Source organism: Pseudorca crassidens, chromosome 17, assembly GCF_039906515.1.
Source record: "Pseudorca crassidens isolate mPseCra1 chromosome 17, mPseCra1.hap1, whole genome shotgun sequence".
NCBI classification, from domain to species: Eukaryota; Metazoa; Chordata; class Mammalia; order Artiodactyla; family Delphinidae; genus Pseudorca; species Pseudorca crassidens.
The window spans coordinates 14,988,672-15,550,025 of record NC_090312.1 but is presented as its reverse complement, the minus strand read 5'-3'; the positions used below and the strand labels follow the sequence as shown (position 1 = coordinate 15,550,025).

Below are 561,354 nucleotides of genomic sequence, written 5' to 3'. Positions count from 1 at the left end.
TATAACAGTAACACCATCCGTCCACATCAAGATATTTGCCTGCTTTGTCATCCCCAACTAGTCATTGGTGGTGTGGTAAATCTATTACCCAGCACTGCACTCATAACAAGTTGTTTCCCGAGTCTTCCAATAGCATAATTTTAGAGATTTTAAAACTGATTCTAGAATAATCCCATTGCTGAAATTCTTCTAGCACTAAGACTCCTAGGTAAACAGAATTCTACTGTAGCCAATTAACATTCTACCTATACATCTGTCTCTTATAAGTTTGGCTAGTGGGAGTCTATCACCACGAGTCAGTTAACTCTAGATTCACTGGCAAGGCCAAGATCCTGGACCTGTAAAGCTGCATTCTGATTTGTTTGGACGGCAGAGTGCATAAAGTAGCATAAGAATTAGGCAGGCATGGGGGCAAGATACTGAGCACCAGGAACTTAGCATCAACAGTCTTTGCTCCACCCACTTCACACATTTAAGTGACCTAGGTGGCCCAGGACTCCCTCTCCCCTGCAACCCCACAAGCATGCCTGCAATTTCAGGAGGTTTTGCCAGGGCAGACGCAAGCTTCCTTCTACTATGTCTTGAGCTTTTCTTTGAAATCAACAGCAAAAACAGGAGCACAGGAGACCTGTCTTTAATGGCGCAACATGCCAGGATGGAATGGGTGTGGGTTTTGGAGTCATAGAGATTCAAGGTCAGATCCTCATGGCTTTGTATTTCAGCTGTGTCCATGAACAAATTACTTGACCTGCCCATACCATCACTGGCAAAATACAAACTATAACGCCCACTTTTAAATCTTAAGCATTAGAGATAATGTGCTTCTTGAGCCTAACCTGTAACAGGTACTCAGAAGTGGGGAGCGCTCTTAACAAGACATTGCTGGTATTCCCCCTTTAGATCTTCAATAAGAGAGGCTTTGTTTGGGGTAACAGGGGTGAATTTCAGCCAGGACACATTTAATCAATCGTTGCAAAACAGTTCTGCCTGTTTACTTTTAATAATGGGTTTGTTTGCTTTTAATAATAAGAACCAGAGGCAACCCTCCTATTTTCTGAAGCTTGTGAGCTGGACCTCGGTAGCAATCTTTGCAGGCACAAGTGGCCAGTGGCCATGGGCAACAAGTGAAAACAGGTTGTGTGCAGGGAAACATTTCATTTGCAGAGTAAGATCCTATCCAGCAAATTCAAAAGTGGTGGCAGGGGGCTTCCCTGGTGGCGCAGTGGTTGAGAGTCCGCCTGCCGATGCAGGGGACACAGGTTCGTGCCCCGGTCCGGGAAGATCCCACATGCCGCGTAGCGGCTGGGCCCGTGAGCCATGGCCGCTGAGCCTGCGCGTCCGGAGCCTGTGCTCCGCAACGGGAGAGGCCACAACAGTGAGAGGCCCGCGTACCGCAAAAAAAAAAAAAAAAAAAAAACTGGTGGCAAGCATCACCCAACTAATGAGCACAACACCCCCTGGTTCCCTGTCCTCAAGGCAGGAATGATGCTCTGTAGTAATCTCCCCACTGACGCCCATCAGGAGGCAGGGCCAGAAGAAAGGACTCTGCGACCCCGGGGGAGTCACAGATCCTCTCTAGGCGTCACTGTCCCCATTTGTAAAAGGAGAGTTGGTCCCTTCCAGGTGAGGTTAAAGGTGTCTTCCATGTGAATCCAGGACTGAATTTAGGCTCTCTCTGGATTCTGTGTCAGCTTTAGATATAGGTGTCAATGTCTGTCTCTGCGGGTATGTGTCTGTTTCTGTTTGGCAAACAGCTGGAAAAAGAGATTAGAGAAGGAATGTGTGCTGTTTGCTCCAGGCAGTGACTCAGTGAAAGAAGAAAGCGACTTCTCAGAAGATGCTAAATGCTTCCCCTCCCCCCACCTGGATGCACACATAAATGCAAACAGCTGGATTCCCCCATCAGTGGAAAAAACAGGGTAAGAGCTACCCATCATCTCATCCCCTTGCCCGCAGGCAACTGGGACACTTCCTTCCCCCACCTCCTCCTCCCCGCCCATTGTTTTTATTTATTTTACCCTAAAGCTATTTTAACCTAAATTTATAGAAGTAGGAGAGGCCTGCCCAACTCATACCTCGTGTAGAGGCCTCCTATCTGTCTTTTCCAGAACAAATTCAAACCCAACCTTCAAATGAAAATAGATTTCCACACGGTTGTTCCCATAATCTAAATGTTTCTGACAGGGAGCTTAATACTGCAGATGGCAACCCCTTCCCTTGTTGATCATAACTACTTGAAATATTTCCTTTACCCTGAGTTGAAATCTTTTCCCCTTCTTGAAATGAATTTCTTAAGGACTTAAAAACAGGCACTACCTTTCCTTAAACATTATCTCCCAGAGGAGCAATGTAAATAGCCATACAATTCACATGCTTTCTCACCACTGTGTCTCAATAACGTATTATTATAGAAATTGCATTCGATATGTTATACAGAATATACCATATTATACGCATATATTTATATATTCTATTCTATAATTTGTGTTTATACTTTAGCATATACTACAATATATAAAAATAATGATTTGAAAATTGGATTATAAAGAGTCAACTTTAGAAAAAGCAGTTCTATCAGGGGCCTCATTCATGAAAATGGAAAGATCCTTTACCAAGTAATTCCCCCCGGGGGCCTTTAAAGAGCAATCTCTCCCCCTCCCCACCCCGCATTTTGATTCAGTCTGTAGCAATCCCATTTAGCTGCATTACTGGACCACCTCCTTGTGTAAAAGGAAGGTCAATTGTGTTGGTAACCGTTTGGCTCTCTCTTTTTTTCCAGCTTGCTACTAATTCGTTTGGCCATTAATAGGGCTTTCCCCAGAGGCCATTTGATCTGTTTGGAGGATGAGCAGGGAGTTAGGGCCCCTCCTCCAGCTGCGATGGTTTCCAGAAGCAGACAATCCAAGGGGACTTGTAGGTATGACAGAAATGATTAACTGAATAACTCACTTGAAAATTGTGTGCCGCTTTAAAGACCTAATAGCTGATCAAGTAAGACTCCACGTTGTAACCTGGCTGAGAACAATGCCAGGGGAAAAAAATAAATTTTTTTTTAAAGAATCCCATTAATGGATTCATTAAAATGCTGGAAGCATGATTTCAGGCAATAACATTTCTATCATCCTGATACTATTCACTTACATTTGCATAACTCTACACAGTTTATGAAGCATTTTCACAAACAGTGTTGCCAGGAGGGTGGCTGTGAAAGAACTAAGCTGGACTCGGGCTCCAGAAATGGAAGCAGATTTGGAGCTATTGAGTTCCCAGAGGCACAGGGCTAGGAAACGGTAGAAGTGGCACCAGAGTCCAGGGCTTCTAATTCAAAGTCTCTTCTCACGGCACACGGAACCATCTCCCCAGGGCACCACAGCTAAAGCCACCTTGTTGAGCTCTTACCCAGGAGAGAAGGGCACACTGACTGAGAACTCTGCTCTAAGCCTGGGAAACACCGGGTACACAAAGGTACAGACAATATTGCTACCCACAAAAAGGCACCTAAGTCTCAGGATACGTGCCAGCAATATTTTCCGATATTTTAGAGCAATGGATTCCTTTTGTGGGCTGTGAATTTACTGCAAGGGGTCCATACATCCCTATGAACCACCAAGCTTTATGTATTGAGAGACAATATATAAACAGACAATGGTCAGATCATAGAAAAAAAATCAGAACTTTGACCCGCAACCTGCCCAGTAACCTAACCCTTTATCTACAATATATGACTCAGGTAGTCAGCCTGCTCTAAGTCAAGCTTTTGCAGGAAGCCAGATAGCAATCTCCACTGACAATCCAGGAAGCTAAACAATAATTCTGTAAAAATCAGCCCCAAACGTCCAGGGCTTAATAACAGCCTACCTATTTTTTGTCCCTGCTTCCAACCACATATGTATCCCCTAACAAGTAGGATACCCGGCTTCTAGTTAGCTGGGAGATTCCCCAAGCCAACAGCCTCCAATCAGGGCCCAACTGAAGCCCTCCATTCCTTCCGCTAGAAACCTCTCCCACTCCTCTGCCTGCCTTTGAGTCTCTGCCAAAATGCAAGAGACAGCGGCTGACTCCCTTGCTATTGTAAGCTCAATATAAATAGCCTTTGCTTTTTCTCATTTGGTTGGTCTTGGTTTATTCCCAAGGTATAAATCAAAGATATAATATGGCTCACTCGTACACATACCGCTCCCTTCAAATATCTGCAGCTGCTGTTGCGCGTTGCAAAGCACAAGTGCATTTAGAATGCACGATGATGCAGTCTCTGAAATGCTGTCACGTTAAAAAGATGAAGTCTATCTAGTCTATTAGTACTAGCTTGAAAAAATACTAAGTGTCAAAGCAAGTTGCAGAACTGTATGTATGTTATGATCCCAATTTGCAGACATAACAAAAAACTGAATGATTAACAAATGCCCACAGCAAATTGGACGTAAGATGAAAGAGCAGCAGCAGCAACGAAGGCTGTTACTTTTTGAATATCCAGCCCTCACGATAACCCCAAAATGTGGGTTCTGTCACTAACCTCACTTAACAGGGCAAGGAACCGAGGTTAGGAGAAGCCAAGTAGTTTGCTCATGTTCATGAAACTCGTCAGTGGTGGAGCTGGGGTGTAAGCCCTGGTCCACTGGACTCGAGTTTGCCATTGATTTTTAATTCCGGTTGCCATTTGCCTCTGTAAACCCTTGTTCTGCTTGGCCATGCCACAGGTGATACTAATGTCTGTTACAGTGGGGCACCGGCTTTTATATTTTAGTCTGAGGATCAGAGTCCTATTGTAGTTGTGTTTGCAGTAAGTGTCCATCAGGACAAAAGACGCTAGATCAGAACACAGGATCCTGGGTCCTAGTCTAGATTCTGCCACCAACTGCACATCCAGCTCTGAGATTAGTTTCTCTTGGTAAGTGTTTCCAATACATGCAGCCCTACCAGTCTCCTTCCTAGTTCCCAGGGCATTTGTCATTCCTTGCTCAAAGCAGGCCTGCTCAGCCCCTCTGGCCAGCAGTAATAATAACAACAGCCACAGCTAAAACATACTGAATGGCAGGCACTTTTTCTGAGTACTTCATGGGTATTATCTTATTTAAGCCTTTCCCTGACCCCACGAGGTGAATGCTAGTAGCATCTCCTTTTTGCAGATAGGGAAACTGAGGTATGGCAGTGTTAGGTAACCTTGTTCAAGATCATGCAGCTGGTGTGACGGAACCAGGACTCTTCACAGGCAACTTGAATATTTGTTTATTTATTTAGGCTGCACCAGGCGGCAGGCGGACTTCTTAGTTGTGGCATGCACGTGGGATCCAGCTCCCCGACCAGGGATCACACCCAGGCCCCCTGCACTGAGAGCGTGGAATCCCACCCACCGGACCACCAGGGAAGTCCCTTCACGGTCAATATGAACCTCACCACTACAAGTCCACCCTCTGCAACGTCAGTTGCATGTGGTAAGAGGCCAGGGCCACCTGTGCCCCACTGAATTCCCAGCACCTACCTCAGTGCTTAGTACATAAACCGGTCTTTACAGAATGAATGGAGAATGAATGAATGGCTTCTATCTAATCTGTACAGGGCCTAACACAGCATCCCATATACACAGGAAGTTAATACTATTCAGTGTCCCTGATCGAGTTGATCCCATTTTCTCCCGAGTTATCATTAACAACCAAAGAGAAAGGCTTTACTACACACAAATAGTTGTTTGTTTACCCTGCCCCCACCAGACTTTCGTTTGTATTTACCTGATATCTAATCATATCTTTTGTTATATTTGGATGTCCTATAGGATGAAAAGGCACATTTGTTTCAACAGGTGCTAGAAAAATGAGATTATTTGCTTCTTGCCCACCCAGATCTTTATCCATAATTCACTCCTCTTTCCCTTTGGGTGTGTTGTTTTTATTTCCCAATAAGTGACTCTGTCATGAACGCTTCCAAAGAGCCCTCACCTGGGGGTCCCCTTCTCTTACCCTCTCTCTGGAGCTCACTCACTTCTCCTTGACACCATTTACAGGAAGCGGTGCTAAGTTTATAGCCTCATGGACAGCCGCTCCAAGAACCCAATTCGCACACACTGAATACCGCGGGATCCTGTTCGCTGCTGGCAGCTTTTTTTGGGTTGTTCATTTCCCGGCATGGCAGTAATAACTTTTTCAGACATCTCCGGGGATGTGGACTATTTTGCATTTGTAAGCCACCTTTATGGAAAGGGCCTCCAGGTTTGAAGTGTCCTGTGACCACTTATTCAGTTGGAGACGTGTCAAGGCCACATTCATCAGAAAGTGAGAGCGTGGCCCAGGGTGACATTGCGAGTGTCCTTGGGGCACTGGATGTTCATGCGGGACTTCGGTGGGGCTGAAATAATGTTGGAAAAAAACCTGGGTTTTTATTGACGCAAGGGTCATTCTGCTATTGCTTTAAAGTAGGGTAGTGTGTAAAAAGGAAGTACAATTGTGTGGGGAGAGGCTCAGAAAAGAGGAAAGGAAGAAAGTGTTCAGTCTGAAGACTGGAAGATTTTGCCCTTCCAAAGCCAGGGCAGGGGATCCACCCAAATCCAATTATCATCCTGTCGCCTCTGTCTGATTTGAAGACAGAGAGATGTCTCTGAACTATAATTTTGATCCCTTCTTTAAGCTAGGCACTCTTTCATTATTTAATTTTCACGAGATCACTGTAAGAACGTTACTATTGACTTACTTCGTAGTTGGGGAAACTGACGCTCAGGGAAAGGGCATGACTTGGCCAATGTCGCACTGCTAAGTGACTGAATCACTATTCAAGTTCAAGGTTGCCTGACGGCAAAGTCAGGCTTTTCCCTCTACGCCACTCTAGTACTGACTTGTAAGGCAAACAAATCATGACATAAGGTCCTGTTACATTTCCTCTATTAGACGTTGCTCTTTTTGCTATTTTGGGGATTCTCCCACCGTGTCCCCTTGGTGTTTAGTAGTAAAACCCCATTCCAACAACAAGGAACAGCGCTTTCCCTTGTAGGAAACTGAATTCTCTGCAACAGATAATCTTGGTGGGGAAGGATGCCCCAGAAGATAAAGCAGTTGATGGCAGGTACTACAAAAGGAAAGTCCCTTGTGGGGAGGAAGAAAGGCAGCAGGAGGAACTGGCCAGACACTTGAGTCATCTGGGGGCTTAACCTCGGAAAAGCCTGAGGAGGCCCTGGTGTTTGTTTGTTTCCATGACTCCCCAGCCATCCTCGGCAGAATTAATTTCGTCAACGGTGCTCCCTCATGCTTTGGGCATTCCTTCTACTCGTCTAATATTTGTTGAGTGTTTCCACAGGTTAGCACACAGATACGATTAGGTTCTGCTGCATATAGTAATAGAAGCACATGTGGTGGCTCACACAAGACAGAAGTTTCTCTCTCTCTTATGTCCAAGACTACATGTTGGCCATGCAGGACGAGTATGGCAGCTCCGTGGTGTCATCAGGGACTCAGGCTCCTATCTTTCTGCTCTTCCCTCCTATCTTGTGGCTTCTTGCTCAAAGCCACCTCATGGTCCAGGACGGCTGCTGGAGCCCTTTGTAGGATGGAAGAAGGAGGAAAAGCACAGGGGCAGAAAGAGACCCTTCCCAAATGAATCAGTCCTTTGAAACAGCCTTCCAAGCAGTCCCAAATAATGCTTCCACCTACATCTCATTGGCTAGAATCTTATCACATGGCCACATGTGGCTGCAGGGGTAGCTGGGAAGTATAGTTGTGTTTTGGAGACGGTTGACCAGCAATATACATGGCTAAAAGTGAGGACTTACTAATGGAAGAGTGGCTATTATAACAGACCGGGGGTCGGCAAACTATGGCCCACAGCCAAACCTGGCCCACCGCCTCGTTTTGGAAGTAAAGTTTCATTGGAACACAGTCAGGTTCAACCTGTTACGTATTTTCTATGGCTATTTTTGTGCTACAACAACAGAGTTAAGGAGTTGTGACAAGATACGGCCTGCAAAGCCTAAAATATTTACTGACACTTTACAGAAGTTTGCTGACACCTGGAATAGACAAATAGCAAGCAGTAATAGCAGACAAATAGCCTACAGCCAGGCACTGGGCTCTGCACAAGAGTACCTGGATATGGGTTCTGTCCTCAAGCAGCTTACAGTCTAGTGAGTGAGAAGCCAAGTGAATTACTAATTACAGTATGATGTGGTGAGTGGAACTGTAGAATTCTGTTCAGGGTGCCATGGGACCACAGAGAAAGAGCATCTAAAAAGGACCATGGAGATGGAGGTCAGGCAAGTTTTCCAGATGAGCTAGAAGGATGAGCAGCTTGAAAAGAGAGAGAGAAAGGACTTCCAAGCACAGAGGAAAGCATGAGCAAAGATTGGAGGAGTGAAGTGCCCATCAATATGCATTCATCACACCGCGTGTCATGGTTGCCCATGAGTCTGTTTCCTTAGCTGTGTGTTGCATCTTTGCTGTGTGTTGCATAGGTGTGTGTAGTGCCTTGCAGGGGCCTCCAAACGCTCTTCAGTTAGCTGATTACAGTAGCATCACCTGTGATCCTGTTATACCAATTCCTGGGGGCCCTGGCCCACTGAACCAGAATTTAGAGTGGGTGAGGGGGGGTGGAGGGATACTGTTCCAATTCCAGGATTGGAAATCACTAGGTAAAAGCAAGTTCTTTGGATTAAAATCCGAGCCCCACCCCTTCTGACCTTGCATAAGCCTGGACAAGTTGTTCAGCTTTTCAGAGCTTTATTCTTCTTCATCCATAAGGATGGGGACAGCATCATGAGTTTGTAAGGGGTTTCCTACCTTGGTGCTATTGACGTTTTGGGCCGGAGCATTCTTTGCTACGAGGGACTGTCTTCTGCACCAGAGGGTGTTTGGTGGCATTCACGACCCCAGCACACTGGATGCCGGTAGCATCCCTCGAGTTGTGACAAACAAAACTGTCTCCAGACATTGCCAAACGTCCCCTGAGGAGGCAAAATCATCCCTGGTTGAGACCTGATGAGCTAGTGTAAAGATTAAATGAGATAATGTACATAACATGTGTAAGTAGTTAGGAAGTGTGATAACTATTACTGTTATTGTCATCAGTGCTCAGAAAATATTAGTTGAAGAAAAGATTTGTCTTGGGTTAAAAAAAGAAAGAAAGAAAGAAAAGAAAAGAATAGTTGGAAGAACTAATGCACGTCAAGGAACAAGAACAAAAATCTCATAGAAACTATGTCTGGTTTTAGGCTGGCAAACTCAGGAGAAGTCTTAGCCATGACTAACAAGCTTTTCTGTTAAACCCACCTGTCCTGAATCTACATTATTTTAGGAATGTTGACTGAGAGGCATTTTCAAGTGAGCTGTCAGGGACATCTGTTGTTTTGTTGCCTATTTCTCCAGCTGCTTGAATTAAGTTTTGGGGGAAATACTCACCCCCACTTTCAGCCATGTGCTTTGCATGGAGCTGACCCTCTAGGTTGGTTCTGGCCATGAATCATGGGGAAGACCATTCTCCTGGCCACAGGGTTTGGTCCAGGAGTTGGAAGAGGGCTCAAGCCAAGGCCCAATCAGAGGCGCCCAGGGGTTCGCCTGGACAGCTCCAAAGATGGGGTTTCCCTTCCCCACTGGACTTGACCGAGAGAGGTCCTAAAAGCCAGATTGCAACTGGGAAGGGAGTTTGTGACTGAGGACAAGGCTGTCACGTGGAGGAGGGCAGAGTTGAGCAGGGAGATGGGGAGAAACTGAGCTCTGTGATTTCATCTGAGCTGCTGTATTCAGGTATGCCTGAGACCCAATTTCTTCACTAACTGTTCATATTCTGAGCTAATAAATTCTATCTTTGCCTGTTAGTTTGGGCTAGTTTTTCTGTCCTTGAAACCAGAGGACTCTTCCCTTTCCAGTTGATACTTGACCTTGGTTATATTAAGAGTAAAACACCTCATGAGTATATTTGTACATTTTGAAAAATAACCTTTGGGGACTTCCCTGGTGGCGCAGTGGTTAAGAATCCACCTGCCAATGCAGGGGGCAGGGGTTTGAGCCCTGGTCCGGGAAGATCCCACAGGCCGCAGAGCAACTAAGCCCGTGCACCACAACTACTGAGCCTGCGCTCTAGAGCCCACTAGCCACAACTACTGAGCCCATGTGCCACAACTACTGAGCCCACATGCCTAGAGCCCATGCTCTGCAACGAAGAGTAGCCCCCGCTCGCCACAACTAGAGAAAGCCCACGCGCAGCAACGAAGACCCAACGCAGCCAAAAATAAATAAACAAAAGTTAAGGAAAAAAAAGAAAAATAACCTTTGGATCAGCTGAAATTCTTTGGGTGACAAATAAAAGAAAACCCAACTCTAAATGGCTAAAGCAATCAAGGCAATTCATTGGCTTGGTCTTCAAAATGCCCAGAAGTATGTTGGCTTTAGCTCCATGTCTCCGCACGTCTCTCGGCTTAACGGTCCTCCTTGTGCTGCCTTGCTTTAGGCTAGCTTCCCCAGGAGCAAAACTGTGGTAGAGTTTCCAGGCCTCGTGGATAAACACCACCAGAAAAGAGACAGGAAGAAGAGTCTTCTCAGCTCGAAACCAGCAAACAGAAGTCCTGGCTTTACTGCAGTTAGATCAATACAGATCACGTGCTCAGCCTTACACGGAGGCGACGGGGAGGAGATCTCCAGGGTTTGCAGCCGGGGCCTGAAGCTGGACCTGGGGATTGCATCGGCGCCATCCGGAGCTCAGAGCTGCTACCCAGTGGGGAAGGGGCATGGGTGCTGGGAGGCACGCCCACTGCTCACTTTAAAACAAGAAAATAATATTACATGTCAACTAAAATGTCATCTTTTAGTGACACCTTTCAGCTTCATCCTTGGATATCAGCATTCCTTCTTCTGGGCTCTTTCAGGATTTGCCTGTTGATATATTAGCAGTTATATCACTGCTGTCAGCGTTGCTTATCTAATATCTATTTTCCTCATTAGACAATATGGGCAGAGACCAAATCCAACATCTTTTCTTCAGGCCAACCCTGTACTCAGTGGAGGGTCTCTCTCTGTCTCATAGAGTTTGGCTTTATTTTATTTGCCAGATCCAGGAAGAATATGCCTGGCATACTCTTCATGGCACCAAGGGGCTCTCTTCTGAATCAGAGTGGCTCAATAACGGAAGCCTGTTGTTTGTGAGAAAGAATTCTTTGATTAGCAATACAACTAGCCTATCTGCAATAATCTGCCCATGAACTTCAGTCCAGATGTTGAAAGACTAGTCCTGAAATAAGGGAGAAGTGTATTAACTCAGTCCAATAATTGCTTTCATTTAACAGGTGTTTTGTTGTTTCTATTTTTTCTTAATCTGATTAAATTTGTTCCTCCACAAAGCAAGGACAGAGAGTTCAAGCCCAGCTGGCCAAAAGAGTCTAGAAGCTCTGAATTGTAGTTCTATGACTAAAGTTAGAATCTCTCCTCCATACTTCCTGACTGTATGACCTTGGACAAGTTACTCAACCTGACTAAACCTCAGTTTCCTCAGCTGTAAAATGGAGATAACAGCATTACCCACCTTATAGAGTTATTTGGAAATATAAATGAAATAGTATCTATAAAAGTGCTTAGTGCAGGCCTAACTCATGAGAAGTGCTCAGTAATGGCAGCTGTTAATATGACGGCTTTTTCTTTTTTAATCATTGGGTGTGTGAGTTTGAGCAAATCGAACAAATCTGCCAAGGCAACAGTTTCTTCATGTGTGAAAGCAGGACAAGCGTCCCTCGTTACAAGGCTGTTGTGAAGAGCACAGGGTAGGTGTTAACTAAACGTTCTCTCCAATTCACTTCCACCCATGCCCATCCCAACATGGAAGAGGAGAGAGGGCACCCTTCATTCCCCCACCCCTCCCATTGGTAGAAGAGGCATTTGAGAACCTAAAGGTTTGTTTTACAAATAATTACGAATCTAGGGCAAAGAAACCCTGCCTGGCTTAGAGCGACATTATGGTTGAGATCTGATAGTCACAGATCAAGCAATCCAGCCTCTGTGGTTCCTGTTTCAACCATTGTTGACCACACTGGGCTTTCAGACAAACCTGCGACAGTAAGACTGAAACTTCAGTTGGAACAGGAGAGGGAAATGTATATGGGCAGCTGCAAAATGTTCTGACTTATGTCCGTGAAACACAATGCTAGTCCGTGCAGGGAGACCCTGTTGCATTTTTCTAAGTTAATGAGTTTTTTCTCCCCTTTGGATGCTTCCAGTTACCTTGGTGGGATTGTGTTTCCCAGGACGCAAGCCACTGTTTAAGATGGCAGCTGACACGTTTGGAAACTACTAGCCTGAAAAAAGATTCCCAGTCTGAAATACGCCTTGGTTTCCAGACAGTGGTTTATGCACTAGTGGGAGTGTTTGGAGGATGGGGGGATTTCTACTCTATCCCATTATTCTCTTCCATGTTCCAGGCCCCTAGCACAGTACCTGACACCGAGTCCAGGCTTAGTAGATGTCTGGCAAGTGAGTTAGAGGAGGAAGTCAGTAATTAAACGGGTCAATGCACAAACAGTGAATTCTGACCAAGGGTGTTTATAGCCTATTGATGACTAAGAATTTCTAGGCTGGCCAGAGGCTTGTTTTGACAGTTACTGACTTGTATTTACAGCAAGACCAAGAGGGAACCTGTTAGGGCCAGTTGATCCTAATTTTCAGTTAGGATAATGGGTGTTGTCAGCCCAGGCAGAATGACCTATGAGCTTTGGATGTAATTGGTCTGGAGCCAGCCAGTTCCGCTCGGGAACAGGACCATGAAGCCACTGCTGCCAAGTGCCTGTAAGGTCATTGCATTCAGGTTTGGGATCATGACATTATTTCCTGGCCTCCCAGTCATCTCCTGCTCGGCAGAACTTCTGTCTGCTTATAGCACGGTGAAACACAGGCCCCGAGGAGGTTGCACTTGGAAGGGACCAGTGTTTAGTCACTGGGCCTGCTGACCATGAGCATCAGAATCACCTGGGGTACTGATTCATTTTACATGTGACAAAATTGAAGCCCAGAGAGGTAGAGTGACTCCCTCAAGGTCACACAGCTGGTTTGCAGCAGCAGATGATCACACTGTGGTATCATTAGAGCTGTATTCTGTTTGTTTGTTTGTTTGTTTGTTTATTTTTTGGCTGTGTTGGGTCTTTGTTGCTGTGTGCAGGCTTTCTCTAGTTGTGGTGAGCAGGGGCTACTCTTCATTGCGGTGCGTGGGTTTCTCACTGCAGTGGCTTCTCTTGTTGCGGAGCACGGGCTCTAGGCGCGCAGGCTCAGTAGTTGTGGTACACAGGCTCAGTAGCTGTGGCTTGTGGGCTCTAGAGCACAGGCTCAGTAGTTGTGGTGCACGGGCTTAGTAGCTCTGTGGCATGTGGGATCTTCCCAGACCAGGGCTCGAACCCCTGCCCCCTGCATTGGCAGGTGGATTGGCAGGTGGATTCTTAACCACTGCGCCACCAGGGAAGTCCCCAAAGGTTATTTTTCAAAATGTACAAATATACTCGTGAGGTCTCCCTCTCTCCTATTTTTCAAAATGTACAAATATACTCGTGAGGTCTCCCTCTCTCCCTCTCTCTCTCTCTCTCTCTCTCTCTCTCTCTCTCTCTTCAATGGCCTTGAGCAGTTTCCAACCGGTGCAACTGTGCATGTCAGCCCTGCTCTCCAGGAAGAGGAACTTGTCTTGTACTTTGGTTTGAATTCCGCAACATCTAGCAGTAGGACTGGAACCTCTGATTCTAGGCATGGCCTCAGGTGGCCTCATGCAGGAGAGGGTAAACATTAAGCTAGTAAGCTGTCCATATTCCATCTCTTGGAGAATCAGCCAGTATAATTTTTTTTAAATTATATATCATGCTTTTAATACAAACTTAAAAAAATCTGGAACAATATAAACTGTACAGATTTGCTCAATCTTTTTGTTTTGTTTTTAAACGAAATCTCTAAACACACCAATGTTGCATTCCAAAATATTGCACAACATTCTGAATACAAAACACTTGATTGTATTCCTCCTTCACTAAAGAAAGCAAATTCATTACCCTGCTCCCGCGAGCTCCTCTCCGTGTTGCCTCAGTGCCCCCCTTCCCATCCCCAGGGCTCAAACTACAGAACCTACAGCTCACTGCATTAAGAAAAAGACATCATTCTGGACTAAAAGTTTACTTTCTTCACAAGACAATCCACGTTTTGATTTGTTCCTGGGAAAGAGGGGTAGACAGAGAGAGGATGGGGAAAGGGGAGAAATAGATTTTATTCTCTTTTTTTATTTTAAAGTTTGTTTTTCCTGAAAAAATATCTTTCCCTCCTCTTCAGAAAAAATCTTGAAAAGAAAAAAATTACTTTTATGTTAGATATATACATATATTATATATACCTCTGACATTTTACAAATGTAGCAAATTATTCAATACAAACGGACACCAAAAAATGTAAAAAATTAAAAATTTTTCTACGAAACCAGGTAAATTAGTGCAGATTTTTGTTTTCTTTTCTTAAAAAAATAAAATAAAATTGAAGCAAAAATGCCTAGATTTGAGACAGACAGACTCAAGTGGGCCCAAGAGCCCAGCACAGGAGTCACGCTCCGGATCACACATTTTTCTTCATGTTTCAAAAGACACTAAGGGGCTGGTCTCCCCCTCCCTGTATGTGGTGAGGAACAAGCCGCCTGGTGTGGTGCGTGCCTGTGTGCATGAGTGGGGGAAGAGCGGCTGGAAAGGGGCATAAGGCAGCATCCAACCTTTCCCAGAGAGCAGCCTGGGCCTGTCACCTGTGCAGGAGCTGAGGGCTCGGCAGAGGGTGGCCCAGACGGAGCCAGCCCCTGAGAAGTCTAGCGGGGACAGACAGTGCTGGGCCGAGGTGCCAGGGCATTGCCCCACGCGGGGAGGTAGAGCTGATGCCCACTGCAGGGAGAGGAGGCTGGCAGTGTCCGTCTGGGCCGGACCCGCTGCCACAGCAGTTGCCCACTTGGGGTCACTGGGGAGGAGAGGGTGGGGTGCCAAAGGCTTTGGTACTTTCCGGTGGTGGGGGCCCTGACGCTAGTGCCCACTTGCCAAAGCGTCATGGCGTGGAAGCTAGCCCACTAGGGTTGGGTCAAGGAAACCTCTCTCCAGCAGAGGTGGGGAGGGCTCTCCAAGAACCCAGACACGCCCCCTGCCGTGGCCAAGCGCCTGTTCAGCCCAGCCTGCTCAAGATCATTCCTCGCAGCATCGGGCCCCGTGGGCCTGGGTCGGGCAGTGAGGGGATGGCAAGAGGTACCAAGAAGTTCTCACGCAGGCAGGGGAAGAAATGCATTAAAGCAACATCTACAGCCAAAAGACCAAAGTCTCAATTCAAGGCACTGCCCACTCCAGGCACTGACCCAAAACTCCCACCTGCCAGGGCGCTCAGGGGAGCATTTCCCATCCTGGGCTAAGGTCACACAATAGGAGGGTCCGAGTCCAGGGACTTCTCTTAGGTATCAGAGGCTGGGTATTCCCTCAGCCCCTCACTGCTAACCTTTTTTTTTTTGGTCAAAACCAAACAAAAGTGCAGATCCCTCCGCAGTCTGCAAACCCGTTCCTTGTGCAATGCTAACCTCTGGGAGCGTCAGGTTCAGCCAGTCTCGCGCCACCACGTGAAGCGCCCACAGAAGGACTGACAACCCACCCCCAGTGCATTCCCCACTCTCACACATAAATAAACATTTGCTGCAACCTGGAATCACATCCAGAGGGGAAGTTTCACGTGGCTCGGAATCCTTTAAAACAGGAGAGCAAATCACACACGCACGCATGCGCACGCACACCTGCACTCACCCCACCTCCCTACCCATGAACTCAGGCCCAGGAAAGAAGGGGCTACATGAGAGAGCCACATGTGCCAATGGCTGGGTCTCCAGGGCCTCGGTGATGGTCTGGGCCAGGTGGGAATGGTGGCATGGGGCCACAGGACAGAGATGAAAGGGACACCAGACAGAGTGCTAACCTCCCTGGAGTCACAGACTTCAGCTCTAGGGGGAGGGTGGCAAGTGGCCAGCTGGCAGCTCCCTAGGGCCCAGGCCTGAGAGGAAGCAGGGGCTGGAGTCAGACCCATCTGGGTGGCAGGGCCCGAGGAGGCCTGCTGAGGTTGGATGGCTCTGAGTGAGAGGATAGCTGTGTGACAAAGGCAGTGACACGGGGCAGTCTCTCCCTGTTCTGAGGAGGGCCAGGCCCCAGCTGCGGTGAGCGGTGACACACCAACCCTAAACCAGGCGTGTGAAGGAGGGAGGGATGGAGGGAGGGAGCAGGGAGCAGCAATTCACATCTGGACCATTCTTAGTCGGCCAGTATAAATCAGTTCACCAAAAATAAAGCACCTTGGGGTGACCCCTGAAAACCACTTTGAAGTCTAGGCGGGATTTGTAGTGCCCCCGCCCTAGATGTGAGCATTGGGAAGTAGAGTTGGAAACAGCCTGATGCCCCCAACCCTTTAAGAATTCAAAGTCCATCCTCTGTGTTTGGCAGAAGCTAAGTAAGAATTTCCATATGAGGAGCAAACCTCCCCCCACCCTCCATTCCTGCCTCCACCCCCCCACCCCGCCCCAGAAGGTATAAACACCTGAAGAGGTTTCCTGGGCAGCCTCGCCTGGCCCATAATCATGGTAGTGACACTCTGGCCTCGTAATAAGCATGCAATTCTTAGCCTTTTTATTACACTGCTCCATGTTATCACAGAGAGGTGGCCCATCTCCTCTCAGGCTGTCCCTGGAGAGAACCCTTCCATGGCCCAGGGATGGAACCTTCTCAGCTTCAGCTATACATAGCAGCAGTTGCCAACTTTTATCAAGCTCTTCTCAGGGGCCAGGCCATGGGTTCAAAGTTTACTGGGTCATCTTATTTCATGCCCACAATCGCCCTGTGAAGTAGGCATTATTATGCCCATTTTACAGATGAGGTAACTGAGAGTCAGAGGAGTTAAGTAACCCGCTCAAGGTCACACAGCTAGTAAGTGGTGAAGCCAGGACTGGAACTCGCACCCCAGGGTGTCTGACCCCAAGCCTGTGTTGCTGACCATAATGCTACCCTGTCCTCAGTCTTGTTTGATCACGCACCATATTAGGTGCTGGGCACAGAGATTTAGGGACAATCCTGTCCTTTCTGTGTGCGTGTTTGCTTGGCTGCATCTACTGAGTGCTTACTGTATGCCCAACACCACGCTAAGCAGCTCTCGTGGATTTACATGCGTTTCATTCATTCATTCATTCATTTATCTTGGCTGCACCGTGTCAGGATCTTTGTTGCAGCACACGGGATCTTTAGTTGTGGCATGTGGACTTTTAGTTGCAGCATGCATGTGGGATTAAGTTCCCCGACCAGGGGTCGAACCCCGGCTCCCTGCATTGGGAGCGTGGAGTCTTACCCACTGGATCACCGGGGAAGTCCCTACATGCATTTCCTTTTAATCCTCAAAGCAAACCTATGAGTAAGTACCACTGCCCCCACTTTCCTTGTGAGATCAAGTTATTAATTCAAGGAAAAGGTAGGATTCCAACTCCAGGCCTGCTTGACTCTAAAGCATGTTCTCACCCAAAAGGCGAGTGTGTGAAAGTGCGGTCCAGGGGCTACCCTCATCTAAATCTGGGGGCGCATCAGAAATGCAGATCCCTAGGCCACGTGCTAGGCCTATGGAACCAGGACCTCTGACAATGGGGCCAGGAAATCTGCATTCCAAGTACTCCAGGGTTTTTTGTTTGTTTGTTGTTTGTTTTGGCTGCAGCTCACGGCTTGTGGGATCTTAGTTCCCCAGCAGGGCCCTCGGCAGTGAAAGCATGGAGTCCTAACCACTGGACCACCAGGGAATTTCTCTATTTTGGTGCTGTTAACATGGCAGGTTCAGTTTTGAAAATTCATGAAGTTGTATGTTTCTGATTTCTCACTTTTCTCTATCTCTTAATAAAAAGTTTACTTTAAAAAATCCCCTCCCGTCTAGGATCTGGTCTCTTTCCTACGAGCACTTTGCTGCTCTGCTTGTCCGTCACACACATCGTCACGTTGTTACATCTCCAACGTTGATTCCCACAGGGCCCCTCAGAGCACTGGGCCTGAAAAATCAGGCTATGAGCGTCCCAGAATCACCTTTCCTGCCCAAGGCCAGCACACTAAGGTTACTGGCAGTTCTCATTTTCTTTTCTCCAGATAATTCCTCCAAAATAGATCACCCAAGTGCCTTACTCTGAAAACTTCCATCAGGTTCCTTCAACCCTGAAACCCAAATCGGTACAAACCGGTCCCCTGGGGCCTCCTGCTGCCTAATCACCCACATTTCCGCCCCCAGGTCACGGGGGTGGTCCTGGGGATGTCTCTTTGGGGGCTTATCCGTCTGTGAGTCACTCTGAGACTAACCCTCTCATCTGTTCTTTTCCCCTGAACACCTGGTGAGGGTTTTCTCCTCTTCCAGGCTCCCTTGTCTTCTGGAACCTCAAAAGAACCCCACGTCAGAAATGATCTTACTCTTCAACCTCCATTGATTGATTCATTTATTCTTGCATTCACTCACTTATTTATAGACCTTTATTAAGCACCTGTACGTACCAGAAACTCTGCTAGGGACGAGAGTTTGGAAAATAAATAGGACATGGGCCCCTTTTCTCGTGGAGTATCAAGTGATTCCAAATCACTTTTGGCAGATTCTTCTGGACCTACTTCTTTTGTTTTTGTTTTTGGTTTTTTTTGCGGTACGCGGGCCTCTCACTGTTGTGGCCTCTCCCATTGCGGAGCACAGGCTCCGGACGCGCAGGCTCAGCAGCCATGGCTCACGGGCCCAGCCGCTCCGAGGCATGTGGGATCTTCCCGGACCGGGGCATGAACCCGCGTCCCCTGCATGGCAGGCGGACTCTCAACCACTGCGCCACCAGGGAAGCCCCTGGACCTACTTCTTTTAATAATAATTTTGTTGTTGATGAGGACACTGATGCTAAGTGGGGGTGGGGGGATGGTGTTTTTTGAGCCCTTTCTCCACGGCAGACCCTCTAACAATCATTTTAGATGTGTTACTCAATTCCCTCCACAACCCCATGAGGTTGGTACTATTATTATCTCCATTTTACGGATGAGGATATATATAGGTCCAGAGAAGTTGAGTAATTTTCCCAAGGTCACACAGTTTGTAAAGGCTAAATCTTAGAGCTGATCTGAAGTCTGACCCCAGAGACAAGCCTCTCTGATAATCAATCTGAGTTCTCAAAACCATGAAATGAGAAGTATCAGAAGCGTAAGGAAAGGAATTCCCTGGCGGTCCAGTGGTTAGAACTCTGCACTTCCACTGCAGGGGGCATGGGTTTGATCCCTAGTCAGGGAACTAAGGTCCCGCATGCCCCAAGGCATGGCCCAAAAAAAGAAAAAAACAAAGTGCAAGGAAAACGGACTAAAAGAAGACAAAGGAGAAATGAGAAACAAGAACCTGGTGAGAACATAATTTCATTCTGGTTGGCTCTGGACTAAGGGATTCAGAAAGGTACATTGGCTGTAGCAGCATGGTCCTAGCTGTGTTGGAGCTGTCCGGTCCAAAAGATAGCATTTTCCCAAAATCACAGAACTGTAAAATCTCAGGGCTGGGAGGGATGTTGACGTGGTGTAATCAAACCCCATTAGAGGCTGAATCCTTTTACAGCTTTGTCTCCAGGTGCACATCCAGTCTGTCTGGAATACCTCCAGGCATGGGGAGATCACTACCTTCTGAGATAGCTTATTCTGTTCATTGTAAACCCATGTAATGGATGGCTTGGTTTTGCCTGCCTGGCATCCCTCCCTCCTTCTTTGGTAACAGCATCCCAAGTTTCCTTTGGGTAGCTGCCCACCCCCATTTCAAGGGGTTCTACTAGAGGCTGTCAGTCAGCAAGAGAATGGGTATATGATCCCAAATTAGGCCAATCGGACTGTCTCTTACTGGAATCTGAGTCTGGAACCAAGGGACATACGGATAGAAAACTGATAGAACTGAGTCACAGCAAAGAGAAATGACCCATGAGGGCTCCAGGCAGCTCCCGGACTCCTGAACTTCCTCAGCCTTCCCTTCAATTCTGTGAACTGTATCCTTCCATCAAATCCTTTTTTTCCTTGTTCCGCTGAGAAGCCAGAGTTGGATTTTGATGCTTGCACCGAAATACCTTAGCTGGTAAATCCACTTGTTTTTTCTTCCTGTTGCGTTGCATTATTAAATTTGTTTCTTCATCATAAATGTAATTCATGAACATGGTTTAAAAACATTTTCAAGTGGCACACAGGGGTAATTTCAAATGGTGCCTCCCCCTGGTCCCTCCTCCCTGGAGGTAACCACTGTGAATAGTTTCTTATGCTCCCTCCAGAAACTTCTGTTTCATTTAGTAACAGCTCTGACTGTTAGACAGTTCTTCCTTAGACTGAGTTGAAATCTGTCAGCCCGTGACTCCCATTCATTTGCGCAAGCTCAGGGTTTGGGGAACCACCAAACAGGTTTCACTGACAGCCTTTTGGGTAACTGATGATTCTCGGACCACATGCCCCAAACCTCCCTTGGAACCAGACACTCTCAGTTCCTTTAGCCATTGGCCATGGGGCACCATCAGGAGGACCCTTACCACCCTTGCCCCTTGCCTTCTCAATACATGCTACTATGCTGTATCCTTCCAGAACTGGGACGCCCAGAACTGCACAGGCTCCTCTGCAGTGACCTGATTCAGGAGAGCAAACTCTCGCTGCTGCCCTCGCCTTGCTTGCTTTCCTGTAATATGCAGCCTGAGATTCCCCAAGTAACTTCCACCAGCAGCTTTATTATCCCATCGACCTTACTGTCCCCTAACACACACACACACACACACACACTCGCTTAATCACATCTCCTTGATTATGAATGTCTGCTATTTGTTTTTTTGAACCCAAGTACTGGAACCAATACATATCCACATTCAGTTCTCTCTAGTGTGTAGATGCATGTTAAAACTGTAGGCCCTCACTCTATCACTTATTCCTGATAAGGTCCCGGTCCCCAAGAGTCTATCCTGAAAGCACAGTCTCACTCTGTGTAAGCTGAACCTCTGCGCAATGAGATATAGCACCAACATCAATGTGGGTAGCAAAAGCCTTAGGTTTCTGCATACCTCGTGGCGCACCAAGTCTACTTGTAGGATGTTCTTTGAAACACTGTTGAAATAATAAACCCAGTAATTCGTCTGTTATTCCCAAATAAACTAATTTTGCTAGTGGAAAAAAAAAAACACAAAAACCCCCAAACTTCAAACCCATAAAGAGGGACTTGGTTAAATAAGCCAAAGGATGGTCATATGATGAAATATCATGTGGTTATTAAAGATCATGCTAGAGAGGAATAATTAATAATGTAAAAAGCCACTGATGCTGTACTGTTAAGTTTAAAAAAAAAAAAAGGGACTTCCCTGGTGGCACAGTGGTTAAGAATCCGCTTGCCAATGCAGGGGACACGGGTTTGAGACCTGCTCCAGGAAGATCCCACCTGCCGCAGAGCAACTAAGCCCTTGTGCCACAGCTACGGAGCCTGCGCTCTAGAGCCTGCGAGCCACAACTACTGAGCCCGTGAGCCACAACTACTGAAGCCCGCGCCCCAGAGCCCGTGCTCTGCAACAAGAGAAGCCACTGCAGTAAGAAGGCCGCGCACCGCAATGAAGAGTAGCCCCCGCTCACCGCAACTAGAGAAAGCCTGCGTGCAGCAACAAAAACCCAATGCAGCCAAAAAAAAAAAAAAAAAAAAAAAGATTATAAAACTCTTGGGGTGTGGGATAGGGAGGGTGGGAGGGAGACACAAGAGGGAGGAGATATGGGGATATATGTATAGCTGATTCACTTTGTTATAAAGTAGAAACTAACACGCCATTGTAAAGCAATTATACTCCAATAAAGATGTTAAAAAAACACCAACTCTTGGGGTAATACAATCCCACTCTCCTAGGAATTTAAATGCATAGAACAAAGATTGGAAGGATGGACACAAAGCTGTTAACGGAGGTTATCTCTGGGTAAAGGGATTCTGACTGATTTTTGTTTTCTCCTTTTTGTCTTATGTGTACTTTCAGGTATGTTTCTATCATCAACACTACTTCTATAAAAAATATTTTATAAAGAAGAAATATGGAATTGATACCTCATAGAACGATCCAGACAGAGCACTACGCTGAGATAAAAAAATTAAGTTTGCAACTCATCGTGCTAACTGGAAGTTCTCATGCTCTTTGGTTCATATGTCCACACCTGAGTCAAATCCATCTGGGTTTCAGTGAAACCACAAAACACTCCATGTCCTGGACCTCCTGGCTCCTTCTGAAATACTAGAGGCAGCAGGTGCTCAGTGATGTACACCAAGGGTCATCTACCTCAGGGGTCTCAAGCTCAAACGCCTTCAGGGTCAGTCAAGTTCCATAAATGAGGGAAGCAGGCAGAGAACCGTGATGAACTTAGTTAAACAGCACACGCGACTCAGTTCTGGCCAGTGATCTCCAGGCGGGAAGGCAGGCCCTGTCCTGCCAGATCTTCCAACTTTTCAAGAAGAGCCAGAAATCCTAACACAACATTATAAATCAACTATACTCCAATAAAAATTAAAGAGAAGTCAGAAATCTAAATTTTTTTCAATGTGAAGTTTTCTAATGTTTAAACGTTAAGAACCAATTCAAATTTTTAAAGTACGGTGTAGGCCAAATACCGTGTCATAGGTCGTCTCAGATTCCTGGGTGGCCAGTTTGGGACCTCTGGTCCATGGCTGATGGGAAGCCTGGAAAAGAGGCATTAGGAGGATGACACGCAGAACTGAGTCGTCCTGTAAGTGGAGAGCAGGCAGCAGGCTCAGGACTGAGAGCTAGAGAGCTATCCTGGGTGAGGCGAAGCCAGCCGGGAGGAGAGGCGGCTTGCAAGCAATCCTTGAGTTACGCAGAATTGTTCAGAGTTACTGCAAATTGTGTTCCTAGTTCCCAGGAATAGAAGGTGACCACCACGAGGAAGGACTGTAGATTTCCCCCTTTTGATGCCTCTGACAACACAGCTTATTTGTTGAAGGTATATATTCAAGTTTGTAATCCTTAAATAAATTTTAAACACTATAAAACGAATTTTATGGAAAATGGGCTCTCATAACAGCAATTATTTTCTTTGTATGTCTTGTCTATAATTTTTATCTAAGTAGTAGTCTTATTGATTATGTGACCGTCAATATACCTTTGATGCTGTTGTAAAAAGGCTGGAGTCGTCAGTAGGCATCGGTTCTATACTCAGCTCTTTCAAGCTGTGTGACCTTGAGAAGGTAGTTAACCTTCGTGGGCCTCTCTTAGTATATGTCTCCCATTTGTAAGATGAGAGCGTCTTGAAGATTCTATCAGCAATGAGCAGAGAAAGAGCTCTTTAAATGCAAGCCTTCATTACTCTCAGGACTGCAGGAAAGTCTGTGCTGTCAGTCAGGGGAGTCATTCTGGTTGCCATCATCTAAGGGTCCATGCAATAGTTAACACTCTGGACTGGAAAATGGCTTTAATGCGCTCTGAGAATGGAGAACACAAGGTAAAGGTGCTTTCCCTCCTCAAAAAAAAAAATCCCATTTCCTTAGATGACATTTGGAGACATGGCTTGTCAAACCTTCCTCAGAAACACCCCTCAAATACTGCTTCTTTGCCTCCTTCACCTTGACCTCAGTCTAAACCTTCTTGCTGATCTCCCATCCTTTAGTTTCTCCTCTCTCAGAGGTGTCTTCCCAAAATGAGCATCCTATTCTCCTGGTGAAAAACCAGTGAACTGCCCAGTTCCCACAGGATCAAGTCAAACACCTTGGCCTGATATTCATACAAGGTGGCCCCATCTCCTGTCTTCTTCCCCCACAGACCCTGTGCTCCGCCAAAGGGAACTCTGTTGCTGTGCAAGGAAACCAACCCCTCTCATGACCGTGCATTTCCAAATGTTGCTCCCTCTGCACGGGTTGTTTATTCTCATCTTGGCAACCCGTCATCATCTTTCTAAGTCCTGGGGATTTGATGGTATATTTAAGAGAGAAGTCATTCCTGTCCACACACAGCCTGCACTGTACCTGACAAATGGCAGTAAGAAGGTTCTCAATGAATGTTATTTTGATGGATGAGTGAATGAATAAATGAATGGATAGATGGATGAGTCCTTCAATGCGTGAATGAACCAATGAGTGAATGAATCAATAAACAGATGGTTGGAAGGATGAATGAAAGAGTGAATGAAGAAGTGAATAGATGAATAAGTGAATATACAAATGTAGGCAATTAATTCAGAGAGTTTTAACAAAGCCAGATTCAGTGGTCAGAAAACAGAAATGGAAGACGAAAGACTAGTTAAAGCCAAGCGCTGGTAGCCGCCACTTTCTTTTGTTTCTCTGCAGCTACTAAAGAGGGTTAATGTTGCTGTCTGTTCTCCATGGCCCCAGCCTCAATTTTTCTTCTATCCTAGGTGCCCTTGCCCTTGGCAGTCTGAGAAGAAGCCGACCCTTTGCCTGGACACGTTCTGCTCTTTCCTCCACCGTGTTCTCAGGACGGACATGAGAATGCTTGCCTGCTATGGCTCTTGTAGGAGGGAGCAAGAAAGGAGATGCTGGGAAGATGAGTTCTGGGGTCTCACATTGACAAAAAGAAGAAAGGCCATAGATTTTCTTTCCTGTTAATATGCTGAAAGTCTTGCAGTCATCCCAAGGGAGCCAAGGAACCTTGGGATGTCATCCTGCTGGGTCCCTAGAAGGGTTTCTTCACTGATAGCCTAGTCTTCACTGCAGGAGGCTCCAAGCCGGTGTGCATTTCCACACTTCCCTGCATTTCAGCTTAAACTTGACCCCATTCCCTATTGGGCAGTCACAGTACTAATCGCTGCCATTTATTGAGTACTGAGCATTTCCCACATATTATCTCATTTAGTCTTTACAACAACCTATGCAGTAGGGACTCCCACCCTCATTATACAGGTGCAGAAACTGTAGTTCAAAGAGGTTAAGGAAGGAGGCTGAGATCAGACAGTGACCTGTATGTATTGAAGCCGGGATGCAAATATAGTTTTGTTTGACACCAAAGTCCACATTCTTAAGCAGTATATCGTACAGCTATTAAGGTTTCTTCAAGGGTGTATCCAAGGATCCCAGCACAAAACAGATGACGCGTTCTAAATGAGTTACTGGGCTACTTGTATGTATTGTCTTTTCTCTTTAAACAATTTTTAGACAAGGTCACATTTTCTTCTTTCTTTGTATCAGTTAATTTTGGATAGTATATTCGACACTGTGACATATGTTTTAGAAACTCTGGACTTTGTTTGTTTTTTTTAAGCCTGGCTGTCTAGGAGTCACCCTTGTGTCTGCATAACCTAGTCATCATCAACTGTGCTCAGACACCTCAAGCCTGTGAGCCTTCCACCCTCTGTTGCTCTCCACAGGTGTGTGGGAGTGTACTGGGTCACAGCTAGTTCTCAAGTTTCCTTGGCTTTCACTTTCTGCCAGGTTGCCTCTGGTCTCCTTCAGGCGGGAGTTCCTCATTCAGTCAGGGATGTCTGGAGAGCTTATCTCAGCTCTTCTACAGCTCTTTCACTTCCAGGCTCTCCCAGTAAACCTCTAGCTGCTCCACTGCTTGCCTTGAACTGGGACAACAAAGCTGTGGGTTTTCCCTGTCCATTCCCACCCAGTCCCACCACTTTCAGTTGGGAAAGCACTGCCTCCTCATTCAAATCCCTTGTCTTATGGCATCAGAGTTGCTGGTTTCCGTGCCCAGCTCCAGGGTGATGAAGCTGTATCTCCCCTCTACTGAGCTGGAGGTGTGCTGGATGAGAGTAGCCAGAGGCAAGAAGGCCATAGCCTTTGCCATTCTCACCTGTAGCTCTAGTAGTTCTTCAAGAAAAAATACTTCTCAATATTTTTTGCCTTTAGTCAACTTCCAGTGCCCCCAAATGGTTGTTTTTGATAATTTTGTCCAGTTTATCATTGCTCATTTGTGTAGAAGGGATTGTGGTCCTTACTCAACCGTTATCGGAAGTCCTTTCCCGCTTTATCCTTAGTAACATGTTTGGACCTAATGTCTCCTTACGTTGCCCCAGGTTTCTTTAGTTTAATCTTCTCCAGTCCGTTTCCTTTCAACCTTTCAGAGTTCTTATATACCTCTCATAGTAACGTAAAGTTGAATTTTGTTTTTCTTTTTATCCAGTCTGAAAATCTTTGCTTTTTAATTGGAATATTTAACCTGTTTTCTTTTCATATGGTTACTGATGCGTTCCGGTTTAAATTGACCATGCTATTATTTGTTTTCTACTTGTCTATGTTTTCAGTGTTTTCCTCTCCTTTCTTTTTTCTTATTACTTCATTTTCCCACTATGTCAGCTTGTTAGTTATATATCCTTTTACCATTCTTTTCGTGGTGACCCTAGATATTTCAATGTGCATTCTTAACTTACTACTGTTAATATAAAGGACACTTCCACGTAGTGCACTTGTACCACCTCCCAGAAAATGCAAGGACCTTAAAGCACTTGATTTTCATTTCCCCTCTTGCCTTTGGGTTCATATTATTCCATTAAAAATATATATATATTAAAAAGTGTATATATAAAATATATATTTAAAAATATATAAAATATACATATTAAAAATATATATATAAAACCCAGAGAGAGCATATACCAAAAAGTTAACATTATTACCTCTGGGGGGGGCATAGGGTTAGGGGGTGGTGATACATTTTTTATATGTATATTTTGCTTTTTCAACAATAAGCCTGTGTTTTAGTCAAAAAAAAATTTCTTAAGAAAAAGAAAATTTGTCACGCAGACACATTAAGCCAGAGCACTTCCTCCCTGCTCAGCGGCTGGGCACAGACGCCTGTGTCTCCACGGGCTAGCAGGGTGAATCAGAAGCGGGCTGGGCTCTGCGGGAGGGGAAGGCCCTCAGGCCTGTGAGGGTTGCGCAGTTTGGGCAGGATGAGGAACTGGGGCGGCCCAGTCGAGGCTTGCTCACCAGTCGGCCTGTTCCCAGGGCTGATCACCACGGGTCGGTCGACCCAGGATGACGAGCAGCCTCTGGTTGTGGACGTGACAGGACGTTGTGCAACGACTGGGCACATCCAGAGCCCTCTTCTCTCAGAGCCACTGGATACTGCCAGCAGGGCTGGGCCCATATGAAACAGGGAATTAGGCACAAATCCACAGCAGCCTCTTTTTCTCCACGTTGCCTTCTCAGCCCTGGTTTTGGTCCAAGTCATGAGCAGGCCAAGCTCAGGGCTCCAGACCTCCCCTTCCTGCCTCTGACTTCCTGAGTCCATCCCCTCAAAACCCAGCTGTCCTGGGGTCTCAGTTAGATATGCAAAGCTCCACTCTGTGCTAAATGACAAGGAGTTGAATAAGTGAAAACACTGCTTTGTGTTTCTCTAATGCTTTTGAAGTACTTCCAACCTGATTATATTTTTTGAGTCCTGCCACAAGAGAATACAGAAAACACCATATGTGAAAGCTCTGAGTTTTGTATCATCACACGCATAAAAGGACCTACATCTGTACCAATTCTCTATTTCCTTCCTGGCATCATAGAGGAAGGATCTCTTCCATGAGAGGCAACTTCTTTCACATGAGCTATGGATTCCCTCCTTGCTTACCTTCTCAAGAACATTTATATTCATTGGTCTACATTTTCTACCTCTCCTTCTGCTGGGTCCTTTTTCTCAATGTTCAATTATACTATAATATCTCCAATGTTTACAAACAAGCCTCAACAATCTAATCAAAGGCAGAAATTGTCAGATTGGACTAAATAAAATAGATTCAGCCATGTGCTATGTATAGGATACAAACTTTAGTTCAACAAATAGGTTGAAAGTAAAAGAATGGAAAAAGATATATCAAGCCAACAACAACCATAAAAGAGCTGGAGGGCTTTCCTGGTGGCGCAGTGGTTGAGAGTCCGTCTGCCGATGCAGGGGACACGGGTTCGTGCCCTGGTCCGGGAAGATCCCACATGCCATGGAGCGGCTGGGCCCGTGAGCCATGGCCACTGAGCCTGAGCGTCTGGAGCCTGTGCTCTGCAACGGGAGAGGCCACAACAGTGAGAGGCCCGCATACTGCAAAAAACAAAAAACAGAAAAGAAAAAACAAAAAAACAAAAAAAGAGCTGGAGAGGCTGTACTAATATCAGACAAAATAGACTTTAAAAAATGTCACTGGGGGGCTTCCCTGGTGGCGCAGTGGTTGGGAATCTGCCTGCTAATGCAGGGGACACGGGTTCAAGCCCTGGTCTGGGAGGATCCCACATGCCGCGGAGCAACTAGGCCCGTGAGCCACAACTACTGAGCCTGTGCATCTGGAGCCTATGCTCCGCAACAGGAGAGGCTGCGATAGTGAGAGGCCCGCACACCGCGATGAAGAGTGGCCCGCGGTGGCCACAACTAGAGAAAGTCCTCGCACAGAAACGAAGACCCAACAAAGCAAAAATAAATAAATAAACTCCTAGCCCAACATCTTCTAAAAAAAAAAAAACAGTCACTGGAAATAAAGAAGGACCTTTCATAATGATAAGAGGGTTGGTACTCAATAAATATTTATTGAATAAATGAATAGAGTTGACAGAATGGAACCTCCTTTCACAGGTGAGAAAAATGGAGGCCCAGAGAAGCCTGGCAGTTGTTAAGGCTCCCGTGGATAATTATTTGATGACCCAGGTCTTGGACTTAGATCTTTTTCCTCTCTACTAACCTGCCTCTTTAGCAACGGTGACAATGACAATCATTACTCTGTACTGGCATTATGTGCTTTTCATACGTTAAATGCATTTAATTTCCGTAGTCCCCATAAATGTAAGGGGATGGTACTATTATCTCCATTTGATATACGAGGAAGTTAAACCAAAGAGTGTTGAGTAACTTGCCCAATGTCACCCAGCTAGAAAGAGGCGGAACCTAGATTTGAACACACGCAGTCTGATTCTAGAATCTACTGATTAAACTACCATGCAATATTGCCTCAATAAAATAATCTTGTTAATAGGTTAGTTCAAAAATATGTAATTATCTCTCAGAGAATGATATCTAACTCAACACAAGATCATAAGGGTCAGGGGAGCCATTCCAGAGAAAGCAACATTTATGCAAAGTCCTGAAGATTGGTAGGAATTAGCCAGCCAAAGAGAGAATTGTAGGCGTAAAGGCTTAGCCAAGAGACATAGCAAGACACATTTAAGGAATCAAAAGGAGAACAGGGCATGAAAGCATTGAGATCAAGTGGAGAGGCACATGGCAGGATGAGGAGGCACCATGTATGAAGGCCTTAAAGCATGTATAACCATTAGAATGATTTTAGCTGTGGCAGGTTACAAAAGCTAGACTCAAACTGACTTAAATAATAAAGTTTCTGATTTAACATTATGAGAGGTTCAAAGGTGGGTGGCTTCAGAGTTTGCTGATTCAGTGGAGCCAGAATCTTTAGCTCATTGCTCTGTCATTCTCAGCCTGTTTCTCCTCATGGTCACAAGGGGGCTGCCAGCAGTGACTGAAGCCACAGGCTCCCTTGCTGATGAAGAACGATTGATAATTACCAGAGATTGCCATGCACTGGAGGATAGACAGTTCAAGTCCCCTCTGAAATTAGGAGTGAAGTGTTTACATGAACAAGTAGAGGTGTAGTTGGGAAGGGGAGAATGAATATTATGTAGGCAACCAATACTATCTACTACATCATGTTAGAGTTTGGAATTTTTTCCTAATATCAGTGGAAAGCCACTGGAGGATTTTAAGTAAACACTTGCTTAGTGATGAAGTGGTGGAAGTAAAGATAGTTTCCTGATATTCTCACTTGTAGGGACAAACCTACTGTTTCTCTCTACTTTTCTTCCCTCCCTCCCTCCCTCCCTTCCTCCCTCCCACCCTCCCTCTCTTCCTTCTTTCCTTCCTTCCTCCCTCCCTTCTTTCCTTCTTCCTTTTCTCTAAGTGGTTGGTTAAGCTGTGTGAACTCTCCCCTTTCTTCAAAAATTCAGAGCCAGATTTCCCTATTGACTTTTTACTCAGTACCTGGGAACTGACAAAGTTGAGAAATATTCCATTTCTTTCAAATTTGGAAGCACTATAAATCTGAAAATTTCATGACTATTGTTTTACAGTTTTAGTATGAAAAAGAGTAATTTGAAACTTTAAAAAACGTATTGCCTTTGCACTTTAAGTATGCTTTGTTAAATGCCTGGCACATAGTATATGCTCAATAAATGAATGAGGACAATGAAATTGTGCCATGGTCTTGCCATCCTAGCTGCAGGATATAAACTTTCTGTAAAACTTAAGGTGATGGCATTAAAGCACTCTCATCAAGTCCGGAAAATTCATATTAATTAAAACATTTTACTCCTTGTTTGATAAAATATTTCTCTTTTAAAAAACACAAAACAAGCAAAGTTTAAACAAATACTACAATTAACATTCTTAGGGACTTAAAAAATATGAACTAGGGAGATGTATTTCGATCTCTCCTCAGCAAATTTAATTCTCACAATTCTTTGTCTTTGCCTTCTTTTATACCTATAAAATGATAATTGGTTTTGCTATGTGCCCTGTGCTGTCTGTGTATGATCTCATTTTCTCTTCCCTAGGAACTCCTCCATGAAGTAAATTCTAGTAAGATCTCCCCTCACAGACACAGGAACTAAGGCTTTTACATGAAGTAAATGGCTTTCCCAGCATCTTAGAGCCAAGAGTGGAAGATCCGGTCTTGGAACCCAAGCTCACACTCAATCATCTCTCTTTACTTTCTTGGTTTGTTTATTATAGAAGCTGTGTACATGTCTTTCGCTTACCTATTAAATTTCAGTCAAAAGTAAATTCTCAATGATTTGCCTTTAACCTTATCCAAATTCAACAGCATTGACTATCTACTGAGTGCAAGGCATTGTGCCAGATGTTATGGTGAAGAGGGCATACAAAAGTGCAAGAACTGGGGTCTTTCCTGCAAGGACTTTGGACTCTAGAAAGAAGTTGGGGATGGTATGAAAGTGATCTACATCACTCTAATGCAAGGCAAAATGAACCAAGGTAGAAACTAACACTGGTTGAACATTCTACTTTGTGCCAGGAACTACGGATACTTTATTTACATGGTCTCATATAATTTTCTGATTTTACGGAGAAGGAATCAGGGACTCGGGTTCCTTGATAACTTGCCCAAGGAACACGTGTAGAAACTGGGAGATCCCAACAAACCAGGGTCTGAACAAACCTTGTCCCTAATTCCTGCCTCAAGAACAAATGGAATTTGCAAGGAATGAAAAGTCACTTGAATTTTAGGGCATGAGCAAAAGCACGACTGAAGTAGAGGTGGACTTTGGAATCGTTCTTAAGGGAAGGGAAGATTGACGAGGGGATCAAGCAAAGAGGGCACTGCAGTTGCGGGAATAACAATGTGAGCAGAGGAAAGAGTAGGACTTGGGCTCTGTGTTTGAAGAATGGCACACAGCCCATTGATTGGAGGACGTGATGTGCAGGTGAGGGAAAATGCTTAGGAAGGTGGGTTGGGTTCCATTAGAAGGACTTTCTCTTGACAGGTGTTGGGGAGATGAAGGAGTGAGTAGGTGAGTGATGTAACCAGAGCTGCGTTTCTGGAAGATTAACTTTACGAGCTTCAGGCTGACTCACAGCTGATGTTACTCCTGCTGTTCTGCCCCCCAAGCTGCTTTTTCTCAGCTTCTCCTTCTCCCAAGCAGAGAAAGGAAGAAACCTCCAAGAATGAAAACAAATGGTATTCAGTGTGGATCCCCACTGCTCCCTCCTTGAAGAGTTTCTGCCTTTCATCTTCCCCTGAAAGTCAACAATGAAACATCCTTCCTCAGGGAAAATGGCTAATGAATGTACCAAAAAATTTTCAGATCCACTAGTACTAGAGAAATACTAATTAAAATTAAGCGAGTCAGCACCAAATTAATAATGATTTTAAAAACTGATAATACTGTTTTGTGAGGATGTGGTGAGGCAGATGCTAACATGCTGTGCTTGGAGGGGTGTAAATTGATGGACACTGTCCGAGAATTCCACTTGTAGGAATTCGTGCAAAGGAAATCACTGAAGATTAAGACAACGATTTGTACCCAGAGAGGTTCACCACAAAATTATTGAACGTAGCTAAGAATCCGACACAATTCTGCTGTCTGATCTGAGAGGAAAGTTTAAGTAAAATAAGGTGCAGCCATTATTAATATTAAACAATATAATATTAAACAATATATTAATATTAAACAATATAATATTAATATTATTAATATTAAACAATATTAATATTAAACAATATAATGATGACTATAATAAAGTCTAACTGAAAAATAATTTCGATTATATATGTTACACTTAAAAACTTAAATTTCTCTCTCTTTTCAAATTGTCCATTGCTGGTAAACCTAATATCCCCTGTTTTCCTCCATCCATCTCTCTGTTCTTCCTCTGTCTCTCTCCAGAATAACCACTGTTTTGAGTGTGAAGTGTGTCCATTCAGAGCTTTACAAAAACACTTTCCACACGTGCATAGAAAATACACATTAGTATTTTGGATGGTGATTTTCCTAGTATTGGGCTAAATGTATTATGCTGCAACTTGCTTCCCTTCTTGATAATGTGTTTTTAATTACCTGGGAAAATACTTGTGGCCTTCCAAGTGGAAACACAAGGGATGGTATTATACAAACAGCATAACCTCAAGCACCTACACCTGATCTCATGCTTAGAGAAGAGACTAAAAGAGAATGTGCCAAAGATATTGGTAGTTTAGTGTCTTGGGGGGAGTGGGATTTAGAGAAATTGCTCTTTTCTTTATATTTGTCTGTTTTCTTCTCCCAATTTTAGCACAGATTAATTTTATAGTCAGAATAAAGTTATGAAAAATATGTATAATGGATCAAAAATGTCCCTTTACCTGGGAAACACCAGGCTTTTCCTCTCCCCCACCCCCAAAGAAGAATTTTTTCTACTTTATTCTCAAGAAGAGAAGGAAACATAAGACATGACACCATAAAACTCCTAGAAGAGATCATAGGCAAAACAGTCTCTAAATTGTACCAACATTTTCTTAGGTCAGTCTCCCAACGCAGTAGAAATAAAAACAAAAATAAACAAATGGGCCTAATCAAACTTACAAGCTTTTGCACAGCAAAGGAAACCATAAACAAACGAGAAGACAACCTAAAGAATGGGAGAAAATATTTGCAAATGATGCGACCTACAAGGACTTAATTTCCAAAATATACAAACAGCTCATACAACTCAGCAACAAAAAAACAAACAACCCAATCGAAAAATGGGAAGACCTATATAGACATTTTTCCAAAGAAAAAGTGCAGATGGCCAATAGGCACATGAAAAGATGCTCAACATCACTAATTATTAGAGAAACGCAAATCACAACTACAATGAGGTATCACCTCACACCAGTTAAAATGGGCATCATCAAAAAGTCTACAAATAACAAATGCTGGAGAGGGCGTGGAGAAAAGGGAACCCTCCTACACTGTTGATGGAATGTAAGTTGGTACAGCAACTGTGGAAAGCAGTATGGATGTTCCTCAGAAAACTAAAAATAGAACTACTATATGATCCAGCAATTCCACTCCTGGTCATATATCCAGACAAAACTATAATTCGAAAAGATACATGCACCCCTATGTTCATAGCAGCACTATTCACAATAGCCAAGACATGGAAATAACCTAAATGTCCATCAACAGATGAATGGAAAAAGAAGAAGTGGTACATGTGTACAATGGAATACTTCTCAGCCATAAAAAAGAAAAAAATAATGCCATTTGCAGCCACATGGATGCAACTAGAGATTATCATACTAAGTGAAGTAAGTCAGAAAGACAAATACCATATGATATCACTTATATGGGGAATCTAAAATATGTCACAAATGAACCTATCTATGAAACGGAAACAGAATCACGGACATAGAGAACACACTGGTGGCTGCCAAGAGGGAGGGGTTTGGGGGAGGGATGGAGTGGGAGGTTGGGGTCAGCAGATGTAAGCTTTTAGATATAGAATGCATAAACAACAAGGTCCTACTGTATAGCACAGAGAACTATATTCAATATCCTATGATAAACCATAATGGAAAAAATTATAAAAAAAAGAATGTGTATGTATGTGTAACTGAATCACTTTGCTGTACAGCAGAAATTAACACAACATTGTAAATCAACTGTACTTCAATAAAAAAACTTTTTTTTTAATTTGAAGAAGAGGAGGGATCCTCCTTCCCCCATTTCTCTCCATGTGTCTCACAGATGGTAACAGAGATTTGTAAGCTTTTCACCTAGAACAGCTTTAGCATCTTTGCTGCAAGAATTTCAAATAATCATGTTCTTCCACACCGAACAGAACATCCCGAGCTAGAAATCACCGCACTGGATGGCACTGTGTGAGTAGTGCTTACGTTTAACCAACCTCCTAAGTAGTTTCAAAAGACATAGTTGCCTGGTCCCATGTCAAGGCAGACAGGGCTCAGATTATGAGGAAGCACATCCGCGTGACGTGCCTGCCCGTCTCCGAGCCTCTTCTGACATCCTCCACCAGTGATCTCATCAGGACCGTACACCCGAGTTGAGTTTGTCTTCCTCGTGTCCAGGACAATGGGCAGCCCACAGCAGGCACTCAGGGATGAAAAGAGAAAGACGATGAGGAAAGCCGGGAGAAGAGGAAGGGGGAAAAGCCTAGAAGTCACTACCATCCCCAGGAGGCCCCTAGGAAGGGGTGCATCTGAAGTTTAATAGGCCATCTGTAAGATGGGCAAAAAACAAGGCCTTGAGAACAGAACCTAGGCCTTCAAAAGGAGTAGAGATTCATTCATGCATTCATTCATTCCTCAGTGAAGAGCTACAGAGTGCCTACTATGTGTGTCTAGCTGTGCCAGGGCTGAGGTAGAGCTGTGAGCCGGGGGCAGGTTGCCTTGTGCTGTTATGGGGCAGTTGAGGGAAGGGGCCAAGGTCGGGGAGACAGAGGATAAGCAAGTAAACAGATAAACAACAGAGCGGATAGAAATGCTGTGGAGAAAACAAAGCAGGGTGATGTGACAGTGCCCGGGGCAGGAGCCAGTGGGGGCAAGTCTGGACCAGGTGGTCAGCCTCTCAGCTTTGCCTCAGAACAAATCCCTGAATCCCAATATCCCATTCTGCCTCCGTCCCCCTTGGTCAGCCTCAGCTGTACCATCTCCACTTCTCTCATTCATTCATTCATTCATTCACTCATTCTAGAGTTTATTAAACTCTGTTGTCAGACACCGTGCTTGGCGCTGAGGCTACAAGAATGAAACGACACAGCCTCTGGCCTCCTGAGCTCACAGTGTGGCAAGGTGATGGCAAAGCCATGTGACCTGCGCCATAAGGAGCCCAGGCAGCTCGATGGGGGTGGGGGTCTGGGGTGGAAGGAAGCCTGCAGTGGAGGTTTTCATGGAAGAAATGTGGGCCTTGAGGCGAAGAGTTTACAACATAAGGAAAAAAAATGAGAGTGTCCAGGATTTGCATTTCTTGTCGAAGGAACCAGAAAGAGGAGCAGTGGCACAGAGAAGGGGCAGCTTCTCTTCATGACTCCCCCCAGGCGGAGGGTGACTGTGCCTAGGAGCTGCTGTGGCCCTTGATTCTTCCACCATCCCAGCCAAGGATGGCACCAAAGTGCAGCAGTCACTTAGGGCCCGGGCTGGGCCTCAGGCCAAGGAGTTGCTACAGGTCAAGGAGGGCTCCTCTGGGAGGGGGTCCCAGCCAGTTGCTCTTGGCAAAAGGTAGGAGTTGGTCATGTTGGTGGCATATCAAAAGTTAATTAAAGTACTTAAAAAGACATGCGCATTCACAGCCCCCTGCCTTCTTCCGTGTGTGTGTGTGTGTGTGTGTGTGTGTGTGTGTGTGTGTGTGTGTGTGTGTGTGTGTGGTGGATGCATCAGCCTGCTGGGCTGGTTTCTGTACAAACATGGGGGTTGCGGCTGGGGAGCGTGGCCCCTTCTTTTCCTATCAGCTGCTGGTTTGGATGGATTCTTGCTCTGCTCCCTGCCTGGAGCACCACTCCCAGCCTCCCGGTTGGACCTTGAGCTCTTCCGCGGCAGACAGACTCTGCTGTGTGCCTCCCTGTGCTTTGGAGATGGAGGAAGGACAGTACCACCCAGTGACCTCCTGGGCCAGACTCTGTTTTGGAACTACTTCCTCTGGCATTTGACAAAGTCAGTGGATGAAAAGTCTTCTCATGGGGCCAAGGAATTTTGGGTCCCAAGGGGATTTGTTACAACTATCTTTGGTTGTTTTTCTTCTCTTTAAAAATAACATATAGATAAGTTTCCTTATTGTAAAGAAGTATATGCTTGTTTGTGTTTAAAAATAGAAGATACAGATAACTGAAAAGAAGAAAAATGAAACACAGGCATACAGTGCACTCAGATCTTGGTTTCTAAATGCCATCATTCACTAAAAGCATGCAGTCCCCTTGGAGAAGTGGCTAATTCCAAAGCTGGGGCACGGAAGATACAAGATAAGCCTAGAACATCTTCCTGCACCAGAAAGAAAGACAGGAGGGGCTTCCCTGGTGGCGCAGTAGTTAAGAATCTGCCTGCCAATGCAGGGGACACGGGTTCCTGCTCTGGTGCGGGAAGATCCCACATGCCGCGGAGCAACTAAGCCCGTGCACCACAACTACTGAGCCTGCGCTCTAGAGCCCACAAGCCACAACTACTGAGCTCGCGTGCTGCAACTGCTGAAGCCCGTGCACCTAGAGCCCATGCTCCACAGCAAGAGAAGCCACCGCAACGAGGAGCCCGCGCATCACAACGAAGAGTAGCCCCCGCTTGCCGCAACTAAAGAAAGCCTGCGCACAGCAACGAAGGCCCAACACAGCCAAAAAATAAAGAAATAAAATAAATAAGGGAATAGAAAAAAAAAAGACAGGAAATGCTCAAAATTTTTAAAAATGATTGTAGAGCATGTCAAAGGGCACAAGAACCAGCTTAAATGGGCTCTTACTGGCCAAACCTATGACAATTTTGAGCATCAAAATAAATACAGACAGTAATGGATTGTAACCTGTTGAATAAAATAAGACCCTATAGTCCATTTTGATAATAAATAAATAAGTTCTTTCTTACAATTAATAAATGTAAAAGGAATGATTAGATTTTTAAAAATCACCATTTTGCAACTATATATTAATAGTAAAAATTGATTCAAGTAAGATTCATTAACGGATTCTATGTGGGAGGTGGGGAAGAAGTCCAATAAGGAATAGGAAATTTACAGTCTCAAAGTATCTTCTCACAAATTAGTTATCAGTTACAAAAGGAGCGATAGAAAACCATACTGTGGAAAAGGCACACTTGATAACTAAGGGGTGAAAGCTACTATCACCACAAAGGGACAAATAGACATCAAGTGTTTCTAGATGTGATACCTTGAGAAGGACACAACATCACTTATGTCATATTCCAGCCCCCAAATGCAGAGCCTGAATCAAATTATGAGGAAACATCAAATAACCTAAAAGTCTAGGTTTCTTAAATACTGTCAATGTAGTGAAAGATAAAGAAAGATGATGAACTGTTCCAGATAAAGGAGACAAAAAAAATGGGACAGTGGAATACAGTGCACTGGATTCTGGACAAGGAGAAAAGAAGTTCCTATAATAGACATAATGGGGACAACTGATTAAGCTGGACTGTGGACAGTAGCTTAGATAAAAGTGTGGTATCAATATTATATTTCTGGAATTTGCTAGTGGTTCTGTGGCCATGTATTGTAAAAGAATACCCTTTCTCTTAAGAAATGCATATTTAAACATTAAGGGGTAAAGGGACATGACATATATAACTTACTCTCAAATGTTTCATAAAAAATAATTATGTGAGCACAAATAGAGACAGTGAGAGAAGAGAGAGAGAAATAACACGATGAATCAAAGTTTTAAAAACTGGTGGCTCTAAGTGAAAGGTATGCAAGAGTTCTTTGTACTATTCTTGCAACTTTTCTGTAAGTTAGAAATTATTTCTAAGTAATACATTTTAAAAATAAAGATAACACTGGAATTATCCATTTTGGAGTAATTAAAACTCAGCTGCAAAGAAAGAACACCTGTCATCTTATTAACCTCAGGGGATTCTTGCTTACACCACGGTGGCTATCAATACAGAATTGTTGTTCAAAATAAAATGCACCTAAGCCATCAAAAAAAAAAAGAAAGAAAATCAGATTTAAGCCAAGACTTGTTAGTAAAAGCAAAGTATTACAAATGGCTTTCCTCTATACATACACACATCATTTATAATTAATTATAAATATTAACAGTATTTATCATTATTTTGTATTATTCAATTATATAAAAGTGCCTTCTAGCTGCCAAATGTATAATAAGTTGCTTCCAGTTTTCCCAGTTATTTCATGATACGAATAATTCGTATTTCATCAAATCTAAGGACACATTGCTTGCAAAATACATCACCATTATTTTATGTACCCTTCAAAAAAGAAAAATACATCCCAATCTCTGAGATGTTGGAAAACGTGCATTTAGGATTCGTGAAATAAGCCCTTTTTCTTAAATGCCAAGGAGAGCTGTGGTCTGATGGCTCAGATTCAGGTCAGAAAATGAGGCCGCCTGGAGCCCTGTGTGATGGGCAAGTTGCTTAACCTTCCAGGAGGATTCGCAAGTCCTTTGGGATTTTTCAAAACCCAAGAGTCATTATTAAATGAAGATAATAATACCTTTCCTGACCAACTTGTTTTTCACTTTTACTAATGTTTACTAACCACTGATGTTCTGTGTCATTCACAGCATCTGCACGTAAGAGGTTTGCATTTTAATGGGGAGACAAGCAAATAATTGTTCTGCCTGGGGAAATCAGGTCTGGCTAAGGGAGAGGGAGGAGGGTGGTGGGAGAGGGAAAGAGGAAGCTGAGGAGAGGAGTGGGGGAGGGGGACAGGGAGAGAGAGAAACTTGATCTTGAGGGATTTACTCACTGAGCAAATATGTATTCATCTTCTACTATGATAGGTGCTGGGGTTGAGTTGGTATTTATGAGACATGTATCGGAAAGGGGCACCCCAGACAGAAAGAGCAGCGGGAATGGTGAGGCAAAGGGATGGGAGCTTAAGCATCTGGTGTATTTCAGAAACAGGAAGTGATCCATAGAATGTGGGGAGCTGTGGAAGATGAAACAGAAGATAGGATATTATTAGCCCCGTTTGGTTGGTGAGGAAACTAAGTTTCAGAGAGGGTATGCAATGTTCTAGGGTCCCACAGCCAAAGAGTGCTGCATTGTGTTGATTTATCTGTTTGACTGTCTGGATCTCCACTCTTTCCCCAGTGATGAGTTCCTTAAGAGAAGGCGTCATCGTTTATTCCAAGTTCCTTGCATGGTGAGGTCCCATCATGGATATTTAATATCTGTTTGTTGAATGAATGAACAAGTGAATGAATGAGTGAACTACACAGAATGGGTGAATCCAGCCTCCTGGAACTGTTTACATCATTTCTGTCCGGAACGAGGTGTTTCCTAGAGACCTTGCTGCCCAGCAGCCGGCCCCGCCTTGCCAGATTGTGCAGGGAGGTGGCTTCACTAGTCTAGCTGCTCTCGATCAGGACCCCTGCCTCTGGGAAGACAACCTGAGTTGGAAGGACGTGCAGTGCCTCCTAGGATCTCAGGGTAAGCACAGGCAGCCCTGCTTCCGGAAGTGCACCCTCCTGCCAAGACTTCCCGAGCAGTGTCTCTGGGGAGCTGGTCTAACCATGCAGGCAAATCCTGTTTCCAAGGCAATCTGCTTAATGAGAAGCATGAGTAAGGGCGTTATGAACTGTAAAAGCCTCTGCAAATGGGAGGGGTTACCATTTGGTGTTGCTTCTGATCTGGTGGAAAGAGAGTTCTAATAGGGACCTTAGTCATCATGTCATCTGTCCCCTGTCTTCCATTTCACAGATGAGGACAGCAAAGCCCAGAGAGGGGAAGTGATTTGGCCCAAGTCACCCAGGGGGCGAGGACATGCAGAGAGGTGGCACATGGGTAAAAGGCTCAGGTGCCAGATATCCAAGCGGTGTCAAATCACCAATTACTAGCTGGGGTAGGGAGGTGGGGGGCTTGGGCAAGTGAACTAACTCGTCTAAGCACCAGACTCTTCCTCTGTAAAGTGGGGGTGAGGGTCATTATTTTAAGGGCTGTTGTAAGGATTGAGTCAGGTAACAAATGTCTGGAAAGAGCTTTCCGTGTACAGGAACGTAGAAGGCGATGAATGAATGTTAGCTCTTATTCTATTATCATCTGTATCATCCTCATCCTCATTACTATTACTACATATTGGCAGAGCTGGGCTAGGATACAAGACCTTCCAACTCCGATTTTATCTCCTACAGTCACTGGACTCCTCGAGTTCAGCGAGATATCAGACCCCCTCGAACTTACCGTGGTTTCATTCATTCATCACATATTGAATGCGCACCTTTTATGTGTTGGTCAAAATGCTAGCTGTGGAGGGTACATGTGTGTGGAGAGGATGGGCAAATGACAAGCAGGAGGTATAAAGATGAAACACACATAGTCTCTGCTGTTAAAATGATGTGGCCTGGGAGGGGGGTTCAGAGGTGGGAAGGAAAGAAGGAAGAAGAGCTTTCTGTATGTGTAAGAGGCAAACAACCTTAGAAGGTGGAACTAATTCTTGAAGCTATTTCTGGAGATCGAGGAACCATTTGGAAACCTGGGTGGATCCAAGCCAGTCCAGGATCTCCCGGAATCACCACAAAACCCCCAAACAAGGACAAAACCTTCACACACACACACGTGCGCTTGCACACATGCACCCAGTGCTGATGGTAGGAAGCCTTGGCCGGCCTGCTCCATCCTCCAACCCAGGGACTGGCAGACCCAGACGTCACGTGTGAAGAATTCAGGGAACCCAAGACCACCCTGTTGCTGGGACTCAGCTCCACACTTTCACCAGCTCTCCTTTCCTAAACAGAAATGTGCTTCATTGTACACAGCAGCAGGTGTCCGTGGAAGAATCAGATCAAGACATCTCGTCTCTGCCCTTGTAAGAAGGGAGATAACGTTTGTGCAAGGGCTGGAGATAAGGCTTTAAATGAGGGCTCTGGGGCAGGTGTCCAGCAGTTCAGCATCAAAATCAGGCAGCATCAAAATCAGGGAGGCCTCCAAAAGTGAACATGCAGCGGGGTTTTCTAAAAGCAGCAACGAAAAATGATTCAAAATCAAGAGAGATGGAGGGGAAGGAGTTGAACGGGACTGTGACCCAAGGACTTTCATGGACTCATCTAGTTTAGTCTTTACGGCAATCACATTTTACAGATGCAGACATCCAAACTCAGAAAGGGTAAGAAACCTGCCCCAGATAATTGAGGATGGAACCAAAACTTAAACTAATACCCAGAAATGAACACACATGAGAGAAGAGCAAGGGCTGTGTGGGCTGATTCTTATGACCCAACAAACCAGAATAATAAGAAAAAAACCCCAAATCCACTGGAATCTTATTTGTTCCTCAAAGTCCACCTTCTACCCCCTTGATCACTCCAACCACAACGTCTTCCCCCTATTCTGAACCCATAACCAAGTTTTTTTTTTAAAAAAGGCTATTTTTACTATGCTTATAGCCCCTACATCCTGACATGCCTTGCTAGCAAGGGTTCTCAGATGGGTAAGGGCCTGCCCCATAAGTGGATGGTGTTCATAAGGAAATTGGGAGGGCGGTGTACCATGTGAAAAAAGCATGGACCCTGGATTCAGAAAAACCTGGATTCAAATCCCAGCTCTACCACCAGCTAGCTGTATGATGTGCTCTGACTTAACTCCTCTTAGTTTCTTCATCTCAAAATGGAGATATTAATATCTTCCTTACAGGTTTGTTCAGAATAGAGATTAAAAATACGTAAAGCTCCCAGCATGATGCCTCTTGTGTGGAACTTCCTTTCCCCTTGCTTCATGTTTCCGTGTGGAGGGACATCAATGCATGTAGCACTCCTGGCTCCTTTCAGGCCCCTCCTCAAGACTCCTAGGATACAAGACCTTCCAACTCCGATTTTATCTCCTACAGTCACTGGACTCCTTGAGTTCAGCGAGATATCAGACCCCCCTCGAACTTACCGTGGTTTCATTCATTCATCACATATTGAATGAGCACCTTTTATGTGTTGGTCAAAATGCTAGCTGTGGAGTGTACATGTGTGTGGAGGAAAAGGCGGGAATTACCTGGCTGGCACATTTGGGAGTAGTCGTCTCTCCACTTTCCCTCTGGGACCCAGCAGCCGCCGAAGAGCACACTCTACCTTGCTCATCCACCTTATATGGTGGAGGGAGACTCACTACAGGGGGAGGCCAGGGCTTTTCCATCACTGCCTGGGGCCAGCTGTTATTAATATATTGGCCTGATACTCACTGGCAATAAAAGGAAGCCCATTTTTGCCATAAACCTAAGCCGGGCTCGCCAATACTGGTCTGTCATTTTGGTATCCAGCTGTCAGAGCCCTCTATTGTTTCGAATGGTTCAGAACCGGTGGGGAACAGATGAGGTGGGTGGTGGATGTCATTCAGAAGCCTGCTCTAATCTCAACAGCTTCTGCATCCGGTGCTCAATAAATGGGAGCTCCTGATCTACGCCAGAAACACATCCTACAACTCCTAATGCTGAGTCTGCCCTTTCTGTGTTCCTCTTAAGCATATCCTCCTCACGCCCAGGCTCATGTTCCTTCCCACTCACCCCAAGACTTTTCCTAGTGAAATGGCCTGAGCTCAGCCCTCAGGGGCCCCCTCCTTGCTGGGTGACTTCCTTAAGCCCTGCCCCAGATGAGTAAACTTCCCTTCCCAAGAGGCGAGATGCATGTCTCCTTTGCCAGAGGCTTTTTACGGTACATCCTGAGCTCCTTGGTTTTTTTTTTAAAGATTTTTTTTTTTGATGTGGACAATTTTTAAAGGCTTTATTGAATTTGTTACAATACTGCTTCTGTTTTATGTTTTGGTTTTTTGGCCCCAAGGCATGTGGGATCTTAGCTCCCCGACCAGGGATCGAACCCGCACCCCCTACATTGGAAGGCGAAGTCTTAACCACTGGACCACGAGGGAAGTCCCACAGCTCCTTGTTCTTAGATGTAGGATCTCTGAGGCATATACGAAGTGCTCTGCCTGCTTTCCCACTAATGTAAGAAGGTGGAGAGAAGGCTGATTTCCAGAAATCAAGGGGCCTTCACTGCCGAATCTCCAGTGTTTGCCCACAGTGTAAAAAAGTGAGATCCAGGCAAAGCGGCCATCCTAATGGTCAATTAACCAGCAGCAGAAGTAGGGAACAGCGGGATTTAAACATACACCTGTGTAACAGCTGCACTCCCCTCTCCCCACTCCCTAAGATCTTGCACATAAAAAAAGACAGGGAGGAAATCCATTCCAACATTAATGTAGGTTGAAGGGTCATTAGAGAATTTTACTTTTTTCTTAAGGCTTTTCCATTCTTTATACATTTTCTACAATGATGTTGTAATTGTAAAATTAAAAGAAAAAGTAAAACTCACCTTAAAAATATATAGTTAGGGGGCTTCCCTGGTGGCACAGTGGTTAAGAATCAGCCTGCCAATTCAGGGGACACGGGTTTGAGCCCTGGTCCGGGAAGATCCCACATGCTGCGGAGCAACTAAGCCCGTACACCACAACTACTGAGCCTGTGCTCTAGAGCCCGCGCGCCACAACTACTGAAGCCCGTGCATCTAGAGCCCGTGCTCCACAGCAAGAGAAGCCACCGCAATGAGAAGCCCGCGCACCGCAACGAAGAGTAGCCCCCGCTCGCCACAACTAGAGAAAGCTTGCACGCAGCAACGAAAACCCAATGCAGCCAAAAATAAATAAATAAAATAAATACATTTTAAAAAAATTTTAAAATATATATATATACAGTTGACCCTTAAAAAACAGGGGTTTGAACAGTATGGGTCCACTTATATGTGGATCTTTTCCAGTAGTAAATACTGCAATGCAAGGTTAGTTGAATCCAGAGGTGAGGAACTGTATATATGGCGGAAACGTGTGTGCGTGTAAATACTTGGATTTTCGACTGCGTGGAGGGTGGGTGCCCCTAACCCCCACGTTGTTCAAGGGTCAACTGTACATGATTTTACAAAATAATTCCTAGATCCTTTAGAAATACCTATTGGGTACGTACCATGTACAAGGCACTGGACCATCTGCTATGAAGGGTGCACAGGGTATAAAACAGGGTCTTTGTCCCAAAAGTGAGGAGGCAACATTAGCAACTACCTGCTGCACTTGTAAGTTGCAGGGGTAGAGCTAGAGAGATCTGTAAGCACACAGAGGCAACTGAAAGATAGTCTCTGTTCCGTTCAATTAACTTTTACTGAGGAGCTATGTGCCAGACCCCCTCCTAGATGCTAGTGATACCAAGTCAAAACAGAAACTATCTTCGCCCTCCTGTTGCTCAGTCTAAGGAAGTGGGGTGGTAATTTTTATATAATGCACAAAGTGAAGAGATAAATGTAGGCAGGGAAACAGGGGTGCATGGAAGGTGGTGAGTTCTGAGAAGGCTTCCTGGAGGAGGTGATACCTGAACAGAATTTAGTGGGATGAACAGAGTTTGCCAGATGAGAGGAGTGGGGAGGGATGGAGGAAGGTGTTTCATGCAAAGGCCAGGAGGTGCAAAGACCATGGGGGGAGCAGAGAACTAACTATATTTGATATTCCTAAGCCTTAAGAATGTTGTGGTCATCAACAGGGGGGCAGGCACCAAGTCATGAAGGACTTAGTGTGCACCACCAAGTGCTTGGACTTGGTTTTGAAGGCAAAGGGGATTTTAAGGAGTATGACATGATCACATTTGCATTTTAGCTTTGCTGGGGGTGGAATTGAGGGTGGGGGGACAGCAAGACTGGAGACAGGGAGGCCAGTTAAGAGGAGTCTATCTCATTAGCTTAAATTAGAGATGATGGAGAAGCCCTCAGTAGAGCAATGAAAGTATGGAGAGAAAGAAGCAGACTGGAGAATTACTTAGAAGATAAAATATGCAAGATTTGGTGATAGGCTAGAGCAGGGGGTCTCCAAAATTTGTTGTAAATGGCACGGACTTCCTCCCCATAGTGGAGGTCAAAAAAAAAAAAAAAGTCAAATACTTGCTTTATCAGTCTCCTTTGAAGCTAGGCCTAAATCAGTGGTCCTGACCAAAGGCCCTGAGTGAAAAAACTGCTTGGAAATGTTCCCCCTCTTCTGCTGTTTGCTGCCATGTCCACAATGTGATGCCCGGAACTGTGGCAACCATCTTTCAAACATGAGGTGGAGGCGGTAGGGAAACCTAAGGATCGAGTCAGTATTCTGCAGATGGCTGAACTGAAGGATGGAAATTACATGCCTGGGCCCGTGGACTACTGAATTAACCAATTCTAAAAGCTTTCCTCTGGATTTCTAAATACACGTGATAATGCGCTCCTCTGGTTAAATCCCTTTCAGTTAGGTATCCTTTTCTTGATGCCAACAGAAGAAGTGACTGCACAAGCAGGTTGTCTGAGTGGGTGGTAGGCTTCAGGTGTACACACATGAAGTGTGAGTTACCCACCAGACACCCAAAGCACAGTTGGGTGTATTAGTCTGATAGGTACTATTATGGTAAGAGCTGAAAAGTAGTCATGGGATCTGATAATTATGCACTTATTAGTAGCTTTGAACAGGACAGCCTGGGGGGAAGAACGGAGGCAGAGAAGCCAGATTGAGGTGGGTTCAGGAGTGAACCAGGAACAGGAAAGCACAGATGGTGGATATGGACTAATATGCAAGACAGTTGGTGATTCAGAAGGAGAAAGATGGGTGATAGCTACAGGGGTTCACACAGGATCAAGATTTTTTCCCCTCTTTTTTTTTTTTTATATAGATGAAATTCACATGACATAAAACTAACCGTTTTAAAGTGTACAGTTCAGTGGTATTTAGTACCTTCACAGTGTAGTACCACCACCACCTCTCTCTAGTTTCAGAACATCTGGATTTTTCCCACCTTTTGGCAATTGTGAATAGTGCTGCTATAACATTTGTGTACAAATGTTTAACTGTTTTCAATTCTTTCAGGTATATGCCTAGAAGCGGAATCACTGGGTCATAGGGTAATTCTAGTTTTAACTTTTTGAGGAACCACGATCAAGTTTGTCTGTTTGTTCTGAAGAATAATGGAAGAGACTTGAGCATGTTAAGGGGCTGAGGGGGGACATCTCCTGGAGAGGAGGAAACAGAGGACACAGAGAGGGGAGCTCATTTATGGAGCAGGACCTTGGTGCAAGTGGGAGGGGATCAAGCATTAAGCGGGATGGGAGTGCAGACGGAGAGGCTGGACTCAGGGAGGAGCTGGGACATTCATCCTCTGAGACAGGAAGGGACGTGAAGATGAATGTGGAGATCGATGCCTTTAGACGTGGGTGGCAGGAAGTTAAGATGCTTTACACCTGGTGGTCTCAATTTTCTTCACCAAAGTGAGCGGGTGGAGGGTGAAATAGCAGGGGCTTTGGAGGCAGGCAGACATGGACTTGAACTTTCACCTGCTGCTCACACCCTGCCAGCTGCCACTTAGTAGCCCTGAGCCTCAGGTTTCTCATCTGCAAAACAGACCACGTCCCCTCCTGCTGGGGATTCCGTAAGCAGCTGTGTATAAAGTGCCTGGCAGGCTGGAGGCTCTGTGCTGGGCCGCCCTCCCTGTTGTTACCACGGGTGTGAAAAGAACAGAGAAGATTTGGAACAGGCATATATGGGGGAGGAGAGGAGAAGAACGTGACAGTGGATAAGTAAAACCCTCATTGAGCGCCATTGAAAAGACTTACCTGGGAGCCATCCTCAGGCTGACGAGCTCGTTGTGAAGACAGAATATAAAACATGGAACTTCAGGGCTTCCCTGGTGGCGCAGTGGTTGAGAGTCCGCCTGCCGATGCAGGGGACACGGGTTCGTGCCCCGGTCCGGGAAGATTCCACATGCCGCAGAGCGGCTGGGCCTGTGAGCCAGGCCGCTGAGCCTGCGCGTCCGGAGCCTGTGCTCCGCAACGGGAGAGGCCACAGCAGTGAGAGGCCTGCGTACCCCAAATAAATAAAAAAAAATCATGAAACTTCAATCACAGTGAATGCAGCTCTGGGTGCCGGGATAGTCAGAGGTGTTGCCCTTGTTGGCAAGGAGAGGAAAGGAAGGCTGACAAATAGAGAAGGTAGGAGGTCTTGACTGTCAGGCAGGGGGGTTAGCAGCGCTTTTGTAAAGTGTTGGGGAGGAACGAAGGTTCTTACCACACTGGCACAACTTCCCATCAAGCAAGAACAGCAATGGAAGTGAAGGCACTTGAGGAAGCTCAGGTTGGGAGTCCCGTGTCTTTCTGCCTGTGTCCTTTTTCGCATCCCTGCATCCCGGGTGGTGATTCTCTGGTGTCTGCCACAAGCAGGGGAAATCTTCCTGGAAGAACACATTCAGGGAATTTTTCAGGGGTCGACAAAGGTCACATGGTGAACCAGAAAAGAGACCGTGACAGCCTGGTCGTCAGCAGGTCTGGGCCTCGGTTTCCTCATCTGTACAATGCAGGGATTCGTCTGGCTCACAGTGATTCTGACAGCTAAGATCCTGAAAAGACGCGGCCGGCACTTAACGCCACTGCCTGTGGAGCGCCCTCTCCCCTGCTGCAGAGCCCTGCCTCTGCTCTGCAGCCCCCTGCCTGCTACCAGGCTCCTCTCTCAGCCCTGATCCTCTCCACCTGAATCTTGCTTCCCCCAGCTGTCCTAATTAAATATGCAAGCTACACTTACCCTCTCTCCTACTCCCCCAAAGCCCTCACTGGAGAAAACTTAGCCACGACTATTGGTCTAATAAAAGCTTTATTGCCTCTTCTAAGTTACATGTTTAAGGTTTACTGGAGGCCTCCGACAGATATGGTTTAAGGCCAAAGGGTGAGTCTCCTGGCGGGAATTGTGGAGGAGAGGTAGGTAGGGCAAACTGACCTAAAATGTGCCCCACGTCTGTTTCTGTATCACTGCCTTGATTCCAGCATAAAGGACGACACAGGGACAGACGAGAGGCTCTTCGTTTTTATAGAGCTTAGAAGGCTCCCCAAGGCATTGTTATCTAATTTGGTCCTCCCAGCAGATCTGAGAGGGAGGTCTGGCAGATGTGAGCAGTTAGGTGTAGCAGATCAGCGTGCTGGCCGGCCCTGAGGATATTCAGTTGGGCCGGAATCCTGGCCTCGCCCCTCACTAACTGTCAATCTCTCTGTGCCTCAGTTAACGCATCTGTAAAATAAGGGTGATGATGATAATAATAAGACGCACTCCATGGGGTTATTGTATTAAATGAAGCAGTATCTGTGAAGCACATTCTGGGAACTCGAAGAGTGATTAATATTATCACTATTATTCTTCTTGCCCCAGCGTCCCAGCGGTCCCACTGGCTGGGTACCTGGTAAGAAGGGTGTAGACACCCTCTGGGTATTTGCTCAGCCCACCCCCTCCCAGCATTGCTTCCCTTACCCATGGGGGAGAGGTGCAGGCCCAGCAGCCCTGCTGGACGCTTAGATGAAATCAGGGGCAGCTACGTGACCCAGGCTGGGCCAGTAAGACCTTGCCTTGGGAACTTGGTATTTTCTGGAACGGGCATTCTCTCGTCAGCTTGGGCAGGTTCTTGAATCTAGGACTTAGGAACTGCGAGGCAGAAATGGATGCACAAAAGCAGAGAGAGGAAAATAAAGCGCAGGGAGAAGCATAAAGAGGGTATCACGTGGCAAGAGAGAGCGAGAGGCCGGGAGAGAGACACAGAGAAAGAAAATGGTACCTTGGCCCTGCCCTTTCCGGTGCCTAAGGGCATCCGAGAGTGGTGGGGAGGCGGGGGAGCTCTAGGGCAAGGAGTCTTTGGATTAAACCCCACCCTGCCTTTCTCTTCCTTAAGCATATAATCTTGGACAAATAACTTAACCCCCCTGTGCCTAGCTTCCTTGTCTGCCCCGCGGGTGCTATACAACAAAACCCTACCTTTTAGTTACTATGTCTTTCCCCTATTGTTCTACGATACCCTTGGGTGGGTGTGGCCTGGAATTATATGAGCTCTCATTGGAATCCCAATTCTAGCTTTCAGTAGCTTTAAGATTTGAGACAGTTCTTTGACTCCTTTAAACCTCACTTTCTCATCTGTAAAATGAAAATGTACCAGTCTCATAGGACTGTTGTGTTGCTGATAAATGCTTAACCAGCTGTGCCGATGGGGGGAACTCCTGATTTATTATAGCATTTGCTAATTTCCACGGTACAAATACTCCCACCACAGCTGATTTTAAGATAGCAATGTAACATCTTTGAATGTGGAGTTGGAAAGAGATGTGCTCTGTTATACCCTGTCCAGGTACAACAGACATAATTTGAACCTAGAGAACAGTTAAGGGTAGTAAAATAAGTAGGAACTGATGAGTCTTCGGTTTTCAGCACATTTGTTGTTAATGTAAACTTATTTAATTGTGGGTTAACATAACTTAATTTTTAAATAATTGTTGTGTTTAGTAGCTGGATTGCAAAATTCTTGAAAATTTAACAATCAGCCCTGGCGAGCGAGTCCAAGCTGCCTTCCTTCCCATGCTTTTGATGAGCTACAGCTCAGAACCGACTTAGGAGAGAACCCAGCACATAGGAACTGCTCAATGAATGGTAGCTTATGTGATTCTTGTCATTTTTTTTTTTTACACAATTTAAGATCGTAGTGGAAAAATCAGGAAAAAACACATTCCAAAAGCACCTTTTAAAGGAGCAACATACACTTGAGATTTATGCAGTGTGATTTACTCATAAAATCACTGTTCTTGGCGTAAATACAGAACTGACACCAAGAAAAGAACTGAAAAATGTTGGGTTAAAAAGTTGATGAAAATTCGGGACTTCCCTGGTGGTCCAGTGGTTGACTCTGCCCTTGCAATGCAGGGGGCACAGGTTCCATTTGTGGTAGGGGAATTAAGATCCCACCTGCTGCGCAGCACAGCCAAAAAAAAAAAAGAAGTTGATGAAAATTTGGATTTAATGTGGTGTTGCCTGTGAAGGCTGGAAGTTGGAGGCAGTTCCTCATTAGGGGCTGGAGAAGTAAGAGGAGAGATGCACGGGAGCAATGCTGCATGCAGTTAGAAGCAACAACCTCGAGTGTTTACGAGAATGCAGGCCGTATAAACAGTGTTATGCTAAATGCATAAGAAACAGGTAATATTCTACTCATTAAATACATAGGAACACACACGTGTGCATACAAAGGAACATTCCATAATTTACAATGACACATACATTTGTGCATCTGACAGGATCCAGGCAAGAAAAAGATAGGCATACACATTGCAGAATTGCAGAATTAATACAAGGACTATTTACAAAGACAGGAGCAGTGTTAGGAAAAGCAACCGTCAGTGGTAAAGTGTCCAGGAGCTAGGAGCAGCCCTGGGACCTCCACATGCCCTACACCTGAAGAGCTGAATGAGGTGAGAGAGCTCCCTGGAGAGGACCAGCCTCCAGGAGCTGGAGGATGCAGCCAACACTTTCTCCCACCAGAGGACCTTACTCACTGGCAGGTAAAGGGGTCAAATACCCCAGCTTCTCCTTCCTGCCACCTTCTGGCTCTCCTAACAGTACTTTTCATTGGCCAAACCCAGTAAAAACCCAGGGGGCAAACAAGCTGTTGATGTTCACCCTACAGATGAGCCGCCAGGCACTCAGAGCTGGACCAAGAGAAATGGAGAGTGGCCCTGGAGGTGCAAATAGAAGCTGCCCGGCACAGTCTTCCAGGATGGATGTGAATGGGCGGAAGGGAGAAGAAGTGGAGACTTGGTGTGTAAAGGAACATACTAAAACCCAGGAGTTCTTGGTCCAGGTGTGGAGGATAATCATGTCTTTAATGGAGGAGCGTAATTAACTCAACTCTCAGCACCTGAGGTCTAAAAGAAAACGCAAATCTGATATCTGGGGAAAGGTAGCAACTATTCTAAAGAAGCCTTTGGAGATCACCCTTTTCTCTGGTGCTGTTTGCGTGGTAATCCAGGCCTCCCCATGTGAACTCAGGGCTGGAGAGAGAACTGACTCCTTGTGTGAAAGAATGTGGTGGCCACAGGAAGGGGCCCCGGGAGAGGACGGTGCGATGCAAATCAAAAGCAGAAATGTGTGGTGGGGAGGTAGAATGGGTCTCAGGAGTATTTTTAAAATCTGTGTTTATCAAGAAAAAGGAAGCAAAGACACGGAGGCAATTAGGAAGTGATGGTATTTCTCTTGTAAAAATGAAAATATAGATACGTGCAAAGGAAAAAATCTGGCAGGCAATAAGTCCAAGTGTGAATGGTGGATGTTTTGGGGTGTGGATTATGAATAGCTTTTATCTGCTTTCCTATATTCTCTGATTTTTGTAAAGTAAACCTGAATTATTATGTAATGAGCAAGGAGTTAAGTAGAAAAGGTAATGCTATCTTTGCATAACCTTAATAGTTCAGAATTAGAATTGATGATATTTGAAAATTGTGCCACATTTCTTCCCTCTGCTCACTTTCTCCTCCTTCCTGTGCCTCCAGGTTCTGTAATGACTTTCATGCTCAGGGGAATGGGCTGATTCAATCATTTCCATTGTAAGGTCAGGGAGATGACCTGGGCTTGGTCAACAAGAGGGTTATCAAAATGATTACTTTATAACCACCTCTTGGGAACATTTTCTGCCTTCTACCAAGAGGCTGAGTAGGGATCAAAAAGTAATCCTGCTTAGAATTTCGTACTTATATTAGTTTCCTAGGGTTGCCCTAACACGTTACCACAAGCCGAGAGACTTAAAACAACAAAAATGTATCGTCTCACAGTTCAGGAGGCAAGAAGTCAGAAGTCAAGGCACTGGTGGGGTGGGTTCTTTCTGGGGGCTCTGAACGAGAATCTGTTCCATGCTTTTCTCACAGCATCTAATGGTTGCCGGCAATCCTTGGCGTTCCCTGTTTTGTAGTCGTTGGATTTAGGGCCCACCCTTATCCAGTATGACCTCGTTTAACTTGGTTACACCTGTAAAGACCCTATTTCCAAATAAAGACCATATTACACGTAGCCAGGATTAGGACTTCAACATTTTGGCAGGACACAATTCAACCCAACCCACGGTAGTGCCAACTGCCAAAAACTTATAAATGGCCTTAACAGAGAAAATTCATACTTGGGAATTTTCCTGATAAAATAATCATGAATATTTTAAAACTCCTTAATGAAGTATAATATAATACAGGGAAGTGCAGAAATCATATGTTCAGCTCCATGAATTGTCACAAAGTGACACACCCATCTAATCAGCACCTAGGCCAGGAAGCAGCACGTGACCCTCTGCAGAAGTCCCCCTCTCGTCCCCTCCTTTGTTCCTTACCTCCAACACCACAGATACAGTTTGCCTATTTTTTAAAAAAATATTTATATATATATATTTTAATTTATTTAATTAATTAATTTATTTTTGGCTGCATTGGGTCTTTGTTGCTGCACATGGGCTTTCTCTGGTTGTGGTGAGCAGGGGCTACTCTTCGTTGCAGTGCACGGGCTTCTCTTGTTGTGAAGCACAGGCTCTAGGTGCGCGGACTTCAGTAGTCGTGGCACATGGGCTCAGTAGTTGTGGCTCGCGGGCTCTACAGCACAGGCTCAGTAGTTGTGGCGCACGGGCTTAGTTGCTCCGCGGCATGTGGGATCTTCCCGGACCAGGGCTCAAACCCATGTCCCCTGCACTGGCAGGTGGATTCTTAACCACTGCGCCACCAGGGAAGCCCCAGTTTGCCTATTTTTGAAGTTAATATTGGCTTGGCCAAAACGTTTGTTCAGGTTTTTCTGCAACATATGGAAAACCCAAACAAACCTTCTGGCAACCCAATACATGTGAAATAATGTAGAGTCTACCTTTTTGTGTCTGGTGTCTTTCACTCAACATTACATTTGTGAGATTCATCCATGTCGTGGGTAGCCATAGCTTGTTCAGTTCTGATGGCTGTAAAGATTCCATTATGTGGCTGTTCCACAGTTTACTGCTGGTGGATATCCGGGTTGTTTCTGTTTTGTTTTTTGCTACTATACACAGTGCTGTTGTTAATATTCTCGTACATGTCTTTCGTTAGATATACGTACATACCTCTGCTGACTATCCACCCAGGAGTAGAAGTACTGAATCACAGGGAAAGTGTATGCTCAGCTGTAGTAGGTTCTGCCCAAGCCTTTCAAATTAGTTGTATCGATTTACACTTTCATCAGCAGTGTATGAGTGTTCTGGTTGCTCTCTACGATCGCCAACACGTGGTATTCTCGCTTTATTTTTAACCATTCTAGTGTATGTGGATATATTTTAGAATAAAATATTTAGTGCAACATTGTTCATCAGAGCAAACAAAACAAAACAAAAACGGGAAATGGTTGACATGAAAAGATGCTTTTCATATATTAAGTTAAAATGAAGTTATAGGGACTTCCCCGGTGGTCCAGTGGCTAAGACTTCACGTTCCCAATGCAGGGGGTCCGGATTTGATCCCTGTCAGGCAACTAGATACCACATGCATGCCGCAACTAAGAGTTCACATGCTGCAACTAAAGATCCCGCATGCTGCGATGAAGATCCCACATGCAGGGCTTCCCTGGTGGTGCAGTGGTTAAGACTGCCTGCCATTGCAGGGGACACAGATTCGAGCCCTAGTCCAGGAAGATCCCACATGCTGCAGAGCAGCTAAGCCTGTGTGCCATAACTACTGAGCCTGCGATCTAGAGACCATGAGCCACAACTACTGAAGCCTGCGCACCTAGAGCCCATGCTCCGCAACAAGGGAAGCCACCGCAGTGAGAAGCCGGCGCACCGCAACAAAGAGTAGACCCCACTCGCTGCAACTAGAGAAAGACCACGCACAGTAACAAAGACCCAGTGCAGCCAAAAATAAATAAATAAAAATAAATAACTTTATTTAAAAAAAAAAGATCCTGCACGCAGCAATATCCCGCATGCCGCAACTAAGACCTGGCGCAGCCAAAATTAGTAAATAAATAAAAATAAATAAAATAAAATGAAGTTATAAAACTCTATTAACCCCATTTTAATTTTTTTTAAAAAGAGAAAGACAGAAAGAAATCTGTGCATCTCTCTTTTCCTCACCTCCCTCCTATCTCTATAACCCCTAGGGTGTTCTGATCCCTCTGCCCCAAATGCTTCTCCCTCGACTCTTTTTACAGATGCTCATTCTCATGCTGAAGGCCTCATTTTAATCACCCCTCCTCAGAAAGGCCCTCCCCATCACTCATTACAAAATATGCCCTCTGAGCTCCATTTAGAACCCAGTTTTTTTTCCTTCCCGGTGATTAACAAGTTTCTAAATTTGTATAATGTTGTGTTGTTTGTCTTCCCTATAAATGCAGGGACCATGGATGCCAGACCATAGATGTGGAGCTCTACTCACAGCATTCAGACATGCATAGAGCTCACATTCTACTGGGGATAAGACAGACAAACAACATGATTGCAGATGGTAATAAATCCTTCAAAGGATACAGTAGAAATTAATACAACATTGTAAAGCAACTATACTCCAATAAAAATTTAAAAAAAAAAAGGACCTACTGTATAGCACAGGGAACTCTACTCAGTGCTCTGTGGTGACCTAAATGGGAATGAAATCTAAAAAAGAGGGGATATATGTATACATATAACTGATTCACTTTGCTGTACAGTAGAAACTAATACAACATTGTAAAGCAACTATACTCCAATAATTATTTTTTTTTAAATCCTTCAAAGGAAGTAAAATAAATGGCAACTGGAGGAAGGCAATGCTGAAGAAGGGGAGTTGAAACTCGAAAGAACGATAAGAATTCACTCCTGAAAAGATGTGACGGAAATTATTTCAAGCAGAGGGAGGAGTAAGTGCCAAGGCCCTGGGGCAGTTTGACTAGAGGGTAGTGACAGAGTCAGGGTGAGGGTTGTAGATGATGAGATCAGAGAGGAAGGGGTGAATGAGATCATGAAAAGCCTGGTAGGCTATGCTAAGGAGTTTGGATTTCATTGTAAAGCGAATGGTAAGGCGGGGGAGCATTTTAAGCAGAAAATGATATGAGTTAATTTACAGCTTTTAAGATATCCATCTGGCTGCTCCATGAGTTGTTAAGGGGAATAACAGAGGCAGAAGCTGGGAGGCTATTTCATTGGTCTCAGAGAGATCCCAATGGTTGGAACCAGGGTGATAGCGGTAGAGATGGAGAAGGGTGTTTGGATTCCAGACATAATTTGGAGGCTGCACCACCCGGACTTGTTGATAGACTGGGTGTGGTTTATGAGGACATAGAGGAATCAAGCATGACTATTTATGATCTGAGTTACTGGGTGAATGATGGGGCCACTAACTGATGGGCAAGCACAGAGGAACAAGTTCAGGGAAGAAAATCAGTTTTGTTTTAAGCCTGCTAACTTTATGATGAACTTTCAGATGACTATTACGCATCCAAGTGGGGATATCAACAAGCTAAATGGATACATGAGTCTAGACTCCGGGGTGGGGAGGGGGGAGAGATTGGGACTAGAGATGAGAACTTGGGAATTGTCAGCACATGGATAGTATTTGCAGCCATGGGACCAGAAAAGAGCCTAGGGAGACAGTTGGATGGGCAGGAGAAGGGAGCCCCAGACTGAGCCCAAACTGATCAAAGGAAAAGCAAAATCTCAGTAAAGGAGACTGAGGAGTTTGGCTTTCTGCAAAGGAAAAACTCAGAGTGTTTGGTTCTATGAAAGCCCAAGAAGAAAGTGTTACAGAAATAGAATAGCCAACTCTGTTAATTGTTTTGAGAATTGGAGTTCAATGAGAATGAAGAACTGACCCTTGAATTTGGCAACCTGAGGTTGTTGGTACCTTAATAAGAGCAAAGTTTTCTGGTTTTCTCGGTTGGGGTGGGAGTAGGAACAGTGTCTCAAGGGAATGGAAGCCTGTTAAGAATGTGTTGAAGAGAGACTTGTGGTGAGGAGGAAGTGACTAACCTCTTACATGTGTGTATATTATAATGTAAATCACACTGTGGTGGTCATGGCTGTCTCTGCTCCTACCCAGACAGCTCGCTATGCCTTATTCACCTCTGTATTTCCAGTGCTTAGTACAACACACCTGACATAGTAGATACTCACTAAATTGTTGAAATAGTGCTTGTAAATAAAATCCTGTGCCCAAGTCCTAGACCAGCCAGGTGCTCCGTATATAGCCTGGATACTTCACTTGAACTCTTATTGTTTCATCTATTAAATGGGAAAACTGCAAAATGGGGAGAACAATATTAATCCCACAGGGTTATTGCACAGATGGAATGTGAAAATTTAGAGCTTTGGAAGCTGTGGCTCATCAAACAAATGTGAGTTGGGGTTATTATGAGCGCATGACAGAGAATCCACCAGACTCCAGCTCTCTGACGCACCTGGCACATTGTCCCCTGAAATTTTACTTGCAAAATCAATTCAAATTGGTTTCAATACAGATACTTTCTCATGAACTGAAAGTCAGCCAAAAGACACAGAACAAAGAGTTGCAGTAATTGTTAGCATCTCACACAACAGGGCCGTGTTTACCAGAGATGCTGGTTTTAGGATCAACCTTCTCGGAGGAGGTCTTTCGTGCAATTGAATGGGGAGTTCTACCAGGCAGAATTTCAATAGCATTTCCCAGGGAAACAAAATTGAAGGGTTTTGCCAACACCCATTAGAACCAGGAATTGGCAAATGGATTTGAAGGGCTGAAGTCTGTTCATCTGATTTCCCCTCCCAGGCCCAGCTATGGGGAGGGTTCCCAGGCATTGGTGGTTGTGACAGAGGCATCTGTCTCCTCCATTTCACCCTCTGAGTGGTCTTTACCCTCACGTTCACCATCAGCATTGTCAGAGCAACATCAGTTTTTTGATCCAGGTGTTTCCTCCGGGCTTGATGCTTTGCAGACATAATCTTGTTTGCTCTTCACCACTGTCCCATGACAGAGGATCAGTGATGATTCCCATTTTACAAAAAGAGGAAATAGAGGCTCAGAAAAGTTGTCTTGCTCATGTTCCCACAGCCAGGAAGTAGCAGAGTAGGGATTTAAATTCAAGTCTTCCTTACAAATTCAATTTCACTACCAGCGATTGGTCTGTTCAAATTGTCTGTTTCTTCTTGAGTCAGTCTTGGCAGGTTGTATGTTTCTAGAAATTTGTCCATTTCTTCTAGGTTGTCCAGTTTGTTGGCATATAACTGTTGGTAGTATTCTCTTATGATTTTTTGTATCCCTATGGTATAGGTTGTCTTTTCTCCTTTCATTTTTTTCTTTTTTTTTTATAAATTTATTTATTTTGGGCTGCATTGAGTCTTCGTTGCTGTGCGCGGGCTTTCTCTAGTTGCGGTGAGCAGGGGCTACTCTTTGTTGCAGTATGCGGGCTTCTCATTGTGGTGGCTTCTCTTGTTGCGGAGCATGGGCTCTAGGCACGGGCTTCAATAGTTGTGGCATGCGGGCTCAGTAGTTGTGGCTTAGTTGCTCTGTGGCATGTGGGATCTTCCTGGACCAGGGCTCAAACCCATGTCCCCTGCATTGGCAGGTGGATTCTTAACGACTGTGCCGCCAGGGAAACCCTCCTCTTTCATTTCTTTTTTTTTTTAATTTGGGTCCTCTCTCTTTCCTTCTTGGTGAGCCTGCCTAAAGGTTTATCAATTTTGTTTATCTTTTCAAAAAACTACTCTTGGTTTCATCAATCTTTTCTATTGTTTTTTATCTCTATTTTATTTATTTCCTCTGTGATCTTTATTATTTCCTTCCTTCTGCTGACTTTGGGCTTTGCTTGTTCTTCTTTTTAAAATTCCTTTAGATGGTAGGTTAGGTTGTTTACTTGAGATTTTTCTTCTTTCTTGAGGAAGGCCTGCATTGATATAAACTACTTTTGCTGCATCCCATAGATTTTGGAGTATTATGTTTCCATTTTCATTTGCTTGAGGTATTTTCTGATTTCCTCTTTGATTTCTTTACTGACCCCTTAGTTTTTTAGTAGCATGTTGTTTAGTCTCCACATGTTTGTTCTTTTCCCATTTTTCTTTTTGATTTCTAGTTTCATACTGTTGATTGGAAAAAATGCTTAATATAATTTATATCCTCTTAAATTTTTCTTTTTTAACATCTTTATTGGAGTATAATTGTTTTACAATGGTGTGTTAATTTCTGCCATATAACAAAGTCAGTCAGCTATCTGTATACATATATCTCCATATCCCCTCCCTCTTGCATCTCCCTCCCACCTACCCTATCCCACCCCTCTAGGTGGTCACAAAGCACCGAGCTGATCTCCCTGTGCTATGCGCTGCTTCCCACTAGCTATCTATTTTACATTTGGTAGTGTATATACGTCCATGCCACTCTCACTTCATCCCAGCTTACCTTTCCCGCTCCCTATGTCCTCAAGTCCATTCCCTACATCTGCGTCTTTATTCCTGTCCTGCCCCTAGGTTCTTCAGAACCATTTTTTTTTTTTTTTTTTTAGATTTCATATATATATGTTAGCATACGGTATGTGGTTTTCTCTTTCTGACTGACTTCACTCTGTATGACAGACTCTAGGTCCATCCACCTCACTACAAATAATTGTTTTATTTCTTTTTATGGCTGAGTAATATTCCACTGTATATATGTGCCACATCTTCTTTATCCATTCATCTGTCATGGATACTTAGGTTGCTTCCATGTCCTGGTAATTGTAAATAGTGCTGCAATGAATATTGTGGTACATGTCTCTTTTTGAATTAGTTTTCTCAGGGTATATGCCCAGTAGTGGGATTGGTGTGTCATATGATAGTTCTATTTTTAGTTTTTTAAGGAACCTCTATACTGTTTTCCATAGTGGCTGTATCAATTTACGTTCCCACCAACAGTTCAAGAGGGTTCCCTTTTCTCCACACCCTCTCTGGCATTTATTCTTTGTAGATTTTGATGATGGCCATTCTGACCAGTGTGAGGTGATACCTCATTGTAGTTTTGATTTGCATTTCTCTAATGATTAGTGATGTTGAGCATCCTTTCATGTGTTTGATTGCAATCTGTATATCTTCACTGGAGACACGTCAATTTAGGTCTTCTGCCCATTTTTGGATTCGGTTGTTTGTTTTTTTGATATTGAGTTGCAGGAGCTGCTTGTATATTTTGCAGATTAATCCTTTGTCAGTTGCTTCATTTGCAAACATTTTCTGCCATTCTGAGGGTTGTCTTTTCCTCTTGTTTATGGTTTCCTTTGCTGTGGAAAAGCTTTTAAGTTTCATTAGGTCGCATTTATTTATTTTTGTTTTTATTTCCATTTCTGTAGGAGGTGGGTCAAAAAGCGTCTTGCTGTGATTTATGTCATAGAGTGTGCGGCCTACGTTTTCCTCTAGGAGTTTTATAGTGTTTGGCCTTACATTTAGGTCTTTAATCCATTTTGAGTTTATTTTTGTATATGGTGTTAAGAAGTGTTCTTATTTCATTCTTTTACATGAAGCTGTCCAGTTTTCCCAGCACCACTTATTGAAAAGGCTGTCTTTTCTCCATTGTATATTCTTGCCTCCTTTATTAAAGATAAGGTGACCATATGTGCGTGGGTTTATCTCTGGGCTTTCTATCCTGTTCCATTGATCTATATTTCTATTTTTGTCCCAGTACCATACTGTCTTGATTACTGTAGCTTTGTAATATATCTGAAGTCAGGGAGCCTGATTCCTCCAGATCCATTTTTCTTTCTCAAGATTGCTTTGGCTATTCGAGGTCTTTTGTGTTTCCATACAAATTGTGAAAGTTTTTGTTCTAGTTCTGTGAAAAATGCCATTGGTAGTTTGATAGGGATTACACTGAATCTGTAGATTGCTTTGGGTAGTAGAGTCATTTTCACAATGTTGATTCTTCCAATCCAAGAACATGGTATATCTCTCCATCAGTTTGTATCATCTTGAATTTCTTTCATCAGTGTCTTATAGTTTTGTGCATACAGGTATTTTGTCTCCTTTGGTAGGTTTATTCCTATGTATTTTATTCTTTTTGTTGCAATGGTAAATGGGAGTGTTCCAGATTTTTCATCATTAGTGTATAGGAATGCAAGAGATTTCTGTGCATTAATTTTGTATCCTGCAGCTTTACCAAATTCATTGATTAGCTCTAGTAGTTTTCTGGTAGCATCTTTAGGATTCTCTATGTATAGTATCATGTCATCTTCAAACAGTGACAGCTTTATTTCTTCTTGTTCAATTTGTATTCCTTTTATTTCTTTTTCTTCTCTGATTGCTGTGGCTAAAAAGTATTTCTGCAGTGTCAGTTATTACTTCTTCTTTTTCACTTCTAATTCTATTGATTTGAGTCTTCTCCCTTTTTTTCTTGATGAGTCTGGGTAATGGCTTATCAATTTTGTTTATCTTCTCAAAGAACAAGCTTTTAGTTTTATTGATCTTTGCTAACATTTCCTTCATTTCTTTTTCATTTATTTCTGATCTGATATTTATCATTTCTTTCCTTCTGCTAACTTTGGGGTTTGTTTGTTCTTCTTTCTCTAAGTGCTTTAGGTGTAAGGTTAGGTTGTTCATTTGAGATTTTTCTTGTTGCTTGAGGTAGGATTGTATTGCTATAAGCTTCTCTCTTAGAACTGCTTTTGCTGAATCCCATAGCTTTTGGGTCGTCGTGTTTTCATTGTCATTTGTTTCTAAGTAACTTTTGATTTCCTCTTTGATTTCTTCAGTGATCTCTTGGCTGTTTAGTAGTGTATTGTTTAGCCTCCATGTGTTTGTATTTTTTACAGTTTTTTCCTATAATTGATATCTAGTCTTATAGCATTGCGGCCAGAAAAGATACTTGATATGATTTCAATTTTCTTCAGTTTATCAAGGCTTGATTTGTGACCCAAGATATGATCTATCCTGGAGAATGTTCCATGAGCACTTGAGAAGAAAGTGTATTTTGTTGCTTTTGGATGGAATGTCCTATAAATATCCATTAAGTCCATCTTGTTTAGTGTGTCATTTAAAGCTTGTGTTTCCTTATTTATTTTCATTTTGGTTGATATGTCCATTGGTGAAAGTGGGGTGTTAAAGTCCCCTATTATTATTGTGTTACTGTCGATTTCCCCTTTTATGACTGTTAGCATTTTCCTTATGTATTGAGTTGCTCCTATGTTGGGTGCATAAATATTTACAATTGTTATATCTTCTTCTTGGATTGATACCTTGATCATTATATAGGGTCCTTCTTTGTCTCTTGTAATTGTTTTTATTTTAAAATCTATTTTGTCTGATATAACAGTTGCTACTACAGCTTTCTTTTGATTTCCATTTGCATGGATTATCTTTTTCCATCCCCTCACTTTCAGTCTGTATGTGTCCCTAGGTCTGAAGTGGGTCTCTTATAGACAGCATATATATGGGTCTTGTTTTTGTATCCATTCAGCCAGTCTATGTCTTTTGGTTGGAGCATTCAATACATTTACATTTAAGGTAATTATCGATATGTATGATCCTATTACCATTTTCTTAATTGTTTTGGGTCTGTTTTTGTAGGTCTTTTCCTTCTCTTGTGTTTCCTGCATACAGAAGTTCCTTTAGCATTTGTTGTAAAGCTGGTTTGCTGGTGCTGAATTCTCTTAGCTTTTGCTTGTCTGTAAAGGTTTTAATTTCTCCATCGAATCTGAATGAGATCCTTGCTGGCTAGAGTAACCTTGGTTGTAGGTTTTTCCCTTTTATCACTGTAAATATGTCCTCCCACTCCCTTCTGGCTTGCAGAGTTTCTGTTGAAAGATCAGCTGTTAACCTTATGGGGTTTCCCTTGTATTTTATTTGTTGCTTTTCCGTTGCTGCTTTTAATATTTTTTCTTTGTACTTAATTTTTGATAGTTTGATTAATATGTGTCTTGGCATGTTTCTCCTTGGATTTATCCTGTATGGGACTCTCTGCACTTCCTGGACTTGATTGACTATTTCCTTTCCCATATTAGGGAAGTTTTCAACTGTAATCCCTTCAAATATTTTCTCAGTCTCTTTCTTTTTCTCTTCTTCTTCTGGGCCCCCTATAATTCAAATGTTGGTGAGTTTACTGTTGTCCCAGAGGTCTTTGAGACTGTCCTCAGTTCTTTTCATTCTTTTTTCTTTATTCTGCTCCGCAGTAGTTATTTCCACTATTTTATCTTCCAGGTCACTTATCCGTTCTTCTGCCTCTGTTATTCTGCTATTGATTCCTTCTAGAGAATTTTTAATTTCACTTATTGTGTTGTTCATCACTGTTTGTTTGCTCTTTAGTTCATCTTGGCCCTTGTTAAACGTTTCTTGTATTTTCTCCATTCTACTTCCAAGGTTTTGGATATCTTTACTGTCATTACTCTGACTCCTTTTCAGGTAGACTGCCTATTTTCTCTTCATTTGTTTGGTCTGGTGGGTTTTCACCTTGCTGCTTCATCTGCTGTGTATTTCTATGTCTTCTCATTTTGCTTAACTTACTGTGTTTGGGGTCTCCTTTTCACAGGCTGCAGGTTCATAGTTCCCATTGTTTTTGGTGTCTGCCCCCAGTGGGTAAGATTGGTTTAGTGGGTTGTGTAGGCTTCCTGGTGGAGGGGACTGGTGACTGTGTTCTGGTGGATGAGGCTGGATCTTGCCTTTCTGGTGGGCAGGACCATGTCCAGTGGTGTGTTTTGGGGTGTCTGTGAACTTATTATGATTTTAGGCAGCCTCTCTGCTAATGGGTGGGGTTGTGTTCCTGTCTTGCTAGTTGTTCGGCATGGGCTGTCCAGCATTGGAGCTTGCTGATCATTGAGTGGAGTTGGGTCTTAGCATTGAGATGGAGATCTCTGGGAGATGTCTCGCAGATTGATGCTATGAGTGGCCAGGAGGTCTCTGGTGGACCAATGTCCTGAACTGGCTCTCCCACCTCAGAGGCTCAGGCCTGACACCCGGCTGGAGCACCAATACCCTCTCAGCCACACAGCTCAGAAGAAAAGGGAGAAAAGAAAAAAACAAAAGAAAGAAAGAAAAAATAAGTAAAATAAATAAGGTTATTAAAATTTCAAAATTATTAAAAAAATAAGAAGAGAGGAAGCTAACCAATAAAGAAATCTACCAATGATAACAAGTGCTAAAAACTATACTAAAACAAAATGGACAGACAGAACCCTAGGAGAAATGGTAAAAGCAAACCTATACAGACAAAATCACACAAAGAAGCATACACATACACACTCACAAAAACAGAAAAAAAATGTATACATAAAGAAAAAGGAAGCAAGCAACCAAATCAATAAACAAATCTACCAATGATAATAAGCTCTAAATACTAAAGTAAGATAAACATATAACTAGGGAGACTTCCCTGGTGGCACAGTCATTAAGAATCCACCTGCCAATGCAGGGGACATGGGTTCGAGCCCTGGTCTGGAGGATCCCACATGCTGCGGAGCAACTAAGCCTGTGCACCACAACTACTGAGCCTCCGCTCTGGAGCCCATGAGCCACAACTACTGAGCCTAAGAGCCACAACTACTGAACCCCACGCACCTAGAGCCTGTGCTATGCAACAGGAAAAGCCACCACAATGAGAAGCCTGTGCACCACAACCAAGAGTAGCCCCCACTCACCACAACTAGAGAAAGCCCACGCACAGCAACAAAGACCCAATGCAGCCAAATAAATAAATAAAATATTTTTTAAAACACAAATATATAACTAGAAACAAATTAGAGGCAGAAAGCAAACCCCAAGTCCAGAGTTGCTCCCAAAGTCCACCACCTCAGTTTTGGGATGATTCGTTGTCTATTTAGATATTCTACAGATGCAGGGTACATCAAGTTGATTGTGGAGATTTAATCTGCTGCTTCTGAGGCTCATGGAGAAATTTCCCTTTCTCTTCTTTGTTTGCACAGCTCCTGGGGTTCAGCTTTGGGTCTGGCCCAGCCTCTGCATGTAGGTCGCCCTCTGGTGTCTGTTCTTCACCCAAACAGGAGGGGGTTAAAGGAGCAGCTGATTAGGGGGCTGTGGCTCACTCAGTCCGGGGGGAGGGAGGGGTATGGAATGTGGGGCGAGCCTGTGGCAGCAGAGGCCAACATGGCATTGCAACAGCCTAAGGTGTGCCATGTGTTCTCCCAAGGAAGTTGTCCCTGGATCATGGGACCCTGGCAGTGGCAGGCTGCACAGGCTCCCCGGAGGGGAGGTGTGGATAGTGACCTGGGCTTGCACACAGGATTCTTGTTGGCTGCAGCAGCAGTGTTAGCGTTTCATGCCTGACTCTGGAATCCACGCTGATAGCCGCAGCTCACTCCCATCTCTGGAGCTCATTTAGGCGGTGCTCTGAATCCCCTCTCCTCACGCACCCTGAAACAATGGTCTCTTGACTCTTACACAGTTCCAGCCTTCTTCCTGAACTCCCTCCCAGTTAGCTGTGGCGCACTAGCCCCCTTCAGGCTGTGTTCGCGCAGCCAACCCCAGTCCTCTCCCTGGGATCTGACCTCTGAAGACTGAGCCTCAGCTCCCAGCCCCCACCCACCCCAGCGGGTGAGCAGACAAGGCTCTCAGGCTGGTGAGTGCTGGTCAGCACTGATCCTCTGTGTGGGAATCTCTCCGCTTTGCCCTCTGCACCCCTGTTGCTGCGCTCTCCTCCGTGGCTCTGAAACTTCCCCCCTGCCCACCCCCATCTCTGCCAGTGAAGGGGCTTCCTAGTGTGTGGAAACTTTTCCTCCTTCACAGCTCCCTCCCAGAGTTGCAGGTTCTGCCCCTATTCTTTTGTCTCTGTTTTTCCTTTTTTCTTTTGCCCCACCCAGGTATGTGGGGAGTTTCTCTGCCTTTTGGGAAATCTGAGGTCTTCTGCCAGCGTTCAGTAGGTGTTCTGTAGGAGTTGTTCCACATGTAGATGTATTTTTGTTGTATTTGTGGGGAGGAAGGTGATATCCACATCTTACTTCTCCGCCATCTTGAAGGTCCTCCCCCTATCCTCTTAAATTTGTCAAGGCTTGTTTTGTGGCCTAGCATGTGATCTATCCTGGAAAATGTTCCATGTGCACTTGAAAAGAGTGTGTATTCTGTTGTTTTTTGATGGAATGTCCTGTAGATATCTATTAAGTCCAACTGGTCTACTGTATCATTTAAGACCACGGTTGCCCGACTTCCCTCGTGGTGCAGCGGTTAAGAATCCATCTGCCAATGCAGGGAACATGGGTTTGAGCCCTGGTCTGGGAAGATCCCACATTCCGCGGAGCAACTAATCCTGCGCGCCACAACTACTGAGCCCACGTGCCACAACTTCTGAAGCCCACGTGCCTAGAGCCCTTGCTTCACAACAAGAGAAGCCACCACAATGAGAAGCCCACACACCACAACGAAGAGTAGCCCCCCCCTCGCCGCAACTAGAGAAAGCCCGCGTGCAGCAGCGAAGACCCAACGCAACCAAAAATGAATAAATTAATTTAAAAAAAAAAGACCACTCTTTCCTTATTGATTTATGTCTGGATGATCTGTCCATTGATGTAAGTGGGGTGTTAAAGTCTCCTACTATTATTGTATTATTGTCAATTACTCCCTTTACATCTGTTAATATTAACTACTATGATATCCTCTTCTTTATTGATTCCTTTATCATTATACAATGACTTTCTTTGCCTTATGTTATAAACTTTGTTTTAAAGTTTATTTTCTCTGATATGTATATTGCTACCCCCCATTTTCTTGTCGTTTCCATTTGCTTGAAATATCTTCTTCTATCCCCTCACTTTCAGTCTGTGTGTGTCTTTAGCTCTGAAGTGAGTCTCTTGTAAGCAGCATATAGATGGGTCTTGTTGTTTTATCCAATCAGCCAGCCTATGTCTTTTGATCAGAGCATTTAGTCCATTGACGTTTAAAGTAGTTATCAATAGGTGTGTACTGATTGCCATTTTATTATACTTGTTTTCTGGTTGTTTTTGTAGTTCTCCATTCATTCCTCTTTTTGTTTCTTCCTTTGTGGTTTGATAATCTTCTTTAGTGGTATGCCTGTGTTCCTTTCTTTCTAGGTTTTGTGTATCTATTGTAGGTTTTTGATTTGTGGTTCCCATGGGGTTCATATATGTTGACCTATAACTATAGCTACTTGTTTTAAACTGGTAGTCATTTAAGTTCACATTCTAAAAGATCTACATTTTTTATTCCCCTCCCAACATTTTATGTTTTTGATGCCATATTTTACATCTTCATGTTTATCTCTTCACTGTTTATTGTAGTTATAGTTGCTTTTATAATTTTTTCATCTTTTAATCTTTGTACTAGCTTATTTAAGTGGTTGATCCTCAATCCTTACTATGCATCTGCCTTTTTTTAGTGGGATTTTTCCTTTCCTATAGATTCTTGCTTCTTGTTATAGCCTTTTCTCTTCCACTTAGAGAAGACCCTTTACTATTTCTTTTAGGGTAGGTTTAGTATTGATGAACTCTTTTAGATATTGCCTGTCTGAGAAGTTCTTTATCTCTCCTTCAATTCTAAATGATAATTTGCTGCATAGAGTATCCTAGGATGCAGGTTTTTCCATTTTAGCACTTTGAATATATCATGACACTCCCTGCTGGCTGCAAAGTTTCTGCAGAAAAATCAGTTGATAGCCTTAATGGGGGATTCCTTGTATATGACTCTCTTTCTCTTGCTGCCTTTAGAATTCCATCTTTTTATCCATAAGATGACAGGGTTGATCTTTATGGCCATGTCCACTTCTAATTTCTCTCATTTCCTAGAGGAGGAAGCAAGCAGGGTTGGGGGCCACAAAGGGCACAGTGGTCTGGCAGACAATGTACCAGCAAATTCCCGTAATGACAGGTCTCCCATTCTAGATAAGTCTGCGATAAAAAAACAGCTCCTCCAACAGCATGCCAGTATTTTCCATGACTACATCTGATGGGCAATGGGTGGGATGTATTGTTCTTGGTCCAGATGAGACCATAGCTGATGGCCTCCCAGAAACAACCAGGAAAATCTTTAAAAGGAATAGTTAGAATCTGAAAGAGATTGAGACTTGGCCTGAGGTAGAAGGGTAAGAATGAGCAGCACAAGTGGTCTTGGTTAAGGAAGGTATATGGGTACATTTGGAAGATTCCAAATAGGTTAAATGCTGGACCCCAACAAGAGGCTTTAGATGTGCAATGTGATAGTGTGACATTAGAAGGTGGGCTTGCCAAGAAAGTGGTAGGCATTATACTAGGACCTTATATTATCTTATTTAATCTTCAAAACAAGAAATTACAAGGTAAGTCTCATTCTCCTTATGTACGTATGTATGTACACACTGAACATGAAGTCAAACAAAAGACTCTGAGGGGCTTCATATTTGTGACTTCCAACATTCACACTTATGTGCATGAATGCAAAAAAGACTGGAAAGGGATATACTAAAATTATACAATTATTAGCATAATTTTAACCATTTAAATTTTATTTTCCTTACATCTTTTCATTTTCTAAATTCTCTCCATGTATTTCTTTTTATGATCAGAAAACTCGTATGATTTTTATCTATCTGGTCATCCTTTTATTTCCCCATTTAGAAGTTGTGAAAACTGAGGTTCAGGGAATGACTTGCTGGGGGTTGTACTGTTAGTAAATAACAGAGCCAGGAATTCAAACTCAGGTCGGACCAATTCGCAGCCCTGGGCAGAGTCAAGCCTGGGTGTAAAGCTTTGGTTGGGGCTCAGGGTTTTGTTTGTTTGGGGCATTGCGCTCCCTCCTGCCCGCCCCCCATACACACGTGTCTGCAGGCCTCCCTGCCTCTGGTCTCCAACAGTGGGGCTGTCTCATCTTCCTTCCCTCCTCTGTGTGAGGACAGTCAGCTATCTGTCCTGGAGCCAAGGACAGGATATCAAGGGCTCGGACTCATTTTACTTCCTGAACAGGGAAGTGGCCTAGCTCTGTGTAAACCATCAATTCGAGGGGGACGTATTTAGCTGCCCTCCCTAGTTGGCAGCGGGGAGGCGGGCAGGGTCCTGTCAGCCAGAGGATGCAGGCCCAGCTCCAAAAGGGTTTTTGTCTGAGGCTGGGCCCCAGGCCAGAGTGACATTCTTTGGTGGAGGCTGCCAGGCCACTACTGAGAGGGGCACCTGTGGGCCAGCGAGGGAAGGAGTGAGAAGCCCACCTTTCTTCCAGAGAGGAGAGAGCCTGCGGGTAGAAATCAGCTGTTCGGGGTCCCCCGGGGTGCTGAGGCCATGCCAGCAGGTGCTTCAGGCTTGAGAAGAGAAGCCGAGATCCAGACTTCCACTGCCTAGAGACACGGACTATTCATTTCTCAGCCTTTGTTACGTATGAATAAAATCCCAACAGGAGGAAAGAAATCCATTCCTTCCTTGACAGGTTTCTTATAAAAAAACCTGAGTTTGGGCTTCCCTGGTGGCACAGTGGTTGAGAGTCCGCCTGCCGATGCAGGGGACATGGGTTCGTGCCCCGGTCCGGGAGGATCCCACATGCTGCGGAGCGGCTGGGTGCATGAGCCATGGCCGTTGGGCCTGCGCGTCCGGAGCCTGTGCTCTGCAACGGGAGAGGCCACAGCAGTAAGAGGCCCGCGTACCACAAAAAAACAAAACAAAACAAAAAATATGAGTTCACAGACCTGTCTAGTGGGAAAAGATATCCTATTTTGGAATTCTCCTCTTCCAACTCCCCACTTAGTACACAGTCACCGTTTGTGGTGGAGGCAGTGCCCTGATTCCCTTCGCAGGGCGGGTGCAGCCACATCTCTCTGTTGTTGTGAGTGTTGGCTGCTAATGCTCACAGCTGCCCCCTTCTCTGCAGAATCGCCCTCAGCCGTCAGAAACCATCTTCCCCTGGAGGTTACCCTCCTCCAGTCCCCCACCCTCCCAGCCACTTGTAGTCAATGACTGACACAGGGTCTCAAAGAGGCGCCAAGTTTGTGGATCAGTTCATGCCCCAGAGCCCCCTGTGGGATCAGGCTGAGGCTAGGCTGACTGAGTCCACATCCTTACTCAGCTCTTTCTCTGGCCTCTCCTGCTTCTCTCACTCCCATTCTTCTGAAGGTCCTTCCTTTACAAGTCTCATGCAAAAGAATCCCCATGTTAGGTTCTACGTCTAGAAAACCTGAGCTCAGAAACCCTTCTTTCATTCATTTATTTCTGTAAACAACGTATTGAGCCGTGTTATAGATGTGTTTGTATGTGTAGGGAATGCGGTTGTGAACCAAATAAACGTGGCTTTGCCCTCAATGAGCTTATATGGTCTAGTGGTAGGCGACACATACTAAACAATCACGCACACAAAATACAATTAAGATGATAATTAGCACTGTGTGTCAGAAGTATAGAGTTACGAGTAAACATGACTGAAAAGTTCTAGTAATTTACCTATTGTCTCTCAGCTCCACAACTGTCCTACATTTTGCTCTAAGCTGCTGGGGCTGGCACTCTGCTAACTACATTTCCCAGGTGCCCTTGCCCACTGTCTTTTTGCTAGGTTCTGCTAATAAGAGGCACTAGAAGGAAACTGGAAGGCAGAAGGGATGGAGAAGGAACTCACTTCCTGTGTTCTCTTCTTCTTGCCAATCTTTGCACCTGGCGGGTGCCCCCCTCTCAGAGGACTGAGCACGAGCTCTGCAGAGCCCCGACTCCACTGTAGCAGTAGACGGCTCCCATCCCCAGAACCAGCCTGCAGTGCCTCTTCAGATGTTCCAGCAGTAGCTCCATGCATCTAGGTTCTGGGAAATTCACCTCTTCCCTTTGTTCCCTAGTCCTAAGGTTGGCAACTGCTTCCTGCCACTTTTTTCCCCTGGGTTGCCTCAACATCTCTGTTCGCTCTTTCAGTCCTGTAACACCTGTATAACCACCTCCCTGCATTAAATTCCCTCTGGTTGAGGGAACCAGCCTCCTCAGTTTCCTTGGCTTCCTGTGAAACAGGAGGGAAGAGGGCAGGGCATAACCTTCTAAAGAGCGACATAGCTTGAGGACACGACATAAACTGATTAGAACCAAACAGGTCCAAGATGTCAGACTTCCACTGGACCTTGAGCCTCAGTATACCCTCATTGTAACACATCAGTATGCTAAATGACACACCCACAGGTGCCATGACAGTTCCAAGGCCGACCATAAAGGTCAAAAAGTGGGCGGTGGCCCAATTCCTGGAAATCCCCACCCCTTTCCCCAAATAGCTGGAATACTCATTAGCCTATGCAATTATCCACCCCTATAAAAACGGACAACCCCATACCCTAGGGCCGCTCTTGCCTTCTGACATGGCCCACACTCTGTCTGTGGAGTGTGTTTCTCTCTAAATAAATCCACTTCTTACCCATCACTTTGTCTTTCACCGAATTCTTTCTGTGACGAGACATCAAGAACCTGAGCTTCATTAAGTCCTGAGACCAGGTGTGTGGTCTCAGTTAAAAGACCGTGGGTTCAAGTCCCAATCTGAGTGGCACGGTTTTACTGGCTCAAGCTTGTCTTCTGCCCTCATCATGAGCTTCAGAGTGAACTTCATGTAATCTGATTCTTCAGTTTGACCCCAGCATCCTTCTTTGGGCAGTGCCTTTGGGTCTGGCTCAGGCCCCTTCTCTGGCTCTGGCCCTACACTGACAGTACCTGAAAAGTGGGGAGATATTTCAAAACCGTAAGGTCTTATTGGTGCCCTGCAATCAAAGCACATCTTGGTTTTGTTGTGTGGCCCAGACCCATCTGGGTGGGCCTGCACAGGTCACATTTCCCTCATGGTCTTGTGGGTAAAAGGAACATACCTTAGGTCAGTTTTTCTCAGAAGCAGACCCTGAGCCGGAGATTTGCGCGTAACTAATTCATCAAAGAAGACCTCCCAGGAGAAACGAGAAAAGGAGTGGAGGAAGCAGGACAGGAAAGAGGAAGAAGGTAGGAAAGGGTGTGATTTCAGCTAACGTCCCAGCCTCACCCATATCCCCTGGGGGAACTCGAGCATAAATTACACCTCATAATTTGTCCCAGCTCCAGCCAAAGGAACTGTACCCTTGTGCCCCAATGATGCCCGCCCATTACCCGAGGGCAGTGCTGTGAGGAAAGTCACAGGTGTGATCAGTTCGCCTACAGCGGTGAGGGATAGGCACAGACAGTCCGCTGGTCCAAGGGACATGGGGGTTCTGGGTGGGGCACCAACAGTGTCCATCACGGAGTCAACTCTATTAATCTCTCATTCCAAGAGTGATCACCAAGAAGGCTTCAAAAAGTAGGAGAGGGGAGACTTAAGTTCACTAACGTTTCTTTGGTCAAATCCAAATTGTTGACCTCCTGTATTCCTTCTGAATTCCAGACTCTGACCGGCCCAGATGGTTTCCTCTTTCATTTCAATATCGGCCTAAACAAAACCCAGCTAGATTGATCCACAGCAAAAACAAACCAACACAAAAGCACAGCATGCTTCCCTAAGCCAAATAGAAATGATTTTTTGCATAATCTGTTCTTTTTTTTTCTGGATATCAACACATCTGCTTGCCTCCAAACCTTGGTAATCAAGTGCTCATTATATGACGGTCCCATCAGTGAGTCTTTGTTGAGTATTTTGAAAGGTACTCCACACTTCCTCCTCAAAAAGATACCCTCTCTCTACTTACTATCAACAGCTGATGCAGGATGCTAAAGAAGGCACAGTTTAGGCATGGACAACTTTCAGGTTAAAAATTTTTTAATGCCATATAAATAGCCCATCAAATTTAACTCTTCAGTGTGGGAGTACAATCTATAATTTACTCATCAAACATAAAATAACCCCCAAAGTGCCAAATTTTAGAACAGTGGTTTTATAGCCGGGGCAATTCTGCCCCCCCGGGGGATACTTGGCAACACCTGGAGACAGCTTCGGTTGTCATAAAGGTGGGGGAGGGGTGTGCTGCTGGCATTGAACCGACAGAGACGGGTGATGCGGCTGAACAATGCACAGAACGGCCACCACGACTGAGAACTACCCAAATGTCACTAGTGCTGAGGCTGAGAAACCCTGATCTGGGCTGTTTCATTTCATGTGAATTTTACATTGATTCTCTCTATCTAGGCTTATTTTCAGTCATCTGAACTTCCCAAATCCCAGTGTTTGAATAGTTTTGAGCACCAGTTAAGGGTAAAACGCCGTCCCAGGTGCTCCCGTATTGACTTTTGTGGTATTACTGAATTAGGAAAATAATGATTCACTTAGGGATGTTGAATGCCCACCATCCGAGTTTTCTGAGTTCCAGCATCAGGGCCCTGTACTCAGTAGGAGGTCCCATGCTTGGGGCTTAATGCTCTGCAGTAGTGGTCTTGAAATTCTTAATACTTTTGTCTTTGAATTTGTGTTTTGATAGCAACGTCTGATGGGACAATGATGTATGTCCCAGGCTTGCAGCCTCAGCTCACACAGGATCCTGCTACCTTGCACCTGCCTGGTTGCCCGCTCTTCCGCTCCCACCCAGTGACCACTGCTGCCCTTTGCCCCTGGCAGGGTATGGAGGGGCCTATGGTTGGTTTTGCTTGTCTTTGAGTTCCTACTGGTTACTGCCAACCCTGGGGTGCCTGGGGCCACCCACACCCAGCAGGCACAACTATCAAGAGGCCACACCCTTGACTCTTAGGCAAAAATGGACCCCACTGGTTTCTCAGAATGGAGCCCGAGAACCATCTGTGTCAGAATAATCTGGGGGGTTGTTAAAAATGCAGATTTCTAGACCTGGATCTGAATGCTGTACAGAGTCTCTCTGAGCCTGGGGCTTGATAATCTGTGTTTTAACAAGTACCCCAGGGCACCTCTCTGCCTTCTAGCAGATTTCTTCCGTGCCTCCTGCCGACTGCTCTGCTCTGGCTCTGAGCCCAAGGCTGCTCAATTCCAAACTAACGCTGGGCTCTGTCCCTGACCCTTCTGTGGCCTCTTCTGTCCTCCATGTTTGGTGGGTGTTCAGTCTGGCCTGTGTCAGAAGCCTGGCTTTCCTTCTGGGACTCTCCACTCAGCTGGCACCTTTGCGGCTCTGTGCTGCCTCGGGGGGCACCTGGCTCTGGGGAGATGCAGATCCCGGCCCACCGCAGGCCTTGGCTGGCTGCTCGGAACCCTGGCTCTTGCCTAAGCCTTTGGATCCTGCTAACTCCTCTGGAACTTCATTTCCAAGTCCCCTCTGGCCTGGTCAACGTCCTGGCCACAGAGACACTCCATCTCACAGCCCCCATCTCTGTGACACCCTCAGAGTGCACCTTGGTCCTGAGTGTGGATGCCCAGGGGCACAAGAGCTGTGGCAGAGAACACCATACTGGCTGGGGAGGTCTCTCAGCATCCCCCGTCCCCAGTTGGTAGCACCCACCAACACCTCAGGGTGTTATTATAATGATACTAAGTCATTACGGTAATAACCAACATGGTATTTTATAGGTTACTTATATTGTATTTCATTTGAGCCTCATAGAATACTAATGGCTAATAGTTAGTTACTTTGTGCCAGGCACTGCTTTATGACTTTTATGTATGTTAATTCCATACCAACACAGGAAGGTTAATTAACTTGCCCACAGTCACACAGCTTATGAGGGGCTTAACCAGGATTGGCACCCAGGCAACCTAGTTTCAAAGTCTGTGTTTAATGACAAAGCTATAACTGACTCCTATCAACCCAGGAAGGTAGATTTTAATATTCCTACCTTACATATAAGGGATCTGAAAATGAAAGAGGTGAAGTGACTCGTCTTGGTAAGTCACTCCTGCATTTTTAAGGTGGTGGCTTGGGGTGTTTGGGCACATCGTCTGAATTTTAGTGGCCGTGTTCTTGAGGCCAATGGGGAAATGCCTGAGAAGTTGAAGAGCATCATGAGAGTGGGTCTGGAAGTCCTGGTGGTAACTTCCATGGTCCAGGAAATCCCATTTCTTGTTCATTTGGCTGACATTTTAATGCTTTTCTGAGCATCTATTGAGAACCAATTAAGTTCACACTAATGCACATGTTTTTGAAGCTAGGCGTTGTACTAGGCATGGAGGGTACTGAGATGAATAAATCCTAGTCCCTGCCTCCACGATGCTCATGGTTTAGTGGGGAAGAGAGAGAGAAAAAAATCAGGTAATTATTAACAATGATTTACATGTTGAGTGGAAACGATATGAAGATACTATGAGATAATAGCTGAGGAGGTGTGAGGGACCAAGAGAGAAGGGTGGAGTTGGGTGAACACACTAAGGGGAGATTTTCTAGTGAAGTGGTGCTAAGGCTAACAGGGTGAGTTTGCCAGTCAAAAAGTGGGTGGAGGGACATCTGCTTCTATGCATTAGATTTAGCTTATGATGTATCAAGTCTCCTGCCAAGAATAACTGGAAAGGCTAGATTACAAATCAAACAAGCAGTCAAATTAAAACAGCTGTTTGAAATGATTGGCGAGCAACCAAGGTAACCAGGACTTGAAAGAACAAGATCATAGAGAAATGAGTGATATTCTACACCACTTTTCCCCTTAAGGCATTTGTAGTTCATCAGGAAAGTCAATTAGAAGACTTTAAGAGCTAGAAGTCTAAAAATCTAAGCAAAATTTTTGTCCATCTCAAGGTACTGAGGGAATCTGAGTTCTTCCCAAAAGGAAAGGTCCTGGTAAATAGGCCAGATTTTTAATGAGACCACTGAACGTCCATGTCCTAAGAGTAAGGGCAATTGGAAATAGATCAAGCCTTACAAAAACAAACTCACACTCAAACCATCTCAATTTCTGATCTGATTAAGGTGATTGTTCTGTGCTAACTGCATCCAAGAGGAAGAGTAGTAAAGCCTCTCTGGAGAAATGTAACATCCAGATTCTCTACAAGTTTTCAAGAGAATGCCCAGCCTTTAATAAAGAAGTTACTAGATGTTCCGATAAAAGAGAATCAAAAGATCAAAACCCAAAGGAAAAAAAATCAGACAATAGAAATAGACCCACAGATGATCCAGACTTTGAGATTAACAAGCATAGTCTTTAAAATAACTGTGAAATTATTTCAAGAGAATGATGACAAGGTAAAAAATTGGATATATAGAAAAAAGCAAATAGAAAATATAGAATTAAAAAGTCCAATAACTGAAATTAAGAAATTAATAGATGTGTTTAACAGCAGATTTGGCATGACAGAAGAATAGATTAGTAAACTTGAAGAGATAATAGGAAATACCCAGATGTAAGCACAAAGAAAAACTACATGAACTACAGAAAAGAAAGAGAGAAACATATAAGATGTGGTAAAAAATCTAAAATGTAAGCAATTAAAGTACCATAAGAAGAAGGGAGAGAAAAGGGCAAAGAAATACTTGAAGATACATAGGCTGAATGATTTTCTGGAGAATTAAACTACCTTAAGTCCATTATCCCATTTGATCTTCATGGCAATTTTGTGAAGGCTAACAAAAGATATTCTTATATACATTCTACATTTATTATTATATCTCAGAGAGGCTAAGGATCTTCATTCATTTGTTTAAAATGAAGTCATTCATTTACTCAGCAAACATTTATTGACTGGCATCAGTTGCAAACTTGTTAAGCAAAGCAATAAAGAGCATTGGAAATAATAAATATGGGAGTAAGTATCAATGAATTTTTCTTATTTTTAATTAAAAAATAATTAACTGTTTAAGCAAAAAATTGTAGATCTTATATGTGGGAGCTTAAATATGACAATAACAGCACAGAAGACAGAAGGGAGAGAATGAAAGTGTATTCTTATCAGCTCCTTACATTACACATGAAGTTTTATAATACTATTTAAAGATAGAATGTAAGTCAAAGATACATAATATAAAACCTAGACCGACCACACAAAGTACATTCAATAATCCAAAAGAAGGCAAGAAAGGAGGAAAAAAAGGAACAAAGAACAGATGGGATAAAGGGAGTATAAATAAATGGTTGACTTAAACCCAACTATATCAATAATTACCTTAAGTGTAAATGGTCTAAACACTCTAATTCAAAGGCAGATATTGTCAGACATAAGTTTTAAAAATCCAGTAAAATAGGTGAAATTTTAAAAACCTGACAATCCCAAGTATAGGCAAAAATATGGAGCAGCTAGAACTCTCATATATTGTTAGTGGGAGTGTAAAGTGGTACAACCACTTTGGAAAACTGGTTGGCAATACTCATTAAAGCTAAATATATGTATGGCATGCAATCCAGCAATTCTACTCAGCAGAAATGCATACACATGTTCACCAAAAAAAAAAAAAAAAAAGTAAAAGAATGTTCATAGCAGGACTTTTGTAATAGCTAAAACCTGGAAACTACTCATATTTTTTTCAATATTAGACTGAATAAATGGTGGTATATTTATGTGATCGAATACTATAAGAAAAAAGAACAAATGGCTGCCATATGCAACAACATGGGTGAATCTCACAAAATAATATTAAATGAAAGAAGCCCAGATAAAAAAGCATATACTGTATGATCCTGTTTAAATGAAGTTCAAAATTGGGCAAAACAAATCCATTTGGAATGACGTCAGAATACTGGCTACCTTTTAGGGGATGGTATCTGGGAGAGGCCAGGAAGGAGGCTTCTGGACTGCTGATGATATTCTAATCCTTTTTATGCATAGTCGTTACTTGAATATGTCAGTTCTAAAAACGCATCAAGCTGTAAATTTAGAGCTTGTCCGCTTTGCTATATTCATAGCATATGTCAATAAAATGTTACCTATTAAAAAATGGGGATGAATGACATTCCAGGCAGGGGAGATAGCATAAGCAAAGGCACAGAGGAATAAATAATATGGTGTGTGGAAAATTACAGGTGGCTGGATGTTGCTGGAGCATAAAATGTGAGGTAGGTTATAGCAGGGCTTGGGGAAGATGTCACAGTGGCAGCTCATGGAAGGCTTTGTGTACCCTGCTAAAGAGTGTGGACGGTCTTCTGAGGTCAGTTAGATGCTGAAAGATTCTAAGCAAGAAGTGACATATAAGATTTGGAATTAAAAAGAAATCCTAATGTCAACTGGCAAAGAGGGACAAAAAGAGGTGCAGGGAGACTAGTAAAGATGCTCTTGAAAAATCCAGATGAGGGATGATGAAGGATTGAATCAGGGCAGTGGTTGCAGGGATACAAAGAGAACAGACTTCAGCACTACTTAGAAGACAATATTAGTAAGCCTTTATTGAATGTAGGAGGTGAAAAAAAGTAGACCTGAGGATGATTCCTAAATTTGTAACACAAATGACTGCATGGCTGGTGGTTCCACCAGACAAGGCAGGGAGCATTCAGGAGTTCAGGGCTGGGGCAGAAGACTAGTTTAGTTTTAGACAGTGCGGACAGGTTTACCAGATAAGGTGGCACTCAAACTGAAGGGGATTCTTGGGGAGTTATTTTGGGGTCCCGTTACCTGGAATTGATGACCAATTTAAGTGCCAGGTCTCTGATGTTCTCTACAATTACTGCTTGGTTTTCTTGCCTTTTCTGGCTGTACTGCACATTCAAGACACAAAGCCACGGTTGTCAGCAGCAGATCCAGCAGCGCGGCCGCCATGGGGTCTGAAAGACTTCATCTCGCTTTCCTCTGCGGCTCCAGACAAAGGCCGTCTTATGCACCATCTATTTCAGTCATTTTTATGAGTGCTGTGGAATATTTTCAAGCTATCCCTTTTAAGCATTATCTCTTGGCAGTTAAGAAAATAGATCCATTGCAAGCACTGGGGTTTCTGAAAAGGGGTTTAAAAATAGCTCAGGGCACTACACAGCTGCAGCTATCGGGAAATTGAGCCCTTTGCTTGCACTTTTGCTGGTTTCCATTTCAACACTGCAGCTGGAAACCGGTAGCTCTTCCTCTGCTGGGAACAGATGCAAAAAGAGGAAGGAATGGGCCAGGACCCTCTCTTGACTTGGGGTCACACTTGGCATCTGGGAATGCTAAGAGGCGCTGGGGTAATGGAGAGTGGGCGTACCAAACTCCTGGGTTTGAAAAAGCCTATTCAATATTATGATATATCTTTATATTTGGAAATAAAAAAAAAAGAAGCCTATTGGTTTTGTCATGTAAATTATAGGAAGCAGATGGGATAAAATCCTCTTGGCCAATAGGGATAGGCAGAAAATACATTGACTGATAACAATGCTTTCTGGGCAGTCTCTCTGGAGGTGGTGTTATCGTCATTCCCACCTTGCAGGTGTGAAAACTGAGGAAGGGAATGGTTGAGGGACCTGCTCCTGGTCACAGAGCCAGGGACTCAGGGAGGTGGGGTTGCAGCACAGACTCCAAAGGCCCCGCTCTTAGTTATTGCTCTAGATTGTCTTTTAACTGGGGGTGCGTAAGATTTTAAAGTGTCTCAAAAGGGAGCATGGATGTTTAAAAGAAGAAAAAGCTGGGACTTCCCTGGAGTCCAGTGGTTAAGACTCCGTGCTACCACTGCAGGGGTGGTGGGTTCGATCCCTGGTGGGGGTACTAAGATCCCACATGGCCCATGATACAGCCAAAAAAAAAAAAAAAAAAAAAAGCCAAGAATTAACATGAACAAATCTCTATTCTAAGCATCAGCTCTACCATGATGCCACTCAATAAATGTTTGCTGAGTAAATGAATGACTGCATTTTAAATAGATGAACGAAGACCCTGAGCCTCTTTGAGACTCCAATTCTTCATCTGTAAAATGGATGCAATAATATCTTTTGGCAGCCTTCACAAAATTTCTGTGAAAAGGTCAAATGCGATAATGGGCTAACCCTGGAAAATCGTTCAGCAGTTAACTCAACCAATGGTTACTGAGCACTTACTGTGTAGCAGGCACTGTTCTAGGTGCTGGGGATACATCAGTGCACCAAGTAAGCAAAGTCCCTGCTCATGTTCTATCAGGGAGAGATGGAAAGTAAACAGGAAATCTAGTAAGCAGGTAAAAATTCTGAAGTATGCTCCAATGGTATATACATGTAGGTGATAAGAGCTATGGAACAAAGGAAAAGTAGAGAGGGGTAGGGGTGATTGGGGTGAGGACAAGTTGCAATTTAAAATCAGGTGTTCAGAGTAGACCTTGCTGGAAGGTGACATTGTGTTGACATTTTAAGGTGAAGGTGTTAGCTCTGCAGACTCCCGGGTGAAGAATGTGACGGGTGGTAAAGTGGAGTTATGTCTAAGGTGTCCCAGGCCAGCGGGGCTGGTGCCCAAGAGCAAGGAAGCCAGGGGAAGGCAGTGGGAGAGGAGATTAGGGACTTGATGAGGGGGTGGGAGGGGGACGCTTTAGGGCCTTGTATGGATGTGGACTTTCACTCTGAAAGAAGTGGGCGCCCCTGGAGGGTTTGACTCGGACGAGTGACATAGACGGGCTTGTTGTAAAGGCATTACTCTGGCTGCTGAATTGAGAAGGGATGTAGGTGGCAATGGTAGAAGTGGGGATATGAGACTAGCTAGCAGGCTCTTCCAGTAATCCAGAAGTGAGGTCGCAAGTGTTGCCTTCTGTACACATTCTGAAGAAAGAGCCAATGGGATGAGATGAGCTAGGTGGACACGCCAGAGTGTGTGAATAATCCAAGCGGAGAAAGGGGGTCAGGAAGGAGGCAGTGGTCACGCGTGGCAAATACTACGGACAGGTCAGTCTGGCCAGGGCAGTGACTGCCCGTGAGACCTGGCAACGTGGAGGTTGCCGGTGACCTTGACAAGGGCTGTCTCAGTGGAGTGGTGGGCATGAAAGCTGACTGGAGTGGCTTGAAGGAAGAATGGGAGGAGAGAAAAGTTAAAAAAGGTTTTTTAACTTTTAACTGTGACAAAATACACAAAACATAAAATTTACTTTTTTTTTTTGGCCGCGCCTTGCAGCTTGCGGGATCTGAGTTCCCCAACCAGGGACGGAACCCACGCCCTTGGCAGTGAAAGCGCGGAGTCCCAAACACTGGACCGCCAGGGAAGTCCCCCAAAATTTACCATCTTAACCACGTTTAAGTGTACAACTCAGGAGTGTTAAGTACATTCACATTGTTGTGCACTCTACACCCGTTAAACAACAACTTCCCATTCTCCCCTTCCCCCAGCCCCTGGCAACCACCATTCCACTTTCTCTACGAATTCACCACTTCAGATACCTCATACAGTATTTGCTTCATTCACTTAGCATAATCTCCTCAAGGTTCAGCCATGTTGTAGCATGAATCAAAATTTCTTTCCCTTTTAAGGGTGAATAATATTCCGTTGGATGTATACACCACGTTCTATTTATCCATTCATTCATCAATGGACATTTGGGTTGCTTCCACTTTTTGGTTACTGTGAATAATGCTGCTATGAACATGAGTGTGCAAATATCTCTTTGAGACCCTCCTTTCAATTGTTTTGGGTATATACCCAGAAGTGGAAATGCTGAAAAGGCATTTCAGCAGAGAAATGAGGCAGAGAAAAGTTTTGCTGCAAAGGGAAGCATAAAAAAGGGGTGGGGGTGTGTAGCTGACAGCAAAAGTAGGGTCACGAGAAGGTTTTTTTTTTTGTTTTTTAATATGGGAGAAATAGCAGCATGTTTTCACTTGACGGGGCTGATCCAGTAGAGAGAGAAAAATTGAAAATGAATTGCTGGAGCAGTGTTCTTGGGTAGATGAAGGGAACTGGATCGTGTGCACAAATGCAAAGGTTAGCTCCTTTGGGGCCAAAGGTGGGAAGGCAGAGTCTGTGGAACCAGGTGCAGGAGAGGCAATAGACTGGTGGCTGGAATTTGTGGTCGTTTCTGGTTATGCCAATGTTCTCAGTGGACTAGAAAGCAAGACTCTCAACTGAAAGTAATACATAATAATAGCTACCAACTTTGAGAGCTGAACACTATGCTCGGAGCATTGCTTCATTATCTGTAAGCTTCACAGTTAGTTAGCAAGGTAGCTATCTTTTTTTTAATCCTCATTTCACAGATGGAGAGAATGGAGATTCAGAGAAGTTAAGAAACTCGACAAAGTCACACAGCTAATCAGCAGAGGCACTTGTCTTCTCTCCAGGTTTGCTTGACGCTGAGGCCCATACTTTTTCTGCTACACAGCCTAAGATGTTCTCATTCTGTAACACCTGTCCTGTCATGAAACTACAATATTGATCTTCAGGGACCCAGGGCTCCAGGTCCCCTCCTCAAAGCATTGACTTGATATTTCAACTAAATATCTGTGTGGGATTGATTTGTTGGAGGTGGGAAGGTAATGAAAAGGGAACAAAAGAAAAGGGAACAATTCTAATAATTTTACGGCACATCTTTTCATTCTCAATCTTGCTATTTAGAACCTGGTTGGAAACACCAGGTCGCTAAGCATCAGTGACCAATTGCTCTCGCATAATTACACTTTGAATCAACTCATCCTTATTACACTAGGAGGTAAATGTTATTATTGTCTCCATCTTACAGACGAGAAACCTGAAACCTTAAATGTCCAAGAAAACGCCTTTGGAAAGTCATAGAGCTGCAATTTGAATCCAAGTCCCCAGCTTCAGAGTTTGTGTCCTTAACCTCTGTATTGTTTTGGTGGTGGGACTCCCTCCCCAGGGCCCCTGGGCCAGCATCTGCCTCTCGGCCCACAGTTTGGACAGTGGGCTGTGGTCCTTCACTCCTTCAGTCTCACTGTTCTGGTGACTCAGCCAGGCTGGGGCCTTCTCTTGAGGTGGAAGGGCCTGCCGTAAGAGGACTGACCCAGGCTGAGGGGACATCTCCCAGCACAGCCAGTTTGGCATGAGGACAAGAGCTGTGATCTGGATTTAGTAAAATCCTGGCTGAAATCTCATGTTGTAAAATAGGGACCATACTTTGTTTTCACAGGGTTGCTGTGATGATTCCAGATGCACATTTATAGCTGTTGAAGGTTCTCGAAGAAGGTGCAGAAGAGAAACCTTCGGACAGCATTAAGGTGACTCATTACAACTTGAAGCGATGTCTTCTCTAGACAAATGATCTTGTATTTTTCACTTCCAGATATCTCTTCTGCAGAAACATTGGCTCATGGCCCAGAGGTTTATATACGAGGAAGTTCATTGCAGTTGTGACTGCAATAGAACAAGATGGGAAATAACCTGAATGCCCCAGGATAGGCAAATGGCTAAACACACATTGTGGTACCTCCATACAATGGAATACTATGGAGCCACTGACAAAATGCCAAGCAAGGTTCTAGAAAGACCAACACGAAAAGAGTTCCAAGATGCAAGGTTAAGTGAACAGAAGAAGTCTCAAAACGGTCTAATTTGATCTTATATTTATGAATGGGCTGATATATAAATTGGATTTTAAAATATATACCTACATTTACAATATATAATAATAAGTGCACGTTTTAAAACCCAATCCCATATTGAAAATGTCTTCCTAACTGCATTGAACAAGGCCTGGATGGGTGTGACACCTATTTGCTAACACTGGGTGCCCCTGGGGCAGGGAATGGGATTGGGGAGAGAACAACGAGGGGCAACAGAGAACATTTATAGACTCTGTAAATATATTTCGGCCTTAAAAATGTTTTATAGGGAATTCCCTGGTCGTCCAGTGGTTAGAATTCCTCGCTTTCACTGCCAAGGGTGTGGGTTCGATCCCTGGTTAGGGAACTAAGATACTGCAAGCCACGTGGCGTGGCCAAAAAAAAACAAAAATAAGTTTTATGATGATGAAATATTTGTTTACTACTCATATACCCAAATAAGACTATCAAATAGTGTGAAAAAAATAAGTAATGACTCCTAATGGTGAAATTTCAGGCACCAGTAAATAGATTGGTCCATATTCACTGGGACCCAGGATCCCTGTGTTCTGTTGGTTCTATTGCTGCCTCTGACACTAGCCATGTGATTTTGGACAAATCACCTTCTCTCCCTGGTCCCTAGTTTCCTCTTGTAATGAGGCGGCTGAGCTACAGTACCAGTTGATAAGCATTTTTATTACTAACTTCTAAGCATCGGGCCTCTCTTTGCAAATGCATTTTTGTATGTAGAAGACCAAAATATGAAACAACCCAAGAAAGTGTGTCAACAACCCAACCATTTGTGCCCCAGACCCATTATCAGGGCTGACATTTTCTGACTCTAGTTGAAGGCAAGGAACCAAATCTACCAGCCAGAGCTGTACTGCCTCTCAAGTGAGTGGAAAATAACTGGGAGATCTGAAGTGACCGAGAGCTCACGTGTTAACAAGTTGCACTAGCAAAATGTTTCCCTGAGCGTTAAGCCCACAGCCTGGCAGCTGTCTGATAGCTCAGGGAAACACTTGGGCTCCAAGGAGACCATTGCTGTTTCTAGAGAGTTCTGTAAGGACCCCAGGTCTTTGGAAGAACCATACATGGGTGTTTTTCAGGGGAATCAAGTCCCAGGTTTTTGTGCCCAGATCCTCCAGCCCCAGCTTCAGCCCCTGACCCAGAGCTATGGCTCTGGGATGGCAGCAGGAAGACAAGGCCACTGGAGAAAAGGTGGCGGCAAGAGGAGAGGTCAGGTGCAACACACACCGCGTTGTGAAACATGAGGAAGGCTGATCGGTGTCCTTCCCCGGCTCTGAAAGGCGCCATCTCGACTTCTGTGGACTTGACTGCAGCCTCCTCTGGCTGGAACTGGCGTGATAAGGATCGTTTTGTCTCCTTTAGGAGCAGGGTTGGATACCCCACAGTTCTCTGCATCATTAGAGCCCAGGGACTGTACTGTCCATGTCCTGAGTTAAAACGAGCAGCTCATCACTCAGAATGAAGCCTGGGCCTTGTGCTCAAGGGATTCTATTCACATTTGGCCCAGACTGACCCAAAACTCAGAGGAGGTGGGGGTAGAGGGACTGGAGTCCCAGAGGAGGGAAAAACAGATGTGCAGGGCCATTCAGTAGTATTCCTTCCTGGCCCAAGTCTTCTCCATGGGCAGAAGCCAGAGTTTCACACCTCCCTGACTTTTGCTGCCCATTTGTGGGATGGAGAGCTAGGGACCTGGGTGAATGACCAGTTAGAGTCCAAGTCCCCACTCCCACCAGGGCACACCAGCCTGGGGGTGAGGAGACCCGGGTTCATGTCCCAGCTGGGTCACTTTCTCATTGCAAGGCTAGTCACATGCCTTCCCTGGTTCTCTGTTTCATTTTCTTATGGGGTATTGGATTAGCTACTTTTCAAGGTCTCTGCCAGGCCTACCAGTGACTCTAGATCTAGACTGTAAGAGCCTTGACAGGGTTCTGCTTCCTTAGTAAGACAAAGGGAGTGAGGCACAGTGCTGAAGCGTGTGGATCCTGGGATCAGACTTCCCGAGTTTAAATCCTGACTCTCCTTTCCACACTGTGACTCTGGCAGCAAGGTTTTCAATCTCTCTGAGCCTCAGTTTCCACACTGGCAAAGTGAAGGTAAGAATTGTGGTTACTCCATATCGTGAGGAATGCAAGCGAGAATCCCCATGGAGCTCAGGACCCAACTCAGTAAATGTTCAATAATCCTTGGCTTATTATTTTGAATTTCTCTAGTCTATTATGGTGCCAAGATCACAGCAGGTATTAGCTAAAATTGTTGCTAGATAAAAACATCACATCTTACCTACCGGAGATTCAATTATACCACAGGCCAAATCACGTACCCCGTAAAGTTCATTCATTCGTAACCGATCAATCAATATTCTTTGAATGTCTTAGGTGTGGCATCCCAGACTGAGGATGCAAAGACATCAAGATCTTCCTCTAGAATTTACTCTGATACAATCCTACCATAGAACACACTTTACTGAGTAAGAAATATTGGTTGAGCATTTACGGAATTCAGAGAACTGTCCTGGTGTCATTGGGGACTCAATACGATGGCCCATTTCCCGCCCACAAGTTTAGAATTTTAAAGGGAAGGAAAAGCACATACTTGTGAAGCAACTTAAAGTAAATTTCAAGTGCTCCTCCTGTGATCCCCAGCGGTGACCAATTTGCATATTTGTGATAAGCGCTGAGCATTTGTGTGCCAGGGACAGGATCTACAGCATTCCATGCAGGAACCCACTCGGCCTCATGAGGCAGTCACTAGTGTTAAACCCATTCCACAGATAAAGGAACTAGTCTCACCGAGACTAAATAACTTCTCAAGGGTCACAGCGCTGGCAAGAGGCAGAGGTCTGTCCTCTCTCATCATACCCTGCTGTATCCATTTGCTGGGGCTGCCTTTACAAAGTACTACAGATGGGTCACTTAAACAACAGATATTTGTTGTCTCACGGTTCTGGAGGCCGGAAGTCCAAGATCAAGGTGTCAGTGGGGCTGGTTTCTCTGGCAGGCTGAGAGGAAGAATCTGTTCCGTGCTGGAGAGGAAAGTCCCAGTGGTGCCAGCCACTCTCCCCATTGGGATGGACCAGCTGGCATGACAGGAGGGCAGGTAGAGAAGGCGACAGGTTACCTTCTCTGTATCAAAGTGTAACTGCAACAAGAATGAGAAAACAATGGTTACTGATTGATGAATTATTGTACTCCAGGCACTGAGTAAGGTAGTTTGCATGCATTATCTATTTATTCTGCACAGCAACCCTAACAGATAGATATTACCTTTTCATTTCCTAGATGAAAAAACCTAGATTCATAGAGATTAGGTTCTTGTTCAAAAAAACTGACCCCAAGGCTTAACCAACATGGTGTCTGGCATTTAACAATTAATGAAACATTAGTAAATATTATTTTACTACATGGCCTCCTTTCCCATGGAGCTTGTGGGTTAGAATAACACCCTTTTCCCCTTCCCTCTATTCTGGTTGATTTGGATCCCTGCCTGGGCCTGATTAGTTCATACCCTGGGGCTGTGGATGAAGCTGGTGAGTTACAAAGACAGTAGCCACAGGCTATGTGCCTTCGGAACAAAGCTGGGCAGGGCCACGGAAGAGGAAACCTGCCCACAAGGGCCCACCCTGTGCAGTTTTCCCTGAGCTGTGGGACCTTTACACACTCCGCTCGCTGTGCAGGACTGAAGTGAGCCCAAGGTTTTATGCTGGAGGTCGCTCTTGACGTTGCTGAAGAAAACACCATTGTTTTAATTGTTCCAGAAAGTGGGCTGGGACAGACTTTCGCAGGGGCTGAGTCCTTGGTCAGAGACAGAGCAGAGGCTGGGGAGCCGTAGAAGCAGGGCCGGGGCTGGAGGGACCCAAGCCGGGGCCCTCTGGCTGCCTCTTGGGCTCTCCAAATGTTTTTCTGATTATAAAAGTAATGTTATCAATTATTGTTTTCTAAAACCTACAAAAGTCTATAAAATAAAAAGCGACAGTTCTCCTCACAATCCTAGCCATAGGTTTCCACAATTATTCTGTTCAGAAATCAAAATTATATACACATATAGTCAAAAGGATCGTATCATTCTTCATCTGCTTTTGCCACTTAATGATATGGGCACATCATGTTCTGTCTATACAGAATGCAGTTCTATTTAATGGCCGTACAGAGTTTGATTGTTTCACTGTGTGGAAAAAGCACAATTTATTTAACTGGAATTTACAGACTTTTATATTGTTTCCTATTTGTGACTCTCACAATATTGAAATAAAAATTCTTGTATATAAGTCTTTGTCTTCTTGACCAGTTATTCCTTTAGGATTAAGTCTTAGAAGTGGAGTTGCTGTATATTGGGAAAAATGAAAACTCTAATTTTAAAAGATACATGGACCCCAATGTTCATAGCAGCACTATTTATAATAGCCAAGACATGGAAGCAACCTAAATGTCCATCGACAGATAAACAGATAAAGAAGATCTGGTGCAAATGCCATTTGCAGCAACATGGATGAACCTAGAGATTATCAAACTAAGTGAAGTAAGCCAGAGAAAGACAAATATCAAATGATATCACTTACATGTGGAATCTAAAAAAATGACACAAATGAATTTATTTAAAAAACAGAAACAGACTCACAGACATAGAAAACAAACTTATGGTTACCAAAGGGGAAAGGAAGGGGGAGGGATAAATTAGGAGTTTGGGATTAACAGATACACTACTGTATAAAAATAGATAAACAACAAAGACCTACTGTATAGCACAGGGAACTATATTCAGTATCTTGTAATAACCTATAATGAAAAAGAATCTGAAAAAGAATACATATATATCTGAATCACTTTGCTGTATACCTGAAACTGACACAATATTGTAAATCAACTATACTTCAACTTTAAAAACGTGGAGTTGCTGGGTCAAAGGATAAACGTATTTAAAATAAAAAATTCGATGTGTATATGTGTATTTCCAGGTTGACCTCTGTAAGTGTTAGATGTTAAGTGTTAGATGTGGTAACATACCCACCAACACTATTTGAGATGACCTGCTTCCCCTCCTCTGCCTACTAAGCACTGTACATTGTAAGTGTTAGATGTGGTAACATACCCACCAACACTATTTGAGACGACCTGCTTCCCCTCCTCTGCCTACTAAGCACTGTACATTGTACATTTATGTCGTATTTGAAATTACATTTAAAAAAATCATGAATGAGGTTGACCATATTTTCTTTCTTTTTTTTGGCTATCTGTATTTTTCTGTAGTTGCTGGTGATATTGTTTGTCTCCTGGGGTGTACTCACAGGATCTTGAGGAAATTATAACCTTTGCTTGTATTACCAAGACAGAGATCTTCACATTGTTGGCTTTCAACTGTCTGGGGAAAAGGGACCAGTGACCGTAAGACTCAGAAGTCAGTTGTAATCATTCCTTCATTAATTCAGGGCAATTCATTTATTTATTCACTTGGAATTTATTCACTCTTTCATTCACTTGGAAATTATTTCTGTAGTAATCCATTGCTCTGGTTTACTCATTAATCATTTTTTCAAGTAGTTATTGAGCATCTGCTGCCTATGAAATAGCAGATCCCCTGGGGAACTCAGGGAAATCTGCTGTGGTGACTGTTCTTCCTGCCTAACGTGGACATCAGTCCTGTAAATGGTGCCCCAGGAATTCTGAGCCAGCAGGGTGGAAAGAATGGTGGGAGAGTCTATGATCTGGGAAGTCCTCCCAGAGGCGGCATTAAAGGATCAGCAGGTTGGGTATGGAAAGATGCAGAAAGGGTCCCAGTAGGGAAGCAGAGCGAGGGAAGGGAGAACTTCACAGGAGGAGAAAATGGTACAAAGACAAAGGCGGTAGCGTGAGGCTGGCATGAGGGTGGCTGGAGCAAAGGTGCTTCTAAAAGGTGATCAGAGGGAGATATGGGATTGGGATAGTGGTATGTGTCTGCTGTGCTAATGCATGTGGACTTTGCTCTGTAACCACCAGGGAGCTAGGGTAGGGCAGAACTGTGCTTTAGGAAGATGATTCTGGCAGCAGCGTGGAGGACATGTTGGAGGGGAAGAGACAGAGGCAGTGATGGCTGTTGACAAAATAGCAAAGGTGAGAGATGGAGAGCCTGCGTTGTTGAGGAAAGGACTGGGCTGGGAGTCGGAAGAGGTGGGCTCCTCTTCTCACTCTGCCACTAGCTTGTCTATAAAGGGAGCTGCTTTCAGAAGGGTCGGAAGACCATCTCTCAAACAGCATGAACCCAGCTTTGCATCATTCCACAAATCCCCAGCTCTTTGTCGAATATCCGCTGGTCTCAAGGTTCTCCTCCAGGTGTGGGGCAAATAATGAGAAGGCATGATCACCGGTAGTGAGGAAGGCAGCAGGGATTACGGCAACACCGCACACGAAGTCTTGCTGGAGAAGCAATGAGCTATTGAGATATTCTCTTTTCCTCTCTTTCATTCTTTTTGACAGCTGCCAAGCAGTTCCACCCTATGAGTGCTCCATAATTTATTTACCTATTTCCTGATGAACTTCCTGAACATTTGCAAATTTTTGTTGTAAACACTGTTGCCATGGAACTCTTGGTGCACTGGATCTTGAGCACAGGTAAGAGCACTTCTGCAGGGCAGGTTCTTGGTGGTGGAAGAGTGTACTTCAGATTGTGAGAGCTTTTACTGAATTGCCCTCCCCAAGGGTCCTCTTTATTATTCGAACGACTAAAGTGAGTTGCAGAGAAGTTGTGTCACTTGTCCCCGGACCATATCAATGCTAAGATTTTGCCAGAATTTGAGTCTAGGCGGGTCAGCCTTCAAACCTCTGTTCTCTCCATTACTCTATGCTATAAATTCCTGAAGATCTTTCCATTGTGACCCTCTGATGTTTATTTTTTGCTCCCTCACCCCAGAGCAACCAGCAAGAAAAAACCTTACAATGAAAGGTACCTGTTTGGGAGACAGAAAAGAAGTGGGTCGGGGGTGGGAGGGCTGGAGTTCCACTCTAGTGTTGGCACAGGGAGGGGGACATGGCAACTCCCCAAGACAAGAGCTGGGGCGCTAGCTTAAATACGATGAAGAAAGGCTGAGTTTCTGAGGTGTGAGCACAGCAGCTCAGCCTAAGAGGGATCCCTAGAGGCTTCCTGGGAGAACAACTGGAAAGTGCCCAGACGGCCTGAACCTTCATCTGGAAAATCTTTGATAAGGGGCTCTCAGCTCCACATCCTTCCTATTAGCTGAATTACCTGGGGTCCTTCTGACATCTCTGCCCAAAGGGGTGGTGGTGAGGAAATGGAGCGCTGGTGTCAATAGCATTTTTCTTGAGTCCCATGGGACTCCGTTATACTTCCTGGCTTCTCCCCCTTTCTGCTCGCCCCCTCCTCCCGCCCAGGCTTCCACACACCGCCGTCATGGAGACTTAAAGTGACAATGCACGAAGTTGGGGGTTTCCCACAGTGAAATTCAGCCTCCATATGCTGTGCAGTGTCGGATGGGGGGTTGAAGTCAGACAGCCAGGGCTCAAATCCTGGACCTTCGTCTTTGGAACGTAAGGCAAGAGACTCAACCTCTCATCATCCACAAAACAAAGATACCAATAAACCTGGTCACAGGACTGCTGTGCAGGTTGGGTGAAATCGTCATTGTGTTGCATTTTCCAGACTCCCCAGTTTGCTGAGGTGATGGCTTCTGACATTTGGCACGGAGGGGAGTGAGGATAAAAATAATGACAGCACTGGAGGGATGCTGACCACATGCTAGGCAGAGTTCTAAGTCTTCACATGGCTTGTATTAGCTATCTATTGCTCTGTAACAAACTCCCCCCAAACTTAAGTAATAGATGTTAAACATTATTTTACTTTACTCACACGGTTTTTGTGGATCAGGTGTCTAGGAGCAGCTTAGCTGGGCGGTTCTGGCTCAGGGTCTCTTGTGAGGTTGAAGCCAGGATGTCAGCTGGGGCCGGAGGATCATCTGAGGGCTTGACTGGGGCCAGGGGATCTGTTTCTAAGATGGCTCCCTCACATCTCTGACTTGTTTGTGCTGGTTGTCGAAAGGAGGCCTCTGTTCCTTGCCATGTAGACCTCTCCAGAGTTCTGCTTACATGTCCTTATGCCATGACAGCTGGCTTCCCCTAGAGCGAGTGCTTCAAGAGCGCTGGAAGCTGCAATGTCTTTTATGACCTAGTGTTGGATGTCACACTCTGTCATTTCTGCAGGATCCTGTTGGTTACACAAGTCAGCCCCATCCAGTGTTGGAGGAGACTAGATAAGGACATGGATACCAGGAGGCGAGGATCACTGAGGTCATCTTGGAGGCTGGCCATGCATGCATTAACTCACTTAACCACTGAAACATGCTCAGGGAGGCTTAGTTAATTAGAAGAGACAGGTGAAGAAGGAGGTGCTACGTGGAGGAGACCCAGATTTCAGAGGTCGTAGAGGCAGTGCTCCACACCAGCACTGGCAGCATGGTGCCTTCCTGTCTAATGGCAGCAATGTCGCCAGTGGAGAAGCCCAGTCAGGGGTGGTTCATGAATTGTTCCTGGCTCTGTCGCTTCCAAGCCAGACTCTTTGGCCCTGCTGGAGATTCTGTGAGCGACCAAATATAATATGCTTGACTGCTGAACTAGTTGGAGAGCGTTCTACTACCTGCAATGACTGTTACAAACAGTTCAAAGGGCAGGGGACGTATCTTTCTTGTAGGCTGACTATAATGAGTACGAGGGAGACATCACGGTAATGTGATGACGCCAGTGCCACACCATCTTAGGCTTTACTGGCATAAACATAGCACCTAGAATAAAGGAGATGAGAGTGTATTTCTATTCTGTACTGATCAGAAGACGGTAGGAATATTACGTCTAGAGGCTAGTTTTTTAAAGAGGGAGAGTGACAAAATTAAACATGCCCAGAGGAGAGAGGCCAAGATGGTAGGGGAACATAAAGCATATTCCCTGACGGGTAGGGGATGTTTTCCCTGGAGAGGAGAAGACACTGAGGGGGCCATGGAAGCTGTTTCCACATACGTGAAGAATTCTCTTGTAGTGTCGTAGTACAAATGGTTGGACAGACTCAGGTTCAAATCCTGGTCACTTCCTCTATGTGACCCTGGGCAAGGGCCCTAGCTTCTCTGAGTCATTTATGATAACACTTGGCACATAGGAAATGCTTAATAAGCACAGGCCCCCTGTCTCTTTACCCTCAGCACCAATGAGGGTATAAGAGGCAGATCTGCATTTGGTCTGAATACGTAATACAGGCAGTGAGTGCCTTGTCCTTGGAGGAATCCAAGCACAGGCTGGATGACCCCCTGGACTGTCTATCCTCATCAAGCCCTTCTGGAAGGCTGTGTTCCAAGCGAAGCATGTTATATGCATTTTCTCACTTATTCCTTTTCGTAATCTTATGCATTAGGCATTATTACGGCCATTTTACTGATGGGGAAACTGAGGTTTGTTGAGATTAAATAGCTTGCCAAGTGGCAATGTCAGAACTTAAACCCAGCTTTCTCTGACTCCACAGCCTGTGCGTGGTACCACTGTAAGTCTGCTGAAGGTGGAAGAGGGAAGGCAGGGAGGTAAGAGTGGGGGAGGGCAAACATAGGAGGTACTGGCACAGACGCCCTCAAAGACTCTAATTCAGAGCTTCAAGACACTTTGGTTTCCTCCTGGCTGTGAAACAAAGTTTGTGGCTCAGGCCAGACTCCCAACTCCTTGCAGAATGTCTGGCACACAGCTTCAACTTCTTGCTTCTGCATGCCTGGGAAGAAAGAGGCAGTGCAGGGGCCGAATGCTCCCTGAATGCCACGGCAGGCCCTCACAGCGGGGCCCCAGCGGCCAGCATTGTGCAAGCAGGAGAAGCGGGTCCTGGAATCCTTTCTTTTCCGGAGAATTTATGTGCAGGACAAAAGGAGCCATTATCCCCAGGGCTGCCGCGGCTGCTGCCCAGGCCTGTGGCCCAGGTGTCACGTGCTGTCCCCATCTCTCAGCCTGCTTTCTCCCTTTGTCTGCGGGAACACAGAGGCTTGGTCTCTGCTCTCTTCCCTGACACTGCCCCAGCCCCCTTCAGGCTTTGGACCCTGGCCACTGCTTTTCTGAAATGAACTTGAATCCTCGGTAGACTTGGAGACACTACAGTCAGCTCTGAGGGTGAAGGACCGGGTTTGGCTTTGCGATGCTGCTGCCTCTGGCTCCCCACTCTAGCACGTGCCCAAACCTGGACCCCAGCCCCGTCAGGCGTGCCCTGGCACTCTGCATAGTTTTCACCAGGCTCCTTCCTCTGTGCTCCTGTAGCACCTGGAGAGTTGACTCACTTCAGCTGTTAATGCCATGGGTGATGCAGTGTGCTGGTTGCAAAAGGGGTCTCTTGGGTCAACTCCCAGCCCTGCCGCTTACCAGCTGTGTTACCCTCCCTGGGCCTCAGCTTACTTGCCTATGAAATGGGGATGACTGGGCTGCTGTAAGGATGATGTGACTTTACTGTGGTCAGTAAAGCCCCTGGCACTGGTGAGCACTTAGTAGACATGGCTGTTACCATCATGCAACAAAACATGGATCCAATGCCCTCTGTGTATCGGTATCTAGGCTTGGCTGGGGAGACACAAAGGACAAGAGAGATGCAGCCGTGCCGCTCAGGGAAACATGCAAAACAGGAACCTGGGAGACTTCGCAGCCCCTGGAATACAGGTGGTGGGAGAATGAAATAATGCCATTTGCTGCAACATGGATGGACCTAGAGATTATCATACTAAATGTAGTTAAGTCAGACAGAGAAAGACAAATATCATATATCACTCATATGTGAAATCTAAAAAAATGACGCAGATGAACTCATTTACAAAACAGAAATAGACTCACAGACATAGAAAACAAACTTACGGTTACCAAACAGGAAAGCAGCGGGGAGGGATAAATTAGGGATTCAGGATTAACAGATACACATAACTATATATAAAATAAACAACAAGGTCCTATTGTATAGCACAAGGAACTATATTCAGTATATTGTAACAACCTAAAATGGAAAAGAATCTGAAAAAAAGAATATATATATACACATATAACTGAATCACTTTGCTGTATACCTAAAACACCGAAAATCCACTATACTTCTATAATATAATTCACAGACTAAAAACAAACAAACCAAGAACAGAAACTTTCTATTAAGGCCACACCCATCTCTACCCCATGTCTCAGCTTCCTTTCTAGAAAATTTCCTCCAAAGACTAGCCTATCCCCAAACTCTACCGCCTCTCCTCCCATGTTCTCTCCTTGGTCCTCTCCCATCTCCTTTCATCCCCACTAAACTAACATGCTCAAGGTCCCCATGATCTCCGTTTTGCCCAAACCACTGGAAAATTTTCATTCCCATTTTACTAAAGCTTGGCTTGTGATTTGACCACCTGATCACTTCCTCATTGTGCTAGTTTTCTATGACTACTGTAGCAAATCCCACAAATTTAGTGGCTGAGAACAAAACAGCTCTGTAGGTTAGAAGTTGCTGGGTGGGTCTCACTAGGCTAAAATGCAGGCAGGGCTGTGTACCTGTCTGAAAGCTTTAAGGCAGAATCCACTTCCTTGCCTTTTCCAGACTCTAGAGGCTTCTAGAGGCTGCTCACATTCCTTGGTTTGTGGCCCCCTTCCTCCATCTGCAAAACCAGCAACACTGAATTTCACGAACCATTCTTCTGTAGCCACAGCTCCCTCTGACCTCAGTCAGGAAGGGTCCTCTGCTTTTAAGACCCACCTGGATAATACAGCATAATTTCCCCATTAAGGGACTAAACTTCATCACCTCTGTGATGTCTCTTTGCCAGGTTAGGTACCATATTCACAGGGTCCAGGGATTAGGATGTGGATATCTGTCCAGGGCCATTATCCTACCTACTACACTGATTCTTAGAAATTATCTTCACTTAGCTTCTAGAACTTTACTCTTCCCTTGTTTCTCCCCTACGGAAGTGGTTTCAGCCTCCTTTACTGGATCTTCCTTCTCATCTCAACTTTTTTTTTTTTTTTTTGCAGTACGCGGGCCTCACACTGTTGTGGCCTCTCCCATTGCGGAGCACAGGCTCCGGACGTGCAGGCTCAGCGGCCATGGCTCATGGGCCCAGCCGCTCCGTGGCATGTGGGATCTTCCCGGACCAGGGCACGAACCCTCGTCCCCTGCAAAGGCAGGCGGACTCCCAACCACTGCACCACCAGGGAAGCCCTCATCTCAACTTTTAAATGTCCAAGGAGCCCAGGGCTCAGTCCTCAGACCTCTGTACTCACTTTCCAGTAATCTCAGTCAGGCTACTTGCCCTCCATATGTCCTTGGCCTCTTGTCTCCAATCCCAATCTCCCTCCTGAGTTCCAGATTCGAAGACCATCAAGACACCTGCTTGACATCTCCTTTCCTGGCTCACAGATGCCTCAAACCTAATATATCCCAAACTGAACTCCGAATTCTACTTAAGTATCTTCTCCCTCCTTAGCTTCCTCACCTTAAGAAAAGGCATCACCATTTAGCTCAGGTCAAAAGCCAGGAGCCATTCTTGAGAAAGTACACTTTCTTGCACTCCACTTCCTAGGTAACAGCAAGTCCTGTTGACTATTCCTTCAAAATAAGGCTGGAGGCCACCCATCCATCATCAGTGTCACCATCAGCACACCGGTCCAAGCCACCTCTTCTCACCTGGATTACTGCAACAACCTTCTAAGAACCCTGCTTCCACCTGTGCCCCCCTCCCTGCTACCCTCACCACCTATTCCCCACACAGCATCCAGGGTGAAACTCGTAAAATGGAATCAGCATCCCTTTTCCTTGCTTGAATCCTCCAGTGGCAACAGCTTACCATCCCTTCAAATAAAATGCAACATCTCTGGCATCACCTCCTAGTTTGTATGACATCTGACCCCTGACATCAGTCCAATCTCTTCTCACACCCATGATCCCCTCATTTTCTGCATCCCAGCCTCTTCACACACCATCATGTGTGTTATTGATGCACAGTCTTCACGTGGCTGTTCCTTTGTTTGGAAGGCTCTTCTCCCAGATACCCATGTAGCTGTTCCCTCATTGCATTCAGGCCTCTCTGCTCAAACATCATCTCCTGTGAGAGGCCTTTCCTGCCTTAATTTCTTTGTATCATATGTTTACTCTCTCTCTTCCCCACTAGAATATAACCTCCATGAAGACAGGCACTCCATTCTCTTGTTCAATTCTGTACGTGCAGCACCTAAAGCAGAACCAGACATAATAGTCGGCACCCAATATACGTTTGTTACCTGAGTGAATGAATGAATGAATGAAAAGGGAGACTTCCCTTGGGGAGGAGTAAGTCAGCCTGGGTGGGGAAGGCTCCTTGTAAAGAACATGCAGGAGTCAGAGACGGAGGCAAGGCTTCTGAGGGAGGTCGTGTTCACAGCAACAGAGGCGGGCCAGAGGCTTTTCTTGGGGGAAGGCGAGAGGAGGCAGGCGAGCTGATGCAGTCGGTGGCGGGGGGACCCCCAGGGGAAGCAGAAAGTCGGTGCCCAGGCTGGCATCCAGCTCAGACACTGGGACTCCTTTCCCTTCCACCTCATCGCCCTGGCCTTGGCAAACCCAGCAGATGGGCTCCCGGCAGGGACCTGCGTATCAGCTGGCACAGGCTCTGCTCGTGCAGGACAACTGTCCAAGCTTCTGCTCTCCAGCCAACACAGGCGTCCAGAATCACGGAATCCTGGATAGTAAAGCTCAGAGGAACCCCACCAGCTAGAGGGCAGCCCTGCAGCCGGGCTGTAGGTGAGCGTACAATAATTATGCAGCCTAGAGCGGTAACAAGAACAGTGAAATCAGAGTGGCCAGCCGGCCTCTCACTGCGTGCCAGGAGCATCACTTAGCTTACCCCACCTCATCCTACAACAGCAACTCTGCGAGGAAGGAACAATTTATCCTCATTTTAAAAACGGTAACTGCAGGCCAGAGAGGTGGAGGGGCTTATCCAAAGTCACACGGTCCAGAAGTGCTGGAACTGGGACTCGGTGCCCCTGCTCCTCCTGTTCTTCCTTCGTGCCCAGCACGCGAATCCCTAAAGGGGTAATCAGGCACGGGGCCCCACCTGCACCCTCTTCTCAGGCTGCTTATCAGAGAAACCGTTTTTTTCTCATGCAGTGTGTTCCACTTCGTGTCTTGTCCTTTGTGTGTTGTTGATTCCGGGCCATTTTGGAATCATATTTTGGTTGCTATTTTGGTAATGAATACACGTCATTAATTCTTTTGACAAACGTCCCTGGTGACCCGGCTCTGTGCCAGGTGGGCAGCGATGAATAATAACTCCAATGATTACTGAGAAGCGTTTCCTCTGTGCCCGGCTCTGTTCTATGCGCTCTGCATGTGCATACCCTCTCAGTTCTCACAACGACCCTCTGGGGTAGAAAATGTCCTTGTCCCCATTTTTCAGATGAGGAGACTGAGACGCACCAGGTTAGTGAGTGACAGGGCTGAAACAGAAACCAAACCCACCCGACTCCATCAAGCGATAAGGTCTGAGAAGGAGAGGAACGGACACAGGGCTGTAGGGGTGAAGAGGAGGAGTAACACGTGAGTTCGCACGTGAGTGGAAAATGAAGGATGGGAGGGATTCCACCAGGTAGAAGAGACAAGGGCATTAAAGAGAGGTACGAAAGTCCAGACAAACGCACGCAGGCCTGAAAGTACCGAGTGGCTCCATATACACGATGGTTTGTAGGCTTGGAGGTAAGAAAAAAGTCTTGCTTACCTTTTTGTTTATCCACTTGGCAATAAATATTTGTTGAATCTTTAAAAATTAAAGGTTTCCTCTAGCTTGCCTCCTAGCTTTTGCGAAAGAAAGACGGAAAAAAGAAACGCTTGTTTGCGGGGCACCAGCTCCGAGCCACGCCCTTCCACGTGTGCACGTCAATCAAACCTCAGGACACGTCTGCGTGGTGAGCAGCGTCACCGCTTTTCAGTCGCGAGACTGAGCGCAACCCGGAAGTGCAGCGTTACGCATCCCACTCCCTTCTGAACCCGTTTCCTCCCCACTTTACCACAGTAAGGCCTCTGGAGGTGCTTCCACCTCTTGAGGTGACAGCTGTGAAGCCAGCGGAGGGGTGTCCTGTGACATCCCTGCCTCTTCCTTCTGAGCACTTCCTCTTGCCCCCTTCCCATGACCTACCAAGACCCTGATCTCCTGGTGAAACCGCACAACTCCTCTCAGGACTTAATGAGGCTCGGGTTCTTTAAGTCTCCGCACAGAAGGAATTCAGCAAGACGCAAAGTGATAGGTAAGAAGTAGATTTATTAATATACGACACTTGTGAAGGAAATAATAACTGGACAGGCTAGAGTGCTCTGCCCTGAGAACTAAGTGGGCTACGTTTTTATAATCAAAGGAAAAGTGCGGAGGGGGAGAAGACCACCTTCTTCCTCTTCCTCTGTAGAGATGTTGCAGGAAAACGGGGTGCGAGAGGCCGGTCACGTCCCAGGTCTCGGGTGAGTTTCTGGGATGGGCCGCCAAGTGAGGAGAGCATTCAGGGGCGAGCCGTGGTACAGTGGAAGCAGGTTGACTGAGAGAGATACACATCCCATAGGCAGAATGTGGTTCGTCTCAGAAGACAAGAGCGGCCCTGAAATATGACGTGGTCTGTTTTTATGGGCTGGGTAATTTCATAGGCTAATGAGTGGGAGGATTATTCGAACTATGTTGGAGAAGGGGTGAAGATGTCTGGGAACTGGGCCACCACCCACTTTTTGGCCTTTTATGGTCAGCCTCCGAACTGTCATGGCGCCTGTGGGTGTGTCATTTCGCATATGCTAGTGCATTACGGTGAGTGTATAATGAGGCTCAAGGTCTACTGGAAATCGAATCTTCTGCCATCTTGGGCCTAATCGGTTCTAACCAGTTTTTGTCATATCCAGTTTTTCTCAACGGCTATGTCATTCTTTAAGGGTTGTGACCTACCCACTTCCTTCCTGTCTCACTGGGACCTAATAGTCTCCTTGCTTTTAGAGCCATGTGAGTGATAGGACTTTCAAGGGAATAAGCATTTTTTTTTAAGAAGATGTTGGGGGTAGGAGTTTATTAATTAATTTATTTATTTTGGCTGTGTTGGGTCTTCGTTTCTGTGCAAGGGCTTTCTCTAGTTGTGGCAAGCAGGGGCAACTCTTCATCACGCTGCGCGGGCCTCTCACTATGGCGGCCTCTCTTGTTGCGGAGCACAAGCTCCAGACGTGCAGGCTCAGTAGTTGTGGCTCATGGGCCTAGCTGCTCCGCAGCATGTGGGATCTTCCCAGACCAGGGCTCGAACCCGTGTCCCCTGCATTAGCAGGCAGATTCTCAACCACTGCGCCACCAGGGAAGCCCATGTTTTTTTTTTTAAACTAAAAATTGACTTTATTATTTTTTTCTATTACAAAATGCTCAATTTCATTGTTGAAAAAATTAGAAGATTCCGAAAAGCCTCTTTACCACTATGTGACTGAGGGCAAGCCTCATTGGCAATGAGCCTCAGTTTCTAGAAAGTGTCAAAGTGGATCAAAAATATGTATCTGGAGTGCACAGAGTTTGTATCCACAGATCTTATTGCAGCATTGTCTATGCTCTTGAGAAATTAGCAACTAATTGCATGTCCATCAATAAGGGATTGGTTAAATAAACTTGGTATATCCAAACAAGGTCCGTTAAAAATTATGATGTCACTCTATCAAATATATTTGTTGAGTTAGAAACGTCTTGGCTTACCATGGAGTGAATAAAAGCAGCATTATAGTGGATGTAATAGATATTTTCTCCTTGCTTCTCCTATCTACTCTCCGCCAGTCTCCACCCTGCTTTGTGCCCTGGAGTATTGGCCTGTCTGGACTGCTGTCAGTGGGCTTCCATGCCTTCTAACTCTGGCTGGGTTGGCCAGTGGGAGCCACCGACAGTTGGAGGCTGGTGGGGAGTGAGGTCAGAGTATTTATTCCTCTTGCTCCATCTCTGTTGGTTTTCCAGAGTTGACTGTCTCTCCTGACAGGTACAGTTCCTAACTGGCGACCCTCTCCATACAGCTCTCGTTTGCAGTAACCACTCCCTTCCCTTGGCCTTCAGACCTAGGGGTGACAGTGGCTCTCCCCTGTTGTTGTCCCTGATGTACTGCACTATTCCTTGCTGGTGTTCCTAACCTGTGTCCCTTTATTAAATTCTCTTCAATTACTCACATGAATGTTCCATCTATTTCTACCAAGAGCCTAACTAACACAATAATAAAATCCCATGTAGGTAAAATTATATCCACCTATAATCCAATAAGGGAGATTTGAAAGGAAGACTTCCATGAAAACATTGTTGTCTTAGTGTGGTGAGATCTGGGTGGGACTTTTTTCTTCTTTATGCTTTTCTGAAATTTTTAAACTTTTCAACAATAGGCAGGCATTATCTTTGATTCCAATAAAACAAATGAGCTAATAAAACAGTTGTCATAAAGGTCAGATAAGAGCAGAACCTGAAAAGCGCTTTGTGTGTTGGGAGCTGCTGCTCAGTCTCAAAGTCCCTGTGAGTGTGATGATGTACAAAGATATCTAAGAGATTTGCATTGAGACCCAATTTCCTCCAGATAGAGATAGATTTCCCTCTAGAGAGGGGCTAGAAAATAAATGGACCAGGCCAGCGTCCCTGGATTTTTTATTTTGGAGCATCTCAGCAAACAGTCAAGTTCAGAGCAGCTGTCCTCTGCCTCCTCCTGCCCTCAGGTCAGTGACCCACCAGACTTTCCCTGGCCCCCACTGCGTGCAAGGGCAGAAAGAGCCAGATGAAGCCCAGGGCAATAAACCGCAGCAAAACTGCCCCTCTGGTCTCCTGGGTCGGCATGTCTCTGCCCAAATGAAAGAGAGGACTTCCAAAGGAATGCCTCCTTTTTTCATAGAACTTGGTAATGAATTAATCATTGTTCATCTGGGCTGTGTGATCCTTGGTCCTAGTAATGGTGCTAAGACATAAATCACAGCTCTTTGCAGGTGGGGTTGAGGAGGGGCCCCAGGATAGCTGTGAAGAGCTGTTCTTCCAACACAGGAAAAAAATATCCTTGTTTTCAAGCGGCTGGGAGGGCATTCTGGGCTATTTATAATCTGCTGCCGAGCTAAGGCATTTTTGCAGCTGGGCCTGGGAGATAATCAGCACAGTTTTCTTCTCAAGCCAGGTCTGCAAAACAGACCCGTCTCCTTCGGTAGCCCACCCACCCCATCTGCCCTGGGCCCCCCCAGCCCGGCCTCCCTTTCTCAGCTTCAGTTTCCAAGAAAGCAAGGAGTGCATTTAAAAGCAGAAAGGCCAAAATACCTCAGCTCAGAGATGAAGGCAAGGATTGTGACCCACTGGCAGATGGATTTGCCTAGAACAGGCCTGTGGAATGTCCATGGAACTTGGCACAAAGGGCCTTTCAGAGCTTTGGGGAAGGGGCACATGCCACGGGCTCTGCTTCTTTCTCCCAGAATTTGCTCCAGATAGAAAAACAGGGTCCCAGGGAGAGCAAATTCCAAAGCACTCCCATTGTATGTCTTGGCAGGAGAGCGAGTGTAGAGGCAAAACTTCTGGAACGCGGCTCAAAAGACCTGACTCCTAGTCCTTCTCTCCCGTGACTGCCTGGTGACCCGAGGCAAAGCCCTTTATGTCTCTGGACCTTGGTTTCCTCATCTATAAAATAAGGGACTGGGCTTAGTGTTTTTTCACACTTTTTTTTTTTTTTTTTTGCGGTACGCGGGCCTCTCACTGCTGTGGCCTCTCCCGTTGCGGAGCACAGGCTCCGGACACGCAGGCTCAGCGGCCATGGCTCACGGGCCCAGCCGCTCCGCGGCATGTGGGATCTTCCCAGACCGGGGCACGAACCCGTGTCCCCTGCATCGGCAGGTGGACTCTCAACCACTGCGCCACCAGGGAAACCCTCACACTTTTAATTAAAGCTCATTCATAAAACAGTATTGCATAGGAGTGGAGTATATAAAACAGATACAAGCAGGGTAACTGGTTGAAGTGGAGGGGGTACAGGGGTTGAGACTGAAAGCCCACTGGCTTGGCCTCCTTCTCAGTCTGACGTGATGGATGAAGAATGTCCAGGAGTTTAGGGTTCCACAAGAGTTTGACCATTGCTGGCTTGGTAGTGTCTAATATTCTAAGCTTTGAAATTCATTCATTCATTCGTTCATTCATCCTCCACAAATATCTATGGAGCTCCTACCACATATCAGGCTGGACTTGGTGTTGGGGATAAAAAGATGAGTAAGAAAGCCATTGCTCTTCCTCATGAAGCTTGCAATCTAGTTAGGGAGTTTAAATATTGGTTAAATAAATAATTTATTCAATACTGATATCGATTAAATATATATATTTAAGTTATATATATAAATATATGTAATATACAGAATATATATCTGGGTTGAGTGGTGTCCTCTCCCTAAAGCTGATGTCCTTCCCAGAACCTCAGAATGTGCTCCTATTTGGAAATAAAGTCTTTGCAGATGGAATTGGTTAAGAGGAGATCATACTGAAGTAGGCTGAGCCGCAAATGCAGTATGGTTGGTGTCCTTAGAAGAAGAGGAGAGGAGACACGGACAGAGACGCGTGAGGGAATGCCCTGTGGTGACCGAGGCAGAGATGCAGCTGCGAGCCAAGGGATGCCAAGGATAGTTGGCGACTAAGAAACTAGGAGGAGGCAAGAAGGACTCTTCCCTAGAGGCTGGGAGGAAGTGTGGCCTGCTGACACCTCGATTTTGGACATCTGGCCTCCAGAACTATAAGAGAATAAAATTCTGTTGTTTTAAGCCACCCAGTTTGTGGGCTTTGTTATAACAGCCCTGAAGAAACTAATAAAGATACAGCTGATTCTCACTCTTCGCAGTAGTTACATTTTATAAAGTCACCTCAAGTGCCAAATTGTCAATATTGAACCACTGCTCTTAGGGGAGATATAGGGTTAGGTTCCTGTGAGCCTCTAGTCACAACATTTTCATCAACCAATCAATACATAACCTTATTCTACGTGTGCTTCTGTTCAAAGACGTCTTATTCAATAAGTACTGTTGAGTCATTGAACTCATTCCAACAGCAACACAACTCTTACCTGAATGAATCTTATCTAACATGCATCTTTTCTCCATAAGGCACATCATGGCCTTCTGTGCTTAGGACACTAGACAGCACTTTGGCATTGTGCTTGGAGGCCATTTTCAACCGGGAAACCACCAACTGAAAGCCCCCAAATGCGAAAAACATGGCACAAAACTGACTGCAGAAAGGACAAGTGCTTAGAGCCTGAAACAAGAAGCAGAGTGCCACCTTGTTGGACCTCAGCTGGGAAAGTGTGCGTTGGGGAACTCAAACTTTTTACTGCTCTGCACGTACCCACAAATGACCTCAAAAGGGGGTCAATACTGGGGGTATTGATCTGGGGGTTACAAATATATTTTAGGGAGAAGGCAAATTTACAAATACAGAATCTGCAATAGTGAGGATGGACTGTGGACACACACACACACACACACACACACACACACATTCAAATTATAAGAAACTCTGGGAAGGAAAAGAATAGAGTATTTGAGAGACGAGGGAACACTTAGCTGGCATAGTCAGATAAGTGGTGGCATTTTAAGCCGAGGCCTGAAGGTAGAGGGGAGGCAGAAGAGGAGGGAAAGATCGACCGGCAGAGGAGGGGCAGCTGGGAGGAAGTCTGGGGCATGAAAGAGCTTGGTGCATTTGAGTGAAGTGGGATGCATGAGCAAGACGGTGAATGGTATGGGGCGAGGGTTCTTCTTAAAGTGCAGTGGGACACTCTTGGAGTGTTTTGAGCAGAAAAATGAAATGTACAAGGCAGAGCTGACGTTCTCTCTAGCTGCTCCATGGATTCACCGGAACAAGATCTCGTTCCCCCCGCTGGCTAATCTGAGAAGTAAATTTGTGACGCTCTCAGATCCTTCTCTGGATTTATGCAGGCATATATAAATGCCAAACAACGTGTCACGGCATGGTCAGACCTCAGTTTGTTCTGCACATAATGGTATTTAATGTTTAAATCAGATCTACTAGGCATGTGATGCCTCAAACCAAGAGAGTAAGACTTCCATGTGACCATTTCAGCTTGTACTGCAGGAAAGGGGAGGGAGATATTTTTAGCAGGGAGACCTCTCAGTGCCCCTAAACCACGCTGGAGGCACTGCCCTGCCCCGGCATTTGGTGGGCCTGACCTATCAGCTTTCATACTGAGGGCGTGGGCAGGCCAGGGTAACCCATGCTGCCAGGAATGCCTGACCAGAAACTGCTCTCGGGTGTGTCCTGGAGCTGCCTCCCCTTCCCTTGACCCCAGGACTGCTGGCTTCCTGGCCTTGTGAAATCTTCTAGAAGCAGGAAGGAGCCTGAGTTCTGTGCAAGGCTGCTTGAGTTTGACTTCACGGCTTTGCCGCGTGCTCTTGAACAACTTCCAGGCATCACTTCATTATGTCCGTCTAACATGAGTTACCATCCCCCTCAACCCCCACCAAACCCACCAGAAGAAACAGGATGGCGTTTCTATGGAGACACTTGGAACTCGTTGGCAAGTGGTGCTCTGTAAGTGGAAAGCCCTGTGGCTGCCATTTTCTCTCCTTCCTTGTGGAGAAAGTCCCTTGTTAATCATGGAGACAATCTGAGTAAGCTTGTTCCTTGGCATTTGATGACTGAGAAAGCCCCTCTTGCTATGTCATCATATTTTCTTCCTCTTCTCTGCAGCTTACCAACACTCCCTTCTGTAGGACATGCTGAGGAATGATTATGAGTCAAAAGAAAGAATGACCAAAAAGTAATTTTTCTGGTCTGGTATTTAGAGAGAAAGTTCAACTCAAAAGTGAGCTATTCCAACCCTTGAAAGGTGAAGAGGCTCTTAGCTGAAAACACTTGGTCTTTTAATATGAAAACTGCCTGCCTGCCCCAGAGAAACTGCCTTTGTTCCTCAATTTACCTCAACCTTCAGCCTTTTCAGTCCGCAGGGGTTTGTAGAATCCATCCTGGCCAGGAACTGAGCTGTTGTCCCTGTCCTGACATCTTCTTGTGAGACCTTGGGCCAGTCACTCAACCGCTTGGGGGCCTCCCTGTCTGCAAAGGGTGAATACAGGCAGCCTGCTGGGCAGCCATCTCCACTTCCTTGGAGCAGGTATTTTATTGCATTCTTTTGTGCTTAAGGAATCCAAAATTAGATCCCCCAAATATGCCTGAGAAACCTTTACTCCATGGGAGCTCAAACCAAGTAATGAAAACCATCAAAAACAACTAGGCAGGCTGTGTCCTTAAGTCACCTCTTCCTGGGAGGTCCAGGAGCATCCTTTCTACTTTCCCTGAATTCTTCCCTGCCCTCCCCACAGGGCCATGCCCCCTGGCCTGCAGAGCGAGTGTTGGCACAGGGATGGACAAGCAGACCCTTGTGTGGAACTGTACTGGGGAGAGGACACCACTTTATAAAGCAGGACCAAACCGCTGGCTTCTGACCTCAGAAGCAGGTCTCCTGGCTAAAATTCTCCAAAGGGTTGCTTCAAGCCTCCCAAACTCAGTTGAGGTCAGCAGAAATTTACAAAGGTACCTCTGGGTGTGGGTGCTGGGCTGGGTGCTGGGACGTGAATGTAGGAGGACAGAGTTCCTGCCCAAGGGTCCCAGTCAGGGGAGGCAGAGAGAGGCCTCTGAGGAATTGCTCCCGTGGAAGGTGACAAGAGATGTGATGGGATAAACACAAAGTGCTAAGAGAAGGCAGACAAAAGGCTCAGCTAAGAAGTGTGCACAGACCCAGAGCCAGACACGATTCCTGACCCAGCTGTCTATCCCACATGCAGCCTCAGTAAGAGACGTCATTTCCCAACGTTTTTTCTGCAGCAGTTTATGAAGCTTTTTCACACATAAGAGCTCACTTGTTCCTCACAAGCACTTGGGGAAACAGATGAAACAGCAGCAGCGACTTTCTCCGCTTGATACGTGGGGGGGCTGAAGTCTCACCAGGGATGGTTCCCATGGCAGATGCACAGTGGTTACTGATAGTCATGTAATGAGCATCACTTCCATCGATCTGCCCCCGGGCCAGGCCTGTGCTGAGCCCTTGACAAACACGATCTCTTTTAATTCTCACAATTCTGCAAAACAGGTCTTTTTTCTTTAAAAAAAAAAAATTGCAATAAAATACATCTACCATAAAATTCACCATTTTAACCGTCTTTAAGTGGCATTAAGTACATTCACATTGTTGTGCTGTCATCACCACATCCATCCACAGAACTCTTTATCTTGCAAAACCGAAATTCTATATCCATTCAACAACTGTCAACCTTCCCTCCTCCCGGTTTTTATCTTTTTGTGACTGGCTTATTTTACTTAGCATAATGGCCTCAAGGTCCATTTGTGTTGCAGCATGTGTCTGAATTACTTTCCTTTCCAAGGCTGAATAGTATTCCTCTGTATATACATACACTGCATTTTGTTTATCCATTCATCAATTGATGGACACTTAGGTTGCTTCCACTTTTTGGCTATTGTGAATAATGCTGCTATGAACGTGGGTGTACAAATATCTCTTCAAGAAAACAGATATTATGCATCCCCCTTTTCCAGAAGGGGAAACTGAGGCTCCGAGATGTTAAGTAATATTAAGTAATTGCTCCTGGTTCATCAATAATAAGTGGGAGAACCAGAGACAGGGTTCCTAACCATTGAACCATAATGCCTCTAAAAAACATGGATTTTAACGTTAAAAATATCTGAGTTCACATCCCAGCTCTGCCATGAACTGATGGTGACATTGGGCAAGTCACTTAGCCTCTCTGAGCTAAATTGTAAGGATACTGTTGTAAGGATGACGTGAAGTGATTTGCTAATTATAGTGCTGTCACATAGTTGGCGCTGAATAAATATTGGCTTTTGTTATCACTGTAACAACATGTAGCAAGTATGCAGGAGAGCTAACCCAAGAACCCGCACCCTCTGATCCCTTGGCTAGAACCTGCCAGGTGGGCTGCACTCCTGGCCAGATGCCAGCTCTTGCCAGCCTGGCTGTGAGCTGTGCTTAGACTACCTTTGTTACCTCGCACCTGGGACAGGCCAGGTCTGCAGCCTGGACCTGCCACCCGCACTCTGTACCAGCCCAGGGCCGAGGACGTCACGGCACTTGTGTGACAGCAAGGTACAAAAAAGAAAGCAGTGTCTGGGAGTCAGGAGAAGGGGGTCCTAACGCAGCGTGGCCACTAAGCAGACCCCTTCCCCTCCCCTCTGGGCCTCTGTTTCCTCACTCATAGATCAAGGTTTTACAGGTGATGATTGCCATGGTCAGCATGTTCTGGAAATGTCTAAGCTGTGGCCTCAGTGTGGTGTTGTGAAGGCTTTGGGTTGAGCGGTCAGACTGTCTGGGCTCAAACCCTGGGACTTCTGCCTTCTCGCTGTGTAACCTTGAACCCGGGTCTTGTTACCTCTCCAGACTTGGTTTTCTCTTGACTAAAAACAGAGCATAAGAACAGAGCTTGCGTCATGGGCTGCTGTGAGGATTAGGTGAGAGTATGTGCCTGGCATAACTAAGGGCCCACTAAATGCTGGCTGTTAGTTTCCTCTTATGGTTATGGGAACAAATGCCTATTGGCTTCTTGACTTCTAGATGAGAGGCCAAGGGTAGTGAGAAGGGGTGTGGTGGAGCCAAAGGTCCCTCACCTGTGAACCTCGGGTTTCCCCTTGGCAGCAGGAACAACCATAATCTATGTCAAAAGGTTGTGATGGGGATTAAATGAGATCAGAACTGTAATTCTCCCAGCACAGTGCCTGGCACATAGTGAGGGCTTAGTCAATGGATATTGGTGGTAGAATTATTCCTATTTTAAAGTTTTAGAAACGTGTTTCTTCTCATAGATTGTTGGGAAGCGTGTAAATTCATGTAACACCTTTGAAGGACGATTTAGCAACAGCTTTCAAAACTAGAAGTCCATTTGCCGCTCGACCGAGCAACACCACTTCCAATTGCACGAAATAGTCAGGAAATGATATATGTCCAAAGTTATCCATTGTAGACTGATTGCAAATGTTCACCAGTTTAGAGCTGACTAAAATAAGTTATGGGTTGGAAAACTATACAGCTATGAAAATGATAGAGGAAACTCTTCATGTTCTAATATGAAAAGCTTTCTAAGGTATATTAGTTGAGAAAATTAAGGAGCAGAACACTATGTACCACTATACAAGGCTTGTCACTTGCATAGAAAGGAGGGGAGGTATATCATCATATAAGCACATAAATGCTTGTATATGCATTAAAAAAATCTGTGGAAAGCTACACAGCAGGCACTGAGTTCCCGAGAGATAGTTAAGAAGAGGGAGAATTTTCACTGTATCTTCTTATAATTATTTTTGTAACCTTGAGAATGTATTAACTATTCAAAAAAATTAAGTAGAGTGAAATTTTATTAAGGAAAGAAGAAAGGGGAAGGCAGGGAGGAAGGTAGGGTGGGAGGGAAGGAGGGGGATGAGGGTGAGAGAGGGAAGGAGGGAGAGGAATCTGTTCCCAGCATCCTGGGTGGAGTAGAGTCATCAGATAGGACAGGAGAAGAGCAGGCCTACCCAGCCAAGGAGGGGCCGGACGTGCTGAGCATCACAGTTCACCACATCTGGCTGAGCTTGAATGTTGATTATGATAAGGAAGGGGACGCTGACTTACCAAATAGAACCTGGCACTGGGAGAAGTCTGGCAGCCCTACAGGCAGGCTGTCTTTCAACAGGGGTATGACAGAAAGGGCTGCGGCTCGCCCTTCTTTTTAGCAGCTGCTCCCACACTCATGGCCCCCTTCTGGGGTCCCTGCCACTCCCAGAGAGGACAACACAGGCTTAGCCTGTTGACACTCCTTCTCTCCTGAGAGAAGAACACAGACAGAAAAGGAGGAGCCTATTGCCATGTTTTCTCCTTTCATTGTCTGATTTCTTAAACTCGTTTACATGGCAAATGTAAGAGCCAAGGGTACAATATTTCCTGGAAACAAAGTCTTAAACACAGGAAAGGCAGACATGGTGAGATTCATTCCCCAGGCCAGCACCCCTCTGTCCTCTTGGACGAATAATTTAGAGATCTGACTGTTGTCCAGGAGTTATAATAATTTCTTGTCATTGGTGGTATGAATTTGGAGATGAATACAAAGTTGTATATATAGATGCATATTTCTGATTGTTTTCTCAACATTTGACTTTGTACACATCTTTTTGCCTAGGTTTTGGTACACATTACTCTTATAATAATATATACACATGATATGAGTTTGTATAAAATTCATAAATACTGTATATTCATGGAAAATAATTACAAACATAGTAGTAATTTTGTTTGTTTTCACATCCTTTATCTCATTTGATTTTCAAACACCCCTGTAAATTAGGTATTTATTCATCACGTACTGAGCACCCATCATGTCCAAGGTGCTGTGCTAGGTCCTGGTGTTTCAGAGATAAAATGACACGGCCATGGTATCTAAAAGGTCTAGTCTAGTCACAGAGACCAACCAACACACAAACAGGTATGCAATTAATGAAATATATACAAGATGATGTGGGAGCACTGAGAAGGGGCACCCAACCTAACCAAGTGGTGGGCAAAAGATCAGAAAAGATTTCCAGGTGAGATGTGGTCTGAACTGAGACTAAAAAGATGAATAGGATATAATCAGGCAAAATCAGGGAGCCGGTTGACCTTGGACAGTAAAAACAAGTCTTCGTGCTCTGGGAGGAGGGCATAGGGAAAAAGCAAGGGAGTGTAGGGGAAAAGATGGATAAAAAAAAAGGTTTTGAGGGAGAATATGGGGATGGGGAAGAGAGAGAGAGAGAGACCCATTTTATAGATGAGAAAACTGAGGTCCAGCAAAGATGGATACTGACCACCCTTCAGTTCCCAGGTCAAGCTGCCCTTACCCCACCCTTTCCCATTTGAGTTGAAAGTAAACCACTTAGATGGTAACTAGACTTAATGTAGTGATCATTTTGAAATGTGCAGAAATATCAAAACACTATGTTGTGTAACAGGAACTAATGTACTGTTGTAGGTCAGTTGTACTTCAAAAACAAACAAACAAACTCAGAAAAAGAGATCAGATTTGTGGTTAACAGAGGCAGAGGGTGGATTGGGGATTGGATGAAGGAGGTCAAAACGTACCAACTTTCAGTTTTAAGATACGTTAAGTATGAGGGATGTCATGTACAACATGATAAATACAATTAACAACGCTGTGTGTTATTTGTGAAAGTTATAAGAGTTCTCATCACAAGGAAAAAATATTTTTTTATTTCTTCAATTTTGTATGTATACGAAATGATGGATGTCCACTAAGCTTATTGTGATAATCATTTCTTGATGTATATAAGTCTAATTATTCTGCTGTACACCTTATATCTCAATAAGACTAGAAGAAAAAATTAAATTAAAAATTAAAATTTTTTTTTAAAAAAGGAAAGAAAGTAGATCAGTTAGGCAGTCAAACATGGTGGTTGCAAACAGTGCCTGGTGACTTAAAGTCTTGACTCCTTATTCCACTCGGACCAATATCTGGGAACCATTGGGTCAGCCGTCTTAAAGGGACCACTAGGTTCCTAGCATTTTTCTTCTGTGAACTGTAGCCAAATGATGGGGAAAATTTGACTCGATCTTAGGTGACTATGCCTAATTTCATGTTACATATTCCTCGGGAAACTTGTCAGCCCAGGACCTATCCCTTCATGCAGGGCCTTTATTTACTCGTTTGGCTCCCTTCCCTGGGGAGTGCTCTGGCTGGTTCCCTCGCCCCAGACACACCAGGGTTGATCCCTCACACATCTGGCTCAGCACCACCCACAAGTCTGAACAAGGCCCTGCAAACCACCTCTGACTTCACGGCCCAGTGTCCCACGCCCTGGGAGATGGGCTGCGTCTGGGCTCACTCAAGTCTGGGAACTGCAAGATCTGGGTGGACGGAGCTGGCCCAGTTCAAACCCTGCTCAGAGTTGGGCACAAGCCTCAGACATTGGGCTGTGGCTGGTAGGTGGCCCCCGGAATTTCCAGAGGAGAAGCCCTGTGGAGCGTGCAGGCAGCCGGAGAGGGGCGGGAAAGGAAAGCTCGTCTCAGCTCCCTGGGGGAGTGAGAGCAGCTCTTAGAAAGTGAGGGTGCTGAGCAAAAACATGGTGCCCAGGCTGGTGCTTAAGAAGCTAAGGGGTGTCCTGGGCGAGGGTCTGCAAAGTAGACCTTGAGAAGAGGGTTCAAGTGCAGGAGACTCATTAAGGAAGTGCTCCCAGGAAAAACCAGAATGGGAATGAAAGACATGGGACAGGGAAGAGGAATAAGCTAAACAAGGAGAGGCTGACCTTGAACCCAAAGAACCTTCATCCTTTGGAAGGATGGACTGATTTCCCGCAAAGTCCCAGCCTCCTCCTGATCCCAGGAAGAGAGCTCTGGAGAATAAGTTATACTTTCAGAGTTGGTCCCACAGGAGAGGCAGGGCCCTCACACTCCCACACTTAGGCATTGGCTAAGGGCTGCCTCAGGACATAAACTCCCAAGCACTTCCTGTGGGCAGAGTAGCCTCGTAGCCCAAGGGCAGGCCTGGGATGAGAGCCTCCAGTACAGACAATCAACAGCAAAATAGGATAGAAGCTGGGGAACGGTTCTCAGAAACTGTAAAAGGGAGTCAAAGGGATCTGGGGCAGGCAGCATAGGACTAAATTATATTCATGTCCCAGCTCTGTGTCTACCTTTGTGACCAAGGGCAAATCATTTGACAGTTTCTCAACTGTAAAGTGGGGACACTCATATCCCTTTCACAGGGATGTTGTGCAGGGTAGACAAGATAATGTGAACAGTGTTTAGCACAGGGCCCAGTGCGTGTTAAGAATTATGGTGTCTGGATGCAGCAGATGCTCTTCTGGGAGGATTTTACTGGGGAATTTCTGGCGCCAGTCAACCTGAGATCCAATGCCTCTGTTTCTGCTCTTGGTGTTCCCCTCCCCCTGCTGGGAACTTCCTCCTTTCCCTTCTAGGAAACCCGCTGGCTCCACGGCCTCTCCAAAACCTGGTCAGGTAAAGTCTCAGGACCTCCCACCTGATCCCATCCACCGCCCAGTTGCTATCTCACCTTGGCCTTGCTCCCCGGAAGTATCAGAGCAGGGTGCTTAAGAGCCCAGGTTCTGGAGCCAGACCGCCTGGGTTCCAATCCTTACCCTAACACAGAGTGTGCAACCTGGCAAAGCACTTAGAATCTCTGTGCCTCGGTTTCCTCATCTGCCTAATGGGATAACAATCACCGTCCCTCTTAGCTGTTGTGAGGCATTAGTGAACTAATGCATGCAAAGTGCTTAGAGCATAGTGCTCAGTGCCTGTTGGCTAGTGTGGCCATGGGCATAAAAAAGTCCTCGTGAGTCAAATCCCGCCCTTTTTTACAGCCCCCTGATTCTTGGGTTTATAATTTCCTGATCAGCCCCTGCTATTTTCACCCTCTGGCTCTGGGTTGAGCACCCACCCTCGTTGCTGGAGCTCCAAGGCCACTTCCTGTTGGCAGCCCCAGATGGTCAGCACAAGGACAGTTACGAGCGTGTGCACAGCACTTTCCCATTTTCCACGCAGCACGTGGCTGATTTGACCCGTGCCTCCTTTTTAAATGAGGAAACCGAGGCCAAGAACGATTAAACAACTTGCTGAGTTTGCCCAGCTCCTAAGCAGTGGAGCCCAGATTACCACCTACCAGGAAGAACCAAGAAAAAGAAAGATTTAGGGGGCCACACAGGCTACCTTCAACATGTAAGGAGCTGTCACGAGGAAGGGGGAGCAGACTTATGGTGTGGCCCCAGGAAGTGGGACTAGGCCCAGTGGGCCCTGGTGGGATAGGGCCTCCCCGCACAGGCAATGAGCTGAGGTGTTGTCTGGGAGAACTTAAAACAACGATAAAACTCATGAAAAGTTGATATGCTTTTATTAGCATCGCACAGTAGAAATTCTAAGCAACTTTAGTGATAAAATATTCTCTTGCCCCAGGACAGACAGCTCCCACTGCCCCTCTACTGGCTTGATTCACTACTGCCAATGAGGAGAAATTATAGGGAGTTAAGTTTCAACTTTGGTAAAGAAAGATCTTTCCGACAGGCAATAATGGAATGTATTATCTTGGGTTTGATGAATTATCCATCAATGGCAGTATACAAATAGAGATTAATAACGGCTTTTCTGGGATACTGTTCAGTAAACTACTGAATTCATTTGCAGCGGGGCCTGTGGGGGGAGGGGGGTTACCTTAAATGACCTTGAAGACACCATCCAGTTCCACGAGTATCTGTAAGGAATGACAGGGGAGTGATTGAAGCAACTCTGTTAAAGTTAGAAAAGGGTCTTTGAGTGAAAGAAGGATATTTGAGGTCTCCCCCACTAGGATGTGAGTAACAATAAGATAGAAATATTCCAGGGCCATCTGAGGACTGATGCCCTCATGAGCATTGGAAATGAAACCACTAATGGTCAGAATCTGGAAGGTCACAGAGAAGAGGACCCAAGTACTAGCAACGAGACCCCCAAAGGGAGCATAAATAATTCCGTCACACAAATCTAGGGCAGATTATTTAACCCCTCTGCATAGTTACCATCTTATTGGATTATAAATATTAAATAAATTAATATGTATAAAGCCCTTAGCGCAGTGCTACATAGACATTAGCTGTTATTATCTTCTCTTAAAAGGCCTACCCTAATGAGCTGTAAGCTTCTTTCTGCTCTGCGCATTGCTGCGGGCTCTCTCTTCTAGGAGGTCACAGCGAAGTTATTTATCCCATCCAGATCCCGTTCCTGCTCCTTAATAGCTGTTAATTGACTTCTCGGGGGCTAAAAGCTTTTATATTTTTCCAGAATAATACCTCAGTGTCATTAGAATATGTTTAATATTACATATTATTTATTTGTTCATTTGTTTCTTCATTCATTCAAATACTTACTGGACACCTACTTGGTCCCTAGAAATTGATGTCCAAGGGATAGAATGGTCAGTAAAAATAGGTTGGATCCTTGTCTTCACCGAGCTGACAGTCTAATCGGGATGGGGTGGGGGGAGCGGGTGTGGGACAGAGGTCAGTTATAATATGGGATGGATGCAGGTGCAGTCACAGCTGCGGTGGTACTATCAAGAAAAGCATACAGTGCTGTAAGCCTGTGAAGTTAGGCAACACCCTGGTCTGGGGTGGAGCTTCCCTGAGCAAGTAACGCTCGAGCCAGGTCTCAAATGCATGTGTGTTAACTAGGAAGTTAGGAGAGTTCCAAGCAATGTCCTAACATCCATTAACTATCATTTACAAAGCACTAATTTTTGTGTCAGGCACTCTGATAATAACTTTATGTTGTTATTTCATCTAGATATCACCTCAACCCTTTGAAATAGAAATTGTTTGGTCCATTTTACAGATTTGGAAAGTAGGACTCAGAGTGGTCCATTAACCGATGAAAGGTCACATATCTTATAAGCAGGATTTAAATTCAGCTTTAACTGCAGTGCCTGCACTCTTAACCCTGTGGGCAGAACTGTCTTTGTATCTAAAGTCTAAACTATGCCTGGCATGTAGTAGATGTCGATAAATGCTGTTATATAAACGCTAAACTGAATAAAATTGTATTGAGGGGGAAGAAAGGCTCCCATGTTTAGGGGAGAAGCATGGCTAGATTGTATATCGGCAGTGGGTAGAGAGGGAAGGGTTTCAGGAAGAAGGAATTTCAGTGGCAAAGCCAGCAGGGGGCGCCTGGCTTGAGTGAGGATGCTGCTTGAAAGAATTCTCTTCTTTGATAGGTAGTGAGCTCTTTGGTCATTAGAAGGTATTGAAGTTCAGACAGGATGAACACTTTGCCTACCTCTGAAAATGCAGTAGGTCTAAATTATCTTTCTTACATATTTCCATTCTGGAGCTTATCTAATATAAAGTATTCTTGCAAACAAGCACCCCAAATTCACCAGTTCCCAAAGCCTCTTACCTAAGTGGAAACCTAAGTTGAATGAAGGTAGAAGGGTGAGCTGGCAGCCACTGAAGGAAGCCAGACAGCGTGAGAGACATTAGGAAAGACAGCCACCACCTGAATATCAAATGACTTTCAAACCATGGCCTTAGACAGAAGAGGTGGTTGTGAGCCTCTGGGACACTGTCTAGGTTCAGCATTCAATAGGTGGTAGATTTTTTCTTATTGGGCGCTCAAGTTTTTAAAATTGTTTTTTGACAGATCATTGCTTTTATTTCATAAACGAGGGCTTTTGGTCAAACTGGTATCTGAGGGGTTGAGGAAGGAAAGATTATTTTCCTCTCCTGCCAAGAGATTGTCCTTTGGCTCTTGCAAGAGTGGATCTTGGCAAGCCCTGTGATTTCATTCCATCTTCCTCATGCAGGTTAAGTGAACATTGCCAGAGGCCGAGGTCCCAGGCCTTCTGTGGACTGCAGAGTCTGGAGATGTGTGGTTGCTGGGAAGGGATGCCTGAACTTCCATTCCCCTTTCCTAGAGTTCAAAAGGTAAATGTGAGTATTCAAGTCACATTTGCAAATCCCAGGTCTTCAAAGCACAGAACCATAAACCTTGTACATTGTGGGCAGTATCTGATCCTATCCTCACAATACTGCATGAGGGGTACCTACAGGTGAGTAAACTGTGGGTTAACTGTGCCTGAGGTTATACAGCTGGAAAGTGGTAGACGTTGTAGTTCCCTTCTCAGAAGGAAGCTAAATGTAGCAATTAAGAGGACAGTTCTTCATGTTGTTAAGAACTGGTTCCATCAAATTCTGGTTCCATCACTTTTTGATTGTGTGGCTCTGGGCAAGCTTTTAATCTCTGTAAGCCTCTCCCTTTGGAAAAAGTCTTCATCTTAGTTCTTGGGATACTGTGATTCTCAGGGTCTCCCTTCTGGATACTGTTCTTTCTCTTCTTTTTTTGTTGGCTTCTCTTCTTGCCTCATACATTAGATGTTGTCAAACAGTCCATTTTCCTTCCTTTTTTCTTCCCTTTTTCTCTATATTCCCTTCTCCTTGGCAGTCTCAGTCACTGTGGCATGGGAAAGAGCAAAGAGGGACTTCACACTGGCCTTTTAATCTTCCACTTGGATGACACACCACTTGTGCTCACATTTCATTGGACAGAGCAAATCACTGATCCATATCTAACTTCAAGATGGATGTACTCTTGAATGAGAGGAACCCCAGGTGAGGAGAGCATTGGGTATCTCTTTTGGAGCCATCTTATACACACATCAGAGTCCTCAACTCTGCCTCTGTCTAGAAGATATACAAATATGTATTTTTTTGTCCATTAGAAATCTTACAACTAATCATGCTTCCTTCTTTGCTTTGGCTGCTAGGAAGTTCAAAGCCAAATTTGCTGTCCACCTCTAGCAATTTTACAGGAACTATGGCATAAAGGTTATATGTTAACCTTATGGCTTAAATTTAATTTTATTTCATGTCCTTGTGTTTTCCTTTGTCTGCTATAGTATTTTTTTTAATTTTGTTGTGCAAATTTGTGTATGCCACTCAGATCATTATTTGAATGAACCAGGGTAAAAACAAATGCATGCATATACACCTACCACACATCCGTACAATAGTTCAGCGCTCATCCCTCAGAAGAAATACTGTTACTTCATTTCTCAGGAGTAATTTATCACTGGGTGTCTCCACTGGATGTCCTACAGTTACCTCAAATGCAGTATGCTGTAAACGAAACTTACCATCTTTCCCCTAAATGGTCTCTTTTACTTAAATTCCTCTTTCCATGAATAGCTTAACCATGTGTGGACGATTGAAAAAAAAATCTAACAGTCTTTCACCCCACCCTGTACCCTCATCCTATTGGTTTATCTTTCACAGCTTCTTGACATCCAGTCAAATGAGTCATTCTGTGCTCTCCAACTATGCCATGTGTTTTTCCATTACCATGTCTTTGCTCATGCTATTTCCTCTGTTAGAAATGCCCTCCACCAACTCCCTACCTGTAGGAATGCTTCCCATGCTTTAAACCTCATCTCAGCTGTCTTTCTTTTATAATGTCCGGCCCCATCAGCCAACGAAATGAGAGTATCCTTTCCTTCCAATCTCACTGATTGCATTTGACTTAATTGACCTTACACTGTGCATTTCTCATATACTTAGTTTAGCTTCCTAACATTTAGGAGCTCCTTGGGGGCAAAGACCATGCCTTACTTTGCTTTGTTATTTGCAGCACCCAACTCTTTCTGGCAAGGTTTGAATTGCCTTGAGCCTGAAGTTCATCACAGGTGAACTTGACTTCATATCAAATGGGAGCAAGTGTATGCCTGGCTCCTCCCTCTCCTTCATCCATCACATCTACAAGCTCTTCAAGCATCTCCTCCCAACGTATCCTAAATCTATTCTCTCTTCATAATTTCTACTCCTTTGGCCCAGACTCCATCATCTCTCACATGGGCAATTACAAAAGCCCCCTAATACCTCTTCCTGTCTTCAAGGCTGGTAACTCTAAAATACATATCCCTCCCTCGGCTTAAAACTTTTCAGTAGCTTCCAAACAGCAGTGAGATAAAGTCCAAGCTTCTTTCATGGCATAAAGCATTCTACGTAAGCTAGCCTTGCCCATTTCTGCTGTCTTGATGCCTCTCAGAATCTGTACTTTTTCTGGTCATACATTCCGTCCCAACCCTACTTAGGCAAATAGGACCAGCCATGTGTTGGGCATTTATTGTTTTTGTCTGCTCACTCCTTCTTTCCTTCTTTGGGTAACATATCCTACCCTTCTAAGAACATAGATGGCATGTGACCTATGCTGACTAGTTAGAGGATTTCACTCTCTTCCCCAGCGCCCAGATTTTCAAATTGGAGTTGAATGAGAGGTTTAGAGATCAGAATTGCCATTTTACACCCTGTGAAAATAAACCAACTCCGAGAGACAAGTAGAAACAAGATACTGGGAGCAAGTCCTCCACACAGCGCTGAACACCCTGGCTCTGGTTTCCAGGCTGATGCCAAGCCTGTTTGCTCAATTCTCCTCTCTATTCCATGAGCCATCCCATGAGCCTTCATTACATGTAACCATGTGGTTACTCTTTCTCTTCTCCACTAGACTGTAAGCTCCACGAGTGCAGGAACTATATTTATTTTGTTCTTAACTGTCTCTCCAACACCTAAAGTAATTGAAGGGCAGGTCTGTGGAGGAGAGTAGAGGGGTACGAACTACCAGATGGGCTCCCAGAGGCCCATCCAAGGTTGACTTTGCATGGACAGATACGTGATTCAGTAGTGAAAGAAGGAACTGCCTCATCCTCCTCTGTACTCTGCATAAACAGGTGATCAGCTCAAGGTAAGACTTTCTTTCTGGTAGTGGACTGGAACTTTGCACTTCCATCCATAATGGGCAGACATCATCTTGAAAGTATAATTTTTTTTTTTTTTGCGGTACACGGGCCTCTCACTGTTGTGGCCTCTCCCGTTGCGGATCCCAGGCTCCGGACACGCAGGCTCAGCGGCCATGGCTCACAGGCGCAGCCACTCCGCGGCATGTGGGCTCTTCCCGGACCGGGGCACGAACCCGTGTCCCCTGCATTGGCAGGCGGACTCTCAACCACTGCGCCACCAGGGAAGCCCGAAAGTATAATTTTTGAGGGGAGGTAATCTCATATTATTTATGAGACCTGAGTTTAGTTCCTCAGAATCCTTCTCCAGCTAGGCACCAAGTTCTCAAGGGCAGGTATATATCCAAGAGAATTGAAAACATATGCCCATGTAAAAACTTGCACATGAATGTTCATAGCACCTTTATTCACAACAGCCCCAAAGTGGAGACAGCCCAATGGCCATGAACTGATGAGCGGATGAACAAAATGTGGTATGTCTATACCATGTAATATTATTCAGCATAAAAGGAATGAAGTACTAATGCACGCTACAACATGGATGAACCTTGAAAACGTGGTGCTAGGTGAAAGAAGCCAGTCACAAAGGACCATATGTTATATGATCCTACTTTTATAAAATGTCCAGAATAGACAAATCCATAGAGACAGAAAGTAGATTAGTGGTTGCTAGGGGCTAAGAGGAGCAGAAATGAGGAGTGATTATTAATGAGTATGGGTTTTCTCTTTGGGGTGATGAAAATGCTCTGGAATTAGATAGTGGTGATGGTTACACAACCTTGCAAGAATACTAAACCTACATAATCATATGCTTTAAAGACTGACTTTTATTATATGTGAGTCATGCCTCAATTTTGTAAAGATCTTAAGGGTAAAAGTCTGATATTTTATGTTTTTTGTATTCTATACAGACTCTCATATCATTTCCTATTCTGACTGGAGCTTGATGCTAGAGTTTTGACTTTTGGTCAAGACTCTCTAATGCAGCCTTGCCAAACTGAATATGTGTTAGGCCTAGAGAAGTGTGGAGGAGGAAACTGGAATGAGGCACTGTTTAGTTGTCCATAAATAAGATAAATAAGACACCGTCATTGGAGGGAGTGAAAAGGGGACCCAGAGCTCTCATCATCTTCTCCCCAGCAACACTCACAGCCTCAGCCCCACGATTTTAGAATCATCAGGACTCACCCATCATGTGCTTAGCCCTGCCTGCTAGAGGCCCTACACAAGGTCAGCACGCAGACTCTGTACAGTCCTTGATTTTGCCCCATCTCCCATCTTCCTGCTTCCCAGTGTATCTTCTGAAATCCATTGATCATAATCGGCAAAATCTTTTTCTCACCGAACCTCTTCTCTCTGTTTTCATTATGCTCTTGCTCTAACCATGACCTGGTGATTCCCTGAGGACCAGCAACTCTGCAGGTCATGTGAAGAGATAATACCGTTCACCACCCTCCTGGTTGCAGTCTTCACCAGACCCAAGTGACTTCCCATAATTTCCTGAGGATTCTAGTTCTTAACCCACTGTCATTCTCTCCATCACTACTCCTAACCTAACTTGTGGTGATTTCAGTGTCCATGTAGATAAATAATGCTTCCAATGCCCTTGGCCTCTCAGTTTCCTGATTTCCTCTCCTCCAAGGACCTTATGTCTTAGCTACCCACTGCCATGGTCATACCCTAGACCTTGTCATCATCAGTATTTGCAACCTGACTACAATCTTAATTTTATCCATCCCTCTTTCCTGATCACCACCTCTGACTTTTCCAGCTCACTGTGTCTGGTATCCAATGTCAACAACTTTTCAGCATTTTCAGCATTGTCAGGGTAGGGATTGGTCAAATAAACCATGGTCTGCTGAAAAGTACAGCACTTGCAAAGACTGACTCCAGGGCCAGACAACCTGGGATCTTACTTACTCCTGCCCACTACTAGCTCTGTGACCTTGGGATAACTATTTAACCTTGATAAGCTTCAGATTCCTATGAAACAGTGAAGACAACAATGGCCGCAGACTCATAAGATTGTTTGAGGATTATTATGAGGTACTGTAAAGTGACTAGCATAGTGCCGGCCCTATATGGAATTCTCAGTAGAAGAGAGTGATTATGTGGCAAACATCACACGTTTTGGTCAGTCTAGCAATTGTTCTTTTTCATTCAGGAATAGCACCCCAACTTTACTTGAGAATCAGCTCTTTTCCTGGTGTTGGAAGGGGCTAATCCCTAACCCTACTCCACGGGAAGTCACGGGAAGCCAGTCCTGGCCAGTGGGAGCATTCCAACCCCTGACCATAGTGAATAGTGACTGATTCAGGGATGGGCACATAACTAAGCTGGGTCCACGAGAGTCTCTTCAGGGGCTTTTTGTTGGAACAGTTGGGACAGAGAGGTCCTCCACTGGATGTGGGGCTGGTAGGACCTAAGCAAAGCCCACCTGAGAGCAGCCAACACAGAGGCATGTGGAAGAGAGGAACTGAGGGTGGCTGAGATCTGAGTCCTTGTGTCCAGCCATGTTTAAAATCTGCCTCTGGACTTGCAGTTACACAGGGCAATAAATCCCTTCCATGGTGCTTAAGCCAGTGTGAACTGGGCTTCTATCTCACCCAGAGTTATGACTATTAGATTTTATAGTGAAATACTAGTCTGCCATCAAAAATGATGATATAAAGCCATACTGGGACACAGAGAGATGCTTATTAAATATTTTTAATTGAAAAAAAACCAACTTAGAGCATAATAAGATATCAATAAGAATGAGATTCCATTTTATAAAAAATATGTAACTATTGAAAGAAGTCTGGAAGGCTCTATGACAATAGGTTAGCAAAAGATATCTATGTTAACGGTTATATGTGCTACATAGCTTAACTCTGGATTTCTGTGGGTGGCGGGACTGTAGATAATTTGTATTTTCTCTTCTTTTTTGCCCGTATTATCTAATGTTTTAACAATGTGCATAGATTATTGGTTCAATATTTTAAAAGGAAGTTTCCCAAGTGAGAAAAAAACAACAGCCCTTCCTTGCCACACCTGTAATCAGAGCATTAAATTCCGTCTTTCCTAGGGGCATCTCTCAGGATCGTTGAGGGTGTCTGGGACTAGGTGAACTTGTTCTGTGGTTTCGTGGCTCCTAGGTGTGCCAGGCCTTATAACCTTGAACTGATGAGAATCACAGAACCACCATTTACAAGTTTAAATAGGTCTTGGGGCAGTTGAGAAATCAGAATTAATCAACTGTGCCCTCTTGGGAAAGGGGCAAACAGAGTGATATGTGTACAGAACTTTCCAAAGGGATTAATCGTGGCTTTGGGAATTGTGTGTGGTAGTGGGTGGGACTATGGGAATATTTACATGTGGTATTATTATCCAGCAGGCACGCTGCAGCCTCTTCACTGCTAAATGTTGTATGTCATCAGTTTCCTAGCAGAGAAAGATAGTTTTGCTCACACTTGGAGGGTGGAGATGCTCAGAACCTAGAAATCTTAAGTGACTCATTGAGGGGTGCACAGCAAGAACTGAGTTGTGATTTAGGGTTCTTGACTCCGTGCCCTATCTGGGTGCCAGGCATTTTCTTTCCGGGCTGCTTCAGACACGCACAGGCTGCCTCAAGCAGGACGGGCCTCCCTCCCCTTCTGTGAGCATATATTTTTTTTTTGGTCGCACCACATGGCACGCAGGATCTTAGTTCCCAGACCAGGGATGGAAACCGTGCCCCCTGCAGTGGAAGCGAGGAGTCTTAACTGCTGGACCTCCAGTGAATTCCCCTGTGAGCGTATTTTAAAAAGTCAGGTCAAAATAATTTTCTCCGGGTTTTTCCTTTTAGAAACACTCAAGTTCTCTCCTAGAGTCTATTCCTATCTATGCCCTAACTCAGAAAGCTAGATTCTCATGTGCCTGCAAATGTCTCTGGCTCCAAATTGGGATTACTGCCTAGAAAAGTTGCTACATTGTGTACATGGGGGAGGGTTCGCATTCTTGGGGTGTGGTGAGCCCTCCCCCAGTGGTTTGGCTCATCTCCATCCTATGCGCCCCCCCCCCATTCCCACCTCAGACCACTGCTACCACTCATCTCCTCCTCCGTGCACTCAGTGCTCTAGCTCTCTGGATCCTGCACTGTCCCCACTTGCCATGCACAGCTCCTAACACCGAGTGGTGGTTCTACGGCTGGGATACCATGCCGGGTTCTTCTCTACCTGTTCATCCTATATTTTAGCTTCTCACTTACAGAGTGCTCGCTTGGTGTCAGGTTGCTGTTCTAAGACTTGACAAATGTTGACTCCTCACAGGAACTGATACTGATACCATGCTGATACCATGATTATTAGCCCATTTTACAGATGAAGAAACGGAGGCACAGAAACTTGCTCAAGATCCTAGAGCTAGCTGGTGCTGGAGGCAGGATTTGAATCCAGGCAGCGGGCTCCAGAGTCCGCCCTCTTAACCCCGCTGCTTTGCTTGTCTCCTATAGATGCTTTTAGCCTCCTGCCCTGTGAAGTCACCCTGATATGTGTTTTGGGAATTGCCCACCTCCTGCTTTGTGCTTCCAGAGCACTTTGTTGGTCCCTCAAGGATTCATTTGTCATTGGCAGTGTTTTTATTAGCCTTGGTCCCCTACCAGCAGGGAGCTTTGCAAGGACTGGAACTTGGTGTGTCCATCTGTATATCCATGGCATTCTCACTTCCAGATCCTTTCCAAGTCTTTTTAAACACTGGAGATGTGAAATACATGTGGGCTAAAATGAACTGAAATTTAGCGAATTAGAAGGTCCCATAACAACTAAACCCTTGAAGACAGTCTTGGTGAGATGCTTCCGTAAAAAGTTTAACTTAAGCACAAAAAAATGCATAATTCTCATCCATCCGAGAGCTAGGTATTTTCTTTTGAGGATTATTCAGCGTCGTACTTTTCCTTCCATTTCTTCCAACCTTTTAGACATTTCATGACATGAGAGAAGCACCCATAAGTAGATAGTGATGAAAATACATTGAGTCATAGCATCTCCATTCTTGCCAGTTCTGTGACTTTGGGAAAGTCACTTGAGCTTCCTGAATCTTGGTTAGGTCATAATTATACTTAGTGACCTGACACTGCATGTAAGGCAGCTGGCCTAGGGCTTGGTTGACAGTAAAAGCTGTGTAAACGTGACTGTTGTCATCATTATCTCCATGGCCTGTCTGTCAACACCAGGAAAAAGAAAAGGAAACAGAAATCTCTGATATGTTTCTTAACACTCTGGAAAAAGGGTGAAGGAGTATAAAGTGAAGATGACTGGTCAAAATGAGAGCACCATAATAATGAATTTTCTTTTCCCTTGCAGTCTTCAGTTCCTTCCTAAATAAATAGAAATGGGAGAAAAATATCTGCAGCAGTGCAATGTCCTGAAAGAAACAATTGCCTAAATTCAACTAAAACCATACATACTCATTCAATGCACAGTTACAAAGTATACGTGCCAGGTACTGAGCTAGGTGTGGAGTTACAGAGCCACCTAAGACATAGTCCCTGTCGTCAAGGAGCTCCCGGTCTGGTGTGGAGACAGACATGTAAGTGAATAACTCAAAATCAGAGCCAATTCCAAGGATTTGCTTTTATGTTAGAGAATTTATGGGAATGTAGAAGAAGGGCTATCTTGAAGGAAAGCTTTGTGTGGGAAATTGAGGTTTAAGTTGGGCCTTAAGGAGAGTATGTCAGTCAGAGTTGTTGGTTGCAAGCAACAGAAAGCTTCTCTAGCTAGCTCAAACAAAAAAGAGGAAAGTGTGGGAAGGAGACCAGGGACTCACAGAATTGTCAGCAGGCTGAAATGACCAGATTTGGAAAACAAGCAGAATCAAGGGAGCTGTGGAAGATGAAGACTATGACCCCCAGCAGAGATCACACAGAAGGAATGGGCTAATTTGGCTTTGATGCTGCTGAGAAGATCCTTTATCACTCTCTCAAGGTCAGAGTCCCAGGACAGCGTGTATGACAGGCTGAGCAAAGTCACATGATCAGCCACTGGCCAAGCCAGGGTAGGGGTAGAGAAGGCTCTTTAGTGGGAGTTGCCCGTTCTTTTCCATCAAGACCATCCACGTGGAGAATTACCCCGGGGCGATCAGTACTCTAATAGTAAGTGATGCTGGGAACCAGACAGCAAAAAAAGACAACCGGCCTTTATGGGAGGTAGGATTCCAACAGTAGTAAGTGGCCGGGCAGCAGAGGCAGGCCCGGAACAGAACTGAATCTGCAAAGGTAAGGGAGGAATAAAGTTCATGGGAGGCACTTCAGGGCCGTCAGGCTGTGGTGCAACGCGGTAAGAGTTACATTGAAAGACAAAGGCAGATAGGTTGTGCCCAGATCACAGAAGGTCTTATAAATGCCACGAGTAAAAGTCGAGACCTTATGCTGTAGCCAAGCGCAGGGGCAGAAGTCTTTTGAGAAAACAAGCAGACATGCCTGGGAGAGAAGATTAGATCGAGGCTGTGTTTCTCATCTGGTTTCTCTGCGCGCTTGCACGGTGCTGAGTGCACTGTAACAACAGCAGCGAAAACTACAGGAGAACTTTGAGGGAAGAAAACGAAGCAGCGCAGCCTGTGGAAGCCCCCATCCATCAGACTCTAAGTGCGTGAATTTTTAGGAGTTGGCCCTATATTCTGGCTTGGGGGGGCGGGGGAGGGGCATGTAACCCAGGTTTAGCCAATCAGAATATCTCCCCCACCCCCCGCCATTCTAATAGTAAGAATGGCTTAGGCCTAGACACATGACCCAAGGCCACAAGGTCAGCGGCAGTAATTCGGGGCGCATTGGGCAAGAGGGCACCTCTTTCTGCAGAGTTGCTAAGTGGGTATAAGTTACAGTGGAGCTGCTGCTGGCTGCCAGGCCCGCCTCATTGGGAGACTCTGCCAGATAGTGACGCCAATGCAGAGGAGCGTGGAGCTGGGATGGAGAGCGAGAGCGCTGGGGTTCTGGATCCAGCCGTTATCTGACCTAGATTTCCCAGAGATCAGTCTCCAGTTTCTGGAACGAACATGTTCTTTCTAGCTCCTCCTCCTTTCGTTCTCTCCTTTCTCAGTGAGGCCACTTTGCGTTGCTTTTGTTACTTGCAGCTAAAAAAAAGTCTGAACTCATAAAATTCTCTCTCACAAAAAAGGGGTGGAGTCAGGTGAGTGGAGGAGGGAGGCCTGAGGACTCGGTGGGCGCAGGAGAGGTCTTTACCGAGAGACGTCTGAGGCACCATAGCCAAAGGCAGCATCTGGTTCCTTTGGCCCCTCAGTCCAGCACATTTAGATAGTTTTAAAAATGGACTATGTCACCTTCAAAAGGGGGTGCTTGAAGTATCTGATGGCTGTTTTGCATAGCATGGTGATGGGACTGTGCAGGTTCTCTCTCTCTGCCGTAGTTTTTTAATGAACATGGAAAACTCAATGTTAACGTAGAGGATAAGTTAATAATAGTGGAAATTCAGGCCACGCTGGGGGAGATATTTAGAGAAATGAGGTCACGTCCCCAGTGCTCCTGTATAACACTTGGGAGACCACCCTCTCAATGTTCATTCAGGTCAGAAGTTACAAAATGGCGGCCTGTGGACCATAGCTGGCCTGCAGAGGGATTGCTTGGCTTGCAAAATATCACGTGTGTGCGCGCACACACACACACAAGTTCACCAATGTTTAAAAGTCAAGAGATTTTACGTTTCTGGATTCCCTTGAAAAAACATGGGAAGGTCTGTCCGCCGTGGACGCGTTTTGCTGCCGGCAACTCTAGGCTGGGCAGAGGAGCAGCTCCCCCTTTAGATGGTGTGAGCGCCCCAGTCTGTCCCAGCCTCCCCCAGCTGCTGCGTTCACCTGCCCGTCTCACCTGTAAGCACGTGATTCACTGGAAGTATCGCAAATTCTCCCGGACGCTTAGCTTTGGCTGAACATCTGCTTGTGAGTTAATTTCACTACTGTTGGTAAAATAATTCCCTGGAGCTAGGAAGAGACAAATTCAAAATCCTGGGGGGCGGCGGCTTCATCCTGTAACACACACAGTAGTAAACATCTTTGGGCTGGAAGCAGAAGTGAAGGACGTGAGGAGAACAACTAGGAAAATGATGCCCTTGTTTTCCTTTGGTTGTGTAACTCTAAACCCAAAGAACGGAGTCCTCTGGGGTCAGAGTGCCTGACTTTGAAACCCAGCTTTGCCAGTCATTGCCTGTATGCTCTTGGTCATGTTCATCAACTTTGCTATGCCTCAGTTTCCTCCTCTGTACAAAGCCCTATATTCTCTTTATAAAATGTAATACATTCTCTTCTCATAGGATTTATGAGTTATTATCTTTTGAGTCATTCATGAGTTTATTTATGAGTTATTTGAGAGTGAGGATTAAATGAGTTAACACACTTTAGAACAGTGCCTGGCACACAGTAAACACTCAATAAATGTTAAAGTATATGTATATATTATTTAATGTTTATATATTTATATGTAGATTACATATTAATTTTAAGGCTGTATTAATAGAAATATCATTTATCATGCAAAAGTTATATGTTCTACATATATTTATACAAAGTACATTTCTGTGAAGTAAATCCTTTTTTTAAAAATAATTTATTTATTTATTTATTTATTTATTATTTGGTTGTGCCGGGTCTTAGTTGTGGCAGGCAGACACCTTGGTTGTGGCATGCATGTGGGATCTAGTTCCCCGACCAGGGAACAAACCTGGCCCCGCTGCATTGGGAGCATGGAGTCTTAACCACTGCGCCACCAGGGAATACCCAGTAAATCCTTTTAAAAATCAGCTTCCATTACAAAAAAATAAAGTATATGTTTTAAGGAGAAATAATTTGGTAGAAAAGTTTTGCTTAGGAAACAATATGACAATGACAAATCTCATGAGTCCCTGGGCATTGCTAGTATCTGCATCAATTATTTTTCCTTCATTAATTACAATCCCTATAAATACATACTTCTGCTGAGAGTGTAAATTGCTACGAGTTTTTTAAAAAATGCAATAAAACATTTTCTTTAAACATAATAAAACACTGTCAGCCAATAGCTCCTGAACACCAGAGCTCACCATGTGGATAGTTATTGAATGGGATAATATTAAAGCCCATCACGGGTGTTACCTCTCTGTCAAGCCAGAGTTTGAGTAGTTGAGCCAGATTCATAGAAATAGCATTTTTCACACAGAATTGGTATGTTCCAGTAAGCAAGAACGTAAAGTAACTTCTGTAATGGAATCCTTTTCTTTTCCCATTAGTAGTATCTAATAAAAATAAAGTATGTGTTCCTAGGGTGTAAATAATTCAGATAGAAGAGTTTGGCTTGGAAAGGAATTAGACAATGTAATGCTTAGTGCCCAGGTGTCCTGGCGTTTACCTGTGTGGAGGCAGGAGAGCCTCTTGTAGCTCACAGGCTCAGAAATCAAAGTCTGGGGTTCACAGACTCCACCACTGATTGGTTGTGTGATTCTCGACAAATGGCTTAGCCTTGCTAAGCCTCAGTTTTCTCATCTGCAAAGTGACAGTGACTGTCTTACCCACTTCCAAGAGTAATTGCAAAGACTAAGTGAGATGATTCGGGAAAGAGCCTTGTTCAGGGCCTAGCCCTCAGCAATTTGTTGTTTTCCATATAGAGCCTGTGTTGCTGTAATTTTCCTTTGAAGCACTTTTATGATTCCAGGATCATATCAGTCATGCATTCCTTTCCCTCTTTTCGGGGGTAACAGAAAGGTTTCTCATGCCTGGCAACATGCTGGCAATGACATAACTCCCTGCACTCTCCCCACCCCTGCTTTTTCTTTCTTTTTTTTTTTTTTGCGGTATGCGGGCCTCTCTCTGTTGTGGCCTCTCCTCTTGCGGAGCACAGGCTCCAGACGCGCAGGCTCAGCGGCCATGGCTCACGGTCCTAGCCGCTCCGCGGCATGTGGGATCTTCCCGGACTGGGGCACGAACCCGTGTCCCCTGCATCGGCAGGTGGACTGTCAACCACTGCGCCACCAGGGAAGCCCCCTGCTTTTTCTTTGTTCTTTAAGTGCCAATAATGGTAATTGTATTACCATGTGATGGCATTAGAGGCTTCTCATTCATATGTGATGTTTGAGGTTTTGAAAAGCTGAAGTTTCAGATATTTTTTGAATATATCTTTTCTAACAAAAAATTAGATGTGTGAGGCTATTGTGTTGGAGGTTGGGTGCCATGGGAAGCAGAGTCTGAGATGGAGATTTGCGTGTGGGATGCTTTGGGGATCAATGCCTGTGGAAGAGTGAACGGAGCAAAGGGAAAAGTTGGTCTGTGATCCAGTCGAAACAGAGACCTCAGCCCAGCCAGGGAGACTCCGCAGCTGAGGATGGCACTGAGGAGTTGTCCTCAACTGGGGCAAAGGACCCAGCAATTAGAGCCCTGTGTTAAGCAGTCATGGCATGCAGGCCGCTCGGGGAAGGAGCTGTGACCTCGGGTGAGGAGCCCTCTCCACCTAAGGACCATTGTGGCAGTCGGGGGGTGGAGTGGGGAGCCCAGCTGAGCTGTCTGTTATTAACACTTTCAGCCACCAGAGAAATGATGCTTCAGTCCCTAAGGAGAGGGTCTGGATGGTGTAACTCAGAGTCCCCTAAACTCTACCCTGTGCCACTTAGACTCTTTTATTTAATATAAAGGAAAAGTGAATGGGGTGAACTTCAGCCCCTACTACTGTCGCCTGGCCCGAGGTAGCACTTAATACACACAGTCCACTACCCATCCCGGATCACCCTCGCCCTCAGCTAACATCTCTGCTGATCTAGTTGGCTTACTGCTGGAGTGACAGACCCTCATGCAAGTGGCCTGAGCCCCTGGACACCCTGCCCTTCTCTGTGACTGTTGCATTTGTCCACGTGCCTTCTACATTGGGATGTCTTCACTGACGGGATAGGCCGCTGGATCTTCACAGAACGTATTTCCTGCCTTCTTGACCACTTGCGGCTTACCAACATCTCCCATGTATTTGCCACTTCTTACTCATCTGGTCTGATTAACATGATGTCATCAGTACCGTGAACCAGTGTGACACACTTTGAAACGTCTAGACAGTCCAGGTCACCTTGGCATGTATTAGCTCCGTCCTGATGCTCATTTGGCATATAGTTTCATTCCTCCCTATGCGGCCAGATTGTAAATGGATACTGCTGTCCATTTCAAGTGAACGCAGACTGCTTTTCATTCTCCCTTGTAGTAGGGATCAAAAAGAACGCATTCACTAGATCAATGGCAGCATACTGTGTGCCTGAGAGCATGTAGTCTAATCTAATTAAGACCCTATTTCTGACATGGCAGTTGCAGTTGAGGCCACTGTTTTGCAGAAGGCCACTGGCATCCTCCGGGATGCATCTGGCTTTGGAGGCGTCACGGTAGGGATCGCTGCCTCTCAGCCTTTGGGTCTTTAAAGGAGGCACTAATCTCTGCTGTCCTCCCAAGGATACAATGATATTTGGGATTATTCTGGATTAACCATGTTGGCTGTGGGGAGGGCCAATTTCAAAAGCTCCCACTGGATCTTTCCCATTATAATAGCTCTTACCCCACAAACCAAGGAACCAATGTGGATGCTCAGTGAACTGCCAAGTATAGCTATTAAAATTACATATTTGGGGACTGACCACTAGGTTTGTCTGTGGACATACTGGACCCACAGTGAGCCAGACTCAATTTATTACCTGGTCCCCTTAAGCCCCTAATATCCTGAGGGGCCAGCTGACACTTCAGTTCTCAGATACCAATAACTTAGACCTGTGTCCAACAGTCCTTGAGATATTTGGATATCTGCCTTTCCCCAAGGTAGGATTACTTGAGTAAATGGCCATAGGTCTCCATAGCTCTATATGGGTCACCCCTAGTTTGGTCAACCATCCTGATTTTCCCAGGGCTGTCCCTGTTTAAACACTGAACAACCTCCTGCATCCCTGGAAATCCCTTCGTCCCCGTGCAAAACAAAATAGTTCATCACCCTAGACTCCCCCAATTCCCCAGGATGCACTACCACCTTGCCACTCATTATAACAACTGCATCCACTTTCCTTTGTTGGTTAAACATTACCTGGCCTCTATTATTTTAGAATTGCTCACCCCCAGGAAGCCCAGTTCTGTTACTGCATCTCCTGTGGTCAGCTTGGGTCGTCAGATGAGGGTCACCACCGAGCTTCTCAGAAATGCCAGTGACCCTTACACCAGAACATTTCCTATCACTTTGGCAGAGTTTCCTCTCCTCAGGAGGTTTTCAGACCTTAAGAGTAGATCCCTTCTAACATGCCCACTTCCTGAAGTTGTGATTCCTTCTTCCACACCTGCCATGGTGATTTGGTATTTCTCTGTCACTTGGTGTTGACTATTGCTCTTTCCAAGCTTCCAAGGGCTCTTCTAGCGGTATGCTAGCACCATCGTTCATAGTCCTTGCCAGGATATCAAATCCTGTATCATGATAGAGTGCTCTCACATTGATAAACTCCACCTTACCCAACCTGATATTCTGACCCCCTGGATCCAGGACCCTCAGGATCCAGTCCCCACTCTCTTGCTTCTGCCTGTACATGTCGGCTGCATCATGCAGTCAGTTCATTGAGTGGATAATTCTATTTCTCCCCTAGTAGACTCAGGACTCCCCCGTCTGGTTTATGTTGTGACTTAACCCTAACAGCTACTGGTCTAGTGCTAGGAGGAAGGTGGAGGTAGATCCCAAGGAGGGTGAGTTACAAGACGGGGAGGCCTCTGAGTCATCTCCTAGGTTGGGGGGATAGCCTTTAACAGGGAGGAGTGGGCAACTTCCGCAGGCCAGAGGGCTCCGGGGTATCCCATATTTTCTAATGCATCGACATCAGTGTCCCTGTCTCATCTCAGGGTCCCATTCTTTCTTATCAGAGCCTGACTTGGGCATAGCAGACCTGCCTTATTTGGGAGTTTAACCTTCTTGGGAGCTTGACTCCTCTTATGATTAAGCCCTGGTCCTCATCTTCAGCTCCATCTTCTCTCCTGGCTGTGAGAGATGAGAGTTTCTTATTTGCTGGCAAGAGGCCCTCTGGCTTTCACACTTAGCCTTTAATTGCTAATAAACCACCATTAGTGTTTTATCATTTTTTTTTCTTTTCTAAAGCATCCATTTTCTCCATCAATAGCTATCCAATTCTATTTTATTATACTTATATTAAATATAATTGTCCACATATTTCTCAGCCTGATGTATTGTCCCCATGTGGTGAACCATCCCAGTTCACAGCTAGGACTGTGTTAATAATTGCACTGGTGCACATGTGCTGGAGGTTAAGGCTCCACCCACCCCCATAATGGAGTTCTCAGAGCCTGTTTCCTAAGACCATTCCTCAGACTCTTCTGGCACAGGTTGCAACATGTTCGGTTCCATGGGAAGCAGGCTCTGAAATGGAAACTAATGGAAATGGAAACTAATTGTAACCACACTGCTGGGTGGAAGGAAGCTGTTAAAAGCCCCAACGTGGTCACATAAAACTGAGATGAAATAAATGAAATATCAGTTTTGCACGTTTGACTTTGGAACCATGTAAATATATGATTAAAAAATTAAAATTTGAAATTTCATTTCATAGAAAACTAAATTTAAAAAGCAGTTTATAAATGTCAAAAGTGAAATGAGGGCTTCCCTGGTGGCGCAGTGGTTGAGAGTCTGCCTGCCGATGCAGGGGACACGGGTTCATGCCCCGGTCTGGGAAGATCCCACATGCCGCACAGCGGCTAGGCCCGTGAGCCATGGCCGCTGAGTCTGTGCGTCCGGAGCCTGTGCTCCGCAACGGGAGAGGCCACAACAGTGAGAGGCTCGTGTACCGCAAAAAAAAAAAAAAAAAAAGTGAAATGAAATAAATGAACCTAATTGTGCATCTAGCTGGTGTTGTAATCACTCAGAAAGGAACTAGTTCTTTAAAGCTCACTGATTTGACTATTCATCACGAGTGAGATATACTCTAAGGACAGAAATAACTTCAAAAAAATGTTTTAGCTGCTTCCAGTGACCGTATTATTGGTGGTAGCGTTTGAATTGATATTCTGAGCCTCCTGAGACAAACAGGAGCTCACACTCGGCCACACCTTCTCCCACCCACCCCAGTCCTGTCGTATATCCACTGGCTGCTTTATTTGGATAACAGGATCATCTTCGTCATTTCACCAGATCATCTGACAAGTCTTACCCCCAGAAAATTCAGAATAAGTCTATGTGCAACCCGTAAACACAGCCCCTAATATTCATGGCATACGCTTACAGTGGCCATGATTTCAAAATTATATTGTTTTAGTTATGGTTTTTTCCCTTGGCTGTGTGATGACAGGGTAAATAATGATTGAAATATGAGTGTTCTCATATGTTTTCCCACCCTCTGCTCATTAAGGAAGATTCTGACTTGGACTACTTAGGTCCTTGTCCGCCTCCACCCACCAAGGAGGACCTGGTCTCGCTAGACCAGTTCTTGGGCTTTTGTGATGGGTAATCATAAGACGATGGAGAAGACAGGAAGACAGTAAGATGCACGCGGGAAGCAGAGCTAGGAGTAGTTCATGGGGGATTATTGAGAACACGTGCAGCTGTGGTGTGTGAAGACAGTGGCCATTAGGGGAGAAAAGTGTTCATCGTGTTTGATAAATACAGGTTATTTTGACATTGATTTTTTGCATGAACTATGTTTCTTTAACCATAACTCTACTTCTGAACTGGACCACATGGATCATGAATATATAAATGATACACTTGCAATGAACAGAGACTTGCCCAAGTTTCTCAGAAAAGTTGCAGAGAGGATTTTAAGGACACAGAAGGGCTGTGATTGGGATTTTGGGGGCATGTCTGAAACAGAAGCAGTTCCAGGGATGATCTTCTCGTGGGCTCCATTGTCTCATTCATATGGCTCCTCTGCTTCCTTCATTGCTCTGCTTTCCTCATGCCTTTGGATAGCCTCTCGTTACACCTGGCATCTGCTCCCACACTGCTTCTGTTCGCCCATGGCACATGTGACGGTCCCGCTCTACTACTGAATTAATGACTCACGAGGGGGAATCTGATGAGCCCAGCTCATCTTTTTGAGTTGACCCATTCCATATGTGATAACTTACACTATGGTTTGGCTGCCTTGGGACTGGTACATACTTCTAATCTAATCAGGTTCATTCAGAAGTGACAGGCTCAGTTGGAGGAAAATTTGGCCTCGGTGGCTGTCCCATGAGCAAGCCTGTTGGTGGCACAGATTCTCCTTGAAGTGGTGTTAGATGTTGGCAAAGTGAGACGTGATGGTCAGGTCCCGGTATAACGGAAAGTGCAAGCCTGGATTCTGGTCCAGGCTCTGTCTAGTGTTGTCACTTGGAATGTCATTAACTTCTCTGTACCTCAGCTTTCTCATCATGAAACCTCCCCTCTCAACATTCACAGAGTTGTTAGGAGGACTAAGTAAAGTCATATGTGAAAAGGATTGGAAATTTTTTTGGTGCTTCACAAATGTAATAATACATGTTTCTTTAATACCAAGATACACATTTTTTTCATTTTATTACTTTTAAATCAGAATATCTTTCAATTTATGCCTTATAATTGATTGGAACATTTAATGCTGTAGTTGTGTTGTTTCCCCAAATGTTATAAAGTCAATGGTACGTCTTAGAATCAATGGCATGTCTTACAGTAAATACAGTCTCTGTTAGTTTTCTATCACTGTGGACCACAATTTAGCAGTTTAAAACATGCCCATTTGTCCTCTCACAGTCCCTGTGGGCTCGCCTGGGTTTCTCAACTCAGCTTCTCACAAAACTGAAATCCAAGTGTTGGCAGCAAGGGCTGCTGTTTCCCCTGAGGGCGGGGGTCCTTTCCTAAGCTCACCAGTTGCTGGCAGAACTCAGTTCCTTGCAGCTGTACGGCTGAGTCCCTCAGCGTCTTGAGGCCGCCTACAGTCCCCTGCCATCCGACCCTCTTCAAACATGGTAATTTGCTTCTTCAAGGACCATGGAGAGGATGCCTGCTGCTTCGAACCTCTCTGAGCTCTTCTGCCTCTAAACCCTAACTTAAAGGGTTTACCTGATTGGGTCAGGCCCACCAGGATAATCTCCCTTTCGATTTTGCTCGAAGTCAGGTAGTCAGGGACATCTGCAAAGTCCCTTCACGGTTGCCACGCAGCAGCATGACCTAATCACGGGAGTGAAATGCCTCATGCTCTCAAGTCCCGGCCACCCTCAAGGGGAGGGGGTTATCCCTAGTGCGGACACCTGGGGGCAGGAATCCTGGGGGCCATCTTAGAATTCTACCACAGCAGCTAAAAGTCTAGGAAATACGGCAGAGCGATGAGGAGACTTTCCTTTTGTGTCTTCCTCCTCCACCTGAGCACTGAGTATACAAAATGACTCTCAGATGCCCCTAGTGGAAAACTTATTTCTCACTCTTTTTGTAGCCTTTCCTACATTTCCCTCAGGGAGCCAGGTGTCCAAGGTGGCGAATAGACTTCAGCTGCTGGGATAGGCAGCTGGTGCCGAATGCTGCCCTTTGAGGAGGATTGCCCAGCTGTATTGGGGGTTCCTCAGAGAATTAAGCCCCGATGCCCCAAGGCACTAATTGTAATGGATTCACTTCTTTCTTATGCATCTGCAGTGGGACGAGTTGTGTAACATACTTAGGAGACTCTGATGAGAATCCTCATCAGAATCAGAGAAGAGTTGGTTCCGATGAGTAGCTCTGGTTGAGATCAGGTGGCCTGACCCGTTGCTGTTGTTTGCCATGGGTGCTGGCGAGGGGAGTAATAGCGTGGGTGCCATGAATTTGCCGTCCCTGCTTCCCTGCCTTCAGGATTTCGTGCATCACTATCGCAGACCAGCTCCTCTCCTTCAGTATCTCCCAGGTGGGCGATTGCACTGAACTCCACTGCAGTGCACGCAGAACATGTAAGAGAGAGGGTCCTTCTAATGTCTGATGGCCTAAGAAGTTTCCCACCTTGCACTCACTTCCTAACTTTACTTTTTCCTCCTCTCCCTTCCTCCTAGTGTTAGTAGAAGGAGTCAAAGATCGTATCCTTAGAGCTAAAACTGAAGACACTGGTGATCTTTGGGCAAATCGTGACTATACATCAAAGCCTTGCTTTGCCTTTAGAGGGTCCTTAATACATTATTGTTAGTAATGAAAATGCCTTGACAACTTCAATCAGGTCAATTCAACAGAAATCATCCCTCTTCTTTCTTTAACTAAAACCAGCAGTAACAGTCAAGCTTATTCACAACACCCTCTCTTGTAAATACCTGGAGTATTTGTTTTGTCTGCATGTTCCACTAGAGTGTGAGTTTCTTAAGGGAAAGGGACTATATCTTGTTTTCTGTTTCATTCCTACTGCCTGGCAAATGGCCTATGTATAGTAACCTCTAAGTAAGTTCTCGATGGGATGAACAAATGAACGAGTGAATTTACTAAACTCCTTCCAGGTATTCAGGACCAAATAGCTTTGTGTTTAATAATGTCCAAAGGTGCCACCTCTCTCCTCCCTTCATCATCATAAGACAGTTTAGGTTGATGGCAAGGAGAAAAAAAAAAAACAACCGTGGGAAGAAGGTAAGTGAATTATACCAGGATCTGAGAGGAAACAGATAATGCTAGTGATTGTTCTTGTCAGCTTATAATAGGCAGGATATAAATACATGTTATAGAAGAGGAAATTCAAAAGAGACACAGGGAAACAGATTTGAGATTTTGAAAAATAGCATATTCAGGACCTGCTTACTCAGAGGCAGTTAGACTGTGACCCAGGGCAAATCATGCTTCACTTTGCTGTTATTGTTTGAATGAGTTGAAATTTCACAAGCCTGGGAGCCCCACCCGTTCCTGCCTATTTCATTGGAGCATAAACTATTTTTCAAGGGGTGAGGCTTGGGTTAAGGATGAGTGCTGTCCCCTCATCATAAGCCCAAATTCACAGAGACAAGTGCTGTCTTCTCGGTGACTCCACCCCCCCATCTAATCTTTTTTGCTAAACTTTAATTTTCAAGGCATTCATGGGACATAAAACCCTCATTTCCAGGTTTTCATTAGACATACCACTGACACATTTATTTTGTTTTGGGGTTTTTTTTTTAAGTAGTTGCTTTCATTTAAAAAATAAAGTAGTTAACACGCAGACAGCTATTCTGAGTTCAGGAAAATGACGTCCCTTGCCCATGGCATCTTGGAAGCAGAACTCAAAGTTCTTTAGCTACCATGTGGGCTAGGTGGCTGCTACCCTAGATGACAAGATGGGGTCTGCAAATTGTGCCTCCAAACACTCCAGGGATTCAGAGGCCAAAGCTTTGCAAAGGAAACTGTGGGCCTGATGGTGGTGTCTGGTTAAACTCCAGACCAGACAGATGGGGTCTACAATGGAAACCCAAGTGCTTGGCCAATGGGGAGCTAGCAAGCTTGGCAAAGCACAGGAAGAAGACACAGAGAGGATTCTCAGCCCACTCCCTCGAGCCTTCCACCTCAACATGTCCCAGTTGCTGACCTGCAGCCTTCTAGCTCTGGAAAATGCAACTGCCTCCTGTTCCTAAGAAGTCCAGGAAAGAACCCAGCCCGTTTGGTCTTTCTTAACTCGCTTGCAGGGTGCACATCATGGCTAATTCACAAAGCAGAGTCCTTGCCTACATGCGTTACCCTCTTGGATAGGAGAAAGGTCTGTGCATATTAGATGGCAGATATCTAAAAGCTTAAGTCAGTACTTAGGCTCCTAGTCTCTGATGCATCCCACAGTGACTGGAGAAGGGCTCAGGAAAACTTGCTCAACTGGCTTCTGGGGCTAAAGAAAAGTTTTTCTAGAATGGAGGCCACATTGACACTCAGCTGCCTTTGGGACCAGGCAGCCAGTAAACGAGAGAGTAATGGGGGAGGTTATGACAGATGCAGACCGTGCCCTGCCTACAGGCTTCACATTCAGTGGTTTGTTTGTTTGTTTAAATCATTGGCCGGAGAAATCGAACACAGCTGCAGCCCATCTTTGGTTACTAGGCCAAGGGTCTGCAACACTCTGCCCAAGTGCTCTTCTGGACAGATTGGATGTGTTGTGTTCCCCTGCATTGCCTTGAGTTATGGGGGGATTAGACAAGCCCTCGATCCACCCCCACCCCAGGCCCCACTACCTACTCAGTGACTTTGGACAATTATCTTCTCCTCTCTGAGCCTCAGTATTTTCATTTGTAAAATGGAGACGATGCCCACCTCATAAACTCAGTGTGTGAGGGTGAGGTGAGATTCTGTACTGAGAGCATTTCCTGCTGCATCCTGCCCACACTTAGAAATGGCAGTGAGCCCACAAGCCACGCTTACACATCGAGCCCCCAATACAAAGCAATCCTGGTGTCCAGCCAGGTCACGTCTGAAGTCATCCTTGGAGCCTCAGTTTGCACACCTGTCTGGCTCCTCATCTCCTGACCCATTCCTCTTCCTGCTGGGCTCACACTCGCTCCTGGGCCCCAGCTGTACATCCAGCTTCTTGGCTGGACTTGGGGCTCCCTCCTGGAAGAGGGTTTGTATTCGTCCTCCAGAGGCACCTCAGCCATCCCTTCAAGAGGTATTTGGACTGGAATCAGCTGTGCTGCCTCCCATCTAGGTTCTGAGGTGCCCAGGCTACATCACCATGGGTGGGGGACACCCATGGTGAGATGGAGGATTGTGAGATGGAGGACAGACTGAAGGTTCAGCACAGAGGGGCTCTGCTCACATGACCCTTCTTGGGGTCCCAGCAGTGGTCAAATGCTCTGTGGCTCAGGAGCTGTCTCCTTGTTCTTCTGTTTTTCCCTGACCAAAACCCTACCCATGCCATCGGTCTCAGCAAAATCCCTTTCTCTGAGAAGCTGCTATGAATGAATATTTGTGTCCCCTGCCCCCAAATTCATATCTTGAAGCCCTAACCCACAAGGTGGTGTTATTTGGGGGTGGGACCTTTGGGAGGTAATTAGGTTTAGGTGAAGTCACAAGGGTGGGGCCCATGTGATGGGATTAGTGCCCTTATAAGAAGAGGAAGAGACAAGAGCCCTCTTTCCCTCTGTCATGTGAGGACACAGTGAGAAGGCAGCTGCCTGAAAGCTAGGAAGAGGGCCCTCATCAGACAACAAATCTGCCAGCACTTTGATTGTGGATTTCCCAGACTCCAGAACTATGAGAAAGAAATGTTTGTTGGTTAGGCCAGCCAGTCTATGGTATTTTGTTATAGTAGACTGAACTAAGACAAAAGCTCTCCTTGGGTGACAATTATTAGCCCCCCTTCAACTACATTCTCTCAGGAAATAGTCTATGTGTGTCTTTTTCATTGCATTTATTATAATTTGTATTTATACAAATTGTATACTTGAGTGAGGATTTGTTCAATGTTTTCTTCCCCTATATTTTTTAGGCTATAATATATTAGGATATAGAGATATATTACATGTGAGAAACTCCAGACGACATAACAGAAGTTTATTTTTCTCTCAGGTAAAACTTGAAGTTGGTGTAGTGTCTCTGCTCCACAGAGTCACCTATTTTGCCATCCCTAGGTGTCACCTCATTTATATGGCCCAAAATAGCTCATAGCCATATCCTCATTCCTGCCAGTGGAGGGGACAGAAGGGGAAGGGGCAGTGACACCCTTTCCTTTCAGGGCTGGAGCACAGTGCCTGACGTATATTGAGCAGCCAATAAATCACCTGTGCCCCTTATACTGCTTACCCGTCCTAGAACCCAGCGCAAGGAGTATCAGTCACTATTTGTTAGTGGATAGCTACATAAATAGGGAAGTATCGATGCTCTGAAAAAGCCACACAACATTTTCTAAAGAAGAACTGGTGTCTGCTGGATCTTCTTCTGGCTTCTGGTTCCTACTGCTGCCTTCTCCACGGGCTCCTCTTTCCCAGGAAACAGCCTCTTCTTCTTGGATTGGACAGGCTGACATCTGTGAGATGACTGGTGGCTGATTTTCAGAGCCCAGCATCCACACCCAGTTCAAATGTCACCTCTTCTGTGAAGGCTTCCCTGACCCTCTTCCTCCCACTCGCTTCCTGCCCAGGAAGGCCTGGAAGAATGAATCACTTCCTCTGTACTCTTGCTGCTTCCTGCCCATTTCTGTTTGAGCTTTTATCCCACTGGAAACAGAGAGACCTTGGGCTGCTTCCATTTGGTATCACTGAGGCACAAGCCTATGAGGCTTGTCCTTCTACCCTCAACTATTCAGAGCCTTTGGCCATTAAAAAGAAGGTTGTCTCTACAAGATTATCAGAATGCGATTGAGCAAAGTCTTGAGGGCACACATGGGCACCACTTCTGCTGATTAACAAAGGACAGTATGCTGGTTGCTAGTAAGAAGTTCAGAGGCCAAGGAGAAGGACAAAGAGTATTGATCCCCAGCACTGGCCATCTGTGATGCTCTGAGGAACAGAAAGGGCACAGGCTACAGACACTGCTCAAGCTTCCAGGGACTCCCTGGTTCCGATGTTGGGTGCCGTTTGCTGGATGGAGACCAGCTGGGTCTAGAACGCTGGCTCCTTTATATGGTGCCTCTTGGTTGAGAGCTTTCATCTTGGGCCCCACGGGCTCCACTGACATCTCCCCTTCAGGGTGCCCCCAAAGACTTGTTTCTAGGCTCGGATGAGGAGGGGGAAGCTTTACCCTGTTTCTCTTTGGATTTCTAAACCTCCAGTTTCCTCAAGGACAGGCTTTTGACAAAACACTCAGAAACTTTCTCTCTAGTTCTTCAGTATCATCCCTGTGCTGAGGCACAGATGCAGCCCCATCCGTTTTATAAAGAAAAAGTGGTCACAAGGCAGCAAGAAGCTTGAGTGGATGCTTGGGGGGAAATTCAGGTTAAGATGTCAGAGATCTTCTACCTCGTCACACTGTTTCGCTATTGTTTATACTCATCTTCCCCGCTCGACCGAAAGATGCAGGATGCAGGCTAGAACTCTGCATTGTTGTTTTTGCATTCAGGGCCTGCGTTAGGCCACATTTTTGCTAAATATTAAATGAATGGCCATAAATCTACATGACAATTCTTTGTTGGAAATTGGTCATCACTTATATTTATAAGCACTTTCCAGATTTGTCTCCATTACTTTGTTTAATCCTCAAACCAATCTCAGTAAGGGAAGGTGGGCACTATTACTTCTCACTTGATGGAGAACAGAGAATTAAGAGACTTGCCTAGGGTCCCCTTGTCGGCTGAAAGCGGGGCTGACACTGAGCCCAAGGTCTGCTTGCTTCAAGGCCCATGTTCTTTCCAGTAGGAGAGTGAGCAGGAAAGGGAGACAGAAAGGGTGTGGACCGTTATCGGAACCCTGGGTCCCCTGTTAACATGCTCAGCTGTCCTTTGAAACAAAGTCCCTTATTTCAGGGTCAGATTGAAGCCTATGGTCAGAGAATAATCTAGAAAAGGATGCTCATGCTGAATAACGCATCACTTGGTCACAGTGGCTAATTGGAGCCTTCACCAATTTAACATAAAGTAGTTCTTCTCCAACTGTTTGGTCCCCTTTACGTTCTTAAAAATTACTAAAGACCTAAGAGAGCTTTTGTTTATATGGGTTGTGCCTATCTATATTTGCAATAATAAAAATTGAAGCTGAGGAATTTTTAAAATATTTATTAATTTTAAAATTTAGTGTAAAGATCATTTTACAGTTTTACATCTTTAATGTAAAAGATGCTTTTGTCATTGTTGTTAGTTGTTTTTTTGATTTTTATCTCCAGCAAACATCATCTTCCTGTCCCCGATGGGAAGTGAGTCCCAAGTGAAGGGGCCCAGAATCCACTTTGGGAGTTGGAGGCAGAGACTTGGGAGGTCCTCAAGCTCAGACTCCCCCACTGGGTGTGAGATATATTTGAAGGGCCCATAACCGTCCCCCAGGGTAGGTTAGATTTCATCTTCTTGGCTGCAGGACCCTGGGACCCCTGTCCTGAGACAGAAGTTTGGAGGCACCCCTGACCCCCTGGGAGCCAGTAGCGATTAGGGAAGGCTGATCCTCACCCCTAGGAAATGTTAGAGATTTGCTGGGGTCAGCGGGGTCAAACTGGGACCCCAGTTTGGGGAGGGAGTTGTAAAGAGATTGAGGAAACTGAGAGACCCACCAGACAAGAGCTGCAAGTGAGGGGAAGCCAGCGCTGGCTGGGGCTCAGCTGTCCGTTGCACTGTCTGGCTTAATGGAAGACAGCTGGATTCTCCAACGTGCTTCTGCGTTTAGTCTCTTCCAACATGTTTTTTTCTTTTTAGTTGAAATGCATGTAAGATGTCCAACCTCTCACAGCTAGGTAGTGGGAAGGGAGGAGTATTTTAACAGCCTCTTCAGATAACTGTGGATATTCCTCTTTGATACCCGCAAAACTTGACAAGTGAAAGTCTCCTAAAGATTAGTTGCAATGTGGAGTCTGAAATTATACCAATGAATTGTTCATATTCTGTCATATTAAAACCCATTGATTGATCTTACACTTTGAATGGATCTTTGACCCGTGCTGATTTTTGCCATCATGCATTGGTCAGTGGGAAGCTCCTAGTATACTGAGTTATACAGCTCCTCTACGTGTAAGCACATTTCTTTACACAATATCAAACAAATCACATTTATTAATATTACCGCTGATAACGTCAAAAAAGTATTTCAGTATTGGAAAGCTGTCAGGCTCATAGCAGCAAGTGAATTTTTTTCCCCCAAATTCGAATTTTCACTCAAAAGCTCAAGTTTTATCATTAGCAACAAATATTGTCAGTTGCTTTCCTTTGTGTGATGGTCTTACTTTGTTTGTTAAGAAAATGTCTGCTAGATACCTAAGTCTGAATAACTATAGTTTGTCAGTCATTCTCTCAAGTACAAAACTGTATTCCATGGGAGAAAAAAGAGAGAACAAGTTAGCTTGCAACTCATATATTTGAAGAAGATTTTCCTTAAGACAAACCATCTTATTTTGGTATGCAGCAGAAATGCTCTTTGTGTATTTCCCATTTAATTACACATTAGTGTGAGACTGGCTGTTTTCTCCCCTGTGAGTGCATGGGGGTGAAGAATACAATGACAACCAGTATAGGTTGGTGCCACTGCCTTGGTTCGTGCTAAGATACCAGCAGTTTCACTGCCCCCCACCCCCTGCCTTTGCTTTTGCACCATCAGTTAAAATGTCAACACAGCAAAAAGCAAGTAACATCTTAGTTTTATCAGGGAAATAGCTTTGACCTTGAAGACCCTCTGAAAAAGGTCTTGGGGATGCTGGGGGTCCATGAACCATCATTTGATGGTTGAGAACCACTGACCTCAAGCAATAACTAGCAGTAGAAATTCAGAGTCAGCTGGTAGAGGAGAATAATCATTCCTCTTGATATCAGGAAATTTGTGTTTAGTCCCAGCCCTTCTCTGGGTCTCAGTTGTATCTTCTGTAAAAGGGGGTAATAATATCTTCCTTACAGAGTTGTTGTGAGAAGTAAGTCATGATGATGTAGTGAAAGTACATTGTTGTGAATAAAAAGAACTGGATTCTTTCGGAGTCTATGAGTATCCTTAGGGAAGGGGGAAGCCCAGGCCTTGTGTCATGTTGACAAGATGGCCTCTGCTGTGCTCACATCAGTCAAACTAGAAGGGAAAGGAACTTCTACCCGATAGTGTACTCTCCAGGGAATAGAAAGTAACTTGAAGCCTCTTCCCTCTCTCACTCCTTTGCCCCCCACGCTTGAATCTCAAGTGGGCCCTCAGTTCTACCCAGCAACCCTACATTTATTTCATCAGTTTACTCTTCCACTGTCTAAGACAACCACAGGAGAAAAACTGTGGGCTCTAGGGCTAAGCAAAGAGTTCTTAGACTTGACACCAAAAAGCACAATCCATAAAAGGAAAAATTGATCAGTTGAACGTCATCAAAATTAAAAGAGTTTGCTCTGTGAAAGATCCTGTTAGAATGAAAAGACAATCTGTACTCCGGGAGAAAATATTTGCAAGTCACTTATCTGACAAAAGACTTGTATCTAGAATATATAAAGAACTTCAAAAAATGAACAATAGGGCTTCCCTGGTGGCGCAGTGGTAAAGAATCCGTCTGCCAATGCAGGGGACACGGGTTCGAGCCCTAGTCCGGGAAGATCCCACATGCCGCAGAGCACCTTAGCCCACGCACCGCAATTACTGAGCCTGCACTCTACAGCCCACGAGCCACAAGTACTGAAGCCCACGCACCTAGAGCCCGAGCTGCGCAACGAAGAGTATCCCCCGCTTGACACAACTAGAGAAAGCTTCACGCAGCAACAAAGACCCAATGCAGCCAAAAATAAATAAATTTATTTTCTAAAAAAAGAACAATAAAACAGTGTTAGAAAATAAAACAGAAAATGAGCAGAAGACCCTAAACAAACGTTTCACTGAAGAGGATATATAGATGGCTAACAGGAACATGAAAAGATGTTCATCATCATTACCAGCAGGAAAACACAAAACACACTGAGATATCTTGGTTGTGATGTTGTGCTATAGTTAGGCAAGATGTTACAACTGACGGAAAATGGGAAGAGGGTTCACAGGATCTCTCTGTATTATTTCTTACAACTGCATGTGAATGTGTAAGTACCTTGAAATAAAAAGTATAATTTAAATGAATAGATTGTTGATGTCACAGCCCTGCTCCAGACCTCAAAGAGTTTCCTGTCACAGTTGGAATAAATCCAAACTACTGATCATGTCTAACAAGTCCAATAGCGTCTGGCCCCTGCCTTGAATTTCATCTGCTACCATTCTCTTCCTTAACTCACTCTTTTCTTGGAACACAGGCTTTCTTGTGATCCTTTGAGTTTCCAAGCTTATTTCTACCTCAGGGCCTTTGCATGTGAAGTTTCCTCTGCTGGGAACCCACTTTCCCCAGATCTTTGCATGATTTTCCCTCATCACTCCGATCTTGATCGGATACCCAATAGCGTGCCTTAGAAAATCATTTCTCAACTACTCTATCCAAAATAACACCCATATCCTCTCTCTCATGTTACTCTGACAGTTTATTATATATGTATTTGCTAATTTGTATACTGCCTGTCTCCCTAACTAGACTGTAGGCTCCATGTGGGTAGAGTCCTTGCCTATTATATTTCCCACTGCAACCCTACAGGCATGGCACATGGGAGGTGCTCAATAAATCTGTCAAATGAATGAATAAATGTAAAAATGGCGAGTTGACATAGGTAAATGTTTGCTTTGCCACACATTATTCTGTACTAAGCTCTCCTTACATTCCTTGCAAAGCAAACCTGCTGAGGCCTGGGACACTAATTTTTCCATAAATAGAAAGATCTCGGTTTGAGTCTCACCTCTGACACTAGGGTGGCCATGTGAATTTGAGCAAATCACCTCAGCCTTTTGAGTCTGCTTTCCTCGTCTGGAGTAAGGATTGCCCTAAGGGGCCTGGGGTAATAGATGACAGTAGCTCTTTCCTAGACCTTCTCCTCCTCCTGACTCCCATCTCAGCACATGGGACCACCATCCGCCCATGTGCCCAAACCAGGAAGCTGGAGGACTCAGTCTCTGTGCCTTCCTTCTCCACTGCCCCACACCCAAGCAGGTGCCAAGTCTTAACTAGTCTTCTCATAAATCTCCCCCACAGTTCCTCCACCTCTGTCTGTCTCTTCTCGAGTCAGCATCTCTTGCCTAAACCATTGTAATATCCTCCCTAATTGGTCTTCCCTGTATCATCCATACCACTGACGAAATAATTTTTCTACTATGCAAATCTGATTATATCAGTACCTTACCTAAAACACTTAAGTCATTCTCCATCGCTTTCCAGATGGAGAGCAGATTCCTTACCTTGGCACAGATCTGGCCCCTGCTCATCTCTTTTTTTAAAATAAATTTATTTATTTTATTTATTTATTTTTGGTTGCATTGGGTCTTTGCTGCTGCACACAGGCTTTCTCTAGTTGCGGCGAGCCAGGGCTACTCTTTGTTGCAGTGCGTGGGCTTCTCATTGCGGTGGCTTCTCTTGTTGCGGAGCACGGGCTCTAGGCGTGCAGGCTTCAGTAGTTGTGGCACACGGGCTCAGTAGTTGTGGCTCGTGGGCTCTAGAGCGCAGGCTCAGTAGTTGTGGTGCATGGGCTTAGTTGCTCTGTGGCATGTGGGATCTTCCCGGACCAGGGCTCGAACCCATGTCCCCTGCATTGGCAGGCGAATTCTTAACCACTGTGCCACCAGGGAAGACCTGGCCCCTGCTCATCTCTTAATTCTGTTGCTCATCGCTCCCTAATACTTCCTGTAAGCTCCAGCCACATGCTGAAATGAGCCATTCTCAGCCCCCTCTCCCTGACTTTGCACACGTTGTTCCATCTCTCTGCTGCCTGGCACCTCTGAGACTGTCAGGGCTCAGCTTAGCATCACCTGGTGGCAGCCCTGACTTGCCAGTCTGTTCAACATCCCTCTCTATACTTCCATGATAACCCATGGGCACAGGGCTTAACAGCACTATCACAGCACAGGGATTAACACACTAGGCACTTAATAAATGTTTATCAAATTAATCATTTGTGTTAGACATTAATAAGAATGTTAAACGCAAAAATCACCCATTTTCAGAGCTCCTCCAGTTCGGTGGGTGACCTTGGCCAGAGAATGAAGTCTGGCTTCAGAGAGACATGGGATTGAATCCCAACTCTGCCATCTAGTAGCCAAATGACCTTGAGCCTTAACCTCAATGAGGAAAGTAATGGGGCTTCTACAAAGTGTTGTCATGAGCATCGAATGAAATCATGCAAGAAAAGCACAGAGAATGTGGAGCTTGGCACATAGTAAGCATCCAGTGAGTATTAGTATATCTCCCTCTAGTGGTCTTGGCACAAGAAAAGAAGGCCAAAAAAAAAAAAAAAGAAGAAAGAGGATCAAGAGGCGCCAGGGGAGTGAGGATGGATGAGGAAGGGTGGACAGGGTGAGCTTGGTCTGAAGAGCTGTAGCTCTTTCAGTGAAGAGCAGGAAGGGAAGTGGGCAGGAAACAGCTTGAGGGAGTGGATGTCACCTTTTATAAACAATTAGAGCAGCTGACGTTGAGGGGACTGGGTGGATATTCCCAGCCTGCCAGTGGATCTGAGTGCACGGTGGCATTTTCCAGAGTTAGAAGAAGTAGAGGCTGAGGCTCACCTCCAACTTGAGGTAATCCTATCTAAAGGCCATTTCCCTGCCTTCCTTCCACCAAGACATTACAAGCACCTAGCTGATGTTCAGCACTGCCGCGCTGAAGGGTGAGCGCCAGGGTGAGTGCTGAAAGGGAAATCCACAATGGTCAGCTTGGGGTACTGCAAAGAGCACTGGCTTTGGAGTGCTAGTGGCCTGGGTTACACTCTGGGTGAGCCAAATACTAGCCGTTTGACGTTGACTTCATCATCTAACTTTTCTGACCTTCAATTTTCTCATCTGTAAAATGGGGATAAACTACCTACTTCGAAAGGTTTGGGGGTATTGAGATAAAGATGGAAAATGTTTAGTACAAAATAGTCTAAATTGCAGTTCCCTCCCTCTCAACCAACTTGCTCAGTCTTCTTTTATTCTTAGCACTCTGATCTAATATTTTATAGGATTTACTTGTTTATTTTCTCTTCTGTCTGCAATAGAACATAAACCCCAGGAATGCAGGGACTTTGTCCAGTGTCTTGTGTGCCACTGTAATTCTAGCACCCCAGCAGTGTCTGGTGGTGCTGAATAAATGAACAAATAAATTCTATTCATTTAATCTCTTCCACTAGAATGTAAACTCCATGGCAACAGGATTATATCAGTTATTTATTGCTGTAAAACAAATCACCCCAAAACTTAGTGATATAAAACTTTAAAACAATGAGAATCGTGATATCTGTGGATCAGGAATTTGGGAGGGGCTCAGTAGGGTGGTTCAGCTCGGGGTCTCTCCTGAGGTTGAACCTCAGGTGCCAGTGGGCTTATAGTCACCCGAAGGCTTCACAGAGCCTGGAGGATCCATCTCCAAGGAGAGGCTCACTCACGCGGCTGACAGTATCTGCCAGGTTGGTTCCTTTCCCCATGGACGTGTGTCAGGGCTGCACTGACTGCCTTCCTGACATGGCAGCTGGCTTCCCCTAGAGCAAACAATCCAAGAGACCATGAAGGAAGCTGAAAATGCCTTTATGACAGAATCTTATGCTACAGGGCATTAGAGCCACATGTCATCCCGCATGCTCTATCGGTCACACAATCCAATCTCAGTTCAGTTGGGAGGAAACCATACGAGGGCGTGAATCCCAGGAGGTGAGGACCATTGGGAGCCATCTTGGAGACTGGCCACCACAAGGGTAGTTTGTCAATGTGACGCCAGTGCCTGATACACGCTCGGCATTCAAAAAGCATGTGTTGAATCTGTGAAGGGACACTTATGTTGCCATGCTAGGCATTGCAAGGATCTCAGGCCCTGCCTTGAAGGAGCTGGGCTTCTAGTGGAAGAGATAGATACATAAAGAGATATTTATAGCTCTGTATCCCACAGTGGAAGACGATCTAAAAATTCCAGGGAGGTGTCTTCAGTCCACTGCAGGGCAAGATGAGGGAAGAGTTCCTGAAATGGGTGATGTGGGTGGGGTTCTGAAGGCTGAATTGAAGTATCCAGGGGAGGAATAAAAGGAAGGAAGTTCCAAAGAAGGGGGAGAACATATGCAAAGGTCCAAAGAAAGAAGGGGAGACAGAGGAAGGGTGAAAAGGAGAGAGGGAGAGATGTATCATCAGAGTTGTGTTTATTCCCCTTTTATATCCATCAGACTTTCATTAGTGCCCTTGCCTATAGTAGTAATAGCATTATAGAGAGAGTAATAATAAGAATATAATAATAGGTACTATAATAATAATAAACAATAATGAGGGAAGAGTTGAAAGCATATGACGGAATGACGTCTTGTTTCACTATGTCACAATTGTGTCTAGTCAACACGTGTGGAGCACCTATCAGGAGCCAGGCTCTATGCTAAGTGCATGGAATGCAGAGATTAATAACGTGGACGGCTTTGGTTTGTAAGCAGCTAAGAATATGAAAGGATAGGGCAAAGGCACATGCCTTTGTAGTAAGTACAATAGTTTGTAAGTATTGTGATGCGTTTCAGAATACTGTAATATATATTCCCTGAGAGGCACATGGCAAGGACTCAGAGGGCCAAAAGAGGGCGCTATTGCAGACATTTGGAGGAAGAACCAGCTGAGAAAATCTCAGACCAACCTGATCCCTTGTCAACAATGGTACAGTTTCTTTTCTAGACGGATTCAGTCTTTTGCAACACCTTTCCTGCATGCCTTCATCACCCCTCACCCCCAAGGGGCTCAGGGGAGAGCCCCTGACATAGGGTCGGTGGGGTAGTGGCAGAGGAGTTACGTGGGCTCTGGACGCCCCTCCGGTTTGCTGATCTTCTTAAGCAGTGTCAGATGTTGCCCAAGGGGAGGAGAAGTGTGAGGAGGAAAATAGGAACAGCAGCCGCCGGGCTTTCCGAGACCCAGCTCCCAACATCTTGAGCTAAAATGATGACTTCATATTCATTCTCTCTGGGGCTTCCTCCGCATCCTTTGTCCTAAGGAAATGGAAGTCCTTCTCACATGTTCTCCCCTGGCGCCCATTGCCAAGTACAGCAGGTGCAGGAGCAAGCAGTTGCTTCCTTTTAAAGTGAAGTGCATTGAAGCCAGGAGGCAATAGCAGACTTGTTCAAGCAGTGAGCTGGGGAGGGAGGCAGGGCTTCTGTGCACCAAAGCCAGGGTGAGGAAAGGCCCGGGAGATGGCCTGGGAACAGAGTCCCAAAGGAGGAGCCCGAGGAGGGCCTGGAGGAGCAGACGCCTGCCCCACAAGGAGGGGACCGGCCGAGGCTGTGGGGCGTTAGAGGAGAGCCTGGCAGAGCCTGGGCCGCAGTCCCACCTGGTACATCCCACCTCATCATGGACGGGCTCTAGTCTCACAAGACTCCTTGAGGAGTCGAGGAATTTAGAAACCGAAGGACAGAGACCAGTTCCTCCCACCTCTCCTGAGCTCCCTGTGATCTCAGGGCAACCACTCCGCAGGCTCTGAGGGTCCCCAGCACCGCACCCCATAGCGCAGCCCAAGGATATCAGCTGGCCCCCCGTGAACTCTTCTTTACACTAAGGGACAACAGCTTCACCCCGGTCACTGTCGCCCACACCACTGAGACAGTGAGAAACCTCCCTCTCCAGGTGGCATGAATCAGTCAAGCCACAGCCCCCACAGTAATAATCTCCGTGGAACACGAGCACACTCTGTCCCTGCCCTCACCCATGGTGACGAGTGAGGTCATGATGCGAGGGACCGGCTACAGCAAAGCCCAAGGGAGGAAGAGGTCAGTTCTCCAAGGGGTGGGGGCAGGACGCACTCTGGAAAGGCTTCATGGAGGGGGCGTCCTTTAAGTTGAACCTTGGGAAATGTGTCTGCCGAACAGACTGGATGGGGAAGGGTCTTAGGGGAGGAAACAGCTTGAACAACGAGCAGCAAGACACACCGGGCACCTTTGAGTAGCTTTAGCAGGCTCCATGGGGGTGGGGTCAGAATGGAGCACGAGGAGTGATGAATCTGGAGAGAGGCAGAGCCTGAGTCACGAAGGATCCTGTGACCAAGTTGAAAGTGTGCACTTTGCCCTGAAGGTCAAGATTTGGGGAGTCATTGAAGGGTTCTAAACCAGAGAGTAACATCGGAGCAGGCTTTCCCTTTTAAAGGCTGTATGACCCCAGACAAGATGCTTAACCTCTCTGTGCCTCAGCTTCCATATCTGTGAAACGGGAATAATGAGAGTATCTTTTTCATAGGGTTTTAGCTTTTAAAAGAGATTGTATGTGTAAAGAGATTATACATGTATAGAGCTCAGCACGGTGATTAATATACAGTCAACGCTCCAGGAGTCATAAACGCTTATCACTGATACATTTTTGAAAGATCACTCTAGTTTCCAGGTGGAGAAGGAAGTAGAAAAGAGCAAGAATGGACCAGGGGGACCACATAGGAGGCTCTTGCTACAGCCCAGGTGTGAAGTGATGATGGTCTGAGCTAACACGGAGGCACTGGGGAAAGACCACAATGAGCTGGAATGGGAGATGTTGAGAACCTTCTGGAACGAGTGGCTCTTGGGAAGTGGGGGTGGTGAAGGAGAGTTGTGGATGTGGATTTGCCTGCTAGTCACTGAGGTAGAAAATACAGCTTGGGAGACCAGGAAGGGGAGCGGGATAGTGGTGGTTGGTGTGTTGAGTTTGAGGATGTTGACTCGCTGGGAGACCTCGGCTGGAGGAAGGTCACCCAGGGAACAGAACTGAGAGTAGGCAGCACAGAGCTGGCATCTGAAGCGACCAGAGAAGACAAGATGGCTCAGGGACTGTGTGCAGCCTTGGAGAGAAGCTTGCCAAAATCTTTGAGGAGGTGGGCTGACGCCTCCTCTCACCCACAAGAGTGGGAACTAAAGAGATGCTTGAAGTCCTTGGCTGTATCGGCCATTAAGAATGCTGGGTTTTCTGTAAATTAAAGTTTATTTTCCAGGCCCTAGAAGTGGTTGAAAATAAAAGTGAATCACGAACTTTTCTTTTTTTACACTGATAATTCTTTTCTATTTTTTTAAAATTTATTTATTTTATTTATTTATTTTTGGCTGTGTTGGGTCTTCGTTGCTGCGTGTGGACTTTAGTTGTGGCGAGCGGGGGCTACTCTTTGTTGTGGTGCGCAGGCTTCTCATTGCAGTGGCTTCTCTTGTTGCGGAGCATGGGCTCTAGGCACGCGGGTTTCAGTAGTTGTGGCTCGCAGGCTCTAGAGCACAGACTCAGTAGTTGCAGCACATGGGCTTAGTTGCTCCGTGGCATGTGGGATCTTCCCGGACCAGGGCTTGAACCTCTGTCCCCTGTATTGGCAGGCAGATTCTTAACCACTGTGCCACCAGGGAAGCTCACGAACTTTTAATGTGGTCTATTTTCCACATACAGATCTTCATATCTTGGGGAACAGGACCCCTCTAATATTTGAAATTTGAAATGGGGCATTACCACATCCCATGGTTTTAATCCCATGCCCTCTGTGGTCAAGGTCATGAGAGAAGTGCTTCCCTACTCTGCTGAGCCAGAGCCCACCTATCTTTCTAAACCCGACACACCTGCCATTATTCCTCTCCCATCCAAGGCAGCCAACGTGGAAATCGTTCTGAATTATGTTCCACAGCAAAAGCAGTGAGATGTGATTTTTGGTAAAACAAATCTCTCAACTCTGCCTGCACATTAAAGTTACCTGTGGAGTTAAAAAACAAAAACAAAACGAAAAACCCCGTCTGGGCCCTTTCCTAGAGCTATCAGCATCCCTGGGTAGACTTGCTGTGAGGTCAGGATGGAGAGCTACCAGGGACCCGTTTTCCTTGACTGACTAGCCTGGTCACTGATTACTGGGGAGATAACAGCACCACAGACCTGGGTGAAGAAGGGCAGCCCCGCCGCACACCCCAGTCCCCAGGCTCACGGAGAAGCCGCTTCTCCATGTGGCAGGCCCTCGGTGATAGGGGCTGGCTCTAGCTCCGTTTGTCAGGCCGGACGGAGCTGGCTCGTGTCAGCTCTCTGCATCTTTTCCAGGCCACCGATGTCTGCGATTGCATGGAAAGGGCTGTGAGCTCAAGTCTCAGCTCCTCCTTGTCCCAGATCACAGCCTGCTGTGACGGAAGCCTCCCAGGAGGATGCTTTCTGGCTGGAGTTTCCCTCCAGTGATCTTCGTCGGGTGAGCCTCCGGCACTTCCCTCTGCCTTGCTGGCAGTTGTCATGTCCCACCCTTGTCACTATTGACATTTTGGGCCGGATCATTCTTCGCTGTGTGGGGCTGTCCTGTGCCTTGAAGGCTGTTTAGCAGCATCCCTGGCCTCCACCCACTAGATGCCAGTGGTACCACCCCCTCCAGTTGCGGCAACCAAAAATACCTCCCACCATTGCCAGATGTCCCCTGCACAGCCCAAATCTCCTTTGCTTGTCACCCACTGCTCTAGGGGAAGACTCTCTGAGGGCGGGTTCACGTCTAGTTCGGCTCCTTATTTCTTCCAGTGCTTCGCACAGTGCCTGGCACTCCGTTGATGTTTGCGTGGTGACTGTGAGATGAACTTTCTTTCTGATGGTTCATGTTTGTAGATGCGGGGAACGGAGAGCTTTGTGAGAGTTTCCCTCTATTGTCTCTCCTCCTCCCATGCAAGTATGTAGCAGGCCCTGTTCTTTGTCTCTGGAAAGACTTGTGCCCAAACTTGTTACCAAAAATCCATGAAGGTGAACAGGCTTTGAGAACAAAATGATTTTCCTCTGGATTAAGCAGAGATTTCCAGAGACTTGGGCAAGAGGTAAGAGAAAAGTCAGTGTGTCCCAAGGCTGTGGCTGGAAATGATGTACCAGGAGACATGATCTTGGGCAGAGGCCCATGGCTTGGCCAAGACCTTGGGTCCCAAGTGTGGTACAGAAGCGGCAGAGACCACCTGGCCTGAGATAATAGGCATCTGAGTGGGGGTAGGGGTACTGGTGACCAACAGGACCCTCTGGAAACCTGGGCACTATGTAAGATCTCAGATCCCTGGCACAAACTCTGGAGGACTCAGGGAAGAGAAACTCCAAGAATGACTGAGGCAGTATGAAGCTGGAGATGAAATCAAGTTGATTTATTGAAAACAAAGAGATGCCAGTATTTCTGGCACACAGGACTTCCGGGCTTAAGATTTTTACCATGGTTAAGTATGAAGTGTCAGATTAGTAATAGCTAATATTTATTGAATGCTTCTTATGTACCAGACACTGTTCTTTCAGGTTTTAGTGAATTGTCTCTTTTAATTTTCATAATATTCCTATTAGGAGATTCCACTGTAATCATCAATTTAGGGATGAGGAATTGGTGACATAGTCTAGCTGGATGACTTGCTTCAAGTTCTGGTTCTAAGTGGTGGAGGCCGAAAATGTAATAACAGTAGCAAACACAAGTGACACTTATTGTGTCAGGAACCATATAATGGGCTTTACATGTAATGATTTATTTAATCTTTACAACAGCCTAATGAGGTAGGTATTATCACCATCCCCATTTTATAGAGAAACAAATGGAGAAGTAGAGATTAAATAATTTGCCCAAGTCTTCCAGCTCATAGTCAGCAGACTTGGAATTTGAACTTGGAAAGCCTGGCTGCAAAGTTTGTGGGTCCAACCACTAAGAAGTGCTCCTGAGACTCCAGGAAGGACCCATGCTCTTAACCATACTCTGCTGGGTGGGCACCTGGATATTCGTAAATGATCAAGTGGTATAACAGGATTTTAGTAGGAACCAAAGGGTGGTTAGAACCAAAATGGCTTGTTCATGTTCCTAAGAGAAGAATTAGGCAAAGCTATGAGCTGTTGGCTGAGCTCTGGAATTTCCAACTAATACTGAGCTGGAGACCAAGGCACCCACCCATCAAGTCATTAGTTTTCTCTATCTCTACAGTGGGGACCTCAGTGCTGATCTGAGGCTTGGTCCCCGAGGCTAGCAACTCCTTGGAATATGCTCACCAGAGACATTAACCATCTGAAGCCTGTTAAGAGGAGAACCCATGTCACAGAGGAACAATGGAAGCAATTGAGAATGTTCAACTTGGAGAAATCTGAGGGGCACACAGGTGTTTTCAACAAGACCAAGGATCTGGGGTCAAACCAAGCAGGAGTCTGGCTATCTCCTGATGCTTGATGGTTTGTTCTCAGCCACCTGGAGTGTTTTGGGTCCTGCTTGATCAGTTCAGGTTCCATAGCAGGCTCCCCAAATACAACGAGCAGACTTTGTTTAGACCTTGATTTTGAACTAACAGTAAAGACAGTCATTGGGATTTTTTTGTTTGTTTTTGATAACCAGAGAAGTATAAATTTGGAAATGATAGTGGGTAATATTAACAAATTCATGTTATTTTTTAATAGGTGTGATACTGACATTGCAGTTATGCAGGAAAATGCTCTGTCCCACTCCTACCACCTACTTTTTTTTTTAAAGATCTATTTAAGAGTGAAATGACTTATTATGTAGAGTTTACTTTAAAATACTTCCAAAAAAATAGGTTGGGCTAGATAAAACAAGCATGGCAAAAGGTTGATGGTTGTTGAAACTGGGTGATGACTACGTAGTGCGTTATGGTCTCTATTTTTGTTTATGTTTGGAAATTTTTATGATAAAAAGGAAATTTATTCATGTGTCATTTTTACCCATAGATATTTTGAGTTAAGGAATACAGAGGTCAGGGGGCTAAATTTGACTCTGAGATTTCTTGATGATTCATTTAATAGAATCCAGTAGCCAACACACATGTAACGGCAGAGGTCTGGGTCTAGGTCACTCCTACACTCATTTCTACACTTGCTTAAGCCTCACTTGAGGTGTTTTATGAACACATCCCAAGCAGGTCAGGGAATATTCTCTAAAGGAACTTTGTCCCAAGCAAACTGCCTCGCCCCAGTTATTTCCTTATCAAGGACATCCTCATTCATGGTGACATGAAGGCTTCTTGGCAGGTACATTTATCCCCAGAGATGACCCCTTCATTAGAAGTCAAATTTAGATTGGCCCTCAATCACATGGGAGAAGTCAGCCATAGGGTTGGAGACCTTGAAAACTTGGCATTGAGTCATGTCCTGCGTCAGTCTTTCTTCTCCATTGACTGCAGAGACTCTTAGTGCCTGGGACAGACCTTTACATATAATAGTCACTCAGATACTTCAATTACTACGGATAGAAGTTTTTGATTTTAGGTATACACAGCAGTGTTCATAGTATGGTAACTTTTGTATAAGAAAGGGGGTAATAAATATAAGTAAATATGCATATAAGCATGTATAAACACATATTTGCTTATATTTCCAAAAAGAAACAATGAAAGGATAACCCCCAAACTAATGAAAATGGTTATCACAGAGGAAAGAGAGGGAACAGGGTAGAGAGATGAAATTGAAACTTCTTTGGCAGTACCAGTTTCAATGTTATGTTTTATATGATTAAAAAACAAAATTGAACTTAAAAAAAAAAAAACCCAACTACCTGGCTACCTGTTTTGACTATGGAACGATGTAAATGTTTTACATAAGTTTAAAAACTATTAAACAAGTAAAAAGCAATGTCTAAAAGCTGAAAACCACTGAAATAAACAAACCTAACTATATATCAAGTTGGTGTCATAGTCACACAGAGAAAAGAGAGTAACTTCAGAAGACTGTAAACTCTGTTTTGGCTGTATATCCCTTGAGCAGTAGTCTTTAGCTTGGGGCCCTTTTGCTCCTCCCCGTCCAGTGGATATTTGGCAATGTCTGGGGACATTTTTGGTTGTCACAACTGAAGGACTGCTACTGGCCTCTACGTGGGTAGAGGGTAGGGGTTACGATGCACAGGGATATTCTTAAATAAAGATAAAGAATATATCGTAAAGGCAAAAAGAACTAAAAGTTGTCTTTTCAAGATCACCATATCAATGTTCTACTAACAATATAGGTGTTGAAATGTTTATAGGTACATTGTAAGATAAAACACGTAAGTGATTATGTCATTGTCATTAGGTTTCAAGATTTTGAGCATAAAAGAAAGAGATACAAGTACAAAATCAGAGGCATTAAGTTAAAATGCTATAATCTAGATGCTACCAGAAAACTACTAGAGCTAATCAATGAATTTGGTAAAGCTGCAGGATACAAAATTAATGCACAGAAATCTCTGGCATTCCTATACACTAATGATGAAAAATCTGAAAGTGAAATCAAGAAAACACTCCCATTTACCATTGCAACAAAAAGAATAAAATCTAGGAATAAACCTACCTAAGGAGACAAAATACCTGTATGCAGAAAATTATAAGACACTGATGAAAGAAATTGAAGATGATACGAATAGATGGAGAGATATACCATGTTCTTGGATTGGAAGAATCAACATTGTGAAAATGACTCTACTACCCAAAGCAATCTACAAATTCAATGCAATCCCTATCAAACTACCACTCTCATTTTTCACAGAACTAGAACAAAAAATTTCACAATTTGTATGGAAACACAAAAGACCCCGAATAGCCAAAGCAATCTTGAGAACGAAAAACGGAGCTGGAGGAATCAGGCTCCCTGACTTCAGACTATACTACAAAGCTTCTGTAATCAAGACAGTATGGTACTGGCACAAAACAGAAATATAGATCAACGGAAAAGGATAGAAAGCCCAGAGATAAACCCACGCACATATGGTCACCTTATCTTTGATAAAGGAGGCAGGAATGTACAGTGGAGAAAGGACAGCCTCTTCAATAAGTGGTGCTGGGAAAACTGGAGAGGTACATGTAAAGGTATGAGATTAGATCACTCCCTAACACCATACACAAAAATAAGCTCAAAATGGATTAAAGGCCTAAGGTTAAGGCCAGAAACTATCAAACTCTTAGAGGAAAACATAGGCAGAACACTCTATGACATAAATCACAGCAAGATCCTTTTTGACCCACTTCCTAGAGAAATGAAAATAAAAACAAAAATAAACAAATGGGACCTAATGAAACTTCAAAGCTTTTGCACAGCAAAGGAAACCATAAACAAGACCAAAAGGCAACCCTCAGAATGGGAGAAAATATTTGCAAATGAAGCAACTGACAAAGAATTAATCTCCAAAATTTATAAGAAGCTCATGCAGCTCAATAACAAAAAACAAACAACCCAATCCAAAAATGGGCAGAAGACCTAAATAGACACTTCTCCAAAGAAGATATACAGACTGCCAACAGACACATGAAAGAATGCTCAACATCATTAATCATTAGAGAAATGCAAGTCAAAACTACAATGAGATATCATCTCACACCAGTCAGAATGGCCATCATCAAAAAATCTAGAAACAATAAATGCTGGAGAGGGTGTGGAGAAAAGGGGACACTCTTGCACTGCTGGTGGGAATGTGAATTGGTACAGCCACTATGGAGAACAGTATGGAGTTTCCTTAAAAAACTAAAAATAGAACTACCATATGACCCAGCAATCCCACTACTGGGCATATACCCTGAGAAAACCATAATTCAAAAAGAGTCATGTACCAAAATGTTCATTGCAGCTCTATTTACAATAGCCTGGAGATGGAAACAATCTAAGTGTCCATCATCGGATGAATGGATAAAGAAGATGTGGCACATATATACAATGGAATACTCAGCCATAAAAAGAAACGAAATTGAGCTATTTGTAATGAGGTGGATAGACCTAGAGTCTGTCATACAGAGTGAAGTAAGTCATAAAGAGAAAGACAAATACCGTATGCTAACACATATATATGGAATTTAAGAAAAAAAAATGTCATGAAGAACCTAGGGGTAAGACAGGAATAAAGACACAGACCTACTAGAGAATGGACTTGAGAATATGGGGAGGGGGAAGGGTAAGCTGTGACAAAGCGAGAGAGAGGCATGGACATATCTACACTACCAAATGTAAGGTAGATAGCTAGTGGGAAGGAGCCGCATAGCACAGGGAGATCAGCTCGGTGCTTTGTGATCACCTAGAGGGGTGGGATAGGGAGGGTGGGAGGGAGGGAGACGCAAGAGGGAAGAGATATAGGAACATATGTATATGTATAACTGATTCACTTTGTTATAAAGCAGAAACTAACGCACCATTGTAAAGCAATTATAGTCCAGTAAAGATGTAAAAAAAAATAAAATAAAAAGATGAGGTTTTATAAAATATATATTTTCTTTAGAAAACATTTAATGTATAGAAAATACATCATTTTCCCTCCAAATCAAATAAATATCTATCATTGAGAAAAAAATGCTATAATCTTAAATGTTCCTATGCCTGGTGTCTCAGTGGTCCTTGGCCTTTCTGTCTCCACTGGGCAGCTCATCCTCCAGGGCCCCTCCAAAGTGGGTTTTGGGTTCACAGCAGAGTGGTCTCAGGGTGTAGACAAACTTCTTACAAAGTGGCTGGCATCCAAGAGGCAGACAGCAAAGCCCCCAGGCCAGTTACGACTATGCCTGAGCATGACGCAGCTTCTCTTCCACTGGGTTCTATTAGTCAAAGCAGCCCCAAGGCTTCCTGGTTTCAAGGAGGTGGTGAAACACGCTCCACCTCTTGATCGAGGGCCGGCAAGGTCGTGGCACAGAAGAGTGTGCAGGATGGGAGGTACTGTGTGGTCAACTTAAAAAAAACATGATCAATGATGACGAGGCAGGGCCCAGCCTCCCCACTGGTGGCTACAAACAGGGCTTCTGAATCCAGGCACCTCAAGGAATGGCAAATTCCCAACCCACTTGACTTGGAAATTGGTAAATTTCCAATCTACCTGACATTAGCTTATCAACCCATTCAGATTCATCAAGAATCTTCCTCAGGCTTCCCTGGTGGCACAGTGGTTAAGAATCCGCCTGCCAATGCAGGGGACACGGGTTCGAGCCCTGGTCCAGGAAGATCCCACAGGTCGTGGAGCAACTAAGCCTGTGTTCCACCATTACTGAGCCTGTGCTCTAGAGCCCACGAGCCACAACTACTGAAGCCCATGCACCTAGAGCCCCTGCTCCACAACAAGAGAAGCCACCGCAGTGAGAAGCCCACGCACCACAACGAAGAGTAGCCCCCGCTCGCCGCAACTAGAGAAGGCCCGTGCGGCAACAAAGACCGAGAATTCTGAGTTACTCTTGATTTCCAGACACAACTCCATTTCCTCTGAGGGCTGTGTCGCGGACCTGAGAGAGGAAATCCACAGCAACCTGTGCACTGGAGGATGCTGAGCTTGGAAATCCCAAACCAGGAAATCCCCAAACAAGGTTTTCTTCCTGATCTGAATCCTCACGGTGAATGCTGCCTGCAGGCTGCTGATGAGGGGGAAGGGGCAGGGACAGAAAACCATCGCTCACAATGTCTCAGCGACTGTACTGCCCCTGCTCCACTCTGCTTTCTGGCCCACATCTGCCTCTCAGTCATCCCGCTGGTGGGAGTGGGGAGAGAAGACAAAACGCTGGAAAACAAGCAAGATGGGTACTCGGGGAACTCAGGAAAGGTGGGTGCAGGAAGGATGGTGGGATGGAGGGACACAACTTTAAAGGAACAATGTTGTCCAAGTGCTTTATCATCCCGGCAGCCACTCAAACCCGTGGAGACCAGCAGCTTTGTCGGTGTAGTGCTCATGCTGGGAAAGTTCTAGGGATGAATATATGGGTGAAGGGAAGAGCCAGCTGGAGAAAGTGGGATCATTTGGGGGAGCGGAGGGACTGTCGACAGGTGTGGGGTGCAGGCCCAACACTCCCCAGTGGGGCTGGTGTGGAAGATGGCGGGCCTCTGCCCTTCACCCATATATTCACCTCCCTCCAGGGGTAAAAGCTTTAGCTTTAGCCGTGCTTACTTCCTGCCAAGCCCAGCACCTCTCTTTCAGCCCCACACTCAGAGGCTCACCCCTGGCCCCGATCAGAGTAAGCACAGGAGCATGAGGGACTCTTTTGGAGAGGGAGGCAAAGAGAAGGCAGCTGAAGAGGAGAGAGGAGCTTCAGTCTGAGCTTCGTGCAGCTCGGGGGCAGGACCGGGGGCAGGACCGTGGGCAGGAACATAGCACACACAACTGGACCAGCATCAGTTTTGGAGAGTGAATGGTGCTCTTTTGTCTCCATGTGGTTTCCACCCTGGCCTTCTCTGGCTCTCCCTAGTAACAGTGAACTCTTGGTAAGGGGAAGTTGTAGAGTTATAGCCTGAGTTTTAACAAATATTATTAAGTGAAACTAAAAGTAGTAGTTCCACCCACCCAGGTCCTGAAGAGCACTGTTGCCTTAGCTTGTGGCCAGATGTCCCGGGTATCTTTCATTTTTTGCTTGCCAGCTATACCTTCCCCTTTGCACCTGATAGCACCTCCCTCAGTTTCTTTTGGGAAGCTGACTCTTTTGCCTTTTATGTGGTCCTAGCCAGGTCCCCTAATCATGATGCTTTACGCTATGGTACATAAATGACTCAGGCTAACCAAAGAGCTCCATCTCCTGGGCATAATGGCTGCTTCCATGTGGGCATGTGAGATAATCTGGGTCAATCAGGAACTACCCTAAGATTTCATGCATGGATGCTGGAAGAGATCATGTGCAACCTCCTCCAAAAGCTGTCAGGACTCTATAAGCTTAGGAAAGTTGGTGAAACTTGCCTGAATGAGAATAAACCCAGAGGACTGCACAGCTGAGAGATGGGACAGTGAGAGAGGGAGAGGAATCTGACGACACATGTGAGTCCCTAGTGGGGACTCTAAGGAGCTTTAGCAGAAAACTAAGGCTTTGTCGCAAGCCTTTCTCAAGCACCGCTATCCAGAGTTCTCTGCCAGAGTTAAGGATGCTGCCTTTCCACTTAAGCTTCTTTGTTCTGCTGGATTCAGGACAGTTGCACTTAGATTGAGACACGGGGGCTAGGCAGAGCATGGGGGTCAGTAAACAAAGTGTTCAGGCTAAGCCTATTCTAAATCAGATCGTGGCTATAGTTATCTGCACATGAAGTGAATTGGAAGGAAATAGACTAAAGCCTACCTGGGGTTTCTTGGGGAATTTTATTGCCTGGGAAACTACCATTCTGCCCTTACAAAGCCCTTGACCGAGAAGCAGGTCTAGGCTCCAACCCCACACCTGCAGGAAGGAACTGTGTCCCCAAGAGGGACATGACCTTGAATGCTGTTTCACATGAACCAGGCAGATGCTTCCAAAGGGAAAAGTCAAAGGCCACGGAGCGTGTCAGCCAAGGGAGGTTCCCATGAAGAGCAGAACCAGGGTTGCCAGATGGACCCACCAAGCGACTCACTCACTGGCAGAGATGACAGTCTTTCCAGTCCCTGCCTGGTATGATTTGATCATTGCTATGGCCCAGCGACTCGTGTGTTTTCTTTTCATCCCCCTTCTGAGTGGGACTTATTATTGCAGTTTTCCTCTTCCTCTGCAGCCATTGTCTATTGGGTGTTGGAAGAGTTGCAGGGAGATCACTTGTCTCTTCAAGTTGTTGTGACACCAGGAGCTACACCTGGCCCTGACTGCTTGTCACTCGGGAGCTCCTGGTCTTTGAGCTGAATCAAAACACTTGGGATTTGGGGCTTGTCTCCCTTAGACAAGGGGTAGATGTGTCTCTGTGTGAGGAGTGCCTGCAAACACTTGGTGGCCAAAAGCGTGGGTGGTGGCAGAACCCTTAGGCACCACCCAGTGCTAGTTCTTCCCTTCTTTTAGACTAATAAGAAGACTCTTGATTCTTGGGTGCCTGGCCAGCATACTTCCAGCCTCCCTTGCTGCTACGTGTGGTCAAGTTCCCAAACGAAAATGAGCGGAAATGATAAAAACAACTTCTGGGTCATGCCCTTAAAAGGAAGAGGCATATCTCCCTTCCCCTTCCCTTACCCCACCCTGCTGCTGGAATTCAGATGTACCTGGGAGCCATTTTGGACCATGCAGAGTAAGGGTGATCCTAGGAACAGCCGATTCTGTGTCCAAATTTCAGAACCTATAGAAACTCGGCTGACCAGAACAGAATCTTTTCATTTTTGAGGCTTTTATAAATTCAGCAACTCTGTCTGGGAAAGTATAGAAATCATATCCTATAAAAATTACTGTAATACTGGAAAGGTATAAAAGTGTTAGCCTTGGGAAGCTATAAAACTAAAAGTAAAGATTACAATGAAGAAAATAAACAAATTTAAATTCCTCGTATTAGCACTTTTACTACTGGTTTTAATAATGCAAGTGTATGCAGCTTTTCAGATGGGCTACCTATGGGCTACCAGTAAGATACCTTTCTTGTTCTCACTCTTGCTTTCCATCTCTCTGTAACATTCCTCATAGAATTAGCCAAATATACTGAATGTTATCGGAAGTCTGGGGCCATAAAGAGCTGGATATGTAGCTAAACACATCTGTAGTGCAGCTCTTACCCCCAGAACTCCCAAAAGAAATGTGTCCCTCCAGTACTATCTCCAGGGTAGGAGACTGACAGAGTTAAGGAGCTCATTTCCAAGGCACCACAGCCTCTGCTGTGGGAGTATATCATCATTTCAGGAAGAATGTATACCAACAATCCAGGCACTCAGTTGAAAATATGCTTGTAGACCTCCTCTTAGTTTGCGGTACGCGGGCCTCTCACTGTTGTGGCCTCTCCCGTTGCGGAGCACAGGCTCTGGACGTGCAGGCTCAGCGGCCATGGCTCACGGGCCCAGTCGCTCCGCGGCATGTGGGATCCTCCCGGACTGGGGCACGAACCCATGTCCCCTGCATCGGCAGGCGGACTCTCAACCACTGTGCCACCAGGGAAGCCCTCTTCTCTTAGTTTTTGAGCCATATATCAGCAGCAAGTCCGCTCCTTGTACAAGAGGAGGTGGAAACAGTAGTTTCCCTCACATCTATGAGTAGTATCTCCCCTCTGGCTTTCCAGTGTCTCAGAAAACATTTCCCTGGAGTATAATCATTTCTGTAATCAAAGTGACATGCTGTGCGTGTGCTGTCTCCTTCATAAGGTGTTTAGAGCACGTAAAAGAATCTGATTTATTAGATTCATAGTTTTAATTATTTGTTTATATAACAGCTTGATTACAAATTTGAAATCAATGTTTAAAAGTCAGGGGAAATTTAATGTTAATTTTTAATGCTTTAGTTGATTATGTGTAAATAGTGAATAAATATTTAGAAGTGTGAATGCTAAATATTAAAAGAAATGTTGTTTTAGAGGTTAATGAGTTAGTACATGCATTAAATAAAAGACAGCTGAACTTTTCTGTCTATTAATAGCCACGCAGACATTATTGCTATGCCTAGCCAAGAATAGGTGTTATAAAAGCTAGTTTATTAACTTTTGAATTTCAGTCTCCTTATCTGTACAGGCAAGGGGTTGGACTCCATCATTGCTAAGGTTTCATCCATCTCTAAGATACTGGATTATTAAAATTCAGGAACTCTTTTGCTCATATTTATACCAGATTTTTACCATCCCAGAACAGTCAACCACACAGATACATGGAAGTCAGATCCTCCACAACAACTTACACCTCCAGCATGCCTTTCATTCTTTTATAATATCACAGCTACCTCTGTGTAAATAGACTGTCAGCATTTCGTCAAGGCACATGGCTCATTGATAGGTTTGCCAGGCACACTCACAATCAAAACTCAGCCAGTCTCGTGACCAGCTTCAGCACGTCTTGGCTGCTGTCAGTAAACTTCTTAGTCTGTGCGCTAGCTTCCCACAGCAATGGAAGAGAACAGAACTGCCCACTTCTTCTGACATGTTCCGTCAAATTTTTACAAAGGTTGAACATTTGAATAGTGCTTCACTGTTTACAGAGCAACTTCCCTTTCTCACAACTACCCTTGTTTTATAGATGAACTAAAACTCAGAGAGGTCAAATGACTCCTCAAAATCTCACAGCTAGTAAGTAGCAGGGCAGGACTCGGACCCAGGTAAGTCTGACTTTAAGCCCAATGGCTTTTCCATAAAAATAGCCCCAACTGATAGCAACATCTGTGGACCACATAAGGTGGTCATGAAAGCTGTTTTCCCATTTGCTAAAATAGAAACACTGAGTAACACTCATTCCAGTATCTCCTCTCCACTATATTAGTTCTTGGCCAAGGTTGTCTTTAAAGGCTGGACAGAAGGAAAAAAAACACCTGTGGTTTCAATTAAAGTGTATCAATCAATAAAGAGAACTAAGAGGAACTCCAAAATGTTGGTGCCTTTCTGCCTGCTGTCTGTGCCTGGTGCTTAGCTCTGTTATAGCACCATGGAGGAGTGTATTTTTTCCTTCCAACTGTTAATTGCCAACTGCTAACTGCTAACTGACCAAGGTTGCCTTGCTGATATCACGCCTGGTCATGTGACCTGCTTTGGCCAATGAAATGTGAGCAGAAGTGGTATGTACCAGGTACCAGCAGAAGCTTTGAAGAGCTACTCTCTTATTTCCACTCTCTCTCTTTTCCCTCTGTCATGAGATCAGCATCTTCTAGACACAGGCTTCTCCTACTAGCATGGTCCCATAATGAAGATGTGGAGCAGAGTTTTAGGCAACCTATAAAGATCAAGTAATGTGATAAACCCTTATGTTTGTCAGCCACTGAGATTTGGGGGACCATTTGTTATTGCACCATAATTTATCCTAAGCCAACAGATTCAAGCAGTTATGCCATTGTATTGGAAATTTTGGTCAACTCCACGGGACACTAGGCTCCTCAAGCAGGTACTACTCTTTACCATCTTTCAGTCCCAGAGCCTAGCAGAGTACCTGGCATACGATAGGTAACAAATGAATCTTTGATGACTGGATGAATGGATGGAAGGAGGGATGGATGACCAGTAGGATCTAGAATGATACTGTGAGTTCAAAATGGAGCATAGATTCCTCAGGATAGAACCATGCACTAACAAAACTCACATGGATGCCACTGTGGGCTCTGATTTCATCAACGCCACTGCTATCCAAATAATCGTGTAGGACATAGCTGATTACCTCATATCATAATATTCTAGCTCCTGCCATCCAAATCTGTACTTCCTAAAACGTCATCTCTAGATTTTGCTGTTTGTGACTCCATGAGCCAGCAACTTCTGTAGACTAACCAGGAAAACACAATAGGAAACATGGCACAATAGCTGTCTGCTCTGTCCCTGATGTCTTCAATGTGGCTGACCCTCCCACCCACCATGCCCATGTGAGTGGGAGAAAGGCAGGTTCAGGCAACAGCTCTTAGCCCAAGTATTCACCAAGAAGACACTGTGATGTTTCTTCCTTCTTTCACTGCCTGCTGTTTTCTACATGGCTCCATGTTAACAGTAGAGCATAGTAGTTCAGAGAACAGTCTTGATAGAGTAAGAAAGACCTTGATCAAACCTTAATTACACTATTCACATAGCATTGATGCCATTTGGAACTCTGGAACTATCAATAGAATGGCCTTTCAGGATTGTCCCAAGTTCAGCCAAGATGAACAGGCCAGTGTAGAGAGATCCATTTCTTAAACCCTTTTTTCCATCTCCAAACCCCGTCACATTTACAGCCATTCAGCCTGTTTGCTGTGACCCTGAGCTCAGGAATGTGGCTGGACCATAGTCTGGGAGCTGGAATATGCAAGTTGAAAGAATTTTTTAGACTTCTCTTCTTGCTTCTCCTCCAGTTCTGACAATAGATCAATGCATTTCTCCAGAATCTGCCATGAAAAACCTTACCTGAAGCTGTCAGGACATGTCAGATGTCACCTGCTATATCATAAAAGTCCTTCAGAGTTATCAGGAACTTTTCTTCCCTGGCACCTGCCTCCTAAATCACGACCCAAACAACTCTGTCTGCTGTTCCCAGGGGAAGGAGAAGCAGCCATTCATCCCATCCTTTTCCTTCCTGCCCCCAAATGATCAACTTCCAGCCCCTTTTTCTCCTCTGGAGCTTTGTTCCAGGTCACAGCCACCAACTGTGGGTTCAACCACTCCCTTCCTCTGAGGAATCCTGTTGACAGAATACATACAAGATGATGCACCCTAACAGCACAATGACTAGGTGTTCTTTGTGGTTTGACACCTTAACCTAAAGTTTGCATTAAGTTTCTCAGACTTTGCCTCTTTTCTAGGACAGTTCCACCAGGCTGATAATGTACTAGGAAGCTCTTCCTGTAGAGCCCCTAATAGGCTGCCCCTACTGGAGCCTGTCTCCCTCTGGCTCTGTCCTGACCTCTCTCACAGGCTACATCCACAGTGGACGGACATTCTAGCAGCTGGGGAGGGGCTCAGTGCCTCACCAGCAAACACCACCCTCCCTAGGAGCCGTGAGGAGTCATGCCACAGGTTGGGAAGTGGCAGGAGGGATGGGCTGGTGAAAAGTAGGAGAGCACAAAAGGTATGGCTGGTGGCCTAACACAAGTCTGTTCGTATAAAGCTTATTCAACTTAAATTTCCAGTAACTTCATTAGAAATTCTGATGACGACAGTGGTTTTCTAAGGAAACAGAAACACAAGTGCAAAAGGCAATTCTCAGGAAAGGAATTCCATGACTTTTTTCTACACGAACATTTTCACATGATTTCATGCTTAGAAACATGGGGAAGTCCCAACATGGATGCTGTGTCCAGCATTCTGGGGACAGGAGGAAGAAAACCTAATGTATTTACTGTATGCCAGACCCTGTTCTCAGCACTTCCCCATGTTAATTCCTTTAAACCTCCTAACACCCTATGAGATAGGTTCTATTACGATCATCCCCACATGACTGATGAGGAAACTGAGGGATACAGGTGTTAAATAGCTTGCCCAGGTGGCAAGTTTGCCAGGTGGTTACAGAGTGGCAAAGCTGGGTGTCACATGTTATCACTATTTTTCTGTATGCAAAGTAATGTCCATTGAGTACCTAGGTATTCAATCCTCTAATTCTCTAATGAAACTCTCAAAAATCCTAGGTAAGTATTATCAACTTCTGTTTTACAGATAAGAAAACTGAGACTCAAAAAAAAAAAAAAATTTAGTGACTACCGATGTCACAGAGCTAGCAAGCCAGGATTTGTTTGTTTGTTTTGGGTTTCTACTTTTTATTTATTTATTTTTTGTTTTTTATTTTTAAAAATTTTTGGCTGCGTTGGGTCTTTGTTGCTGCGTGCAGGCTTTCTCTAGTTGTGGTGAGCGGGGGGCTACTCTTCATTGTGGTGTGCCGGCTTCTCATCGTGGTTGCTTCTCTTGTCGCAGAGCATGGGCTCTAGGCATGTAGGCTCAGTAGTTGCAGTGCATGGGCACTAGAGCACATGGGCTTCAGTAGTTGTGGCGTGCAGGCTCAGTAGTTGTGGTGCACAGGCTTAGTTGGTCCGCAGCATGTGGGATCTTCCCGGACCATTGTTCGAACCTGTGTCCCCTGCATTGGCAGGTGGATTCTTAACCACTGCACTACCAGGGAAGTATGTGGTTTCTACTTTTTAAAAAAAATTTTGTTGAAGTATAGTTGATTTATAATGTTGTGTTAATTTCTGCTGTATAGCAAAGTGACTCAGTTATACATATATATGTTCTTTTTCATATTCTTTTCCATTATGGTGTAGCACAGGATATTGAATATAATGCCCTGTGCTATACAGTAGGACCTTGTTGTTTATCCATCCTATATATACTAGTTTGCATCTACTAATCCCAAACTCCCAGTCTTTCCCTCCCCCATCCCCCCACCCCACCCCTTGACAACCACAAGTCTGTTCTCTATGTCTGTGAGTTTGTTTTGTAGGTATGTTCATTTGTGTCGTATTTCAGCTTCCACATATAAATAATATCATACGGTATTTGTGTTTCTCTTTCTGACTTATTTTGGCAAGCCAGGATTTGAATGTTGAGATGGAATTCCACCTTTTAAGGTGGCTGAACAGCAGAAAGATACTACTTTCCCAAGGAGATGAGAAGCAGTGGCTGTTTTCTGTACACTTGTTCTAGGACAGGCTTGTGGCCAGAAGTGGGAATGAGCCTGGACAGTGAGGGTGGGCACTGCCCAGTGTCCCAGCAGATGACTGCCCTCCGATTCCAGAGCCTTGGCCAGCAGCCCGTCTCTCTTCACGCCATGACCTATTTTTGCTCACCCACTTAGCTCTCTGGCCTATTTCTTTCCTGAAGAATTATTTCATAACCTTTGCTGAGTAACTACCACATGCTGAGCATAGCATTCGTGAACTTGGAGATGGAAAAAAAAATGTATCTTCAAATGATGCAGAGCAATATTCTCAATCCAGGTAGAAAAATCAGAAGGAAAATTAAGAAGATTCTTGGACCTTCCCTTTCCCTTGCATTCAGGTTGGCTCCTTTTTACTTGGTATGCCTCAGATGGTGACAGTCAGAGGGCATCCTTACTTGGTATGCCTCAGATGGTGACAGATCATCAGCGATTGGGGGCCTGGATTGCTAGACCCGCTTTTCAGCTGGTTCCTCTGCATCCAGAAATTTCCACAACCTATTAGGTTAAAATCTTTCTCGACCCTGCTTTTCAGCGTTGCATCTTAAGTACGTCAAGCTGGTTTCCCATTGCCAATAAAACCCACTGTCCCTGCCGGGTCCTGCTGCCAAAATCAAAGAGTGAGTCAAAGAGTGTTGGTAAGTGATATAGAGGTGTTAATTTGGCAATGTGATTGGATACTGTTGGAAGAGCTGAGCTATAAGATGCTGGGACAGAGGGGCTGCCTATACAACTAAATGGGTGTCATTAGACGTAAAAGCTCCCTTTTTCTCTCCTTTCTGTTTCTCAAGTGCAAACCTGCTGGTTCTGGTGTTTCTTCCTTTTCTGTTTGTTTGTTTTGCTGTAGGCCTCCTACCCTACTCCTCAAGGTGTCTTATCTCTGGCTCCACCTTATTGCCTTATTCTCCAAAGAGAAATCCATGAATCTTAGGATTTTATAGAACGTAAGGTTAGAAAAACAGCAAACATAGGGAAGTTGAAAATCTCACAAATTTCTTATGGACAGGGCCTCTTGTCGTTAGCTCTTGGCTCCCTCACAAATGTTGATTGGAAGCCCAGTTGGACCAGGACTCAGCTCTGAAGGTGGGGCTCACTCACAGTCACTGTCCTGGCCTGACTACCACCCTGGGATTTCAACATCCAAATCAGAATGTCTTACTCCCCCTGCTGGAAACTCCCCAGGCTTCCCGGTGCTTAGAGCAAGCTCTGCACTCCTTTACCTGGGCCTCCAGGCCCTTCAGGATTTGGATTATGTTCCTCCAGCCTCATCTTTACCACTCTCCTCTTCATCCTGTACTCCACCCGATCTGGTCCTCTTGCTGTGCTTTGAACACCTCCAAGTCTCTGCACCACAGGAGCTTTGCACAGGCTAGTCCTTGTCCCTAGACCACCCCCATCTGTAAGGATGATTCCTTCTCATCTGTGGGTCTCAGCTGAGACAGCTAAATGCAATATGTGATTCTGAACTGGATTCTTTTGTTGGCATCACTGACATAACTTGAGTAGAGTTCTGAGAATTAGATAGTAGTCATTATCAATGTTAATGTCCTGATTTTAACACCTATATTTTGGTTATGTAGAAAAATTACTGAAAAATCATACTGACAAAGAGAGGTGATTGCGGTAGCTTGTCTCCAGCATGGCTGGCCACCACTAATTCTTTCTCCCCTATACACGCAAGCCAGAGTTGCAGCCTGCTCCCTTAAATGTGTCCTGACTTATGACTGTTTTGAACAACAGAATACTACTGAAGTCAGGCTGTGTGACTTCTGAGGCTAGGTCCCAAGGAGTCTTGCAGCTTCTGCCTGTGTCTCTCAGAATGCTTGCTCTGAGGGAAGCCAACTGCTATGTAAGAAGTGTGAGTACCCTGAAACCACCATGCTGTGAGGAAGCCCAAGCTAGTCACATGGAAGGATCAGGTAGAAAAAGATGCCCTCTGACTGTCACCATCTAAGGCATACCAAGTAAGAACTGCCCCACTGAGCCCATCAGGCCCAGGACTCTGAAAGATAATAATAACTTGTTTTAACCACTATGTTTTGGGTTTGTTACACATTTGTATATAACAAGAACAGTGGTTATATTTGAATGGTAATGGAACTATGATATATATAAGCTTCTTGTTTCTCTCCCTCTCTCTCTTTTCTTTCTTTCTTTTTTTTTGCATTAAGCATTTATTAAATTTATAATTAAAGAAAACACTTATTTTCCCCTAGCACTTTGGGTTAAGAGTAGCATTACCTAGTGTACCTCCCAAGATATGGCTGTATCCACTAGGCAGAATGAATTACTCACCCTGATATCCATAGTATCTAACACAATGGATGGATACAGCAGATGCTTCGTATTTGTTGAATAATTGATGTATGGGCAGCACATTGAATAAATTCCTTCAGGATAAAAGGCTGTTTATTTATTCATCCATTTAGTTACTTAGAAAGATTTATGTTAGTCTGGCATCATGCTTTTTCTTTTTTTTACAATTAGTTCAATGCTCTCTTTAAAAGATCTCTTTAAAGGAGCTTAAAGACACCAAAAAGTGAGGCCATGTGTTTAAGGTATGATTTATCGTCTCTTCCCCCCTATACATTTATATCTCCATGTGATTGTCTCCTCTGCTTCCTTCTATAACTTCTACTCTATGTGGACATTTTGCCACCATACCTCTCCCTTTGTACATGTCTAAGAAAAGGTAGCACAAAAAAATAAAATTATAAACCAATCTCTTTTAGGAATAAAACTTAGATGAAATACCAACAGCTCAATTAAATCAATATATAAACAGACTAATACTTATGATCAAGTAGGATTAATTTCAAGAATACAAGGGTAACATAACATTAGAAAATTGGTTAATATTAATGAGTATGTTTCATAGATCAAAGGAGAAAAATGTGATCATCCTAATTTAAAAAAAAATTCTTAGTAAACTGTATCTTGAGGAATACTTCCTTAACATCGTAAAAATTAATATTGAACACTTACTGGGATATAGTACAGTGCATTAAGTTTTAGGGACTAAAACATTAAATAAGACAAGTTTCTGCTTTCAAGAACCTGAAGCATGTACTATTGATCACAAAACATTACCAGTCTCCTTTTTCTGCAAGTGGACCTTTGATCTCATAACTGGGAATTAATCCAATAGATATATTTCAAATTAAGATATTTTCATAATGTTTACTGCAGTATAATTTTTAGTAACAAAATCTCTTAACCTTAATGTCCAATAATAGGGGGATAGTTATGGAAATTTCTTCGTATTAGCTCAATGGAATATTATGCATTCATTAATAAGTTTCATTCAGTACCCACAATGTGCCAACAACCTACCACATAGACTAAATTAGTTCAAAGACAATGTAGTAATGTTGAACACTGTATATTGCAGTAAAACTAGTTGTAAAAAGTATAAGAGAGTTTCTCAGCATTTTGGATCAGATAATTCTTTGTTGGCGGGTGTGGGTTTGTCCTGTGCATTGCAGGTTGTTTAGCAACATCCCTGGCCTCTACCAGTGGGGCAGTAGCACACCCTCCTGCTTAGCTTTGACAACCAAAAATGTCTCCACACAGTGCCAAATGTCTCCCGGGGAGCAAATTTGCCTTTGATCAAGTATAATATATATTCAACATATAACACAATTTTCCATATATAGTTTTGTCTACAAGTATATAAAAACCTATATGTAAATGAAAAAAAAAGTGGAAGGAACAATGAGGGAATAATACTTGCTATGATTATTGATGGAATTCTGGTTGTAATTTCTTTTCTCAGACTTTCTAATTATTTTAGCAGTAGATACAGCCCCTTTTTTTTTTTTTTTTTTTTTTTTTTTATGGCTGTGTTGGGTCTTCGTTTCTATGCGAGGGCTTTCTCTAGTTGCGGCGAGCGGGGGCCACTCTTCATTGTGGTGCGCGGGCCTCTCACTATCGTGGCCTCTCGTTGCGGAGCACAGGCTCCAGACGCGCAGGCTCAGTAATTGTGGCTCACGGGCCTGGTTGCTCCGCGGCATGTGGGATCTTCCCAGACCAGGGCTCGAATCCATGTCCCCTGCATTGGCAGGCAGATTCTCAACCACTGAGCCACCAGGGAAGCCCAATACAGCCCATTTATAAGATGTGCCTTTTGAACAGATTTAGGAGGAGCTTTCAGTCCAGGAACAGCAGTACTCGGTGGCAGTGCCAATTCACCTTGGTGGGTGGATGTGTGGTCTTAATTTCCCTTATGTATCCTCTGAGTTCTAGCACTCCACAAAGTGCCTTTGGCTAGCTGTACATCTCCCTACATGTGTGTATCAGGACCACCAATTTCTGCTTATAGCAGTTCCCAGATGACTTGGTCTATAATTTCTGGTGCACCTTTGATACCAGCTGTGATGGTTAGTTTTGTGTCAACTCAGTTAGGCTACAGGGTGTCTAGATATTTGGCCAAACATTTTTCTGGGTGTTTCTATGAGGGTAATTTTGGATAAGATTAACTTTTAAATCAATAGACTGAGTGAATCAGATTTCCCTCTATAATGTGTGTGGACCTCATCCAATCAGTTGAAGGCCTGAATTGAACAAAAAGGCTGACCCTCACCTGAGTAAGAGAGAATTCTCCTACCTGACAGCCTTGAACTAGGACATTGGTGTTTTTCCCATCTTAGACCCAAACTGAAACTTGGACGCAAACTCGGGTCTTCCTAGGTTCCAGGTCTTTGGACTGAGACTGGAACTAAAGCATTGGCTCTTCTGGGTCTCCACCTTGCTGAATCCGTCTGCAGATCTTGGGACTTGTCAGCCATCAGGACCAGCAGGCGATAGTTACAGAGATAGATAGATAGATAGATAGATATAGATTTGTTATAATATAAGGAATTTATTTGTTTTATTTATTTATTTGTTTTATTTATTTATTTGCATACTATTTACATACTACCTCCTGTTTCTCTGGAGAACCCTGACTAATACACCAGCAAAGTTTCACCGCCAGGTCCAAACTGGGCCTTTCCAGAGAAGTCCAAACAAGATGTCACCAGCCTTGTAAATTCATCAGAATCAAACTCGAGCCCCCACTAGTCTGGTTTCCATGTCTAATTCTCAAAAGACTTTGACCTTGGGGGATTTCCCTGGTGGCGCAGTGGTTAAGAATCCGCCTGCCAATGCAGGGGACATGGGTTCGAGCCCTGGTCCAGGAAAATCCCACATGCCACAGAGCGACTAAGCCTATGGCCACAGCTACTGAGCCTGCGCTCTACAGCCCACAAGCCACAACTACTGAGCCCGTGTGCTGCAACTACTGAGGCCTGCACGCTTAGAGCCCATGCTCCACAACAAGAGAAGCCACCGCAATGAGAAGCCCGCCCACTGCAATGAAGAGTAGCCCCTTCTCGCCACAACTAGAGAAAGCCCGGACGCAGCAACAAAGACGCAACGCAGCCAAAAATTAATTAATTCATTTTAAAAAAAGGCTCTGACCTTGGGCTGGCCCACCATGTTGCTTATCACTACTCAGATCTGACCTTTCTCAATGGGTGAACCCACACTAAGCCTTTGTGCTCAAGGGCAAAGGTAACCTTTCCCTTTGCTTCTTCTTTTACTCTAAAGACATGATTTTGGCAAACTGTCTACATATACCCTAGAAACAACCTCAACTTGCTTTTGTATTGATTTCACTTCTCCACTTTCAGTGTTGGAAAATGATGGAAATCGGCAATCAGCAAGAGACAGCAATGCCCTGCTATGTGACTGAGAGAGGACAATTCTCTCCTAGCCCACTGAGCTTTTTTTTTTTTTTTTTTAGAAATGCAGCAAAAATGTATTTTGACAGATGCCTTTGGCTCCCTTTGCAAACACAGCTATATAGAGTAGGCTCAAAAAGGTGACAGGGGGCTTCCCTGGTGGCGCAGCGGTTGAGAGTCCGCCTGCCGATGCAGGGGACACGGGTTCGTGTCCCGGTCCGGGAGGATCCCACATGCCGCAGAGCGGCTGGGCCCGTGAGCCATGGCCGCTGAGCCTGCGCGTCCGGAGCCTGTGCTCCGCAACGGGAGAGGCCACAACAGTGAGAGGCCCGCATACCGCAAAAAAAAAGTGACAGGATGTTGCTTTAACTGCACTGGTGATGGAGAATGAGTTAGATAGGACACAGCATACACTGACACAACAATCACCCATCACAACTGTGGCCTTAGGATGCCCATGAGCTTTTGGAGGCAGGCAAACTTGCTTCAAGTTTCCATATATCTAAGTGTTCCCAGACTATGTGTCTTTGTGACACAGTAGGGAGTTGTTACCAACCCGTCTCCTTTGCCCACCTCACAGCAAGCCAAACGCTGAGATGCTGAAGTTCATAGCTGAGAAAGAGTTTATTCACAAGGCAGCCAAGAGACGAGACAGGAGAACAAGTCTCATATCCACCTCCCCGGCGAGGAACTTGAGATATTTATGGAATAAAGAAGCAGGCTGGTCTTAGGCACGGGGAAGGGGGATTGGAGGTAGGGAAAAGGTGAGGTAATTGGTGTCCTAAGCAGACATACCTGGGTTACATACTTCTTCATGGGACACATGTTCAAAATTAGAGGCACTTAGCATGATCTGAGGGTGAAGTTTTCAGCCCTCTGACTTCAAAAGGTCATTCATTGGACAGCTGCACAGGCCCAGTTTTGTGATCAGTGGGTCCAAGCAGTGTTGGCTGGCTGGAACTGGGCAGCAGCTGATTACAGGTTCCTGGAAAACAACTTAAGCCTCCTCCTGCCCCATTACTATAGTGACCCATACGTCAGAGGCATTGTCTATAAGGGTGGTTAAGAAGTCTGGTGACCTCTTTGACATAAATCACAGCAAGATCTTTTTTGACCCACCTCCTAGAGTAATGGAAATAAAATCAAAAATAAACAAATGAGACCTAATGAAACTTAAAATCTTTTCCACAGCAAAGGAAACCATAAACAAGACAAAAAGACAACCCTCAGAATGGGAGAAAATATTTGCAAAGGAAGCAACTGAGAAAGGATTAATCTCCTCTTTCAGCTCATGCAGCTCAATATCAAAAAAAAAAAAAAATAATAACAACCCAATACAAAAGTGGGCAGAAGACCTAAATAGACATTTCTCCAAAGAAGATATACAGATTGCCAATAAACACATGAAAAAATGCTCAACATTACTAATCATTAGAGAAATGCAAATCAAAACCACAGTGAGGTTATCACCTCACACCAGTCAGAACGGCCATCATCAAAAAATCTACAAACAATAAATGCTAGAGAGGGTGTGGAGAAAAGGGAACCCTCCTGCACTGTTGGTGGGAATGTAAGTTGATACAGCCACTATGGAGAACAATATGGAGGTTCCTTAAAAAACTAAAAATAGAATTACCATATGACCCAGCAATCCCACTACTGGGCATATACCCTGAGAAAACCATAATTCAAAAAGAACATGTACCACAACTTTCATTGCAGCACTATTTACAATTGCCAGGACATGGAAGCAACCTAAATGTCCATTGACAGATGAATGGATAAAGAAGATGTGGCACATATATACAATGGAATATTACTCAGCCATGAAAAGGAACTAAACTGAGTTATTTGTAGTGAGGTGGATGGACCTAGAGTCTGTCATACAGAGTGATGTAACTCAGAGAAAAACAAATACCGTATGCTAACACATATATATGGAATCTACAAAAAGGGTACTGATGAACCTAGTGGCAGAGCAGGAATAAAGACACAGACGTAGAGAATGGACTTGAGGACCCGGGGAGGGGGAAGGGCAAGCTGGGTCGAAGTGAGAGAGTGGCATGGACATATAGACACTACCACATGTAAAATGGATGGCTAGTGGGAAGCTGCTGCATAGCACAGGGAGGTCAGCTCAATGCTTTGTGACGACCTAGAGGGGTGGGATAGGGAGAATGGGAGGGAGGCTCAAGAGGGAGGGGATGTGGGGATATATGTATACTTATAGCTGATTCACTTTGTTGTACAACAGAAACTAACACAACATTGTAAAGCAATTATACTCCAATAAAGATATTTTTTTAAAAAAGGAAGGATAAACTCAAAAAAAAAGTCTGATGATATATTACTTAGGCTTCATGAAGCTCGGAGGGTATGCATTTAAAGAAAAGGAAAAACAAGTAAAGCAGGCTTAATTAGTAAAGGCAGGTTACAAGCAGAGTAGTTTTTAACAAGCTCTTCCATTATCTGCTGTTCTGTAAGACACACCTGAGGACTTCTGTTAAGGCACCAGCTTCTGTTAACCCTATGGGATATGGTTCCAAAGTCTGTACTTATGCTAAAATTATGGGATCATAGGACTGAAGATATTGTTCTTAGCTGAACCCAAAGAATTCTGACCAGGGTCATGCTGTTGAAACAGGCTGGGTAACAATGGAACATAAACATAGCCAACCCATGCTTAATTTTCTTCTCTGTCAAATCTGGGCAACCTATTTTGTAGGGTGTTTGTGAGAATCAAATGAAATAATAATAACAGGGATAATAGAAAATACTTACATAGTACTTATTACATGCCAGGCACTGTTTTAAGCACTTTTACATGTATGAACTTATAGCAGTAGTAAAAAATTAAAAATTATAAAAGCATTCTACAAAAGTAATGTGGTTAGTATTAGAAGCATAATTACTAATCAGTGTTATCTTGCACTTTTGCATAAGTAACTATATCCAGAAGCAAGTTCTTGCCATAACAAATATTGCAGTGACCACTGAGATACTAATGGTGACCAGGAAACAAAATGATCTAGCCAGCCAGATGTGGCAGCCTATCCTCACTCTAGGAAGCCTCATGGCCTTAACCACATGCTAGAATCTGCCTTTCCCAGCAGAAGGGCACAGACACTGATAATACCCAAGCTGCTTGCTGCCCAGCTGTCAGACCATACGTTGTCCAGGTTGTCCTTTTTGACTGTTTTCACCAGCTCTTACTCTCTGTCCTGTAGAAGCCATGTCATCTTTCCTTTCTTTATTCTTCATTGCATCTCCCAAGTACTGGTCATCTTTCTTGAGCTTTGGGGTCCAAACTGATCAGACACAGTGGCACAAAACAAAGAGAGAACTGGTTTCTTATTGACCCAACCAGGTCTGTTTTTTGAACTGTGTTACTCAGAACTGAAAAGGCAGTAACTTTCAAAAAAAGATGAAGATTTATGTCTCTTGCTGAAGAAAAAAATGAGCAGGGCAGTGTGCAGTGTACCTGTCGCCTCTGCCTCTTCCCACTGATTAAGGTCAACATTCATCCAAGTATTCCTGAGACAGTCCTGGTTTCCAGTTATTGTCTCAGAATAATTATTCATAGAGCTTCTCTCACTTTCTGAAGTGTACTGGTTTGGGCAATAAATCATATGTTTACTTTATTGACGAACCACCGTGGAGTGCTGCATCCTGATGTAGCGCGAGACATGCTAAGAGTAGGGGCTGGAAGACCAGGGCTCTAGACCCACCTACACCACTGGGCCATGGGCTTGGGCAACTCACTTACCCTCTCAGAACCTCAGTTTTCCTGTCTGCAAAATGGACATGGTTCCTGCTCTGTTCTCTTCGCAAACTTGCAATGAGGAATAGGTGGCATTTTGGTATGAAAGTACTTGATCAGCTTTGCACTACCACACAGATGAAAGTTCTTTTTATGATGACAATATAGATCAGATTATTTCATCCTATTATCTAATACCTCACTAGGAGTTTTCTCCTTCATGCAAATGAAGAGAATCTATTTTAGAATAGGGACTGTCATAGGTAACAACTGACTTGTTCTGCACATGAACTTGACATTATGCAGGTGTCACATTGTAAAATGCCACACCCTTTATGGATTTCCCCTCCCCCCTTTCCTCTCCCACCCTAATAAAGAGTCGCCATGTAATTCATCCCAAAGGACATGGTTGATCTTTCTGGATACTAATAAACAAAGAACTTGATGGTCCCAATCCTTTGTGAAAATTCACATTCTTGGTCATTTGTCCTGATGTTTCCTAAGACATTTATTCTTTTGTGGCAAAGAAAAATCTCAACACTGATTGCCAAAGGTTGGTGATCTGAATACACAGGATTTCCTGATAGAATTGTTTTCTGGTGCAGAATCCTATCTTCACCTTTTCACCCGTATGCGCTTCCCACAGAGATGGTGGACAAGGAGGTATGACTTCCTTCAGGGACATGACAGGCTTGTCTGGGCAGCTCCACTAGGACTTAGGACCCATGAGGTTCCACTACTGAGAAGGAGTCACCATTCATGGAATACATCCCCAGCTTTGCTTACCACAAGCAGGCAGGCACCCAGGGCATCAGCTTTATTTTATCTGTACTTTCTGAACAATTAGTGGCCCAGTGCCATTAGAGATGTCATTTGTCACACTATAAACTTTGCAAAAGGAAGCAAACATGGAGAGCAGAAAAATGAACAGTAAGTCAGAGATGCCCCTTCCTTAGATCTTTCAGGATGCGATTTAATGAAGTCAGTTCTCAGGATTTCATCTACAAGTAGAGAAATCCAGTGAATGAATTCAAAAGCTTTAAAGATATCCTCTCAAGTTGAAGTGTTTCTTCTCCTTCTTTAGATGTGAAAGAGAGATGAAGAGGAAAGAAAACGCATTCATTCATTCAATAAATATTTATTGAGCTTCCAGGTACGTTTTTGATGCTGGGAATACAGTAGTAATTAAATAGGCAAAGAACTGCCTCGTGCAGTTAACATTCTAGTCAAAGAGAAAGGGGAAAAGCAAAGAAACAAGTACAAAACAGAATGTCAGGTAACAGTAAGTGACTGGGGTGCAATTGTTAGACAGGGGTGCCAGGGAAGGACAGAGTGGGTAATAACTCCGTGCTTCCAGTGTTACCTTTGCCTTCAGCCAAAGGGCTTCATCTTCTTTCTGCAACGCCCTTAGGAAGAGCTCTCTGACTGAGTTCCAAACCAGGCCCTTGATATGCTAAAGGACTTTAAATAATCCTCTCTCAAAACAAGAGCTTGGTAAAGAACGCAATTATTGTCTTGCAGCAAAATCTTATTTTTGAATGTCAAAAGCTAAATATTACCCCAGTCTGTCTCTTTGTAGTCCCTCAACAATAAGTCGTGATATCCCCCCCAAGCAGATGAATGGCTCAGGTGAACTGAAAAAAAAGGTAAAATGCATAAGCACGTGAATAATTTGCATAAGCACCCTCATAATTTCTAAGCTCCTACTGAACCGCAGACACTATGCCAGCTCCTGACAGAACAATGTAAATAAGATACGGTGCTTTGCCTCAAAGACAAGTCTCATGGAGTCATCTGTAAGATGAAGAGCTGGGACCAGATCGGTGTTTCTGAACAGGATGCTTTTGCATTTGGGACAGGACAAATTTTTGGTGTGTAGAATCTACCATCCTGTACTGTGTAGGGCATTTAGCATTCCTATCCCTTGCATTCTTAGTTTGCTAGGGCTGCCATAACAAAATACCACAGACTGGATGGCTTAAACATCAGAAATTTATTTCTCACCATTCTGGAGTCTGCAAGTCCAAGACCAAGGTGTCAACAGGTTTGATTTCTCCTGAGGCCCCCTCCTTGGCTTGCAGATGGCATCTTCTTGCTATGTCCTCCCATGGCCTTTTCTTTGTACACTTGCATCCCTGGTATTTTTCCCTTCCCCCACCTTTATGACCTCATTTAAATTACCTCCGTAAAGCCCTGTTTCCAAATACAGTCACATCAGGGGGGTTAGGGTTTCAAAGCATGAAATTTGAGGGGACACAATTCAGTTCATAGCAATTGACCAACTAACTACTGGTAGCACCAACCAAAGATAGTCAAATATATTCTCACATATTCTCAAATGTCTTCTAGACTCCTAAGAGTGCCTGCCAATTTTGGCTTTCATTTTCTGATGACTGGGAGATGGTTCTCTGGGAAAAGTGCTTTCTTAACCAACTCCAGTAGAAATGCAATGCAGTACTTATATCATTAGGTAAAGCTGATAATATCAACTCTCTTTCAGAGTTTGCCAGCCCTAAATTCATATACTATTAAACACAGGCAGATAGACTTAAAGTGTTAATTATATAGTGCCTCCCTAGACTGAATACATTTTTTTTGACAAATGAATATCACAAAAGTCAATAGCATCTGTTTTGAGATCTAAAGCAAAAAGTATTTAATGAGGAGTGTAGAGGGAGGAAGAGTCTCAGGGGAATAAAACGTGAGTTCTAGATAGAAGGAGAAGACAAAGCATGACCCTCCGGCCAGCTGAAGTTAAGACATTAAACACGGTTACCAGGAAGTCTTTTGCATGTGATTTCCATATTAATACCAGCCCCATGTATCGAGTAGTTACAGTGCCAAGCATGGTAATATGAACGTTCCATATATGCTGTTATTTGATTTAATATTGTTAAAAGCCAATTAAAATATAAGGATATTTCTGCAGCTCTTCACTCTTCCTCAATGTCCCCCTTCCCCCTCCATACACACACCTCTTGATCCAATTTGGAGACAGAGATACCGTGAATGAGAATGATGGTGCACTGGCCTAGGAGAGTGGCAGTGGGAGACCTGAGAAGTGGACATATTTGAGACTTATTTAGGAGGTGGGATCAGCAGAATTTAGTGACTTTGGGTTGTTTACGGGCTAAGGGAAAATGAATAGTCCAAGATGGTGCCCGGGACAACTTTTTGCCAGGGGCTGGCATACACTGCAGAATAAAATACTGGAGAAGGAATGGGTTCAGGAATTCAAAAGAGATCTATAGGGCTGCCATTGGGCAGGAAAGATTTTGTTGAGGGCCTTCACTCCCTGTACTTCCTAGGGGCTTTGTAATTATCTTAAGCTCCTTGTGTCAGTTTCCTCAAAATGCGAAAAGCTGTAATACTCATTCCTACGTCATACAGGATGGTTGTGAGGATGAGGTGAGAGAACATACGTGACAGTGTCTGGGGCATGGAAGGCATTGATCAAATATTCTTCTTCTTCACCTTCTTTCTTCCTGCCAACTCTGGGTCTGTGATCCTACAGATACCCTCGAGTACATCAGCATCTGTAGGGATGGGCTGAGAGACAAAGGGTAAAATGCAGAGACTGGATGAGGTAACATCTGGTATATTGGAAGATCAATCTGAAATTAGAGTTCAGGTGAAGAGTGGTATCCAAAAAGAGCAAGTGGAAAAATGTCCCAAAGAAATTATGCTGCTTTCACAGTTCTGACTGGTAACCACTCTGCTTTCCAGAATTTGGTGTATTTAGAAATGAATGAAGTACCCTTAGCCACAGACCAGGTTTCATAATGTGTACTCACACCTCAGATTTCCAAACGGTGTCCTCCTCTTCTAGGTTCCTGCATAATTTGAGACCAGTTTTCCAGCTCTCTACGTTGTACAGCTCTGTGGCTCTAAGAACTAGCGTGCGCCTCCATAGCCAGGAATGAGGCCTGCTTCTTCTTGATCTTCTGTCTTCTGGAGGAAAATTGGTTTGCAGTAGGGTAGGGGCCAAGATGAGAACACTGCAGACAACTAACCTTAGAGAAAATCTGGCCAAAGAGGAGAGGTCAGACCCTTAATATTCTGGAGACTCTCTCTCTCTCTCTGTGTCTCTCTCTCTGCCTCTCCCTCTGTCTCTGTCTGTCTGTCTCTCTCTCCAGTATTTAATTCCAAATGGTTCATATTAGAAAGTATCCATGCTCATAATCCACTCAGGTTTATTTTTGTTAAATCTAATTGTTACAAATAGCACCTTATGTTTGCACAAATATTCTTTGAGATTACACAGGGATGGGTTAATCTGCAGCATAATTTATATTCTGTGGCAGGCTCACCAAACAGCTGCCTCTGGAGCCACCTGCTGACACAGTTTAGGATCCCGAGCATTTAATGTGACTAAGGAAAGAGTCATCCAGGCTAATATGAGAAAGGCACAATCTACACCCTGCTCTCTTGATCCCCTTGACTTACTGTAACACCAGAAGCAAATCCATACAGACATTTCTTTCCCCTCGCAAACCACACACCCAACCCTCCCACCCACCTTCAAAAAAGATGTTGCAATTTCCTTGGTATCTATTTCAATAAGGCAGTCCTCTGTAGTGGGAGTCTATGGTTCTTGGGCTTCTGATATCTTTGGCACTGGGTGCCAGCTCCTACTCCTTCCCTAAGCTGAGTCTCTCCTCCTTTAAACTCCACCTCAGAGGTGCTGAGTCACAGGTACTTGGAGCAGTGATTGTTTCAGTAGAAAACCTCTGCACATATTCCCAGGCCAAATAATGCCAGGAGAAGTGGGAAGGGGAATGACAAAGAAAAGGAGCCAAAGATCTGCTGAAAGCACCAGAAAGCCCACCACTAAAAGTAATGAGGATAATCCTCAGGATGGAGAAGATGGTACCCAAGTTACTTTGGCTTAGAGTAGTTCAATTTCTTAGTAAAGAGTCACAAATCTTCTATGTGAGGCAAAGAATTTAATGATTAGGACATCACACTGCTACTCACCACATGGCTGTGTACCGTCTGCCAATCAGTGATTCCATCATTTAAAGCACCTTCTCTTTTAAAATGCAAATATCCCTGCAAAGGTTAAAACCTGACAGTGGACAATTTAGTGTGAGCTGTTCTGATCATACAATCAGATCAGCACTGTATTACTCAACAAAATACCATATACTCAGTGGTTATGGTTCTGGAGGTTGAAAGTCTGAGATCAGGGTGCCAGCGTGGTCCAGTTCTGGTGAGAGCTTTCTTCTTGGCCTTCTGACTGTGTCCTCACATGGTGTGGAGAGAGAGGCAGTGGGGTGGGGGGAGAGAGAGATATCAATCTTTGGTGTCTTATAAGGGCATTAATCCCATGAAGGTCCCATTCTCATGACCTCATCTCAACCTAGTTACTTCCTGAAGGCCCCATGGCCAAATACCGTCACATTGGGGGTTATGGCTTCAACATACGAATGAAGTGGGGGGCACAATTCACTCCATAGCAAGTACCAAGTTTATCTCTCAGGCACAGGAAAAGAGGAGAGAGGATTTTTTTCCCCTGGTGGTGGTGGCGGTGGTGATGGTGATAGTGGTGGAGAATCAGCAGTGGTGGGACACTTTTCACCATCTTAGGCAAGCAGGAGGATGCAGGGAAAGAGGGTGGGATTTGTAGGCAGGAAGGTTCCTGTTGTATAACAAAGAATTTGGCTGGTCTTTGTCCCCAGGTCCTGGGAGGGAGCCTCTAAATACTTGGAATTTCCCAAGTGATAGGCGTGTCCCCTTGGACCACACCTGAGTTTATGCTAATGAGGAAACTCCTGGTAGGACCCTAGAGAGCTTATGCAAATGAGATGGTTCAGGGTGGGGTTTGGCACACTGAGGAAGACCAACTATGTGATTAGAGGGTTAGGGCTTTTAACCACATGATATCAGTACAACCTCAGAGAGGGGAAGGGGGCTGAAGATTGAGTTTAACCACATGAGCACTAATTTAATCCGTCATGCCTACATAATGAGAAGCCAATAAAACATCTGGACACTGAAGCTCAGAGAAGCTTCCTTGGTTAACAATACTCTGTGTATTTTTGCACACTGATGTGTCAGGAGGGTGATGTGTCCTGACTCCACGGGGAAAGAACACAGAAGCTCCATGTCTGGGGCCTTCCCAGAACCTCACCTTATGCATCTCTGCTTTTGGCAGGTTCTGTTTGTGTCCTTTTGCTATAATAAAACTGTAATAGCAAGTATAGCTCTTTCCTGAGTTCTGTAAGTCATTCTAGTGAATTATTGAAGCTGAGGGGATAGTGGGAACCCTAAACTTAGTCAGAAGTGCTGGTGACCCCCTAATTTGGGACTCGTGTCTGAAATAAAGGCAGTTTTGTGGATGACTAAGCCCTTTACGTGTGAAGTTTGGCCTGACTTGTAATTATATTCTGTGTATTACAAGTGTCAGTGTTGCAACTCACCAAGCAAAAAATGGCCAATTACACTTGTAATTTTGCTGAAGGTCTCAATGGGGCAGTTGTTTCACTGGAAATGAGCCTGGGTTCAACTTAAAGGTGCCATTGATCACACCTGGCCATAAACATCAAACTCCCCTAAGAGAGCCTCCTTCCCCAGTCTGCCTCTCAGGTTAGTCATTTTCCCTTTCCCTTTCCTCTCCAACTCTGTACCACACCCAATGGGAGAGAAAAAATTTGATGAGAAGAAAAAAGGGAAGATACGGGCAAAGCCCTAACCCCTCTCCCCTACCCCACGCCTCCACTACTTTCACCCTCCACTGCTAGGTTACCATGTGTTGGCGACTGTGGTGTTAGTGGATTCCGTATCAAACAACAAGAGATCACAAATGTTCACAAGGATGTGAAAAAAAGGGGACCTTTTTACTTTGTTGATGAGAATGAAAACTCGTGGAAAACAGTATGGAGGTTCCTCAAGAAATTAAAAATAGAACTACCATTTGATCCAGCAGCTCCACTTCTGGGTATATATCCAAAGTCAATGAAATCACTATCTTGAAGACATATCAGTACTTCCATGTTCATGGCAGACAGTTTTAACTGTTATTCTCATTGGTTCTGGTGCCTGGGAACAGCCACGGTTGAAGAAAGGCAGAAGCTCACTTGACTAGTCCCCTATATCAGCCAGCCAGGGGTCAGAGCAATCTATTCAAACTCCTGTTCAAGTTGACCCTCTCAGAAAATCAACAGCAGGTAACACTAAATATTTGTTGAATAAATGAGTGAAAGAACAGAGGAAATAAGAGAAATGAGAGGAGAAATAAAAGAACTGGATAAGTTTTTCAAGCTTCAAAATAGGATATGCCCTCAATGCCTTCCAGATCTTGTATCCTAAGGAGTTAATTTAACCATTCAATATTCCCTGCCTCCTACTGTGCTGTGTGCTTGGATTATAAGAATGAGACAGGATTCCTGTGCTCAGAGAGCTCACCTGTTCACCTGGGTAAAGACATCTACACAGCCTGCTGCATCATAAGACAATATGGTAAGCAAATTCATTCATTTATTCATTCTTGAATCCATTTCAAGATGTTTACTGGATGCCATCCTCAAGAAGCTTGTAGCTATAGAAGAAAAGCCATTCTTTTCTGCTCCCCACATTCCTGCAGCCCCATAATATAAGAACTTCCTTTTTTTTTTGGAAATAGCAGAAAGTATCTTCTGCTCTTTATACCCCTGCCTCAATCCTTACCCCTTACTCATCTATGGGGTCAGGAAAAGCAACTTATTTCAGAGGTGAGATAGGGCAGAAAAGACTGAACATGTGTGTGTTGTTCAACCCACCATGGGCTAAGATTTTCCTGTTCATTTTTCACTTGCTCTCTGCTTCTTGTGCATATGATCAGTAACATTTCTGGGCAGGGTTTTTCTGCCTTGCAGCTGGGAGAGTAAGCCCATCTAATGCACGGGAAGACATAGAAAACCTTGGACCCAAGGCCAAAGTCTTGGGTCCAAGAAAGTACATGATAAAGAGGTCTTGGGAATCCCCAAATTTTACTGGCAGGAAACAGGCTATGAAAACTACTCAGCCACAAACATGGGCTACTGTTCAAGGGAACCAGAATATGACACCCCAAAATATGCCTCTTTGACATAAAAGTTGTTTTAAGCTGAAGGCAGTTAAGAAAGAGCAAAGGTAAAAAAAAAAAGCTCTCTCTACCCTCCTCCTTTTCTGCTGAAAGGCAGGATATAAATTCTCCTTCACTGGAGATGACTCTAGACTCTTATCAGTACCAGAGGAATCTACAAACAAACCTTACTCCATTAGGTTCCTCCCATATATTTACTTTTTCACAGTTCGCTGCCCTTCGAAGCCTAAACTGCTTTCCTTTGTCTTATCATTTCTCTACTGATTTATTGTGCTTTGTTGAAGATGCTATGTAAGCCAGAGATCTACGCCATCTCTTTGAGTTACTCTTTCCTTGAGTCTCTCCCGTGTATATATGAAATGTACATATTAATAAACTTCTATTTATTTTTATTTTGTTAATCTGTTTGCTTTTTTGTTTTGTTTCATTTTTGTTTTTGTTACAGACGGCCCAGCTGAGAACTTAGAAGGGGAGAAGAAAAATGTGTTTTTCCCCTCTCCTACACTGGCAACAAGATAATATCTAAATTTTAGGACCTTTCTGTTCAGTCTTATTTCTGGCCACCATGCTCTTCCTACTGAATGCCAAACTGTTTGTGGTTCTCAGAACACAGCTTGTTCTTTCACACCCCTGTGCCTTACTCTCCCCCACAATGTCACTGCTCCTGGCATCCCTACCCTCATCACTCTCCCCAACTCCCATCTGTCTGTGCAGAAAACGTCCACTCCTCATTTCAGCTCAAGTTTCATCTCCCAAGTTCAGCCTCCTCTGACTCTATGCCTTTCAGTCCCAGCTGACATATTACTTTCAGAAATCTTGAGGCTTTTGTTATGTCAACATATATTTCGCTCACACTATTAGACAAAAGCAACACCCACAAATCATGAAATAACCTGCTTCCACCTTGGCCTCTTTGATGGTTGCTGTGGGCAAGGCCCTACAGACTCTTTGAGAGAAGCTCTTCAATACAAACCCTTAAGATCCTTAAAAGGTCTTTTGCAATTTGCTGACCCTTATTTAGACTATATTTTTTTCCCTAGGAGCACCTGATATTTGAACATTTCCCAGAAGCTATTTCTTAATTTTAACCTGTTCTCCATCTGGAGAGGCTGAGATGAGAAAAGAAATTTTTTTCAAATGCAGCAGGTTCTAACTCCTATATATTCAAGGGCTGGTACTTTTAACTTATCTCTCTTCTCTCACATTTTATCACAGGCAGCAAGAAGAGGCCATGTGGCACTTTTAATATTTTATCTTGAAATCTCTTTAGCTAGAACAAGGGTCAGCAAAATACTACTGATGGGTAGGCTGTCCATTTCTTTGTAACTAAAGTATTATTGGAACACACTGGTGCCTATTTGCCAATTTTGTAGACTCGTGCCTTCGTGAGGAGTTGAGTAGCTCCTCAGACATGAAATAATTACTATCTGGCCCTTTACAAAATGAGTTTGCTGACTCCTGACCAAGATTGTTTAGCCCACTAGGTATATTTCTTATTTTCGATGTTGGCACAGATGACAGTGTTGCCAAATTTCTTCCACTACATAACAAGGACCTCTTTCCTCCATCTTCCACTTCTCCTCATTTCCCTTTAAACCCTCACTGACAATCTCCTCAAGATCCTTAGTCTTCCACTAACACTGCTCAAGGACCTTCCCTTTTCTGCTTGCCACCTGTTTCCATAGGCAATATCACATGTTTTGGGTTTTTGTTAAAAGTAGTACCACTCTTCAATGTACTAAATGTATTCTGATTGTCCGTAGCTGCATAACAATTCATTCCAAAACCTAGGAGCTTTGAGTAAAAATAATCATTTTATGACTTCCTCTCATAGTTCTGGAGGAAGACTGGACTCTGCTGGTTGTTCTCACTTGGGGTCTCATGTGGTTGCAGTATGATGTTGGTTGGAGCTGAAGTCATTTAAAGTCTTTCTCACTCAAGCCAGAATAGCTTCACGTGGCTTCTCCAAGTGACCTGGGCTTCCTTGCAGCATGGTGGCTGGGTTCTAAGAGCAGGCATCGCAAGAGAATAAGAATAAGTCACATTTCGTCACTTCCCTCAGACTCCACAGTTTGAGACAGTTGTACAGGATTACTCAGTTCAAGGAGAGGAGACACAGAAGCCATCACTGGATATAAGGAGTGTCAACATCACCTTGCAAAAATAACATGTAGTTTGGGATACACTGTGGTGACCATCTTGGGAAAATACAGTGCTACACACCCTGCTACTCATCTACAAGAAATGTCATATTTCTCTACTTTTCCAAATCGTGGTTTGCCTTGGTGCACCCCACTGACAAGGGTTGGTGGAAAGTTCAAATTCACTCCTGTTCTTGTCTTCCTTTGGAGTTAAACTAGAGCTCTGAGTCTTTGTACAAACCAGAAATTTTGAGTAAAGTCTTTTTCTGTCCAGTGGTTGGTGTTGACAGATTGCCATGGCCAGAGTATTCAATTAGAAGGCAAGCAGCACTGTTCATTCAGCACCTAACTCGGACTGTGGTGCTGGCCACAGCCACCTTACATGTATCACTCAGCCATCCTCCCATTGGGAATTCTGTCTCCAAGCTAGCCAAAGGTCTCTGCCACTCAGTGGAACTTCTATAAACTTTGTCCATGTGTCCCCAACCTTAAATCCATCTCTGTAGCTTCCTTACTAGTAGCTTTCATCCTTAGTTAGTTTCCATTGCAGAGAACAGAATCTCCTTGATTTGACATAAGGAGAAGATTTGCTATAACCATTAAATGGCTTTTGGAATCCTTGGGAGGGCTGAAGAAACAGATTGGGGGCTGAGTTTTCAGGAATGCCTCTCAAAACTGCTGCTTCGGGACTTCCTTGGCGGTCCAGTAGTTAAGACTCCCCCTTCCAATGCAGGGGGTGCAGGTTCGATCCCCGGTCGGGGAGCTAAGATCCCACATGCCTTGCTGCCAAAAAAACAAAACATAAAACAGAAGCAATATTGTAACAAATTCAAAAAAGATTTGAAAAATGGTCCATATCAAACAAAAACAAAAACCCTGCTGCTTCAGCTACTGCCATTACTTCAGATAAGTCTGGTAAATGTAATTTTAGCTTTCTGACTATATTAGTTTGCTTGGGCTGCCATAAAAAAAAAAACCATAGGGGCTTCCCTGGTGGCGCAGTGGTTGAGAGTCCGCCTGCCGATGCAGGGCACATGGGTTCGTGCCCCGGTCCGGGAAGATCCCACATGCCGCGGAGCGGCTGGGCCCGTGAGCCATGGCTGCTGAGTCGGCCAGTCCGGAGCCTGTGCTCCGCAACGGGAGAGGCCACAACAGTGAGAGGCCCGCGTACCGCAAAAAAAAAAAAAAAAAAAAGGAAAACTGAAGGACTGTTTTGGTGTGGAGGTGGGAGAGTCAAGTGTTTTGTTGATAGTGTAAGGCAGGGGTCCCCAACCCCTGGGCGGCAGATGGGTACCGGTCAGTGGCCTTTTAGGAACTGGGCGGCACAGCAGGAGGTGAGAGGCAGGCGGACGAGCAAGCTTCCTCGGCTGCTCCCCATCGCTGCCATTATCGCCTGAACCATCCCTCCCCCCAACCCCGTGGACAAATTGTCTTCCACGAAACCAGTCCCTGGTGCCCAAAGGGTTGGGGACCACTGGTGTAAGGATCCCATGAAGGTGGGAAGTAAAGTGTCTGGTAGTAGAGGGCTCATTTTCAGTGCCAAGCACCAAGGCTCTGTTGTGATAGGAAGGAAGGAAGAGATGGTTGCCGTGCGTACTTAGTAGACTTGCATGTTTGATGTGCGGGAGATGACGGCTTCTGTTTTCTCTGTAATGAAAGAGGAGAGTTTAACTGCTTCTCTAAGTGTTATTCATAATGTTGCCTCCTAAACTAATTGTTTTATATGTGGATGGATGCCTTAGCTCTCTCACTGTTTCACAGGTAGCTAAATATACCTCCTAGTTCACAGCAGTGGGAACACACAGAAGGCGCTTAAAATACTCGCTTCATTTTAATTCTAATGATGGCAAAGAAAAGTATAAGCTCCAGTTGGGCCCCTATGATAAGGCGCCTGATAAGCGTGAGGGATGAGAATCAGAGTTGGCAAAAGACAAAGGCCACAAGGAAGAGAAATCCACCAGGACGCTCCTTCTTGTCCGGTAACCTAAGGGTTAAGACCAACGAGAACGAGCCATCACTGTTTCCTAGAGAGGCCCCAGCAAGCCCGCTGGGGGAGATGGGGGTACTTCCTGTTTCTGTCTTCCGGGTTTGAGAGGTTAGGAACGTGGGTTGGTGGGGTCAGAAGCAGAGGGGTCGCTTAATTCCGGGACGGCTGGGCTTGCTGGGGGTGCGGGGCGCCTTGTGTGTAACCCCCAGCACAGTGAGTTCCTTCTCGGGTGGAAGGGAGCCGAGGGCTGCGGGCCAGAGGAGATGCGAAGATGCGCCGCCCAGAAGAGGAATGTCAGTCCCGGAGAGGGATGCGGTTGCTGTGAGGGGCGAAGGCCCAGCCAGCATCTCTTGCTGCACGGGCAACTGCGCCAGCCTCGCCTGCGGGGTCCCTTGAAGGACCGTGTCGACTGGAGATGATCTGCTCCCCTGGAGCTCACCCCGTAGTGCACCCCCGCCTGTGCTCCCTGCCAGCGCTTCTTAAAGCTAAGCTTCAGGCAGTGCATTTTCTTTGGAAGTCTTTTTAATCCAAAGCACTGCCCCATCGTAATCACCTCTTTGCTCTAGGAGAGTGAAAACAGCCTTTCTCTGTGGAGTGACATTTTTTAAAAATTATTTTAATTTTTTTGGCTGTGTTGAGTTTTCATTGCTGAGCACGGGCTTTCTCTAGTTGCGGCCAGTGGGGGCTACTCTTAATTGCAGCGTGCGGGCTTCTCATTGCGTTGGCTTCTCTTGTTGCAGAGCACGGGCTCTGGGCGTGTGGGCTTCAAGAGTTGCAGCACGTGGGCTCAGTAGTTGTGGATCGCAGGTTCAGTAGTTGTGGCTCGCAGGCTCAGTTGCTCCGCGGCATGTGGGATCTTCACGGACCAGGTCCTGAACCCATGTTCCCTGCATTGGCAGGTGGATTCTTAACCACTGAGCCACCAGGGAAGTCCCTGGAATGACATATTTAGGACAGCCTCTTAATACCATTTATGGCCTTGAGTTTGCTACCCTTTCGCTGAGAAGAACCTGAGGGCTCTTCTGTTACCAAAATTAATAATTTCTTAGCAGGGAAAATGGTAGCATGTGTATCTGTTACCCAGACTCTTGCTTCTTTTGTAAAGACTTTGATAGAAATACGTAACTCAGATGGCAAGACATATTACTCCATTTGAACAACTTTCCTTTTTTTTTTTTTGCATTCAGGTATATGTTTTTTTCCCCCACTTAAACACTGGGCATATTTGTAATTTAGACAAGTTTCTTTTAGACTGAGGGTGCTTAGAGAATGCCAGCTTCCTTTGGCATAAGGTCTAGGGATGTGAGTTGGCTTTCTAAAAACACAGTCAATATAGGAATTCCCTGGTGGTCCAGTGGTTAGGGCTTGGCGATTTCACTGCTGGGGCCAGGTGTGGAGAGTGGTGGTGGAAGTCAATATATTCCAAAATAAAGGTCCTGATCATTTGCAGGTTGGGGTTATGCCCAGCTCTGCTTTCTGCTCTAGTTGTTTACTGTATCAGATAAGAATGTTGAAGTCAGTGTCCAAACAGGTTTGGGACTGAATCCTGCTCTACTACTTTCTGGTTGTGTGTCCTTGGGAAAGTTTCGTAATGTCTATTTTGTTCACTTACAGCATGCTGGTATCTGTTTATACACTTCAGAGGGCTGTTGTAAGAATTAAATGAGACACGTGTAAGGTATTTAGTTCACTGCATGCCACATAATAGGCAGTAATAGGGTGAAAATGATAAGTACACCATCTTTTGTTTTCCATATGTGTGCCTTCTTTTAAGCTCCCATTTTTCCTGAATTGTGCTATTCTTTATATCCTGAAATGCCAAGTCCATGTATAACTGCCTTCCAGTGAAAGGTCACATTTCCAGTCCCATAAAGGAGCTCAGGGATTGTAGTTGGGTCCAGAAGATAAAGTTTAGGCTGAAAAGGTTATTGTGATTATGATAGAGAGGAAGAGCCAAGGAAGAGTTTCCTCGTTGGCCTCCCTTTTATGTTTAGAGATTATTGGCTATAGTTATTCTAGCCCTACCTTGTCTTAATTTCTTGTTACTAGTTAAGTAAATCCTAACTTTCTTTTGAAATTGACTTCAAAGGTTTCATCCTTCTGTCAAGGACCCACTTATTCTTTGTAAACTAAACAGGGTGCTTTCTCTTTAGCTGCTTCTTATACCTGCATATTGATTCCTTAATGTCTTATTGTTGGTGCCTTTTCCAAAAAACTACTTCATTTTTTCAATTAAAAGTGTTTCTAAATTCCAAGTGGACAGTGAGTATTAGTATTCATTCTGTTTTTGAAGCTTGATCCTCAGACTTTAATGTGAAGGTTTAATTTTTAAATTATTTCCCTAGGAAAGGTAAATCAGGTAAACTCGTAATTCTAAATACTTGCATCTGAGATAAGATTTTCTAAAAGAATTTCTAAGGCCCATGTTTCTTCTTTTTAGTATGGTCCACAGAACATTCTATGCTTACAGTTGTTATGTTGCAGTAGTTGGAGAGGAAGGAAGAAGGAGAAATGTTAACAAATGCCTTCAAGCATAACCTGTTTCCTTCCACAGGATTTCTGATCCCTAACCTGACTGTGAGTGACCATTGTGATGGAACAAGAGCAAAAACTGTTGGTCTCAGATTCTAATGGCTTCACAGAGAGGGAGAGTTTGAAAAGCACTTTTACAGGTGAGGGATCAAGAAGATCTGAATCCTTTGGAAATTCGTTATCCAATGCACTGTAGAATGTGTAGAAAGATCAGGGCATTAGAATGAGACAGACTTTAATTTGATTCCCTACTCTGTCACTTCCAAGCTATGAAAACTCCTACAGCCTCAGTTTTCTCATCCTTAAGAAAAGTGAATAATAATATCTGTCTCACATATTTTTTAGGATTAATGATACACTATATGTAAAGTTACTGTTCTTGCTAAGTAGTGGGTATCATTGTTATTTCTATGTTTGCTTAGGTTTAAAAAGAAATTTTTTTAATTAATTTATTTTTGGCTGCGTTGGGTCTTCGTTGTTGCGCACGGGCTTCCTCTAGTTGCGGCTAGTGGGGGCTACTTTTCATTGCATTGCATGGGCTTCTCATTGTGGTGGCTTCTCTTGTTGCAGAGCACGGGCCCTAGTCGTGCAGGCTTAAGTAGTTGTGGTGCACGGGCTTAGTTGCTCCATGGCATGTGGAATCTTCCCAGACCAGGGCTCGAACCTGTGTCCCCTGCATTGGCAGGCGGATTCTTAACCACTACACCACCAGGGAAGCCCCTGTTAACATGCTCAGATTTTAACTAAGGTTTTATCTAGTTTTCACCTCAGAGAGTGTTCTATTCATCTTCTCCCTTACTTTTTTCTATTAAGTCTTTATTTTTAGCTTGATATCCCTTGTGGCAATCGGTGAGAACTATTCAGATACCTCATTAGTGTTGTTGTAAGTACAAAACGTTCGTCTACTTGGTGAACACATAGAGTAAAAGAATTAAAACTAGCTATAAAAACTTTTTTTCATATAAAATAGTTTACGAGGTTTGAGTTTGTTATTCCCTCTCTTTCACCATGATTCAGAATTTCTTTCCCGTGGCAGAGACTAGCGAATGTGTTTAGACTATTTGTTTATTCTTGCAGGAGATGAAAGTAAGAATAATTTGGAAACTGTTCAACACAGTAACTCTAAGGCAGATAAAGAGAGAGCCTCAAAATGGTCTAAAAGTGATGGCCCACAAAATTGTAAGCATGAGGACACAAAAAAAATGCCATTGACATGGTCCCAGGGACGTGAAACTGAGTGTGATGATTCCTGTGAGAATGATGGCAACTTGGAGAATCAGGGAAATTCTACAGGAAAAGAGGAAAAACCCAATCACTGGGAATGGGACCCAGGACAACATACCAGGGCTGCCATCCAGCAGACTTCATCCTTTGGGGACAAACCTTACAAATGTTCTGAATGTTGGAAAAGCTTCAATAATAGTTCTCATCTTCGAACTCACCAGAGGACCCACTCAGGAGAAAAACCTTATAAATGTTCTGAGTGTGGGAAATGCTTCAGTAACAGCTCTCACCTGATTCAGCATCTGAGAACACACACAGGCGAGAAGCCCTATCAGTGTGGTGAATGTGGGAAAAGCTTCAGCAACACCTCCCATCTTATTATCCATGAAAGAACTCACACGGGAGAGAAACCCTATAAATGTCCTGAGTGTGGGAAGAGTTTCAGTAGCAGCTCTCACCTTATTCAGCATCACAGATCACATACAGGTGAAAAACCATATGAATGTCCGGTTTGTGGGAAATGCTTCAGCCACAGTTATGTCCTAGTAGAACATCAGAGGACCCACACTGGAGAAAAACCTTATAAGTGCCCCGACTGTGGGAAGAGTTTTAGTCAGAGTTCTAGTCTGATTCGCCACCAGCGGACACACACAGGTGAGAAGCCCTACAAATGTCCTGAGTGTGGAAAAAGCTTTGGTTGCAATTCTACTCTAATAAAGCATCAGAGAATACATACAGGAGAAAAACCCTATCAGTGTACAGAATGTGGGAAGAATTTCAGTCGAAGTTCAAACCTTATTACACACCGGAAGATGCACACAGGTGAGAAATCCTATGAAACGTCTGAATATGAAGAAAGTTTGAGTCAGAACTGCAGTGTGATAGACGAATGCCGAATCCAGCCAGGAGAGAAACCATATAAATGTTGTGAATGTGGAAAGAGTTTTGGCCTTAGCTCCCACCTCATAAGACATCAGAGAACACATACAGGAGAAAAACCTTACAGATGTTCTGAGTGTTGGAAAACTTTTAGTCAGAGTTCCACCCTGGTGATTCACCAAAGGACGCACACAGGAGAGAAACCTTATAAATGTCCTGACTGTGGTGAGTGCTTCAGTCAAAGCTTTAACCTTATCAGGCATCGGAGGACCCATGTAGGAGAAAAACCTTACAAATGTACTGACTGTGAGAAATGCTTCAGCAGAAGTGCCTACCTCATTCAGCATCAGAAAATTCATATAGAAAAGTCTTCTGCATCTCCTGAAGTTGAAGATTTTCCTCATGAATGGACTTGGAAAAACTGTTCTGGGGAAATGGCTCTTATCTCTTCATTTTCAGTCCCAAATTCATCTCCCTCCTGAGTCCCAAAGTCTGTTTTGTTTCCTTTCTTTTCTTATCGGAGCATTACAATTAAGGTGTTCTCTGATCACAGGGTTATAAAATTTCTTTGGTTTGTTTGCCAAAACATTTGGGAAAAGTCAACCTCCCACCTTAGAGGTTGGGAAGACCCAGATCATCGGGTTATCGGATCTGCCCAGTGAGAGATACTGCCAATGATGGAGAGAAAGAAGAATATTTTTTATTTAAGGTAAGATAGGAATAGCTTCAAAGAAAAACATGGAGAGAAATCTTGGGAGTCTGAAGATGAGATTGTCATTGAATTTCCTTATTTCCTGTTGCCTGATTGGGTAGCAACAAATCATTTCTGTCCTTGGGGATTTACCCAGAGAAAGGTTCATTTTGAACAAATAATGTGATTTCCTGGCTATTTTGTTGGGTCTTAAGGAAGAAAAGACTAATTTTTTTTTTCTAATGTGTTTTTATTTGCTGAAAATTAACTTTTACAGTATCTGGAACTGCACTGCCTGGTACAATAGCCACTAGCCACGTATGGATATTTAAGTTTAAATTAAAATGAAATGAAATTTAAAATTGACTTCCGTAGTCACAGAAACCACTTGCTGAGTGCTCAGTAGCCACACATGACTGGTGGCTGCTGTATTAAATATCACAAATAGTTCTTTCAAGATCATTCTTGACAGATCTAGTTCCTATAAGACTGTAAGAAACATGCTCTGGGGTTTCCGCTCTCCAAGAGGAATTTCAATATAGAATAGAAATGGTATAGAGTTGTTTTTATTTTTTTAACTTTGGCCACGCTGTGTGGCTTGTGGGATCTTAATTCCCTGACCAGGGATTGAACCTGCGTCCTCGGCAGTGAAAGTGTGGAATCCTAACCACTGGACTTCCAGGGAATTCCCTGGGATAGAGTTTTGAAGGTACTCAGGCCAAAAATTGGCTATTCTGATGATTGTATGTTTTATATTCAGCCATCTCAGTCATCTAGTGACGTGATCCCATTGTCTGGGCCAAAGCCAGATTAGGACGTAGGATTCTTGAATTCTATTTTAAGGTTTCCTGTCAAATGGTCCTTTCCCCTCAGTTTTACTATTCTATAAGTCCTCATCAGATCAGAAACTGGGTTCTTTTTCTAATAATTAACTCACTGAGTCTGAGCCAGTGTCCAGGGACAGTTTGCCATTGGAGCCCCAAATTCCTTAGTTCCAGCCTTGACAATTTTCTTTTGCCCTTTGGCTTATGTGGTGTGTGGATCTGGTAACTGAGACATAATCCTCCCTGCTCGTCTGTCCAATGGGAATGGTGCTTTGTAAAGTATTAAGATATTCCCTATGCCCCCACCTCCAGTTCTTCCTGCAGTGCAAAAGGTAGATGTACAGGAAGGTCAGGACTTGCCTAGGATTTCATCTTTTTTTTTGGAGTCAAAAATATATTTTATGAAGAATAGGTAGAGATGAATATTAGGAATGTGGAGCCAGAGGGGCCAATTACAGCTGCTGCAAAGGGCTATAGATACTGGTGGGTAGCTGAATTGCGTGGGGATTATTTCTTTCGTGATTGTGGTGCTCCTGATACTGGTGAGGCAATTGTGTCTTTCTATATTGTGATAGGATTTAAAAATGAAGCAAAAGCTAACAATTAAAAGTATTCAAGAAGTCTTTGGGGGTGATTTTCTGCTTTCCGAAAGGGGGAGAATATTATTGGGCATCATTGGCTTTAATGTGACCCTTACCTAAGCATACTTTTACCTATGTGTGTTACGTAGTATTACCCAAATTGTCTTAAACTCTAATATCTGAGGATAAGTGTTCATAGTATTTTTTACCACAGCCAACTGAGTTTGATTAATGTTTGATAAGAGTTTGATTAACGATCAGTTGCAAGGCAGTAGCTGATGAGGTGGTGCGCAATCATCGATCCCAGTATGTATGGCAAGTAACCACTCTGAACCCGTTTCCTCATCTGTAAAGCAGAGATAATGCCTAGCTTGTGGGGTTTCGGTAAGGGTTAAATAAATGTTTGTAAAGCAGCTAGCCCAGTGCTTAAAATATAATGGGTCTAAATGTAATTGTTTATTATTAATGGAAACAAATTGAAAAATATCCTCCACACATTTCAGAAGCAGCAATACAGCCCCAAGCTTTCCTACTTGGGGATTCTTTGTGACAAACCTCAGGAACTCTGAGGAATAAGGTAGTATAAAAACACAAGACTGTATTGTGTTTTAAGTTTGCAGACTGTTGAAAACACTTTTATTTGATTCAGCTAATTGAATTTTCTTGTTGTTCATGAAACAAAGGATTTTAAGTTTAAGTCAGGAAAGAACAAAACAGCAAGTTCAATTTCAGTTAATTTGCATCTGAAAGAGATTAACAGTTGGTACAATTTATGTCTTATCACCATCCCTACACTATGTTTTATGACTGCCCACAATTATATAAAACCCACTCCACAAACCTCAAATACCTGTAGGAGCATAGACATTCACATTTTAGATGGGTTAAGATGGGCTTTATTAGTAAAACAATTTGTCAAGAATCATTGTCTCTTTGGATTAAAAATTAGGAAAGCAGAAGAGAGATTTGTCACTTACCATGGAGACTTTAACATAGTCAAATTTAATCCTATTTGATGCCTTTGCCTCACTTTCATTAATCAGCAAATACGTTCTTTGTTTAGCTCCCAAAGAAGTAAATATTCTGTATTCTCTATTTTTCTTGCCAGCACAAAGGATTCAACACCTGATTAAATAAAGCATTCTTTTTTACAAGTGATGTGTTTCATAGTTTCTTTTTAATTAAAAAGAAGACTCTTTCCTATATTCATTTTTTCGTACTCAGAGTGAGGGTTTGTATATTTTTTCCCTATAGTGGAGTGGGGAAATTCATGTTAATGCATATATTCACAAATATAGCAGGGAACTCACTCCCCAGCTGCTTTATAGCCTACAAGGAGGTATGCAAACGTATGTCTCTATTAAGTACCTGAGATAAAAGTTTGCTTCCATCATTCTAAGCCATTGAAGTTTGATCTACCAAATGGTCTTCTCCTTGGTGCTGTAGAAGTTTCCTTATTGATGGTGAGAGGTAGTAGAGTATGGTATGTGACAATTGCTCCTTATACATTAGTCCCACATATTCACCTTTGCCCATATCTCAGTTTCTGGTAATCATTGTAGTGATAAAACTCATTGCTTTTTATTCTGTATTTGAGTTTGTGTAATTCCTTTCAAGCAGCATAATCATTCATTCAACGAAAATTTACCTGATGCTAATATGTGTCTAGCAGAGGTCAAATGACAGTAGGAGGGACAGATGTAAGGATAGGTTAATAGTAGGAAAATGTGCAGCTTTTCAGATGACTCCTTTCTCCTTGCCAACTCCTAAATTATATTTATTATGCTGAACCCTCCATCTTCAGGTTTAATAATTTGATAATCTGAGGAACTAGAGGTAACTGTAGATTAAAGTGGGTTAGGTCTTCTCTGAAAATGCAAGCTTGGTGAAGTTTGACACAATACTTTGCACATAGTGGTGCTCAATAGTTACTGAGTGGGTGTCATGTGCTTATATGTTTTATGGTAATGTCCAAGAGTATGTCCTTCCAGGATGGGTGTTTCTACTAGACTGTCAACTCCTTGAGTCAGAGAATGGACTTCATTTTTTGTAATCCCAGAGCCTGACAAAAAGCCTGGCATGTGAAGTGTTTGTTGGTTTTGGTTGAAGGGTATTCACCAATGGATGAAGTCTACTGGATTAGGCTGTATAGTCTCAGTGTCCCCCTGGGCCCTATAACACCATTGCTTGCCCAGTTCACAGAGGCTGGGGCTGACTTGGAAATGAAAGTGACTGTCCTAGGAAGCTGGGCCTATCCTCACACTAACACTAGAGGACCCTAAAATGTCCCAATTGTTCAGAATCCTATGGAAGTAAGACCCTGGGCATTTGATTCAGACTGTCTAGGAGGGGTTTAAAACTTGTTTCAAATTCATGTTTCAGTCACTTACTAGCTTTGTACTGTGTACTCACCTTGTAAGATTTGGTAAGCAGTGAATGAGGTGAGATACCTGACATAGAATAGGTGCTAAGGAAATGTTTTTCTTCCCTGTTCACCCTCATTTGCTCATAATTTTGCCAAGTGTAGGCTCTAGGCGTGGAAATGTTCAATCGTTTTTCGGATTGATTGTTTCTATGTTTCTAAATTAAAGATATTAAGAACATTTAGTTCATGGCTTTGTTGTGAGGGTCAGTGAGATAATATATATAATATGCTTAGCATTGCTGATACCTAGTAATCACTCAATATTAGCTATTGTTACCATCATAAAGTGGCTCGAGACCACAATGGGTCTTTGGATTATCTTTGAAGTTAACCTCAGAGACAATCAAGTCAAGGCTAAGGATGGTCCAAATGCTTGCTTGTAAAGATAAAAGATGGAAACAGAATCTTGGTAATCATGACATAGTGGACACATAGTCACTTACAAGCAGAGGTAGCTTATGGGTGCTAAGATAGCTAGCTTGCTGATCTAGCGTTGCTTAATTGGTAAAATCAGTAGATATTCTAGGATCTGACACAGTGAGGGATGAAGTGGAAGCTTTGGTTGAAAAGGGATCATGATTAATTTTGACCCATGCTGAGTCATATGGATAAATGGTCAGATTAAAGAAAATATTGACTAGACTGACAAACACAGGTGAGAAAAATTTCCCCTTAAAAATAGCTTACTTTCTGATCATTAAATTGTACTTCTTTGTATATTTTACCATTAGCAAGTATTAATGTAGGAAATACATAAAAGTATGAAGACCAAAATACAAATGACCCATAATCATTTTCTCCAGAGATCATTCACCATGGAAGTTCTGGAATCTCCCAGTAACCTCTTTTCTGAGCATGTACCTGAATAAATATTTTTACAAAATGGATAATATGGACTATGTATATAGTATTGTCTTGATTTTTTCCTAATCATATAATTTTCCAACTAATTGTTTTAAATTAGTTATGAGGTTTTTAATGGCTTGATAATATTACACTGAAAGATGTACCATAACAATTTAAGTGTTCTGACGTATGTTTATATCGTTTCCTGTAATTTGCTATTAAAAATAACACTTTTTTGAATAGGTTTTTTTTGGCTGTTTTTGTTTTGGTATTGTGGTTGTGATTGTTTGGTTTTGCTTTTTTGCTTTTTGTTGATGTACAAATCTTACTGTCCATCTCCTTTCTTAGAGTGAATTCCTAGAAGTAAGATTATTGAGTCAAAGGGCATAAAAGTTTTTAAAGGTATATTACTTCATTGCTTTTCAGAAATATGTATCAATTAAAATTGCCCCAATGAAATAATTTTGTTAAACATCTTATGGAGGTAATGGGGGAGATAAACATGTAATTCAAGACAAATACATCCAATTGATGAAAACCTTTTTTTAAGGCAGCTTCTTTGGATATGGATAATCTTTTTCCTTTTTTTTTTTTTTTTTTTTCCTCATCCCTCTTACCCTGTCTTGGGTTAGGATCAGCTGAGACTCACTTTGGGTTGAAACACTTTAAGAACTGCTTGGTGATATGAAACTGGAAATCAATTACAAGAAGAAAACTGGAAAAGTAAAAACACCTCACAAACACATGGAGACTAGAAACATGCTACTAAACAATCAGTGGGTCAACAAAGAAATCAAAGAGACAGATGAAAATGGAAACACAACTTTCTGAAATCTATGGGACACAGCAAAGGCAGTTCTAAGGGAGAAGTTCATAAAGATACAGGTCTACCTCAAGAAACAAGAAAAATATCAATCTAAATTAACATTAAAGGAACTAGAAGAAGAGTAAGCAAAGCCTAAAGTTAGTAGAAGGAAGGAAATAATAAAGATCAGAGTGGAAATAGATGAAATAGAGACTAATAAAACAATAGAAAAGATCAGTGAAACTAAGAGTCGGTTCTTTGAAAAGAAACAAACTTGACATGTCTTTAGCGAGGCTCATCAAGAAAAAGAGAGAGCCTAAATAAATAAAATCAGAAATGAATGAGGAGAAATTACAACCAATACCACAGAAATACAAAGGATCATAACAGAATTCCTTGAACAATTATATGCCAACAAATTAGACAACAAAGAAGAAATGGATAAATCTCTGGAAATATATAATCTTCCAAGACTGACTCATGAGGAAATAGAAAATCTTAATAGACCAATTATTAGTAATGAAATTGAATCAGTAATATAAAAACTTCCAACAAGCAAAAGTCCAGGTCCAGATGGCTTCAAAGGTGAATTCTACCAAACATTTAAAGAAGAGCTATTACCTATCCTTCTCAAATTATTACAGAAAATTGAAGAGGAAGGAATATTTCCAAACTCATAGTACAAGGCCAGCATTACCCTGATACCAAAACCAAAGACATAACAAAAAAAGAAAATTACAGAGTAATATCCCTGATGAACATAGATGCAAAAATCCTCAACAAAGGGACTTCCCTGGTGGTGCAGTGGTTAAGAATCCACCTTCCAATGCAAGGGTTTGATCACTGGTCAGGGAACTAGATCCCACATGCATGCCACAACTAAGAGTTTGCAAGCCACAACTAAGGAGCCCACCGGTCTCAATTAAGGAGCACATGTGCCACAATGAATGAGCCAGTGAGCCTCAACTAAGGATACCACCTGCTGCAACTAAGAAATAATTTTTAAAAATCCTCTACAAAATATTAGCAAACCAAATTCAACAATACTTTAAAAAGATCATACACCACGATCAAGTGGGATTCATTACAGTGATGCAAAAGTGGTTTAACATCCACAAGTCAGTCAACATGATACATCACATTAAGAAAACAAAGGATAAAAATCATGTGATCACCTCAATAGATGCAGAAAAAGCATTTGAAAAAATTTAACATCCATTTATGATAAAAACAAAGTGGATATGGAGGGAACATACCTCAACATAATAAAGGCCATATGTGACAGACCCACAGCTAACATCATACTCAACAGTGAAAAGCTGAAAGCTTTAAGAGCAGGAATGAGACAAGAATGCCCATGCTCATCACTTTTTATTAAACATAATGTTACAAGTCCTAGCCACAGCAATTAGTCAAAAAAAAAAAAAAAAAAGGCATCCAGATTGGAAAGGAAAAAGTAAAACTGTCACTATTTGCAGAAGACATAATACTATATACAGAAAACCCCAAAGACCCCACCAAAAAAAACTATTAGAACTAGTAAATGAATTCTGTAAAGTTGCAGGATACAGTATTAATATACTGAAATCTATTGCATTTCTATGCACTAATAACAGACTATCAGAAAGAGAAATTAAGAAAATCCCATTTATAATTGCATCAAAAAGAATAAAATACCTAGGAATAAATTTAACCAAGGAGGTGAAAGACCTCTGCTCTCAAAATTATAATGAGGAAAGAAAGGTAACACAAATAAATGGAAAGATATACCATGCTCATGTATTGGAAGAATCAATATCAATAAAATGTCCATACTACCCAAAGCAATCTACAAATTCAATGCAATCCCTATCAAAATACCAATGGCATTTTTCACAGTAGTAGAACAAATAATCCTAAAATTTCTGTGGAACAACAAAAGACCCCAAATAGCCAAGCAATCTTGAGAAAGAAGAGCAAAGTTGGAGGTATCATGCTCCCAGACCTGAAACTATACCACAAATTTATAGTAATCAAAACAGGATGGTATTGGCACTAGAACAGGCACATAGATCAATGAAGCAGAATAGAGAGCCCAGAAATTAACCCACACTCATATGGTCAATTAATCTATGACAAAGGAAGCAAGAATATACAATGGGGAAAAGACAGTCTCTTTGATAAATAGTGTTAGGAAAACAAGACAGCTACATGCAAAAGAATGAAATTGGACCTCTTTGTTACACCATACACAAAAAAAAAAAAGAAGAAAAAAGAAAACAAATGGATTAAAGACTTAAAGGTACAAACTGAACCCATGAAACTCCATGAAGAAAACATAGTAATCTCTTTGACCTTGGTCTTAGCAATATATTTTTTTAAAATATGCCTCCTTAGGCAAGGGCAACAAAGTAAAAATTTAAAAATGGGACTACAGCAAACTAAAAAGCTTTAGCACAGAAAAGGAAACCACCAACAAAACAAAAAGGCAAACTCCTGAATGGGAGAAGATATTTGCAAATGATATATTTGATAAGGGGTTGATATCCAAAGTATACAAAGAACTCATACATCTCAACATCAAAAAAACAACAGCCCAATTTAAAAAAATGGGCACAGGACCTGAATAGACATTTTTTCTGAAGAAGACATACAGATAGCCAGCAGGCACATGAAAAGATGTTCAGTATCACTAATCATTAGGGTAATGCAAATCAAAACCACAATGAGATATCTCCTCACACCTGTTAGAATGGCTATTATCAAAAAGACAAGAAACAAGTGTTGGTGAGGATGTGGAGAAAAAGGAACACTTGTGCACTGTTGGTGGGAGTGTAAATTGGTGCAGCCACTGTGGAAAATAGTGTGGAAGTTCCTCAATAAACTAAAAATAGAACTACCATGTAACCAGCAATTCAACTTCTGGGTATTTATCCCAAGAAAATGAAAAGATTTTCATCAGGGGCTTTGATTTGCCTGAACAGAAGAACTGCTTGAACCTTTATTGAAGCCATTTTGGTTTGCATAAGCAACCAAAGAGTTTGCCCAGAAGCTGGGCAAATCTGTGCAGAAGATCAAGAGTTTCACCAAGTCCTTGGATTTGCTGCAAATGACAAGATTTCATTCTTTTTTTATGGCTGAGTAATATTCCATTGCATATATACCACATCTTTATCCATTCACCTATCAATGGACCCTTAGGTTGTTTCCATATCTTGGCTATTGTAAATAGTGCTGCAGTGAACATAGGGGTACATATATCTTTTCAAATTAGTATTTTCATTTTTCTGGATGGATCTGGAGGGTATTATGCTAAGTGAAATACAGGCATACTTCATTTTGTTGTGCTTCACAGATAATTGCATTTTTTACTAATTGAATACTTGTGGCAACCTTTCATCAAGCAAATCTATCATCACCATTATTTCAACAGCATTTTCTCCCTTCATGTCACTGTGTCACATTTTGGTAATTCTCACAATATTTCAAACGTTTTCACTATTAATATATTTGCTTTGGTCATCTGTGATCTTTGATGTTACTGTTGCAAAAAGACTACAGAGATGATTAAATGACGGAATGAAAAGATCAAATGTGCTTTTTGTTTGTTTTAAAGGTTAACTGAATATTTACCTTAAAGGAGAAAAAAAAAATGCATTCTAGTCAAACATTCCTAGATTCCTAAGCCAGATTTCCTGGGCTTGGATTCAGGCTCTGGTATGTATTAGCTACGTTACCAGTTCTCTGTACCTCAGTTTCCTTGTTTGTAAAATGGGGCTAAAAATAGTACCTGCCTGATAGTGTGGTTGTGAGGACAAAATTAGCTAATGTACGAAAAGAAGTTTTAGAATGCTGCGCATACTATAAAAGTGTCAGCTCTTGTCATGATTACGAAAGTATTATTACTTTCTGCCAGTAAGTGGGTGATTTTGTGTCATATTTTGTTGCCTTCACTTCAGGCTTGAGTGACAGATTTTTGTTTTGGAATAAGTGCAGCCAGGCCAACATTCAAACATACTTAAGTGATGGTTATATAGCATTTAATTCAGTTCAGAAAGTATAGGCATTCAGAACGTGCCTTATGCTAGGTATCACAAATGCTCTTCTTGCCCCCAGTTTGGAAGTGTATCTTTGACCGTACACAATGAAGAACGTGACTTTCAAAGGATTAAAAAGTTATCTACTTAGGGAATTCCTTGGTGGTCCAGTGGTTAGGACTATGCACTTCCACTGCAGTGGGCATGGGTTGGATCCCTGGTCAGGGAACTAAGATCCTGCGTGTCGTGGACAAAAAAAAAAAAAGTTACCTACTTAGTATGAAAAAAATCCTCTTATGATAATCTCTAGTACAGGGTAATCAAGTAACAATCATCCTGGTCATAGTTGTATTCTCTTCTACAAGATTCAGCTGGCCAAGCTGTCTGTCATTTTAGCAGTATAGGAACTCACAGATACCAACAAGCAGTTTATTGAAGAATTATCTTCAGGAAAACGATTTCCCACACGTTAAATTGATTTTCTTTTCTTGAGTTGTTTTTAATTTGATGTGTATTTCAAGCAGCTGAATTTGTTACCAGTGAGGAATGTCAAGGAAAAAATCAAAGTTTTGGTTTTATAATGGGGAAAAGTTAAAGAAGTTATTGATTAAGAGTATTGGGGGGCTTCCCTGGTGGTGCAGTGGTTGAGAGTCCGCCTGCCTTTGCAGGGGACAAGGGTTCGTGCCCCGGTCCGGGAAGATCCCACATGCCGCGGAACGGCTGGGCCCGTGAGCTATGGCCGCTGGGCCTGCGCATCCGGAGCCTGTGCTCCGCAACGGGAGAGGCCACAACAGTGAGAGGCCCGCGTATCGCAAAAAAAAGTATTGGGGAAACACAAGATTTGGAAACCAGGAGTTTAACTTTTGGTTTCATCACTTATAAACTGATTTGGCCAAGCCACTTAACCTCTTTGTTTCATATTTGTTATTTTTTCAATCACAGTGGTTTTGAGTGTTAGATGATGCCTGTGAAAGCGTTTTGACACATAATTATTTCATTAGCAGATAAAACATAATATTTGGGGTAAAAAATGATAAGTACTACACTTACATAAACTCAGTAAACTGCAAGGAACTTTAGATTTCATGAAGACCTTGCCCTCTCCCTTCAGAGGCTGACTGATTTGACTTGTGCAAGGTCACAAAGCTGGTTAGTGGCAGCCAGAATATAGGTCTCCTGATACTAGTCACCTGGCCTTCCTACTACACCACTGTCATTCATCATTCATTCATTCATTTTTATGGACGATAAATTAAACGCAAAATATTGTGCCAGGTGCTGTGGGTGATTCTGATTTATCAGACAGATCCTCCTTCTCTCAAGGAACATAGGAGCTAGTGGGGTAATAACCGTAAGTGTATAGTCAGAGATTGGGATGATAAGGTATGAATAAACTATTATGTGACCTGGTGAGGATCAATGGAGACTTGGTAGAAGAGGTGACAATTCAGTCGTGCTCCAAATGGCAGAAAGGATTTGTACATGTCTTAGGGTTTAAAATAGGCAGTCCGGGGTTACAATAAGGTGAGCAAAGGCCTCAGTAAATTCTAGGAAGTTTCATTTTTTCATAACAAGGGCCATCTCTCACCCTGCGAATCTTGTAGATTGTATTGTTCCCAACAGAATGCTTGCCCTGGAAACAATTCATGTAACTTGCCCGGTGGCCTTGCTTGATTCACTCCAGGACGAGTGAAGGGCTGCTTCCCGTTTCCATGGTTCCCTGCCCACCCACTTTCTCAGGGCACTTACGACACATCTCTCTTTATTTTACTTCTTTGCCCCGCACCCTCCTCCCTGTTTCTGATGTTAAGAGAACAAGGGCTACGCGCACAGTGTATCTTCAGCCTGAGTACAGTGACAAGTGCACAGCTGCCCGACAATTTGGGGTGAAGGAAGGGAACACCTGGCATATCCTCTCCTTTCTTCCTCCAGCAAACGCCTGCCTACTCCTTCTAGATTCAGCTGTGAACGTCACGTTCTCCATGCACCTGTCGCTGTTTCTACCGCCTCCCAGCACACAGTAGGCACAGGACAGAAAGCCTGTGTCTGATTCCTCTCTGTGACACCTGGGCCTGGCAGGTAGTAAGCGTTCCACAAATGCTCGCCGGATGAATGGAGACCTTCCGACATTAGGCGGCGGATCTACGGCGGGGTTTCCTTGGAACCAGCTCCACCTCTTTCCGGGTAGAATCCCAGCGGCTGGGACCGCGGCACTCAGGGCATCACCCCCTCCAGCCATACTGCCTCCCGAGCCAGCCAATATCTTCCCATCCGCCCAACGGGCGGCGGGCCCCCATCCCCACGCCCCCACCCCACTCCACGCAACCTCGTCCCAGCTCCTCTCTGGGCGGCACCTCGCGGGCCGCGCCGCCTACGATTGGCCAAACACGGCATAGCGCCATCTCGGCCTACGGCGCGGTGCGCGCCGTCATTGGTTGGCGGAGGCGGAGGGCGGTGACGGTGGGCGGGGCCCCGTCCTCTGGTCCCTGGCCCAGGCCTAGCCCATCCTCCGCGGAGGCGCACTGGGCCTGGCCATCAACTAGGGCTCCAGGCGGTTACTCTGGTTACTGCCGGAGCGCCGCGCTGGAAGGCTGCCGCCGCCCGCGAGGGATGCTGGTGAGGAGTCCGTCGGGAGCCCCCGCCGCCGCCGCCGCCGCCTCCACCTCCGCCTCCGCCTCCGCCTCCGCCGCCGCTGCCCTCTAAGGGTAGCGCTGTGGAAACTGCCGTGCAGCGGCTGGAAGGTTCGGGGGCTGGTGCCTCGGGAGCCGCGGTGAGGTGGAGGTCTCGAGGTAGGGGCTGCGCTTCCCTGCCCTAGAGCCGCAGTCTCCAGTCCGAGGCCATCTTTGGTGGGCGAAGGCGGTCCCGGCGAGAGAGGACGCTCACTCCTCACCGCCGCAGCCCTTGGCGCTTTCCTACCCGGCTGGGCCATCGCTGTCGGACGAGGCGAAGCCGCATTTTTCCCAACGCGAGATATTTCTTTGATGTTTCTCCCCCTGTTCCTCTTCTGAAAGGGCACCTGCTGCTGGTGAGAGAGAAGAGCAATTTTACTGCGCGACGAGCCAGCAACAAAATTTAGAACATCATCCGGAATAGCCCCCAGGACCCTCCTCGCCTTCCAGAAAAAAAAAGGGCGTGGGGAAATACATGGATTGCTTGAAAGGGGAGAGCCTGGTCGGGAGCTGTTGGAGCAGGAGATTTTTAAATACTGTTTTTTAAATCCTGGAGAACGTTCTCCTCTTCTGATACTTTTATACTAACTTTATGTGATTTTGTAAATTAGTCCGATTTGAATTGTAATCCTGTGACGGTGTTTACTGGACTTTGGCCGGTCCCCCGTGCTACTTTTGGCAACACCTTTTGGGGAGAACATCTAAACACCAAAACCGTACCAGAAAAGATCGGATCTGAACATTGACCCGGTGTCACCGAAGAAGCCTTTAAACCATGTGGACTTTTCTTGGCATTGCCACTTTCACCTATTTTTATAAGAAATGCGGAGACTTCGTCTCTCTGGCCAACAAGGAGCTCTTGCTGTGCGTGCTGGTGTTCCTGTCGCTGGGGCTGGTGCTGTCCTATCGCTGTCGCTACCGGAACGGGGCCCTCCTCGGGCGCCAGCAGAGCGGCTCCCAGTTCGCGGTCTTCTCGGATATTCTGTCAGCCTTGCCTTTCATTGGCTTCTTCTGGGCCAAATCCCCCCCTGGATCAGAAAATAAAGAGCAGCTCGGGTCTAGGAGGGTAGGTTGAATTCCAAGTGGGCAAATGAATGAGTGTGTTATATTAAAATTAGGACTGGGGTTACTCAAATGTAAATATTCTAATTTAAAGGGCGAAAGGCTGCAGGTTAGATACTGTGGTAGGAATTCTCATATAGCTGGTTTTTTGTTTGTTTGTTTGTTTTAAAAGCTCTTGACTGTTCCTTGGCTAAAAACCTTTGTTTCATTTAGTGTTGGTGGTGCCAGTGCTAAATAAAATTGGTTTGATTATGGATGTTGATTTGATGATGAAAGTTGAAATGTGTGAATCACTAGGACAAAATCACCATCTGTGTTGGAAAAAAATATTTTTTAAATTTAAATCCTTTGGTAAGGATTATGTTTGAACCTGGGAAGAAAGAAACCTGCTGCAGGTTAAGTCTGCGGCTTATAAGAAGGGACAGCTGCCTGGGGAAAGTCACAGAACAGTGGCAAGAGCTGGCAGAGTAAAATGCTGTGTTTTAAAGTTTTAGGCAAAACACCCTTCCCTCCCCAAGTCTGTGGAGCCTTGAGTAAATCAAGGTCCTAAATCAAGAGACTAATGTGTGCAGTTCAACCATGTTCCTAAATCAAAGGTGAGTCTTCAAATACACGTGAAGTTATGATGATCCCTGCAAAGACAGCAGAGGAGGACAATGGTGGGAGATGAGGGGGGAAAGGTTGTTGAGGTCAGAACATTTCGGATTTGTTGCCCTTGGGTGTTTATACTTTTTCCCAAGAGCACTGGAGGATTCTAAGTATGGGAGTAATGATATTTGATTTTTACTTTTTAAGAAGCACATTCCAGTTTCTGTGTGGAGAATGGATTGTAGGAGTACAAGAGTGGAAGCAGGGATGTGGGGTGAGAGACTCCAGCAGTAGGCCAAGTAAGGGACGACAGTGACTTGACGTTAGGGTGCGTGGCCTACAGAATAATTCACTCTTTTTGGGCTCTGGATCCACATCACTTTCCTGTATCTGCAGTACAGATCAGCACAGTTTGCAGAAGAGGGGGGGCTTGGTTTAGAAGTTTTGCTTCACCACTGCTGACTGTGAGACCTTTGGCAAATTGCTTAGTTTCTGTAAGGATCCGTTGCCTCTTTTAGGTGGGAACAGCACTAACCTTGCTGGTAGTTATAGCGAATTGAATGAGTTAATGTTTGCAAAATGCCTGGTTCATAACTGTGATAAATAGTAGCTATTAACATTAGTCTAAAGGTGGTCTCCGTTAGGAACCTTTGGAGTGGTGCTGAATTCAGTGATAGGGTGGGTGTGGGTTGGAGGAATGGGAGGGGAGGGAGAGGGAATCTTAAATCCTCAAATTGACGTCTTTGGTGTCTTTGTCTGAGATAATGTCCCTCGAGGTCGCTGAGCACTAGTCCAGGTGGCTGGAATGTCGTTATACCACAGAGAAATTTGGGGGTAGGAAATCGGATTACCAGCAGTCACTATTGGTTCCACTCTGTGAACACCTCAGGCTTTCTGCTTAATTCCTAAATACCTGGGAATTGGTAGACTGTAATGAGTACTAAGTTCCCATTAGTGGGAGCTACTAATCTACTGACCAGGCTCTGAAAGACGTAACTTTCTCCAGAGTTCTCCTTCCAGGATTGTGTGTGTGTGTGTGTTTAACAGGGAAAATTTAGGAAGAATAACTAATAACAAATGGCTAAGATGACAAAAGGGGCTTTTCTTGCTCTCTGAACAGTAATTTAAATATAGACAGTTGCTCTGGCCATTAAGAAATACTGAGAGTAAGAGTAGACTCTATTGTGAAAAGATAATTTCTCTAAGAGAAATTATAAAAAAGTAGAATGGACAGGAAGGCCCCAGTCCATTATACAGGCTGAATGAATATTAGAATCACAGAGAATTAAAATTCTAAAGGATTTTAGGTTTTATCTCCTTCCTTTTTTATTAAAACCCTGTCAAAATGGCATTAAAACCCCATCAAAATTGCATTTAGTCTTAATCGATAAGGTCAGAGAACTCAAGGAAGATGGTTCCTTGCAACTCTGAATCTGAAATGTATTCATATTTGTGAATCCACATACCAAGAAAAAATACTTATTACAGTATTGAACTGGTACTTCCCTGGCGGTCCAGTGGTTAAGATTCTGTGCTTCCAATGCAGGGGACGAGGGTTCAGTCCCTGGTGCAGGAACTAAGATCACACATGTGCAGCACACACGGCTAAAAACAAAACAAAAAATATTGAATTATTCTTTAAAAAAAAAAGTAACAGGCACTGTTATGCTCAGTGGGCATACATCTCTCAAAACAGGCTTTTTCATCTTCTTATAATCAAAGTAAAGGTTTTTACTGTCAGCCCAACGAGTGATAGGTTTAATGTTTGTCCTTATTCCTAAACTGCAGGGCCACTTGTTTGACTAGGCTCTCTTAAGAGTATCAGGATAGGGGGAAAGGAAGGTAATTTAAATATATTCTTTTTTTTTTTTTAAATATATTCTTATATGTAAGGACTAAAATTGTGAACAGGTCGAATCCCAAGGGACAGAATGAGTTATTCTCTTGGAATTTTACGATAAATATTCTCAATAGATCAATAGCCAGGATTTGACAGTCTTTTTGTTATATAAAAGTGATTTTAGATTAAGGTAGATTTTTCAGATGAAAATCCAGAGGGAGAAAATAAAGATGAATTGTTGAAATATCTACAGGGTGCTGAATAATTTGCAACATGAAGTCATATCAGAAATTGTGTATGGGATTCCCTGGTGGCGCAGTGGTTAAGAATCCGCCTGCCAATGGGACACGGGTTTGAGCCCTGGCCCGGGAAGATCCCACATGCCGCGGAGCAACTAAGCCCGTGCGCCACAACTACTAAGCCTGTGCTCTAGAGCCTGCAAGCCACAGCTACTGAGCCCGTGTGCCACAACTACTGAAGCCCGCACACCTAGAGCCCGTGCTCCACAACAAGAGAAGCCACTGCGATGAGAAGCCCGCGCACCGCAACGAAGAGTAGCCCCACTCACCACAGCTAGAGAAAGCCCGCGCGCAGCAATGAAGACCAAATGCAGCCAAAAATAAAATAAAATAAATAAATCAATTAAAAAAAAAGTTGTACATGATTTGCATCTGGTAGATGCTCAGTATATATTTGAAGCATTGAGTAATTAATGGTAGAATTTTCCCTGTAAGTCTTTGAAGCCCCTTGTAAACATTTTTTATGTTTGGCCTATTATGGATTTATAAATATGTGACAGCATTTTCTAAATATGTCTGAATGATGGAATACACATTTAATTTTATTGGGATATTATTATACGTTTTTGTTTAACCAATATTTTGATATCATTTTTTATATATGATCTGGATTTAAAAACATAACAGTTCATTTGGTTTGATAATGTTTAGGGTATAGTTTTTACCTAAGATGCAAATGTCCAGTGTGTCTATATAGTAGTAGTATGATTTAAAGATAACAAATGTGGCTACATAATTCACTTTTTTTTTTTAAAACAGTGCAAAAAAGGAACCAGTATTTCAGAAACAACCTTAATAGGAGCAGCTGCCTCTACGTTGATATCTTCTCAAAATGATCCAGAAATTATCATCGTGGGGTCTGGTGTACTCGGCTCTGCTTTGGCGGCAGTGCTTTCCAGAGATGGAAGAAAGGTGACGGTAATTGAGAGAGATTTAAAAGAGCCTGACAGGATACTTGGAGAATTTCTGCAGCCAGGCGGTTATCATGTCCTTAAAGACCTGGGTCTTGAAGGTAGGTTCATAGTGATTTTTAGGAGTTATGTGGCATAAGCAAGCACTCCTTGCTATGACTGGTAAAAAGGTATTCCATTTTATTTTCATGTATAAAAGTTACTCTATTCATTTACCAACAAATTTGCATGAAAATGAGAGCAAAGGAGAAAATAAGCATGAGGAGATATGAAGTAGCCTTAGTGAGATAAATGAAGTGGCTAAAACATTGTAATGGTCAAAATTGAAGACTGGAAAACCAGAATGAGGACATGAAATTTAGTGAAAGGTGAAGGGAACTATCATTTGTAGAGTGCATATGATGTACCTGTTACGGAACCTTTTTTTTAAAGCATCATTCATCCATTAACCCAGTGCTTTTTAAACACTACTCATTTAGGAAATACTTATATTTGCTGTATGCTTTGCATGAGGTGCTGTACTGGGTGCCAAGGCTATACCGGTGAACAAAACAGATCAGCTATCTACTCTTGGGAATCAAAGTATAAATCTAGGCCCAGGCTGTGAACTGAGAAGAGCTGGCTTGGTATGTAGGGTAGGCAGTACGTTGTAGTAATTACCAGCATTGGTTCTGGCACTAGATTGCCTGGGTTTGACTACCACCTCAGATACATAAAAAGCTGTGTGATCTTGGCTAAGTTACTTAACCTCCCGTGTATTCGTTTCCTCACCTGTAAAACTGGCACACTTAAAACAGTCCTTGTCTCATCGTTTAAGAGGATTAATTGAATTCATAAAGACAAAGCATTCAGAACAGTTCCTGGTATGTAGTAAGCACTGTGTGAATGTTTGCTATTTTATTCAATGAACTGAAAAGGAGACCGATGTCGCCAGAAAGTATTGGGTAATGGGGAAGGGAGAGTGGCTTGAGATTAAGGTTGGAGAGGTAGGCAGCTGCCAGGTCATGCAGGGCTTTGAAGGCAGTGGAGCAGGAATATGACAGCATCCTGTTTACGCTTCTATAAGGGCTTCAGACCTTTGACAGCTACTCACAGTGACAGACACACCTTACATCCTGACTCAGTACCTACAAACATACCTAAATCAGACTGAAATTTTACTTTTTAAATACTTGTCATGATTTTACCCAAGTGTACAATTCACAGCTCGAAAGTCACTTCACAATTTACCGCTGAGTCACATCCTGCAGTTTGTAGAAAGCTGTTTTAAAAGAATGTGTGGATATGGTGTGGTGAATAGCCTCCAAGACTGTGGTGGTGCGGTAGCAAGAGTCAACTCAAGGAGTCTGGTGGGAGCTCATTGCTAAGTCCAAATGACAGATGATGGTGATTTGGACTAGTATGGTAGAGAGGATGTAAAGAGAAGTGGACAGATTCATGACCAAATTAAGAGGCAGGAATGGCATGATTTACTAAAGGATTGATGTGAGGTATGAGAGAGGGGGTATTAAAAAATGATTCCTAGGTTTTGATTTGAGCAACTGGTAGATGGCGGTGCTGTTTGCTGATAAGAAGACCTAGAGAGGAACAGGCACTGGGAGGAAGTTGGGAGACCTGTTGAGATATCCAAGTGGAGATGTCAAGTTGAATATATGAATCTCGAGTGCAGAGGAGTGAGTGATTTGAGCTGGCTGGAGTAGACACTTCAGAGATGTCCGCATATTGGTAATACATAAAAGCCACAGCAGTGATGGAGACCAGCTAAGGAGAGTGTGCAGGGAGAAAAGAGAGGACAGAATAAACCAAGTCCTGGGAAACTGATGTTCAGAGATTGGGTAAAAGAAGAGGAGCTTGCCAGGGAGACTGAGCGGGAGCCGGCAGAGTGGCAGAAAAGAGCCAGGAGAGTTTGGTGTCCTTAATCCAAGAGAGGAAAATGTTTCTAGCTGGAGGGGACGGGTACGTATCAGGAAAGAAAAGGAGCCATGTCATGGTTTGCTAATGAAGGGTCAGGTAAGATTAGTGTAGAGAAAGGGCCATTGGATTTGGCCATTTGGAGGTTGCTTGTGACATTGACGGTATTTTGGTGGAGTTGTGTAGACGAAACCTAGACTGAAGTGAGTGGGAGATTAAAAATTTGAGACTAGAGAACTACTCTCGAGGAGTTTTTCTCTAACAGAATACAGAAACGGCAGAGGTGAGATGCAGATGTGAGGATAAAGGAGGGTTTTTTTAAAAAATTAATTTATATTTGGCTGCATTGGGTCTTTGTTGTGGTACACGGGCTTCCCATTGTGGTGGCTTCTCTTGTTGCAGAGCACGGGCTCTAGGCGGTGGGCTTCAGTAGTTGTGGTGTGTGGCCTCAGTAGTTGTGGTGCACGGGCTTAGCTGCTCCGTGGCATGTGGGATCTTCCCGTACCAGGGCTCAAACCCGCGTCCCCTGCACTGGCAGGCGGATTCTTAGCCACTGCGCCACCAGGGAAGTCCCCAAAGGAGGGGTATTTTGATACTAGGTAGAGCATGTTTGTGTGGTGACAGAGAAGGTAAAGTTGAGAGAGGGGCGACTAAAGGGGTTACATTCATTGCTTCATTTAACAAATATTTATTAAGCATTGGCCGTATTGTAAGTACTGTTCTGGGTGCTGAGGCTACAGTAGTGAACAAAACAAAGATTCGAGCCCTCATAGAGCACACATTCTAGTTGCTAGTGTAGAGCGTGGTGATAAAAGATGAATAAATACATTTAGAGTATATATTATGGTTATAAGGGCTTTAGAGAAGAATCAGAAAAGGGACATAGGGAGTTGAGGGTGGCGTGTAATTTTAAATAATGAAGTGGGAGAAGGGAAAGCCTCGCTGAGAAGATGACATTTGAGTAAAGGACTGAAGGTGGTGAAGGAGTTAGGGCTACCTGGAGGAAAGGACTCTCTCTCCAGGCAGAGAGAGAATCAAGGGGAAAAGCCTGGTGGGAGGAGTGAGCCTGGCCTCTTTGAAGAGCAAGGAAGGAGAATCGTGTTGACTTGAGTGGTGTGAGTTATAGAGAAAAGGTCAGATGGGCAATGGGGGCTGGATTCCACTGTGGTCCACTATATGGATTTGGCTTTTACTCCAAGGGAAGCCACTGGAGAATTTTAAGAAGAGGAGTTATTAGATTTCACATTTTAGAAGTATGATTAGAAATATTATTTTAAAATATTCTTGTTATTGTGTAGAAAAAAGAGTAGATCATAAAGTGGCAAGTCAGAAGCAGGGAGACCTGTTAGAGATTATTGCGGAATCAGTGAGAGTTGTTGGCTTGGACTAGGGTCGTAGCCGTAGAGGTGGGGGAAGTGGTCACATTCTGGGAATATATTTATCTTCGGAAGGAAGAGTCAGTAGGACCGGCTGATGGATCAGATGTGAGGGATGAGAGAAAGAGAGGAGTCATGGTATTTAAATGAGACTAGATGACATTGCCAAGAAGAGGTGCAGGACGACCCCTGGGGTACTGTAACGTATAGAGGTCAGTGAGGTGAGCCGGAGCCAAGAAAGACGACCGAGAAGGAGCAGGTGAGGAGGAAAAGCAAAAGACTGCAGGGCTCTGGACCCAAGTGGAGAGAGTGCATTGTGAGGAAGGGAGGTCCACCTCTGTCCTTTTAAGTTTCCTAACCACCACCCTTCATGAGACGGTCACTTGAGGCAGGTGTGACAGTATCCTGAGACAGGATTTTGTTACCTTTATCGTTGAACATCAGGCAACTGGAAATGCCCTCAGACTAATGACTGGACTTAGAATCATTTAGAAATCCAGCCTCAGGGGATATGTCCAAGGTTGTGGCAGCAAACCTCAATGGGTTCTTATGGGTAGTTCATGTAAGGGTGAGGAGAGCCATGCAAGAGGGAGGGGAGCCACTGAGGTATTTTAGCCAGTCCACGCATCATGCGTACCTTTACTATCATAGCAAGAGTCCTTTTTAACATTCATTATGCTATCAGTTCCCCCTCAGGTGTGATGAGCTATGGATAATAGAAGCCCTTGAAATAGTTACTTTTCGGAGTGTGGACTTTTAATATAATACTGACTGACCCATCCTGGTGTGTGGGTTTTTAATAAGTGAATTGATTGCCCTTTGGCTTAAGCTTAATATCTAGAACTCTTCAAATGAATACATTATAATTTAAATGCTGTATCTTTATAATAAGTCTCATTATCCAGTGGGGAACCTCCTCCTCACCTCACTTTCTTTAGGATTATCTTGACTTTTCTTGGCCTTTTTGCTTTTCTGTATATAAAATTTAGAATCAGGTTTCAATTCCCATGAAAACAAACCCTGTCAAGATTAAGACTGAAATAGCATTAAATGTCTAGCTCAGGTTTAGAAAAATTGTCTTGGACTTCCTATCCATGAATGTGGTATACTCTCCATTCAGTTAGGTCTTGAGTGTATTTAAATAAAATGTCATAAATTTTGTTTGTCTTTTGTTATATTTACTCCTTGACTCTGATTTATATTTGGACTTCCATAAGTGATACCTATTTTATTATGCACTGTATACTCATTTTGAGGTTCAGACTTCACACCAGGTCATGGTACAAAGTTATGATTGGATTTCTTATGGATGACTCCACCCATGGCCTATGGTAGATGGCTTACTTCCATGCCATGTCTCAGGGCGTTGAATTGATTTTTTCTGGTCTCTGTCGTATTGACAAGAAATTTACGTATGGTGCCAAGTTCCAACGTCCATTGCCTGTGGGGGCCCCTACCTCCTATCCAGGAGTGGCCCTTATAACTCCAGCCTTTTAGGCTTGTGGTTCTGATGCCCTTATGCTATTGCCTTTAAAACTTGCTCACTGGTTTGACTTTGAAGTTGCTTTTCATTTATTGCATATGCAGTTTTTTTGTTGGTTTTGTTTTTTAGCTTGCCTTTTCATAGAAAGCAATTCTGCATTTTTCAATGTGGAAGAGTTTTCCATGCCAGTTTATCTGATATGTTGATAGTAGTAGTCTAATATTGGAGCTATATGGTTAATAGTTAGTGACAGCTCTAAGTCCCATCACTGTCTTCAAAGTTATTAACTATCTAGTATTCGTGAAGCCTGAATTTCATTAAGGTTTAGGGTGCCATCTTCCTGCCTGCTTAAGGAAGTAAAAGTGCCAAAGTCTGTCATGTTTGATTTCATCAATAAAGTAGAAAGAGAGAGAAAGATTTTTCAAGAAATCTTAAATTAGACCTTGTTTATATACTTGACTTAGGATAATTTACCCAAGGAAAAATTTTACTGTGCTACTATATACTTTTCACATCGTCTATATACTTTTCACATTGTCTGTTGTGTTCTAAATTGGACAGTTTTAGCATTTAAAGTTCTTCCATAATATAATTATGGCTTAAGAAAAACAAGCTATCTCAGTAGCTGACAAAACAAAAGTAGAAATACTAGATGGGCTTTAAACATTTAGGTCAGTAAAGACTGGCAAAGAGATCCAAAGTGAATACACTGCTAACTGGAAGCTTTTAGGATGTATGTTTTTTTTGTCATACAAAAAATGTAGGATGTATGTCATTTTTCTCTGAATGACTTTAACTGGAATAATTTAGAAACCATACCAAAAAATTAACTTACTTTGGTCCTAGGTCAGATGTGTGACAAGTATTCATCCAGCTTGTCCCTGACTGGACTTTAAGTGTGACTAAAAAGCATATCAGAAACTGATGTATTTTGATCTTAGCATAGATGTGTGATAAAAATTGTTTTATAAAAACAATTTTTAAAGTTTTAAATTTTAAAAGTTTTCCTTTCATCAGAAATGAAGTTATTTTAATGTACTTAATCCTAATATATTTTAATGTATTTAAATATATATTATGTGACTATTTTAATATACATGCTAAAGTCCACTTTTTCACAGAAACGTATTTCCAATACTGTTAACCATTCTTTAGCATAATTTTAAGCCTGTACATAGTATTTTCTCAGTTCATACTTAATAACATACTTTACCTAACTTAGATTCATATTTAGGTTGTTTACAGTTATTCTTATTAGAGGTAACACTGTGGTGAACCTGTTTTTGTATATACCTTTAATAATTATTAAAAATATGAATTATATCTTTAGGATGAATATCTTAGATGGATTACAAGACTAAAATTATTATATCAAAGGATGCTAACTTCTTCATGGTTCTTGATAATTATTGCTGTACTTATTTTCTAAAATGTTATTACTTTATAATATGACCAGTAATGTATAAATTTATCCATTTTATCTTTATCTCACTAGCAATTTTGAGAGATTTGGTGTCTTATTGTTTCAGTTTTATTTCATTGATTTTTTTAAATCAAGTTTTGAACATTTTTCCTGATATGTTCAATGTTTCTGTACTGCTTAGTGTGAATCATCTATACACTTTTACCCATTATTGTTAGGGTCTTAATATTTTTCCTATGAATTTTAATGAATGAATTTTATATGTAAATATTTACCTTTTGTGATATTATGAATTTGCTAAGACTTGTCTTCCAGAAGCATTAAGATTTCTGAAATAGTTATAGTAATGTCCAGTTCTCCAGTTGGTATCATAGCTTTATGAACAAAGAAACTCATTTTCAATGGTCCATGTCCTCTTGGTGCCTAGTGTAACTCTGGGTATATTACAAAATTGATTTTTTTGACCTGAATTGTTTTGCAGATACAGTGGAAGGTATTGATGCCCAGGTTGTAAATGGCTACATAATTCATGATCAGGAGAGCAAATCAGAGGTTCAGATTCCTTTCCCTCTGTCAGAAAACAGTCATGTGCAGAGTGGAAGAGCTTTCCATCATGGAAGGTTCATCATGAGTCTCCGGAAAGCAGCTATGGCCGAGCCCAAGTAAGACTACAGCTTCAAATACATGATGTTAAAGAAACACATTTAAACTTGGCCTTCCTACAAATACTATTTTATACATTTTCATAAGTGTTTGGGTATGGGTTAGAACATAGCTATTATACTAAAATAAACCATAAGTTAGAAGAATGTTAGCTCTTCAATGCCTTTGTTAAGAGTATCATATAGATAACCTTCCTTTGAATGACATAGAACTACTGAGAATTTTCCTTTGACTAAATATGTGATCTTTTATGTGTTTGGAATTTAGAGGATATAGTTGTTGTAATTAAGGTTTAAGTTCATATGTGCCCATTTGGGAGTTGGGGTTTGTGGTTATGGTACTTTTTATTAAAAGTCAGGTTAGAGAACTTCAAGAGAAGATCCCTGTTCCATTCATATTAAGGACCTAGACTGACAGAACTGGCTGCTTCTCTCTCTCTTTTTATTGAGCTATAGTTGATGTACAATATTATGTAAGTTACAGGTGTATAGTATAATGATTCACAATTTTTAAAGGGCTTCTCTTAATTATTAACTTATATTTGTCTCTAGTCCTATGCATTATAATGGAGATTTAAGTTTTAAACATGAGAACCCTCATGTCATTGGCAAAGGCTTAAGTGTTGACAAAGCAAGTGAAATGAGTGGATTATTCTTAGAACTGAAAGAATTTGATATCTATGGAAGTAGAATATGTTCATTGTAGAAAAATGGAAAAATACTCAGAAATATAAAGAAGATTGTAAAAATTATCCATGATCCTTCTAACTAGAAGTAACTACTCTGAATAATTTGGTAGATAAGTTCCAATTCCGTGTATGAATTTGTGTGGGTATGTAAAATTTTTCTGCATGTATTTTATTTTTTAATGAATGAGATAAAACCTCATGTTACTTTTTAAAATGCTTTTAAAAAAATCATTACATTAGTAATATGTATTCCATTTTAAGAAATTAGAAAATTAAGGGCTTCCCTGGTGGCACAGTGGTTAAGAATCCGCCTGCCAATGCAGGGGACACGGATTCAAGCCCTGGTCTGGGAAGGTCCCACATGCCGCAGAGCAACTAAGCCCGTGCACCACAGCTAGTGAGCCTGCGTGCCACAACTACTGAAGCCCGCACGCCTAGAGCCCGTGCTCAGCAACAAGAGAAGCCACCGCAGTGAGAAGCCCACACACCTCAACGAAGAGTAGCCCCCGCTCGCTGCAACTACAGTAAGCCCGCGCACAGCAACGAAGACCCAACACAGCCAAAATTAAAATAAATTTTAAAAAAGAAAGAAATTAGAAAATTGAAACCACACCAATTCTAAAATCCGTTAATGATCCTTTTACTTTTCGTCATTCCAGACCTTTTTCTATGTACATGTGTGTCCAGTTTACATGGGTAAACTCAAGATAAGGAAAAGGGAATTTTTCATTCCTTATTTAAATTGTTCAGTTATGCTACCAGAGAATTTATTTCTGTTTATTTATCTTTTAGCACAAAGTTTATTGAGGGCACTGTGCTGCAGTTACTAGAAGATGATGATGCTGTGATGGGAGTTCAGTACAGGGATAAAGAGACTGGAGACATCAAGGTGAGATATATCAAATATTAGCTCTTCCTAAGAGATTTTTATTTTCTTTTTCTCCTACTCCTTTAAAAAAGTAGGCTCACCAATTTATTATTCATCAAAGGGACCAAGATCTAAGCCCTCTGCACCAAATTGAACACATTGTTCTTTAGAGCACTTCAGAATGCTGTTCAAATAACTTCAGAAACAAACACCACGATTTTAACTGTATTAAAAACTTAAATGAGAAATGTACCCTAGGAGAGAAGCAGAGGGGAACTGGAAGATGCAAAAAGGAAGGACTCAGCATAAAAGAAATAATTAGAATAAAATATTGTTTAAGTAAGAAAGGCAAAAAGTAAGAGAATGTCTGGGGAAATAGCAGAATAAAATAGTTTGCTCCTGTTGGTTTAGTAAAGAAGAGAAAGTCCAAGGCTTATCTGTTGATTCTTCCCGGCTGCTCCATAGGGTAACCACGTCCTAGGAATTATACTCTAATGGGGGCAATTACAAGATAATATAAATACATACATCTACATGTACAAAAATTCTTCTAAGCCCTAGCCACTAACTGAAAGCACTATGTGAAGTTAGAAAATTCTAGAATAAAAGAATGTGGTTAGTCCTTGGAATTTGTAATGAGATTCAATCCTCTATGGGCTGTGCTTGCTTTGTAGCAGTTTCCCCCAGTGTCCATCAAAGTAGCTTAATCTCAGATGGTTTGGATGGTAGGGCTTTGGAGGAAGGTGATCCTCAGGGACTCAAGGGGAAGGGTCTCTAAAGATTGGTCGTGCATTACCTTCAGCCCGTGTAACAGCTCCTTCAATAGCATTATCTTCAAATACTCTGTAATGCCCCATAATGTATTTAAATTTGTTCATGTACCTTTTAAAAGAATGTCCTTTTCACTGTGTACTTCTAACCATTTAGCTGAGTATTCTTTGTTTTTGTTGTAGGAACTCCATGCTCCATTGACCGTTGTTGCAGATGGACTTTTTTCCAAGTTCAGGAAAAACCTGGTCGCCAATAAAGTTTCCGTTTCTTCACATTTTGTTGGCTTCCTTATGAAGGTACCATAGGAATGCAATTGTAGGAAATAAAAGCAACTTGAAACTTGAAAATTATTAAAATATTTTATTTGTTTTTCTAGAATGCACCACAGTTTAAAGCAAATCATGCTGAACTTATTTTAGCTAATCCGAGTCCAGTTCTCATCTACCAGATTTCACCTAATGAAACTCGAGTACTTGTTGATGTCCGAGGAGAAATGCCAAGGAATTTAAGAGAATACATGACTGAAAACATTTACCCACAATTACCTGGTAAGAAATAGTATTTCACTGCCATTGTAATCTACTGTCTGCAAGCAAGTCTCACAAAAGGCCCTTCATTTCCAGTTCTCACTGAAGCTTTGTCTAAATTAGGCCAAAGATAAGGATGGCAGGTGAAAAATTCATCCAGTCAGCTACACTGGAGCTGAATGAACTATTTAAACTAGCACATAAAAAAATCTCCAAGTAAAAAAAATAGTTTCAATGTATTTTTTCTTAGTAATAATTAGTTTTCTGAATAATCATTAATAGTGGCATATATGGTATTTTTTAAGGTAGTCTGGATAGCAGTCTAGGTATGTGAATTCTTGAAATAGCTCTTACACTTAATTACTTCTTGTGCTTGGTTTTTGTAGAAATGATAGCTACCATATATTGAATGTCTACCATGTAAGAGGTGTTTTACAAACATAATTGAATGTCTACACAACTACCCTATGAGGTAGGCATTATCATGATCCCCATTTTACAGATGAGGAAACTAAGATTCAGAGAGGTTACTTAGCTTCTCCAAATACAAACCTTTAGTAAGTGGCAGAGCCAAGGTGGAAAGCAGGTCTGTCTAGCTCATACATCTCTGACCTCAGAACATGAGGGCTATAAGGGATCTTTCAGACATCTTTGTAAAACACTCATTAAAATTATTATTTTTTGAGAATAGGAAGATGTAAGAAAGAAATATAAACAAATTATTAAGAATATTGATAAAATTGAAGGGAAACCCTGCTTGCCAGTTATGATATGATTATAGTAATAGCACATTATCCTTGGTATGAGTACGTTTTATTTAAATATTATGTTTTTTAAGTTATTTTTTAAATTAAGCAAAGTTTTTTTTTGCAAAGTTATTTTTTAAACTAAGTGAAAGCACTCTATTTAATAATTAATGGAATATTAACAGAAATTAAGGTATACATGGACCAATTTAGATTTTTAACAATGACATTTTCAGCACTTCAATACATTTTCACTCAGTTAAGGCATTTTTTAAGCTTTCAGATGGAAAGAATGAGTTATGCATATTTAGGAAAAGGATAGTTAATAATGTGATAGTTTTAGCATTTTTTTCTTTTATATAGATATTTTCCCCCCAGTCCGAAACTTAGTTGCAGCAGACTGCCCTGTGTAATTTTATGCTCAAATTAGTTAAGTTATGGAAATTCTACTCATTGTAGGAAGGAATAGTTTCAGCATAGGCATTCTGCTCCTATATTCCCAGATTACGAATTGTATGAAAAGAAAGTTTATTTTCTATGCAGGTAGAAGCACAAAACTTTAAAACTGGGAAGTATCTCAGAGATAAGCTAATCCAACTGTTTCATTTCTAGATGAAGAAACTAAAGCTCAGAAAGGTAGTGCTCTATACACCTTACCCTTTTTCTACTGTACATACCCTCCTGCTGTTTGTGAATTGGTGGTATATTTCATCTGATCTTATAGAATATGGTGGTGACAGTAAATTAGGCGTTAAATATATGATACCTAGCATTTAACATTTGGAAGAGAGGTGGGTGGTTTTTCTCCCTGTCTCATCTCATCTGGATTTGCTTCACTTTTCCTGAAGTTTTCTGGTTCACCCAGCTCTATGTTTATCTACTTACATTAATTTTCTCTTAGATTCCTTAGTAATTCCTTAGCTTGAATAACTAGGTGCTTAATGAACAATTTTAGTAATAATTAGTTCTTGATTTTTTGCAAGGAATATATGTAACAACCATAACAGATGTGTAGCAGGTATTTGTTTATTCTTGATAAGAAAATGTGGTAACTTGAAATTGGAATGTTATAAACCATTTATTTGGTGGGGTGGGCTTTACTGCAGATCACCTCAAAGAACCATTCCTAGAAGCCACTCAGAATTCTCGTTTGAGGTCGATGCCAGCAAGCTTCCTCCCTTCTTCACCAGTAAACAAACGAGGTATTATTTTATTGGACTGATTTTATAAAAAATATTCCAAATACTCAGATTCATTACTCCAAATGACATGTATGTGGTACAATTTGTAACATGTGGTACGGAAACTTGATTACTGTGGATTAATGCATTAGTAATACCAAAATTAGTTTTATATCTATTATTTAATATTCAGTACATATAGGTCACTGTTCTAGTTATTGGAGATACAACAGTTAATTAAATACAGTCCTTAATCTAGAGAAGGCAGTTTTCTAGTGAGAGATATAGATATAATTTCAGAACACTGATCATAAATGCTCAGTGCTCATAAATTATGCTTCTGCTCATAAATTACCTTCTGTCTCTATAGGTTTGCCTCTTCTGGATATTTCCTATAAATGGAATCATATAATATGATCCTTTGTAACTGGCTTCTTTGAGGTTCATCCATGTAACATGTATCAGTCCTTCATTTGCTTTTATGGCCAAGTAATATTCCATGTATGGATATGTCAGTACCACATTTTGACTATCCATTCATCAATTGGTAGACATTTGGGTTGTTTCTACTTTTGGTTCATACCTGTGTATGGGTTGTTGTGTGGACATTTATTTTTATTTTTCTTGGGTATATACCTAGGAGTTGAATTGCTGGGTCTTAGGGTAACTCTGTTGAATGCTTTGAGCAACTGCCGAACTGTTTTCCGAAGTGTCTGACCCATCTTACGTTTCCATGAACAATGTATGAGGGTTCCGATTTCTCCAGATCCTTGACATTGGTTATTATCTGCCTTTTTGCTCATAGTATCCTAGTAGATGTGAAGTGATATCTCACTGTGATTTTGATTTGTATTTCTCTGATGGATAATGATGTTGAACATATTTTCATGTGCTTATTGGCCATTTGTGTATCTTCTTTGGAGAAGTGTCTGTTCAGACTTTGCACATTTTTTAACTGGGTAAATTTTAAAAAATTTATTAAGTTCTAAGAATTCTTTATTCTAGATATAAATCCCTTATTAGATATGATTTGCAAAGTTTTTCTCTCATTCCATGGATTGTCATTTTGGTTTCCTTGATGGTGTTCTTTGAAGTTTTTAATTTTCATTAAGTCCAGTTTATCTGGTTTTTTCTTTTGTCACTTTTGATGTCATATGTAAAGTCTTTGCTCAACCCAAAGTCATGAAGATTTACTCCTGTATTTTCTTCTACGAGTTTTATAGCTTTAGCTTTTACATGTAGGTGTTTTGATTCATTTGAGTTACATTTTATGTATGGTGTGAGGAAGGGGTTCAGCTTCTTTTGTATGTGGTTATCCAGTTGCACCAGCCCCATATGATGAAAAGACTATTCCCTATTGAAGTGCCTTGGCAGTCTTGTCAAAATTTGACTGTAAATGTTAAGAGTTTATTTCTTTCAACAGTATTTTGTAGTTTTCAGAGAGTAAGTTTCACATTTTTATTAAATTTATTCCTAAGTATTTTACTCCTTTTCATGCTATTATAAGTGGACTTATTTTCATTTTAAGATTCTTCATTGCTAGTGTATAGAAAAACATTGACTTTTGCATATTTAACTTGTATCTTGAAGCCTTGCTGAATTCATGTATTAGTTCTAATAGTTCATTGAAAAGTTTTAAACAAGGTAGTGGCATGACTAGAGTTTTGTTTCAAAGATACTACTCTGATATGTTGTGGAAGGTGGTTTGGAGGAAAGTTCAGACTGAAGCCTATAGTAAGGCTATTTAATTATTCCATGTAAATGATGATGAAGGGCCTGAACTAGGGTGTGGCAATAAAAATGGAAGGTAGAGAATGGATTTGGGTAGCATCTAAGATGAAGAATGCATGAAACTCAGTGATTAATGGTAGTAAGAAACAGTGAGGTCTCTTGATGGATCCCAGGTTTCAGGCTTAGATAATTTTGCCACCTATGTGCTGACATCGGAAATACAGGAAAAAGTGTGTAAGTTTAGGGAAGTGTGGAGAGATGATGAGTTCACTTTTGGACATAGTGTGAAGGGCTGGGAGGTCATTTGAATGGCCAGGTGGAGCCCCACTGAAAACAGGAGTGTGGAGCCCTGAGGAGAGGTGTGAACGGGAGCTGTCGATATACTGTGGCTCCTGAACATAAACAGCTATCATTTGCTATGGAGAAACATGCATCATAAACTACCAGTCATGTGAACAAACTATACTGCAAAGCAGAATGAAAGCCAGTGCCAAACTGATATAAACAGCATGCTGTGAGAACATATCCTAGTTGGTGGGACTGGGAATGTTCCATGGAGAAAGAGGAATAAAAGCTGGTTATAGTTCGTGGTTTTTAGTGAAGGTATTAGACTAATACATAAAAAACTTGGATTAATATTTAGAATATACCTTTTCATAAATTAATATATATTATGTGTATTCTATAATTAGTTATAAATGTAGTATATTGTGACATTACAGAAAAAAGTTATCCATAATTCTGCCACCTTGCCACTATTATTATGGTTGGCTATTTCTCTCAGAGACAAAATTAAATAAATACTTTGTTTAACTGTCCCTCTAAGTCATAGGTCATTAGCCAGGCTGACAACTGATGGGAACCTTAGTCAGGAGCTTGGTCAGGAGGTGTATCTCGAGTCAAAGTGCAGAGCTTTCTGCTTCCGTAGCTTTGTTTTTAAGGGGGCCTAATTTTCAGCTAAGATTCAATCAAGGCTTATTCTCCTAAATTAACTTCTGATGGTTTTGGAATATCTGCCTATTCCCTTGGAACCATACAGACATCTCTCTATAACATGCTGGCAGCAAATATTACTGTGAAACGTCAACGACCTCTTGATTTTTTTCCCTTGTGGAAGGCTTGCTGTTTATGCATGGATGCCTGTACATTCTTTGTTTTTTCGTGGAAGAGGCCTTATAAATATTTTGACATTGTTTGACTTAATCTTAGGGTCACATGTGAGCTTTTTTTTTTTTTTTTTAAAGAAGATGTTGGGGGTAGGAGTTTATTAATTATTTATTTATTTTTGGCGGTGTTGGGTCTTCGTTTCTGTGCGAGGGCTTTCTCTAGTTGCGGCGAGCGGGGGCCACTCTTCATCGCGGTGCGCGGGCCTCTCACTATCGTGGCCTCTCTTGTTGCGGAGCACGGGCTCCAGACGCGCAGGCTCAGTAGTTGTGGCTCACGGGCCTAGTTGCTCCACGGCATGTGGGATCGTCCCAGACCAGGGCTCGAACCCATGTCCCCTGCATTAGCAGGCAGATTCTCAACCACTGTGCCACCAGGGAAGCCCATACATGTGAGCTTCTTGAGGGCAGGGACCATGTTCTTGTTCTCACTGTATCCCCAGGGTCTGGCACATATTAGTTACCCAATAAATATTAATTGAATCAACTCTTGAATTTTTGCCTGAATAAATTTTAGTCATGATTTAGTCCCTTGTATTTTCACATTCTCATTTACTAGCTCACATTCAAAATGTTTATAAATTACCAGAGTAGTTTTTTTGTCTTAAAGGATGCTCCAGGATGATGTTATAATCTACTTTCTCTCTTTTTATAGGTGTTCTTCTTTTGGGAGATGCTTATAACATGAGGCATCCTCTTACTGGAGGAGGAATGACTGTTGTTTTTAATGATATAAAACTATGGAGAAAATTGCTAAAGGGTATCCCTGACCTTTATGATGATGCAGCTGTTTTCCAGGTAAGATATTATTCTTTGACAAAAATGTCACAAAACCGATTTTTTGGGGGGGCCTAAGAGGAATGGGGCTTTGAAGGGGAGGTCTGTACCTAGGAGCCTGGTCCTTAGTAGTGATTCTTAAGCAGTCTTGTTCAGGATTAAGAACTTGACTTGTAACCTGTGAATCTTTTAGAATCTCTCTGTATTTGGATATTATATAACATTGGATTACATGGGCCACTTAGCTTCAGAGATGTAACTCATTGCTCTGGAGATTTTTTTTTTGGTGGGTGTGTAAATGTTGAACAAGGCATAATTACTGTACAACAGTCCTCAGGATAACTATCAGTTTAGGGGATTATAAACATCAGTTTGTGCTCTCTCTCTCCCTCTCCCCCCTTACCCTTCCTTCCTTCTTCCCTCCCTCCCTCTCTCCCTTTCTTCCTTCCCTTTACCATATAATAAGTGATCTTTTTCCTTTTCAGGCCAAAAAATCATTCTATTGGACAAGAAAAACGTCTCATTCCTTTGTTGTGAATATCCTTGCTCAGGCTCTTTATGAATTATTTTCTGCCACAGATGGTAAGTGCAGATATTTTTAAAAGAATATTGCTGAAGTGCAGGGTTTTAGCACAGGAAGGGAACTTAATTACAAAAAAGTTAGTGATTAGGCCAGAACTAGAAATGTTTCCTGAGTTTGCTAACTTCCAAGTTGGTAGTCCTTTTTGACTCAGCCCTTGAGCAAGACTTTTTCTAATCATCATGTATCCACCACTTTGTGTGGAAGGCTGTTGCTTCCGGAGACAGCCTTAATAGCAATACCTCACTAATGTGTCATTATTCACCCCTCTGGTCCAAATCAGATGCATAAGATTGCGATGCAAATCTTATGCAAATGCATGAGACTGTGATGGAAGATCTTTCTGGCCATGAATTAAAAGGCAATATAGTTGTTAATCTTTTTCTTCCTGAACACTAGTTTTAATTTCTTTTCAAAGTTGTATTTTGTAAAATGAATATGAGCTTCATATCAAGCCTAGATTTTGTTAAAGTGCACAAGCAGAAATATTCCCACACTTTTGTTTTTGTTTCCATATGAGGTGATGGTCAATCTATACGTTAAGGAAAACATGACTAAGCGGAAACAGTGGTAGAAATGGAGGAAAAGGCATCTGTGCCACCTCCCAACCATGGCCGTGTACAAATTAGTGAGTGGTAGGTTAGTAAAACTAGACCTTTAGGTTTTCAAGAATAAATATAACTTGAATCTCATTACCTCAGGTGTTTACAACAAAGCTATTTCTATGACCTGGCTGAGGCCCTAGTGGTCTATGCTTTGGTGATCTGATTACAAAGGATGATACAGTACAAATAAATACTTCCTGCAGAGTCTCTAGCCATCGTTCTTGCTAAAAGAAAAGACAACTTACTGTGCTATGCCAAGCAAATCTCTTTTGCTAGTTGAGCATGGAAGTTACAGTGGCTGGTTGGGCGAGAAAAGAACTAAATTTGGAGTGTTTCTAAGCTCTTGAGTTTCGTACATGATGAGTTTGAATCTGCTGACAAAACAACATTAAAAAAGTTATGAAATAGTGGAGGAGGAATGAGCTTTATTGGAGTAAAACGTTACCTGTTGTACCCTTTTTCATCTTTTGTGAAGAACAATCTAGACATACTTGAGAAGAACATTGGTTCTGTACTATTAAAAAGGTTATTGATTGATTATATTATGTTGTGAGGGTTTAATGAATTATTTTGAAAAGTATAAAAAATGTACACATATAAGGCATTATTACTCTTCACAGCTGTTCTTTTTACTTGATAATTTACTGCTCAGAGATATGGATCAGGCATCTTAGAGACTGGGAATCTGGTTTCTAGAACTGTGTTTTTATAAGAAAAGTGTTTACAACAAAGTAGTTTGCATCATTTAATGAATTTACAACACAGTCAAGGAAATAGCTTTTAAATAACTAACTTCTAAGACCTGCATGTTTAGTAATTATTTACTAGCAGAAAAAGTTTATTCACACTTAAATTACTATGTGTAATGTGACTTACGAAATTTAAAGGAAATCTTGGGTTGCTGAAATGCCAGCACTAGATTTTTTAGAAATTATCTGTAAGGTGTAATAAATGTTACACATTCATTTTTTTCTGACATTTCATTAATACCCAACATAAATGTGTGGATAATTTGATCGGGAGTAATTTTTAACTTTTATTTTAGATTCCCTACATCAACTAAGAAAAGCGTGTTTTCTTTACTTCAAACTTGGTGGAGAATGTGTTGCTGGTCCAGTTGGGCTGCTTTCTGTGTAAGTTGTTTCGATGACACAGAGGAAACGGGTGTTCCAGGTTTTCTTAGGACAGTTGGGTTTATGAGTGACTGCAAGCGCCATTTTATCATCCAGTAGCATCCCAAACAAAACGTAGCCCAGAGAAATGAAAACAGGCAATAGTTAGTGCTGCATTTTTGTTCTAGGAAACAGGGTTGATTCTATGGGAACCATGATCAACAGAAGTTTATACTTAGAATTTAATTCTGTTGGGACTCATGAAACTCAGTAACAGTTCTGATGGTGCAGACATACGTAGAATTATTCTTGGAAAGTCTGCAAAATGAAATTCTTTAAGACTTTTCCCCTTCGTCTGCTATCTGAATGTCAACACTGTTATCTTTTGAAACATCTAGACTCAACAAGCCAGGCAATCCAGCTATTTCAGACCGAGATCTCAAGACTAGTGAGAGAAACAGCTCAAAACAGACAATTTAATAAACGAAGAGGAGGTACTGGCTTCTCTGACAGGGGTGAAGTCTAAGTAGTTTCTTGTAAGAAAAAAAATTTTTTAATTTGTCCCTTAGTTGGCAGATGCAAGCTTATAAAGTCCCCTAAAATGTGGAGTGTGTGTTTACCTTTACAGATGATACATAATTGGAACCTCTTTATGAGTCAACTTTCATTTCCAGGTCTTACTTATATATATATACTTTTTATCTTTCCTATTTATTACAGATTGACTCCTAATCCTCTGGTTTTAATCGGACACTTCTTTGCCGTTGCGGCCTATGCCACATATTTTTGCTTTAAATCAGAACCTTGGATTACAAAACCCCGAGCCATTTTCAGTAGCGGTGCTGTATTGTACAGAGCGTGTTCTGTAATATTTCCTCTAATTTACTCAGAAATGAAGTACTTGGTTCATTAAGCTTAAAGGGGAACCATCTGTGAATGAATACTGGGAACTTGCCAAGTCTGAAGAGACTTGGAAGAGATGTACATAGCACAGTACTATACCTCTTTTAAAGTGGGAACTCTTGGACCAAGATTGGGATTAATTTGTTTTTGAAGTTATTTGTATATAAACATGTAAATATATACTTTAGTTTGCAATTTCAAATGAAGGGTACAATAAGATATGTAAAAGAAATGATTGTTACTGTAAATTAGTGCTAACACTGAGGAACTGCAGTTTGTCTTTTGAATTCAGTATTTGGGATGAGTTATTGTGGGGCATGCAAATAAAATGAAGAACGAACTCTCATGTCTTTTTGCCTCGTGCTGTGGACTTCTTTACGTAACTTCATGAAAAAGAAACTAAAGTGGGATGGAAAATGCGGAGGGAAACCTATTCTGTTAAATAACTAACTCCTGACGCTGGGGAAGTTGCCTTAATATCTCTGGACCTTATTTTCCTCATCTATCCACCTGTCTTTCCTCACTTATGCAATTGGATAAGGTTATTTTCTGAGTTCTTAGAAAATATCACATTTATATGGAAAGGTAATCGAGGGCTTTATATAAATTCCACTGTGTAACATTAATAAGCCAGGCTAGGCTTATTTCAAGAAACAGTGAATGAACAAATAAGCACTTGCAATATCTGGCATAATGCCTTAAAATCAGTCAGACTTTACTGAGTTTACAGTACATTTGAAGAGATTATGGACATTCAGAAGGGTATCATGAGACTTAAGTAAATCCCCAAATATCACTAAAGTAAATTGCTTCCATTAAAAGAGCAGTAAAATACAACCAGGAATTTTAAGTAACTACTTCAGATTCTAACGATTAGAGCTAAAATTTTATTTATAAAATAAAGCTTTTATAATTAACATTTCTCTTGTTCAACTTTTAAGTTGAAATTTTTTCACTTGAGGAAATTTTTCACTAGCCAGATCACTTCGCCTTGTTTTAGCACAGTGTATGTGGACTCATTTGCTTGGTTTTGTGAAATTCCCCTCTGATAAATCATACACTTCAATTGTCTGGTTAAAAATACACTTTCTTAGATCTCACCATTTTATTAGCAGCTGGCTTTCTATGCGGGGAACATTTTCACAGAGAACTAAAGCTCTCATTTCATGCAGTTACTGCAGTGCATCTGATTACAAATGAGAAACAGCAAGATAGTTCTGAGAAGTGGACGTACGATGGCCACAGACTTACCGGCTGAGTTCACGTGTCAGCTTCGGTGGGTGAGACTCCCAAACTCCTTACATGCCAGGCAACTTTCAGTTCACTTTTAAAATTCCTCCCTGGGTTTCCACCAAGCTGGGCTGATAAGCCTTCTGCTTCCCTCTGCTGACTAGATGCTTTTTAAAATCCTTTCTACAATGATGGTGAAATGAAGCATATAAAGTCATTTTTTTTCTCTTCCAGTATCTTAGGATTTGAGACCTTCTGACAAAAGAAATAACTTATCATAAAATCAGAAAACTGAAGGGAACCAGAGAAATCATTAGTCCTGATTTTATAGATGATGCCAGTAGGCTACCCTGGGACAAAGTTTAACTAGTGGCAGAATCAGGACTCAAGCTTTGCCTCCTGACTACAAATTAATGCTGCTTTTCTTACTATTTGCTAACTGACTGTCAAGCACATTTCAGATACTGGGTGTTTTTTGTTTGTTTCTTTTGCTTGTACCTCTCCTCTCCAGAGGACATAGCTATACAGTCAGAGTTAAAACACCTTTCTTGCTCTTATCCAAATCGCCACAGGAGGATGGCAGCTCCTCTTTCAGGGTAATTTTCATTCAGAAGTGATTTAGGATTTTGGAGGAGTTAAAAGCTAATGGCTAAGCTGTTATAAAAAAAAAAAAAAAGGGAGTGGGGACTTGGGGTGGGGCTCAGGGCTTGCTGAGGAAGGAGCAGCTGAAGTTGGGGAGTCCTACAGAAGGGCTGCAGGGAACCCCCAAGGTATCTGGATTGGAAGAGGACACTGAGCCTCAGACATGAACAAACTTCCATGGTACGTGGTCCACGGATTGCATGGTCTCTGCATCTGCTACTAGTCTCTCTGGTCACCATGTGCCTGCCAGCCTGTCGTGGATGTGACCATGGACACAACACTGGACCTACCAGGCTCCTCTCTTACCTTCCAGACGAGGTTTTTTGCAGGGTGAATATGTGGTTTTTGAATCATAGGCAGAAGGATGACTTTGGGTACTGGCAGTACTATTTTACTGAAAATCTGGAGTTGCACAAATAGTTCTCTAGAACATAAAACTAAATGGATTTATACACAACAATTACACTCAGCATTTATAAGAGGCAGTACAAAATGTGTTCTGCTTCTACATGATATAAATTGTATATAATACCATGATTTAAACAATATTAATTAATTAGTTCCGTGAAATACATCTTACTCAGAACGTCTGACGTTTCCCACAATAAAGGGAAAAAATGCAGTTCTTTGAGCAGTCGGGTTTCTTTTCATTTCCAAGTTCATTTTAGTGACGGTGGGAAGATTTAAGGATAATCCTTCCACTGAAGACGCAGAAGTCAAAAAACGTCACAGGACTGTTCTGAACTCATCAAAAATGAAATTAGGCACGTGTGCTTCAGCAACCTAAAAAAAATAGGAGTTAACTTTCATAGTGTTATAAGAAGCAATTCAAATTTTTCCATATGAAAATTAATGACATGAAGACATCCTATGGAGCAAGGTGAATCACAGGGAAATACTGGGCCACTAATTGAAACCGCCACCTTCTGCTTCTGGTGTCTAATTTCTTGGCACTGCTGACATCTGAAGGGATGCTATACAGCTCCCTGTCCCCCCACCCCCGCCCCAGACGTGAGCTCCTTGGCTCTTAAAGGCACTTGGATCTGCAAGGATGCACATGCCTCTGGGAAGTACTAAGAAGTAGTCTCAGGTCACCTCATAATTAACTGATGGCCAATCTCAGTCACTTGCCAGAACGGGACATCTGGCAAGTGACTGAGGCCAGAGGAGGAAGACCCTCAAAGGCAGGCATTCCTTAACTGTGCTGGGGAAGCCCTCAGAGGGGTGGAACGGGGTAAATGGGGTGGAATGTAGAACTAGGTGATCTCCAAGCACTGGAAATTGGTAGTCTTTAAGAGCAGTATTTAATTTTTTTCTGACTATAAAGTTATCACCTGCTAATTAGAGAAAATTTAGCAAATGTAGAGAAGTATAAAAAAGGAATAATCTCTAATCTCAATTCCTTACGAGAAAACTAAAACTGCTAATTATTTTGTATCAAATTCTTCCAGTTTACACACACTCACACACACACTCAAAACTAGAATCACATAATTTTCTGTCCTGCTAAATTTTATGTTCTGAATATCCTTACATGTACATCTTGGTGAACTTTTGCATATATACCCAGCAGGTAAATTTCTAGCAGTGGAATTGCTGGGATCAGTAAGATATCACAAAAGTTTTTTAAATAGATAAAGTCAAATTGCCCTCTCCAGAGAGAAGCAAATTTACATTCCCATTGATAGTACTGAGAAGTCCCATTTCTTTGAAACTTTCCCAAGCACTGGGCGCCCAACATTTTACTTTTTACCCATTTTACTGTTACTTTGATTCATGTCCCTTTAACGTAAGGTTGAACATCTTCACAAATGTTTACTGGCCACTTGTATTTCTTTTCCTGAAAACTGCCTGTTTCCTGAAAACTCCTTTTTTTTTTTTTCGGTTGGATTGATTATCTTTTTCTTATTGATCTAGAAGAGCACACTATAAGTTAGAAAAAAAAAGTTCTTTTGTTAATAGTTTTCCCAATTTTTTAAAAAAAATTTTGAGACATCTGACAGAATTGTTTCATTACATTCAGCACTTATAAGAGATGAAATCTCTAAATCCTTTGTGGCTTCCTCCTTTGGTGTTATATATAGGATGTTCCGCTTTAGCCTAAGTTCTATGATTTTTTTTTTTTTTCGGTACACGGGCCTCTCACCGTTGTGGCCGCTCCCGTTGTGGAGCACAGGCTCCAGACGCGCAGGCCCAGCGGCCATGGCTCACGGGCCCAGCCGCTCCGCGGCATGTGGGATCTTCCCGGACCAGGGCATGAACCTGTGTCCCCTGCATCGGCAGGCGGACTCAACCACTGCGCAACCAGGGAAGCCCAGTTCTATGAAATTTAAAAAAATTCTAACCCCCCTCCAAGTTATAAACATTATCTGGGATTTTGATTATAACTGCAATAAGATTATAAACTAGAAAGAACTAATACTTGAGTTTCCTCATTCAGAAATGTGGACTTCAAAATTTTATAGTTTTTTCCTAAATATTCTTTCATATCTCTTACAGAGTTTATTATTCTTGGCTATGTTATTTCCTTGCTAATTCTGTCAATAGGATCTTTTTCACATTATAGTTTTGAATTGGTTATTAGTGTATTCACTTTGTATGTTATGTAATCAGCTTACTTTCTGAATTCTTATTGTTTTAATAGTTTTCCACAAGTTTCTATCGGGTATTCAAGGAAGACAAATTCATTCTCAATAAAACAAATCTGTCTTCTTTTCATGATGCATTTTAAATCTTTCATTTCCTATTCTATTGTCTGGAACCTGTACAACAAAAGCAGCAGTGAGCATCAGCATCACCATGTAACTCTTATCGTCCTGACCTTGATGAGAATGCCAGTAGCACTTAGAATTAAGTCTGACCTTGCTAGTTAATTTTAAAAGCGTCATCTTTGGTTTTTGTTATAAAAAAGTAACTTTGATTCCTAACCTACTAATTTTTCAAAATCAGAATGGCTTTTCAGCATCTATTGAAGGTTTTTTTATATTTCAGGGTCAAGCTCTCCACTCTCAACTAAAACTTACCAAAGTGGAATTACTACTGAGAAAATAAAAGAGTATCTTAGGAGGTGGAAAGTAATCTGTCATTTTTGGAAACGGTGGTTGTATAGCACTTCAACCATGGTGTGAACTTAGCCAAACTTGCTGTGGGAAGCAGGTTACTGTAGAGATGAAAAATGAAGCACACAATCATTCTCTACCCCGACCCCTTAAGGAATTCTCCCCTGGAGCTCATCTTAGCTCCTCCTCAACAGGCTGAGCTGCAGACCGGAGGAGGGTGTGGTAGAGGGCAAGAAGAGGGAGGAAGCTGTGTTCAACCCTGTCTTCTCGCAAAGCACTGAACATGTGGAGGAGGAGGGAACATCTTAGAGCCGAGCCGGGGGTAGAGCAGGGCGAGGGGCTCAGAGGTGTCCACTGGGAATGAGCCTCTGGACTTCACTCCTCATGGGTCCAAGGCCATGCTTCATACCATCTTTCTACAAAAAGGGCATTAATATTGTTCTTTATCTACTGCTTACCCTCCTGGGTAGCTTTGTGTACCGAACATAATCCTCCAGAAACAGAAGGGCACCCACAACATCTGCAGGCATTTCTGGTATCTTCTGGCTGCAACAGAGAACAGTCTGGATCGGTTAACTGCTTTGTACACAGTGGACCCTCAGTCAAAATACTGAAAGACTAAAAAAACGACAGATGACTAAATGAAGCCAAAGTAGAGGCACATCTACAGCACCTCCTCCTGAGTCACAGCAAGCCAGATCTTGCTGGCCTATCTTCAGAACACAGCCCGGAGGATGGAATCAAACTTCTCTGAACGGCCTACACGGGGCTGCACCACATGGTGCCTGCTGACCCTTTAGGGTAGCGGAGAAGGAGACTCAGGACCCAGCATCTCATGCAAATAACTTGTTTCTATCCCAGAAAAGCCACATTTGGGGTGGGGGAGGGGAGAACTAAAGGTTTACAAGCTTTATATCACGTAGGAACTTCCGTGCAATTCGTTCCATTACACACCAGGAACTCGGGCTATGCTGCCCACGAGGTGCTCCCTGACACTCCACTGGAGGGTGGAGCCATCCCTGGGCAGTGGCCCAGTGGGAGGACACGGGCTCACTGAGGTCTGAGCACAGTGTCCAGGATGCAGAGGGGCAGGCCTGTACTTTCTCCCCACGGAGCTTGCTGATGGTGGTTATGACGCATTCACAGTGCGTGCTCCCAGGGCTCCTCGGCAGAGTGACTAAGGATGGGCACACCTTTAATTGCCCCAAACAAGGAGATGTGCCCCGACCTGCTTTACAGAGCCAGGTGAGCAGTCAGTTCCTGTCTCTACTAGGGGGATGATAAGAGGAATTTGCCATGCGAGGTTCCCAGCCCATTCTGTAACATCAATTCCATTTTTTCCTGGTTGGCCTTCTGTACCTTGTACACTGCTCCACTGTGGAGCGGATAAACTGGCCGATCAATGCCAGGAACTGTTCTGTGTACCGGGAATGAAACTGCTTCAGCAGGGTGAGCAGTCCCAGCACGAGTGGCGGCCAATCCACAGGGTCGGCAGGTTTTCGGCAGACCATGCCTGCAAGGACCGACAAATTACAAATTACCACCAAGCGAACTGCTTGCCTTAGGCAACATTCATTTAGTATGAATGTTCGTGAATGTCAAAATGTCTGGGGCCCATATCACCACTGGCAGATGATTACGTGAGGGAATGATAATCCAGGACTACATTTTGAATTAGGCCCAGGATTTGGTGGAGGCTTCTAGTGGTCTGAAGGATTCAACATCCTAAACTGGGTACTAATTTTTATAATTACCATCACTGTTTCTTCTGGATTATATAATTAATGGATGCAACTGTAGAAAATTTAAAGATATAGATAAACGTAAATGAGGAAATAAAAATTGCCTAGAATCGGCTTCTGTTAATGGCAGCATGGCATACTAAATACCTTGAAGTACTCTCTTAAATGAAAACATTCAAAATGCTGGATAAGATTTTAAAAGTATCTTTAAACACAAGGTTAAATGTTACACAAGAAAAGAACGTGCAGAAATCAGGACAGTCGAAGAAGGAAATATGTCAAGTGAGTGAGTGAGTGCCAAAGCTGGCCTTTTCACTAAGGATTTCTGCCCAAATCTGGAGACCTTGACCTTCTGCCTGAATGGCTGTATGGGGAACAGGAGACAGACCACAATGTTGAAAACAAAACAAAACAAAAGGACGTGGGTTCGAGCCCTGGTCCGGGAAGATCCCACATGCTGTGGAGCAGCTAAGCCCATGAGCCACAACTACTAAGCCTGTGCTCTAGCGCCCGTGAGCCACAACTAGTGAGCCCGCATGCCACAACTACTGAAGTCCGCACGCCTAGAGCCCATGCTCTGCAACAAGAGAAGCTACTGCAATGAGAAGCCCGTGCACCGCAACCAAGAGTAGCCCCTTCTCGCCACAACTAGAGAAAGCCCGTGCGCAGCAACAAAGACCCAACACAGCCAAAAATAAAAATTAATTAATTAATTTTTTAAAAAAGGCAACCAGCCCAATTTAAAAATAGGCAAAAGACTTGAACAGACACTTAACAAAGAAAAATATAAAGAAACAAACAAAAAAGATATAAAGAACAGCCAAAAAGCACTTGAAAAAGTGCTCAACATCATTAATCATCAGGGAAAGGCAAGTTAAAACTATAATGAGATACCATACACACTCATTAGAATGGTTCAAATTAAAAAGACTGAGATGGCCAAATGCTGATGGGCTGTAAAATGGTACAACCACTTTGCGAAAAGGATTGGCAGTTGATTAAAAGTTAAAACTGGTCAGACAGACCCGCAGATCCCATATTTGGGTTTTTGTGAAGACTGGAAAAACTTACTTAAGATGCCAAAACAAGTTACCTAACCCAGGCCTTGGCAATTCCAAATTACTCAATGCCCACTGCAAAAGACTCTAGCCATACTCAGAACATGGAGAAGTAATCCTTTCCAGGTGGAGAACAAAAGTGATGTTTACAACAAAAACTTCCTCTGAATGAGCACCACAGAGATTCTTCCTTAAAAGACCAAGGCAGGCGTGCGTTTCTCAGATCAGTCTTGAGAACAATGCTTACAAGGTTAAATAAATGTTTTTAGGGTCCACAAACATGCCGATGTTCCTTCCTCAGTCCTGCTTTTCTTTAATTTGATCCCCGACTTAACACATCAGCCTAATTCATGAAAAGTACTGTAGCCAGGGGACTTCTCTGGTGGTAGAGTGGGCACAATGCAGGGGGCACAGGTTTGATCCCTGGCCAGGGAACTAGATCCGCAACTAAGAAGTCAGCATGCCGCAACTAAGAAGTCAGCATGCCACAACTGAAGAGTCTGCATGCCGCAACTAAAAAGTTCCCACATGCCGCAATGAAGATCCCACGTGCTGCAACTAAGACCCAGACGGCCAAAATAAATAAATAAATATTAAAAAAAAAAAAGAACTGTAGTCAGGTATACATACATTTCTAAGACACTTAACAGTTTTGTTCTGTTTTGTTTAAAGATCTGGGAATTCTGATCTTCCACTATCACTATTTCACTGGAATAGTGACATATTTCCCATAAGGAGTTGTATAATCAAGGAGCCTGACCATAACCATACATGCAATGAAAGAAATATTACCTAAGAACGAGACCACTTAACAAACCGTCTTAATGAAAACAAGGTATCTTCATGCACTGACAATTCACCATTATAAAGAAGCATATATTCTTATTTTGTAATAACACAGGGACAAGAGAGGGAGGTCATGAATCTCTGAATCTTGAGATGAACTTTTAAGTCCATCTTGGGATGGTTCTTTACATTGATTTTGACCAACATACAGAAAAGGATCCAGCATCAGATAAGCATTTGCTCTGTGAGAGGTAATGTCATAGGTATTTTTGAAATCTGCTTGGCCTGAGAGGTTTAGTAACTTGGCCAAAGTCACACAGGTGATAAGTCATGAAGCCAGAATCCAAACACACACGTGTTCCCTCCCTCTTATGGCAAGGACTTACTGGGCGCCACCATGCCCTGCATTCTGTGGCTGTAACAGGTATTGTTATTGGGGCTGTGTCTGGAATCAAGGAATCTTTTTGAATGAGGGAATAAAAACCTTACAGAGAATCCACATCTTTATCCTAAAAAAAAACCTTTTGGAATAGGAAGGGAAATACTTGAAGGAAGAAATATATTTTGGAATTGCTGGTTAAAAAAAGTATATGGTTACATTCATGGAAAAGCTCTTACAATACTTTCAGAGTAAATTAAACTCTACAGCAGACTCTAAAAATCTCTACTTAGATATAAAGTTTGGAGACAGAGGAAATACCCGGGAATCTTATAAAAATGTTCAAGATAAAGTCAATGACAAAAAAACATTGGGTTATATCCTTGGACAGGACAAATATACTGATAGCCTTTGGTATCTATTGTTCGTATCAAGTATTTTCAAAAATAAAGTACTGGATATCCCTGGATTAGTCTCCTGTATGTAACCATATTTTTACTCTTCATACCAAAGTTCCAGATACACAGTAGGCCCATGACACTTGCTGAAAGAACATTAACCAAAAAGAAGTTTCTTTCCCACCATAATCAGCTCCTTAAAGAAGAGAGAGAAGCAAAGGTCCCACACATTTTACAAGTTGGATAATCAGCCACTGTAAATTAAAGGTGGATTATACTTGGTTGATATTAAATCCACCGTCTGCATCATATTTCAGAGGCCCAAAGACATGGATTTTATAAACACGCAATTAACTATGAAAGACCTCATGTGTGACATAGCATTCTATACCAAGAGCTGTTTGGTTAGATGTTAATCTACCGTTATTGTTCCTTACTGCAAAGAATAAATGTCATACAGTACCTAGGTTTTTGCTGTACTGAAGTTTTGGCAACTGGGCGATCAAAAATAGAAAGTTGACAACCGGGAAGTAGGGTAAGCGCTTTGTTGTTATGTATATCTGGAAAGAGAAGGGAAGAGATGGGCTCTTCACATCACACAATACCACAGAATACACTTTCAAAGGGAAGCTGCCATTTATTTGTTTGCTCTTCTGACTGCTGAAAACTAGGATGGTTCCATTAACTTGCTGCCTTCAGAGTTTTATTTACCACTGACCATTCCCCCACCAAACAGATACCCACTTGACAATTAGCCCTGTTGGGATGGGAACAATTTTGCTTAGATTAGCAGTTACCTCCCCCCTGAATCCTGTTAATGTCAGCAACAAAAGGAGGGGAGAAAAAGGCGATGAGCAAGAAAGTCAAGGCAAAGCTGGAAGGAGGGCAGAGGGAGGGAAAGAGAAAGAGGGAGAAAGAAAGAAGGAAAGACCCGCAGAGCAGTGCGTGGCGGCGTGTAAGCAGGAAGCAAGCAGACGTCTCTTTGTCCAGTGGCTTTCCCGCAGGCAATGCCACAGAGCAGTCTCTGGATGTAGCATCACCCCAGTTCACGGGGCAGAGAAGTACAGTCAGAACACACCCAGCCGTCTCCCTCCTCCCTGTTGGACCGGTTCCCTGGGAGGTGGGGTGGCATCCCGGCCAGGAGCGCCCGCTCTGGTCAGACTGCCAGGCGGACTGCCAGGCTCCATTGCTGGCTAGTGTGGAGCCCTGGGAAGTTATCAACCTCTGAGCCTCAGGATCCTCCCCCAACAAGGGCACATTTAAGGGACTGCTTTGAGATCAAGTGACAGCACCCATCGTGGGGTTAACACAGTGCTTGGCACATAATTACAAAATGTTAGGTGCTACTTAGGTTCATAATTTTTTACCCCAAACCCAGGGGATTGTATAGATTTCAGAATTTCATATTACAATAAAGATTTTAGAAAGGTAATATAGAGTCTAGGGTAACAACCTGTAATGAAAGTTATCAGTATTTCGGCATCAAAACATGAAAATTCACAGGAGTATAAACAGCCGCAAGTCAGTTTGGGACAGGTTTTGGCACCAAGTGAGATCTGGTACCAACTTGTGGAAAAAACTTTCAGTTCTCAGAGGTTTATGGAGATCAGAATTGCAGAAAAGGACTTGTGGCCCCAGACTGTGATTGTGATTACTGTCAGCCACAGAGGGAAGTATCTTTGGGCAAGAAGGATCAATGCCACCATTTAGCTGCAGTTCAAATACCAACCCGCAGAGAAACCTAAAACACATCTCCTATAGATATAGCGCTTTTCACTTTTCAACGAGTTCTGACAAACACTGTATCACTTGATTCCCACAGCCCTGAGTGAGGCAGGGACGGTGTGATCATCCTCATATTACACGTGGGAAACGGGAGCCCAGAAAGGGCAGGAACTCAAGAGAAGGGAGGCTCCAGGATGGGAACCAGGTCCTCCCAGTACCTGAGCACAGCAATCTGGGCCAGATGGCCTTAGGTACCACACTATCCCCCACCACACCATCATATATTTTAATCGTTAACCTTGTTCAGTGGGTTGTGGATGCCAGCTGCCTCCAAGTAGGCTGTGATTTCATATAAGAGTGTGTTATCTTCTTTGGGGTAAGGAAGTGAAGGGTCCTGGTAGTGGGCTTCGATATCTGCTAGGAGAGCCCTAGATGAAGGTGAAGGAAAACAAAAACAAAAACAAAAACAACAGTGATAAACATTAGAGATAAAATGAATCTAGACAACAGTTAATACAAGCTATGATCTTCCAGGGATCCAGTGTCCTCACCTGTAAAACAAGGGCTTGATCCTTCTAATTCTCAATTTCCATACCTGTCATTGGTTACAAATGGAAAATTTGACCTAGAATTACATTATCTTTTGGAGTTCACCCAAATCAAATGCTTTCACCATTCAAAGTTTTATGAATTGACTGAACTGTTTTCACTACCTACTTTGTCAAAAGCACTGACTTTGTGACCAAGAAGCACAGATTATTTATCTTTAAGCAGGAGGCTCGAAAAGAGAGCAAGCTGAAGGAGAGGTAAAGGGTGTGGCTGTGCACCGGGATGCGTTCTCACAGCCACACCCGGGCAGCAGTGCGCTTCCACCGCCCTCAGAAGAATTAGTGACTCAGTCCTATGGAAAGCCAGGAGTGGATTTTGGTAATAATTGCCTTCTCAGTCTGTGCAAGTACCTAGCATGGTGTCTGGTGTGTATTAAGTGATCAATATATGTTGGCTGAATAAATGAATCTATCAAAAAAAAGAAAAAAAAAAGAGAGACAGACCAAGACAGATTTGATTACCTATGGGAAAAAAGCCTGTAAATTCAGAGAGCCTTCTCACTCAAGAAGAACTTAAAAGAGCAGGTATTGAACAAGAAACTGGAATGCTAATCGATGATGAACAATCCAGGCCCACAGCTGGCTGTTTCAAATGCCAGCACTTACTTATTGAGATTCTCCAAAGCAGCTGCCAGATGTTTGGAGTCAAACCGACAAGAATAATTTAATTCATTGGCAATCTGTTGTCTCAGAATCTGCATCTGCCCAACCTGTGAACAAGCAAGAGAGAGAACAGGTAAACTACACAAGGATTTCAAACAGATAGCGAGGAGACAAACAAAAAGATGACGAGCTTTTATTGGAAGGATCACAACATTCTAAAAAAAAATTCAAGGATTTCCTGGACTGCCTTTATGGCTAAGGCCAGCATCATCCCTAACGGAGCAGAGGACCCTTCAAGAAATGTCTGGAGAGATTCCTGTACACCAACTTCAAAATAGCCCTGATGTCTAACAGTTTACAAAGTGATCCATTAATGCTCAATTGTCCATGGATTAAAGGTGTGTGTTTTGAAGCTCTATTTTTGATCTTTTGGAATAAATTCTCCATGTTCAGTACCCACTAATGAGAAGCCCTACTTCCTTTATTTGTCCTAAACTGAAATTTCTCAAGTCCTAAGGATGTCATTTCACTCTAATATTCGGTCAATATAAGCCTGTCTACATCACTCAGGATTACAGATCAAGAAATAATCTAGGTAATAAAATAATCTACATACAATCTTCCAAGAAGGCCCTTCTAACACTGATAACCCCGAATCCGGAGGTTCTTAACCTTTTGTTGGCACCTTGGACCTCTTAAGGAATCTAGCGAAGACTATGGACATTGTCTCAGAATAATTCTTTTGAATGTACGAAATAAAACATACAGGATAACAATGGAAGCCAATTGTAACAAAATGTAATTCGCAAGCTATTAAAAGAATGGATTTGTGACCTGGAGTTATGCTAACACGGTGGATCAACCATTGTAATTTCCAAGTAATGATGAGCATAAAGGATATTTGGAGGTATCCATGGCGACTGTCAGGTGTTAGGGAACTATCTTTGGGTCAGTTTGAGGTAAGAGTTCAGCTGGCTCTGACAAGTTCAATTTGTTGGTATCATAAAGTCAACAGTATACCCTAACTTTTTATGCAGTAAATTCCTTCTCTTTTCTAGAAAAGCTATCCCTAAAAGATTAGCAAAGGGGAGAGGAGGAATACGAAGGGAGGTTGTTTAGTAATGATGGCAACAATAAAGAAGAAATGAACACATTTCCTCTGAGTTGTTGGGAGCAGAGAAAGGAAAAAAAAGAGTGGTCTTCTCTAAGAGTGAAGAAAAGGTATCATTTAGATCAATGGACTTTATAACAGTTAAAAGTGTCAAACGACCTCAAATGTACTACCTTCGACCACTATTCTTATGAGGCTACTCTACTTATGTCAAGAAAATAAAAGTGAATCCAAAAAAATGCTATTTGTAAGTAAGAAACCTTTTATTAACAGAAAACTATTATTATTTAAAAATTAGAATAGGGCAAGGCCAAGAAAACAGTGGGTTCTTCCAGGCCACTCAAAAATGTCCCTCCAACCTTGTCTCTGCCCATATAATTCCTTGCTTAATTCTAGATACTCTATGTCAAGGATTCTCTAGAAAATACCAATCTGGAAATGGAAACAGAAATAAATGCAGTTTTATGTAACTTGTTCTTATTTAAATAAGATACTGGAGAGGTTAAGGAGCCTGGGAGGTGATAAGCTCATTCTACCTATTTGTTTGCCTATTAGAGAGCTCTGGACTGTCACTCTTTCTCTCTGTGATTTCTCTAGAGCTGCAATGACCAAGAGAGCAGCCACTGGCTGCCTGTGGTTGTTTAAATTTAAACAATTAAAATGAAATAAAATTTGAAATTCAGGTCCTCACTCCCCACAAGCCACGTTCTAAGCGCCCAACAGCTCCATGTGGATAGTGGCTGCTGTCACTGTTGAAAAGCACAAGTATTTCCATGCTGTTCCAGATTATTATGCCCATTTAGTGACTGCAGGTTCCCTAATTCAAGACAAAAAGACAAATTGGTCCTTGGGGGTTTTAATGTAAAGATCAGTGATTTAGACCCAAGACCTGGCTACTATTGAATTACCAGCAATTATTGATACAACTAACAGTGGTCCATAATAGTCACTGGGAAACCTCCAAAGCCTCTTCTAAGCATCTCTGTAATCTCTCTTGGCTTCCTACAGAGGTGAGACTCAGGCCAGTCCAGATTAGGATGGCAAACTGACAGCAGCTCATTAATGAACTTGTTACATAAGGATGGAGTATAGCTGAGGGAGGAAAACTTCTATTTCCTTCTGTGAAAGCACCTCTTGCCAAAAGTCATTTCAAAATGAAAGTTTTCTTCAGTGAAAGAAAAACAATGAATAGGCCAATGAAAAGCCCAGTCAAGAACAGCCAAAGATCAAAAGAACTTAGAAATAATGACAAACTGAAATGTTGTGTTTTTGTTTTGATGGCCAAAGAAAGAAAAGTGGCTTTCTTTGGGCAACCAAGTTACAAGAAAATAATAATTAAAAAACCATAGCCTTGCTTCTCCCCTCTCTCCCACGACATACCTTCATGATAGCTTCCAGATAAGCGGTCCATATCTTCTGTGTTTTGGCAATGGCAGAAAAATAAATTTTATTCGAATTTGCTGAAAGGTTAAAATATGATTTTCTATTTAGTAACTTTGGAAAGGCTACAGTGTTCTCTCTACCTCAGCCTCGTTTTAGAACACTTACCTACAATGCTTTTTAGGGGGCTGATGGCATTCATGAGGGTTTTTAAAGTATCCTGCACAGTTCTGTCTCGCAAGATAATTTTCTGAAACATGCTGAGGAAATTCTAAAACAAGAAGGCATGATCGAAGAGCAAAACATAATGAATAAATACTCCAGTTAACTAAAATGCTATGCAGAACACAAACTAGCTGCATTCACACAACGCTACAAATAGGATGACAGGGAAGCAGCAACTTCCAGTTCCCATCAGAAACACCCCTGTTAGGAGGAGTTGCTGGTTTCCAAGATGAAATTCACAAGAACAGTCTACCCATAAAAATACTATGCTGGCCAAAGAAACTCCAGTTTATTCTCAGTTCTTATCTATTTAACAGGAGTCACATACACATGCCTGATATCAGTCTAGGAAAGCACGAAAGAAAGGTTAAACGAACTACTCTCTTCTCCGCCAGGGTAGCAGAAAAACGCACGAATGCCAAAAAGCTCACCTGTAACTCTTTGACAATCATAAAGCACAGAAGCCTGTCTAACCCATTCAGACCGAAAGTCCCCAAGGTGTTCTGGATCTCTGAGAAGAGGCGGCTGCTGGTCACCTCTTGATGGGTTTTCATATCATACCAAGTGTTCAGCTGGTCAATGTGGCATGTCATTCTAAAACAAAAACAAAACAAAATCAAAACCCAAAAGCAGCTCAGAATTCATCCTGAAGGGATGTGGGATGCAACAGGATTAGGGGCATTGGATAGGAAGAACAATGGTTTTATGATTTGCGCTTTAATAACCTCTGCATCTAGGCACCCAAGACATCTCACGGTGAACGTTCACTGGGCCAGAAAGGCAAAATTCAGTTAAATCACCTCTTCCTGCCCTTGCTATGTGACCAGTTTGACTGCTTCATTTCCACTGGGTTGGGCTGCTGTTTGGAGTCCTGTCTTGAGGACAAGGCTAGATTCGGCCATCAGGCTGGAAGGCTTTAGAGCCCTGTTGTCTCTCTGGAGGGTCTTTCTTTAAATATCCAGAGACTAGGGACAAAACACAGTCTTGTGTCATTTCCAATTTGGTAAGAAAGGAACTTCGAATCCTTGTGTCCTCACATCTGAGACTATGATGACAAAGCCATTTCCTCTTTCCTCCCAGTTCTGGTCATTGACCAGCGATTCCCTTTTAGACTCAGGAGTGTGACGATGGCAATGATAACAACCAACAACGTTTACCGAGCGCTTCCTATGTGTCAGGCACTGGGCCAAGACCTTTCCGTGTGCTCACACTTCATCCTCAGAATAGCTGTGATGTACGAGCTGTTTGACCTTCATTTTATAGATGAAATAACCGAGGCTTCCAACACCATACCCATAACCACCATTTTAATGGTTCTCAAATGTTGGCGTACGGACCTAAATCACTGGTAGAGCATGTTAAAAAACAGACGCCCAGATCCCATTTCTGGAGAGTTGGATTGGGTAGGTCTGGGGTGGAGTCCCAGCCTCTACCTTCAACAGCCTCCACAAAATAATATGCCCTCAATCCTAAGAGCCAATACATATCTTTACTGAAATGAGGCTTGGGAGGGAATTAAAAGAGGCTCAGGAGCTAGGGAATTTTAAATTTGGAAGTAAATGGAAGAACAAGATGACTTCCAGAGCCACAGTCTACTTTCAGGCCTCAGTGTCCTGCTTCCAGCGCTCAGTGCTGGCACTTTGAATGCGTCAGTTGAGAGGCTCCCAATTTTGATGATGAAATCATATACGACATGGAAATCCCAATCATGCTTAATCCTTTCTGCCAGTATTAACACGGCACTAGGTGAGTCAGGCGGACAGTTTTCTAGGAGGGCTTCGGTGACCAACCCATGGGTGCCCAAGAGAAGTCAAAGAGCGTTTCGGATAATTTACGCTTTCTGGCCCATGAGGCATAGACAGAACTCATTTCTGCTGAAGGTGACATCTGGTTTGTGAAGCTTCATAAGTTTCGAAGGACAAAATCAGCCTGAATTTGAAGGTAGTATAAAGAAGACGTGTGATACGGACATTCAACTTACACAAAGCCAACTACGCACGCACAGCTGAACTGAAAAAGAAGAGAAATCATCTTTCCATGGGTAAGCACACCAGGTGGAATGACTGAACAAGCACGACCCAGGGGTGAACATAAGACAGCAGGCAGGAGCCTGCTTTCCCCTTGGTTGGGCTTAGTACCAACTGCTTCATCAGAGGCTCAACTGAAAAAAAATGAGGAAAACTAGCTCAGCTAGACTTCTGAGACAGGCAGCGTCAAGCCTCCACTGTGGTGCCCACCTGAAATATTCTCAGGGCTGTTTTGATTATGAGATTTTCACCCACGTGACTGTATATAAACTGTAAGTCATGGCTGCAAGTCTGCCCTTGAATGACACATGCTTTAACAGTTGGGTTCCAGAGTCAGAGCACCCGATGTGTATTCTGGGTCCACTGTTTATTAACTTCTGGGCAAGTGATTGAGCTTTTCTGTGCCTCAGTTACTTTGATTTAACGTGGGACGAATAACAATGCCTACCCCTTAAGACTGCTGTGATGAGTAAGTGAAGGATGTGTGCCAGGGGCTAGGAAGAGTGCACAAGGTGAGTGCTCAAGAAATGCTGGTCCTGGGACTTCCCTGGTGGCGCAGTGGATAAGACTCTGCGATCCCAATGCAGGGGGGGCCCAGGGTCGATCCCTCGTCAGGGAACGTAGTCAGATCCTACGTGCACCGCAACTAAGAGTTCACATGCCGAAACTAAGGAGCTGGTGAGCCACAACTAAGGAGCCCGCATGCCGCAACTAAGGAGCCCACGTGCTGCAACTAAGGGGCCTGCCTGCTGCAACTAAGACCTGGTGCAGCCAAATAAATAAATATTAAAAAAAAATTCTGGTCCTTATGCAGAAGTGCCTGGGTGGGGCTAAGAAACAAGGAGGTCATCTTAAAAGGTCAGGGTATGAGCTGGCAAGTGCAAGAGCCAGTGACTGCAATGCAGGAGTGTGCCATAGGTACACAGGCACAGAGGAGCAATTTGGAATTTTAAAAGTTTTAATTAAACCAGAGAGTCCACAAACCCAAGTGAGTAAAATGTCAGCTGGAAAGCAAGAGAAGCAGACTAAAATAAAAGGTGGCCGAACAGACCTTATAATTGTTTTCATCTATATGTCTTTGGACTGGGGTCTCCTCAGTCACACTGAGGAAAACATGCAGTCTCAGAAAAAGTGAAGTTAATAAACCCATTAGAAAGGCTCCAATTGTGGCAGGAACAAGGGTGTGATCTAAGTAGATGTGATATACGTTTAGAGAGACACTGTCCATGGCGTTCAAAGCCCAGTGGAATTCAGATACACCTACTTTGGGTCCGTGATCCGCAAGATTTCTCTGCAGAGTCTACCAATAAATGTTACGGACTCATCCACAGGGGTAAACTTTGGTATTGGAATATGTGTGGACTGGTACATACTTTGCCAGTCTTGAATCTAGGAAAAAAAAAAAAAAAGAACCCCAAGAACATAAATATTTAGTACATCTTTGATAAGGTAACCTACTTATCCTTTTCTCACATAGTTTTACAAAGACAATGTTGCATGAACAGTGAATATAAATGCTCCTTGATTTTGAAGAAGAAATTTTCAAAATTGTATAAATAGCCTCTCAGAAACGCCACATATAATATATATAAAAAAAGAAATATCTTTGAAAAAGTGAAGTGATTGAGGAGAAGTGGAAAAAGACAAGAATTTCTGGCTTTCTGTCTTATAAGTTAACATGTATCAATGTAATAATAAAATCAAAAATATAAGGCTGGAAGATACATAATCTTTTGAAAATGTCACCTGAATCATGTCAGTCACCTAATTAAAAACTTGCAGAGTGGCTCCTTGTTAACTACCAACTAAAATCAGTCTTCTCAGCTGTGACACTTAAGAATTTGGTGCTCAAGTAACCCAATAAAAAAACAGACATGGGGCTTCCCTGGTGGCGCAGTGCTTGGGAGTCCGCCTACCGATGCAGGGGACACGGGTTCGTGCCCCGGTCCGGGAAGATCCCACATGCCGTGGAGCGGCTGGGCCCGTGAGCCATGGCCGCTGAGCCTGCGCGTCCGCAGCCTGTGCTCCGCAATGGGGGAGGCCACAACAGTGAGAGGCCCGCGTACCGCAAAAAAAAAAAAAAAAAAAAAAAACCACAATGAGATGCCATTTACACACACTGGGATGGCTATAATTTAAAAAAAAAAAAAAAAGGAAATTAACAAGTGTTGGAGAGCATGTGGAAAAACTAGAACCCTCAGACACTACTGGTGGGAATGAACAAATGGTGCAGGTACTGTGGGAAACAGTTTGGTGGTTTATAAGTTAAATGCAGAATTACTAAATGACCCAGCAATTCTGCTCTTAGGTATACACTCTGATCAAACCCAGCTGACCTCCTAACTCTTTGGAACTCCTGATCACTCGAGTTATAACGACTACACCAGACAGCTTCATTCTGTAGCCATTTAATTAATTAAGTCTGCTCTCTCCTTAGGACAGTATATTCCGAGAGGTGAGGTGTCATATAAACTTTTCTGTGACCCTCACAGCTTCTGAAGGTATTCGTGACTGTGTAGTGGTTACTGATTTTTAGTAACTATTGAAATAAACTTTGTTGTTGGCATTTCTGAGGTTTGGGGCGTGTACGGGGCATGTCAGAAGTAACAGATAGAGTCAAGCATATTAAAATCTATTTAGATACCTTTGTTCTTAGGAAGTTATTACACTCTTGTTCCACATTGTAATTTATAATACGAGATACTTCTTCCTGCCAAATCTTCAGACCGTAAATGTTGACATAGTCCTGAATGTATTCAAAAGAACGATGGAACCCATCCATGGTAGCTCCCAGCTCTTTCAGCTTTGGCATCAATTCACTTGGCTGTGCATAATAAGAAACAGAAACCTATTATATTGGCATAGACTGTCACCCCCTAATACCTACATTAGACTTTAAAGGATACCCCAAGTGAGAGACCGCAGTGACGGTTTGGGACAGCTCTGGAAATACTCATTTCCTACCTCATCTAGGAGGAATGGTAATTTATGCCAGACATCCAGCAAAGAATAGATTTCATTCATTTGGAAAGAAAGCCTCATATAAAAGAATATATAAAAACTGAATATCAGTGATTTCTCTCATATCATTTGATGACTCTAATCTTAAGAGTTAAAACATTTTAAATTGAATTTACTGATGTGAAAGGTACTCTAGATGTAAATTTCAGGCCTATTCTTTTTCTCTTGAGAAAAATGACCATATTCCCAGAAAGATCAAGCAAAAGAAAAAATTACAGCCTTTAGAGTGCCAATCTGTTTTAGGTTTAACAAATTCTTTTCGCTATGAGAAGGAACCTGGAATCATAAACATCAGTTTAATTCTTAAACTTGGGGATCAACAGGTGAAGGAAAGGACTGGTTTTAAAAAGGATTTTCTGATAATATGAATGGATTATAATATAGGATCAAAAAACATATCAATTGACTGTACTGAACATGATATAGTAGATATACGTTAGAAGGTAGGAAAGGTCTTGTTCATAACAGTTAAAAATGGTGTTCTAGAACATTCTGCAAGCCGAGTAGAGGGAAAGGACAGACCCACTTTGGTGATCTGGTACCTTGGCTCGAGGGTTGAAGATCAATCCCCTATGAAGAGCAAAAGCCACACGCTTAACCAGCTCCTTCCTTATTCCATCCTCCAGCAGTTGTTTTGGGTCCACCTAAGTACAAATCGAAAAGCAATAAATTCCAGGAAGGAAAAGCTCAGTCCTGAAGAAATCCGGAAGAAAGATAGTTTCCAGAGTCCGTAAGGGAGCACTTTGCTATCTCATTACTTGACAATCAGGATTTCTTTTTTGATTTTGTGCAGCTTGGATAGAATTATTAAAACCTGTCACCTCTGTAAGACTTGGTTTATCTCAGTAAAATTCATGATAATTTTACAACATGACATTTCAAAGATGGTGGGTATGGAAAGTTTTAAACTGCCTCACATTTTAATCATTTCATTAAAAATTAAAAGTGCCTCTTCTCATCACAGGAGGAGGTGGCAGATTGAAGGGCCTGCATCTGAAGTCAGTGCACATGTCTCCTATGGAAGTTATCTGAGGGCATCTATAGTCATATGAGCAAAATCAAGTTTGGGGTTGGACCACTGAAGATTTAACAATTCTCTTTTCTTTCAGCATTCTTGGGATGCTGTTAGTAATTAGGGAGATAAAACAGGAAAGCAACTCTGCTATCTAACTATATAGCTTATTTTGCTGATTCTTTTTTTCTGTAATGAGAAAGCTTTTGTTATTCCCTAAAAAAGTCTCCTGTCAAATCCATAAAACATCAAATAGTTTTAACACACTCCTTTGAATTCCCTGAGACTTGTTTCTTTTACTTTTAAATTTGTCAAGAGCTATTATTTTAAAAGTTATAAAGACAACTGATGTGTTCCATCTGGGTTTGATAATATTTAAATTTCAAGGAAGATAATTGGAATGAAACAGTTGCTGAAAATACAAAAGCCAGAGGAACTTGTTGGACTACAGCGTGACCATGCAATCAGTAAGAGCCAGACTGTGTAGAGATAACAGGTCAAAGGCCTTGGGTTCTTCAATAGACAAATTGTAAGGAAAGAAAGGAATGAGGGAGAAATCTGAGGAGTAAACCAGCCTTAAAAGACGTATATTTTTTGAATTGCAAGTCTGAACCAGAGTGTCTAGAAATTTATTTTTGGATAATAAAACTAAACAGAGAGACTGGGAGTAGGTCAAGGCCCATGAGGAGGATCCTGCGGTGGGAGCTGTGGCTGAATTATATCTCTGGGCTTGAGTGGTGGTGAGAATGAGTGGTCTTTACTTTATAATAACCGATCAAGCTACATAATTGTTTCTGTAGCTTTCAGCATCTGTGCTCTATTTTACAAGAGAAAGGTAAATTATAAATAAACATAGTCAATGAGAACAAAATCAAAGAAGTAACATGAAGTTTCCAAAGAAATATTCCTTATAAAAACAGATTTAGTGGAAAAGAGTTAAATGTTTTATGAATCTCATGGTCTTAAATGGCTCTACCCAATTCTTCCTAGACTTCCACCAATCTGTGGAGTGCTCCCAGGGAAGGGAAAGACCCCTTCACACAGCCCCTTCCTCGCAGTTCTGTCCACACCCCCTGTGGTTAACAACAGTTAATAGTTTTCATATGGATCCTCCAGACCTTCCTCTGTTAATTTATATACGTATTTGTCCTTAAATATATTTAATTTAAAAAACTATATGGGATCATAATACATACACACACTGTTCTGCAATTGCTTTTTTCACTTTACGTTTTGGAAATCTCCTAGTGGCAAGTTACTTTTGAATGGCAGCAAAGCAATCCACAGTATGAATGCACCATGATATATTTAGCCATTCTCTTACTCATAAAATGTCTAGGTTATTTCTATTTTTTTGGCTACATCTAACAATGAACATTATATATATATCCCTGTGTATATCTCACTTGTTTTAAGTCATATTAACTAAAGTGATTTTAAACTCTTTGTAAGGGTTTGAAATAGATCCTCAACATTCAAAGGTTAAAGATTAGTGAAAGCCACAGGATCCCACAAAAAGCCCTGAGTTGTTAAACTGGCAGAGACAGTCTACTAAGTTTGAATGAGGTCAAGATGATATTCCCTCTGCTTTTATTATCTGGAAGATTCTGGCAAAAGCCTTACATTTTTCTTAAGCAATCCTTTCTTTGATAATTATTGCTAATTACTAGGTTTTATTACATCCTACTGGTCACTTTGCATTTAAGACTAACCTGGTCCTAGGATTTATCATCATTTAAGGATGAATTAGGAGTGATAACCTGTGTGTGTACTTACTCTCTGAATATCAACTGAATTAAACTGGCACCAGGCCTAAAGCATGTTTAACAGAATCTATTAATATTCCAGGACTACAATGGTATTTCTTTAACACATTTCCAGAAACCACATGGTAAAGTTCTGTTTCTATTTAGGTTCATTTCCTCTATTTTCTTGGATTTCATTAACACAAATGTTATATCAATGAAAATTTTTTTAAAAATCGGAAATGTTAAGATTTTGCTAATTATCAGACAAATGGAAAAATAAATAAAAGCACCATGAACTGTGTGACTGGGTCACATCACATCACTAGTCATTTTAAAATTACAAATTAAAACAGCAATGAGATACCACCTTAGACCCCTTTGGAGAACAAAAATTAGAAAGTGGATAATGGCAAGTATTGGCAAAAATGGGGGAAGATACACAGGAAACAAGTCATGTGAGGAGGCATTCTGGCATTATTGAGACAAAGTAAGTACAAATGTGCCCTAAGACTCAGTGACCCACTCCTGGGCAAGCAGATTTCAGAGCAATTCTTACACAGGTCTGTGCTAGGAACAAGTTCAGAGATGCTCATCTTGACGCTGTTTATGATAACAGGAAGCACAGGTGTGAAAATGAGTGACATAGGTGTCTGTGCCCTGGGGAACAGTTAAGTAAAATGTGGAATTCTCTGCAGCAGCAAGAAGTAACCAACTACCTGATCCACAGCAACATAAATTAACTTCAGAGCAGTAACTAGTGAGAAAAGTTGGAAAAAGAATGAGACTTAGAGAAGAATATGATTTAGATAAATCAAAACCATGTGCATACATAAAATAACACCACTTGCTAAAAATAAGGATACTTGCATATTTATGGAAAGAAATCAAACATATAGAGTGGATGCTATGGGGCATGGGAATGGGCGTGGGCATCCAGGAGAAGAGAAGGAAAAAAAATAAGAGAGGAGCTTGCATGCCTCAGTGATGGCAATGGCCTGTGGTCAGAGGGGTACAATGATCTCAGCTCTCTGCACCTGGAGTGCGGTATAAAAATACTAAAAAGAAAGAAAGGCTGCAGGCAGGGAAGGGAGAAACAGTGACTGAGCGAGCTACTTTGCCTCAGGGAATTGAACTATTTTGTTTTCTTTGTTATTACAAAAATTCAATAAAACAGATTTTTGTTAGAGTTAAGGAACTCCTGGGTGTTATGAAAAATAAGGATTATAATGCTGTCTTTTCCTCTGTCAATGAGTAAAGTGAAGATGGGAAATGAGTAAAGTGAAGATGTGAAAGCTGCATGTGAAACAGCAAGAGGCATAAGATGGTAACACTACCCCACAGGATAAATTCTGCAATAATCCAAAGGACGAAGACTTACTATGGGGCCACAAAGGCCAGCATTAAGACCATTACCTTGATGATGCCGACCAAGGTTGTTTTCATCATTAAGATGCCTTCAGTAAAAATGGAAATAGCATGAGTAAGCTTGGCAACCTTTAACAAAGAAAAAGAGGTTAATGAAGTACTTCTCATAAACGACCCATCACTTCTATGGGAAGCTAAAATAATTGACTGACAGTCCTGGAATGGGCCAAGACACGAGAAGCAGCGTGCAGCTTTAGGACACGTGTATACACGTCCTGGTCAGAAATGAGGTTCTGTGGTGTTGACCACTGTTAGACATACTGGGTGACTGAGTCAGAAGACGTTAAATCGTTCTTTACCCTTTGACCAATCATTTCCCCTTCTTTGGGCCTCAGCATTTCACGCATAAGATGAAAGCAGGACTCAGTGATATGGATGATCCCTTCCAAAAAGAAAAGGCTCAAGGGGATTCTGAGAAGGTAATCTACTGCCATCCACATTCTTTTCAAACAACACCAGGAGACATTGGTAAGGTTGACTGAGGCTATACTTTTGAGTTAGAATCAATGTAGAAATTCTGAGCTTGACAATCTCAATTCCTGATGTAACTTTTGGAGCTGTGTCAGAGGATATGAAATTGATGCTTGTTATCACATTTTCAAATTTCACTTGATTTTATTTTTCACATCTTTAAGTTCAGGGAAAAAGAAAAGCAGAGGTGTTTTGGGAAGAACAATTTCTGAGGCTGCTTAACTGTGGAGCGGCCTTAAAAGTCTGGCTGCAAGAAGTGGTTCACGGAATATGGATTACTTTGAGCCACTGATTTTGTGTACAAAGCAGGAACCTGAATGGGAAAAGTCTAGGCAATGTAGCCCAAAGAGAAAAAAGGTTGATGTGCTGAGACTATTCAAAAGAAAAGTAACTAGCTGAGCTCTACTCCCTCTGAGAACATTCTGGCAGGCGAGGCCGTGAATGACACCAGGACAAGTTAACGAATGAAGGTATAATTGCACTAAAATGGCAAAACCTGGTTATTGTTGAGAGTGTGGAAAAAGATCAATAAACCAGAATTGATCTGGTGGTCCTGGGGATATGGCAGGTGACACGGACCTGTGCTATTTCATGGTTTGGGGGTTTCAAAATCAAAAGGCAGAAGTCAAAGGGACACAGCACCTCATATCGTGGGCCAAGCTGGGCATAGTCCCTCAGCTTGTCCTTGTCCAGCCGGGTCGGCACTTCAATGATATCATGGGTCTGAAGCTTTATGATCTTTAGAAGGGAAGTAAACATGCTTTCCGGAATGATTTGCAAAACCTTTAATGAAAGGGAAAAGAGGAAAAAACAAACGAACCTCTATTTTATTTCTTAGCTGGTAAATGGTATGATGACAGTAAGCACAGTGCCCGTGTATATGAACAGCGCTTCGTCTGCAGGAAGGGCTGCTAAGGGCCTCACAAGAGCTATTTTAACAACTGCTCTCAGGCACAGGGCTACTTTCCTTCAAACATTAATTGCTCACAGGATATAGAGCTAATTCTCATAGAAATGATGCAAAAGATGTATCATTTCCACATTACAAGTTTCTAAAAGGCTGAGGTTCAGAGATGTTAAGTAACTTGGCTGTAAAGCCCTCAGCTAGGATGTGACACAGGAAAATTTTGAATCCAGGCCTGTCTGGCTCTATGCTACACCATAAGTTGTTGAAGCAAGGACCAAAATGCTCCTGAAAACTTTGATTAAGTTCCAACTAGAATGTGCTGGATCTAGATCTGGCTCTTTTACCAACTATGACTTTGAAGAAGTCACCAAGATCTCTGTTTCTCCATCTCTACGCCTATAAAATGGGGGCTAATACCATCAGCATTTAAAAAATAGGTATGAAAGTTCTTTGAAAGTAAAAACACAGCTGCACACCCACAGTACTGGTAAGAATAAGTTTATTTTCAGGTATTGCAAATTTCTGGAATTAAATTAAGAATAAGGGAAAGGTATACAACACTACTATGTATAAAACAGATAAATAACAAGGACCTGCTGCAGGGAACTATATTCAATGTCTTGAAATAACCTATATATATGTAAAACTGAAGCACTTTCCTGTACACCTGAGGCTAACACAACATTGTAAATTAACTATACTTCAATTAAAAAAAAAAGGATAAGGGAAAGGAACACAGGTGTACTTTTTTCAGGGTCCCAAGCACATCGTTTGTATTTAAAACAGCAGTTAGTTTGCCATTAAAATAAACATCATCTTGATGCATTTCTTACCTTTCTCACATAGGACACCAATTCGCCAGAATAATACTGAGATACACTGAGAAGGTCAGGGCTATTTGCTTGATTAATACGAAGAAGGGGCAGGTCAAGGGCAGAGGCAAGCTGGAAGGAAAATAAGATGTATCTGTTTCTCTGTTTCAAAAAGTCCTAGAAATCTCTCTTTTTCCAGAAACAGTAACATACAACAAAACTCTTGGGCTTTGCCCAAAAGAGAGCAACTACTGAACTTCATCAGTGTCATTCATAGTTTCTGACAAGATACAATTTTTTAAAGCGACAGTCATCTGCTACAGCAGTGGTTCTCAAATTGTGGTCCGTGGACCAGCAGCAACAGCATCACCTGAAACCTTGTCAGAGATGCTGATTCTCTGCCCCACGCAGATTTACTTAATCAGAAACTCCGGGGCTGGGGCCCAGCAATCTGGGCTGTGACAAGCCTTCCAGGTGATTCTCCTGCATGCTCAAATTTGAGCCACTGAGCTACAGAAGGCAGCTACTCCTCTATGGAAATCAGACATTCTGATTGATGGACTACCATACTGAGTCTAATCTAAGATGACACGGCTTGTAAGAAGTGCCATTATTTTATGCACTGCTCAAAAAGAAAAAACATGCCGACAACTATGATATGCCATCAATTATACAACACATCCCAATTACAGAGATGTTAAAATATGAAAGTGCACCTCAGAATTGATATATATGGTAATTCCATCAGAAGACACTGAGTAAATTATTTGTTCATTTATCACGAAATGAAATTACCTTGAGAGAAGGGCCAATCTATGCCCGTGTTGTTTAACATTATTCCCTAACCTTTAAAGGAGATCCTAGATTGTAGCAGAGGCTCAACAAGAATTTTTTTAAATGAATAAAAGGATTTTATTCATGTCTAGGGAATAAAGGACCCATAGGACACACATTTTTAGTATCCTGTAAAACTTTAAAAAAATCTATTTCTTCATTTAAAAACAATTTTCTCTAAGACACTCTAACTTCTATTATTAATTCAAACTTTATTTCTGGCATCTTTTGCAACTATGCTCTCATGAAAAACTTCCTAACAATTTTCAGTCTATAAAAATACTTAAATTAACCAACTTTCTAAAAGGGTGAAATCTTGAACTGAATTAATGAATGAGGTAATAATGAAGGCCAACTCTTCCCTAGTAACTGAGAATGCAATCTCACTGTTATCTGCTTACCTTTAAGAATGTAGCTCTGAGTTTAGTGACCATGGATGGGTTTACCCTTATGCTCTCTTGCATGATAGATGTGAAACTGTAAAAAGAGATAAATAGTAAGGAAACATTCATAATGGCCTTCATTGAGGACAAATGCCAGGCTGTCCATGTTACCTGTCAATTAACTGCCAAGCAAAAGAAAGGTCCCCAACGATCTGCATTGTGATCAGGACCTCCTCTTTAATGTTAATGGTTCGGATCATTTGGTGGAGAAACTTGCGAGTATCAGCAAGAAATTGACACACTTGCAGATTTGATTCCAACTGGTGAAATTCTTGAACCTGAGTTACATAAACACACTGGATTTTAAAATTCTGAATGGCCTGTATAGTGTCCACTTTTCCTTGAAAACACTTCCAATAAAGCGCACTACTTACTAAGAATGTCTTGGCAAAATTTTAATTTCAAATTATAATTTCAGAAATGTATAAGCCAAGTCAGAAAACAATGCATAATTTCTGAGATTAGAAAATGTTCCACAATTTCTTATCCTGTACATATATGACATAATAAGCAAATATTCCCATTTTCCATTTCAGTATCAATAAACATGTATTGAAAAATCCTTCTAATTCTGAAAATTTGCAGGATTGTTAAAAAACAAAATAAGTCACATCACAACCAAGGTGCTGGCACTTGCACATCTTTAAGTTCTTTTGATGGGCTCTTTAAAACAAAATAATGATTCCACAGCGTTTTGACATTTTAAGTACATAATTCAAGGGGCCTGGGCTATATGCCAAAAGAAATAATGCAAAAGAGAAAAAGTATCAGAGATTTACAAAGTTGCTTATAGTGGTACTATAGACTAGAAAATCCAAAAAACAACCAAAATAGAAATAGCACAAGTGAGCAATTGTTCTGGAATAGCTAGGGAAACTGGCATGCTAACAATGGAGCATTATACTGTGTTGCTATAATAGTGGCCATCCTAAAATCCTTGCAAAAGTAAGAAAGAGCCTATAAGAAAGTCTTGCAAGTGAAAAAAGTCTTAATGTACACTTATATCAATTGGAAAGGGTTCCAGACGAGGATGGATGATGTTTCATATAATCTATATGTTTATTGTTCTGATGCTTTTGTTTATTTTCCTGGTTAAACATACAATTAAACTTTTAAGAGTGTGGAGGTATAGGAATTCCCTGGTGGTTAGGATTTGGCGCTTTTACTGCTGTGGCCTGGGTTCAATCCCAGGTCGGGGAACTGAGATCCCGCAAGCCACGTGGTGTGGTCAAAATTTTAAAAATAAAAAAAAGGATATTATAAAAAAAAAAAAGGAGTGTGGAGGTATAATTCCTTTTTTTTGTACAATCATTTTTAAGTAGATAAAAGGAAACTTTTTTCAGAAAAAATACATCACTTTAAAAGCATATGATCGTTATACAACTATTCTCATTTTTGTGTATCCATCCCTTTCCAGGTTTTCTCCCCAAGGCACACACTTTTTACAAACCTAAAAGTAGCGCATACAGTGCAATTTTGTTTTTGCCTTTACCTCCTTACCACAGTTTTCCCAATGTTTCTATACTGTCTTCATAATTTTTTTTCCAAGACTACATGTTCCTGCAAATTGAAGTATCATAATTTTTACTACCATTCTCTTTATTATTGTCATTTAATTATTTTCGCAATTTTAGGGCACTGCATATAATATTACAGTGAACACATTAATTTATATTGCTTTTGCTTCTGATAAAATATTCTCTTAATTTCCAGGAGCAGACTCCTGGGTAGGTCAAAAAATATGATTCATGATCCGAGAACTGTTATTTAAAAAGACTTGCCTTACCTCTTCCAAAGCCTGTATTAGTTGCACAGTTTTTCTGCCCGCAGCAGTAGAATCATCATAATTTAAAGACAATATTTGTTTTGAGATCTCTCTGAACCAAGCTTGAAGATTTTCTATTAATACAGAAACAAGAAAAGACTACTGAAATCCCAGAATTCCTGCAGTGGTGGCTTTGAATTTAATTAAGTAATCCTTTACAAATCTAGCTCTTAGTCACAGAGCTTTTACTATGTACCTAACATTGGTCTTAGGAATTTTCCAAACAATAACAACAAAAATGCCTCGGGCATGTGACCTAGTAGAAGAGATGAAACTTTCTATATAAATAGCTTAGTTTATAACACCTGGCAGAAAAGGGTTAAAGGCCCAAGTTTTGGGTGGGCCAAAAAGTGCCTTTGGTTTTTTAAGTAAAAATAAAAGACACATTTTTCATTTTCACCAAGAACTTTATTGAACAATGTAATCACACTTCTGTTCCACTACTTTCTGCCAATTTTCAGGCAACTTCATAATTCCATCTTCCCAGAACTTTCTATGTTTTTGAGCAAAGAACTGTTCCAGGTGCCTTTTACAGTCTTCCAGGGAACTGAAATTTTTTCCATTAAGAGAATTTTGTAAAGACCGAAATAAAGGGAAATCCAAAGGCGCAATGCCAGGTGAATACGGCAGATGAATCAGAACTTCCCAGCCAAGCTGTAACAGTTTTTGCCTGGTCATCAAAGAAACATATGGTCTTGAGTTATCCTGATGGAAGATTATGCGCTTTCTGTTGACTAATTCTGGACACTTTTCGTCGAGTGCCACTTTCAGTTAGTCTAATTGGGAGCAGTACTTGCTGGCATTAATCATTTGGTTTTCCAGAAGGAGCTCATAATAGAAGACTCCCTTCCAATCCCACCATATACACAACATCACCTTCTTTGGATGAAGACCGGCCTTTGGTGTGGTTGGTGGTGGTTCATTTCGCTTGCCCCACGATCTCTTCCATTCCACATTATTATACAGTATCCACTTTTCATTGCCCATCACAATTTGTTTTAAAAACGGAACGTTTTCATTACATTTCAGTAGAGAATTGTATGTGGAAATATGGTCAAGAAAGTTCTTTTTGCTTCACTTATGTGGAACCCAAACATCAAAGCGATTCACATAACCAAGCTGGTGCAAATGACTTTCAACTTTTTTTGTTTTAAATTGATTTATTTTTGGCTGCCTTGAGTCTTCGTTGCTGTGCGTGGGCTTTCTCTAGTTGCGGTGAGCGGGGGCTACTCTTCGTTGTGGTGCACAGGCTTCTCACTGCGGTGGCTTCTCTTGTTGCGGAGCACGGGCTCTAGGAGCACGGGCTTCAGTAGTTGTGGCACATGGGCTCAGCAGTTGTGGCTAGCGGGCTCTAGAGTGCAGGCTCAGCAGTTGTGGCGCACGGGCTTAGCTGCTCTGTGGCATGTGGGATCTTCCCGGACCAGGGCTGGAACCCATGTCCCCTGCATTGGCAGGTGGATTCTTAAGCACTGCACCACCAGGGAAGCCCAGACTTTCAACTCTTGATTTGGATATTTTGAGTATGTCGGCTATCTCCCGTGTGGTAAAACGTTGATTATTCTCAATTATTGTTTCCATTTGATTGCTATTGAACCAACTGGTCTACCTGACTGCGGAGCATCATCCAGAGAGAAATCTCCAGCACGGAACTCTGCAAACCACTTTTGACACGTTCGATCAGCCACAGTACCTTCTCCATAACTGCACAAACCTTTTTGTGCGTTTCAGTTGTGTTTTATACCTTTCTTGAAACATAATATGCCACAAATGTTGTTTTTCTTCCATCTTCAATATTAAAATGGCTATTCAAAAATTCACCAATTTGTATGTGTTTTTTTAAATGCATGCTGATGTGACAGGTGTCACATACAATCTAACAAAATTGTTTCAAATGAAGTTAAAGACAACTAAGTGCTACTAGAGCCACCTTACGGGAAAAACTGAACAAACCTTTTGGCCCACCCAATAAATGTTGTAAACTGATGTGTGCAAAGACAGTAGTGCAGGTGGGGAGGAGTCAGGAAGGAAGTGAAGGATGTGACACAGAGTTAAGAGGATGGGTAGAGGTCTGGACAGGCAGAGGGAGGGAGAGGGAAAATCTGTCCCTAGATGAAGAGACAGACATGAGCAGAGGCTTTGGGGCAAAATGACAATGGCGCGTCTTGGAGGGCAAAGAGGGACCAACATGCAGGAGAGTGAAGTGTGAGTGGTGAGTTGTGGGGAGTCTGAATGGATTAGGTGGCGCCATTTGCTAACCAGCCAGGCATTTCTCAAGGCAGAGATGGGGAAGGCCGTTAACATGCTCTGAGGACCCTCAGTGAATCAGGCCAAGTTTTAAGCTTAGTCTCATTTAATTTTCACAAAAATCTATGGAGTAGGAATTAAAAGCCATTTCTCAGATGAGGAAGCTGATGCCCAGAGATATTAAGAACCCTCTGCTGCGTCACACAGTTACTAAATGGAAGAGCCAGGACGTGCAAACCGTCAAAGGCTTCGCTCTTTTCACTTCACCAAGTTGATTCTGTAAAGGTTTTTTGTTTTATCAATGGAATGATTTCACTTTAATAAAAGCACTTAAGGGCTTATAATCTAAGTTATTTTAAGAATTGACATAAAGAATTAGCTATAATTTTAAAGATTTTTTGTAGGACTGAGGGACAGCTATGGAGTAGCTGAAAGAACATAGGAGGTAATGAGTGAGATACAGGCTCTGGACCTTTGTTACCCTCGGCAAGTGATTATAAAATAATAAAGATGTTTATCTCACAGGGTTCTAAGGATCAAATGAGAAATATCTGTGAAAGTACTTCCTAACTGAAATATGCTATAGAGCCAAAAAAGTATAAGATATTGTTTTGAATAAGCTTTGAAACATTGCTGGTATTTATAAGAACTTAAAAGAGACTAGAATACAGATTAATGTGTCTGATTAGACAACTAATCTGGTTAGATTGGTCCTGGTGATTCTTTGTTTTTTAGATACAATATGCTGACCTGCAAAACATGTTGCCAATTTATATCACACCACTAAAAACTGCTCTAGTTTTTCCAATAGGAATATTAATGAAATTTGGACATATTTTTTGACCAGCAACAAATAAATCAAATACAATAGTCATAAGCTTGTATTAACAATAGTGAAGCTTTTTAAAATAAAAATCTATATTATTCATCAATTCTACTGTATAATTAACTTTATCGGAAATAAATTTGACAGTTAAAACAAATATTAAGCATCAAAAAAAATAATTTGTCACCTTAAAATTCAGAATGGTTTTTCAGGGGCAATTTGAAAGGATCCTATCTATAGGACAGGAGCCTTCAAAAATTTGAAGTGATACCACAATTTTCCTACAGATAAAATTTCCTAAAAGAGGCAAGATTAAAATTGTTAAAGTAAAACTTGAGCTATGTTGTTTCAAAACAGTCTGCAGGTCCCCACTTGTGCCACTAGATGGCAGATGCGTCAGTGAAGAAGAACCAAACAGGACTGAACACAAGACTCTTAAGATATCATTTATGTTAGCAGTTGGTAATATTCTTGAGTGAAGTATCCTGAGAAGATCATGAAAGTTATGCCCTCATCCCCATGCACATAAAATTACACACTAATGACACACCAGTTCTGCATACTATGGTGGTAGGGGGAGGATATGACTCTATAAAATACTATTGTATTTATGAACCGGAGTACAAGAACCCATGATTTAGCCCAACCTCTTACTTCAAAGATAAGAAACCTGAAGTCCAGAGAGAATATGAGATTGCCCAAGGGAGCACAAGGCTAGAGCAACCAAAACTAAACTTCTGATCTTCATTAGCAACATCCCAGCATACAATGAGGACACAGTAATGACTTTTTACTCTGCTAGTTTCTAATAATCTGTGTATACTTTTCAAACACACCAATAACTCCTCTTCAGCAATTACCATTTTTCTCCACTCTGGTTAGGGGTTTCACTCCTGAAAAGACATCAGCAAGCTCCGTCATCCGCTCTGAGCCCTCCTTCTTGTAATGTTCCCATTTGGCCTGCTTTTCTGAAAGCATTTGCTTGAACATCTGTTGAAGAGACAGAAGAGATTTACTGATTTAAGAGAAAATCCAGCTTAGGCAGTTTACTAAGAAAGCCTGAGCGAAACCCAATTTATTATAAAAATAGGTGCCTGACATCAGTCTGATGCCACCTCTTAAGCATTACTACTTTATACAAATTGGGGGGCAAAAGCTAGACCATCTCTAAGACAGTGGCTCTCAGACCAACTGAGGCAAGGCGAGTGTTGGTTCTGAATTGGCATTAATGTCTAGGGCTAGTTCCTGAGGCCACCTGATCCAAACCCCCAAAGTTACTTTTACAGAACCTGGACATTCCCAGGCGTCTGTGATTTTTATTATGTCCATAGAGGCTTTTTTAGGAGTAAGAGACCAAGCCCAGAATTTCCTTGACTGAACTCAAATCCTCAAGGTCCTTAGGTCAACCTTGTTAAAATGCAAACTACCACCCTACTTAGGCCCTCTCCAACAGGTTCTCGTGGCTTTTAACATGAAGACTAACACCCCGCAAGGCCCAGCGCAGGCTGCCCACCTGTCAACCTCACTTCCTACCACCTTTCTCTTGCATTCTCTCCCCTGCAGCCAACTGGTCTCTCAGATCCTTGAACTGGCCAGGCTCTTCCCTACCCAAGAGGACTTAGACATAATCTGTCCTCTCGCTGGGATGTTCTTCATCATGCTCCCCCATCTTTGTCTTAGCTAACTAACAGGTTCCTTCCTCAGCTCCCTTCTGAAACTCTTGCTTCTCTTCTCAGGGAAGCTGTCAAAGCTAGGACAGGATCCTTTATTTTAGGTACCCAGAGACCTATGTTCCTCTCCTATAGAGCGTATACCTGCTTTTACTCATTTTCATTTGTGTAATTCTCTGATTACTGTCCGCATGCCTCATTAGACTGTAACTTCCACCATCTGGTGCATTTTTTCCTATCACTGTATCCCTAATGACAGTAGGCACTAAATGCTTGTTGTTTAATCCTGTCCTTTTCCTGTAAGAATGATCTCAGACAGCTAGAATCTGTAGTCTGAATCAGAGACACAGCTATAAAATCCTAATCTTTAAAAAAATTTTTAAGCATAAAAAAACTAAGACTTTGGTGATTATTCATTCAATATTTTTACCTCTTTGAGTATAAACTCAAATTGTGCAGTATCCAACAGCAATTGAAAGAGGATCTTGGGATTGTACCTAGAGTCTGTTAGAATCTGGTCCTTGATTTGACGAAGGCGTTTGTTGTTTGGGTCACAGGCTAGACATGGGAGAAAAAGAGTTTCCAATTTATTAAATGTGTAGAAAATATCTATAATAAATAAGATGAATTCTTTAATACTTTCATTTCCCTTTTAAGCATTTAAAAAGTAATAAGCAAAATGTGTATCAATAATAGGTAGTAAAATAAATTATATTACACCTATGCTATGGAGTATGCACAACTGAACGGTTAAATATGACATTGAATCTGACATGGAATGTCATCGTGATGTATTGTCGAATGAAAAAAGCAAACTGAGCACAGTGTTGCCAAATTTTTTAAGCGTTGTGTGGGTGGTTTATTATCGATTGTCCAATATGATGGGTCGAGCCTTTTGGCACCATTTCCTAAGTGCATGGCCTCCTTGTGTCCTGTTTGAAGCTGCTTTTGTTTTAAGCATTGATCTCTGCCATTCAACTATGGACAGGTGTGCAGAAAAGATTTAACACAGCAGGCCCAAGACTGCCGTCTTCAAAAAGGCTTGTTTGCAAGGCCGGCTCTTGGCTGGCATTAGGGAATGTGGATTTTGGAAGAGTTCCCACCATGTTGAGAACTGGTAAGAATGGCCCACCATGCTTTAACTCTTTGTACAATGTGGTTTATTATGAACACCTGCTTTCCTCTGGGAGTTTGGAATTTTGTTACCTGCCAGGTAGAGGCTGCCTTGATGAGCCCCCAATAAAATCCTGGGCACTGAGTTTCTAATGAGTTTCCCTGGTTGGCAACATTTCACACATACTGCCACAACTCATTGCTAGGGGAATTAAATGCATCCTGTGTGACTCCATCAGGAGAGAACTCTTAAAAGCTTGTGCCTGGTTTCCTCTGGACTTCACCTCAGGCACCTTTTCCCTCTGCTGATTTTGCTTTCTATCTTTTTCCTGTTACAAACCATCGCCATAAATACTACTATATGCCGAGTCTAGTAAAGCATTGAACCTGGGGTGGTCTTGGGGACCACTGATACGACAGGGAAGCAGGGTTACCCACACAAAGATGTGGCACCTCCAAACAGGAAGAACCAGACCTGAGACCATTCTGCTCTTTGTAAAGGCATGACTGGCACTCAGAGCTTTCTGGATTATCCACCACCTAGACCCCTCTCAGCCAGAGAGCTTATGGCTACTAGGCCAAGTTCACAAAATTAGGCAGTGATGACCCAGGGATAAGACACCAGATGTCTTGATTCCCTGGTCAGCATCTCAGTTGCCAAGCTAAATCATTTCAAATAAAATAAACATTATGTTTTAAAAGTATATAGGATAAAAAATACTGATATATGCTGAAATTGGTTTACGGGGTCAATTATTTATGTAAGAAAGAAAAATAAAATAGGATAAGGTAAAATGTTTACAAGTAAAAGCTACTTAGATTGCAAATAAAGTCAAAATAAAAACTTTAAGACAATAAACACTGTCAGAAAGTTCACAGCTGATAAGGTACGAGGACCCTGATAGTTGCTCTAATATCATCCGTGCTCATTCCTGCTTTCCAAGCCCTCCCATCAGCATCTTAGGAGGTCCGGCATGTACAGAACGACCATGCTTTCCGAGCACGTCAGTGGTGTTTTTGGTGCTTCAGGCACGGTGAAGCCTGAGCAAGGCTATTTTACATATTGATTTCCAAGTTACTCCATCGGAAAGAGACTCATGACAACCTGGAGGAGGGCTCAGTTTCCATGGGAAACTGCAGAGTTCTGATTTACCATGCATTCTCCAGAACTCCCTAGGAAGAAATATATTGGCACTGATGACACTGATCACACAGAGACAATTTTTCAGCTTCTTGTTTGCCTAACTTAAAAAAAAACAAACAAACTTGGAAGGAGTTCCACTTGTCTTTATATTAACTCTAATTCAACAAGAAACCTTCTGATACTAACTTGCTTTCATTTTTGCACAGGAGACATCACTGTGCATTAACAATTAGCTGCAGAGAGTTAACAGGAGGGAATACGAGAAATCTGCGCCTTCCTTTCTGCACGCCATGGCCAAAACACCATGAAAGCTAAATAAGCAGTTACTTTCCCCACATATGACTCACAGCCAGATACACAAATCATTTGATTCTTGTAAACTCTGACCTTGTGCAATCAGGTCAGACAATTGCCAGCTCAGAAATGGAAACAGATGTGGCCGAAAAGCAGAGAACCTGGCAAGCCTAGGCTGTCCCTGGCAGGGGCACAAATCCAGGAGACCGCTGGCTTCCAGAATGTAGGCACGGCTGTCAGGCACAGTTGTCGAGAAGACAAAGAGGAGGCTGAGTCACTAGAAACCCACAGTTGCCTTTACGACAGGATAAAGAGAGGGCTCGAATTGTTTATATGCTTCAGAATGTAAGACTTTTGGTAAAGAAGATTACAAGCTGAGTCAACGTAGTAAAATCCTCAAATTAGGACTGGATTTCATGTTAAACATAAACTCGACTAATTAAAGACTAGTCCACTAGATGATTCGGCCCTGTATTCATGCTGAGAGTAAACTGGAGAGAGATCTAGGCCAAGAATTGAAATGATGAAAAAAACAAAACTGGAAAGCAGCATTTGTGGGAAAGATTTAAGAAGCTGGAGATTTCTGGTGTGAAGAGGGAAGGCTGAAGAGAAATTCCACATTTTCAAAGAGATGAAGGATGAAGAAGCCCACCTGCTGTTCTTACTGCTGACCACTCACAGGATGCGGAGACAGGCAGCAGCTAGAGGAAGCGTCAAGGGCATCTTGCCTGGACGGTTTGGGAGACGGGGCTACTGTGTTACCGAGGTAGGCTGCAAGATTATCTGGCGTGTGGACAGTTTTTCTTTGAGAGACACAGTCTTACTTGAAAGAACAAGGAGGTGTTGAAAGTGGGACCAGGGTAGGTGCTCAAGGAAAGTTAGCTGAGTGAAAAACAAAAAGCAGAGGCCTGGCTTTCCAGAGCTGCTAAATGACACCAGTCTTAGGGGAAGGAGTGTGCAGCTCTGGAGGAGGGAACTCTTTAGTAATTAATATTGATCGAGCATTTACTAAGTATGAGGACTGGGTCAGCTCCGAATAAGCTCAGGTATTAGTCCAACCTACTTAATTTTGTACTATTAAACCAGGGGTTTTAAACTCATGGGTTTAGGGAATTCCCTGGCGGTCCAGTGGTTAGGACTCTGCAATTTCACTGCCACAGGCCCGGGTTCAGTCCCTGGTTGGGGAGCTAGGATTCTGAAAGCCGTGCGGCAGAAAAGCTCCTGAGTCTGATGGCTAATAGGGTCTCAGAGAGGGTCATGACCCAGAAAAGATTAAGACCCCATCTACCATAATTAAGCACCCGGGTCTAGTCAGTTCCTCAGCAAAATGCAGCCATGTTTCTCTGTCCTTCCAAAATCATACTTTTCTTCCATCATTTCCCCAGACTAGAATTTCTTCTGCTTTTTACTATAAAATCCTATCAAGGGCTAGTCAGTTCCTGTCTCCTCTGTGGAGCCTTGTTAGACCACCTCTGCCCTTCTACCCCAAGCAATGTTTCTCTTCTGCTCTGGGCTCCGGACTCAAATCCTACCAACTATTTTACACATCTGGCTGTTAGGTGCTGCCCTGGCCCTTGTATTAGTTTCCTATTGCAGCTGTAACAAATTACCATAAACTCAGTGGCCTAAAAATGACACAAATTTATTCTCTCACAGTTCCAGAGGTGAGAAATCGGAATGGGTTTCACTAGGCTAAAATCAAGGTAGCAGCAGGGCTGTGTTCTTTTTTGGAGGCTCCAGGGGAAAACAGTTTTTTTGTCTTTTCCAGCATCTAGAAGCTGCCTGTACTCCTTTGCTTGTGGCCCTTTCCATCTTTAAAGCCAGCAATGGTCTACTGAGTCTTTTTCATGATGCCATCTGTCTAGTTCTGACTCTTCTGCTTCCAGAAGAGTCCAGTTTAAGGATATCCCAGTTTAAGGACACTTGTAATTATGCTGGGCCCACTGGGATAATCTCCTTTCTTTAAGGTCAGCTAATTAGCAACATGAATTCCATCTGCAACTTGAATCCCCCTTTGCCATGTAATTTAACATGCCCACAGGTTCCAGGGACTAGGCCATGGACATTTTTGGGAGGGTGGGGTGGGAAGCCATTATTCTGCCTACTACAGATCTGCAGCTATACTTTTTCATATGTAGACATCTGATCTCCTCAGTCTGACCAGTGACAAGCTCCTCAAACTTGGGAGGTAAATTTCCTCATATTCCCAAGCACCTAACAGGACCTGACACAGGGGCTGTTCAGGTGGGCCACTGCTTTATCCAAATTGACACAAAAATGACTAACTTAGAAAAGCAGCTTGATTCTCATTGAAGGGCTAAACCACTTTGCATCACGCAGCAGATCTGGGTTCGGACGGCTATATATGGATGAATACAGATGGTCACACCTTTTCGTGTGTTACCTGAGTCTGCGGTATGAAGCATCAGCCATCGAATGGTGACATTGCAGTCTCTCAGGCAGTTCAGAAGCCTCGGGATGTTATCCAGAACCAGATCCTCCCTCAAACAACCTTCTTTCAGGAACTGCTGCGCTTGTGCGTGCGCCCTTTCGCTGACAGTAGCGTATCTGCTTGCCTGTGAAAAGAAAAAAAGACCTGAATTACATTTCAGAGAAAGAGAGAATCACTTATCTTGAAAGTGAATCACACTCAAAAGAATCCCTCGACAAATAGTAACATTTCTATATGAGACAAACAGCACACGGACTGTAGTTGATAAGGCTCAAAGGCAAGTGGCTTATTGGGTATTTTTGAAAAGAGCACTGGACTTAGAATTGAGAGACTAACATCTAGAAATATTGGTGTGACTTTGGATTTAACCTCTGAGTACTGGTCTCTTCAAACGTAAACTGGAGAACTGGAGTCGCTGGCTCCTGGTGTCGCTTCTATTCGTAACTTGGATGGAAAGAGACACAAAGGCAGAAGCTAAATTGACCATTCTTCCTATTATTATCGACTAACAAGGCAGAGCAGAGCAGAAATACTCAAAAGGTGAGTTTCTACATATAAAAGCTTAACAAAAGAAATACATCTCAGCATATCAAAACTGACCAGCCTTTTTGGAAATTTGGTCATTCTGCTTTACCTAAAGCAAGAGTTAAATGGTAAACATCATCAACCTAGTCAGGTTAGTTTAAAACAACCACAAGATGTGGCACTGGAAGCCTCTGAAGAACTTCTTGTAATGTCATGAACGAGAAGATGTGATTTTTGGAAACGAATTTCAGTCATGAAAAATTAACGCTCTGGGGCCAGTAAGTATGGGAGCGCCACTTTCTCTAATATATCTCTAGGGGATGTGCCAAAACTGAAATTATTTTGTGCATTATTTATGGAATTCAATTTGCTTGAATAAAACATGCTGAAGTTCCTTGAGTCAGTATTATTCTATGCACATTTGGAAACTCAAAAACTCAGACAGATAGGCTGAGGAAGATAATCACTGTTTAGAAATAGCAAGTATGCTCCCCAATAAAAAGATTTTATTTTGATTCTTCTGTTTACTCAGATATTTATTTCCTTTTGCCCTGGGTTCTCATCAGAGACAGAATATAGCCATTTCAACTTTAAGGAGATGCCTGTCTTTAGTCTTGTTGCTTACTTCACACACCCGAAATGATGAGCTTAAATTACAGTGAAAGGGTGTATTGTCCACATCCAGTTACCATCTTCAACACTCATCCTACTGATGAAAACATTAAAATTCTTGCTACTAGTGAAGGGAGCTCTGTTCATGAGGACAGTCTTTGAGCAGGAGTAAATGAAGTCACCTGGGGCCAGATGTCACACTGGTTCATTTTAGGGTGTTGACTCTTCCTCAGGATCCAAGTCTCCAATTTATACGGCCCACATAAGTTAAAATTCTACAATTACCTCTCTTATTCCGATGTGCAAAATTCACCTTTCATTAATCATTGCACTAAAATGTCTATGTGGGCATCTTCCAAATCGCTTAAGAAATCTCCTTAGCTCGTTTCCTACGCCATTAAAGCTGGTGTGCAGTTGTTTGAGAATCCTCCCGATTAGCCAGAACCTACCTGTTCTCTGACGTTTGAAAGGTCCAGGGTATTGTTTAAAGCAGTTTTTGCAGCTTTGTAGGGTTCCCAAGCATCTGCTAGATTAACTGTGATCCCCATGTAAATACTAATTACCTGAAAGAAAAGACAATCGTTCAGTATTTGTTAAATATCTACTCGCTTCAAGGCAAGGGGCTGGGAAAATACAAAGTTAATAGAAGACATCACCCACTCCTTCAAGTTTAAATGCCGTTCCAGTGAAAAACCAAGATTTTCCAAATATACAGGGAAGTGGTTTTCCTTATGAGCACTTGGGAACAAGAGTGACTATTAAATGTTGCTATTCATGGGAAAATAACTAAAACAAGGTTTTCCTTTCAAACTGCTATGTGTAGGATTCCTTGGATGAACAAAAATGAAAGGGGAAAGAAAAGTAGATACTTTGACTGGAGCAGGGGTTTTCCCAAACATTTTCATCTCACCTTTATACTCTTAAAATCAAACTAAACTTGTCCCCCAAATTTCTGTGAGCAGAGTGGCATTGTGTTTCACATTCATTCTTTTTAAAATTATATGCAGTCCCTCTTTATCCCTATTAATATTCTCCTTTAAAACTCTTTATGGTCTAATATTTTCTCACTAGCTTTTTATTGGTTGGCATTTGGCTGGCATATCTTTTATTTTATTTATTTATTTTTAAAAATTCCTTTATTTTCAGCGTGCCAGGGTGCTTTTCCAGGAATGTATCTTGTAAGTATCATGTAATTGGACTTTGACCTTCCTTAATACTAAAAGTGTTTCTGAGTATAGCATTATGGACAGAACCTCTTTGTTACGCTTAGGCAAACGAAGCCAGACTCTCGGAACTTTCCTCTTGGCTACTCAACTCCCAGCACATGGGTAATAGGAAGCATCATCTCCTAATTGTAGGCTGCTCTTCTCCCCAGTAAAGCTCCTCATTCAGGCCCCTCATAATAGCTGGTAAGAAGTGAAATAAAATCTGCTCCCTGAGGACGTGATCCAATTCACTGTCCTCTGTTAAAACCTCTACGTGCAAAGAAAACATTTCATACATATTAAGTACAATGTCAGTCTTAAACCTTTAAGAATTAATATTTTTAAGTGAAATAACGTTTAAAAAGTTACAAGCACATCCTTGCAGTAATGTAAACCTTGGCCCCATTAACATTAGCTTATAGATAAAACTTACTATAAATGTGCAATTCCTATTCACAAAGTGACAAATTAGGTAAATTCTGCTAGCTTAGATTCATAAAATAGAAAAGAATAAAGAAATGCTTATGTAACTTAGTTGAATCTCAGTAGCTAAAGCGAGATACATTTTAACACGAGGTTTTACCTTGAGACTATCCATTTAAAGAAAAAAAAACACAAATGGAAGCTTCAGGAAATTTTACTGACTGATTTATTCCTTCCTGATTTATAAAATTCTCGACAGGCTTAAAGTAATTTTACTTAAGTGAGTTTACGTTTCATTATTTCAACATTATGACCTTTGGATTACAGGCCAAAAGAATGGAAAAATCAGTTCTCCGGCAAGCTTATCATAGAGAGAAAAAAGACTAATAGCAATACTTGCCCAATTATCTGGAAAGTATTTATCCACTATCTCTCGCATTTTTGCTTGATGGGTATGAAGAATGGAAGGCTCAAAGTAGAGAATTACATACAACATGGCGGCCTGATTTGCCAGAGCTGTGCTCCGATGTTCTGGCAATGGATATGCTGAGACCTGCAAGACAGAGACCAGACCAGGAGAGGCAGATGTTAGCAACAGCTGAACTTACATGTGCCAAATAAATGACCTAGTTCTAGGACACATCAGCCTCTCAAAAGTCCGTGTCCTTTGAGGATCCCGGGTACTGGAAACAATTCTCGGATTATGGCATTGGGAACCAGGGCCTTCTTTCTTTATCTCTAGCCACATGACATTCTCTTGATTATCCTTGACTCTACTGCAATTCTAACTCTTTTCCCTAAAAAAAGAAAAAAAATGTAACCCTGCGTCTCCCACTAGTTGTCCATTTCTGAGTCTCTCCCATCACAGACAAGCTCTTAGGACTGACAGATTCCACACTCACTGGTGCTCTCACCTCCTGTTTATTCTTCAACTCACTGACATTTGATCTCCACCATTACCTCAATGGAACTCCCTAGGGCCACTCATAACCTCACAGTCAGCTAGTTCAATGGACTCTTTTCAGCACTCTCACTTAAATTCTCTGAGGAATGAAATTCTCTCCTCCTCTGGTTTCCCAGACACCACTCTCTCTTCTCAGTCTGCATGCTTTGTGCTCTGCTTCTCTCTGTCTTTCATATGCTGCTGAGTCCCAGGGCTCCATTGCCTCATGTATTAGGAATCTCTGGCTCCACGTAGTACATGGCGCCTCGAGGACCATGAGCAGAAAGGGAGGAAATTATTACAAGGACAGACACAGCAATGCCTCATGGAGCCCGCAGGCAGGAATGTGGTCGGGTCCTGGGATGGGCCTGGAGCTTCGAACCAGAAAGCCTTCACTGTTTCTCCCCTGGCTGTGTTTGCTCAACTTTTCTCTCTCTCCAGACTGTTCTCTATCACATGGCAGAATGAGGCTGCCCAAACTCCAAGTCTTGCATGTTGTGGGTAAACCCATGTCCAGAAATTGTTTCTCAGGCCCAATTCCAAATTACCTGGAGACAGGGAATCTGATCCATCTTGGGTCAAGTGACTGGCCCTGGTCCAATCAGCTAGGGACAGAGGAGGTGGAGGGTAGAGAGAGGGGTGGACACACAGCACAACCACAGCTCAACCCCGGTGTTAATAGAGGTCACAGGGCAAGGAGAAAATTGAAACACACTCCCTTGAGATATGGACAAAATGGACCGCCTAAGAGGCAGAAGAGTTAATAGAAGGGTTAATGAGAGGCAGTAAAGAAACAGCGTGGGCTTTGAAGTCATACAGGCCTGCATTCAAATTATGGTTCTGCTGCCTACTTATGTGATGTTGTGAAAATTATGTAAGCTCTCCAAGCCTTATTTTTCTCAACAGCAACATGAGAATAGTGCTGTCTATTTTGAAAGACTATTGTGAAAAATAGAGAAAACAGTATTTGAAAAAAACCTCCTATGATTCTGGTTCATGTTGAATTCTCAATAAATGGCAACAAATATTATGGAGACCTGGTATCTGCAGGTAGCTCCTCATTTTGAGTTGTCTTAAAAAACCAAACAAAACAAATAACAACCAAAAACTCTTTATTTACACTTAACATGTTCATACAAAAAACTAGCAGGCTACCTAAGAACTATACAGAACAGGTGTGCTCTGTAATAAATGATACCCAGTTATCACAGGTCCAACTCTTTACTCTCTTCTAGTAAGAAAAAATATATATAATACCTAAAATTATGTTTTCTTTAGGAAAATGAAGTCAAATGGTAACTTTCTCTGGTACCATTTTGAGTGAGTGAATGGTACACATACTAGAGAGGAAAGTGAGCCTTTCCAACCCTGCTCATGCTGCCTCATTTGCCTGGGCTGTCCGGATATCCCCTTTGTCACCTGTTGCAATCTTGCTGCCCCTGTCATGTGCTTCACAACACTCTGCACTTCCCCTAAGATAACACCCATCTGGCTTTACTGGAATTCTTTTGTCTGTCTTCTTTCTTCAGCTACAAGCTCTTTATGAGTAGGGACCAGGGCCTGCCTTCTTCAGCAATGGATCCCCAGCACCAAGCACACGGACAGCCACATACTGCACACTCAGCAATCATTTCTCAACTGAACGCCTAAAAGAATGCATCTTCTTTCCAAATATAGCTCAAATCTCATCTCCTCCTTGAAATCTCTAATACTGCCCTAATTAATATCCCTCTTTCCTTAACAATTCCAAGGCACAACTCAGAAAGTTTTAAATAGTTTCTAGCTGCTTTTACTCTTCTGAGGAAGGAGAAAAGAAAGGAGCAATTGAGGAGGAAGGTGAAATCAGTCTTTTAAACTATTAGGACAGATTTAAAAATAGACTTAATCCCCACCTGGTTGTAAATATCATCAGATCTTAGCCGACCGATGACCATGCTGATGAAGGTCTCGTTGATAGGCACCCTCTGGAAGTAACTCTCAGGATAGTTGGGTGGTCTTTTGGCTCCTGGTTGGCTGGAATAACCTGTACTTCGAAGCAGCTTACAAATATCATCCATATTCGAATCAGCAGAAGATCGAGCAGCACTGAGCCGTGTTTACAATGGGAAATAAAGGGCCAAAGAAACCGCATATATTAGAAATGCAAAGTCCAGCAAAGCAGAAGAATTTCAGTATAACTTACTTTATATAATTTTAGATATGACTGTAGGTCAACTTATATCCCTAAAATTCAAAATTATATTTTCAAAAAGCCTGTTGTAATATACCAAACTGATAAGATGGGTTCCTGTATGTATGTACAGTTTTATGTGAAGGTCCATGATCCGTTTCCCTAAAATCCTTGGGGCTGGATTTGTTTCAGAATACAGCGTTTTTCAAATATAAGAAAGTAATGATACATATATCATGTACGATATAATACTCCAGCAGGGTCTTAGATGGCATTCCATGATCAAGATATATTAATATTTCTACAATAAAATATATGAACATTCACACAAGTGAGATAAATAAAGACTGTCTATAGCCTCATGTCTGCTCCAGTCAGGTGCTGACTCCAAAAGATTTCAAGTTAGGTCAGGTTTGCTGCCAACGTAGTTGCTCTGTATGCATGTTGTGCATGTGTGTATGTTCATATATTTTTGTCAGAGTTCTTTGGATTTCAAAACTGTGGATAAAGAATGTGAACCTGCACCAATTTTCATAAATTTAAACAATAATTTTTAAAAAGTCTATCAATTTCAAGTGGGATATACCAACTGGTTTTTCTTGGTAAGATGTACCTTCTACAGAGATTTAAGCAGAACATCTGTGATTTTTCTGGTGGCTTGAAGTAGTAATCCCCCAAAGAGACTCAATCTTAGACTTGAAGATGACCTCCTATCTGATGTAAGAACCTCCTTTACTACTGCTCTGACTTGTAATTGTTCAGTGTCTCTTCAGTAGTGGATCCTCACATTCTAATGAATTAGCCATTATACCCTAAGGGACAAAGCCAGATTGTCAAAGCTGGGCTTGATTAGCAGATTTTTTTCTTCTTCTTCATGTTGTTTATGGTTTTTGTTTTTCCAGGTACTTTCAGAAATAGAGGCAAGACCATTCATAGCCCATTTTAAAAAACATGGATGGTCAAACTGATGTGAATGAATTACGCATGCTGGTGGATACTCTCCTCACATCCTGATAAAGCTAAAGGAACAGGCCAGCTGAGTAGCCTAATTTATTGCTGAGAAGGCAGCAGTACCAAGTGTGGCTGAAAATACAACATCCCCAAACAATCCCTCTCTGTTGAGGATCTGCCTTTTTGCCCTATTTATTTTGTCCTAATTTGTAAGTCTGAAAATGTTAATTCTAGCCTGCACATCTTTAGCCCAAGTTACTGACTCCTGCTTATTGACTGTTTCTTCCCCGAATCTTGATTATTTCTGACATTGACCCTGTATCCAGATTCTGACTCATTTATTTAACAAATTGAAAACTGTACATTAGGGACTGAAATCACAGCTGGTTAAGGTGGGTCCTGTTTTTAAGACCCTGCTTCTTGAAGTCATAGCTCTGTAAAGACACATGTAACACATGGTTGGGATGTGTGTTACTGTTTGTTCTGTTTTTGGTTCTACATATACATGGGTAAGAATTCACTTTCAACCTGGCCCTGAATGATAACTTTTCAAAATGTATCAACCTGAAAATGATAACAGAAAACTCATTCATTTCCTTACATCTGCCAAGGAGTAGTATTTGAAAACTTAAAAAAAAAATTCATTAGACTGCCAAAATTCCCAAATTAATCTTTCAGGTAAGGAAAATTCACATTCCTTTTAAAAAAAAACTGAGGTATCATGATGGACATGATAAGCTATATATCGCTAATAATCTATAATAAATTACTCTATATATACTAGATTATATGACATATAATCTATTATAATGATGATGATATGAAACACAGATTGTTATATTTCTACATTATGTATTATACTTAGAAGTGATAAGAATCTTACACTTTTGCATTCTAGATCATATTGCTGCTGTTCACAATAAAAGGAGGATGGAAACCTACACTGTACTTTACCAATAGCAGTGCTTTTGGAGGGTGTAGTCTTAGCCCAGGGATACCTGTATCGATAGTAAGAAACGAGCATTCTCTCTCTGATTTCTCCTTCAATCTTTTGGTCGATGACCAGGAGCATAACTCCATATAAGTACAGTGCTTCACACTATGACGAGAAAAAGACAACAGCCAAGTTCACAGGAGTACACATGCTTATGGAGTGAAGCTGATAATGTGTAAAAGGATCACTCTGCTCTGGTTCCTCCTAAAAACTTTACATTACAAGGAGAATGCAGGTTCCCCCCAAAGGGTTCTCACCTTCTGTACAGAATGAGCTTCGAAAAGTTTATGCAAAATAAAGTTTAATTTACAATGACTATCTTTCAGTTGGTCTATTTTTCATATTTTGCTTGGGATACCAAAATGGAATCCCAACATTATGAATACATAATAAGTCATTCACTTATTTAACAAACATTTCTTAAGTGATCATGATGTACTAGGTACCAGGCTAGATGTCTGGGATGCAAAAGATAAAGAAGATAGGATTGTTACACTGAGGAAGCTCATAACCTGCACATAATCTTTATTCACTTGTAGCTCTGCTCAAAGTCTACTATGTTCTAAATTCAGACAAAGACCTGCCAGTTAGAAGATAATTATCAGTTTATTTTGCTTCTCCTTAAAGAAGGATACACTGTATGTATTTGTGACTTACAGGAAAAAAAGTAACGCTAAGTTTGACATTCTTGATTTTTAAATTTTAAGTGGTCACTACTACTTACTAGAAGTTGTTTTCCATCTTCATTGAGAAGCACCGTTTCTAAGGTTTGCTGAATATAAACACCTTCATTGAGATCATCTAGATATCTAGAAATGAAACCCCAGAGCAAGTTATTCATTGATAATAAAAATGTTAATATCTCTGAAGAAGGACAGTAAAGATTTTTAAAAGATTAGGCAAGATACCAGGCATTCTGGCCTTCAAATAGTTTGTGGCCATTCATGCTCTTAGGAATAGATTGGTGAGCAGGAACTCATAGTGATCAGGGCCACAGATTATTTATGGCCACTCCAAGTAAAAGGAATATTCCATAGTCCTGATTTACGAATTACAGATATCTTGGGAATAATGGCATAAAAACATGGACTAGTTTAAAAGCTAATGAATAATGAATTCTTATGGGCTAGAAGGAAGACAATATTGTCTGGTCAGGGATAAGAAGGAAGGCTATGGTTACCAACGCTACAAAAATAAGTTCCTTTTTTTTCCACTTCTCATATATAATAAACTAAATTAGGATCAAGATTGAAAGCCAACTGACTTGGTACAAAGCAAGATGATTATAATCCTTAACAAGAGCAGGAAATAATATTAAAACTCTAAAATACTTAAGATGACTAGTGCCACAGGAAGGAAAAGATAATTATCCATGGTATGAGCTAGTAAATTTCTTAGTAACTCAGAAAGATATACACGTTCTAGTCCATCCCTTCTCCCTCTCCACTATTTACTATCAAAATAAGCTATGACTAAATTAGTCAATACCTGTTTAAGTCTACAATATATTTATGCACACTTTGAAATGCTAAATAAAATCTGGTCACAATTTCTGTGTTGTTTTCCCGAAACTCTTCATCTAAATCCTGTAGCTCTGGCTTAGCTTCCAGTTTGCTTTCCCATAATTCTGGACCCTAAGAAGAAAAACACATTTATGTGAAACATCAAGAAAAGAGTCACAAACCAATAGAATTATTGGTAACAATTTCAAAACAGTCTTTTAAAAATTTGTTCTTATGCCTCAAAAGGGATATCAAAAATTGAAAGCAGAGGAACAGAAAGTAATGAAGATCTCAGAAGCACAGATATAAAATCCCTTTGAAAGAAATGGACTTGAATTGCAACAATTGACATGCTTTTAAGTGTGGGGTACTTCAATGTGAAACACATTATACCAAAGTTATCTTTTTAAGATTTGATTATACTGTGTTAGGGCTTCCACACAGTATATTATTTTAAAGTTAGTTGATACTAAATTTGGTTGAAAAGCTTTTCTTTTTAACTCCTTCTCCATAATTACTTAACCTCTCAGAGTCTCCTGGTTTCCAAGGAAAGCATGCTTTTGTAGAAAAGACTGGTAAGAAAAGCTGTTGAGGAAGATTACCTTAAAATAGCTGAAATCAAATATGATATCTCCGTATTTCTGTTGATCAGCTCGGTCTTTTAACCTGAATACAGCAGGAATAAACTCAGAGAGCCTCAGAAGTTCAGCAATGATGGCATTGCCACAGGAAACAATTCTTAGGATTGCTTGGCCACAGAGGTTATTCTCAGCCAAAAAGTCCAACATCGTGAGGATAATCAACTACTCTGTGCCCGGCCACAGGAAAATGTGTAACTGGCTTCAGAGCTGGGGTCTGTAAATCATCAGATGAAACCAGGTCTGCAGATATACTGGCCGCTCCATTAAAGGACCTGTATCCCCCCCCCCAAAAAAAAAGTATGAAAATCTCCATTTTTTTAAGGAACCACGTGAAACACACACACAATATTTTTCTTCCAAACTCACTGAAAAAAAATTTGTAACACATAATGAGTTCTGATATGGAGGGAGGGCATTTAATTTCCACTCTTCATGTTTTCCTTGTAGAGGAACTTTGCTAAATTGCTACTCTTGGCCTCTTTCTCAACACTTTATTCACTTCTCTCCATGAGAAAAGACTTGATGTAGCTGATTCCTGAGCTTGTGAGAAGGTTCCAAGGTGCCCTACATTGGGAACAGATTATTAAATTTTCCTTACAGGAATTGTACCACTTCTTTTACCTTTGGGGAAAGATAACTATGTCCTAAAATCTACTAGAATTAGATGAGGGAACAACCTTTAAAAATGTTTTTTTCAGGGGATTCCCTGGCAGTCCAGTGGTTAGGACTCTGTGCTTTTACTGCCGAGGGCCTGGGTTCAATCCCTGGTTGGGAAACTAAGATCCCACAAGCTGCGCGGCACAGCCAGAAAAAAAAGAAAAAAAAAGTTTTTTTCATATGTCAAGTATGGGAGGTCCTGTTATTGAGACTAATATATGCCTGAGAAATGTGACAGGGTGACTCTAAAAGTAAGGACAACTATTTCATACTAAGCAGTGGAGAAGTTCTGATTAGGAATGTATCTTCAAATGATATCATCAAAACTTCTGACAATAAGTTTTATGCTTAACAAAATTGAGAGTAAAGTTGCAGAAACTCTGTACTCAATGGACAAACCAAGAACAAGTCAAAAGCTGGCTTCATCAAATCGTGATTTCGATAATACAGTGTTTTGTACTCCACAGTTGTCTTTCATAGTATGAGCTTTAAATGGGTAATTTTTGCAAAAAATTTCCAAGGCATCATGCATTTTTCCAGAGGGCCTCCCAATTCTTTTTCACCTCATTATCTTTTGAAGTGTTAATTGTGTCATCATCTTTGTTGCATTTCTCTCCTCTAATTGTTAATTTAGCTAGGTCATCATTTGTGAACTTCATGGAAGCCTAAATTATTTTTCAACTTCATAAAGGCCTGTGACTTCCCAACATTTGCACTTTCACTTGGCATTGGGATCCTGCTCTATCAACATGATGTCAACAATTAAGAAAACTGACCAAGAGACTTCCCTTGTAGTCCCGTGGTTAAGACTCTGTGCTCCCAGTGCAGGGGACACAGGTTCGATCCCTGCTTCGGGAACTAAGATCCCCACATGCTGCATGGCCTGGCCAAAAAAAAAAAAAAAAAAGACTGACCAAAAAGAAAAGTAAGAATTTAATGACCAAATAGACAGCTTTGGACAAGGACAGCTGAATGAGGACTAATGTTACAAGTGGTCAGTTTATTAAGATGTTTACATCAATGCCACTTTTGAGTTCCTCTGTAGCCACAGCAAAACATTCCTCAATGCCTGTCACACATTTTTAAAGTTCACCCACGTGATGAGCTACCTACTGTAGGTATCTATTACCTGGAAGCTCTGTATAACCCTTCAGGGTTTTCTTTTTTCCTTTTGGAAGTTTCTATCATTGACTCACAATTTGGAAATGTCTTCATTTACTGGGATGCTGTGGCAGCAACTGCTGGCTCCTCAACAGTACTTCCCACTCACCTACTCCTTTCTTATTCTAGAGGACAAAACATTCAGATCCTCACTTTCCCTCCCTTGAAGCCAGGTTAGACATGCGACTCACTTGTGACCAATGAGATAGAAGAAGTCTATGGCAGAACTTTTAGGAAATGTTTTTTTTTCTCCAGCTACAAGGAGAGAGGCATGTCAAGAGAAATTTCTCTTGTTGCTCCGGCTATCCCCCTTCTTCTTGCCTTTGAGTGTGGTCCAATGAATATTTGATGCCTGAAGCTGCAGTAGCCACCTTGAGACCATGAGGTAACAGGCCTAAGAGAAAAAACACCAAGAACCTGCAGACTGGTGCGGAAGGAAAGAATCTAAATTCTTAATTGATGTTACTGATTCCTTGATTCAACTGTGGCACTACCTACCTCTGTAATCCTTGTTAAATGGACTGCTTTTATGGTTTACCTAATGTTAATTGGGTTCTGGATTATATGCAGGTGAAAGCATTTCCAATGATACAGATTCACTTACTCAACAAATATCTACCCAGTGCCCACTATGTGCCAAGCACTGTTTTAGGACCTGAGGCTACCGTAGTGACCACAACTGACTTCCTGCTTTCATGAAGCCTACATACTATTGGGAGTGGGACAGAGATAAACAAATAAACATATTACATATCAGGCTTTGATAATGCTGTAAAGAAAAGCATGACAAAGGGATGGAGCGTGTGTTATTCTACATACAGGAGAGTGTAAAAGCCTCTCTGGTAAGATGATATTTGAGCAGAGGCCAGAAGCAAGTGAGGGATCAAGCAGTAAGGGTATCTATAGCCCCTAAGATGGTCCCCAATGACCTCCACCTTCCTATTCACTCCCTGAGTGTGACTTACTGTCTCCCATCTAAAGAAGGGAATAGGGCAGATGTGAAAGATGCCATTTCTGAAATGAGATTGCAAAAAAGACTGTGACCTCTGGCTTGGGAGCCCTTTCCAGCGTGTGTGTCTTGGGAGAAACAAGTTGTTAGGTTGTGAGACAGCCCTGTGGAGGAGCCCTATGGGACGATGGAGAAGTCTGCCAACCACCACTTGAGTGAGCTGGAAAATAGATCCCCCCAACCCCAGTTTGTGTTCACAGCACAGCAACCTCCCAAGAGCCCCTGAGCCAAAGGCACCCAGCTAAGCCACATAGCTGATTCCTGACCACAAATGTTAATAAGACAATAAATGCTTATTGTTTTATAGCCACTAGGTTTGAGGGTAATTTGTTAGTTTACTGATAGTGATCTAAGAGAAGGGCATTCCAGGAAGGGGTTACAAGTAAGTACTACGGGACAGAAGCAGAGATAGGGGAGGTGGAGTTGGGTCCCATAGCAGAGATTACTGAGAAGCCACTACGGTTGTCCACAACTCTCTCTCATGAGGGTTGTGTATAATACACATTAAGGCATAAATTAGTAACAACTGTGTTCAGTTTTCTCTGTGATGCTTGCTTGTTAAGACACGTTGATCTCTAACAGGCTGAATTTCAGATAATTTCATTCCATTTTTCCCACTGAAACGGACTGCCTTGGAAAATAAGACAAGTGAGAAAATAAAGGAAAATGAGAACAAAAGTCACCTGAAGTCCTCTGAAGACCACTAAACTAACCCAGGTCTCAGGAGGATGAAACTTTAGACTCAATTCAGAGAAGGTAAGGCTATGATGAACAGGTCTAACTGCTACCATTTGGGTATCAAGATAGGACAGACAACGTGGCCAAAGAGAAAACAGCTTAAAGCAAGTCAACATGACCTGCCTTCTTTCCCAACAAACAGACAGACAGATATACTCGCGCCTGCACGCATGTGGTCAGGGAGGCTTAGGCCTGGGAAAATGACTTAAGTCAAAATTCTTGTGTGTCCAAGTCTTATTTTAATCCTTTTTACCTAAGAGTTACACTGCAGGCAACTTTCAAAATATTATTTGGCTAAAGTCTTTGGTAAATAGCCTCACTGTTGGCTGAAAAACTGGTCCTAAAGAACAGAATCTAAGAAGCATAATTAAAGATGCCTAATCATGTTGCAGTGAACTCAGAGGTAGGTGGCTTTATAGAAGATGTTAAGACTTAGTTGAGATTAAAAAAAAAATTCACTCTAGAATGAGATGCAAATAAACATGGTAGAAGAAGCTATATTAAATCTTCCTTTTTTTTAAAAATTGGGGTATAGTTGCTTTACAATGTTGTGTTAGTTTATGCTGTTCAGAGAAGTGACTCAGCTATATGTATACATATATCCCCTAATTCCCTCTTTTTTGGATTTCCTTCCCATTTAGGTCACCACAGAGCACTGAGTAGAGTTCCCTGTACTATATAGCAGGTTCTCATTAGTTATCTATGTTATACATATTATTGTATATATGTCAATCCTAATCTCCCAGTTCATCTCTCCCCCGCCCCCAACAAATCTTCCTTTTAGAGGTTCTGCTGGTGCTAGGGATGAAGACAACTCATAAAGACCAGCTTTCTCAGTAGAGGCTCTCTTACTATTTGACATGCAATGAAACCAGAGATCCCACTCAATTTCCTAATTTTGTTTTTACAAGGCACCCAGAAAAGTGGTTGTAACTTCATTTTCAAGAATTTGGTACGGAATTATGATTTTTAGTTTGGAAAGTAATCCTAGACAAAAGACAACATGCTTTCAAGAATAAAGCATGGCAACATCATACCAATTACCCAATGAGTACAGAACTGAATTCTGAAAATTAAATTGCCCTGGGAAGAACCAATCTTTATCCTACTCAGAGGACAAAAGAAGATTGATCTATTTTAATCCTTTTATAAAACCTCAGCTCCATAAAGAAAGAAGCACTGGTCTCCACCAATCCGTTATCAGGAACAAACTATAGCGGTTGTTGATCAAAAGGGACCAGCATATCTCTTCCAGAAAAGTTCTAAAATAAGCCTAATCACTCTAGTCTGAGAATCCTGAAAAAGAAAGAAGAAAAACCGGAAGGTGTTCCCTGTTGTGGGCAAAGGCAGTAAAGCCTCTCTCTCCCCCTTCTCCCAGCAACTCCTAGGCTGGAGGAAGCTCCACGCACTTGGAATCAATCAGGAGACCCGGTTCCATTACCGGCTCTGTGTTTTTTAGTTTTTTTAACTGTACGACCACAGACAAATTAGGACCCTCGAAACTATTTTTTGAAATTCAAAGGACTTTGGCATGTCGTACATAGGTGGGGGAATTAAGGTGCAGAGAGGAGCAATGATTTGCCCAAACTCACAGCCCGTGGTAGAACTGGAATTCAAACCCGGGTCCGTCAGACCGTAGAAGTTTCCACCAACCACTCAGGTTTCTGGAGAGTAAATGGAGAAATGACGACGTCCACGGAACACTGCTCCCGGAAACTTGGAAGGCTCAGATGCAGACTAAGCAGCTGAACATCACTTCCTAAAGCGCCAAAGAGGTGTGGAAAATTGTTTCCACCTGAGTGGAGGAGATGCAGAGCCTGGACTGCAGCAGCAGCTCCAGGAAAACCCTCAGTCCTCCACGCCAGGCTCCCCCATCCAGACCCCACCCCATGCCGCAGAAGCCCCCACCAAGGCCAGCGCGGCCCAGCCCTGGGGCGGGGGAGGGGACGGAGGACGTGAAGGAGTGGGCGCGCGCACACCGCCCCTACTCACCTGTCACGCGGGCCGCGCCAGGGCGCACGCGCAGGGCCGGCGGTCGCACGCGGAGTCAGCGCCCCGGCCACCACCCCTCCGTCTCCGCAGGGGTTCCCTTCTACCCCCAGCCCTTATCCACAGCCGGCCAGACCCCGGCTTCCGCCCGGGGCTCCCTCAGCCGTCACATGACAAAAGGGCGGAGAGCGGGGCGGGGCGTCATGTGACCACTCGCCGGCGACGACTGATGACGCCTGAGCCCGCGCTCGCCGTTTCAGCGACAGGGGAAGGGAGTTAAGGAAGTAGTTGGGGGTCCTGGTGTGGGGAGTCTGGGCGCAGCCAGACGGAGCTACATCGGGCAGCCAGGTAAGGCAAGAGCGGAGCATGGCGATGGGGAGGGTGATGGGAGGTGTGGCCTCCCTCTCGGGCTCTTCGCCGGTGCCGCGAGCTACGGTCTGTGGACCTGTGTTATGGTCCTGGTTCTTTTCACGCCACAGCAATGAGGCTGGGGCGGTTTACCTCCCTCTCCAAGACGCCATCTCTCCATCCTTGGGCTCTATGTGTGTGGGGCAAAGATCACGAATTCTTTTTTTATTTTTTATTGAAATATAGTTGATTTACAATGTGTTAATTTCAGGTGTACAGCAAAGTGATTCAGGTAAATATATATGTATACTTATATATATAGAGAGAGAGTGATTCAGGTAAATGTGTATATATATATTCCTTTTCAGATTCTTTTCCTTTATAGGTTATTAAGATATTGAATATAGTTTCCCGTGCTATACAGTAGGACCTTGTTTTGCCTATTTTATATATCGTAGTGTGAGATCACGAATTCTTGATCTAAATAAATCTGGTTTGAGCCGGCTTTCAAAGCAGGGCCTTGGGCAGATCGTTTAAATAAACTCTCTGGGCGTCAGTTTCCTTTTCTCTCCTATAAATGGTTGTGAGGATTAACCATAATGAGAACGAATTGTAGGGGCACCAGTTTATGGCTTGCCATAGGGAACCTAGAAATGGTGGTTTCCGTTATTGATGTAGCTCTGCCAAATCTTTATTGGTCACCTATTTTGTGTGAAGAGCTGTTCTATGTTATGTGGAATCTGTCAGAATTCTAGTTTAAGTTGCTCCCAGGGTGAAAGAGTGGCAGATATGGGAGCAAGTAGTTATGATGGTTTTTAAAATAGAACGGGGTGGGGGGGGAGGGGGAGAGAGAGAGAGAGAGAGAGAGGGATAGTGGTAGCATGAAGGAGAGAACAAGCAACTGAGAGGGCTTCATAAAGATGTAACCTTGCATATTGGAAAAGAAGATACAGTTATGGCTGAACTTGTATAGGGCCCTGTGGATTTAACGGAGGTCAGCACAGTATCTAAATTATTTGCTCTGTGCATACCACTTGTACAGAAAGATGAGAGGAGTATTTTTATTTTTATATTAGCTAATAATTGGCCTCACCTACAGAGAATCTTATAAACCTGCTCTGATCTGAATGTTTGTGTCCTCCTCCTACCCCCACCCCCCAATTCCTAAAGCCAGTGTGATGGTATTAAGAGGTAGAGCCTTTGGGAAGAGCTTAGGTCACGAGGATGGAGCCCTGCTAATAGGCTTAATACCTTTATAAAAGAGGCTCCAGAGAGCTCCCTTGCCCCTTCTACCATGTGAAGACACAGAGCTAGAAGGCCCTGGCCATGAATCACCAGAAGAGGGTCTTCACCAGAATGCGACTATGCTGGTGCCTTGACCTTTGGACTTCCCAACCTCCAGAACTGTGAGAAATGTTTTTGTCATTTATACGTTACTGTGTCTGGTATTTTGTTACAGCGGCACCAACAGACAAAGACAAGGCCTGTTAGGGAAGGCAACATAACATGCTAGCGAAAAGCTCAGGAAATGCATAACCTTGTTTTAAACTTTCTTTGAGTCCATAGGTACAGAGAACAAAACAGTCACAGTTCCCTGGGGAAGGCTCCAAAGGGGGTTAGTTTAAACCAGGGTTTCTCAACCACTGCACTGTTGACATTTGGTGCCAAATAATTCTTTGCTGTGCGGGGCTGTCCTGTGAATTATGTACTTTGCTGTACTTAGTGGGAGAAATAGGGAAAAGTGCGTTTAGTCCATCTTTCGCCTCCAGCCATTCTCTTTGCTCCTCGATCTGAGTCGTTCCTTTTGATAGTGCAGAATTAACAGACGAATGTTTTCCCCACCTCTCTGCAAGTGTAAAGTTTCATTGGAGTAATGTGAATTTTGCATTCATATAAGGATGGCTACCATGTAGCAGACACTTTACATTTATCCTGGATTACATTAATCCTTATATACACTGTGTCGTAGTCAGCTCAGGCTGCTATTAAAAGAATACCATAGACTGGTGGCTTAAGCAACAGAAATTTATTTCTCACAGATTTGGAGACTGGAAGTTGGGGACCATGGTGCTGGTATGGTTGGATACTGGTGAGGGCTCTCTTCCTGGTTCGTAGACAGCCACCTTACTGTATCTTTTCATGGTGGACAGAGAGAGCAAACCCTGGTGTCTCTTCCTCTTCTAATGACACTAATCCCATCATGAGGGCTCCCCCCTCATTTAAACTTAATCAACTCCCAAAGGCTCCATCGCTATATGTCATCACATTGGGAGTTAGGGTAAACATAAATTTGGGGGGGACAAAGTTACCTCAGTGTTCTCCATACTTGAATTATTTGGGGTGCTTCATAAAAATACAGTTTCCTCAGTGTCCACTAGAGACTGATTCAATAGGTCTGAGATAGTATCCATTAATAACTATTTTTAGTAAGTATTTCAACTGATTCTTAAGATCAGACAAGTTTGAGAAAACTACGAAATTTAATTTCGGGGACTTCCCTGGTGGCGTAGTGATTGAGAATCAGCCTGCCAATGCAAGGGACGCGGGTTCGAGCCCTGGTCCAGGAAGATCCCACATGCCGCGGGGCAACTAAGCCCCCGCTCCACAACTACTGAGCCCGCGTGCCACAACTACTGAGCCTGTGCTCTAGAGCCCGCGCTCCACAACAAGAAAAGCCACCGCAATGAGAAGCCCGGGCACCACAACGAATAGTAGCCCCCACTCACCGCAACTAGAGAAAGCCCGCGCACAACGACGAAGACCCAATGCAGCCAAAAATAAATAAATAATAAATAAATTTATTTTTAAAAATTTAATTTATTCTTATAATAATGCTGTGAGGTAGATGTGATTATCTCCTTTTTACACGGGAGCTAACTGAAGATAGAGAAGTTAAGCAACTCAACCAGAGTGATGCAGTTTTAAGTGGGGTGGACAAGGTGGAATTTCCAGGCATTCGTGTCCAAGGTCAGTTCACTTATGCGCTATTCTGTATTGCTGCTCACAGTATTGTATGATTAACTTGATGGTAATATTTGCTCTCATTGTAAAAGATTATATGCCAGACATTATTCTGAGTGTTTTGTTATAGGTATGAACTCATTCAGTCCTCCCAGTAATCCTTGAAGTTGGCACTGGATCATGCCCATGTTGCAGAAAGGAAAAGTGAAGCATTGAGAGGTTAAATAACTTGCCTAAAGTTATTCAGCTACTTAATTGGCAAAATCAGGCTTCGAGCTCATGTAGTCTGGCTCCAGAGGCTACAGTGTTTAACCCCTACTAGAGTTTTTAGTCATTAACCCCTACTAGTATCACCTCCATATTCTACTCTATAATGTAACTAATGTTTATTTTTAATATAAACGTGTTTCATGTTATCTTTAAGTAAAATTAATATTCCAGGAAGATATATCATGTTCATACTGTGGCTTTACTCCATCTGGCTTACCCCCTGGTGTGTGTGTATATGTGTGTGTGTGTGTGTGTGTGTGTGTGTGTGTGTGTGTGTGTGTGTGTGTGTGTACACTTTGATAATTGTGTTTCCAGAACAGTGCTATCCAGTGCAGTAGCCATTAGGCACATGTGGCTATTTAAATTTTTTTTTGATTTTGCATTATTTTAATATAGCAAAGCATTGACAAGAATAATAAATAGGCAACTTATTTGATAAATTTGGTTTTATAAAAATATTTGTTGAACACAGTTGCTTGAAAAGAGGCAAAAAGACAGTATGTAAAAATATTAGTGATGAAATATTTACATATACCTATTTCAAAAATTAGAATAGAAAATATTCTCCATCTAGAAGCATTACTTCTGAGATTACCAGGTTCCCTGGCACCTGTAGTGTTTCACAATTTAAAAAATCATGGTCTTCAGAGAAGAGTCGTATGAAGGTGTCAACAGTTTCACATTCATATCATGACATGCAGTTTTGAAGAGAATCACGGGAAATTCTATGAAAAATTAAAATAATAAGACCACATTGAGATAATATATCTTCAGAAAAATACTAGTGTCATAGTATTAAAGACAGAGATGGCTAATAAACTGATTAATGAATGTAAATATGTACCAAGAATAACAGTTTCTTTTTTTTTTTAAGTTTTGGTAATCAATATAAAAAGATTTCTAAATCTGTTTTAATGCATGTAGATATATGTTACTATTAGTTTTTAAAAGTGTAGTTGACTTCCAATATGGCTATTTAAATTTAAATCGATTAAAATTAAATAAAATTTAAAACTCAGTCACGCTAATCACATCAATAGTCATGCTATTATGACTCTCAGTAACCACTGCTAATCAATAGTCACACGTGCCTAATAGCTTCTGTATTGGACAGTGCAGATTATAGAACATTTTTGTCATGGCAGAAAGTTCTATTAGACAGTGCTGCTCTAGACAATTTAGACTTACACTAGAATCAAGATTGACTAGAAAACTGAATTCTTGAACCATATCGTTTGATCTTTGCAGGATTGTGTTTTTTGAGTAACAGTTGGTGTTATAATAGGTATACCCCCAAATTCTAGATGGCTTTGCACAATTGAAGTTTTTTATTTCTTTCATGCATGGAGCCTGTTTGGTGGGCAGTTTTCCTCCAAGCAGTGAAGTAGGAACCTAGGCTCCTTCCATTTGGTGGTTCTCTATCTTCAGTATGTGGCTTCTAAGGTCATTGCTTGCCTGTTTCAACCTGACAAATGGGAAAGAGTGTGGAGATAGAGTGCCATTTTCATGGATGGGGCTGGAAATGGCTTCTGTTTCACTGCCTTGAATTCAATCATACTGCCACACCTAACTGCAAGGAAGGCTGCAAACTGTGGTCTAGCTGTACGAGCAGGTTGAAGAGGAAATGGGTTTGGTGGGCACTGAGCTGGAATCTGCCACACGTGTCCTGTCCTTAGCTTACCTTGAGACATAATCTAAGAAACAGTCCTCAGAAGCTTACTATTACTGTATCGTAAGAATATTATTAAGGACATTTTTCAGTATGATTCTTATTATCTCATACGTGATGATCCGTGCTGCCTTGATTGCCATGGAAAGCCTTATTTTTCTTGAGTTCTTGGCGTACTTTATGGAGAAAGAGAATTCTGTAATTTTCACTTTTTGTTTTGCTTGTCAGGAAATCTCATAGCCAAATTTGTATTTACAAATATAGTGCTGTGTAGAATCATAAAGAATCCTAAAGCTTATATGATTACATTCTAAATTTTCTCATGTACTTGGTTTTCCCTTTAATCTGTTTTTCGTTCCTGATTTTTATGAATTTACATATTTTCCATCTTATTGCATATGTTTGTGTTTATATTGTGTTAACCATCCCAACTTGTTTGGTGTAATAAAGTGAGATTGTAAATAAATACTGTCTTTCGCCAAAACACACATATTCAAAACACCATTATTGTTGTTTTTTTTAAATTTTTTTTTATTGAGGTATAGTTGTTTTACAATGTCATGATAGTTTCTACTGTACAGTGAAGTAGAGTTCCCTGTGCTATACAGCAGGTTCTCATTAGTTATCTACTTTATACATATTAGTGTGTATATGTCAACCCCAGTCTCCCAGTTCATCCCACCCACCCCCCCCACTGCTTCTCCCCTTGTCATTATTGGTTTTTCATTCATATACACGGTCATGTCTTCTCTCAGTGTGAAATTTTAACACCACAGAAACTCCCAGAAGATAACATAATGAGAACCCTTGTTCCATCATCTGGATTTTAACATCTGTAACATTTTGCCATATTTGCTTCAGGTCTTGATTTTTAAGATCATTTAAAGAAAAAAAACAGATAAAGTTAAAGTCCCTGGACCTATAAGGTCTACCTGGACCTTTATCCTTCATTAAGACCCTCTATGCTATGTTCCAAAAAATACTTGCTGAATATTTGTTAATTGAATGATTTGAATTGATGACGAGTTGTATTGTGGATGTTTGTAGTAGACGAACACCTCAAAAATAGAAATTAACATCTTAAACATCTTCTCTGTGACCTTCCCTTTTTATACCCTGTGTCATTTTTAATGAATCTAATGATTGACAGGCCTACTTGTTGAATGAATGGGTGAATTTAATGAAAAGGGACCAATAATTGAGAAACTCCTGTAGTAATCCAGTTGTGAGGTAAACATGGTGGCAGTGGAGAGGATTGGAAGGGCCACAGATACTAGGCAGCTCAGAGACAGTCAAGCAATCTGTCCATGGTCACTCAGCAGTACAGGGGCAGAACCTGAATTCATGCTGTATCAGTATGGTTATGAGAAAATACCTTTTTTGCTACCACACAGCCTTTCCTCTAAGCCTGTGTAAATTCTCTCCACTTTTCTGGATGGTTTCAGTGGACTGAATTTCAGGTGGTTTGTGAATTAAGCAAAGATGTCTTTTTGTAGGGAGCTTTACATAAGTAGTCCAAAGCTTAAAGAGTTGTTGATTGAAGATACAGATTAGGGAGTGTTTTAATATGAAGATAATAATTGAAACTATTACAGTGGGTGAGCTACCAGAAGATAAGAATTTACAGAAAAATTCTATTTTTTTCTTAAACAGAATCTGGGATCTCACCAAGTCTATAAATCTTAGAACCCAGAGGAACTGTCAGAAATAAAAGTTTTCTTATAGTTTTCAGAATTCAATATGTATATGTGTCAGATAAGTTAAAAATTACAGGTTTTCAAAATTCTCCCTTATTAAACTATTTTATTGCTACTATGTTCATTTTTTTGGAAGAATGCTTTATATGAGCAATGTACTTTTTCTGACACACTTATGTTTTAGGTTTTTAGGAACTGTGCTGTTGTTGAATTCTTCAGAGAATCAGGGAATCTTTTGGAAGAGGGTGTTCTCCCTCCTTTATATACTGAAGTACATCTTCTTTATTTATTGAAATTCATCTATTGTGTTTGGTGGCCCAGATGATGGGACAATGCTTTGATATCCTTTCAAGTGATATAGAATGTAGATAATTGTGTAGCACTTGTGGGATATTGGATACATTCATATGGATGTTTATAGTGGTTCTGTTTTCCTATGCAGTTATTATTCTTATTCATAAATTTTGTTTCATTGTGTTTGAAAACTTAGGTAATAATTTCAAGATGCCAGGGCGTTCCACTTCAAGTTCAGGTTCAACTGGTTTTATATCCTTCAGTGGTGTAGAATCTGCACTCTCCTCCTTGAAAAACTTCCAGTCCTGCATCAGCTCTGGAATGGACACAGCTTATAGTGTTGCTTTGGATCTTGTGGAAACTCAGAGTAAGTAATAATTAAAATTTATTTCTTTTGTGTCTATTTTGATGTAACCCTGAGTGGTGGCATTGCTCTAGGGATGCAAGATACCGCTCACCTTTTGGGTAACCTTGGGACAATCATTTAATCCCTCTGGGCATCTGTTTTCTCATCTTCTTTTACATACCACATAGTGATGTACTGCGGATAAGATGAGATTGACTCATTCATACGTGTTCAGACCCCCATGAGCCACTAGAGACTGCACTAGAAATTTATGGGCTGTAACATGAAGGTATCTGACCTCAAGGAACATACAATCAAAAGTATGTGACATTTGTGGGACTTCCCTGGTGGCGCAGTGTTTAAGAATCCGCCTGCCAATGTGGGAGACATGGGTTCGATCCCTGGTCCAGGAAGATTCCACATGCTGCTGAGCAACTAAGCCTGTGCTTCACAACTACTAAGCCTGCACTCTAGAGCCTGTGAGCCACAACTGCTGAGCCCACACACCGCAACTGCTGAAGCCTGAGTGCCTAGAGCGCATGCTCCACAACAAGAGAAGCCACCGCAATGAGAAGCCTGCGCACTGCAACGAAGAGTAGCCCCTGCTCGCCGCAACTCGAGAAAGCCTGCGTCTAGCAACAAAGACCCAACACAGCCAAAAAAAAAAAAAGTATGTGACATTTGTGAACTGTACAGTATACAGCATTATGATAGTTATTTTCCAGTAATTGAACTATATTTTGTTCATGCTTAATTACTCAGTAGACAGACCAAGCCGATGCTAGGGGTACTGGTAAAAGAAGGCCTCTACAAAAGATGAGAAAAGTTCAGTCTTGCTGCACTTGACCACAATTTTTTGATGAGAAGATCTAGAAAGATGTTATTTGCTTTGTTTGGGTTAAATTTGTTTTTATTTTATATTATATATGGAAGCAGGGGAGCAACATAATCGTTTTGTTTTCCTTTTAATATCACTGTTTTTCAGCAATTTGATGGTGGTGTGCCTTGGTGTGATTTTCTTTGTTTATTCTGCCTGGTGTTCTTCGAGCTTTATGGATTTGTAGGCTTACAGTTTTGATCAAATTTGGAAAAAAATTCTGCTGCTATTTCTCTCCCCTCTCTTCTCCTTCTGGGGCTCCAATTACATGTATGTTAGCCTGCTTGGTAATGCCTCATAAGTCACTGAGGCTCTGGTGATTTTTTTCAAGTCTTTTTTTCTCTCTGACTTTAGTATGAATAGTTTCTTTTGCTGTGTCTTCAAGTTCATTAGTCCTGTCTTCTCAAGTGTCTAATTGACTAAATCTATCCAGGGAATTTTTAATTTCAGAGACTGTATTTTTCAGCTCTAGAAGACATGAAAAAGAATTAAATGGAATCTTATTTCTCTCCTCATTATGCTCATGTTTTCCTCTGTATGCTTGAGCACATGGAGCGTATTTATAATAGCTACTTTAATATCCTGTCTGCTAATTCTGGCATCTCTGTTGCCACTTGTGTGTATTATATTGTTGAGTTTGGGGATTTTGTCATCTTCTTTTAAAGAGTATTGACCTTTGTTTTGGTTGGCAGCTAAGTAATTTGTGGATTAGGCTGATCCATCCCAGGCTTGTTGTTAAACTTCCTTAGGGCAGGTCTAGTGTAGCTTTACTTTAGGGCTACCTTAGCCTTGTTACAAAGCTTGCTCTTTGTGGAGTCTCTGTTGATTGCCCAGAGAGTTCAACGAAAAAGCTCTACTCTGCTGGATGGAATCTGAATGCCTTCCAGTCCTGCGTAAATTCTGGGAATTGTTCACTTCACAGCTCCCAGCAGTTGTTCCTCAGCAGCTTAGGATTCAGCATCAGACTCAAGGGGATCTCTGTGCAGATCCCTCACGGGCTTTCCCTGCATGCCCCCTTCTGTCTTGCAAAACGCCTGCTACTCATCCTCCCTGAACTCCAGTCTCTCTCTTCTCAGTCCTTTAAGACTGCTGTGCTCCTCTTGGATTCCTCCTCCATTTTCCAAGCAAGAGGGCAATTGGAGGACTTACCTCACTTGCTTTCCTTTTCGCAGGCATCCCAGTTCTGCTCTGCCTATTGTCCCACTGCCTGAAAGCCGTTGCTTCATATATTTTGTCCAGCCTTATAGTCACTCATGGCAGAAAGGCCAGTTCCATACTAGATATTCATTCACAGCTGGCAGCAGAAGTCACCCATCATCTTTAGTGGGTGGCCTCTAAGGGTCTTACCCCTGTCCAGCCTGATTTGTAGTCTCTTTTTGATGGTGTTGGATATTCGGCTTTGGTAGGTAGTCCTGGGTAAACTCATAATAAGATCTTAAATCATAAGAGAGAAGGGCTGGTACGTAACCTCCTGGAGGATTGTAGTCAGTTTTTTTCAGGATTTGCTTTGAAGGCTTCTTAGTATGTTTGATACCGAGTTCATTTTTGTTTGTTTTTGTTTTATTTTTTTAAAATAAGTATATTTTGATGCAAAATGCAGCATCTGTTTCATTTAAAAAGAAATATAAGCATCGTTTTTTGAAAGATTCATGCTCTAAAGCAGGGATTGGCAAAGTTTTTCCATGAGGGGTCAGATAGCAAATGTTTTCAGTTTTGTGGGCCATGTGGTCTCTGTCGCAACTCCTCTGTTGCAGGTCTGACAATTATTATAAAAATAGTTTTGACCCTGTGGACCTTGTGGAAGGGTCTTGGGGACCACCTCCTGAGAACTGCTTATGAACCTGAATTGGAGTGCTTATGAGCAAGACTTTGGTGACAGGAGAAACTCCCTACAGAGAGGATGCCTAGGGTGACCCCCACTGGAGTAATAGAGCAAGAGCTTGTTAGGAGAGCAGTTTTCTTGTGACGCCCGACTGAGGTGCCGTCTGAGGACCCAGAGAGTAGAAAAACACCTGGTATTTAAGTAAATTTGAAAGTAACTCAGCCTCTAACAGTAGATGAAAGACTTTTAGGAGACAGAGCCCATATTGCTACTTAATTGCAGGATTTGGAATCAGCCTGATACGGTCTCTAGTCCCAGTTCCAGCTTTAGTTCTATAACTTGCTCAAAGATAGGTAATTTCTTTGAACTTCTAATTTTTTATCTGTGAAATAGAGATAAAAATGCCCATTTTATAAGGTTGTTGGGGTTAATAAGATAGTATATGCAAAGTGCTGTTAGTGTAGTGTTTATTCAATAACTATCAAAAAGTATAGGCAGCAATTAGAAATTTAAGGGTCAGAGCTTAGAAGAAGGGCCTGTGATGTGAAGAGGGGAGCAAAGGTGGATGAGTTTGGAGTCTATTTAAGGCTTTTGGTTTGCGTGCAGCTAAATCAGTAATTCATGTTAGCCAACACTACAATGATTAATAAAGGTTTCTTCCTTCAGGTTGTTTACAGTTTAGCTGGGAAGCAAGACATATACATGCTGTTCAAACATTAAGTGAACACTGAGGGCCTAAACATTGAACATTAAGGTCCTGAAAGAAGTTAGGACTTTATTATTGGATGGTTTAAAGTAGAGGAGGAATGTGGCAAGATCCAAGTCTAGAAAGATAACCTCATGGCAATACTGAGGATGCTGCGGAGGATGGAGATACCTCAAGTAGCTAATGAAGTTATTTCAGTAGCTCAGGTGGAAAAAGTAAGTTCAGCTAAGATATTATAGTTGAGGTGAAGAGGATTCGATTTGTGTGCTTTGTGTCTTATATTATGCCCCTACATTGAGATATAGGCAGGATAGTGTAATGTAAGAGTGCAGAGCTTTGTGTACAGAATGCCTGGGTTCGTGTCCCAGCTCCATCACTTATTATTTTTGTGTCCTTGGACAAGTTTTGTAACCTCTGTTTTAGATTTCTGATTTGTAAATGGCATTATTGTGGGGATTAAATGAGATAATACTTACAAATTACATAGAGCAGTCATTAATACTTAATAAGTGCTCAGTAAATGTTAGCTATCATTTAGTCATTTGGTTTGCATTTGAGTTGACTATTTTCTTGGGCAATAGTCCATGGACTGGGAGAAATTAAAGTGCAGAAGAGCAAGTGGGAAAGTCCATCAACTATCTTCAGAGCAGAAATACTCCCTTTTCTTCTTAGCCTTATAAGATTAGACACACTTTCTGTTGACCTTTCGGGTTGCCCAGTTTCATCACAAATTAGAATGAATTTTGACAAAATAGGTGGTAACAATCACTTGGGGATCATTTTCTCACTTTGCACTGTAATTCTCTTGTCACTATATTATTAAATTATTCGTGGAGGGGATTCCTGCTGCCGAGAACTTGGGTGGTGATGTGTTTCGTTTTGTTTCCTGTTGGTTGCATATTCCTATACAGGTGCTTGTCCCTATTCAACTTTCCAGCATATTTGAAATTATCACCTTTCCTCGTGTTACGTTACAGCTTATGGTGTCTGGGCAATTAGACTCTTGCTGCCACCCTATCTATTAGTTTTTCTCTGAATTTATTGGTATTCTAGTAATTCTTTATTTGAACTAACTGGGAAATGAAATTTGTTACGTTAGGAGATTTTTCAGATAACCAGAGCTTATTTTTCAGATTTTAAAGTTTATTATGTACTTTTCTGTCTTCTTAAGCAGAATGTACTGACCTAATTTATCAGCGCTGTAGGTATCAACATCATCTTTAAGCAACTGAATTTTCATAAGCCCTTTAAGTTTAGTCAAGTAAATTTGAGGAATGGCCCTTCCCTAAAATGTTAGTGTACCTCAGGGTTGCGTCCTCTCGTCCTGCCTCTGTGTCAGGGTGTGTCTTCAGGTGGCCTTCAGAGGTTTGGTTAACATTCTGCGATTCCATGGAAAATGTATGTGCCTGAGCATTGACAGTTCTTATCAGATTCTTGCTGAATATTTGTGAGGAACGTTTGGAAGAAAAGAGTAAAAGGATGTATATTTAAATTGCCCAAGGGTCCAGTAGATGAGAAAACTGTTGGAGAGCTTCTGGATTTTACTCTCTATATTGCTTTTCTTTCTGTGACTTGCTGAAAGAAACAGAGCAGAGAGACTTCAGTTATTATGGTCAGGCAGGTAATTGGATGTTTGTTGAACTATTCTGAGGTACGGTGATGATAATGATGGCCATAATGATCAAAAGATGATAATAGCTTGATTGGTTACACACGTCAAATGTGTGCAGGCACTGTGCTGTTTTCACAAGTGATATCTCACTTGGTCCTAACTAATCCTTCAAAGTAAGGACTGTTGTTATCCCCACTGGGTACATGAGCCACTGAGGCTTAGCGAAGTTAAGTGCTCTCCAAAGGTCACACAGTTACTAAGTAAGTGGTGGGAGTTGAGATTTGAGCATAAGGGACTTGACTGCAGTTTCTGCCCTTAACAATTACACTTTATTGAAAATTGATTGTGTTTGTCTAATGGCATTTGCAGCAATTGGATAATATTGAAATAACATTTAGTGGTATTTAGCTCAGAAAATTTTGGTTATTTTGTTGAGGTTAACATTATCTGATTTTTCTTTTTTGTCCCTCTTCTTCTTCCTTTCCTTCTCCCTTTTGAATTCCGAAATGAGGTTGCATGCTTTTTCTTAAACAGCCCATCAGCTTTTGTCCTATTCTGCTAGTGAAGTTCTCAATGCCTTCCCTTGGACATTCACACGTTCCCTGGACTTTAGTGTCTTCTACTTGTAAAGGCAGAGTTGAGTCTGGTCGTGGAAGGAAGAAGCTGGGAACTTTTGGGGTCATTGTACTGACCCTAGTCTGTCTATTTCTGGACTTGTTGTAATGTTAGGAAAATCAGTTCCTTTTTGGTTAAGTGATGGCTGTCAGGTGTCCTCTCCGTTGCAGCCAGTTGCAGTCCTGACTGATAGAAGTGATACAGTGAATTGATTGAATGATAGTCTGTTCTTTCATGTATCCAGAATTTGTATTCTCATTAAGAATCATCATCTTTTTAAACCCGATTCCTTTTTTTCTCACCTTGGTCTCCACCTAGGCAATAAACAGAGCTTTCACTTTGTGACAGTTACTTTAGAGTTAACGATGAATAAAGAACAGCCATCAGAGTTAAAAATTACATGGCCTTAGAAATTTGTGCTTCTCATGAATAACTGAACTTTCAGATTTGCAAACCTTAAGCATTCAGTTGAGTGCATACTTCTGAATCTGGAGGCTTCGGTGGGTAATATTCTAGTTTTTACCCTGATATAAGGCATTCTAAAAATCTAAAAATTTGAGGGATAGAGAGAAAAAGAAAAAGAAAATTATGAACACCCATAACCCTATCACCCATCACCTAATTTTATGAAAAAGGAGTAATTATTTTACTTAAATCTTTTATGTTAAATTTATTTTGAAAATTACTTAATGGTTTGAGAAGCCAGCACGTACTGACCTCACATTCTCAAGACTTCTTTTCTTAGGAAGATCCACATTATGGATTTTCATTATGCTGTAATAAATTTCTCCATCTAGAGAACTGCTTCTTATAGCCAGGACTCTAGTTAAAGTGGGAAGGTTTCTTTTTGGCCTTGCTCTTATACTTTATTCCATAATTATGTTATTGAGTAGAAGCAGTAATTAGAAGAAAGTAATAATAGTGGGGTGGTGGCCACAAAGACAATAAAAATAACAACCATAAGACGCCAATGTTTGTATTTCTTATATAGCTTTTAAAGCTGGAGTCAATTATAAAAGCAAAATGTTATTATAACTTAAATAAATGAAGGCCATTGAAAATTATGGTATCTGTAGTGTTAAAAGTATAAAGGCATTGCCTACAGAGTAGTAAAAATCCAGCTCTCTCAAAAAGCTCAGTTGTTTTGCCTATATCTTCATATTTCCCAGGTGTAAGGAAAAGCTGCACTGTTTCTACTCTGCTACTCACAGCGCTTGTGACACTTCTAGCTCCACTTCCCACTCCAAGCAATTCTCCAATTCTCCAATTCTCCAACTGGGTGTCCTACAATTCAATTCAATTCTGATACTATTTGCCTGGAGTTAGTGTCAGATCTCACAGGTTAAGCGCTCAGTCCCATGAGACTGCCCCCACTGCCCTTGGGTTCTATAATTTGCTAGAGCAGCTCACAGAACTCAGGGAAACAGTTTATCTACTAGATTACCGATTTATTATAAAAAGCTACATCACAGGAACAGCCAGATGGAAGAGATGCAAAGGGCAAGGTAAGTGGGAAGGGGCGCGAGCTTCCGTGCCCTCTCCAAGCTTGCCTCGCTGCCAGCACCTCCATGTGTTCACCGACCTGGAAGCTCTCTGAACCCTGCCCCTTTGGGTTTTTATGGAGGCGTCATTCAGTACCCACGCACGCGCAATTAAATCATTGGCCACTAGTGATTGAGTCAATCTCCAGCCCTCTAATCATGTGGTTGGTTTCCATGGCAACCAGCCCCTATCTTGAGGCTATCCAGATAACCCCTAGCCACCAGTCATCTCATTAGAATACAAAAAGACTTTGATCACTTTGATGATTCCAAGGGCTTTAGGGGCAGAGACCAAATATATATTTCTTCCTATTATGTCACACCAGGACTGTGTGTGTTTGTTCATTGTAGTGGCATATTTGTAGACTCTACAGTTAATCAAGTGAAAAGAACTTCTGATGAAATACATTTTTGGAGGAGATTGAAATATGCTAATAAAAAGAATCACAGGGAAAATTTTCACAATGATGTATATATTAGGGCAGTGCAATAAAGTGAGAAAACAGCCTTGTAACATCTATTCAGGCCCACAAAACCAGAATAAAATTTCCTGTTCCTTTTCCTCAATCCCTCTTCTTTGTCATCAGCAGTATTCATATTGATAATCCATTAATGCCATTTTGAGGCTGAAAGGAACCTTAGCACTTAGGTATCTCTGATGCTTTTACTCACTGGTTCTTACTTCAAGGAATGGGAGCTTTTCAGAATGAGTGAGGTTTGTCAGCCTCTAGGGTTGGGCAGAGAATAGGAATGAGGAGGTGGGGGTGTGTGACAGCCCTCCATTCTGCTCCCTTACTGGTTATGAGTACAAAATGAGTACATTCCCTCTCTTCTTAACATTAATAAAATTTAGACTTGCTTTCAGATTGTGCTCAGGAAGTTGCCTGTGAGCACAGGATCTGAAAATCTGAGCATGTGTTTTGTCTGGCGCGATTAGGTGCTTGAAATTTAGAAGGGCAACATGTCCTCTTCTCAGAATCTCTAACCCTTTGCCCTGCTTGATTTTTCTCCCTACTACTTAACGTCACCCCACCTTCTCACATACTGTATCATTGGTATAGTTATTTGGTTTGTTGCCTCTCTGCCCTGTACGTAAGCACCGTGACTGCAGGGATTTTTGCCAGGTGCCTCTAATTCCCCCGCCCTCACCCCTGCTGTTGCCTCTATCAGCACTTGGTATATAGAAGGCACTCAAGAAGTGAATGAATATATTTAAAACCTAGTAGGCAAATTAATATGAAAATTTCCTCTAATTGAGTATCTAGCTCATTTATATATGCACACAGGTTCATATCCATGGATCCATATATCCACTCCATCCCTGTATAGACCCCATCTGTATAGCCGTATATGCATAGTGTATATACAGTAGTGGGTGGTTTTGCCCTCAGGGCACCTTTGGCAACGTCTGGAGACATTTCTGGTTGTCACAACTTAGAGGCAGGTGGTGAGTGTGCTACTGGTCTCTACCAGCCTCTAGGTGTTTAGGTGTCGCTAAATATCCTACAATGCATAGGACAGCCCCTGGGCAACATCCAGCCTAAAATGTCAGCAGTGCTGAGGCAGATGAACTGTGATATACACATATGCACATACATATTCATTAACTCTGGTAAAAGGAAAATATTGTTTTTCACCCAGAGAGGTTTTGAAATTTGCCTAGTAGAAAGCATAGGCAATACTAGGGGTTCTTTAGGTAAATAATACCTGAACTTTTATTGTATGTACTGCTTGCTGGAAGTTAGGGATATTTCCCTGTTTTCAGAGGTTCTTCATGTTCTCCTTATATTTTATATTTCTTTTTTGTGTTTATTGTATTTCCCTGTCTGGTCTGTAAGGTCCTTGAGGGTAGGATTCATCTATAGTCATCCTCATACCCCACCTTCAGAGCCTGGCAGAGGGCTTTATACATTTTAGGTCGTCTGCAAATGCTTATTGATGAATCAGTCAATCAATCAGTCAAGTAATTAAGGAATTTGGGTGTTGGGTTGAAGCAGCCATAGTAGGAGAATTAACCCCACTCACAGAAATGGGCAAATGCCACAAATCAAGCTGTTCTCATCAACTGGAGAGCTGGTCTTTCAGGTTACCACCATGCCACGGGGCATTTCTCACATTGGAACATATTTGCATTTGGTAGATACGGTTGGTAAAAGACTCCAAAGGTTACAAAGCCTGAATGCTGGGGGAACTTCAAGGTCAGCCTTTTCCTCAGCTGGTGAGATTCCTGGTACTGTTGACTTGTGTCTTCAAAATATGTGTGAGATGTTGCTATTAAATGTATCACTACCATAATCGTATTGTTTAGTCTTGACCTGGGAACATACCTCACCTTCTGATGTAAGCTTTTCTCAAAGTGTTGAAGTGGGTGAGGAAAAGATAGCCGCCAGAGCTGACTGTAGGCAGATACTATTAAATAAAGGTGCGTGCGGTGAAAATCACTGAAAGAGGTAGCCTTATCCTCACTCTACAGATGGGAAAATGAGGCTCACTGAATTGAAGTAACTTACCATAGGGCACACACCGAAGTGGCAGCCAGGGAATTTGAATTTGAAACCAGTTTGGCCTGATTTCAGCCCCTTGACCTAGATTAATCTGGCGCCCCTTTCTCTTTCTGATGGCCCTCAGTTGATGGCAGTAATCCTTTCTAGCTGTGATGTGAGAGGCATTTTTTTGGGTATATTTTCTCTACTTCTTATTGCAATTATATGAGGTTTTACATCTTTTTTTACAAATGAGAAAATTTTAAATTCAAAATATTAATTAGTGAACAGTTGAGCATTTGAACTGGCAAAGTAGTATGGCACTTAGCCCCATGCAGTGGCTCAGCACAGATTCGTCTTTGCAATGATAGTGACAACGAGGAAAGTTCTTTGTAACAAATCAGTTCCAAGATTTTTTTCTCGTGTTTAAAAAATTATTATTACTTACATTTTGCTTTTGACCCATCTTTCTGTGACATATTTTTATGAACTCACTTGTGGGTAGAGGGAAGGTTTGAAGAGAAAAAGGAAAGAAGAGTTTTGTCAGAAACTCATCCTATTGTGGGCATTTGCTCTTAAAATGTTAGAATTAAATAGTTGGTCTCTGTGGATATCTAAATTTATATCTTGAAAGGACAAAATCAAAATTAATCAATAGAGCAAGTCTTTGAAATTTCTTTATATTTTATGCCGCCGATATTAATGTCTGTGATGTTACCTGTCATATTGGAGGCTTGGTTTTGCATGGTTAGCCTCTCAGAGTTGATTTTTTTCTCTTAACTGGTAAGTTTGCCGTTTAAGCCATGGAGTAAGGGATGGTATATACTTAATTGTGACTGTGTGGACCAGTGACCATACGGGGCATATATCTCATGACCCAGTTTTCTTACTTCAAGCATATAACTTTTTAATTATGAATAAATAGATATTTATTAAAAGGGTTTTTTTGGGCTTCCCTGGTGGCGCAGTGGTTGAGAGTCCGCCTGCCGATGCAGGGGACGTGGGTTCGAGCCCCGGTCCGGGAAAATCCCACGTGCCACGGAGCGGCTGGGCCCATGAGCCATGGCTGCTGAGCCCGTGCGTCCGGAGCCTGTGCTCCACAACGGGAGAGGCCACAACAGTGAGAGGCCTGCAAACATCTAGGTGCATTATGGGACTTTTCTTACTCAACCTCAGTTTAAGTTGTTATTTAAAGTAACCAAGTTCTCCTCTAAGACCTAAATAGAAAATAAACAGTTTAGCAAGGAATCAAGAAAAAGATTTTTCTCTTTTCTCTTGATGACTTTATAACATAGTTGCACAGGAATCATTAGGGTAGGTGACTCAATTTAAAAATCACTAGTGTTCTACCTCCTTGGCTTTTCATGTGTTCCCCCTTTTCAGGTGAGCCCCCTTAAGATGCCATAACCTAATATCCTGATACCAATAAATGCCTTTTCTTTGTTTCACAGGGCTTTTTGCTTTTTTATTGTATTTCTGTTTTGTTAATGTGTTTGGTCTTTAGAAATTAGAAATTGAGCACTTTTGTTCATTGATGAACCTAAGTTTTAAAGACTTTGCACTTAATTTTTGTGTAAGGACTGATTAATCCAGTGGTTCTTAAACATGGGAGGGAACCACTTAGAGGGCTTGTTGAAACAGATTGCCGGGCCCCACTGCTAAAGTTTCAGTAGATCTAGAATGAGGCCAAAAATTTGCACTTCTAATGAGTTCTCTGGTGGCTGATGCTACTGGTTCAGGGACCACGCTTTGAGAACCCTGGTCTAATCATTTCGCCTTTGACAGGAGAAACCTATGCCACTAGGTGGCACCAAAACACTTCTTATGAGGTAGCCACTGGGGCCTTACTGATCTGTGTGTGTTGATTGCGGGGTTCAGAATTGTGTAAGAAGTACAGTCACTACATTATTGGAATCTAGTAGCTTGGAGCCTGAATTATTCCATATATCTAAAAATACAAAAATTGTGCTGTTTCTATCAGACCAGAAAAACTGTAGGGCTATTAGGATCACAACATTTTAAGATCAGCTCTTCCAGGAATGAGGACTAGACCGCTCATTTCCACTAGCTTTATTTCTAGTTATCCCGGTTACTCAGTTCATTTACCAGCAATAGATGCAGGCCCTGTCACAAAATAGAAAGATACATCTCATATTTATTATTTATTATTCTGAGTTAGTGATCTTGATTTTTGTTGTTGATAACATTTAAAAACCACTTTAAATTCTATCAGTGGGCCAAATGTATGGGGCACAATTTTGGGATATTAAAAAGTGTGAAATGTATTTTCCTCTCCTATTGACTTCCTTAGTCAGAAAGTTGAGTAGTTTCCTTTTTGAGAGCTACGGAGAGGAAAGTTTGAGCTGTTGTTGGCCTCACCTCACCTCACCTCACCTCACCTCACCTCACCTCCTGTTATGGTGCACTCTCACTCCGTAAATTTCCAACTATTCCAACACCTCCAGATTTTCTTTCTTCCCCAGACTGTAAAAACCTGAAGGTTGGCTTGGTTTCTGCACATGATGGAATGTGTGGAAATAATTGCTTGCTGTACTCTCCTGTTTGCTAAGCTCCCATCCACATTGGGATGTCCCTTTTTGAAATAGTAAATGAGTCATATTTTAGTTTTTAAAACAGAATACGTATAGTACCTAAATACTGCCAGGGTTTTTCTAGATGCTTGCGAATAATATTTGTGTTGATTCTATTTTTTCTTTTTCATTTCTTTTCTTTTTTTTTTTTAAACCTTTGGAGCAGAGGCATGGGTTAGGTTTCAGTGACCTAATAGGTATGAAAATGACTACTACGGGAGAAACTGAAGTGGAGTCACTCGAAAAGATTTTAAAATTAGACTAGCACTTTATCATATATCTTTGATCATTGAAAAGAATTAAGACTAGTTTAATTCTAGGCAAAGATGACAATTCATGGCAGAAGTAGAACAGGCTTTAGGATCGTTTTTGAAACATTAGATCCTTTTTAAAAGAAATAAAAGTTTGTCTTTCCCTAAGCAGAAAGGAACTTTTATTAGGTTGGTGATTAACAGGTGAAACCAATGTGATTATTCTAGAGAAGATTTTTTTATTATCCAGACCTATTTCTCTCTCTTTCTGTACTTCATACCTGAAATTAAGTGTGTGTTCTGGGGGCTTCCCTGGTGGCGCAGTGGTTGAGAGTCCGCCTGCCGAAGTAGGGGACACGGATTTGTGCCCCGGTCGGGGAAGATCCCACATGCCGCGGAGCCTGCACGTCTGGAGCCTGTGCTCCGCAATGGGAGAGGCCACAACAGTGAGAGGCCCGCGCACCCCCCTGCCAAAAAAAAAAAAAAAAGTGTTCTGTATAAATGTAATGTGTTATTTGTATGTAGCAGCACTGTCCAATAAAAATATAATGTGAGCCGCATGCATAATTTAAAATTTTCCACTATCCTTATTACAAAATGTGAGAAAAAAGAAGAGGAATTAATTTTAGTAATATATTAATTAATCTAATGTGTCTAAAATATTACCTCGACTTGTAATCGTCATGAAAGTTGAGTTATTTTTATACTTACATTCTGTTCTCAGTCCAGACTAGCCTCATTTCATATGCTTAATAGCTACATGTGGGAAATGGCAGAGGGCGTTTCACTTTTCAGTGACTATCAGAGGAGGGCAAAAAATTGTAATGGTAGTTAAATCATTTAGTTTTGCAGCTTTTTAGCAGTTTTGGTGAATATTCACATTGAAACTTTGAACCAGTTGGTAAAACAAGATAATACTATCTATTGATTTCTTTTCCTTTTTTTTTTTTGTACTTGTCAGTCCTTTACCGCTGGCATGATTGGTATTTTAGGTTTTTCCCAAAATTGTTTAACCCCCTTAAAATCACTTACTTCTCCAGATCCTATTAATATTTGCCTCTTCTTGAAATGTCGCATCCCAATTTGACTCCATACCTACAGTACTTCCATATTTTGTAACTGATGTGGTAAATTAGTTTCTTGCTAGTGTTGAGCAAGCTAGAGAGGCTAAGCCTCTTAACTTCAGCCAGAATATACTGGTTGCTGTAATCAATTAGGCCTGTCAGCAGTTGACCTTGGAAATGCTAATTTGCTTATCCCTGGGTTCTGCTTCAGGCACTGCCTTTCCCTCTGTGGGTGGGAGTTATGAACCCAGTTTGGAGAAGAACTAGAGGCCCTTGGGGCAAGCTCCAAACGGATGTGCTTCTTGCTTCACTTTTGCATGTGACCAAGTTGCAAGAGGCATTCCTTGCATGAATTTCTTTGAAGACCTTTTAAAGTCGGCACTTATGCCTAGACAGAAGTTGAGAGGAAGCTTCGTTGACATTTGGATCTGCCCTTCCCCTGCATTCTAGCACCATCTGCCATAATGAAGTTGATTAAAAATGAATCCATTACTATTTCATTATATCCCTTGATGGGATTTTACTTATGATAAGTAACCTAGCTTTTTAATCCCTCCCAGTTAATTGTTCCATTTTTTATGGCTAAATAATATTCCACTCTTTGGATATACCACGTTTTGTATATGCATTCATCAGTTGATAGACACTGGATTGTTATTATTAATAAATTATTATTCGGATGTTATTAAGAAATGCTACTCTGAACATTTGTGTACAAATTGGAATCTCATTGTGGTTTTGATTTGCATTTCCCTAATGGACAGTGATGTGAAGCTTCTTTTCATGTGCTTACTGGACATTTGTGTATCTTCTTTGGAGAAATGTCTATGCAGATCCTTTGCCCATTTTCGAATTGAGTTATTTCTGTTTTTGAGTTATAAGAGTCTTTATATATTCTAGATACAAGTCCATTATCAAATATATGATTTGTAATTTTTTCGCCTTCTGTGAGTTGTCTTTTTACTTTCTTGATAGTGTTCTTTGAAGCATAGAAGTTTTTTATTTGAGGAAGTCCAGTCATCTGTTTTTCCTTTGTTCCCCGTGTTTTTGGTGTCATACCTAAGAATCCATTGCCAAATCTAACGTCATGCAAATTTATTGCTAATTTTTTCCTAGGAGTTTTATAGCTCTAGCTATTATATTTAGATCATTTTGAATTAATTTTGTATATGGTTTAAGTTAGTGGTCCAATTTCATTCTTTTGCATGTGGCTATGCAGTTGTCCCAGCACCATTCCTTCCCCACTGAGTAGTCTTGGTACCTCCTTGTTGAAAATCAGATGACCATTGACACACAAGTTTATTTTTGGACTCTCCATTAATTGTATTCCATTGATAGAATTCTGTATGCCTATCCTTATGCCTGTACCACACTGTCTTGTAGCTGTTGCTTTGTAGTAAGTTTTGAAGTTGAGAAGTGTAGTCCTCCAACTTTGCTCTTCTTTTTAAAAATTGTTTTGGGTCTTTGGGGTCTCTTGTAATTCTGTATGAATTTTAGGATCAGCCTGTCCGTTCTAAAAAGAAGCCAGCTGGGATTCTGATGAGATTGCATTTATTTAGATCTTATTTAAGTTCTTTCAACAGTGTTTTCAGAATATTAGTTGTACATTTCTTCTGTTAATTTATTCTAAAACATTTTATTCTTTTTGATGCAATTGTAAATAGAATTACTTTCTTAATTTCATTTTCATATTCATTGCAAGTGTATAAAATCGAGCTTGTATCCTGCAACCTTGCTGAACTCGTGTGTGCGTGTGTGTGTGCGTATGTGTGTGTATTTTTTTTAGTGGATTCCTTAGGATTTTCTTCATGCAAGGTCACGTCATCTGTGAATAGAGATAGTTTTATTTTTTCCTTTCCAATCTATTAGCTTTTTATTTCTTTTTCTTGCCTGACGCTAGAACCTGCAGTAAGTTATTTACTGAATACAAGTGGCAGGAACAGACATCCTTATCTTGTTCCTAATCTTAGGGCAAAAGAAAAGTCTTTCATCATTAAGTGTAATGTTCTCTGGAGGACTCCCTTCCTCCTGCAGTGTCCTTGAAGCACCCTCTATTGAGAAAGGTTAACATTACGCTCACTGTAAGGAGAAATGCTTAAAGCAATTTCATTCATTATCACAGAGCATGTATAAAAAGATAAATTTTGGGCTTCCCTGGTGGCGCAGTGGTTGAGAGTCTGCCTGCCGATGCAGCGGACACGGGTTCGTGCCCCAGTCTGGGAAGATCCCACATGCCGCGGAGCAGCTGGGCGCATGAGCCATGGCCGCTGAGCCTGCGCGTCCGGAGCCTGTGCTCCACAACGGGAGAGGCCACAACAGTGAGAGGCCCACTTCAAATAAAAAAATAAAAAAAATTAAAAAATTAAAAAAAAGATAAATTTTGAGCTGAGAGGCAATAAATTGATTAACTGGCACAGCACACAAATAAGCAAGTGGAATAAAGCTTTAAAAGGGCTGTGATAGAAACCTGTGTGCAGGAATCAATGGGGGCATGATGGAGTTAATAGTAGATTCTAGCTGAGGACCTTTAGGAGAAATTTCATGCCGAAGATGATGACCAAAAGATGAATAGTGTCTCCTATAGAATGGGAGAGGGTATCTCTGAGGAAAGCAAAGGTGAGAAGTAGTCCAAAGAACTTGGTATCAAGATCTGTGAAGGATCTGGGGTTTTTACCCTACATGGACGCTATCAAGTTAGCCTGCCACAGTTTCATGGATGCTGGCGGAAGACAGGAGACTCCTAGGTAAGAGACAAAGGCCTTTCTTGTTGTACATCAAGCCATGTGAGTATTATGGTCCTGTAGGTTCACTCCCAATCCGAGTCCTTACAGGGGTGGTATGGAAGAGCCCAGGGCGATACTGTGGTGGGCTTGGGTTGGAGCTGAGGAACCTTGAGCTTGGGGAACCCAGATTTTTATAATGGGCAGTAAACCTGCCTGACTTTTGCTCTGGAGGAAGACATTATCTTTATTACACTGCCCTTTGCTTTGGAGGGAGACACTATCTAGTCTTCCAAAGCTTTGTTCATTATGCAAACATCCTTGAAAAGATAGGCTGGAACAAAAGCATGCAGTGCATGCTTCTGCAAGATGTTCAGAGATGTGTGAGACCCGTGAAGAATTGTTTCCCAATGCCTGGCAGATTCAGGGAGAGGCAAGTAGTTCAGATTGAAGATTATCTTCAGTTTGGGCCTTTCTAAGATTTTTACCACCATGTGTTATAGCTTTAGTACTATCACATCAAGAAGATGTCGTACATCTCACAATATAGTAATAAGGCCTTGGTTACTGCCAGGTTCCTTTCTTCTTTCCCTTTTTTCCCTAGTGGGCAGCAAAATACTTTGGTTGGCTAGGCAAACTTTAAGGACCAGTTCTGGAATCAAGTAAACTGGGTTCAGGCTCGGCTATGCTAGTTAATAACATAGTGACTTTAGGTTTTGGTTTCCTCATCTGTAAAATAGGGGATAATATTGTAAAATAGGAACTAATATCTAATGAATGTTTAATTATGTGCCCACAAACATCTCCCTTATTCCCACCTTATTTAGGGTTGATGTGAGAATTGAATAATATGTTTAAAGTGCTCTCCACAATGCTTGGCACGTAACACTCACATTTTATTGGTCAATTACCTTTTTTTATTAAACACATACTAACTCTTATTTTTATTTATTTATTTATTACTATCAGCTATAGTTTTAATTCAGTCTCCAAAGAGTCCAAAGAGCTATTTTTATTAGATCTTTTTTTTTTTTAATTGAGGTGTAGTTGATTTACAATGTTGTGTTAGTTTGGGGTCAATTACTTTTTGACCAATACAAATAACAACCAAAAAATGTGGGTTTTTGTAGTTATTTGGGCCCTTTGCAGAGTAGAAAGGTGGATACTTTGGAGCTCTTGGTTGAGAATTAGTATTGTATAAAGTTAGTATTATACAAATTTAATATTGTACAAATGGCCCTGAGTTAAAAATGCAAGTTCTGTTATCTACTAGCTGTGTAAGTTTGAACCAGTTACTTCATTTCTTTGAGCTTCCTTTTTTGTGTGTGTAAAATATGGCCAATATCTCCTTTTCCTAGTTCAAAACAGTTTATATGCTTTGTCATATGCCGGATCTACTTCTCACCTTGGCTGGTCAGCCTGTAAACACGTACTTCAACTATAAAGAGAATAAGTGAAAAAATGACTTTAAAGTATATACCTTCCTATTGGGATGGAGAATGGCACTGAGAGTGTGTGTTGAGTGAGGGCCAAGTGTGTTTGTGAGCGGGAGGGGGAGAGGGAGTATGGGCATTACCTTCTTAGTAGGAAAAAAGTGACATCTATGATGATTTCGGAAGCAGAAATGTGTTCTAGTTTCAGAAAAATTAGTATGGGATTTAATTTCAAGCAAAAAGGATCAGAGCTCCTTTGGGACAGACTAAAATAGACATTTAAACTAGTTACAAAGAAAGGTTATGTAAACTGTTACATAGAGGATGCAGTTTTTGTTAGTGCCCTCTACTGTCTTAGAATGGAGACTTCCAGAGTCCTTAGGTAGTTTTGGAGTTTGTTGAATTTGAAAGAATTGCCCTATATCTGCCTTATCTTTCCAAAGAGCACTATGCACTTGTGTTTAGATACTTACTAATTGGGAAGCGAAATACCAATACTAGTCCGGTAACGAATCCTACCAGATTCACATACCAAATTCCTATAATACCCAGAAGGCTTCTCATAGACCCAGAGGGCTGTCAGAGATTACCATGCAGGTCTAAGAGATGTTTCACATGCTCAACTGTGAAGCACTTTCTTTTCTTTACTGTTTTATTTTTTGGTTAACTGATTGTATGTTCCATTAATATTCCTCTCATTTAGGTATTTAATGAATGTTTGCATTTTCACTCCAATGATATTGTTTTTACATCTCATCCTTACCATTCTTGGCAATATCACCGGTGGGGGAACATCTCAAAACATAATCAAGGGCTTCCCTGGTGGCGCAGTGGTTGAGAGTCCGCCTGCCGATGCAGGGGACACGGGTTCGTGCCCCGGTCCGGGAAGATCCCACGTGCCACGGAGCGGCTGGGCCCGTGAGCCATGGCCGCTGAGCCTGCGCGTCCGGATTCTGTGCTCCGCAACGGGAGAGGCCACAACAGTGAGAGGCCCGCGTACCGCAAAAAAAAAAAAACAAAAAAAAACCATAATCAAAATCCTTCACATAATCTGTCCCTCACATTTTAGTACAGTTATAGCACAAGTGGAACAGATGACTGCCGTGTGAATAGGGATTTTAATATACTTTTGTTCTATATTTAATGCTTTTAATTGGTCGCAATTGAGCACCACGGGAGTAGATTTCTCAAAAGAACCTTCAAAAAATACATTTGCCCAGATTTGAATTATCAGTTAGAGTTTAACAGGTGACTGATTTAACTTCTCTTTTTCATTAAGAGTACATTTTAACTCTGGATCTGGAAAAGAAATGAGGTTTTAAGAGATAGGACAGGCACTCATACATTTATTAGAGGTACTGAGTATTTCTCATGTGCTGTATAACTACTCTCCAATGATGGCCCCCAGCAAGTCTTCCCATGCTTGTGATTGCATGCTATTCCTAATATCAAGAGATGGAGCTTACTGGGGTAGTTTGTTAAGGAGCAAGAGATGAAATTGGTACCAGGAGTAGAGTTTAAACCCACATTAGCATATGCCCTTATTGCTGTAAAACAAGCTACCTTGAAACTTAATGTGTTAAAACTGTAAACTTTCTTTTGTTACTGTCTCATGATTCAGTGGGTTGACTGAACTGGGCTGGGAGGTTCTTCTGCTCCATGTGAGGTCAGTTAAGATGGCAGCCATTTGGGGGCTCGACTGGGTTAGAATTTGCAAGGTGGCTCCCTTACATGGCTGGCAGTTGGTTCTGACTGTTAGCTGGATGCTCAACTGGAGTTATTGACCAGAGCCTTAGGGTTCTCCTTCACGTAGCCTCTCCACATGGTTTGGGTTTCTTCCAGCACAGTAGCTGTTCCCAGGGGAAGGAAGCAGAAGCTGCCAGACCTGTTAAGATGTGGGCTCAGAAGTTCCAGAACATCACTTCTACTGTGTCTAATAAGTCAAAACAGTCACAGGACCAGCCTCAATTTATGGATAGAGAAAATAAACTCTACATATCAGTTAGGGGGTAGCGTTCATGTGAGGGCCGAAAGGATTAATACTTCCTGTGCTAGGTGTTGCCAATATAGCAGTGACTAAAATAGACCTGGCATTTGTGTACTGAGCAGAGGCTGGAGAGAATAGGAGAGGGCCAGAACAGGGGTAGAAGGCTCTCATAAGTCAAATTAGAGTTTGGACTTCTATCTTTCGGGCAGTGAGAAGCTGTTAAAAAGTTTTTAAAATCGGAATAAGATAATTTGTATTTTGCATTAATTCTCTGGCTATAATGTGGGAAATGGCTTCCTAGGAATGAGCCTAGAGGTAGACCAACCAGTCAGGAGGCTGTTGGGGTCCCAGGCATTAGATAGTAGTGACTTGGACTAGGAAGGTGGCATGGGGTCTGGGCAGATTCATAAGAGACAAAGGAGGGATGATTGATGAAATTCAGTGATCTACTGAATATGGAGATTAAGGGAAAGGAAGGAGTCAACAATGATACTCAAATTTCTGACTGAAGCATCCCCGTTAAGAAAGGCCCGGTTTGGGCTTCCCTGGTGGCGCAGCAGTTGAGAGTCCGCCTGCCGATGCAGGGGACATGGGTTCGTGCCCCGGTCCGGGAAGATCCCACATGCCGCGGAGCGGCTGGGCCCGTGAGCCATGGCCGCTGAGCCTGCGTGTCCGGAGCCTGTTGCTCCGCAACGGGAGAGGCCACAACAGTGAGAGGCCCGTGTACCGCAAAAAAAAAAGAAAAGAAAAGAAAGGCCCAGTTTTCTAGCCTGGTGGCCATTATTTTGCTATTGCTGTGGGAACAACTTACCACAAACTTAGTGGCTTAAAACAACACAAATGTATTATCTTACAGAGCTGGAGGTTAGAAGTCTGCAATGGGTCTCCCTGGGCTAAAATCCAGCTGTCAGAAGGGCTGTGTTCCTTTGCGGAGGCTGTAGGGCAGAGTCATTTTCTCGTCTCTCTCAGTTTCTAGAGGCTGCTCATACTCCTTCCATCTTCCAGGTCAGCAATGGCCAGTCAGGTCTTTCTCATCCCACATCACTGTGACATTGACTCTCCTGCTTTTCTCTTTCACTAATAGAGACCCCTGTGATTATATTAGGTGCACCCAGAGTAACCCAAGATAATGTATCTCCCCATCTCAAGGTCAGTTGATTAGTAACCTTAATTCTCTCTTTGCACGTAACATACATACTGACAGGTTCTGGGGATTAGGAAATGGACATCTTTGGGGGGCTGTTATTCTGCCTCTGACAAATGGGAACTGGAAGACAAATTTTGGGGGGGAAATGAAGTCAGTTTTAGACATGTCTCCCGAGTAGAGATGACCAATAAGCAGTTGGTCTTTGAGTTCAAAGTAAAGGTAGGATTTGGAAATAGCCTACATGTGGGATTTGAAGCTATGAAATATATATTTGTTTCTGAGAATATGTTAACTGAAAAGAGGGCCTGGGCCAGCATTCTGGGGGGGTTGGTGCGAACAGATGAGATTGAGGAGGAGCTACTGGAGGGTTAGGAGCAAATCTAGCAGGATTTGGTTTCAAGGAGGTTGTTGTATCTTTGCCTGGAAAGGATACTTAAACATCTTTTTTAACCTACTTCTATTACAGATCAGGAAACTGAGGCCCAGAGAGATGAAATAACATGTCTAAGATAGTTGAACTAGTTGACAGATTTGCTTCTTGATTCCTGCTTCAGTTTGCTTGCCACACTGCAACCTGAGTCTGTTTAATCTTTTTATTTTGAAGATGGTGTTGAGAAAAGATTCCGCCTGTGTGTGTGTGTATGTGTTTCGCTGGGATTCTGAATACCAAGAGAGAAAGTTGCAGTAATAATGTTATCTAGCTAATGCCTTAATTATATGCAAGTAAATTCTTTATACCAAATAACAACAGTTAAGAATTATTTTTTTAATCATGTAGACTTTTCTAAGTGTAGCTTCACCTCTTTGGGCAGTCTCTCTTTCACCTCATTTTGTGTGTACATGCTCGCTCTCTCTAAATAAACTTTTTATTTTGGAATAATTTTAGGTTTACGAAAAGTTGCAGATAGCGCAGAGAGTTCCCATATACACTCACCCAGGTCTCCCAGTTGTTAAGATCTTACATTTCCATGGTATGTTTGTCAGAACTAAGAAACAACATTGGTACATTACTATTGACTAAACCAAATAGGAAATTCCAGACTTTGTGGATTTCACTAAGTCTTTTTTCAAGACATTGTCCAGGATCCAGTCCTGGCTATCATATTGCATTTAGTCACCATTTGCATTTAGTCACCATCTCCTTAGTCACTTCTTCATCTGTTTCTTTTTTTCATTTTTTCTTGGTTTTTATAACCTTGACAATTTTGAGGAATCCTGGTTAGATTTTCTGTAGAATGTCCCTCAATTTGGGTTTGTTATGATTAGATCTGGGTTATGTGTTTTTGGCAAGAAGACCACAGAAGTCTAGTGCCCTTCTCATCACATGATACCAGGGGATACATGTCATCAACATGATTTACTGGTGATACTGACCTTCATCACCTGGCCCCAGTAGTGTTTATCAGGTTTCTTTACTGCAAAGTTACTTTTTTTTTTTTCTCCTTCTACATACTGTTTTTTGGAAGCAAGTCTAACTCTACCCACACTCAAGCGGGGAGAGTTAAGCTCCACCTCCTAGAGGGACAAATAGCAACATAAATTATTTGCAATTCTTTTATAGAGAATTGTATTTTCCCTGTCCCAGCCCCCAAATCAGCTGTTTCTCCAAGGAGTTCTGGTTCCTTATATCGGAAAATGGTATTTAGAAACTAAGATCTGGGCTCTGGGTGTGCTTGTTGCTACCAGAATGTCACTGCTTCTAGGTCCTTTCAGCAGCAGAGTTAGGAAGTATATGTATGGATACTAACACATGTGTACACACATAACTGTCATTATTTCTGTATCTATCCATCTGCATTTATATTAAGGTAACCATGTGTTCATACTGACGTCTTCAACTCTAACCTGGTACCACGTGCTTAAATTGTAGTAGTATTCTTCCCTTGTTTATCTGTAACTTCCTTCTTCAATGTTAAGAGATCTGGTTCCCACTACCCACCATCCGTTTACTTATTTGTTTACCCCAATATACATGTAAAGCAGTTTCAGAATTATTAACCCATACCTCCATGATGGACAGCTTCATCAGCTAGCATACAATGCTTATGTACAGTTCTTCTTGTCTTTAGTGTTAACAGTTTTCAGTCAAAACACCGTTCAAGGTTACGTGGGTCAGCTCCTTTTTCCCCCCACTTCCTTCAGTGAGCTTATTATGTCAAACATTTGTAATACAGTTAAATTCCTTTGTCATAGTCTACATTCCATCCCAGGATGCTTCTGATCCCTGATTGTTGCTTTCTTGTTGTTTTTGTATGCATTAAGGTTTTGTGAGTTAAATTCATATAGGTTTTGACACTGCAGTCTCTGTCTGAAAATGTGTGCTATACTGAAGACATGTTTGCTGACAGTAGTGTTGGAAGTGTTATTCTGAGACCAGGGCTATGAATGAGACCGTAGTCACGTTTGTAGGTCAGCATCCAGGGTTAATGAGTCTACCGTGTTCAGAGGTCAGGAATAGCCTGTATATCAGGAGCCATCAATAGTCACAGGTTTGGAGGTGGTGGGGTTTAGAGGATTAGGCAGATCTCAAATACAAGGTAAAGAGTTATGTTATGTCATTGAATCAGGACACAGATATTGGAACTTAAAGTGATGGCAAATGGAATCTACATGAAAGGACCATATTAGGTGTATGTGGTACACAGCCAACAGGAGCAGCACTGTGGTAGCTGCTGTGAGTTCTGAAATGGAAAGAATGCTTGGAGATTTAAGTACTTGAAGGGAGACATTCTTTCTCTTTGAAACCCGTACAGAAATGTTTCTCAAACTGTAGTCCTCAGCAGCCTGTCTTAGAAACAACTGGGATGCTTATTTAAAATTGCAGAATTGGAGCTTCTGAAAGCAGAGCACGGGAATCTGTATTTTAAAAAAGTATCCCAAGCAATTCTGATACATCCTGAAGTTTGAGAACCTCTCCTCCTGTAGTGAGGGTGAGATGCCTTGCACAAAGTAGCTGTATACTTGTGTTTACAAAGTGAATTGCACATGAGTTCTCATGCCTTCTGATCAGAGAGCCAACTTCGCAAGTAATGTTAATACAAATACCTAATGCTTATTGAGTGTTCATTCTGTGCTAAGTGCTTTCAGAAGATTAGCTCATTTAAGTTGTATGGAGAAGATACTATTATTATCCTCTTAACAGAAGATTGATAAAATTAAGGTTTAGGAAGTTTGAATAACCTCCTCAAGATGACAAATAATTCTTAAGTGGTAGATTCAGAATTCATACCCAGGCATTCTGCCTCCAGAGTCCATGTTGTTAATGATGTTTGAAATCTCTGCTTTTAGGAGTTCATGCCAGCCATCCCCATAGTTTCAGAGATAAATTAACCCATCTAAGAAAGAATAAGAGACTGTTAAAGTCACACTACCATTTTGGTGCTTCAACAACTAAAAGTTTGCATGTGTTCATATTTTACTGTTTATATTCAGTGTTAGAGTTATATTCCTGAATCCTGAGAAGAGGCATGTATCCTAAAACAATTTTAAAACTGTTTAAAAATACTTAAAATAATTTGACAGTGTCACATGAATGTAAAAGTACAGTACACAGAGGATAAGAGTAAGATCACAGATGTATAGATTCTTAGACCTGAAATGGACCTTAAGGTCATCAACTCTCTCTTATAGTGAGGGAACTGAGACCCAGAAAGATGAAATTATTAACTCAAAGTCTCTGAGCAAATTATCGACAGCCCCAGTTGTCCTGATTCAGTTCAAGACCATATCCACTTTCATTCTGTTTCTTGAGTATCTTTATGAAACAATTAAAAATTTTATAACTAGGATTATTTTTCAAGTACATTCCATTTAGATGAACCTAATTAAAAGTTGCACAGGTGTTCACTGGGGGTGACAATTCGTGGCTGAAATTAGAAGCAAATCTTGTAAATTTGCAAGGAATGTTGGATGCAGTTGCAAAAATAGATGTGAATAAATGACTGCGATATTTAAGTAGAAAAGTTTTTTGCGGTACGCGGGCCCCTCACCGCCGTGGCCTCTCCCGCCGCGGAGCCCAGGCTCCGGACGCGCAGGCGCAGCGGCCATGGCTCACGGGCCAAGCCGCTACGCGGCACGCGGGATCCCCCCGGACTGGGGCACGAACCCACGTCCCCTGCATCGGCAGGCGGACCCTCAACCACTGCGTCACCAGGGAAGCCCGAAAAGTTTGTTTTAAAACAAAGGCTTTTGTAGAATGCATTATTTATGGGATCTTACATTCAGTTCTAGTCTTCTAGCTTAATAAAGGGCCAAAAATAATTCAGGAGTATAAAAATAGGAAAACAGCTGGCTGAGTTATAGATTTGTTGAAAACATGGATTTGAAGTAACGTTTCCTTTTTTGTCTTAAAAATTCTTTGAATTCAGAAAGAATCTCAGAGAAAAGCAATTTATCATTTTAACTTTAAAACAAGGCTTCCCTGGTGGCGCAGTGGTTGAGAGTCCGCCTGCCAATGCAAGGGACACAGGTTCGTGCCCCAGTCCAGGAGGATCCCACATGCCACGGAGCGGCTGGGCCCGTGGGCCATGGCCACTGGGCCTGTGCGTCTGGAGCCTGTGCTCCGCAACGGGAGACGCTGCGGCAGTGAGAAGCCCGCGTACCGCAAAAAACAAAACAAAACAAAAAAACGTTAGAACAATGCATCTCAAATTTTACCAGGCTTCAGCATCACCTGGAGGGCTTGTTAAAATACAGATTGCTGGTCCCCTCCTCAGAGTTTCCAAATCAGTTGTCTGGTGTCAGACCTGAGAGTTTGCATTTCTGACAAGTTCCGGGGAGATGCTGATGCTGATGTCAGGCAACCACTCTTTGAGAACACTGAAGTCAAGAAAATGATTTACAATAAAAAGCAATCATACTCCAGTGAGGTAATTACAGACTAAAAGCTGGTCTCTTCGATATCTGTTACGTAAAAGATTTCTGTTGATTCATGTTTCTATATTTTACTAGTAAAACCATAACGATGACACTGAGAGACATAATGTTATGAGGTCCCTTCTGAGTCACTATGATAAAATTAAATTATATTAAATGAGGTTTAAATTATATGGTTAAATGTACTTTTTTGGTAATACAGTTGTCTGAAAATTAGGAATCTGTGTGTGGAGTATATTAAGGGAATACTTTAGTCATTCCATATGCTCACCACTTGGTCTGGGTACTCTTTAGCCATTCTGTTAGATACGCAGTGGTATCTTACAGTGTTTTAATTTGCATTTCCCGGGTGACTGATACTGTTAAGTACCTTTTCGTGTGTTTATTTGGCGTTCATCTCTGGTGAAGCGTCTATTCAAATCTTGTTTCCAGTTGTTTGGAGCTGTTTTTTATTTTATTATTTTTTTTGAGTTTTGAGAGTTCTTTTTGTATTCTGAATACAGTTCTTTATCAGATATATGATTTGTGATACCTTCTCACAGTCTGAGCTCTTAACAGATTATTTTGAAGAGCAGAAGTTTTACGTTTTGATGGCATCCAGTTTATCAATTTGCTGTCGTATGGATTGTGCTTTTGGTTTTGTATCTAAGAAATCTTTGCCTAACCCAAGTTCCCAAAGATTTTCTTCATAATTTTTCTAGAAGGTTTATAGTTTTACATTTAAGTCTGTGATCCATTCTGACTAAATTTTTGTATGTGGTGTAAGGTAGGGGGTATAGATCAAAGTTTCTTTTCCTGGTTTTTTTCTTTTTGCATATGATAGCCAGTTGTCCCTGCATCATTTGTTGAAAAGACTATCCTTTCTCCACTAAATTGCATTTGCTTCTTTGTCAGATCGGTTGTCCATATATGTTGTATGTTTGTACTTCTGGACTCTGTTTTATTCTGTTGGTCAGTCTTTATCCCAATACCATGCTACCTGGATTACTAAAGCTTTATAACAAGTCTGGAAATTGGATAGTGTTAGTCCTCCAACTTTGTCAGTTTCAAGGTTCTTTTGGCTATTCTAGGTCCTTTGCATTTCCATATAGATTTTAGAATTAGTTTGTCAATTTCTACAAAAGGTCTGCAGAGATTTTGATATTGTGTGCCCTGCAGCCTGGAAACTCCCTCAAGATAGTAAGATGGGCCAACTATAGGTCTCATCTCATATGGTTCCAATCACTCTCCTTCCTTCTTCCTTGCATAAGTCTGTTGTCTTGCAAACCACTTTTCTTTTTTTTGTTGTTTTGTTTGTTTGTTTGTTTGTGGTACACGGGCCTCTCACTGTTGCGGCCTCTCCCATTGCGGAGCACAGGCTCTGGACGCGCAGGCTCAGCGGCCATGGCTCATGGCCCCAGCTGCTCCGTGGCATGTGGGATCTTCCCGGACCGGGGCATGAACCCGTGTCCCCTGCATCGTCAGGCGGACTCTCAACCACTGCGCCACCAGGGAAGCCCCTCATTTGTTTTTATTTTGAATTTTTTGGGTGTTTCAGGCAGGAGAATAAATTTGGTTCCCGTTATTCTATCTTGGCCAGAAGTGGAAGTACTATGGTAGACTTTTGATAAACAAGAGTAACGTCACTTGTACTTGAGAATTTGTTAACAATATGGGAAAAGATATTGGAAAAGGAAATCATTAAGGAAGCAAACCAATAATATGAGAAAGAAACAATAAAGATTGAAATTAAGGCAGCTGTAGTTGGAAAGGAGATAATAGTTGACTTGAGCAGGCAGAATTGATCGAACTAGGGAACCAGTTAAATGTATTATGTGCTAAAGAGAGGAGTCAAGATGACTTCAGGGATTAGGTCTTGTATGTGGTTTATTTGAGTTTGGATGCAGAGACTGAGTGCCTGTATGTGGGATGTGATTGATTGGACCCTCCCATTTTATAAATACTACTGCAGCGTTCCAGAGCCACTTAGTTACTCATTTAATATTAATAGTTCTTTATTTCTTACTTTGCAGTTCATTGTAATTGTCATCCAGAAACCGATACAGTAGTGGGAGATAATTCCCATTACAGAAGTAGTTTACTTCATCCAGCAAAGAGTTCTCTGAGACATTTCTAGTCAGTTTAGGTGTTTATAGATTATTATTTCTTTGATAAAGAGGCTTTTTTTTTGAACTCTTGAATTTTATTTATTTTTTATACAACAGGTTCTTTTTTTTTTTTTTAAGCAGGTTCTTATTAGTTATCCATTTTATACACGTGAGTGTATACATGTCAATCCCAATCTCCCAGTTCATCCCGCCACCACCACTTCTGTGACTTTCCCCCCTTGGTGTCCATACATTTGTTTTCTACATCTGTAGGCTTTTAAAGAAGGCAAGACAGAAACAGTATTTGGAGTCACTACTGATTTAAGTCAGGCAAAGTGAAAATAAAACATCTTAGAAATGATGAGATAAGTAATGAGAAAAATAAGAATGACCTTATAAAATCTCTGAGACATCTTTTCAGGATCTTGTACTACGCAGAGGTACAAACATAAGGAAAAATGCTGATTAGATGGGACAGTTACTATAATGCTTGTAGTAAATTATGATAGACTTATTTTCTGGAGCTGTCAGTGATTTAAGATTGATTTGCCATTGTTTTCATGAAATCAAATACATGTTACCTCCCAAAAATAATTAACATAGCAATTATCCTCCAACAGATAGGAATGTGGAATACAGTTGTTCCCTCTTGTGATTGTGGCCCTTCCACTCTTAAAGAAACGTTTCTCAGACTAAATACTTCTCATTTAGACCAACATTTGAGAGTTAGGTAAATGACAGAGATTACAGTCCCTGTCACCATAGGTCTTATGATCTAATAAACTTCTTATCATATCTCCTTGAACTTAAATTTATAGTTTTTGAGGACTTAATTTCTGTTTAATTAAAGTGTTCCTTAATTAACTTTCTATTTAAAAGTAGGCTGACCCCATTTGTAATTTTTTTCTTGGTTTAAATTTATTTGAAATGAGTACAGTGATATGCTGGTCTAAGGTAGTTGCTATTCATTAACCTTATTTTGAGTAGCCATCTCATTTTATGAACTTACTTGATGTTTTTGTTCTTGATCATCCTAGTTTCTCTCCACTCCCCCATCCCCTGTTTTGTTGTTGTTGTTTGGTTTTGTTTGTTTGTTTGTTTTTGACCAGAGCGACTGCCCTGATACAGTAGGGATGCTTTCTGCATAGATCTTAGGAAGGCATTCGGCAAAGTCTTATGACATGGAAATGGGTTATGCCAAAAGGATGATGATTATTGATGATAACTGCAGTTAGAGGAATGGACTCTGTTATTTAATCGACCCTGATTTGCATCTTCCCTCTGCAGCTTGTTACTTGTATGATGTTGCTTCAAGGTACTTAACCTCTCTGAGCCCATTTTTTTCCTTCCATCAAAGGAATGACAGTGTCTTATCCACAGTTATTGCAAGGATTGAATGAAATGATGCATGTAAATTGCTTAGCATAATGTCTGACACATAGTAAATGCTCAGTAAATGTTAGCTATTATTTTATTTAACTTCTTGGGAAAAAAACTAAGGTAAGGTTGTCAAATTTATGGATCACAGAAAATAGGGGAGGCTACCTGATATTTAGATGACATTTTGAAATTCAGAAAACCTCCACCTCCTGAATAAAATGGAGTAACAGCTTTCAGAAACATGAAATTTGACAATCTTAAGTTTTGAATCTTTAATTGAAAAATTCAGTGGTACTAATATAGGAAGGGAGAGGTCTGACTTAATAGCAGTTCCTGTTGAGTTTTTTGTTTTGTTTTTAATTGACAAGGTCAACCCAGGATCACAGTGGTACACATATAATAATAGTATTATCATAGTCTTAATTGGTTAGCCTGTGGCTGTAATTATCGTTTTTTTTATTCCGGAGTCCATCTTTAAAAAGAGACACTGGTACATGAAGCGTGTTTAAATGAAGGCAGGAACTTGAAGGAACTTGATGATCATTATTTATTCTGATGAAGCAAAGACTCGAAGAGTAGGAGATATTTAATAGCCACCTTCAATAGTCCTTCATATCTTCGAAGGACTGTGAGCTGGAAAAGTTGACTCTGTGGCCCAGCAGGTGGCTCTTCTGTAGCTCTGGAGTTGAGGACTGGGGTTCAAGTTCTACTGACATTGAGGCATGACTTCAGTGGCATCACTTAACTTCTCTGAGCCTCAATTTCCTCAACCGTAGAAAACAGAAAGTAAAATAACTCTACACGGAGGTTATGAGGTATAAATGAGTGAATGTGTGTGAAAGAGCAATTCAGATTTATTGTTGTCATTGCCTAGAATTATTCTAGGGAGGCCCTGAATCAGCTCTCTCTTTGGACCAACTCTAATAATTAGAACCGCTCAGCAGAGGAATAAGCTTTCCCATAATACCAAGAGCCAAACAAAGGCCACATAGTTATATCAGGGCTTTTTAGAAATTTTTGTGTAGAGTGGAAATTTGTAAGAGTTCCTTGAGGGAAGGTACAGTGTTTATCTTGTTCACTGCTCTCTCCAGGGCACCCAACACAGCGCCAGGCACATGGTCTGTGTTTCGTAGGTATTTGTTCAATGAGTGAATGGAAGTTCCCCCATTAACACTCATTGTATTCTTTGTTTAGCATTACTCTTTTCTTGTATTTAATGTTTGTGTTCTTTTCCCAGCTGTTTTTCTTTGCCTTTATGTTATTTTAGAATGGATATTTTGACTAAATATCAAAGCATACTTTGACTAAACTGAAGCAGCCACTCGTGGTTCTTTCTATTCAGGCACATTTACTGGCGACTAGGGCACAGAGAGAATACTGATATGATTTTCAGTGTCAGGCATTGTGAGATTTGTCTTTCTCCAAGTATGGCCATTTTAAATTTCTTATTTCTCTGTTTCTGTAAGTATCTTAATTTCTGTAGACCTTTTAAGAGAGAATGCCTTATATGTAGAATATTTCCATGGGATTGCATTCCCAGGCACCTCATAACAATGATTGTCTCTGGAGAGAGAATTTGGGGATTGGAGACACCACATTATTGTTCTGTTTGAATTTTTCAACCATGTGCTTAATTACTTTAACTATATGCCCTATTACTTTGCAAAAGTGAAGTGACTCGATGACTCCATAATTCAATAGATACTAGACCATTTGAATAAGCTTTTCAGAGAATTTACGCTTATATCTCTTTGCTAAGTTTTTCATTGGGCAGTTTGTCTTTTTCTTGCCTCACTGTGTTTTTTATTTTTTTTAATAGATACTAGCTTAAGTGAAATAGGTTTGTATTGGGGAATATTGCAAAGTACACATAGTTAACAGTAAAATAGCATTCTTTTATTTAGGGTCCACTATGTTTAAGACATCCTGTTGGGTGCTTTACCTACATTCTCATTAAATGTTTTCAATGTTCACATGAGGTTTAAGCCTTACTTCCTTTGGTCTTTGCTGCCATAAATTCATGCCAGAGCTTTGATGTTGAACCAGAAGTCAAAGCTGGGCTTTGTTTCTTAAGCCTCCTGGGCCTTCAGCCCTCCCACTGTAACTAAAACATGGGCATAGTCAAGGATTTGAAAACCAGAGAGAAATGGCTGTCATTGAAATTAAATATGTTGGCTGGAATGCTGCTGTAAATACTGCTTGCTGCCTTGAATTCACTGTTTCTTTCCAGTCTGCCAGGGATTAGATAGGAACAAATGGACAGGAAGGGTATAGAAAAGGATTTAAATCATGTAAAAGACAGACTTGACCTTGAAGATTCGAGGGGCTTGTAATAGCTAGACAAAAGAGGTCTGTGGATATGTTTTACAATGATTGATGCCCATAGCCTGAGATTCGTAGTGCTGTTGGTGACTGATAGAGACTAGATTGTATCCAGAGATTGAGTTCTAAGTTTAATTCTTTTTTTTTTTTTTTAAATTTTATTTATTTATTTAAGGCTGTGTTGGGTTTTCGTTTCTGTGCGAGGGCTTTCTCTAGTTGTGGCAAGCGAGGGCCACTCTTCATCGCAGTGCGCAGGCCTCTCGCTATCGCGGCCTCTCTTGTTGCGGAGCACAGGCTCCAGACGCGCAGGCTCAGTAGTTGTGGCTCACGGGCCCAGCTGCTCCGCAGCATGTGGGATCTTCCCAGACCAGGGCTCGAACCTGTGTCTCCTGCATTGGCAGGCAGATTCTCAACCACTGTGCCACCAGGGAAGCCCTATAAGTTTAATTCTTCATAGAATTTACTTCAAGCAATATTTTGAGTTATACCTTTACTATGGTGGTTTATACACATTCTAAGGAAATATCTATCTATATAATGAAAGATGGTCTCCATTGCTTTGGGGTAGAATTGTTTAAGTCAGTCAGTCAGTCTCTCCTTCACTTTCTCTCACTCTTAAAAGAAGGTAATGTTTAGGAGAATTTCTTTAGCCAGAGAACCGATTATTCATTATTCCATGACTGTTGCATGAAGTGCGTTTTACTTATTTCTATGTGGTAGTTCAGACACTACTGCACATGCCTTCCATGCTTCAGGCCAGACCTGAGGGCAATTCCTAAGTCTACCACTTACTAACTGTGTGACTTGGAACAAATGATTTAGCCCTAGTGAGCATCGGTTTCCTTATCTTGAAATGATGTTTACTAATACCGACTTCACGCTGTTGCGACAAAGGATGAGTAGTGAGTTCATCGTGCGTAGTCAGTGTGCAGTGAAGATTTAATCTATGCCTTCTCTGTTCATTCCCAGGGTTTTTGTTTGACCATTTAAACAGTAAATCAGCCTAGGTGGAGAGGACCGAGGGCATTTATTTAGCCTCTGCACAAGCCGGTAAACAACTAATGCACACTACCTTTCCAGACACATTCACCCCCTCACTTGTTAAACCTGTTAAACCTTCTGTGGGCAGGCTTAGCTACTCCTTCTTGCTTCTAAGCATTTCCCCCTCTGCCTGGCCTGTAGTAAGTGCTCAGTAAGCATTTGCTAGGTAAGTGAGTTTCTGGACAGTAGTGTGTGGGTGGTAGGATAGCGGATTGTTGACAAAGCTTCTCATAGAGCGTTGCAGTCTTGTGAGTTTAACTTCATGCTTTGGTCTCTAGTTAGTAGAAACAGCTGAGAGAGTTAAAGAGATGATCTTCACTTGATTCTTTTTGGTTCTATGGGCAAAGTGCTTTCAGCATTTAGACTAACTACATTTGCAGAGTAGTTATCCATTCTGTAATAATTATAATGGCAGATAACATTTTGTCAGTGCATACTGTGGGCCAGGCCCTGTGCTGATCATTTTAGCTACATTTTCTCACTTAGTCATGTTGTGAGTTAGATACTGTCATTGCACCCATTATACAGAAGAGGAAACTGAGACTCCAAGTTACGTGCCAAAGACTACACAGCTAGCAAGTAACATAACCTAGATTTGAATGTAAATGGACTCCAGAGCTGGCTTTTTGAGTTACTGTATTATACAACTTCCCTCTTCTGTATGACTATGATAAGAAAATTGTATAGGGGATAAAGATGATTATAAAGGTCAATATTTCACAAAGATTTCCCCCATATTCACTGAGCTTATAAAAGAGCCAGTTGCTTCCTAGTTTGTGTCATAAACTGTTACACTTTTCACTATTATTTCTGGTGGGAGGCAGTTATATAATGTGGATTCAATTTTAATTTTACCACACTAATATCTGTGTGGAGGAATAATGGGGACTAAAGTACGGGGTAGTGAGAAGTAAGCAAGTTTCTATTAAATATTGCTCAAGCAGTGAATAAGTCATTAAATTTGACTTCTGATGAATATATAATGATTGCTTAATACTAGGCTGCCAGGAAAAACATACACACACCCACTCATAGAGGAAGGTGTGTGTGTAATATATATTGCTTGAGATAGTTGGAGCTATATTTTAAAAGTGGAAGGGGTTTTTTTTCCACAGAAGGAGGGAGAGGCAATATGCTTTATACTGCCATTTATTTGAGTTCATCCAAAAAGAAGAAATTTCTTGCTTATAAAATATAGAAGAATCAAGTTTTAATTTGAAGAGATTAGGAAATATTTATTCCCTGTTTCAGAAAGTAAAAATCTCCCTATGTGCCACCTATTCTAGGAAATTTAAAACATAAATCAGGCGATTCCTGGCCTCCTCTCCTTCCTTCCTCCTTTCCAAAACGGACACATATACTTTATGGCACTGAGAATTTATCAGATCCTTCTGAGTGTGTGATTCATGTGGAATTGGAGTCACAACCCCAGAAGAACACTAAATGACTGCTTTGTCTGAAAGGTTTGGTATATTACTAATAAAATGCATGGAGTTGAATTTATTCAACTATATATAATTGGTATTGTTCCTGTTCAGACATGCCTGTGTATGACTTTGTAGAATAAAAAACAGCTGCTTCTGCGGTTTTTGTTTGGTTAGGACAAAATCTCAGGAAACAACTTGACCATGGGCAAAACTGCAGTTGAATCAGGGACAGAAAGTTGGAAAGAATAAGTAGATGAAATTTGTCTTGAGGGTGTGCCGCCTGAACACATACACCTGCACACGTGTCCTCGTTGTAAAGGTAAAGAGGGCTTATGGACCAAGAAGGCGTGAAGCGTCTGGTCCTATTCTGGAGCTTAGGGAGAATTCTGGAAAACGACCCTGTGGCTGAAATCATAGGCAACAGCAGAGCAAAGGAAAAAGACATCCAGTAGTGTAGAGAGGGAGCCTAGAGATAAAGCTGGGATGGACATGCTAGGGGAAGGAGGAGGACAGCTGTCTTCATCTTCATGTTTGTTTCACTGAAGGCAGTTCTGCTGGACTTGAAGGACGTTGAGGGAACTTATTTGGCTCTGGGTCCTGTGTGCTCCCGGACCTGCTTCAGCTGTGCTTCCCAAACCTTAGGGCTAGGCCTCAGGGAAGAGAATTTATTTCTCTCCAGTGCATGGCTTAGGCTGCTCCTCAGGACAGCTGTGGCTTGGGAGGGGCCTTACTTAGAATAGTTGGTCAAGAAGCTGCATCTCTTAGTGGCATCAGTTACCTTCCATTCTTGCTGAACTGGTTGCTGGTATGGAAGAAAAGCTTGACTGGTCTGTTGACCATGCCCATCTGGACTTGGGGAAGCCAAGATAAAGAATCTTCTTTATCCCCATTTTTTAACCAGTAGCCAAGAAAGTGGCATTATGTGGAGCAAATAAGTTGGGAATAGACACTAGACAATCTTGGAACTCACCCTGGATAAACTCTCATGAGTCTGAACTGTGCTACATAAGAATTACCATATTGTTAAAGGCTTACTACCTATTGATACCTTGTTTAGCCACAGGGGACCTGAAATTTGTCTCACCTGAGTCTGCCTACATCTGTGAAAATAGCTAGTCTCCTCCCTTGCTCTCCTCTCTCAGACCTCCCTCTTCTCCCTCATTTTGCCCGTCTTTCACTTTTGAGACAACCCGCATTGATTGCTAGTTTCCATATAATTGTTTTGCTTTCGTAAGTGTTCCTGCCTCAGCCATTATCTTCCTCTCATTGAAGTCTCATGAATTTTAAGTTGAATTTGATTGCAACACTAAATCACCCATTTCTGCTTAATGTTCTTTATGTAACATGTACCTTTAATGCCTTATTCAGCACTTCAAAATGAAAGAATAGTAATAGTTCTCATATTGCTGTTAGTGCGTTCTGACATTGAATAACAGGTGACATGTCTAATGATCAGCGTGGCTGCCTAGATTGCATAATTACAGGTTTGTTTGACTTTAGGAGGATCATATGCAGGCCAACTGCATCCATTCAGATACTTCTTATGTTAGATAAATATCAGAGCACTTCAGTCTAAAAAGAGGTCCTCTTTCAGCGATTATCACTCTTTAGTTTTCTAGGGCTTGCCAATGAACAGGAAAAAACAAAATGAAACAGAAGCCATCCTTAAAGAATGGGTTTAATTCTGTGGCCCTTCCTGGTCTAAATGACACTTTGTAAGTTCTTCAGGTCCTGTTAGCAGCGCATGGTGTTTGGGATAGCGCTGAGCAGGGTCACTGGTACAGACAAGGCACGTTTGCCATGCTACTGGCATCCTTACAGAAGCAGTTATAATTGTTTAATACAAATCAAAGATTATCTGTGCCCTCTGGACTTAATTTGCTGGGGCAGGGGTTAGGGGGACATATTTCAGCGAGTTATTGAACTAACTTCTTGGAGCAGTTTCTTAATCGGTGTGCCAGATGTGTCACATCGGTCCCACCGAGTCTCCGAGCTCTCCCCAGGAGACCTCCCCACATATTTATTGGCTTGTAAATGAATGTTCAAGTGTGTCACTTAGGTTCATTTGATTAACACAAGCAAGGATTGATTATAATAAATTAATGCTCCTTGAATGGCACATTGAAGAAAGGAGAATATTCCTAGACTCCCAGACCCTGCTTGGCCAGGGGAGGACAGTCAAAGACACGGGTAATAGAAATGGTTTTGACACTGGGCTCCACTCAGAAGTACCTCTGCATGTGAAGCCTTCCAGGGCTCTTCCCTTCCCCTGAAACAGTTCTCTGTTGCTGCCCTTGCATGGCTGCTACTTCCATCTCTGTTGTTGCTGGTGCTCTTGGCCTCGTACAGGTTGACTTGCCAGCTGCTAGAGCTGACTTAGTTATTCTCCTAGCATTCAGTGGGTGACTTGGTTACTTTTATAGCGCCTCCAGTTAGCCTTGCTGATGGGAAAGATCACTCTCTTCACCAGTGTTAAAACTTAGCAATCTTCTAAAAGGGGAAGATGATTTTCTTTTTGTTATCGGTTTCCTCTACTAAGGAATTTGGGAAAGCTTTTCCCAAATGTGATCGGACCGGGCCCAATCACATCTGAGTGGCTGGCCAGTGTCCTACTTGGAACAGACCACCGGGAGCTGAGATGAAGCTCAGGGCCATGACTTGCCCCCCAGTCCCCCCCACCCCAAGGGTTTGTTCCCTGGATATCCATGGAGGAGTTGGAAGTGCTTGTCCTTCTCACGTTTAAGCACCTTTTAGCACAGGAGGCTAGTGTACATACTTTGCAGCTAGAAGGTCTGAGTTGGAGGCCTAGCTCAGCCACTCACTACCGTTGTGTCCTTGAGCAGGTGACTTCAACTGCTTGGTGCTTCGGTTTTCTCATATATAAAGTGGAGCTAAAACTACCTTTCTCTTAATGCTGCTGTGAGGTTTAATGTAAACACAGTACGCTAAGTAGTCTTGGCTCATAATAAAGTGCTTACCAATTGTTAGGTACAGCTATTATTATTATGTATATATATTTTATCATTGCAGTTACTTTTTGGCTTGCAGAGGTGTGCTACAGTAATATTTGCCTCTCTGAGATTGGTCATTCTGTGAATTTTAACATCATTTTTGTAATCTCCCCCCCACACTCAGCGCTGGTGCCAACCTTTTTCCTGTGGAAAAATCACACTGAAAATAGGCAAATAAGTTTATATTACATGTCTTCTTTGCATTTTAATTCAATTGAATATCAGAGGCAGGACAATTTTTAGTTTGGTGAAAGTTTAATTTTCAAATTTATTATATGATGGCCATATAAGAATATTGAAGGAAGAGTTCCTATAGTTCTTTGTTGGATCCATCATTCTTGCCCTCAAATGGATTAAAGTCTGTTTGGAAAAATGAGACAAATTCATATAAGAAAACAAGATTGTTTATGTTTCAAAGTGCCAAAGTATCAAGTATAGTTGTTACGATAAATTAAGTGAGATCCTTCTAGGCTGGCAGAGTTTAAAAGCAGGTAGGGCCTGAGCTCAGCCCTTGAAGGATGTGTAGGATTTGGTTGGTGTGGATTTTTAGGAGGGCTTTCCCTGTGAGAGTGGGAGAATTTTGGTAGTGGGATTATATACCGTGGAATAAAGGAGCAGGGAACCTCTAGCTGGTCAGTCTCTCTGCACCTCCCCAACGCCCCAGCCACTTTTTAGTCAACAGCCAGCTCCCTGTTGATGTGTTTATCCCTCTTTTCCTCCTGAGTTCTTCAGGGCTTTATTTAGCCTTTTTCATGCAACACTATGCTCTTTCCCCACCTCAGTTCTTTAGTGGAACAGGACACATTCCCTGTGCCTTCCTTTGCCTGGTATTTCTGAAACATGAACACAAATAACATACTTAGAAAGAGGCTTTATTGTAATAATAAGGGAGACAGGGGTTAACAACTACTTGATACGGATGTTCTCATGACCTCTCTTCCAGATGCCATTGTGGGAGTCTGTTGTCTTCCGTCTCTAGTCTCTCCAAACCCTTCTCCCCAGCAGATGAAAACATTGACTTGAGCCTGAAGTTATCTGACTGAGCATCACTTCCAGGTGTGGTGTGGCGTGGTTCTCGGTTCTTCTCAGGAGTAGCTTCCTGCTCTCTTCTGGTGTTTTCCCTTTGTCGCCTCAGGCTGCACTATTCATCACTTAGGTTCTTTAGCTTGTCCCAACATTCTTGGGCCCTGGAGCCTTAGCTGAGGCTGCATGTCCACAGTTGGCCTCCTCAGGTACTTCCCTTAGGCTTCGTGCCATCAAATACTGGCAGCCATCGCTCACGTTCTCCTTTGCAGGGAAGGTCTCCTTGGCCTTGTATTTGAAATTGTTATCTGGTTCAAGTCTGGCTATGTCTGTGGACCTTGATAATGAGAATCATCATCCTGCTTACTCTGAAAACTTTAATGTCGAAGGCATATTTCTAAGTGCTTTAAAAAATTAACTCATTTAATTCCAGAGGGGGGTTGCCAACATTATGTCAATTCCTACTGATTTAAGCCCCTGACACATTTTTATTTCTCATACTTGAAAGACTTTTGCTGCTGATACATCCTTTAGTGAGTTTCTGTTTAGGTTGAAGTTGCCACTAATTATTGCACTTTTGATAAAGCAGTTTATGCTGTTAGTCTCTGCTCAGGTTACCAGCTTGACCCACTTTTTCAATGGTCCCAGTATCAGAATCTATTACACATAAAATATACTGATTCCACTAAGAAAAGGAAAAAAACACACACACACACATCATCATTTCCTTTAACTAGATAAGGTTTGTGTGAAACCAGGGGCCTATTTTTCTTTCTTTCTTCTTTTTTTTTCTTTTTTTCATTATTTTAAATGGGAAAAAATTAAATTACAGGCCAACCCCAAACCCCTAACCAATTTACTTAAATGTAACTATATACAGTAAAATGCCTGTATAAGTCACAACCCGTCATTATTAGGATATAAATTGTTTAAAATTCTCTTCCTGATCATCAAGCAATTAATAGGATTTTTAACAAACATTTGTTGTATATATGGCAATAGATACACGTTGGTACCAGCAACAGCTAAGCAACATGTCTCTTTCATTGATGTTTGGAGATTTTCAAACGGTCTAACAATTTTTTATGGAATATGACTTGAGACCTTTCTCATATACCACTTTGTTAAAAATGTATTTAATTTGGGGAATGTAAATACAAATTTTTCTTATATAAACATTGCCCCTTCCCACTCCTCAAAAAAAAAAAAAAAGCTTATATTGAGGGATATGTATATTCTGTGAAGTCTGGGTGTTACCAGCCAAGAGGTATTCTACCAGAAGCGTGTTAACCCAGAAGATATTTTATGGAGTGTGTTTATAATTGACTACTGTAAAACTAAAGCATAATTTAGAAGTCCAGGAAAATCATTTTTTAAAAGCCAAATGTAAGTGGGTTTTATATTATTTCATGACTTAGAGATGAACTGTTGTACTGTTCTTCAGAGTGGACAAGAAATACTGCCATTTGTCTGAGCCAAGTTATTTGAATGAAGAGTCTTTGAGTGTGTGCATCCCCTAATATGATTTAATGACTCCAGTTTTATTTTCATTTCTTTCAGCTTTTTTAATGTTAACGTTTTTATTATCCTGTGTTCTCTATCTTTTCCCGATCTATTATTAAATTGTGTGTCTAGAGCTTAAAAAAAAAAGTTTAAAATCACTTTGAAGAATATTATCTTGCTTTTCCAATCTACTAGTTGCTTTCTATAGTCTCCTGTTTCCTGAGGGTCTTTTAATTTTTAAATATAGTAAGTATAGTTGTTTCATGCTCTGACTGATATCTGAAACATTTGGGAATCTGTTTCTGCTGATTTTTACTCTTTTTGGCTTGTTTTCTTGTGTTTTTCCTTGTAAGGTTTTTGTTTTGTTTTTATTTTTTGTCCCCTGTAATCTACTCATTATCCTTAACAATTATTTGTAGGGTTATTTGAGGCCTCAGATACAAGTGTCTTTTCCAGAGGGGAGTACGTGTGGGTACTTTCATTGTGAGACCACCTCCTACCAACATCAGAGCTCAGGTTCCCAGCACCACTCAGGTGAGGGGAACCCAGGCTGCAAACCCAGGCTGTGGCTTGTTGATACAGTTTTTCAGAAACATGTTTGTTTTCTCTCTCCCTCTTCCCTCTGTTCTGCTCAGTGGCCAAGGCCAACCTCCCTGCAGCCTGGAGGAGCAGAGTGGGATTACTTACGGTTCATCTTTATTCTGATGAGTGGGGACCCAGTTTACTGGGGGAGGGTATGCAACTTTGCTTTCCTGTGTTCAGCTTCTCTTTTTTGGTTTTCCCTAATTTTGCCCTGGTTGTTTCTTACTATCTTGTGACCCTTTTGTTTTTAAGGAGATTACTCTTTTTCCTGTTTTATCCAATCATTTTACTTATTTATTTATTTTTATAAATTTATTTATTCATTTATTTCTGGCTGTGTTGGGTCTTGGTTGCTGCGTGCGGGCTTTCTCTAGTTGTGGTGAGCGGGGGGCTACTCCTCACTGCCGTGCACCGGCTTCTCATTGTTGTGGCTTCTCTTGTTGCAGAGCACGGGCTCTAGGTGCACGGGCTTCAGTAGTTGTGGCACATGGGCTCAGTAGTTGTGGCTCACAAGCTCTAGAGCGCAAGCTCAGTAGTTGTGGTGCACAGGCTTAGTTTCTCTGCGGCATGTGGGATCTTCCCCGACTAGGTCCCGAACCCGTGTCCCCTGCATTGGCAGGCGGATTCTTAACCACTGAGCCACCAGAGAAGCCCTCCAGTCATTTTAGTTGTCTTCAGTAGGAGGATTGGTCCACATAACCCAACCTACCATTACTAGAAGTGGAAATCTTCCTTATTTGATTTTTAACAATACTACAAGGTTCATGTGCAGGTATATAAGTGGGCTGCTTCAATGGATGAGGGAACTGAGGCTGAGAAAAGTGTAGTGGTTGATTTAAGATTGTCCAGGTAGGTGGCACAGCCTGGAACTCCTGAGTCTGAGTCTACATTTCCACCTTTGAGACTTTTTCTACTGGGTGTCTTCTTCGAATTTTGAATGAAGCAGCCATATATTGAAGGCATTTTTTAAAATATGCAATACCTTTACAAAATCATTTAGATAGACCATTGATTGATAAATTATGTTGGTACAGCTTTTTCCAAATACGGCATTTTTTGTTGTTGTTGTTGTTGGGGGGTAGGAGTTTATTAATTTATTTAAATTTTTGCTGTGTTGGGTCTTCGTTTCTGTGCGAGGGCTTTCTCTAGTTGTGGCAAGCGGGGGCCACTCTTCATCGCATTGCGCGGGCCTCTCACTATCGCGGCCTCTCGTTGCAGAGCACAGGCTCCAGACGCGCAGGCTCAGTAGTTGTGGCTCACGGGCCTGGTTGCTCCGCGGCATGTGGGATCCTCCCAGACCAGGGCTCGAATCCGTGTGTCCCGCACTAGCAGGCAGACTCTCAACCACTGCGCCACCAGGGAATCCCCAAATACGGCATTTTAAATGGAAAATGATCATTGCTTTCCTTTCTTTTTCAGCTGAAGTGAGTAGTGAATACAGTATGGATAAGGCAATGGTTGAATTTGCAATGATGGATCGGGAACTAAACCATTATTTAAAGGCTGTTCAATCTACAATAAACCATGTAAGTTTATACCACTCACCTAGTTATATTTGGTTACAGCTCACTGACTTAGAAACACAAATCAAAATTCTTTTCTAACCTTTAATAATTTCTTATCCTTACTGTAGTAGCTATTAATCTCTTCTTAATCAGGAAGTTCATAGAATAGGAATCTTAAATATTTTCCCAGATAGGCCACCTAGGTTTAATTAGGATATTACATCTGTTTTAGATTTCCTTGCATTTTCTGGTCTCGAATTTTTTAGTCTAAGCCTCCTTCGAATGTGAGTAGTTTTTTATAAAATGCTACAAATTGCGTAGGACTTGTTTTTATTGTTATATTTGCTTAAGCATACAATTTAGACCAGGTTTAGTTACTCATTCTCCAGCTTTAACGAATATGCAGCTATTGCAAAATTCATAGAATCAGATAATAGGGAGAGGTTTTAGAGCAAGGTTACAAATAGAGAAGCGTGGCCTTTTGGTTTTTCCAGAAGCCAAACTTGTCTTTGTTGGCTCCAGCATGTCACAGGAACAACACATAAGGCAGTTAAGGTGGGAACATAGCAACATCCTTTTCAGCAGTACTGTGTTGAGCAAGAAATGAGCAGTATGATTGCAGTAATGTTTCTGAGAAGTGCTTTGTCCTCTGAGCAGTGGAAACTCCCCTTTGAACTGATTTCATATACCTGTGTAATAGGATGTCTTGTACTTCTGGTTTCTTTATTTGCTTTTTCTTACTTATATCTGTGGGAAAATTCCAAAAATAAAATGCTTTACAAGATTGGCTACTATTCAGTGGGAGATAAATTTTTGAATATGGTTTAATACTTAAGCTATAGTTAAATGGGTATATATGTTCATGGTTATATGCAGTTTTTCTGTTCTTTTCTTTCTTTAAAATTTTTTTTCTGTTTTTTTTTTAATGGTTAATATTTATTAAGTGTAGCAGTTGTGACTAACTTAAGAATGTCTGCTTATATCCAAGTAATACACTCATTCAACTTGTACATTTCTGGTGTTTCTAACCATTGTGACTGTCTTGGGACTGTGAATATTCCTTCCATAGGAAAATATGAAAATGATGTCATGTTAGATTCTTAAACTAGATAGCAAAGCACTTAGACCAGAGGTTTTCAACTCCAGCTGACCCCTAGAAACAGCCAGTCCCTACCCTACACTAAAGAGATTCTGATTTCATTGATCTGGAGAAGGATTGGGGCACCAGTATTTTTTAAAAACCCATTCTGTTATGTATCCAATGTTGAAAACCACTGCCTTAAAAGAACAAGGCTGACTTTATAGAATAAAGTGTGTTTGTTACCAAAGATCAGAGTTAGGCTTATTGTATAGATCAATCCTGCCTTGATGCTTACATTCTATGGAGGTTATTTGATAGGCTTTTCTATCTTTAACCTTGATGTTTTGCAAATATAACAGCATGATGTACATTATAGATAAGAAAACAGATTTTGGAAGTTGAAGAACTTAATGTGGATTTTTTTTCTATTAAACCCTAGGATTCACAGATATGTAAGGTATTTTTACGTGAAGAATTGGACTTTTCCCCCTTCAAAAAACTGAGTCATAAAAAAAGAAAAAGCAACCCTCACCCTCATGCACATTCAGTAGTTAATAGCATTTCTTTCATCCTGAGGCCTCATCCCATTACACCCACCCTACTAATCAGGAAAGAATATAATTGGAGTTTTATCCAGCTTTTCAGCTCTAACCTTACGCTAGAGTATGGAGTAACTTGGATTTAGTGATTCTAATGCTTGTTGGGAAGGTCCCTGGTCTTTAATAAGAGAACACATGTTTATTGCGTTTTTTTCTCATGCAAAGTTGTGCTCTCTATATAAGCTTGATATGAGACCAAGAATAGCAAATCATAGTTTAATAAGATTTCTAAGACCTAAAACCATATAGAGACATAGTGGGGATGTGACCATTATTTTAAGGGGAATATTTTACCCTCTTTATATACTGTGTACTCTTTACATAGTATGGACATTTATGGACATTGCTATCTTATTGCCTGTTTTGATGAGGAATAAAGAATGAACAGCAGATTCAGAGAGTCCAGAATGGTATAGCTGTTCTGTGCTATAGAAATAGCAGTGGTCTAGGGATCAGAAATTCTTCCAACCCTGGTGCTTCCATTTTCTAAGTTATGATCCTGGGTCAAGAAACTTAACCTCTTGGAATCTCGTGTTCTTCATCTATAAGGTTCTTGGCCTGCCTATTTCACAAGATTATTATGTGAATCAGATTAGATATTGTGTATCAAACACTTTGACATTCATAAAATTTGATGGAGATAAAGATACTATGTTATTACAAACCCAGATTTCCAAACATACTCCTGAGGAAGGTGGAACTGGATCTTTCTTAACGAGTACTTTGCTCACTTTATTTCAGGGCTTTGAAATAAAACTTTTATTGGCTTTGACCTGTCCTCCCTTGGAATTCAGGAATCATATAGGATTAGCTATAAGCTGGTAAAGTTTACAGTATGAGGTCTTTATGATCTCTAAAACAAAGAAATTGTTTTAAGTCATTATTAGGAAAGAATACAGAAAATAGGAGCCCCTGTTGAATCTCGTTTCACTTCTGCTCTGTCATAGACTTTTAAGAGCTGCAGTACTTCCATTCCTGTATCATTTGCCAAGATTCTCATCCACCCCGTGGTCTTTCTGTTTATGAATTTTCATATAGTCATAGAAAGTTAAAAAAAAATTTGTCATCATCAAAGAGCATTAAAGTTTATCATTTAAATAAAGATCTCGCTCCTGCTCTCACCTTCACAGAATTCTGAAGGTTATACACCGCTGAAAAGGTTTTAGAAGTTTACTTTGGAACCTTAGATGTGGTTCAATTTACCAACAATCCCTGGGAAGTCCCTTTGGCATCCAACAGAAGCTCTCAGATTGCCTTTCTTTGTCCTTTAAGAAAATAGAGCTGCTAGAGCTGAAGAATAGAGCTGAAGACTTTATTTGGAATCAGTATTTATTTCAGCGCTCTGAAACTTAAAAAAAAAAAAAATGGGACTTTGTCCCAGCTGTTTTGTAGAGGGAATATCATGCAGTGAGCACCTAAGGGGGGAAAAAAAATTCCCAGACAGTCTATAAGTTATTTATAAAAACTTCCAGGATAAGTGGGTTATATACCTGTCACAACTCTTTAAAACATGTAGAACCGTAAACAGAATTTCTGTATGAACTCTTTGGAGACTTTCAGTCATGAGACCACACGTGATGAAAGTGTTTTGAAAGGTATAAAATGGCACATAGATATGCTATGATACACTTACTTCTTTTATTGCTGTTACTGCTGAGGAAAAACTTCTCTCAGTTTCATGTTGAGAACAGAGTGATGTTCTGAACATTAGCTTTTGATGACCTAACGTTCCCTTCCTTGATTTCTAAGCTTTTATTATTTGAGTATCTTGAAGGGGCACCATTGGCTGGCTTTTTGTTCTCAAACATTCACTGAACAAATATTTTCTAAACATCCGTGTGCCAGGTTACTTCTAGGTGCAAGAAAGAGGAGGTCAATCAGCAAAGCCCATATGATCTCACCTTCAGAATGTCTGAAGCCTAGAGAGGGAGACAAACATTTAACAAAGAACAATACAGATGTTATTTAATGATTGTTGTGCTGTGTACTACAAAGGGAAAATAAAGTTTTCAAGGAGTTAATAACTCAGGGGGCATATCAGCTGGGAGGGGGGAGTGGGTTGGTGGTTAGGGGACTCCTTCCTGATGAAGTGATATTGAATCTAAGATGAAAGTCAAATGAGCCTCAACATGGGGATCATGATATATAACTTCCCTGTCTATGTGACTTTTGCATGAAATGGAAGCATCTTTTTTTTTTCCTCAGTGTCAGAGTTTCAGAGTGCCTTGATCAATCCAAAGGCTTAATTTGAGAAAATTAAGCCAGAGAAAGCCGATTTTTATACATAGAAAGTTTAAAGTCTATAGAGTAGTTGAGTAACCTACCTAAGGTTGGTCGAGGATTCATTCATCCACAGATGTGAGCGGCTACCATGTGCCAGGAACTGTGCTTATTAAAGCAAGTTATGGCAGTAGTTGATTTAAGAATAATTTCATTACCAGTATTCTGCTTCTCAAGCCAGTTCACTGGTCAAATGGGTTATCCCTCTTGAAGTGAGACTCTTTATCATGTATTGAATAAACAGTGGTAATACTGTGTATTTCTGGTTCTGGATTTATGTGGTGGTTTTAAACTAAACATGGAGTCCATCGTGGGCTTCAGATTCCAGAGGGTGGGCACCAGCTTAATTCAAGGAATCTTCAAATCTATTCTCAGGTATGTGTTTTTTCAAATAAGAAATGATAAAGCGTCCACCACTATCGTTGGGGTGGTCTTTGCAACTTTTTATAGTGTTAATTCTCATAGTGAGAAAGGATGGGCCCCCTGAAGCTAAATGACAAATGACCTAACAGGTTCAGATTAGTTGCAGATAATATTAGCAGTCAGTGGTAAAATATATATTTCCTGTGCTTTTTGATGAGCAGCCTAGTCCTAGAGTTTAGCAAAAATAACTAAAGCTTAGGATTCACATTATACTTTGCATTTTCTTTATCATGATACTTAATAGTGCAATTTTACTGCAACAAACTTCAAATCTTAAAAGAATTGTCACATTTTACCTGTATATGGTTCTTTTAGTAGGTGCTACCTTAACATCTTACTTTATGGAAAATCCAGAGTGTTGTATTTTCTTCACCTTCCTCTATTACTCTGTTTTGGGCTACATGCATCTTAGAGATTATCTAAGATTTGGAAGCATTTGAATCAGATTGCTGCCACATATTTGTTGTGTGCGTGTGTGTTTTTTTAAATAAATTTATTTATTTTTATTTTTGGCTGCGTTGGGTCTTTGTTGCTGCATAGGCTTTCTCCAGTTGCGGTGAGCGGGGGCTGCTCTTCATTGCGGTACGTGGGCTTCTCATTGTGGTGGCTTCTCTTGTTGCAGAGCACGGGCTCTAGGCGCATGGGCTTCACTAGTTGTGGCACGCGCGCTTAGTAGTTGTGGCTCACGGGCTCTAGAGCACAGGCTCAGTAGTGGTGGCGCACGGGCTTAGTTGCTCCTCGGCATGTGGGATCTTCCCGGACCAGGGCTCGAACCCGTGTCCCCTGCATTGGCAGGCGGATTCTTAATCACTGTGCTATCAGGGAAGTCCCTGTTGCGTTTTTTTAAATCAGTTTTTTATAACAGTTCCTACCAAAAGCGTAGGGAGGGAGGATATTTTTCTTCTTAACCTAACAGGGGCAGTTAGTTGCTGGGTCGGTTTATTGTGTTGTTTCTTATAAATCTGTTCATGGATATGTCCTGTGTACTGTGACTTTTACTTGCTAAGCTAACCTGAACATTTAGTCTGCATTTTAAAAGTAGCGTGTTGAGAGTTAGCAGAGTGGAAATATACCTCACGTAAGTTGTTGAAACCAACACAATCTCAGATATAATAAAAGAACAAGGTGGGTCAAAGGTATAGCTTACCTCAGCCTTGACATTATACAACTAGTTTAGAATGTTTTTAATATCACTTCCCTATGCCTCTTCACCCTTCACCCTTCACCAACTGGTAAGCTTTGCCTTTTGTAAGTCTTATTTTAAAGTTACCTTAACATCTTCTGCTTTAACATGAAATCTTATGAGCTATCTTGTAAGTTGGGAGTTACTATTTTAGTTATACCAGATTTGGGGAGCATTTCTCACTTAGAAAGCTAAAAATTTATAGTATCGGAAGAAAGTTCCAGGGCAAAGGATGTGATTTATTGGCTATCACCATCTTCTGACTGCATCTAAGAATGCATCTCACATTGTGAATCATTGACAAAAGAGAAAGGAGGGTAAATTTGTTTGGGATTATGACAGTTGAGGACAGAAGATTCCTGAGCATGAGAGAAATGACTGTTGTCAGCAGAATAGCAAGAAGGTGAGAGAGGACAGTGGAATTAGTGAGAATCTCTTGGAGCCAAGTGGGAAAGTACTGTGGAATCCCCCTCTTCTCCACTGCCTGCCCTCCATGGTGGTGTGTGGTCTCTTAACACCTTTCCTGTCAAAGTTAACAGATGCTCCACATATAAGCCTTTTCATCTGTAGAAATATTGCCCAGATGTGGAAATTAACCAGGGGGGAAAAAAGTTGATGTAGGTATTCACTCTTCAGCCTCTTGGCCCTGGAATGTATGATTACTGGTAATTAATTTCTATTCCGTTCCTTTAGAACTCCCTCTGTAGTTATTCCGAAATTAAGGTTGTGTTTGGTAGCATTTTTTCTAATGCTAACAGAGAGAGTTAGGTCTGGATATAGTATTTCACTAATTGAGTTGTCTCTATAGGAAAGAATCCAGATATAAATCTCTTAGGTTACCAAGTGAAGTAACTACTAATAGGTGAACATTCTGGTCTTGTGCCATATGAAGACTTCTTATCATGGGTAGTTTATAGAAATCCATCTTCGTGTTTTGTAGGTACTAAGTGTTGGATTTTATTCATAATTATAAAAACGTTTACACTCTACTGGGTCTTAATGTGCCTCTAATGCAGCATTTTCAGAAGTTTGCTCTGTAATACTAATTAATCATGATGTGAGTAAGTATAATAGGAAAAAAGGATTTTGTGGTCAAATAAGTTTGGGGAGTGCTTGATTAAAAGAATTTCCTTAAAGACTCCAAAGCCCTTAATATGCTTTTATGCATTGTGATTCTCCAAAGGAGGAATATTTAGTAATTTCCTAACCTTACTTGAAAACCTCTTTGGGGGAAGGACTGGAACTCTACAGAACCCAGTTTGGAAAACGCTTCTGTAGTCTCAATCCCTGTACCTTACAGAAGAGGCTAAAAGATGGATTCAGCAGTTTGTGGTAGAGTTTTTGTGACATCCAGGGAACTGGGGAGTATATCAAACCCCCTACCTAAAATAGACCTACAAGATGTTTCTATGCAGAGGATCAGGAAAGGGCCAGGCCTCTGAAAAGACTATGTGTTATTCCAACAGTGAAAGAGAGGAAAGAAAAGTTTTTTAAAACATTCAGTGGTTGCTTGGCTATGTCTCTTTGAAGCAAACAAGACCCCCGGTGTGGGGTATTGGTTCAGGAAAGTGGAGAGAAGGAAAAGTTTTCAAGGAAATGAAGAGAGGAGGGGATAGTTTAGGTAGAAAGGACACAGCAGCAGTGTGGACAGAAAAAAGCATACAGACTTTGAAAGACCTGGTTCAGCACAACTCTCAATGCTTATTGAACACCTTGGCCTCAGTGGTACTGGGCAATTCTGGCAGGTAACTCCTTGATTTTTTTTTTTTTTTTTTTTTTTTGGCTGTGCCACGCAGCATGTGGGATCTTAGTTACCTGACCAGGGATCGAACCCACGCCCCCTGCAGTGGGAGCTCGGAGTCTTAACCACTGGACCGCCAGGGAAGTCCCACTTGAATTATTTAAATGATGTGAATGTTCTTTAATATAGCAAACTCCTGCTTATTTCTGACGTTGGGCATAGTCCGTATGTAGCATCAAACCCTTATTTTAGATAATCACTTGAGCCTCCTTCCATGTCAAACTTTTCACCGTACTTGATAAGTATTAAAGATCTTGAGATGTTGGCCATTCCCCACTATCTAGCAGTGGTGCTCATGGGCAGTGAAAGAGTGTAGGCTAACTGCAGAAGAGAGATGGGAAAATAGTTTGAACTACGGAATGGATCACCAAATGTTAAGATTCACTGTAAAATGAATGCATTTGCAGAGTGTGGAGTTGAAAGCAGTTGCTTGTTTATTAATCTCATAATTAAACTGTTCAGTTAGTGCCAATAGTATGCTTAGTCTAATGAAGGGACAAAAGCCTCTTGACATGTGTTTATAAAATAGCTACAAAATAGTACTAACAATGAAATAGTTTGACACAGACAATAAAAACATGCTTAAGAAATTCAGAGTAAGGGAGAAGAGCCTTTGCTTAAATTCCGGCTTTTCTACCCTCTAACTCTGAGCCTCAATTTCTTCTTAAAGTGGGGGTGATAGAATATAGGTCAGAGAGTTCTGGAAACGATGAAAAGTGATAGCATGAAAGCACCTAAAACAGTTCTGTCAAGACTCGTTTATAAAGTTGCCCAGAGAGTTCTGTAAAGGAGAAGTCATTTCCTTTGATCAAATTTAAATAGTATCTGAAGAGGAAATTTGAGTTAAAATTTAGACAGTAGAGTAGGCTGCAGGAAACCGTTGGGAAAGAGCAGAGATGATTATGTCCTTGAGAGGTTGAAGGAAGGGCTTCTTTCCTTAGAAGGAGTCTTCTGGTAATGGGGGCAGAGAGGATGTTGGGGGGAAGTTGGTGCTCATACTGTTGTAAGCCAAAAGGATTGGGCAGAATATGGGGGAGCAGGCCAGTGAGATGCATGGCATTTGGCCAGTTGGATGTGAAGTCCCCTGATCAATAAGTCTACTTCTGTCTGCAGCAATGAGAAAGAGATTGCTCCCTTTAACATATGCTAGTTAGGGCTTCCCTGGTGGTGCAGTGGTTGAGAGTCTGCCTGCCGATGCAGGGGATGCAGGTTTGTGTCCCGATCCGGGAAGATCCCACATGCCACGGAGCGGCTGGGCCCGTGAGCCATGGCCGCTGAGCCTGCGCGTCCGGAGCCTGTGCTCCACAATGGGAGAGGCCACAACAGGGAGAGGCCCGCGTACCGCAAAAAAAAAAAAAAACATATGCTAGTTAATGGCAATGGAGGGGGAGCCACACTAGAGATACAGACCAGACAACTAAGTGAAAACTTTGGTAATTCACGAATAACATTTGATGTTTTCTAAAGTAAACAAAAATTACTTAAAGATGTAAGCAAGATAGTTCAATAAATAGCATAATTATATATACCCAAGTGCACAGAGAGAAATATTTCTTCACTTACATTTCCATCTTTAAATAATATTTTTTTATTAGTAGCACCCATTTGAACAAATATTGGGAGAGAAAAATGTGTTGGATTGACCCCTCTGATGTATCATATGCAAGTTGTCAGCTCTGTTTCAATTGTGTAATCTGTATGAATCGTTGACAAATGAAAGAAAAGAAAGTGTATAAATGGAGAGACTGTAAATGAATTTAATTTTTCAAGCCCTGTGTGAGTTTGCAGTTGTCCTGGTAAGGAAAGCTCTTTCATTCTGAAGTGGAGCCAGTGCCCAGTGAACTGTCATTGAGAGAATGGTGAGGATTTCTTTTCATTCTGTTTCTCCCTTAAAGCATCAAGCTTCTAGCAATAGTGACTTTCATTCTTTTGTGTCATGGCCAGCCTGATATTTTTAACCACTTGAACTTTCTGAAATTTCATTTCTTTTTGGGTTTTTTTCCCCCTAATTTATTTTTATTTTTGGCTGCCCTGGGTCTTCATTGCTGCGCGCGCAGGCTTTCTCTAGCTGTGGCGAACGGGAGTTACTCTTCCTTGCGGGGCGCAGGCTTCTCATTGCAGTGGCTTCTCTTGTTGCGGAGCACGGGCTCTAGGTGCGCGGGCTTCAGTAGTTGTGGCTCGCGGTCTCTAGAGCGCAGGCTCAGTAGTTGTGGCGCAGGGGCTTAGCTGCTCCGCGGCATGTGGGGTTTTCCTGGACCAGGGGTCAAACCCATGTCCCTTGCATTGGCAGACGGATTCTTAACCACTGCGCCACCAGGGAAGTCCCATCCTCTTTTTTTTTTTTTAAGGGAAATTTGTGTTACATAATATAGGATTCTTTAAAATAGTGAAAATCCTTATGTGCTGTCCTCACCAAATCAATTTATTTCTTCTCTCCTTTATTTCATCTTAAAATAATCATTCAATTATCTTCTAATAGAAAATGATATTTTGGACTTCCCTGGTCGTCCAGTGGTTAAGAATCCACCTGGCAATGCAGGGGACACGGGTTCGATCCCTGGTCTGGGAAGATCCCACATGCTGTGGAGCGACAAAGCCCACGTGCCACAGCTACGGAGCCCACGTGCTGCAACTACTGAGCCCACGTGCTGCAACTACTGAGCCCGCATGCTGCACAACGAAGAATAGACCCCACTCGCTGCAACTAGAGAAAGCCCGCGCACAGCAACGAAGACCCAGCACAGCCCCCCCCAAAATTAATTAATTAATTAATTAAAAAAGAAAATGATATTTAGAAAGACCAAGTCATTGTTACTTAAAATTTAAAACAGTAACCAGGAATAGTTTAATACGATTGCATCACGTGACTGATTTCCAGACGTCCTGACTTGCTTGCTTTTTACTTTCTCCTTGGCTGACACGCAGGGGTCTCACATGCTTCAGTGCCTTCCAGTTGTCTCATCTATTTGTGATTCTTGGAATGTTACTGGTAGTGAGGAGCAAACCCTCTCCACCCATCAGGTTACTCTCTGTCACCCTGAGGTTTATTTTAGCCCCTACCATGACACAGAAGCCAGTAAAACCACATGAAATGCTAAATCAGAGCTCTAAATGGACTAAATGCTGGGTGTATTCAGAGCATCCCTCTTACAAAATCAGAAATTAAATATGGCTCATGAGGTATAGTTACACAGTGTTTTAAAAAGCCTAAGCAAAAATATCATATGCTCAATTTTTTCTTAGAAGAAATACTTAACATATTACTTAAAGCACCTATAAATAATATAGATGAAATTAGAATATGTCATGCCACATTTTCTATAATAGTAATGGTATTGCTCTGCCAGAATGTGGAATGAAAATGTTTTGGCTTTGTAAGGTAAAGGGTGTATGATCCCATTACAATAGTAAATTGTTTGGTGTTACTGTTCAGTTTAATTATTGTGTTTTTTTCTACACCTATCTACTGAAAAGCTGTGTTGACCTTAAGCACGTTTGCAAAATGACCTAGTAATATCTGCACCTACCTATGACAGAGCAAGTTCTTGATTAAGAAATGAGATAACCTATGTGAAAGCACTTGAGAGGTAGAAGTGCTATATAAAGGCAAAGGCTCATTGTTCTGTCCTGTTAACTTTTAACTTCTTTCTCTTGTCTCGAGAATGTCCACCACATGCTGATTTAAACTGGTGAACTCTTCTAAACCTCCTAAATTCAGAATAAATGGTAGTAGGTGACTTGTGTTTTGTTTCCTCATGTTTATTTTCTCATGCCACAGCTTAAACTGGAAGGAAAAAATGTGTAAGTTTTACACTCACCTTTTGTCCTTAATTTAGTCATCCTTTTGGTAAATGCTTATTTCTGCCCCCCCCCCCCCGCCCGCCCCCTGGCCCCAAGAGTTTTGCAGAAATCTCATGTAACAGTTCAACAAGTGACTAATGTAGATTGGGCTTGCTTAGTCTCTGAGTCACTTTATTTTGAAACACTTAAACTTGAACATCTATCTGTAACAATGAGGAAATAATATAAAACAATTTATACTTTCTGATCTTATGGTTTTAGTGACTAACTCATCAGGCAACAATGAAGAAGGAAATTAATGAAAATTCACAATGTCAGACGAAATTAGACAAAAAGTCTCAGTAAATCATAATCACCTTCACTTCCTTTCCCCCTTTTCTCAACAGTTGATGTTTCATTGATAAGAGCGTTGGGCTGGGAAATAAAGATCTGACTTCTAATCCTTGTTCTGCCAGGCTATGACCTTGGACAAGTCGCAGAAACTTCTGTGCTTCAGCTTCCTCATTTCTAAAATGAGGAATAATGCTATTTGCCCTACATACCTCACTGGGCAATTGTAGATAAAATCAGATTATAAATAGGAATGTGTTGTGATACTGCCCCCCCCCAAAAAAAGTGAAAGGTGGTATATGGTTATGATGTCCTGACTGTCCCCATCTGACATCTCATATCTGAATGGCCACAGGCCCAAAGAGTGAAAGAGACTGCCTGAATATGCCAAAGAGGATCAGAAGGGAGTCTCTGTTAGCTCTTGGAACTGGAAAGAAATAAGATACATTCCCAGTGTTTGGATTTCTGAATTGAATCATGAAATACAGTTTCCCATAGAAATAACATTCAGTGGCTAGGTTTCCAGGCTAGCCAATTTTTAAAAAAATGATATCATAAATAGTTCATTGTGATCCAATTTCTATAAACTGTAACAAAGCCCGTTTGTGGTATTGGTTTCAATTTGGTGTTTCAGATGTTCTGGAGGACCTAGCCTATTGGATGATAATGAATTCACTTCTCCTCTGGCTTCCCCAGTTACTTGATATTTGCCTACAGGCTGTTGATGGTTTACTTAAACCAGATTTGGAAATATCGGTCTCTACTTCAGTCCCCTGGCCCTTTGACTAAAAGAATCTGAAGCCAACTTTCTTTGCCCTGGGTAAGGGATGAGGAGCCTTCTGGGATCCCTGACCTCTTTAATGATCACAGTAACCTTCCAAGTTGGATCCACCTTTCAAGGTGGATGATGGACTCTGAGCCTCAGGAAGGTTAAGGGTCATACGCAGGTCACATGCTTAGTCTTAAGAGGTGAGATTGAATCTTGGTTTTTTGATATGTCATTCAAGGCTCTCTTCATGACATCTCCATACCTCAAGACAGATGTAGTGGGACTTCCCTGGCAGTCCAGTGGTTAAGACTTTGCCTTCCAATGCAGGGGGTGCAGGTTCAATCCCTGGCCAGGGAGCTAAGATCCCACATGACTCAGGGCCAAAAAACCAAAACATAAAACAGAAGCAATATTGCAGCAAATTCAATAAAGACTTTAAAAATGGTCCACATCAAAGAAAAACAAAATCTTAAAAAAAATATATATATATATATATATATATATATATATATATAAAAGATGTAGTTCGTTGAATTCACTTTGAATTGTAGTTTTAGTTGGGAGAAAGTGTTTTTGTGTAGTCTTGGTTATAAAATATGCTTATGATCTTATACATATCTAACTGTAAATTTCCCAAAGGTAAAATTTTAGTCAGTGAAAAAGACTCTTCACACTGATTTGACATGCATAGGGAGGGATTCTGTTAATATTAAAGAACTGCTTGAGGAAAAGTATATTGTTATATGGAACTGTTATATTAAAAGATGGAATAGTCAGTCTTTCCATAATAATAGTAAGCCTAGCTAACATTTCTCTAGTGCTTGCTATGTGCCGGGCATTGTTGAGGAACTTTTCTCTTCTTGCCAGCTTAGACTACAGATTTGCTGATGATTAGTTTTTAGGAGCAGGGAGGAAGAAGTCTCTCTGTGGAAGAAGGCAGTGAAATGGTCAGTAAGTGGCATGTCATGGAACATGTAAAGGATGTTTCACTGGGGTAGTGGAAATAATACTGCAGCTGGAATCAGAAGACGTAGCTTCATCCTTGCTCCTCCACTGCCTAGCTGTGTGACACTGTGCTAGTGACCTGTCCTCTTAGAACATTCAGCTTCCTTATTTGTAAAAAGAGGATAATGATACCTCACGGGACTACTGCGAGGATTAAGTGTGATACTGTAGGTAAAGTTCTTAACTACGCGTGCCCTCACAGGAAGTGAGGTTTTATATAGTAGGCATTGAGAGAATATTAATTGCTTCTTTTAATCTCCGTGCACAAGGTGTTTGTGAATTTAAGTTGGAGAACAGACTATGAAACCTGGTTTATAAGTTTTTAAATACCATCCAATTTAAAGATGGTATTTCCCTTTGGCTGCTGCCTTCTTTAGTGCTTCAGGGTAACGTGCAGGGAATCAAGGAAAACAGGTTATGCCTAGAATATCTGGGTTTTACAGGGTGGCCACCAAGTCTGGAAACATAGGTGAATATGCAATAAATGGCTTAATGATACAATATTATAGCCCACTATGAAATCGTATTGTCTCTGCCTTCAGACTTGGTGGCCACCTTGTAGTTTTAGCTTTGTTATCTATTCGGTGTTCCATTCAAGGAAATTATTTACTCTCTCTGGCAGTGAGAATCAAATTATATAAATTATTCTCACAAGTGCTCTATGTACTATGAAGCACCTGTTTATTTTTTTCTTGTGGTACAGTGGCTTTTGATTAGATAAGATGGAGAGAATTCATTTTCATTTACTCAGGAAATTTTTCTCATAGGTGACAAAATGGAAGGTGAAAATCAGTTTGATAGCTTTAGTAGTGGGAAATAATTTCAAATGAAAGGAAGCCATATGAATTATAGAGAAGGCAACATCAGAGAATTTGATAGGTGGCTAGATGGGAATGAATGGAGTAGATAAAGGATAAGGAGCATTAATAAACCGCTGGATTATTAGTAATTCCACAGTCTTTACTGTGTCGGGTGAGATGTGATAACTGAGAGAAGGATCCGGCCTTGTATCCTTGGATTGCCCTCATTCTGTGCTATGGATATGTGGTATGATACAAAGACAAGGGATTTGAAATCAAACTTACTGTTTATCAGAATGTTAGAAGATAACTTATGGATTTTTAAAAAATGTAAAAATAGATATTTTTACATTTAGATATAGATAGTTATAAGCAAAATAGATATAAGCAAAAATAGATATTTTGCTTCTTTCTTTTTCAGGCCCTATAGTCACATTAAATGGGTTTTCTGATGGAAACTTGGCAAGAACAGAGGGAAGAAAACAATTAGCAATTCTCTTTGGTTACAACAGAAATGGTGAATTTGTTCCTTTGGTTATTCAGATCCTCTAGTTCATGGAGGGAGTTACTGGAGGACCCAGGAAAGACATGGAACGTGAGAGAGAAGTTCTTCTTGTCCTCACGTCAGTGAGCGTGTGATGGGTTGGGTACTCCTCAATGGCCCAGGTGCCAAAGGCTGGTCTTCTGGTCTCGAATGCTCCACGAAACGGAGCACTGCTGCCCCGTTCTCCTCCAAGGTCTTTTGCTTTCTTCAGGAGAGAGAGCACCAAGTGTGTATATCCCTTCCCCTATCATCTCCCCTCCACACACACTCACACACACACAGACTGGAGCAAGAGATACTTCTTTCATTGTTCAGATTCTAAAGCAAAATAAGCTTCAGTATCACCAACCACTGCTGAGCTGAATGGAAAAGTTTATCTAAATGAGTATAAGAAAATCAAGATCCCCAGTAGTTAGGACTTTCCTTAGGAGCCTTGATTTTGATGGATGTAACAGAAAATAAGCAGGTAGGGGAGGGACTATATAATACAGGCTTTGTGCATTGAGAGCTGCATTGAGAGAATTGCTAAGTCAGTCCTAAAGCAAAGAGGTTTTGAAAGGAATTATGCTAGAAGGGTGGGAATAGTTTAGATATGAAAAAAAAATCAGTGAAATTCATTTTTGTAAAGCACATGTTTTTCCCATTAGAGAAGCAAACATTGGGACCGTTTTCCCAGTTCCATGTCCTTGAGGAGGTGAGAGCAAGAAAGGGTAGAACCTTAATCCTTGACAGTAAAGTATACGCCATCTGGGAAACTTCTCCTTGACTATCATTTTGTCAGTGTCGAAACTAACCGGAAAGTCAGTTTGGTTGTCCAAAGGTCTCCTTAATCATGTACTTAGAATATTTCATTTGATAAACATTACCTGGCTTATCGTGTCAAAAACTGTTGGAAGAAATTTTGAAATCACTAATCGATAGATTTAGTTTCTACAGAGCATTTATTCGTTTATTTATTTGGGGACTGCTCCTGAGTTTAAGCCACCCTTCTTAAGAATATAACGTCTGTGTCACAAACTCATGACGATTGTGGTAAATATCGACACTGAACACAGTTCTTTGTGTAAATACTAAGGTATGCTTGAAAGGTCCCTTTGACAGGCTCTCAGGAATTTCTGCATTTATAAACTGCATTTAGTGCAGAGAAAGGAAACATTGGGAGAGGAGAGGAAGAAAAGGAAAAAGACTGTAGTTCTTTTCTCCCCGTTCCTGTTTTTCAAAATGCACAGTGCACTCCGAGGCCATTGGTTCCATGTGGCTTCAAGCTTTCAACCCCCGTCTCCTTGTTACCTTGCCCTGCCTGTCTGACATCACATAAGACGTAGTGCACTGAGAATAGAGCTTTTTTTTCTTTTAAGTGCCTAGTGTGTTTAACACTGTACTAGGTACCTTGTATGCATCACCATGTATCCTCACAACAGCTGGGAACGGTGGGTACCATAACATTCTTGTCTTGTGTAGATGAGGAAGCTGAGGCTGAATGAGTTGAGGGAATGGCCCTAGGTTACAAACCTGGTGAAAAATCCAGAGGACATTGTTCAGTCATTCCCTTATTTGACTTTGCTATTATGGAGGACTCCCTCCTGTTCGAATTGTTATGTTCCCTTAACTTTCATGACAACACACGCCTGACTTTTCTTCTTGCTTCCGGCCACTTCTCCAGAGTCTGCCGGTGGACCCTGCTTCACCTCTCCAGCCATAAAATCTTGGTATTCCTACCTGTTCTTTGACTCTTTTGTCTTCTTTGCGCTCTCTTCTTGAGCTTTTAACTTGAATTACTGTCTTTGTGCTGCCGAGTCCCAAATCCTTATTTCCATTCCAGAGCATGAGTCTGAGAATCACACACATGAATTCAATCATCTATTTGATCTCTCGCTTCAGTGTGCTTCTTAAATTCAGCAACTCAGAGAGTTTTCCCCTTGATTTTCTTCTGAGATTCTGTAACTGAGGAAATGGCGATATCCTCCCCCACAGTTGCCCACATCAGAAACCTGGTTATTATCCTCCCTTCTCCTAGCTCCTCATAGCTCGCGTTCCATCACCAGATTTTACTGATTCTCAAATGAGGTTGCCTGCCTCATCCCCATTTTCACAATCTCCACTCTCCCATGAATAGTTTGCTGCATGAAGTTTTGCTTTCTTCTAGTATGTTTTCTAGCTAGTAGCCCAAAAACTGTTTCTAAATTGGAAATCTGATTATTTTGCCTGCCTTTTTCACAACTCTGCCCTCTTCACTTATTCCTTATTACTTTCAGGATTAAATTCAGACGTCTTTACCTGGTCTGTAACCCTGCTTAACTTGGTAGCCTCATTTTTTACCATTCTTTTATACTAGTTCTTGGCATGTTCTCTTGCTTCTGGGCTTAGTACACATTATTCTTTCTGCTGGGAGTGCTCTTCTCTCACTTTCAAATAGGTAACTCCTTCCTGCCCTTCATAAACTTAGTCTAGCTCTTTTTCAACAGCCCTCCCTGACATCACCCGGTCTCTGTTCGCCAAATGTATCTTGTGCTCTCATAACACCAAACACTTAGTCGTTTTTCATAGCGTTTGTAACTATAACCCTATCGTCTCTCCAAAACCATGTCTCAGATATACAGCTGTCTTCTTTTCATTCCCACTTCATTTCATTCCCATAGGCATTTCACTTTTAACCTTCCCAAACCAGCTGTTCCTCCAGACTTCCCCATCTCAGGAAATGGCAACTGTACCATTTCATCTAGAGAGGCCAAACCCAGAGTTGTCCTAAGTTCCTTAATGTGTCACAGCCCATATCCAGTTCATCAATAAAGCCTATTGTTTCTACCTTCAAAATATAGTTAGAATCTGACCACCTCTTGCTACTTGCTACGTCTTGCTACCCTAATGTGGGCCGTTGTCTCCTTTTGCCTAGATGAATGCAGTAGCCTACTAACTGGTCTGCTTCTAACTGGTCTCCTGCTTCTGCCCTTCCTCCCCTAAAATCTATTCTCATCATAATAGCCAGAGTGATCCTATAAAAAAGAAAACCGGGTCTTCTCACTCCTCTGCTCAAAACCTTCCCATCTCTCTTAGCCTAGAGGCTAAAGGCCCCACGTTGGCCTCCCTGGCCTGGCCCCCTTACTCCATCTTCACTTCTGACCTCATCTCCTACCACTCCACCCTGCCCTTTTTAATTTTCTTCAGGTCTCTGTTCCAATGTCATCTTTTCAGTGAAGCCTTCCCTAACCATCCATCATACAGGAACTCACCTACCCCACCCTGTTTAACTGTTCTCGATAGCACTTATTACCATCCAGCTAATTATATCTTTTCTGACTGTTTTTCTCAACTAGAACTAAAAGTCTGTGAGGGCAGAGCCTTGGTCTCTGTTTACCACTGTATTCCCAGCATCTAGCGCAGTGCATGACCCCTAGTGGGCACTCAGTAACTCTGTAGTGAAGTCTAAGAAGAAGTTGTCATGGATTTAGTAGTTTTGCAGACATGCCAATCCAGCGAGTCCCAGATCCCATACTGATGAGCATTTCCAGTGCTTGTAGTTACACCACTCCTTTCCTCAGTTTCCCAATCTGTAACATAGGGATGTTCTTACCACTCAGGTTGTTTGTTTGTTTGTTTGTTTGGGGAAGATTAAATAAAATATCCCTGTGGAGTGCTTAGCTCAGTACCTTGCCCATAATAAACTATAAATTGAGAGCAGTTGTTGCTACTGATACTCCGCTAATTCTTATTAGAAGACCACGTTTAATTGGTTATCCATTAGATTTTAAATTCAGCTGTATCTTAAACTTGCTATTGTGATAATAATGATAGTGTGGTTGCCAGAGGCGAGGGGAGGGGATGAAGGAGGGGGATTGGGTGAAAGTGCTCAGAAGTGCTCAGACTTTCAGGTGTAAGATAAATAAGTTCTGGGGATGTAATGTAAAATAATAATAATGATAGCAATGCTAGTTATTAATAATAGGAGCAATTATCATTTGAGTGCTTACTGAGTGCCAGGAAGTATTCTATAAGTCAACACTTGTCAGTAGAACTTTCTGCGGTAATGGAAATGTTCTATATCTGCACTGTGAAAAGGTAGCCACTAGCTACGTGTGGCTTTTGAGCCCTTGGAATGTGACAGTGTGAGGAACTAAATTTTATTTAATTTTAATTAATTTAGGTTTGAATAACCACATGTGGCTAGTGGCTACCGTATTTGCGTTTCAAAGCTCTAAATTCTTTAAGTGCATTAATCCATTTAGCATTCGTGAAATGCAAAGACTCTGGTAGAGTTATAGAGGGGGAGGTCAAGTTTCTGAGAGGTTGCCAAGATTTCACAGCTTGTACGAGGCAGAGCTGGGATTTAAAGGTTAAATCCTTAGGTAATCTGGTTCCAAGGCACCTCCTTCATGTCATTCTCAAGAACTGAAGTCCCACAGGCCAAGGGCCAAGTTGACATGTCTGTGTTCTTGTTTCAGGGAAGCTGAGAAAGTGCATTTCTGGTTCCTGCCCCAGTGAGGTTATCACTCATAAGGTGGGAAATTGCCCAAACAGAGGAAAGGTTCAAAAGATTCTAGACCAGTATGGCTGCTCCGCCTCTGTATACAATTTCCTTCCAGACTTATTAATCTTGCAAACCGTGCAACAAGAAAATGCTTCCTACTAACATATTGCAGCCCTCTCTCATAAAAGAGAAAAATATGCTCTGTCTTCCCCCCAAAGGGGGAAAGATGTAACGTCTTAAGTTACTGTTTCCAAGTCTAGGATATTTGGGCCACACTTACTCCTTTATGTCCATACTGTTCCATTATGGTACTCTGTAACTAGTGAGCCACCAGCTTACTTTTTATAAGATGTTAGGAGGAAAGGAAAGGGAGAAATTAGTTAAAAACATAAATATGTACATGTCAGACCAAGGAAGAAATATGACGGGATACTTAGCTTTTCCTATTGGTCCTGAACCATAGTTGGCATTTTAACTCCCTTCTCCAATACCCATTTCATGTTCACCGTCAACCAACTCCTGAATGAGGTAGGTTTTTATCTGGCTATAACACCTAGGCTTTCATTCCTGGGATATCTGTGTTCTTGATGGTTCTACCTGTATGGAGTTGTTACGGACTTTCATTATTTTTTACCACTAGACATGGCAAAACCAGGAGACAGTCCAGGTTCCAGATGCACACCTCCTTTTCCTCACTCTGTAGCAGCAATCCTGTTTACCCTTGATAATTCAGATTCAGTGCCCCAACCAGTTCTGTAACCTCACTTTTTGTCTGTCTAGTCAGTGTCATGAGAAGCTCAAAATTGCTAGGTTGCTGTTTAAGTTTCCAAATCAGTGAAGGCATTGTTGAGTCCCTTGGTGAAATCATTCTTCTCTTGAGTACTAAGACTATTAGACCAGCAGAACTCGAGTTGCAGCCATGGGAGAAAAAATGCAAGTTGGTCATTAGGTGTGATGAGGGGGAGAAGATTTACAACTCATTCTACTTTCATCCCTTGGTTCCTAGGTCCATGTGTTCTGACTATCAGAGAAACAATGTCACATATTATTCACTGGTTACAGGCATCCTGTGGGACATTAACCTCATGAGGCACTGTCTCCCAGGCAGCACTGGAACTGAATCTTCAGTAGATGATTTAGCATTTTAGGAGATCATCTTTCTGGATAATGGGGTACTTGGTGAGACCAGTATATCCTATTAGCATCAACCCATTGCTGTACTTTTTATTCTCAAATCTTGAGTGAGATACCATAATGATAAATAAGGCATTGAGTAATTCTGTAGATGACAGAGGCTTGGTGGACAGGAAAGGCAATTCCAAATTTCAGAATAAGTATCTTTTCATGTGAGAGCTAACAAATGACCACTGAAGGTTGAGGATATCTGCCTGAAGTCAAGTATGTTTTCATAAAATTAAGATGAGGTATAAAAGTTCATTCTGAGTTGGTACTTGGAGGCACATGCAAAGCAAAGTTAAGTTGAAAGGGAGTTTCTAACACAATTTCTAACAAACTTCCAAGGGGTGTTGGGATTATCAACTGAGATGATGATGTCAAGCTTAGCAGGTGCCAGTCATAGTAAGCATTCAGGAAATGTACAGTTGACCTTTGAACAGCAGGGGTTGGAAATGCAAGAGTCCACTTACACACAGATCTTTTTCAATAAATACACAGTTGGTTCTCTGTATTCACTGGTTTCGCAACCTGGATTCAATCAACCGTGGATCAAAATTTCCATCTGCAGTTGGTTAAATCTGCGGAAAGGAAACCTGCAAAATGGGAGGATCGACCATGCTGTACCATTTTATCTAAGGGACTTGAGCATCCTTAGATCTTGGTATATGTGGGGTCTCCTGGAACCAGTCCCCTGTGACTGCACTATTGTTTGTAAGGAAATGTGGTAAAATCAGTTAGCTAATTCAGGGCCCCCGCTTAGAGCTTGACTGCCCCTATTCATTCTTTCATTCTCTTCAAACAGTCCTCTGCCCCTCCCCCTCCCTCGCTCCCCCCACTCTAGACAGGTCCCAAATGTGCAAGTCCCCAGGGAAAAAAAGAAAGAAAGGGGGTTTGAATTAGTTGCAGCCATCTGTCACTGACTCAGTATGACCTTGGGCAAGACGCTTAACCTGTGAGCTGCCCGTTCCTCACATCTGTCAAATTGGGATAATGACACTTGGGTATATAAGGCTTTGAACCACTCAGATGAAAGATTTTGTGCAATTGCAAAGTGCTTGTTAATAACAACAATAAAAAATCCTCATCTCACCCTCCCCTCAGCATGACCTGTGTTTAAATAGAGCAGTGCCTAAAAAGATTGCCTATGAAATGATGTCCTCTATATTTCTGTGGTTACATGCTCTCCTACCATCTAATACGTTTCCTTCACAGCACTTCTCACAGCTGGTGATAGTGTATTTGTTTGACTCTTTGAATAGTACTGTTTTACTCCACTATACCCCAAACCCCATGAGACCAACAGGGACCAGGTTAGGCTGTTTACTGTTGAATCTCCAATGCCTAGCACAATGCCTGCATGTGGTAGGCATTTGGTAAATATTTATTAAATGGATGAATAAATGAATAAATAAATAAATAATGCATATTTCTATGAATTCTGCCCAGAGAAGGAAAGAAAGAAAGAAAGAAAGAGCAAACAACAACAGCAACAAAGCCCAGAGAGACAAATCAGAAGTTTGGTTCCTTTGCCCCCAGCCCACCCTCCCCAATATGGGAATCCTGTTACTGTACTGTATAAATATGCGCCTCCTGTTGGTCATAATCTTATAGTGGGATTGGTGCCATGAGAAATTATTGGAGTAATTTTCAACGGCATAAATGTTTAGTAACAGATGCACATAGATGGCAGGTTGCCTCATTCAACTGCCATCTGTTAGACAACTGTCTATTCCAATAGGACTGGTCCATTAGAACTAGACCAATGGCACTTTCTCACAGGTTTAAGTTTATTCGTTTTCAATTTTTTTCTGAAAGGCTTGAAAGAGGAAAGATGTTTCCATGTCTGGTTGGCCGCTGCCCAGTAATGGTGTATTACAACACCTTGGCAAACTGAGAAGTGCATTCAGTGTGTCATAATGTTCAACGAGGAAGTGTTCCCTCTTTGCTGTTTTTGTCAGAAGTCAAACTATATAATGGCACTAGGAAACTCACTCAACTACAAATAACTGGGTCCAACAGAGTTCAGTGCAGATTGTGCAACTGACAACAGAAACGGGCATGAGATGAAGGGTATAATCCATGCTGGTCATCATTAGCGTGTGTGATATATGTATTTTTTTTTTAACAGGGCAAAGGCAGTGTAGTAAACTCTGTAGAAAATATAATGTGTCTCCATTGCAATTAGGTTATAGTCAGTGAAAGCATAATGATTCTTAGCCTGGACATGTCTTTCATTGAAAACTTTTCCAAGTTTTTTTGCTATATAAAGGTGGAGACAGTGTTGGCCTATATAAATTTACCCTGTGTATGACCAGTTGGGTTGGTGGTGTGTCGTAAGTGTGGGCCAACCTCCATAAATGTCTCAGTGCTTAGCATAATGCCTGGTACCCAGTTGGGGCTCTAAATATTTGTTGAATGAATGTTCTAGGACCAGCTGAGGCAATTCTCTCTGGATTCCCATGAAAGTAGGTCCCATAGCCTTAGATCAGACTGACTATGAATTAGAACTTGGAATACTTAACGTACGAAGCATAGTGCTTCTCTCTTTTATGTACCTATAATAAACTTCTAAAGGCTGTGTGATTTCCAAAATGTAAATCATCAGGTATATGTTATTTTGGGAGCTAAACATCTAACAGTGGCTGTTCTGGAGAGAGTAAATCCATCTGAGTCTTGGTTCAGTTACAAGAGTGACTAATTTTATACTAGATTCTCACATGATTCAAAAGTGTATGAATGACTCAGCCCATTTAATATCCTTAGCTCCTGTGATCTCCCCTCCCAGTGAAATAATAGCTATCAGGCAATAATGATAACTGGAGGAGGAGACCTTGACTTTGCCCTGTGGCAATAAAATAATACACTTTGAGTAATTGCATATGTGTACAATATTGTTTGTTTGAAAGAAATGAAGTGTATTATCATCATATAATTATTAAAAATTTTATTTTAAAGCATGTTGAAAATAAAACATAGTTTCAGTATGGGTAAGGACCAAGTTTGCCATTAGTTCCTACCATTATTTCTTTTCCTAAAACATTGAGCCTCTGTTCATAGGGACAGAGCCACCACAGGTCTGACTTCATTGTTACAGTCAGCTCTGTGATTTGCCTTCCTTTGCTGACGTCAGAGAAATACTGCAGTCACAGGAGTGTTGGGTTCCTGTTAAATGCAGCTAAACATTCACAGTGATTTTGAGCTCAAACTGAGCAGTTAGTTGGAGAGTCTCTGGAACATTTGGCGATCTGTGTGTTCTGTCCTATCACTGCTCCATGTTTTTGAAACAATTCATTCAACAAAAATCTGCATATTTTGGAGTCAGCACTTTGTGCGTGTGCATCTGGGCTCTTGCTAAAGTCCTCAGTGAGCCAAACATAGAGTCCAACGGACACTTCTCAATCCTTATTTAGCTTGACTTCAGTGCAGCATTTGGCAGATCTTGAAATGTCCTAGACTTTTGGGACACTTTCTTTTGGTTGTCTTCTTAACTCTTACACTTTTTCTTTCTAGACTCTTCTAGCTATCCCATAAATGTGATATTCTCCAGAGTTCTCTCTTTACTTTTATTTTGTTTCTGTTTATTTCATCTCCTTGGTAATCCCATTCATTTCCATGATTTCCATTAAAATCCATACCCTGATTTCTCCACGTGGGTGTTCATGTCAGTCCACAGAGCTGCGGGCCTGGATATCCAGCCACCCTGGAGATATATATAATTATAAACACAACAATAACACTTACTCCTCATTGACTGTTCTCTGTGACAGATAGCTCATCAGTGCTGTATTGTTTCATCCCATCTCTTCCTCTCCACAACACTGTGAGGGAAATACTGTCATTATTTTCTATCTACAAGTGAGGAAATTAAGGTTAGATGCATTTAGTAACTTTTCTAAGGTCATTCAGTTAGCAAAGAGCCTAATTTTTAATCTCAAGTCTAGAGCCCAAGTTATTCATTAATACTTGGGATTAGCATGTCAGAATGGAATCCTTACTTTCCCCTTTCTTCCCCACACCCATCCTTCCCATTCTTCTCTGTCCTATTTGAAAGGACCATATTTCATTCCTAAAGTAGAAGTCTGGGAATTGCACTAAACCTCCAAAGATTGTGGATCACAATAGTACTTTGCTTTTTATGTCCAAAATATCTTGTTTGCGCTAAACAGAGGTTTCAAACTCCTGGCTTCAGGCTGATGTATTGTTTGGACTATACATTGTTTTAGAGACCAAAAAAAAAAAAAAAAAAATAGGTGTCACAGAAATCTAGATTTGTAACTTTTCTTTAAAAACCTGGGCATGCTCTCTCATGTGGCAGCAGTGACCCGGAGCTGTGCAGCGGCTTCCTCTCACCTGGGGCTGTTGCCGGCTACTTTGACATGGTCCTCACCACTGCCTGTTGTCCTACACTTCTTGGGGGTTTCCTCAGATCCTTGCGTGTCCAGCCTTGTGGGCATTTATGAGCTCTGGTAAAGACTATTGTTGTGCTTTCGCAGCTGGTCTTCTCCCCTCTCTAGTTTTTGCCCTAGTACTTGAAGGATTTTCTCAAATGAAATCTGTTACTTGCTTTCTCTTAGTGTTTCTGATTTGTGTTTCCCCACTGGCTGCTTCTCAGTCCACAAACATGTTGAAAACTCTATGCTAAAGTTGGAAGGAAAGAGTAAGAAAATTTAATGTCTACTGTGTACCGAGTTAAACACAAACATGGTGTAATTAAGTCTCCATGGCACTGACACGGGTGTTCCTGATTCCTAATGAAGTGAGAGAAACCCAAGGCCTAGAAGGACTGTCCCCAAATCCACAGCTTAGGGACCCAGACCTGCCTGATCCTGAGGTACATGTTCTTTCTCCTCCATCATGTCAGCTTCACTCCAAGCTACTGTTGACCTCTGTACAAATAAACAAGTGTCTTTTGCTGTCTCTTTCCCAAAATCTGCTTCCCATCTCTTTCTCCTTCCTTTGCTGCCAGACTTTGTTCACTTGCTCACACGTAACTCCGTTAGTCCCTCTTCTCATGTCACTACAGTAGAATTTGGTGTCCCTGTAATTCACTAGTTCATCAAGGTCATTTGAGCACCTACTGTACAACAGATAGTACACTGGGCACCAGTGAAATAATCCTTGCCCGAGAGAAGCTTTGCAAGCTAGTAGGTTGAAACAGATAAATAGTTCCAGTGCAATGTACCAAGTACCTGGTAATTAAATCCAGTGGTTTCTTTTTTAGCCCTTATCTTACTTAAGCTCTCTTGCATCATTTTTTCCAAAGGACAAGCGTCTCTTAAGGAATTTTCTGTTTTCCTTTCTTCTTGGCATGCCTTACTCCTGGTTTTCTTCTTTGCTCTTTTTTTTTTTTTTCCTTAAGAGGTCCTTTTGCATTTCTCTTCTCTTTTTTCACATGCTCTCATTTTAAATTTAATTAGTTGCCCATATTAAATGTTAAAAATCTTGAGGTCATTATCAGTTTCTTGTCTTCCTCTCACAAAATGACTCAGCGATTCTGCTTCAAAAATAGTGTTACAGTTTGGTCAAGTTGCCTGCCCCTCTACCATTAGTTAACATAGTCCAATAACTTCTTTCTCCCTTCCTATCTTAGTGCATCCTCTATGCTTTAACTACAGCCGTCATTAAAAAAAAGAAAGAAAGAAATTTCTCATTGTATTATTACTTTATTCCTTAGAATATTTTAGTGTCTTTCCCTACTGCCTATCAGGTCAGGCCTCATGTGCATAGCCTGGCTCCCAAAGCTATTCACCACCCTACTCCCAACCAACTTTTCTGGTCCTCTCTCCTGTTTAGCTACAAAGCTTAGCATGGAGAGGGCACTCACTGGGTAAGTAGGTAGTACTTAAAAACATGACCTTTTCTCTCCCCAGGGCAGTATTAAATTCTTTCTCTAAGTATGGTGTCCAATAAGTTTACTTCTCAGTAGTGTCTATCATTTAAAAATTATAATGGTGTAAAGATTAACAATCTGTTGGGTTGGCCAAAAAGTTCATTTGGGTTTTTCCATAAGATGTTATAAGCTATTTTTAAAATTCTGTTTGCAAAATTCTTTAGCCCAGTGTATGAACTGAACTGTGTTCTGCCAACATTCATTATGTTGAAGTCCTAACCCTTAATATCTCAGGATGTGTTTGGACATAGGGTCTTTAAAGAGATAATGAAAGTTAAAATGAGGTCATGGGGGTGTCTCATTTTAATCCAATGACTGGTCCTTTTAAGAAGAGAATATTTGGATACAGAGGGAAGACCGTGTCACAGGGAGAAGCTGGCCATCTGCAAGCCAAGGAAAGAAACCTCAGAAGAAGCCAACCCTGCTGTCACCTTGGTCTCAGATTTCTAGCCTCCAGAACTATGAGAAAATAAATTTCTGTTGTCTAAGTCACCTGGTCTGTGGTACTTTGTTATGACAGCCCTACCAAACTAATACACCCAGTGACTTAAAACTGAGGTTTTGTGTCTTGTATCTAGGAACTTTATCCGTAGGAAAACGATGGACTGAGGATCTAATAGATCCTCTCCTCCCATCTCAAATTTCTTTGAGGTATTTTACATTTGTCCTAGGAGAAGAGGGCCATCCTTACCTTTTCCAGGCTAGGTAACACTTATGATCAACTAACTACTCAAAGAATGGCTTTTTTCTTTCCCCTTTTGGGATTATGTATCTATTTATCTTGAAGATACAAACGAAGCAGGAAACCATTAAAAATATAGTTTAATCCCCATTTATTGCATTGATTTAAACAGGTAGTGAGCTTAGTATTTTCCAGGCTCTCATTTTGATAGCTAGAGTACAGTAAGTTCTCTTTGCAATGGATAGCTATGCCAGCTGCAGCATCAAGTTTCCAGAGAAGATATTTGCCGCAGTGAATTTTATGTACTTTAGAGCAGTTCTCTCGAGGTTCTGCTGTGGGGGGAGAAAGTACTCTGAATCACTAAATTTGGTGTGTTCAGGTTTTCCTAGTCATACTTCAGGTTGCTGTGTTGTCAACCTCAAAATGCCTACCCTCTCCATCCCTCAACCCTGCACTCTTCTGCCCAGCTCCTCAGCTGTGGTGTAGTTGAACGAAGGAAATGAAGTATGCTGAGTGGGTTAGAGACTTTGTTGGAAGAGAACATCTGCATTTGTTGATAATCTGCTCAGATCAGATCTTCTCTGACCATTGCAGCTTAAATAATAATTTCATACTGATCGAAGACCTTGAGAAGGTTCACCTGTATGCCTGCCTGTGATGTCCCCCTTAACATCTCAGGTGGATGTGAGTTGACTTTATTTTATAAATCCAGAAAGAGAGCCCATAATTCTTTTCTAAAAACTCATAATTTATTTTCTGTATCTATCTACTCTGACCTCTTCATGCTGCTATCTTGAACTTGTTCTGTCCAGTGTAGAGGCAGAGGATAGCCAGTCACTGCGTATAATAGCTCTTATTCTTGAGATATAAGGCATTATTAAATTGTCTTTCTACCTTCTCTAGCCAAACTGAGCTTTATTGGTTTTTTAGGCTTACAGGACTTGGTTTAGATTTTTAATTACGTATAACTTGTCATTAAGGCCTCTCCATGTCTTTTCACACCTCTCTTTGATGGTGGATCCAGCACTGGTTGAGTTTCATCAGTACAATGAGTAGACAGTTCCTACACTCTGTACTTTAAATATGGATTTAGGCATTTTGGTTTCGTGCTTAATTTTCATTTTCGATTCAGCTAATTAAAATGCATAGCAATTGAACAAAAGAAGATTATCTAATTCTTTCCTCCATGACAAAAGCTAATCGAAGCAGAGGGCTTGCAGATCGTCTTTTGACTTTGAATGGTAAAGCACAATTCTTTCCACGTTTTTGCCTGTTTGAAAAATTTATAATAAAATATTGTGAGGGGTAAAAAAGAATAAAGATTGAGAGTTTAGCCTTGAACAGAATAGGGGCACTTTTTCCTTGTGGCAGCAGGTGGTGGAAGTTTAAGGTTGAAATCTTACCTGTTTTGTGAAGTAGGAGCCACACTCACCTGCTGGGACCAGGGGCCAGAGAAGAGGAGTGCTGAAGAGAATGAAGGATGGAATGAGCCCTCGGGAGGAAGGAGAGGGGACTGAACAGACCTAAGTAAAAGGAAGGAGCCATCATGGTCAAGTTCTGGTGAAGGTGGAGGACACAGTTGCACTGGTGTGAAATTTTTCCCCAGCAGTTGTCTGGACGCAGCAAGCTAGCAGGGCAATTGAAGGCATAGCTTAAGAAAGGAAACTATGGGATGGGATGAATGATTCCCTCTGCTGTTCACTAGCAGTCTGTTCTGGAACAAGTCCCAGCGTTTCTGGTTCTCTGTTGGGGGGAATTCTGTTTTCTACCTCATTGTACTTTTATTTGAATGAAATGAGAGAAAAGTACTGTTACAAGACTGTGTCATTGTTAACTTTTAACTAAAGTAACTTTATTGTCTTCCTCAGGTAAAAGAAGAGCGTCCAGAAAAAATACCCGATCTAAAATTATTAGTGGAGAAGAAGTTTTTGGCTTTACAGCATAAGAATTCTGACGCAGACTTTCAAAATAATGAGAAATTTGCACAATTTAAACAACAGCTGAAAGAACTAAAGAAGCAATGTAAGTCAGCATGCTTTGCTTTGGTTTGGCTTTTTGAAATTAGGGAACTGACTGGATGAACAGTCCCAGAAATCTGATTTTATAGAGTTCGCTTATCTGCTTGGCTTGATCCTCTTTCTAAATTGCTTTTGTATTGTTGTTGCAATTCTGTATTTGGTCTAACTTTGGTTCACATCAGCCTGCCCATTTCTGAAAACCAACAGTTTCCACAAAGTGCTAAGAAAACTCCCCAGCAGGTAGAGAAAGTTACACTGTTATTGTCCCACTGCTGGGGAGGGAATTGGGAAAATAAAACTGAAAGCTATTTTATTAAAATAACAGTGGTGTTTTTTCACATTTTAAACTGCTGTGCCAAGCTTTAAAACAACCATACCTTGATTCTAGTTTTGCTGTTTTAGAGTAGCAGGAGCAGTGTCTTCTCAAATATGAGACCAGAATTCTCCTGATCCCTCTGTCTTGGTGGTAGTATAAATTCCATGTGCGCTTTAGATTCGTTGCCTTCCTAAGAAGCTTTATTATACTCAGGTTTTTAATGAACATAATTTTGATTTAAAAATGACAGTGGAAAAAATTATTAGTTGTACCCAAAAAATCTTGTAGACAGTGTTGGCAGAAATATATATTTTCTATACAGTGAAGTACATATGTCCTTTTCTCCCCCCCTCTTTTTCCATATAGTCCACGTAACAATTTTATGTAATTTTATTGTTTTTACATTAGCATCAACTGTTGTTCTTTCTTTTAGGTTTGAGGCTCTTTTATTCCTTAAAGAATTGAAGCAAATAAAGTTTTTTTTAAAACTTTAGTTTCATATCACCTTCATTTGTGCATACACATGGAACAGAAATGCATGATATATAAATTTACTTCGTGTTCATATTTGTACTTAGTATAGGGATTCATATTTTGAAATAGGCTTTCTTTTAAATATAAGCATTTGCTTTAAATTGATGCTGAGATCTCAAAAAATGACTGAGGAAGCTGCTTTACTTTTGTCTATTTTACAAATAACTTAAGTTTCACAATTTGGAATGTTTTGCAATCATGATGAGACTTTTGCTTTTACTGTAGATTTAAACAGTAAAAGCACATTTTAAATCCCACATTTTAAATCCGTTTTTCTGTTCTTCATTGAACAACACAGCTACCAAAATCTCCCTAATATAATTTGCACTGTTACCCCAAATGGGTAATAATCCCCCAAACAGGTAATAATTTGTTAGTGCCTTTCTGGTCTTAAGATGCTAGGGAATTGAAGTTTTGGTCTTGGTCAAAATAGCCAAATGTATTTTATTTTTCTACTTGGAGCCAGTAATCACAAATTATGGCAGATTTAGCGTCCATCTGATCATAATTCTTGATGTTTTTAGATATTTTATAATACAGATTAAAGGACAAATACCCAAGAGTAGAGATTTCTTCCCACGTTGTTATTGTTTACAAAGTTACTATTCCATAAGGGAAAACTATAAAGAGCTTTAGAATCATATGCTCACGTGAAAACACTTTATAATTAAGGATATATAATTCAACAAAATGATTATTATTGGAATTATAGTTACTGTTTCTTTAATTCTCTCTAAAATGGGGGGTGAGGGAGAGGTTTCCCCAGGCCAGCAGTATATACATCACTTGTCTAGACAGTTAAAACTTACGACAGAGTAAACTTATATTGAAAGAAGAGCTCCCTTATGTAAGGTTTCCTTACATATGATAACACTAGAATTAAGACAGCTTTCCCTTTTATTTCTTCTACAGTAGTCTTTTAAAAAGTCTCAAATGGTAGAACAAGCAAAATATTAAGACTCTCTTAAGATGCCCTATAAGATGCGTATACTTTACTTGCAAAATATGATTTTTTTTGTGCATTATTATTATTAACGCTATCAATTAAGCTTGCACCATGCCTACTGGATTTCCTTTCTTTAGATTTAACGCCAGTGAGGATGCTGATTAGCACCGGGCTCCTACAGTGTTTGTGGAGCCAAGTCAAAGGGACTGTGATTTATAAAGAGGCCAGTGAATCTGTTTATTTTGAGAGGTGTTCTGAAGGCAAAGAATTAGAATAGTAATTTTTTTAAAGATTGGAAAAGACAAGCCAGGGAGAGATACTTGCATCTAGTTGTCTATTTTGACAAAGGCTAAAGCGTTTTTATGGTCTGCACATAGCAGAAGAGTTCTTTCATGAAAATCACCCCACATTTTCACCAGATTTATTCTACGAGGACATAAATTGTATGGGATTAAATTTTACCAAATCAGGATTTAATGAAAGAAATGCCAGGAAACTCTCAGGTGGGGGAAGTCGAGAAGGAGATTGAAATGAGGCCGTCTGCCAGGTGCCCTGACCTAAGGACGTGCTCCCACTCGGCCTAGGCGGCCCTGCCGGCAGGAATCCGTTCACCCCACTCTAGCTCAGCAGCCGGTTCTCAGACTGTCTGGTCTCAAGATCCCCTTACATCTGACAGTTTACTGAGGGCCCCCCAGACAGCTTTTGTTTCCATGGGTTATAGCTGTTGGCATCTAATTCGAAATCAAAACTGAGGAATTTAAAAAATATTAATCCACTTCAAAAAATCGATCATATGCCCATTACATGTTAATACAAAGAACGTTATGACATAACGTTCATATATTTTCCAAACAAAGAAAAATTAGTGAGAAGATTGGCATTGTTTTCCATTTTTGCAAATCTCTTCAGTTTCTGGCTTAATGGAAGGCGGCTGGATCCTCGTATTTGCTCCTACAGTCAGTCTGTTGTACACTGTTTTGGTTGAAGCGTACAAAGAAAATCTGGCTTCACATACAGGTAGTTGGACTTGCTGAAGGGATCTTGCAGACCACTTGAAGTTCTCACTTTGAAAACCACAGATTTAGGCCAGGGATCAGTAAATTAGGGCCCATCGGCCAAATCCAGCCTACCCCCTCTTTTTCTATGGCCTGCTAGCTAAGAATGTTTTTATTTTTTAATATGTTTTAATTGTTGGGGGAAAATGTCAAGAGAAGAATAATGTGTGACATGTGAAAATTATATAAAATTCAGATTTCAGTGTTCATGAGTAAATTTTTGTTGGAATATAGACACTCATTCATTTACATGTTGTCTGTGGGTGCTTTACACTATAATGGCAGAGATGAGTTGTTACATCAGAGACCATTTGGCCCACAGAACTTATATTTACTATCTGGCTCTTCACTGAAAAAGTTTACCAACTCCTGGCCTAAATTAAAATCAGAAACAAGGGAAGGTTTTTGTTGTTGTTGTTGTTTTGTTGTTGTTGTTTTAACTTCAGATTTTTTTCATAAATACCATGCATTTGTCTCAGGTATATTCAGAACACCTTGTGTGCCTGCTGTGCATGAATCATTGCAGCTGGTGCTCTGAGATCAAAATAAGGTAGAGTCCCGGTACCTGGAGAAGACAATATATACAAATGTGAAATAACGTGAGAACCATGAAAACAAATATCCAATCAAAAGCAAAGACAAAATGTCAAAAACAAGTATTGGGTTGGCCAAAAAGTTCCTTTGGGTTTTTCCGTAAGATGTTATAGAATATTATATATTTCACAATATTATATAATGTAGGCCCTAATGGAGAGAGTCAGAATAGGAATGCAGATTTTATCTGTGTCAGTTGATAGGGGCTGCCTGGAACTGTGTGTTCAAAAAGATTCTGAGGCTGGGTTCGGGCCTAGCAGAAAAGAGTGTGCTGGAGGATTACGGTGGAAAAGAAGAGGAGCAGTACAGATATCTGGTATTTACCATCCCTAGAATATAAGGGTAACAGATACATTGTACTCATTTAAGAATATGCGTACTCTAAAGGTCAAATACTTCAGTTGCACACAGTAAGATTTTTTAGTAGTTATTTGCATCTTATGGATATTGCCAGGCATTCAGTCCATCTTCTATGCATAAATTATTTTATCCCTGGGTACCCAGTGTCCTCTGTATTAGAGATACTATGTTGCCCCAACTTCACAGGATTATTACCAAGATTAAATGAGATAGTAGATCTTTGCAAACTCTGAAAGCTTACTTTAGACTTTATTATTGAGAAAGAGCTAGTACAGCATAGTGGAAAGAATATGAGTTTAGCAGCCAGAAGACCTGGGTTTGAATCACTTAATAAGTAAGTAGCCTGGTCTCCCTACCAATGCCACCCATTTTTCTTAGTTCTAATTCTTGGAGTCATGTAAATCGAGATTGTGATTGAAGATAATTTTTATACTTGGCGGTGGTGATGATAAATGAACTAGGGAATAATTTCACAGAAAACTACTTCCCTAAATGGTAATCATGTTCTTACTAACCCAAGTTGTAAAATAAACAATATGACTTGGTTTAGGGCAGACAGAACCAGACTTTGTTACATGAAATTATTTTCATTTATCTGACCAATGTGTTCACATAATGTTCTCTCTTCCTTGCCTCTTTTACCTAAACAGTTTACACTATTACAACTCATGGTCTCCTGCAATTTTAACATCAGGAGAACTTAATTAGAATGTGCAGGCACCTCTATACAGACACTTTCTCAAGTCATCACGTAATCTTTTTGGCGTCCTTTATTCATTTACCCATTATATGATTAGCAGGCATCAGAAGCTTTAGTGTAGGTCATCAAGGCAGAAATTGAGGGCATTTGACAATAATTCATACTTAGAAACCCTTACAGTTTAAGGGCTTCACTTTGTGTTCAAAATAGAGTTTACTGTGAATCTGAGATCTTTAGTATTAAAATAAATTAATATGAAATGTAATTTTGATGGTACATTTAAATGTTATAAGAGCGGGCTTCCCTGGTGGCGCAGTAGTTGAGAGTCTGCCTGCCGATGCAGGGGACACGGGTTCATGCCCCGGTCAGGGAGGATCCCATGTGCCGTGCAGCGGCTGGGCCTGTGAGCCATGGCCGCTGAGCCTGCGCGTCCGGAGCCTGTGCTCCGCAATGGGAGAGCCCACAACAGTGAGAGGCCCACGTACCGCAAAAAAAAAAAAAAAAAAGTTATAAGAGCATGTCTTTTTTAATGCAAATTTGCTAATCTGAAGATGTTCACCACAAATTTAACAGTATATTTAGGTCATATAGGAGATATGCAGAATATAAGATACAGAGATATTTGAATCCATGAGTGAAACTCAGAAATCAATTTCAGTGATAATGATATTTGTATCCAGATATATCTATACAGACATAGGAATTTACACTGTAATCTTGTAATTATACGGGTTCACAGGAATTTACACTGTAATCTTGTATTTATATGGGTTCACAAAATAACTATGTACCTTCACTTGAAACATGCTCGTTATAGCTCTCAAAACTGATAAAATAGGGAGTGGCCATTCACTTCACAAAAGGATTCACCTCAAGGAACCCGTTAGATAGGGAGTTCTTAGGAACAGTAGAATACCTTTACTTTACTGTTCCTTATGGGTTGCTTACCCCTTCCTTCAGCATCTATTCAAAGCTGCAGTGTAGTTCCATTGGGTAGGCACTTCCGTGTTTTGCCTACTGCTGTATTCCTTGAGGTCTAGGCACATGGAATGTATATAGCATGGATCCTTGATAGTCACAAGAGTCTTCAGGAGAACTGTCATATACTTGAGAGCTTAGGCTGTATTTAAAGGAGACCCCTGCCACCTGTGCCAGTCCCTTGTTGCTATGAGTGAGGGTGGACCCAGTGTTGCCAGATCTTCAGGTTCTTTTGGAAAACCCAGAAGCTTAGCTGATTATTTTTCAGTTACTAAATTTTAAAAACACTGTGCAAACTCAGTTTGCGATCTTTGATTTTGCCTTCTCATAATGCCATTTTTCAGTGCCTTGTTATGCACTTAACGAGGGACGTCAGCCTTAATTTGGCCAATTAACAGTAGATTATGATTTCTTCAGAGAAAGGGATGGTTTTGCTTCAACACACTTCAAGGTAAGGCCAGAATGTGTATTTGACATCATTTGGGAATGTGGAGTAGAAACCCAGTGGATTCTCTTGAAAAGCGGGTGGAGATTTTATGGTGAGGGGCCAGGTATGGGAGTCCCTAACCTACTTGCAGGTGAGCAGTGGAGGTATAGAAAAGATTAGCATCTTTGAAGATTGGGAAGTTGTGTGTGAGTTTTGAAGCCTGGAAGGAAAGAGATGAGGAAGAAACAAAGGTGGTGGTGCCAACAGGGAAAAGGGTTGTGCCTAGAAATCCGTTGGATGCATTTAAACTACGCCAGGTGTTGATCAACCTGACTTAATCCTGATCCCCTTCAACCTGTAAATTTCTTTGTTGTACAGCATAACTGTCTATCCAAACAACGTGTGTTGCTGGCCGGCAGCTAACCAAAGCCCAAGACCCTTTAAGGCAGGAACAGTTGCTTATTCATCTCTTTGTTTCTTTTGTTCCTCATCTAATCAGAGCTCAGGTAATATTTACAGAACAGAATTATTCAACTAGAAAAAGAGGGTCAGAACCTAGTTGAGGTAGTCTGATGATAAAACTTCTTTTCCCTTCAATACTGTGTCATCAGCAAAGAAGAAAAGAAGAGGAAGAAAATTAGCATGTATAGAGTTGGGATCTAAAATCAGCAGCAAAGGTTAACAACTTTTATTGTCTTTGAAAATTCTTTATTTTTTAAATTACTCAGAAAAGACATCATACATGACTTTGTGCTTATAACCCATTATAGTGATATGTTGGTGTAAATGTATAGTATATGTAGTAATACATAGATTTTAATACCAGCATATTATAGCATAATGCTATAATAGCAGCATAATGCTATAATAGCAGCATAATGCTCAGGAATGGATGCTCACTTTTAGTGTGATTGCTTAGAACATTTAAGTAAATTTATACAAATTTAAGTTTGCTGGCTCTTCTATAGACATTTTTATCATCTCTGTGGCCCTCAGTTCATCTTCATTTTTTTCTTTGATGTTGACGACACCATCACCATTCATTTGCTGGATGACCATTAATTGCTGAGAAATGCTAAAAAGTCGTAAGTTTCACAACAGAGATTGACTTTTTCAGGCTGTATTGCATTGCTGGCCTAAGGACTCATGCTCCTTGAGTGAAATTTATCCCTATGGTGATGTTTCATTCTCTGTGTATTTGCCTCTCTCCCTCTTCCTCTTTGAGTCATTCAGTCTGATTCTTTTGTGGCTCTCTCCTCCCTTCTGCTTTCTTTGTGTTTCCCACCCCATATGGTTTCTCTTTCCTGTAGGTCTTTACTTATGTAAGTGGTAGCTGCGTGCTACCATTCCCGTCTTAATGATGAAGCAGCTTCAGAGAGATTAAGTGATATGCCCAAGGTTACAAAGCTAGTAAACAGTGGAACCAGAAGACAGGAGATGCCAAGGGTAGAGAGAGAGTATTAGGAAGAGGTGTAACTATCCTCTCTCTTCTGTTTCATAAAGTTATTTCCTAGGAATTTTTACATCTTAAAGCAGATTTGAGGTACCAAATAAATAATTAGTGAAGAAAAATATTAATTCAAATTAGATTGATTCTGTTGTGGTAGAGTTTTAGTCAGGGCATTAAGCTATCAGGGAGCTCTTTGGTAGTGAAAAATCGGCTTTTCTACGTGTGCATTGTAATAAACAATAAAGATGCCCATCTGCTCCGCCTTCACTCTAGATTTTTCCCTGGTCCTTTTGGAAAATAGTAATATTAGAAGTAATAACCAGGTTTTGTATAGTGCCTACTATGTACGGTATTTAATCAGTGCTTGTTGGATTAATGAATAACGTACAGGCGTTGTTGGAGGGCCTACCTATGGAAGGGGTATGGAATTTGCATACTTTATATACATTATTATTTCTCACAAGGGGTATGGTATTTGCATACTTTATGTACATTATTGTTTATTTCTCACAACTCTACAAGAGAACTGTACCCATTTTGTAGATTAGAAAATATGCAAAGAGAGGTAATATAACTTCCCTAAGATCATAGGTGCTGAAATTCAAACCCAGGTTTAGGTGACACCAAAGTTCATGTTCTTTCCCTTATATACCACACCAACTCTTGAAAACACTTGCATGTTTTTTCTGTTCTCTCAACTCAAGCATTTCACGCATCTTTAAAAATTGATGTGTCCTAGGACTCCTGAGTAGTGAAGAGTTTGTTTGGGTCTCCCAGATTATAGATCTACATTGATGTCCTCTGATGACACTGATGGAATCTGTTTCATCTAGCTGAGAGAGAATCTCTTGCTTAGTCACTTCCATTTAGAGATCAGGGAGTAGGATTCATCTCAGGCATCATATAGTACTTTGTATGTGCTTGATATTGCCTTCAAGGTAGCCCCTAGAGAAACACATAGTAGCTGAAGCCCATTTTATAGATAAAGAAGGCAAGTGGTTTGGTCAAGGTCACAAAGTAAGTTACAGAGTGAGACTTGAAACTAAGTCCTCCTTTTCCAGATCCCAGTAAATAGTGCCTAAGAATGCCATTTCCGGTGTGAACAGTTGCCGTGCCTAGGGAGAGAGGAATAGGATATTTATTGCACCACAAGTTTAGAACAAATTCCAGGAAATGTATTTCAAGCATAACGGCAATAATCCCGTGCACATACATCATCCCTTTTAATCTTTGAGACATCCACGTGCGGGAGAGGAATGTGTGAAAAATGCAGGTTCTGTTTTTAGCAGACTGAATCCTGGAGGTGACATATTTACCCAGTGTCTCACAGTCAGGAGGTCACATGGATAACAAATACATCTCCGAGGAAACTGGGAAGCTTTAGAATGAGAGATGACTATAATTAAAGTTATTAGGGAAGAAAGATTGAGTTTATCAAGGGAGAAATGAGTCAGCAGCAAGTTTAAACAGACTGTGATCTATGGGTGTTTCTCTCCTGGTGGCTTATTTTGAGAGAGTGTGATGCCATCCGTGCCCAGAAAGCAGCCCGACCGAGAATAGGAGTAAATGTCCTAGGGACGATGCACATAATGCTTAAGAAAAGAATTGTCTTGTCCTGTCAAGTTATTAGTCCCTGAGGCTGGAAGATTGACGTGTTATAGTCGTTAGATTAGTATATAATGTGTACCCATCTGTAGTTGACACCCACCCCAGCCCAGCCCCTGGCAACCACTGTTCTTTGTTTTTTTTTTTTCTTTTCTCCATATAGTTTTTACTTTTCCTGAATGTTGCATACATGGAATCATACAGGGTGTAGCCTTGTAAGTGGCTTTTTTTCACCGAGCAGAATGCATTTGAGTTTCGTCCACAGTTTGTTGTTGCGTTGCGTTGCTGAGTAGTATTCCATCATATAGATGTACCATAGTTCATCTGTTCATCTATCCAGTCATCAGTTGAAGGACATTTCAGTGGTTTCCAGCTTGGGGCCATTATGAATAAAGCTGTTATAAGCATTCACGTACAGGCTTTTATGTGAATATAAGTTTTAATTTCTCTTAGATAAATATCCAGGCATGGGACTGCTGGCTCCTATGGTGAGTATGCATTTAACTTATAAGAAACTGACAGACTGTTTCTGTTTTGTAAATAAGTTCATTTGTATCATTTTTTTAAAAATTAGATTCCACATATGAGTGGTATTGTATGATGTTTGTCTTTCTCTGTCTGACTTGCTTTACTTAGTATGAAGATGTCTGGGTCCATCCATGTTGCTGCAGGTGGCATTATTTTGTTCTTTTTTTGTGGCTGAGTAATATTCCATTGATTATTTTAAATTAAAGTTACTTAAGAAACAACCAGGGGAAGATGGACACGCTGACTTCCTTTGCCCCTCCCTGGAAGCAGGAAATAAATCTCCCACTTGAAGGGTACCCTCCCTATACCAGAGGTAGAAGGCATCCTTCTCACCAGAGATAGGGAATTTAGGGCCAAGAAAGTTGTGTAAAAACACCTTGTTACTCCTTCACTAACTTGCTACCCCAAGCCCAAACCCCTTTTACTTGTCATTTTCTCACAGATCTATTGTTTCCTTGTCTAAAAGGTATAAAAGCTGCCTGCTTGGGTGACTTCTTTGAGTCTTATTTTTATAGATTCCGTACATACAAAATTAAATTTGTTTTTCTCCTGCTAATCTGTCTTATGTCAACTTAGTTATTAGACCAGTCAAAGAACCTAGAAGGGAAGAAGAAAAGTTTTCCTCCCCTACAATACTTACATGAATTACTGAAAATTAAGATACTTTCCCAGTATTTGTAAGTTTCTTTTGATCTAGTCAGTAATCCTATCTTATTACGTTAGTCCATGAGAATTTATTCCTTATGCCTGTATGTTTGTTTATATTGATGATCAGCTTCTTAAGTGATTTATTAAATCATCTTTTTCACAGTCCTTTGTAGAATTTTCCTGGGGACTGATGTGAAATTTGGCAATATTTAATATCACAACTTTTTTTTCATCCCCTTTTGAAAAAATATTATGGTGACATTGGTAAATCTAAAGTCACCCAACACCTCTCTCTATATCCAGGATTTTTTTTAACACAAAGATTACTGACAATATTTCTTCAATTGTATCTGAAAGTTCACTCAATAAATAATATTACTTTAACACATTTTAAGTATCTAAGGATGACTTACTGTATCTTATCTTCATTAGACTTCAGCTCTCACTTAATAAAGTTTTAGAAACTTTAAAAAAGAAACTGACAGACTGTTTTCCAATATGATACCCTCCTGCGTTCCTCTCTCAGTGTATGAGAGTTGTAGCTGCTGTGCCCCCTCACCAGCACTTGGGTTACTTTGGTTTTAATTTTAGCCATTCTAATAAGTATGTAATGTTACCTCATTGTGAATTTAATTTATGTTTTTCTAATGACCAGTGATATTGAGCATGAAGTTCATTTTTTATATTTAAATTTTTCATATAACGTTCATGTTTTTCTATTCATGTATCTCGAACATTTATCCTTTAATTCATTCAAGAATCATCATAGTTTGTGGCAGTGGTTCTCAAAGTCTGTTCCCACACCAGCAGCGTCAACATCACCTGGAAACTTATTAAAAACACAGATTTTCAGGTGCACTCAAGAGCTACTGAATTGGGAACTCTGGGGATGGGGCTGAAGTTTAACAAGCCCTCCAGGTGATTCTCCACTAAGCCAGAGTTTGAGGACCATTAGTTTGCAGTAGTGGCACTTACCCATCACTGGATATCAGTATCAGCTGTGCACCTTAAAAATAAAATTAGAGCTCAGTCACCACCCCCCAGAGTTACAGATTTAGCTGGTGTCTGATGGGACTCCAGGCATTTTTTTTTTAAGTCCTCCAGGCGATGCTGATGTACAATCAAGGTTGAAAATGATCTACCAAAGGTTGTTTAGCTAGGCATTGTAGAGGACACAAATCTGACTTCTAATTCCAGATCTCATGTAGCTTGTTGTCTAAAAGGGAAGATCCAAAAATACACAGCATAGACATAGGCACATATAAATTACTCAGCAATTATCTAATAAATTAAAGTGTACTTGGTGTCTTGGGTTTGAATGGAAACTATAATTCTCTATCTCAGAGCCTCAGTTTTGTACTCCATGTTGTACTTCACATTCATTCGTTCAACCAGTGTTTATTGAGTGTGATGGGAATGTAACAGTGAAGGAAATAGACAAGTCCCTGTGCTTATGGAGCTTACATTCTGGTCTTTGGCACCTAGTTAGCATCTACTCACTTTACAGAGTTTAGGTGGAATGCGGTACACATCTTAATAGCTCTAAAAAGAAGTTGTCGATTCATATGTGTAATTTGATAGCCTTAACGATCATATTTTCATATTTTTGTTATATTCAAGAATTGTCCTTCAGAGTTATTTGCCTTGTATTTGTTAATATTAGTCATGAAATCCTTTTTTCTTGATAACTTTTTAAAGTCATGTATTTAATCAGCTCCACTGATAACAATGTTAAGGGCAGAGACTGTCCAACCCATAGAAAGATCCTGGAATTTGGAATCAGAAAATATACATTCAGATTCTGGCTCAAACAAATGATAGTTTGTATTTTTGATCAAATCAATAGAATTTTACATTTCTGTAAAGTGTAGGTCACATAATAATAATAATGCTTCCTAGCCCACAGAGTTGTATAGGGATTAAACCAGATATTTTTAAATGAAAAGTGAAAGTGTTTTATAAACTGTAATATACTCCCCAAATATTAATTTCCTAATCTTTTTTTAACTTGCTTAAAGGCATAACTTTAATAATTTCTATTTCCAAAGTTATACATTTTATACATCATTAGCAGTTGGCATAAATCCTCAAGTGCAAGGAAACAAGCTCAGAGTGTTTTAGTCATTTCGTAAAAGTGTTAAGAGATTGTAATGAAGGATAAAATAGGCTGTCAAGTAGTTAAGGAATGTTTTGTCATTGACAAGGGTGTGAACAGAAAAATGTTGATAAGGTAACAAATCATTTTTCAGTACAATATTGGTTTTGGCAACCTTTTCTTGTTAGGGAGGCAGGGAGTGAAGTGTCAGGAACAGCCCTAGTCACATAATGAACCATGCTGCGTCTGGTGAAATGTATTCATCGTGAGTGGACGTAATGGAGCAGATGAAAAGGAGCTGCAGCTATTATGACTGTGTCCTGCATGAGTCTTTACTATATTAGGGATTCTCTTACAGGTACACTCTATGTTTAACTGCAGAGGATCTGCTTTGTGTTTGAACCTGGCTATTTAGCTTTTTTTTTTTTAATCACCTGCTGACTTATTTCAAATTATATTTTTTAGTGAACTAGCACCTCTGTTACGCAGAACACTGGGCTAGGCAGCAGGACCACAGGCAAGTAATTAATGTCTTGGGAGTGAGAGAAAAAGGATACTGGTCACTTGAGATCACAGGGTCCTAGGACTTGACTCAAAGAACCTGGAGAGGAAATGAGAGTGGGGTGGAGGGGGTTGATGAAAGGTACTGAGTAGAGCTTTCCAAAATAAATGTAATCAGTCTATTTTTTAAAATAAAATAATAAAGTTTTCCAGGTCAGATAAATTACTCAGTTTTCTTTAGTATGGGGTGCTTAGTCTTCATCATGCAGTTTGCATTTGGTTGGAATGTCACCTGAGCCAGAGCAGCACTTGTCCACGGTGATTGGCGCTGTCCGCAGCGCCTAGGACAGCACCTGGCATGGAACCAGTGCTTCATGTATATTTGGGGAATGATTGAAGGATTGCAAAGTGGGGTTAAAACTTAGTTTATGGAAGCTTTTTTCCCCTCCGTGGGACAGATATTCCATGACAGATCCTGTGATGCACACTAGTCCTGGGAATGAGAGGACAGAGTAAGGTGTTGTGTCCCTTTTCATCAAGGTTGCTTTGGTAGATCTGGGCAACAACCATGCTCTAAGTACAAAGTGTGGCTGCCAATTGGCTGGAGGTGTTCCCAGACTTTCTGGCAACCTTCCTTGCCCAGTTTGACCATTGGCTGCTTACTGGTAGAAGGTACTTCCTTCCTCTTTCCCTAGGGGGGGATACTATTCATTGATTTCAACTGCATAAAGCAGGAAACTTACAAGTTAGACTCAAGAATTTTTAATTCCTTCCCCCAACCATCAGGCTTAGTAACCTCCATCTCTCCTGTTCATGTGATAGCATTGACTTTTCCACCCACACATAAAACATTAAGTTGATGATGCTTCTTACATTCGATAGTAGTATAGAGTCAAGAAAATATAGTAGTTGCTTATTTAGGTATATTTTCCTTCTGCTTTAGAGGACAGTGGCTTTATTTTACATTAACCAAAAGTAGAAGCAGAAAATTATTCCTACAAAGAGATGAGTAAGAATTTTCAGCCAGTTAAGAAGATGTGCTATCTAGTCCCATTCCTAGAACCCTCTACCAAGCCCTTCTCCATTTCTTTCTGCTCTCACTGCTACTACTGCTCAATTTCCCATTTTACTCTCAGCCTACGTGCTCCCTGCTCCAGACTGGCCTCTTGTCAGTTTCTGCCAGAGTGATTGATCGTTGTAAAGTGTAGATCTGGCCATGGTTGTCCACCATGTGGTCTTTCAGAGGCTCCCCCAACCCTCCTAGAATAAAGGCCCTTTTTGCAACCAGGTTGTTTTGTTTTGTTTTGTTCTACTTTTTCACCACTTTCCTCTATGCCCTTTGATCCCAACACTTGCAGTCCCCAGAAAGTATTGTGTTCTCTTTCACCTCCAGACCTTCACATTTACTAGATCTCTTCATGGAATATTCTGCTTATGATCCACCTCTCCCTTCACTTGGTTACAACAGAGTCTACCCTTCTGCCTTAATACAGATATCACTGACTTCTTGGAGTCTTCCCCACGGCAGAGTAAGTGCACAGGTATCATGTGAGACCTTTAAGAAGCTTTAATCTGAAGAGGGATATCTAATAGCAAAGATTAGGAAGGTTAGCATGTGAGATTATTTGGCAAGAGAGGAATTTGAAGTAAAGTTTATAGCGGCTTTGAAATAGGCTGATTGTTTTGTTTAAATAGTGTGCAAAATGGAAACCAATACTGAAATATCCTATTTATACTCTGATATTTGAACGTGTATGCATACTGTCCTTTAAAATAAAATATTCTGTGTTCACTGCTTTAGGCGATGGTGCATGCCAGCACAGACAAACTGACTGAAATATATTAACTTTCTCATCTTGACTGACTCATTTGACTTGAATAGCAAGTTCCCCCAGGACCCCACCTCTAAAAATAGAAAGTATATTATTATGTTTTCAGAATTCCAGGCTTTGAGAAGCAATAAGCTATTCTGGTTTTGCTATGATGGCCGTTGGCCTACAGCTGAATTCTGGTAATTGCACGAGCTGGAGACTAGAGTTTGAAGTTGGAGGAGAGGTGGAGGCCCCGAAGGGGCAGAAGGTTGGGAGAAGCGTGTTAAAATTATAGGTTATAAATACCAACAATGTAGTTATGAGAGGATCAAGCTTAAGCTTTGATAATACAATAATAATTTAAGATAACTATAATCAACTGAATATTAAAGGTACAGAATATGTAGTGAGACTCTTTAAAACGTTTCTCTGGTAATTGTACTTTGGGGAATTAATTCTAATAAAATAACCCCCCAAAGCAAATTCTTTTATACAAAGATATTTCTCAGTGATATTCAGTAGGAAAACTTGGAACCCATCAAGAGATTTGAGGAAATCACTCATCTAAAAAATGAAACGTTAAGAAAATGCTTTATAATATAATATTAAATTTTAAAGCAGTATAAATATTGCATATGTATTGTGATTACCATTACTGGGTAGGAAAATACTGTAAGCCATGAACAGAAGTGGAAAAAGGCACAGGACATGATTACCAGCAAGTAATCCAGTTAGAGCATAAGTACCTGGGACATAAGATTACAAGGGTAAGTTGGGGCCGATTTATGGAGTTACTTGTTGCCTTAAATAGGATACTTTAATTAGTAAGCCATGGGTTAGGGTTAGGGTTAGGCGCATTCAGTTTTTCATTAGGTGAGCCATCTGATTGTATTCAAACTGTAAGAAGATAAGTCTGGCTGTGGTATATAGGGTAAATTGGGGTGGGAAGAGGTCTTGTTACAGTGGTCCAGTTCAGTACTGATGACATTCTTTTTTCTTTCTTTTTTTTTGGCTGCGTTGGGTCTTCATTGCTGTGCACGGGCTTTCTCTAGTTGCAGTGAGCGGCCTTCTCATTGTGGTGGCTTCTCTTGTTACGGAGTGCAGGCTTCGGTGGTATGGACTCTAGAGCGCAGGCTCAGTAGTTGTGGCACACGGGCTTAGTTTCTCCACGGTATGTGGGATCTTCCCGGACCAGGGCCCGAACCCATGTCCCCTGCATCGGCAGGCGGATTCTTAACCACTGAGCCACCAGGGAAGCCCCCTGATGACATTCTGCATTACAGTGGGGCAATTGGAAAAGACTTCGAACGCAGGAGGTGTAGTGGAAGTAAAATCTTTAGGACTTGTCCACTCGTTTAAAACAAGAATAGACGTAAGAGAATAAGGAGTTGAAGATGGCTCTGAGGTTTCTGGTTTGGGTAACTGGGGAAAAGATAATACCATGAAAAGCAGCAAGATGTCTCATGGAAGAGCTGGTCTTCAGGTGGGGAGGAAGACTCAATTGTCAAGTATATTGAGTTTAAGGGCCTAGGTTTTGGCATAGATCTTCAACAAATGGTTGGAAATGAGGAAAGCGCTGGTGTTAGACCGGGGCTAAGGAGAGGAGGAGCGAGGCTCTTCACACGTTCCTGAGCAACAGCTGGAGCTGTGGGAGTAGGTAACCCATGCAGGGGGAGGAGTCCAAGAGAGTCAAGGAGTGGAAGAAAAGGAGGAGCCAGCAAGGGATGCTCGGGTGGCTGAGAGGAGGACCAAGGGGCACATGGGCCAAAAACATTAAAGGGAGAAAGAGTGTCTCTTCTTGGTATCATTTTCTTACTTTAGTTGAATTTTCTGTTAACAAGGATGCACAAACTTCTCAGTCCTAGACCGAAAATTATTCATATTTTTCGTATTTCAAAATTCATAAACTAAATTCCATAATCTAATAAGATTGGGGGGCAGAATTAGCCATTGCTTTTGATTTTCTGTGTTTTTCCTTCTTGTTGGTAGTATTGATTAAGAGTTTGCTTCACTGCTTCTTTTGCCCCTCCCAGATAGGGGTGTTTAAAAATAAAGATTTTTATCCAATTTTGAAGCAAGAAACACATTGTGTAGTTTAAAAAAAAAATTCTCATGGTACATGAGGGGATGGAGATGAGTTGTATTCATTTATTAGATAATAGATTTTTTTAAATCAATCAAAAAGCTCACAATTACTTTTTAGTTAGAAATTGTGCTTTAATCATAATTGGAATATTTTATTCAATTATAATTAAACATATAAAAATGATTTGCATTGGCTCTAAAGTTCAAAACTGCTGTGGAATAACAATCGGCATTGTGACACCACGTAAGCGTTCAGTTTTAAAAAGTGGTGTTGGGTTTCCAGCACTCAGTCAGCTTTAGTTGTGGAATGAGCCACCCCAGAACTTAGTGACTTGACAAACCGTTCATTTGGATCCTGATACTGTGGATTGGTCACTTGGACTGGGCTTATCTAGGTGACTCTGCTGCTGGTCTGGCTGGGCTCACTCACACAGCTGCGGCCAGCTGCCTGGTTGACTTGGGGCTTCTTGGTCTAGGGCACCCTCAGTCAGCACAGCTTGTCCCTGCTTCATGCAGTCTCATCCTCCCGCAGATTAGTTCAGGTTTGTCCACAGAGTGGTAGAAGGGAGATAAGAGCAGAAGCAGAGGATCTCTTGAGGTCTCCGCTTGGAAATTGTACAGTGTAACTTTTGCTAGGCTATTAGTCAAAGCAATCGCCAGGCAGCCCAGATTCAAGGGATGGGAGAGTGGACACTGCTTCTTAATGGGAGGAGATAGAAAGTACTGTGGCCAGGTTTTCACTGTGTGTGTGTGTGTGTGTGTGTGTGTGTGTGTGTGTGTGTGTGTGTGTGTTACTAACCTCTCTTCTCAATATGCAACCCTCAAAATAAGGGGTAATTGAAGTAACCTCACTTTTTTGAGTCATCCCTTTGATCAGGGACGTGTTTATTCAGATATCAAAGCAACTGAAGAGATAATTTAGCATAAGTAAAATTTAATTACAACTGGTTTACTTACGTGGCATATGTTGATTATACATTCAACAAATTTATATTCAAAAATGGCTATTTAGTGCCTGGCATTAGGCCAGGTATCTAGGAATAGAGAAAAAAGAAATGTGGCATATTCTTTTGTTTCAAGAAGTTTGTATTCTTACAAAATGGGCAAAATTTATATCCATTCAATCCAACAAGCATTTATTATTGATGTGTCGAGGACTGGGCTTTAATCAAAGATAGTGCACACAGCTGGCTGTGACTTTGTCCTTTTAGTGGAGCAGAGAAACAGATACTTAAAATCACTGTGATTCAAAGCAAAGTAATAAGTGCCATGAGAGAAATATAAACTGAGTGCTGCCGAGTTAGAAAAAGAATAGGAGGCAAACGATCAAATGCCAGGATATGTGATTCATATAATTAACACCTGAGAAGGGAGAGAGCTTTGAAACCAGAGGGTGATGGCTTCATAGAGAAAATGAGTTTTGAACAAGACTTTGAAGAAGAGGTAGAATTTAAGTGGAGAGGTGAGAATCCTATTCAATTTAGGATTGAGTTGTGTTTTCCCAAGAAAGTAATTATTTAATTAAAGAGAGCCTTTTAAAGTGGCGGATATTAAAGAGCATGCGATGATACCGTAGAAAGACCCTGTAGAAAACATTGTGCTGGCAAGATGGCTGGCAATTTTTTTTTCCCTCCAGTTGTGCCGAGGCTTAATTTTCTTTCATCCGATATTTGTGTACCTTGGTTGGAAAACTGAGTAGAGAATATCTATTTTACTTTATAAGGGCTATGCACACTTCATTTTCACTGAGTAGTGCTCACTTTACTTATATATTGATTGGAAAAGTAGAAATAAATATCGTGTGTCCCTGCTGACAAGGAAATCCAAAATTAACAAAAGTAAGGAAACCCCCATTGAGTAAAGGGGACTGGTACTTCCTACAAGCATGTCTGGATCTGTTTAAGAGCTAAGTTGGTAGAAATTAGTTGGGAATTTCCTTTCCTAAATTTGACAAGTAAATTTGCTTTTCAAACTTTCTGTTCTAGTTTGTTCTATTTAAACAATTTAAACTATTTTGAGGAGGATTGATTAAAATGCATTTTATTGGGGTTATGACTGAAGGCCTCTAAGTCAGAATCCCGCCATGTTAAAAAATGCATTTCATTTAATGCTAATTGAATAGTACAATATCTAAATATATACCAGTTGCCAAAGTGGTCAAAATAACTGTATAATTAACAATAGAGTCTAAGAATCATTATTTTAGTAAATCAGAGCCAGTATTTCACTGTTTAAATGGCATTTAAAATACATAAATCCCATTGTCTAGTCTCATTGCCTTGTCCTATGAAAGCAGTGACGCTTGACTAATACTAACTTGAACCTTACGATGTGATGAATTCGTATAGAATTTTTTGAAACTTTCCTACTACCACAGTTATTTTCAGTGATGAGAATTTTGAGAATTTATAGTAGCTTTTATTATTTCATTTATTTTAATAGCTGGAATGTGTTTTCATTTCAAAGAGAATGTATCACAGGGCTATTATATATTGAAAATGAGATAACACATGAAAGTATTTTGTAAACTGCAAAGTCCTATGCAGATATTTGTGAGATCATATTATTGTTCTGAGATTGGCACTTATTCTTTCAGGTTCGCTAATAGTAGTTCATAGCTTAGTTCTAGAGTCACACTTTTTGAGTTCAAGTCTGGGTTTAGCCCCTCACTAACTGTGTAACTATGGATAAGTTAAAAACAAAAAAAAACTCTTTGTGCCTCAGTTTCTCTGTCTTTTAAAATGGTATACTAAGAGTATATCCACTTCATAGGGTTGTTGTGAAGATTAAATGAATTAATATATGAAAGTCACTTAGAACAGTGTTTTGCACACCATAAATGTTATATGTGTTAGCTGTTGTTTTCATCACCACCATTATTATCACCGCATGATGTAGAATGGATAGATAATTGCTCTTAGATACATGCTAATCAGGTTTTTCTCTATGGAATTCTTCTACTCTATGACTTGCAGTTTCATCAGATAGAGAGCTTACTGAGATCACGGACTGAGTCTCATCAATTTTCATGTCCTCAGCATCTAGCATAGTTCCTGGCTCATAGTAGACATTCAGTAACTGAATGGATTATATTATATAATCACACACATGACCTATTCAGAGAGAAGTACTATAGAAGGAGTGTGGGAAAGGGGGTAGCATTCAGTGTCTGTATACTGTTAGTCTCTCTTTCTGATCCACCTTCTCTTTGCAGAGAAAAAATAGTTTCCTCTCGTTCCTTTCTGCCTCTCCAGTCTGTCCTCCTGGAAGCCTCTGCAGCCTCACGTAGCCACTCCCCGTCAGGCTGATTTCACTACAGTGCCTTCTGTGGGAAAGCTTTGATGACCACTGCTGCCCGAGATTGTCTCTTTTTTTCTATGCTCTATATACATATATATTCCTGGCCTTTTTGACTGTTTTTATCTTTTGATTAGGTAATATATGCACATAGTGTAAAATAGACAAAGTACAAAAGACTGTGGTGAAAAGAAGGGTCTTTGCCTTCCTGAGAGGCAGTTACTATTGCCGCTTTCTTTTGTATCCCTGTTAGAAGTATGTGTATCTGTGTGAGTGTATATTGATGGTAGCATATTAGACACGCTGTTCTAGTTTGCTTTTTTTTTTTTCCACTTAAAAGATTTTGGATATTCTTCCATATCAGTACATTAGGGCTTCCTCATTCTTTTTATTGGCTACATAGCAGCTCGTAATTTTTAACCAGTCCCCTGATGGTGGGGATAATTGTTCTTTGTTACCGACATTACTGCAGTGGATATCCTTATGTATACAAAATTCCACACAAGTAGGTCTGTATCTGTAAGATGTGAATCCTGGGAAGTTACTGAGTCAATATATAAATTTAAAAAATTTTACTTTGGAGGACAAATTGCCCTTCATAAAGATTATATTAATTTAAATTCCCATCAAAAATGTATAGGAGAGCCCATTTCCAACATACTGGCCGACTCAGGTGTTATTAAACCTTTTGGTCTTTGCCATGTACATAACCCAGGGAAACTGCTCTTATTCTGCTTCATACCATTGGTTATCCTTTAGAACATTTCTGTCTATCTCCCATACGTTAGCAACTCTTTGCAATTTTGAATAATCTTATATTTTCATTGACTATGTTCCTTAACTTTTAGGAGAGTTCTACTTTCTGCTGTTCTATTCCACTGACATATACTTGTCAGACCACGTATCCCAAGTTTTGGCATGAAAAATACACTCATTCTTTCATGCATCTTTGCATTGTTTTCCCCCTCAGTTAGTTACATGTCATAGTGCTCTATGAATGTTATCCTAAGTGGGCAGAATCTACCTATTTATGTAAGTTATTTTATACTATTTCCTGCCTTTGTGTTAAATATTCTAATTAACATGACGGGTGTCTGTTACTATATATACAACTCATTCTCAGTACTCAAACCCTGCCTATTTACTAGTACTGGCTTTTACCTTGTCAGAGATGCTAACAGAAATTCGCTTAAAGATACCAATAAGATTTTATGACTTATTTCCTGGTAGCCCTAGAGAGAGCCTTTCTGGGTCTACTCTGCAGAGCTGGGTGAGGTAGGTGGGAAGAATCTCATAAAAGATGCCTTTCTTGGGTAAAGGAGGAGCTCAGGGACTTGGCTGAGCTAATGGGCTGCCCCTGCAGAGCCGAGGCCATGAGAGCCGGGTAGCTGGGCAGGGAGGCCTAGTTCTTAACGAGGTTATCATGTGCACCACTCCAGGCAGCAAGGTGAGAAGAGTAGAGCGGGCAGTGAAGTTGTTAGCCAGGCTGAAGTTTGAGGCAGGGAAGGATTCAGGTAAGTGGTTCAGTATCAAACCATTGAAAGTCATTGCCAGGGAATGAATTATTTTGACAGCTTAGATAGTTTGGAAATTGGGGATTGTTGATCAGATACAGAGACACAGCGGGCTAGAAAGTACTGACTCACGGAATCAAACTAACTCCTTTATTAAAATAACATTTCTAACGGTGGGATGGGAGAGGTTTGTTGTATACAGCTGTAGAGTTTATTACACACTACACAAAAGCGCCTGGCTGAGGTGGCAAGGGGTGGCTAAATACTGGTCTCTGTTCTAATCTCCAAGGCATGTGCCCCATGTGCCCGGAGGAATGTGTGCCTTTTTCTAATTCATCTGCTCATTTCAAATGCTCAGGGTAGGCAAGCAGAGACTTTGTTCCATTCGTCTCATGTCATGGACTCAAAGTGAAGAACGTTCTCTAATCTGTTTTTAAAACTTCTGGGATCAAAGTGTAATAATATTTTCTGATCCAAAAATTGCTTTTGGCAGTAAATGATAACAACTGGTCATAGTTCAGTTCCCTTTTATAAAATGAGGATAGGAAAGAAGAGAACTTAAGTATTTGGCTTTAAAAGAGTAAACCCCTTTATGAAAAAGAAATCTGAGACATTTGTGCTCTTTTTTCTTTTTAAGCCTTTATTCTCATCCATACAATTTTCTTTTTTGAGAACACTGGCAGCAAAATGCATCAGGCCTTAGAAGAATGTCTTTTCAGCCTTCATAGGGTTATCTCCATCCCAACAGTGTAATGAAACTAGTCCTGTTATTAATTGCATCCTCACTTGGCCAAAGGGTTCACCATTCTGAAATGTGATTTGAATGCCCATATCCTTCCTAGGCCTAAGCTTCTCTCCGGTATTTTGATAAATAAACATTTTATGGGCTGGTTTGGCTCAAACTCGGTGTGTTAAACAATAGAGTCTACATAAGGCACTCATGCTGCCCCCTTTCTTTTCTCTGTCTCTGTCTCTGTCTCTATTCTCTGTCTCTGTGCTTCTCAGTCACAATTCTGACCATTCCCTTGTCTTATCTCTGGTACACTTTAACTGTGTTTCCTTGGTAGCCCTTTAAGTTTGCAATTCTTGCTTTACATTTAGGATACCCTGTAATCATAGAATTAAAGCAGGAAATTAGAAGGTAGAATAAAAATCTGCCCCTAAGAGTTTAATAGAGAAGCATTTTACGCTGAATAAAGAACATTTTTATTTCTAGTTTTAAGAAATGTTTTTGAATATTTTCATTTTGTACCAATATCATACCCCCAAGCACTCTTCATATTTAATTACCATTAGGCTGGGCTGGGCTTGATAGCCAGATAAACACAAGGTTGGTAGACAGAATTAGGGAACTATATCAAGGTTTAGAGTACCAAGGGTCAGTAGTAACCCGGTCACTTCCAGCCAGAATATACACAGACAGTGAGGTCAAGACAAGTCATAGGTCAGAGCAAGGTAGACAAACTGGGAAACCGTATTAGCATCCAGGGCCCATGGGAACAAGAGAACCCGGAATCTGGGCCTCTAGGGCACCAGGAAATACGTGAACATTAAAGGGATGAGATCAGAATTGGCAGAAAAGGAGGCTGGAACCAGGCAAAGAGGCTGAGTGGCGGGGGCCCAGGGTCCAGACAAAGGGACTAAGGGTCCTGGATAAGGAAACAGATCACTGGGGAGTCAGTGCAGGGCACAACATGAAAGAAAGGAGTTTGCCACAGAGCAACCTCATTTGTTTAGATTTTTCTTTTAATTAATCGACATTTTTTTTTTAAAGAGCAGATTTAGGGTTACAGAGAAACGGAGCACATAGTACAGAGATTTTTGCCTTGCCCCCGCAGCTACAATTTTTAACGTCTTGCGTATTCGTGTGGTCTGTCAGTTACAGTTGATGAACCGATATTAATACATTACTGTCAGCTGAAGTCCACCATTTACATTAGAACTCACTCTTTGTATTATATTGTTCTGTGGGGGGATTTGATGGTAGAATACGTATAACATGAAATCTGTCGTTCCAACATCTTTTCAGCGTGCAGTTGAATGGCGTTAAGTGCATTCACCTTGTTGTGCAACCATCACAACTGTCCATCTCTGGCACCTTGTCACTATCCCATAATGAAGCTATAGCCATTAAATGTTCCCATCCCCACCCCCAACCACTGGTAACCACTGTTCTGCTTTCTGTCTCTGTACATTTGACTGTTTTAGGTACCTCCTATAAGTAGAATTATGTAATACTTGTCTTTTTTGTGCCTGGCTTATTTCACTTAGCACAGTGTCTTCAAGGTCCATGTTGTAGCATGTAACAGAATTTCATTCCTTTTAAAGGCTGAGTAAGATTCCATGGCCTGTATATACCACATTTTGTTTATCCGTTCATCCATCAATAAACACTGGGGTCGTTTCCACCGCAGGGCTGTAATGCTACTAATGAACGTTGGTATACAAATATCTACTTACAAGTCCTGCTTTCAAGTCTTTACACCTAGAAGTAGAACTACTGGATCAAATGGTCAGTGGGTTTTTGACTAATGCATAATGTCTTGTATCCACCATTATAATATAAAGAATAGTTTCACTGCCCTGAAAATCTCATGCTTCAACTCTTCATCCCTCCCCATCTTTGCCTCTGCTTAAATGTTAGTATGCTCCTTCTGTGAAGATTTAGTTACTGTTTATATTCCTCTTAATATGGAACTTCCAAGTACAGATAAGTAGGATCCCTGGTATTGGTAGAGTTAGTGAAATCGGTGATCAAGGTTGTGAGGAAGCAAGAAATTCTGATAAATTGTTTTTCGACCCTTAGGCTTTTAGATTGTGAAAGTTACCTATACAGTAAACAGAGAGGTAACAAATACAGAGCTTTAGAATACATGGGTTTCAAATGAGATGTTTTGTAGGGATACAGGTTTGTAATTTATCTGTTTATTCCACAGAGACTTACTAAGTATCTACTATATGTCAGGCCTTGCGCTAGATGCCTTCTGTGGGAATTAAGATGCCATTCACGCAAGCCAGACCTAACTGGTCAGCTTTTTGACTCAAAGGGACTGTCGTTGTGCCCAGTGCTGTCATTACTGGGTGCTTTGTGTGGCTGTTTTCCAGACTTGCCTTGCTCGGATTACCATTTCTCTATCTTCTCCAGTTGCTTTCTGACCTAGGCCTTTCCACTCTACTTTCTTTGTGCCGGTGACCAGTTAAATATAACAAACAAACAAACATCTACTGGGATATAACATGAAGAGGAGAAGGCTGGGTCCTTCAGGCGGCTGTGTTCATGGAAGCAGTGGTCTCCACATATTTCTGACTGTTCTCCCCCATCCGGAGGAGCATGCATCTCCTGATATTTTGTTCATTCATTTTTAATACACGATCTGCATAATGTCGGTATATACATGATTAGTGAAACAAAGTTTTTTTCCCCCTCATTTTTTAGACAAAAGTTAATTTTGAATAAAAGTTCTAAGAGTTTGCATACTGGGGTGCATGCATCCTACTTTGGAAAGCTGGGCTGGGATAGCTAGCTGTAATATTTCTTTGCTGAGCAGAATAGCTAACCATGGTATACGACTGCAGCGTAGATTCTGTAGATAAAGCTGAGGATTCTAACAGCTATAAATAGACAGGCGGATTTAATTAGGGGAAGGTCCTGGCATCTATTTCGTAGTCACTGTGTTACTCAAGTGCAAGAACTCCATGTGCATTTGCAATAGAAATAGCATATTCTGAAAAACTGAAATTTTTTTTTAGATCAGTCAGATATTAGCCATTCATTTCTCAGAATGAGAATTTCAGATTCTTTCCATTATAGGTTATTACAAGATATTGAATATGGTTCCCTGTGCTATACAGCAGGTCCTTGTTGTTTATTTATATCATATACAGTGGTGCGTATCTGTTAATCCTAAACTCCTAATTTATCCCTCCCCCCGCTTTCCCCTTTGGTAACCACAAGTTTGTTTTCTATATCTGTGAGTCTGTTTCTGTTTGTAAATAAGTTCATTTGTATCATTTTTTAAGATTACACACATAAATGATACATATGACGTTAGTCTCTCTCTCTCTAACTTCCTTCACTTACTATGATAATCTCCAGATCCATTCATGTTGCTTCAAATGGCATTATTTCATTCTTTTTTATGGCTGAGGAATATTACGTTGTGTATATATACCACATCTTCTTTATCCATTCATCTGTCGATGGACACGTAGGTTGCTTCCATATCTTGACTATTGTTAATAGCGCTGCTATGAACATTGGGGTGCATGTATCTTTTCGAATTAGAACAACCAGTATTCTTTAAACACCCTGTGAGTGTTCATATTACCAGACTCTGACCATTCACTGTGCATGATACTATATAATGATTCCATTTGGTATCTATAGTCCACATTTCCTCCTGGTTTTGCTAGATAATTTTTAAGCACTTTAGTCCCCTGTGGCTGCACCATCAGAGACATGTAAGTGGTTGTGACTCAAATAAAATATTACAAGATATTGAATATAGTTCCCTGTGCTATACAGTAGGTCCTTGTTGTTTATTTATAAACAACAAGGAGCCAAATAAAATCCATGAACAACAATCCACTAAAGGTACTTTAATGGTACAAACTTTTAAATGAATCATGAATAGTATCCTTTCTGTGTAGTTGGCTATTAGGGTTCTGGAGGGGCAGATAGACAGAAGGAGATGAAAGAACAGCCTAAGTTGCATTTAGTGTTTCCAGTGTTCCAAAGCCTGGCTATAAATGAAAGATGAGCATTCCTACTTAATTTATCTGGCTAGATTCCTGTGCCTAATGGCTGCATATATACCATAAACACTGTGAAGAAGCAACCATGGAAACACTTGTTTTCTTGTTGGGCTAAATTTACTCTGGGTTGAATATTAACACAGTGCCTGGCAGTACTTTAAAAGCAAAAATAGCTTAAGCGTGACTCACTCTGAGTCATTTACTGCTAGTGTGGCTATACTGCCTAGAGCTTGACATTGAACAAGTTGGCAGCCTGTATTGCTACATTTTTTTCTAGGAACTCTGAACACATTTCATTCTTGTGAATTCGCTTGTGTAAGATATTAAATAGAGTAATATGTTTATTTTGTTTCAAAGTCAAATGAATTTGAGAATGGTGAAACTAAAGTATTTTTCTTGGGCTTTCTGGAAAAGCCAGATTCTCAGAATTCTCCTGTGGTTAAGGACTTACTTTATTTTATAAAGAATTAATAAAATGCTTAATAGATGCTTGGGCTTTTCTGATCGAAAACATCAGACTGCCATGAAAATCATTGCAAAAAAACAAGCTTAAGTTGTACCAAGTTGGATTCATTAATTTTCCGACATTACTTGACAAGATGGATTGTGCCATTCAGAAAGCTTTTTCTTTTACTTTTTCTTACTGCTTCTTCTAAAAAAAAAAAAGTACGGTGAGGCATGCAGCCTTGGAGTTTAGTTGGGTGTATGACTGTAAACTTCTCTCTTGTTATTAAAGGTTATATAATGGGAAGTTCATTGGTTTTGAAAGGCAGACCAAACCCACCCACAGGATTTCTATTGGCCCTTTAAATGCATTGCATGCCTTTCCCTGGGTAACCCGTGTGGTTGAGAAAGGAGTGAGTGGCTTGTTGGCTCACTGCAGGAAAACCTCTGAAGGTTGAGTTGATCTCATCTGGGCTGGGGTTAGGAATGACTGGGAATCTAAAACTATATATATGAGGATGGTTTTCCCTTGATGTTGCAATCTTTACTTTAACATGTTTTTGTGTTTAGTTTCTGGAGTTGCCTAACAATATAATTTCAATTGAGGCTTGGTTTCAGCTCTTTTATTATAAACTGTGGGGAACAGGATTTTTTTTTTTTTTTCTATTGAAGGGCACTGTCACTATGCCTTAGGATTTCAATGATTTGTATAGAAAGACAGCCTAAAACCAAAATGAGCCTAAGCTAATGATTGATATTTGAAATTGTTTTACCATAAAATTCTTACATGAGGAGATGTAACTCTGGCAGAGAATTTCAACATAGTTGCATAAATGGTGCTTCATATTACAACTTGTTCTGTACTTGACTTCATTGAAATTAATAAAAGGACCTCTTTCAGAAGGATCTGGTGAGTTAGCATCATTATTTAGGAAAAAAAAAAAAAAAAGGAAAGGACTTACTCATAATGTATCCTGTGTTGCTAAGTTTGCAAAGTTAGCTATCTCAACCACACCCAAAAAGCCCTTTCAGAAGACTGAAATCCACTTATTCATTTACGCTGGCTTAGAATTTTCTTCCCAGTAAAGTAAAACATGGAAGAGCTGAGATCGATGTGAAATTTCCCTGAGATACATAACGATTTCATGAAGAACTAACATTTGGAAATGGAGTTGCTGCCAAGTCCTGAATCTAATAATGTAGTTCCTTATTCTGTGGTTAAAGAGATCCTTTAAAGCAGGGCTTTCTGACTTGGGCCTTATGGGTGCTAAAAATATCCCCAAGGTGCTTTTTGTACCCCAAAGGAGTACCATCGCCCTGCCCTAGATCTAGAGGAGAGAATGCCAGGCCTGCTATAGCCTTCCCTGTGTCTTGGTCATGTGGTCCCTCTGCTGCTACATTTTGGCGGCATATAAATGAGTTAGTGATGTGTATGGCTTGAAAATTAGTTCAGCAAGGTTTAGTTAACCAGCCCTTTCTGGGTTGTAAACTGAAAGGGCCTAGTCTAAATGAGTCTCAGCACAGCCCAGTAGCCACTCTGTTATTATGCAGTTACATAGATGTGTCTTTTTCCATAGAAATGTATTAATTAAAACAACATAAAGACTTCAGTCAGGGTCTAGCATAAAGTAGGCACTTACTAAAAGCTCACTAAATCTGCATTTATTTATACGGCAAATATTACAGCCTTATTTGATCCACAAAGCTTTGTTCCTTTTCTTTCATTCATTCCTGTACTCAGACATTTATGAGCTCTTATTATATGCTGGAAACTGTAAGATATTTGAGACAAAAAATTAGTAAGCCTTCAAGAAGTACATTCTTAACTTGGAAAGGCAGGTGTACAAGTTATTAAATACATTAGTCATATGCTTTCTTTTTTTTTAAGTGTAGATACAAGGATGTTGTTACCTTGCAGTAGTAACATTTTTTTTTTTAAACCAGTGACAATCATTGACCTTCTTTGAGCACTTCCTATGTAGCCAGCCCTGTTCAAGGTGCTGTGAGCTGGGTGGTGGTATGATCTCCATTTTACAGAGTAGGATATTGAGGATATTGAGTTGAGCAATTTGCCCAACTTCATATTCGTGATTCAAACCCAGAAAATCTGGCTTCAGAGTCCATGCCCTTAGCCATTACGTAAACTGCCTCTTGTTGACTGCCTTTGTTGAGGAAAAAGAAAGAACTCTTTAGAAGTAGGAGAAAACGGGAAGTCAGCACACCAGTGATAATATGATCTCTTTTGTGAGATTTTTCTTTTTTAATTAGTGATTGTTTTGGAGTACTTTTGTAAAATCTATTGCTAAAACGAAGTGGCTTCATAAGTGGGCTACATCTGAGAGAGATGGACTGCTTACCCAGCATTACCTTTCTTAGGCTATATGTGCTGATCCCTAAAATGAGCTGAGTCTGGGAAACTAATGTTCTTTCACATTACCTCAGAGACTAAAATCAGCTCTTAAACCAGTGTTGGTTTCTGCCGTTCAGAGAGGCACCGTGGGGCAGTGCCTGGAAACAACTCAGCTAACAGGAAAGCCTTTTCCTTCAATGGAAGGCAGTGCCGCTGCTCATCTTGCGGCTCTTTTAAGCTCTCTGACAACCTCCTTCTGTCCCTTCAACTCCATTCACCTCAAACCCAACAATTCCGTTTTTATAGTCAACACTACTAACCAGTTATTCAGAGCCCTGCAGCTCTTGTTTCTTCCTTGGCCCTGTCTCACTTCCTGAGAGCTGCAAGAGAAGTGGAAGAAGTAAAAATCACCAGCCCACCCTGTTCCCGTAACCAGTAGTTTGCCAGCATCCCCTGCAACGCAGCGTCTAAAGGTACAGTGAGGGAAGAAGTTTCTCCAGGGAGATCCCTGATAGTTAATATTTGTTTCGTATTGTGCTTTGGGGTACATTTGTTTTTATTTAGTAAGATGCTCCCTTTCTTATTTCTTGGTACATTTTACAAGGAAGTGTTCTCTTAACATGGGAGCAAATCATACGTCTTTGCTGAACAGAGCTGTTTGCAAGGACACTTGAGTTTTCACTAGAGGGGGCACAGCCTTTGGCAGTTGTAAACAGGTTATCATACTGTTTGGTGAGGTATAAAATAACACACCTTAACTAGGGATTGAATGCATTTCCTGGTACAATATTAGCATTTTCTTATTTTTCAAGTAATGATTTCCAAATGATTTTTTAATAGACTTGTTCCAGTTTTATCAAAGTATATCCTTCAGTCTCTGAAGTTGCCCCCACTCAGCACCCACGTATGTAACACTTTATCTACACTTTCGATTCAGTACAACCTTTATATTTATTTTTAAAAACAATACATAAAATTTTCTTCAAGAAAACCAGAATCAAGCATTTTGTCTTGAGCTTTTCCTTGGCACATTAAACTGCCACATTGGGAGTCGAGGTGATGTACTTTGGAAATAAATGCATTCCTATCCTGAGGACATTATGATTTTTGACTAAATATTCTCGTGGCCCAGTCTTTGTGTGTTCTTTGTTTGAAACATGTCCGATCCTGGCGTTTTAAAATAACATTTTATAAATTTGCCAGGAAAGGAAGGTGACCATACAATTAGCAGAGGGTAAATTCTAATCATGGGACATTCGCGTGGGTCGTTTGTACTTGAAGACAGTGCATCCTTTGTGATTGAAGATAGTGCAAATGAGGACACCGGGTGGCCAGGAACAGAAAGTGGGGAGGTGAACAGCTGCTCTGTCTATGCTGTGCCCCCTCATACCTGCAGCCGGGGTCAGTTCTAGATGTTATCCTCTAAGCTTGGGGACCTTGAGGGTTTGGGCAGCCAGTTTGGGCATTGCAGAGTGCTCCAGTGTTTTTCTAGGTTTCCACTTCCTGGCTCCTGGAGAAAGGAATGCCACTTGTCAGAGAGGGAGTAGGAGTGACTCTTGAGAATAAAAGTGTGGTTTTGGAAGTGAAGTTGGGGGGCGTAGAAAAGAGGGAGAAGCAGAGGAATAAACACGAATGGGGGAGAAACTTTAGGGAGGAAGACAGTGGAGAGGAAGAGACAACTTTCCCTCTCCCCCTTCCACAATCTGGTTATTTCCACTTTCTCCCTTAGCTTCCGCTTTTCCCTGCCCCTTCAGTGACACTGCCCTCCGAAACCTGTTCCCTCCTCCCTCTGTGTCATCTGTTTGTGTCCTTCCCAGTCCCCCCCCCACCTCTATCAGCTTCCTTTTAGTGGCCCCTTCCCACTTTGCAGAGGGCTCCACCAGGGAGCGCCACATTCACGGCCACAGCTGGTGCAGCCGAAATCACTCAGGGTCTCTTTTAGAATCAGCCTTCACTACCCAGCAAGCTTAACCAACCTTTCAGGTTCCCTTCACGTCAGAATGAACCCCTGTACTCACCCTCGTCCATCTTCCAGTCGGGTTGGACAGTCTCCAGATCTGTGAGACGCGAGATAGGAGAGGACCTTCCATGTCCTAGACATTGGGGTAGAGGTCTCCTTAACGGTGTCCGCATGGCTTCTGCAGGTAACGGTGAGGAAGCATGGGGATTCTCCCTCACCTGTGGAGAGGGTGACTACAGCTCAGACACAGCAAGTAGCGCGGCTGACAGGCGGCTGAGCTGGAGCTAACCGAGTCTCTCCCCATCCAGAGCTGGTGCTTTGCTGCCTACTGAATGACCAGTCAGATGTTTACTTACTCCGCTTTCTGTTTAGAATTCAGGAAAACTTCTCTTCATATCTTTTTCTAAACTACAGCATTAACTCTCGGTGTTTGATCATGTCTACAGAAATATGTTGCAATTAATATTAAGAAGCAGGAAGTCTTTTACTGGGCTAATAACTGTTTTAGTATTTGCAAATCTGGTTAAGCTTTAATTAGAATTTCTTGACGTTCAATCCTTTTAAAAACTACTTTTCTAACTATACAAATGTATGTGTTGTAGAAAATTTAGATAATATAAAAGACAAAAAATAAAAATTGCCTGTAGTCCCACCACTTGGAGATAACCACATATTAATGTCTTCTGTATTTCCTTAGTCTTTTTTTTCTTATAAAATATGTCCTTGCAAGATTGGGATCCGTTTTGTGTTCTGATTATTTCACTCAGTATAGTGTGAGTTCATTAAGTATTTGAAAATATGATTTTTAATTGATGTCTAATATTCCATTTATGTATGTATCATGATTTTCCTCTTTGAATCGTTACCCTCTGTTAATATTCACTCACTAGTAGGCTGTCAGTGGATGACAATTGATATTATCAGTTTAATAGTTTGAAAATAATATCTTGTTCTTTGAGTGTGAAATGTCAAAAATTTACCATTTTTAAGTCATTTCTTTCTTGCTTTTAATTTATGTATTGTAAAGATTAAATAATAGTGTATTTTTCAGGTAGAAGTTGTTTTCTAAAAATTACTTCAAAAGTTGAGACAAGTGATTGGTGTTTTGTTCTGGTAAAAATTTACTCCTTTTGGAAATGTTGTGATACATTTATTTGGCAGACCTTTATTAAATCCCTTCCAGTACAAGGTGTTAATTGCTGAGAATTAAAAGAAGAAAAGCATGCTTTCTGCCTTCAAGAAGCTTATAATTCATGCAGGTAACATATGTAAACATAAGTTTATATTTAATACAAATATAATAGTAATATTATAATGCAAAGAAATAAATATGAAAGTAAAGCTGTAAACAGTGTGCAGGGAGAACACGAAGGAAAAGTGGTTAATTCTGATCAGTGGAATAAAGGGAAGACTTCCTGGAAGAGTTGACATTTGAGCTGGGCATTGAGGCATGGGTAGAATTTCACTTGAGACGGCAGTAAAGGACATATGAGGCAGAGGGTGTAAAATATAATCAGAACCACAGGGGCCTGAGAGCGCATGTCATATTTGAGAGCAACATGTCTTGCAGATGGGTCGGTGTGTGATGTGCCAGGGTCATGGGGTCAGGTGTAATGGGAGCGAGGCAGAGGGCAGTAGAAGTAGTGAACCTAGAGCACGAAGGGATCAAACAATTGATGATCGATTAGTGTGTGTCTGGCTCTGTGTTACTTTCCTTCTCATACACAGATGATCGCATTTGATTTACGTAACAGTTTTGTGAGCTATTAATATCACCATTCGAAATGGAAATAAAAGGTCAGGGAACCTAAGTGATTTCCCCCAAAGTCACAAAGCTCGTAAGAGGCAGGGCCAAAACTCAAACCTAGGCCTGAAAGTCATGCTTTTTTTCCCACTACTTTCCTAGGTTGAGCTAAGAGTATAGAAAGTTGTAAAAACCACATTCCAGTGTTTGGAATATTGTGTACATAGTGCTTTTTTTCTTTTCTTTTTTTAATGAGTGATATTATCTGACTAGTGAAGATACTTCTAGTGGCAGAGCAAGGAATGAGTTGGAAAAAGATATTGCAAGAAGTGAGGCAAGATGGAAGACTCCTGCAGAAATCCCAGCGAGACATGGAGAAGCTGAGCTACTGAAGAGGTGGTGGAAATGGAGGGAAAAGAAGTGGAACAGATTTTGAGAAAGAATGTAAGCCCTTAGTAGACTGATGGTCTGAAGGCAGTGAGGAGGCCTAGATTAGATTAGTTGTCTCAACTTTTTAAAAATCACATACTCTAAATAGTTAAATACTTTTGAGCATGAATCCAGTATGAAAGTTTTAATATTTAACCCCCTCTCCTGTGGATTTTTCTTGTGCATACTCATTTCAGGGATCACTGGAATTAACTAAGAAGAATGGGTGTTCTGGGAGGTTGGCAGGAGGAAAGAAAGGGTCGAAGCGAATTAGAGTTTGGTTTTGGACATGATGGGTTCAAGATGCCTAAAGTAGTGCAGTCCCTTGAAGATGCTTCATACAAAGTTGGAAGAGAGTCCTAAAGATTATAGAAGGAGAACAATACCAAGCTTATGTTCTGGTGGTTGATTGTTTTCGTGTTTTATCATTTGATTCTCAACTAAATATTTACAGAGTTTTGAAACTGTTATACTTGGTCTAAATTAAAGAGTATTCTTCACATAAATCTTTTGTGTAGTCTAAAACATGAAGGTCTTTTAGACTGTAGTTCATTCAGCTATTTAGACTTCTCAGAATATTCAGGGGTATCAACCCTAAACATGTCTTCCAAACAGAGATTCATCCAAAGCTCAGAATGTCTTTACAAATGGCTTATGCTTTTCAGTGACTTTCTCAAAACTATAATTTTCATTTCCTTCTGGCCATCGCTCTCTTACTGAGTTAATACCTATAAGGCCTAACCCAGAATACTTTCAATTTACTAAAACCCTCCAATTATATGATTAAAGGCACAAATGCTGGTTGATGTTTTTGGTTTGGTTCAGTTTGGTTTGATTTTAATTACGAATACGTCAGCCAACAAAATCTTTTATCATTGATATTCAAACCATGTTTCCCTTTGGGGAAGTAGGGATGAGAAACAGCTGTAGTTCCTCTACATTTCATGAAATCCAATTAACTTTTGTCTATTTTCTGCTCAGTGTCAATATCAGTATCCTTGATGAATATTTATTGAAGGCGCGAGGAATAGTAGCACTCCTGTAAGCTGAGCACATGCTGATGTGGAAAAGCACCTCTTCTCTTTTATTGCTTATTGGATAAAAGGCACAAAGGACTTGCCAGACTAGGTCACGTTCACAAAATGAGTCTTTGGTGCATTTGGGCAAAATAGATTCTCAGAACAAGTACCTGAAAATGGAAACCTTCCTATTGGAGGAAATGACAAAGCAAAATCTAATCGATGGGTCTTCCTGATCTTGACCCTGTCTCTGTTAGACAGCAGGGGGCAGCTGCATGAGATGTTAGTGCTTTTGCTGCCTCTTCTCTCCCCTGAGCTCTGTACACAGCAGCTACACAACTGCCTGGACGGACAGCAAATTTTTGAGACTCTGAGATACAAGATTAAGGCCTTGAACACAATCACAGTATAGATTTGTGGTTGATAAAAATTACAGTATCTGATTTTACATCTCACACATATCATCCTGGTCTCTTGTTTTTAAGTCTTTCTTCCAGAGAATTTTTGAGAAAACAGATATTTAGGACTGTTAGTCACAGAGTAAACGTTACAGTCTCAGGATGTTTATAGTTGTTTTACAGGTAGTAGCAGGATGGTCCAGTAGACAGGAGTTGCTGTGCCACATAATGAAGAGTTAGTAAATATGAATGAGTGATTGCTGCCATCCCTTCAAGAAAACAACTTGTTTCTGTAGCTTTTCAGTGAGTTCACAGTCTGTTGCTGCTTTGTATTTGGCCAGCGTGCAACAGCACAATTATTGTAAGAGCAAAGTGATTAAAGCCTTTTAAGACCTTTATGACCTTTAAGACCTTTATGACCTGCCATTTTAATATCGATAAGTACTCAGAGACTAACCTATTTCAGGCTCTTCTCTTTCCCTAGAACAGTTTTGTTTCCTTTTGTGTTGCCACAGAACTCTGATCATACTCATCCTGACACTTTTGCACACTGTAGGACACACCCACTAATGAATAATGAAATGTTCTAAGCAGCAACCCAACTGTAAAAGGTCGTGACCAGCATTTTATTAAAAAAGAAAAGATACTGAATAGGGTAGATTAAAAAATACCACAGTGTGAATCATGTATAGGAAGAGTAGTGTTTCATAAAACTTCTGTTTCACTTAAACATGTTTGTGTATCCTGGGTTTGTAATGTAAAATGTATTTCTTACTGTAGGTCATAGTTAAAATCCTGTTTTGAAAAACACTTCATTGTAGCATGAATCACGTCGTCATTTAATTGTTTTATAAATCTGTCCGCTTGAAAAAAGGAATTGCATTTTCTTTGTCTTTTAATTCCTAATACCTAGGACAGATCTGCCTGACACAGGTGTTTAGTAAATGTTTGTGGAATGAATGAAAGAAAGAAACGAAATTCACTTAACTTCTCTGAGCCTTGTATTTTTCATAAGTTAGAATGTCACCTGCCAGATCTCAGAGTGTGAATGTGAAGAGCAGCTGAGATAATGGATGCGAGAGTGCTTTATGTAAGTACGATGTGCAGCATAAGGATTATTATCTGGCAAAAATTTGTTATTGTTGGGCAGATAAGCCTCAGGAGCTCCTGAAATCTTAAATCAGTGTTCTAAAGATGACATATTTATTGCAGTACTATTAATAGTACTGTATTATCATCCCTTTTTAGGTAAAATGTTAGGAGACAATCTTCAAAAATTAAGTATGTGCCTTTTCTTTTTATTTTTAAAGTTTTTATTATGGAACAGTTCAACATACAAAGTAGACACAGAAGATGGGCTTCTGTGCACTCAGCTCTACCTTCAACCAAGCAGTAGCAACTTGAGCCAATTTCGTTTCATCTGCATCCTTTCCTATCTCCCCCTTTCCACGTTACTGTGAAGCAAAGATGCAATTCTTTTCTTCTCTCCCATTCCGCTCTCTTCCCCGACCCTCCTCCCTCTTTTGTTTACCTTTTCAAGTATGTAGAAATATTCTTAACATTCTTTTAAAATAGAATCATTAGTACCAAGCAATGCAGGTTGGGAGTTTAGACTAAAGTACTGTGGTACCATGTGTGAATGAGCTATTCTCTGACAGGAACTAGCAGGTAAACAAGATATTTTATTTCCCAAGATTTTCATCCGATGGTGACCAACTCCATTGCAAAACAATGATCACATTCCAGAGTCGTAAGTAGTTCTGGAGGCTTAGTTACACAATCACCAACTCTGTCATCTTCTTCAGAAATGTGACCTTACAGCAAAGTAAGGAGTCTGAAGTATGACAGGTCACTTTTTAAGTTTTTTGAAGTTTTTTTTTCTATCATGTAATAATCCTCAAGCTTTTGACCTCTAGCTAGGCAACAAAAAGTATCCAGCTGAAACTTTTGGAATACTGTTAAAACTATAATAAACTGTGCTTTAAGACTACAGCCCAGGGTTATAACATGCCACTCAGCAGTTAAAATCCACTTGGAATCCAGAAAAGAATTTTTAAAGCATCACTTATATTAGTTTATATTGATCTTTGTTTGATTTTCATAATTTTGTGATTTGGCCCTTAATATGATAAAAATACAAATCCACATAATTTTAAACCCTAAAGATATTTAATTCTGTCAAATTTTATTTGCCTAGAATTTTTCTTCCTTAAAGTCAAATGTAGAGTTTGTTTTGATTTTGAACAAGGTATTGCTAAGTTTTGCCCACTGCAACCATTGAATAGTCAGAAACTTTGCATGTCTCAATTGTTTTGAGGTTTTATGTGTTCTTGAAAAAATGTTTCCAAAATAAAATGAATATAAATGCACTTTTATTTTAAAATATTTCAAGCCATATTTGTACTAATACAAGGAGGTTGCCTTATACCCAAGAGGGGAGGGTTGTGGGTTGAGAGTGACAGAGAGATGGAGGAGGTGAAACTCACATGGTAAGAATGTCACAACTCCAAAAATGTTGTAGATTGCACATCTAGGTCAGTTTCTGTCAGGGACATCACCATTCTTCCAGTCTTCCCTGATGGAAACCAAGACGAAGTCTTTATCTTTTCCTCTTTCATTCTCTACATCCAATAAATAGATCTTTATTGATTACTTATTTAGAAAAATCTCCGGGCTTTATCTTTTCCATTCCCGCGACCAGGGCATCAGTTCTGATCTTTATCAGTGTACATCTGGACAATTAGCATTTGAGAAGAAATGAACCGATCCATTTTGACCATGCCATTGTATGTACATTTAATTATTAGAACAGTCCTGTGAGGTAGGACAGTTATCTGCATTTTTCAGATTGTATAAACTAGGTAAACTCTTTCAAGTATATGATATTGCTAAGGAATCTCCTTGCTCTGAGTCTTTCTCCCCCTGTAATGCATTCTGTGCAAGAATACCAAGATGGTCTCCCTAAAATGTGACTCTTAATTTAATAACTTACTTAGTAAAACCAATAGTTACTGATCTAGCACTTTACAAATTACCAGGGACGTTTCACGTTTGATTTCATTCTACACAGACTAGTCCATGAGGTTAATGTTACTCATATTAGTACTTCATAAAGTAACCTGTAATGACTTCTGTTTCCCATCACGCCAATTTTAAACTCTTAATATTAATGACATTCTACATTTATGCTCTGGCTCTACATCCATTTAATCCTGCCTCTCAATGTAAACTGGAGTTAGCTTTAGCCAGGTGAATGCACTTCTTTATGGTCCTCTCTGGGTACCATTCTAATTTCTCCCCTGACGTCTGCTCGCAGCACAACTCTTGTTCACCAAGCCCACTTTCCCCCCACTCCTGCCCTCTAACTTAAACTCTACCAGTCCTGCAGGACCTGTTTCAAGTCCTACCTTTTCAAAGAAGCCTTCCCCAATAATGTCTGTCTTCCTGGATGTTTTTAGTTCGTGATATCCTTTGTCGTATATGTTTGCCCTTGAATAGAATTTTAAAAATTTCCCCTAACTATAAAAGTAGTATATGCTTCACGTACAAATATTATATAGGATGTTTGAAAGGGAAAAGATCACTCCTGGCTTCCCAATTCCAGTCTGTAGAACTAATGTGTCTTTAGGGTCGTATTTCTGTGTATAAGCAAGAATATCCACAGGCACATACACACACACACACACACACACACACACACACACACCCCTATTTACACACATGGAGATAGCTATAGATTTAGATGTATTTTACGCACCTACACCATCCTACAGCATTTTTTTTCCCACTTAACGATGTATCTTGGAAGTCTCTTCATGTCAGTGAATATAAGTGATTTCATTTAAACATATATCTTTATTGCCTCAAATTGTTTCATGTCAATTGTTTTATACCTATACATCTGATCTTCCCTCACAAAAAGAAAATGGAAACTCCTCAAGGGCAGGAGTAATTACACATGCATTCTCTTTTCCAATCCTTTACTCTTTGTTCTTTGTACATTTATTGCATATTTCACTATTCATGCTGTGGGAAATCCAAGATATTTACTTCTCATAACCCCTAAGGAGTTAAGATCTAGTAGATAAGAATCTACATTTATACACAGAACTGTAACACAGGAAGAAATTGAGAAGTGACACCAATTTTTGTTACTGGAAATATGGCTGATTAAGTTATTTGAACAATTATCTTGCTGAAAATTATTGAAACTGTTGAATATGTATAAGAAAACATCCTCAGAGCAGCAAAGACCTGAAAATCTAAGGAACCATAAGGAAAAGCAAGAGTTCAGCGAGGTTTTTTTTTTTTTTTTTTTTTTTTTTTAGGGTTAGGGTATTTATTTATTTATTTTTTACCTCAGCGAGAGTTCTTTAGAGAACTAAAGCTGCTTTTACCCTGAGGACATTTGCTGATCCAGGCAAATTTGGACTTTGCCTGCCTCACGGGTAGTAAAACTACACAGAAAGCTTGTAAATGGCTAACATAAAATTTAGCGTTTTGGGGGCGGTGCAGAGTTTCTGGGGTACTCAGAATTCTCTGTTTATTGACCTGGTGGGAGCTCTGTGGGGTAATTTATTTTCCAAACTGAGCGTATTTGTTTTGTGTACTTTTCTGTATACATGTTATAATTTATAAGCAAAAATTAAACATAAAAGAACAAGTTATAAAACAATAATATGATCTCACATGTGTGTATATTACATAAATGTATATGTGCATATATTATATAAATAGAATGTGTAATATATAAATTTCACACATTGATAAAATATAGAAATTTATGTTTATATATGTGTAAAAATATGTGTGTTTGGGGGATGCAAAAGTTTGTGTGTGTGTACGCTTTTCAAATACAGAGAAAAAGATGTGAAAGAGTATTCTCCAACTACTGAAGACAACCTCGAGAGGTAGAATGGGGGGGGGAGAAGCGAGAAAGGAACTTACTACAGTTTGTGCTTCAAACCACTGTTGTTACATTTTTTTTTTTTTTTTTCCGGTATGCGGGGCTCTCACTGTTGTGGCCTCTCCCGTTGCGGAGCACAGGCTCCGGACGCGCAGGCTCAGCGGCCATGGCTCACGGGCCCAGCCACTCCGCGGCACGTGGGATCTTCCCGGACCGGGGCACGAACCCGTGTCCCCCGCATCGGCAGGCGGACTCTCAACCACTGCGCCACCAGGGAAGCCCTGTTGTTACTTTTTTAAAATAATCATTATTATTTAGTATATTTTAGAAATAGATTTAAAAAAAAATGGCTTCTGTCTCTGCCCCTTATATATAAAAGTATGCTTTCCACCGGGCTCCATACCACTTGGCAAAGTACCTTTTTTTCTTTTTTTTTAAATGTCTTGTTCCTTTGCTAGACTGTAAGCTCTTAAAGGGAACAAGACAATTTTTATCTTTGTATTTCTTATATCTAGTTAATCCTGGTATATAGGAGAGGATCTATAAATGCTAGTGAAAAATGAATTAAAAGTATACCTTAAGAAGAACTTAGGGCTATAGGTGTCCAGTAGATGTGTTTCCTTAGAGGCGCTTGTTACACTTTTGAATATTATTTTGTATCTGGCACAGCAGTGGGCATAAAGTTGGCACAGTGAATACAGGTCGATTTGAATTTAACTGACACTTTGTGGAACCTGTAGGCAAATATGGAGTCTACCATGTCGTGCCCCTCTTGATCCCAGAAAGCTGGAAAATGAAAATACTCTCTGAAAATTAAACTAAGAAATTAACAGCTAATAGATTAAAGCCAAGGGAGGCAATGTGATCTTACGAGACATAAAGACTCCTTGGGCAGAAAGATTTGACTGTAACCTAATTGAGGGTATTGACATCTTTAAAACACACAAACATATAAAATGTCCATCAGAAGGGCATTTTCTCTGTCTCCAAAACAGAGAAAAAGAAAAGCTATTAATGTAATTGTCATGATACCTAACAAAGCACTGTCTGACCAGTAGCACCTGCCAGGTTGAGGCAAGCATCCAACCTGCCTGGCAGGTGGATAACCCTGTGGTACAGAGCTGCAGAGCCTCATGCCATTTTGCACTGGAATCCTGCATAATTAACTCCACTTGCTCTGCTTCCGTGCACACCAAGCTTCCCTCTGGTAATTTGCCTTCCCAAGGAGATAATTCACTATCAGGCTGGTACAGACTGATGCAGATTCAGTATGCCTGATTCTTCTGGTGTCCACTGTAAATAATAAAGTCGCCTTCTTTTTTTTAATACATCAGTGTCTTGTGAGTTTTCTTAGCATGAGTCTGCATTCCTGGGTCCAGTCAATGAGAATCGGGTATCAGAGTCTGCAAGGCCCATCAAGGTAAATACTACCTTGTGGGCATCTGATGGAGCAGACTGCTGGATTTCCCAGGTGGTACCCATCCGTGTCGTCTTGCTCCATGTTCCCTTTCCATTCCACACTTCACCAGAAAAAGTCTTCCCGGAAGTAACATGTTAAGAACATCTTAATAATGTGCACATTTCAGCTAGAGTGTACCAAATAATATTATGTCAATGACAGTAGACCCTTATCCTCTGGGTGAGTGTTATCTGTTTGGTTTTGTAAATTTCACACCTGTACGGATGAATGGAATGTATATTGTAGATGTCACATGGTGAGGACCCCCAACAACTCATATCCAGTTCTGGCTTCACAGCCTCTTCTGGCTTCACTTCTGGCTCTCATCTCATTGTCAGCATTGATCCTGGCGTCATACTCAAGTCACTTCCTAACCTGGGTCTCTCTTGCAGCAGTGAAACCTAAAGAAGATGGAGGACACAATGATTTCGACCAGATTAAGGATAAGGATGCAAGTAGAGCAGGCAATGGACGAGGTTATAGAATTTTTTTCTTCCATTCTCATCTTTCTCTCTTTCCTCAAAATAGTCCCAGTAGCATTTGAAAGGGTTTCAGAATCCCACACACTGCTATGGAAAAAATAAAGCACAATTTCTCAGTGCCATGTTCCGCTTACCTATGAGTACAACGGCATGTAAACCAGATTTCAAAAAATCATTAACAGCAGTGTCTTGCCAAAAAGGATATCAGAGTAGATAACAGGGCAAAACTCAACTACAACTCTTAAGTGAATCCTGGAATTTTTTTAAAATTGATTCTTGCATCAAATAAGTACACGGTTAGGTGGCACTTTGATAAATGGTAATTTTTCCCCTTTCTCTCCTGTTCCTCCCCTTTCACCCCAACTTCCAGCCAGAATAATTGATCACTAAATTTCACCATACATTTATCAGGGATGTACCCAGAGCAATCCTCGTTATCAATCTGATTTAAAATAATATATCTTTTATTAGTAGATTAGGACCTCACGAAGATTTCAGATAGCGCAGGTAAATATAGAATCTTTAAAAGACTTATTTTGTACAAACTTGGTTCTTTGAAACTATTGTTTTGACAATCACAATTTTGTCCATTTTATACAGTGGAGTTCTGCAGCAAAGTAAGACACTATTGGATTATTGTGTTAAATTCATGAGGCTCCTGTATCTGTATATTACTCAGAGCTGTTCTTGTAGACTGATGTTAGATGGGATGGGGATGAATTGCTTTATAGGTTTGTGGGCCATTCCTGATTATTTAGAGGCTGATTAACCAGTCAATGAATTCTTCAGGCCTTTTGACCAAATTCACCATCCTCTGGCTTTCATTTTCTTTGGATGAAAGATGATGCTACCGAGGAAAGGGTCCATTTTTCATCCCCACGTGAGCAAGGTTTGTTTCACAGCCAGAGGCAGCTTGAATGTAAGATCAGGTTTACACTGTGGACCCTACGGTATTGGAAGTTAGGCTGGGTAGCATCGAAACACTCAAAATCAAGCCTGTCGTCACCTCTGAAGTACTTGTCCTACTTCAGTAGGTTAGTAGCAACATGTTATGACATGAAAGTTTGCATTTTCTAAAGCAAAACAGGCAGTATAGTATGTTATACGGTGATATGTGGAAATACCACCCCCCCCCCAAAATAAAAAGAAAGAAAGGAAAATCATATTCCCTAGCTTCATTAAATGTTAAATTAGTGGGGAGAGGCTGACCGTAGTCAACATTTATAAAAAACACCTACAACTCTCAAAACTACCTGTATTTTTCAGAACTTAAGTACATTTCCTTACTTTACCAAAGTGCATGATATCTTGGCAAGATTCTTGCAAATTTTGAAGTGCATAAATTACCCTGAATAAAGACAAAGGAGCAGAGTGAGCCAGAGACAGATGGTCACCTGAATAGTAATGAGCATTTGACCTACTCCTCTCCCTGCCCCTCTTTTCTCATAAGCCCAGGCCGCTGCCTTCCTTTTTTCTTTCTTTCCTTCTGTTGAAGGTCAGTGTCTAGACAGGGATTCACTGGACAGAACTGCAAAGACAACTAGAGTGGTGGGACAGAACTATCCTGAAGTTAGGCAGCGTTATGGCAAGCTGAAGATGCAATTTTCAAAACTACAGATATCTTCAGACTTTGACATCCTTTGTGATGAAGCGCTAACCTTTCACACGCTGACTGCGTAAGGACCGTATATAAAATGGCAGAGTAGACAGAATTTCTTTTTCATTCTCTGTTCTACCTTTCTAAATTCTTTTTCTGGCATCCTCTGGTTTTCTTCAGTCCTCCTGCAGCTGTCTAACTTCTCTGATTCTTGTCCCTTTTCAGTAAAAGGTTCACCATAAGGCTTGATATCATTAAGTCAGTCTCTGGGTATATTTGTCTGTGTTGTGTGTATGTATCAACATTTTGTTTTTGTTTGTTTGTAATATAATTTAGAATATTCCTTTCTAACCAAATAAACTCCAACGGTAATATTTCTTAAGTTTCTAGAATTATTGACTCCTTAGGCAGTCTGAAAGTTACCCTCAAAAATGTATATACACATAGAATGTTGGGTACAATTTCATGGTGTTCATGCCCTCTTCGTACCTGTTTATGGATCCCAACTGGGTTCAGAATCCCTGTCCCATGATGAAAATTCCAGTTATCTACTTGCATGGTCACTGGTGATATTTGAAAATATATTCATTCACCAGATGCTCATCGAATGCCTACTCTGTGCCAGGAACTCTGCAGGGCACTGAGATACAGTGACCAGGACACTGGCGCACCCGTCAAAATTTACAGTGTAGCTGAGGAGACAGACAAGTAAACAGACAACTACAATACAGAATAGGTGCAGCAGCAGGGAAAGTACAGGATACTTCAGAGAGCACGTAAGATGAATGTTTAATTCAGTTTTGGGGCATCAAGAAATTCTCTTTACAATGATACCTGAGTTGTTCTTCTAAGTAGAAGGAATGCTATGTACATAGTCAAGAGAATTATAGACTTATATGCCTGTTGAGAACTTTACGTTTGATATTAAAGGGCCTTAAGTTGAGGGATGATAAGTACTGCTATAACTGAAAAAGATAACTGACTGTAGCATGGAGAATGGGTTGGGGGAAGCAGGACTGGAGGCTAGGAGACTTCAGTAGTAACCAGTAGACACTAATAGTGACCTTAACAGTGCCGGTGAAAAGAAGAGGATGAGTTGAAAGGATATGAATTAGAAACCACAGAATTTAGTGATTGAATTAATTCCTTCAACAAATATTTGTTGTGCTGCTGTCTGTTGGACACTCTGTGAGGTATGGTGGTGAATTGTAGAGACACCATCTCTGTCTTCAAGTCGAGTAGTCATGACCTCCAGGCTTCTGGATTGGACAGTTCAGTGGATGGTGATGCTGTCCTCCAGAGATGGAACAGACGTGTCTCCGACTGAAGGTCCCTAGACAGGAGAAGTGCTTCTTCAAGCTATAAGTGCACCTGCTGAGATCCCAGGATGTCCCTGCAGTTGTGAATTGCTGTGTCTAATGAGAGACGTTACTGATGGTAGAATGTTTCCATGTGAACAGTATTTGGGGAGAGACTTGAGAACCACTGATAGAGATGACAGTTGGAGCCAGGAAGTGGATGAGATTACCCAGAAAGAGTGTATTGAGTGAGAGGAGAGGAAGGGTGAGGATTGGACCTGGCAAAACAATGGAGAAAGAAGAGGAACCCAGTGAGAAAGCCAGGAGTATGTAAAGTGTGTTCCTAGATGGAGCCAGTGGAACAGAGGGGAGGAGTAGCAGTATGGCAGCAGCAGTCAGCATCAGGGTAGGCTTCTGGTTCAAGATGATGACCTGAGCTTACAAATTACATTTCACACGTTCACCACCACCTTAGCTAAAGGGAATCATGAATCTTCACATCACAGGTAGCCAGCAGAAAATAATGAAATTTTATGCTATGTGAATTATATCTCAAGAAAGCTGTTATTAAGTGAAGAGAATAATAATGATGAAGAATTCAATCTTTAAATATATTCTAACAAAATTGTTGTATTTAAAAAAAGAATAAACTATAAGCATCACATGTGTGCGGGTGGGGTAGAGTGGAGTGAGGGAGAAGATGTTATCCACAAAAGAAGGAGAATACATTTGTATCCAGTTACCTGGTAGCACTATATATGCAAAAAGCAACAGAGCATCACCTTAGACATCCAGGGGAAAGGGTTGTTACTCAAATTTTACGGCCAGCTGAGGCATCTTTTCTTGAAAGGGCATCAGAAAGGTCATCTTTGATATTGAATGATTTGCGGAATATCCCACTCATGTACTTGCCCTGGAAAAAAGAAAATTATGCGAAGACATGCAAGCACCAAATAAGTAATTAGCAAGAATAAAGAACCTGATAAGGGGAAGAAATGATAGTAGGGTATTTTTTTCTTAAAGTGGTAGCGAATTAATTGTGAATAAGAGTTGTTAATATAGTAGTAAGCCATAATACTAATGATAAATGAGTCCTCAGAAAAGAATTATGTAACAGACTAATAATAATGGGGATCTGCGATTATAAAGTGTTTCAACAATTTGGCAAGCAGAAGGAAGATGGAAGAGTGCAAGGAGATTCCAGAAACTGTTACTTTCTTATTGGCATCTATTAAGAAGTACAGGAGATGGTGGTGCAGTGGTTAAGACTCCATGCTCCCAATAGAGGGGGCCCGGGTTCGATCCCTGGTCCAGGAACTAGATCCCACACACATGCCGCAACTAAGAGTTCGCATACCACAACTAAGGAGCCGGCGAGCCGCAACTAAGACCCAGCACAACCAAATAAAAAAATATTTTTTAAAAAGGAAGAAATACAGGATAAAGAAAGTAAAGTCAAGCAGTACTTGAGTAGAAATAGGATGAATAACTTCCGAATCAATTGGCTAAGAATGAGGGGGAAAGCAAAGGTTTTGGAAGCATAAAAAACAGAATATAGTTTTAAATGAAAACTGAACTTATTACCACACAGTGACTACGCTGTTCTGTTAAATGACAAGGATTCGCTTTTTTAAAAAAATCCAACTATAATATGATCCTGAGGCACACCTTTAAAAGGAAAAATGAGAGGTCTGTAACCATAGATGCAGAGGGAATTTTTAAAAAATAGATTTGAAAGGAGTAATATGTTTAACCTTATGACAATGAATTAAATCTGCAAAATGAATGACTGAAAATAGATTTAAAACAAAAAATAACCAAAATTGACTCAAAATGGCCAAAATTGTGAATGACGTTTACAAAAAGAAGATTAAAAGAAAGATTCTTTGCTCCCCAAATGTGCAAATCCTAGACATATTAATTGTTAAATTCTGTCAGATCTTAAAGGAACGGATATTTTCTGTGCTAGTTAATCTATTTTAAAGCGTGGGAAAATACAGAACATTTCCCAGTTTATTTTAGGAAACTAGGATGACTTATGACCAAATTCCATGTTTTGTCTTTTTTTTAAAAGTTAAGAACACTTTCACATAAAACTAGATATATGAAATCTTAAGTCAAATATTAGCAAATAAAATCTGGCAGCGTATTGAAAGAACTGTACATATGATAAATTTGGATTTGTTTCAATAATGTAGCATTTATCATTAGAAAATCAATTAATTAGTAATCATGTTGAGGTCAAAAGAGGAAATCCTCTTCCAGCCATTTATTTCTATGAGCCAAGCATTACTCTGGTGATCCAGCAGTGAACCGAAGCAACCAAGCCCCTTTCTCTGTGAAACATAAGTTCCGCTGAGAGAACAGTAAGAAATAAACAGACAGATATTGTAATAAGCACATGTAAAATTTTGGTGTGTGACAGATTTTCAAATCAGTGGGGGAAAGTTGGCTTATTCAAGAAAAACATTTGGAACCATTGATAATGTTTTAGTGACACTACTTTAAATCCAAAGTTTATATTTTACATTAAAATACATTCCAGATGAATTGAAGGTTTTAATGTTAAAAATTGAAGCCAAACTATCAGAAGAAGTAATCAATGAATATTTATATTGCCTCATGTTCTGTTAGACCTTTTCAATCATGTCAGAAGGAAAAGTGCTTGGAAAGATTAACGAGCAGAAGGATAACGTCGCTCTGTTTCTGAGACGATAAGGACAAAAGCAACTGCTTCAAACTTGCAAACATTCAGCAAAGCATAACATTTGGAAGATGTATTTGAAAGTTTTATATACAAAAAACTGAAAGTTCAAGGGGTAAAACCCAACATTATTACTTAATACATTAAGTTTTTGCAGCCAAAGTCCAGCTGTACTAGTAAGACTCACGAACATTTTTCAAGTGCTTCTTGCAAGCTAGATGTTGTTCTGATGCTTTACATGCATTATCTTACGTAGTGCTCACAACAATCATCTGAAATAGGTACAGGTAGTATTTTACGTATTTTACAGGTATGGATGCAGAGACACAGGAAGGTCGTAGTAGCCTGCCCGAGAGCACCCAGCTAATAACTGGCAGAATCAGCTTTGCAACCCAGTCTAGGGCCAGAGTCTACTTTCCTAACGAAAGTAGGAAAGTAGACATGTTGTACCAAACAAGTCTCTTAATTTTCTGATTTGTTAAAATCATCAAAAAAAAAAAGATTCAGGGAGGAGATAAATTTAACTTAATCTGTGTGAAGAATAAATTTGGATGATAGTTTTTCAACTCACAGCTGAAAATCCACTGGGAACTTGTGAGGAATACTTTTCTCACATATATGCAGTCTGTGCTGGAAGGTCTTTGTGGCAAGTGTTTAGAACTGAAGTTTTGTTCAGTTGCCAAAATAACTTCCAGAAAAATCACTTTGGAGAATTTTTGAGTAAAATATTTCCCTGTTTACTCCAAAACAAATTAGTGGACTTTGAATGGCACTCATTTCATCCACATATATTTGCAAGGCTGGTTTTTCTCCATCCGTGACTGTGAAAGCAAAGTGGTTTGATCAGCATGGCCCATGTCAAATTCTCTTTCCCACACCACTTAGGTTAGAAGGCAAACATTTTCATCAAGCAAAAATACTCAGTGCTTATGTTGATCAGAGCTTTTAAGCAAAAATTTTTTTTCCCTCAACATCAAACAAACACCCAACTCAATTAAAAAATGGGCAGAGGACTGAGTAGACATTTTTCCAAAGAAGACATACAGATGGACAAGAGGCACATGAAAAGATGCTCATCACTAATCATCAGAGAAATACAAATCAAAACCACAATGAGACATCCCCTCACACCCGTCAGACTGGCTGTTATCCAAAAGACAACAAAAAACAAATGCTGGAGAGGATGTGGAGTAAAGGGAAGCCTGTGCACTCTTAGTGGGGATGTAAACTGGTGCAACCAGTAGGGAGGTTCTTCATAAAATTAAAATCAAACTACAATATGATCCAGCAGTTCCACTTCTGGGTATTTTTCTGAAGAAAACAAAAACACTGGTTCGAAAAGATATATGCACTCCTATGTTTATTGCAGCATTCTTTACAATCGCCAAGATATGGAAGCAACCTAAGTGTCCATTAGTAGATGAATGGATAAAGAAATTACATACACACACACATGTATAATGGAATGTTAATCAGCCATAAAAAGAATGAAATCTTGCCATTTGCAACAACATGAATGGACCAAGTGAAATAAGTCAGACAGAGAAAGACAAATGCTGTATGATTTCACTTACATGTAGAATCTAAAAAAAACAAATGAACAAACATAACTAAACAGAAACAGACTCATAGATACAGAGAACAAACAGGTGGTTGCTAGAGGGTTCGAGTGTGGGGGAATGAATTAAATAGATGAGGGAGATTTAGAGGTAAGAAATTCCAGTTACAAAATAAATGAGTCACGGGGATGAAATGTACAGCATAAGGAATACTCAGTAATATTGTAATAACTTTGTATGGTGACAGGTGGTAACTAGACTTATCGTGCTAATCCTTTTGTAACGTATAGAAATAGTGAATCGCTATGTTGTACACCTGGAACTAACATAGTATTGTAGGTCAGTTCTACTTCGATTTGAAAACATGGTTCCCCCAAATCTGCCATTGTTTTAATATTTTAAGTTTGGGATTTAAAAATATATATATTAAACATTAAAGGCAGGATTGAGATTTTTAAGTTTAGTTAAAGGTGGCATGGACTTTTAAAAAACATTGAGAAACTATTTTATATGTATGCTTATTGGTATGGAAATGTGAAGATGCTCACAATGGATTTTTCAAAAACAGCAAGCCTTCTACATCCTCTCAGATTTTTCTAGCTCTCTAACTAATCTGAAAAGGACTGAGATGCTGTTGGAATCTCATGATACTATTGAATTTCTATTTATCCTTCTCTTTTTAAAGAGTGTAGTGTATCTCTATTGATTGCTGTTGAAATGTTTATAGCATAAGTCTATTATTTCCTTATTGTGGATGAACATTTATTAATTAAAAATAACCCTCTTGGGGCTTCCCTGGTGGCGCAGTGGTTGAGAGTCCGCCTGCCGATGCAGGGGACACGGGTTCGTGCCCCGGTCCGGGAGGATCCCACGTGCCGCGGAGCGGCTGGGCCCGTGAGCCATGGCCGCGGAGCCTGCGCGTCCGGAGCCTGTGCTCCGCAACGGGAGAGGCCACAACACTGAGAGGCCCGCGTACTGCAAAAAAAATAGATAAATAAATAACCCTCTTTTACTTTTTTCACTTTTATTCTCATGAATTGAGGTTTATCTGAAATTATTATAGCTATAATTTCTTCTGATTATCACTTGTCATGTCACTTCCAAACATTTATTAGTTTTTATCTTTTAAATCAGTCTGAATCTTGATTTTTTTTTTTTTTTTTTTTGCGGTACGCGGGCTTCTCACTGTTGTGGCCTCTGCCGTTGCGGACCACAGGCTCCGGACACGCAGGCTCAGCAGCCATGGCTTACGGGCCCAGCCGCTCCGCGGCATGTGGGATCTTCCCGGACCGGGGCACGAACCCGTGTCCCCTGCATCGGCAGGCGGATTCTCAACCACTGCGCCACCAGGGAAGCCCTGAATCTTGATCTTTAAATAGTGAGGTTTACATTGACAGTTGACAACAATGTTATTTATAACATCAATATTAGCCTACATATACTAAATGTTTATGTATATTATAATAAAAGTATATACAATATGACCCCCAATTTTATAGAATAGACTTAAATCTCTGATATGCCATATGGAAAAGAATCTAACTCACAGCTATTAAAAGTGGTTATCTTCGATGTTGAAACTACAAGTGGTTTAAATTTTTATATATATGTTCAAAGTTTTTGTGGTAAAAAGGTTTTGTTTCCTAATTTTAAAAAGTTTAATAAGGGACTAAGACAGTAAACTATAGGACAAAGACAAATGTCAACAGCTATCTTATACTCCAGCCATACCCATTAGAAAGTATAATGGGAGGGAGGGACAAAATTAACAAGCAGAGAACCCAATTCTCGATAATAATATAAAATGCCAGAAATGAGCTTAAGAAATATGTAGATCTTTTCAAAAAACAAACTTAAATTTTTCTGAGGTACTTGGAGCAATGGGAAATTATATCACAGGCCTCAATAGGAAGACAGTGTTTTTTATTTATTTTATTTTAAATATTTATTTATTTATTTTTGGCTGCGTTGGGTCTTTGCTGTGCGTGGGCTTTTTCTAGCTGCGGCGAGTGGGGGCTGCTCTTTGTTGTGGTGCGCGGGCTTCTCATTGCAGTGGCTTCTCTTGCTGCAGAGCACGGGCTCTAGGCACGCGGGCTTCAGTAGTTGTGGCACACGGGCTCTAGAGCACAGGCTCAGTAGTTGTGGCACATGGGCTTAGTTGCTCCGCGGCATGTGGGATCTTCCCGGACCAGGGCTCGAACCTGTGTCCCCTGCATTGGCAGGCAGATTCCCAACCACTGCACCACCAGGGAAGCCCCAAGACAGTGTTTTTGTTTTTGATGTTGGGGGTAGGAGTTTATTAATTAATTAATTTATTTTTGCTGTGTTGGGTCTTGGTTTCTGTGCGAGGGCTTTGTCTGGTTGTGGCAAGCGGAGGCCACCCTTCATCAAGGTGCGCGGGCCTCTCGCTATTCACGGCCTCTCGTTGCGGAGCACAGGCTCCAGACGCGCAGGCTCAGCAGCTGTGGTTCACGGGCCTAGTTGCTCCGCGGCATGTGGGATCCTCCCAGACCAGGGCTCAAACCCATGTCCCCTGCACTAGCAGGCAGACTCTCAACCACTGTGCCACCAGGGAAGCCCCGAGACAGTGTTTTTTAAATGGGAGAGACTTGAACATGTTTAAATTCTAATGCAAAAAAGAAGAAACTTAAATTTTTCACACAAGGGAAGGAATGATATTTCTTCAAGTAGCATCAGTAGCATTTGGTGCCTGAGTAGACCTTGAATAAAAGCAGGAGGTAGTGATATTTCCAAATTTCTAACTTAGGTTCCTAGGCAGAAGAGGATATCATTAACTAATAACAGCTGAATAGCAACCGTTTATTGAGGGCTTATTAGGTATTAGACAATGTGATAGTTATTTTCATAAGTTAGCTGATTTCATCTTTACCACCATCTGAAAGTTATTAACCCCACTCTAGATAAAGAAGCAGACTTTTTGAGCAAGGATAGATCAATCGCCTAAAGTCTGACAGAAGGCTAAGTGTCAGAGTTGAGATCTGAACTTGGACCTATAGTCTAAAGTCTTTTCTTCCTACAGTATACTCCACTATGCCTTCGCCACCAGGCAGAACCCAGAAGGAGAAGCAGGCTTTGGGTTAGGACCATGAGTTTGTTTTTTTAACATATTGAGCTTAAGAGATTAACACAATATCAGTTTGGAGGGAAACCATTGGAAATACAGTCTGGAGTCTGGAGAAAGACTCAGCTACAGATATCCTTACCAGAAAATGGTTGAACCCTTGCAGATAGCTGAGATTGCCCAAGGGGAGGGAGTAGTCAGCAAAAAAGAGGATGGAACTAATTCTGGGAACACCAACCTTTAAGAAGCAAGTAAAGAGAAGCTAATGTATGAAACTGGAAAGGGATACTTAATAGAAGAAAGAGGAACAAGCGGGTAAAATAAACACGCTGTACTTCATCAGTTTTAAGACAAGTGTTTTTGTATTTTAATATCTCTAAGATTGGCATATGTCTTATTATCATCTTATAATTGATGGATTTTTTTTTTTTTTTTGCTTACTGTATAAAATAATGGGGCATTTTATAACTGAAGGAATACAGTTGACCCTTGAAAGCACAGGTTTGAGCTGCATGGGTCCACTTACACTTGGATTTTCACCTGGACAGGGGGTCGGTGCCCCCAACCCCGACACTGTTCAAGGGTCAACTGTATTTTAATGTGGTAGTTAACAGTCAATTAAAAATCAATTGTGTTTATCCATTTCTAAATTATTTTATAATGAAAGCATATGTTTCACCTGTATAGCTTATATAAACAGTGCATAAATTAGATTAAATGGATAGTTAAACGTGGAGTGAGCAGTTCAGAGGTTCAGGACTCAAGCCCTGGAGCAGAGCAGGGCTGTTCCAATCATCCTCACCTATCCCTTGGGCAAATCTCTTTACTGCCTTAAGCCTTGCTTTTCTTACCTGTAAAACAAGGATTCACAAATGATACCTGTTTCTAAAGATTGTTGTGAGGAGTAAATGAAAAGTACACATAAAGCACTTAACATTGTGCCTGACAAATGAGTAAGCTGTCAGTCAACTGTAGCTATCATTACTGTATTCTGTATTGCTGTTTCAGGTTGCGAAGAAATAACTGTCCTTCTGTTCCCACCCCAGGGTACTGCCACATCTCTTTAAGTAAAGCTACGTTCCATCTGAAGTAGACAAATATGTTGGAAGCTTATGTAAGCTCCATGTTGCCTTGTCTTGAAGAATGTTCAACTGTTACCTGCTAGAGAATTTGAATTAGCAGGTGTACACAGATTCTGAACCATTTTGTGCCCAACCCAAAGCCTTGCTTATAGTTGGTATATAAAGTACTGTGATAATGATTAACCCCGAGGAGCAGCCTTTCTTTTTGCTCTAAACAAAAAAGATGCAGCCTTTGTGGATGGGTGTTTGGGAATTCCTGCAGTATGTCTCAAATGGCTTGCAAGAGTTTTATGGTTTTCTTTTTTTTTTTTCCAGTTTATCTCTGATCTGTTCCTGGGGATCTTGTCGTTTCTCAGATGTTGCATTGGGCAAGATGTAGTCACTGCATAAACATTGGGTAGGAAGTGCAGATAATGTTATAAATATACCTCTTAGTTTGTGTAGTAAACCAGCATCCCGCGTGATTTATCTTTATTATTTATTTATTGCTAAATTAGCATTGTGCCCTTCCTCCACATTGCTTAAAGTGCAGTCATATAGGTAGTCTGATTTACAAGGTAATTGCATTTAGGAAGTTACATTTTAAATGTTCTGCTAGGCAGGAAAAGAACTCTGAGGGAAAAAAAAATTCATTCCTTTGGGGAAAACTGATAACTACTTTCTTGGTAAAATGCTTCTATGTATTCAGTGAATTGACAATTCCCACCATTTTTTTTTTTTTTTTTTTTTTGGTAGTTGTAGTCATTATAACTTCTATAAGATTATCTAGTGTTTTGGAAGCTCCTGAGAAAGCCTAGAAGAAATTAAATATTTTCAGGTCTAACTGTGTGTTTCTAAAGCTATAATTAGTTATCTCTCTGTATTCAACAAATTAATTTTTTTTAATTTGCTCAAAATTCAACTTTTAGAATTAGGCTTGTGATTTGAACCGTATTAATGTCAAATTATATCATTTCCTTTGACTTTAATAATTACATTTAATAATTCAAACTCGAACACCTCAGTTCACATTTGTGTTTGCATCAGTCATGTTTAGATGCCGAATAATTAGGGTCTTAGGCATTCTTCCATATTCTGTTTAATGTCTAGATGCATGTCAGTGCATAGTATTTGAGTCATCGGTGTGCCACAAAACATTTTACCAAGACACATAGTGCATCATCAAATGATTGAATTACACTGATAGCTGTAAATGGGACACAATTTGCAAAAGTAAATAGTGTCCTCCTTTAAAAGAAAGAAAATTAACAGTGCTCATCACTCAGACTCCAAGGTTTAATTAACTCTGACTTGCTAAAGGAAAGAAAGTGAGCAAATAAATAGCATGTACATCCCACAAATAATAAATTATGAATCATTGCTATTTTTTATATAACTGACCCACACAGAATCTTTGCCATATTCTTTTGTCTATGCGCCTCAGGTTTTTTGTTTGTTTTGGTTTGATTTGGTTGGGTAAAGTGAAAGACTATGATTTGACTAGATTATAAATCCCTCCAACTTCTAAAATGCTGTAGGACTGATTTCCTTTGAGCCTTGTTCCTGTTGCTAATTGATGTGGTTGAGTGGTCTGGAATCAGCCTCCTTGGTGCAAGTTATTGTGAAGTTCTGTGAAGGTAGCTTGGTCCAGGAATGAATGTATTCATTCAACAGACACATGGCATGACCGTGAGTCCTAAAGGAGCTCATGGTCCAATAGAAGAGTCAGATGGTTTTAAAACATGGCCCCCCCCAAATTCTTTGACACTCTTCCTGTCAAAAGTTAGAGCTCTACCTACCCCCTACCCCCACCCCACCCCCTTGAATCTGGGCCCTGTGACTACCTGAAGATAGATTATAGCAGAAGTCTATTCTGTTTCTACTCAGAAACTATATCAGTTTCTGGGCCCAGGCCTTAAGAAACTAGCAGCTTCCACTTCCTGTCTCTTGGAACACTCACTCTTGGAACCCAGCTACCATGCTGTGAAGAAGCCTAAATGGCCCTGTGGAAAGACTTCCAGGTGGAGAGGAACTAACAGGCAACACCTGCTTGTCAGTGCTATGAATGAAACATCTTGGGAGTAGATTCTCCGGCTTCGGGAGAGCTGCCCTGGCTGACACTGAGTGGAGCAAAGACAAGCCATTCTCACGGAGCCCTGCTCAAATTGAAGATTTGTGAGCAAAATACGTGACTCATGTGTTCAGCCACCAAGTGTTTTTTGTCAGAACAAGGAAGTAGACGTGCAAGCAATTTTGAAGCAATGTAAAGTTACAGTGATGGCAGCGTGCACCGGGTATCACAGGAACACTGAAGAGAGACACCTAATCCTTCTATCAGGGAAGACCTGCTCAGGACGATGACAAGTCAACTGCGTCTTGAGTGAGGAAGGGTTAGCCAGGTCAGGGGAGAAAGGGTTGGGTGTTCTGGGCAGAAGGGAAAACAGTGTGACGAGAAGCAGAGGCACGAAGCAGCGTGGTGTGCATGAAGAGTTATGAGCATTGAGTGTTGCTGGAGCACAAAGCTGGGAATGGGAAGTACAGATGAAGTAGCCAGGGAGGTGGGCAAAGTTTGAATCATGGCAGGCTGCCAATGAAGGCATACTGTAACCAGACAATTTGGTGTTTCTGTTATTGTTCTAGGTAATACCAGAGCAATCTGATCAGAGTTTGTGTTTTAGACAGATCCTTCTACCACCATGGAGAAAATAGGTTAGAGGGTTTTGAAACTGGGAGCAGGAAAATCCGTTAGGTGGTCATTGCAGCAGTGTAGACAAGGACAGGGAGGCCTGAATTAACAGTACAGTGGTGGCGATGGGGAAGAGAAAGCAGATTCAAGAAATATTTAGGGGGTTAAAAAAAAGAAGAAGTATTTAGGAGACAGAAAGGATAACACTCAGTAACCATGGAGAGAAAGGGCAAAGGGAGACTTAGATTTCTAAGTTAGGCGACCAGCTAGATGCCAGTGCCACAGAAGGGAGCAAAGGAGAGCATAAGGAAGACTATACAAGTCAAAAATTAAGAGATTTAAACTATAAAGATTTGGCAGTCACTGTCACAGATGGTAGTTGAAATTATTAAATGGATGAGCTCCTAGGGATGAAGCTCTAGGAGTACCCTGAGATTTAAAAGATGGTCAAAGGAAAAGGAGCTCACAACAGATTTGAGGGGAAAAAATAATCCAAGAAGTTCCAGGAGAAAAAAGAAAGAGTTGTCTCAGAAACCAAATGAGTAGAGTTTCAAGGAGGGGATTATCTTGTGTGTCAGATGTCATCAGCCAGTCGAGTAAGATGAGGATAGATGAGAAGTCATTGATGACTTTAACCAGGCAGGGCAAAGCCATGTATCAATGGTTAAGTGAATGGGAAGTAAAAAAGGTCACAGATGGTACAGCCAAGGGATGAAGCGTAATTGGAGAAGAACACAGGGACATGAGAGCGTTTGGTGGTGCTGCTGCTGCGGCTGGTGGTTTTAGGGGGATAGAAAATAGGTAAATTTCCAAGGGGCTCATGCCAGTAAAGGGGAGGAAGTTGAAGAGAGAAGAAGAAGACAGTGTGAGGGCTGAATCGGGAGATTGGGATTGACATATACACACTACTACACATAAAGTATGTAACTTTAAGGACCTACTGTGTAGCACAGGGAACTCTTCTCAATACTCTGTAATGACCTATATGGGACAAGAATCTAAAAAAGAGTGGATATGTGTATAGGTACAACTGATTCACTTTGCTGTACAGCAGAAGCTATCACAACATTATAAATCAACTAGACTCGAATAAAAATATTTTTTAAAAAAAAAGAAGAAGAAGAAGGTGTGATTCATGCAGTAACATCCAGTTGGAGGTAAAGGGGCATAGGGTCAAGGACAGTCCTTTGAGACTGGAGGAATACCATAAGCATAGATGTACGTGGTGTTATATGAGTTGGGCAGGGCTGCCACGAGCTTTGCAGTGGGGTGCCAGGGACCTTGGTTGGGTCTCCCCAGAGAATTGTAGAACAGCAGCATTTTAGTCCTTGCTGTTCTGCTCCTGTTACAGCAGCTCCCACAAATTTTTAACGGTAATAATTATCAAGAAAATAGTAACTTCTGTTAATATGGGCTTTGTAGTTTCTAAATTGGTGCTCTCAACAACTGTGAAAGAAAGATGGATCATGTCATTCCAGTTTATAGACTAGAAAGTGGGAATCTCAGGGGTTAAGGTCATGCTGCTAGTTAGTGGCTGAGATGATAATAGAAATCAGATCCTCTGACTCCTAACCTTTTTCACCTATGCCACACTGCTGTTTTGAAGCTAAAACTAGATTGGGTTCATCGAATCCAACCTCCCCTTTTACAGATGAAACAACTGAGTCAGCAGCCTGGTAAAGTGAAAAGAATGTGGATACTGCGGGTCAGGTTTTCTGGGCAGCCAACTCTGAGGTGGAGATGAGCGTGGAGAAGTTAGTCAGGGAGTGCTCTGGGGATGAGCACCCCTGGAAGGGAAACGAAGGAAGCAGGACTGGGCAGGGGGAACAGGCAGGCTGTGATGATACAGCCTCAGCAGAAGCTTCAGCCGACCTGCAGGGGGTTCTGAAGATGGATGACCCTTCAGAGCTGTCCTGAGTGGGGGAAATGGGGCCAGGCCTTTATACCTTACTGATCGGCCATTGGATGCTGGTCACCCCAGAAAGGGGGCATAATCTTGGGCAAGGTGATTCTCTTCAGCTAACGTGGTCCCCAAAGGAGACTGAGAGCAGAGAGCTTTCTGCCAGCATTACTCCCGGCTCCCTCATTCCTAAGGAGCATCTTTGGGGTCAGCCACCCATGGGTTTGAATCCTGTCTCTGCTGCTCCCTAGCCGCTCTGTTCGCTAGTTAATGTTAGGCAGATTCTGGGTAAGCTTCTTTAACCCTCAGGATCCTCTCCTGTAAAATAGAAAAAAAAATAATGTGAGAACTCACTAAGCCTTGATTTCCTTATTTGTGAAACAGGAAGATAATTGAACCATCCTTTGGGGGAAAGTTGTTAAGAGGATCCAATGAGATTATAAAGTTACCAGAGTACCTGCCACTTTCAGGAAATTAGTTGTTATTATCACACCGTAGTTCGGTGCCAGATACATAATACTTGCCATGAAAGTTGCTCCATAAATATTTTATTTAAAAATGTTCCAGAAAGACTCAGTGACTTCCTAGAGGCCAAGTCAGGGCTGGGATGCATCGTACTACACTACTCTCGGGTTTAGGCTTCAAATCTGGGAATATGGGAGGAGATACCTCTATGGTGAGTCAGAGTGTGACTGTGGAAGGAAGTGGGCCCTTGAATGTGACTTTACCTGGGAGAGTCATTGCTTTGGCTAAGTCACTGGTGGTAGCCCAGTGTGCAGATGTGTTTTTCAGAATGGAACCAAGAGAGTAAAATTAAAGATGAAGTCATCTGAGTAGCAGCACCTCAGCAAAACAGCACTGTGGCAAAAAGATGATTATAGTGTGGTTACTTTGATTCATTGGGGCTAAATATAATATCTAATAGTATATATATATACACACACACTATAGATAGTATATATATATAGTGTATATATATGCCATATATATGTATACATACAGTATATATCTACAGTGTATATATATGCCATATGTGTGTGTGTGTGTGTGTGTGTATATATATATATATATATATATATATATGTATGTATGTATGCCATTTTTGTGCATCCCCAGCAGATCTGGATTCCAGTCCTGTGAGCTCCCTCACTTACTGGCTTCTGGACCAGGGATAATTCACTCTCCCTCTCTGGGCTTGAGTTTCCTGTATAAAATAAGGATTTGGGTCTAGGAGAGCCCCATCCTATTCTCTCATGGTCTAGTTCTTTACTTCCAAGTATACCACACAGCACAGGTACGTTAAGTCAAGTCAAAGCATGGCTGCTATTAGCCCATAGATGAATAATCTTACTCCACAGGTACAGGGGAGCATAAGGTGCTGAGGACGGCTGCAGACAAAAGCGCTGGCAAAGAAATCCTAATATTTACATTTTAGTGAAGAAGGGGAGAAAAAATCTCTGTTTTATGAGTCAACCCAAGTACTCCATAGTCATCGCAGAATTATGTTCTTACCTGCAATTTTTTGTGGAATTATCCCAATTAGTTTGACGTTTATTGACAGTCACCATTGTGCTGGATACTGTGCAGAGCAAGTGTATGTAAGCTGCACCCCAGCTTTGTTAATCTGGGGAGAGCATGCAAGGGTGATGCAGTTCACAAGGTTGGAAATGCTGCACTTCTGGTTTTCTGTCAGAAAACCATGTTAGGTGTTCAAATGTAGTCTAGATCCAAAATCATAGAGCCTTCATTGTTTCTGCAAGCATCTGTTTTTCCCTTTTTCAGTTTGGCTGCTGTGCTCTGCTGTTAACTATTTTCATGTAATTGGGTTTATGACAAGTAGCTTTTGAAATATTGGCAACTAAACTCTCATTGGAGATTCCTCACACTGAAGGGCTTTGAATGTAACTCTTTTGTTATTATCTTGAATTCTGGAAATTTAATCTGTATACTTACACTTTTGAATTTTTTCTTGCCTGACCCATTATACATTTTCACAGAACAAATATTTAATCCGTACGATTTTGTAACCAAGGGATTTAGAGATTAGCTTTGAAAATGGGTCAGGGAAAACCGTCTACTTTGGTTTAAAACTAATCAGGTACAGAAGTTAAAAAAAGCAGTTTAGAAGCTTTTGAAAAGCATTTGTGAAATCAATTTTATGTAATTTTATGAAAAGTGCTGTCTGTATAGCTGATGTATGAGTCAAACCTTCACTTAGTCTGTCCACTCCTCCTCCATCAACTTATTATTATTCATCCATCCTTTTATTATTACTTTTTTTTGGCCATGCCACGCTGCACAGCATGTGGGATCTTAATTCCCTGACCAGGGATTGAACCCATGCCCCCTGCATTGGAAGCACGGAGTCTTAACCACTGGACTGCCAGGGAAGTCCCATCCATCCGTTGTTTATTCTTTCATTCACCAAATATTGCTCTAGACACCTGGGGTAACAGATGAATAAGACAGCCAGGGTTTACTATGTGCCAGTTCTGTGCCAGGTACTTTGAAGCCTGGGGACTCAATGCTTATAGCTCCACAGTCTGGTGTAATGGATGAGCCATTTACTGAGAATCCAGTTGTTTTCCTAAACTTACTGGTAAGCTGTATGACTTTAGGTAGGGCCCATTCTGTGTCCGTTTCCTCATCTCTGAAGTGATAATGCTCACCCTATTTATTTTATAGCTTTGGTGAAAGAAATAAAATAGTGATTTTGAAAGAGCTTTGAAAAAAAGCATCAGGCATTATATAAAGACAAGTAGTAATTTTGAGACCATGGTAGTGGTTGTGATCGTTTTGTTGCCTCTTTGAAAAGGGCTGAGGATGAGTACATATTTATTTATCTAGTTTCTCCGGAACTAGATCCGTATGTTTATGATGGTCAGCCTTAGCAAAAATGTCCAGTTGGTCCTATAACGTTTGGGGAGGTCTTTTCTCTTAGACATTGGAATGGCCATTTATCCCTGTTGGATCATGGAATGAATCATCATATGGGGAAACTAAAAAATTACTTCTAGCTTCATGTTTGATTTACTGTTAGGTTTTAGGTCTACCGTGTTTATGTTCTGGAATGCAATAAGAGGTCTGATCTTTCCTAGAGCAAACCCAATCCTAGATGCACTCAAGAATCCCTCTCAAATATTAGCTCTAGAGTATGGAGAGATTTTTGCGTTTTACTCACTGCTGTCTCCCCAGTGCCTAGAACAGTGCTTAACAACTCACACTCACTAAAGTTATCCTTAATGAGTGAAAGCCTCAGTCTACCTACCATGTAGTGTTCTGGTACTCTGATACCCCCAGCTAGATGGCTTTTTGAAGGCAAGGGCTGTACTTTGTCTCTGTATTTCCAGTGTCTGGCACATATTTGATGTTTAGATGCTGGTCAAATGAACACATGGACAAGTATAACCCAGGGCCATGATGGATGCCCCAAGATCAGGACTTCCCAGTCTCTCCCTTGAGTAAGCCCTGAAAGCAAGAATGGGACTTAGTCCCAGCAAGTCTGAGGCATAGCCCAAATGGCCTGCTACAACTGTGGAATTTCACTGAAGTTTTTTTTTTTTAATTTTCATTTTATGTTCACTGTAGACTTTTTATTCCATTCATGTTCTGTACAGACTTTGCTCTTGAGTGAAGTTTCTTAAATAATGAAAATGGTGTATGGTCATAAGGACAAACAGTACCATCCATGTTCTCCATCTATGGGAGGAGAGTGCATAGGACTATATGGAGGTGTAAATGATCTTTTTCTTTTAAGATTTTGTTTTTCTTAAGTGTGTATCAGAGGGTCCTCCTCTATAGTTGGGAAGAACAGAAAAAGAAAACTCTTTCCATCTGATCATTTTCCTTTTTTTATCTTTTATCAACTTTTTCCAGACAGAATTTTTATTTTTATTTATTTTTTTATTTTTGGTTGTGTTGGGTCTTCATTGCTGTGCACAGGCTTTCTCTAGTTGCGGTGAGCTGGGGCTACTCTTCTTTGCGGTGCACAGGCCTCTCATTGCAGTGGCTTCTCTTGTTGCCAAGCACGGGCTCCAGGCGTGTGGACTTCAGTAGTTGTGGCACGTGGGCTCAGTAGTTGTGGCTCCCGGGCTCTAGAGCGCAGGCTCAGTAGTTGTGGCGCACGGGCTTAGTTGCTCCGCAGCATGTGGGATCTTCCCGGACCAGGGCTCGAACCCGTGTCCCCTGCATTGGCAGAGGACCAGGGCTCAAACCCGTGTCCCCTGCATTGGCAGGCAGATTCTTAACCACTGCACCATGAGGGAAGTCCCTGATCATTTTCCTTACACTTGGCCTTACTTCTGAACAATTTATGGGCATCCTAGAGAATTTCAGGTCCAGTATACCTGTTAGGGACACACAAAAAAGGAAAGTGCTGGGAGTTTAAGATTAGAAATAGAAGGAAAAATAAAAGACAGAGCAGCAATAGACTTGTTTTCTTTCCAATTAAGTCTTAGCAGAGGTAAAGGGAGTTGAGGGCAAGGAAACAGACCTTGGAATTATACTCCAGTGTTTATTGAGAAGGATGAGGAGAGATGTTTCTGGGAATATCATAGGATAAAAGCCTCTGATTCATAAATAAAGACATTGAATATTTACTTTGCAGAAGAGACACAGAAGCAGAAAGGGGTCCCTTTCCTAAGCATATGTTGTTTTTATTGCTTTACTTTAATGAGTATACATCTGTATAGGGGCTTTTATTCTTATGGTATTTTAATGGAAGATTGTGAAAAATGAGGCCAGAAGTTCAGGAGCAAACTGCTGAGGGAGTTGAAAGCTAGTCTAAGAAGTCAATACTTTATCTTATAAAGGTGATATTGAACTACAGAAGAACTTTTGAGTGGGGAAGGGCCTAGTCAAATTAATATTTTTAGAAGTTTAAGCTGGTGGCATTATGGAGGAAAGAGAAGAAACTGGAGATAGGAAGAGTGCTTACTTGTGTGTTAAAACAACAAGTATCTTTGAGCAGTATTTTTTTGGTTGGTAAGGTTAGAAAAGCAAGTAAAGGGTGGTTGTGAGATATGTGACAGAGGACACTGGAATTAGGCACTGGGACTTAACATTGGTTGTTAGAAGGAGGAAGAGGTTAAAGAAAAAGGACCCCAAGTTTTTAGCATGAGTGCCATAAATAATGGTCAATCTATTACCAAAAAATGCAAAAGGAACCGTTTGGGGTGTGAAGGAAAAGATGGCATATTCAGTTTCAAGCATGTTTTCTTTGAAGCAGCGGTGTGATGAGCAATTAGTATATCCCTTAGGTTGTGGAGGGTACAGACTTGGAACTGGGAAAGCAAGTCAAGGCTAAAAGTGAATTATTTAGAAGTTGTGTATCCAGATAGAATATTGGTGTTTTAGCAGGAACAACACAGAGGGCTGAGATGGACACACATCCATTGGCTAAAAATGGGAAGAAGTATCATAGGAGGAATGGTCTGAGATGGAGGAGGTGCAAGGTCCCATAGTCTTGCAGGAGCCAAGGGAGGAAGTAATTTCAGGAAGAATGATGTGGCCAGCAGTGCCAGAGCCTGCAGATCAAAACTAATGAGTAATCACAGGAGTCATCTTGAGCTTAGAAGATGAAAACTGAGATCCAGGAGGAGGAAGAGTGTCAAAAAGTGGGAAGCTAAAATAAGAGGTGATTCTCTTGGATGACCATTGCGTGAACTTTACCTGACGTTAACTCGATGGATGACACTGTTCCTGGATGACTGGTGGACAAGTAAATCGCTCATGTTTGATCAATTTCAAAGACTTTTTAAAAATTGGCAGATATTGGGGAGAGAGCATGTCTTATTTTTTATGTATTTTTAAGTGTCATAATTCTCCTTTTTATTTCCACAAAATAGGAGCTTCTTGTGCACAGCTGTCTTTGCTCATTCTCCAAAATGGATTAAGATAGATTTGGTGCTCTTACTTTAAGTAAGAGAAGCTGGTTTATGTATGACTGATTTGGTTTTATGGGTCCAGTAGCATTCCAGAGCCAGGAAGTAAGATGCTGTTTGTCATTCACTTTTTCTCCTATATCTGGGGAGCAAACAAAACCATACCACTTTAAAATTATACTCTTCTGTATGCCACTCAGTATTTGATTAATGTATTTCCTGTTCCTGTCAAAACTTCGATGAAGAGTTTTTTTTTTTTTTTACAGCAGGGGTTCTGATAGGTGTGAACATTCTATGATCACAGCTTCCTACAAAATCATTAAGACTCTAGTATTATGCTTTGAGTGTTTGCTTCTTGGCAATAGTTCATGGAATCTGACCAAATCTAAGAGCTTAAAGGGCAAACTTGAATCATTGAGGTCTGTCTTGCAAAGGATAACTTAGTTCAATTGAGTCTTAATAACAAGATACTCTGAATCAGTTATCATCATCATCATCATCTGTATTTAAAAACATCAATCAAATTAGTTGCTCAAGAGCCTTTTACCAAGCTGAGAGCGTAACAAAAAAAGTCGACATAACTGGTTACCATGTCCTCTGGAAGCCTTTCAGTCAGTCATTCATTTAACATTTATTGGGTACATATGTAGTTTATGGCAGGCTGAGGTAAAGGCCAACCACTGCCCTTAGGGTTCTTCAGGACCAGTATCTTTACAAGTTACCAGAGTATCATTATAGTGTAGTAGATGTAGTAGCAGTAAGCAGCGAGCCAGCTATAAGGGAGAGAGTGACTAGAGGATCATAGGAGAGAGGTAAAAAAATGAAGTTGGAGACAGTGTAGAAAAATTCTTTTATCACTTGCAAAAGAATCTGAATTTTATCCTGAAAGCAGTGGTGTGTGTTGAATTGTTTTATACAGAAGCAAATCCTGATTAGCATTGTGTTACCTGTGGGGTAGGATGACCAATCAGTTGAAGGGGGAGGGAAAACTGGAGGCAGGAACATGGATCTAAGACTGTTGTAGTCATTGCGGTAAGTGAGGAGGGTCTCATTTAAGGCACTATCAAGATGGGCCAAGAGGGAAGTAATTGAATTGGGGAGAGATTTGGGAGAGGGCAGTAACTGGTTGGATGGAAGAAATGGGGAGACAGGGTAGAGTCAAGGACAAGTTTCCAACTTAAATTCCCCAGGCAATGGTGGGGGGGGGGGCAGGGACAAAAGACAGAGGTGTCAGCCTTTGGCTATCTCTGACAGGAGGGAGATTACAGCCAATGCGTCATCCAAGGCTGATTCAGTCCCTGACATGAATCCTACCTGTTCATCGTTGAAACCAATGATGAAATGACTTTGGCCTCTTAAAACTGAGACCTTTGGAACAGTGCTGAATAGGTATGAATCAAGTTTCAAAGGTAGGAGCCTTAGAGTTCCTACATCAAGGTTCTGGAGAATGTGTAAAAGTGCTTGCTTTTACTGCAGTGGGACACTCTTCTGATAGTGGCTTTCGGTCCTCCTTCTTAATACTCTGTAATCATATGTACGTTTTACGTTTCACCTTTCACCTTGATAATGATTATTATACTTAGCACTTTGTATCTTCAGAGAATTCAACCACATTGAATAATTAATCTGCATAATATCCCTGTGAGTTAGTAGGTGGGGATTATTGCCCCATTTTCCAGATGGGAAAACACAGAGAGATACTCTGTGACTTGCCCAAGGCTATATAGTCTCACATTGACAGAACTGATATGTGAGTCTTCAGCTGCCTTTATCTTATCGTACTCATACTACAAGTTTATTGTCAGTCTTAACCTATTAGACTATGTTTGTCACTTCACTTATTCAAAAATCTTAGCATTTAGACCTAGAAAAGGGCAGGATACAGGAAAGAGTGAAAGTGGCAAAATGACTAAGCCCTGCATGTGGGTGGTGGGAGGGAGGGCAGGGGTTACTGGGAATAGTAATTATAACCAAGTCTCAACTCCACTGTAGCCAGGGAAAGAATTTCCATTTTCCAATGACATGCAGTGAAGCGACATCATTTCAGCTAACAGACCAGCCAGGCATTGTGTCAGGGAGTCTCCTGTGGCCTTTGGTGTAACACTATACACAGCAGCAAGAAAACAGTTATTGTAGAAATTGTGTTTTTTATATAAATATAAAACTGTTGGGCTTCCCTGGTGGCACAGTGGTTAAGAATCCGCCTGCCAATGCAGGGGACACGGGTTCGAGCCCTGGTCCGGGAAGATTCCCACATGCCACGGGGCAACTAAGCCCATGCGCCACAACTACTGAGCCTGCGCTCTAGAGCCCGCGTGCCACAACTACTGAAGCCTGCGTGCCTAGAGCCCGTGCTCTGCAACAAGAGAAGCCACCGCAATGAGAAGCCCGTGCACCGTAACTAAGAGTAGCCCCGGCTCGCCGCAACTAGAGGAAGCCCGTGCACGGCAACGAAGATCCAACACAGCCAAAAATAAATAAAATAAAATAAATAAATTTTTTTAAAAAAGAAAAAATACCAAAAAACTGTGTGGTGTGGTGGAAAGAAAACTGACTTTTCAGCTAGAGCTAGACAGACCTGGGTTGAAATCTCTTCCAAAACAGAGCTGGATGACACTGGGCCAGATCCTTATCCCACAGCAGTGTAAGAAGGATTAGATGATGATGTATGTCAACTGCCTGGCATGGAACCTGACAGTTAGGGCTTCATTAATGGCTGCTGTTATTTTTATTCTCATTCAGAGACAAGATGTAATGCTCTAAGGGCCTTTTGATTTTTCTGTTGAATGACTGGACCAGGTAAATTCAACTCTTGAGGAATGACAGCTTCTTAAAGAAGCCAGTGAAACATTTTGATAATGAGTCAACTAGACACAGTATCACCCCTTGTTCACCGACAAATATGGGAAGGTAATTTCGGTAGGTCAGTCATCAGTGTGTGCCTTCCAAAACATTATAGTCATGTTACAGTAAACTTTATATTTGTTGCGTCACAAAGATTTATTGAAGTGATAAAAGTTATTATGGAAAACAGTGTGCAGTAACTATGGTAACAGTTATTTGATCTCACAGTAATTGGCTAAGCATTTAGTTGCACAATACTTGCACAATGCCTTCCTGGTTAGTTCATTAAACAAAATTAGCTTTTGTTTGAACTGCCTTTCTACAGTGTCCTAAATTTGATTTTAGTTCAAAAGAATTGGAAAGTGTATTTTAAAACTACCTTTCCAACTTACAGTTTAGGGACATATTTGAGGTTGCAACTGGTTTTTATTTAATTCTTTATTTATACCACAGTATGACCGTGATTCATCAGCTCATCCTCTGAAGTGTCTTTCAGTTCAGTAGAGTGGGCTAGGAAATGCGTGGTGAAGTTAAGAGACCAGTTTCTGAATTCAGGCCCTGTTTCTGACTCATTGTGGATCGGGGTCAGCTGGTGCCCTTCCCGTGACTTAGTTTCTATACCTGTGAAATTGGGTTGCTGCATTTTAAGTGTTAGAATCCTGAGATCTCGTGAATGTGGCCATTTCTTGGTAACCTGCTGGTCCTCTGACCACCTACCTGGAGCTAGTAGGGGCCCAGGTGTTCTCAGGTACACCCCCCCCCACCCCGGCCCCAGGTGCCTCTGCTGCCCTGACTAGCATAACTCATGCTGCATTCAGGTTCCTCTCCTTCTGCAAGATGGATTGTACAGCAGATGAGTCACCGAAATGATGTCATTCTCAAAGGACTTCCAGAGCTCTTGAGACCAGGGCCTCTCAAACTGTGTTCAAGAAAGGCATATCTACTCTACCCCCCTCCCCACTCACCCCCAATATACAGGCAAAGCGTAACCCATACTGTTTGGCAGGTGAGAGATCCTGAGCACAAAGGAAAGCTTCAAGCTTTCAACGTTTCAAAACAAAAATAATGAAAATGAAACCAAAAAACGCTTTAACTTATTTACTAAAATTGAGAGGTAAAATTCCAAAGTAACTGTAGGGTTTTTAAAAATTCAGTGAAAGTTCCTTGTATTAATTTCATTTTAATTCCTGTCAACGTAGTGATTTTATTTTTAGTTCAGTTAATTGTTTAAAGACAAGACTAGCTTTTAAAAACTAGTTGCTTTTTGAGTTGTGAGGCAAGCTCTTCTCTCAATTGACTGGATGTCACCTACCAGTTTTCCATTGGGCAGATGTTTCAGGGGCCACGACATTTCCAGTTCTGTGCATACTTATTTGCCTAATTAGTTTGATTTCTATATAGGATAAATGCATCTTTAGTTTATCACTGACTAGGGTTAGAATTCTAATGATAAGAATCTACTTGTGCTTGGTTGGTCATGAAAGTTTTTTGGCCAGTCTGCGGACAATAAAAGTAATAAATGAATGGTAAGTTATCCCAGGTGGCTTCAGCACCTGACTCACTTATTTTTTTTTCCCCCATCTGTCCCATTTTTGCTTTTATCCTGTATGATTTTGGCATCTACGCTGGAAGGACTCTTCACACCTCTCTTCTCTTTCACATATGCTTCCTTCTTCAAAGAATAATATTTTTCATTCCATTTAGAAAAAATTTTTGATGTTCTTTGATGCAACTCTCATTGCAGCTTCTGTGAAACTTGCCCCTATTTCTCTCCCACCCTGTTCCCTGTCCCCTGACTCTCCCATGTCATTTGTACCTAATTCTTGGGGCATACTTCACATCGTACCTTATAACTTTGGGTTAAAAGCAATCTTCCTTTGAGTTAAAAACAAACTCCCCCAGAGGTAAACCACTCCTTATTCCTCCCTGTATCTTCCCATGGTATCCAACATGTAAGACCATGCCCATGGACAGCCAGCCAATGAATTAGCTTCATTTTATTGGAAGACCTAGTATTTTTTTTAACATCTTTATTGGAGCATAATTGCTTTACAATGTTGTGTTAGTTTCTGCTGTATAACAAACTGAATCAGCTATATGTATACATATATCCCCATATCTCCTCCCTCTTGCGACTCCCTCCCACCCTCCCTATCCCACGGCTCTAGGTGGTCACAAAGCACCGAGCTGATCTCACTGTGCGATGCAGCTTCTTCCCACTAGCTATCTGTTTTACGTTTGGTAGTGTATATATGTCCATGCCACTCTCTCACTTCGTCCCAGCTTACCCTTCCCCATCCCCATGTCCTCAAGTCCATTCTCTTACATCTGCGTCTTTATTCCTGTCCTGCCCCTAGAAGACCTAGTATCTGAACACAGGACTCTCTGTCTCCAGAACCCAACCTCTTTCACTTTTTCTAATCCATTGGCTCCGTTTTGGTGACTTAGCCCAACATGAATTCCACACTAAGCCAATTCATTAAAGCAGTCACCACCACCCTATATTCCTTTGATCTCTTGGTCTTCTGTGCTATCCGTCAGCCAGAGGTCTCCCTCCCCCTCTGGGTCTCCTGTCCTGCTCTAGTGCTCTGGATCTCTGCTAAAGAAATCACACAGATTCTTCCAGACATGGCTTTTTACAAAGACAGGCCACCCAGTTTATTTAGACAGAGAATGTCCAACCCACCCCCAGCCCCTGCAGTACCTACGGTGACATTGACAGTCATGAGCACATTCTCGATACAGCCTTCCAGGAAGCCAGTACCGATTGATGAGAATTGAGGTAGGAAATAAAACCTATTTGTCACTCTGATCCACTCCCTGACTTGCTGCTGCTGAGTCATTTTCCCACTCTCCTCTGTTAGTCTTACCACTAACGAAGGAACTTAACAACATAAAACCCTCCTCCTTACTCCTGAAAAACTGGGTGACTGATTGTTTTCTTTTTTTTTTTTTTGCGGTATGCGGGCCTCTCACTGTTGTGGCCTCTCCCGTTGCGGAGCACAGGCTCCGGACGCGCAGGCTCAGCGGCCATGGCTCGTGGGCCCAGCCACTCTGCGGCATGTGGGATCTTCCCGGACCGGGGCACGAACCCGTGTCCCCTGCATTGGCAGGGGGACTTTCAACCACTGCGCCACCAGGGAAACCCCTGATTGTTTTCTGGACACACCTTTTCCTTGCTTTGGCTCTCACTGCTTCTTCTATGTGGCCCATCTTCCTCCTATCACTGTCGGTAGTATAATTAGTAACAGAGTAGTCCCGTTTTATTGTAAGTTTCATGAAGGCAAACTCATGTGTATTGTCCCTCATTGTCTATACGGTGCCTGATAGAATACACATGGTAGAAACTCAGCGAGCATCTGAATAAAGAAAGAAGGAAAGAAAAACGGAAGGAAGGATGGATTTGGCACAGGTAGTGTACTGCACATATATCTTTTCATTTCCTTTAATGACCCAGAGAAGTCAGTATTATTAGCTCTATTCCAGATGAAAAGATGGAAGCTCACAGAAGTGATTCTGCTAGTAAATGGAAGAACCTGTGAAATGTCTTTCACAGACCTGCCCAATTGCCGTCTCCTCTGGAATGCCTTTTATTATCCCTTCAGCCATGGCCACAGCTCTACACACATGTAGGGGACCCCATCCACATAGATGACACTGTGAATGGCGCCCCCTGGAGTTGTGCCATTTGGTGGCTCTGGTGATAGCTCCCTCCTCTTTGTTTTCATGGTACTTGAGGTCTTTCTAACAACAGTTTTCACACTCTGCCTTACATCCTATATTAAAGTCCTGTTCCCCTACTAGGCGATGAATTCCTTGCGGGGCGGGAAAGTGCTTTCTGCATCTGTGTCTCCTGTTGGACGTCCGCAGAGTGGCTGTTGAATGGTCGGACATCCTGTCTGCTGGTTTACTGAATTTAAACTTCTGTGACATGAGCTCTATCAGCCATCCTCTTCCTCCCTCTGTGCTCCCTCCCTATATGCTCACCCTGTATCTTTCCTGCCAGTTCCCGAGGAAGGCATCTCCTCCTCAGATGGCCTCTCTCTAGCTATTACGGTGAAGGCCATCACAGTACTCATTAACCGCTAGGGGCACAATGACTAAATGCTATTGTACTTTTCAAGAACCTCAAAAATGTTGGCGATCTCAAAAGAAAAATTATTGGCTCTAAAACACAAAAAAGTACAGGATCAAAAATAAGTGTTAAAGCAAACAAATATAAAACCAAATATTTTGTCATCCTCATAAAATGTTAAATTTAGCAGTGATTACTGAGAAGTCATAGCAAACTATAAATGAGTAGCCGATGGCCAAATAATTTAAAAAACAAGACTACAAAAATTCTTGCAAAACTATTTTGGCAATAAAATTATTTTTAATTTGGGTTATGAATACAACTTTTAGTATGGTTGATACGATGTGTTTTTTTGCTGGGGGGAGGGTTCCAAAAATTAAACATACTTGAGATCTTAAAAATAAAGCATCTGGGTTTACAATGCTACGCACATAGCCCTAGAAGTATTTGCTGGATTTTAATTGATTGCAGTTAAATGATGGTGGTTTTGTTGTTATGGAGGGAAGGAAGCATGAATATTTTGTTATCTTACTTTTATTCTGTTTTGTTCTACTTTATCTTATTGATGAAAAGAAAAAGAAAGTGAAGGGAATTCTCCCGTCTTATGCAGAATGAGTGCCACATTCCTATGTAGATACTCAGCAATCTTTGGGACTCTCAGGTGGTACCAGTAAGAGCTTCCTGAATGCTCTGTCCTGGCCCTGCTCTCAGGTTTACTTGCCATCCTGTCTGGTTCCTTCTGAGAATAGGAAGTCCAGGGCGGCACAGAAGTCTTGAGGGCAGAAGGCTGGAGTTAATGAAGCAAGGGGATGGTGAGGCCAGGATGTGGGAGCAGCCGGGGAGCAGAAGTACACGCCATACTAACACATGTGGGAACTGACCTCTCCCCTTGCCCGTCACCGTCAGGGTGACTCAAAGTGCTGACCTGAACCACTGTTTTAGATGCTGATTATGCAGCGACCCTGTGGACAGTATGGTAGAGGCATTTCGTCAGCAATGAGTGAGACAGGCTGGGACCTGGGACACCCTTTGCTGCAGTGCTGCAATGCTTGCACCCAGACACAATTCTTCTCAAGCACCAAAAGACAAAGAAACTGTATGGGACTAAAAATAACTGCGTGCATGCACAGTTGGGACAAATTCTGGACCCAAAAGATACAAAAAGACCAAAAAACCGAACTGCCATTTTGAGGGGCCTGTAGCAAAACCAGGGTGTCAGGAGCCAAAGCAGGGTACTGAGCATGCCCCCCTGCACACACCACCACCAGAGGGGTGAGCAAACCACCTAAGCCATGTCTCTGGCCCAAGCCCCGGACACACCCCTACCCTCTCCTCACCTAAGGAACAAGCTCGCCACCCCTTCAGGGAGCAAGCAAGCCAGGGAACCTGTTGTTTGTTCTCGCTCCCTGCTGCTGCAGCAGCGGTCCCAATAAAGCCTGGCCTGAATTTCTTGTCTGGCCTCTATTCAATTTCTGTTGATTGGAGGAAGGCCAAGAACCCTGGTCGGTAACATGAGTGTTGAATATTTAAAAGTTAGGTAGATTTTTTTTTTTTGCAGTACGCGGGCCTCTCACTGTTGTGGCCTCTCCCGTTGCGGAGCACAGGCTCCGGACGCGCAGGCCCAGCGGCCATGGCTCACGGGCCCAGCCGCTCCGCGGCACGTGGGATCTTCCCGGACCGGGGCACGAACCCGCGTCCCCTGCATCGGCAGGCAGACTCTCAACCACTGCGCCACCAGGGAAGCCCTTAGGTAGATTTTTGACATGCTTTTGCTTAGATCAGGAGGGGTATTTTTCTTTTTCTTTTTTTTTTTTGGATGTTCTTTTGTTTTTCATTCTGTAATATAAATTGCCATCCTAGAAGCTGATATTCGCTTTAACTTGTTCAAAAACTGCTGTAGACCTTCATAGCTTTCGCTAGCTATTCCTAATGTTCGTATGTTATTAAGCTGGAGGTTCATACCTAATATTACCCCCCTGCTAAATCTCTAGCAAGGATTCAACTCACAGTGAGAACCAGGCTGTGATTGGAACTGAGGAACAGTCAGCTGGAGGTCAGAGCCATAGTCCAAGGAGAAAATGTAAAGCCTATTACATGCATTGAGTGGTTGGTATAGTTATTAGAATACACCAAATATAACCACCATGAAAGGAGTTGTTTTTTTTTAAATAAGTGGATTCATGTGATCTACCATCACTGAAAGTTTATAGTTGCCAGTTAAATACATATGTATTTTTCAAAGGAAATCATCAAAAAGGACATTCCACTCTTTTTACAAAGCTATTTTCTGAGTAAATATTTTGATAGATGTGGTTCAGTGCACCTGGGAGCCCGAGGCAGTGAGCACAGATGCAGTGCTGAGATAGATCAAGGGTCTTTTTTTTTCTCCCCGTGTATATTGCAAATGGTTGATTGTGGTGGCATGAACGTTAAACATTTTCTTTGCCACTGTCAGAAGAGTAGTTTCCTTGTGAAAAATGGTCTTATTATTTAAGAATGATAATGACCATGCTAAGACTTCTCTCAAATAAATTTACAATGGAGTATATGACAATTCAAGCATTTTGTTGAGTAAGATGCCTAATTAGAATCAAGTTACTAGACTGGAATGAGTAAAGTCTGCTAAACTTGTTCCAGATACAACCTAAGTGTTTAGGGTTGGAACGTTTACCAGCTGTAAGGCCTGAAAGATACATTAAGAGGGGAAGATTGCTACTTTGGTTTTTCTTTTTTTCTTTTCTTTTTTTTTTTTTTTTTTTGAAGCTTAGAGTTGAAACACTAAGCAGGGTTAAATCATAACTTATAATTTATTAAAATAATCAAGTACGCCATCCAACTTTGTTGTTAGCAAATAAACATACACATTTAAAATGGTGGCTGCTTGGGGACTTCCCTGGTGGTCCAGTGGCTAAGACTCCGTGCTCCCAAGCAGGGAACCTGGGTTCAATCCCTGGTCAGGGAGCTAGGTCCCGCGTGCTGCAACTAAAGTGCAACTAAGACCCGATGCAACCATATAAATAAATAAATATTTTTTTTAATCTTAAAATAAAATGTTGGCTGCTTGCCTATCTTCTCAGTAAATCAGTTGTGTGAAGTGACATTTTTAAATTGTAACACTTTGTTTTTCCTTTGAGCTAAAGTCTTGGCTTTCATCAGCCTTAAAAAAATTTGCCCTTGTGAAGGTGGCATTGTTTATTTGCAGAAAGATGACATAGTACACCCAGCACAGTCTTCTATACTCTTCATAAATTAGCAAGCAATGGCTTGAACTCTATACCAAGAGCATGTATTTCATTTGTCACTTTTTGTTTTCCTGCTGGAGTGTAAGTTCCTTGAGGGCAGGAACTGTCTTTATGTCCTCATGTAGAGGTGGTTGAATAAATGTTGAAGGACTTACTGCTAAGAAGGTGACAGTTTTCTTGAATACCTTAAAAGCTATCCAGGAAACAAATGGTAAAGATGATTTTTTTGAAGAAACCAAGAAAAACCAAGGTTTCTTTCTTAGCAACACAAGCAGGAACATGGGTCATGTGAGTTAGTTAAAGGAGTCACACTTCTTCCAGTCCACCTTTGCTGGAAGTTGGTTCATTGTAAACTTAGTCTTGTGTTTCTGTTGGAGAAAAATAGGTCCAAACATTCCCTCAGAGAAAGCCTACATAAATGCAGCAACTGAATTTGATTTTCCAAAGAGTATTTCTAAACTGATGAAATGTCCTTTTAAAACCATTTACCTAAAATGTTCTGCGATTGCAACATCTGCTAAGCCTATTATGTTCTTTTATTAAACAGTTTTATTGTTCTGTGTGCAAACTGCTTATTCAAAGCAATAAAGCAGAGTTGACTGCAGACTTTCTAACAAGCAGGATTTTTTTTTTAACAGTGAAAGAAACTACATATTCCCTATCATTATACATGGTATTAAAACAAAAAATCCTATTCAGAAAGGATTCTGTTAAACTCCTTAAGAAAAAGAAGGTCTCTATTTGAAGTCTAGCTGATTATAATATAAAATGTTACCAAATATGTAATTCTAGCAGTGCTTTTGGCTCCTTAAATGTTTTTTTAGGTTTTTGTTTGGGACCTAGACAGGAGAAATCACTTAAATGTCTGTAGTTTCTTTTTTTTGTTTTGTTTTTTTAAATAAATTTATTTATTTATTTTTGGCTGCGTTGGGTCTTCGTTGCTGAGCACGGGCTTTCTCTAGTTGCAGCGAGCAGGGGCTACTGTTCGTTGCGGTGCGCGGGCTTCTCATTGCAGTGGCTTCTCTTGTTGCGGAGCATGTTGGCGTGCGGGCTTCAGTAGTTGCAGCATGCGGGCTCTGGGCATGCATGCTTCAGTAGTTGCGGCACGCGGGCTCAGTAGTTGCGGCTCCGGGCTCTAGAGCACAGGCTCAGCAGTTGTGGTGCACGGGCTTAGTTGCTCCGCGGCATGCGGGATCTTCCCAGATTAGGGCTCGAACCTGTGTCCCCTGCATTGGCAGGCGGATTCTTAACCACTGAGCCACCAGGAAAGTCCTGTAGATTCTTTAACTAAGGCACAGAATTCAATAGTAATTCACTGACTAATTGAGGAAATATTTTTACTACATTATAAAATCCAAAATTTGGTAAGGGAAATCTCACTTTATCCTGATGTAGTTTATCTGTAACTATATTTGAATTGAATAGACATGTTTAATTTAAGACTTTCTCAAATGCATACTTGCCTCCCTGGCTGCTGCTCTACTAAGCTCCAGTCTTCCTAAATAGTAGCACAACTGCAGAGACCACAGAATTTTTCAGGAAGAAAATCCTGCCCACCCAGAAGGGGTCAGTAAGTGCAAATGTCAACATTTTGCCTATAACCCATGTGACAATTATAAGCAGATTAAGGTGGCCTTAAAAAAGAATCAGAACTCTGACCGGTGACAGCCTTTCTTCCTTAAAACACGTGAGTGAGATATAGTTAGCTATTTGCCCACACTGTGCAGAGCACTGCAAAACAACAGCATGGGCCATTTGACCTGGAGCCAATGAAAGGATGCTAGCCCAATTTGTAACTTTTGTGATGGTGCCGTAACGCTGGAGACATTCTAGTTTTGGAGACAACGAAACTAAGTGGAGAGAGAGCTGTCGGTTTATCTGCAGCAAAGATGAAATCTCAGTCACTAAATGACTAAAATTTCAATGTACTTTACAGCAAGGCCGGCAGAGTAGTCTGTTGGGTATATCAAAAGGGTGATTTAGAATCTTAGTAGGCTCTGATGCCCTTCCAAATCTTCCTTTACACTCTATCTAGCTCATAGTTTACAAACTCAGGACCCTATAGGGGCCAAGGAGGAAAGTAAGTGGGTAGAGCTGGTCCCATTGAAATTGGCGAGCTAGAGAATAGATGCCCAGTCTAGTGGCAGAATTTGCAGTTTTTCTAGAGAATTTGAAAATTGGGACTTTTGAATGAAATCTCTTAATTTTTAAATACTGGCTGTTGATTGGAAATTTAAAAGCAATATGTAGCCGAACAAAACTTGTCTGCAGGCAGTATGTGATTGGTGCGTATTACCTCTGCTTCACTAATTTCCTTGGTTTGAGAGGCAGAACTTACCCTGTTGATTTGGGGCTTTTGTCTCTTAATTTTAAAACACAGATATAACCCTGAGAAAGTCAGCACTTCGGTATGTCAATGAAGACTTGGTAATTTCCATTGAATTCCACTCAGCACACAGTTACTATGCATCGTCTATAGATCATACGTTGTGCTCAGGCACTGACAATGATGACAGCAGTGCTCTACAGCCCACGCCTTCAAAGTGTCTGTCCTCTGTGCAAGTGCAGGAGACCTGTGTTACGTAGGACTTGGAGCCCCAGTGTAGAACCGTGTGAGGCAGCCCCGGACTCTCCTTCTTGCAAAATTTTTACCTACATTGTGGATGGAAATTATGAGAACACTTTTGATGAGGGCAGCTATGCCGTTGTAGGAAGGCCATCTAGCATAGCTGTTGAAAGAGCAAGTCATAAAGCAAACTACCTGAGTGAGAATCTTGATTGTGCATCTTGATAGTTGTGTGACCTTGGGCATATTCTGTAATCTCTCTGTGGTCTCACTTTACACATCTGTAAGTGGGGATAGTAATACTATCTATATCACCAAGTTATCATGATGATGAAATAAGGTAATGTTATATGTAAAGCTCTTAGCACAATGCCTGACACATAGTAAATTATTAACTACTGCTACTATTGTTGTATTTAATTTAAAAAGCACTGAACTCAGAATCATGAGAACTGGGTTTAGGCACCCACTCTGCCTCTTTCAGTAGCTGTGACCAACTAGAAATCAATCAACCTCTGTGAATATCAGTAAGATTAGGATAATGTGAAGATTAAATGTAATTATGTATTATAACACATACACAGATGAAAAGTATTATTTCATAGTGGGAAAGGGCCGTCAACATAACAGCATGGGGAGGGGACACAGCACAATCCATGTGTAGATCGTAGGGGAACCCAAGGCCGATTTTGCCTATTTTTCAAAAAAAATTCTTTTTTTTTACTTTGGGGTACTTCCACTTTGTAAAAACATACCCCCTTGAGAGAATATTTCCCCAACCCTCACAACTCCTTTATTCAACTTGCTTTAGAAGAGTTCCAAACTGTGCCTAAGACTGAGGATGACATGAAGATGCAGAGCCAAGGCTGTAATCCACATGAGGGCATGAGAGGTCTGGCAGAGGCTCAGTGTATTGAGACCAACCAATCCTTGTCTCAGAAATGAGGAAACAGGATTAGAGATTCCACCCATATCCGGAACTGTTGAACCAGTGATTTTTGTACCACCCCCAAGATACTTAGATTCAGTTGTTTTTAGGATTTCAGCTGTCTCTCTGACTTCCCACGTTTTTGAAGACAGCTTTCAAGTTTGTTTTGATATCCTTAAATGTCTTGGGGAAAAAATGACATAGTGGATATGGGGGCACCTGCAGAGCTTCTGTGCCATGCTCAATGGATGTGACTTGAATCTGAATCTAAAGAGAAGACTTTCCTGCATCACTTTATTCTGTGATAATATTAGTGTAACTACTAACAACAACAGCAACAAAAAGTGTAGTACCACAGTCCAGGGAGCACTTTCTTTTTGTTTTGTGAAAAATAAAAAATAGCTTAATACAACCAAGTGAGGCTAGATAGATCAGAACAGTGAAAACCCTGTTCCCGTCTTGGAGCTTGTGGAAAGAGAGCCTCATTTGTACATATTCTTTTTATAGCTAATGTGCTAATGGGCTCAGAGATAACACCTGTGTAATTTATTTTTAAAAATCTTACTGAAATCTCCATATCGGTAAGATTCTAGGAAAGAATAGCAACAGCTGGCCTCACATCTGCTTGAACGATGCCATGTGAAAAGGATTCTAAATATAGTTGGAATTGGGGTCAAATGTATGTCTATGCTGTACTACAAAGTATCAATGGAACTAGATCTGAAGGAGCTATCATTAAAATAACCTAGAACTAAAATGGTATGATTTTCTCTGGAAAGCACCAAATATTTATCTTAAGCAATCTTTGCTTAAGGTAGCAAACTTGAAATATAACTGGTTCATTCCCATTTGCCAGATGGAGAGAAATACCAGAGCTTAGAGGAGTAAAAATAATCACATCAGCCCAAGAACATAGCTTTTTATAAGCTATTTTTCATCACATTGGATAGCTCAAGAATGCCTTGTTTCTATTTTTCTCAGCCCTTGAATTTTATAGCACCTGAGTTAGCAACTCTCAACATCCTTACTTCCTTCCCTCTCTTTCTCTCTCCCTCCCTTTCTTTCCTTTTTTCCTTTCTTCCTTCAACAGATATTTCTTAAATACCCACTCTGTGCTGAGTAATTTATTACACCCCGAGGAGCCAGAGAAAAAAAAGATAGATACAGTTTTTACTCTCAACAGAGTGTTTAAGTGACATAGTAGATTTTATACTTTAAAGATGGAGGCTTAGATAACACTGTACTTGTACTTACTTACTCTTAGTAAGTATCAATAAATAACAGCTATATGTGGGGCTTCTCTGGTGGCGCAGTGGTTGAGAGTCTGCCTGCCGATGCAGGGGACACGGGTTCGTGCCCCGGTCCGGGAAGATCCCACATGCCGCGGAGCAGCTGGGCCCATGAACCGTGGCCGCTGAGCCTGCGTGTCCGGAGCCTGTGCTCCGCAACAGGAGAGGCCACAACAGTGAGAGGCCCGCGTACCGCAAAAAAAAACCAAACAGCTATATGTGAAAAGGATGCAAGATTCTATGAAACCTGTAACAACAGGTCCAATATAATAGCTACTATTTATGGAACACTTACAATATGCCAGGAATTCCATACACACACACACACACACACACACACACACACACACACACACACCCTTACATAGATACTTACCCAGTGTTGTGTTTAATTATTACAACGTTCTAAGGGTAGATGTTATTATCCCAATTTACAGATGAGGAAACTGAAGCTCAGTGAGGTTGGATTGTCCAAGATTATATGGTTAATAAGTGACTGAGCCAGGATTCAAACCCAGCTCTGTCTTGACTAAAATTTGAGCCGTTAACCATTAAGATGCACTTTGAAGTCTTATTTGTACAGTCTCCGTTGCCTGTTGCTGCATGCTGACCCCAGACACCCTGCCACTAGTAGCACTAGTTTCCCCACCCTCCAGTGCCTGGAGTAACTAATTTGTACTTCCCTTCCCTAACCTTCTGGTTCTGAGAATCACAGGGCTACCAGAAAATCAAAAGGAATTAATCATCAGCAAAAGTTGAAGGTCTTTGCTTTAACAGTTACTTTCCTTTGTATTGATACATGACTTTACAGTGGTAATGACAAGAACTATTCAATGGGCGATCTCTTCCAGATTTGCACAATTTTCAGAGACTCCAAATAACATCGTCATATGTACCTCATGGACCGTATATTTGCGTAGAGCATTATGTCTTACAAGACACTTTCACGTCTAAGAACGTGCTTAAGCCTCACATTCTGGGCTACAGCATCACCCTGGCCTAGAGCACAGAAATTGCTCCAAAGTCAGTAGTTTCTAGCAAAGCTGAGACTGAGATCTGACTCCTTTACCTCCTAACAAAATCATGTTTGTGTAGTGACTGTAATCCCCTGGATGGAGGGATAGTTATCATTGTTTATCCCAGAACTTCAGGAGACACCGGTGAGGTAAACTTTCTCTCCTCTCACTACCTGAGTGCTTCTCTGTAGGGCTTTATTGAGCATGTAAGAAACTTTCAGACTGATAAGATACAGAGTTTGTCTCTTGCTCTCTGATGTTGCTTCAAGCCCAGTGTCACTGTTTCACGCCTGATCTGTTGCTTCCCACAGATGCCTGACCCTACGACATATTGCTTGACAACTCTCCTGGCTAGAGACAGTTAGAAGCTAAAATTTGTTAATATGGATTACGTAATTAGGACAACTTTCTCCTCCGGGACCTTTTCCTTCAGTTATGTCTCTTCCACAGTATCATTAGTCTCTCCATCTCTGCCGGCTTTCCTCTCAGCCTGGAGACCCACTCGAGTCTCTCCATCTTTACCTTTACAATGATTGATAGATAATAGAGAGAGAGAGGCCGAGATCATCCTGCATTTGCTGATGCATCTTCCCTGCTTCCCCTTCTCCAGCGAGCTGCTTAAAAGCGTGGTCTGAGTACCCAGGGGCCCCTTCCTCTCTTCTTTCACTCCTCTGTCACGACAACCTGGTCTCCTCCACCGCGCCAGTGCACAAATCTCCAGCAACCTGCAGATTGCACGGATTTTTAGTCTGTATCTTACTGAGTTTCTTTGCTTCGTTTCAAATCTTAATGCTGACGACTTAATGCTGCTAGAAGTGCATTGCCTCTTACTTCATCTCCTTTGTTGAGCTTCCTGACCCCTCTGCCTTCAACTAAAATAATATATTTTAGGATTGTGTCTCTGGCTGCTTGCCGCCCTCTCTACTGACTTCCCGTGTGTTATTTCAGTTATTGTCACCCCACCACCACCACCTTTATGCTGCCGGGTGACATCTCCAGCCAAAGTCCTGCCCTATTACCTTTCTCTCCACTTGGGTGACGCAGCACTGCAGCTTCAACATGGCCTTTTATCTTCAAAAATCAGCTTTTCCTCCTGCAATTCAAGTAAAAAACGTTGAGTCTTAATAGACCAGCTCCCCTCCTTCACTCCCAGTAATTACATCTCAATTATTTTGCCTCCTAGATCATTTCTCAAATCTGCTATCTCCCCATGCCCTGGTCCTTTCTCCTGGCATTTGTCTTATGTTCTTCCTTGTGTCTGAAATGCTTCTCTCACCTTTGTTTTTATTATTGTTAACGTGGTTAGTGTCTTCTTACTCATTCTTAAAGACCCATTATAAGCCTTATTGCCCCTTTACTTTATGTACATATCTGTCTTAACACTCTCCAGATACCGTTTATCTGTCTTCCCCACTGGGCTGAGCTTCTTTAGTACAAGTACTATTCCCTAGTCTTATTCAGCGTCATGCCCCCAGAGACTACAACCTAAAACTTGCTAAGGACTCAATACATATTTGTTGAACTGAATCAAACTTTCTAGAGCAATCAGAACACGTGAACAGCATTGGGAACAGGAGCTTTGGAGGAAAATATAGACAGTTATCCCAAGCACCTTGTTCGTGCAGCTCTTACAGGACTACTGGATACTAACATGTAGACCCTCTTCTCTCCCCCATCTTTGCCTTGTACATGAACTTTATATGCTCCTTTCTCTTAGCACATCTGTCTGTGCCTCTACTCGTAGTCTGCCTGACTCCTGCTTATTCTCTTGGGCTCAGCTCAAAGGCCGACCTCAGGATGGATTAGATGCCTCTCATCTGTGCTGGTATGTCTAGCATGGCACTTAGCAGAGGGCATTACGGTTTCCTGTTTCCTTTTCCATCTTTCCCAGTAAACGGTGAGCTCATTTAGGACAGAGACCAAGTCTTACTCCTTAACGTTCACAGTGCCTGACGTATCTCTGAGGAATAATGAAAATACACTTTAAAAGTAGATGTTTGTGGGTGTGCCGTTTTGAAATCTCTCAAGTATATCCATCCCTTTCCCTGCATATCCCCCTGCCCCAAATACAAAGCTTAAGTTTCTTTTCTTGAGTAAGACCTTAAAGCCATGTATTTTAGGTGAGTTCAAATTCTGGTGTCTCCAGTAAACAGTTGTTAATCAGACTAGCTGATCAACTACTGAGCTTAAATCAAAAATTCATTATCAAAGCCTTTTTGTTTATGAGTACAAATACACCATTGATGTTTATAAGAAGAATTATTTTCTGCCCTGAATGTTAACTAGCCACAAAAGCTGGTGTACACATGTGATAGTGTTTTTCACAGAGTTTAAAGAATGTTGGCCTTTGATGTTCTGCCCTTGAATGGAAATGAGCCTACTTTTTAAAATCACTGGTGAGGAAAATGGGAAACTTCTAGGCAAACACCTTAGAAGCATTGTTAGCATTCGTAAGTATTAAAATCCAACAGATGCATTGTGTATAACATAGGGGAAAATCTACTTTTTTGGAGAATAGCTCCTATGTCTTATGCTATGAAAATGAATGAGATTAAATAGAATATTAATATTTCATATTAAATAGAAATGTCTCAGTTAAGACATGATTGAAAGCAAAAGACCCTAACACAAAATAGCTTTAGTGAAAAAAAAAAAAAAAAGCTACAAGGAAGTAAGGGTGTTTCATGGGAAAAGGGATGAGAACCAAAATATGAAGTGGGCTCTTTAGGTCTTCCTCAGACCATAAAATCTCCCATCTTTACTGCTTTACATGACTTGCTTCTTTTTTTTCTCTCTCGCTAGACTAACCTTCTCAGTTTCCCTGGCCATCTGGCGGAAGATGGCCACGGCATAGCCTTCTAAGTCATATATCCTCTTTCATTTCAGCTGAAGAGCTCAGACTGAATTAGAATCTCTCAGTTCCAATTCCAGACTCTTAGAAGAGAGATGTTGTTCTATATAGCATAGGCCAGAAGTTCACTGTGGTCAAGGAGACAGAGCCATGTGATACATACCTGGTTACCTTGGCACCTGTATGAATGCAGAAAGAGGCAATTCTCAGAAAGGATGGGCCATTACGAGCTAGACGGACAACCCTGACTAGCACCCAAAACCAAGGAAGCATGAAGTGAAAAGTACAACATAATAGCACTCATCCCAGTATATATCATTTATAAGCTTATTGCCTGTTTCCTCTACCAAACTATATGCACCTTGAGGCCAGGTACTGTATCTTAATTATGTTTAATCTTAATCTTCAGTTATGTTTAATCCTAGTACCTGGAGCAATGCCTGACAATAGGCATTCAGTTAATATTTACTGGATGAACAGAAACAAATATAAGTTCTGCCTTCATGGGAATTACAGTCTGGTAATGAAAGCAGGCAATAAGCAAACAAGCAAATAAAAAGCTATATGGTAGTAAAAGCATTAAAAACATTTTAAGAAGGGGAGAGAGAGAAAGGAGTAGTTAGTGAGCAAGAATAGAAAATTTCAGAAGGTCGTTGATGGTGTTAAAACCCAAAGTAGCTATATACCAACTTTGTTTATTCATCCCAAGAGGCTGGAGACAATAATCATAAAAGATTCCATTTACATTTCGTTCCATTTATAACTTTAATACACACAAAGAAATTGTGGTTTATATTAAATACATGGGCTACTAAAAGATTGCTATAAAGAACTATGTGAAGAATTATAAATAAATGTGCTTAGTGTTTGCTGATAGCTTTTAATTTTTATCTGACAATTTGTGATTGTTCAACTGCTAACTCAAAACTTGATATAATTATAAAACAGTTCTCTGAGATGGTGAGTGATTAATCAAGTGCACAATTAGAGATATACTTTGGCCAGCTCTGCAAAGAGATCTGGATTAAGATTACAAGTAATCCAATGCAAAAGACATGTTCTCTAAAGAAGAATCTGGCAGGATCAGATGATGATCTTTCAATCATATCAACAAAACACCAGGATGTGTTTTGTGGATATGACTGAAAGATTGTATCCAGTGATTTTAGTGATAGTAAAAGAGACTAAAGGAGAAGGGATGTAGGAAATGTGTTTTATTAGTATGCTTGTTGCCAGTATCTGGCAGAGAAAGAACTATTCTGGAAGCAAACCACCTCCCCTAAACAATAACTAACAAAGCCTTTGCCTAGCTATATTAATTAGAGTAACTAACAGGTGCTTCTGTATAAACAGCTACAGAACCCCAGTGGCTTATTATTGTGTATTTTTCCCTATGTAAAGTTCAATGCAGATTGGATTGGGACAGAATGGATCTGGTCCATAAAGTTACTCAAGGACCCAGGCTCTTTCCATCTTGTGGCTCCTTCTGAGTCCCCTCCATTAAGGCTGGTCCATGGAGAAAGAGTGAGATTGGGCCAGATCTAGACAAGGAAGTGCACATCACTTCCACTCACATTTCACTGAGTAGGACTGCGTCACATGTACCACACCTACCTATGGAAAGGCTGGAAAGACATACAGTTAGGGACCCAAGAGGAAGAGGAGAATGTGGATATAGGTGAACATTCCCAGTGTCTACCACACTAGCAATATGTGGATTCAAGAAGCTGTGGAATCATGGGGAAAAAAATGTCATGAAAAAGCCCTTCGGGGCTTCCCTGGTGGAGCAGTGGTTAAGAATCAGCCTGTCAATGCAGGGAAGATCCAGGAAGATCGTACATGCCGCAGAGCAACTAATCCCGTGCTCCACAACTGCTGAGCCTGCGCTCTAGAGCCCACGAGCCACAACTACTGAGTCCACGTGCCGCAACTACTGAAGCCCACACGCCCTAGAGCCCATGCTCTGCAACAAGAGAAGCCATCGCAATGAGAAGCCCGCGCACCGCAACTAGAGAAAGCCTGCGTGCAGCAATGAAGACCCAACACAGCCAAAAATAATAGATAAATTAAAATAAATAATTTTTTTAAAAAAAGTCCTTTGTATTTCCAAAAGAATTTTGTTGATAAAATTTAAAATTTTTTCGAACAAGTTGTCTTAAAAAAGAAAAAAAATAGGAATTTAGGAACTGTCACTCAGAAGCTTCATACCACTGGTATTATCATTGGCTTCTATAGGCCACTTACGTGCTTCCCTGTCAGTGATGGAAAATCCAGAAGAAAATTAAGACCATACAGATTCTGAAAAGTACCATATCTAATCACAGTGTGGTAGTTCTTGTCTTTCCGCCCAAAGCACAATTATGATTGTGACATACCCATCAAATAATATCATCTCCTCCAGGAGGGTTTTACAACATGAAAAACAAAATTTAACTGTTGGCAGGTCATACTTGCTTAAAACCTGGAGTAGCATTTCCCAGCCAGAAATTTGGGAAAGAATGAGATTCCATAGTTTTACTTTGACCTGTCCCAGTAGGGCTGGCTTATATCTGATACCATATGCTCCTCTCTATGATAACAGTAGCTATGCCTGAGTTCTGTTTCAGGGATTCTGTGAATCTAAATTCTATTACAGTTATAGCTTACACTATTGAGATTCGCTAGATTCCAGGCATCATTTGAAGTACTTTACATCTTCATAGAAATTCCTGTGGCCTGTACTACAATTATTCTCATTTTGCAAATAGTGAAACTGAGGTACAGAGATGTCAGCGAGGAGCAGAACTCGAATTTAAATGCAAGCAGACTAGCTCCAGAGCTCATCCTCTTAAACACTAGGCTAGAGTATAGGAAAACCCAAAATAACAACCGCAAAAGACCACCTGAGGATTTCCTGACAATAAATAGGAAATAAGAGTACTGTCCCACCTTGTACACTCAGGGGTCTTGTCTGATAATCCACATTGGAAGTAACCCCTGCCCAGGAAGTTCCAGATTTTATTCAGGAAAATGCAACCCAGGCAAATGAAGAGCATGAATCTTTTTGTAACCAGGAATGACTGACTAAAATTTGGGAGACAGGATTGCATTTTAGATGCCCCAGATTTAATTTGGCATATAGCTGTATTGGTGCCGATAAGCTTTCCCCATGTAGGGTAAAGCATTCTTGGTTTGATTTTTATTTACCAACTCCAGTTGGTTATTTTTAAATGTATTTGAATTCCATTCAATAAATCATAGTTGAGCATCCACTATGTGGAAAGCTTTAGGCTAATTATTGCAGGGAATACAAACAGGAGGGATGCTTAATCAGCAAGGATACTGATTTGTAGAGGTAGCAGGATTATCTTAAACATTAGTGAGGTCTCTGAAACTCTGAAGGCCATTATTTAGGTCTTGAGCCTTTAGCTGATAGGTTACACGCTGACTGTTGTGCCAGAAGTCACCCTTGCTGTAGTTAGATGACCATATTTCCTTCGTCTGATGTGTTAATATTCCTTTTTTTTAACAGCTTTATTGGATATAATTCACCTATCATACAGTTCACCCATTTAAAGTACACAATGCAGTGGCTTTTAGAATATATTCACAGAGTTGTGAAACCAAGCACAATCAATTTGAGAACATTGTCAAAAAGAAGCCCTGTATCCATTAGCTTCACTTCCCATTTTCCTCCAACCCCCTCAGCTCTAGGCAGCCACTAATCTACTTTCTGTCTTTAATAGATTTACTTCTTCTGGCCATTTCATATAAATATGCATATGTGGTCTTTTGTGACTGGCTTCTTTCACTTAGCATAATGTTTTCAAGGTCCATCCATGCTGTAGCGTGAATCAGAACTTCATTCTTTTTAGTGCTGAATAACATTCCATTGTAGGGATAGAACACATTTTATTTATCCATTCATCAATTGATGGTCATTTGAGTTGTATCTAATTTTTGGCTGTTATGAATAATGCTGCTATGAACATTCGTGTACAAGTGGACATACGTTTTCATTTTCATTTCTCGTGGTATTTGGGAGTGTAAATGCTGGGTCATATGGTAACTCTATGTTTATCCTTTTTAGGAACTTCCAGACTGTTTTCCAAAGCGACTACGCCATTTTACACTCCCACCAGCAATGTGTGAGGGTTCCAATCGCTTCACGTCCTCGCCGACACTTGTTATTATCTGTCTCTTTGATTGTAGCCATCCTAGTGGTTGCGAATTGGTATCTCATTGTTTTGATGTGTGTTTCCCTGACGGATTAATATTGTAATATTTATTTTACCAACCTAAGACAAAAGCTTCAATCTTATGCTTTCTTATGCACATAACGGAAACTGCCTTACATTACTGGCTTGACTTTCTAAAACAAAACCATTGTTCTATGCAAGATGAATGTCATTTATGGGGTTTGAGTTACACCTGGAAGAATACAACGTGAAATGACATGGAATTCAGATTATGAACTCATATGGGAAATTTGTTTTGCAGGATGAATTCATTCACAGTGTTTTGAGACCTTTATCTAAGCTACTCAAGTACTCTTATGTGACATTTACTGGATAATCTAGACAGCACTTTGGTTAAATCCACAGTGTGATGTCATCCAGTAAACGCTTGAAAGTGGAGATGCATGTCTCCTCTGGTTTTATCAGTCTAGATTAGCAGTGTGGTTCACAGCACAGTGAACTTTTCTCCTCTGTGATCCATCAGTCTGTCTCTCATTGTGGGCCAATAATCTGTCACCTGAAGCTACTTAAAATAGGTTGGACTTTCTTGAATGTCATGTTGCTGTGATGACATTGGGGTTTGGCTGCAGAAGAGGGGAAGCACTGTTTTATGACTTTTGGTTGCTTCCATATCCCTTGTTTCCAGTAAAAGCACTGTGATTTTTAGCCTTTGCTTATATGCCTAGACTTTACTCTGTACCAGTTGTACCTTTCGTCTCTTTACCTATTGAGGCTCCTGCTGTGGTTATCTTTGTCTTTCTGTCACAGAAAAAAAAATGAGGGGCTTAGAAGGTATCAGGGTTTCACCATCTAGATTTCGCCAGTTAGCAGATATGTTAAAAAGAACATCCCCAAAGGCCATTTGGTGAGAAAAGAAAAAAATAAAAAGTTGATCAGAATGAGAGGATGCTTTCTTCAGAGGTCTCAGGATCCCTCAGAAAGCATCCCCCAAAAAAGAGACCCCCCCCAAAAAAAAGAGACCCCAATGGCCTGATCATCCTCCCTGACCCATAGAGAGAATGACCACATAGATCCAGATTCTCCCCGTTAGGCTCTACATGCCTGTTTCCAGTTAGCACATCTTGGAGAAGGTCTGGGAGGAACAAAGGAGGGAAGGAGAGAAAAAGAACTATGAGTGGGTAATTAATCCGTTCATAATATATCATCATATGTTCTGCTTTATTTGTTCCTTAACTTTTTTTTTTTTTTTTGAGGTACGTGGGCCTCTCACTGTTGTGGCCTCTCCTGTTGCGGAGCGCAGGCTCAGCGGCCATGGCTCACGGGCCCAGCCGCTCCGCGGCATGTGGGATCTTCCCGGACCAGGGCACGAACCTGTGTCCCCTGCATCAGCAGGCGGACTCTCAACCACTGCGCCACCAGGGAAGCCCTGTTCCTTAACTTTTAATATGCATTTTTGTAGCTTGGTTTGGGGTGGAGGAGGGGAGATTGGAAGTATCAGCCAGGCTTATGGGCAGAGCTTGAATTTTGCCTCCCCCCAAAATAAAGGGAAGTAATAACTTTATACATTTAGAGAGCTGGGTATGTTTGTTTGTTGAAGCTTTAGTAAATTCCATTTTGAGCATTCTATTAATTAAAATATTATTTTGACTAAAACTTAAGCATATGATGACCCAATGATAATTGTTGCCTCTAATGAAGATCTTAAACTACCCCATATCCGTGCCCATGTGCCTTTAGAAGTATAGAAGAAGAACTAAAGAGTGTTTATTAAAGTAAGAATTATAGTTTAGAGCCTTATTTTTGCAAATAATTAGCCCTTGAGTAATAAAACATAATACTGGCTAGCACTCATTGAGCATTGATTTATGTGCTAGTGTATACTAATAGCTTTACATAGATTATCTCATTTAATTCCTTCCATAGCCCTCTGAAATAGGTACTGTTATTATATCCCCATTTTACAAACTGAGGTTTAATGAAATTTAGTGCCTGCCTTATCCAGAGCTCGCACCCTGAGCTCTCCAACAAATGACTTCCCCTGTGTACATGCCATATTAATGAGTACTATAGCCCCCCCCTTCCCTCAACCAAATCACATACTAGAAATAGCGGGAGGTGGGTAGAGAGTTGGGCAATGGAGAAATGTGAGAGAGAATATGAATGAATGAATGAATGAATGGGATAGCAGACCTCAAATAGGGAAGAAAATTGATGAGTTTTGCTGTAGTAGAGTTTGTTTTTTTGTTTTTATTTTTGTCATGGTAGTTTTTATTAAAGCTTTTAAGATTCCTTTTCCCTCTTTCACATTCTTGCACACAAACGTGGAGCAATAACTGCTTAGGAGAGGCAAACCCAAGGCTGGTTATTTCTATAGGAAAAGACGAGGTGTATCTTCCATGGAACAAAAATGGATCAGAGATTTTGCTTGCTCTTTTCTGTTAAGAAATTAGAATAAAAAAGAATATTATACTGGTTTTCCTTCAGAAAGCCACGCATCTCTGATTACCTATTTTGCATAGAAAATATAGGGTATATTTTAAAATTCAGGAAGCATTTTGTTTGTCATTGCAAGCATAAAGTTATTTATAGTCACTTATTTAATTAAATTACTATGATCACTTCGCTGGGCCATTTTACTGTGATATCCTAAAATCAATGAATTAATTAACATCTCTCACATTCACTCTCTCTCTCTCTCTCTTTCACACACACACACACACACAACGCTTCCTACACACCCATTTTTAACAGCCTCTATTTCATACCATTCATGCTTTTTACTCAAGGTGTGTCTGAGTATGAAGTAGCTGAAGTAAGATTCCTATAAAAATGGCTTGCCAAAAGGCAGCTCTTGCTGAGGACTTCCCTGGTGGCTCAGTGGTTGAGAGTCCGCCTGCCGATGCAGGGGACGCAGGTTCGTGCCCCAGTCTGGGAGGATCCCACATGCCGCGGAGCGGCTGGGCCCGTGAGCCATGGCCGCTGAGCCTGCGCGTCCGGAGCCTGTGCTCCGCAACAGGAGAGGCCACCACAGTGAGAGGCCCACGTACCTCAAAAAAAAAAAAAAAAAAAAGGCAGCTCTTTAAGCCAATAATCTCCAGTGTAAAAGAGACTCTCTAGAGTTTATCTCACCCAGCCCCCCCCCTCTCCTGCGAAGGTAGCCCTTTTTTAATCTGCTCTATAAAATCTCCACTAAGTAGTCATCTTTGATTGAGGTACCTCCTGGGACAGGAAGCTCCTTCCATTTTCAGGAAGTTCTAAGTGGTGAAAATGATTTCCTTTGTTGAGCCAAATGTTGTGTTCTCTGATACCTGCTTTTCTCACCACTAACCTTTCTAGAATGAAACAAGGTGCAAACTAGGGTGGAATATCTTAATTAACAAACATTTATTTGTTATTTACAATAGGCAATTATGAAATGCTTCAAAATAGTAATATGTGTACTTTGTAACATTAACCGTTGATGTGGGAGAAAAAACACAGGCTTTGAAGTCAGATAAGAGCAAAAATGATGCTGACCGTATGCTCTGTTGTAAGCACTTTCTATAAGTTAACTCAATTAATCCTGACCACAGCCCTCTGAAATACGTACTACTGATGTCCCCGTTTCTACAGATGAGAAGATTGAGACACAGAGTTAAGAAACTTGCTCAGAGTCACCGGGCCAGTAAGTGTCAGAGCCGGCATTTGAAATCAGGCATTCTGGCGGCAGAAACCCCTCTCTCAGCCCCTAGACTCTGCTGACTCAGCCAGAGCATCTAGTCCTGCGGCAGTACCTTATAAGCCAGGCGATGCAGGGAGTTTCCTTAAACCGCCTTCACTTTAGTTTCCTCATCTCTAAAAATGGGCAAGATTATTATAAGAATTAAATGGAATACCATTGAACATGACCAGTGGTTCTTAACATCTGTGAGTTTGGTTTTGCTTTTTTTTTTTTAAAAAATACTTTGTGGTATGTGGTTTGCTGTCACCGGTTTGAGACTCATGTCAACATTGCTTCAGAATAAGCAGGGTGGGTTTTTTTTTTTAAATTAATCTTCTTGATAATAACTACAGAATTCATTACAGAATTAGTCAGCATGGGTAGGATTAAGTTTGGGGTGATATTAAAGAGTCTGACTTCATAATCCCAAGGGGGTTGTTCCTCGGATACTTAAAATGCACTTCCTTGCTCCATTTATCGCTGAAATATTTATCTGCGTGGATACTCAAGGCAGCACATTTCATGAATAGCTGATGCTAGTAAGAAGGAGTGTGTCGTTTTTTTCCCCTCTATTTCATAGCTCCTTTACTCTGACCCAGTGAACTATTCTGAAAGCAAACCTTTAAAAATATGAATAGCATCACCTGCAAATATTTTGAATTTTAAATCTGTACACGGTGAGACTCAGGAGGTTATAAATATTTTGTTAAGGGGGGTATATCATAAGTGTTGGCTGAATCACGAGGTAATGTATCCTTGTGCTGCCTTTTTTTGAAAGAGAAAGGAAGACCCCTAGAGAAAATATCACAACTCCTTTTATGCATTTATTTAAGGAGAATTAGGGGCTAATTAATTTCATCGAGAACAGCTGGAGAACTTTTGAGTGTATGGCAAGAGAATGCCATGTAGTTTGAAGACTGTTGCTCTGACCCCAGAGTCATGCTTTTCTTGAACTGTAACTGGGTCACTTCAGGGGCTTTGTCATTCAGATCTCACTCCAAGCCAGATCAAAGATAACAAGGCAGATTCAGAGATGTCAGAGGTCATGGTATCTCAGTAGAGTGACGCTGTTCTGTTCAACAGTCATCTGTTGAATTTAGTCATTAGGCACTGCGGAGACAAGCATGCAGTGGACACTGTCCCCGCACTCAAGTGTCCAGTCTGTGGGGAAGGCGGGAACAGGTGGTTTCAGTGCAGTTCAGCACACCTTACGGTGGAGGGAGATACTAGGTGCTTTGAGAGTAGAGAGGAGGGTCACCTAATCTAGCCTGGGGGAGGGGGCGTGGGCATGAGGATGGGGCTCATCCAGGAAGGCCTCCTGGGCATGGAGTGCTGAGATGAGTCGTAAGGGTGGATTAGCACGTGCCAGGTGACAAATAATGTCCTGACTCACTGACTTCAAATCGTATCTTTATTTGACTGTTACAGAAAAAATTCATTTCTGTGTCTCAATGATTAGCTGATTTTGTGAAGTATAAGTTATAAGAAAACAACAAAACCAGTTGGGCCTTTTGGTCCCTGAAATGAACAGTCTGCCTTACCCATTTGGCCTGACCTCCTCCATCGTAACTGGAGCAGGATTGGCTGGGGAGTGCGCTGGAACTCCAGCGGCACGGGCTGGTGGAAAGGGGGCCCTGGGGAGATCGCCCGCCTGTATGGCTGGCAGCCCAAGGGAATTGTAGAATCAGCCAGAGTCGGACAGCATCATTCAAAGTAGTCATCAGCCCTGAAGGTTGGTCCCTTGGCCAAAAGTAATAGTAGGCAGTGGCTCCTGACAGGCAGCCTACATCCCTTATTACCTTGGTGACCTTCAGCAAATTCCTTCGCCTCTCAGTGCTTTGTTTTCGCTCAAGTAAGGACTAGTAATGGGGGTGAGGATTAAAGGAACTAATTCATAGAAAGCACTTGGGACAGTTTCTTGTTCGCTGTTAGTGGACAGAGTCCAGTTCTCTCTGAAGGGGACCTAAACGTATCGGTACCTGTGCAGTTCAGTGAGGTATTTAGTGCTGAGCTTGAATTCTCTACGGGGTATTGGTTGACCATCCAAGGCAATTTATTCATTCATCATTCACTCAACACATACCTGCTGGATGTTTCCTAGGTGCCAGGCACTGCTCTGAGCACCTGGGGAAAAAATGAGAGGAATCAGTCCATGCAAAGGAAGAGTCCTAGAATGTTCCAGGAATGGCCAAGAGGGCCATGTGGAATGAGCAAGGAGAAGCAATATAGGAAATGAGATCAGAGTGGCAACAAGGGGCAGATCTCACAGAGCCTCACAGACCATTGTGAAGACTTTGAGGTCAAAGTCAAAATGGAGTGAGAACTAGAAGGAATTATAACAACAACTGCTGTTTACAGAGCTTGTAGAAGTGCTTCACCTGTGTTATCTGATTCGATCAGAGAGAGAGAACAGATTAGAATGATGATGTAAGGCAAACGACACTGTCCCCAGCGAGGAATCTGAGCTAAGTGGGGCTAGGGGGGCTGCCTGGAGCAGTATTGGAACCCAAATCCGTGTGACTTCATGATACTCTGCTGTAATTGAATGAGCGTATGGATGTGTTTGCCACCAGATTGGTTGTAGCAAGACTGATTTCAGCATCTACTTGACCACTCCACAAGACCAGTGCCCAGGAACTGGGGAGAAACTCGGTGTCCGTGCTTTCAAAGGACTTCAGAAATCAGGGACAGAGAATCGGAGTGCACAGCGCTCCCACACAGAAGTGCTTTTCCGGGACACCAAGCAGTAGGACACAATGTCGGAGCTCCAGCCTCACACTTCCCAGCGACTTCGGTTTCTCCAATGGATGCTGTAAATGTGGTCACTCCACATTTAAAGACCCTGGTGTGAGTGAATGCTTTTTTTTTTTTTTTTTTTGCGTGGTACGCGGGCCTCAAACTGCTGTGGCCTGTCCCGTTGTCGAGCACAGGCCTCGGACGCACAGGCTCAGCGGCCATGGCTCAGCGGCCATGGCTCACGGGCCCAGCCACTCCGCAGCATGTGGGATCTTCCCGGACCGGGGCACGAACCCGTGTCCCCTGCATCGGCAGGCAGACTCTCAACCACTGCGCCACCAGGGAAGCCCTGAGTGAATGCTTTTTAAGGGCAGGGCAGGGTAGAATCAAAACCCAAAATACCAAAGGTTCAACTTCCTGTTCCTAACCACATTAGACCAGAAAATGAGGCAGCTTTCAGAGCAGGCGTCCCCACCCATGAACCTGCAGTTCAGCTTTGACTCACAGGAACCTGTGGGAACTCAGACTCCTTACTCTGAAAGAAGTTGTTCTCAACTGAATGGACACCCCCAAAGTCAGGTTGAGTGTTCAAGACCAAACTGCAGTGCAGAACGTAAAGGACAAACAGAAGTCTTGTTGGGAATGAGATCATTTCTTTTGCAATTTGTGAGACCAAATAATGACCTACGCAATCAGCTTCTTAATTCATATTCAGCTATTTTGAAATCAGTGATGATTCTTTAAGGAGGTGAACTGTAAGATAAAGAAGAGGAGGTTAATTTTTTCCAAGTGTATAAATTAGCCACCTAATATGTGCAAATTAAGTCGTCTCTGCCCCCCTCCAGCTGTTTGGGAGGGACAGATAATGTTCAATTATGGTGCACTCTATCTAGGTGTTCTGTTAGCCATATATTTCAATTGCTGTACATAGATTCAGCTGTTCACACTCAGCAAAAATGGAGACAAGGACTACAGTGAAATAGTACAGGTGATGCCCATCAACTACTTAAGCTTATATCAGCCAAAGAAACAGCACTCTTTCCAACACGGAAAGAGAAATTGTTCCGCTTTTCTAAGAGATGATCAAGTTGGCTTTGAGTCATATGAAACTTTTATTTTATATTTGACTTTAGAGTTCATTCTCTAGATAAGTTGTGAATTCATTGTACTGACACATATACAGGCCAGAATCAAACCTGATTGTGAATTCCAGTCTCTGACAAGATTTAGACACAGGCAAATTGTTTGACTTCCATTAGTGGCTAGTGAATAGCCTCATTTTCCAAATTTATTTTTTTCATTAAATAATGGCATTGTTGTGATGAGTAAGTGAAAAATATATATAAAGATCCCGACATGTCATCTTGTGTAAGTGATAGTTCCACCCCGTTCGTAAGAAGTGTAGATGGATGTGGATTGTACCTCTGGGAGCCAGTGAAGGTTTTTAGGCTGGGGAGTGACATGATTCATGTAGGTTTTAAGGAAGATGACTTTGGTGTCACTGTGATGTGTGAGCTAAATATAGAGAGACCTAAAGCAAGGAAATGAATGAGCAAATAAATGGTGACAAAGACAAGGGCCTGGGTGAAGGCTGTGTCAGCCGAGATGCAGGACGAACCCAGGTTGGAGAGGTTTTAAACATAGGATTGAGAGAACTTGGGGACTATTTGAATCAAGGGGGAGTAGAAGGGTCATCAGAAGTAAAGGATGACTTTGAAGTTTTCTAGCTTATGGAGATACTGAATTAACTAGTATCTATTTTACGTTTGGTAGTGTCTATATGTCCATGCCACTCTCTCACTTTGTCCCAGCTTACCCTTCCCCCTCCCCGTATCCTCAAGTCCGTGCTCTAGTAGGTCTGTGTCTTTATTCCCGTCTTACCCCTAGGTTCTTTATGACATTTTTTTTCTTAGATTTGAGCTAAGGAATTTAATACATCATTTGATTTAGTCATCATGCCGACTTTATGGAGTAGGTAACATCGAGCGATGTGACAGTTGTAAAAATTTAGACTCAGAGAAGCCCGATGCTGTACGACCAGTCAGTGTATCCCTAGGATTGGAATGTGGATTTTTCTGACACCAAAGCCTCGCTTGAAACTGCAGCAAGAAACAGGCCTTTACTGCAGAGAAGGGGAAATGCAGTAGGGTTGGGAGGGTGAAGATAAAACTTAGTTCTGGAAACGTTAACCTTGAGTCACTTATGTCAGGCAGAGATATCTTGAGGGCAGTTGGAAAATCAGGCCTGTAGCTCAGGGGAGGGGGTGGGGGGAGATAAAGAAATTTGTGCGTTGTCGGCATATGGTTGGCGTGGGGGAGTGAATGAGGTCACGCAGCAAGGGATGTATAGTTAAAGAGAAACAGACCCTAAGGAAATGAAGGTGAGACGTTGAACGCTCACCTAGTTTAGGAGTTCAGAAACACTCATATACCTAGATGCAGTGGAATTTTTTCTGGCCAAAGTATAGCACTGTGCTCTGGTGTATAAATTTGACTGCCTTTTATTTTTCATTAGTTAGGTATTGAGTGTCACTACGTGTCAGTCATTATTAGAAGTTGGTCCCTGCCTTCACAGAGCTTGTAGTCTAGTAGAGAGCCATAAATGAAAAAGCAATTAAAGAGTAACAGGTCATTATCAAGTACAGTATAGGTTTCTGTGTTATTATAGAATGCTCTTTTAGAGTCCTGTGAAAGATTGGTTCCAAAGCTAGACTTGGGGGTCAGTAGGCAAGGAATTAGGATCACAGGTCGTGATACGGAATAAGTTTATAATTAAGAAACAATTGCTGGACCTAAAAATAACTAAAGATTATCTCTGCGGAAATGCTTGAGAATGATTACAAGAAAATTTGAGATAATATGTACTGAAATTAATTTGTTTACAGGTTATACAGGAAGCTGGGTTTTTTAGGTGTGTAAGGCAAAAATTAAATCTACAAAAGATGACTTCTGCAAGTCTTTGAGGCAGGCTGAGGCACCATCTCTAAGTCAGTCTCCCACAGACAGTTTTTTCTCAAGGGTTGCAGGTTTTTTTCAGGTGAGCACCAGATGAAGTCGTCGGCTTGCCATGAGGAGCCGTGTTACACTAGAAAACACATATCTTTTAATCACAGACTTGCACTCCACACAGCAAGACCTGCACAGCACGGGAGGCACACGGGGAGCTAGCACCACCGAGAGAGAGCCGGCTGCTGCCGCCGCCCCAGGCCCCTTCTGGGACCCCGCTGTCCAATCTAAATCCTGTCTCTGTCTCTTTCTCCTCCCCACGATGCTTGAATCTCTGCACATAAAATGATATGATGCACTCCACTGTAACAAATATTGAGAGTCAAATGGGCACACTGAAATTTCTTAGATTTTTTTTTCCTGGATGTATAATTGCTCTGACACCTGCATAAAATGTGGAAATAGAAAATTTATTTTCCATCAGAACAGGAAATTACCAAGCCTTCATATTGTACCGTAAGTAGCTCAGTCTCAAATTACAGCCTTTACCTTGATATTCATTCCTCCTTTGGAGAGGTTATTTGCATAATGGTTAAGAGCACAGCCCTGGAGCCAGACTGTCTAGGTTTGAATTCCTAGTCCACCGGTCACTGACTTTGTGACCTTGGGCAAGCTACTTAACCTCTCTGTGCTTCAGTTTCCACATGTGTAAAATGAGGGTAATAATAATACCTACATCCTTAGGGTTATGTGAGGAATTTAAGTTAATATATATAAAGCACTTAGAACTGTACCTGGCATATACATAGTAAGCATGTGTACCTGGCATATGTAGTGAGCAATCCATAAAGGTTTGGTGTTAGTGTTATTACTGTATTATGCTAGTGGATAAAACAGCATTTTAAGATGGTAGCCAGGGCTTCCCTGGTGGCGCAGTGGTTGAGAGTCCGCCTGCCGATGCAGGGGATACGGGTTCATGCCCCGGTCTGGGAAGATCCCACATGTCGCGGAGCGGCTGGGCCCATGAGCCATGGCCGCTGAGCCTGCGCGTCCGGAGCCTGTGCTCCACAACGGGAGAGGCCACAACAGTGAGAGGCCCGCGTACCACAAAAAAAAATAGATGGTAGCCAGGCCAGTGAGGATAGATTTCCCCAACCCACTGCAAATCAGTCACAGGTCAGCTCTCCTTTCACTTAGTGTGGAGGGAAGAGTCCAGCATTTATCTCCTCTTATTCTCTTTCAACACTGAGGATCAATGGTCCATGGTAGAACTAACTGAGAGGGTAGTCAATTTCAAGCCCCATAGCCAGAGACAAGGAACTCTCTCTCCTTTAAAATAGAAACCTCCTTCCTTCCAAACACATGTGCAATGGCTATGTTTAGAAATCTTCCAGGAGCAGGATGGGAAGATAGCTGAAGGCATGGTATATGGAGTGGTGCCTCGTGTATGATAAGGAAGATGGGCAGCCAGCCAACCAGCCATCGTGCTGTCTCTGTTCCGTAGTGTGTTGTCAGATCAGAAGGGGGCTATGACTCTTTTCTCTCTAGCTGAACTTTTCTGTCAATCCTACTGAGCTGCCAACTGAAAGCCCCTGGTTGCCACAGTTCTTGGGCTCCTTTGTCTCAGAGCAGCAGAGAACAAATCCTAGATTTTTAAACAGGTGGTATGAGCTCCAGCTTGGAGTCAGCTTCACACCTCATATTGTGAAGCGACAGAGCATCTCCCTGCTAAACCCCTTCCCTAACTTGCCGTAAGATCCTCTGATACTGACCTCCTTACAACAGGAAGCTGCAAAGCTGTACACGTGATATAGTTAGTAGAATAAAATCATCAACTTCTTGGACTTATTTCTAAAACCCCACACAGTGGAGTTATAAAGGGCCTTTTGACCAAGCAACAGTGTAGTTTACTCCCTGGAGGATGTATCAGATCTTGTTTCCTTTTAACTGCTTAAGGGTTAAAAACCATTACTGTGGTCACAGAGGTCAGACAGCAGAGTGTGTGAGCTGGATCCAGCCCCCAGATGTGTTTGCTTTGGCCCACATAGTTGCATATACATACATCAGTTAGTTGCAACATAAAAAATTGGGAGATTTCACATAGCAATCCACATTTCCAACTTTTTATTTTAAATGTGCCAGATCTGACAGCGCTGGGTCTTCCCTCCTTCCCATGGGGAACAGTTTGCCTGAGTGGGAGAGCTGCCCCCATCGGCCCCTCCACTTTGCAGGGTCCCCTCCTGGCCCACATCCTTTACTCTTGCTCATTTCCTAGCCCCAGAGGCGTTGACGTTGATAAATCTCTTAGAGCCTGGTGCCATTTTCTTCACAATATAATCCCAAATGAAAAGGGAAAAATCTTCTCATTACATTCCATGACCCAAATGTAACAAGATGCTAAATACTGAGTCTCGGGCCTTTGCTCTCTGATTTAAGACGAAGAATCACAAGTAAAACATTCATTGTGTCATTTATTTAAAAATCACACAGTTGAAAATTATCCTTGCCTGATGTTTTTCCTGAGCCAGAGAACAGTCCTTTTGTCCTCTAACCTTTTTCATGGTAGCATTTTATGCTGTTCTGGTTACTACCAGTAATACGGGCTAAACAACAACCCAAATTTGAACCCTCCGGCCTTGTCCTTAGTCCTCTCCTTTTGGCTGCTGAGAGATTTGAGGTTATAGGCTGGCTCTGGGGAAGAGAACGTGGAGATCTAGAGGGGAAATAAGGTACACGTTTCGCTTCCACTGAGTCATGGGGCCACATAACACAAAGGTGATGTATGCCGAAGTATTTGTAAATTGCTTTTACTGGGAAGTCATTTGCCTCTCTCTCTTTCCGAGCTACATGGCTAGCCCTTCCCGCATGGTTCTGCAGGGCCCCCCCTACCCCCGCCATTCAGGCGAGCATACCTCAGTTGCTGAAATCTGCCCCAGCTCGAATTCTTCTTCCTTTGTACCACTTCTTTATTCTGAAGATGGAACGAACGAAGAGTACATTTCTTGTACCACCTGCCAGCCACCTGAGGGCAATTAGAGCGTGGTAACATGAGGCCAGCGCACAGCAGTCCATGAAAGAATTGTGTCATGGAAGTACAAAGCACAGTTATTACTGTGCAGAAGTTTAATCAGTTTGCAAAAATGCATTGAACACTGGGCGCTTTGGATAAAAAAGTCATATGTGAATATTAGTCATTCATTCCATTGTCATCACTGTTTCAGTTTACCATAGAGATGTTTTATTAGTTCGTTTAAATTCCCATGACTCCAATTTCACATGAGGTCGTGGACTCCTCAACTGAAAAGTTTTTAGTAGCTTTGGTAGGTCTGAAATTTTGGAGTATTGAGCAAGGCCTACACTGAGCTAGAACATGATCTAATAAGATTGGACTGTCAAAACAAGAAGCACCAGTCTGTGATTACAAGGTTTTTAAGAAGAAAATGTTAAAGCTCTGGTGTGAGAACCTCAGAAAGATAATAAAACAGGTTGGAAGCCAGTTTCTTTTTCATTTCTACTCTGATAGGTGGGACATCGCCCTATTTAAGCAGCAACAAAGGCAGTGGAATGAAGTGTGATTAAACAGAAACAATAGATAGTATCTTTCTATTGGGAAACTCTAATTGTGTAATCGGTAGGATGAAGCATCAGAAAATACTTGAAACATTTTGTTAGAGCCCCAAAGGATACTCAGAGAGGCTAGCTCCAAAATGCCCAGATAGAGAAGATACATCGCTAAAGGTTAATAACTCAGATTGGAGTCAGAAGTGAGTCCCATTCCCAGGCCTCCACTGTGAGATTTGAGGCAAGTTATGTAACCTTTTTGCTCCTCAATTTTTTTTTAAGCCCTAAAATGGGAATTGGAACATTATAGAATTGTCATGGGGATTAAAAAGAGATAATGTGTGGAGACTTCTTGGGGCAGTACCTAGTAAATGATGAGTGCCCAATAAGTGACAGCAATTGCTATTTGGTTACATGGAAATTCGCAATCACTTTTTATTTTGGATATTCAATATGGTTTTCGAAATAAAGGCCGATACCATAGTTTATTTCTAAGTTTTCCATAATTATGTTTAAATCCCCAGTCGCTCTCAGCCCCTTTCCTTAGTTTTGCGTATACTTACCAGTATCTCGTTCATTCTCCAGTCATTTTTCACTCTCGGCCAATACCATTCTAATAAGTAAATGCTTAAGATCCAATCTGAATGGAGGTTTAGGCTGACTCTGGGACTGAGTCACTGATTTATTTCAGCGTTCAGGAGCTTTTCTTTTTTTGTTTCCTGTTCATTTACTGAAGATTATAATTTTTGCGTCATTCCTTCTGCTGAATTACAGTGTAGCAAATGACAGAATGCTTATGAAATGCCTTGTGTTTGTAATCACTTACAATAAAGCCTTAATAGAGAGTATAGTTTATTGATGAATTTATATAGACTACAAGGGGGAAAACCCATTGCTTGTGGTGTTCTCATCTCTAATATGTTACATAATTACTACAACTGAAAGTAATTGATTTTACCAGATTCACTGGGGGTCAGAGTTACATCCTGGTCGTTATTACCTTCAAACTGTCTTCTTTTTGTAAGTTGGGGGAGGATTTTGTTCTGGGGACCCTACTGCTACAGCATTTGCCCTTTCAGAGAACTTTGATCTGAACACCCACGGCTAGAGGCGGAAGCAGATCATTCCTTTCCTCTACCAACTAATAGAAACCTTGACGAAAAGGGTGCTCCTCAATTCTGGATGAAATTAGGCATCAAATAAGAATTCCCTTTAGCTCAGTTCTTTGCTTCATTTAAAACCCAGAGTCTTTGTAGAAGTCTAGGGGGGAAAAAAGTACACAAATTGTTATTTCATTTTTCCCATAAAATCTCCAAAGAAGGGAATCTTATTTTCACCTTAGACTCTCAGAAACATGGACAATAGAACCAGTTCATTGCTCCAACATAGTTTATGATGTCACCAGAAATTCTTGATAAAACTGTCAGCATGAGTATGCCATTCAATTCATAAACCATGCTTTATTCGTGCTTTGTTGTGTAATATGTCAGCATTTCCCCTTTCTTTCCTGTAAACTGTAACTTTTCTGGTGATTGGCATTTAAAGTCTTTTCCTGATTAAGGAATTGTCAGCTGAAATCATCAGGGATTTCCCCTTAGCTGTTTTGAAAGAACTCTGAAGAATTTAATGTGTTGCTTGGAAATTAAGAAATTTGGAATGGTTTGTGTGAATCTCAATGGTGAAATAGAATCAAGAGAGGATTGTTTTTCTTGAAAATAAGATAGAGTTACAGAAGGAACTAGAAAAACTTTAGAAATAATCAAGTCTTTAAAACATTTAATAAACTGTAATTATCTCTGTTCTGTGCTTTTCAAAAGATGTACTTATTACACTTTAGGAGCTATTCTGAAATAGAAACATTAAGATAAAATTTCAGATGCTTGGAAAGTGGTTTCTTAATTTAATTTCCTGGTTTACTTGGAGTTAACAGAAATCTTTTTTGTTTTAAGACATTGTTAGAAAACTTTCTGAAGTGTCAATCCGTGTTGCATACATAGTGCCACCAGAACGAGGATGGTGACTGGGGTAGTATTAAATATACTAGACAGGACAGAAGGAAACAGATCTATTTCAGGCACAAGGGTTATGTAATGAGCTTTCTGCCCAGTGACAGGATGGGGTGGGGTGAGTAGGAGACAGCTGGTTGGTGTGATAAAGAGTGGGGGACCTGTTTGAGAAGAGTGGTTAGGGAAAGCCTCTCAGAGGAAGTGACTCGAGCTGAGACAGAAGGAATCGTCAGGGATAGAGCACAGGGAAGAACTCAGCAGGTACAAAGGAAAAGGAAACAGCATGTACAAAGGCCCTGGGGCTGGAGTGAATTGTTCCGGAAACAGTGAGGAGGCAGATGTAGCTGGAGCATAAGGCAGGAGGGGTGAGGTAGGACCTGAAAGGTAGGAAGGGGCAGCTCTGGGAGAAAAGAATTAGCAGTTGTGTTCATTTTATGAAAGCTTCTTACTAGTGTGTTTCAGAATTATCCCAACACTAAATATGGCATGTGAAAAACACTTTGAAGAAATAGTAAAAAGCCTGTATGCCAACTCTGAGCCAGCTACAACTTCCAGATTTGTGTTTGATGACAGATAGGCTGTACTCTTAGCTGTAAAGAGCAGGACCTCGTGACTTGCCAGCTACACCTCTCTTGTTGTCGTCAACTTCCACATAAACTAAGGACACCGAAGCAAATCCTCAAAATCAGTTTTGCTTTGTGACTGCTCTTCCGCATTCACCCTAAACCCCAGCATTTGTGCTACATGTGCCCCCTGTAGTTAGGAATAATTTCCTAACGCCCCCTGTTCCTTCACAGACAAAGTGGGGCACAGCTAAGTGTGATGACAAACAAAGGGGAAACCCCACAACTTTACTTTCCTTCTCTCAACAGGTTAGAGACATTGGTTTTGCAGGACAAAATGAAAAATCCAAGAGACCCAAAATGATAGACCCAAGATTCAATTTACCAGCAATTACCAATACCAAATAGTGGCAGAAAGCGACTGATGCTTTCTTACTCTCGTCTTCCAACAAATACCTCCTGGGGAGCCCTGTGTGAGCAGCTTACTATACCACATTTCTAGTTATTTAGAATAGTGGAAAGTGAAAAAGATTGGCATGTGGTATTCAAAGGCATGGGGTATTCAAAGACTGGTATTTGAACAGGGTAGCAAACATACAGAGATTTGAGTTGGATGGATGTAGGAGATGATTTGTTCAAAATACTTTAGCAACTAGAAGCAAAGCTTTTAATGCCTGAGTGGATATTCGGAGCAGCAGGCCAACTCTTCTGTGCCATTAAAAGCTCATACAGATTCCATAAATCAGTAACGTGCCTTTCTAAGCTTGCAGTTTCCTTTCAAGGAGACTTGCATTTTTAGACACTCAATCCCTCCCTGAAAATAACCCAGCCCAGCCCAGGTAGTGGTTGTCTGCCAGTTGTCTTTCTTACGCCTTTGGAAGTGGGGCTGTGATCCTGGCAGTTGCTTTCTTTTCAGTAGCAAGTGCTGTATAGGGACCTGTGGGCTTTCTTTTAAGCTACTGAGTTCCTTCATTGTACACCATGCCTGAGCACTGTGCTAGCTATTGGTGATAACCGTGATTAAATAAGATGCTAGATGGGGTCTAGATGGAGAAATGGGCAGAGTGTGAGAAGTACTATAGGAGCAGAGGTGTAAGCAAAGTGGTATGTAAGGGCAGAGTGAGAGCAACTGATTCAAGAAGGGAGGTGAGAATCAAGGAGGGCCTCAGAGGAGTAAGTAGACTCACATGGATGTGTTTAAAGGAAGAAGATATAATTAGGCACAGGAAATCACATGAGCCAAGACAGACACAGAAGAATGACCATGCATAGCATGTTCCTTCATCATTGACTTTTCTCATGTGACTAGACCTTTTTCCTTTTTCCTTTTAGAGTGTGCGTTGGGAGCAGATAGAAGGAGAGTTACAGGGATAGAGGGACTGGGACAAGCAGAGTGGAGGAGTGTAGGGGTCGGGAGCTCCACATATGAGGAATATATGAGGTTTAGAGTCAAAAAGACCTGGATGGCCCGTAGGCGGTTCCCTTACCTCAGAACTCCAGTTGCCACATCAACAATGTGGGAAAGCTTCTATCTGGGTTCCTCTGAGGATGAAATGAGGGGCATAGTCTATAGCATAATCTGTAGAATAATCAAGGGCTGGACTTGGAGTCAGAAAGACCTGTGTTCAAATTACGCTGCCTTCTTGTGTTACCTGAGTAATTGTGCATGTCCCTGACCCTCAGTTTTCTCACCTGTACAATGGGAATAATATTATCCTCCTCATGGACTTAAGAGGATTCAATTAGCTAATTCATGGAAAGTGCTTATTAGGACAGTGCTGGCTACACGATAAGCATTAAATGTTAGCTGTCCTCCTCCTTCACCACCACATGTCATAGACCCTCACAAAGTTTAGCTCATTTCCCCTACAGAAGTATAATGGTTTGCAGTTTTCAGTCCCTTGGTAATTTATTCACTCTGACTATGCTGAGAGAGAACTTGGCCTGTTTAGCAATTGTATTTCCTCGGAAGGGGTCTTCCTTTCAGGCCTCACTGCATTCATTTTCCTTTGTTGGACAGTAGCCTCATTTTTGCCAAATGCCTGATGGTGACAGGTGTCATCCCCAGGCAATAAATAGCGTACTTTCTTCTCGGATTCTACTCTCCTGGTTTGGTAGTTTCTACACAGTTTTACTACCTTTGACAGCACATGCTTAAGCTGAGTACAACTCAACTATATATATCTAAGCTCAATATTGTAGTAAGCATATGGCCCAAGGCCCTGCTTTCAAGTGGCTGACTACCTGGTTGGGAAAATAGAACTTACAGAAAACAATTAGGCAATTTTATCAAGAAAGTATGACAAGGTACAAAGTCTATTCTAAATATGTTTATGACACTGACAGTAAGTACATTGGTCATGGGGGGCAGGGTGGGGACAGCGGGGGAGAAGTTGCTGGAGTTTTTAGGGGAGGCACCAGGCTTTAGGAACTATCTTATAACCAACCAACATGTCTGAAAATAACCATCAGTTTTGGTTTCATATCATCCCTCCAGCTTCCCAGCAAACCCTAAAGATGAGTCCATCCTGGGAAAAATAAGACTATGATTTAAAGCCAGTGATTCCCCAAAAGATCCCTTTTTTATACCTCTAGTCTCCTCCATGCTTTGAAATTCTTGTTTACCAAACTGTATTTATAAGTAATAATCTGTATTTTCTGTGTTTTATTAATCAAAGACAGTTGCCCAACAGAGATCTTAATCAGCATAAGAAACAGGAACTCAGTATAGCAAACTGTTATCTAATTTCAGTTTACTGAGGAAAAAAAAAAAACTAAACTGTCTCACTTATTAATTATGAGTTTAGGATATAAACTCCTGTTACTGTCATGTACATGTGTATATCCAGGAGCTATGAAAATTCCAGAAACCATAGAGGAAAAGATTGATAACTTGGACTACATAAAAAAAAAATTGAAAATTACTCATGGCAAAACAACAACAACCACCTGAGGAAAGTCAAAGAGAAACCATCAACTGACTGAAGGGGAAAATTGTAATTCATATGGTAGAAGATTAATTTCCTGCACAAGTTCTTACAAATCAATAGCAAAATGAAAAATCAATTTTCTAAAAATTCAAAGGACATAAATAGTTCCAGAAAAAGGAGTACTGGTCACCAGTAAGCATATAATAAGATGTTTAACCTTGCAAAAGAAATGAAAATAAAATCACTTTTTTGCCTATCAAAGTGGTAAAGATGTACACATTTGATAATACTCAGTGTCGTAGAGTATATGGAAAAGTAGGCATTCTCAAAAACTGTCAGTAGGAGTATTGATTGTAAAACCTTTTTGGAGGGCAGTTTGGCAAAATCATTTGCACTTAAAATGCACCTACCATTTAACCTAACAAAGACACCTTAGATAATTTATTCAACAAATAAATCCACTCACAGAACCAAAGGTATGTATGCAGTGATGTATATTGCCACATCTATTATATCAGCCAAAAACTAGAAGTAAGACTTCAGCTTCTGATCAAGATGAGGCAACACAGACCACATTTACCTCCACCTGACCTCCACCTGAAACTTTAAAAAAGAAAAAAAAAAAAAGGATAAATTATATGAAATAATAGCTCCTAAGACGTACATCACACATCAGAAAGCAATGATCTTTGAAGACAGGAAAAGAAAATGAACCCCTGATTGCTCCAGCTCACTGCTTGGAGAGAGTCTCCAGGCCATAGTACAAGAAGCAGAATATAGGCAGATCCCTGTTGTCTGCCTTATTGGAGGAGATGTAGCTCAAAGTCCAAGGAAGCCAAGATAGTTAGTCTAGAGTAGAGAGCTGCGCAAAGACAGAAACTTGGAGAGCTGAGGAGGTCTCCCTTGAGTATTGAGTACAGAGGAGTGAATGCATATGAGGAAATGACCCAAGCCCAGAGAAAGAAAAATCTAAAGGATCAGAGAGAACAGTGCCTGGAACTCACAGAGGGATGGGAATAATGTCTGTTCTCAATAGCCAGAAAGGACAAAATTTCATATTTCAGGGGTATTGTTAAAGTCTTGCCTCAATAGTGGAGCAAAAATTAACCATAGATGAAACACAGCTCTGGTCGCCCTGAACAATCTCAAAAGCAAGATCCCAGAGGACAAAACTGTTTCCAGTTAATTTAACTGCATCCCAGAACAAAACTCAAGAATGTTTATAAGAAGACAAAAATAAATGTCACCCCACAATGCTTGGCATCCAGTCAAAAATTAGCAGGCAAGCATAGTAGCAAAAAAAGACAACCCATAATGAGGGGGAAAAAAATCAATCCATTGAAACTGATCCAGAAATAGCATAGATATAAAAATAGGTAGGCAAGGGTATTAAAATAATTGCTATGACTGCATTCCATATGTTCAGAAGGCTAGAGGAAAGATTGCCCATATTAAGTAAGGAGATACATCTTTTTACATCTTTTTAAAGACACAGATTAAACTTCTAGAGATGAAACCTACAATGGCTAAGATTATTTTAAGGAAGGAGGGAGGGAGGAAGGAAGGAAGGAAAGAAAAGAGCGCTGTATGGGATTAACAACAACACAGACTTTGCAGAAGAAAAGACTAATGAACTGGATGACATAGCAATGAAAACTATCCAAAATCAAACACACACACACACACACACAAGACTTTAAAAAAGTGAAAAGGGTACCAGTGAACTGTGGGAAAATTTCAAGGAGTCATATGTATGTGTCATTGAGGTTCCCAAATGAGAGGAGAGAGATAGGAAGACTAAAAAAATATTTAAGGAAATAATGACTGAAATTTTTCCAAATTTGTTGAACGCTATAAACTCATAGATCCAAATTCAACAAACCCCAAGCACAAGAACACATGAAGGAAACTATACCAAGGCATGTTGTAATCAAATTGCTTAAAATAAGTGATAAAGAGAAAAATCTTAAAAGCAACAAGAGTGGGAAAGGATGCATTGCATACAAATCAACAAATATAAAGATGACAGCACATTTCTCATTAAAAAAAAAAAACAAGCTAAAAAACAGTGGAGCAAAATATTTAAAGTACTGCAAGGAAAAAGACTGTCACTCTAAAATTCTTAAAAATATCTTAAAATATCTTTAAAAAATGATGAAATAAAGACTTTTTCAGACACAAAATATGAAAGAATTCATCAGCAGTACCTGCATTACAAGAAATGTTAAAGGAAATCCTTCAAGGGAAAAGAAAATGATACCAAATGTAAAGCTGGTTCTACATACAAAAAAATAAAGAGCACCATAAATGATAGCTATATAGGTATATATCAACATTTTTTCCTTATTATTTTAACCTCTTTAATCATTAACTTTTTTAAATAAATTTTTTTATTTTTATCTTTGGCTGCATTGGGTCTTCGTTGCTGCGTGCGGCCTTTCTCTAGTTGCGGCAAGCGGGGGCTACTCTTCGTTGCAGTGCATGGGCTTCTCATTGCGGTGGCTTCTCTTGTTGTGGAGCCCAGGCTATAGTTGTACAGGCTTCAGTAGTTGTGGCACGTAGGCTCAGTTGTTGTGGCACACCGGCTTAGTTGAGTTGAGTTGTACTCAGCTTAATCCACGGCATGTGGGATCTTCCTGGACCAGGGCTCGAACCCATGTCCCCAGCATTGACAAGCGGATTCTTAACCACTGTGCCACCAGGGAAGTCCCTAATCATTAACTTTTTAAAGCAGAAATAACAACAATGTTTATATCAGATGTAGAAATAGAATATAGAATATATGACAATAGCACAAAGGCCAGGAGGGGAGAAATGGAAGTATACTGTTTTAATTCTCTTATAGTATAGATGGAGTAGTATAGTAGTATCATTTGAAGGTAGACTGTGATAAGTTAAAGATATGTACTATAATCTAAAACAACCACTAAAATACCACAACAAAGGATTATAGCTAATAAGCCTACAAAGAAGATAAGGTGGAATCATAAGGAATACTCAATTAATCCAAAAGTTACTAGCACCCATTCCCCTCCCCCCCAGAAAAAAGAAAAAGAGGAAAGCAGTAATAAAGAACGGATGGGACAAATAGAAAACAAATAGCAAGATGGTGGGTTTGAACTCAGTCATATCAATACTCATTAAATATAAGTGGTCTAAGCATAGCAGTCAATAGACAGGGATTATCAGACTAGATATAGAAGTAGACTTCAACTATATACTATCTATAAGAGACTCACTTTAAAAAAAAACAAAAAGAAAATCACTTTAAATATAAAGACACAAATAGACTAAAAGTAAAAGAATGGAAGCACATGCTGACACTAATCAAGAGAAAACTGTGACTATATTAATTAGAGAAAGTAGATTTCACAGCAAAGAATATTACCAGGGATAAAGAGAGTCATTTTATAATGTGAAAGAGGTCAGTTCATCAAGAGGGCATACATTGATGCATCTAATAAAAAAGCTTCAAAATTATTGAAACAAAAACTGATAGAACCGCAGGGAAAAATAGGTGAATTCGCAATTATAGTCAGAGATTTCACAACAACTGATAGGCAAGTACTCCAAAAATCGGTAAGGATACAGAAAACTACCACCAAATTTCACCTGATTGACATTTATAGAACTTTCCACCTAACAACAACAGTTGTTACTTTTCAAGTAACAACTTTTCAAGTGCATATGCGGTATTTACTAAAAGAGACCATGTCTCAATAAAATTAAAGGATTCAAGTTACAAAAGTATGTTCTCTGACCACCATGGAATAAGTTAGAAATCAGTAACAGAAAGATATCTGGAAAGTTTCTAAATATTTGGAAACTAAATACTTCTAAATAACCTGTAGTCAAAGAGATCAAAGGGAAATTTAAAAGGATTTTGAGCTAAATGAAATGAAAACATAACATCAAAATATATGGAGTGCAGCTAAAGCAATAGAGAGAAATTTGTAGCATTAGACACCTGCTCATGTTAGAAAAGAAGGAAGTTCTCAAATCAGTCACCTCAGTTTCCATGTTAAAAATTGGAAAAGAAGAACAAATGAAATCAAAGGTAACCAGATGAAAGAAAAAATAAAGATCAGAGTGGAAATTAGTCAAATAGAAATTAGATAATCAGTAGAAAAACTCAGTGAAACTAAAAGCAGTTTGTTTGAGAAATCGACACAATTGATATACCTCTAGCCAGACCAAGGAGGAAAAAACAAAGCAAAACAGAAAGATTCTATTAATTACTAGTATCTGGAATGAGAGATGTTACATCAACATAAGCATTACACATGTTAGAAGGATAAGTGAATATTATGAACAGCTTTATGCCAATTAATCCAACACCATAGATGAAATGGACACATTCCTTTAAAGCCTCAAACTACCAAAGCTCACTTATGAAGAAATAGATACCTTAAATAGTGCTGCATCTATTACAGAAATTTAATTGCAGTTAAAAAAAAAAATTCCACAAAGAAAACTCCAGGCCAAGATGGCTTCATGATGAATTTTACCAAATATTTAAGGAAGAAATAATACCAATCCTACACAAACTTTTACAGAAAATCAAAAAAGAAAATACTGGGACTTCCCAGTGGTGCAGTGGTTAAGAATCTGCCTGCCAATGCAGAGGACATGGGTTCAAGCCCTGGTCCGGAAGATCCCACATGCCGCGGAGCAACTAAGCCCGTGCGCCACAACTACTGAGCCTGCACTCTAGAGCTCTCGAGCCACAACTGCTGAGCCTGTGTGCCACAACTATTGAAGCCCACGCGCCTAGAGCCCGTGCTCCGCAACAAGAGAAGCCACCGCGTGAGAAGCCCGTGCACCGCAACGAAGAGTAGCCCCCGCTTACCGCAACTAGAGAAAGCCTGCGTGCAGCAACAAAGACCCAACACAGCCCCAAAAAATTAAATAAATAAATAAATAATTTAAAAAAAAATACTGCCCAACACATTCTTTGAGGTCAGCATTACCCAGATACCAAAAACAGTTATTACAAGAAAGCTACAAATAAAATATTCCTCATAAACATAGATACAAAAATTCTAAACAAATTTTTAGCAAATGGAATCCAAATATATATTAAAAAGATAATACATCATGACCAAGTAGAATTTATTTCAGAAATGCAAATTTAGTTTAACATTTGAAAATTGATCAGTGTAATCTACCATATTAATGGATCAATAGATGCGGAAAAAGCATTTGACAAAATCCAATATTGATTCTTGATAAAAGCTCTCAGCAAACTAAGAATAGACGGGACCTTCTTAAACCTAAGAATGGTGTTTATGAAAAACCTGTAGCTAAAATCATAGTTTGTGGTTAAAAAAAAAAACTGAAAGCTTGTCCTCTCAGGAAACAAGCAAGGATGTCTACCCTCACCACTTCTATTCAGCATTGTACTGGGTATTCTAACAGTGCAATAAGGTGAGAAAAAGCATAAAAAGCATCTAGATTGGAAAGAAAGTAGTAAAACTCTTTATTTGAAGATGACATGATCATCTGTGCAGGAGATCCAATGGAATCTCCAAAAAAGCTACTAGAACCAGTAAGTGAGTTTAGCAGATATGCAGGATACAGGGTCAATAAACAGAAATTATATTTCTAAATACCGGCAATAAACTATCAGAAATTGGAAATTATTAAATGCCATTTATAGTATCAAAAAATATGAAGTACCTATAAATGTATCTGACAAAAGTGTGCAAGAGCTGTCCACTAAATACTACAAAACACTGCCGAGAGAAGCCAAAGAAGACCTAAATAAATGGAGAGACACACCATGTAAATGAGCTGGAAGACTCAATTTACTTAAGTCGTTTCTCACCAAATTGATCTGTTGATTCAGGCAACCCCAATCAAAATCCCAAGTTTTTTGGTGGGGAGAGGAGGGAGAGGGCGTGGATATTGACAAGCTTGTTCTGAAATTCATTTGGAAATGCGGAGGACCTAGAGCAGCCAAAATAACTGGGAAAACTGAGGAACAAATTTAGAGAAGTTATTCTATCTGACTTCAAGACTTTTAAAGCTATAGTAATCAAGAAAATGTAGTAAGATAGACACAGTTAAACAAATTAGTGGAACAGAATAGGGTCCAGAAGTAGACCCATATAGAGGCAACCAATTAATTCTCCACAAACATGCAAAAACAATTCAGTGAAGAAAGGATAGTCTTTTTCAACAAGTGGTCCTATAGCAATTGACTATCCATATGTTAAAAAAAATAAACTTTGAAAAGATATTGAAATGGACAGAACGTATTGAAGTGAACACTTAAAATATGCTGGCGACAAATAAGTACATGTGAAGTCTCTTTAGTCATTAGGGAAATACAGATTAAAATCATAATGAGATATCACCACACACCTATTAGGATGGCTAAAATTTAAAAACAAAACAAGACAAAACTGACCAAGTGGTAGCAAGGATATGGAGTATGTCAGTCTCTTACACAGCTGATGGGACTGTAAAATGATACAACCACTTTGGAAAACAATTCAACAGTTTAGTTAATGTATACCTACCATATGATCCAGCCATCCCATTCCTAGGTATCACACAAAAGCATTGGAAACATGTCCATACAAAGACTTCTAGTACACAGATGTTCATAACAGCTTTATTTGTAGTCATTCAAAACTGGAAACAATCTAAATGTCCATCAACTGATGAATGGATAAACATTCTATGGTATATCCATAGAATGTAAGACTGCTCAGCAAAAAAGCAGGAACAAACTTTTGATATATGCAGCAAGGAGCCAGGAATAAAAAAAAAAAAGCACATACTATATGATTCTTTATATAAAATTCTTTGCAGTGCAAATTGATCTAAAATGGCAGAAAATGGATCAGCTGTTGCCTGGGAGTGGGGAGTGGGAAGGGGTGGAAGGAAGGGATAACCCAGGGCAAAAGGCAATTGGGGGAATGATTGATTCACTATCTTGATTGTGGTGATGGTTTCACGGATACATAACCTATGTCAAACTTATCAAATTATACACTTTAAATATTTGTTCATTGCATGTCAGTTATACCTCAGTAAAAGAGGGGGACCAGAAGCTACTTAAATGTAGGGGATTCATTAAGTGAATTCTAGATACCTATAAAATAAAATATTAAGCAGCTATTTTTAAAAATGAAGTCAACTTGTGTGTGCCAATATGAAATGATCCCCAAATATATTATTAGATGTAAAAATCAAGGTGCAAAACAATATATATATATATTTTTTTAAGGTTATTTCTTTTATTTATTTTTGGCTGCATTGTATCTCTGTTGCTGCGCGTGGGCTTTCTCTAGTTGTGGTGAGCGGGGGCTAGTCTTCGTTGCGGTGCACATGCTTCTCGTTGGGGTGGCTTCTCATGCTGCGGAGCACGGGCTCTAGGTGCACAGGCTTCGGTAGTTGTGGCACACGGGCTCAGTAGTTGTGGCTCGCGGGCTCTAAAGCACAGTCTCAGTAGTTGTGACGCACGGGCTTAGTTGCCCTGCGGCATGTGGGATCTTCCTGGACCAGGGCTCAAACCCGTGTCCCCTGCATCGGCAGGCGGATTCTTAACCACTGCGCCACCAGGGAAGCCCCCAACAATATATATTAACATATATATGATTCTCTTTTGAATGAACAGTAGACACGTGTGTGTGTGTGTGTGTGTGTGTGTGTGTGTGTGTGTGTAAGGGATTTCTTGAAGTATACACAAAAACCTAACAGTAGTTATTTCTGAGGACTGGAATTGTGGGTTGTGGACAGGGAGGGAGTCTTTTATTTCTCATTTTATTCACTTCTGTTGAGTTTTTAACCATATGCATGCATAATTTTTTAAAATAAGCCTAAAAAGAAAACTCTGGTTTAAAAGAGAGAAAGAGAAAGGAAAGGGAAAAACAAAAATGGGGAATTAATTACCAACTGAAAAATACTTGTTTTTTATTCCTTTGAACCATTACAAAATGTTGCCTTTAAAGGAGACTTTAAAGATTATTCCGGGTTAAGAAATTGATTTTATGGATTTGTCCGAAATAACTTAAATATTTTATGCCTCATTTCTTGGTCAAGTTGAAAGCAAGAGAGTATTATTTTTCAAAAGGCCCTTTCATTGAGCTAAAAAACAAACTTCTTAGTATTGTGTGCGAGGGACAGCTATATTACAAGAAAGCAGGTGCAGAAGTAAGGAGGTTGGGGGTATATTTTATACAGGTATTGGGCATAGAATGTCCAGAAATAAAAGGTATTGAAAGTAATATTTCTTTAGGAATATTATAGATTGGAACGTTTGACCTGAAAGACTCATTTCTCCAATATGGAAATATAGGTATATAATTGTCAAAGAATTTAGAGGCAAAACTGTATTAGGTAACTAATTATCATAGGGATTATTACAAATGGGTCTAACAAAGGTTCTCAACATCTCTAAATGGGTCTGAATGGATTATAAATAGATAATCTGGGAACTCCCTTTGAATCTTTTGAGATTAGTATGTATTAAAGAGCTCCTCCTCAATAAAAGGTTGCCTATTTGTGAACTGTTCTAATTATGGGTGAGGTTTTCCAGCACAGGGAAATACATTTTTAAAAACTGTGTGCTTTAGTGAAAGTAACTTTTAAGGAAATAGCACTGGTCATTTTTTCAAGTTTGTTAGTCACTTTTAAGAGGCAAACATCCCCCAAAGACCCTTCACTGGCCCTTTTCTACAGATTCTTTTGATCTTTTTAAAAATTCTCACATTGAAATTGACTGTCAGAATCATGTCTGCAAGTAGCATGTTCTAAACCCAGTGGTAGAGACCTTCGTGATGCATCTGTCTTTACAAGTGATTCCTAAGCTGTTTATAAGATCATGCATTAATGCAAGGGTGAAGTGGAGCTAAGTATAATAATGATATTCCCCATTTAAAGATCAATTTCCATGCCTGTCGCATCAGCTTCTAGCGAAAAGAAAATAAACGTGTATAAAAGCACATGGAGAGCTATGAACCTGTGAATGACTGAGCACCTCAAGAGCCGGAACTGGGTTCTGTGCCCGGCAAAGGGGTATCTTGATGCACATTTTCATTGGAGAGATTCGGGGTGCTGAGCCCTGTTGGTTTGGTAACTTGATTAGCTGCCAGGCCAGAAGTGGTGATGAGTAGGTCTCTCCTGAAAGCCCAACTCAGGGATTTTCAAAATGTGGTCTTGAGGATCGTCCATATGATTCAGAGGCTGGTGCACAGAATCTCAACCTTACTGTTTGTTTTCTTACGTGAATCAGTGATAGGATATCCATCATCACTGTTTCATCAGAAACAGTATCAGCCTTTCCATTAATTCCAGTCAGCTGGGTTTCCATTTTCTTGTGGTTTTCCTCTTTCTTTTTAGTGACAGGGGAGTTACAGTCTTCAAATGTTATAGTTGGAAATAATATCCCAGGTCATCTAGTTCTAACCCTCTCATAGATGAGGGAATGTCTGGTTACTGCGTCAGCGAGACCTGAAGTCAGATCTCCTGACCCCAGCTCAGTGCCTTCTCTGCTACCTATGTCGTGCCTGTCCCCTCAGACAAACAGTCTGCAAGCCAAAGAAAAGTGAAGAGCGTTGTTCAGACTCACCCAAGATTGAACTGTGAGTTTAGCTGCAGAGAAAACCACTCTTGAATCATGTTGCAGCATCAAGGATGTTCTCAGTAACGTTGCCACCTGGGAAACCAAGTCTGAAGTGTAGCAAGACCAGGCTGACCTCAATCCACAGCAGGGCATCCTTTCTTAATAGGTTCTCTCAGTGAGACAATAAAGATGTTCTTGGAAGTGTTTGAAAACCCAGCGCAGCCTTGCTGTTGCACCCCGGGTTTGTTCAGCCCAGGGAACTGCAGTAGCTCAGCACTGCAGGAACCCTAGGCTGTGTGCAGGGCTATTCAACTTGGCTCTTCCTTCAAAGCTGCCACAACCCCTTTGAATTGCCATTGTCTTTTAATATCCTGTTTCCTTTCTTTTTAGTTAACAAGAACATTTCCTTTTGAACAAATACTGTGCTTTGTTTAGTTTGGAGTTAGGTGTTTATGTGGATTTCTACTTGGAATCCACATCAACCTTTGATTATAGACAACTTCATTGCCAGATGATCTTATTCTCCAGCAGTGCCCCTGTCCGGCTTGTTCCACTGGACAAACTCAGAGTCTGGAGGCCCTCCCTTATCTTGTGACCCCATCACAGTATAGAGACTGGTAACGAGTGTGGCCTCTTGGACCAGAATTAGCAGTGGGACATTGGGCAACTTTACCTCTCTGTGCCTCAGTTTCCTTGTCTGTAAAATGGGTATATTTGTAACCTGCCTCATAGAGTTGTAGTGAGACACATAATGAATTGGATTAATTCACACAGAGTGTTCACTTAGCACAGGGCGTGGAACGCAGTGAACACTCAATAAAATGATGGGGGGTAGAGGTAGTGATGGTGCTGATATTAGTAGTAAGAATGGTCATTATTAGCACTTCTCTCCAGACCCCTACAAAAGAACCACCGTTACCTAAACTGTTGACTTTGGGGCCAATGAGGTTAGGAGTTAGAGTCAAACGTGGGTAAGCTGAACGGGGAGGAATGATGATGTAGGAGCAGGAGTGGATGGGTTGCTTCAAGGATTTGGAGCATGTAGCTTTCAGAGGGGTGGAAATAAAGCTGCTCTCTTGCTAGGGAAAAGCAGAACTCGTTCTGTGACCCACCATGAGAAGTATGGCAATCTGCTCCACTGCCCTTTCGATAATCTCCTTGGGAAGGAAGGCTAGTCTCAGAGGAACACAGATCTGCTCCAGAGGTTTGAGTACTTCACGGACCAGTGATAAGCTGGCACCTGGAGGACTCTCGATTTAATTCCACGTCTAATGACATTCATTTCTTCAGCCTTGAATGTATACTAGGTGCTAAAGAAAACAGTTTAGATCTAACCCTTTAGAGTTTCACATCCCAACAAGAAGGGGCAGTCCACATGGGAAGCCTGCGGATCTGGGATTTGGGTGAGTGGTGGGCGTCCTGACACTGGCTCTAAAGAGCACGAGGCCTTGAGCGCTCACCTCTCTCCAGGTCACATCTGTAAAGTGCGGGGTTTGAAGTAGATGACCACAGGCTCCTTTCAGTTTTAATGTAATACTGAGTCCACTAAAAGAGAAACCCAAACCTTGTTCCCCTTATGTGTTCGGTCTTTGAGTTTGTGCTGACACTCTCAGAGAGGGGGTAAAATGTCTTATATATAAAGGAAGAAAGGTTTCTCATAATTTTGAACAAGCCATTAGGCTTCTGTGACTGTTTCCTCACCTGTAAAAGGGTTATCAGTACCCAGGGCTCTCCCTCATATGGTGCCTCCTATGAACAGGAGATAATAAAAAGATTGTAAAACGCTGTGTAAATGTCAAGAGCCGTGTAACGGGAAAGAGTGACCTCAAATAGGGTAGGAAAACAGCACGCGAAAGACGAAAACTATAAATTTTCTTCTTCCTGAAGTTTAAAAAATATGTATTTTCTGCTTTGCTTTTTAACAGAAAACAACTGAATGCTTTTTGTACACTTTTCTATGAATACTTTATAATAGCACAGTTTGGGGGCCGACCTTCAAAAATCAGACCGTGGTGTAAGAAGTTACTTCAACAGAATCCAAATTGGGTTTCAGAACCGAAATCCCCTTGGAAAGAATTTAAGACAGACTTATTGTATTTTTTTTTGAAGTATAGTTGGTGTATAATATTATGTAAGTTACAGGTGTATAATATAGTGATCCACAGTTTTTAAAGGTTATACTCCACTTATAGTTATTATAAAATATTGGCTCTATTCCCCGTTTTGTACAGTATATCCTTGCAGCTTATTTTATACATAATAGTTTTCATTCCGCACCCCTACCGTGCCCCTCCCCCTTCCCTCTCCCCACTGGTACCCACTAGTTTGTTACTGTATTTCAACTTCCAATCAATAATGAAGTTGCAGCCTATAGTCTGGTCCACCTCTTGCAATCACAGGTTTATCTGCAGGGGTAAAATTTGGAAAGTTTAGAAAATGATGGAGGATGTCTGGTCTCTAGGGTGCTTCTTATAAGCCTCAGTCAGCTATGGCCTTTAGAAGGACAAATAATAGTTCCCTAATTCATTTATTTGTCACCTTTCTCTGAAGAGATCAAAGCTGCTTTGTGGACTTAAATCTATTTAATTCTCACAACATCCCTGCCATGTAAGTAGCTCCTATCACCCTCGCTCTGCTGACATGGAACCCACAGCCAGATATGAAAACTGCCTTTTCAAGGGCACTCACACCATCAATCCAACATCAAGAATGGGAGGTGGATTCAGATTTTCTAAATTATATTTATTATCTTCTTTCCATTTGTCCAAATTCCTCTAAGTGAAGCACATCTGAGAATTCCATAGAAGACATACTTTTGTCTCCAATTCATAGATTCCTAGAAACCTGGCAGATTTGCTGAGCTTTCCTATTCAGTGTTGGATATTCTAGAAATTTTGACCTAAAGCTTATTAGATATTAAGGTCATGTTTGTAGTATTACGTGGTTTATGGAGTCAAATATACCAGGGTTTGGCTAGCTCTGTGAACTTCAGTTTTCAACCAAATGTGAATACTTGCATCAGAGTTGGTTCAGTGAAACGGAGTAATGTGTGTAAAACGCTTACCACAGGGCCTGGCACACATAATAAGCCTTCAGTAGATAAGAGCGCTCAGACTACAAAGCAGACCGATTCTTAGGTTCGTTTTTCCCTTGTCAATAAGGCTTTCACTGAATCTTTAAGCTTTCGCCAAGCAGATCCAGATGTACTACAGGTTTTTGTTTTAAAAAGAAGCTTCTTATGCTGCTATAGCAAGCCTGTTGCCTTTTCCCATTCCTTTCAGCCTTTCAGGCTGGCTGCGCAGGACTCGCTGCTCTTTAGCTTGGATTTCTATCAAAACAAGGTTACCTCTTTACTGACCCTGTGAGTCTCATGAACCAACATTTGATTTCAAAATTCTTTGGGTTTTCTTGCATGTGGTAAGCTCCCATGTAATATGCTTGGAAATAGTCCAGTTTGGGTTCTCCTCAAGAGACAAAGAGAAGGATTAGATGATCTAATGGGCCTTGGAACTTGGAAGAGACAAAGTTGTCTGAATGGAACGCTAAGCTGTGACGCCAGTGTCATAGGCATTTATAGCTGCCAGTGATTTTTGTTCCCATAGGGGGGCACATGCAGAAAATAAAGTGTACTGAGCCCCACTCCAGATCCATGGAATAAGGATCTCCAAGAGTGGGCCCGGGAGTCTAGATTTGTTTCTAATATTGTTTTCTTTGTGGTCCTGATACACTGCCAGGCTTGAGAACCACTGCTCAAGGCCATTTTCCAGATGAGGAAAGTAAGGCCCCAAAACTGCCACCTCCAAGATCACACACATGGCTAATGGCAGAAGCCTGCCTGGAACTCAGGTCTCCCTCCCCGTCAGTCTAGGGTTTTCCCACTACTCACTCGGACCCCTGGGTCCACTGGTGACTCCGGAGGAGTGGATGGAGCTGTCTGTGTCTGTACGTTCTCATCGATGTTATAGAGATAAAAACTCCTGACCTTACAGGGCCATTGGGAGGTTAAATTAGTTAAAGGGTATTCAGTTCACTTCGCTCTTCACTCCGAGCCTGTTCTTTAGACTGAAAGAGTGCTAAACTAAGCCATTTTGCAGAGAGGTCTGAGTCATCTAGTGGCAGCTGTCTGTGCCCCACGGGAGGTGCTTTGATCATTGTCATCTAAATGCGTGTGTTAAGTACTGTCTGTGGCACCTCGCTCCAGGCTGTGCTACGTGAGTTACCCAGATAATGGTCTCTGCCCTTGAGAACAGTGCTGAGGCTAAGGGGCCTAAAGTTTATTCACACAGCAGCAGAACAACACAGATAGGCAGATAGGCAGACAAGACTGGGCATCCGAATATACCGAATTCAGAGAATCTAATCTTTGAGCCTAGAGGGAGCTTGGAGACATCCAGTCTGCCTCCCTGGCTTAGACAAGTGAAGCGCCTTAGCCCAGGTCACATAGCAAGTCGGGAGCAGGTTACCTGATCTGACCAGCATTCTCCCCACGTCCCCCTGCTGGAGCAGAATTGTTTTTCTCAAGGGTTAGAAGGTAACAGTGTCTATTATATTTAATCAGGAAAGTTGGGAGCTGGCATTTCAAGGACATCTTGAGATGAGAGAGCTCAGAATGTGGGCATAGGGGATGGTGGGCAGAGTGTGTGTGAGAAGGATTGGGCCAAAAAGGATTATGAAATAACTTGAAACAATCTAGAAAGAAGTCTTGAAGCAGTAGATGAGGTTCTTGGGCATGTTTTGTCCCACAGAGGGAAGTCACGGTGGGATGGTGAAAGGAAGGTCAAACACTCAAAATTACTGCCACTAAAAGGTCTGGGATGGGGCGGGATGGAGTGGTTGGGTGATGGGAAGCAGATCTGGAGGTTTAAGAAAAATCATTTCCCCCGTTTCTTGACAGCTGTCATGTGTCGAGGCCCATATTTAGCATTTTACGCAAAATGTTTTTATCCTCAGAGCCACCCTACCACACAGGTGTTGTTTTCCCATTTACAGATGAGGAAACACTCAGAAGGATTGGGTAACTCGTTCAAAAACACAGAAGTACTGAGGGAGGCAAGATTTAAGCTCATGTTGTCTCCTTCCGTGAGGTCTCTCTGAGAACACTGGGAGGAAAGTTATAGACATCCAGCCAGGAGGAAATTAAAATTGTCCCTTTTTATCTGTAAACAAAGAAAGGAACAATAGAGGGGATATTGCACAGGCTGAGAGGTGGGAAACCAACACCAGCTCTTGGAGTAGTCTGAATTATGCCCCAGAGAGGACAAGTGGAACATGGCTAGAGGTTACTTATTTGTCAGATCATTAATATGGGACATGATACAGTGAGACAGAGGAGAGGAAGACTCACAGAAGAAAGATAAGCAGATGTCATATAAAATAAGAGTTACTGGGCTTCCCTGGTGGCACAGTGGTTGAGAATCTGCCTGCCAATGCAGGGGACACGGGTTCGAGCCCTGGTCTGGGAGGATCCCACATGCTGCGGAGCAACTAGTACCGTGAGCCACAACCACTGAGCCTGCGCGTCTGGAGCCTGTGCTCCGCAACAAGAGAAGCCGCGATAGTGAGACGCCCGTGCACCGCGATGAAGAATGGCCCCCGCTTGCCGCGACTAGAGAAAGCCCTCGCACAGAAACGAAAACCCAACACAGCAACAATAAATTAATTAATTAATAAACTCCTACCCCCAACATCTTCTTTAAAAAATAATAATAATAAATAAGAGTTACTGATGATTTAGGCTGTTTCAGATTGAGGACTAAGCATTGCTCAACTGAAGGGGAAAGTTCAAAGTGGGTAGGTTGGTTGATGTATCCTCTAAACAAATAATATAGTGGCACTGGGTGAGCTAGATCCTCAGAAAACATCATTTATGGCCCTGTGTGCGTATGGCACTGTACTAAGACACTATAACAAGGAAGTGAATAGTCAGGACTAGGAAAACAACAAACTAGGAGAGGCCACATATTATCACACAGTACCTTGTAGTGGAGGGAGAAGAACAGGGAAAGTTAAGCCCTGACAGGACCTCAGTGCCAGGAAGAGGGGATCATTGAAGCGGTTTTGAAGAAGATATGGAAGAATTGAGGCAGAAAACAAAAGCAAATGCGTCCAGTCTCCTGAAATCCAAGGGAAAAGAAAGGGAGAGAAGACCTGATGGGTGCTTTATTATGTGCTGCGTACATTAAAGAATCAATTTCCTCAAATTAAATAAGGTATTCAGTTAAATTCTCAGTCCTCACAACAGTCCTGCCAGTTGAGTGTTGTCCCATTTTACAGACGAGGAAACTAAGGCTCTGAGAGGTGGTGCCTTTCCAGCCATCAGACAGCTAGGGGAGGCAGGATCCACCTAGATCTGACTCTGAGGCCCTTGCTCCTTCCTCACTGCCCCAGTCACAAGTTGGCTAGGAGATGGGGGGGACTGGTTATGTGCAGAGTCGGAAGCTATGAAAGGATGACGAGGATCAGAATGGATTCAGAGAAGTGAGGATGCTGGTGGTCTCGCTGAGTGAAACTGCTGTGGAACAGAAATGGGAGAAGTTGACCACAGGGAAATTCACGTGGTCGGGTTCACGGTTCATTTGCCATGTGTGGCATTTTACTGTCTGGAACGTGGAAGAGTAAATATTAGCTGCATCCAACTTGTGCTTTTGGAGAATGTGAGTTCCTTGTTTGAAAATGCTTTGCAAGCCACGTTTTAGTCTTTGGGCTTCCAGATCAGCACCTCTTCATATAATAGTTCCAAGAGAAATACTGGCTCCAATGTGTGGTTTTCATATTTTTAAACTGATGGTCCTGTTGGCTACCTAGACATTCACACCAGCAAGACATCTGGAAGTTATGGGAATCCTTTCCCCCAACTAATACAGTGATTTGGCCATCTATGTTCAGTAATGTCCCCAGGTCTGACCTCCTTGCCCTTTTCAATGACCGGTGGGCCACTTAATGTTTGTGAGATTATGGGTTTGTGTGAATTGCAACTAACTGGTGAAAAAATAATTATAATTTGGGGAAATGAGGTTTGTCTATATGAGGACTTTGTAATCTGGAGTATGAAAAGAAGAATGGGCAAATGTTTTGCTTTAAAAGTACCTAAGTGTCTGTGGCATAGTAAGAAAATGTATTTCAGCTACTGACTTAATTTCTGTTATTGTTGCTGACTTATAGCCCTACTCCTCCTCTAAGTATGTGTCAGGTCTGAACATAATTCTTCTTTGTAGTCCATTGACTCTTGGAAAATAGTACTGTGATTATAAGGCTTCCTGAATACTGTTTTCAACATGTTAGTAATAACCACATTGTACCTATCTGCTATACTTGGGTAAACATCTCTGTTGCTCAATTTATACTTAACATTGGTCATAGTGAAACATGTTTTCATCACTTGAAATCCAAATTTTATTTGCTGGGTTAGTAATGGCCACTTATTTCTGTAACATAAATTAGGATGTTGTGCAAGTTTGGTTTGCAAATAGGTTGACTCTTGAAGGCAACAAGTTTGCCTTGGAATCAGTATGAAGAGTCATTTGAGTTGACTACCTAAATATTCATGAAAATCTTTGTTTTTTTGGTTTTCAGATAGTGGTAAACTTTGATAGTTATTATAAGGATAAAGGATTTAAAACTGGAATGGTTTTTTAAAACTATAGAGTCCACCTTCCTTCCTCTTCTCATTCCTTTATTTTTCAGGTTGGAGAAAGAACAATAGCTTAAATGGCTTATGACCTCCCAAGTGGCAGAACCCAGAACTGTCAGTCATTCCCACTTACTATCCACCAAAGTACTGTTTTCCTCTCGTTGGCAAACAGTTCACTTGAAGGCACTGTGTTTTTCTACCCTAGATGTTGGGCTGGAAAAAAAAAGAAACTGCCTTTTACATAAAAGCTCTTGAAAATGTTTCTCTTACATCAGATCAGCAGAACACAAAAGTTTCTTCCTGCCAAATTTCCCCAAGTCCTCTCTGCTTGAATTTTCTTCTCACTTTTCTTTTGAAAAACCGTGTTCCCTTTGCACTTAGGAAGAACGAATCTTATTTGTCCTGACAGCAGTATGCAAACATCTATTGCATCACAGTTCCCAAGCAGAGTAAAAAAACCAACAGTCCTTTTCTGAATTTCATTAGCAATGGCAGCAAACATTTCATCAGAACCTCAGAAGCAATCCAGAGAAGAAAAGAAAAATCAAGTTAGCAATTATATAGTTAACATTATACAAGATGAAAGCCTGCATTAGAAAACCCTGAGTGCTGTAAACTCTACTTTTGAATCTGCCTTCAGGCTGTCTGTCCTTTCAAAATATGGTGCCTGTTGGCAGGAGTAGGATTTGAAATGAAATTCATTACAGGAGTAATAAATACAGTGTGTATGGTGAAATTGAATGTTTATGGAAAAGGTTTTTTGATAAGGACCGAATCAAGCCATCACAATGCTCAAGATATCTTTGGATATGAAATCAGACCAAAGGTTTTTTAAGAGAGTCTCTGAAAACTTATTTATAGCTCTGTCCCTGAATTTGCAATTGACCTGAAGGGGCAAGGATGAGCCGACAACAGGGGAGAACACAGAGTACCTCATCACAAGATATAACTTCTCCTGAGAAATCTTGTCCAAAATGTTACATGTTGATAATTCACATACGGAGAGGAAAATTTTTAACAAGCGCCCTGACACCTTGCTGCTCTGGAAGGGTCACTGCTTAGCGGTATCTGGTGTCATCCAGGTCTGCCTCATTCCCCCAGCATCCCTGAGCCAAGCACTTAGAGTTCTCCAAATGTACCTGGACCTCTCTTGCCTGTAGGCCTTGCAGGAGCTCCCCACCCTGCTTGGAATCCCCTTTCTCCTCTGGAAGCCATTGCTGAAGCTCGTAGAACTTATTCCACTGTATTTTAACGGCACTCTCTCCCCTGACACTAGACAGTGAGTCATTTAGGTCAGGAGCTCTGCTCGGCCTTACTGATGTTGGTGAACACAGGACCCACCAAGGTGACAGGCCCTCAGTTCATGGTGGTGGCTGGGTGGGTGGAAGAGGAAGAAGCAAGCAGACAACCTCCTGGGTAGCTTACAGTTTAGGATGCATTTAAATAATAATAATAGTAATAATAATAATACTGGGGAAATATCAGTAATATCAGAAAACCTGACTTTAGTATTGCTTCCTTTAGTGTAATATACATAATAGGGTATCTGTGCATGTCACTGGAGTTGCTGCTCTTAAACCCATCCGCTGAGGATGATGGAATGGCAAGCATTGCTTTCTCTCACCTTTTCGCCTGTGCTCATCTTACCTCCTCTTCCTTCACGATTCTTCCCAGCATCACTGTCCCTCCTGCAGTCGTGTTTAGGAGCCTCCCGGTAAGCTCCCCCGGACCCCCTAAGCTCACGTCCATCCTGGTACTCAGCCCGCCAGGATAGAGTCATGTGTTTTCTGGTCCATTTCAACCCCTGGCCTTTGCATCCTCCGTGCCTAGGAAACAGGGGTGGTCAGCAGACATTTACTCAGTGAAAGTTACATGAATCATTCCTTGAGCCCCAAAATGAGGAAGAGAAAATAGATTTTCTTGACATTTTATTCCCAATGCATAAGCTTTCAATACTGTAGTCTCTTCTTACAACCTAAGGTTTAACCCTATTTAGGGCTACAACTTTCGGTTATCTGACAGCTGTGAGACCGCTACCAGACTGTCATCCTGGGTTAAAATTTGAAAGCTGATGCTCTTTACCGTGTCCTGACAATGATTAAGTTTAATTGCCATCTTTGTATTAATTCTGAAAAATAAATTAACTGAATTCGTTCTGAAAAATAAGAGAAACCAGTCGTATTTTTAGTATTTATTCCTTTCTAGTTTGCCATCATCTGTAAATCTCTTGTCAATTGAAGCACGTTTGACTGTATTCCATTCTCCTCACTTGTTCTCACTTTGCCAGTCAATCTCCTTACAGGTTGAATCATATTTTTGGAATGAAATAGTCATAGGCTTTTTTATCATTAGCTATTTTACAATTTAATTTAGAAGAGGGAACAGAATGATAAAATTAAATACGAGAGGCCCTCTGTGTGTCATCAAGTAACCTCATCTACTTTTGGTAACAAAAATAAAATTCCCTTTAAATAATTTCTAGCTCGTTCTGAACCAACTCTGTACAGCTGAATGGCCTTCAGACTGTGTGAAGATTACGAGAGAACTCATCTCTCCCTCACGATGAGCCCAACCAAGTTTTTCCTGACAATTAAAATTTTCCTTTTCTTAATTTCATTCCATCACTCCTAATTATGACCCCTGTAATTAGTGTGCTGATTACCTCCCCGGCACAGTGTCTCTTCCTCCTTGATGTTCCCCCTTTATGGATTTTTAGCCTCCTCCGCTATTGGCCCCTGAATTCCCTGCTACCTTTTCCCTCACAGGGCTGCTGGTTGAGGGACTCAGAGTGAGTCTTCCCCAGTCACTTAACCAGCTGTCTCACCACATTTGGCTTTTGTCTCAGTTTTCAGCTGAGGAAGAGAATTGTCCTCAGGGAAACCGGAGAGCTACTGTACAGCCTTGTCCTTCTGCGATGTTGGGGGATGTGTGCTCATGAGTCGATGCTGTCTCACTACTTCCTGCACAGTCCAGATCAGGTCCACACTCTAGGCTGGAGACTGTGGCTCAAACAGCATCACCCTCAATAGAAGCTCAGAAAGGTAGTTAGTTGAGATCTTCCTTTTTCTATAGAGTTTGTAAAGCAAGTTCTGAGAGCCATTTTGCTTCTTTCCTTCCTTCCTTCCTTCCTTTGTTTTGTCCCTCCTTACCATCTTTCACTCCCATTAGTGCTACCTTTTGGAGCTCGTGAATGTCCGTAGACCGTACACTGCAGCACTAGAACTTGGGCCCCCCCAAAGGCTTTGAAAATGAACAAGATCAGCCAGTCGCCCTGCTTTGCGCTTTCAGAAACTGTCTCCAGGGTTCTCCTTCCTCATGATGTTCTTGTTACTGCCTGGATGTATTTGTTAGGTCCTTTTTTCCAAAGAGGGCAAAACGTTTCATCTCATCTTCACTGTATCCTAATGAAATAGTTGAGAAGAGACAGTGTTCGCCTGAAGGAACTTCAACACCTATCCCCCAATTTATGGTAGTGCCCCGTGGTACCTAGATCTAGACTTAACCCACCCCGCTGAAGTCCATGCCTTACAGAGCTCTTCTCTGGGTCTTGCGCAGAACCGCTTTTCTGCAGAAGAGCTAGGGGGTGAACGGTGTAATTTTTAAGCTGCCCTTAAGATTGGATGCCAGGTATCAACCCTGAGCCCCTATCATGCGCCACGCACTGTGGTGCAGAGATGATGAGCAAAGGTGGTCCCTGTACTTGAGCGGCTTACAGATTAGTCAGGGAGACAGTGGCAGAAACAGGTAATTACCGAGGATTTAAGTTTGGGAGGGATGGGGGAGCCCCTGAGTGAGAAGCTTTCCCAGAGGAAGGCAGTGGCCTTGGTGAGATTCTCTGTGTTTCTGCGTGGCCCAGCCACTGTCAGGCCCGCTTCTGCCTCCCTTAGCGAGCTCCCTCCTAATTGCCACCTGCCCTGGAGTATGTGAGCTCTCACTGGGAAAGAAAATTTATCCCTCCTGACATCTTTAGGTGTGAATAAGGAAAAGAGTAAATGCTAAGCATATTGTCAAGTGCTGTGAATGTCACTGGGCGAGGAAGTTTTAAAAGTGTGATTTCTCCATGTTTACAAAACGAACAAATGACTCAGATCTATTGTACGCATTCACAAGAGCTGTGTCCTAAGCTGCTCCCGATTTTGAAGTCATGTGTCTTCTTCCTTTGCATGTGCGGAAGGCTTTATAGAGGGTGGAAGGGGGGTGGGGGGGACAGAAGGAAGGCTTGGCCACAGGACTTGGTTCTAGGTGTGTGAGCGCCGCCAGGGCCCTTCCTCGGGCTCTGTGGTGTGGAAGATGCCCCATACCCCTCACCCCTTGCTTCCTTTCTTCTTTCTCTCTCTCCTTCCCTCCCTCCCCCTCCCCCTTCCCCTCGACCTCTTCCCCATTCTCCTTCTCTTTCTCCATCTCTCTCTGTCTCTGTCATTTTTCTTCTTCCTCCCAGTTGGCAGGGATTTTTTCCCCCTTTGGTATGTTTTCTGTTAGGCTAACTTCAGACAAGACCCTGAAAACTGAAAACAGATGTCGAGGTGGCGCAGAGCATCTTGTGGGTTCATCACTCTCGGAAACCCCGACTGTCTCTGCGCACTTTGCAGGCTGGGAGCTGGGCTGCGTTTTGGGTGGCTTCGCTGACTTTGCGGCTGACAGGACTGTTGAGCCTCCCTAGCTCTGGTCCCTCGGGCTCTCACCTTTTTAAATTTCTTCCATATGGAATGCACTTTGGGGATTAGTCCCCTTTCTTTTTTTTTTTCTTTCTTTTTTTTTTTTTTTTTTTTTTTGCGGTACGTGGGCCTCTCACTGTTGTGGCCTCTTCTGTTGCGGAGCACAGGCTCCAGATGCGCAGGCTCAGCGGCCATGGCTCACGGGCCCAGCCACCCGCGGCATGTGGGATCTTCCCGGACCGGGGCACAAACCCATGTCCCCTGCATCGGCAGGTGGACTCTCAACCACTGCACCACCAGGGAAGCCCTATTCCCCTTTCTTTTTTCTATTCTTTTTTTTTTCTTGTTTAAAAATGACTACACTGTGCCACCATAAAGAAGAATTTTTAAATAGATCAAAAATAAACCTTGATACTCTTTATCAGATGCATGTAGAAAGGAAAAATAAGCATATTTAATTAATGCCAGATTCTGAGGCGTCTTGTAACTACCATGCTGGGTAAATCCTACGGAGTAACATACCTGATTAGACTTGAGGCCTGCCCTCACTTAGTAAGACAAATAATTCCCCCTTCACTGAGCTTTATCCCACAATGGACGTCTTCAGTGCCTCTTTACCTTCTATTGTCTGAAGATCAAAATTTATCATTTATTTCGAGAAGCTTTACAGAACAAAGTATGATATTGGTGCTGGCTTTATTCTGTTATTAAAGTCTTGCATTCTACACAGGAATTTCATTTTTGTTTTGTCTGGAGCTTCGAAATTAGAGGAGATGGAAGAGAAGATGTTATATAAATTGGATTACCTTGTAGGGGAGCAGATAAGTTTGAAATATTACAACTGTCATTAGGATAATAAATCTCAAATGTATCAGGGGTGGAAATGGTGTCATAGTCCCTGTCTTACCCAAAGCTGAAGTGTTGCAGTTTTAAGGTTGAGCAATTAAAAATTGTAAAGCTCCTTTTTAAAATATTATGATCTTTACACTTGATTTCGTTATCTGTTTCATTTTGACAAATTGAATAAACAAATCCATCCATCCCCATTGCCATGAGTCCTACTTTCTTCTTAAATATTACTTGGTCTCATAAACAGTACCGGTTATAAAAAGTACAAATGAAATAATTATTCTTCAAAAATTAAAAAATGCCCTTGATTCCTTCTCTACTGCCAGTTCACATATACAGTAGTTATGCCACCAGGACACAGTGGACTGTAATATTTTGTCATATTTTCTTTCAGTCTTTTTTCTGTATACCATATTTAAGATTATTTAATCACACTACATATATAGTTTTAATTTCATTTTTTCCACCTCTTGTTATAAGCATTTTCTGATGATAAAGATTGTTCTTAATTTCTATCAGATTTTGAGTGGTGATGTCACCATTCATTGAAATTCTCAGTCTGTCAGTCAAATATCTAGATTTTCCCAGTGTTTTTCTCTGTTATAAAAACTGCTGTACTTGAATGTCACTACATGTACACTCTGGCTAAACTCAATAGACTTAAGATGATTTACACATTTTTCATAACTGATGATTATTGTACTTTCCCCTGGGCAAGGGAATAGAATCAGAGATGATATAAAGACATAGTGTGGAATAGTTTGTTTCTTGGAATACGACCTCTATCATCTTGCCTTTTGGTAGTTTGCTTTTGCTTTTTGGTAGTTTGCTTTTGCATTCTCTTTTGGAACAGAGAATGGAGGGTGGAATGACCTAGACGGTGTAAAATGGCTCCCTTTCTGGAAAAAAGTAATTAGATCAAAGACCGGCTTGTCTTATTCTAAAATATTTGCCTACAGAACGGCCTTCTTTACTGTTTTCATCTTACTATCATAGTCAGTTTATATATAATAATAATCAAAGCATTCCCTTGCTTTGGCAACCAGTCACTCAGTGAACATTTATTAAGTTCCAGCACCTTGCCTGGCTCCCTGAGAATATGAAGATAAATAAGGCAGAGCTCCTCCCCTCAAGGAATTCATAGTCTAATAGGGAAGATGGAGAAGTAAACAAATGATTACAGCATCTACAAAGATATTCTGGGGGCTGAAGGAGGTATCACCTCTGCTTTGGGGCTTCACAGAGGAAATACTTGAATTAATTTAGTCTTGAAGTGTGGTCACAGATTGCTAGGGGAAGGGCTAGCAGAGAAGTAGAATAGCCTGGCAAGTGTGAGCAAACTGTAATGAGTTTGGATGGATATGGGGAATGGGATTGAGGAGGGAGATGAAGATGCTCTGGGCCAACCAATGAAAAGTCTTGTTCTTGTGCTTAAGAGGCCATGGCTTTAGAAAGATGAGCTAGGGTGTAGAAGGAGGTTGGGGAGAGACTGAGGCAGAGAGATAAATAAAGAACTTTTGCAATATTCTAAATAGGAAGGCTGGGGACTTGAATTAGGACAGCAGCAGTGAGCATGAGAAAAGAAGGAGACAGAGTCAGGGTAGTTTAAAGATAGAGATTGGAAAGCGTATAGAAATAAGTTGCATCTACTGTGTTGGGTACCTGGATAGGTGGTATTTGCAACCCTCTAAAATAAGGAAACATAAGATGGGCCCAGATGGGATTTCTCATCTTCTGATCTTTGCTTGCTTCATACTCTTCCGTGGATCTAAACAATTGAGAGCTGTATACCTTCTCGATGCTGGCAAATCAGTTTTCCTGTCATGTGGTTTTCTAGTTAATTGCCCAAAGCAAAGAAATAGAATGTGTGCATTCGGTGGTCTGCTTTTTCTTAGAAACCTAGAGATGGGCATCAACCTTCTCTGTACTTGCATAACAAGTACTAAATGCATGTACTGAATTTGGGGATATTTTCAGTATTTATTGACTTAAAGTGGATATTGTATGACCAGATCTCAAAGGATTGGTTTTTGTCCCACCAGTAGAATGCACCGGGTTCTGATTACTTTAAAACCCTCGTATTTTGACGTATGACGTATTTTGACAGTATTTAAAGAAATGGAGGCAAATTAATACATGATGTCAGCTGAGGACAAAGAACGTGTCTAAAACAACAGCAGATAAATTAACAAGTGCATGATAATGTGACAGGGTACATCTTATGAAAATCTCAGCTCATTTGGAGGTTATAAGCTGAAACTCTTTATTCAGTTTACTTTCAAGATCTTTAGAGGAGTTTGTTGAAAGAGCTGTGGAAGTGAAAGCGGCCAGGAAACTAAAGATGTTGATAGTGCCCGGTCAGCTAACTACACCTGGGCTAATTTAGGCCTCCCTCTGCCCTGGGCATGGAAGGGCTCATCCCATTCAGAATCCTGGGTCGAGCAATCTTGTAGTTTCTCTTTGGGTGAGTCCATAGCACATCGTTTTCATTTAATAGAGCATATATGTTGAAGGTACCCACTCTATGCTAGCTCCGTGGGAATTCTGAGTAATAATATTAATAATCATAACAATATTTATTGACCCCCCTGCTATTTGCCAGACACCCTTCGAAGAATTTTTCATATATTAGTTCATTTAATCCTCATACAGCTCTGTGAAGTAGGTTCATTCTCTGTGAATTAGACTGTAAACTCCACTTTACAGCTGAGAAGATGGAAACAGAAAAAGGTAAAGTAACTCACCCAGGAGCACCCAGCTGATAAAGTGATGGGACCAGGATTTAAACCCGGGCAAGCTGTCTCCGAGCCCATGTTCCTAAACGCGCTAATCCTCACTGCCTGAGTGTCCTTCCCTCTTCTTATCACACCTCCCTGGAGAGCCTGGCTTAGTCATCACCTTCTCAGGGAGGTTCACCTTGATTCCTCACCCCACCTTCCGAGATCTTCTAGGTTACCCTTCTTCTTTGTACAAAACATATTTGTTATTTCACTCCCTGCACAGAATATAAGTGTTTGTATCTGTCTCTCCCACCAGACGTGATTTTAATCCTCTTCATATCCATGGGCATTTGTGTAGTGTTTGGCACAGAGCAGGTGTTCCATGAATACAACTTGAGTTGAGTTGTTTTGGCTTGAACACACAGTGCTTGTCCTCAAGGAGCTTTCAATCTACCTAGAAAAGAAGTTCCATCCACATGAAACAACTGAATAATGAAGCAATTTAAGCTAAAAGAGTATGGTATATACAGTAGGTGTTATAGGATTGCAAAGGAAGGAGATTGGCTGCAGGGATTGGGTTAGGTTGAGTCTGGATGGGTTGGCTTGTGTCTGGTTGGACTGGACTGGATTGGATTGGGTTGGATTGCATTGTATTGGATATGTATAGCTTCTTCCAAATGCGTAGAATCTGAGACGAATGTCGACGACGAAGAAGGGAGAGTACTGATCAAAGTGCTGGCCTGAGGTAGCTGCGAATTAAGTGCTCATGTTTAAGGGGGCAGCAGAGTTGTTTCAGACAGTGTGAGCTGAAAGATCCTCCTCATTGTCACCGATCAGTTAGGAGCTCCTCAGAGAGGCTGACCCTGTTAGTTCCTGGGAGCTTCTTGCCACAGTATCTTGTATGTGCATAGCCCTCACAAGACTGCTTTGTGTTGTATACATCTGTCCTGTGTGACTGAACTCCCTGAGGGCAAGGATTATTTTTTGCCAATACCAAGCATACAACCTGGCACAAAGTAGTGATAAAAATAACAATAGCAGCAACAATTTACAGTTATATAGCATTGGTTTATAATAAAATATATACATGATAAATAATGTTTATCAGAACCTAACTATGTTCTATCCATTGTTCTGATTGTTAACTCAATCTACTTTTGCTGAATATTTTTTGTTGAAATTGTGTTTGTTGAATTTTGCTATCCTATGAAGAGTATAACACCTAGGAAATTTTTGATTCTGTAGGCCCTTTCTGGACATGATCTGCATTTTAATTCTGCAAAAGCTGTTCACACACAGAAGAGTCTTAGCTCTTAGCCAGTGCCAGAGAGTTTCAAAACTAGGATTTCCTCAATAGTAACTTGACCCAACCAAAGTGCTAGCATTCAGGGCAGGCCACTCATCCCAGGAAGAAAGTAAGAACAAGGCTAGATACCCATTAGTAGTAGAGTAGACCCCAAAACAACGCGCACGCACGCACGCACACACACACTCCTCTTAATTCCAAGCCAAAGAGACCAGCCTGCTGACCCACTTCTTTTTCCGTTTGGAGTCTAAGACATGTCCGAGTTCACAGATGAGGCCACTCATAACCCCGACTGTGGGCTGCTTGGTGGGGCAACAAGTCAGGAGTCGGCACAGACACATATGCAGACACTGTGACTGCAGAGCTTCCAACTTGGAATCAACCTTCTTTTGCAGGTGAGGGAGGGGATCTCCCATGTACCAGCTGAGCTGCTCCAAATGCACTATCCCAGAACAGTGCAAGTAAAATAATCCAGGCAGCCCAATAAGCATTTCAGGCAGGCAACAAATATTTGTAAAATATTTGCTACTAACTTTTAAGGGAAAAGTGCTTTTAGAAAAATGTCTGAGGCTTAATTGAAAAAGCACATAGCAATCAACTTTTATTCCCAGCTGACGTAAGACTGTCTGTCAGCCAAATTTGGGTTGCCTGAAGACAGACAAGTGACTAATACCAGGGCTGTGTGTGGCCAGGCCCAAGTGTATTTTCTGACCACAAAACCATGTCTGGATTCTCCTTTGTAATTACTACACAGCCTGTTATAATCGTAACACTTACATTTACTTGCTGCCTTTGACGTGGAATTCAGGGTCCAAGGCTGTACCCCAAGCTAGAGTGAAGTCCTCTCTGTTATTTGCCTAAAACCTGTAAAATCATTATTGTGTGAGACATGTGTGTGTGTCTGTGTCTGTGTGTGTCTGTGTTGCCGCATCTGTTAAATATGTTAAGTATATCCTTGTGAAAAGTATGCCCACTCCTGCCTTGTTGGATGAAGCACTTTACTAATGGGATGTTTATTGAACACCTACCACTACATGCCAAGGACATTTTAGAATCTAGGAAACAGCAATGAACAAGACAGTGAAGTCCCTGCTTTCCTGGAAGAGAACAGGAGTAGGGGAGAGTAGAAGAGAGGGAGACAGACAAGAAAGTAGCCCTTAAAGAGATGCTCTGTGCAGTCACAACAGAGCGATGGGGTAGAGGAGGGCTGGTGTCTTCTTTCGCTTACGAGGTCAGAGAAGGCCTCTCCAAAGTGATAACATTGAAACCGACATTTTAAAATGACAAGAAGGAGTAGCACAAGCAAAGATCCGGAGGGCAGAACATCCCAGGCAGGTTAGGATAGCAGCCGAAGACGAGAGAGAGCTTGGCGTGTTCAGAAGCAGAGGAAAGACCGGTGCGGCTCGAGCACGGTGGGTGAGAGGGGGACTGGTCAGAGGAGCTGGCTGTGTAGGCCCCTGTAAGAAGCAGGCGGGGGTGGAGGGGTGGAGGTCGTGCCCCCTGTAAGAAGCAGGGATTCTAGTTAGGAGGCTCCTGAAGAGGTCTGGGCAGAAGGCCGTAGTGCTTTGGACTAAGATGCAGTAGAAATCGAGAAAAGAGGCTAGATTTCGATTTAGGGAATATAGTTGAGAACCAGTCAACAGAACTTGCCAGTGGTTTGGATGTGAGGAATGAAGGGAAAGGAATAATCAAGAACGATTCCAGGGACCTCCCTGGCGGTCCAGTGGTTAAGACTCCACGCTCTCAATGCAGGGGGCACTGGTTCAATCCCTGGTTGGGGAGCTAAGATCCCGCATGCCTCACAGCACGGCCAAAATAAATAAGATAGGTAGGTAGATAGATAGATAGATAGATTCCAAAGGTTTGGGCTCGAGCACCTAGGAGGAGGATGACTGAGATGAGGATTTAGCTGTTCACTGACAGTCATCACTGACTAACCGTGAACCCACATCTCGGGATCCAATAAAGGCCCTCCCCCACCTCCTAACCTCACATCACTGGGGAATATTCATAGACTTTTGGAAATCCTTGATTGTTTACCTAATTACTACTACAAGCATTTTCATGTCTTCTCCTTTTGGTTTTTATTTTATGACATCAAAAAAAATCCCATTCAAGTTACTAACTCAGTTCTGATACATCCCTCCTGGGTGCTCTGTAGGTATTCCTGCCCAGGTTTCCCTCCTCAGCACTTCGCTTGGGTGCCCTGGGCCCCGGGCATGGATGTTAGGTGTGGGTCTGAGACCCATCTGGGCGGAAGCTGACAGCTGGCGCGTATACTTCTGACAGCATATGCCGTGTTTATGTGGACGGAAAACAGTGTGACTCATCATCTTGTTCTTCCTTTTTTAATCAGAAATTCTTTTTGAGATCTCTTGAATAACAAACGGATTGAATCTGCTTACTTCTTTATTATAATGGTGATATTTTCTACTTTTGCCTTAAAAATATTGTGGAGGCTTCAGTTTTCTTGTCTATTCAGTAGGAATAACAATAGAGTTGTTCTTCATGGGTGTTTTGTGCAGATTAAATGAAATAATGTATATAAAGTGCTTAGCATAGTAGCTGCTATGTAGCAGTCAGTAAACTTGAGGTATTATTAGTAATAAAGTAATAATCTGGGGGAGGGAGGGATGGCTCCCAGAACCTGTACACTGGTTTTAGTATTCAAATTAAGCAGGCCAAGAAAGTAGAGCTATACGTTGATTTACCGTACTAACTCCCTGCCTGACTTTGGACAAAACCTATAATGTCTTTGGATCTCCGTTTTCTCCAATAAATGAGGGAATAAGGATAAATAACCTCAGTTTAAAACTTTTGTGATTCTAGTAGACGATCTGTATTTTTTCTCTCCAATCTTCCTTTCAGCGGGCTTATCAAAAAGTTTTGTCTTTGGGCTTCCTTGGTGGCGCAGCGGTTGAGAGTCCGCCTGCCGATGCAGGGGACGCGGGTTCGTGTCCCAGTCCAGGAGGATCCCGCATGCCACGGAGCGGCTGGGCCCGTGGGCCATGGCCGCTGGGCCTGCGCGTCCGGAGCCTGTGCTCCGCAGCGGGAGAGGCCACAGCAGTGAGAGGCCCGTGTACCACAAAAAAAAAAAAAAAAAGTTTTGTCTTTTTGTATAGATTAGTGTAAGTGACATTTATTGCCAGATGTGACCTTTTGTTTTAGCACACTGTAGAATCCCAACGTTAATATCACTTACTATAAATATAGATTTCGGGTGAGGAAATGTTCTAGCTCAAGAGAAGTTTAGCTGTTGCGGCTCTTTCTCTTTTTAGACTCTCGGTCCGTGGGCTATTACTCACCATTGGCATTCTTTCCCAGTCTCACTTATGTCACCTTCTTCTTTCGTGATCGCTGCTGTTGATAGCCACCTACAGCTTCTAAGTTCCCCACTCAGCCTTCCCTAGTGGTTGGCATTGCATTTGAGTTGTGCTTTCTTGCTTCCTCTACTTTTTGAAATTTAAAAATAGAAAATTAAAAAAAAAAAAAAAACCCACAGTCTTTCACATTGGCTGAACCCTGTTATTCATCCAACAGATTTTCTGGTGAATTCCACAGTATAACGTATGCAGTCAGAAATCTATCAGTTCAGAGGAAGCCCTGTGAGAAATGGACAAAGAGATACTTTTATTTTGACTGTCAAACGCACAATCAGTAATGGGCGGCAGCAGCCCGCAAGAGGAGGCTTTGGAAAGTGAATCAGAGAATCAGAATAGCTTTCAGCTCTGCTCCTTGACTTTTCTCCTTACCTGTCCAACTTTCCTGAACCATCGTGAAGAATAATTGAGTTGGGGCTTCCCTGGTGGCACAGTGGTTGAGAGTCCGCCTGCCGATGCAGGGGACACGGGTTCATACCCTGGTCCGGGAAGATCCCACATGCCGCGGAGCGGCTGGGCCCGTGAGCCATGGCCGCTGAGCCTGCGCGTCCGGAGCCTGTGCTCCGCAACGGGAGAGGCCAGAACAGTGAGAGGTCCGAGTACCGCAAAAAAAAAAAAAAAAAAGAATCATTGGGTTGATAAGAGGACTCTTTTTTAAGAGTCTGACTCTTGCGCTATTCATACCAAAGACAGGTCCTGGGAAGCACAAAGACTCTTCATAGATCTAAGGAAAATTATTTCAGAAGCCACAACTCACATCATAGCAAACATACTAAACTATGGCAACTTCCACATTAAATATAATTTTATTGCTGGCAAAATTTTTTGAAGATATTTTTACAATTTTGCTTTGGAAAACGGTTGGCTACAAGTAAGTGATTTAACCTATAATTGGCTATTAATTTCTCAGCAATTATCTTAGCATAATTGGGAATTATTAAATTAAAACCTAAATCCAGCGTATATATTGCTTCCAAAGGAAATATTTTTGATTACCAAATCAACAATTAATGAAGTTAACCCAACATTACATTTTGTAGACCTTTAAAATTATTTTCCGTTTTGTAGTTATCCTGTTTTGAAACCAGTAAATGGTTTTCAAGGTCTCAGACCTTTTTATCGGCCCTTGAAAAGCTGAAAGGCCCCAGGCATCATACCTTAATGACCAATGGTTAGAAAACGCTCTGTCTGGGAAATCCTAAGCTCTGAGGGCTTCACTCTTGCCTTCTTCAAGGAATAAGCGCTGTTTGGGGGACATTTCTCTAAGAAAATACAACAAGCTGGCATATAAATAGCACTAGTTGCTAAAACAAAGAGAAACCCCTACCAAAAAAACAGAGTAATTGGGGGCAGAATCCCTGGGTTTCAGCCATAAGTTCACTGGGTGACCTTGAACAAGTGCTCTGTGGCCCTTTTCCTGTCCCCAGTAGTACTTCTCCAGCATATACTTCATCTGGCCAAGGGGGAAGGCCAGGGCCAGCAGTTGTAGGAACTAAAAGATGTGCAGAACCATCTCAACTTAAGAAAAGGGTCTCCCTCACACATTAAAAGCGAGGCACTTTTTAATGTCTATATTCAATATTTTGCCAAAATGAAAGAAGGAAGGGAAGGGAGAAGAGAGAAAGGGAGGGGAAAAAGGAGGAGGAAGGACTACACTGTCACTGCACTGTCACACTTGTGTTTAAAACACTACTGATCTTTGATTTCAGTGCAGAATGACAAGTCTGCCTTCTCCAGAAGGAAAGGCTTTCATATGAGATTCTCTCAGTACCCCATTCAGAAGCCATCTATTATCTAGTTTCCCTTGGTGAGGGGCAAGGACCATGAAAAGAACACAGATATCAGAATCAAATAAGTTATATTCAAAGCTAGCCCTACCACTCATTTACTCAGCAGTTCCCAAAGTGTGGGCCAGGAACGCCTAGGGTACTCTGAGAGCCTTTCAGGGTACCCACAAGGTCAAAACTATCTTCATAATAATACTAAGATGTCATTTGCCCTTTTCACTCTCTTTCTTTTCATAAGTGAATTTTTCCAGAGGCTATGTGATGTGATATCACGACAGACTGGACACATATATACAGATATCAAAATCCAACTACCTTATGATGATCTCTGATAATATCTGAATTGGAATCTCCTCCAAATCTTTTAGAAAACTCCACTAATGGAATCTAGTTGAGAAACTGAAGGAAGAAAACTATAATATATAGTTCTTCTTCACTCATTAGTGAAGTTCTTCACTCATTAGGCCCTTTTCTTTCTTTGACCAAAGCCTACAAGCTTTTTGCTCCTTTATCAGGTACTGTGTCCTTTGATTTAATTTTATTCATCCCCCAAAATGAGAATAATTCCAATGAAGTATTCCCTGACTTTCGATGTACAATGGATTACTAGAGTTATACTTATTGCTCTGCCCTGCAGACCGTGATGGTCACCTCTCTGCCACCATAGAAAGCATCAGAAACATCATTGTTGTTGGAAGTTGCCTTAAGGAGCCATTACACTATGGAGTGGATGGAAAGACATATTTTAGGATAAATATAATTTTGCTCACTTATTTTCTTTCTTTGAAATTGTTTAAACTAGGTCTTCTTAAACCTCTTATCACTTCTTACTGGACAGAAATTAAATGTGTAGACATTATTTTTAGACTGACGAAAAAATAAATATATAGTATGCAAACCATGAAAAAAAAAATCCAACTATCTTCTATTAAGCCACACATGAAAGATATTTTCCCAAATGTAAAACAATGCCACTCTTATCTCTAACTTTTTTTTGTTCTGGAAAATATAATTACTTTTAATTTTTTTAATGTCATTTATGTTCACGTGTCATGGGGTTGTTCTTTTTAAATGAATTAATAAATACATATTTTTAAATTCCTAAGTCTTAATGTCTAACATGGCAAACCTTGATAAATATAAACCACATTTTAAAAGTTTATTGGCATCCTCAATAATTTCTACAAGTACAAAAGGGTTCTAAGACCAAAAAGTTTGAGAATCGCTGTATCGTCCAACAGTAACTATCATTTATTGAATGTGTCTTTGTGCCAGGAGCTATGCAGAGCACACTAAATTCTTCACCTCTTAATCTTTGCAATAAAGTTATAGAGACGTTAAAAACAGACCTCGCTAGCACGAGGTCTCACAGCTGGAAGTGACAAAGATAACCACGTCCTTCTGACTCCAAAGCCACATTCTTGATTAGTGAACAGTACTCCCTCACAAATTCACTCTCTGTAACTTTGAAAAAGTTATTTCGCTGCTCCAAATCTGTTTCCTTACCAAACATGGGCAGAGTCCTGCCTCCCCTGCAGAAGAGTTAATATGCATCCAGGCGCCTAGCACAGGGGCTAACACCAAAGAGACCCTTCCATCCCTTCCTGTCCTTGACATGTTAGACCAGCGAGACTCAGCAACTTCCCTTTTTTCCCTCTAGATGGTCTTCAAGCAGACAGAGAGGCTGACGGCACAGAAGGAGTTGATGAAGATATGATTGTGACCCAAAGTCAGACCAACTTCATCTGCCCCATTACACAGGTACTGTTTTCTCCTCCTTCCCCTGAAAGAAAAAGCGATTCACTTCATAGAGGCAAAGGGTTCCTGTTTGCTTTCTGACTTCATTTCATGTCTAGAGTTGAGGAGGGAGGAAAGGAAAGGGATGAGAGTTGAAGAGTATACCTGGGAAAGAGTTTTCAGTCAGTGATGCCCTTAGGGATCTAGGAATAAATTCCTGGCCCACAGGCCAAGTGTCATTGGTGCCACTGGTCTCCCTGCATTTTCTGATGTGGTCATCTGCCCTAGGAGTTATCTAGAGCCATGAGATGGGGAGGTTAAACCTCGGAAGCCCCAGGTCTAGGCAAACATAGTGCCAAATAATTGTTGGCTTGGAGAAGTTACTGGAAGCTGATCACTATCATTCCTGAAAGCCTGATGTCTCCTTGATTGCAGTTGGAAATGAAGAAGCCAGTGAAAAATAAAGTGTGTGGCCACACCTATGAAGAGGAAGCCATTGTTCGCATGATTGAGAACAAGCACAAGCGGAAGAAAAAGGCCTGGTGAGTTGCCGCGGGAAGGGAAGTGACACCTTCCCAGCGGTGGTCAGTCCGAGGCGGTGCGTTCACGCTGGAGGAAAAGGCATTTAAACTTCTCCCCTGAAGTCCATTCAGCCGGAGGGATCGTGTCAACATGGAAAAACAGGACATGAGGGAACAAATTAGTAATCTGTTCAGGAAGAAACTAAAGGAGCTTCAACCACACCTTCAGAACATGAGAAAAAGGAATTGGATGTAATGTTAATCATTAGATAATAGGAATTTTTATGAATTTGTGCTGGAGCCTGAAAAAAATAGAGAAATGTGATACTGAGAGATTTCTTTTCCCCTTTCTATATGCACTTACCCAAACAAGAAGGAATGGTTAAAAAAATAATTTTTTTTTTTTTTTTGCATCCTGCAATACAGGTAGTTTGTTTAAAAAAAATATTAAGTCATCATCCTAAGATAAGAATTCGTATCCAGTTGGTCTTGATGATCAAGATTTGATTGTCCGGGAAAACCTTTCATATCTTTAATTACATAAATAACTTCCCAAATGGTTTAAGTAAATTCATGGATGACTGCAATGAGAAAAAAAATTTTAATTGGAATGTTTAGAGAATCTTTCTTTTATATATATATTTCTACCCCTTTCTCTCTCTCTCTCACGCACACACACACACACACACACACACACACACACACACATGCTCCAACCCTGGGGGACCATGGCTCAGTTCCTGTAATAACCTAGAAACCTGAGTTGGCTAGCCTAGCTTTGACTTGGTTGGCATTTCTTATGCTTTTATCACAGATTTGTCGAAGGAATGGAATTGCAGGTGTGACCAGTTCTCAATGGACTTGTGATAACAGTCCCTTTGATGTGTGGCTTGCTTCTCCATCACCCAGAAGTTTGCTGGTCCAGACCTAGAACTGGAATTCCCCACCACTCCTCATCTGGGTGTGGACTTAAAGATAGGGCATTTGAGACTGCAGATATCTTGATGGTCATTCAGTCAAGTAGTTTGCCCTATTTATTCTAGAAGAACTGCCTAATGATTACAAAATCGAGATTGTTTGAGCACATTTTTATCTGTTTTGACTTTCCAGCTTACAACTGAGATACCATATTTCCCTAAGGAACCTTTCATTTTCCCTTGTGAGTGTAATTTTCTTTGTTTCTGGACTTCTAAGGCTTCTTTTTCTCCTTTTTTCTATGTTTAGTCTCTGAAAAACAAAATTTTAATTTGTTGACATAATTGCTAAGAATAGGTATTCCCAGATAGTTCTGTGTCACAGGTCTTCTTCCTTAAAGTTTGTGACATTCTCCTCTAGTCAGATTTGGAAAGGGCAGGCACTGATACAAAAGCACATTTCTCCCAAGTCCCAGGATGGCTGGGAGCAACTCCCAGAGCAGGCTCACATTTAAGTGCATCTTCTTGATTACATACTTTGATTTTCTAATGTCCTTTGCCTTTTTTGAATTGTAAATGATGTTTGGAAGCACTTGAGTAACACCCGTCATTTGGAAAAGGTGGGTATTTTTCTGTCGTACTTCTATAACTCGGGTGCAGATTCCGCAAACTCTGCAGGTTCTCATAGCTTAGTTAAGAACAGTTAAGTCCAAGTGGAGGAAGTCTGGAAGGATTACAGCGAAGGTACTATGTTTGCTGGGCCTTGAAAAATGAGAAGGATTTCAGAGAATGGTGAAGAAGACTCTTTCTAGCCAAGAGGCTCGCCCTATTCAGAGTCTGTTCCACTTGGGGGATAGTAGGTACAGCAACAGTTATTGCATGTTAGCCGGTGATTAGAAGGATGCTCTGGACAATAGCAATAGGGGAATGGTGTATGTAAATTCTCTCTCTATTCTATACTCATTGTAGAGGGTGTTAAATGTCATGATTTCATTAGTTTCCTCATCTATAAATTGATGATAATAGTTGTAATTGCCTCATTGGTATGTTTGGAATTTGAATAAGATATATGTAGAGCACTTAAAGTACCTGTTACATGATCAGTAAACTTTATCCCCCATCATCATTATCCTCATCATCATTCTTGCCACCATTATTCTGTAGGCATGAGAGAACACTGCAGGGTTTTGAGGGAATAAGGCGAGTCAACCTGGGTTTAGGAAGTTACTCCAGTAGCAGTTCAAGAGATGGATGAATAAAGGCATGAGGTGAAGATGTCAATTCAGATGCTTTTGCAGTAGATTAAGTTACAGATAATGAGAGCTGGGATTGAGGCAGCAGTCATAGGTGGAGGGAAATGAGGAGGAACACGATCGTGGAGGTACGATGGACAGAATTTGGGAGCCGGAAGTTGAAGGGAACAAGTGGAAGGATGACTGACATTTCTAAACTGGGTGTCTAGAAGGATGGCGATGTCATTAGCCGACAGAGAGGTCGTAAGGGGAACACATTTAGGAAGGCATATAAGAGGCACAGTTTGGGTCATGCTAAGTTTGAGGTCCTAGCAATACAGCCATCTGGAGGTATCCAGGAGGCACAGAAAATGTGGGTGTTTGAGCTCGGAGAGAGCTCTGAGTGTGAGATGTTGACTGTAAGGTTATCGATACAGAGGAGTCAGAGCAGCACAGGTACAGCTCTGGACCAGATGTGACAGCCAGCTGAGAACCCCCAAGGACGGGACCTTGGCCTGGCTCTGAGCAACGCGAGGCCAGGATCCAGCTCTGCTCTGCTTACCGCGTTCCCCCAGCACCTAACGTAGACCCACAAAAAAGCATTCTGCCATTTTGAAAGGGCAATCAAAGGAAGAAGACTCCAAGCAAGCAGTCTGAGACGTAGCCAGGAGAGAAGGGATGAGAGATAAACGAGTTGGGTATCACAGGAGCCAGTGCTGGAGTGCCAGGTACATTGTATTCGGCAACAGGTTAGAATCCAGGGCCTCTTCAAATCCTGCTCCAGAGGTTCCTGATTAAATGCGAATTAGTGTTGTTTCCCAGGACACATGTTAGGGCGATGAGCAGTTCTGGCTTCCCTTTGTTTAAAAATGTCTATGACACATCCAGTCTGAGAAATCTCAGTTTTTCCTCCTTGTTGGTTCCAACTATGTTTTGTCAGACAGGAGTTCCAGTTACATTGTGTTACTGGCACTGACTCCATTTTAAAGTCTCCATTGTTGAGACTTTAGCCCTAACTAAATACAATAGTTAGAATAATTCCTTAAAACACATCTCTTAATAATCAGGCTGTTTATTATCTTACTAATAAAGCTGCCTTATGATTTTCATCTTAATAAGATATTTCCTGTTATCCATAGTCATTTCTTTCCTTTTTTGTTTAAGAACAGAGGCTATATTAACAAACAGTCACATTTAAGAGTACAATTAAGTTGAACAGAAAGGTGTCGTTGAATAGCAGAACTCCAGCATTGCGCTTGGAGGCCCTATTTTAACCATTTACCAACAAGTCCATTAACCTCTCAGAGCCTCAGTGTCTTCATCTGTAAAATGGAAATAGCGACATCTCACAGAATTTCAGGATCAAAGGAACAGTGGGGAATTCCAGTCTAGGCCTGGACCAGCAAATTTCTTGGCAGTGGAGAAGCAAAGCACTCAGGAGAAAGCTCTTTTTGGACTATAGCGCGCTGAACAAATAGCAGTTGGGTTATTGAGGTCAAGACTGTTCATGTTTGTATTACTTACCTCACTGCTTGGTGACACATTATTTTAGACTCAGAGGATGTAGGATAGAGTTACACTCTGTGTTTAGGTATGATGGGAATCCATCCCACTCACATTTCCAGACCTGCTTTCTAGAGCTGGGCTGGACTTTGGAATTCTTGGGGCCCAGATCCAGGAGCTCGTCAGACCCAGAATCCTGTACTTTTGAGCTGATGCTGAGGCCTAGGGTCCCCAGAGCCTCTGGGACCCTCTAAGACTCGGTCCCTTCACTCAGCAGACACTTACACGCTTGCCCGCTGCTGCAGTGGAATGTTCTGCCCTGTCCGTGACCCCAGTTCAGGACCCAGCCTCTCCTTCCAGGCCTGTAGGTCTGACTCTTTCACAGTAATGACACGAGAGCTTAAGACTGTGTGTTGCCACGCCTATCTTGCTCACCAGGATGTCGTGGGGATGAATGCACTAATGCTTATAGAGTGTTCTTTCTCCGGAGGAGGAGTGCCCTGATTCAGTATCATGTCATTATGACCTTGTCTTCTCCTCTTTAGTTTAGAAACTTGTGTTTGTTTAATTGAGACGGGGTGAGAAACAAGGTTCTCCTGCATCGACCTCTCCTCCGGGAAGCCTTCCCGGAACCCCCATTTGTGCTGCGCAAGGTGCCCCGCCCCTGTGCTCCCACAACGCCTGCCTCCTGCCAGCGTTGTAGGTGGGCCCGGCTCTTCTCCACAAGGTTCTAGAGAACAGAAGTTGTGTCCTAGAGCAGGAACCAGCTTATCGAGCACCTGAGTGAATTCCTGGACCGTTGTCGCACGCATCCTACTCATTCTCACAGCAACGCTATGCTCTGCCTTCCTAGAGGAAGAAACTGAGGCCCATTAATGACATCAGTTGCCCAGAGTATCACAGCCAGGAGGCTTGAGCCCAGGTCTTTTTCACCCTTGAGCCTGTAGTGTCTTTAGGCCGTCTGGCTCCCGTTGGGAGGGCTTTTTGGTTAATACCTCTGTCCCCTGGGCTGATACCCTAAGTGAGCTCAGACCTCTTTGTCTGACACGGGTGGCCCTGGGTTAATGTGCACGCCAGCTCTGCAACTGACTGGTGTGGTTAATCCCATCACACATTCTCAGAATGCTCTCATTTACTGACTAAAACCACTGATGTCATCAGGAAGTCCTCCCCACCTCCCTCTCCACTTCCCTAAAGCAGCTTATTCACTGTCTGACTATTGGTATTAAAGACTTTGTTCTGTGAAGTGGGGGAGATTACAGCCTGGCAGTCAGTGAGAATGATCAGTGGGTTGATAAGCATTAACGGAGGGTCATCCCAGCCACCGACTTCAGGTTGCATTTCCATGTCATGGAAGTTGAAGTGATGAAAACTGCCTTTGCTGAAGTCAGGAAAGCGTCCGTATCCTTTCATAATCTCACCTTATTTACTTTCATACTGAAAGAAAGAATTCACTTTGAGACAGCAGGGTGTTGTAAACCAGTGTACAGCATTTCTCAAGCACCTCCAATCCTTCCCCTAACGCAAAGCCAAATCATCATTCCTGGGCCAAATCACCCCCATCGTCTTTCATATGATTGCCTTTCTTTAATCACATTTTAACACATGTCCCCAGCCATACAGGACACATTTCAGTATTTTGAATATAAACGTTGTTAGCAAGCATACTATTCATTACATTGGTTAATGCTCCTCTAATATAAAGAGGCCTTGGGCCAGAAACCAAGACCAAGAGAAAGTGTAACTTTTGTGTTGAACTGTGGAGCTTTCTACCGCTGGACAGATTGGAGCTCCCATGATCCGCTTTCTTCCCCTTCTGGTTTATAGCGTTTGTCTTGAATTTGTTCTTTTTGATCTGTGCTTTTTGGAGGGCTGTCTCAGATCACTGGGCCAGAGCTCTGTGTGGGGCAGGAACCTATATTTGTATTTTACAGCTGGGTGCTTGGAACTAGCACAGGGCCAATCACATAAGAGGGTCAAATGAATGCACGAATATGTGCCCGTCTGTGTGGGAGGTATGCAGTCTATAGACAGATCAGCAACTTTCATCAGGAGGCTGGGGATAGTCATAGGAGATGGTGAAGGGAATGAAAGCTATTGAGCACTGTGTTGCCTGGAGCCCCGTGAGATTGGGATTCTGCCCTATTGTAAATCTGAGGACACAGAGGCTCCAGAAGGTAAAGTGAGTTGCCGGTAATCTCATAATGAGCAAGTAGGCATTGGGGTTAGAGTTCAGACCTAGGTTGGCTTGACTCCAAAACTGGGCACTCCACCAGAGTCTGGTTCATGTTGAGAAGAAATCAGGTGACTTCATCCAGCCCACTGCCTTCAGAGGAGACCACATGTAAACAGAACCGTGACTCACCCACTGATATCTTCAGCCACAGCTTTTCCCCTGAGTCCCCATCAGCCCACTCAGTCTCTCCACTGTGAGGACTAGTGGGCATTTCAGAGGCAACATGTAGCAACCAGGACTCCTGCCTGACTCCATCCTCTCCCGGCTTTCCCGTTGTTTCCATGGAGATGAAGGGTATCACCATTCCGCTTCAGCTCGGGCCAGACTCTGCACAAAGCTCAGCTCTTTCCTTTACCCTCCACATTGGGTCCATCAGCAAGTCCCATAGGTTCTATTTCCGGTTGTATCCCAAGGCTGCTCACTGCTACATCCTCATCCAAGCTGCCCTCACTCTGCTGGCTGCTGCACAACCCCCCTCCCTCCCCTGCTTCCCCCCTGCCTGTGTTCTGTATTAAACAGCCAGAATCGTGTTTTCTAAATGTAAGCCAAACCCCATCCCTCCCCTACCTCCACCCCTCCATTGTTTTCACATTTAAAATAAAGTCCAAAGCCCCACACGCCCTCCAACCAAGTCTCCAAATGCCCTCCCTCTTGCCCGGGGCATTCCAGCCACACTGACCTTGTTCTTACTCCGGGGCACCAAGCGGCTGTCTCCTCGACTTCTACACGTGCTGCTGCCCCAGCCCGAGCCTCACGCAGCCCTTGTTCTAGATAAGACCTCCCAGGGAGCCTTGCCCTGACCCCCTCTAGATAAGCCCCTTAGCTCACACTCTCTCCCTTGACCCTGCTTTTTAGCCTTTGTAGCACTTAATGCCACATGAACTCACAGCAAGCATCTATGCAGTTGAGTTAGCGAAGATCTGTCTCCCCCACTGCAAAGTGAGCGCTGTGAAGTGGGCATTGCCCTGCCCCCAGTGCTGGACAGGCCCTGGCTCAGTGAACAAATGACCCGGTGAACAAATGAATAAGTGCACATCGGTCCTGATTTTTTAAGTGTGCTCCTTTTTTGGTAAAATGTCCTCACGTAAACACTACTCAGCCGTAAAAAAGAATGAAATTTTGCCATTGGTAGCAACATGGATGGACTTGGAGGACGTTATGCTAAGTGAAATAAGTCAGAGAAAAACAAATACTATGTGATATCACTTATCTGTGGAATCTAAAAAATACAACAAACTAATAAAACAAAAAAGAAGCCAACTCACAGATACAGAGAACAAACTCATGGCTCTCGGTGGGGAGAGGGAGGGGGAGGGGCAAGATAGGGGTGAGAAGAAAAACAAGGGGTTATTATGGGATTATATGAAATCACCTGTGTGAAACTTTTGAAAATTGTAAAACACTATAGAATTTAAAGAATCTTTCATTCAATTAAAAAAAAAATGCCCTCACTTAAATTCTTGCATGTGAGAGAAGTTTATGCTGAAGGCATTAAGGTGAAGCAGCCTGACTTGATTTTCTCATCCCTCACAGTTGCCCGAAAATTGGCTGTAGCCACACAGACGTGAAAATGTCTGATCTCATCCAGGACGAGGTGCTGAGAAGGGCGATTGAGAGCCACAAGAAAAAACGTCGTCAGTCTGACTAGGAAGACCACCTGCCTGCAGGGCACTCCGCAGCCTACCTCCTACCCCAGCCATCTGTAGAGAGGGATGCTTGTCAAAGCACTTCGACTGGCTGCATAGTATACTTTGGGGTAAAATTGAAGGTTTTAGTGTATTTGAAAGCCTTTTTCTATGTTACAGTAAACATTCAAGCATATTATATTGTTTATTTTTAAGTGTTCTGCAATTTTAAATAAAACTTTGATTATCTGCGTGTGCCCTATCTGTGCGCCTCCCGAGGTGTAAATGCATCCAGTGGTAAAGCCAGGGTGGTGCTAGGCTTCTCTATTTCTAATCCTTCAGACTGCTTTTTATTATAGTTTTAACAAAAAAAATGTCTTGCAAGGCATGTTTGAAATGCAAACACATAGAAACACCCCAAACTGCAAGCATTTTCTATCAGGATAGTAAAGAATAGCATGAGGGTGTAAAGCAAAGCCGGCTTCCTTACCTATATTTACTTTGTATATTGACAGTTCCAAATATGTAAATGCTTTTGTCATTCTGATGGGCACAGAATGCTCCAGTAGCTGGCTTATCAGTGCGATGATAATTGATGCCATAATGGAAACTTTGCTGCAGCCTGCTGAGATCCTGAAGCATCATCGGAAGCAACCACATCCTGGCTGTTCTCAGCCTTGCTCCGTGGCTTTCGGTAAGTGGCTTCAGCCCCGTGGGGCTGGGGGGTCTTCAGCCACGACATAAAGATAATGAATAAGATGTTCTGTACTGTCCCTTCAGCCCCGAAAGTCTGTAGACTTATGACCAGCAGGGTCTTTAAATTGAATACCATTGATTTATATTCCATTTGTATAAAAAGTGCTAATCGATTCACAGTCTACATGGCAGCCTTTTATCAACTAGAATAATCAATTAAACCTATCAAAGCATACCCTGACTACAATAGGAAACCAAGAATAACTAATAATGGCTAACGTTTATTGAGCACTTACTGTACACCAGGTGCTATTCAAAGCACTTTACATATAAACTCCTATAGTTTTCACAGCCTGATGAGAGAGGTAGTTATTATTCCCACTTTATCGTTCCCACTAAATGAGGCACAGAGAAGTGAAGTGACCCGTGGAAAGTCACAGAGCTAGTAAGTGGCTGAGCTGGGATCGGAACTTAGATCATCTGGTCCCAGGGTCTGGATTCTTTTTTTTTTTTTTTTTTTTTTTTTTGCGGTACGCGGGCCTCTCACTGTTGTGGCCTCTTCCGTTGAGGAGCACAGGCTCCGGATACGCAGGCTCAGCGGCCGTGGCTCACGGGCCCAGCCGCTCCGCAGCATGTGGGATCTTCCCAGACCAGGGCACGAACCCGTGTCCCCTGCCTGGGCAGGCGGACTCTCAACCACTGCGCCACCAGGGAAGCCCTGGATTCTTAATCGTATGCTCTCCTCCTCCCTATCGATTTATTTAGAATCTAAAAATATACTCAGAGTCCACATTTAAAAATGGAACCTTTTGTAAATAAACAAGCATATACATGTTTGTGCAAAAAAAAAGTTCACTAAAATGCAGGAAGTAACTGGATTTGATATCTAATAGGCAGTAAAGGCCATGAAATAATAACACATTTGAGTTTCAAAGCATAGTCTAAAATGGAGCAATTAATTTTGAAAACACTTTCATGAAATTCAGAAAGGAGTATGACATTCCGTTGTCTACAAACTAATTTTGAGTTTCTTAAGATGCTTTACTTGAATCAGACTTCCAGAGGAAATGATTATGTTTAAGCCAGAACAAACATACCTTTCATGGAATGTGGTTCTTCTGTGAAATAATTTGTTTCCTAAACAGATAGGGGCAAGCATGAAATGCTTGCCCAAGGTTGGATTTGCATTTTCCCCTACTCTTTCCAAAGAGGATTCTGGAATATTGGTGTGGACACTGATATCGGTTAGAAAAATGCAAACACCATTCTACTACGGAAAAGGTATTTGTATCCTGTGACATTTTTCCTTCTTTAGTCTCCAGAAACATATACTTGTCCAGCCAATTAACGAACTTGAAGTTTTATATAAAACTTATTTTTATCTTTGAAGATTCACCATTTGGTTGTCATTCTCAATCTGGTATATTTGTTAAATTACCATGACAAGAGTTTTCCAAAAAAGTGAAACCTTTTCTTCAAATGAAATCGTATTTGTCTTACTGAGAAACCCAATAATAATATGACAGCTGGAAGGGGAGCAGTTCTAGCCAAAGAGGAGGTGGGAGTTCAGTCCCCTTTTCCGCAGGGCAGCCCCAGTCTTATCTGAGATCACCCAAGGCCCCATGAGTGCCATTTGAAAACTGCACCAGATATCGCAGCTAAATCATCTCTTTCGGATGCCTGGTTTAGGACTTGGATAATTGTGTGAACATGACATTTAAAAAATTGCTAGTTCCTTTAGGAAATTTCCCATTGAGTAAGTTTAAAACATTACCACAAACTCCAAACAATCAGATGATTTCTCTCTCACCTGATATAGAAGTTCAAACACGGAGTGCCCAGTTTGAAGCAACTCCTGCTGGGAGCACTGCTCCCAACTGAACATGCCTCAACTCAAGTTTTCTGTGAGGACAGAGAGATTACAGGACTGGGGGAACCGAGGCCACTGGGAACTGATCGCTGGCCACACACCAGGCTCAGGTCTAAGTGCCTTAAACATATCACCTAAGTGAATCCTCCCTACAACCCTAGAGGGAAGCGTTATCGCCCCATTTTACAGATGAGGAAACTGAGGCTCGGGGTCATTAAGTCATTGGCCTGAGGTCACTGGCTTGTGAGTGGTGGTGGTAGAGCTTATATTGGGATGGAACCGTGAGTGCAGAGGGAGTGCTCTCACCCACTGGGCTCCCACTGGGCTCCCTGCCCCAGGGCCGTAGAGGATGCATAAATGGTCAGCAGACCTGCACTTCTATCCCATCTTCCTTATTTCTGCTCCTGAGACCGCCATTTCCGGCGGGGGAGGAGGGGGGCACCGTTTTCCAGTCTCGGGTGCATTTTGCATAGCCCTGTGCTCCTCCCCTTGACCCCTCTGCAAACACCCCACCAAGTCCAGGCCCTCCCTCCTGGCTTCGCACTTAGGCTGTTTTCTAGCCTTCCAGCTGGTCTCCCACCTCACAGCCGCCCCCTCCCATGTTAATCTACTAGAATACTGATTGGGTAATTCTATATCCTTTCCTGCCGAATGAACTTCAGGCCTGGCCTTCAGGATTCTACCCACAGACCAGTCCCACTTCTGTCTCCCCAACACTTCAGTTCACCTGCTCTCTTCATGGCAGGGTTTCTTCCAGAAGTAATGGCATATTCCTAACCAGCACATGCAGATGACCTTGGGCAAGTGACTTTACTGATCCAGCCCTCAGATTTGTCACATAAGCTAAAAGGTTTGGACTTCTTGCCAAGGTTTTCTTAAACCCTAAGATTCCTCTTCAATGAATCAGTCCTATGCAAAGTATATGGGCCTTTTGAAGGAAAACAAGCTGACTTGGAAATTAGAGTATATTTGAACCCAATGTGTATGTTGCATCTTTAAGTATTTATTCAGCACACACTTTTTAAGGCCCACTTTATGCCATGTTTTGTGTTAGTCACTTTGGATACAAAAATATTCCTTCCAGAGCGCTTCTTGTCTAGTTGGGGTAGACAGATATGTAAAAAAATAAATTGCATAAAGGGTTATGTGAGTGCCATGTTTGGGGAACAGTAGCACAAAGAAAGGAAATACAGGAAAATTATTAAGTAAAAATTGTGTTTTAGTAAATCAGGTCACAAGATTCAAAATAAGTTAATCAAAAGTTTGTGAAACCTTCTGATTGGGATATGGGGGATAAATCCTGAGGGTGGATAACCCAGTGGTACTGGAAATCTGTTATGTTTTGGAAATCTGCCTTCTAGCTGTGTCAAACTTTGTGGAAGGGGGTAACTATTCTGAAAGGAAGGCAGTTAAATCTGAGTGGGAACAGGAACTCTCATATATTGCTGGTGGAAATGCAAATTGGTGCAGTCACTGAAAAGTTTGGCTTTTAAAAAAAATGTTAAACATGAATTCACCCCACAACCCATCAATTCCAGTCCTGGGTATCTACCCGAGAGAAGTCAAAACTATGTTCACACAAAGACTTGTGTGTAAATGTTCATAAGGAGCATGCTTTATAAGAGCAAAAAAGTGGAACCGATCCAGATATCCAACTGGTGAGTGGCTAAACAGAAGCGGTGGGTCCATACAAACGGAATACTATGTGGTTATAAAAAGGAATAAGGTATCAATGCTTGTAACATGGTTGAACATGATGCTGGTGAAAGGAGCCAGTCACAAAGATCAAATATTGTATGAATCCACTTACATGAAATGTCCAGAAAAGATAGCTCTATAAAGACAAAGTAGATTATTGGTGGCCTGAGGCTGGAGGTGAGGATGGAATTGCTTTGGGGTGAAGGAAATGTTCTAAAACCGGATTGTGGTGAGGATTACACAACTCTAGATTTATTAAAAGTCATTGAATCCAACACTTAAAACAGGTGAATTTTATGGGGTATAAATGATATAAATCAGCTGAGGGGGGCACTGCTTTACAGGAGAGGGAGGGGAGGCCTTTCCTCCTGGTCATTTGAAAAGACGGGACAGCTATAACAGCCATTGATGCCCCCAGTTCAGCTGGTAACCACATCTCTATCAATATTCTGAGAATCGATTTTGCATCTTAAAGATTAACGTGAAATAAAAAAGAGTTCTAGTCAAGCCTCAAGAAATCCAAGAAAAAAGAAGCAATTACTTAAACAAAAAATCTGTTAAGGGTTAATGAGAGGATTAATTAAATAGGATTGCTAACAATAAGGAACTTGATTTTACCTATTTCTATGTCTTAATCTCCCAATTGTAGATTCATTTTATCCGCAGTGATCACTAATAGTAATCAGTAGTTCTAATTAGCTACTTTTATTATTTTTTTAAGTATAATGGAGTGAAAACCCTGGCTAGTTCCTTTCTCTGTTCATCCTGCCATTGGGAAGGATGAAACTGAGTCTCCAAAAACGACCCCGTAACCATTTAGTGGTTGGCAGAATGACCCAAACTTATAACAAGACCATAAACGTTTATGACCACTAAAAGGAACATTTAGTGGGGATTTGTTTTCATGAACAAATACAGAATTTGTTTTAAAACAAAAAGAAAAAGCAAGACACACGAAAGGAAGCGCAGCCCAAGGACCATCCTCCGTCATAACCAGAATACAAACCAGAAGTGCAGTGCTGTTAAGAAAGAAGTCAGAAGGCTGCTGGAATGTACGGGAAATGCTGTCATTCAGAGTCAGGGAAGACTCTGGCCGTCAGGCTTTGCGTGGGCCCTGAGCTGATAACGGTGCCCACAGTTCACAAGGAATGCGGCGACACTGATGAGTCCAGAGATCAGCACAAACAAGGCTCAGGATGATGAAACGTGGATGCTATGCTGGAAGGCACTGGGATGTTTTTGCCCACGGAGAAAAAAAACTGAGGCTTCTGTTTTACACAAAACATGGGACTTTTTGAAATATTGCAAGGACAATTGACAATAAGCTCCATAAGAGGGCCAGTTAAAAGTTCTTTGGTACTCAGAAGAAAAAAATTACTGTAAGCATCTCAGCACAAGAGCTCTTATCCAGGAAACCATGGATCCTCAGGAGACTGTGAACAAAATTCAGAAGGTTTACAAATTCGTACGAGGAGAAAAAGGACATCTTTACTTTTACTAACCTCTAATCGGAATTTGATTCCCTACAATTATGAATGCAGGCAGTGAACTCCAGGAGAATTAGCAGTATCTGACTTCATCACCCATAAAAATGACATTTTCACATAGCATTCCTGCTGCTGTAAAGATAAATTTATACTCATCTCTTCTTTTAAAATACAGTACTTAGTTTGCTTCTGGCAATGATGGACTAACAGAAATTGGATTTACCTCCCACCTTTAACAACTAAAAACCTGAACAAAATATGTATGAAATTGTGGTTTTCAGACATTGGATGCTGCCCTTGCTTCCTGCCTGAAGAGTTCCCAGGCTACCGTAGAGGGAGAGGGACCTAGCTGGAGCCTGCAGGTCTGTCTGAGTTGAGGAGACAGAGTTGAAGATCAGGGAGGCCAAGTAGGTAGAATGCGCAGAGCAGAGAGCAGAGAGCAGAGAGCTGCTCAGAGACTGACTCTGGAGACCAGCAGAGGGTCCCCCTGGAGTCTTCAGCTGAGTCATCATCAGCTCGTGCCTGTGAGGAAACTACCTGAGGCTGGGAAAGAACCTCCCAGAGGATCAGCGGGAACAAAAACCAGAGCTCACACAGGCCTGAGATGTTCCTTCTCCCACCAGCCAAAGTGGGGCAGAGTTAGCCCTGGACTAAAGGATGCATTTATCTGCTTAACAGTGCTTATAAGCAAGCCTCAAAAGCAAGGGTAGGCAACTTTTTGCGTGAAGGGCCAGACAGTAAATATTCTCAGCTTTGCAGATCACTTGGTCTCTGTTGCAATCACTCAACTCTGCCATGGTAGCACGAAAGCAGCCACAGACAGTACGGAAATGAATGCTCGTGGCTGTGTGCCAATAAAACTTTATTTATAGACACTGAAAATTTAATCTAATACAATTTTCACATCACAAAGTATTCTCTTTGATTTTTTTCAACCATTTCAAAACAGAAAAACCTTCCTTAGCTCATGAGCCATACAAAAACAGAAAGGGAAGCCAGATTTGGTCCCTGGACTGCAGGCTGTTGACCTCTGATCAAAAATATTGAACTGTCTCTGATTAACAGTGTCCAGACAAAGGCTCAAAGATATTTAAAAGAATATAAAAGAAATAAAAAAGCCAGCACCCAGCAATGTCAAATTCACAATGTCTGGTATCCAGTGAAAAAGTTCCAGGCATGCAGTGAAGCAGGGAAATATGATCCGTAATGAGGAGAGAAATTATTCAATAGAAATAGACCCAGAGATGACACTGATAATAGAATTAGTAGGCAAGGGCATTAAAAGAGCTATCGAAAAATATACTCCATGTGCTTTAGAAAGGTAGAGGAAAGCACAGAATGTTGTGGAGAGACATGGAAGATATAAAAATGGCTAAATCAAATTCCTAGAAATAAAAGAATATATCTGCAGTGAAAATTACACTGGGTGGGGGCTTCCCTGGTGGCACAGTGGTTGAGAGTCCGCCTGCCGATGCAGGGGACACGGGTTCGTGCCCCGGTCCGGGAAGATCCCACATGCCGCGGAGCGGCTGGGCCCGTGAGCCATGGCCGCTGAGCCTGCGCGTCCAAAGCCTGTGCTCCACAATGGGAGAGGCCACAGCAGTGAGAGGCCCGCATACCGCCAAAAAAAAAAAAAAAATTACACTGGGTGGGGTTAATAACAGATTAGACACTGTAGTAGAAAAGATTAGTGGGGTTGAAGATACAGCAATAGAAACTATTCAGTGGAAACACAGGGAGAAAAAGGTCACAGTAAACAGGGCATCAGTGAGCTGAGGGACAGCATCAAGCAGACTGGCACACATGTATTTGGAGCCCCCAAAGGAAGGAAGATAGATAGGAAGCAGAAAAAGTGAAGAAATAAAACACAGTACTTACTGAATCTGCGAGATCCCATTTACTGTGTTAAAAGAGAACCATATCTACTAGATCACAAATTCATTTTTCAAAATGGTTCCATAACTATATTTCAGTATTATTGGTTTCCTTTGTAATCTTATGCTTTCAAAAGCATTGTTCTAAACAGGGGTGGAACACTTCACTCAACCACCCAGGAGTCCAGGGCACGGTGAAGGTCTACAGCCCTGTGGACACTCGTACCTGTCTCTGTCGTGGCCCTCTCTCTCCCACAGTTCTGGGGCATCCTCTGGCGGGGTGTGCTGTATTCACACATCTCCAGCCCCTAACACAGAGCCTTGGCACCTCACAGATGCTCACTGATTAGTAAAGAGGACTTGGAAAAAAGAAGAATGTTCTCTATGTCCTCGGAAGATTAAATAAGAAGGAGTATGCATAAATTAATGAAGGTAAAGTTTCTCCCAGACCCATGGTAGTTAGCATCTGTCAGAGTTCATCTGACACATTTCACATACATTATCCCATTAATCCTCCCAACTGCCCTGGATTCAGATAAGGAAACTGATGACCAAAGATGAAGTCTTTTCCCAGGTCTCTGAGCTTGTGAGTGATGGGGCCAGGGTTGGAACCAGAACCCCCAAAGCACATTCCCCTGTGTCAGGGCTGTGGTTTGACAGGAAAGAACTGCTGGGTGAAGGCAGACCAAGTCCTGGGCCAAACCATGAAGTAAGTGTGTGAAGTCCCTGAGGAACCAGCCTTAGTGGTTCAGATCCTCTCAGATGGAGTCCCCAGAGTCTTCTAACACTTGGGTCTAACTCCCTTTTATTAGGCCATGGGCCCTCAAGGAGGGGTGGTGGGTGGTGATGAATCAGATATTGTGAGAGGAGGTCCCAGCTCTTGGTCTTGCCTCAGCCTCTCACAAGATCTCTAACTTCCTTCAGAGGAGCCTTCAGGACGTCTTTCTTGATTCCGTTGGTGAGCAGTAGAGGGTGGGGTATTGGGAGGCTGTATTTGTTCAGGCTGCATGTCACCTCCATACAGCTTCGGAAGAGCACCCAGTTCTTGCAACCCGAGTCTGATTTCTATCCAAGACAAGTGTTTTCCTCCCCACTACCCTTCACCAAAATGAAAGATAAGCTCCCACATCACTGAAATGATTCTTCTGCTAGAGGTAGAAGTAATACTATGAATATGTAATTCAAGGCTGGCTGGAATACAATCCAGCAAAAGTGTGGAAACTTCTCAGAGCCGAGGGTCAAGCTTCAGCACCCCTGGGTGTTGGAGATGGTGGTGAGAGCTTCCTTGCACTTTATCTCATGCTCTCCAGCTGCACTGGGTACCTTCTACCTTGTGACTTACTGTGGTGTCTCATCTCCCTCCCTCGACTGGGTTCTGAGGGTGGACTCCACATCTGGACCGTGTATGTTCCCCAAGCTTCAAGGTTTCTCAAAGGGAGGTCCAGGAACACCTTTATCCAGGGATTTGAAAAGCTTGTTAAAAATGCAGATGACGACTGAGTCAGAATCCTGGGAGGCAGGTCCAGGAATCTGCGTTTTAACAAGTTCTCCAGCTGATTGTGATTCACACTTCACATGAGGACTGTAGACATCTGACATATAAGGAAAGGCCCAAATGGATTCATGCTGGGTTAATAAAGCCAAACAGAATGACATGTATACACAGTGGAGCTGCAGCTATCTAAACACCACATTCTTAGGTCAAAAGCTCAAAAAAAGACCGTAGGTAAATACAAAGAGTTGTACATCTTTTTCTTTCTTTACTTAAAAAAAAAAAAAATTCATCTGCTGAGTTGAAAGCTTGATGACCCACTTCATCCTGATTGTACGCGTCCCGCCCTCCCTGCCAATTCAGATTTCACTGCAGACTATTTTTAATTGCCCCACTTGGTGGCAGCTGTTCATCTCTATCCCCCAGGGCCCCATATACTGTAAAGTCTCAATTAAACCAAAACAAACAAAAAACCCATCTTACTGGCTTTCCCTCACCAATCTAGCTTTCATACACGTTGAAAGCTTGGAAATGGACTCATGTGGTTCCAGAGAGAGAAATCTCTAACCATCCCCTCATCTGGATCTAGGCTTGGTCCCTATGTTTGGCATGAATATCGGATTCTCCCAGAAAGTAGTGTTTCCCAAACGCCGATTGTTCAAGCTCCTCCATTAGTTTTGCCACACTCTCATAACCTGTACTATCATTTGCTTAATTTTTTTACTTTAATCAAGCCAACTTAAAAAAAATGTTTAGCCTCCTCCTAAGTAATAGTATACATGAAATTGTGGGTTTGATGTGCTAAGTATCTTTTAAAACATATTAAAATAAATAGGTAATTCTTGAAATAAAAGAAATGGGTATCTTGAAGCAGCTACAATCATCCCGAGTGGCCCTTTGGGAAACTCTTGCACAGAGCGGGGCTAGGGGTCCAGGCCAGGGCCCAGAGCCTTCCCACACTCACCAGGGTTCTCTTAAGAACCACGCTCCACAGGCTGCCAGCGTTGAAATCAAGTCCCTTGAGAGGACATTGACACCACTATGAAGCTCTGGTAATTAATCATCAAGACGTACCCGCCCACCCACTGTGGTTGGGATTTCAGCAGGCACTGCAGAAAGATGGCCCGGGACCAGGTTTGTGCTGAGTTTCACATGAGGAGTGTGAGCCCAGGAACAGGGCTTTCTGGGCCCCTGGGGCTGCCTGGTCTGGTTCATGCCCCCAGCACTCAGCCAGGCATTCCTGCTTCTCCCCCGAGTCAGTAACCAGGAGCTTACCCACACATCCCATCTGTTTCCTGAAGGCAGGTGACATCCCTGCCAGCCGTGGAAGCTTCATAGGGAGAAACCAGCTCTTGGCACCCTAGAGCACTTGTATTCTACAAATCTTTTTCCTGCGGATCCGTGTTTGCCTTGGAGGCAACGTCCTGCATCTCACCACATGTCAGAGGTGACTGTTTAATACCAGCAAAAGAAAACAAGCTTCACACCGCACCGAGCTAAAGGTGAGGCGACAGCTGGCCGATGGTTGATGATTCACCCAGGTGGACACGGAACCAGAGGCGTGAAAGAGACCGCCACCCAGGGCCCACATCAAGTCACAGATGAGAACCCCAGCTGGCTGCCCCCGGAGCGAAGAGGGATTGCAACATGTTTTTTGCTAACCTCAGCTCTGCAGAGCAGGGCACTCGGGGAGTGAGGTTTAGGGAAGTCAAGCATCCTTCGGCGTTTTTCCCAGAACAGCTGGGCTTGTCAGAAGACGCCAGTTCTAATTTCACTCTCTTTCTCACTAGCTCTGTGACCTCAGGTGACTCCATGAAGTCTGCTGTGTCGCTGTAGCTTCACCTGTGAAAAGGAGGTCTTACCCCCTGCTCTTGGGGCTGGCTGTCCAGAGCCAGGGGGACAGTGCATGTAGAAGGAATTAAGTACTAATGGCCGAAGCCTGGCTGGATGCTTGGGGAACCAGGGAAGCCTGCCTCAGCTCCTGTTCCTGCTTTCAAGACAGTTCATTTGAATGTGTGTGAATGAAGAAAATTAAATAATGCAAAGTACCAACCAATTTATAATGGGTTACCTGGGGGGCTGGGACTGGGGGGGTTGGACCAGGTTTGAGAGTGGGGTAGTTCAGTTTTCTAAAATAAACATTCGTGTCTTTATAATTCATTACATCTTTTTTCAAGGGTAATTCTAGAGTCAAACTGTGCCACCAGCTCGGTGAGGCAGACACAATCCTTCAGGATGTGAGGGGAGTGACAAAGCCCTGTGGGCATCAGTGGTCAGAAAAGACTTTGTGGACCGGGGAGACTCACCTTGGGCCATGAGGAAGGGACAAATTTGAATGGACGGTGGGGGGGAGCAAAGGTCATGGGCAGCAGCAGGAACAAATGCCCGATGTGGTCCCAGTGGGGCAGGAGTGAGGGGAGGTCGGGCGGATGGGAGCCCAGACTTCTACTGGGGACTTGAGCCCGCAGAGGGAGCCATTGGACGCGGGTCAATACGCATGTACTGTCCGAGTGTGCAAGGCCTTTAGCAAATACTAGGAATGTTAGCACTTGGGGCAGTTAAGAGACAGCGGAGAAAGAAAACTCTCAGGTTTAAAGAGGGAGGGAAAAAGGTTCAAACCATAAGCAAAAAGACCCAGGGACAGTTAAACCACAGAACATGTAAAAAGAAGCTGTGCCCAGGGATTTAATAAAATTTCCACATCTTAAAAGTGCACTGGGTGGGGTCTGGGAAATGAAAAACAGTCATTTGTGTCATCCTTTTCTCCCCCAGGGAAACCAACTGAGAGCCACTCAAAGCTTGGGCTTTGGCTGATGGGGGAAGTGGCGAGGGAGCACAGATAAAATCTGACCCCTCCCCTCTCAGACCCAGGAGCTTCGCAGGAGATGCGCTTGGACCTCACAACGCATGCCAGCTTGGCTGACACCTTCCAGGGGACACACAGGGCGTTGAGGGCTTCTGTCCTGGGCTGAGTCCCTGTCCAGGGCCCCAAGCCTGGCCTTGGGATTTGGCAAGAGTCCCTGACCTCTCAGCCTCCACCCATGAGATAACAGGACAAGAACCCCTCACACCCTGGAGCAGAGGTTGAAAGGGTGAAATGAGTCAGGGTACTGTTCTCTGTCCTTGTTGTTTATTCACAGCTCAGATAAGACACTTGGTCATGGCCATGGCTGTGAGACTGTTTCTTAGGGAGAAAGAGCGCTTTTTCTGTCAGTTCCCCCGCAGGCAGCCTCCCGTCTGGACTCTTGGTGCCGGGGCAAAGCCTGAAACTCTGGGAGGGATGCAGGAGTTAACAGACTCCCCGGGGTAGCCTGGGAACCACCCCACTGGAGTTCCACCCAACAGATTTACCGAAAAATTCTTGACCAACGTCCGCGGGTTGGAGGTTCACGCCAAGGACTTAGCCAACACTACCGCTTTGGATTTGCAAATCTGCCCTCTGAATTTGAACATGCAGTTGTTGAAATTTGTTTTCTGAACTATGTGTGTGTGCACACAATAGGAGGGATGTAAAAACACACACCCTTCTTACATATCGTCTGTTCTTGGAAATGCTAAAGCCGTCTCCCGAGGGAACCCAGCAGTAGCAATTGCAGATCCCCGACCTAAGATTCTGAATTCTAGCTCTGCCGTTGACTAGATGTGTGCTTGGAGCAAGTTTCTTTATGGGCCTCGGCCTCAGTTTGCACATCTGTAAAATGGGGGGGAGGTGTTTGTGAGGATAAATAAGGGAATGTATGTGAAGTGTGAAGGTGGATCCTGGCACGTTATAAGTGCTCGATAAATAGGAGCTATTATGAGCAGTTTCCATCCCATAAATCTTTATTGAGTACCTTCTATGTGCCCAACATCTAGGCGGTGAACAAAACAGACAAGAAGTGAGGGAGCTGGGCAATAAACAGGCAGAGGAGCAAAATGCATAGTGTGTGAATGATGACAAGGGCCGAGGAGAAAAACAGAGCAGGACCAGGGAAAAGTGTAAAAGTTGCAAATACGGTAATTAGGACAGGCCACAGGAGAACGTGCTGTTTAGGCAAAGACAGGGGAGGGGTGAGGAAGCCCTAGCCACGCGGATGCGGGTGTGAGGGAAGCGTGGTCCAGCGAGGGAGACCCCCACCGCTGCAGCAATGCCACTACTGCTGCAGCCCTGGGCCTCCATGCCCGCTGGGCTTTGTGTGGGGGAGGTGCGTGCTGCTCGGGACTCCCCCCGGAAGGCTTTGTCTCAGCACCAGTTGTCTCCCTCAGGCCCATTCCATCTATTCCGTCCCATCAGTCTATGGCCTTCCCCATCACTCTGCCAGACAGAATGTTCCGCCTTCCCCGAAGCTCCGAGGCCCTCACCTGGCTGTGGCCTGTGCAGGTGCTACTCTGTTAGCCTGGACCCTTCCTTGCGCCCTCACCGCCCTTCCTTTCCACCTGCTAGCTCCTCCCCCAGCTCTCAGCCTGGCTGTTCTCTCCTCCACGAAGCCTCCCCGCCCCTGTAAACCGCCCCCATCCCCGCCCCACCCCCGCCCCACCGGAGTCTGCGTGCGGTACCATCTTTGGTTTCCCCCTGCAGCCTGCGCGGTCCCCATCCCAGCTTGGACACAGGGATGCGCTAGACTGTGGGTTCCTTCAGAGCAGGCTCTCGCGCTGCCATATGGCAGGGTATTTGTGAAAGGAGCGCAGGAAAGCCGGAAAATGTCTCCTCCCCCAGGGCCTCCAGCCTCTCTTGGGAGCTCCATCAGGACCAACCCCCTCTAGGCCTCAGGGAAAACTTAGCCCTTTGGGGTAGCGTACTTTGGGGGGGCATCTCCTTTTTCCTCCAGAAGCTTCCCGATAGTGTGGGTGGAGGAAGAAGCACAGTCTTCTCCAGTGGGGGAGTGGAGAGGGGGTGGGTCCTTCCTGGGGTGGTTAATCAATTACATTGCCTCAGGATGGGGGGCGGGGGGTGGGGAGGACTGGTTCCAGGACCCCCGGGAATACCAGAATCTGAGGATGCTCAAGTCTCTTATATAGCACGGTACAGTATTTGCATATAACCTACGCACATCCTCCCGTACACTTTCAATCACCTCTAGATTATTTATAACACCTAATACAATGTAGATATAAATACGACGTAAATAGTTGTAAACACCATGTAAATGATATGTAAATAGCTGCCAGTGTGGCAAATTCAAGTTTTGCTTTTCAGAACTTCCCAGAACTTTTTTCCCCAAATATTTTCAATCTTTGGTTGGTTGCATCCACGGATACAGAACCCCTGGGAACTGTATCTTGTCCACAAACCAGCCGAGGGATTTTCTTAATCGCCATGGGTGACATGAAGGAAATTACAGAGTTCAGAATCATCTTGTCTTTTGTCGATATCAAGAGGAGCCCTGAGATGAGTGAAAATGGAAGCAAAAGCTCAGAAAAAATCTAGTGAAAAAACAGTGAGAGCGAGAAGAAACTAAGCCATGGGGAGTAGCTCTGTGAGCCGAGAACTGAGCTTTACTTCGGACCTGCCTCCGCCTGCCGAGGTCCTGAGCAGGCAGAGCTTGAAAGGTCCCTGTCCTAGCAGGGGGGTGAGGCGTGCATCCAAGTGGGTGCAGATGAGTCTCACGAAGGGCCCAGAAGGAGAGTGTCAGGTGGTGATATTGAGGCATTGATGTAATTTTTACTCCACCCTTCCTGGGGGGAGGGGGCAATGATGGATTTGTGGCCTCAGAAAGGGCTCCTGGAGAGATGTTCCTGCTGTTCTAAGTTGGAACATCAGAGGTCTCATTCCACGAAATGCTGAAGACCCAAGGAAGATGGGTTCCAGAACAAACTTGGATCTTGGTGACTGTGTGGTACACCAACCACAGGACCCTCCAGGACCAAGGCATTTGTTTCCGCAGCTGCCAGGAGCTCGAGCTGCAGACCTAAGGCCCTCTGCCTTCCCCGGGGCTGCTGGTTGACAGGGGATCACAAAGGAGCCAACTTTTTAAGGCCACCCCAGCTCCAGAGCCTTTGTTGCAGGTGCATTACTCATCTCCCTCTGCCCAGTGTGCTTCCTTCACCCCCCCCCCGCCCCACAGATGTGGTTCCCAAGAATGCTCCCCACAGACTCCCCATATGCAAATCTCTGTCTCAGAAACTGTGGGGAACCTGACGCAAAGCAAAACCTGCATCTCTGAACTGTTACGTACACGGTGAGTCAATTCCATGAGGGATCCCACCGGCAGTGTGGGCTGGCCTGAGAACCCGTGGGACAGTCATTGGGTACCTGGGAGAAGGCGTTCAGAGAGCCACACAACTGACTTTTAATGGCCTTTGAGGACAGAGAGGGTCCAGGCCATCACTACTCCCTGGGGACATGTGGACCCTAGGATTTCCAAGCTGGAAAATTTTCTCTTTCTCTCTCTTTTTTTTTTTTGGCATTTCTATCCAGTGATCGGCAGCCTTCACCATCTGGAAGTTCTTCCTTACTTCAAATTGGAATCCCTCCTTCTGTGATGTATCCGCATTTCCTCTCCCTTTTCCTTTATGGAGCTGTGTTCTTGCCAAGAAAGAAAGTTAAAAGGGAACAAAGACATATGGTTTTCCTATTCAGACTGACACCCACAGTTGAGGAGAGTCAGAGGAAAGAGTTCAGAATAGGGCAACAGAAATACATTTGCATGGACGGCACCAACATCTGAAACTCATTTTTTAAAAAAGTAACCAAAACAGTGAGTTCTCCTTTTTGTCCCATTTATTAAATTCTGGAGTACTAAGAATATATTGGAGACCCTACTCAGAGGTGGCTTGGTACAGAGAGCTGTGGATTTGGAGATTGACATTATGCATTAAAAGCCTATTTGCCAGACTTCCCTGGTGGCACAGTGGTTAAGAATCCGCCTGCCAATGCAGGGGACACGGGTTCGAGCCCTGGTCCGGGAAGATCCCACATGCCATGGAGCAAGTAAGCCCGTGAGCCTCAACTACTGAAGCCCATGCACCTAGAGCCCGTGCTCCGCAATAAAAAAAAGCCACCGCAGTGAGAAGGCCGTGCACCACAATGAAGAGTAGCCCCTGCTCGCTGCAACTAGAGAAAGCCCATGCGTAGCAACGAAGACCCAACGTAGCCAAAAATAAATAAATAAAACAAATAAATTTATTTTAAGAAAAAAGCCTATTTGCCATATTTGCCTATTTGCCACCTGCTAGCAAGGTGACCGTGGGAAAGGCTCTTTGCCTTTGAGCCTCAGTTTTCCTTATTGTACACCAGCTACACCTGCCTGGGTCACAGGCTTGTTGAGAGAGTTCAGCTGAGGGCATGAAAGAGCCCAGTAAACCAGGAAGCACTATTGTAGTGTGAAGAGTCAAGACTGAAATCCTGAACAATTCCTTGAGCAAAGTCCCACCACATCTTTTTTCTTTTTGAGAAATAGACAAACTAAAATTCGTATGGAAACGCAAAGGACCTAGAAGACCCAAACAATTTTGAAAAAGAGCAAAGTTGGAGGACTAATACTCCCTGATTTCAAGTCATATTATAAAGCTACAGTTGTCAGGACAGGGTGGTATTGGCCTAATGATAGACAAATAGATCAATGGAACAAAAAGAGAATCCATAAACAGACCTACACATAGATGAATAACTAAATTTAAAAAAAGAACAAACAAGGGTGCAAATGCAGTTCTGTGGAGAAAGGATAGTCTTTTAAATAAATGGTTCTAGGACAATTGAATGTCCATATGCAAAAAAATGAACTTTGGACCATACCTTGTACCATATACAAAATTTAACTCAGAATGGATCATAGGTCTAAATGTGAAACCTAAAACAATAACATTTTTAGAATAAAAAACATGGGAGAAAACCTTTGTGTCCTTGTGTGAGGCAAAGATTTCTTAATTGCAACCTCTAAAGTATAACCCATTAAATAAGTGGATAAATTGAACTTCATCAAAATTTTTAAACTTCTGCTTTTTAAAAGACACTATTAAGAGAATGGTAAGCCACGCCACAGACTTGGAAAAAATATTTGCAAATCATGTATCTGATAAAGGACTTGTATCCGGAATATGTAAAGAACTCTCAAAACTCAGTAATAAGAAAACAAACAAGTATAAAAAGTGGGCAAAAGATTTGAACAGATCTTTTATCGCCAAATACAGTAAACAGAAGACAAGTGAGCAGGTTTGAAAGATGCACAATATCATTAATCATCAGAGAAATGCAAGTTAAAACCACAGTAAGATACCATGACTCATATATTAGAATGGCTGTCATGGACTAATGTTTGTGTCTCCCACAAATTCATATGTTGAAGTCCTAACCTCCAATGTGATGGTATTTGGAGATGGGGCCTTCAAGAGGTGATTAGAGTTAGATGAAGTCTTGAGGGTGGAGCGCCCATGATGGGATTGGGGCCCTTATAAAGGGATGAAGAGACCAGGGCTCGCTCTCTTGCTCTCTCTCTCTCTCACTCTCTCTCTGATGTTTGAGGACACAGTGAGAAGGCAGCTGTCTGCAAGCCAAGAAGAGAGTCCTTACCAGAACTGGTCCATGCTGGCACCTTGATCTCAGACTTCCAACCTCCAGAAGTGTAAGAAGATAAACTTGTGTTGTTTAAGACACCCAGTCTGTGGTATTTTGTTATGGCAGCCTGAGTGGACCAAGACAGTAGCTAAACTTAAAAAGACTGGCTAAAGGTTGTCAGGGGAGTGGGGCAGCTAGACCTTTCACACACGTGAGAATATAAACGGTGCAACCGTTCTGGAAAACAGTTAAGCCCTTTCTTACAAAGTTCAATCATACCTACTGCTATCTAGTCTTTCTCCTCCTAGGAATTTGCTCAAGAAAAATGAAAACATAGGCCCACACAGAGATTTGTCCACAAATATTCACAGCAACTATATTGGTAATCACCACAAGCTGGAAACAACCCTACTATCCGTCCACAGGTGAATGGATAAACAAACTGGGGTGTCTCTATCACATGGAGTACCAGGGCCTTGGCCAGGGGTCCATGGGGCGTCAGTGGGTCAGATGCGCAGCACTCAGGGTGGAGGCCTGAGGGTGATATTCCAGGGGGGCTGACTCTCTGACGTAGAGCTGGTCCAATCCTGCACACCAGGACCTCAGAGACCGCCAGGCGCGGAGCAGAGGTGGCAGCTGGCGGAAGAGTCTGAAGCAGGAGTCTGAGTGCTGACCTGGCCACCGCTTGCCCTATGACCTCGAGCTGATCCCTGAATCTTTCTGGCACAACAGAAATGTGATTCTAACTCCACTTCCTTTGGGATTCCTCCTGACCCCCTGACCCTCCCATCAGAGCCTTCCCACGCTGGGCTGTGTCTGTGTTGTTATCGGGTTGCTCCCTCATGGCAGCGACCTGCTTGTTCACCAGCAGCTGGCACACAGTTGGTGCTCAACCCGTGTTTGCCAAGTGGTCGAAACAGCCGCTATGTGCTAGGCACTTGGCATGTGACAGTTCGTTTAACTTTCTAAACAGTCCTGCAATGTGGGTCTCATCGTCCCCACTTTAGAGATGAGAAAACTGAGCCTGAGTGAAATGACTGAAGTTATCCAGAGACACAGGGCTATTAAGAGGTGGTGCTGGAATTTGAACCCTGGCTCATTAGACTCCAAAGCTCCTGAGTTTGCTGCCCCACGGAGCTCCCCCAGCCTCTGAGGAGGGGACGACCTTGCCTGCCTTTCCCCCACCCCCACCGGCTGGACCCCATGAGACAGTCTAGAGAGTGCTTGGCGAGGCTCGCCTTGCCCCCAGCGGGGTTGCCCCTAAGAGAGCTTTGTGGCCGACGAGGGGGCGAGCTCACCGTGTGGAGTGCGGTGTGTAGGCCGGGTGGCCGGACTGGTTTGTGTTTGGGGTGTGCCACCCGTGAGCCTGGTTGGGTTTCTCGCAGGTTCCCACGGAGCTCAGCTTTTTCTGGGAGGTATCTGATGCTCTCTTCCTCGCTGGCTGACCGGGCAACGACTCCGCTCGCCCCTCTGGAGGCCTCAGTCTCCAGCCCGACCGAATTACTCAGGGGAAGTCAGAGCTCATCATTATTTGACTAATCCTCATGTGGCAACACACGGGCGACTGTTTTTTTAGCCAGAGGCAGGGCCCGGCCCGAGTGAGAGCTTTCTCCCTGCAGCTTTGCCCTGTCTGGGCCTGCAGGCTGAAAGCCTTCCCAAACCCTGGGAACATGCATCGCCCCATGTATTAGTTTCCTAGGGCTGCTGTAACAAACTACTACAAATGTGGTGGCTTAAAATAACAGATGTTGATTCTCTCACTGTTCTGGAGGCCAGAAGTCCAAAGTCAAAGTCCCAGCAGGGCTCTAAGACTCCTTCCTCGGCTCTTCCAGGTTCTGGTGGTTCCAGGTATTCTTGCTTATTGGCTGCATCCCTCCAGCCTCTACCTCCATCTTCACATGGCCTTCTCCTCTCTCTCTCTCTCTTTTGTTTTCTTTTCCATTTCTTGTTTATTTTTTTATTGAAGTATAGAGTTGATTTACATATAAATTGTGTTAATTTCAGGTGTACAGCTAAGTGATTCAGTTTTTTATATATATATATATATATATATTTGTTTTCAGAGTCTTTTCCACTATAGGTTATAAAAAGGTACTGAATATAGTTCTCTGTGCTATACAGTATGACCTTGTTAGTTATGTATTTTATATATATATATATGTCTATCCGTTAATCCCAAACCCCTAATTTATCCCTCCCCCACCTTTCCCCTTTGGTAACCATAAATTTGTTTTCTATGTCTGTGAGTCTGTTTCTGTTTTGTGAATAAGTTCATTTGTATCATTTCCTCTCTGTCTCTTATAAGGACTCTTGTCATTGGATTTAGGACCTACTGGGATAATCCAAGATAATCTCATCTCAAGATGCTTAATTTAATAACATCTGCAAAGACCCTTTTTCCAAGTAATACCACCTTCACAGGTTCCCAGTGGACAAATCTTTTTGGGGGGCCACCATTCAAGTTGCTGCGTCCCAGAAGTTGCCTCTGTCAGAGCCAGTTAATGGCACAGACGCTTCCCCCCTTGACGCTTCTCTCACTGTCCTTTCCTCTCCATTCCAACACTGCTGTCCAGTTCAGACTCGCTCTTCTATTGCTGGGACAGGTGCAGTAGACTTCTAACCTGCCCCATTTTCATCTCCTCCTCTCATTCTCTTCACTGCTCCAGGGGGGATTTTTCTAACCCTCAAATTACCCCGTATCATTCTTGCATTAGACACTTCAAAAGGACAAGTCCAATCTCCTTGGTGTGGTGTTTGAGGCCCTGAGCAGTGCTCAGCTTCTTGTCCAGGCCTCTGCCTACACCTTCCACTCTGACCCACCAAAGCTGTAAGGCCTTTAGACAAACTGTCCCCTCACCTTGAAATGCCTTTTATTTATGTTCAGTGCCCAGCAGACTGGCCAGAACCTCAGGGTGGTCTTCGCCAGCTCTTCCACATGTCCTGAGCACTTGTCACCCATCAGCGTTATCCACTGACATGCCCAGGGCCTCCCTCAATAGAGTTAGAGCTCCTTGGGAGCCAGAAGGGCACGGGCTTTACCTCTGTGGCCACCATCATGCCCAGCGCAAAGCTTAGCACAGGGCAGGCGCTGGTTAAGGGTCATGGTGAGTGACACAGTAATGGTGAGTCACTCAGAGGAAGAGACCCTGCTTAACTCATTGGTTTAATTCTGACAGCATCTTCTTCCCCCCCCCCCCCCCGCACATCTTGGTTTTTTTTGGCTGAGCCATGAGGCTTGCAGGATCTTAGTTCCCCAACCAGGGATCGAACCCTGGCCCTTGGCAGTGAAAGCATGGAATCCTAACCACTGGACCGCCAGGGGATTTCCCCCCCCCACATCTTAAAGTTATAGGAATTGAGCTCCTACAATGCACAGTGGAGTTGCTTGAAAGAGCTTGCCTTTTGAAATCAGACATCACTATAAAGCCTCCTCGGTCACTTATTCTCTGTACAACCTGGGCAGGTCACTGGATTTTTTGGAGTCTTTACTTCCTCATCCGAAAACTGGGACTAATTTTGCCTCCCTCATAACACTGGCAATATAAACATAGCGTTACCATCTAACACAGAAATTCCACTCCTAGGTGTTTATCAAAGAGAAACGTGTCCACACAAAAACTGGTACACGAATGTTCACAGCAGCATAGTTTGTAATAGGCAAAAGGTGGAAACAACTCAAATGTCCATCAATGGATGAATGGATAAACAAAACAGTCTATCCATACAATGGAATATTACTCAGCAGTGAAAAGAAATGAGGTATGGATACATGCTACAACATGGGTGAACCTTGTGCTACGTACAAGAAGCCAGCTACAGGGACTTCCCTGGTGGCGCAGTGGTTAAGAATCCGCCTGCCAATGCAGGGGGACATGGGTTCGAGCCTGGTGCGGGAAGATCCCACATGCCGCAGAGCTACTAAACCCATGCGCCACAACTACTGAGCCCACGTGCCACAACTACTGAAGCCCGCACACCTCAACGAAGAGTAGCCCACGCTCTCTGCAACTAGAGAAAGCCTGCGAGCAAGACCCAATGCAGCCAAAAATAAATAAATAAATAAATAAATAAATTCATAATTGAAAACAAAAGAAACCAGCTACAAAAGACCACGTCCGATATGATTCCATTCATTTGAAATGTCCAGAATAAGCAAATCCATAGAGCCAGGGCCTGCTCCCCTAAGCTTCCTTACATACTTTTCCCCAAAGGTTTTACCAACCTACATAAGGGGCCCAGGGTTGGGCTATAGCAGATGTAACAGAGAGCCTCTGTCACCCTGGGCAGGTCACCTCCCTCTCCTGCCATCTACTTCCTCATTTGTAAACTAGGAATAATCATAGCTGCCTCAACCCTCGAGGAGATGGTGACAGGTGGATGGGATCGCAGAGTGAAAGGACTTTAGAGCCCGTAATTACTATTTTTGATATGACTCCACTTTCCAGGGAAGTACCCAGGAAGACATCTGAGCGGGAATGTGACAGCTCCGTGTACCTGTCTGCTTGTTTCTCTATCTCTCCTCCAGTCTGTCGGCTCCATGGGGGCGAGGACTGTGCCTTTTGGGGTCATTAACGGATGCTCAGTGCCTGGCATGGTGCCAGCACACAGGAGGTGCTGCAGAAATACTTGTGAGTAGAAGAAAACATGAATGACTGTGGCAAAGAGGATTAAAGAAGGAATAAAAATCGTATAATATGTCCAACGGGTGTCTACCCACCTCTCTGCTCACTCCTCCCCTGCCTGCCCCGTGAATGCCAGGGCCCCTCGCCTGCTTCATTCATTCACCAGCTCTTCGTTTGTTGGGCGCCCACCACAGGCTGAGCTGAGCTTGACACCAGTAGATGCTGCCAAAAGGTTTTCCTGAGCGGTTGTCCCCTTTCTCCAATGGATGCACATCCACCCTGCCCCACATACTCATCAGTGCTTGATGATACGCGCGCACACGTACGCGCACACACACACACACACACACACACAGACACACATATTTTTTAGGCCGCTCCATGCAGCATGCGGGATCTTAGTTTCCCGACCAGGGATCGAACCCGTGCCCCCTACATTGGGAGCACGGAGTCTTAACCGCTTGGACCCCCAGGGAAGTCCGAGCTCTTGATGATATTAATCCTCCCTTTCACTTGAACAATTCTAAAAGGCAACTTTTAAAAGGCGTGATGTTCTCTACTTTCTAATACTCATGAAAACAAACACAGAAATATGAAAAGGATCCATTCAAGCGCCACCTCGAATTAGGTGGTGCAGCCCTGGAGGGACACCTGCATCCCCTCTGAGGACCTGCCCCTCCCAGGCCCTCCCTTCTCCGCTCCATCCTCAGGGTCTCCCTGAGTCTCACCCACTCCCAGGCTGCAGGGATCGCCTACCATGCACTAGGCACCCTGGGGGCTCTGCACAACCCCAGCTCCGCCGCCAGCCCCCACCTCAGCTCAGGCTTTCCTGAGCTCTGGCTCTCACAGCAGACACCCAGGAGCTGCCGGCACAGTCCTGTACAAACACAGGCAGACCTCGGAGGTATTGTGGTTTCGATTCCAGACCGCAGTGAAAAGAATATCTCAATAAAGCGGGTCACACGAAATTTTTGGTTTCCCAGTGCATATAAAAGTTATGTTTACACTATACTGTGTAATGCTATTAGGTGTGCAATAGCATTATGTCTAAAAAAAAGCAATGTACATACCTTAATTTAAAAATACAAAACAAAAAAAAATAACAACAGTCACATCAAAGATCACTGATCCCAGATCACCGTGACAAATCTAATAACAAGGAAAATGATGAAATATTGCGAGAATTACCAAAACGTGACACAGAGACACAAAGTGAGCAAACGCTGTTGGACTTGCTTGATGCAGGGTTGCCACAAGTCTTCAATTTGTAAAAAACACCGTATCTGCGAGGACGATAAAGCAAAGTGCAATAAAATGAGGCACACTGGTACCTCAAGGAGATTTTCATCTTCAGCCCCACCTTCCGACACAGTCTGGAAAACGGGCTTGCCCTCCAGGTGCGGAGTCAGTCTCTCAGCCCAGCCAGTCAGGAGCTGTGCCCCACTGGGTCCCCTGCTCCTCCCTCGCCCCTCCCCACATGAGGCACCCAGATCCGGGTCCCCTCGTCTCAGACTACCCCCTTGCCAGTGCCACTGCCTTCATGGGATCCTTGCCCTCTCCTGCTGGCTGGCCTCTGACAGCAGCTCCTAAGGGGCCTCCCTGCTTCCAAGACTCCTACCCCTTTCTGTCCATTCCCTCGAGGCAGCCAGAGTTAGACCTAGAATCACAGATCTGGCCATCCACCCCTCCCTGCCTGTTTCCCAGGGCCCCTGGGACAAAGTCTACAACTTACACTGACACTCAGGCCCCTCCAAGTGTATCCCTCCCCCCTGCCCATTTTCTACTGTTCCCCTCCCCCTCACTAAGCCAGCCGCGGTGCCTCCAAGGCTCTGCTCAGGCTGAGCCCTTTGCCTGGAATGCCCGTGCCAATCTCTGTGCGATAACCAGAATTCAGCTCAGCTATCACCTTCTCCAGGAAGCCTTCCCTGATCTCACCCTGCCTAAGCCCATCTCAGCTGGGTTTATTAGGTGGCCCTGCTCTGAGCCTCCAGGGCCCCCTGCTCCTCTCCACGCTCTACTGAGCTCATCTGCAGATGACTCCGGGGGCCTGGCTGTCCAGTCTGTCTCTATACCCCTGAGTCTGGCAGGTCGGCAGCGGCACTAAATTGAGCTGAAGCCCTCTCCTCTGTTCTGGGATCTGACCTTACGTAAGGCTCCAAAGCTGCCATGGCAGGAAACAGGTTGTCACCACGGCCTGAGGGACACCGGGGCCAGCCAGGAAGAGAGTGGTTTCTTGGGGGGAGGGGAGGCGGGGCGGTGGAGAGGGGGACCTTCTCACGTCCTTAGCAGCTAGCTGGAATGGCTCTGGGCGGGCAGGCGCCTGTGGGAAGTATGACTGGTATGCAGGCTCCTAGCTGCTCCCGCCCTCCCCCCTCCCCCTGCATCTCAGTTTACACAGGTCTGGCCCTGGGGGGCAGGGCTGGACCCCGCTCTCCCTGCCAGGCACTCTGAGGGGCAAGAATCCCCATTTTTCATGTTGTCACAGAAAAATGTCCACGATGCTTAGAATACCTACTCTACCTTCGTCCGAGGTGATGAACTGAGGCCACGTGGGCATGGTGGCCATGGGCACAGGGCAGTGGGGAGGGGTTTTGAGACTGCCCTGCTCTGGGGTCATCTCAGCCCCCATGGATGCTGGATGGGCGGCCTGGGCAAATTAAACGGAGACAAGAGAGTCCGGACCCTGCCGCTGGCCTTTGAGCTCTGGGCTAGGGACTTGCCACATCTTTCCTCATTTATCCTCACAAAGGAGCCCTAGGCGTTGGGTGATCATTTCAGGTTCAGGAAACTGGGTCAGAGAGGTTAAATCAGCTGCCCTGCTGGAAGAGGGCAGAAAAGACAGGGCCATCTGACTTTCAAGCTCTGTCCTTTTTTTTTTTTTTTTTTTTTTGCGGTACTTGGGCCTCTCACTGCTGTGGCCTCTCCCGTCGTTGTGGAGCACAGGCTCCGGACGCACAGGCTCAGCGGCCATGGCTCACGGGCCCAGCCGCTCCGCAGCATGTGGGATCTTCCCAGACCAGGGCACGAACCCGTGTCCTCTGCATCGTCGGGCGGACTCTCGACCATGGCGCCACCAGGGAAGCCCCAAGCTCTGTCCTTTTTAATACGCTTTTTAAGTAAATAGGAATAAGGCTTCCCTGGTGGCGCAGTGGTTAAGAATCCGCCTGCCAATGCAGGGGACACGGGTTCGAGCCCTGGTCCGGGAAGATCCCACATGCCAAGGAGCAACTAAGCCACAACTACTGAGCCTGTGCTCTAGAGCCTGCGAGCTACAACTACTGAGCCTGCGTGCCACAACTACTGAAGCCCGCACGCCTAGAGCCCGCGCACCGCAACAAAGAGTAGCCCCCGCTCGCTGCAACTAGAGAAAGCCCGTGCACAGCAACGAAGACCCAACGCAGCCAAAAACAAATAAATAAATTTATAAAATTATTTAAAAATAAATAGGAATAGTGATAATATAGCCTTGTTAAAAACAACAGACTAGTATACATATCTGGGAAGAAGCAAAAAGCAAGCTTGGAATTTGAAGAGCTGCCATAAATTATTCCCTCAAGAAAGAATCTCCCAGCCCTCCCCCACCCCAGATTCATGTGGCCTACACCCCTGGCCCATCGGGGAATCTTCTCACGAGTCACTCAGTCAAGGCCTGCGCTCTGTGGCCGTCCCCCTTTCCCCTGTGACAGGAAGCTCCGGTTACCAGGGCCGTGGGCCATACTAGTTACCACCAGGGTCACATCACCTGGGATTCATGCGGTGTCAGGGAACAAGCCCAGCGCGCTCTGGGAACCTGGGCTGCTTGGTGACTCTGCCTCTACATGGGTAAGTCCTGTTACATCCCCTAGCCTCAGTTTCTGCAGAAATGGTGTGAGGTTCAAAGGCAGGGAAGCGTGGGTAAGCCCTTCGCAGACTGGAAAGTGATTGACAAGACCGGAAACGTACTGCTGTCATTATCACCGTTTGAGGCCCTGAATGCACTTTCTGGTTCCACCTGGCTTCCAGGAGGTTCCCTGGGAGTCTAACAGTGGCTCATCACTTAAGTGAAGGAAGGACAAAGTACTGATGTTCTCATAAGGTGTTAGAAACACAGTTAATTGGGGAAATATGTAACTCATTCAGAGGACCACCTGGCCTGCCTCTGTCAGCCAGGTGGCTGAGCAATTGCTGGGCCTCTGAGCTGCTCAGGCCTGGGGTGCCCTGTGCCAGCTCAGCCACCAAAAGCAAGACGGACTAGTGTGTCTGGCACACAGCACCCAATACCTAGGGCCCAGTACACTTCTAGGGGCCCACGCAAATGGTTCAATTTTCATTTCTTTTAAAATCAGAAGAAAAAATGAATATGTCCATCATTATACCAAAGTGTTCATAAAATATAACATTAATTGCTAATTTATTTCATGGAGGAAGGGGCCTATGGAGGCAAACTACCTGAGGCCCATGGAAGTCACAGCGAGGTCCTGGCAGAGAGCAGTGTCTGGGGAACAAGGCGAGTCCTTTCCTGGTTTGGGGCCACTCAGCTTGTGAAAGTGGTTTGCAGAAATGGTCCCAGTTCTTCTCGCTACAGAGGCAGCCTGTTTTCCAGCCCTTGAATCTAGACTGGCACTCTCAGTTGCTTTGGACAATAGCTGTGGCGCAAGTGCCCTGGAGTGAGTTCTGAGCCTAGGCCTCCAGAGGTCCTGCAGCTTCCATTCTCTAGCTTTTGGAACCTCAGGACCCCTGTGGGAATAATCCTGGGCTAGCCTGATGGGTGATGAGAGACACAGACTCAGCTTCTTTGTCACCCTGGCCACAGCCGGCCAATCCTTAGAATCAGAGCTGCCCAGCTGACTGTGGACACGGAGTATGACCAGCTGAGATGGACAGAAGAACGGTCTAGCTGAGCCTGGCCCAAAGTGCAGGCTCACAGAGCTGTTAGCTAAATAAATGCTCATTTTAAGCCACTACATTTAGGGGTGGTTTGTTATGCAACAAAAGCCTAATTAATGCAGCTGCCTTCTGCCCGGAGGAAGAACTTTTGAATGAGGAGGGGCGGGCTGTCATTCCATCTTCTAAGTGGGACAAAGCCTAAGGGGTCAACTAGACTAGTGTTGCCCAAAGGAAGTGCAATGTAAGGCACAGATGTGAGCGTGTGTGTAATTCTATTTTATTGTATTTTTTTGGTAGGGGGCTCTTTTTTTAATTGAAGTAGAGTTGATTTACAATGTTGTGTTAGTTACAGGCGTACAGCAAAGTGATTCCGTTTTTTTTCCATAATAGGTTATTCAGATTCTTTTCCATTATAGGTTATTACAAGAGATTGAATATAGTTCCCTGTGCTCCACAGTAGGTCCTTGTTGGTTGTCTATTTTATATATAATAGTGTGTATCTGTTCATCCCAAACTCCTAATTTATCCCTCCCCCACCCCCTTTCCCCTTGGGTAACCGTAAGTTTGTTTTTCTAGGTCTGTGAGTCTGTTTCTCTTTTGTTAATAAGTTCATTTATATTGTTTTTTTAGATTCCAGCATATGTGTAATTTTAAATTGTCTAGGTGACATATTGTTAAAAGTACAAAGAAACAAGGAGATTAATTTTATTATTTATTTGTATTTTATGTTTTAGTTATGTAGAACTACATTCACTCAAATGGAAAGATGTCTATACAATAGTGGAAAAGGCAGGTTATTAAACAGAAGGAAGCCATAGCTATTTAAAAATTCTCCCCTCGAGTAATTCTAATTTTTAGTTTAGGTTTCGAACCACCCCCAAGTTGAGCCCCTTTCTTTCAGAGATGGGGCCAACTGAGGCCAAGAGAAGGGAAGTGACTTAGTACAAAAGCTAGGAGGAGGGCCAGGGCTCCCCAGCCCCCAGACCAAAGCTCTGTTTCCTAGACCCTTCCTCACTGAACCCGGAAAAGGAACGGGGGCCGAGGGCTTCCCTGGGTTTACAGAGCAGTAACTCTAAGGGAGCCAGCCCCTGAACTCAAGGTCAGGGGAATGAGCAAAGGGAAACGTGGGTGGCACTCCCTGATTTAAAGCTGAGATGAGCACTGTTATAATCCTTACTTTATTGATGGGGAAACTGAGGTACCATGTGGTTAAGTCACTTGCCAAGGTCACACAGCTGGAGAGGGGCAGTCATGACTTCAAGACAGGCAGGTCTCTGGAATCCTTACTGTCAAGTGTTCCCTAAAGCTACCCACATTCTTTCTTACCTTCTTTTCTCCCTTTTGGGCCGGGAGTACAGACACTCGTCTGCAGGAGGCGGTGGCTGTCGCGAGGGCTGAGAAGTGGGCCAGAGGAGAGTGAAGAGACAGGACCAGGGGGGCTTCACAGTTGCTGAACACTTGTGCTGGGCCAGGTAAGGTGCTGGGCGCCTTACGGCCACCATCTCATTCCGTCTCCCAGAGTTCAGGGTCAGTGGGAGGTTGGCGCTTTATCTCGCTTGACAGAAGAGCCGGGTGAGGCTCCCAGAAGTTAAGGATCTTGCTCTCCATACTGAGCTGCTGGGGGGCAGAGCTCAGAGGCTGCCTCTGAAGGGGCTACACAGGCCAGGGGCTCTAGGTGAGGCTCTGAGGGAGGTGGACTCTGGCCTGCCCTTCTGTCTCCTCCTTCCCACCTGAGGCACCCAGCCATGGCTGAACACTGCTAGGGAGGGCAGAGAGCAACGGGGTGTATGCGCTGTAGGTGGCCTGCGCTGTCCCCACCAAGGGGCCCCTCCCTCGTCTCTCCCTGCTTCCTTCTTTCCACCACCATTCCAGTTAGCCTCCCTCCCTGCCTCCCTCCTTTCCTTTCTTCCTATCAACAAAGGATAACTGAGGATACACTGGTAGGTGAAATAGATGTGGCTGCTGGCCTGATGGCATTTGTAGTCTGGGGCAGTGGGGAGTGGGGGCAGGCACTAATCAAACAACTGCACAGATAATTTTCCTATGATGGTCAGTGACATAGAGGAACTGTGAACACTGGATGCTGGGCGCAGTAGTAACAGTGACTCAGCTAATTTAGTTTGGGGGTTCAGAGAGGTCTCTCTGGGGAAGGGACATTTCAGCTAAAACCTAAAGGATGAGTGGGAGTTGGGGGGGAGGAGAAATGGGCAGGTGGTGAGATGGAGACTTTCAGAAGCAGACTCAGCATGTGAAAGGCCGTGAGACAGAAAGTGGCTGCCACGTTTATATGGAGAAGGTGTGTCTGGAACATGACTAGGAGATGAAGTTAGAGTAGGAAGGGCACAGAGGCGTCCAGACTTTATTATATTTGACAGAGGTATTTGGTGAATGCTCTGAGAGGTAGCATTAGGCACCCCCCCATTGAGGGTCCACTTTCCCTCCCTCTGGCTTCACTCTGAGCCATTGACCACTGGGGTCCAGCCAGGCGTGCTGTCCTTGATGTCTGTGTTTTTTGTGCCCACAGAGGGTGCACTGATTCATTCAAGTTCCCCCGCTCCAGGCAAGTGGCAGCACCTGCTCTGGAACCCAGGCTGCCTCGTTTAATTCCAGGGGCCACTCACATATGTGTCCCGCCTTGTGGGAGCAGGCTGTCGAGAGCCTCTGTAAATCTGGACTCATTTCTTCCTTCCCCAATGCAGTCGCATTGTCCGTGCCCGCAGGCCCTCCCTTGCTCCACAGATCTGTGCTCTCCATCACTCCTGCTTCTCAAGCCTGCCCGACAACCTCCTTGGTTTCCCAAGTACCCTCTCTACTGCCCACAGAAGCGATTTCAAACTTCTCTCCTTGCCATCAGGCTTCAGAATTGCCTCGGCCCCAGTCCCCACTCTTGCACGTCTCCCCATGCCTGGCACACGGAGGGTGTTCGGAATATACTTTCAGGGCATCCCTGAGTGCGGGGCAGAGGCCCCCTGCCTCTCTTCTTCTCTCTGCCCCGGATGAGGCGGACCTCAGGCCTCCTAGCTCCGGAAAGGGACACCTCCATGTTCCCAAGAATCCCCCCTCCTCTATCTGTGTCCCCTACTCAGGAACTGCTTCCTTTCTGTTCCGCAGTTACTCACACTTATTCTTATGCAGAGAGAGCAACAATGGACCGCAATTAACCTAGTGTTTCCTGCGAGGAGTTGGCTGAGGGCTGTGAGTCACCCTCAGGGCAGTGCCAGAGAAGGCTCAGCCTCCCCTGCCTCCCCGAGGGAGAGCGTGTTCAGACCCCACATCCTGCCTCTCCCCGGCGAAGAGAGGCAATACGGCGTGAGGAATGTAAGAGGTAAAACTCCAGCTTTGCAGCTAGATGGTTACTGATGCCCTAGGGCAAGTCCTAACTGTTCTTAGCAGCTGTGTCACCTTGGCCATTTAGCTTAACTACTCGGAAGCCGCTCAGGAGGGAGAGGCTGCAGAGCCCTCCTCACAGGGCTGGGTGAAGTCTGAGTGTCCTCATGCCCACAGAAGATCCGCCACATTGAGGGGCTCACGACAGGGAGTCTGTGCAGACATTGGCAAGGATGATGATGATGGATACGATGATGATGGTGGTGTTTGGAGCCATGCTCTGTGGATGTGGGAGGCCACCGGATGGCCTAGCGACCTCTGGGATGGCCTAGCGACCTCTGGGAATGCTCTCGATGCCTACCCCCAAATCTGGCTTCTGCCCAGGCTCAGGGGACGCCATGGAAACAATGGCTGCTCTGGGGTAGGTGACTTGGGCCTCCTGGGCACTGCCCTTGAAGGGGATAGAAGCTGCCTAGGGGATGTGAAACGCCAGGCAAGTAGACTCCACGGGCCGGTCAGAAGGCAAGGAGGAAAGAGCGTCTCCTCGAGGGAAATCCCTGCTGCAGCCCCCAAAGAGAAAATGCAGGGGTGCCCACTCGCTATCTACCCAGCTGGTCCATAATCTCCCCCAATTCCCACCGAAGCATCCACTGGCCCTGGTGGTGTCACTTATTCTGGGCACACCCTCCCTGGGGCAATGACAGTTGAATCTCATCTCAGAGGGTGTATTTTGGGTGAAGATGGGAGATGCCTTAGTCTACCTCAGGGTTCCCTGCCCCTGACCTTAGGTTCCAGGCATGGAGAAGGAAAGAGAAATTGGCAAGAAGGTGGGCAAGGCACATTTTTGAGCAGCTCAGCCCAAAACGTTTATTGTGTCCATTTCTCATTTGGACAACACTGCCACAAGCCCATTTTACAGAAGAGGAAACTGAGGCTTAGAAGTAAGGATTTGCACCAGTGACAGAACTTGGGCTGACCTCTGGCTCATCCTACTCTAATGTTGATGGCAAAATTGAGCTCTAGCTTAACTCTCAATGAAATGACAGAAAAAAAATATTTAAAAACAAAACAAAAACACCCTCATATTCATTGGAGCTGTCCCCTTGAAATCCCAGTATTTTTTTTTTTTTACTAAATACAATTTTATTTTTAAAATTTTCTTAAAAATTAAAAAATATTAATTTTTATCCTTTATTGAGACATAATTGACATACAACACTGTATAAGTTTGAAGTCTATAACATAATGACTTGACTTACATACATCATGGAATGATACCACAATAGGTTTAGTGAACATTCATCATCTCATGAAGATACAACATTAAATAAATGGAAAAAAATTTTCTTTTCCTTGTGATGAGAACTCTTAGGTTTTACTCTCCTAACAACTTTCAGTTATAACGGACAGCAGTGTGAATTATCTTTATCATGTTTACATTGCATCCCTAGTACTTGTTTATCTTACAACTGGAAGATTGTACCTTTTGACCACCTTCCTCCAATCTCCCCTCCCCCACCTCCCACCTCTGGTAGAGGCAAATCTGCCTCTTTTCCTGTGAGTGAGTTTGTTTGTTTTTGAAGCATAACTGACCTGCGACACTATGTTAATTCCTGGTATACAGCAGAGTGATTCCATATTTCTGTACATTTCAAAATGATCACCGTGATAATTCTAATTGCCATCTGTCACCATACAAAGATGCTGCATGAGTAGCGGCTCTATTCCCCACACTGCACATTTCATACCCGTGACTCATTTATTTTGTAACTGTAAGTTTGTACCTCCTAACCTCCCTCACCTATTTCTCACTTCCTCCCACCCCACTCTCCTCTGGCAACCACCTGTTTGTTCTCTGTATCTATGACTGTTTCTGTTTAGTTATGTTTGTTCATTTGTTTTGTTTTTCAGATTTCACATATAAGTGAAATCATACAGTATTTGTCTTTCTCTGTCTGACTTATTTCCCTCGGTATAATATCCTCAGGGTCCTTCTATGTTGTCATGAATGGTAAGATTTTATTCTTTTTTATGGCTAATATTCCACTGTATGTACATAACACATCTTCTTTATCCATTTACCTATTAATGGACACTTAAGTCCCTCCCATATCTTGGCTATTGTAAATAATGCTGCAATGAACATAGGGGAGCATATATCTTTACAAATTAGTGTTATCATTTTCTTCAGATAAATATCCAAGAGTAGAATTGCTGGACGGTATAGTAGTTTTATTTTTAATTTTTTGAGGAATCTCCATATTCTTTTCCATAGCAGCTTACCAATTTACATTCCCACATTACATTACTAGGGTTCCCTTTTCTTCACATCCTCACCAGCACTTATTTGTTGTTTTTTGGATAATCGCCGTTCTGACAGGTGTGAGGTGGCGACTCATTGTGGTTTTGATTTGCATTTCCCTGATAATTAGTGATATTGAGCATCTTTTCATGTGCCTATTTGCCATCTGTATGTCTTTCTTTTTTACTTTTTAAAAAACTTTATCAGATTTTATTTTTTGCTTTGCTATTAAAATATTTTTATAAATATACTCTTCATATTTATTTTATATTTAAGAATCACTGTCAGTTCATTCACCATATTTTATTTTTAAAAATTTTTTGTCTGTGTTGGGTCTTCATTGCTGCGCGCAGGCTTGCTTTATTTGCGGCGAGTGAGGGCTACTCTTTGTTGCGGTGCACGGGCTTCTCATTGCAGTGGCTTCTCTTGTTGTGGAGCACGGGTTCTAGGCACGTGGGCTTCAATAATTGCAGCACTGCAGGCTCAGTAGTTGCGGCACATGGGCTCAGTAGCTGTGCCACAACAGGCTTAGTTGCTCCGCAGCACGGGGGATCTTCCAGGACCAGGGCTCAAACTCGTGTCCCCTGCATTGGCAGGCGGATTCTTATCCACTGTGCCACCAGGGAAGTCCCTTGCTATTTAAATTTGTTTTTAAATTTTATTTTACTTTTATCTTTTTCTTTTATTGGAATATAATTGCTTTACAATGTTGTGTTAGTTTTTGCTATACAATGAAGTGAATCAGCTATATGTATACCCATATGCCCTCCCTCTCTCTTGAATTTTATCTATTTTTTAAGGAAATAAAATGTTAGAGTTTCAGCTATATACCCATTCCTTCTCCCTTCCCCCTCCCATGTTTATCTTCTTTTACTATACAGTATTTATCCATAAACAATTTATGTTTTATGTTTTGCAGTTCACATCAATGACATTATACACCACACATTATTTTGCACTTTGCTTTTTTTTACTTAACGTGTTCGTGAAATATTTAGGTTTATGTGTAAGGACTTATTTCATTTACTTCATCTGCTATAAACGCACCCATCATATAACTAGAGTTTCTTTATCCACCCTTGATGGAGGTGTTGTTGCTTCTGCTCACACCCTTTAAAAATAGGGCTGCAGTGAAAATCTTTGTGCACACCTTCTCTTGTCTATGGGGAAGTTTCTCCAGGGTCTTGCAGCCTCCTTGAGGACAGGGATTATAGCCCCCCCCCCCTCCCAGCCCTGTCTAGAAATGGGCACATAGCAGGTTCTGATATTTGGATGTTTATTTGTTTCATAAATTTATGTATTTATTTTTGGCTGCGTTGGCTCTTCATTGCTGCACGCGGGCTTTCTCTAGTTGCGGTGAGTGGGGGCAACTCCGTTGCAGTGCGTGGGCTTCTCATTGCAGTGGCTTCTCTTGTTGCGGAGCATGGGCTCTAGGCGTGCAGGCTTCAATAGTTGTGGCACGCAGGCTCAGTAGTTGTGGCGCACGGGCTTAGTTGCTCCGCGGCATGTGGGATCTTCCCAGACCAGGGCTTGAACCCGTGTCCCCTGCATTGGCAGGCGGATTCTTAACCACTGCGTCACCAGGGAAGCCCTGGATGTTTGTGTGTTGAATGAGTGAATTCAAGAAGTTCAAGACCACCCAGACAGCACACATAGGGCAAACTGTGCTAACTGCCTCTCTAAATCCCTTCCCTTTTCCTCGTTAACACAGCATGCCCGCCGAGTAGTGGATCGCCATTGGCCTAAACCAATCATAAGAATCCTGTTCCTGCTTTCCAGCTCCCCTAGTGGCTGGGAGTGGCCACGTGACCCAGTTCTGGCCAATGAGATTGAAAGGATGTCTGGATGGGAGTCTGTGGGTGGGCTTTGCTTTCCTGGTGAAAGGGGGCTCTGAGACTCTTCGCTGAAGATGGCCAGGACAGTATCCCCTGCTCCTGGACCCACACTGCTTTGCAATGTGACTTTGCTGCTCTTCCATCAAGAGGTGGAGTTTATTTCTCACCCCTGTGACTGGCCTTGTGACTTGCTTTGTTTGACCAAAATGTAAAGAGCATAACATTGTGGGACTTCCAAGGCTTTGAATTTCCAAGAACTTTGAAGCAAACTCTTGTTCTCTTGCTATTCTGAAACCACCATACAAGGAGGCCTCAGCAAGCCTCCTAGAGCAGGCAGGGGCTGGCAAACTATTCTTATAAAGGGCCAGACAGTAAATATTTTACTTGTTTTTTTTTGGCCGCACCTTGGCATGTGGGATCTTAGTTCCCTGACCAGAGATCGAACCCATGCCCCCTGCACTGGAAGCACAGAGTCTTAACTACTGGACTGCCAGGGAAGCCCCTAGATAGTAAATATTTTAGACTTTGTGGGCCATTCAGTCTCGGTCACAACTACTGTGCTGTTGTAGCGTGAAAGCAGATAATACGGAAAGGAATGTATGTTCCAATACAACCTTATTTGCAAAATCAGGCAGCGGAGGCATTTTTGGCTAACCTCTACCTTAGAGAATGAGAGAGCAGTGGAGGGAGATAGTTTCTTACTGCAGCTGTAATAAGTGACATAACACAAATTTACTATCATACAGTTCTGGAGGCTCCAAGTCCAAAATTGGTCTTACTAGGGTAAAATCAAGGTGTTGGCAGAGTTTGTTCTTTCTGGAAGTTTCAGGGAAGAATCCACTCCTTGCCTTTTCCAGCTTGTAGCGGCCACCCACATTCCTTGGGTAGTGGTCGCCTTTCAGCAGTGGCATCACTCTGACCTCTGCTTCCGTCATCACATATCCAATAGCCAGCATCAAGTACCAGATATTTGAGTTAGGCTCTCTTGGACAATATAGCCCCTATTGAGCCTTCAACTGACTGCTGTCACATGACTGAGCCCAATAGACCAGTAGGAGAACTGCTAGCTGGTCCCAGCCCAAACTCTGACCCTCAGAAACATGAGCTAATAAATAATTGTTGTTTCCAGCTACTAAGTTTTACAGTGGTGTTTTAAGTGACAATAAATGACTGATACAGAAATATTTGACACCAATAGTGCCACTGTTTTGTGCCCTTCCCTCCTTTTTCAGCCTTGAGGGTAGATGTGATATCTGGAGCTGCAGCAGCCATCTTGCAACTTGAGGGAAAGACCAACAGAATCACGGTGAGTATGGCTTTGACATCACTGTGCTGCCAAAATAACAACAGTCCTTGTTCAGTTTTGAATTTCTTTTTATGTGAGAAAATAAACCTGTATTTATGTAATACTATAATTCCAGCTACTTGCAAACTAAATAACATCTAACTAATACATGGCAAGTTGTCAGGCCTCTGAGGCAACTAGGAAAGAGTCAGGGATAGCTAAGAATTAAGAAGGCAGAAATGATGTTTGACGGGGGAATTTCGAAACCTGGGTCCCAGTCATGTTCGGTTCCTGCTTCTGAACCTTGACCTGCCATCAGCATAAACATCCGGAGAACCTCCTTCCAGTGGAGAGAACTTGGAAAGGACCCAAATGAGGAATGTCTGAAAGACACCTGGGTTCAGACTCACTGATGAGACTTGGAGCTCTTGTCCCTTGGCTGTGTCTTCTTGAAGAGAAGTGACTCAGGACAGTTACAAAACTCTGAGGCCCGTGTTTATTTACACTTGGACCCTTTCACTACTCTGGGCAGGAAGATTTCCAGCCTTAGGTTGTTCTCCCAAAGGAATTGTTGCTGCGACTGGGGAGTGGCCGGAAAGAAGCTGCACTTGACTCATAGCAAAGAGTCAGTGGAGCACACAGGTGAAGGCCAGGTGGTTGTTTCAGCAGGAAACATCCCAAAGCAGGACCAGGGCCAGCCCAGGTCCCCTTCTGCTCCTTCCTCCTTCCTAGAAGGTTCCAATTCCATCTGTGAAGAATCCCCCTGCACTTCCTTCTAAACACACACACACTCACACACACACGCACACGCAAATGCACACGCACACTGGAAATTTGCTTTCTCTCCTTTCATCTACAAAAGCTCTTTTCTTCTCCATTTTGTAGATAACAACAACGGTTACTCATTAATGACTGCTTACCATAAGCCAGGCCTGTGCTAAGAGCCTCATTGGTATTACCTAAGCAAATCCTCACAGCAAGCCTGTAGGTGGGTTTAAAATTGCTCATTTGACAGATAAGGAAACGAACATAGTGAGGTTAAGTGACTTGTCCAAGGTCACACAGGCTGTAAGTAGCACAGCCAGGATTAAAATCCAGGCATTCTGATTCCAGAGCTCAGACTCTTAACCACAACCCTCTCTCACCTGCAGAGGAGGAAAGTAAGGCTCAGAGAGGTTAAGTAACCTGCCTGATGTTGCAGAGCCAAGATTTGCACTTGGGTCAGTCTGGCTACAGGTTCCTGTACTTGTTCTTACCCTGATATCCACCTCTGTTTGCCTCTGAACCCTCCTGACAGCATCACCCATCACCCCCAACTGTGGAGAAATGAGCACTAGACTCAGCGTGTGGAAGTCAGATTTGAGCCTTACTTCTGCCCTTTCCTCATCCTCTGACCTTGCGCAAACCGATGTTGTTGGCTGTAAATGGAGACTTGGGTTTGCCCCTCCCACCTGAGTGGACTTTGTTGATTAAATGTGATTAGGGGTGTGGAAGAATTGGATCAACTGTGGGGTTGGTGGTGGTGTTCTTGCTGTTTTTCTAACGCCCCAGACTGGGGTAACTGTATTTCTGGACTAGCGTTTGACCTGCAGGGCCTTGTTCTGGCAGCCAGGTGAGTTTGGGGTTTCCTGATGCTGTGGGAAATTACCACCCTCCATAAAACACTCAGGAGTGCAAGGGGTTTGCAATCAGTTACTGCATCAGGAAGACTCTCTCTCGGTGGGACCATTTTACCCTCGTCCCCACCCAGGTGCTGGCTCAGCCAGCCGGAGCTGGGGCATTGTGGGGAAGGATATAGGTGCTTCCTCTCCCACCACCCAGACAGCGCCTGCAGCAGGACCAGCTGGACCTCGGATCTAACCCAAACACCCCCAGGAAAGTGCTGGTCCTCTGGGGGGATATGATGAGAACCGGGACACCGAAGCCAGCCTGGGAAGTGGGGTGGGGGACATGGATGGACTGGGTAGCAGCCCCCTGCCCCACCCCACCTCAGAGGGTCCTCAGTCCTGCCCTGAGGCACTGTCCTGCACTAAGCAGCTGTGACACAGGGCAAGCAGCACGCCCTCTCTGAGCCTTGGGTTCCTCATCTGCAGAACGGGAGACAAATTCACCCGGATCCCATAGGGAGATCAATGTGTGTTTTCACCCTCACTTTTTATTTATTTCTTTATTTTCAGCTGCATTGGGCCTTCGTTGCTGTGTGCGGGCTCTAGAACACAGGCTCTGTAGTTGTGGCACACAGGCTTAGTTGCTCTGTGGCATGTGGGATCTTCCCGGACCAGGGTTCAAATCCCTGAACCCTCACTTTTTTTTTTTTTTTTTTTTGCAGTACGCGGGCCTCTCACTGTTGCGGCCTCTCCCGTTGCGGAGCACAGGCTCCGGACGCGCAGGCTCAGCGGCCATGGCTCACGGGCCCAGCCACTCCACGGCATGTGGGATCTTCCTGGACCAGGGCATGAACCCATGTCCCCTGCATCGGCAGGCAGACTCTCAACCACTGCGCCACCAGGGAAGCCCCACCCTCACTTTTTAAATTAAGTCCTCAGTAAGCTCTAGCCACAGTCATTGTTATTATTACTCTCTGACTCTGCCTGGCCTGTTTGACCCCAGCAGCACCATGGAAAACCCGCAGTTTCAGTCACCTCGGCCCTGCCACCATGACCTTGAGACCGTTCCTCTGACCTCCGTGAACCTTATTTTAGGGACGGGACTATACTCACCAAGTCTGTGGGTCAGTGGTATGAATTCAATGAGAAAATGGGTCTGGAGGGCCCGGCCCAGTGCCTGGCGCAGAGGAAGTGCCCGTCAATGGTGGCCTTTATCATGAGTCCGGCTTGGATGGGACCCTGAGGGAAGCGGAGCTGGGGAACAGAGGAAGCGATTGTACAGAGGTGAGTGGGAGAGGGAGCCTCCCCGGGGGCGGGCAGTGACAGTCCTGGGCTGCCCGGGCCCAGCGCAGCCCTACTTCCACTTCGTTCTCTACAGGGGCATTCATCCTCTCAGCCTGGGAACAGCGAGGGAGGGAGCCCTTCCGCGATGCCGCACCGGACACCCTCAGGATTTTCCCATGCCCTCTGTTTGCTCGCAGGTTCCCACCCGCGGGCTCATAAAACGTTTTTAACCCTCTCCTGCCCCAGGAACTCTTTTCCCGCAAACATCATGAGGGACTGGACTTTCAGATGATAAAAGTCATCCCCGAAGGCAACGGGGAGGTCTTCCGAAGCACCAGCGGGCTAGGGCTGCCACTGTGCACGTCTCTTCCCACAATTCTGTGCTCAGTGGCCTCATGTGGGTCCTTCAGAATGGGCCACAGGGGAGTATTTACACCGTGGAAATCGGCAAATACTACAGCGCTGCACAGCTTATTAAACATTCACCGGCACCCCTCTGTCCCCCAGCAACTTGGAAATGAGGTTGACGTCGGAGTTAAAGTAGGATTGGTCTTCAGCGGAGGAAACCGGGGGGCAGACCATACAGGTGTGAGAGAAGAGTTGGGGGACCTTCGCCCCCTTCCCTGCCAAACTCCTAGCAAGGTCAACTGCGGTAAGTTCTAGAAAGAGAACTGGAGAGTGATGGTAGTTTGGGAAGCAGAAATCTAATGAGACAGTTGTCCTGATGTCTGTTTGGAGAAGGATGGCAGGGGGCTGGAGTGCACAGAGAGGGAGCTGGTCCGAGGACAGGGGTCAAGCAGCACCCGTGGCGTGGACGGCGGCCATGCTGTCTATCACTGGCATCGCCCTCTGTTCACCCGGCGTCCCTCCTATCAGCTTCCTTCTTCAGAACCCGGCCCTCCCTCTCCCATGAGCTGTGTCTCACACCGACTGCACCCCGGGAGTGAACTGGATTGATCCATTCTGATTGCCAGGTGTACCAGTTAGCTAGAGCTACTGTGACAAAACACCACAGACCAGGTGGCTTAAACAGCAGAATCTTTTTTTCTCACTGTTCCGGAGCTCAAAGTCCAAGATCAAGGTGTTGGCAAGTTTGCTTTGTTTTGAGCCCTCTCTCCTTAGCGTACAGGTGGCTACCACGTCCTCACATGGTCATCCCTTGGAATGTGTGTTATCTGTGTCCTAATCTTCTTTTCTTATAAGGACATCAGGCATATTGGATTAGGGCCCACCCATATGACCTCATTTTCACTTAATTACCTCTTTTAAGGCCCCATCTCCAAGTAAGGTCACAGTCTTCGGTACTGGGGATCAAGGACTTCAACATGTGAATTGGTGGGTGTTGCAGGAGGTTGACCACAATTTAGCTTACGGCAGCAGTAACTGATTCAGAAATGGGCATATGGCCCAATTCAGGGCAATGGTATAAGAGAGGATGTCTGCTGGGGGTGGAGTGGGGGCTTCTGGGGAAACCCTCATCTCTCCTATGGGAGAGCACAGGGAGAGATGCTCTCTTCTTCCTTTGAAAACTGTCATGTTGGGATGTGATACCCAGGCCTGCTGGAGCCGACAATGAAGGTGGTACCTGGAACCCTCCAGGGCTGAGTCGGTGAATCAGCCAACCCTGGAATCGACCCAAAGTTGTCCTTTGGGTTTAAGCTGGTTTAAGTTAAGGTTTTGGTTACACCTGAAAAACACCCTAACTGCCATTTGAAGCAGAGATAGTCAGGGGTCCACCTACACCTACTCTCTCCATCTTCCTGGGCTCATGGCAGGACACATGTCATTTCTCAGCTTCCCTTGGAGTTAGGTGGGACCATGTGACCAAGTTCTCACCAATGGAACATGAATATGAACTCAGGTGCCCTCTCCAGGCTGTAGTGAGTGTGCCTCCTTCACCCGTTCCTCCCCTCTAGCCAGAGAGGACCTGATGTGGTTGAGACCTGGCCTTGACCATGTGGATGATGTGCTAGAGCCCCAGCATGGAGGGAACCTAGGTCCCTAAAAATCTGTCAATCAGTAATGGTCACCTCGGAAAGTTACAGGGGAGAGAAACAGTCTCTGTAACCTTCACACAGCTTCTTCCTGGCTATCTTTGGTAAAGCAGTAGATCTTTGCTTTAACTAATACATCATCTTTATTCTAAGGTGGAGAGAGTTTTGCCAGAGCAAACTTGATGGTAAATGTTTCCTGCAGAGGACTTTCTTTCCCTTTAGGGTCAGAGATGGCTTCGAGCTACCCCGGCTGAAATAGACTTCTTAATACTGCCAAGTCCCCTTTGTGGATTCCATTTGTGCAAGTAAGTTTCCGATAATGTGGCTTCCTGTGGGCGGCTTGTCCAGGCAAAGGGAACGCTTTCATTGATCTGCTGATGCGTACATCCTGCTCTGCCGGATGCCTGCCTTTATCAATGTAGCTCTCACTATGTGTCAAGTTCACAGAACCCGGTTCAAGTGAATCTGCTTCTGACGTGTATCCAGACTCTACAAGGACAATGTCAGGTTCCAGAGCCTGGCCCATGAGGAGGCTTCTGGCAGAACTAATCTCTCCTTCCTGTGTGTCCCTCTTCTATTATCTATTTCATTTTGCTCAGACCACAGTGCTCTGTGCTACTGACTTCCTTCCCGTTCCACTGGGAACTCACAGAGGACAGGGCTGCACTCCACTACTGGTGTCTATCATGATGCCTAGTGCACAGGAGGAGCTCAGTAAGTATGGGCCCAATGAAGGCTGACTTTGGCCAAGGACAGAGATCCCTTCCCGAGCCCCAGTCCAGATTCACCCCAATATACAAAATAGGAATAGTCCCCAAAGGTCTTGAAACAAGTTTTGATAAGTTGAATTGTGTTTTACATGCACTAGGTAAGCCCTCCCTCAAACCCACAGGTGAAGCCATGTGTAATCTCACTCCATACCCATAGGTTAAGCAGAGGCACTTACTCTATGGTTCCCTCAAGAGAAATGGAGAGAGAGAGACTGTGAGGGAGGGAGGGAGAGGGAGAGAGAGAGAGAGAGAGAGAGAGAGAGAGAGAGAGAGAGAGAGGGAGAGGGAGAGGGAGAGGGAGAGAGGGAGAGATCAGGGAATGGAGCAGAGGAACAAGGGAGGACAAGTGCCTGGAGATGGTCCAACCTTGGGTTTGAACTCTGGCTCCCAGTCTTTCTAGCTGTGTGACTTTAAGCAAGTGACTTAGCCTCTCTTTCCTCAGCTGACAAGTGAAGATGATCATATCAATCTGTAGGGCTGTTGTGAGGATAAACGACATAACATATGCAAAGCACATAGAGTGGGTATCCAGCAGAGGTGGGTCTTCTTCTCCAATACAGGCAAATCGTCTTTGACTGGACAGTCTCCCAGAGAAGGAGGCGGCCTGAACCCACAGGCTGTGTGGACGACTACCCCTCTGCAATGTTTCACAGAAAGCCAGACTTTTGTCTACCAGGTTTGCATAAGATGAGTTATAAAGTCTGCAAACCTCTTGACACCTGCCCCTAGTTAGACCAAAGGGGAAAGGACCTCCACGCTGGGAGCCGGCAGGCCTCTCTGCCACACTGCTGAGATGGCCCTCCCACCCCATGCAATTGCCGTGACCCCACGTGATCTGCCCCAGCCCCCTCCGCCCTTCAGTTCTTGCCTGCAGCCTTCCTCAGGAATACTGCAGAAGAGCCAAAGGCCTCGAGTTTTTTAAATGGAAATCCCAGAAACCAAACAGTCCTGTACACGGGGCCAGGCTTCCTTTGAGAATGAAGGGAGATGGGCTTGGCTGGCTGCCACCAGGGCCTCATTCAAGCTGAGTGAGGGAAAATGGTATGTTTGAAGAGGCAAGATGAATTACTTCAAAATAGCCTGAAGATCTCAGATCAGATCACGGTAGGGTGGAGCTTTTTTTTAATGAGAAAAGGGAAAAAGAAGCCCGTAGGGTGTGTGTGTGTGTGTGTGTGTGTGTGTGTGTGTGTGTGTGTGTGTGTGTGTGTGTGTGTGTGTGTGTGTGTGTGTGTGTGTGGTTTGATGAATGCTTTATATGTCAAGATGACTCGCTGTGAGGCAGAGCTAGCAAGGTCTGAGCACAGGGGCCTCCCCAAATCCTGGGAGATGCTCAAGGAGCTTATGGGGCAATTATCTGAGTTTTGAGAAAATGCCTTTTCCTTCCTGTCAGCTCAGCTCATGCTGATCCCGGCAGAAGAGAAGAAAGTGTCTCTAGGCGGTAGGGCCACCTGGTCGTGAAATCCAGCCTGCAGTCTGCTGGCCAAGCCCTCTGCCAGGTGTGGGGTTGTGACCCTCCGGAGGAGGGAGCTCCCTTTTCTCGTCAGCCTCTAGAGGTGTCCTATGGGCTGGTGAGGCCCTGCCTGTCAGACCTCCTAATTTATCCAGAACAGTTTCAGAATGTTATACTGGTCATCCATTGCTGTGTAACAGATCACCCTAAAACTTAGGGGGTAAATGATTCTGTGGGTCAGGAATTCAGAAAGGACAAGGTAAGGACGGCTCTTGTCTGCACTGTGATGTCTGGGGCCTCAGCTGGGAAGAAGGGTAGCTGAGGCTGGAGGATTCACCCCCAGGACGGCTTCCTTGCTCACCTGTCTGGCGCCTGGGCTGGGATAGCTGCAGGACAGTCTCAGCTGGGTCTTTCTTCTGGAGGGTCTACCAGTGTCCTCTCCAGCACAGTGTTCTCAGGGTAGACGGACTTCTTACCTAGCCACACAGCGTTCCAACTGCAAGTGTCCTCCAGAACAAGACAGAGGCTGCGTGGACTTTTGTGACCCAACCTTGGAAGCCTCAGAGTGGCACTTTCGTTGTACCTGATTGGTCAAAGCAGTCCTGAGCCTGTCCAGATGCGAGAGACTCTGCCTCTCAATGAAAAAAGTGGCAAAGAAGTTGCAGCTATGTTTTTATAACTATCACAGTGGTCTTCTGGGCTGGGCAGACAGGAGGAAAGAGGGGCACCCCTTATACCTAGACTACCCCAGTCCCTCTGATGGGGAACTTCTGTTTCCAGGCTATGGGCCCTTCTCTTTTTTGCCATCTGGAGCGTCTCTTGGGAAAAGAGGATCTCAGGGGAGCACTTCTGAGGATGCAAGCTCAAAGAGCTCCAGGGGCCATGCTGCTAACATATATGTGAGGTGGCAAGTGTTAGGCAATAAGGAACAGTGGGGACTGTGGTAAACTAGACGGTGCATCATCACTGCAACGACCTACAAAACATGCTGCAGATTGGATCTGGCCTCTGGGCTTCTGATTTGTAACCCTTGACATTAAATAAAAGAATCAGTAGCAGAGATGGGGCCTCAGAGATACAAAGGCCAGTGGTTTTCAAACTCTTTTTCTCCAAAACAGTGGAAGCCTTTTCTCAAACACGATCTTACAGAAGCAGCATGACATGGAACATGTGATGGAAACTGGAATGGGCAGCCCAGAAACCCACATCAGCTTCCCGCTCTCTTCTTTTTTAAAAATAAGTTTATATATTTATTGTTTGTTTATTTCTTGTTGGCTGTGTTGGGTCTTCATTGCTGCATGCTGGCTTTCTCTAGTTGTGGCGAGCGGGGACTACTCCTCGTTGCGGTGCGCGGGCTTCTCATTGCGGTGGCTTCTCTTGTTGCGGAGCATGGGCTCTAGGTGCACAGGCTTCAGTAGTTGTGGCTCGCGGGCTCTAGAGTGCAGGCTCAGTAGTTGTGGTGTAGGGGCTTAGTTGCTCCGCGGCATGTGGGATCTTCCCGGACCAAGGCTCGAACCCGTGTCCCCTGCACTGGCAGGTGGATTCTTAACCACTGTGCCACCAGGGAAGGCCTCCCGCTCTCTTCTTAAGTTACTGCCATGAAGCCCAGGGTTCCAAGGAACCCAGTCCGAGAACCACCCGTTTACCATCTTCGTGCAAAAAAGGAGAAAAGTGAGGCCCAAACTGGGGAAGTGACCTGTCCAAATCCACACTGTGAGCTAATGGCAAAGCCAGGCCTTGAACCCAGGTCTTTTCTGACATGAAGACCTATGCCTTTTCCACAGGCAATACAATGAATGCCTTACATGTGCAGGAAGCTTAATAGTCGACAAAGTGTTTTCACCTGTATTAGGACAACCTGCTGCCTTGTGTCTGTCCCCCAACCCCTTCCCAACCTACAGGTGATCTTGGTGAGGGCAAGCAGTTAAGGGCTGGGCCGGGGGAGGGAGGTGATTCCCCAGCCAAGTGGTAGAGAGGGTTAGCCATTGTCCATGTGCTGGAAGAATTAAAGCAAAAATGACCCAAGAGCCAGTGGCCGGGGACAACTCACAGATGAAAGGTGCAGCAAATAACTCTGAAGAAAGTGAGGGGTGTTTCACCATCTCATCTAAGGCAGCTGTGGAGCTGTGCCCGCCCCTGGATCCGGGAAACTTCCAGCCTCTGTCCCTGAGAGGCTTCCAGTCCAGCCACCCTGACAAGTGCATGTAAACCCCGGACAGGCCATCATGGAGATAAGTAATAGATTGTCCATGGTCTTGCAAGGCCACCTTTTCTGTGAAGTCTGCCCTGATCCTTCCTTCCTCTCCCTGCCAAGTTATTCTCTGCCTTCTAGGCCATAGACTGCAGACATTTGTTTATATTTCTGTTTATTCTGCCTTTTCCACTAAGGCTCATTCTGGAAGGGCAGGGATTATGCGAATTACGGATCAGGTCACTGGAAGAGCTTTTTTTTTTTTTTTTTTTTGCGGTACGCGGGCCTCTCACTGTTGTGGCCTCTCCCGTTGCGGAGCACAGGCTCCAGACGCACAGGCTCAGTGGCCATGGCTCACGGGCCCAGCTGCTCCGCGGCATGTGGGATCTTCCCGGACCAGGGCACGAACATGCGTCCCCCGCATCGGCAGGCGGACTCCCAACCACTGCGCCACCAGGGAAGCCCTGGAAGAGCATTTTAAAGGCAAAAGGCAGAAATGAGCATACGAGGAGGTGGGAGAGAAGGTGTTGGTGGAGCTCCCAGGAATCCGCCATGGGGACCAGTGCCTCTCTCTTAGGCCTGGGCGATCCAGCCCTGACCTGGCCCTCTGCCCGCTGCATCTGTCCCCACATGGCCAGGGTCTGTGCCTACATAGAGCCTGTACCTGCTGGCCTAGACCAAACTCCAGGTACCCAGGACTGGGGAATCCTCTGCCCCAATGCCCAGAACATGCTTCTAGGGTCCAAGAATTCTTTCCTGGGTCTATTTTCCCAACGTGACCTGCTGTGGGCACCTCTAGGACTGTGGGTGGTCAAGGAAGGGCCAAGGGCAGCACCACGGATGAAGATGTTGGCATGGCCAAGGTGTGCCCTGGAGACCTTACAGGGGGAAGGCAGGAGCTGGGCGGGGGAGAGAGAAGGGGTATCAGGTCACAGACTCTCATTTTCACTTCCGTCCGGCCCCCCACAGATGTTAGGGGGAGGCCTGGATGACCTAAGGCTTCCTGTGTTCTTAAAATTAATAATTAAAAAAAAAAGAAAATTAAAAAAAAAGAAGTAATATGAAATCATCATGTTAAGGTCAGATTTGAGGCTCTATGAATGTTAATTTTCTATCTGTGTATGTGAATGTTTGGTGGGGGAAGGGTAAGTTCTTATAAAGATTTTTACTGAACTAAAAAAAAAAAAAGATGCAGGAGGAGAAATATATGGATAAACTTTCTCTTCATTGGGAGACTGGGTGGCATATAAAGCAGAAAGAGCCAGACTTGAGGTCAGCTGGATCAGGGTTCCGATTCTAACTGGCCGCCTTCCCGCTGCGTGATATTAGGCAAGCTAATCGACTTCTGTGAGCCTTCCTGTGGATCTGTAAAATGGTGGTAATAACTAGTTTATTAGATAATTTTGAACGTTAAACAAGAAAATAGACAAGGTTCTACCATATGGGAGGAACTCAGTAAATGTTCATCTCTTTTCCAGTTTTTGGAACCTTATCGTAAACACTAATATTGTTTTTCTTAAATACGTCCCAATTTTTTTGGAATGGGTACGACATTCAGAACCTTCCTAATGGCGCTGCCAGGCGCCTACCTGGGCATGAATGAAAATGAATCAAGCCTGAGCTCATCAGTAGCCCAACTTTGTCCCCAAAAAATCAATACAGGTTTTCCCCACATTATGTAATATATGCTTTCCTGAGACATTGGAGGTAAATCAATTTTTTCCCCAGTTCAACATGTCATCCAGTGAGCATCCGGTGTCAGCTCAGCATTGTGCTGAGGCTACAAAGGGGACACACACATATACACACATGCACAACCAACTGTGATTCTTGCTTTCAAGTTTCCTGTATTTTTACCAAACCACACCACAAATGTGCCAAAGGAGCTTGCTAAATGGCATCACATGGTAGACCCTTTTATAAAGCAAAGAACCCTTTTAAGACAGGAAGAATTACTATCCAATGCACATCCTATTTACTTATATATGTGTATTTGTCAATTTGAATTTTCATGGTGAAGGCCTTTTCCAACTCCAGCATATGGTAAACCGATAATGAATATTTGTTGACTAAATGAACAGAGTTCAGAATCAAGGCATGCCCATATTTGATAATCATATTTGTGTGTGGGTAGATAACTCATAAGGACAAATAGTTTATAGCTATTTGTTCCCATAAGGATCTTGCAGGGGAGGAAAAACAGGCCTTTGTTATGCCCACTTCACAGGTGAGGCAACTGAGGGCTATAAAGAGTCACTGACTTCCTCATATAAGTATCTGAAAAGTCTGATGGAAGTTCAGTCCAGACTTTGCCAGCAGGGAAAGCCCCAGCAATGAAGTCAGGAAAATTTTAGCTCACTTGTCCCCTTGGCTGACTTGATCTCAGGACCTGTCAAGAGTACATGTCTGTCCTCCCAGGCATGCAGGCTGGAGGCCCCCAAAGCTTCAGCCCTTTCTTTTTCCATATCCTTTTGCCTTCCAGGGCTAGACATTCAACTCTGAAATCTGTGCCCTATTCTCCAGTCCCCTGTCTTGGCCCAAATGCCTGTTCTCCATCCCTGTCTCTCATCTCAGGCCCTCCCTGTGGGTGACCCTCTGCCCTTGAGTACATTTGTTTGGTTGTCACTTATTAAGCCCCTCCTTTATAACAGACACTGGGCTGGGGACTGGAGACACACGGCTGAATAAGACATGGCCTCTGCCCTCTGGAAGACAGCTGAGTGGATAGTGCCATGAGAAAAAGCTAGATGGAGGACTCAACAGCACTTAGCAGGACATTTAAATTTGACTGCTGTGCAGGGGAAATCTGTGTGGGGTCTTGAAGGATGAATAGGAGTTCATCAGATTGGCAGTGGGAGGGGAGGGAATTCCAGTGGGAGGAAAGAGCACAGGCAAAAATGCAGAGGTGTGAATTAGTAAGATCTGTTTAGGGCCCTACCAGGAGCTGGCATGGGTATGTTGCTAGCGAGGAGACAAGAAAGGTGAGACTGGAATGGGAAGTAGGGCCAGGAAAGCGGGTGTTTGGATTTTATCATCTGAGGGTCCCTGCCAGGTTTTTAGGCCAGGGCCTGATGTGATCAAATTTAAATTTTAGAAAAAGTACTCTGATAGCAGTGTGGGGAATGGATTAAGGAGCTCAAGGATACATTTTGTTTTGTGTACCATTATATGTCCAGCAGCTAGTAGGTACACTGGCAGAGTAGGTGCCCTTGTATGTTGAAAGGGTGAATGAGTGATCCAGTTAGCAGCTTACTGCAGAAAACCAGAAGTGTCTGAACAAAGATCATGAGAGTAGAGAAGAGTGGATTGACATGGGAAAGGTACAGGGTTTGTATCAGTCAGGAAAATGGAACCCAGGCCAGGAAGTACAGTGGAAAAAAATTAAAGCGAGGAACTAGTTATGAAGGTATTGGAAGAGCAGAAACAAACATAGAACAAAACAACACAGTGTGCAGGGTGGGCCCAGAGGTTATCAACATCGCGAAGCTGCTTCCACCCTAGGGCAGGAGGGATGAAAGTTGTGTCACTTGATCCCAGGAGCCAGAGTGCCTAGAGCAAGCTAGGGCCAGGAAGAGGGAGGCGGTGCCTTGGTCGGGTCCCCCAGGAAGCCGACTGGAGATGGAGATTAGCATGAAGGAGGTTTATCAGGGAGTGCCTGTGGAAGGGGAGGGAAGGAATAGGACTGGCTGGAGAGAAGAGCTGTGCTGGAGGCAATCTCAAGGAAGAACTCAGTTGACCCTAAATGGGCGGCTGAAGCTGGGTTGCCCTTCAGAGTTGGCTCAAGTTCAGGCGAGGAGGCTGGACTCCACAATCACCTGTCATTGGATGTGGACCTCCTGGGAAGGGAGTGTGAACTGGGGCAAGGTAGCCCTTCTCAGTTGAGGCAGTTTCCAAAACTCCCAAAACGTGTTCCTAGCAGTCCCGGGGTGGAGGGTTGGGGGGGTGTGGGTGGATAAATCCTTCATTCCTGTAGGGAGATCTGGCAGCACGTGGCAACAGCTACACAGAGGGGCTGGCTAGCGGGGCCTGGGCCACAGAGGAGGTGCAGCCAGTGCCCAAAGCAGCACCCTCCCATCTCCCTCCAGGGCCTCCCTCTGGGCAAAATGGGCTGTAAGCCAGTGGGCAAGGGAGCATGAGAAATAGTCTGCAAGGGGCAGCTCCAAGAAGCTGAGGAGGGGGCGGCAGGGGGTGGCTGTGAGACCTAGCAGGTCCAGGATGGACCCAGTGACAACTGAGTGGGGGATAGGAAAACGGTGGATTCAAGGGAAAATGACTGCCAGGGATTCTGGCCCTGGGGACGGGTGGTGGTGATGCCTTTCTCTCAGAAGAGGCACTGAGGGAGATGCACACCTTGGAGGAAGATGCACACCTTGGAGGAAGATGCTGGTGGCCCATGCTGAGTTTGCCATCCAAGTGCTGATGCCCAGCTGGCAGCTCAATGGATCTTAAATAAATAGCACAAAATGAACTTGAAAGAAGGAAAACCTCTGGTGGGTTCTCGCCTGGTTACAGGATTAAGCGCAGCCTTCTCAGCAGGCATTGGAGCTTTTCACGTTTCCCCCAATGACACGTGTGGTGCAGGCTCCGGCTCCGGCCTTGCAGCCACCCTGGCCTCTTAAGCTGACCCTACCCTTCCCCACATCCCTGCCCTCCTCCCACCCCACCCCAGCAACTCGTTTACAATCCCACACATCCCCCCAGGTCTAATGCCTTCTAGAGGGAATCCTCCCTGACTTCTCTTTTCTCTGTACAAATTGTAATCTTCCCTGAGTTCCCACAAATGCTTAAGAGCTTGAATGCATTCAGTAGCTATTTGACCACAGCAAGTAACTTAACTTTGCAGGCTTCCTCTGTGTGAAAAAGGGCAAAAAATAACCCCACTGGGTGGCTGTAAAACTGCAGTGTGTGTAAAGTGCACATTACAGATCTCAATTAATGTTAGCTATTATTACTAGTTTTCATTTCTAATCCCTAGCGTCTAGTTTAGCAGATGCTTCATTAGTATTTGTTCAACGAATGGAGATTTGATATGGAAAAGGATTTATCCTTGGGGCTCGACCTGGTTTTAGAAAATGAAGTATTTAGCAGAAGTACAGAAGGGACTGTCTGATAACAGTTATCTATGTTGGGTGTCCAGGGACTCCAAATGGACCTGGTTCTCGAAAGAAAGAAAACCGACAGATTCTAGGTTGTTTTTTCACGGAGCTTTGTGCAGGGTCTGACACACATCTCGAGCTCACCCAAATCACGTTGCACGAGTGCATGCACACGCCCTGGCAGGGTTGCCCGGGTGTAGGCAGCATCACTGTCGGTGGCCAGGATGACTTAGACTCCGCTCCCCGGCCACCACCGAACCGGGCTGGCCCCGGCGTCCTAGACCCTGCTGCGCGTGTGGAGGCTGGGGAGAGGGCAGGAATTCGGCGACGGCCACGTGGGCCCCTTCCGCCCTCTCCCCACATCCTTTGTTTCCCACCGGCCCCGGCTCAGGAAGCTCTTTCTGCGAGTCACCGCGAAGGGGCGGCCCGAGAGCCCGGAGGAGCTATTTCCGTGCAATCCGGGCGGGCGGCAGGCGCGGGAGGGGCGTGGAGGTGGAGGCAGCGCAGAAGGCCCAGTGTTTGCTCTTATTTCATCCAACAGAAGGTTCTATTTGTGGAAGCGAACAGACGCTGGGGATTAGAGCTGGGAGGGGGCGGGAAAAGGAAAAAAAAAGCCACATCCACTACCACGCGCAGGTCTTCCCCGGAACCACCGCGTGGGGGTGAATGAGTGATTCTGGAATTCATCACCTTCTCTCTCCTCCCTTCCTCTGGCTACCGCCGGGCCTCGGCGACGCCCACGGCTCCAACCGGAGGTCCCAAGGCTTGGGGCACTGGGGGGATCCCCGGGGCAAGAGGTGTCACCCCGCGGCTGCAGCGAGCGGCGGGTGCTGAGAGCCCTGGTGCGCGCGCCCGCAGTCCATTGTGCTCGGAGTGAATGGGGAGCGCGCACCAATCAACGGTTGCTTCGCCCCCCACGGCCCCTCCCCTCCCGCCCACTTCCCCGGGACCCTGACGTCACGGGAACTTTTCCTCCGCCCCCTCCTCCGGCTTCTCGCGCTGAGCCCGCGGCCTGCGGGAGGGCGCGCGCCTCCTCCCGCCTAGACCGGCTCGGGGGGCGTGTGCGCGCGCAGGACACGCCACCTGCGCCGGAGCGCGCTCTGCCCGAAGCATCCCCAGCCGTCGGGCCACCCCCGTCGCCCCCGCCGGCCCAGCTGCACCTCCCCTCCGCTCCGGTGACTGCTCGCCCGGCGGCAGGGCCCGAGTCGTCGCAGCCACCTCATTGCACAACCCGGCTTCCCAACTGTTTACACAGCCCGGCCTGTGAGTGTATGTGTATACAGCGTGAGTCACCGGGAGGCGGAGGAGGTGGAGGAAAAGGAGAAGGAGGAGTGCACTGGCCGGGATCGGTGCGGCGCACACACTCACTCACACTCAGTTACCCTCTCCGAGCGCGTCTGTCTCGCGCACACTCACGCTGGGAGCCCGGAGCGCGTAGGATCCCGGGCGCCGCGGAAAAGTTGGTCCGGCTTTCGCTCCGACACTTCTTGCTTCGGGAAGTGCATTTGCTCCGTGGCTCCGCCGAGCCTGCGGAATCCTGTTCTCGCTGCTCCGGACCTCGGAGGCCGCCGCCGCCTCTGCTTCCCCGACTGTCGGCAGCCTCTACAACAATAGCGAGGCGCCCCGAGCCGGTACCCACGGGGATCCGGGGACCCGAACCGGCCTCCTTTCCCCGGACGCGCGGCCACCGTGGTCCTCGCGTGTACCGCGAGCGCCCGGGAGCGGCTCCGGCTTTGCCCCCCGTGGGGGCAGAACCAAGCTCCGTCTGCAACCTCCATCCCGCGGGCTGGAGTAAGTCGCGGCGCCGGCGCCGACCCAGTTGCACCTTCCCGCGCCGATCCGAGGACGTACAAAGCCGGGGCCGCCCCGGCCGGGGACGGGATGCGGGTCGGTCCCGTGCGCTCTGCTATGAGCGGCGTCTCGCAGCCCCGCGCTCCGGCCTTGCTACTCCCGGTCGGCCGGGGCGCCCCGGCCAAACGCCTGCTGGACGCGGACGACGCGGCGGCCGTGGCGGCCAAGTGCCCACGTCTCTCCGAGTGCTCTAGCCCCCCGGACTACCTCAGCCCCCCTGGCTCTCCCTGCAGCCCGCAGCCTCCGCCCGCCGCTCCGGGGGCTGGCGGCGGCTCCGGGAGCGCGCCGGGGCCCAGCCGCATCGCCGACTACCTGCTGCTGCCCCTGGCCGAGCGCGAGCATGTGTCCCGGGCGCTGTGCCTCCACACCGGCCGCGAGCTGCGCTGCAAGGTAGGCACTCAGGGGCCGGGACCCGGGACCCGGCGGGGGGTCGCGGGGTGAAGGGACCCGGTGGCAGGCAAAGGTGTTTGGGGTCTCGCCCGCCGTCGCCCGGGGGCCGAAGGTGCCGTCAGGACTTGGGCTTGGGGCAAGGCGGATAAGGGGGTTTGAGCCCGTTAAGGCAGCATTTGACCCGGGTCACCCTATTGGGGATTGAGGGGTTCGGATGGAGTGGTATAGTGGGGGCTTGGCGGTCGAGAGGAAGTGCGGTGCTCAGTTACTTTACAACATCTATGTTATTTGCTTAGCGCCGAGTTTAGTGCGTGGCGTTCCACATAAGTTGTGGAATTGATATGGATTCCAGGGCCATGCCATTCCCCCTTTCCCATTCTCCTCGCTTCCCCCGCCCCTCGTTCTGGAAGGACGCCCTGCTGTGGGTGCCTCCTTGGAGCTTGGAGCAGCTGGCAACTCTCTTGCTGGGGCTGCGAGGCACCCGGGCTCAGCCGTGGGTGGTAAGGGGGCGGGAAGTCCGTGTTGGGCTCCGGTCTTGGGGATTCCGGCTGGAACCCGCGCTGGAACCGGAACCCTGTCCTCCCCAGAGAGTAGTCTGAGAGGGTCTTCCAGCGAGGGCGGGGGGTATTTGGCCGCAATAGAAATGTTGGAAAGCCCACACCGACTAGGAACCCTCGCTTCCATTCATGTCTTGCTTTTCCGGCCCGCGATTTTCCTTTGAACATAAGGGGCTCCATCCTGGAGGGGATACAACTCTTGCAAACAGGATCCTCCGCACTCTCCTCCAGCGCCCATAGACGCAGAACA

General features: G+C 42.5%; 5 protein-coding genes and 1 long non-coding RNA gene across 15 annotated transcripts in view; 5 read left to right on the top strand and 1 right to left on the bottom strand.

Annotated features, from left to right (window-relative positions):
- Positions 1–188,411: 188,411 nt before the first annotated feature.
- On the top strand, positions 188,412–201,445 carry ZNF572 (zinc finger protein 572). Of its 4 annotated transcripts, none has more exons than XM_067711300.1 (3): positions 188,430–188,466; positions 190,913–191,030; positions 191,968–198,962. In XM_067711300.1, the coding sequence occupies exons 2-3, from the start codon at positions 190,952–190,954 to the stop codon at positions 193,473–193,475; spliced, it is 1,587 nt and encodes a 528-aa protein (XP_067567401.1). In that variant the 5' UTR covers positions 188,430–188,466; positions 190,913–190,951; the 3' UTR covers positions 193,476–198,962. The 4 variants fall into 4 exon arrangements, 3 of the variants coding, with proteins under 3 accessions (XP_067567402.1, XP_067567401.1, XP_067567400.1); XM_067711299.1 differs by lacking the exon at positions 188,430–188,466 and adding an exon at positions 188,471–188,571; XR_010936164.1 differs by lacking the exon at positions 188,430–188,466 and adding an exon at positions 198,993–201,445 and having other exon boundaries at positions 188,473–191,030; positions 191,968–193,702.
- A 4,236-nt stretch (positions 201,446–205,681) lies between these two features.
- SQLE (squalene epoxidase) lies at positions 205,682–229,408 on the top strand. 2 transcript variants are annotated; one of them, XM_067711293.1, is made up of 11 exons: positions 205,683–206,916; positions 210,399–210,651; positions 217,225–217,405; positions 218,887–218,983; positions 219,916–220,029; positions 220,110–220,281; positions 222,113–222,208; positions 225,737–225,879; positions 226,344–226,440; positions 228,089–228,176; positions 228,876–229,408. In XM_067711293.1, exons 1-11 carry the CDS (start codon positions 206,626–206,628, stop codon positions 229,066–229,068), a joined length of 1,725 nt encoding a protein of 574 aa, XP_067567394.1. In that variant the 5' UTR covers positions 205,683–206,625; the 3' UTR covers positions 229,069–229,408. The 2 variants fall into 2 exon arrangements, with proteins under 2 accessions (XP_067567395.1, XP_067567394.1); XM_067711294.1 differs by lacking the exon at positions 222,113–222,208 and having other exon boundaries at positions 205,682–206,916.
- Positions 229,409–230,132: 724 nt separating this feature from the next.
- WASHC5 (WASH complex subunit 5) lies at positions 230,133–283,976 on the bottom strand. Of its 4 annotated transcripts, XM_067711290.1 has the most exons (31): positions 283,796–283,976; positions 283,396–283,562; positions 280,248–280,450; positions 278,200–278,510; positions 277,584–277,729; positions 276,820–276,904; positions 276,100–276,200; positions 273,873–274,065; positions 271,438–271,590; positions 269,859–269,972; positions 268,225–268,396; positions 263,700–263,827; positions 262,460–262,589; positions 258,491–258,603; positions 256,816–256,982; positions 256,663–256,738; positions 255,449–255,559; positions 254,351–254,491; positions 253,226–253,306; positions 249,595–249,696; positions 248,676–248,855; positions 247,296–247,420; positions 244,436–244,598; positions 243,948–244,050; positions 243,780–243,859; positions 241,292–241,395; positions 240,376–240,505; positions 238,816–238,912; positions 235,349–235,502; positions 234,448–234,535; positions 230,133–231,713 (listed from the first exon to the last, which is right to left on the bottom strand). In XM_067711290.1, exons 4-31 carry the CDS (start codon positions 278,383–278,385, stop codon positions 231,657–231,659), a joined length of 3,480 nt encoding a protein of 1,159 aa, XP_067567391.1. In that variant the 5' UTR covers positions 278,386–278,510; positions 280,248–280,450; positions 283,396–283,562; positions 283,796–283,976; the 3' UTR covers positions 230,133–231,656. The 4 variants fall into 4 exon arrangements, with proteins under 4 accessions (XP_067567391.1, XP_067567390.1, XP_067567392.1 ...); XM_067711289.1 differs by lacking the exon at positions 280,248–280,450; XM_067711291.1 differs by lacking the exon at positions 283,396–283,562.
- Positions 283,977–283,987: 11 nt separating this feature from the next.
- NSMCE2 (NSE2 (MMS21) homolog, SMC5-SMC6 complex SUMO ligase) lies at positions 283,988–508,336 on the top strand. 3 transcript variants are annotated; one of them, XM_067711295.1, is made up of 8 exons: positions 283,988–284,140; positions 291,228–291,398; positions 332,897–333,003; positions 361,680–361,833; positions 403,130–403,213; positions 499,980–500,080; positions 500,492–500,598; positions 507,996–508,336. In XM_067711295.1, the coding sequence occupies exons 2-8, from the start codon at positions 291,242–291,244 to the stop codon at positions 508,108–508,110; spliced, it is 825 nt and encodes a 274-aa protein (XP_067567396.1). In that variant the 5' UTR covers positions 283,988–284,140; positions 291,228–291,241; the 3' UTR covers positions 508,111–508,336. The 3 variants fall into 3 exon arrangements, with proteins under 3 accessions (XP_067567396.1, XP_067567397.1, XP_067567399.1); XM_067711296.1 differs by having other exon boundaries at positions 332,897–333,007; positions 361,687–361,833; XM_067711298.1 differs by lacking the exon at positions 403,130–403,213.
- Positions 508,337–523,048: 14,712 nt separating this feature from the next.
- LOC137210038 (uncharacterized) lies at positions 523,049–523,765 on the top strand. The gene is made up of 3 exons (XR_010936246.1): positions 523,049–523,189; positions 523,305–523,362; positions 523,602–523,765. It is a non-coding gene; the product is annotated as an uncharacterized lncRNA (long non-coding RNA).
- Positions 523,766–559,331: 35,566 nt separating this feature from the next.
- TRIB1 (tribbles pseudokinase 1) overlaps positions 559,332–561,354 on the top strand; it is an 8,334-nt gene continuing 6,311 nt past the window's right edge. The window contains exon 1 of the mRNA XM_067711287.1: positions 559,332–560,547. Within this exon, the coding sequence (XP_067567388.1) occupies positions 560,188–560,547 (360 nt within the window). The 5' untranslated portion in view covers positions 559,332–560,187. The remainder of the gene's footprint in view (positions 560,548–561,354) is intronic.

Excerpts from the sequence above, each read along its gene's own strand:
- NSMCE2 (XM_067711295.1), top strand. The coding sequence starts at position 291,242 with ATGCCAGGGCGTTCCACTTCAAGTTCAGGTTCAACTGGTTTTATATCC. Across the intron at positions 291,399-332,896 it reads GGATCTTGTGGAAACTCAGA|CTGAAGTGAGTAGTGAATAC; the intron begins GTAAGTAATAAT and ends TTTCTTTTTCAG. Across the intron at positions 333,004-361,679 it reads TTCAATCTACAATAAACCAT|GTAAAAGAAGAGCGTCCAGA; the intron begins GTAAGTTTATAC and ends TGTCTTCCTCAG.
- SQLE (XM_067711293.1), top strand. The coding sequence starts at position 206,626 with ATGTGGACTTTTCTTGGCATTGCCACTTTCACCTATTTTTATAAGAAA. Across the intron at positions 218,984-219,915 it reads AAGAGACTGGAGACATCAAG|GAACTCCATGCTCCATTGAC; the intron begins GTGAGATATATC and ends TTTTTGTTGTAG. Across the intron at positions 220,030-220,109 it reads TTGTTGGCTTCCTTATGAAG|AATGCACCACAGTTTAAAGC; the intron begins GTACCATAGGAA and ends TTGTTTTTCTAG.
- ZNF572 (XM_067711300.1), top strand. The coding sequence starts at position 190,952 with ATGGAACAAGAGCAAAAACTGTTGGTCTCAGATTCTAATGGCTTCACA. Across the intron at positions 191,031-191,967 it reads TTTGAAAAGCACTTTTACAG|GAGATGAAAGTAAGAATAAT; the intron begins GTGAGGGATCAA and ends TTATTCTTGCAG.
- WASHC5 (XM_067711290.1), bottom strand. The coding sequence starts at position 278,385 with ATGTTGGACTTTTTGGCTGAGAATAACCTCTGTGGCCAAGCAATCCTA. Across the intron at positions 248,856-249,594 it reads TCTTCAACCCTCGAGCCAAG|CCAAGTGAATTGATGCCAAA; the intron begins GTACCAGATCAC and ends TATTATGCACAG. Across the intron at positions 234,536-235,348 it reads ACAGTGGAGCAGTGTACAAG|CCAGAAGATACCAGAAATGC; the intron begins GTACAGAAGGCC and ends TCTCTGTTGCAG.